Here is a 576,716-nt window from a genome sequence, read left to right as displayed (position 1 = left end):
ACACCTAAAATCTTTTTCTTTACTTAGCTGCTTTTTTCTTGCCATAATACAAATTCTAACAGTCTATTCAGTAGGACTATCAGCTGTGTATCCACCTGACTTCTCCTCAACGCAACTGATGGTCCCAACCCCATTTATAAGGCAAGAAATCCCACTTATTAAACCTGACAGGGCACACCTGTGAAGTGAAAACCATTTCAGGGGACTACCTCTTGAAGCTCATCAAGAGAATGCCACATCATTCACCCAGTGTGCCATCAGGGAAATGTAGCTTTCCTGGCAAATGCACTTGTCCATGTGTCCGTGGTTAAGTGGACCTTCCCAGTAATTTTTTCAGCGCGCACGTTACACTGCAGATGTAGCATTGGTTATGTCCCAGAAGCGGACACCGTCTATTGAAAAAGTACACTCTATGTCACAGATATTTTTTGGATGCCACACTTTACACAGGAGATGTGGCTGTCATGGCGGGCGTGCACTCAGACTCACAGATAAGCCACCAACCAGGCTCTGGGCGAGAGACAGGGGAAGGGTCACCTCCTAGCTAATCCCTGACCTCTTTCCCTGCACTGCTCAGCCCACATGCAGACCTTAATGGTAGGTATGCTGTGTCCCCGTGCCTGGGCTGAATTCACCCTAAATTCCCTGAGATGGTGAAGAGGGGAAATAGGAGCAGCCTGCTCGCACAGAACCTGGATGGGAGAGATGACATAAAACAACCAAACTAGAAATCACACTTATATTTCTGAGCTGAAACAGACAACCTTCCTTCCTAGCTTCCAAGACCACAATGATTCCTATAATCCGCTCAGAGCACTGGGCTGGTATGCTATTTAACCCCTTAAGGACCGGGCTCATTTTCACCTTAAGGACCAGGCCATTTTTTGGAAATCTGACCAGTGTCACTTTAAGTGCTAATAACTTTAAAACGCTTTGACTTATCCAGGCCGTTCTGAGATTGTTTTTTCGTCACATATTGTACTTCATGACACTGGTAAAATGAAGTCAAAAAAATTATTTTTTTTTGCACAAAAAAATACCTAATTTACCAAAAATTTGGAAAAATTTGCAAATTTCAAAGTTTCAGTTTCTCTACTTCTGTAATACATAGTAATACCCCAAAAAATTGTGATGACTTTACATTCCCCATATGTCTACTTCATGTTTGAATTGTTTTGGGAATGATATTTTATTTTTTGGGGATGTTATAAGGCTTAGAAGTTTAGAAGCAAATCTTGAAATTTTTCAGAAATTTACAAAAACTCAATTTTTAGGGACCAGTTCAGGTCTGAAGTCGATTTGCGAGGCTTACATAATAGAAACCACCCAAAAATGACCCCATCTAAGAAACGACACCCCTCAAGGTATTCAAAACTGATTTTGCATACATTATTAACCCCTTAGGTGTTGCACAAGAGTTATTGGCAAATGGGGAGGAAATTTGAGAATTTAATTTTTTTGTCAAATTTTTCATTTTAACACATTTTTTCCACTAACAAAGCAAGGGTTAACAGCCAAACAAGATTGTATCTTTATTGCCCTGACTCTGCCGTTTACAGAAACACCCCATATGTGGCCGTAAACTACTGTACGGGCACACAGTAGGGCGTAGAGTGAAAGGTGCGCCGTTTTGTTTTTGGAGGGCTGATTTTTATGGACTGGTTTTTTGACACCATGTCCCATTTGAAGCCCCCTGATGCACCCCTAGAGAAGAAACTCCCTAAAAGTGACCCCATCTAAGAAACTACACCCCTCAAGGTATTCAAAACTGATTTTACATACGTCGTTAACCCTTTAGGTGTTTCACAAGAGTTATTGGCAAATGGGGATGAAATTTGAGAATTTCATTTTTTTGCCTAATTTTCAATTTTAACCCATTTTTTCCACTAACAAAGCAAGGGTTAACAGCCAAACAAGACTGTATCTTTATTGCCCTGACTCTGCTGTTTACATAAACACCCCATATGTGGCCGTAAACTACTGTACGGCCACACAGCGGGGCGCAGAGTGAAAGGTGCGCCGTTTGGTTTTTGGAAGGCTGATTTTGCTGGACTGTTTTTTTGACACCATGTCCCATTTGAAGCCCCCCTGATGCACCCCTAGAGTAGAAACTCCATAAAAGTGACCCCATCTAAGAAACTACACCCTTCAAGGTATTCAAAACTGATTTTACAAACGTTGTTAACCCTTTAGGTGTTGCACAAGATTTAATGGAAAATAGAGACACAATTTCAAAATTTCAAATTTTTGGCAGATTTTCCATTTTAATATTTTTTTTCCAGTTACAAAGCAAGGGTTAACAGCCAAACAAAACTCATTATTTATGGCCCTGATTCTGTAGTTTACAGAAACACCCCATATGTGTTCGTAAACCGCTGTACGGGCACACGGCAGGGCGCAGAAGGAAAGGAATGCCATACGGTTTTTGGAAGGCAGGTTTTGCTGGACTGTTTTTTTGACACCATGTCCCATTTGAAGCCCCCCTGATGCACCCCTAGAGTGGAAACTCCACAAAAGTGACTCCATTTTAGAAACTACTGGATAGGGTGGCAGTTTTGTTGGTACTAGTTTAGGGTACATATGATTTTTGGTTGCTCTATATTACACTTTTTGTGCAGCAAGGTAACAAGAAATAGCTTTTTTGGCACGTTTTTTTTTTTTTGTTATTTACAACATTCATCTGACAGGTTAGATCATGTGGTAATTTTATAGAGCAGGTTGTCACGGATGCGGCGGTACCTAATATGTATACATTTTTTTTATTTATGTAAGTTTTATACAATAACTTCATTTTTAAAACCAAAAAAATGTTTTAGTGTCTCCATAGTCTAAGAGCCATAGTTTTTTCAGTTTTTGGGCGATTATCTTGAGTAGGGTCTCATTTTTTGCGGGATGAGATGACGGTTTGATTGGCACTATTTTGGGGTGCATATGACTTTTTGATCGCTTTCTATTACACTTTTTGTGACGTAAGATGGCAAAAAATGGCTTTTTTTTACACTGTTTTTATTTTTATTTTTTTACGGTGGTCATCTGAGGGTTTAGGTCATGTGATATTTTTATAGAGCCGGTCGATACGGACGCGGCGATACCTAATATGTATACTTTTTTTTTATTTATGTAAGTTTTACACAATGATTTCATTTTTGAAACAAAAAAAAATCATGTTTTAGTGTTTCCATAGTCTAAGAGCCATAGTTTTTTCAGCTTTTGGGCGATTATCTTGAGTAGGGTCTCATTTTTTGCGGGATGAGATGACGGTTTGATTGGTACTATTTTGGCGTACATGCGACTTTTTTGATCACTTTTATTACCTTTTTTGGGAAGTAAGGTGGGCAAAATTTCAATTTTCTCATAGTTTTTATTTTTTTATTTTTATGGCGTTCACCGTGCGGGGAAAGTAACATGACCATTTTATAGATCAGGTCGTTACGGACGCGGCGATACCTAATATGTGTAGTTTATTTTATTTTTTTAATTTTTATTCAGTGATAAATGTTTTTTTTTTTTTATCTTAACTTTTTTCACTTTTTTTTACATTTTTTTGACCCAGACCCGCTTGGTTCTTGAAGATCCAGTGGGTCTGATGTCTGTATAATACAGTACAGTACAATATATATTGTTCTGTTCTGTATTTTACTTACACTGAACAGATCTATGCTTTCAGCATAGATCTGTTCAGCACCATGGACAGCAGGACGCCTGAGCAGGCGTCCTGTTGCCATGGGAACCCTCCCCGTCTGCTCAGAACTTCGCAGACGGGGAAGGGTAAGCACAGGGCTGAGGGGGGCTCTCTGGGGGCTCTCTCCCTCTCCATCGGGGGGCTGCAAAGGCACAGCAGCCCCCCGATGGAGAGGGAGGGAGCTCCCTGACCGATGACAGTTAACTTTTTCCATACAGCGGTCCGTACGGACCGCGGTATGGAAAGGGTTAAACGGCTGACATCTGCACAGATGTCAGCCGTTTATACCAGGGTGCCAGCAATGTGCTGGCACCCTGGTATACCCACTAGAAGCCAACGATCATTCATGGGGAGGCGGGCGGGGGATCGCGATCCCGCCTGCCGCACCGCCCGCCTCCCGCAACGCCCCCACCGCATGCGACACCCCCCCCGCACCACCCGCCGGCATCAAATCATGCAGGGGTGCGGGGGGGGTGAAAAATATAGATTTTAGCCACTCTAAAGTTTCTGATCGCCGCGGTCAGGGACCGCGGGGATCAGAAACTGCAAAAAGCGCAGCAAACCGCAGGTCTGAATTGACCTGCGGTTTGCTGCGATCGCCGACACGGGGGGGTCACATGACCCCCCCTGGCGTTGTCACAGGATGCCGGCTGAAGGATTTCAGCCGAAATCCCGTTCCGTTTAACCCCTCGGGCGCCGGAATACAGATTTTAAGTCAGGACGTACCGGTACGTCCTGTGTCCTTAAGGACTCGGGAAATAGGGCGTACCGGTACGTCCTATGTCCTTAAGGGGTTAAACTAATGACCCCACCCAGTGCACCTGATGAGAGGCGGATCCAGCACGGCTCCAAAACAAATACTAAACTCGTGCTGCTATCCTGGCCGACCTCCGCACATCGTCAGAGCGTGGCATGACAGTACCCCCCCCTTCTACGGGTGACCTCCGGACACCCCGGACCTATGAAAAGCCCTCACCAGTCGGCTGGCGTTGACATCCAACGCCGGAACCCACATCCTCTCCTCAGGGCCGTATCCCCTCCAGTGCACCAGGTACTGAAGGGAACCTCAAAGAACTCTAGAGTCGAGAATCCTGGAGATCTCAAACTCCAAGTTTCCCTCGACTAGAACAGGAGGAGGAGGCAATGGCGATGGTTTCACCGGTCTCACGTATTTTTTTAGTAAAGACCTGTGGAACACATCATGGATCCTCCAAGTCTGCGGAAGATCCAGCCGAAACGCCACAGGATTGATCACCGCAGAAATTTTATACGGACCAATAAATCTTGGACCCAGTTTCCAAGATGGCACTCTCAACTTGATATTCTTAGTGGACAACCACACCAGATCACCCACACACAGGTCCGGACCAGTCACACGTCTCTTGTCAGCCATTCGTTTATACCTCTCACCCATCTTCTCCAAATTCCCTTGAATCCTCCGCCAGATGGAGGATAAGGCAGAAGAGAATCTCTCCTCCTCTGGCATCACAGAGGAACCAGTCCCAGAAAAGGTACCAAACTGAGGATGGAAACCGTATGCGCCAAACAATGGCGACTTACCCGTGGACTCCTGCCTACGGTTATTCAACGCAAATTCTGCTAAGGACAAGAATGAGGACCAGTCCTCCTGATTCTCAGCCACAAAGCACCTCAAGTAGGTCTCTAAGTTTTGATTAGTACGCTCCGTCTGACCATTCGACTGCGGATGAATAGCCGAAGAGAATGAAAGTTGAATACCAATCCGAGAGCAGAACGCCTTCCAAAACCTGGAGACAAACTGCGTGCCCCTATCAGAGACCACATCCGAAGGAATACTATGCAATTTCACAATATTATCCACAAAAATCTGCGCAAGAGTCTTAGCGTTAGGCAGACTAGTTAGTGGTATAAAGTGAGCCATTTTACTGAAACGGTCAACTACCACCAAAATCACTGTTCTCCCGGAGGAACTCGGCAGATCCGTAATAAAGTCCATCGACAAATGCGTCCAAGGACGAGATGGAATAGACAATGGAAGAAGTGAACCAGCCGGTCGAGTATGAGCAACCTTTGACCGAGCGCAGGTTTCACAAGCTGTCATGTAATTATCAATGCTCTTACGTAAACCTGGCCACCAGAACCTCCGGGATACTAGATCACAGGTGGACTTACCACCAGGATGTCCAGCAAGGACAGTATCGTGATGTTCCTTGAACACCTTGTATTGCAGGCCCTCAGGAACAAACAACCTCCCTGGGGTACAAGAACCAGGAGCCCCCTCCTGGGCTCCCAACACCTCCATCTCCAATTCAGGGTACAGAGCGGAGACCACCACCCCATCCGCCAAAATTGGCGCAGGATCCTCTGAATCACCTCCCCCAGGAAAGCTGCGAGACGAGGCATCTGCCTTGACGTTCTTGACCCCTGGGCGAAAGGTAACCACAAAATTGAACCTGGTAAAAAACAGTGACCATCTGGCCTGCCTAGGGTTCAGACGCTTGGCAGATTGCAGGTAAGCCAAATTCTTATGGTCTGTATACACCGTAACGGGGTGAGACGCCCCCTCTAAGCAGTGACGCCATTCCTCAAAGGCCAACTTGATAGCCAACAACTCTCTATCTCCAACATCATAATTCCTCTCGGCGACCGAGAGCTTCTTGGAGAAAAAGGCACACGGTACCCACTTGCCAGGGGATGAACCCTGTGACAGCACCACTCCAACGCCCACCTCTGATGCATCAACCTCCACTACGAATGGCTGAGACACATCCGGCTGCACCAGAATGGGAGCAGACGCAAAACGCTCCTTAATAGCCTAAAAGGCCTGCAATGCCTCATCCGACCAGACAGAAACGTCGGCGCCCTTCTTGGTCATATCAGTGAGAGGTTTTACTATGGTACAATAGTTCGAAATACATTTTCTATAATAATTCGTAAACCCCAAGAACCGCATCAAAGCTTTCTGATTCTCTGGTCGGTCCCACTCCAGAACCGCCCTGACCTTTTCGAAAACCAGAATACGAAAACCAGAATCCATACGAAAACCAGAATCAGAAAGCATGTATCCCAAGAACGGAAGCTCTTGCACCACAAACAAACATTTCTCCAATTTGGCGTATAATTTATTCTCCCGAAGGATCGTCAAAACCTGTCTTACATTATCCTGATGGGTCTTCAGATCAGGAGAATAAATTAAAATGTCATCCAGGTAAACTACTACGAACCTCCCCACCAAGTGATGAAAAATGTCATTGACAAATCGATGAAATACTGCTGGCGTGTTCGTCAACCCAAAAGGCATAACCAGGTTCTCAAAATTACCCTTGTGCGTATTGAAGGCCGTTTTCCACTCATCCCCCTCCTTGATTCTGATCAGATTGTAGGCCCCTCTCAAATCCAACTTGGAGAACACCTTGGCTCCAACAATCTGATCAAAAAGATCAGAGATCAAAGGCAGGGGATATAGATCCCGGACTGTAATACGGTTCAATTCTCGGAAATCCAAACACGGTCTCAGTGATCCATCCTTTTTCTTCACAAAGAACAAACCTACTGCCACTGGAGACTTAGATGGTCTAATATGGCCCTTTGCCAAACTCTCCGCGACATACTTTCGCATGACCTCTCTTTCGGGTTGAGAGAGGTTGTAAAGTCGAGACTTTGGCAACTTAGCCCCCGGAATGAGATTAACTGGACAATCATAGTCTCGATGAGGGGGCAATTCCTGAGCCCCACCCTCCGAAAAGACATCCGCAAAATCCGAGAGATACTGAGGTAAAGCCGTAATGGACACACCAGAGATAGATGTGCCAAGACAATTATCCGAACAAAACTCACTCCAACCAATGATTTGTCTCGCTTGCCAGTCTATAATTGGGTTATGTCTAGTCAACCATGGCAACCCCAAAACTATAGGAGCTGGCAAATCCTTCATGACAAAACAAGAAATAATTTCAACATGTGAATCACCCACCCTTAAGTGAATACCATGAACAATGTGAGTAAGGCTCCTTTGAGAAAGAGGGGAAGAATCAATTGCAAAAACACGAATCTCGTTCTCTAAAGTGCAAGTACTTAGTCCTAGGTTTTGAAGGAAAAGAAAGTCAATTAGGTTTACCCCAGCACCACAATCAAGGAATACATCAACAAAAACATTTTTTGACTCTAGCGCCACCATGGCTGTAAGGAGAAAATGGGAACTGCAGGGAGCTTGCATACCTGCCTGCTCCACCACACCATTCATACTACCAAGTGTCAGGGAAGTTTTTTTTTCTTTTTTCTTTTTTTCTTCCACCTGTGGTTTAACATAAGGACAAGCAAAAATAAAATGACCCCTCTTTCCACAATAGTAACATAGTTTGTGCACTTTCCTAAAGTCTCTACTATCAGAATGGCAAGAAACCTGACCCAACTGCATGGGCTCCTCCGCTACCCCAGAGTTACCTGTAACATCACCCGGGATGGCAGTAGAGACAAAACCACACACAGAAGGGGTACCTTGCACGGAGGGAGCCCTATACCTCTCTCTGATATGTCTATCTAGCCGTACTGCTAAAGACATGCCGTTCTCCAAAGAGTCTGGGTATTCGTGAAAAGCAAGGGCATCCTTCAATCTTTCAGATAACCCCTGACAAAACTGACTACGTAACGCGGGATCATTCCACTCTGATTCAGTAGCCCACCTCCTAAACTCAACACAGTAAGCCTCTGCAGTATGTTCACCCTGAAACAAATTACGTAATCTTGACTCTGCCATCGAGACCTGATCTGGGTCATCGTAGATTAATCCCAGAGCCTTAAAAAATTCCTCCACCGACCGGAGGGCGCGAGAACCAGGTGGCAGAAAAAAGGCCCAGGATTGCGCGTCCCCTTTAAGCAGAGAAATAACTATACCTATCCTCTGACTCATCACCTGACGACGATGGACGCAGCCGAAAGTACAATTTGCAGGATTCTCTAAAACGGATAAAGTCGTCCGTACCTCCTGAAAATCGATCAGGAAGAGCCACTTTAGGCTCCACACAAATTTGACCTACACCAGCTGCCAGAGCATTCTGACACCGTGTGACCGAACCACGTAGCTCCACAACCTCCAGGGATAGCCCCTGCAAGCGGTCAACCAGTGCTTCAATTGACGCCATCAAAAACCGCTGAGTAATGGCAGTCACAGTAGGGCGGATTATAATGTCACGGCGGGCGTGCACTCAGACTCACAGATAACCCACCAACCAGGCTCTGGGCGAGAGACAGGGGAAGGGTCACCTCCTAGCTAATCCCTGACCTCTTTCCCTGCACTGCTCAGCCCACATGCAGACCTTAATGGTAGGTATGATGTGTCCCCGTGCCTGGGCTGAATTCACCCTAAATTCCCTGAGATGGTGAAGAGGGGAAATAGGAGCAGCCTGCTCGCACAGAACCTGGATGGGAGAGATGACATAAAACAACCAAACTAGAAATCACACTTATCTTTCTGAGCTGGAACAGACAACCTTCCTTCCTAGCTTCCAAGACCACAATAATTCCTATAATCCGCTCAGAGCACTGGGCTGGTATGCTATTTAAACTAATGACCCCACCCAGTGCACCTGATGAGAGGCGGATCCAGCACGGCTCCAAAACAAATACTAAACTCGTGCTGCTATTCTGGCCGACCTCCGCACATCGTCAGAGCGTGGCATGACAGTGGCGCAGCGGACACCGTCTACGGAAAAACTACACTATGTCACAAATATTTTTTGGATGCGCACATTTTACACAGGAGATGTGTCACAGCTAATGTCACTGTCCGCAGCAGATACCGTCTTCAGTAAAAGTACACTGTATGTCACTGATATTTTTTGGATGCGTACACTTTACACTGGAGATGTGGCGCAGCTAATGTCACTGTCCGCAGCGGACACCATCTACAGAAAAAGGACACTATATGTCAAAGAAACATTTTTTCAGTGCACACGTTACACTGCAGATGTGGCGCTGTTTATGTCACTGTCAGAAGCGGACACCGTCTATTAAAAAAGTAGACTGTATGTCACAGATATTTTTTGGATGCACACACTTTACACTGGAGATGTGGCGCAGCGAATGTCACTGTCTGCAGCGGACACCGTCTATGGAAAAAGGACACTGTATGTCACAAATTTTTTTTTGGGATGCGCACACTTTACACTGGAGATGTGGTGCAGCTAACGTCGCTGTCTGCAGCGGCCTAACTATTGCATGCTATTTCGCAAAAAATTGATATTGCTGCCACACACAATAGTCCTTAGAAGGACTTTTGGGTCTGTAAAGTGTTATCAATTTAGCGCAGGTTGTGCTAAAAATATAGATTGCTGCTGCCCCACACAATAGTCCTTAAAAGGACTTTTAGGTTTCTGAAAAGTTTTAGTGGTAAAATATTCTTAAATCACTCCCTACACTGTCTGTCCCTTCCTCAGCACAGCTCTCCCTGACTAAGAATGAGACGAATATGCATCATTAGGTGCTATCTAGCAATGATGCGTTCAGGCCAGTCAATTACTGTAATGCCAGCAGCCAACATGGCTACGGCATTACAGTGAGGGCAGTACTTACCTGCACGTTTATTGGCTGCATTGCGCTCGAGCACATGCGGTATTCGGCCGAATACTGCCATATGCCGAGCATCGAGATGCTCGAACCGAACTGGTGTTCGGCCGAGCATGCTCGATCGTCACTATTAGCGACCTATTGCTTCAGTCAGGAGAAAAACTACTTTTTATCCAAATGCAAATGAGCAGTTAAGTGCACCGCGGGACACTTCCAGCATAGTTATCTCACTGGCCCTGTCAATCAAGAAGGAGAAGGAGGGGCTGGCAAAGGAAGCAATAGGAGCAAGAGTGCACAGAGTGGATTGGGCCTGCCCTCAGTGCACTTAATTGCTCATTTGCTTATGGTTGAAAAGTATTTTTTCCCAGAATGAAGGAACAGATCATTAAAGGGGTTGTCCGGGTTCAGAGCTGAACCCGGACATACCCTTATTTTCACCCAGACAGCCCTCCTGAGGCTAGCATCGGAGCATCTCATGCTCCGATGTACTCCCTTGCTCCCCCCGGCAGTGTGTTCGGTGACATCTCCGGCTCTGATGGGCGGGCTTTAGCTCTGCCCTAGCCGTTTTACTGGCTAGGGCAGCGCTAAATCCCGCCCATTAGTGCCGGTGACGTCACCGGGGTTCCTGTCAGCCCCATGGAGAGCCCCGGTACGTCACCGGATCTCCAAAAAATGCCTTTGCCCAACGCGATTTAGCGCAGGGCAAAGGAGAGCATCGAGCATGAACTGCTCCGATGCTCATGTCAGGGGGGCTGCCGGGGTGAAAATGGAGGTATGTCCGGGTTCAGCTCTGAACCCGGACAAACCCTTTAAGTGAAATGTATCATTACATTTAGCTGAGCTAGTCCTAGAAGACATTGTGCCTGGTTCAACTAGGAATTTCATGGTGACGGACTCCTTTTAAGGATAAGGGCAGGTGGTGTTATAGCTCAAAATATAATTAATCTATAAACAATAAGTATAGCAGGCTGGATTTCCAGCCTGCATTTGTGGGAGGGGCATAGGGTATTTAGCCGGCGCATGCCCTCCCTCTGGTGTCGGCATCGAACAGTGCATCTCGTTTTACGGCGACGTCATCCGAGTGCGACTTCCGGTTCCGGCTAGATCGACGAAGCAGAGGCCGCGGCGGTGCGCTTCTCCCTTGCGGTGGTCCTTCCTGGTAAGTTACTCCGTGCTGCTTCGCCGCCGCACTACATCTCCGGCCGCCCACCTCCGGCTCCGCTTCCCCCACCAGCGCGTCTCCTGCTGCGCTTGTCCGCGCGCTCTGGCCGCGCCATCTGACTCCGTTCGGCCGCGGCCATCGCGCCCGGTCTTGGGAAGCACGCTTTCCTGGCGTGGCCAGCGGGGGAGCGGTGCAGCAGGAGACGGGACGTGTTTGGTGCGGTTCGTTCAGGCAGCGCTGGGGCAAGATTTTCGCAGGTGCACACCGAAACTGGCCTGCATCACGTTCCCCACGTCCAGTCTCCTCCGCAGCACGCCATTTCTCCCAGCGTCGCATCACGGGGGGTGCCGCACGTCTCCCCCTCCCCTCTCCGGGCTGATTGCTTCTCCTTGTTCAGCTGGGGGAGCGGGAGTCGGGGACGCGAGGACACTACGCCACGACTTCCCCGATGCGTTCCACGGTGGAACGCATCGGCATGTACAATTCCGCCCACCTCCCGGAGCTCCACTACTTCCCTGATGCGTTCCACGATGGAACGCATCGGCGCTCACAATCGCCTTAATCATGAGGAAGCCTCCCATATCACCAACCTTCCCTGCGCTCCACCGTGAGGGCACACAGGGGGAACCCCATATACTGCATACCCTGTGCTCCAATATGGAAGGCATACCACGCCCACTCCCGGTTCCTTGACTGCATTCACTCCTCACATGTATTCAATGTAGTGTTACATGAAAAGTCCAGAATAAGCTTTGGGCAGGCACGTTGCGGGGATGCCGTGGCCGGGCGGCGCGGTCTCGTTGTGCGGCCGGGCGTTTCGGGAGCAGCCGCGTGTGCCGGTTGCCAGGCACGCTGCGGTTCCGCCCCAGAAAGAAAAAAAAAAAAAAAAAAAAAACTGTCCGCTCAGATATGTTCTGTTTTCATTTACCTGTTTTCATTTACCTGGCCGCCATGTTTTCTCTCGGTCTTGTTCAGGGCCCGGCGTTCACTTGTTCACGCCAGGTCATGTTTTTTCACTACCTGATACGCTCAGGCCGCTCGGTTTTCGTGTTTTCTTTCAGGTTGTCCTTCCATCGCCTGATATCGTTCAGGATTTCTTGCGTTTTCGGCCTGCCACCTTCAGGGTTCGTCTTCTTCCTGTTCATCATCACGTAAGTTTCGTCTTGTCAGCATATGTTGGGGTACCTCTCCCCGCAGGTACCAGTTAAAATTTCTTCCTCACTTACCAATCCCAGATTCGCAGGGTGTGAAGTTCACTCTCTTCGCGGACATTCCCGAGTTTTTGTTCGATTCCTCCCAGGTTTTCCAAACAATTTTCCATCCTAAACTTTCTGAGGCTCCAGGTAAGTAAAAAAAATAAATAAAATTTTGGGGGTTGCACGAGGGGTTGTCATTTCACGTCAGATCCTCCCACAGGGTCCGGTCTTCTTCGTGCAACATGTCTCACGTCTCGGACATTGAGGACTCAATGTCCATCCCTGAATCAGCGGTCTCCGAGGCAGCCAGCCGTGCGTCTTACAGGCATTGGACCATCCCCAGGATGATCGCTGAACTGAAGAAAAAAGGGATCCGCCACTCGGCATCTGCACGAAAGGCAGAACTATATCATCTGCTCTTCCCTGAATCTCCCAGGACTTCCGAACCACCCGGAGCCTCCGAAGATCTGGTCTCCATGTCGACCATTCAGCTCTCCCTGACCCAGCTCCATGCGACCATCAACAACCTAGCGTCTTCGATGTCACACATCGACTCCAGGCCGTCGAGAGCAAGATTGCTACGCCTCCTCCTCCGCCAGAGCCCGAAGCGGTGCCTTCTACTTCCCAGGCCAACGTCCCAGGTACAAGTCTGGCCTCTCCCGACATCGCCCCCGCGTTCTTCGTATCAGAGAACATCAGGCAGGATATCCTGGCGGGAAAGGACAGCAATTTGGCCGCCATCCTAATCTCTACCCATGATACGGTCGAAAACCGGACAATCGCCTGCGGTGATGTGTCGGTGGTGCTGAGGTCTAAAGACGTCCGCCTCAACAAGAAGCTGTCCATCCCCGAATTTATGCTGACCTTCAGCCTGTATCGGGACATAGTGTGCTCCATTCATCCCCACCGCAGGGTAGAATTGGACACATACATGTACAAGGTCACCGAGCTGGGTTACAGATATGGCGGTACCGCCTTCTCTGCCAAAGCTGCAGCGGCTTTCCTCCAGCACCAGCATGTTACCAACTGGGCATTGTTGGACATGGAGATTTTTTGCAGGCACTTCGCCGGGCAAAAATCCCCAGCCTGTGCCGGTTGCCAATCAGTCCTCCATTCATCTGCCCCCATGTCACCAACCCATCTCCTGCCAGGCCAACGTTCAGCTCAGGGGCGCAGAAACCCAACCCCGCCACGGACAAACTCGGTCGTCCCATCACCTTCTTAGGGAAGAATCAGATCTGCAACAACTTCAATTTGGGTTTTTGCTGTTATGATAAATGCAAGGCTTTGCACATCTGCGCCATCTGTTTTAGGGCCCATCCTCAGTCCTCCTGTTCTCAACGCACGGCAAAGCGCTCCTGACTAGGCGGGGTCAACGTTGACCTGTTACTCTCCCTCCTCCAACAACATCATGACCCCAGTTTTGTCCAGTTTCTCACACAGGGTTTCTCGGAGGGTTTCCATACCGGCCTAGTCACCCTTCCGCAGGTCACTCATGAGTGCCCCAACCTCCTCTCTTCTCTGGCGGATCCCGGGGCGGTGGACGCTCTGTTGGAGGCGGAGTTGCAGAAGGGCTTCATGATCGGTCCTTTTGCGGAATCCCCTTTCCCTCTGTACCGGGTCAGCCCCATAGGTCTGGTGTCCAAAAAATCTTCTAATAAAAAAAGATTAATTTATGACCTGTCTGCTCCTCATGCATCCAGCACCCCCAGCCTAAATTCCCTGGTCCCATCGGACGAGTTCTCCATGCAGTACTCGTCCCTGGGCGAGGCCGTGGAGCTCATTTTACAGGTTGGGGCAGGAGCTTGGTTGTCAAAAGCGGACATTGCTGATGCCTTCAAGTTGCTGCCTATCCTGCCTCACCTGTGGAAGTTCTACGGCATCAAATGGAGGGCAAAATATTACTTTGCCACCCGCTTGACGTTCGGGTCAAAGAGCAGTCCCTGGCTCTTTGACCAGTTCGCCCAAGCGCTTCATTGGCTCTTGGTCAATCATGCCTACTTTCCGAGGGTCATCCATTATCTGGACGACTTCTTGCTCATCGAGCAGACCGAACACGCCCCGGACAGGTTGGACAGCCTCCTCAGCCTGTTCAGCCGTCTGAACGTTCCGGTGGCTTCAGCTAAGGTCGAGGGCCCCTCCAGGGTAATCACCTTTCTGGGCATCACCCTGGACACAATCAGAATGGAGGCCAGCCTCCCCCTGGACAAATTAAACAGGTTAAAGGACTCTGTGGCCAGGCTCGTGGGCACCCGCACGGTGTCAAAGTTGGAACTCCAGTCTCTATTGGGGTCCTTCAACTTTGCCGCCAGGATCATGCCCCAGGGCAGGTCTTTCACCGCCGGCCTGCTCAGACTCCTCCCAGCAGCCTCAGATCAGCATGCCCTCATCCACCTCGGACGCGACGCGCTGGCGGATCTGGCCATGTGGTCTTTGTTTTTGTCCACCTGGAATGGCATCTCCCTCTTCGTTCCTCAGTGGAACGAGGCCTCTCCCTTGGTGTTCTCCGATGCTGCTGCTTCCCTCGGTTTCGGGGCCATCTGCGGGGATCAATGGTTTGCGGGTCCTTGGCCCGCGCAGGTCTCCTCAGACCAGGAGGCTGCCAGGTCCTCCCCCCTGCTCGAGGTCTACCCCATCGTCGCAGCCGCTCTTGTCTGGGGGCAGTCATGGAGTAACAGGCCAGTGTGCTTCATGACTGACAACCAGGCTGTGGTTGACATCCTCGCTAGGGGTAGGTCCAGCTCCCCCAAGGTCATGCGTCTGGTTCGCAGGCTCACCTGGCTGTCCCTTCAAAACAACTTCCGCATCATTTGCAGCCACATAGAAGGCAAGAAAAATACTGCAGCCGATGCTCTGTCCCGTTTAAACTTTAATTTGTTTTTCCAGATCATGCCGGGAGCACGGAGAGTCGGGATCAACCCTCCGGGGTTCGAAGCCCTGATCATGGACTAGAGGAGTACATTTCCGCAGCCCACGGTCTCATCCGCAAGTCTCTCTCGGCTAATTCTGCCCGGAACTATTTAACGGGGTGGAACACCTTCAGGCGGTTCGCCCTCCTGCACCCCAGGGGGGACAGGGACAGAGTCTCCTTCGTCCTTGCCTTCCTGGCGTACTGCCACAAGGAGCTCCGGTTGTCCCACAACACCATCAGACTTTATTTAGCGGGCATCCAGCACCACCACATGATCAGTAATCCCAGTCATACCTCTTTCTTTTCCTCCCAGGCGGTCAAGGCGGTTTTGAGAGGCATTCAGAAGCTCTCTTCTCCTTCCATTCCCACCAGACAACCAGTCACGGGGGATTTATTCCAAAAAATTTCTGCCGCCCTAGATGGTAATCCCTTTGGCCCTTTCAGAAGTTTGATCCTCAAAGCCGCTCTCTACCTCAGCTTCTATGGGTTTCTCAGGCCAGGGGAATTCTGCTGCACCTCAGCCCGGAATCCAGGGCCAGCTATCAGTCAGCTCCTCCGTAGTTTAGACCACTTCACCTTCTCTCTACCTTCCTCCAAAACCTCCCAAGTCGGTCCTCCGGTACAGATCGAATACTTCAATTCGTTCAATCCTTGGTGCCCCGTGTCCGTGTTCAATCAGCTGCTCTCCACTCTCCATGACAGAACTCCCGATAGCCCCCTTCTGCCATTTCCCGTACTGTCACTGACATCCGCGCAGTTCATCAGGCACATCCGTTCCATAGTTTCGGGTCTGGGGTTCCACGCTGCTTCCATTTCCGGACACTCCTTCCGAATCGGGGCCGCATCAGCAGCCTCCAAACATGGCGTCCCCGCTCACGTCATACGGAAGATGGGACGATGGCAATCTTCCTGTTTTTCCCACTACATCCCTCATCCACGGGTCGAGATTGCAAAAGCTTTTTCCAGTTTGGTTTTGTAATCTCCAAATAATAAACTGCCTAAAATTCATGTTTTGCCCCCTTTTTTGGCTACCCGCGTCACGTGGCTAAAGGCACACCACTAGCCAAGTTAGGTCCTACCGTGTCCAGTTCCACACCCTCTTCTCAACACTCCCCCCGGAGCCTTGACCACAAGTATAGCAGGCTGGATTTCCAGCCTGCATTTGTGGGAGGGGCATAGGGTATTTAGCCGGCGCATGCCCTCCCTCTGGTGTCGGCATCGCGCAGTGCCCCACCCGACCCTCCCTCTTTTCCAGCCTCACTGCAGCTCAGTCTCCCTGGGTTAGCCCCCTTTTTTGGCTACCCGCGTCACGTGGCTAAAGGCACACCACTAGCCAAGTTAGGTCCTACCGTGTCCAGTTCCACACCCTCTTCTCAACACTCCCCCCGGAGCCTTGACCACAAATATAATAGTTGAATTTCCCATTATAACCAGACTCCCAAGTGATATGGTAAATTTTCTAGTCCAGGAGTGGGCCAAAATAATTAATTGTCATTTACTGAGAACCTCTCATACTGAGGCCATTCTCATATCATGTTTGGGAGACCTCTCTGAGACACCTTTTCTTGAAAGGAAATTCAGATCTCAGCACATTAGCTAAGGAAATTTTAGTGAATGTTTCCATCTACTTTGTTCCAAGATCTGATCCTCCTTTTGATAAAAAAAAATAAGACACACAGAAGATGGGGTCAGATGAGAAAAGGGTCTAATTTAGAATTCCAGGCATGGCTCTTCTATTAGTATGCATTTAAGGTTCTTTAAACATCTTACAAAGCATGAAAAAAGGTAAATGACTAGATTTGTCACACTAACCTCCGGCACTCCAGCTGTGGTGAAACTACGACTCCCAGAATGCTCCATTCATTTCTATGGAGTTCTGAGAACAGCAAAGCAAGTGTGCATCTTGAAGTTGTAGTTTTACCACAGCTGTAGTGCCGGAGGTTATCCATCACAGCACTATATAGTTAGCTTTACTGTGTATAGGTACCCCTGTGCCCAGCGCCATGCTTTTCCCTTCAGTTTCCCTGCTTGGGGCCTCAGTGCTCAATGTTCTGCGTACCAATCTAGTAGCAACTGTCGTTTTTACGCTGCCCTCGCCAGTTTCCGAAAAATAAATTAAACTATCTGCAGGAAGAAATCTTGTTGAAACAGTGCAGGTACTGTATGACTCTCAGCTGTTTGGACCTACACACTGGTTTTGGCTAAAAAAAATACTGCATTGCATCACACTTTTTTGGCCCTTTAAAAGTAAAAAAATAAAAAATTTAGAAAAGGAGAAACGTATTATATTAAGTCCTCCACTGCGAGCCCCTCTTCCTCACGGGCCCCATAGAAGATGCATGGTCTGCCCATATGCACAAAGGAATTTTCTGCGATTGAAAACATTGAGAGCCACCCTTACCTCTTAACACAAATTTACCTGCACGTAAGAAGGCATCAGTCATATTGTGAACCGGCACCGGAACACAGACAGAGGTCAGAGTGCGGTGCTAGCCAGCGTGGGAGAGAGAAGCGGTGAGGACGCCAAATCGTGAGTTTTAACAATCGCACCAAGGTGCAATACTTCTCACAAAATAATAGAGATCGTATGATATTCTGGTAAAGACTGTACTCGAAACTATATGGCCTCTTTCACATGGGCGTTGCGGGAAAAAGGTGCGGGTGCGTTGCGGGAACATGCACGATTTTTCAGCGCGAGTGCAAAACATTGTAATGTGTTTTGCACTCGCGTGAGAAAAATCGGCATGTTTGGTACCCAAACCCGAACTTCACAGAAGTTCAGGTTTGGGTTAGGTGCTGGGTAGATTGTATTATTTTCCCTTATAACATGGTTATAAGGGAAAATAATAGCATTCTTAATACAGAATGCATAGTACAATACCGCTGGAGTGCAGGAAAAGGACCTGTGGTGACGTCACTCCAGTCATCACATGTCCATCACATGATCCATGACCATGGTAAAAGATCATGTGACGGACCATGTGATGACCGGAGTGACGTCACCACAGGTCCTTTTCTTGCACACAGCAAAAAAGAAGACAGGAGAGAAGCCGGGCTGCACGAGCAAGTGGATTAAGGTGAGTTTAATTTTAATTTTAATTTTTTTTTAACCCCTCCAGCGCTATTGTACTATGCATTCTGTATTAAGAATGCTATTATTTTCCCTTATAACCATGTTATAAGGGAAAATAATAAGGATCGGGTCTCCATCCCGATCGTCTCCTAGCAACCGTGCGTGAAAATCGCACCGCATCCAAACTTGCTTGCGGATGCTTGCGATTTTTACGCAGCCCCATTCACTTCTATGGGACCTGCGTTGTGTGATAAACGCACGATATAGAGCATGCTGCGATTTTCACGCAACGCATAAGTGATGCGTGAAAATCACCGCTCATGTGCGCAGCCTCATAGAAATGAATGGGTCAGGATTCAGTGCGGGTGCAATGCGTTCACCTCACACATTGCACCCGCGCGGAATACTCGCCCGTGTGAAAGGGGCCTATGAGAATAAGACCAGCAATTAGAGCCTCATTTACCAAGTTTCTGTGAAACGGGACGCCGCTTGTGTACTCTTCACTACACCAATAATTATACGAATTATATTTGTATATATGGCCATATACGAACATTGGTACACTCTCGAACTTTGATGATTTTTTTATGTACCTTTGGAGGGATCCGTATATAGACCATTGTTCCTGACCACTACTGGATTGGTATTACCTCTCTGAACTGCACATATCTTCGAATTATTTTAAAATAATTTTATATAGGACATTTGATTATATGTATTTAACATAGGACATTTGATTTTTTGAATTTTGCTTTCAGCTGTACACTGCATGCTTTTCAAAGACCGTTTCTCCTGATCATTGGAGGTTTATTACATAGGACTGCTGCTATCTCTAGTTCCGATTATTTATTAATTATTGTTTTTTAACTGCACTATTATTATCATTTTTACTTGTAATAATAAATTGCTTTCAATTGACCCCATTGTCAGTGAGTGCCCAGTTGTCATTTTTATATAACTGTATGACTTATACTGTACCTCTCAGCTGTTTGGATCTACACACTGGTTTTGGCAAAAAAAATATATACACTTTTTTGGCCTTTTAAAAGTAAAAGAGAAAAAAAATAGAGAAAAGGAGAAACGTATTATATGAAGTCATAAAAAGCCTACTGTGTGTTATGGGCCTAGATGACCGGACACTTTTTATTTCTTTGGCTCCCACAATAATTTTTACACTTTTAATAACATAGGGCTGTTTTAATATTTTGTTATATTTTTATAATTGGGGGTAAAAATAAGTATTTTTACATTAATAGTTCTTTATTTTTTTTACATTTCCAAATTTTTATGTAATATGTATAGTCTCAGAGTACAGGGCATTGGCATGGTTGGTGTCTTTATTTTATTTTTAACTTATTTTTATATTTTTTTTATATACCGTAATATGCTACAATTTTTTTGCAGTCTTCCACTGTAACTGGGGCATCAGTAGGAGCCACAGTTAGGGTACGGCCACACGGCACGGTCATGATGTGGTAAGGGAATTCATGTATCTGACTGCATATGGTTACTGCATTCATAATCATGTGTTTGGGGTGCTTTTTTGTCCGCGACTGTTGCTTGAACTGTTGTGAATTTTCCTGGTTCTTTAGCACAAATTAATTTCAAACAGTGACACCTGTGGTAAAACATATACCACAAGCGGCTACTCAGCTGAGTATCTGTATATATCAGTAGGACATGTCTAACGTGCAGTCAATAAGGTGCAGTCATAAATCTTTGAAAGTGCCAGGTCTCTCAGAAATCTATTTTCCCATTGACTTTTATTGGGAAATGAGATGCTTCGGTTCCTAACCATATCAAGATCGCATCACAACCGCACTGTGTGGCTGTACCCTTAAAGTGAAATTATTACTGCTGAGACCCATCAGCTCTGCCATGTTAGTGTGGACCTAGCAATCACATGATGCCCAGTCCAATAGAACATCACTGCTGTTTCATCTATTCACTGCACAGCTCTCCCTGTGCACTATGTAAGCTGCAGTAGGGAAGACAGAAGTGGTTACACACTGCCTCTGTCATTTCGTCAGGGTGCACTGCTGACTTCTGCTTTATCAGGAGTTTTAACCACTTGCCATCTGGGCCATTTGCCCCCTTCCTGACCAGGCCTAATTTTGCAAAACTGACATATCTCACTTTATGTGGTAATAACTTTGGAACGCCTTTACTTATCCAAGTCATTCAGAGATTGTTTTCTCGTGACACATTGTACTTCATGATAGTCATAAATTTGAGTCAAAATATTTCACCTTTATTTATGAAAAAATCCCAAATTTACCAAAAATTTTAAAAAATTCGCAATTTTCTAAATTTCAATTTCTCTGCTTTTAAAACAGTAAGTGATACCTCATAAAATATTTATTACTTAATATTCCCCATATGTCTACTTTATGTTGGCATCATATTGGAAATGTCATTTTATTTTTTTAGGATGGTAGAAGGCTTAGAAGTTTAGAAGCAATTCTTCCAATTTTTTTATTTTTATTTTTTTAAATTTTTTATTATTTTTATAACATAACAAGGTACATTAACATAAGTCTACACATCTTGCAAAGTGTGTATCAGGTGCTTAAATATCATTACATATGGTACACATCAGATAATGCAAAAGGTAAGAAATACAGCTTACATAAAAGTGGTATTCTCAATATGTTAGATAGTGCAAAAGACAGAAGGTCACGGTCGTATAGGAATGGTGTTTTCATTATAGTGAGTCAAAGAGTAGTATGTAGTATAGCCTTAGTGCTTAGCCACATTTGGCTTAGTACCCGGAACAGTGAGGTAATCCAATGGAATACAGTATATTAAAGTTGGTAAGTGGGCCTAGACTCCTTTTGAAGTATACCCCCTCCAGACAACGTCTTTTAACTCGGATGGACCTAAGAACCTATCATTCTGTGTAACTCGGGTGTCTGAACTTCTGCCATAGGTGCCATTGGTGTTGGAATTTTAGATGCTTCCTAGCTTCCCATGAAGAAAGTTCCTCAAATCGAAAGATCTGATCAACTTTCAGTTTCCAGTGCTCTATGGAGGGAGGAATAGATGCCAATTCTTCAAATTTTTAAGAAAATTGCCAAAACCCACTATTTAAGGACCAGTTCAGGTCAGAAGTCACTTTGTGGGGCCTACATAGTAGATACCTCCATATATGACCCCATTGTAGAAACTACACCCCTCAAGTTACTTAAAACCGATTTTACAAACTTTGTTAACCCTTTAGGCATTCCACAAGAAATAAAGGAAAATGGAGATCAAATTTTTAAATTTCACTTTTTTGGCAGATTTTCCATTTTAATCAAATTTTTTCTTTAACACATCGATGGTTAACAGCCAAACAAAACTCAATATTTATTACCCAGATTCTGCGGTTTACAGAAACACCCCACATGTGGTCATAAACTGCTGTATGGGCACACGGCAGGGCACAGAAGAAAAGGAACTCCACATGGTTTTTAGATGCCATGTCCCATTTGAAGCCCCCTGATGCACCCTTACAGTAGAAACTCCAAAGAAGTGATCCCATTTTGGAAACTAGGGGATAAGGTGCCAGTTTAATTGCTACTATTTTTGGGTACATATGATTTTTTGATCATTCATTATAACACTTTATGGGGCAATGTGACCAAAAAATTTGTTGTTTTAGCACAGTTTCTATTTATTTATCTTTACAGCGTTCACCTGAGGGGTTCAGTCAAGTGACATTTTTATAGAGCATATTGTTACGGACGTGGCGATACCTAATATGTATATTTTTTCTTATTTATTAACGTTTTACACAATAATAGCATTTTTGAAACAAAAAAATTATGTTTTAATGTGTCCATGTTTTGAGAGCTATAGTTTTTTTATTTTTTGAGAGATTTTCTTATGTAGGGGCTCATTTTTTACGGTGTTCACCCGAGGTCATGTGATATTTTTATAGAGCTGGTTTTTACGGACGCGGCAATACCTAATATGTATACTTTTTTTTATTTGTTTCACTTTAACACAATAATAGCATTTTTGAAACCAAAAAAAATGATGTTTTAGTGTCTCCATGTTCTAAAAGCTATAGTTTTTTTTATTTTTTGAGAGATTTTCTTATGTAGGGGCTCATTTTTTGCGGGATGAGGTGACGGTTTTATTGGTACCATTGTGGGACATACGCATTTTTGATCACTTGGTGTCGCACTTTTTGTGATGTAAGGTGACAAAAATTGCTTGTTTTGACACAGTTTTTATTTTTTATTTTTTACGGTGTTCACCAGAGGGGTTAGGTCATGTGATATTTTTATAGAGCTGGTTTTTATGGACGCGGCAATACCAAATATGTTTATTTTATTTTATTTTTTCTATTTTTAACATTTTTTTTATTCCTTACTTGGGGAATTTTTTTTTTTACATGTGAAACCTTTTTTTTATTTAATTTTTTCAACCCTTTATTTTTATTTTTTTTATTTTACACTTTTCATTCCCCCATAAGGTCATACAAGACCTCTGGGGGACATTTACTTCACTTTTTCTTTTTTTTTTTTCACTGTTGATTTCTCCTGTAACTGGGGCTGACATAGTAGCCCCAGTTACAGGAGAAATACACCCCCCAGAGAGGCTGTACAGCATAATACTGCGCTGTACAGCCTCATTGCAGGGCTGATCGAGGTCTGTGAAAGACCTCACACAGCTCCTGCACTCTCCGGTCCCGGCGGTCACATGACCGCCGGGCCGGAACAGGAAGCGCATGGCGCTTCTTGCTCTGCATACACAGCGCTCGGTGAGCGCTGTGTATGCAGCGATCCAGAAGGCAGGGACACCTGGGCACTGTCCCTGCCTTCTCTCTGGGTTGCCCTGCTGTCACTGACAGCGGGCAACCCGATCAGCAGCTGCACGATTAGCGTGCAGCTGCACTTTCTGAACGGACGTTCTGGAACGTCCATTTAGAAATAGAGATCCACCTCCCGGACGTTTATATCCTATGGGTGGACGGGAGGTGGTTAAACCTGTGCCATACATTTACAATCGCATGCGTTTAAAAGCCCAAGACCTTATGCTGTACATGAAAGGCACATGGTCATTATCAGGTTAATTGACATGCAATTGTATAGTCATAATGCGGCACCTATAGCTTTCTATAGGGCATTACAGCATGTCTTTACACCTCCAATTTAATTGGTTAGGCATACAGAAGTAATTCTATTGGATATCAAATAAATATGGCATGTGCCATCAGATGTGATAATAAAGAGCTAGAGAAAAAAATCCATAATCCCATACTACATGGACTCTACTATTCCCAGCAACACTACTATAGTCAGGAGATATACAGTAACTATGGGAGTTTTTTTAAACAGCAGAATACAACTAATCTGTCTGAAATGTTTCTGCTTTTAGTTCAAACCCTTAATTAACAAAGACAAGGAACAATATAATATATAAGATTTACTAAGGGTTCGGACACACGGTCAGGTTTCTTGAAACAGTTTTGGAAGCCAAAACCAAGAGTGAATTCAAAAAAGTTATATCTGTCCTTAATACTCTTCTTTTAGCTCACCCATTGCAATGCAATCCTCACTAAAACTGCAGAAACAATTTACATGTGGCTGATTTCAAAATACGCAGGTCAACTTCCACATGGAAAATAGCTTATCTCCTGAGAACAAAAGGATTGGGCAGTTGAAATTCAACATGCCCTATCCTTAACTCCTCGACACAGGGGTGTATCTAAAGGCTCATGGGCCCTGGTGCAAGAGTTTAGCTTAGCCCACCCCCCTTCACTCAGCGCAAATATTGAAATTCTCCCCCTCCCCCCAGTCCTTCAGTTAAAGGGGATGTCCTCTTTTTACTATTGATGATCAGCTGTTTGAGGAGAGGGCAGCGCTCATATGAGAGCTGCTTTCTCTGTTCTGTTCACCTGCTCGCCGTAGCATTTGCAGTGATAAGCAGGTAAACAGCTATTGTATTGTCTGAGTAGTCTCCAAGGCATTGCTCCCAGTTAGCCAGAATCCTACTCCACACTGATAAGGAGCGACGCCCCGAAACAGCTGTCTGTAGATGGATAACTGGCTTAGGTCTTCCCTGTCACATCCTTAAAGCTTGTAAAAGAGCGGGATCTTGACATAGGGGCCACTTAATATGGTGGATTTGGTGATCTCTGTAATTGGCAATTCAGATACGTTCTATAGGACCAACAATCCTATTAGGGGTCCCTAACTGATATTAATAAAATCTTATCTTTATTTAATTAATTTAAAACGTACACACAGCAAGAAAACCCATTGTTAAAATTGTCAGGGTCCAGTGAAGTATGAAGCAGGCTGTTTTTTATTTTTTACTGGTTGCTAATGGCAACCCTATATTTATTCATTAATGCCTAACAGGTGCGTTACTTGGGGCATGCTCCAGTCAGAACTGTCGTGAGTGTGTGGTTTGTGTCACTCTGCGGGGCAACCTTGACCGGTTAATATATTCAACCTTTATTCTTAGGTTGTTATTTGCAACTTTGTTTGCTCTGTTACTATCTGTCTACCGTGGAGCCCTCATTATTGAAGCACGTCCGCCATATCAGCCTGTCAGAGCAATTGCTGTATCTACTTGTATTAATCCCTGGGAGAGGGTTCCAAATTTAGCAACAAATCGCTATCTCCTCAGATTTGTACTGGTTACCATGCAGGCTGATATTTAACACAGGGGCGTACGTCAGTCTCCTGTTATTAACTGCTGTTATTTCCCTCAGTAATGCTTGGTGTATAATCAATGTGAAATCGGCCGGTCACTTCGTCCCTCACTACGTACTGCCTGTGACTGCCTATGCCGCTCGTAATGCTCCTTATTCTATTCCTGACCCTGTCTAAAATTAGCGCTACACTAATACACCCCTCCCGACATGTTTCGCCATGCGTGGCTTCGTCAGGGGAAGTGGGGTATAGGCGTGCGCGCGCTCACAGTGACCTCTCTTTGTATGACGCGAAGTCACACCCATCCCTCCGCTGCAGCCACTGAGTGCTTCACTGCCTGCTACTGACATCTTCCAGGTCCAATCAGAGAGGAGCGCATCCTCTTACGTATATACTATGTGCTCCTTGCTCTCCGGAGCGTGTCATCTTACGTATATGATCTGCGCTCTTTATTCTATGGGTCCATCGCAGGTTGGTCCGATATTATAGTTACCTCCCCTTTTGGATGACGTACCACCTCCTTGTTCCGTGCCCATTAACCCGTTCCTGCCACTCACTAGGAGTCACTCATAGGGGTCTGTGAAATGATACTATATAAACCTCCATGGGTAGTTCTATATCTGCCACCATAATTTTCAGCTTTTTGGCATAGAAGTTATATGATATGTACATATCCATATCATATTACATATCATATAACTTATATGCCAAAAAGCAGAAAATTATGGTGGCAGATATAGAACTACCCATGGAGGTTTATATAGTATCATTTCACAGACCCCTATGAGTGACTCCGAGTGACTGGCAGGAACGGGTTAATGGGCACGGAACAAGGAGGTGGTACGTCATCCAAAAGGGGAGGTAACCATAATATCGGACCAACCTGCGATGGACCCATAGAATAAGGAGCGCAGATCATATACGTAAGATGACACGCTCCGGACTGTCAGGACCTGCGACGGACATGCAGAGCAAGGAGCGCATAGTATATACGTAAGAGGATGCGCTCCTCTCTGATTGGACCTGGAAGATGTCAGTAGGAGGCAGTGAAGCACTCAGTGGCTGCAGCGGAGGGATGGGTGTGACTTTGCGTCATACAAAAAGAGGTCACTGAGCGCGCGCACGCCTATACCCCACTTCCCCTGACGAAGCCACGCATGGCGAAACATGTTGGGAGGGGTGTATTAGTGTAGCGCTAATTTTAGACAGGGTCAGGAATAGAATAAGGAGCATTACGAGCGGCATAGGCAGTCACAGACAGTACGTAGTGAGGGACGAAGTGACCGGCAGATTCCACATTGATTATACACCAAGCATTACTGAGGGAAATAACAGCAGTTAATAACAGGAGACTGACGCACGCCCCTGTGTTAAATATCAGCCTGCAGGGTAACCAGTACAAATCTGAGGAGATAGCGAATTGTTGCTAAATTTGGAACCCTCTCCCAGGGATTAATACAAGTCGATACAGCAATTGCTCTGACAGGCTGATACATATGGCGGACGTGCTTCAATAATGAGGGCTCCACGGTAGACAGATAGTAACAGAGCAAACAAAGTTGCAAATAACAACCTAAGAATAAAGGTTGAATATATTAACCGGTCAAGGTTGCCCCGCAGAGTGACACAAACCACACACTCACGACAGTTCTGACTGGAGCATGCCCCAAGTAACGCACCTGATAGGCATTAATGAATAAATATAGGGTTGCCATCAGCAACCTGTAAAAAAAAAAAAACAGCCTGCTTCATACTTCACTGGACCCTGACAATTTTAACAATGGGTTTTCTTGTTGTGTGTACGTTTTAAATTAATTAAATAAAGATAAGATTTTATTAATATCAGTTAGGGACCCCTAAAGGGATTGTTGGTCCTATAGACCGTATCTGAATTGCAAATTATATCCCGAGGGTCTCTAAAAGAGACTTAGAATATTTTCTCTGTAATTGGGACACCCCTTAGCTTGGTTTTCCTTCCTTTGAGGGATATCTGGCTTTCACTGTGTTGAAGACCCATAACTGGGGCTCCACAGTTATTTTGCATAGAGCAGGTAAACAGAGCAGAGAAGGCAGCACTTATACCAAAAAAAAGCGGACAACCCCTTTAAAGACATACTTGGAAAACATTACATACAGCACTACAGAACATACAGGGTCATACAGCCCCACATATGTACCTCTTACATCCAGTGACTTTTCTTCTCTGATGTAGACATTCTCTTTCCTCTTCTTCTCCTGTCAGACCAGACCACCATGACTTCTTTCAGCCGCACCTCGTCTTTGCAGAGTTAGACATCTTACTTTCCTACTTTTCCATCATCTTCCTCACCTTCTCAACACCCCATTCTGCCACCCCCAATACTGTGCCCACTGTGCTCCCCAATACTTTCCTGCAGAAACAGTCCCCCTGAAAATAAGTCTGGTACCACACAGAAACCACCCCTTTATATTGTGCGCTAGTATAAAAAGAAAATCCCCCCTTCCTTTCAGATCAGACCCCCATATAACATATGCACATATGTTTTCAATAAGGTGAAAAAGACATAAAACAAGAAAACAGGCAGACCCAAACTGAAAAATGAGGCACAAACAGAAGAAAAAGAAGAAACAGACAAATTGTGCGGGGGTTATTTGGAGACAAATTTAGTGCAGAGTGATCCAACAACAATTTTGTTATCAATAATTGATATAATAAACTGTCTCAGGGCAAGCTGGTATAAAATGTTCCCTGGCATAAATTTCAAAGTAATGTATTAAGAACAGTTTTACGTTCTTTGAAGGAACATAGTGCTAACAATTCTTCTAAACAGCCTCACATTTCATGTAGACAGTGATCTTTTTCTGTAGAGTGCAGTTAGATCAGCGGTTCTCAACCTAGGGGTCGCGACCCCTTTGGGGGTCGATCGGCCCTTTCCGGGGGGTCGCCTGAGGCTTCCTATTGTGGGTCCAGGCCCGTCGCTAACAATTGCTTGGGGCCCCGAGCTGGTTGGGGCCCCGAGCTGGCCCGGGGCCAAGCAGAGCCGATGCTTGTTTTGCGCCTGAGTAACTCAGAAGATCCGATGGTATATTCTAACCCCCAGGCGTTCCCATGGTGACGGGGACGCTTGCCTGGGGGTTAGAATATACCATCGGATCTGAGTTTTACGAGCTCAGTGAGATCGTAAAAACTCAAATCCGATGGTATATTCTAACCCCCAGGCGTTCCCATGGTGACAGGGACGCTTGCCTGGGGGTTAGAATATACAGGGCCACGCCGCTCACAGCAGTATATTTATAAACTAATCAGTAACTACTTTAACTTTAATCATTGCTCATTGCTGAGCTCTTTACTTGGATTATAATTTATTTGGATATGGGATATCTTACTTTGTCTTAGCTCCGGTAATAGCAGGCAGTGCGGGGGGCGGCGCTCACTCACTGACGTCACGCGCCTGCTCCTCCCACTAGGCAGCGCAGGTGCGTGACGTCAGTGAGTGAGCGCCGCCGTCCGCACTGCCTGCTATTACTGGAGCTAAGACAAAGTAAGATATCCCATATCCAAATAAATTATAATCCAAGTAAAGAGCTCAGCAATGAGCAATGATTAAAGTTAAAGTAGTTACTGATTAGTTTATAAATATACTGCTGTGAGCGTCGGGGAGGGAGATCTGTGGATGGCACTGTAGGGGGATCTGTGGATGGCAGTGCCATCCACAGATCCGCCTACAGTGCCATCCACAGATCCCCCCTCCCCTAAACAGTGCCATCATGGCACTGTTTAGGGGAGGGGGGATCTGTGGATGGCACTGTTTAGGGGGGATCTGTGGATGGCACTGTTTAGGGGGGATCTGTGGATGGCACTGTTTAGGGGGGATCTGTGGATGGCACTGTTTAGGGGGGAGATCTGTGGATGGCACTGTTTAGGGGGGAGATCTGTGGATGGCACTGTTTAGGGGGGATCTGTGAATGGCACTGTTTAGGGGGGATCTGTGGATGGCACTGTTTAGGGGGGATCTGTGGATGGCACTGTTTAGGGGGATCTGTGAATGGCACTGTTTAGGGGGGATCTGTGGATGGCACTGTTTAGGGGAGGGGGATCTGTGGATGGCACTGTTTAGGGGGGATCTGTGAATGGCACTGTTTAGGGGGGATCTGTGGATGGCACTGTTTAGGGGGGAGATCTGTGGATGGCACTGTTTAGGGGAGGGGGATCTGTGGATGGCACTGTTTAGGGGGGAGATCTGTGGATGGCACTGTTTAGGGGGGAGATCTGTGGATGGCACTGTTTAGGGGAGGGGGGATCTGTGGATGGCAATGTTTAGGGGAGGAGGGATCTGTGGATGACACTGTTTAGGGGGGAGATCTGTGGATGGCACTGTTTGGTGGAGGGGGATCTGTGGATGGCACTGTTTAGGGGGGATCTGTGGATGGCACTGTTTAGGGGGGGATCTGTGGATGTCTTTGTGATAAATTACTCTGCTTTAATTATGTTTAATTTGTAGAAATAAAAATACATCCTGCATATCAGATATTTACATTACAATTCATAACAGTAGCAAAATTAGTTATGACGTATCAAGGAAAAAAATTTAATGGTTGGGGGTCACCACAACATGAGGAACTGTATTAAGGGGTCACGGCTTTAGAAAGGTTGAGAACCACTGAGTTAGATGATGTGGATTATAGAGAGGAGCACATCAGTGTGTTTAACCAATAGGACAGAAAGTTTGACATAAAACCAGGACATTTCCTAATCTGTGACTATCTTTTACCCTGAAAAATTGGTAATATTCTTGTGAGGCTCAAATCTTATCCATTTACAAAGACAAGTATAAATCTATAAACATGGAACCTACAATGATTTATGATTACTGTAGAGTCTCTATACATTTCCTGCATGCCTGGCTGATATACCACCCGTGTGGTATGACAAGACCCAAAATTAACAAGTCCAACTTTAACAGGATCTGTCATGTCCTTTGCACTATAAATTGGGGGGATTTGAGACAAGCTAATTTCTTGAAATTTGTTTTGAGTCTGATTCCTTTGAATTGGTCAAAAATTTTGGTCATCGATTCTACCTGAATCAAAAGTGCTCCAATTGGCTTGAAAATTGCTGTATCTTCTACTAATGAGGGCACTCTTGGGGAGCGTTATCACAGTTAAGGACACTGTAGGGGGCAGTATTACTAATAGGGGTATTCTAGAAGGGAATTATTATTGGTGGGACTATGAGGAGCACTATTACTATGGGGGCACAAATTTTTCTCCAGGATAGTATTTGGGGGTATTTGGGAGCACAGCGAGCAACAGGATAACGCTGTGGGGGCTCCAGGTTGAGAGATTATGATAGAAATGGGAGGAAGCTAAGATGTCTGTGTGTCACACTCTGGAGAGACGAGGCGAGGCTGAAAGAAGTTGTATGGACCAAATGGAGAAGATGATGACAGAGAAGATCTAGATTGGAGGAAACGTCACCTGGGAAGCACTGGATTTGACAGGTATGTGCTGCTGTATAGCAAATAGAGCAAAATGTGGTGTGTGGGGGGAGGCGGGGGAGAACTGGACCATATTCATTGGGGCTTAGGCCCCGGATCTTTTGAGACCATAGCAATGCCCCTGCACTACACACTGCAATTGACATACTAGAATGCACATGATTGAGCTCTTTTAAATGTTAGAAAAATTGTAAAAAATACATGCTCAATTGAACATCCTCTGGCTGTGATTACACAATACACTGCTATTGACTCACTTGATTTAAGATGATTTGCGGACTTCTTAACGGTAGAAATATTGCAACAGGCTTTTGGAAAGAAAAAGGCGCAATTATGAAGCGTATACAGTGAAATATATGCTGGTGGAGATGCTGGGAACTAGTTCTATAAAACACTATAAACTGAAGGACAACTGTCTTTGGACAAAAAGGTTGGCCACGCAGTGCAACACATTCGGTTGTGAACAAACTGCCCTGAATGTAAGACATACAGTACAATAACTGCCCCAATGCTATCTTTAATAAAAAAACGTACTTAGTAATTCAGTCTAACTAAAGCCGCTTTCAGACTAGCAAGTTGTCAAGCAAGTTGATTTATGATGCTATGTAACCCTTATAGTTCTGGAATCCAATACATTCCAGACCTCTTAGGACTTACATAGCATCATAAATCAATATAATGCTATGTGACCTCGGCAGTGCTGGAAGTTCAGGACGGGAGCTGTGTTATATTCACGCTCCGAGTCCGGAGTGTACAACTCGCTCATCTGAAAGCGGCCTATCTAAATATAGTTTCTTCAGAATCGCTGGACTATCCCTATAGGACCCTAAGATGTCTGACTTGTGTCTGTAATTGGTGTCTGTCAGAGACATGACAGACTCATCCTGTCACATTAGTGGCTGGGCTCATAATAGAGTCTCTGCTTTAGAGCTAGCATACAGCCCTATAGACCAGCCAATATCCTCCCTCCCGATTGGTTGCCATGCTGACTGCAGAGTATTGTGGGAAAGCCTGCCGGCCAGGGCTCTTCCCAGGGTCATGTAATACTCCATCTTCATGTTCATTCCTTATTGTAATGAATTTCTAAATGTAACATGGTGGAAGCTGTTTTGACCGATTCATCCGTAGCAAGAATTTTTGTGAAATTTGTAATGAATCTGATTTGTTTAGACAATACTTAGCGTGTCTCTTTTCATTCAAAACCAAAATCGTTCCTGCTCTTAAAGATGAAGAAGGAAGATGAGTGAAGTTTGTTTTTCAATCTCTTGACAAATAGGCAACCCTTAGGATGATTTGTCTATAACTCATTGCTATCAAGTTTAAACAAAGATAAAGATTAGGCAACTACTTGAGAAATTTGCTGCTGCTGCAAGGGAGACCCGGTAACCCTCATTTGCTATACTCTACAGAAAAAAAAGGCAAAGGAAGCCTCGGCCTCAATTACAAAATATGCAATGCTATATATGTACAGAATACATGGATACATAAAAATATTAAAACAAATAAATGTACTAGAGATTCTACTGTATGTTCACTAAACAATGGGTAATAGTAATACTTATTAGCAATAAGAAAGAAGTAACAAGTAATATTATGGAGTGCTCTATAACTACTGAAAAGATAAGGAACACCTGAAATGCTCTATGACTTTTACACATGAAAAACCATGTAAGCAGGAAAATAGCAACCTCGCTTCATTATTGTCCCTGACATTTAGAACACCTGTATGCTGACTCACAGACAACGTGATAGTTTAAAACATTTAAAAAGTAGAAGGTAATATTTCAATTCTACCATTCTATGAAAAATTGCTCTAGGAGGTCTTATAATGATACCCACCCTACATCAACCTTCATATCAAAAGCTGTTGAAGGAATCCTTCAATATGTTGTAATCACATCTCCTTGTTTAAATACACTGTTGCTCTTTGCAAACTAATATCTTTGCTAAATGTATGCCAGAGAATCCAGACCGCTAGTCATAGTGACCATTAACCTCCTGACGGTATCTGTTAGTCAGTTGTATGAATTTGGCTCAGAAGCTGAGCCAGCATTAAGCAATTTGAGCTATGTTATCAGCCATTTTAGACTGGAGAATGGCTGACGGCAGTGTCCTTCAAATGGATTAATAGACAAGAAGTCTGCTGTATGTAATAAGATATTTACCTCAACAATCGGATGTCTTAGTAAAACATGTCCATTCCTTCTGTACTCGTAAATCTATAACATGCAGCGTGGGTCCTTAAAGGGAATCTGTCACCCTGATTTTGCACTATTATGTACAGTAATACATGGGTAGTACTGCAGATAAGGAGTCCAGATCACTATTTTTTATTTTCCTACTGCCCCCCTTCACCTGCCTTCAGCACTCAGAGCTACACTAAAATACATTGTCAGGACTGCCGTGCATGCGCAGATGAGTCCCCTCCATTGTTAGCACAGCAGTATGTATGCTCTGAGAGGGGGAACAGGGGGCAGTAGAAAAAAAAAAAATGGTGATCTGGACTCCTTATCTGAAGTACCATACATGTATTACTGTAGATAATAGTCCAAAATCAGGGTGACAGATTCCCTTTAATCAAGGTCTTAGTAACCAAATAATGTGATGCCGCTTGTTGCTCTATGAAGACAGTATGTCTATGCTTGCTAGTAATGTGATCTCTGTCAACATAATATTTTTGATCTTGGTGATAGCATCCTTAGGCCCCTTTCACATGAGCGAGTTTTCCATGCGGGTGCAATGCGTGAAGTGAATGTATTGCGCCCGCACTGAATCCGGACCCATTTATTTCAATGGGTCTGTGTACATGAGCATTATTTTTCACGCATCACTTGTGCGTTGCGTGAAAATCTCAGCATGTTCTGCATTCTGCGTTTTTCACGCAGCCCTGGCCCCATAGAAGTGAATGGGGCTAAGTGAAAAACGCATTGCATCTGCAAGCAAGTGCGGGTGCGATGCATTTTTCACTGATGGTTCCTAAGAGATGTTGTTTGTAAACCTTCAGTTTTTATCACTCGCGTGAAAAATGCATCAAAACGCATTGCACCCGCACGGAAAAAACTGAACTGAACGCAATCGCAGACAAAACTGACTGAACTTACTTGCAAAATGGTGCGAGTTTCATTGAACGCATCCGGACCTAACCCGTCATGCTCGTGTGAAAGAGGCCTTAGGCCTCTTTCACACGGGCATTGCGGGAAAATGTGTGGGTGCGTTGCGGGAACTCCCGCGATTTTTCCGCGCAAGTGCAAAACATTGTAATGCGTTTTGCACTCGCGTGAGAAAAATCACCGCTTCCCTGCTCAGACATCTCCACTGCGCCTGCGTCGATGACGTCATAGTGCTCCGAGGAACAGGCGCAGTGGAGATGTCTGAGCAGGGAAGCGGTCAGACATTCACTGCGCATGCGCCGAATACAGACGCGCACGGGGAGGATCGCATTCGGGAGGAGATGGGCGGGCTGGAGGGACGCGCTGGGCGGCGGCAGTTTGTGAAGGTAGACCGAGCCTCTAGGTGCTAATGACGCCCCCATAGCACCTAGAGGCTCATTAGCATATCTATAGAAGTTCGATTTTTTATCGAAATGGCTGCCCAATAAACAGTTATATTAGGATTGTTTGGGAGAGCAGACACTAGCGGATCGCTAGTGTCTGACAGCTAAATATGTAAAAACGAAGTGGTAGAAACCCTTTAAATTTGTAGGGCAGGTGATACTATTTTTGCTATATACTTTATTTATTGATTATGCACTTTTTCATGACAAAACTGCCCTTGAAGTTGTCTTTGGCACTGAGTTTAAAATGGAGATCCCATCATCACTGTTCAGCGCAGCACAGTACTGAGCAGTGAAGAGGCTTCTTGCTCACTGCTGCTCCCCTCACTGCCTCCCTCATATATTGCTAACAAAACAGCTATAAATACTTTGGGGGAAATATATTAAAACCTTTGCAAAGGGAAACTGGCTGAGTTGCCCATAGTAACCATTTAAATGGATCCTTTCATTTTTCAAAGGAGCTCTGAAAAATGAACGGTGAAATCTGATTGGTTGCCCTGGGCAACTAAGCCACTTTCCTTTTGCACCATTTTTGATAATTCTGCCTCACTATATACATTTTATATATATATATATATATATATATATATATATATTGTCCATCAATACACTGTCAGCGGCAGATACACCTCCAGTGCAGGGATTTATTAAGAACCGCGTCTAAAAGGCTGGTCTCAATAAATGTGCCCCATAGTATTTATGGCCAGTTTTAGCTTTATATCAGGGAGGCAGTGAGGGCAGCAGCAGTAAAAGAGTGTTTAGGTAAAAGACAGTTTAGGGAAAACTTAGGAAAAAGTACAAAATCAACATATAAAGTATATCACTTGCCCTACATATTTAACAAAAAAAATTAAACAACAGTTATACTTTATTTCTTGAAGCTATTCTGTGGTGGAATTAAAATGAAATAAATATACATATCTGTCCTGTAACAACCTTGGCATTTTTTAATTAAGAGTGTCGATTTTATATTAACCCACAATTATTTTAATTTTGAATCGGATTTTTACCTACAGACACGGGGCACGGCTATGGGTACCAGGTATAGCCCCCGACTGGGGGTGGACCTGGTACTATGGCAAAGATACATAGATGATGTGTTTTTTATTTGGAAGTCAGGTAGGGAAGCATTGGACAAATTTTTATTAGAGATCAATTTTAACAATTTTAATTTAAATTTTACCTATAATATTAATAAAGAAAGAGTTGAATTTTTGGACTTACAAATTTTTACAAAAGACACAACATTACAAAGCTGTACTTACATCAAACCCACAACTAGGAACAGCTATATTTTATATAGCAGCTGTCATTTACCAAGCTGGCTAATCAATATACCGCAGGGCCAATTTCGTAGAATAAAGCGCAATTGCACAGCAGACGTTCATTTTGAGGAATAAGCTAGGGAAATGAAGAAGGCATTTTTGGAGAAGGACTATCCTGAGGAACTAATTAATAGTTCCTTAAATAAAGTTAGGAGTATGAAAAGAGAAGAATTTTTCCTAGTAAGCAAAAAGGATAAACAAAGAGAGAAAGAAGATTTGAGGATTATTTTGCCCTTTAATGAGGAATATAGAAATATGCAAAAAATAATAGGCAAACACTGGCATTTACTTCAAAAAGACAAAATAATAGGTGCCCTAATACCAATGAAACCACAAATCTCCTTTACTAAAGCTCCCAGCTTAGGTACTCTAGTAGCACCAACGATAAAAAGGAAAGACACAAATAAGCAAAGTATACAAAAATGGTTAAATATGGAAGGTTTCCATAGATGTGGTAAATGTGGGAACTGTAAGGAAACCACATTCCCCCGCAAAACCAAAGAAATTATATCCAGGACTAATAATCATAAACATATAATAAAAGAATTCCTCACTTGCAATTCGGATAACGTCATATACATTATTGAATGCCCATGCGGACGTCAGTATGTGGGAAGAACAAAAAGAACCTTAAAAAAACGCATCTCCGAACATGTAGCGAATATTAGAAAAGGTTTGGATACGCATGCGTTGTCCAAACATTTTAAATTGAAGCATGACAAGAACCCAAAAGGATTAATATTCGCAGCAATAGACAAAGTGGAGAAAGGATGGAGGGGAGGAGACCATATAAGCAAGATGTCCAGGCTAGAGACACAAAGAATTTACGAACTTAACACTTTAATGCCGGGGGGACTGAACGCGGAATTTGAATTGTTCGGGTTTCTGTGAATTTGGGTGGATGTGCCCCACTGACGGCAAAACCCCTTTCAGTGTATTCAAGCTGGGGGGTTCGGCCCTTAGTGAGACACATCCACTAGCACATCATATTTTCAGAACCACAGATCATTCAACCCCACATTGTCATTATCGGAAATAAGTGTCATAAGGGAATTTTTAAGTGAATTATTAAAGCTAACAAGTAATGAGTAACAACGTTCAGATTATCAAAATATTAAAAAGATACAGTATAATAAAGAAGACAATTAAGATCAATAGAACTAATGTATTGTGGGAAAAAATAAGGACCGTCAACTACTTTTTTTATTAAGTTTTATTAGTAGCATTGTCAGATATCACTTCGTTTTAAGATATCCAGTGGAATTTATTGCTATAGGTAGAAAGGCTATTAATTCATATGTTTTATTATTATAGGTAGAAAGATTATTAATTCATATGTTTCAAAATATTTTATTGATTACCTTTGTATACATATATATTTATTAACACACGTATATATTTATCAATATTACTGTGTGCTTAATAATATTCAGTCATCGAATATATGGCCATTATAGATGCTTTGGATTTTAATTTAGCGAAATGTAGAATTATAGAAATAGCCTAATTAATAAATAGGAAAATAGGATGTATTGGTTTATCCTTTATCTTATTCATATGGATGTTACATGCATGTGACTATTAGCCCTTGATAAGTGCTGTACAGATTGGTCCCTTATCTACGTAATATTATATCTTGCCTTAAGAATTAGTAAGCGGCTTACATATAGATTAAACTTAACAAATGACTGGTAATAAGGTAGATCCAGACAGAGTAATAAAATCTTGGACACACATATCGTACTGATTGTCATCACAATGTGGAAAATAGGAGGAGCAACATCAAATTGGACAATTGGATTCAGCAGCACATTTTGGCATAAAAAGGTCTTTTGGAAGGGGGATTGTTCATCACTGAGGAAGGGGCAACGTGAAGCCCCGAAACGCGTTTGATCCAAGACCCCCAGCTTACCTTCACACGAACTCCTGTTGTACCCAGTGCCGCAGTCATTCTAGGTTTGCGCTATAAATCCGGAACGCTTCCCAAGCAAAGAGGACCTGGCACGCTGACTCACGAGGAGCTTGTAATTCTCATACCTAGAGAACAAGCTCTTTTTTCGTGACCGCCGAGTCATACCAGCGTGGAAGCAGGCAAACAGAGGCTTGGAGGACATCGGCTCTTGAATTGCACGGAGCGGTGCCCAGAGCCACATAGACCGGAGGCGGAGACGACCAGAAGGCGAGCAGTCGGATACACAGAGAACCGGAACCACAGCAGTGAAAGGAATACCTATAATTACTGAACAGTGAGTAGAAGCGGGACGCCGCAACCAAACACTCACTATAAGAGAACACTGCCTTCATTGCTTTTTTGTCCTCTGGAATAATCGGAGACTTTTTCTAACTTATTACCCATCCCTAAATTGGATTGAGATATTATTTATGAAGCACCAACTCTGCTATTTCACATTTTAGCTGCATTATTAATTGAGTTTAACTTTATCAATTCTAGTCTATTGTATATTTAATTGTATTTTACCAATGTATTCCATTTTAGACTTTAAGTAGCACAGTATATTGTATTGCATTTTATCATCCACATCCAGCTTTTATTAATAAATTGTTTAATTACTATTTTCGTATGGTTCCATGTGTAGTGTGAGTGCCCAGTATATTGTTTTATATTTGTTCATTTGTTAAAGGAAGGGCGAATCCTTTATTACTGAGAGCACCTCCTCCTGTGGTTTCACTCACTCCTGTGCGTCTCATATCAGCTACTCAACCTTGGCATCATGTCCACATAATCCGATCTATCATGCACAACTATATTTCCACACTTGTCACTAAGTTTATTATTACAGAATTGTCGATTTTTTAATTAATCACATGCCTGTTTTTCTTTCAAACTCAAGTTAGAGCATGTTTTACTCTTTTTTTCAGTTTAATTTTGCTGAAATCTTGACTAACTAGCTCTACAAAACTTTATATTTGAGGAAAAAGTTGGTGTCATTTTGTACTTTAAAGATTTAAAGGGGTATCTATTTAAAGAAAGATCCCTTCATTCTCAAGATGTAAAACTTCAAGAATTTCTAAAGCTTCTCTATTTTTTGTAACATTTTTATGTCCTGTTCCTCAAAGTGCATTTAGAAAGTCTTTAGACCCTTTTACTTTATTTCACATTTTGTTATGTTGTGGTCTTGTGCTAAAAAAAAAAAAAAAAAAATCAATCTGCACTCAATCCTTCCTAATTAGAAAGTGAAAACTGAATTTTGGAAATATTTGCAAATTTAGTAAAAGTAAAAACAAAAATTTTGCATGGACAACAGTATTCAGACCCTTTGCTATGACACTTGAAATTTTGCGCTGGGGCTTCTCATTTCTCTTGATTATCTTAAAAATGTTTCTATACCTTGATTTGAGTCCACCTGTGGTAAATTCATTTGATTGAACATGATTTGGAAAGACAAAGCCCTGTCTATATAAGGTCTCACAGCTGACAATAAATATCAGAGCAAAAACCAATCCATATGGATGAAAGAACTTCCTGTAGAGCCTAGAGTCAAGATAGTGTGGAGGAACAGATCTGGAGAAAGTTCTAAAAAAAATTCTGGTGCACTGAACGTTCCCAAGAGCACTGTGGCCTCCATAATTCTTCAAAGAAAGAGGTTTGGACCAGGCCTACTCCTAATGCTAACCACTCAACCAAACTAAGTAATTTGGGGGAAAGGGCCTTGGTAAGAGAGGTGACCAAAAATCCAATGGTCACTCTGGCTGAGCTTCAAATATCCTGTGTGCAGATGGGAGAAACTTCCTTAAGGTCAACCATCACTGCAGCATTCCACTAATCTGGGCTTTATGGCAGAGTGGCCAGAAAGAAGCCTCATCTCAGTAAAATACACATAAAAGTGGCAAAAAAGAAACTAAAGGACTCTCAGACTGATTGAACTTTTTGGCCTCAATTCTAAGAGTCATATTTGGAGGAAACCAGGCACTGCCCAGTACTATCCCTACAGTGAAGCATGGTGGTGGTGGCATCATGCTGTGAGGTTGTTTTTCAGCAGCTGCGATAGGGAGACTGGTCAGAGTTGAGGTAAAGCTGTATGGAGCAAAGTACAGAGATTCATTCTTAATGAATTCTTCCCATTCTTAATGAAAACCTGATCCAGAGCGCTCTGGGCCTCAGGCTGGTTTGAACGTTCATCTGACAACTAGAAAACAACCCTTAGCATACAGCCAAGACAACATAGGAGCTGGTTAGGGTCATCTCTGTGAACGCTCTTGAGTGGCCCAGCCAGAACACTGGCTGGGGCCTCATCTGGAATATGCAGTTCAGTTCTTGGCACCAGTACATAGAAAGGATGTACTGCAGCTGGAAAAAGTACAAAGGAGAGCGACTAAACTGATAAGGGACATGGAGGGTCTTAGTTATGAAGAAAGATTAAAATAATTGAATTTATTTAGTCTTGAGAAGAGACGTCTAAGGGGGGACATGATTAACCTATACAAATATATAAATGATAATAAGTGGCAGGTTTTCATAAAAAATATATCCACATTTATTATTACCTAAAACTACATATATTACCTCATTTAATATGTACATACAATACAAATAAAAACCAAAAATGCATCAAGTATGAACAATGAATAAAAAATGTGCCAAATTGTGCAGTCTAGGTCCCTCTATAAGTATATTGTGCGGAGCTCTCGCACTGATTAAGAATTAAAATGTTCCACAGCAGTATAAAAGGAATTGATACAGTGTCTTAATAATGCGTGCCTCCTTATAATAGTGTTCTTAGATGGTTTCAAGTTGCCACTTCTTAGACTGATACTAGATATAGTATGCAGCGGTACTCAACCAATTAGATTGTTACTGTTTGGGTCGGCGGTACAAATAAAGAACAACAAATAAAGGATATGAAAATAGAGATGGATACTCTAAAAAAGACGACGAATATGTGAGATTACAAAATAATCTTTTAAAAAAAGTATAGAACAAGAAATTATACAAAAAAATATATATATATTTTCTAGCACTCTAAATAAGCAACATCCACCAAAGGGAATGGTATCTACGGTAAGTGAGCCAATAATGGAAGATCAGATGTACCCACACAAAATAGATACCAAAGCCTGGCAACTGCTTTTTTATGGAAGAGATTATCACAAAAATCACAAATACAACACAAAAATCACACTGTAAAAATTCCCAAAAAAACTGAGCATATACATTATCACAAGTAGTAAAAAAAATCACACTCCATATATAGGGCAGACATCTTTCACAATACCCAATACATTTGCATTCACGAACCAAATCCCTTCCACATTCACGACAGTTAACGAACAGGTAAAGAAGAACAATATCACGACAACTGCACAAATTCACACACAAATAACTCAAACCCTGGGAAGAAAAAAAAAGAGAATACGAAGGGGTAGATTTAAACGAAAGTATGAATCAGAAAATATGGAAACCAGCGGACACAACATTATAAATTTGAGCACAGTTACACTTAATGAAGGTCAATTAAAATTATTAAATAAAGGACTAAAATTTTCACCTACGGCACCGTTAAAAAATTCAAGGTTTACATTGGTATTGAGAAGTATATAAAGAAACTTTGTTGCAAGAAATACTTTACGGAAAATCCTATTGAAAAATAGGACATAGTAACATCTACATATAAACATGTGGATTTAAAAATAAAATCGAAAATGTATCCAAGACAGGAGTTGGGAAAGGAAATATTAGCATTCAGAGGAGCAGTAGAGGCTGATATCAGAAAAATAACAACTAAAAATAAGAAAAACAATCTTACTGAAGATGAAATAAAAGCATTAAAAGATCTTAAGAAGAATCGTCAAATCACCATTCACCCTGTCGATAAGGGCGGAGCAATCGTGATTTTAAGTACTAAAAATTATGAAGAAGAATGTTTAAGACAGTTGTCTGATACCAGCACCTATGTAACTCTGGATGGAGATCCATTAACAAAATATGAGGATGAATTGAAAGACATGTGTAAAATAGCTGTCCAGCTCAGGGCGGTGGCGATGGGGAGCCCTTGTGCCCCCACGTTCGCAAGCCTCTACCTGGGCTGGTGGGAGCGAGAAGTCGTTTTTACGGATGGCAATGTCAAATGGACACAACACGTCAATTTATGGTTACATTTTATCGATGACGTGTTCATCCTATGGTCTGGGGAAATATCAGATTTTGACAACTTTGTGCAGGTTTTAAATATAAATGAAATGGGACTCTTTTTCACCTCAGAGATCCATATGGATAAGATTGACTTTCTTGACTTGACAGTGTTTAAGGACCAGGAGGGATGCCTAGGGACCCGTCTCTTCCGAAAGAAGACTGCCACAAATAGTCTGCTGCAATGGGACAATTACCATCCGGGGGCCCTTATAAAAGGCATCCCAAAAGGGCAATATTTGCGGTTACAAGGTATTGGACTATTTGGTGGCAGCAAAGGACACAGAGGTTTCGGAGGAGAGGGTACCCACAGCATGTTTTGGCAAAGGCACATCAGCACTCACTGGCAGCTGACCATAATACTTTACTGGTTCCACGGTTGAAACAACCAGAGGATGACAAAGTACGCATTATTGCAACATTTGATAAGGCTCATGACACCATTCGGGCTACCCTCACCCAATTCTGGGGAATTTTACAATCGGACCCAGATTTGGGTCATTTAGTGGGTGATGAACCAAGCATCACATATCGCCGGGGGAGAAACCTACGTGATAGGTTGGTGCATGGATTGTATCAATCTCCTGTTGCATCCACCTGGCTGGGCACCAGGCCGGTGGGCACATTTCGATGCAGCGGCTGTGTTGCATGCAATGTCATCAAAACAGGAAGTATTTTTATGAGCACGGTCTCGCAAAAACGATACACGATCAGATCTTTTATTAATTGCAAAACCAGTGGCATTGTGTATTTGGCAACATACAAATGTGGGATGCAATATGTGGGAAAAATAATCCGAGAATTTCGGAGACGGATCGGTGAATACCTAAACGATATCCGGAATGGTGCAGATACCCCAATTGCACGGCATGTTGCTGGTGTCCATAGCAATGAAGCAGATCCAATCCATTTTCAGGTGATTGAGGCAGTAAGAAGATCTGTGAGAGGGGGTGAATTTGATAAAAAAAAGTATTGCAAAAAGAGGCACAATGGACCTTCAGGTTACGGACGGTGCGCCCTGAAGGGTTAAATGAATACATCTCTTTTGCCTTCTTTATTTAATATAGTTCTATCGGATTTGATATGATAACCACTGTATTTTCAGTATGGATCCTATGTAATCTCCGATAGTTCATCACCCCCTGTACAATACAACATATATTAGTCTGTTTAACATCAATCAGTCTTATCAGTGGTTGCTCTGGATATAATTCCGGTTCCTTGATATCCCTATCGTCTTAATATGGGATTACAATATGGAACCTGTATATACTTAGGGCTCATTGATTTGGGATAAAAAAAAAGCGTCCTAACTGTGCTTAGTATCTGTAAGATTAATAGTCCGCTCTCAGTATATTATACACATATGTACCTGCTTATGGTCTATTAACCGCCAAATTATTCCTATGTGAATTACAGTGTGTTGACACTGGTAGTGGATCGTTCCTGGAGTGGGCGGCTGTGAGGGGGGCGGTGGTTTACTGAGGTAACCGCATCTCTAGCCCCACCATTTGCTGCCTCGGGGATTGCTTCAGCCCTCTGTGGGAGTGGCTTAGATGATTTAATCAGCTGTTTCTGGCACCCGCGTCACTGCCATCCTAGCGCCGACGCTGCCGCCTCCACATGTGAGAGGGGCAGCGCTGTTTGTTTGTCTGTGTGTCGTCTGCCTATGCCCTGAGCTCCTGATGATTTAGAGAAACGCGTCGAGCGTTACTGGGCGATATTAGGCACATACTAAATTAGCTGCTAGGATTAGGGCACTGTGCCGTCCCGGACACATAGTTTTGCGAGGGAGTCAGTGCTTGGGGTATTAAATAGGAGTATTTAGGGGTGTTATCCTAGTTCAGACAGTGTGAGCTTACAGTACTCGGATAGAACACTGTATACAGGATCTAGCCCCCCTCCTTGCCCCACCTACAGCCTTGTCCCCCCCTGTGCCCGGTAATTGTCTGTAGGTGCATTACATCACGACCACAGCTGTGGTGAATGCCCAACAGGTGATTTGGACTCTTTACCCGGCAAGCTACAATTGGCAATTGGCAGTTGGTCACAACAGGACCACAGGGTTTATTTATGAGTCAGTGATTAATCTCCTCACACCCCGCAGTTAGGCATAGGGGGTATTTCTGAAGGAGGACTCTCTGACCAACCCGTTGCCAATTCAGCTATGTGTATAGCTTAGCAAGGGTCAGTCCTGATCGTGATTATTTTGTAATAGTTATTCACCCTCCGTTCTCCTGTTATGTCCTCCAGTATGTTCGGGGACTTGGTTATAGTAGGAGGAGACTGCCCTTGTTCTGCTGGGCGTCTCTTTCTCCTAGGCTGTAGCGCTGGCAATCGCATCACAGAGCTCACAGCCTGGGAGAAAAAAACTCCCAGGCTGTGAGCTCTGCGCTGCGATTGGCCAGGAGAAGGAGACGCCCAGCAGAACAAGGGCAGACTCTGCCTACTATAACCAAGTCCCCTAAGTCTCCGCCTACTATAACCAAGTCCCCGAACATACCGGAGGACATAACGGGAGAACGGAGCGTTGCCCAGGGATAATAGTAAGTGCAATGAGATCCCTGGGCGCTGCTGTATATGTCATTATACTTAGTTCACAATGTTTGGACGATGAAAGTTCCTCTTTAATGTGGAGCATAAAAAGATATCTAACATCATAAACAAATACTGGCATCTATTAAAATAGGATAAAGTGTTGGCGACTACTCTTCCAAGTAGACCACTGATCATATTTACTAGAGCTCCAAATTTGAGTCTACAAATAGCCCCTACCGTTAGGAGCCAAAAAGAAAGATCTATAACCACACCTTGGGAGAACCTGAAAGGTTTCTATAGGTGTGGATTGTGCAGCAATTGTAGAATCACCAAGTTTGATAGAAAAACTACCACTATAGCATCTAAGTCCAACACATTTAAGTGGGAAATTAAAGAGACACTAACGTGTAATAGTGAGGCAGTGATTTATATTATGGAGTGCCTGTGCGCAAAACAATACGTAGGACGTACGGGAAGACTATTAAAGACCAGAATCGCGGAACATATTAATAACATTAAAAAAGGATATGAGAAACATACTCTCTCACAGCATTTTAATCTATATCATGCCAGGAATCCAGCGGGTTTGAAATATGTGTCAATACAATCAGTAAAGAGGGAATGGAGGGGAGGAGATTTTTTTTCTAAAATATCTAGATATGAATCAAAAATTATATACGAATTTGGATCGCTGGCACCTTGGGGACTCAATTCGGAAATTGAGATTTTTGGTTTTCTGGAATAGGGTCGGTGGCAAGTTTACATGACATGTCGTTGCCAGGCTGTTTTACCAGCTCAGCAACGTGTCCTGCATCCTCCCACCGACCCCACGACGCCAATGACCACCAGGGGTGATCCTCAAATTTTTTTCAAATTTTTTCTATATTTCTTTTAATATATGTCATGTTTCACTATATAGGTTTTATCATATTTCATTTTCTTTATTTCCATTTTTATTTTTGGCATACTTTTTTGCATTATTTGTATTTTTTGTATTTTTTATATTCTATATATCATGTCTGTATTCGCATTCTGGGGGTTCAACTATAAACAATATGGTAGGAACAATATAGTATAAGGTCTGAACAAATGTATAGGCACAATCTAAATAAGATGGAAATACAATATATGAGATGCATTTGAGGATTACAATTCATGGTTCATCTTAAGGAATGTTTATTCTAAAGTACTATATGAGACATATGGAGGGAGTGATGGAGGTTGTGAATGAGGTTTATGGAAAAAGGAGGTGTTATATAAAAAGGTGCAACCACATAAACGCAATGTCTGAATGGAAAACGAATACTAAGATGAAATATAATCCAGCCCAGGTTTTATACATCAGTCCCTATCTGTGGCAGGCCGGTCCTGATTTTATAAGTCACATGATTCCTATAGACCGTAGGTAATAATCTTTATGTCCCTCGTTCTCATTATATTTTTAACCACTGAGGAAGAAACCCAAGAGGTTTCGAAACACGTCTGGTGATTGAAAGCACAGCAGTTTATACTATAGAGTGCGATTCTTTGCAGCAAGAATTTCACAATTAAAGATCTGAGCCGCCGTTACAGCGTACGTTGAAAGATAGTGCCGGCACTAGCACACGTGCAAGAAAAATTAACAGCTGCTCCACAAGAGATCTGAAAGCTCAACACAGCCACGTACGTACTACCTAACAATGTTGGCAGCGACGGATCTGGTAATAACATACTCTACCAAACTATCTCCTGTATCAACTATACAATCTGTTGAATGAGTCGGACGATGGTGGCGTAACCACTCCACAACTAATGCACATCTTATGTGGAGTAGCTAGCCACATGAGGACGTATTGTTTTAATAATTTGCACAACAACGTTACCGCCGACCCAAACAGTAACAATCTAATTGGTTGAGTACCGCTGCATACTATATCTAGTATCAGTCTAAGAGGTGGCAACTTGAAACCATCTAAGAACACTATAATAAGGAGGCACGCATTATTAAGACACTGTATCAACTCCTTTTATACTGCTGTGGAACATTTTAATTCTTAATCAGTGCGAGAGCTCCGCACGATATACTTATAGAGGGACCGTGACTGCACAATTTGGCACATTTTTTATTCATTGTTCATACTTGATGTATTTTTGTTTTTTATTTGTATTGTACGTACATATTAAATGAGGTACTATATATGTAGTTTTAGTTAATAATAAATGTAGATATATTTTTAATGAAAACCAGCCACTTATTACTAATTATATTGAGAGGCTAGGTGGTATTGTGGGCCGTGTTATATTTCAGTTAGCTCCCTTTTTCTGTTATTTTTAGAACAAAATAATTTTTTATTAGAATTTTCAAAGAAATTTCAATATAACATACAGAAAAATTAAATTTTTCACAAAATGGGCCATAAAAAAAAAACGGTGAAAAACTGTTCCATGTAAAATGCCTCAAAAGACAAGGGGGCACTGCCTCCGACTGTAGAAAATAAAGTTCAGTCTCCAGAAGCGTCAAAGCTTCTTTACTGTAAGAACTGTGAAGCTGTGGACGTGGTCACAGCAGGAACAGTGGACAGTTTTAAAAATTGTTTAAATGAATTCTTAAAAGTAAGCAACATTAATGCTTATGAAAATGTGTAGAAATCTGAGTCTCGCTTCCTTCTGGGATTCACGTCCCTACCTATCCCTTGGTTAAACTTGATGGACTTGTGTCTTTTTTCAACCGTATCAACTATGTAACTACATAACACTAACTAGAACCCAGTCAAACATCTTTGGAGAGACGTGAAAATGTCTCTCCACCAATGGTTCCCATCAAACCTGACAGAGGATCTGAGAGAATAACAGAAATTCCAGGTGTGCAAACCTTGTGGCATCATACCCAAGAAGACTGGAGGCTGTAATCGCTGCTAAAGGTGCTTCAAATAAGTCCTGAATGAAGAGTTTGAAAACTTATGTCAATGGAAGGTGTTAGTTTTTCCTCTTCAATAAATTAGCAAAGATTACAAACATTCTGTTTTTCACTTCCTCATTATGGGGTATAGAGTGCAGAATAATGGGGAAAGTTTTGAACTGTTTTTCGCTTTAGGCTGCAACATAACCAAATGTGAAAAAAACTGAAGGGGTCTGAAGACTTTCCAGTTGCGCTGTATTTGTATGCACTTTATGCAACACCAATTTGCATTCAAATAAATGAATATCTTTAATCCATGTGAAATTATGAGAGGAAGGGAGGGTGTGAAAGTCAGACCTTTACTTAACAGTAATCGCTGAGGTATTGTGAGGATATGAGAAGTCAAGTTTATAATTTGACTTGGTTCTTTCTCTGTACATATTCTTTTTTGTACATATCCATTTAACATGTAGATAAAGTTAATACAAGCTACTTACTAATGTATTGTTATTATCTATATTGCTTTATTTGCTGGCTTGGTTCATTTCTCCAAAACATTATACACTGCGTGTTTCCATGGTTACGACCACCCTGTGGTGGCCGTGCTTGCACACTATAGGAAAAAATGCTGGCCTCTCTGGTGGCCGGGACCATGTGAGCTCATGTAAGCTGGTACTTTTTTCTATAGTGTACAAGCACAGCCATGCTGTAACCATGGAAACCTTCTCTGCATAATAAATGCTATTTTCTAATGTATTCAGCGGCATTTGTAGAGTTGATGTTTATGCTGGTATTTTGCACCCATATTTGTATGGTATTCTGTTCTGGTTGCAAAGAAATTTTGGAAGGTTAATATTTCCTATTTTTACATTTCCATTTCATACTTGCTCCCTCTCACCTCTAAAGTGCTTTTCTGAGTCTTCTGTATGCAATGTTTCTGATTCTGAAAAGTCTGTATACTGTGTATTTATGTTGATATTGTTCGGAAGATTTTTCCTAAATATATATATATATATATATATATATATATATACTTGATCAGTATTCCTGTTCATTACAAAGTGCTAGGTCCAGCACCAAAGACTGCAGTGAACAGTGGAATAAGAGGGTTTGGGGTGTCAGGTTCCTACTGATTGGATATTGGTTACTTATTCTGAGGATAGGTCATCAGTATTCGGATCCTGGAAAACCACTTTAATTTTCACCTTTGATGACATCTACAGTAGATCTTTTTGTCACTTAGATTCCAAGTTTTGGAACTATGGATATTGGTTAATTTCTTCAGTCTTTTTTATTCTTTGTTCTAGTTCTTCAATGAATTTATTGAACAGTCTCTTTTCATATTCTAATAAATAATTTATTTATTATTTATTTAGTCTAAGGAGGCTTTCTGTCAAAAGTCTCTTCTACCCCTTTACAAAACCTATATCTTCCAAATGCTCATTAGTCCTTTGAAAATCATCTTTTACTGAAGGTACAGTCAGGTCCATAAATATTGGGACATCGATACAATTGTAACATTTTTGGCTCTATACACCACCACAATGGATTTAAAATGAAACGAACAAGATGTGCTTTAACTGCAGACTGTCAGTTTTAATTTGAGGGTATTTACATCCAAATCAGGTGAACGATGTAGGAATTACAACAGTTTGCATATGTGCCTCCTACTTGTTAAGGGACCAAAAGTAATGGGACATAATAATAATCATAAATAAAACTTTTACTTTTTAATACTTTGTTGCAAATCCTTTGCAGCCAATTACAGCCTGAAGTCTGGAACGCATAGACATCACCAGACGCTGGGTTTCATCCCTGGTGATGCTCTGCCAGGCCTCTACTGCAACTGTCTTCAGTTCCTGCTTGTTCTTGGGGCATTTTCCCTTCAGTTTTTTCTTCAGCAAGTGAAATGCATGCTCAATCGGATTCAGGTCAGGTGATTGACTTGGCCATTGCATAACATTCCACTTCTTTGGTCATTGTCCATCTGCACTGTGAAGTGCTGTCCAATGAGTTCTGAAGCATTTGGCTGAATATGAGCAGATAATATTGCCCGAAACACTTCAGAATTCATCCTGCTGCTTTTGTCAGCAGTCACATCATCAATAAATACAGAAGAACCAGTTCCATTGGCAGCCATACATGCCCACGTCATGACACTACCACCACCATGCTTCACTGATGAGGTGGTATGCTTAGGATCATGAGCAGTTTCTTTCCTTCTCCATACTCATCTCTTCCCATCACTCTGGTTCAAGTTGATCTTGGTCTTATCTGTCCATAGGATGTTGTTCCAGAACTGTGAAGGCTTTTTTAGATGTCGTTTGGCAAACTCTAATCTGACCTTCCTGTTTTTGAGGCTCACCAATGGTTTACATCTTGTGGTGAACCCTCTGTATTCATTCTGGTGAAGTCTTCTCTTGATTGTTGACTTTGACACACATACACCTACCTCCTGGAGAGTGTTCTTGATCTGGCCAACTGTTGTGATGGGTGTTTTCTTCACCAGGGAAAGAATTCTTCGGTCATCCACCACAGTTGTTTTCCATGGTCTTCCAGGTCTTTTGGTGTTGCTGAGCTCACCGGTGCGTTCCTTCTTTTTAAGAATGTTCCAAACAGCTGTTTTGGCCACGCCTAATGTTTTTGCTATTTCTCTGATGGGTTTGTGGTGTTTTTTCAGCCTAATGATGGCTTGCTTCACTGATAGTGACAGCTCTTTGAATCTCATCTTGAGAGTTGACAGCAACAGATTCCAAATGCAAATAGCACACTTGTAATGAACTCTGGACCTTTTATCTGCTCATTGTAATTGGGATAATGAGGGAATAACACACACCTGGCCATGTAATGGCTGAGAAGCTAATTGTCCCATTACTTTTGGTCACTTAAAAAGTGTGAGGCACATATGCAAACTGTTGTAATTCCTACACCGTTCACCTGATTTGGATGTAAATTCCCTCAAATTAAAGCTGACAGTCTGCAGTTAAAGCACATCTTGTTCGTTTAATTTCAAATCCATTATGGTGATGTTTAGAGCCAAAAATTTTAGAATTGTGTCGATGTCCCAATATTTATGGACCTGACTGTATGTGTTAGACAGTGGGTGTGGAACCACTGTATAAACCAAACAGATTTGGCTTCTGGCCACTCTTAAGAGCATTATCCTGGCAGTCTCCTGGTTATCAATCTTTAACCCCTATACAGGAATCTGGACTCCACTGCAGAGGAACCATCAGGCCATTACCTCCAGGAGTAGTCTCTGTTTGGTTGACATCTGAGCCATGGGTGTCAAGAGACACCGGTATGTAACACCAAAGGGACAGGCAGTAGTCTGTATCAGGTCAAGGTCAGGGCAGGCAGGGTTCGTGAAAGTTTGAAAAACAGTGTGAGGTTAGGTCAAGCAGCTCAGGGTCAAGATGTAGATCAAGCAGAGATCAGTACTGGAGGGTTAAAATCTTGATCATGAGCCAAAGACCATACATGAGAAAGTCAAACCAGCAAATGTGTCACCTTTGCAGTAAACTACTAAGTAGAACCTATTGCTCAGACATCCTCCACAATATACCAGGGTGGAGCACTGGACTCTGCCAGGCTGGGTATTTCCCACCAGGAGGTCAGATGTTTAAATGTTCAGCACGGTGGGTAAGGAGTTCCTGTATTGTGCCGTACATGTATTGCACACTGATCAGGTCGGCACAGGAGCTGACAGCCAGGCCCCTTCTGAAACTATTGGCATTAGAGATAACTCAGATGCCAGCCAATTAACCATTTAGATGCCCCATCTAAGGACGATCATCAGTACTGATGGTTGCTATGGCCACCCAAAGTTCTGCCAGCTAGGGAAGCTTATCACGCTCTGCCACAGACAGGGTCTGATAGGCGAACTATAAGTGTAAAAACTGACACAATGCATTACAGTACAGTAAGTATAGTAATGCATTGGACCAGTAATGAGACAATCAGAAGTTTTACTCCCCTAGTTCGGCTAGAACAAGTAAAAAGTAAAAAAAAAAAAAAAAAGGTATTTACTATTGAAAAACAAACAGAGAAAATAGACATACTTGGTACTGCCACTTCTGTAAGGCAACCTGCTCTGTAAAAATAAAAAATATAATCTACCACATTAGGTGAACGCCTTTGAAAAAGCATAATATCAAGCAATCAAAGCGTTTTATGTACACCATGATGGTGCAAATAAAAGGTCAAATCATCCTGCAAAAAATGAGCCCTCACACAAGACTATCACCAGAGAAATAAAAAATATATGGCTGTCAGAAAATGGCGAGACAAAACAATGATTACATTTTTCAAAACTGCTTTAATTGTGTAAAGTGGTAAAAGAAAAAAAACGAAATAAAATTAGTATGTAATCATACTGACCGGCAAAATAAAGTTGACATCATTTTTCACACACAGTGTACGCTTCCCAAAAAGCTAAATAAAAAGCATCAAAAAGTTGTAAGTATGTACTGTAGTAGTACACGGGATAGCGCTACTTTAACTAAAGTTAAGAAGAGGTTAAGGATTACAGTTTACATATGAATACTGCTGTGAGAGGAGGGACCGGTGTATTGGGGGACACTGTTATGGGGGAATCTGTGGATGACACATATATAGCATAAGATGCTATATAAGTGTCATCCACAGATCCCCCCATAACGCTCCCATCCACAGATCCCCCTCCCCATAGCAGTGCCATCCACAGATCCCCCATAACAGTGCCATCCACAGATCCCCCATAACAGTATCATCCACAGATCCCCTCCATAACAATGTCATCCACAGATCCCCCATAATAGTGTCATCCACAGATCCCCCATAATAGTGTCATCCACAGATCCCCCCCATAACAGTGTCATCCACAGATCCCCCATAATAGTGTCATCCACAGACCACCATTAGTTCAAAACCCACCAAAAGCACACCTTTTGGTTAAAAATATTTTTTTTCTTATTTTCCTCCTCAAAAACCTAGGTGCGTCTTATGGGCAGGTGCGTCTTATAGGGCGAAAAATACGTTATATAGTAAGTGGAGAGGATGTGCATATATACTGTGGATGGAGGAGCTGTGTATATACTGTGAGTGGAGGAGCCGTCCTTATACTGTGGGTGTATAGGGGGAACTGTACTATTCTCAACATAGTTTGCAATGTGGCTGGCACTCATGACACTTGAGAAAAAGGGAGGTCCCTCGAAACGTTGCATAGCGGAGTACTACTGCTCCCTGTCTTGAATGAACTTGCCCGGAGAAAGAGATACTAAGTCCAGGGGTGAATGCACGAAGAAGCCGTCACACTGAAACAAAGCCGTAGCGAGGCGGTGCAAGCAAAATAGACTAAGGTTTTTATAACCCATTTTTTTTATATAACTGTTTTATCTTTTTTCATCAAATAAAGGGAACTAATTTAATATATTCCTGGTTATAGATAACATATCTGGATTACATGGACTGTGGAAGTCCAATTAATCAGGATAAAGACTAGCCACTAATAATCTGCTATTTAAAGGGGTATTCAACATCAAACAACAGCCCCCGCATGTGCTTGGCCCCACACAGGTGATATACTTACCCCGCTCCCTGCGTCGCTCCTGGTCCCGCACCGCTGCTGCTTCTCCCTGTACACGGATTAAAACATCTGATGTCGGGGTGGAGCAGTCAATGGCAGGTGGGGAAGGGGACGAGAATCGAGGGTGACACTAGGGAGGCTTGTCCCCATCTGCCATTGGCTGCCCCCTCCCCCCACCCGCGACACCGGATGTTTTCATCCATGTAGAGGGAGAAGCAGCAGCGGCAGTGCGGGGACCAGGAGCGGCGCGGGGACCAGGAGCGGCGCGGGGAGCAGGGTAAGTATATTCCCTCTGAGAGGCCAGGCACATGGGGGGGTCATCATGCTCAACGCAGGTCTTTTTCAATCAAAAGCAAGTGGATGAGGTGAGGTTTTTTTTCTGTTCTTTCTAAGACAACTCCAGCTGCCATTTTAGGAAAAATGATTCATTACCACAAAGCGCGAGGGAATTCGGCTTTGTTTTGAATCAATTAATCATAATGATGGGTCTTTTTAACCCCTTTAAATCAATAAATTATTCAATTGAACTCTAATGGGTTATTGTGATATATTATACTTTATTTTACTTATAGCCAAAGGCTTCTGTCAGCATGATCAACCCTATTAAATCAGGCATATTGGCTGGTAGGGTTGATCATGCTGATGAAAACGATGTATTTTGAATGAATGCCTACATATTAGACGTTATTTTGAATGAATGCCTACATAATAATGCTTATTTTTAATGAAGGCCTACATATTAGCCACAGTGCATTAACAAAATCATGCATTGCTGGCAGAATGCATGATTTTACTAAAAAACACTGTCACCAATGACTGTTTTTACACCTTGACCATCAAACATTATTAGTGAGCCACAGCACAGGCAGCATAAGACAGGGCTGTCTAGCCCTGTCAATAAAAAGGGAGGGGGAATGTACAGAGCACTGAGGGGCATAGCAATAATGGTGCTCCAAGAGCTACCCCAGCCCCTTGGTGCTCGATCTGCCTAATTTGCATGAAGATAAATGTAATGATATCTCCACAATGCTGAAAGCTACAGAGGAAACAAAAAAAATTGTTTTCATCAGCATGATGAACTAGAGATGAGCGGATCGAAGTTCACGAAGTTGAGTTCAATCCAAATTTCAGGAAAATTTCCTCACGCTTCGTGGTAACGAATCACATTTTTTCCTAAAATGGCTGCTGCTCGTGTTAGGACATTAAGCAAAGAAGTCTGTGAACGAGGGATCACCCACAATGCCATGCATACAGCCAATAAACAGCCAGCCCCTATAAATAGCCTCAGCCATTTTGGATTCTGCCATTTTCCAGTGTCCTTAGTGCAGGGAGAGACATCAGCAGTCGCTAGGGACAGTGCTAGGAAAGACTTCATTGTGCTAAAAAAAAACGATTTACAAGTTCAGGGAAAGATTAGTCAAGGTGTAGGGAAACGATAGGGAGGCATCATCTACACTATAAAAGGAGAACAAGGTGCAATAGGAGCGATTCTATTACACCTTGCTGCACTTATAGGGGATATTGCTTTTAGGTTGTTTGCACTATATGATACATAACTAATTCCAGCAAACAAGCAATGTGATTGGGGTGCAAGTTCTATGATAAACCATTTACAGGGTGTATTAATAGGAAAGATACGTACTTCCTATTAGCCTTTCTGTGTTGATTTTACATTGTTTAACTTTTTTTTTGGGGGGGGGGGGGGTTATTATTAGTAAAAAAAAAAAAGGAAAAATATATGTCATAATTGCTGTTCAGTGTTGAAGTTACATTGTACTACAGCCATTTACGGGGTGTATTAATAGGAAAGATACGTACAGTCAGGTCCATAAATATTGGGACATCGACACAATTCTAAATTTTTTGGCTCTAAACATCACCATAATGGATTTGAAATTAAACGAACAAGATGTGCTTTAACTGCAGACTGTCAGCTTTAATTTGAGGGAATTTACATCCAAATCAGGTGAACGGTGTAGGAATTACAACAGTTTGCATATGTGCCTCACACTTTTTAAGTGACCAAAAGTAATGGGACAATTAGCTTCTCAGCCATTACATGGCCAGGTGTGTGTTATTCCCTCATTATCCCAATTACAATGAGCAGATAAAAGGTCCAGAGTTCATTACAAGTGTGCTATTTGCATTTGGAATCTGTTGCTGTCAACTCTCAAGATGAGATTCAAAGAGCTGTCACTATCAGTGAAGCAAGCCATCATTAGGCTGAAAAAACACCACAAACCCATCAGAGAAATAGCAAAAACATTAGGCGTGGCCAAAACAGCTGTTTGGAACATTCTTAAAAAGAAGGAACGCACCGGTGAGCTCAGCAACACCAAAAGACCTGGAAGACCATGGAAAACAACTGTGGTGGATGACCGAAGAATTCTTTCCCTGGTGAAGAAAACACCCATCACAACAGTTGGCCAGATCAAGAACACTCTCCAGGAGGTAGGTGTATGTGTGTCAAAGTCAACAATCAAGAGAAGACTTCACCAGAGTGAATACAGAGGGTTCACCACAAGATGTAAACCATTGGTGAGCCTCAAAAACAGGAAGGTCAGATTAGAGTTTGCCAAACGACATCTAAAAAAGCCTTCACAGTTCTGGAACAACATCCTATGGACAGATAAGACCAAGATCAACTTGAACCAGAGTGATGGGAAGAGATGAGTATGGAGAAGGAAAGAAACTGCTCATGATCCTAAGCATACCACCTCATCAGTGAAGCATGGTGGTGGTAGTGTCATGACGTGGGCATGTATGGCTGCCAATGGAACTGGTTCTTCTGTATTTATTGATGATGTGACTGCTGACAAAAGCAGCAGGATGAATTCTGAAGTGTTTCGGGCAATATTATCTGCTCATATTCAGCCAAATGCTTCAGAACTCATTGGACAGCGCTTCACAGTGCAGATGGACAATGACCCAAAGCATACTGCAAAAGCAACCAAAGAGTTTTTTAAGGGAAAGAAGTGGAATGTTATGCAATGGCCAAGTCAATCACCTGACCTGAATCCGATTGAGCATGCATTTCACTTGCTGAAGAAAAAACTGAATGGAAAATGCCCTAAGAACAAGCAGGAACTGAAGACAGTTGCAGTAGAGGCCTGGCAGAGCATCACCAGGGATGAAACCCAGCGTCTGGTGATGTCTATGCGTTCCAGACTTCAGGCTGTAATTGGCTGCAAAGGATTTGCAACCAAGTATTAAAAAGTAAAAGTTTTATTTATGATTATTATTATGTCCCATTACTTTTGGTCCCTTAACAAGTAGGAGGCACATATGCAAACTGTTGTAATTCCTACATCGTTCACCTGATTTGGATGTAAATACCCTCAAATTAAAACTGACAGTCTGCAGTTAAAGCACATCTTGTTCGTTTCATTTCAAATCCATTGTGGTGGTGTATAGAGCCAAAAATGTTACAATTGTATCGATGTCCCAATATTTATGGACCTGACTGTACGTCCCATTAGCCGTTCTGCAGCAAATTGTTATTGTTATATTTCTTTTTTGGGATGTCGAAATAGGGAAAAAAAAGGAGAAAATATATGTCATAATTGGCATTCAGCGGTGAAGTTGCATTGTACTACAGCCATTTACCTGGTGTATTAATAGGAAAGATACGTACGTCCCATTACCCGTTCTGTGGTGAATTGTGATTGTTATTTTTTGGGGGGGGGGGGAGTAGAAATAGGAAAAAGAATACATCTTAATTGCTGTTCTGCGGTGAATTGTGTCTTTTTTTGGTGTGGGGGGAGTTTATTAATCAGAAAAAAATATCAATGTGTCTTAATTGCCGTTCAGCAGTGAAATAACATTGTACAACAGCCATTTTTGGGGTTATTATTTTAATTTAATTCTTTCATCATACAGTATGTCAGACAGACAGGTGACAGGCCCTTCAAAGGGAATGGGCAGTGGCCAAAATGTTTCTGTCGCAGGCAGCAGAAGAAGGGGGGGGGGGTGGCAGCAGGAGTCGCAGTGAGAGGCCTGAGCACCCGGTGTCATCTAGCGGTCGTGTCTTGACCAGCAACCCAGCAGTGCTTGAATGGTTGACTCGGTCTTAGACTTCGTTGCAAGTGACATCAGACACCCCAAGCCAAGAGTCGGTGGGTTCCTCTGACACAACGCTTAGTTGGCATGTCCCGGGAGCAGGTCCTGTGCCCCCACCTGTCCTGAACCTTCCTCTGTCATTTTCAGTTCCCTCAGCGTGAGAAGTATTATATGAGGTAGGCTCGGCTCCACTTTTCAGCGAGGACGAGCTACTAGAGGACAGTCAGCAGCTACTGCCAAGATCTGGAGGAGACATCCGCCGCTTCCTCCAGTAGGCGGGCAAGTAGTGATAAGGAGAGTCGCGTGGGAGCAGGTGTTGTGAGCGGTCAGGCTCCTGGCCCTGAGACCGTTGAGGGGGGCATCAGTGACTTGCAGACAGTAGCGGATGATGATGATGATGTAGCCAATCGCACTTGGGAGCCGGGTGAAGAAGGGGCTTCATCATCATCATCATCATCATCATCAGAAGAGGGTGGTAGCTTGCGCGTGAGGCAGCGGCTGAGCCAGCAGGGTGGCAGCGTGGCTGTGAGTCAGCAGGTTGGCAGCAGTGGGAGGTCAGGAGCCAAACATGCCAGGGGTAGTGTCACGGCCTATGGTGTACGCTGTGACACTGTTGCCACACTTGCGGTTGCCCGTGGTTACGTGTTTAGTATGCTTGTGTGTGCACTTCCCCTTTAAGACTTCCTCTGTCTGGTGCTGTAAGGGTTAACTCCCTGACTGGGTGTGGTCACTTCGCTTATATCTTCTGTGGTTTCCTGGCTGGAGTCAGTTGTACTTCAGCTGTTGTTGGTGCTGTAGCTCTGCTCCAGTCCAGGGTGTTCCATCTGTCCAGTGAGGGCCACCTTTGTGGTCATCAATGTCATTCCGGTGTCTCCTTCCCTTTCTGTCCCTATTTGTATGGAGTGGGTTATGTTCAGGGAGTTGGTATGTCTAGTTTGGCGTTACATGTCTGGTGGTGTTTGGTGTCCAGCTTGTTTACTAGACATTCCCCTGTGTCATGTTTATTGCAGCTATGGGTGTCCTGGGTTCCTGTGTGGTTGGTGGTGTGTGCTGTGTCCTTTAATGTTGGTGTGGACAGCAGCACTAGTGCACGGGTTCCAGTCATTGTGTCTGTGGCAGGTAAGTGTGTTATTGGTTTCGGTTACCTGCCATCTCTTTATGCTGTATGTGTTCCCCTCTCCTTGCAGCCTGGCCTCAGATAGAGACCCCTGTTCCTCCATTACTTGAATGAACAGGTCGTCTCTTCCCTGCTCCTTGGTGAGGGATTACCAGGGCGACTTAGGGTCTCTATGAATCCTGAGTATGAGTCGTCCTACCATCAGGGTCCGCTCATACGGTGAGGAGTCAGGGAGAGGATTAGGGACGCTGTAGGAGGTGACCTGCTCCCTTATTACTCCTTTTGGCCAGGCTGATTCCCTTTTACCCTTTGACACCACACAGTGGGGGGTTTCCCCCATTCTCCACCGTGACAGGTTTACCACCCGCTTTTGTAGGAGCCTACTGGCCCGGAAAGTAGCGGTGCAGGAGATCACCGAGGCAGCGGTAGCTGGCAGTCAGTGCGGAGTGTTGGTGGGAAAATGCCATACTCGGCGGTGTGGCAATTTTTTGGTAGGCCGCCGGAGGAGGTGAACATGGCCATTTGCTGAATTTGTGGGCAGAAGGTGAAGCATTGCCAGGGTGCCAATGTTGGCACCATGGCCCTACGTCAACACATGCAGCGTCACCATAAAGTGGCCTGGGAGAACCGTGGCTCCAATGTGATGGTCCAGCCTGCTGCAGCAAGCGCTGCATCACCCAGTGGCACGCGACCCAATTTTATCCAGCTGAAGGGAGCTGTCTGTCCTTCCCATCATCTGCTGGTCCTGATGCTCCTTCTACTCCTCGTCAGTCATTCCGTCAGCAATCGATCACTGAAGCGATTGCCAAGAGACAACAGTGTGCATGCACTCATCCAACATCGCAGAAGCAAAACGTGCTCCTGGCCAAGTTGCTGGTGCTGCAGTCCCTCCCTTTCCAAGTGGTGGACTCCACGCACCTTTCAGAGAATTGATGGCTTGAGCTGAGCTGAGGTTGAGAGTCCTAAGCCGTCATTTCTTTGCCAAAAAGGCAGTAGCAGCCCTGCACACATATGTAGAACAGAAGGTGGGCCAGTCCTTGAGCCTGTCGGTGTCTGCCAAAGTGCATGGCAGCGCCGACGTGTGGAGCTGTAACTATGGTCAAGGACAATATACTGTATGTCCTTTATTGCCCACTAGGTAAATGTGGTTCCTGCCCAGCCACACCAGCAACTTGGCCAGGTGATGCCACTTCTGCTTCCACATTCTCACGCCATTGGTCCTGCGACAATGTCCCCCTCTGCCTTCTCATCCTCCACTGTGTCCTCAGCCTCCACTGCAGGGACAATTCACAGTGCCCCACCAGCATGCCACATGTGCGGGGCACAGTGGTGTCACGCTGTTCTGCACCTAGTTTGCCTGGGCGAATGGAGTCACACATGGAAGGAACTGCTCGGCGTCCTTCATCAAGAAATAGAATAGAATTTCTCGAAAACTCAAAATTAGAACCATGGTGTCGGCGCTGCGTCAAGGAGGGCTGAACCATGCGCCCTGCATGGCGCACATGTTCAATTTGGTTGTAAAGTGGTTCCTGAAGTCTTCTGCCCATCTGCAAGACATCCTTAAAATGGCCAGGTAACTTTGCATGCACTTCAGCCACTCGTACACCGCAAAGCACACCCTCCTTGAGCTGCAGCGGCAGAACGGCATCCCCCAACATAGGCTGATATGCGACATTTCCACCTGTTGGAATTCCACCCTCCATATGTTGGACCGACTATATGAACAGAGAAAGGCCATAAATGATTTCCTGATGATTCAGGCGGACAGAGGTACTCCCCTGTGTAACTTCAATGTTAGCCAGTGGCAGCTCATGCGTGACACCTGCCGTTTGCTCGGGCCCTTTGAGGAGGCCACTTTATTTGTCAGTCACCGGGACTACCAGATGAACTTCATTCCACAGATTCATGTCCTGAAACAGATGCTGCTAAATCTGGCTGGCCAGGGCACAGGAGACGTGGTGACTACATCTCACGGCCACATGAGTCCTGTGGGGGCTGAACTAGAGGAGGAGGACATTCGAGCATAAGCAATGTGTCAAGAAATGGGTGGTTTTTCTACACAGGTGACAGGAAAGGAGGAGCAGGAGCAGCCAGAGGAGCTACAGGGCGATGAGGAAGACGAGGCAGTGGAACCAGACACACTGTGGCAGTATGCAGTGGAGATGGAGGCAGGGAGTCTCTCAGAGTCACTTGGTCTGATGCATGCTCACTTGCTTGTGTAGTGACAGCCGAATTGTCACCATTCGCCAGAGGGATGACTACTGGCTCTCCACCACGTTAGACCCTCTCTACCGGTCCAAAATGGGGGCCTTTTTCACAACCGCTGAGAGGGAGGACAAACTGAACTACTATCGAACCCCGCCTACTGAAGAAACTACTCACCAGCAGCAGGTAGACACAGAGCAGAACCTGAATCAGCAGGTTGTGGCATACTTGCAGTGCACCCTGCCATCCCACATCGAAGATCCCCTGGACTACTGGGCAGCCAAACTCGATTTGTGGCCGCAACTGGCCGAGTTTGCTCTGGACAAGATTTCCTGCCCAGCTAGCAGTGTGGCATCAGAGCGGGTGCTTAGTGTGGTGGGGGTCATAGTTACCCCAAGGAGAACTCGCCTGTCCACCCAAAATGTACAGTAGAGAAACGACCTTCGTGAAAATAAATCAGGTGTGGATCAGCCAGGATTTTCAAACACCAATGCCTGATGCATCAGACTAGATCATCCATGGTGCCACACCAACACTTTGACAAAAGAGACCTGTTTCTTCTAGATACCTGCTTCAGTTACTATTCTGATGCTGCCACCCACCTGATACCACACCTGCTGCCAGGTACTCCTACTGGCAGACACCATCTTCAGCTGGTACTGGTATTTCCCCCCACCTACCCACTCTGTCACTGGGCCACTCTGTGGTCTCCTCATACTGCTGCCACCTCACCACTCTGTGGTCTCCTCATGCTGCTGCCACATCACCACTATGTCACTGGGCCACTCTGTGATCTCCTCATGTTGCTGTACCTACCCACTCTGTCACTGGGCCACTCTGTAGTATGCTCATGCTGCTTCCACTTCACCACTCTGTGGTCTCCTCATTCTGCTGCCACATCACTACTCTGTGGTCTGCTCATGCTGCTGCCACCTCAACACTATGTCTTTGAGTCACTCTGTGGTCTCCTCATGCTGCTGCCACTTCACCACTCTGTGGTCTCCTCATGCTGCTGCCACATCACTACTCTGTGGTCTCCTCATGCTGCTGCCACTTCACCACTCTGTGGTCTCCTCATGCTGCTGCCACTTCACCACTCTGTGGTCTCCTCATGCTGCTGCCACATTGCCACTATGTCACTGGGCCACTCTGTGGTCTCCTCATGCTGCTGCCACCTCACCACTATGTCATTGGGCCTGTAAGGCTGAGTTCACACTTGAGTTATTTGGTCAGTTTTGGCCCTGTAACTGCCCAAATAAGTGAAGTGTGCAGTGATTCTAAGATCGACGCCTGTCATGTGCGTGTCGTACTGACTCACAGTATTGTTTCACTACCACAGAAGACTTCCTATGCGTGTTATGCAAGGCACAGTGTTCTACAACACTATACAGGCTCTCTGCAGCCAGGACATAGCTGTTTTTTAACGCGATTCGCAACTAATAAATTCGGATCAAATCTAATTTTTGGGGAAAATTTGGTGAACCGACCGAATCGAATTTTTGAGAAATTCGATCATCTATATGATTAACCCTACTAGGCAATATGCCTGATTTAATAGGGTTGATCATGCTGACAGAGACTGTTTCATCCAATCTTATGTGTTCAGTTCTTATGGATAGATATCCTGCTAATACTTAGGCCGACTACAGTTTTTTGTTACTGATATATAGCCACACTTAGTTCCTTAGAGGACGGGGAAACCGTGGGCACACTGGCGTAACTATAGGGGCCCCCCTTTCCAGTGGTACTGTACTTTTCCCTTTATAAGATGCAGTGGATCCTATAAAGAATACTAGCGAGCGCTTCCATAATGGGGTGTGTCCCTGCATTGTCTTACATTGTCCAATCAGAGCTTTTGCAGAGGGATCACTTTTTATTCAATATTTTGAGGAGGTGAAGCCATTTAGATTTTTTTCTGTTATGGCTTTCACCGTGCGGGACAAATGCATTTAAATTTTAATAGTGCAGGATTTTTTTTATTTTATGTTTTTTCAATTTCTAATATTGGGAAAGGGCTGTGATTTAAATTTGTATATTTAAAAAAAAAAAAAAAATTCAGAACTTTTTTTTACACATATTTTAAGTCTGATTAGGAGACTTTAAAGAGGACCTTTCACCGATTCTTACCCTATGAACTAACTATACAGATATGTAGAGCGGCGCCCAGGGATCTCACTGCACTTACTATTATCCCCGGGCGCCGCTCCGTTCTCCTGCTATGTCCTCCGGTATCTCCGCTCACTAAGTTATAGTAGGCGGAGATACCAGTCCCTAAGTTATGGTAGGCGGAGTCTGCCCTAGCGCTGGCCAATCGCAGCGCAGAGCTCACAGCCTGGGAGGTTATTTTCTCCCAGGCTGTGAGCTCTGCAATGCGATTGGCCAGCGCTAGGGCAGACTCCGCCTACCATAACTTAGGGAACGGAGATACCGGAGGGCATAGCAGGAGAACGGAGCGGCGCCCGGGGATAATAGTAAGTGCAGAGAGATCCCCGGGCGCCGCTCCACATGTCTGTATACTTAGTTCATAGGGTAAGAATCGGTGAAAGGTCCTCTTTAACACATACCGTATTTTTCGTCCCATAAGACGCACTTTGCCCCCCCCAAAAGTGGGGGGAAAATACCCTTGCGTCTTATGGGGCGAAATCTTCCATTTTACATCGTAGTCTGCGATGCTGCAACATCGCAGCCTGCGATGTATGAGCGGGGAGAGAGGAGAGGCTGGAGTCCGGAACTAGGGGCGGGGCCCGGTGCAGTCACTGTACTCTTACACCAGGCTCCGCCACTCACCGCAGTATTTCTAGACAATAATCCTTAACCTGTTAATAAGTTTAACTAAAGCTGCGCTCTACCCTGTTCCCCTGTATCAGTACAGCACTTACTAACAAGCTTCCATAGCATGCAGAGCGGACGGCAGCAGTAACGTCACTCACTGACGTCGCGCGCCAGCTCCGCCCACTTTATGAATAAAGCAGGCGAAGCAGGCGCGCGACATCAGTGAGTGACGTTACTGCTGCTGTCCGCTCTGCCTGCTATGGAAGCTTGTTAGTAAGTGCTGTACTGATACAGGGGAACAGGGGAGAGCGCAGCTTTAGTTAAACTTATTAACAGGCTAAGGATTAATGTCTAGAAATACTGCTGTAAGCGGAGGGCCGGTGTATTGGGGGACACTGTTATGAGGGGGATCTGTGGATGACACATATATAGCAGTGTCATCCACAGATTCCCCCCATAACAGTGCCATCCACAGATCCCCCACCCCATAGCAGTGCCATCCACAGATGCCCCTTCCCATAACAGTGCCATCCACAGATCCCCCATAAACAGTGCCATCCACAGATCCCCCATAATGTGCCATCCACAAATCCCCCATAACAGTGCCATCCACAGATCCCCCATAACAGTGCCATCCACAGATCCCCCACATGACAGTGTGTCATCCACAGATCCCCCATAATAGTGTCATGCACAGACCACCATTAGTCCAAAACCCACCAAAAGCACACCTTTTAGTTAAAAAATTTTTTTTCTTATTTTCCTCCTTAAAAATATTATAGGGGGCGAAAAATATGGTATACTTGTCCCGTAGACTGCATTGATTGCTTGTCCCATAGACTGCAATGAATTAACATTGTTCTATCTTCTTGTTACCTGCTGGCCTCCATAAGAAATACTTCTGCGATAGCCTTGAATCCTTCAGAGGGACTGAGGCTTTCAAAAGGAACAAACCGCTCCCCCGATTGCCACTCAGAGAGTTGTTGGGCCCCTGGGAGTGCAGGGCTCCAGGGTAAAGCTGCCTTAGATGCCATGGTCACAAGTGACCACAGCATCTGAGGGGTTAAATGTCTGTGATCTGTGTTATCGCCTATTAGCCCCAGGTGTCTGCCGTGTGAAACAACAGAAACCCAGCGGCTATGACGGCAGTTCAGAAAGGGTAAATATCCAAATAGTGTAGATTCACTGCATTCAGTAATTTCTTTAAAAAACTATGCTGAAATTACAATCGGAAAGAAAAACTGACAATGTGTGTATACTATCAACTAACATATGGAAAGTTATACTGACTATTATATAAATCAGTCATATAAATTACTGGTTCTACAAGTTATTCAGTCAGTCACATGGGAATTTTAGGATCACAGATTGAGTACATTAATATTACTATGAGAACATAGAAGATTAATGTGTCCTTTTTACCTTATTGAAATCATATGTGAAGTTTTTACCTGTACATTATCCTTTTAAACAAAGTAATCTGTGAAATAGCTGGGCCCCATAGACAATAAGCTAAAACTGTTAGTGTAGTGTCCCACTACGTAAGGGTGGGCACTACTCAAGGGTCAATTGGGTCATGTTGTTCTCCACCTCCTGTGGAACATGGTCATGGTATTTTATATTGTATTGTTATGTGTATTTTCATTTTATCTCCTGTGTACCAGGCCTGTTAGGGGTGTAGTACCTCCTCCTAGGCAGTAGAGGAAGCTAGGGAACCCCCTAGTATATAGTCAGGTCCAGTCGGGAGAGAAAGGGAGTGTGTGGTCAGAAGCCAGTGTGTACTTTTACCAGAAGATAGCTGGGAAGCAGTTTCTGACATGCAGCTAGATAGCCCAGGCTCCTAGCTTGCTTCCAGGAGAAGAAGTTCCCTCCTGAAGATAATTAGCACCTTGAAAAGTACAGAGCAGAGCCACTTTTATCCATCAAAGTAGAAAGCTAAAGGGCAGAAGGATATTTAGGCTTCCCTACCCAAGGATAAAGCCAGCTATAGGGCATACGGGCCTTGGAGAAAGCCAGACAGGATCTGAGGAAAATACAGCCTGATCTGTAAGTGTTATTCCCTCTGAGTCTCTTGCAAAGACTTTGCCTGCCACTAATGTGAAGCCTGCCTGTGACCAACATTTTACATGGAAGTAACTGAAACCTGTAAATAGTTGAACTGTTCAGGAAAAAGAAGTTTTGGTTCACTACAACTGTGTGTACCTCAATTATTCCTACAACAAATCGGTGTGCCACTGTTACCGGCACTGGCGTCACGAACTATAAGGGATCTTGCCACCGGCACACTAAACTTCCAACACCCAGGGCACCTCACCTACCACCCGGCCTGGTCCCTATACACTGCGTGCAGAATTATTAGGCAAATGAGTATTTTGACCACATCATCCTCTTTATGCATGTTGTCTTACTCCAAGCTGTATAGGCTCGAAAGCCTACTACCAATTAAGCATATTAGGTGATGTGCATCTCTGTAATGAGAAGGGGTGTGGTCTAATGACATCAACACCCTATATTAGGTGTGCATAATTATTAGGCAACTGCCTTTCCTTTGGCAAAATGGGTCAAAAAAAGGACTTGACAGGCTCAGAAAAGTCAAAAATAGTGAGATATCTTGCAGAGGGATGCAGCACTCTTAAAATTGCAAAGCTTCTGAAGCGTGATCATCGAACAATCAAGCGTTTCATTCAAAATAGTCAACAGGGTCGCAAGAAGCGTGTGGAAAAACCAAGGCGCAAAATAACTGCCCATGAACTGAGAAAAGTCAAGCGTGCAGCTGCCAAGATGCCACTTGCCACCAGTTTGGCCATATTTCAGAGCTGCAACATCACTGGAGTGCCCAAAAGCACAAGGTGTGCAATACTCAGAGACATGGCCAAGGTAAGAAAGGCTGAAAGACGACCACCACTGAACAAGACACAAAGAAAAAAATAAGGGGTTGGGTCAGCACAACCTGCTGCAGGTGCAGATCACTATGGCGAAATACATATACAAACGGAAAATGCAAATGTGATCGCACACTACATCCAGCACTCTGCCCTCCATGCTGGATGAGACATCGGTTTATATTTTGGCCAAAGCATAGTAAGCCACTCACCGCGTCAAGGCTGTCTCATGAGTGGTCCCCAACTCTTGTTCCTACCTGTTCATGGGCCATGACAGCCACATAAAATCCAGGGAATGCAGGTCAGCATGCAAGCCAAGTACACTTTGCTTGTAACCCCGTCCGGTGCCATTACAGCTTTCATCGGATCCAGGGATGCAAGTACCAACATGCATGCTGAACCTACCATATACTTCTCCTGGAGCCAGATGGCCAATGGTAGGTTCTATACAAGCAGACTCAGTTTTATACTGACTTTAAAACCAGCCTCAAGGACAGATTAACTGGTCAGGTGTGCAATGACTCCAAGGAGATCGCCACGCCTCCAATATATACTACAAAGAAAAAAATAAGGGGTTGGGTCAGCACAACCTGCTGCAGGTGCAGATCACTATGGCGAAATACATATACAAACGGAAAATGCAAATGTGATCGCACACTACATCCAGCACTCTGCCCTCCATGCTGGATGAGACATCGGTTTATATTTTGGCCAAAGCATAGTAAGCCACTCACCGCGTCAAGGCTGTCTCATGAGTGGTCCCCAACTCTTGTTCCTACCTGTTCATGGGCCATGACAGCCACATAAAATCCAGGGAATGCAGGTCAGCATGCAAGCCAAGTACACTTTGCTTGTAACCCCGTCCGGTGCCATTACAGCTTTCATCGGATCCAGGGATGCAAGTACCAACATGCATGCTGAACCTACCATATACTTCTCCTGGAGCCAGATGGCCAATGGTAGGTTCTATACAAGCAGACTCAGTTTTATACTGACTTTAAAACCAGCCTCAAGGACAGATTAACTGGTCAGGTGTGCAATGACTCCAAGGAGATCGCCACGCCTCCAATATATACTACAAAGAAAAAAATAAGGGGTTGGGTCAGCACAACCTGCTGCAGGTGCAGATCACTATGGCGAAATACATATACAAACGGAAAATGCAAATGTGATCGCACACTACATCCAGCACTCTGCCCTCCATGCTGGATGAGACATCGGTTTATATTTTGGCCAAAGCATAGTAAGCCACTCACCGCGTCAAGGCTGTCTCATGAGTGGTCCCCAACTCTTGTTCCTACCTGTTCATGGGCCATGACAGCCACATAAAATCCATGGCTGTCATGGCCCATGAACAGGTAGGAACAAGAGTTGGGGACCACTCATGAGACAGCCTTGACGCGGTGAGTGGCTTACTATGCTTTGGCCAAAATATAAACCGATGTCTCATCCAGCATGGAGGGCAGAGTGCTGGATGTAGTGTGCGATCACATTTGCATTTTCCGTTTGTATATGTATTTCGCCATAGTGATCTGCACCTGCAGCAGGTTGTGCTGACCCAACCCCTTATTTTTTTCTTTGTAGTATATATTGGAGGCGTGGCGATCTCCTTGGAGTCATTGCACACCTGACCAGTTAATCTGTCCTTGAGGCTGGTTTTAAAGTCAGTATAAAACTGAGTCTGCTTGTATAGAACCTACCATTGGCCATCTGGCTCCAGGAGAAGTATATGGTAGGTTCAGCATGCATGTTGGTACTTGCATCCCTGGATCCGATGAAAGCTGTAATGGCACCGGACGGGGTTACAAGCAAAGTGTACTTGGCTTGCATGCTGACCTGCATTCCCTGGATTTTATGTGGCTGTCATGGCCCATGAACAGGTAGGAACAAGAGTTGGGGACCACTCATGAGACAGCCTTGACGCGGTGAGTGGCTTACTATGCTTTGGCCAAAATATAAACCGATGTCTCATCCAGCATGGAGGGCAGAGTGCTGGATGTAGTGTGCGATCACATTTGCATTTTCCGACTGAACAAGACACACAAGCTGAAACGTCAAGACTGGGCCAAGAAATATCTCAAGACTGATTTTTCTAAGGTTTTATGGACTGATGAAATGAGAGTGAGTCTTGATGGGCCAGATGGATGGGCCCGTGGCTGGATTGGTAAAGGGCAGAGAGCTCCAGTCCGACTCAGACGCCAGCAAGGTGGAGGTGGAGTACTGGTTTGGGCTGGTATCATCAAAGATGAGCTTGTGGGGCCTTTTCGGGTTGAGGATGGAGTCAAGCTCAACTCCCAGTCCTACTGCCAGTTTCTGGAAGACACCTTCTTCAAGCAGTGGTACAGGAAGAAGTCTGCATCCTTCAAGAAAAACATGATTTTCATGCAGGACAATGCTCCATCACACGCGTCCAAGTACGCCACAGCGTGGCTGGCAAGTAAGGGTATAAAAGAAGAAAATCTAATGACATGGCCTCCTTGTTCACCTGATCTGAACCCCATTGAGAACCTGTGGTCCATCATCAAATGTGAGATTTAAAAGGAGGGAAAACAGTACACCTCTCTGAACAGTGTCTGGGAGGCTGTGGTTGCTGCTGCACGCAATGTTGATGGTGAACAGATCAAAACACTGACAAAATCCATGGATGGCAGGCTTTTGAGTGTCCTTGCAAAGAAAGGTGGCTATATTGGTCACTGATTTGTTTTTGTTTTGTTTTTGAATGTCAGAAATGTATATTTGTGAATGTTGAGATGTTATATTGGTTTCACTGGTAAAAATAAATAATTGAAATAGGTATATATTTATTTTTTGTTAAGTTGCCTAATAAGTATGCACAGTAATAGTCACCTGCACACACAGATATCCCCCTAAAATAGCTAAAACTAAAAACAAACGAAAAACTACTTCCAAAAATATTCAGCTTTGATATTAATGAGTTTTTTGGGTTCATTGAGAACATGGTTGTTGTTCAATAATAAAATTAATCCTCAAAAATACAACTTGCCTAATAATTCTGCACTCCCTGTATACAGAGGATCCATGTGCCAGCCTCTCCATCACTGCTGTACGCCTACCCAGGGTCTTCTATAAACTGTGAGTACCAAGAGCACCCTCGGTCTGCCCATTAACCCGTGACCTCACATTCGCTCACCCTGCAGGACTGAAGTACTGCATATTTTGGCGTCACGAACAGGATGCAAATATCTCTATGCCATAGTGGAATCTGAACTGTGTGGCATAATTGCCTATTAAGTGATAAATGCCCTATCTGTTTATTTGAAAATTGTTGGGCCAAAGAACTGTGGACAATCGCGGTGTGAAAACTGTATATTGTGGACTGTTTGTTGCTTTCTGAGTCACTGCTTGCCGTCAGTGAATTGACAGCCTTATGCTTAAAGATGGCCGCCTAAGCTGACTTGAATTATTGCTGCGCCATCACTGTGTTTTGTTGGCGGGAAGAATTTGGCGCCTTCTACTGAAAGAGCGGGAAGGACTGTATCTTCGCGCCACCGCCTCTGAATTTGATTTGCATATATGCCAATATGGACTCCGCCTCCCCCATGTTGGAGTACCTAGGGGGCGGCCTCCTGAAGCAGTGGGAGGTCTTGTGTGAAGTACTGAGAGCCGCCCTGTTATACACAGTAGAGGGATCGGGCATGTTGCAGAGTGGAGAGTCTCCTGCCGGAATGGCCTTACCTGCGAACAAGACCCCAGAGCGTGTAATGATTGAAGAGGGAGAAGCACCACCCGCCTATACTCCACCTTGCTTCCCACCGCGGTCGCAGCCCTAGCCGTGCCTTGGCTCGCGTGGTGAATTTGTCAAGCCCTCTGCGCAATGGCCCTTGCTGATGGCCGAGATACGCGCCGCGGCAATACGAAAGACTACCGCCAAGAAGATCTACTTTGAGTAGCTTGCGAAGACGGTATACGAGCACCATGCCAATAACCAGCCCCGTCTGGAGAGAAGGATGGGAGTGGTTGTAACGTTCGATAAAGGCCGAGGTTTCGGGTTTATCAAGGACTTCTCCACTGGCCGAGACCTTTATGTGAATCGGAGGTCTGTGAAGCGCAGCTATTTACCTGAACATTTGCATAACCTCCGCGAAGGAGAAGAAGTGGAATTTACCCCCGCCGAGGGCCTGAGGGGTCCTTATGCCACGGCAATAACCCGTCCCAAGCCGGGACCAGAGGATTGGGAAGAGCCTGAGGAGCCCACCAGTCTAGAATGCGAGCCAGAGAGTCCAGCGGAACCTGCTCGCAATACTTACCAGGAGAGGAGTTCCTTCACCGGCCCCAACATCTTCTGGCAACCTACTGTGCTAGAGAAACGGGTGATTCTCTATCCCTCACCTAAGTTGCTCCGCAGGGAGAAGACACAAGTGGAGATGGAAAACATGCAGACATTCCATGAGACCCTTGATGCTCTGCGACGAGGGAAGAGTTGTGACTCAGCACCTGAACCTGCTGCGACAGTACCGGATCCCTGCAGCATCACACGAGAATCTTCAGGACCAGATCGCCAGTCTAGAAATCCATCTTGATGGCCTGCGTCAACTTGCGGCATCCAGAGTGGCACCAATACCACCGGACAATAGCGATTCGTCCAAGAACTCTGATGTCCCCGGGCCTGCAGTGAAAGATCCCGTCGCCACCAGCCCGGCGACCACCATCACTGTGCCCGAGAAACTTTGTTATACCAGGAGTCGGGTCCGTCGCATAAAGCCGGCGACACCCAGACGCATGGAGCCTCCTGCATCGTTAACCCCCAGGCTTGCGGAGCCTGTACAATTGACAGGCCCATTTGTTCTTCAGTTGCCTGTTAATGCTATTTTGTGGGCCCAGCCAAGTGTGGATTCCCGTTCCAGGCCAAGACTCAGAGCGGAACCAGGATGTACCACGTCTGACGATCAGTATGAACTGGACACATACCTGTGAGTATGCCTGCTAGGCCATGATTGCTGAGGGACCCTTGCAGTGAGTTTAACTGTTTCAGGACAGGAGTCCTATGTTTTGGCACAATGAGCTGCTGCCAGTTTACCCACGGCCCAGTGGTGGTTGTAAGGCCACCAAGTATTCCAATTGCTCACTCTGCCATGTTGTTTTCAGGACATCCTGCCTGCTTTAAGTGCCATTCCAAGTTGTGCCTGCTGTTTTTCTTTTGCACCTTACCCTTTTTAACCCCCTTTTCAGGTTGAATAGGGATATTACAGCACTACTTTTATCTACCAGGACTTGCCATGGGAAAGTATCCCTGGAATGTAGAGTTCTGTGCTGTGACTTTTATGTGCAATCTAAGTTCAAGGACTGTGCCCAGAGATGACCACAACGCATGTGGGCCTCTGAGATGCTGTTTTATGGGACTATTGTATTTTATTATTATGGACTATCCTGGTTATTCCTGATACGCTGTACCAGGTCAGCGCCCCTGTTCCCTGTATTATCCTGAGTAGAGAACGACGCCCCTTTTCACCGCACTTGTTCCTTTGCCAGCGGAGCTGCCTGATATTTTCCTTGCAAATGTAGTGATTGTTGTATATGCCTGCTTTGCATTTTTGTCTTTCAGGTTACAGTGTCCAGCTGGGCGGGCCCCCTATGTTGTGCCGAGGTCGGGCAACCTCAAAGTAGCGGGCTATGTAGTGTCCCACTACGTAAGGGTGGGCACTACTCAAGGGTCAATTGGGTCACGTTGTTCTCCACCTCCTGTGGAACATGGTCATGGTATTTTATATTGCATTGTAATGTGTATTTTCATTTTATCTCCTGTGTACCAGGCCTGTTAGGGGTGTAGTTCCTCCTCCTAGGCAGTAGAGGGAGCTAGGGAACCCCCTAGTATATAGTCAGGTCCAGTCCAGAGAGAAAGGGAGTGTGTGGTCAGAAGCCACTGTGTACTTTTACCAGAAGATAGCTGGGAAGCAGTTTCTGACATGCAGCTAGATAGCCCAGGCTCCTAGCTTGCTTCCAGGAGAAAAAGTTCCCTCCTGAAGATAATTAGCACCTTGAAAAGTACAGAGCAGAGCCACTTTTATCCAGCAAAGTGGAAACCTGAAGGGCAGAAGGATATTTACAGCAAGAGGATTTATACCAGAGGAAGGTTTCCCTACCCACGGATAAAGCCAGCTATAGGGCATACGGGCCTTGGAGAAAGCCAGACAGGATCTGAGGAAAATACAGCCTGATCTGTAAGTGTTATTCCCTCTGAGTCTCTTGCAAAGACTTTGCCTGCCACTTATGTAAAGCCTGCCTGTGACCAACATTTTACATGTGGAACTAACTGAAACCTGTAAATAGTTGAACTGTTCAGTAAAAAGAAGTTCTGGTTCACTACAACCAACTGTGTGTACTTCAATTATGCCTACAACAAATCGGTGTGCCACCGTTACCGGCACTGGCGTCACGAACTATAAGGGATCTTGCCACCGGCACACTAAACTTCCAACACCCAGGGCACCTCACCTACCACCCGGCCTGGTCCCTATATACAGAGAGTGCCCCAGAGGATCCATGTGCCAGCCTCTCCATCACTGCTGTACACCTGCCCAGGGTCTTCTATAAACTGTGAGTACCAAGAGCACCCTCGGTCTGCCCATTAACCCGTGACCTCACATTCGCTCACCCTGCAGGACTGGCGTACTGCATTAGCAGTGGAGTAAATTTCCTAAACATAACCATAACTTTCTTGTGAAAATCCAAACCTGTAAATCTGAGAAATGTTTATTTTTATGCAAATAAGGTTTTCAGTGCACCATGGGAGGACCATTCTGTTTGATGCACCATCACTCCACCATTAACATGACTCAGCCCCCCCCCCCCCCCCACTAGTTGGATTGACAGTCCCTGAGATTTCAGAGCCGGTAGTGATGACACAGGGGACTCCAGATGCATCTAACAGAGCAGCTGCACCCACAGTGCACCAATAGGGTTATTTGTATAAAATAATAAGAAGCATTTCTCGGGATAAGAGGAGTGGATTTTCACAAGAAAGGTATAATTATGTTTTGGGGGACCTACCATAAAAACTACAAATTGGCGTGGTATTAAAAAGCAGGAAGTGCTCAACCCCATATGTCCCCTATATCTATACCGGGGGGGCAGATCCTGCACTTGTGGCCCGTTGATAATGGCTATCCCCAGCAAAAATGCATACAATAGAGGATGCCTGTAGTGGACCACAAGTACCACAATGGACATCCTACACAGGATAGCAATTTTGTGGATGTGATAAGTAGTCAAAATAACATAACAAAAACAAAGACAGGTGCACTCTGCTGTCTTACTAACCCTCGTACTGGTGTAAAATTGAGAATTAGCCAACATATCCTGCTTGGAGGACATGTCTGAGCCCGACCTACCATAACATACTTTGAAAACCGAGGTTACAGACTACCTTTAAATAATCTTTATAAATGTATTTACTTACAATGAGCTGACCACTAAGAGTGTAAATTTGTAATAGAAAATATGCAATAAGCTAAGATAAAGAGGGATTCCCAACTATTATACCATGGGAAGTATATTCTTGTTCCAGCTGTTGTCAAACTACAACTCCCAACATGCATAATTGCTCTGCTCTTCTCAGAACTCCCATAGAAATGAATAGAGTATGCTGAGAATTGTTGTTTGACAGCTGGAGTGCTGTAGGTTGCTGACCCCTGACCTAAAGGGTTAACAAAGTTTGCAAAATCAGTTTTGAATAAATGGAGAGGTGTAGTTTCTAAAATACTGTCATTTTTGGGTGGTTTCTATTATGTAAGCCCCTTAAAGTCACATCAAAACTGAGTTGGTCCTTAAAAACACGGTTTTGAAAAATTTCTTGAAAATTTCAAAAATTTATTCCAAAATTCGAAGCCTTCTAACATCCTATAAATTTTTAATGAAATTTACAAAATGATGCCAACATAAAGTAGACATATGGCGAATGTTGAACTATTTTGTGAGTAACTACTATTTGTCTTAAAATCAGAGAAATTCTAATTTAGAAAATTTCAAATTTTTTCATATTTCCAGTAAACTTTGGATTTTTTTTATACAAAAAAAGAAGAAAAATAAAGTGTTTTACTTAATAAAAATTTTTAAAAAGTGCCCTTTTCCCATAATTAAGGCCTCTTGCACATGACTGTATGGCTTTTTCAGTATCCTCAAAAAATACGGATGACGTCCGTGTGCATTCCATTTTTTGCAGAACGGAACAGCTGGCCCCAAATGGAACAGTACTATCCTTGTCCGTTAGGCCTCATGCACACAACCGTTCTGTTTTTTCCGGTCCGCAATCCGCGGATCCGCAAAAAACGGAAGCCATCCGTGTTGCCTTCCACAATTTGCGGAACGGAACGGGCGCGGGCAATATAAATGCCTATTCTTGTCCGCAAAGCGCGGACAAGAATAGGACATGTTATACTTTTTTAGTGGGGCCGCGGATCGGAGCCACGGATGCGGACAGCTGGAGTGTAATAATATTACAGGATATAGCTACTAGAGAGGGGTCGTTGATCCAGGGAAATATTCTGATTGCCTGATTGGAGTCGGGAAGGAATTTTTTATTCCTCTAAAGTGTGGAAAATTGGCTTCTACCTCACAGTTTTTTTTTTTGCCTTCCTCTGGATCAACTTGCAGGATGACAGGCCGAACTGGATGGACAAATGTCTTTTTTCTGCCTTATGTACTACTACTATGTTACTAAGGCAAATAAATATGGAGAAAAAATAGGAAAAAAATGAAAAATAGACATATTAGGTATCACTGCATCCATATCGACCGGCTCTATAAAAATATCACATGTTCCACCCCGTCAGGTGAACGCTGTAAAAGAAACTAAATAAAACGGTGCCAAAAGGCCATTGTTTGGTCATCTTGACTATTAAAAAATGTAATACCAAGCGATTAAAAAGTCGTATATTCCCAAAAATGGTACCAATCAAACCATCACCTCATCCCATAAAAAATGAGCTTCTATCTAAGGCCTCCTGCACACGAACGTATTTTTTTGCGGTCCGCAAAAACGGGTCCCGTTTTTCCGTGATCCGTGACCGTTTTTTCGTCCGTGGGTCTTCCTTGATTTTTGGAGGATCCACGGACATGAAAAAAAAGTCGTTTTGGTGTCCGCCTGGCCGTGCGGAGCCAAACGGATCCGTCCTGAATTACAATGCAAGTCAATAGGGACGGATCCGTTTGACGTTGACACAATATGGTGCCATTTCAAACGGATCCGTCCCCATTGACTTTCAATGTAAAGTCTGGAGTCCCTTTTATACCATCGGATCGGAGTTTTCTCAAATCCGATGGTATATTTTAACTTGAAGCGTCCCCATCACCATGGGAACGCCTCTATGTTAGAATATACTGTCGGATATGAGTTAGATCGTGAAACCTCATTTCCGACAGTATATTCTAACACAGAGGCGTTCCCATGGTGATGGGGACGCTTCTAGTTAGAATATACTACAAACTGTGTACATGACTGCCCCCTGCTGCCTAGCAGCATCCGATCTCTTACAGGGGGCTGTGATCAGCACAATTAACCCTTCAGGTGCCGCACCTGAAGGGGTTAATTGTGCTATCATCTCCCCCTGTAAGAGATCAGGGCTGCCAGGCAGCAGGGGGCAGACCCCCCCCCTCCCCAGTTTGAATATCATTGGTGGCCAGTGCAGCCCCCCCCCCCCTTCCTCCCTCTATTGTAATAATTCCTTGGTGGCACAGTGTGCGCCCCCCCCCCTTCCTCCCTCTATTGTAATCGTTGGTGGCACAGTGTGCGCCCCCCATTGGCCCCCCTCCCTCTATAGCATTAACAACATTGGTGGCCAGTGTGCGGCCTCCCATCTAGCCCCCCCCCCCCCCATCATTGGTGGCAGCGGGTTACTAGCAGTAGTGATTCATACTTACCTGGGAGCTGCGATGTCTGCTTCCGGCCGGGAGCTCCTCCTACTGTTAAGTGACAGTTCATTTAGCAATGACACTTACCAGTAGGTGGAGCTCCCGGCCGGACACGAACATCGCAGCAGCAGCCAGCAGCAGGTAAGTATGAATCTTCTACTATTGTACTATTGCTAAGTAACCATGGCAACCAGCGTCCTGGTTGCCATGGTTACCGATCGGAGCCCCAGCGATTAAACTGGGACTCCGATCGGAACTCCGCTGCCACCAATGATGGGGGGGGGGGGGAGATGGGAGGCCGCACACTGGCCACCAATGTTGTTAATGCTATAGAGGGAGGGGGGGGGGCGATGGGGGGCGCACACTGTGCCACCAACGAATTATTACAATAGAGGGAGGGAGGGGGGGGGCGCACACTGTGCCACCAACGAATAATTACAATAGAGGGAGGGGGGGGGCCGCACTGGCCACCAATGATATTTAAACTGGGGAGGGGGGGGAGGGTCTGCCCCCTGCTGCCTGGCAGCCCTGATCTCTTACAGGGGGCCGTGATCAGCACAATTAACCCCTTCAGGTGCCGCACCTGAAGGGGTTAATTGTGCTGATCACAGCCCCCTGTAAGAGATCGGGTGCTGCCAGGCAGCAGGGGGCAGTCTTGTACACAGTTTGTAGTGTATTCTAACTAGAAGCGTCCCCATCACCATGGGAACGCTTCTGTGTTAGAATATACTGTCGGTTCTGAGTTTTCACGAAGTGAAAACTCAGCTTTGAAAAAGCTTTTATACAGACGGATCTTCGGATCCGTCTGTATAAAAACTAACCTACGGCCACGGATCACGGACACGGATGTCAATCTTGTGTGCATCCGTGTTCTTTCACGGACCCATTGACTTGAATGGGTCCGTGAACCGTTGGCCGTGAAAAAAATAGGACAGGTCATATTTTTTTCACGGCCAGGAAACACGGATCACGGATGCGGCTGCAAAACGGTGCATTTTCCGATTTTTCCACGGACCCATTGAAAGTCAATGGGTCCGTGAAAAAAAGCGGAAAACGGCACAACGGCCACGGGTGCACACAACGTTCGTGTGCAGGAGGCCTAAGACAATCACCCAAAAAATAAAAAAATATGTCTCTCAGAAAATGGCAACACAAAAACAATATTTTTTCTTTTCAAAAAAGCTTTTTCTGTGTAAAACTAAACAAAAAAAAAAAAATTGACATATTAGGTATTGCCATGTCTGTAACAACTGGCTGCATAAAAATATCACATGATCTACCCTGTCAGGTGAACACTGTAAAAATAAATAAATAAATAAAAACTGTGCTAGAACATATATTTTTTGTCACCTCATCTTGCAAAATGTGAGTGATGACAGTGATCAAAAAGTCATATGTACCCCAAAATTGTACCAATGAAAATGTCACTTCATCCCACAAAAAATGAGCCCCCACGTAAGACCAATGGCGCCCATGAACCAATCCACCAAAATCTGTGCTGCAAAAGCCATATGGCACACCTTCCCTTCTGAGTCCTGCTATGTGCCCTTACAGCAGTTTACAACCACTTATGGGGTGTTGCCATATTCAGGAGAAAATGGGTAACAAATTATGGGATGCGTTTTCTCCTGTTACCCCTTGTGAAAATGAAAACTTTGGGGATAAAGCAACATTTTAGTGAAATAAATGAAACTTTTCATTTTCACAACAAGCGTTTTTTTTTTAATTCCAAAAAACGGCTATGGGGTAAAAGTGCTCAGTACTCCCCTTAATAAATTCCTTGATACATACTTTTTGGGGGTTTCCACTATAGGAGTATCTCAGGGTCTGTTCAAAAACAAAATAGTAACCAAAAACCATTTCAACAAAATCTGCCCTCCAAAAACCATATGGCAGTCCATTCCTTCTGACCACTGCCATTTGCCCCTAAAGCAGTTTTCACCACATATGGGGTATTTCTGTAAACTGCTAAATCAGAGTAATACATATTAATACATATTAAGGTATAAACAATCTGCAAAAACATTTCATTTTGAAATTTCACCTCCATTTTCTTTTAATTTTTGTGGAAGGGATAACAAAGTTTTAAATAATTTGAAGGGTGTATGTAGTTTTTAAAATGAATGGTCACTTATGGATGGTTTCTATTAAGTATGCCCCTCAAAATCACTTTATGACTGATTTGGTGCTTAACTCCTTAGGGACGCATGACATACCGGTACGGCATGTTTCCCAAGTCCTTAAGGACCCATGACGTACCGGTACGTCATGGGTTTAAAATGCAATTGCGGCGCCGCGGGGGTTAATCGGAACAGGATGCCCGCTGAAATCATTCAGGGGGCATCCTGTCACAACGCCGGGGGGGAAAGGTCATGTGACCCCCCCCCCCCCCCGTATTGGCGATCGCAGAAAACCGCAGGTCAATTCAGACCTGCGGTTTGCTGCGTTTCCGGTCCATTCGGGTCTCCGATGAACCGGAAAAAGACTGTGAACGGTGGTGTGAATACACACCACCAATCACAGTACTAACATTTGGGAGAGGCGGTGCTGGCCGTGGTACTGAATGCTGCTGTCCAGGGTGCTGATTGGTGTAGGGAGAGAGGCGCGAGATTCAAACTTCCAGCGCTTGTCTCTCCCCTCCTCTTCCTGTTCAGCACCTGCACCCTGCAGCACCGTCCTCACCAGGCTCCTGCGATCCCCCCATCGGCACCTATCACCCTCCTGCACCCATCACCCTCCAGGTAGGTTAGGGTCAGTGAGAGAGAGGCACTGTTAGGCAGGGATAGAGGGGAAGAGTTAGCTAGGAAAAAAAAAACAAAAAAAAACTTTATCTAAACTTTTTATTTTCTAGCTTTGAGACCCTAGACCCCCCTGCCACTTGCCCCCCCACCAAGTCTCTCGTTGCGTTCAAGGGGAGACTCTTTCCCGCCAATACATTCCCACTAAGCGGGCGAGGTATGGCGTGAAGCTGTACAAAATTTGTGAGAGTACCTCAGGGTACACTTACAAATTTCGTGTGTACGAGGGGCGAGATTCCCGTATTCAACCCCCAGAATGTCCCCCTACTCTGGGTGTTAGCGGGAAACTCGTGTGGGACCTTATGTACCCACTGCTAGATAAGGGTTACCACTTGTACGTGGATAACTTTTATACTTGCATTCCCTTGTTCAGGTCCCTTGCCACCAGATCCACGTTCGCTTGTGAGACCGTGCGGAAAAATCAGCGCGGCCTCCCTGCCCACCCCCTCCAGGTACCTATCCCCAGAGGTGAGACCCGTGCCCTTACTAGTGGAAACCTGTTGCTGGTCAGGTATAAGGACAAGAGGGATGTCCTTGTACTGTCCACAATCCACGGTAACAGCACCACCCCCGTCTCTGCGCGAGGTACCGCGGCAACGGTCCTCAAGCCCGATTGTATCGTCGACTACAATCGGTATATGGGAGGAGTTGATCTCTCTGATCAAGTCCTCAAGCCATATAATGCCATGCGCAAAACTCGGACATGGTACAAAAAAGTTGCGGTCTACTTGGTACAGGTTGCCTTGTACAACTCTTTTGTACTATCCCGAAGCGCTGGCAGCACAGGGACATTCCTCCAATTCTATGAGGCAGTCCTCAAGGACCAGATTTTTTCAGACCGGGAAAGAGCAGGCCGGAGTACCTCGGGAATTGGAGGCGCCCGGATCGTCCCTGGCCAACATTTTCCAGCTGTGGTCCCCCATACTGGAAAGAAGGGACAAACCCAAAAAAGATGCAGAGTGTGTCACAAGAGGGGGATACGGATGGATACCACCACTCAATGTGACACTTGCCCCGATCATCCGGGCCTCTGCGTTATCGATTGCTTCAGGGAGTATCACACTTCCATGGAGTACTAAATTTTTATAATCCCCAACAGTCCCCTAGAGAACATAAAAAACTATGGCTCCCAGACTTTGGAGACACAGAATCATTTTTTTCCCCCAAAAATATTAGTTTTAGTGCAGGCATCCTCAAACTGCGAACCTGCAGACCTCCATAATTCCCAGCATGCCCAGACAACCTACAGCCATCAGCAGGGCATGGTGGGAATTGTAGTTTTACAACATCTGGAGGGCCGCAGTTTGAGGATGCCTGCTTAGTGTCTCCAAGGTCTGAGAGCCATACATATTGGGCATAGCCGCATCCGTAAAAATCTTCTCTATAAAAATGCTCTGATTCTGTAGTTTGCAGAAACACCCCATATGTGGTCGTAAATGGCTATATAGCCACACGGCAGGGCATAGAACGAAGGGAACGCCATATGGTTTCTGGATGGCAGATTTTGATGGACTGGTTTATTTACCCCATGTCCCATTAGAAGCCCCCCCTGATGTAGCCTAGACTAGAAACTCCAAAAAAGTGACCCCATCTAAGAAACTACACCCCTCAAGGTATTCAAAAGTTACTTTACAAACTTTGTTAACCCTTTAGATATTCCACAAAACTAAATAGAGAATGTAGAAACAATTTTAGAATTAAAATTTTTTGTTACCTTGCCTCAAAAAAGTGCAATATTGAGCAACCAAAAATCATATTTACCCTAAAATAGTCCCAAAACAACAACCACCTTATCCCGTAGTTTCCTAGATGGGGTCACTTTTATGGAGTTTCTACTCTAGGGGTGCATCAGGGGGCTTGAAAGGGTACATGGTGTAAATAAACCAGTCCAGCAAAATCTGCCTTCCAAAAACCATATGGCGTTCCCCTTCTTCTATGTCCTCTTGTTTGGCCAAACAGTAGTTTACGACCAAGAAACCCTTACTTTATTACTGGAAAAAAAATGTGTTAAAATTGAAAATTTTCCAAAAAATAGAAATTCCAAAATTGTTTCTCCATCTGCCATTAACTCTTGTGGAACACCTAAGGGGTTAACAAAGTTTGTAAACCCAGTTTTAAATACCTTGAGGGGTGTACTTTCTTAGATGGAGTCACTTTTTTGTCTATTCTAGGGGTGCAACGGGGGGCTTGAAATGGGACATGGTATAAACAAAACCAGTCCTGCAAAATCAGCCTTCCAAAACCCATATGGCGTTCCCCTCTTTCTATGTCCTCCCGTTTGGCCAAACAGTAGTTTAGGACCACATATGGGGTGTTTTTGCAAACTACAGAATCAGGGCAACCCATATTGAGTTTTGTTTAGTAGTTAACCCTTACTTTATTACTGGAAAAATGGGTTAAAATTGAAAATTTGCCAAAAATTTCTAAATTGTTTCTCCATCTGCCATTAACTCTTGTGGAACACCTAAAGGGTTAACAAAGTTTGTAAACTCAGTTTTGAATACCTTGATGGGTGCACTTTCTTAGATGGAGTAACTTTTTTGGAATTTCTATTCTAGGGGTGCAACGGGGGCTTGAAATGGGACATGTTATAAACAAAACCAGTCCTGCAAAATCTGCCTTGCAAAAACCATATGGCGTTCCCCTCCTATGTCCTACCGTTTGGCCAAACAGTAGTTTACGACCACATATGGGGTGTTTCTGCAAACTACAGAATCAGGGCAACCCATATTGAGTTTTGTTTGGCAGTTAACCCTTGCTTTTTTCCTGGAAAAAATTGATTATATTGGAACATTTTCCCAAAAAATCAAAATTCTTAAATTTTATGTCCATTTACCATGAAGTCTTGTGGAAGACCTAAAGGGTTAACAAAGTTTGTAAAATCAATTTTGAATACCTTGAGGGGTGTAGTTTCTAGAATGGGCATTTTTGGATGGTTTCTATTACGTAAGCCTCACAAAGTGACTTCAAACCTGAACTGGTCCATAAAAAGTGGGATTTGTAAAATTTCGGAAAAATTTCAAAATTTGCTTCTAAACTTCTAAGCTATGTAACATCCCCAAAAAATAAAATATCATTCCCAAAATGATACAAACATGAAGTAGACATATAGGGAATGTAAAGTCATCACAATTTTTTGGGGTTTTACCATGTATTACAGAAGTAGAGAAACTGAAACTTTGAAATTTGCTAATTTTTCCAACTTTTTGGTAAATTTGGTATTTTTTATGCAAAAAAATTTACTTTTTTGACCCAATTTTAGCAGTGTCATGAAGTACAATATGTGACGAAAAAACAATATCAGAACGGCCTGTGTAAGTGAAAGCATTTTAAAGTTATCAGCACTTAAAGTGACACTGGTCAGATTTGCAAAAAATGGCCAAGTCCTTAAGGCAGTGCTTCTCAAATAGTGGGGCGCGCCCCCCAGGGGGGACGCCAGGCTCCATAAAGGGGGGCTCGTTCAGGGCCAGCCTTTGGGGTGTGCGGGCTGTGCGACCGCACAGGGCGCCATAGCAACAGGGGCGCCGGGCGGCCGACAGCTCGCAGTGTAATATGCGGCAGGGAGATGAGCGCTTCCATTGTGGAAGCGCTCATCTCCCGTCTGATCAGAGGCCGGCGCAGGCGCTGGACGCGATGTACGGAGCGGGGGCCGGGGGAGGGACTGGGAGGAGGAGCTGGGGGCCGGCAATAGCGGTGGGGCGGTGCGGTCACTGTACTATAGCCCCGCCCCACCACTCCCTCCGGTATACTAATATAAAATGTATTATTGAATTAAAAGTTATTAAACATGCCCCCCTCACTCCTAATAGTACCGTATATCCGAATTTCTTCTGTATAATGCCGGCAGGAAGGCCGGGCGGCCGGCGCGTCTCTCAGTGATGTCACGTGCCTGCGCCGCCTGCTTTATGAATGAAGCAGGCGGCGCAGACAAGTGACGTCACTGAGGGACGCGCCGGCCGCCCGGCCCGCCTGCCGGCATTATACAGAAGAAATTCGGATATACGGTACTATTAGGAGTGAGGGGGGCATGTTTAATAACTTTAAACAGCGGCGGCGGGCACACGGAATCTGTGAATGGCACAGTTAAGGGGTGGGGGTCTGTGGATGGCACTGTTATGGGCTGGGGGGGCACTGTGGATGGCACTGTTATGGGGTGGGGGGTCTGTGGATGGCACATATATAACAGTGCCAGCCACAGATCCCCCTGTAACAGTGCCAGCCACAGATCCCCCCCATAAGTGTCCGTCATCCACAGATCCCCCCATAAGTGTCCGTCATCCACAGATCCCCCCATAAGTGTCCGTCATCCACAGATCCCCCCATAAGTGTCCGTCATCCACAGATCCCCCCATAAGTGTGTGTCCGATCCACATTTCTTTCTTTTTTTATTCTCTTATACGTTAATAAGGATAGTGTTATGCAGAGGTGTACTTATAACAATTTTATAGACAAATGATACTATTTACAGTCGCGCGGGGGGCGCAAAATGTTTTCTTCTTCCTAGGGGGGGCATGACAAAAAATAATTGAGAAGCACTGCCTTAAGGTGAAATAGGACTGAGTCCTTAAGGGGTTAAAAAATGGTTTTGGAAATTTTCTTGAACATTTGAAATATTGTTTAAAAATTCTAAGATTTCTAATGTCCTAAATAAATAAAATAACATTTACAAAATGATGCCAACATAAAGTAGACATATGGGGAATGCTGATTAATAACTATTTTAGGAGGTATTACTAGCTTTCTTAAATGTAAAAAAATTTAAATTTAGAAAATTGAAAATATTTTAAAATTTTTGGTAAATTATTTTATTTTTTTTCATTAATGAAGGTAAAATATATCAACTGAAGTCTACCACTGTTATGAAGTACAATGTCTCATGAGAAAACAATCTCAGAATTTGCAAAAAATGGCCTGGGCAGGAAGGTGAAAACAGGCCTGGGGTGGAAGGGGTCAAAGAGGACCTGTCACCAAAAAATGCAATGCAATCTGACAGCACGATGTTGTAGAGCAGGAGAAGCTGAGCAGACTAATATATATAGTTTGTGGGAAAAGATCCAGTAAAACCTGTAATTTATAGTTCTTCTTTTTTTTACCTTCTGTGAATACCTATTGGTACAGGAGGGACGGGTTATCAGTGATTGATAGCATTGTGTGTATAAGTGTACATAGAGACAGAGGCGGCTCTAGACTTTGTGAGGCCTTAGGCGAAACCTAAACATGAGGCCCCCACGAAGATCATTGGGAAGCCCGTGATCTCCCTTACGGCGCCCCGTCTCAGTCCTCAAGAAATAAGCTGTGGCAACCACCGCACGGAGCGGTGGTGTGGTCAACACTCCCCCTCCATGCATCTCTATGGAAGACTCGGAGATACACAAGTGCTGTATCTGTGGCTCTCCCATAGATACATGGAGGGGGAGTGTTGACCACCGCTCCGGGCACAAGGAGATCCGGAGTACCATACAGGAGATCGTGGGGGATCCCAACGGCCAGACCCCTCCGATCAGACACTTATCTCCTATCCTTTGGATAGTGGATTTATTTTCCTATCCCGAAGTATCCCTTTAATATTCAGTGACATCACAGTAAAGGGTTAATATGCACAGTGACAACACAGTACTGGGCTTATATTCACAGTGCATATTAACACTTTGCATTAACCCTGGCCCAGTTCTCTAAATCGACCCTCCCCCCACACACCGCATTTTGCTGTACTTGCTATACAGCAGCACATACCTGTCACATCCAGAGCCTTCAGGTGACGTCTCCTCCAATGTAGATCTTCTCTGTCATCGTCTTCTCCATTCGGTCCGGACACTTCTCTCAGCCGCCTCGTATCTGCAGAGTGACACACAGACATCTTAGCTTCCTCACATTTCTATCATCATCCCCCAACCTGGAGTCCCCACAGTGTTATCCTGCTGCTCGCTGTGCCCCCCAATACTATCCTGAAGTAATTTGTCCGCCACACTGCACCCATCAAGTAATTTGTCCGCCACACTGCCCCCATCAAGTAATTTGTCCGCCACACTGCCCCCATCAAGTAATTTGTCCGCCACACTGCCCCCATCAAGTAATTTGTCCGCCACACTGCCCCCATCAAGTAATTTGTCCGCCACACTGCCCCCATCAAGTAATTTGCCCGCCACACTGCCCCCATCAAGTAATTTGCCCGCCACACTGCCCCCATCAAGTAATTTGCCCGCCACACTGCCCCCATCAAGTAATTTGTCCGCCACACTGCCCCCATCAAGTAATTTGCCCGCCACACTGCCCCCATCAAGTAATTTGCCCCCCCATACTGCCCCCATCATGTAATTTGCCCCCCCACACTGCCCCCATCAAGTTATTTGCCCCCCACACAGCCCCCATTAAGTAATTTGCCCCCCACACTGCCCCCATTAAGTAATTTGCCCCCCACATTGCCCCATTAAGTAATTTGCCCCCCACACTGCCAGGGAGGGGGGACAGCAGCCAGCAGGACAAGGACACACACCTGAACACCTTGGAGGATTCTTCTTCAGTTCAGTGGCACCAGTCCACACTCCACAGTGACAGTCCACCACCACTGACACTGTCTTCAGGGCTGTGCTGGCGGCAGCCAGAATGGTCAGGTCGGGTCACCGGAAAACAGACACAGCCGGTGAGGTGAGCAGGAACCTGGGGGCTGGCGCTCCTTCTCTCCCTGCCTGTGCAGCACTCTAAGGGCAGGGCGGGTCTGCAGTTGCATTTAGAGACGGGGCACGCTCTGACGACATTTAGAGACGGCGGCACGCTCTGAGCCCCAGCAGCCTCTGCTCTCTTAAAGAGGCAGAGAGCAGAGTGGCTTGAGCGGCCTTGCCGCGGCGGCTCGTCTTAAGTTAAGTTAACTTAACTAGAACTAGGTCCGAGGAAGCAGACAATTAAATTGCGGCGGTGTCAGGTGCTGGTGGGAGCCAGAGCGAGGCCCCCACCAGCGCGAGGCCTTAGGCGGTGGCCTAAGTGGCCTAATGGAAGAGCCGCCTCTGCATAGAGATAGCTGTCAGTCACTGATAACGCCTCCTCCTGTTCCACTAGTTCTTCACTGGAAGGAAAGATCTGCTCAGCTTATCCTGCTTTATAACATGGTGCTTTTAGATTGCTTTGCATTTTCGGGTGACAGGTCCTCTTTAAACAAACAATTGCAAAAAAAAAAAATATGGCACTTGCACAAAAATGTACACCTTTTGTATGCCAGTAGGCAGTTTATACAGTCTTTCATAATTTTTTCCCTTAATGTATAACAAAGTAAGATCTAGCAAGAAGAATCATGACCATGGGTAACATGTCACCTACTGTATTTTTATACCAATTTTACATACATAGGAGGACATTTATTAAGACCAGCGTTTTACATGCTGGTCTTAATTCATCCTCCACTGGCGTCAGATGTGGGAAAATTATAAGAGGTGCATGCCTCTTACTACCCATGGTGCATCTGTGCAGGCTTGCGTGCAGAACTGAAGTCTACACCAGAAAGAGAGCTGGTGTGATTATAATAAATTTGTAAGACCGGCTATTCCAAGCCTGATGGCGCCCATGTTTTAAGCTGGTGCAAAAAAAACTAAAAATTCTCAAAAAATGTTGCACAAGTGAGGCATGTGCCAAACTTTGTGACCTTTTAACACCTACATGTCTAAATAAATGACCCACTTAGATTTTTTTTTTTAAGAATTATTGGGCTGTTGGGCTAGCAAAAATAAAAATACATTTGTAAGGGGTCATGTACACGACTGTGTGCCGGCCGTGCCCATATTGTGGTGGAGATTTATTAAAGTGACTGTGCGGTCCTGAGATATTGATAAACTCAGGATCGGTCATTAATATCAGATCGGTAGGGTGCTGACTCCCAGAACAGCTATTTGAAGAAGTAGTGATGCTCAAGCCACTTCCTCTTCAAAATTACCAGTGCATCGTCGTCTTTGTATGGAAAAGACTTATGTAAATAAATGATCGTTGATGCAGTCATGGGCTATGAGATCAATGCTGTGTGCTACATTTACCACAATCAATTGGCAGTTGAGAGCCATTTATTTAATCTCATTCATAAAAATGCAGAATCAGTGGAATCTTCTTTTGTAGAAATTTTTTTTTTCTGCCATTAAAAGTGACAGATCTTTATATATTTGATAACTTATCATGTATAAAATTGCTTTCATGTGTGCAAGTCCTGTTCTTTTAACTAAGCCTCAATTTTTAGTAACCAGTTGCAATTTGGGACACATGGACTCAATTAGAATGTAGATTATTCCAGGAATCCTATTATTTATTGCCTTTCCATATGTTTCTTCCTCTTACAGAATGGAAGCACGGGAAAGTGTTGGATACCATAATACACATTTAAGAGCTCCATAGTTTATTATGAAGAATGTACTTTTTCTGTTAAGATGTAGATAACATGCTGAAGTCTAGCGCTCCATTACCAAATTGCTTTTTCCGCACTTTAATATTATCCTCACCTTGCATTGATCAGCCCCCTAAAGGATATAACTGTAGTCCTTTATTTAACCGTTGATTTGAAGGCAATAGTGTTTGGCATAAGGAGTGTTTATAGAAGGCCCATATATAAGACAACCTTTGTTCTCCTGTCTGACCAGCTGCTCAGGTAAAGGGAACTAAACACTTGAAGACAACCCTTTAATCAGCACCATTGACTGCTGTTGACATCAACCCCTGCTACAGTTTATACAGAACATTCTCAGAAACACACATCTATTATTCTGAAAGGAAATCCATTCTGGTCCTTAGAATTCAAGTTGTGTCTTTCAAATGTTAATTCAACATATTAAAGAAAAACAATACAAAGACATGGTCGGCATGTAAAGTATAACAGATTTACTGTGAACAGTCCAGTAGTTCACTTACAGTTGTAAAATCTTTTTCTTCTGCGTATTGCACAGTACATTTAATTTAATGTATTTGTTTTACTAGATATAGGATATGAGATTTTTACTGCTAAAATGTGGACAATCTTGTTTTAATTTCACCACAGATTTGTTTTTCCTGTGGTGACCTTTACTTCAATTATGTATTGGTTGCCAGTAGCCATTAATATTGGCTGTTCATGAAAATGGCAGCACTCTGCTCCATGTATCGTGTCTGAAGAATTGTTCTGTGCTGCAATACCAGACATAGCAACTGAACTACAATGGCACTGTTATTGAAAATGTTTACCTAACCTCAAACATTCCCTTTAAGTAACATTGCTGCCCTATTATTTTCTGTATATACAGCTTGTACCACTAGCACAGTGGCTCAGTGGTTAGTACAGTGGCTTTGCAGCGCAGGGTTCCTGGGTTTGAATCCAACCTTGGACAACAAGTTTGCATGTTCTACTGGTGTTTGTGTAGGATTCCTTCAGGTACTTTGGTTTCCTCCCACATTCCAAAGACAGGGAGTCTAGATTGTGAGCCCCACTGGGGACAGCGAGCAGGGAACATGTCTATAAATGGGCTGCAGAATAGGTTGGCACTATATAAGCAAGAAAAAGAAATAACCTAGGAGGAGAGTTCAGATCTAAAGGGTAATACATGACTGCAGGATCACACTATGATCAGGGTTTGCGGATGCCGCCCATGTGCATTCCACAATTTACGGAACAGACAGCTCATTATAGAAATGCCTATTCTTGTCCCACGGACAAGAATATAATCTATAATTTTTGTGGGGTCACGGAACAACTTCGTGTGCTGTCCGCATCTTTTATGGCCGGGGAAACAAACCACGTTCGTGTGAATGAGCCCTTAGTCTGCAGTTTTTTTTTAAGGGTAGCATATTATTATAAGTCCAGATTCAAACAGGCCACTGTGACCTTACATCTGGTAGCATTAGAGGCAAAGCTTGTTAAGAGCTCATTTGCATTTCTTCCTTCACAGAATTCCAGAGGAGCATGTATGGCCTATAAGTCTCCTCACACTGATTAAGGTGCTCTCTCCCTAAGGAGAGTTAGTTTCCCCCCTTGCTCAGACACAGGCCTCCTACCCAGTTAAGCCAGTACCCTCTGCTCTGCACTGATGAGGGGCAATCACCCCGAAACAGCTGTCTGCAGATGAGGTGCTGGCTTATTTAATATCCAAGTCATGTCTCAAGGCTTATTTTAAGAGCTGAATATTGACTTATAGGATAGCTGCCTTACATCTGGTGGCATTAGAGGCAAAGCTTGTTGAGAGCTTATTTGCATTTCTTCCCTCCCAGAATTCCAGAGGAGCATGTATGGCCTATAAGTCTCCTCACACTGATTAAGGTGCTCTCTCCCTAAGGAGAGTTAGTTCCCCCCTTGCTCGGACACAGGCCTCCTACCCAGTTAAGCCAGTACTCTCTGCTCTGCACTGATGAGGGGCAATTACCCCGAAACAGCTGTCTGCAGATGAGGTGCTGGCTTATTTAATATCCAAGTCATGTCTCGAGGCTTATTTTAAGAGCTGAACATTGACTTATAGGATAGCTGCCTTACATCTGGTGGCATTAGAGGCAAAGCTTGTTAAGAGCTCATTTCTTCCCTCACTGTGACAAATGGCACAAAAATGATTGTGTCGTTATGTGTCAAATAAACATATAGAAATTCTGCACAAGCTGCTCCTTCTTATCCTTCTGCCTCCCCCATTGAATAAGCCTTCAACTAGCTGCTGCAGCCACTGAAGGTGTTGGTGTGGGAAGCAGCGAATCCCCATTCTCAAGGTGTCCTCATACTATAGTTGACTCCTAAACTGGCATCCACTATATTATATCTATGACACTGTAGAGTAATTGAACAATTAATACCTGATTTCTCTACAAATTACAATTGATTGTCGTTGGGCCCAGCAGGGGTATACTTTGTGAAAGCCTATTCTTAGGGTACCTTTTTAACAAGCAGAGATTGTTCAAAGCAAACAACCAGTAATATGTCTGTCAGATAAGACCAAAAATATTTGTTTTGTTTTGCTTACCTTTCAAAATGCAGCTTCTGGGTCCAATCAGCTGATCACCTCAGGTCCCATTCCTGGCACCTCCAGCAAACGGCTAATTTTGCCAGAGAAAGCCATAGCCAGCCAGGCCATATACAGGGAGTGCAGAATTATTAGGCAAGTTGTATTTTTGAGGATTAATTTTATTATTGAACAACAACCATGTTCTCAATGAACCCAAAAAACTCATTAATATCAAAGCTGAATATTTTTGGAAGTAGTTTTTAGTTTGTTTTTAGTTTTAGCTATTTTAGGGGGATATCTGTGTGTGCAGGTGACTATTACTGTGCATAATTATTAGGCAGCTTAACAAAAAACAAATATATACCCATTTCAATTATTTATTTTTACCAGTGAAACCAATATAACATCTCAACATTCACAAATATACATTTCTGACATTCAAAAACAAAACAAAAACAAATCAGTGACCAATATAGCCACCTTTCTTTGCAAGGACACTCAAAAGCCTGCCATCCATGGATTCTGTCAGTGTTTTGATCTGTTCACCATCAACATTGCGTGCAGCAGCAACCACAGCCTCCCAGACACTGTTCAGAGAGGTGTACTGTTTTCCCTCCTTGTAAATCTCACATTTGATGATGGACCACAGGTTCTCAATGGGGTTCAGATCAGGTGAACAAGGAGGCCATGTCATTAGATTTTCTTTTTTTATACCCTTACTTGCCAGCCACGCTGTGGAGTACTTGGACGCGTGTGATGGAGCATTGTCCTGCATGAAAATCATGTTTTTCTTGAAGGATGCAGACTTCTTCCTGTACCACTGCTTGAAGAAGGTGTCTTCCAGAAACTGGCAGTAGGACTGGGAGTTGAGCTTGACTCCATCCTCAACCCGAAAAGGCCCCACAAGCTCATCTTTGATGATACCAGCCCAAACCAGTACTCCACCTCCACCTTGCTGGCGTCTGAGTTGGACTGGAGCTCTCTGCCCTTTACCAATTCAGCCACGGGCCCATCCATTTGGCCCATCAAGACTCACTCTCATTTCATCAGTCCATAAAACCTTAGAAAAATCAGTCTTGAGATATTTCTTGGCCCAGTCTTGACGTTTCAGCTTGTGTGTCTTGTTCAGTGGTGGTCGTCTTTCAGCCTTTCTTACCTTGGCCATGTCTCTGAGTATTGCACACCTTGTGCTTTTGGGCACTCCAGTGATGTTGAAGCTCTGAAATATGGCCAAACTGGTGGCAAGTGGCATCTTGGCAGCTGCACGCTTGACTTTTCTCAGTTCATGGGCAGTTATTTTGCGCCTTGGTTTTTCCACACGCTTCTTGCGACCCTGTTGACTATTTTGAATGAAACGCTTGATTGTTCGATGATCACGCTTCAGAAGCTTTGCAATTTTAAGAGTGCTGCATCCCTCTGCAAGATATCTCACTATTTTTGACTTTTCTGAGCCTGTCAAGTCCTTCTTTTGACCCATTTTGCCAAAGGAAAGGAAGTTGCCTAATAATTATGCACACCTAATATAGGGTGTTGATGTCATTAGACCACACCCCTTCTCATTACAGAGATGCACATCACCTAATATGCTTAATTGGTAGTAGGCTTTCGAGCCTATACAGCTTGGAGTAAGACAACATGCATAAAGAGGATGATGTGGTCAAAATACTCATTTGCCTAATAATTCTGCACGCAGTGTATATTTAACCCTGCAGTGACCGAACAGGGGCCCCCATCTATATTGTCCTAAAAATCAAATGAACAGGGGTTGTACTTATGAGGGAATTCCTTTAAAGTTCTTCAGTGCATTAGTCTACTGCATTAAAGTCTTCTAAGTCCAAACCTTTGCTGCTTAGTACTGTACTCTTCTATGCTAAGAATTTTCGAAGTTGAAGAGACTAAGTATTAGGCATACTTGAGCTGCAATTGGACTGGAAAACTCTGTTTACGTGAGCAGTGCTGGCCAGCCCAATGGTAGAAGAAAGGGTCTTGGTCTACCAGATGTACAGTATACCAGGCAGTCTGAAAAGTTGTGCGGCCATCTTGGATGGCAGAAGAGCAACCTAAAAAATTGACAGATCTGCAGAAAGGTGAAAAGGAGGACACCAAGGCTCATGTGATCCTCCTTCATATTTCCAGTTTTCTGATATGAAAGTGGCTGACACCATTTTGAGAAATTTGCCCAAATCAAATTGGAAAAAATTTGGATATGATTTCAATCAGAATCTTTTGAAAATGCAGGTCAAATTTAATTTGAACCAAATCGATTTGCACATCTCTACCCGCAAACAAGCCTATACCTTACTGCAGGAGACCATGTGAAGATTTTATGCCTTTGTGCTTATCACAAGTGGCATAGACAGTCTACACACATCTGTAGAAGTTTTGAGGGTATGAGAAGAAGCAAAAAAAAAAAAACAAGAACAGCTGTGTTATGCTTAACTTAATGAACACCTGCTCTCCAGTCCATAACTCATCGAATGCTAGATGGAATAAAAATCTGTAATAAGCTGCCTTTTCATTGCTTATTCTTTCTGAAGCAGTCTGGTGATACCTGTGGACTCCTGTCACTGTTATTTGTTTTCTAGGATTATAACACTATCTGCTTGGAAAGCTAAATTGTTTCTTGTTGTGTGTAGTTTATATGGGCAATTATAAGTTATGGTTGCATTGTGGGCTCTATTTTGTGAGGCATACAATGCACTGGTGGGGAAAACGATACATTTGTTTTTCATGTGGTTTGTCTTTGATTACAGCCTCCAGTAAAAGATAAAAAGATGAAATGGCCCTTACTGCTGTTTTTTAACTTCTTGAACAGTTCAAGGGGTAGGGCAGAAAACAGTCAAAAATACATTGATGACAGATAATTGTCATCAGCACAATATAGTGCAGAGAAATCAAATTATAATATACATTAACACATGTATAGATAACAATATACAGCAAGTTCTGCTGATACATTAGACTAGCCTTTATTCCTAAAATAACTAAAATAAAATAAAAGATTAAATAATATCTGTAATAAAATTCTGCATGAAGAGGTTTTCCTGACAGATTTTTTAAAAAAGAGCCCAAAAGGAAGAGTGTGTGCAGCAAGTATCTAATGTGTGAGAGGAGTGTGTGCAGCAAGCATCTAATGTGTGAGAGGAGTGTGTGCAGCAAGTATCTAATGTGTGAGAGGAGTATGTGCAGCAAGTATATAATGTGTGAGAGGAGTATGTGCAGCAAGCATCTAATGTGTGAGAGGAGTGTGTGCAGCAAGCATCTAATGTGTGAGAGGTGTGTGTGCAGCAAGTATATAATGTGTGAGAGGAGTATGTGCAGCAAGCATCTAATGTGTGAGAGGAATATGTGCAGCAAGTATCTAATGTATGAGAGGAGTGTGTGCAGCAAGTATATAATGTGTGAGAGGAGTGTGTGCAGCAAATATCTAATGTGTGAGAGGTGTGTGTGCGGCAAGCATCTAATGTGTGAGAGGAATATGTGCAGCAAGTATCTAATGTATGAGAGGAGTGTGTGCAGCAAGTATATAATGTGTGAGAGGAGTATGTGCAGCAAGCATCTAATGTGTGAGAGGAGTGTGTGCAGCAAGTATCTAATGTATGAGAGGAGTGTGTGCAGCAAGTATATAATGTGTGAGAGGAGTGTGTGCAGCAAGTATCTAATGTATGAGAGGAGTGTGTGCAGCAAGCATCTAATGTGTGAGAGGAATATGTGCAGCAAGTATCTAATGTATGAGAGGAGTGTGTGCAGCAAGTATCTAATATGTGAGAGGTGTGTGTGCAGCAAGTATCTATTGTGTGAGAGGAGTGTGTGCAGCAGGTATCTAATGTATGAGAGGAGTGTGTGCAGCAAGTATCTAATATGTGAGAGGAGTGTGTGCAGCAAGTATCTAATGTGTGACAGGAGTGTGTGCAGCAAGTATCTAATGTGTGAGAGGAGTGTATACAGCAAGTATCTAATGTGTGAGAGGAGTGTGTGCAGTAAGTATTTTATGTGTGAGAGGAGTGTGTGCAGCAAGTATCTAATGTGTGAGAGGTGTGTGTGCAGCAAGTATCTAATGTGTGAAAGGAGTGTGTGCAGCAAGTATCTAATGTGTGGGAGGAGTGTGTGCAGCAAGCATCTAATGTGTGAGAGGAGTGTGTGCAGCAAGCATCTAATGTGTGAGAGGTGTGTGTGCAGCAAGTATATAATGTGTGAGAGGAGTATGTGCAGCAAGCATCTAATGTGTGAGAGGAATATGTGCAGCAAGTATCTAATGTATGAGAGGAGTGTGTGCAGCAAGTATATAATGTGTGAGAGGAGTGTGTGCAGCAAGTATCTAATGTATGAGAGGAGTGTGTGCAGCAAGCATCTAATGTGTGAGAGGAATATGTGCAGCAAGTATCTAATGTATGAGAGGAGTGTGTGCAGCAAGTATCTAATATGTGAGAGGTGTGTGTGCAGCAAGTATCTATTGTGTGAGAGGAGTGTGTGCAGCAGGTATCTAATGTATGAGAGGAGTGTGTGCAGCAAGTATCTAATATGTGAGAGGAGTGTGTGCAGCAAGTATCTAATGTGTGACAGGAGTGTGTGCAGCAAGTATCTAATGTGTGAGAGGAGGGTATACAGCAAGTATCTAATGTGTGAGAGGAGTGTGTGCAGCAAGTATCTAATGTGTGAGAGTAGTATGTGCAGCAAGTATCTAATGTATGAGAGGAGTATGTGCAGCAAGTATCTGATGTGTGAGAGAAGTGTGTTCAGCAAGTATCTAATGTAAGAGAGGAGTGTGTGCAGCAAGTATCTAATGTGTGAAAGGAGTATGCGCAGAAAGTATCTAATGTGTGAGAGGAATGTGTACAGCAAGCATCTAATGTGTGAGAGGAGTGTGTGCAGCAAGTATCTAATGTATGAGAGGAGTGTGTGCAGCAAGTATCTAATGTGTGAGAGGAGTGTGTGCAGCAAGTATCTAATGTGTGAGAGGAGAATGAGCAGCAAGTATCTAATGTGTGAGAGGAGAATGCGCAGCAAGTATCTAATGTATGAGAGGAGTATGTGCAGCAAGTATCTAATGTGTGAGAGGAGTGTGTGCAGCAAGTATCTAATGTGTGAGAGGAGTGTGTGCATCAAGTATTTTATGTGTGAGAGGAGTATGTGCAGCAAGTATCTAATGTGTGAGAGGAGTGTGTGCAGCAAGTATCTAATGTATGAGAGAAGTGTGTGCAGCAAGCATCTAATGTGTGAGAGGAGTGTGTGCAGCAAGTATCTAATGTGTGAGAGGAGTGTGTGCAGCAATTATCTAATGTGTGAGAGTAGTATGTGCAGCAAGTATCTAATGTATGAGAGGAGTGTGTGCAGCAAGTATCTAATGTGTGAGAGGAGTATGCGCAGAAAGTATCTAATGTGTGAGAGGAATGTGTACAGCAAGCATCTAATGTGTGAGAGGAGTGTGTGCAGCAAGTATCTAATGTGTGAGAGGAGTGTGTGCAGCAAGTATCTAATGTATGATAGGAGTGTGTGCAGCAAGCATCTAATGTGTGAGAGGAGTGTGTGCAGCAAGTATCTAATGTGTGAGAGGAGTGTGTGCAGCAAGTATCTAATGTGTGAGGGTAGTATGTGCAGCAAGTATCTAATGTATGAGAGGAGTATGTGCAGCAAGTATCTGATGTGTGAGAGGAGTGTGTTCAGCAAGTATCTAATGTAAGAGAGGAGTGTGTGCAGCAAGTATCTAATGTGTGAGAGGAGTATGCGCAGAATATATCTAATGTGTGAGAGGAATGTGTACAGCAAGCATCTAATGTGTGAGAGGAGTGTGTGCAGCAAGTATCTAATGTATGAGAGGAGTGTGTGCAGCAAGTATCTAATGTGTGAGAGGAGTGTGTGCAGCAAGTATCTAATGTGTGAGAGGAGAATGAGCAGCAAGTATCTAATGTGTGAGAGGAGAATGCGCAGCAAGTATCTAATGTATGAGAGGAGTATGTGCAGCAAGTATCTAATGTGTGAGAGGAGTGTGTGCAGCAAGTATCTAATGTGTGAGAGGAGTGTGTGCAGCAAGTATCTAATGTATGAGAGGAGTGTGTGCAGCAAGCATCTAATGTGTGAGAGGAGTGTGTGCAGCAAGTATCTAATGTGTGAGAGGAGTGTGTGCAGCAATTATCTAATGTGTGAGAGTAGTATGTGCAGCAAGTATCTAATGTATGAGAGGAGTATGTGCAGCAAGTATCTAATGTAAGAGAGGAGTGTGTGCAGCAAGTATCTAATGTGTGAGAGGAGTATGCGCAGAAAGTATCTAATGTGTGAGAGGAATGTGTACAGCAAGCATCTAATGTGTGAGAGGAGTGTGTGCAGCAAGCATCTAATGTGTGAGAGGAGTGTGTGCAGCAAGTATCTAATGTGTGAGAGAAGTGTGTGCAGCAAGTATCTAATGTGTGAGAGGAGTGTGTGCAGCAAGTATCTAATGTATGAGCGGAGTGTGTGCAGCAAGTATCTAATGTGTGAGAGGAGAATGCGCAGCAAGTATCTAATGTGTGAGAGGAGAATGCGCAGCAAGTATCTAATGTGTGAGAGGAGAATGCACAGCAAGTATCTAATGTATGAGAGGAGTATGTGCAGCAGGTATCTAATGTGTGAGAGGAGTGTGTGCAGCAAGTATCTAATGTGTGAGAGGAGTGTGTGCAGCAAGTATTTTATGTGTGAGAGGAGTATGTGCAGCAAGTATCTAATGTGTGAGAGGAGTGTGTGCAGAAAGCATCTAATGTGTGAGAGGAGTGTGTGCAGCAAGTATCTAATGTGTGAGAGGAGTGTGTGCAGCAATTATCTAATGTGTGAGAGTAGTATGTGCAGCAAGTATCTAATGTATGAGAGGAGTATGTGCAGCAAGTATCTAATGTAAGAGAGGAGTGTGTGCAGCAAGTATCTAATGTGTGAGAGGAGTATGCGCAGAAAGTATCTAATGTGTGAGAGGAATGTGTACAGCAAGCATCTAATGTGTGAGAGGAGTGTGTGCAGCAAGCATCTAATGTGTGAGAGGTGTGTGTGCAGCAAGTATCTAATGTGTGAGAGAAGTGTGTGCAGCAAGTATCTAATGTGTGAGAGGAGTGTGTGCAGCAAGTATCTAATGTATGAGCGGAGTGTGTGCAGCAAGTATCTAATGTGTGAGAGGAGAATGCGCAGCAAGTATCTAATGTGTGAGAGGAGAATGCGCAGCAAGTATCTAATGTGTGAGAGGAGAATGCACAGCAAGTATCTAATGTATGAGAGGAGTATGTGCAGCAAGTATCTAATGTGTGAGAGGAGTGTGTGCAGCAAGTATCTAATGTGTGAGAGGAGTGTGTGCAGCAAGTATTTTATGTGTGAGAGGAGTATGTGCAGCAAGTATCTAATGTGTGAGAGGAGTGTGTGCAGCAAGTATCTAATGTGTGAGAGGAGTGTGTGCAGCAAGTATTTTATGTGTGAGAGGAGTATGTGCAGCAAGTATCTAATGTGTGAGAGGAGAATGCGCAGCAAGTATCTAATGTATGAGAGGAGTATGTGCAGCAAGTATCTAATGTGTGAGAGGAGTGTGTGCAGCAAGTATCTAATGTGTGAGAGGAGTGTGTGCAGCAAGTATCTAATGTATGAGAGGAGTGTGTGCAGCAAGCATCTAATGTGTGAGAGGAGTGTGTGCAGCAAGTATCTAATGTGTGAGAGGAGTGTGTGCAGCAATTATCTAATGTGTGAGAGTAGTATGTGCAGCAAGTATCTAATGTATAAGAGGAGTATGTGCAGCAAGTATCTGATGTGTGAGAGGAGTGTGTTCAGCAAGTATCTAATGTAAGAGAGGAGTGTGTGCAGCAAGTATCTAATGTGTGAAAGGAGTATGCGCAGAAAGTATCTAATGTGTGAGAGGAATGTGTACAGCAAGCATCTAATGTGTGAGAGGAGTATGTGCAGCAAGTATCTAATGTGTGAGAGGAGTGTGTGCAGCAAGTATCCAATGTATGAGAGGAGTGTGTGCAGCAAGTATCTAATGTGTGAGAGGAGTGTGTGCAGCAAGTATCTAATGTGTGAGAGGAGAATGAGCAGCAAGTATCTAATGTATGAGAGGAGTATGTGCAGCAAGTATCTAATGTGTGAGAGGAGTGTGTGCAGCAAGTATCTAATGTGTGAGAGGAGTGTGTGCATCAAGTATTTTATGTGTGAGAGGAGTATGTGCAGCAAGTATCTAATGTGTGAGAGGAGTGTGTGCAGCAAGTATCTAATGTATGAGAGGAGTGTGTGCAGCAAGCATCTAATGTGTGAGAGGAGTGTGTGCAGCAAGTATCTAATGTGTGAGAGGAGTGTGTGCAGCAAGTATCTAATGTGTGAGAGTAGTATGTGCAGCAAGTATCTAATGTATGAGAGGAGTATGTGCAGCAAGTATCTGATGTGTGAGAGGAGTGTGTTCAGAAAGTATCTAATGTAAGAGAGGAGTGTGTGCAGCAAGTATCTAATGTGTGAGAGGAGTATGCGCAGAAAGTATCTAATGTGTGAGAGGAATGTGTACAGCAAGCATCTAATGTGTGAGAGGAGTGTGTGCAGCAAGCATCTAATGTGTGAGAGGAGTGTGTGCAGCAAGCATCTAATGTGTGAGAGGAGTGTGTGCAGCAAGTATCTAATGTGTGAGAGGAGTGTGTGCAGCAAGTATCTAATGTGTGAGAGTAGTATGTGCAGCAAGTATCTAATGTATGAGAGGAGTATGTGCAGCAAGTATCTGATGTGTGAGAGGAGTGTGTTCAGCAAGTATCTAATGTAAGAGAGGAGTGTGTGCAGCAAGTATCTAATGTGTGAGAGGAGTATGCGCAGAAAGTATCTAATGTAAGAGAGGAATGTGTACAGCAAGCATCTAATGTGTGAGAGGAGTGTGTGCAGCAAGTATCTAATGTATGAGAGGAGTATGTGCAGCAAGTATCTAATGTGTGAGAGGAGTGTGTGCAGCAAGTATCTAATGTGTGAGAGGAGTGTGTGCAGCAAGTATTTTATGTGTGAGAGGAGTATGTGCAGCAAGTATCTAATGTGTGAGAGGAGTGTGTGCAGCAAGTATCTAATGTATGAGAGGAGTGTGTGCAGCAAGCATCTAATGTGTGAGAGGAGTGTGTGCAGCAAGCATCTAATGTATGAGAGGAGTGTGTGCAGCAAGTATCTAATGTATGAGAGGAGTATGTGCAGCAAGTATCTAATGTGTGAGAGGAGTGTGTGCAGCAAGTATCTAATGTGTGAGAGGAGTGTGTGCAGCAAGTATCTAATGTGTGAGAGGAGTGTGTGCAGCAAGTATCTAATGTGTGAGAGTAGTATGTGCAGCAAGTATCTAATGTATGAGAGGAGTATGTGCAGCAAGTATCTGATGTGTGAGAGGAGTGTGTTCAGCAAGTATCTAATGTAAGAGAGGAGTGTGTGCAGCAAGTATCTAATGTGTGAGAGGAGTATGCGCAGAAAGTATCTAATGTAAGAGAGGAATGTGTACAGCAAGCATCTAATGTGTGAGAGGAGTGTGTGCAGCAAGTATCTAATGTATGAGAGGAGTATGTGCAGCAAGTATCTAATGTGTGAGAGGAGTGTGTGCAGCAAGTATCTAATGTGTGAGAGGAGTGTGTGCAGCAAGTATTTTATGTGTGAGAGGAGTATGTGCAGCAAGTATCTAATGTGTGAGAGGAGTGTGTGCAGCAAGTATCTAATGTATGAGAGGAGTGTGTGCAGCAAGCATCTAATGTGTGAGAGGAGTGTGTGCAGCAAGCATCTAATGTATGAGAGGAGTGTGTGCAGCAAGTATCTAATGTATGAGAGGAGTATGTGCAGCAAGTATCTAATGTGTGAGAGGAGTGTGTGCAGCAAGTATCTAATGTGTGAGAGGAGTGTGTGCAGCAAGTATTTTATGTGTGAGAGGAGTATGTGCAGCAAGTATCTAATGTGTGAGAGGAGTGTGTGCAGCAAGTATCTAATGCATGAGAGGAGTGTGTGCAGCAAGCATCTAATGTGTGAGAGGAGTGTGTGCAGCAATTATCTAATGTGTGAGAGTAGTATGTGCAGCAAGTATCTAATGTATGAGAGGAGTATGTGCAGCAAGTATCTGATGTGTGAGAGGAGTGTGTTCAGCAAGTATCTAATGTATGAGAGGAGTGTGTGCAGCAAGTATCTAATGTGTGAGAGGAGTATGCGCAGAAAGTATCTAATGTGTGAGAGGAATGTGTACAGCAAGCATCTAATGTGTGAGAGGAGTGTGTGCAGCAAGTATCTAATGTATGAGAGGAGTGTGTGCAGCAAGTATCTAATGTGTGAGAGAAGTGTGTGCAGCAAGTATCTAATGTGTGAGAGGAGTGTGTGCAGCAAGTATCTAATGTGTGAGGGGAGTGTGTGCAGCAAGTATCTAATGTATGAGAGGAGTATGTGCAGCAAGTATCTAATGTGTGAGAGGAGAATGCGCAGCAAGTATCTAATGTGTGAGAGGAGAATGCACAGCAAGTGTCTAATGTATGAGAGGAGTATGTGCAGCAAGTATCTAATGTGTGAGAGGAGTGTGTGCAGCAAGTATCTAATGTGTGAGAGGAGTGTGTGCAGCAAGTATTTTATGTGTGAGAGGAGTATGTGCAGCAAGTATCTAATGTGTGAGAGGAGTGTGTGCAGCAAGCATCTAATGTATGAGAGGAGTGTGTGCAGCAAGCATCTAATGTGTGAGAGGAGTGTGTGCAGCAAGTATCTAATGTGTGAGAGGAGTGTGTGCAGCATGTATCTAATGTGTGAGAGTAGTATGTGCAGCAAGTATCTAATGTATGAGAGGAGTATGTGCAGCAAGTATCTAATGTATGAGAGGAGTATGTGCAGCAAGTATCTGATGTGTGAGAGGAGTGTGTTCAGCAAGTATCTAATGTAAGAGAGGAGTGTGTGCAGCAAGTATCTAATGTGTGAGAGTAGTATGTGCAGCAAGTATCTAATGTATGAGAGGAGTATGCGCAGAAAGTATCTAATGTGTGAGAGGAATGTGTACAGCAAGCATCTAATGTGTGAGAGGAGTGTGTGCAGCAAGTATCTAATGTATGAGAGGAGTGTGTGCAGCAAGCATCTAATGTGTGAGAGGAGTGTGTGCAGCAAGCATCTAATGTGTGAGAGGAGTATGCGCAGAAAGTATCTAATGTGTGAGAGGAATGTGTACAGCAAGCATCTAATGTGTGAGAGGAGTGTGTGCAGCAAGTATCTAATGTATGAGAGGAGTGTGTGCAGCAAGCATCTAATGTGTGAGAGGAGTGTGTGCAGCAAGCATCTAATGTGTGAGAGGAGTGTGTGCAGCAAGTATCTAATGTGTGAGAGGAGTGTGTGCAGCAAGTATCTAATGTGTGAGAGTAGTATGTGCAGCAAGTATTTTATGTGTGAGAGGAGTATGTGCAGCAAGTATCTGATGTTTGAGAGGAGTGTGTTCAGCAAGTATCTAATGTAAGAGAGGAGTGTGTGCAGCAAGTATCTAATGTGTGAGAGGAGTATGCGCAGAAAGTATCTAATGTAAGAGAGGAATGTGTACAGTAAGCATCTAATGTGTGAGAGGAGTGTGTGCAGCAAGTATCTAATGTATGAGAGGAGTGTGTGCAGCAAGCATCTAATGTGTGAGAGGAGTGTGTGCAGCAAGCATCTAATGTGTGAGAGGAGTGTGTGCAGCAAGTATCTAATGTGTAAGAGGAGTGTGTGCAGCAAGTATCTAATGTGTGAGAGTAGTATGTGCAGCAAGTATCTAATCTGTGAGAGGAGTATGTGCAGCAAGTATCTGATGTGTGAGAGAAGTGTGTGCAGCAAGTATTTTATGTGTGAGAGGAGTGTGTGCAGCAAGTATCTAATGTATGAGAGGAGTATGTGCAGCAAGTATCTAATGTGTGAGAGGATTGTGTGCAGCAAGTATCTAATGTGTGAGAGGATTGTGTGCAGCAAGTATCTAATGTATAAGAGGAGTGTGTGAAGCAAGTATCTAATGTGTGAGAGGAGTATGTGTAGCAAGTATCTGATGTGTGAGAGAAGTGTGTGCAGCAAGTATCTGATGTGTGAGAGAAGTGTATGCAGCAAGTATTTTATGTGTGAGAGGAGTGTGTGCAGCAAGCCTGTAATGTGTGAGAGGAGTGTGCGCAGCAAGTATCTAATGTGTGAGAGGAGAATGCGCAGCAAGTATCTAATGTATGAGAGGAGTATGTGCAGCAAGTATCTAATGTGTGAGAGGAGTGTGTGCAGCAAGTATCTAATGTGTGAGAGGAGTGTGTGCAGCAAGTATTTTATGTGTGAGAGGAGTATGTGCAGCAAGTATCTAATGTGTGAGAGGAGTGTGTGCAGCAAGTATTAATGTGTGAGAGGAGTGTGTGCAGCAAGTATCTAATGTGTGAGAGGAGTATGCGCAGCAAGTATCTAATGTATGAGAGGAGTGTGTGCAGCAAGTATCTAATGTGTGAGAGGAGTGTGTGCAGCAAGTATTTTATGTGTGAGAGGAGTATGTGCAGCAAGTATCTAATGTGTGAGAGGAGTGTGTGCAGCAAGTATTAATGTGTGAGAGGAGTGTGTGCAGCAAGTATCTAATGTGTGAGAGGAGTATGCGCAGCAAGTATCTAATGTATGAGAGGAGTGTGTGCAGCAAGTATCTAATGTGTGAGAGGAGTGTGTGCAGCAAGTATCTAATGTGTGAGAGGAGTATGCGCAGCAAGTATCTAATGTATGAGAGGAGTGTGTGCAGCAAGTATCTAATGTATGAGAGGAGTGTGTGCAGCATGTATTAATGTGTGAGAGGAGTATGTGTAGCAAGTATCTGATGTGTGAGAGAAGTGTGTGCAGCAAGTATCTGATGTGTGAGAGAAGTGTATGCAGCAAGTATTTTATGTGTGAGAGGAGTGTGTGCAGCAAGCCTGTAATGTGTGAGAGGAGTGTGCGCAGCAAGTATCTAATGTGTGAGAGGAGAATGCGCAGCAAGTATCTAATGTATGAGAGGAGTATGTGCAGCAAGTATCTAATGTGTGAGAGGAGTGTGTGCAGCAAGTATCTAATGTGTGAGAGGAGTGTGTGCAGCAAGTATTTTATGTGTGAGAGGAGTATGTGCAGCAAGTATCTAATGTGTGAGAGGAGTGTGTGCAGCAAGTATTAATGTGTGAGAGGAGTGTGTGCAGCAAGTATCTAATGTGTGAGAGGAGTATGCGCAGCAAGTATCTAATGTATGAGAGGAGTGTGTGCAGCAAGTATCTAATGTGTGAGAGGAGTGTGTGCAGCAAGTATTTTATGTGTGAGAGGAGTATGTGCAGCAAGTATCTAATGTGTGAGAGGAGTGTGTGCAGCAAGTATTAATGTGTGAGAGGAGTGTGTGCAGCAAGTATCTAATGTGTGAGAGGAGTATGCGCAGCAAGTATCTAATGTATGAGAGGAGTGTGTGCAGCAAGTATCTAATGTGTGAGAGGAGTGTGTGCAGCAAGTATCTAATGTGTGAGAGGAGTATGCGCAGCAAGTATCTAATGTATGAGAGGAGTGTGTGCAGCAAGTATCTAATGTATGAGAGGAGTGTGTGCAGCATGTATTAATGTGTGAGAGGAGTATGTGCAGCAAGTATCTAATGTGACAAAAGTGACAACTAAAATGACTTCCTGTTGTCACTTTTGCAGTAATTTGTTTGGCAACTCCTCTAACTTCTGATTTAATTATACTATGACTGGCCGTGTTACAACTTTAGTGAAAATATTCTTACAACTATTCCATATAAACCAGCTGCTAATGTATTGGGGGCAGATTCAGACCAAAATCAACCATGAATGGGAGGGAGGTCTTCTCAATAAAGATGCAGCATGATTTAATTTTGGTCCTAATTTTTTGTCTTTTTGTGCATTTTTCTGTCTATCCATTTAATATATTTGATTATTTCACAGTCTTATACATGTACATTTGGCAGTTAAAGTTTTGGTTTTCCCTTTTTTATACTGTATAGTTTCAGAGGGTTGCATCGCATATTGATTTGTAAGAGAATAAAACGTATTGAAACAAGATGAAAAAAAAGTCCTTAAAAACCAGTTGGTTTAGGTAAAAGTATATGCAGAGGAAGTCTGAAAAACTAACATGGGAATCCCACATTCTTCAATCTTTGATCTTCTTCCTTTGAACTGTGTCTGATCTTGAAAATGCTCTGCCTCCAAGTTCATTGTAATGAATACTTAAAAGTTAAATTGGTTAAAAAGCACATGAATGCTCTTGAAACAATATGATACACTTAGCGACAGAACGTCTTATAGGCAGATGTGCATTCTGCTGTGCCTTGGAAAACAAAGCCATTTATCAGAAAGCTGGCCATGATTACTGAAACCATCTTCCACAATTTCCTTGTCTGAATAGGTTATTTAAAGCATAACTCTGACTGGCAGTTAATAGTTGATTTAATCATTAACGAATCATATGATTTGTGAAGGCCTATGATGTTTTTAGAACAGCACATGTATTTTATTATATGTATACTATTTGTATTCTTATTTCAGTTATTACCTGTTGATTTTAAGGGGTTACTTTGGACAATGCTTTTTTTGTTAGAATGGTCCCCTAACATTATTTACGGTGACATAACACCACCACAGGACAAAGTATTACACAGATGTCATTAAAATCAGTTGTCTGCCTGTGCAATACATGGACATGCTGCATCCTCCAGAGCAAAAACTGCTCTTTATAGCCACATGTTCCAGGATTCCTAAGAAAAAAGAAGGTTCTTCGGAGCATAGTATGTGATTTTTATCTGCACTCATTACTGGCTGAGTTAGATCAGCAAGGATAAGATCAATAAAGCTTAATTCATACCACGTTCTTTGATTCTGTTGGCAGTATATATTATAGTACACATGGAACCAAAAGAAAGGTATCTGAAGTACAGTGTACAGTATTGTATGGGGCAAATTTAGGCCAAAAGTCTATACTTTGTTATATACGGTATTTGGAAGGTTTAAGTCCTTTTTAACAATAACTTTTTTGAAAAACTTGGGCTGGCCAACGTTTTATACAGGACATGGCTAAAAATGTCTTGTCAAGGTATATATATATATATATATATATATATATATATATATATATAAATTATTGTCCATCTGTCCTTTATAGGCATCCAAATGAAATGCCTGAATCATTGGACACCAAATTTGGCACATTGGTACATTGGGTGTCTGGGCAGGTTTACATAAAGGTCACAGCTCTCCAGGAGATGCCGTTCTTGAGATATTTCCAAAAAATGCAAATATGGCACCATCACATGGCCCTTTTTAGCCTATAGAAGCTCGCAGGTCCTGACATACACACAGTTTGACACCGGGTTTTCAAAACAACTGAGCGATTTTTCTTCACTGTTATAGGTCACTTTTAAGGGGGATGGGACACTGTGGAGGTTACTGTTATGGGGGACAGTTACAGATAGAATAAACAGTGTGTAACTGCTGGTGTATATAGGGATACTGTCGATTTCCCCGTAAAAAAATATAAAAATTAGGGTATGGATCGGCATCCTGGGCATCCTTGGAACAAATCCAATTAACACACAGACCAGCACTTCATACTCGGGCAGCACCGGTTTTTCTAGTATATAAAATATATATACATACAAAGATATGCACTTTTATTGTATAAATTTGGATTTCTTTGAAGAAACACACTGTTCACTTCTACTTAAAAATAGTAATTGAACCCACTAGCTTATATGTATTGCAAGGTCTGACATATGCCTTAATTTAAATGGTGTAACGGAACGCCTAGCACCCCGACCGGGTACCTCCGTTGATAGTGCTCCTAGTGCTTCCAGAGGACTCCAAGCACTCCACTTGACACTGTCAGCACTGCAGACCCCACGAACCGCCGAAGCTTGGTGGAGGTCTCGCCGTCTCCTACCCACCCTGGACCTACGACAAGGCTCCAGTGGGTGAACCTCTCCTAAATGCAGAGAGCAGGAACCAGGAACAAGCTCTTACAAGAGCTTATACTCAAGGGAGTATTGTGATATAGCAATCCCCAAGAGTGTAGTTATCCCATTCCCCAAACATGAGCCAAAACTTCATGAAGGTATAAAAACAGGAACACTTTATTGAGGGCTACCCGCCAGTATTTATGCAGGTCCCCATCTGGTGGACACGCCCCTAGGGGACCAGAAGGAAGACTGTGACACAGGACAGATATGCAGCAATTCAGGATACACAGACACAATACATCCCCACAATGCATCATGGTTTCCTCCTCTCTGCCCTGGAGACACCCGAGAAATAATTCAATTCTCTCTCAGGACAAAGGGAAATCGCCAATACACATGTGGAGACAACAGGAACAGACATCACTTACTCAAACATACAATGTCCCACCCTTTACAATACACATAGACATTTAACACATCCCAAAATGACACGAATTAGACCAGGAATTCAAAAGTTAGTACAAGTCTCTTTGGCCTGGCTGTACTCATGGCTTTTCTGCACAAAACCTGCGCATACAACATGGGACCATAATCGCATGGTACGAGGCTGGCAAGTAGTCCTCTCCAAGCACTCGTGGTAACCTCAAAAGAGGGGAGTTTGTCACAAATGGGCTTACATATTCTTTCATTTTCTCCTGGCTATGTCTACATTATTGAAGTTTTCATTTTATCTTTATGGGAGAGGCTTAACTGTGATGAGAGGGTGAAGCGCTTCCCCTAACCTAGCTGGCTGTGTTGTGCCGGAAGCCAGGAGCGAGGGTAATCCTAGTAGTGGGCGTACCCTGAGGGGAGTGTTTGAGAACAGGGGGGGTGGGTGGGTGTGAACAGAAGCGCCCTGAGGAGCTGGGGGCTGGAGCTTAAAAAGGTAAGATGCCCCTCCCACAAATTCAGGCTGACTTTTCAGCCTTCCACTTATGGGAGAGGCTTAACTGTGATGAGAGGGTGAAGCGCTTCCCCTAACCTAGCTGGCTGTGTTGTGCCGGAAGCCAGGAGCGAGGGTAATCCTAGTAGTGGGCAAAAATAAACGAGGAGAGCAGAGTAGTGACCAAAAGCCTTTAATACCACCCAGAGAGCAAGATTACAAAATGCCTGGGAAATCTCAACATGCGGGTTCGCGATGTATCTCGTGAAGCAAGAAGAGCGCCACCTACTCATGCATTTAATCACGTGCGCCGGGACCCCGTTTTTGATGCTGAGGACGCGGCTCCGGTTCGGAGCGAGTGTCCTGTGATGGCCAGCGGGTTATAACCGAGACCTGAGGCCAGCGTTCTGATGTGGGACACAAACTGGATTGACGACAGGGGCCCCCCCACGCCAAGGAAGCCGCGGGGCCTCTGTGGAGGCATCTTGCAACAGGGCCAGCAATTGACGGGGGACCATGACTGGCCACCAATCGTTGGATGTTTTAAAACCTGGCCTCCGAGGGTGGTCCATGCTGATTGGCCTTCGTGGAAGGGAGCCAGAGGACGAAATGGACATGGGCCCAGGACAACTGTCGCACCTGCGACCCCTGACGTTTAGGGGAGGTGCTGGTGAACTCACCTGGCCTGAGGAACCCGTAAAACCCGAGATACATGGCTGCCTTAATAATCAAACTAGGAGAGTGGCCAAAAAGGAAATCCATCCAGCGCGGACGAGAGTCGCCTAAACATCTCGCCGGAGACAGGCTGCCTACGGGCGGGAGGGACGTCCCCGCACTTCTGGATCCCTAAGGGCAGCTTTTACTGCCTGCACTGAAAAAATGGAACCTCCATTCGGGTTATGAAGCATTGCGCAGTGCTGTCTCCCCGCTAGGTACAGCTTGATGGTGTTGAATGACAGCCTGAGATTGCGGTGACAGTGGGCTATAACCGCCAGGGTGTAGGAGACATCGTCCAAGCCACCTGCGGGTGGGACCTGGCGAAACCTTCGTAAACCCCGACACCGGCTTGGTAGTTCCTGATGGTATTGGGGGAGAGGGAGTGCTGAACCAGGTTCCTGGCGTGAGCAAGGAGGGATATGAGATCGGAACGTAGTACGACCGGTGCCTACGAGAAGGCTTGAGTCGGTCTGGGCAATGTACCTGGCTTAGGGGTTACTACCTGTATCGATGTGTTGGGTCACCTGACCTTGATCCAAATGTTGCATAAGTGAACGATCAGGACACGTTCCTGAGAGGGCAAATCATAAGGTTCGGAAGGAAAAAGAGAACATAACTGAGGAGGGTGACGGGACTGGGTGAACCAGGAGACAGAAGTAGGTGTGAGCCTGGGTGATCCAGGAGACAGAAGTAGGTGTGAGCCTGGGTGATCCAGGAGGCAGAAGTAGGTGTGAGCCTGGGTGATCCAGGAGGCAGAAGTAGGTGTGAGCCTGGGCGATCCAGGAGGCAGAGGTAGGTGCGTGCCTGGGCGATCCAGGAGGCAGAGGTAGGTGCGTGCCTGGGCGATCCAGGAGGCAGAGGTAGGTGCGTGCCTGGGCGATCCAGGAGGCAGAGGTAGGTGCGTGCCTGGGCGATCCAGGAGGCAGAGGTAGGTGCGTGCCTGGGCGATCCAGGAGGCAGAGGTAGGTGCGTGCCTGGGCGATCCAGGAGGCAGAGGTAGGTGCGTGCCTGGGCGATCCAGGAGGCAGAGGTAGGTGCGTGCCTGGGCGATCCAGGAGGCAGGTGCGTGCCTGGGCGATCCAGGAGGCAGAGGTAGGTGCGTGCCTGGGCGATCCAGGAGGCAGAGGTAGGTGCGTGCCTGGGCGATCCAGGAGGCAGAGGTAGGTGCGTGCCTGGGCGATCCAGGAGGCAGGTGCATGCCTGGGCGATCCAGGAGGCAGAGGTAGGTGCGTGCCTGGGCGATCCAGGAGGCAGAGGTAGGTGCGTGCCTGGGCGATCCAGGAGGCAGAAGGAAGGTATAAGCCTGGACGAACCAGGAGACAGAGGTAGGTGCGTGCCTGGGCGATCCAGGAGGCAGAAGTAGGTGCGTGCCTGGGCGATCCAGGAGGCAGAAGTAGGTGCGTGCCTGGGCGATCCAGGAGGCAGAAGTAGGTATGAGCCTGGGCGAACCAGGAGGCAGAGGCAGGTATGAGCCTGGGCGAACCAGGAGACAGAGGCAGGTATGAGCCTGGGCGAACCAGGAGACAGAGGCAGGTATGAGCCTGGGCGAACCAGGAGACAGAGGCAGGTATGAGCCTGGGCGAACCAGGAGACAGAGGCAGGTATGAGCCTGGGCGAACCAGGAGACAGAGGCAGGTATGAGCCTGGGCGAACCAGGAGACAGAGGCAGGTATGAGCCTGGGCGAACCAGGAGACAGAGGCAGGTATGAGCCTGGGCGAACCAGGATACAGGGGCAGGTATGAGCCTGGGCGAACCAGGATACAGGGGCAGGTATGAGTCTGGGCGATCCAGGAGACAGGGCCAGGCATGAGCCTGGGCGATCCAGCGGAAGACAGCGGCACATGAATAAAAGCACATACACATACCGCACGATCCTGCCGCCCCTACAAATCGGTACAGGTAACGGCAGGCAAATGATCAGTGAGCAGTGACCGCGTATGGAGTTTGGTCCAAAGCTGCGAGTTTCCAACCCGGTGGGTCGAGCTCATGGCAATTGGACTTTCTAACAATCTGCTGCGTCCGTGTATGCAAGCTAAACAGAGTAAACCTGTGCTGAGAAGCTATATCTAAGCCCTGAGTGGTATTGTCTGCGTCAACCAAACCTAACGAGTTTGGTACCATCGGCTAATCTGTAGTATCTAACCTACCATGTGAGACAATTTCCCTGAGCAGTGTGACTAACCATATAACGTTAATGAGGTTAAGCCCTAATCTACATCTGGTGAGACCCCCAGATCTCCCCTTGTTGCATTACGAAGACTCCCTGTTATAAATGCATCTGCATGTGACCCCCAGACCTAAAATGTGGTATTGCGTGTGCCGCCCGGACTAGATCTACCCATTGTCCTATGAACCAGGCATGCGTCCCACCGAGCGCATGAACAGGATTGCTTGGACTCCCCAACCTATGCTATCCATAGCAGCGTGTTATCGACATGCGTTTCATGCTGGAACGCACGCCGCCCCCACAACCAGGAGAGTGAGTGGCAGGAGCGCAGCATGATCCATTATCCTTTCAGGCATCAGGGTTCCTGACGCCCCAAATAATGCTGAATCTACAGGGCAACCAGATCAAGATGCCCCAGGAGGAGATAACTGTATTACAGATGTAGCAGAGCTCATGTTTCCTTTTAGCAGAGAAACATCAGATGATGGATCGGTGGGGCCCTTGTGGAGGGGGTGAACTGAGGGACGGAGCTTACCCGTCCTGAGCCGCATGTGAGCGGTGGAAGATACGAAACCGGGAGAGGATATCCACGTGCGTTCCACGCTGGAACGCACGCCGACTCCGCGGCCGGAAGCCCGGAGACATCAGGGAATGGATCGGTGGGACCCTTGTGTAGGGGATGACCTGCTGGACAGAGCTTACCGGTCCTGAAGCCGCCTGAGAGTGGTGGGATAGCCGGATCCGGGAACGCGTCTCGACGTGCGCTCCACGCTGGAACGCAGCAGTGGTTCTCAACATGCGCTGATCGGAGGAGCCCCTGGAGACGCGTACAGGCGGCGGACGACTCGGACTGCAGTAGTGAAAGCGAGTTTTTTTTTTTTTTTTTCTTTTAAAAGGAGACCAGTCTGAGTGAATATGAACCAGGATTAAAGAAGAAGAAGGAGTACAGCACATGATGTAACAACAAATGGGGCTTTGGATGTGAGTGGTACCTTAAAAAAAAAAAAAATGGTATGGGCGCAGCTCTGAGTATGGGAATGGAGTATAGGACAAGATGTAAAAGCAGACATGCAGATGCCGCTTTGGATGTGAACGGAATATTAACTTGATGTGACAGCAGACATGGAAAGAACCTGTAGTAGCATAGGATGTGTGAACGCAGCTCTGGGTGTGAGTAGAGTAAACCTGATATATCGATAGACGGATGAATGCAACTCTGGTCGAGGGTGGAGTGAAAAAATGATTTGACAGCGTAGTGTGAATGCACCTCTGGGTGTGGCCAAGAATGAAATTGGTAGAACAGAAGCTCTAAATGTGAGTGGAGCATAAACATGATGTAACAGTGAAAGTGAATGCAGCTCTGAAACAAGCCTAGTATGAACATGTTGTGACAGCGGACGTGTAAACACAGCTCTCACAGTGAGCAGAGAAAACATGGTATATCAGTCGACTCATGAACGCAGCTCTGGTTGTGAGTGGAGCAAGGTGTGAACACCAGGGTGGTGCGTCCAGAGAATAAAAATGGAGTAACAGTAGCAGCTGTAAGCCGAGTATACAACATGTAATAACAGGCGTGTAATACGGATCCGGCTGTCGGCTGGGTACGGAATGAGATGTAACAGCCAACAGGTGACCGCAGCTTGAATGTGAGACCAATCTGAGTGAATACAAACCAAGAGTAGGAAAGTGCAGGACAGTAAGGACGTGCGGATGCAGCATAAGACATAAAATAAAAGCCGAAAGTGTAAATGCCGCTCAGGATAACAGCAGAGCATGAAAGTGCGGCAGGGTTTTTAAGTACATGGAGCAGTGAAATACATGAAGTCTAAGGATGGTGGTAGCGGGGGGAGGGGGAGACACGAAACCAAGTTGAAAAGAAATAGAAGTATTTAGCCCCAACGAGCAAACCTGAGGTAGCAGATTCTGAGGCAAAGCCTCCCGTTTGCTAGCAAAGTCGGTTCCGACCGGCCAGGAGAGACGGCCCCGGCCCAACCTACTTACATAGTATGGCGCGTGCATGCTACGGTAGCAGAGAGCAAAATAACGAGCTCTATTCTGGCTCCATGCTGCAAAGAAAGACTCCTACCACCAGAGAAGCTAGTTTGCTAATGACACCCAGCAGCAGCTGCGCACCCGTGAACAGAAGCGCCCTGAGGAGCTGGGGGCTGGAGCTTAAAAAGGTAAGATGCCCCTCCCACAAATTCAGGCTGACTTTTCAGCCTTCCACTTGTAGAATAGATCAATTTGGCCATAATTTATCCCATTGTAGTGTCAGAAAATATGACATATTAATTCAGTTTATCATATACTCTCTTCTTAAAATATCACTTGCCTGATTATTTGTGAGCATCAATTCTGCTGGAATAAATTGAAGTACTTTAGTGTATCAACATACTCCATCAAAAATAATATTGAAGGCACAGAGCACAGGTGTAAGTCTGCAGTACAAAGGTTTTACCTGAAGGATACATTTATATCACATAGTTATGCACCCTATATTGTAATATGGATGTTAAACACAATCAAAGTTGTCAGCCTTTCCCACTTCACAGTACATCAATGGGATTATTTCATCATGGTGTGGTAACACTAAGACGAGGAAGCTCCAAATATTCATGTCTTTGGCTCTTCGAAAGTATTACCCTCAGGCAGCAAGTTTGTTTGCCCTTCCACTCTTCATTTTATATACTTACTGAGTTGAAAGAAAAGGTTGTTGTCATCAAATTCAACCAGGCCTAAAGTTTGCTTCACACACTCTTTTTTGGAGCGTTTTCTTGGTGTTTTCATACTGACATTTTTGACATATGTTTATTTACAGAAAAACTATACCTAGAGTGTGTTGCTTTGAAATAAACAACTCTTTAAGCTAAATAAAAAACACCAAAAGTAATGAAAAAGGCCACTAAAAAAGGAGTGTTTGTTGTGTACAAAGTTTATGATTAAACATAAATGCAGGTAGTGCTGGTTAGTGTGGGAGCTCTGGGGGTGCACTTCTCAGGGTGGCACACCTAACATGGATTGCAAATTGTATAAATCTACTATACAATTTATCTGAATTAGGTAGGGAGGATATACAGTGCATGACTGTGATGTGTTCTTTTCACTGGTTGTTTGGAGAAGAGGGTTTGATTTCCATGAACACAGACTGTAGGCGGGAACACTGGATATGACCGAACAGAAATCCAAGCATGAGAAAATCAACCCCAAAGAAACACTTCTGATTACTGAAAAGGGACAGATGTATTTTGTAATGCGTTTAAGTATATGTACGGATTAAAGATTACACTGTATCACTGTGTATAGCAAAAGACAGCATCCTTCCCAGTGAATTGTGTTCTGTTATATAGAATAATATGAAAACCATGCCACTTGAATAAGTGCGAGTAGATGGTGATAATGGGAGCTACAGTATATGGATTCACTCCCAAGCATATAACCCCGATTCATATCACTAACATGATCTTGCTCAACTACTGTACATACCACCCATTTAAAGAAATAAATATATATAGTATAGCAGGAGCACTCAACTGGCAGACCACGGTCCGAATCCAGACCTCCATGGTTGCCAGCTGTCTGGACCTAAATAAGTTAACAATATTAGGCTTGATCATTTATTTGTTGAGGAAAATGATCCAATATCACGTGCCTATGATGGTAAAAGTAAGTGAACCTTTAGATTTAGCAGATACTTTGAAGGTGAAATTAGAGTCAACTGTTTTCATTCAGTGGAATGACAATCAAATGTGAGTGGGTGACTGTTTAATTAAAAGAATAGGAGTCTCTTTAAGGGCTCATTCAAATGAACCTAAGGGCTCCATGCCAACAAAGATCACACCAACAGCAAGGTGTCTAATAGTCCACCAGGTCACAAAGGCACCCAAGGTAACCTCTAAGCGAGTAAAGGCCTGTCTCATATTAGCTAATGTTATTGTTCATAAGTCCACCATCAGGATGACCCTGAACAACATGGTTTACAGGATTGCAAGGAAAAAGTAGCTACTCTCCAAAAAGAGAATTGCTGTCCGTCTGCAGTTTGCTAAAGATGACCTGGACATGCCAGAAGGCTATTTGAACGGAGGGATGAGACAAAAAAAAAAACTTTTTGGTTTAAATGAGAAGCGCTACGTTTGGCAAAAGGAATATACTCCATTCCAGCATGAAAACCTCCTCCTATCTGTGAAACACAGTGGTGGTACTATCATGGTTTGGGCCTGTTTTGCTGCATCTGGGCTAGGACAGCTTGCCATCCTTGATTGAATGATGCATTCTAAATTATACCCGTAAATTCTATAGGAAAATGTAAGAGCATCTGCCCCTGAACTGAATCTCAAGAGAACGTGGGTGGGTCATGCAGCTAGATAATGACCCTAAGCATATAAGTTGTTCTACCAAAGATTGGTTAGAGAAGAATAAAGTTAAAGCTTTGGAATGGTTAAGTAAAAGTCCTGCTCTTTATCTAACAGAAATGTTGTGGAAGGATCTGTAGCCAGCAGTTCATGAGAGGAAACCCAACAACATTGAGTTGAAGCTGTTCTGTACAGAGGAATGGGCTAAAATTCCTCCAAAGCCGATTTTCAGGACTAATCAATAAATACTGGAAACAGTTGTAGTTATTGCTGCACAAGAGAGTCACACCAGATACTGAAAGAAAAGGTTCACATACTGTATGTTTGCCACTCACAGTGATATTGGATTATTTTCCTCAATAAATAAATGAGGAAGTCTAATATTTTTGACTCATTTGTTTGATTTGGTTATCATTATCTACTTTTAGGACTTGTGTGAAAATCTAATGTATTTTAAGGTCAAATTCAGAAATTTATAAAACTCTGAAGGGTTCACAAACTTTCAAGTACCACTGTATTTATACTAGGTGTATTTTGCTTTGTCATGTCAAGTATACAGTATATTCACATGTCATACGAGTCTGATACCTCTCAGTCTGAAATACACTGAATTTACAAATGTCCAGGTCCTGTGCATATGGCACATAACCAATTTCATTTGCACTCTTTTTCCCCAACACACAGTTGTCAACAATATCACACTTTTTTTTTTTTATAAATGTGCTCCAGTTGCTTTTATGAAATATTTCATCAAATGTCACAGACTGAACACACATGTAGAAAGAGAGGGCACCAACTATCACACAGTAACAAAGAATATTTAATGTAAAATTAAGATAACAAAATCATAACAACAAAGCAACTACAAAGAGTGTTTGCAGGTTTCACACCTAACAGACTGGCCCCATACATGCACAGACATATAAAATATGTGGTCATACCTTTCATCAGTCTAGTGCGCATTAGGATCGTGATAGTTTTTTTGCTGTAAGCAACACATCAACTATTACTCTGTAAACTTGCAAATACTGTTATGTTTTTTACTAGCTACATGGATGTGTATCCAGGTTGGTTGATTATTTGCATAGCAAATATCCATATTCAAGCTAAGTTAACATGTTCAGTTGGTAATGAAGCACAGACTGCACCACTAAAGCATGTTTAAAAACACAAAAGCAACAATCGGCAGTGCCTTTTTCTTTTAATCTCTTTAGAAATGGCCTTTTTATTTTTGTGACTTTATAACAAAACATTTGTTGTTATTTTTATTTATGATTGCATTCCAAGAGCCATAACCAGAGCTGTGGAGTCATGAAACCAGACTTTCCCACACTCCAGCTCTGATCCAATTCCTTCATAAATTACGTATTTAAAATAATTAGTTAAAACAAATTTACGTTTGGCTCATCATAATAGGTTACAGATAACGTATTTATATGAGTCAAATTTCTAAACTTTTCCTAAAGTCCCTTGAAAGTGAATATGCAGCAAGCTGTGCATTTAATACATTTTTTTTACAAAATAATAATATTTAATATTTTTATTCTGTAGCTGAAGAGTTGATTTTGATACATTTCTACTGACTTTGAATCTAACCCCACCCAAAACTGACTCTAACTTTACAACCCTGGCCATAACGTTTTTTTAGTTTGCATTTTTTTTTTATAGATATAACTAGAAATGAGCGAAGTTTTGAAAAATTTGATTCTGCAACTTCACTGAAGTTAGCCACAAAATTTTATTTGTTCTGAATTAATTTATCACAGATCACTATAAATCAGGTATACCCAGGCCACTCTGCCTTAGGGTACGGCCACACAGAGCTACTGGTGTGTTGCGGCCATGCTGCAGTAAAGAACCACGTGGCCAATTAGCCCGTAGCTGAACTTTCATTTAATAATGAAGACTTCACTGTATAGTCGGCCTTCATTGTTAATGGCCGTGCGACACCTTTAAACCTACTTAGGTGGGGGGACAGTATTTATATAATTGCAGCTCTTTTCTGCAATCTCTTGCAGATTATTAGACAGTAAACACAGAATATTAATCAGCTCTGACGGGGGGCGTGGCCTGCTTGCTGATGGCGCCGGTCGCATAGCGCGTCTGCTCCGGACATAACATTCCTCCAGCGGCTCACAGCTACTACTTCTGTGACATTTAACTCACCAAAGATAGCCTGATTTTCTGTCTTAGCCATGAGGAAGGTAAAGAAGCGAAATGCTCCGGCCAAACTAACGGAATTCTTTGGGAAAGTAACTCCGGCTGATTCTGGGCAGAGCGAGGCGCCATCTCCGGTCCGCACGCCGATCTCTAAGGCGGGAACTCCAGTGCCGTCTGCATCGCTCTCTACTGATACCCAGGGAAAGGAGAGAGAAGCCCTCGACTCCTCACATTTAACAGCAGACATCATGCGTTCAATGCTAGAGAGCTTACGTTCCTCTATGAAAGAGGACATGTTGGGGCTGCTTAAGGACCTCAGAGTGGATATCCAGCAAATAGGGGAGCGCACGTCCCACATGGAGACTAAGATGGCCGAATTCGCCTCCTCCCACAATACATTGATAGATGCCCATGAGGCTATGGAGGAAGACATAGCCAAGCTGACGGCTAAGATCCAGGATCTAGAAGATAGACATAGACGGAACAACGTCAGAATCCGTGGAATCCCAGAATCTGTGGAGGCAAAGGAGTTGGAGCACTTTCTGCAGCAGCTCATTAAAGCCGCACTGCCTGATACCTCTGAAAGGGATTTAATTATCGATCGCATACATAGAGTGCCCAAACCCAAGGGGCTTGATCCATCCTTGCCGCGGGATACTATAGCAAGGATTCATTTTTATACAGTTAAGGAGGCATTCCTGAGAGTCCTGAGACAGGAGGCGAATCCGACAGAGGACTTTAAAGGCATCACGGTTTATGCAGATCTCTCTGCAGCTACCCTCGCAAGAAGAAGGGAATTTGCCCCGATAACCATGGTCCTAAGGCAGCATCAGATAAGGTACCGCTGGGGTTTCCCGGTGAAATTACTGGTCACCTATGATGGCAAGCTACAGATCTTCAATTCGCCACAAGGAGCGGCTAAATGCTTGAGCGAATGGGGCATCATGAATGAAGGTAATCCCAAAGCAAAGGAGCCTACCTCGCGTCCAGACAGGATTCCTGCAGACTGGGACGTTACCTGATTTGTGAGTCTTTTCATACAGGAGTAGAAAATTGACTGTTCACATTGTTCAATGTTAGTCCGAAGCAGAGAGCTAATTTTGTTCTCTTGCCCTACAGGACTTGTTATATAGGTCCATAGACCTACATTTATCTGGTCGGGCCAGTTAGGCCTTATTGACCACATTTCAATTAATGTTTTATGTTCTTTTTCATTTCCCTTTGCCTTTTTCTTGTTTTTCTTTTTTGTTGGTACCAATGTCTATAAAGTATGGGGCTAAAGTGCAGGGTGTGTTGGTTCCAGAGGGTTCCCATGCGACATTGAGGAGATATGTGACACAAAGGTATTTTATATATGAGTCATGGGGCTGAAAGTATTATCCCTCAATGTGCGTGGTCTGAACTCCCCATTCAGACGCACACAACTCTGGTCAGAAGTCTCCAAAGCTAAATGTGATGTTGTATTATTGCAAGAAACGCACCTGTTGAGCAGGGACGCGTTCAGATGTAAGCATAAAAATTTTCCTGTTTTATTTCACTCACATACTAAGAAAAAAAGGAAAGCAGGGGTACTGATTGGGGTAAAGGCTACAATCAATTTCTCCCTAAAGAAATGTGTAAATGATTCAGCAGGGAGTTATGTCATTTTATTATGTACATTAGATAATAGACCATTCACCCTGGTATCTGTGTATGCCCCTAATGTCGGGCAAGTGGCCTTCTGCAGGAGGCTGTTCAATAAAGTAGAGAAAATGGCGGAAGGGGAGGTCATAATGGGAGGGGACTTCAATATCCCGGTAAATGCAACGCTGGATTTTAAATCTGCAAGTGGGTGCACGCGTACAGAGCTTCAATCTACATTGTACGAGTCTGCGTTTCATGATATCTGGCGCTACCAGCACAGTGATGAGCGTGATTATACGTTTCTATCTACAGCACACCTCTCCCAGTCTCGCATAGATTACATTCTAGTCTCTAAAGGCCTCCTGCATAGGGTGTCACGGTCCGACATTGGGGGAGCAACCTGGTCAGATCACGATTCGGTCAGTATTGAAGTGGAGGATGGGGTTCCTGCCCTACCTAGACCGCAGTGGAGATTGAATACCTATTTATTAAAATGTCCAGATAGAGTCAAAAAGAGCATAGACACTATGCAAGAATTTTTTGCTTTTAATGATCTCCCTGACATCAGTGTCAACACTTTATGGCTTACGCATAAGGCGTTTATGAGAGGGGTCCTGCTACAGATGGCGGCAAGAATGAATAGAAGTAGGAACCAAGCAATACAGGATGCTCTTATCCGTTTGCAGACTGCGGAACAATGCCATAAAGTGTGTAACACTATCACTACGTTAACGGCTCTTAAAGAGTGTAGAACTGGATTGAGATCTATTCTTCTCTACCGCCAGGAATTAGGGCTGAAAAGATTAAAATCTAACTATTATCAAGCTGGGGACAGAGCAGGAGCGCTCTTGGCTCGCAGACTGAAAAGTCATAAAGCTGCGGCTAGGATAACTAGCTTAAAACATAAAGATAGAGTGGTCACTCATCCACAAGAAATAACGGACGCTTTTGCGTCATATTACTCTTCCCTTTACAATCTAAGGAAAGATGGCAACACAGTACAGCCATCTGAGGAGTCAATATCTAAGTACCTAGATCCCCTAGAATTACCTAAAGTATCTGCTGATGAACTCAGTAATCTTAACAAACCATTTTCTCCAGAAGAGATATTAAAAATCATTAATGCCACACCGTCTAACAAGGCCCCTGGACCTGACGGTTTTCCAGTGGAATATTACAAAACGTTTAACACAACCTTAGTCCCTTACCTAACTAAATTATATAACTCATTTCTGGTAACGGGGAATATTCCTCCAGAAATGCTTAAAGCAACCATAGTCACTCTGCCCAAACCAGGGAAATCTCCAGACGCTCCCGAAAACTTCAGGCCAATCTCCCTACTGAATGCTGATCTCAAGCTGTTCGCTAAGCTGCTTGCCACTCGCCTCAGCAGTGTGTTGCCGGCTTTGATTAATCAGGACCAGGTAGGCTTTGTGCCAAGGAGACAATGCAGGGATAGCACTAGAAAAATGATAGATCTGATCCAAATAGCGGGTTGGTCCAGGGCCCCCACGGTATTTGTATCCCTAGACGCTGAAAAAGCATTCGATAGAGTACACTGGGGGTTCCTGGACCAGACTCTCAGGAAGTTTGGGTTTGAGGGTCATTTTCTTCAAGCTATTTTGGGGCTTTATACAGCTCCCAGTGCGAACGTCCTGGCTTCAGGTTTTTTATCTGCTCCTTTCTCAATTAAAAACGGGACTAGACAGGGGTGCCCGCTGTCACCCCTGATATTCGCGCTGGTAATGGAGCCAATGGCTGAGAAGATACGTGGTTGTGAGCGGATATCGGGGATCACGGTGGGGAAACACACGCACCGCATTGGATTGTATGCAGACGACGTCATTTTGACGCTCACCAATCCTGTAAATTCATTACCAGCTGCACTAGAGATCCTGAATCAGTATACTTCCGTTTCCTATTACAAACTGAATGTTAGTAAAACTAATGTACTATCCATCAATATACCTGAAAGCATACATTCGGTTCTCAGTGTTGAGTATCCTTTCAATTGGGCATCTGAGTCGATAAGATATTTGGGAATAGAGTTATCCAGCTCACTACAAGGGATGATTTCGCTTAATCATAGATTGTTGAGAGCGGATCTTCAAAAGGATTACTCCAAATATAACAAAGGGATACTTTCATGGATAGCGAAAATCAATGTAGTAAAAATGATGGTACTCCCTAAGATCCTGTACATGTTTAGATGTATCCCGTTGAAAATCCCTAGGGCTTATATTAAACAATTGCAAGATGACATGATGGGGTTTATATGGGGAGGCTCTCATCCCAGGATCAGTAAGAATGTATTGTTTCCGGCTCTTAGGAAGGGAGGTCTGGGAGTCCCTGACCTTTACAGTTACTATATGGCTAATTTGATGGATCAGTCAATGGAATGGTGGTCACCGTCATCGCCACATAAATGGTTGATGATTGAGGAGGTGTATGTGAAAAGGGGATCGCTGAAATCACTATTGGCAGCGTATCTACTAAAACCTTTTATCTTCCCTTTGCCATTAGACACAATGCAAGCTTCTTTGTTTGCTTGGGCTCATGGCTGTGAAAGTAGAACTCCCGTTTCTATAGAGAAGAAACAGTATCCTATAACGGTCATTGAATACCATATCCCCACGATCCGACTTAACAGCTGGTTAAACTGTGGGATAGCTTCTTTGGGAAGCCTGTTTGAGAAGTCTGTTATACGAACCTTTGAATCTCTACACGCTAGCTTTAATTTGCCTAACTCGGTGTTTTATCAGTATCTGCAGATCCGCCATTTCCTTACATCAATCAATTTAGATACAACAGCAAATGAGAGAGATCCAATGGGTAGGATTCTTGGCGCGGATGGCCGCCTTCGTTCCAGTCTCTCTTTTTGGTACTCTTTCCTGCATTTAGTAGGTGGGGAAGCTAAGAAACCCTTTATGCACAAATGGGAGGCTGAAATGAAGAAGGAATTCACGCTGGAGGAATGGAATGACGCTTTATTTTGGTCCATAAAGTCCTCGAAATGTATAAATCACGCCGAGCAGAATAGAAAAATCCAAATGAGATGGTACCTTACCCCAAATAGGTTAGCTCATACCAATCTGGACTACTCACCGTTATGTTGGAGGGGATGCGGACAGATCGGCACACCGTATCATATGTGGTGGAGCTGTTCTCCCCTAACTAGCTTCTGGGCCTCGGTGTCAGGAATAATAAAAGAGGTTACGGGATTTACAGAGGTAATGACTCCAGAATTGGCGGTTCTTAGCATTGGGCTAGGGAATATACCTAAGGAAAGTAGGAGTATAATAGCTCATATTCTCTCAGCAGCTAAAAAGGTGATTGCTCGTAGGTGGAAGGATCTGCAATCTTTGTCGTCCTGTGAAGTTGTTAATCTGGTTAATTATCATATGCAGTGCGAGTTTACTTTCGCCTCATCTATGGTAAATAGGGTGGCGACACACAATGCATGGATGCTCTGGCTATCTAGTACATACGCGATTCCGCTTCCGCATTACCTACTTTAAAAATCAAAGTATACGGTTAGCACGCACTAGTGAGTAAGATGTATTCCCTTGCTATAATATAAAATGTGTACGTTGAAATAGACAAAGAGGTAATCTATATGGAACAAGCTGTATACAATGATTGCATACTTGTACACTTGTAACTTGGTACCGTACTTTATTATTTCTTCTTTAATATAATTTATTTGTTTGTATTATTATTTTTGCTTGGTATGCACAATTTGTAAACTGTCATATTTATCATATGCAACTCAATAAAATCTTATTGTTGAAAAAAAATTAATCAGCTCTGACATACCCACTTCTCTAACCCCAGCGCTCTCCTGTCCTACAGGTAGGAGCCCTTCTACTGCCACCTGCTTTTCTTTCTTTTTCACATCATCTAATATAGATGAGAATATGTCATCAGAAACATCCAGCTCCTCCTCTCTCAGCATCTTGCTGCCTTTTCTAGGAAGTGGAGACTTTGAAGAATGATTTGGAAGAAGTAAAGCCAGCAAAAGATGAGGATGGCCCCCCTAAGGGGCACAGACTGGATGGTATTGGTTGGCACGCTGGCAGTAGAATAATAAAAACTTCCATCTTATTGGTATTGAATTACATATCTTAGTTTATGGCTGATGTAGGAATGAATAATTCTAGGAATAAATAAAACTGACGCAGAATAAGTCTCCTTGCACTCTCTCTCTCTCTAATATTCTTCTGGTAATCGTTTTCAGCAACACTGTCCCTAGCGCATAAACACTTGCCACGTCTCTCCATATGCTCAGCTCACAGAAAATGGCGGAGAAAGAGGGAGATGAGGGATTTATAGGGCAATCTGCGGATTGGCTGGCTGCACAGCATTATGGATGATCCCGTGTTCCGGGGCTTCTTACTTTCACTTTGTAGGGTGTGCAGCTGCCATTTTAGGAAAAACTGATTAGTTACCACGAAGCGTGAGGAAATTCGGATTCAAGTTTTCCTAAACTGTGGATTGAATTCCTCTTTGAATGCTTTGCTTCGCTCAACACTAGATATAACAGTAAAATGGCTTTTGTTGTTGTTTTTTTCAGCAGGCCTAGACACAATTTTCAAAGGCATTATTTTAGGATACACATGATGTATTCACATATTTTTTATTAAGTTTTTGGTGGGAATAGAAAAAAACCCTGCAATTTCACCATTGTTTTTGTGTGTGCATACGTGTGTGTATTTTAAATTTACATTCTTTACCCTGTGGCATAAATAATGTATTGCCTTTATTCTTTGGGACTGCATGATAATGAGGAAACCAAATATGTGTAGGTTTGTTGTACTACTTTTGCACAAAAAATAGCACATTTCCTGAGAAAAAAGTCTTTTGGTTGTTGCATTCTGAAAGCCATTGTTGAAGTAGCAGTACGAGAGATTGGACGAGTCATATTTCTCAATAATTTCAGGGTACTAGCTTATTAGCTCTTATTATTTTTAAGGGGAGGGGGATGAATGAGGAAAATGGCAATACCGGTGTTATTTTTTGTGTTGTCTTTAGAATAACGTGTCAGCTATTATATGGGTCTTAACTAGAGTTGAGCGAACCCGATTTGTTTCAAAACCTGGTTTATAATATGCACTCCATAACGCAGTAAAATGTATGGGCATCGCTGAGGACTTCTTCTAGCCACAAATAACGCAAGACTTGCTTAGTCTCGTGCCTGTGACGTTACAGTTCGGTTCTGTGCATACATTACTGTTTCAAAACCTGAAGCTAAACTTGGGTTTGTGCCTCATTAACGAAGCCGAGTTCAGTTCAGGTTTTGAAACAGTAATGTATGCGCAGAACCGAACTGTAACGTCACAGGTAGGAGACTAAGCAAGTCTTGCTTACTTGTGTTTAGAAGAAGGCCTCAGCATAGTCCATACATTTTACTGCAGTACGGAGTGCATATTAGAAACAAAGTTCTGAAACAAGTTGTGTTCAGATAGAGCAGTCCAAACCCGATTCGCTTAACACTAGTTGTAACAATCCTGGCAATACCATATGTATGTTCTTTCCTGTTTTTAACAATTGCAAAATAAGGCAACTTCCACATCAGCGTTTTCCTTTCCGGTATTGAGATTTGTAATAGGATCTCAAATCTTCAGTTTTCTCCCTACTTCATTGTCAATGGGGACAAAATTCAGCTGAACGGAATGTAGTGTACCAGAACGCATTCCATTCCGTTTGGTTGCGTTCCCATGCTGGACGCAAGCAGCGTTTTTTGTGTGTCATGAGATACTGATCAAGACGGCTCCAGCATGAAACACAATGTAAGTGGATGGTGTCCGAGAAAACGGATCAGCCGCCCATTGACTTACAATGGTTTTAGTGCCGGATCCACCTTGGTCATTTTAGGGATAATACAACCGGATCCGTTCAGAACAGATGCAGACGGTTGTATTATCATAACAAAAACGTTTTGCTGATGCCTGCTGGAACCAGCAAAAACGCAGATGTAAAGTACTTTTTTAAGCATAAAATGCAATTTTTTTACTTTATTAAAATGTATTCTATTAGTGTTTGTTCCACTAGGCGACTTGACAATGCAATCATTTGACCGCTTCATTAATCCTTTAGTATACTTAGTATAAAAGGCATTATTCCCTGTCAGTGTAAAACTGACATGCAATGCAATAGGACCTGACTTGGGCATATGGCATGTAGCTACAGCAGGACTGGAGGACTTTGTTAGACCCCCGGCTGCCATGACAACCATTATACCACACCATCAGATTGTGGGGGTACTTATGGGAAAAGACAACAAACCATCTCCTCTGTTAAACTCATTACATGCTTTATCTAAGGTGTTAGTTTCAGGTGCTGCACATCTCGTATCTTCACAGCATAGACAATTGCCTTCAGATGACCCCAAAGATAAAAGTCTAAGGGGGTCAGATCGGGAGACCTTGGGGGCCATTCAACTGGCCCACGATGACCAATCCACTTTCCAGGAAACTGTTCATCTAGGAATGCTCGGACCGGACACCCATAATGTGGTGGTGCACCAACTCATGAAAGAATAAAGTTACGTTAAAACCAAGCACACCATTGTTTTTCTTGTGAAATTCCCAATAAGTTTGATGTGTCACATGACCCTCTTCCCATTGAAAAAACAAAAGTTGGATTCAAAATGGCCGACTTCATGGTCACCACCCATCTTGAAAAGTTTCCCCCCTCACATATACTAATGTGCCACAAACAGGAAGTTAATATCACCAACCATTCCCATTTTATTAAGGTGTATCCATATAAATGGCCCACCCTGTATATTACAGCCAGCAACACTACTAAGAGGCAGGGTCGTGAATTCCCCATAACATAACTACACATTGAGGTTTTTGGAAGTTAGTTCTCACCATGAGATACAGTTATATGGTGGTGCAGTAAGGGTGTAAATGGGACCTGTTAGTTCTAATGTCTATTTAAGTAAATACTTTTATTCCCCTTAAAAAAAAACTATTCAGGAGCATCTTTTCTTTTTAGAATTCTGTGTTGTGTTGTTCCTCTGTAAGTCATCCTAGAAATGTATAAATACATTGACAACTGAGTGTTATTATTCATGTTGTCAATCAGGCATGTACCTAAACACTTAGACTCAGTCATCACTGACCCCAAATAACACCCTGTTGCCCACATATTCAGCTTTGAGGGCTTTTTTACAAGGTTCAATGATTGGGCAGACAATAAGCAGTTCATTAGAACACTGGTTCCTGATCATTGCCCAGTGTAAACAGGGCAGGAATCAGCCAGCAAATTAGCAAACGCTTGTTTGTCAGCTGATTGGATCTTTTGTGCAAGTATAAAAATGCTTGCTCGTTGGCAGCACATCTACCTATTTGAACAGGGGTTGTGTTATAGACAAAATGTAAGCTGTATGGGGACAAACAACCATAGCAATGACAGTTCGCCCCATGCAGTTTCCATCAGCTGGTGTGAAGGCACTTTAAATAAGTGCCAAGTGACTTGTTTTATGGTCAATCAGCCCTCATTATGGCACAGCATCAGGCCTTCTAAAGTCACCTAAGAAATGATGATCCAGAATTGGTATTTTTTGGGGAATACAATCATTTACTAGAACAGATATGTCAGGAGAGGTGACAGGTCCAGGAACAAAGCATACATTCAAAATGTTGTACTGGTGCCGAACTACAACCTGATTTATGGTACAGACCCGCAATCAGAGTTTGACCCCATTCGCACAACCCTATTTTGGCTCCAAATCCGATCCACATTTTTTGCAGATCAGATGCAGACCCATTTATTTCTGTATGTCTGTTCCGCAGCCTTGCAAAAAAGATGTCCTATTCTTGCCTATTTTGCAGACAAGAATAGGCATTGTTACAATGGGTCTGCAAAAAAAATTAAAATAACACGCAACACGGATGTCACAGGGATGTCATCCATATTTTTAGATTTTTTGCAGATCTGTGTTTTTGCGGACCGCACCCTGAATGCAGCCATTTGCTGAAATCTTCCAGTATTTGTTACATTTTCAGTATCTGCACAGTTTACTTCTGACGCTGTACAGTAATCCTACCCACACTGCATTATATGAGCTTACTGTTAGCTGTCTGTCTGTCAATATGTTTGCAGTGACGCCTAGCAGAATTGTGTGTGCAGCTCTGGTCTCAATGCAGTTTGACGTGCTTGAATAGCCATTAAATAATGCAATTTATTTACACATTTATTGTACATTTTATGTGTAATATAAATATATATTATATATCAAAATATATAGCTGTGAAGTGATGTTCAAAAGTGGACATAGCCATTAAAGGGATTTTCTGAGGCTTTATAACTGATGACCTTTCATCTGGATAGTGGTATAGTAAGGACCAGCACTCGCTTCAGTAATAATTTCAAATAGATTTAATGGTCACATACAAATGATATGTGACGCGTGCGTTTCGGCTACTGTGAGCCTTTGTCAAAACATAGTGTGTACAAGTTACAGACAATTTAAATAGCCCGCGATAGAGCCGGAAATGACATCAGGTTACCATGGCAACATTGTAAACAAAGGACACAACAATGCAGAGATAGTGATAGAACAAGTGGATGAGCAGCTGACACTATGATATGCTACAAAAGGTGCAAAAACATCCGAGACATCCTAGTCAGGGCTGATGTAGGTAGTGACAGACATACCCAGCGCCAGGCCACCCTCTCAACACCCAAGAATGGGACATACCCATGCCTTCAATGTATACACTGCTCTAGTGTCATTAAAGGAGAACACTTCACCCACCCATACACAGGGGAAAAATTTAAAATAAATGGCTTCTTCACTTGTAATAGTAATTTCGTTGTCTATCTCCTGAAGTGTCCCTGTGGTCTTGTGTATGTCGGTGAGACCTCCATGAGGATGAAAGACCATTTCTGTAAACACAAATCTACTATTAGAAAGAAAAATTTACTACTCCCCATCCCATATCATTTTGAGGAACACCGACATGCCATCTCCCAGCTACGCTTCCAGATTATAGAGCACGTATCACTGCCCAGGAGAGGAGGAGACAGGTGTAAAATGCTCAAAAAAAGAGAAGCTTTCTGGATCCATCGCCTCCAAACCCTAGAACCAAAGGGATTAAATCGTGATTATGACTTAAATAGTTTTTTATAAACTTTATTGTGCAGTGACCCTCTCAACATGTTCCCTCTTTCCTTTTTTTTTTCCACAGAGAACTTGACTCCAATCCATATCATTTAGTGCTTGATCAGGGCGTAAGTGTACCACGCATAATAGCAGCACCGCTGCATTCAGTATTTTGCATCATATCAAAAGGTTTAGCAAAATATGGCAGTGTAAAGCATGGTGAACTGTGCATTAATTATGTTCTATTTCCTCTTTTTTCTTTTGAATTAGTTTGCTATAGTAACTAGCATCCAGCATGTTATATTATATCTTTGGAAATATATCATTCAGTGCTTGATCAGAGAGTAAGTTTACCACGCATAATAGCAGCACCGCTGCATTCAGTATTTTGCATCATATAACAAGGTTTAGCAAAATGTGGCAGTGTAAAGCATGGTGTACTGTGAATTAATTATGCTCTTTTTTCCTCTTTTTTCTTCTGAATTAGTTTGTTATAATAACTAGCATCCAGCATGTTATATTATATCCTCAGCATTATATGATTAACAGCTTGCAGCAGTGCCTAGCCTGGTGCCCTATCAAGCAATTAGTGTCAGCTGCTCATCCACTTGTTCTATCACTATCTCTGCATTGTTGTGTCCTTTGTTTACAATGTTGCCATGGTAACCTGATGTCATTTCCGGCTCTATCGCGGGCTATTTAAATTGTCTGTAACTTGTACACACTATGTTTTGACAAAGGCTCACAGTAGCCGAAACGCACGCGTCACTTATCATTTGTATGTGACCATTAAATCTATTTGAAATTATTACTGAAGCGAGTGCTGGTCCTTACTATACCATTATCTGTGGATCTTCCTCCCGGCACGCGCACCGCACCGCTGAAAGCAGAAGTGCCGCTTGTATCTTCTCTTGGATCTTTCATCTGCATAGGTCATCATTATCTAATCGGTGGGGGCACGACACCCGGGAACCCCGCCAATCAGCTGTTTAAGAAGGCATCAGTGCTCGCATTAGAGCCGGCCTTCTCTCAGCTTTTCCTAGGCCAGTGATGACACATTCATGGGTCACATAACCTGGGCGCAGCTCAGACCCATAGAAGTGACTGGGGCTGAGCGCGTTAACAAGCACAGTCGTTATACAATGTACAGCGCTATGCTTGGTGAGCTGAAAGAAGGCACCGGTGCTCAAACAGCTAATCGGCGGGGTTCCTGGGTGTCGGACCCCCACTGACCAGATACTGATGACCTATCCTGAGGATAGGTTATCAGTTCTCAAGTCTTGGAAAATCCTTTTAAGTTATGTTAGTGAAAACCTGTCCTAAAACACGTGCAGTTTACGATACATCATTAAGCAGGCGAGACATTTGCTATTTCATGTAAGTAAATGAAATGTGACACAAGCATCAGTGCATTTTTCTTTGCAGCTTTCCATGATGACAACCCCTCATGGTATGAACATGTCACCAGATAATTTTTCTTCCCTAGAAAACCAAAAAATAATGTTAGTTAGTGTATGACAACTAGCTACACTGTGATTGTTATTTGATTATGGTTATTCTTAAAATTTTCAGAGTGTTATCATTAAGCACATTATACAATTTAAGATCTTCTAAATTACGGGGTAAAAAGTCATACATCATTTTAAAGGTACATTTTGGCGTCAGCTGCTTCAGAGTGAATTGCAGAATTACATGGAAGACATTCAGGTTAATGGCTGTCCACATAATACATGTGTGTAACCAAGGATGCAATAAAATATGGAAAAGTCAAAATTCACAAAGAAAAACAGCTCTAGCCTACTTACGTTTAATGTCCCTGTTCGTAGCAACCTGGCCGATAGCTTGATCAGCAAAGATAATGATGAGCACATAATGAAAACACTTGAGGTCAGGTCAAAGATTTGTAAAGCCAGATGATACCATTCATAGTGTAAGGGTTCTTGGCATACATTCTGAAAATTGGCATAAGGGAAAGGAAACTTGATTGCATAGCCAATGTAGTTGGTCGAAGATATTCCAGCAAAAGTGTAGTAACAATATGGACCAATAAGTATGGATGCAATGGCTACTGTAAATTGAACAGGGGATCCGATGATACTTAATAGACTCAGGGTAAATGCGGATTCCCACTGCAAAAAATGCCAAACATGCAGTCAGTTTTTATATGAACAATTCACAGTAATATTAATGCATATTTGGGTAGGTATATAAACTGGAAATCACAGTGATTTCCAGTTTTTATATGAACTTAAACAATTAGCTAACTGTTTTCCTAAACATGGCCTCTCAATATTAGATCTTATTTCAGTGACATTGAAAGGGTTATCTGGAAAATACTATTTCTACAACACCCAGGACCCCCACCCCTTCATGAGCGCTGCAGCCTCTTCCTAGGCCATGTGACGTCACTGTACATCAGTCACATGGACTAGTTGCAGGTCAGCCCCATTCAAGTCAATGGGGCTGAACTGCAATACCAAGCACTGCCACTATACGATGCACGGCGCTGTGCTTGGAAACCTGCTGAGAGCCCACAGTTCTCACCAGAGCTCCGGTAAGCACAGTGGCTCCCCAAAACAGCTGATCAGAGGGGTTGCCGGGACTTGGACCCGTGCCTATGTGATAATGGTGACCTTTTCTACGGATAAGTCATCTTTATCTTTACCTGGATGACTTCTTTAGGAGGTTTTCTTTATGGTATCAGGAAAAAAACTTCTTGAACTTATGAATAAGATAAATTACATCCTATTTTGTTAAATTAATATTAAAAAATATGAAATAAATTACCAGTGATCTTTGTGTCCATTTACGATAAGATAGAAGTGCAAGAATGCCAATTGACAGGGCCTGTATGAGAAAAGGATATTTGTCACATGAAGATCATGTCTTGATCATTATATTATGCATTTTACCAGAATCAAGAAACACATTTTTATACTTATCTTATTTTTCTGATGAGAACCAGGGACAGATCACTGAGATTTATATTATTAGCCTTTTTTAGTCCACAATTCTTACAGGGACCTTAGTGTAAAGAAAGCTTCCTTCTATAATTCTCCCATTTGCTCTTTAGCAACAGACGACAAACTGACATATTACACTTAGTAACAGACGACAAACTGACATATTACACTTAGTAACAGACGACAAACTGACATATTATACTTAGTAACAGACGACAAACTGACATATTATACTTAGTAACAGACGAAAAACTGACATATTATACTTAGTAACAGACGACAAACTGACATATTATACTTAGTAACAGACTACAAACTGACATATTACACTTAGTAACAGACGACAAACTGACATATTATACTTAGTAACAGACGACAAACTGACATATTATACTTAGTAACAGACGAAAAACTGACATATTATACTTAGTAACAGACGACAAACTGACATATTATACTTAGTAACAGACGAAAAACTGACATATTATACTTAGTAACAGACGACAAACTGACATATTACACTTAGTAACAGACTACAAACTGACATATTACACTTAGTAACAGACGACAAACTGACATATTACACTTAGTAACAGACGAAAAACTGACATATTACACTTAGGCCTCATGCACACGGCCCTTGTTTTGGTCCGCATCCAAGCCACAGTTTTAGCGGCTCGGATGCAGACCCATTCACTTCAATGGGGTTGCAAAAGATGCGGACAGCACTCTGTGTGCTGTCTGCATCCATTGCTCCGTTCTGTGGTCCGTAAAAAAAATAAAACATGTCCTATACTTGTCGGCACTTTGCGGACAAGAATAGGCAGTTATATTAAAGGCTTTCTGTGCCGCTCTGCAAATTGCGGAACGCACACGGACGCCATCCGTGTTTTGCGGAACCGCGGTTTGCGGGCCGCAAAAGACACAACGGTCGTGTGCATGAGGCCTTAGTAACAGACTACAAACTGACATGTTCCACTTAGTAACAGACTACAAACTGACATATTACACTTAGTAACAGACTACAAACTGACATATTACACTTAGTAACAGACTACAAACTGACATATTACACTTAGTAACAGACTACAAACTGACATATTACACTTAGTAACAGACTACAAACTGACATGTTACACTTAGTAACAGACTACAAACTGACATATTACACTTAGTAACAGACGACAAACTGACATATTACACTTAGTAACAGACGACAAACTGACATATTACACTTAGTAACAGACTACAAACTGACATATTACACTTAGTAACAGACGACAAACTGACATATTATACTTAGTAACAGACGACAAACTGACATATTATACTTAGTAACAGACGAAAAACTGACATATTACACTTAGTAACAGACTACAAACTGACATATTACACTTAGTAACAGACTACAAACTGACATGTTACACTTAGTAACAGACTGAATTAAGGTATAGTGTTTTTTAGGGTCTTAGATTTTTCTGGAATTGTATTTATGATTTAAGAATTGGATATCATTTGACAAGACATAGGAATTTGCAGTTTTTTTTGGGTGGGATACAACACAGCCTCCTCCTCAACTTGATCAACAGTAACAAAAAGGCAGCTCTACTGATGATCATGCAGGTCATACTGCATTTACACCGCCTGAATAAGCAGACAATTATCGGGAAGGGACCGTTACTTCCCGATAATTGCGTGCTCGGCAGTGGAGGTGAAAAGCTGCTTTTACATGCAGCAATCTCCTTCACCGGCACAAGCAATCAAGGCTGCATCTGCCATGAGGTGAGATAAGAATCTTGCCTCAGGCAGCCAACTTGCCTCCGCATGGGCAGCAGTTTGTAGCAGGGCACTAGGTCTGAAGCCTATGAGGCAGTAGAATAGTGCAAGATCTTGTGATAACATCATTGCAACCTTCTTTGCTGGGTTGCAGGTGGGGTAATCACATGGTCACGAACATCTGTGTCCTGATGCAGGCGTTAGTGAGCATGTGATTGCACTGCCTGAGACTCGGTGCAGTAGGTTGCGATGAGGGGGCATATATGTTGAAGCACTATAGGGCTGGCATTGTAATACAAGCCAGAACACTACAGTCGGCATTATAATACAGGCCGGAGCACTACAGGGGGCATTATAATACAGGCCGGAGCACCACAGGGGCATTGTAATCCAAGGAGCATTACAGGGGGTATTATAATACAGGGGACACTACAGGGGGGCATTATCATACAGGCCAGAGCAATACAGGGTGGCATCATAATACAGGGGGGCATTATAATACAGGGGGCATTAAAATACATGGGGCATTATGCATACTGCCACTACAGTGGGTCATTATAACTAGAGGGGGCACTGCAGTGGGGCTTTATAACTAGAGGGGGCACTGCAGTGGGGCTTTATAAATACTCAGGCTACAACAGGGAGCATTATAAATACTGGGGTTACTACAGGGGGCATTATAACTACTATGAGCTACCACAGGAGGCATTATAAATATTGGGGCCATTATAGGGGACATTATAACTACTGGGGACACTATAGGGTGCATTATTACTAATGCAGACTTTATATGCATGCCTTATTGAGGGGCCTTATTACTGCTGGGGGCACTATAGGAGGGCCTTATTTCAACTACGAGTTCTGTGGAGCCTTTATTAATACTGGGGTACGGTGGGGTCATTATTATTGGAAAAAAAATCACAGAAACAGATACAAAACATCCTGCACGATATGCGGATGTGCATGGCTACATTTATAGAATCATGGAAAATAATGCACTAGAATAATAGATGCATACATAATATATGGACAGTGATAGCTCAGTCCATATATCATGTATGCATCTATTATTTTAGTGCATTATTTTCCGGTCATTATTATTGGACACAATATGGAGGATATTGCTAATAACGGGGACACTCTTGGGGAGCATTATTGCTATTGAGGGTATGGTAGTTTGCAGTATTACTATTGAGGTAGTCTGGGAACAATATTACAGTGGACTACTTGTATGACACTCATTTTTTGCAGTATAGTATTCGGGGGAATTAGGGAGTACAGGGGGCACAGTATGGAGGTAGCAGCAGGATAGCGGGAAGTGGAGGATGAGGATGGATAGCGGGAAGTGGAGGATGATAGAAAAGTGAGGAACCTAAGATGTCTGTGTGGCAAACTCTACAGAGACAAAATGTGGCTGAAAAAAGTAGTCAAGGCCATCTGCTTTGAATGTATAACCTTGTATGTTTCGCAGCACTATACAGTATGTAATGCTTTCCAAGTATGTCTATAACAGTAGGGCTGGAGGGCAGGGGTTGGATCTAGCCATCATTCCTCCTCGTACAGATTCATTGTTTCTGGATAGCAAATCAATGTTCACACAGCACGATCTGAAGCCCAGAAATGATGATTTGATGTTCTGATGAAAGATTATTTCACTCGATGAATGAGCATTTTGCTCGTTCATAGGGTGATCAGTGGCACCTTTACACAGGCCTTTTGTCGGGAACAAGCGTTAGTAAAGCGTAATAAAGTTTCAGAGCTACCATAGATTTCTGTCTTCATTAGCACCAGAAAACTGGTGAAAATGAATATAAATGTGTTGGCCCTGTCTTCTTTCTGCCCTTGTCGCACCTCCTTTTCGGAAAGTGGTGAGGGAAGCATAAAAATACCTATTGCATTGTAACTTTTTTACACCCAAAAAATGGTGCAGAAAGATGATACATCCCCCCCAAGTGGTTCAAGACAATCTTGGCCTCCCTTCCCTACACTGTTCACATGCAGTTCATATCAATGAAGGAACATACATCACATAAGTGCATACTTTGACTGGTTTCCATTGGGGACAGTGTAGTTTGCACTTTTATAAGGGGATACATGGCTAACAATGTGTGAAGTAACATCACTGGTATTTTCAGAAGCAGTGTATGTAACTGGTACTTGTTGGGGCAGTATTGATGGCATTTGTGCAATGTCAGTGTGGCTGTTATGTGGGCACTGTGACTGGTACTCATGGCGTTGGCTAGCACTGTTACACAAGAACTTTATGGGCCCCTTATAAGAGCATGGTATTTGGAATTCTTATGACAGAACTAACACACCCTGCTAGAACCGGGGCTCACACTATGGGGGCATTGTGGATGGATACAATCTGCCTGCTTTGTCTGGGGTGCAAAACAAAGCTTGTCCTGCGCTTGAATGACACTTATTGGCCTCTTTCTCTTCACAAGAGACAAATGGGTTATATAGTCCTCCAGCCAATTGTTTAGTAATGCTACAGTGATAATGGAGAGAGAGGGAGCCATGCATAGGTTCTCACCTCATATGAGAAAGAGGAACAAAATCAACTGCTTTTCCCCGAGTATTATGGCATGTTGAATGACTATTATGAAAATGAAATTAATTTTCTAATTATACATTTGTAAAGCTATTCATAATTAAATATGAAAACAGAATTCCAAAAGAAACATTGGCTAAATAAAAAATATTTAAATTTACTAAAATATACTGAAGAAACAAATTTTAGAAAAAAAAGTGATATGGTAAGTGATAATCATGTTTCGTAGTATGAAACTATCTTTTATAAGTTTGAAATGTGACTTCTGTCATCAAAGTACAGGTGTCAATTTCTTCTTAGAACAGGATGTGGGCTGTTCATGTTCTCATTAATAAATCTGGATGCACATATAAATCTTGTGTTTGCAGTTTAGTCTATATACAGTCGTGGCCAAAAGTTTTGAGAATTACATAAATACTGGAAATTGGAAAAGTTGCTGCTTAAGTTTTTATAATAGCAATTTGCATATACTCCAGAAAGTTATGAAGAGTGATCAGATGAATTGCATAGTCCTTCTTTGCCATGAAAATTAACTTAATCCCAAAAAAACCTTTCCACTGCATTTCATTGCGGTCATTAAAGGACCTGCTGACATCATTTCAGTAATCGTCTTGTTAACTCAGGTGAGAATGTTGACGAGCACAAGGCTGGAGATCATTATGTCAGGCTGATTGGGTTAAAATGGCAGTCTTGACATGTTAAAAGGTGGGTGATGCTTGAAATCATTGTTCTTCCATTGTTAACCATGGTGACCTGCAAAGAAACACGTGCAGCCATCATTGCGTTGCATAAAAATGTCTTCACAGGCAAGGATATTGTGGCTACTAAGATTGCACCTCAATCAACAATTTATAGGATCATCAAGAACTTCAAGGAAAGAGGTTCAATTCTTGTTAAGAAGGCTTCAGGGTGTCCAAGAAAGTCCAGCAAGCGCCAGGATCGTCTCCTAAAGAGAATTCAGCTGCGGGATCGGAGTGCCACCAGTGCAGAGCTTGCTCAGGAATGGCAGCAGGCAGCTGTGAGCGCATCTGCACGCACAGTGAGGCGAAGACTTTTGGAAGATGGCCTGGTGTCGAGAAGGGCAGCAAAGAAGCCACTTCTCTCCAAAAAAAACACCAGGGACAGATTGATCTTCTGCAGAAAGTATGGTGAATGGACTGCTGAGGACTGGGGCAAAGTCATATTCTCCGATGAAGCCTCTTTCCAATTGTTTGGGGCATCTGGAAAAAGGCTTGTCCGGAGAAGAAAAGGTGAGCGCTACCATCAGTCCTGTGTCATGCCAACAGTAAAGCATCCTGAGACCATTCATGTGTGGGGTTGCTTCTCATCCAAGGGAGTGGGCTCACTCACAATTTTGCCCAAAAACACAGCCATGAATAAAGAATGGTACCAAAACACCCTCCAACAGCAACTTCTTCCAACAATCCAACAACAGTTTGGTGAAGAACAATGCATTTTCCAGCACGATGGAGCACCGTGCCATAAGGCAAAAGTGATAACTAAGTGGCTCGGGGACCAAAACGTTGACATTTTGGGTCCATGGCCTGGAAACTCCCCAGATCTTAATCCTATTGAGAACTTGTGGTCAATCCTCAAGAGGCGGGTGGACAAACAAAAACCCACTAATTCTGACAAACTCCAAGAAGTGTTTATGAAAGAATGGGTTGCTATCAGTCAGGAATTGGCCCAGAAGTTGATTGAGAGCATGCCCAGTCGAATTGCAGAGGTCCTGAAAAAGAAGGGCCAACACTGCAAATACTGACTCTTTGCATAAATGTCATGTAATTGTCGATAAAAGCCTTTGAAAAGGTATGAAGTGCGTGTAATTATATTTCACTACATCACAGAAACAACTGAAACAAAGATCTAAAAGCAGTTTAGCAGCAAACTTTGTGAAAACTAATATTTTTGTCATTCTCAAAACTTTTGGCCACGACTGTACACTCACCTAAAGAATTATTAGGAACACCTGTTCTATTTCTCATTAATGCAATTATCTAGTCAACCAATCACATGGCAGTTGCTTCAATGCATTTAGGGGTGTGGTCCTGGTCAAGACAATCTCCTGAACTCCAAACTGAATGTCAGAATGGGAAAGAAAGGTGATTTAAGCAATTTTGAGCGTGGCATGGTTGTTGGTGCCAGACGGGCCGGTCTGAGTATTTCACAATCTGCTCAGTTACTGGGATTTTCACGCACAACCATTTCTAGGATTTACAAAGAATGGTGTGAAAAGGGAAAAACATCCAGTATGCGGCAGTCCTGTGGGTGAAAATGCCTTGTGGATGCTAGAGGTCAGAGGAGAATGGGCCGACTTATTCAAGCTGATAGAAGAGCAACGTTGACTGAAATAACCACTCGTTACAACCGAGGTATGCAGCAAAGCATTTGTGAAGCCACAACACGCACAACCTTGAGGCGGATTGACTACAACAGCAGAAGACTCCACCGGGTACCAATCATCTCCACTACAAATAGGAAAAAGAGGCTACAATTTGCACGAGCTCACCAAAATAGCGCTAGGGCTTATTATCGGGGTAGGGCTTATTTTCGGGGAAACACGGTAGTCTGTTGAATTACTGTGCAGTACACACGGTACCCTCTCTATCAGTCCTCATCAGTTCAGTTAACCAGGACAATGTGACCTCTGCTCTTATACCAGCTCTTAAACTGTAGCACTCATCATGGTCTCCAATCTTCTGAAAAAATACAATTGTGACCGACCCAGAAGTCATGATGTTGAGATAGATTTCCAAGCAGGTTCATGGGGTTTAGCAGTTGTGATCCTGTAAAGATGAATTAAAAGGTGTAACTACTTGCATATGTCTATTAAATGTATTGTATTGGTATGTTTAGTGTATGTACGGTATACATTGTATGTGTATGTCTGTTGAGCTTCACCCTCAAGAATATTCAGCAGAACTTTATAATATACTTTATTTAGAACTACATTAGAAACACTAAATGCTAACCTTTTAGCATAGATCACATCCCTGAAAAGGGAACAGGCTCTCCCAAAATGACTGCTCAAAACAAACCTACTATATCCCAGGAAAGAAAGTAGAAGCATGGAAATGATTAACATTTGCTTAAAGTGGACTTGTCATCAGTTTTACTAATGAAATCTGTGCACATTGTTTATTGGTAATTCCCCTTAATTCTGTAATTCATTTTTTGTTTTTAATGCAATCCCCTGTTTCTAGGCTATGTCTCTCCTTAGTTCTGGTGCCAATATGGTAATTAAATGAGGTTTGCCAATGGGGTGACAACTACAGTGATTCTCCTGAGGTGGCATCTGCATGTTTGCTCTGGTCCTGTCCAATCATGGTGGACAGTGGCAGACTGGCCTAGCTAATTGTGATCTACTGAGATCTACCATATCTTGTGAGATTTCTATCCACCCTCTTATTCTCTTCATCTCCCCGCAGACACTTCCATCCAGTGTCTTTGCCCTCAAGTGAAGTCTTCACTGCATGGGCTTGGAGATATAGGACATTTAGCAAAATCACACTTACCTAGGCTTGTCTTATGCTGTCTGCAATAATTGGACAGTGTCAGAGCAAACATGCAAACTCCCACCTTGGTAAAATCACTGCTGGAAAATGACGGTGATTTGCCATCTAGGGTGCCAGAACTAAGGGGGCGACATATACTACTCACAAAAAGTTTGGGATATTTGGCTTGTGGGTGAAATTTCAGCATGAACCTAAAATGCACTCTAACCTTTACAGGGTAACAATGTGACCTTCTCTAAACTTTTGAATGCACATGGCCAACTGTGTAATATAAAAAGTCAGTACTTTTTGCACAACTTTCTGTTCTCTAACAACAAGCTGAATGGCAAAGTTTACAACAGGTGTCTGATCAATGAATCGCCAAATAAATTTTGTGGATCAATTAGAATTGTCATTTAAACAGTCCTCCTCATTATGTTGTTCATATTTTGACATCATGAGTAGAGTTGAGCGGACACCTGGATGTTCGGGTTCGGCAGGTTCGGCCGAACTTGAAAAAAAAGTTCGGGTTCGAGACCTGAACTTGACCCGAACTTGACCCCGAATCCGAACCCTATTGAAGTCAATGGGGACCCGAACTTTTGGGCACTAAAATGGCTCTAAAATAGTCCTGGAAAGGGCTAGAGGGCTGCAAAAGGCATCAAAATGTGCTTAAGAGCATGACAACTGTTCTACAAACAAATGTGGATAGGGAAATGACTTAAAATAACATAAAATACAGAAAAATTTAAAATAATCTGGATCTAGGAGTAGGAGGTTGAGGAGGCGGTGGATGGGTGTATGTGGCGGTGTAGGTTGACGTGGCGGTGTAGGTGGAAGCGGCAGTGAAGGAGGAATAGGTAGCCAACACTGATTTGTGTTATTCTTTTTTTTTTAATTGGGGTATCCCCCAAAATATTGGGACATATAACAAAATAAAACTAAGAATAAGTGCACTTGAGTACAAGAATGGATGGTTGAGGTTGGTATAAATGTCTATTCTGCACAAGGTACGGACAAGTCCTGTGGGATCCATGCCTGGTTCATTTTAATAAACGTAAGCTTGTCCACATTGGCTGCGGCCTGTGATAATGCTCTCTGCCGTACTAAATACACGTTCACACTATACACTGGCTGCAGGGCAGGTCAGCACCTCCAAGGCTGACAAAGCTTTTCCACATTTTGGCCATGCTAACCCTGCCTTCTCAGGTGCTGGTGGTGCCCCAGCTACGTTGGCGACCTCTTCCTCCTCCTCTGCCTTCGCCTTGTGCTTCCACTGTGCCCCCGCTGTCAGGTGGAAATGCTATCATCAGCGTGCGCTTGTAGTCGCGCATCTTCCGATCAGTAACAGATGTTTTCACTAAATTTAGTTCCGTCAGCAATGCAGAGCAGGGGTTCATTCACAGCAAAAGGGGGTTCATGTCACCCAGCAATAGAACAGAGAATTTTGAGAGATTTAGGCCCCTGTCAGCAATGCAGAGAAGGGGTTCTTTCACGGAAAAAGGGGGTTCATGTCACCCAGCAATACAACAGAGGATTTTTAGAGATTTAGGGCCCTGTCAGCAATGCAGAGCAGGGGTTCATTCACGGCAAAAGGGGGTTCATGTCACTCATCAATAGAACAGAGGATTTTGAGAGATTTAGGCACCTGTCAGCAATGCAGAGCAGGGGTTCATTCACGGCAAAAGGGGGTTCATGTCACCCGGGAATACAACAGAGGATTTTGAGAGATTTAGGCCCCTGTCCCCCAGGCACAGCAGGGGTTCATTCACGGCAAAAGGGGGTTCATGTCACCCAGCAATACAACAGAGGATTTTGAGAGATTTAGGCCTCTGTCACCCAGGCACAGCAGGGGTTCATTCACGGCAAAAGGGGGAACATGTCACCCAGCAATAAAACAGAGGATTTTAAGAGATTTAGGCCCCTGTCAGCAATGCAGAGCAGGGGTTCATTCACGGCAAAAGGGGGATCATGTCACCCAGCAATACAGCAGAGGATTTTGAGAGATTTAGGCCCCTGTCAGCAATGCAGAGCAGGGGTTCATTCACGGCAAGAGGGGGATCATGTCACCCAGCAATACAACAGAGGATTTTGAGAGATTTAGGCCCCTGTCAGCAATGCAGAGCAGGGGTTCATTCACGACAAAAGGGGGATCATGTCACCCAGCAATACAACAGAGGATTTTGAGAGATTTAGGCCCCTGTCAGCAATGCAGAGCAGGGGTTCATTCACGGCAAAAGGGGATTCATGTCACCCAGCAATACAACTGAGGATTTTGAGAGATTTAGGCCCCTGTCACCCAGGCACAGCAGGGGTTCATTCACGGCAAAAGGGGGTTCATGTCACCCAGAAATACAACAGAGGATTTTGAGAGATTTAGGCCCCTGTCACCAAGGCACAGCTGGAGTTTGTATACGCCAAAAATGGTAAAATGTCACCCGACAATTGAAAATAAGAATTTTTTCAATCTAGGGCACTAAAATTGGCACTTTTTTAAATTAAAATGGCTCTAAAATAGTCCTTGAAAAGGCTAGGGGGATGTAAAAGGCAGTAAAATGTGCTTAAGAGCAGGGCAACTGCTCTGCAAACAAATGTGGATATGGAAATAACTTAAAATGAAATAAAATAACAAAAAATTACAAATTATTAACCTGCAACTCAGAGAAGGAGGTGGATATGGAGTCGGAGGTTGAGGAGGCGGTGAATGTGGTGTTGTAGGTGGAGGCAGCAATGGAGGAGGAACAGGTAGCCAACAATATTTTTTTTTAAATATTTTATTGGCGTAGGTAGCCCCCAAAATATTGGGACAAATAAAAAAAAAGAAAACAAAGAATCATTGCACTTGACTTGAGTACAAGAATGTACAGTCGTGGCCAAAAGTTTTGAGAATGACACAAATATTAGTTTTCACAAAGTTTGCTGCTAAACTGCTTTTAGATCTTTGTTTCAGTTGTTTCTGTGATGTAGTGAAATATAATTACACGCACTTCATACGTTTCAAAGGCTTTTATCGACAATTACATGACATTTATGCAAAGAGTCAGTATTTGCAGTGTTGGCCCTTTTTCAGGACCTATGCAATTCGACTGGGCATGCTCTCAATCAACTTCTGGGCCAATTCCTGACTGATAGCAACCCATTCTTTCATAATCACTTCTTGGAGTTTGTCAGAATTAGTGGGTTTTTGTTTGTCCACCCGCCTCTTGAGGATTGACCACAAGTTCTCAATGGGATTAAGATCTGGGGAGTTTCCAGGCCATGGACCCAAAATGTCAACGCTTTGGTCCCCGAGCCACTTAGTTATCACTTTTGCCTTATGGCACGGTGCTCCATTGTGCTGGAAAATGCATTGTTCTTCACCAAACTGTTGTTGGATTGTTGGAAGAAGTTGCTGTTGGAGGGTGTTTTGGTACCATTCTTTATTCATGGCTGTGTTTTCGGGCAAAATTGCGAGTGAGCCCACTCCCTTGGATGAGAAGCAACCCCACACATGAATGGTCTCAGGATGCTTTACTGTTGGCATGACACAGGACTGATGGTAGCGCTCACCTTTTCTTCTCCGGACAAGCCTTTTTCCAGATGCCCCAAACAATCGGAAAGAGGCTTTATCGGAGAATATGACTTTGCCCCAGTCCTCAGCAGTCCATTCACCATACTTTCTGCAGAAGATCAATCTGTCCCTGATGTTTTTTTTGGAGAGAAGTGGCTTCTTTGCTGCCCTTATTGACACCAGGCCATCTTCCAAAAGTCTTCGCCTCACTGTGCGTGCAGATGCGCTCACAGCTGCCTGCTGCTATTCCTGAGCAAGTTCTGCACTGGTGGCACTCCGATCCCGCAGCTGAATTCTCTTTAGGAGACGATCCTGGCGCTTGCTGGACTTTCTTGGATGCCCTGAAGCCTTCTTAACAAGAATTGAAGAAAACCACAGAAATAAGATAATAATGCACTTAGTAAAGTAGATGCAAACATTATACATGGACAAAGTCCTCACTCTGATATAATAATATCTGAGACACTTATTCAATATATTTTGATCAAAACACATCTAAGCCCGCCTACCAAGCGCCAAGGTGGTCTCAGGTCAGGCGGGTCCTACGCTGAAACCTACCTAAGCCATTGGGCTTCTATGTTCAGGAGCGCAGACGCCGCACATATGGTGTGCTGCTCCTAGTCACCTCCATGTGCATCAAGCAACCAATGGGAGGAGGAGCCAGATGTGTTTTGATCAAAATATATAGACTCAGGCCTCTTTCACACTTGCGTTGTTGGGATCCGGCATGCACTTCCGTTGCCGGAGGTGCCTGCCGGATCCGTAACAACGCAAGTGTACTGAAAGCATTTGAAGACGGAACCGTCTTCCAAATGCTTTCAGTGTTACTATGGCACCCAGGACGCTATTAAAGTCCTGGTTGCCATAGTAGGAGCGGGGAGCGGTATACTTACAGTCCGTGCGGCTCCCCGGGCGCTCCAGAATGACGTCAGAGCGCCCCATGCGCATGGATGACGTGATCCATGTGATCACGTGATCCATGCGCTTGGGGCGCCCTGACGTCACTCTGGAGCGCCCGGGGAGCCGCACGGACGGTAAGTACACTGCTCCCCCGCTCCCCGCTACACTTACCATGGCTGTCAGGACTTTAGCGTCCCGGCAGCCATGGTAACCACTCTGAAAAAGCTAAATGTCGGCTCCGGCAATGCGCCGAAACGACGTTTAGCTTAAGGCCAGATCCGGATCCATGCCTTTCAATGGGCATTGATCCCGGATCCGGCCATGCGGCAAGTCTTCAGGATTTTTGGCCGGAGCAAAAAGCGCAGCATGCTGCGGTATTTTCTCCGGCCAAAAAACGTTCCGTACCGGAACTGAAGACATCCTGATGCATCCTGAACGGATTTCTCTCCATTCAGAATGCATTAGGATAATCCTGATCAGTATTCTTCCGGCATAGAGTCCCGACGACGGAACTCTATGCCGGAAGACAATAACGCAGGTGTGAAAGAGCCCTCAGTGTCTCAGATATTATTATATCAGAGTGAGGACTTTGTCCATGTATAATGTTTGCATCTACTTTACTAAGTGCATTATTATCTTATTTCAGTGGTTTTCTTCAATAATATGGCCAGGGACATCCGCACATTTGTATATCACATCGTGCAGGATGTTTTTATCTTAGTTTTTTCTGTGGATTTTTTTGTCTATGTAGTATTTGCTTGAGGGAGTGGCACCTTCAAGTGTGAATGCGCACCTATCTTATCTTGGGAGTAGCATTCCTCTGCACTTTTGCCCTTCCTATCCAATAGAGCGCCTTGATTAGGTGGTACATATGGGTATGCTGGCTCCTCCTCCCATTGGTTGCTTGATGCACATGGAGGTGACTAGAAGCAGCACACCATATGTGCGGCGTCTGCGCTCCTGAACATAGAAGCCCAATGGCTTAGGTAGGTTTCAGCGTAGGACCCGCCTGACCTGAGACCACCTTGTCGCTTGGTAGGCGGGCTTAGATGTGTTTTGATCAAAATATATTGAATAAGTGTCTCAGATATTATTATATCAGAGTGAGGACTTTGTCCATGTATAATGTTTGCATCTACTTTACTAAGTGCATTATTATCTTATTTCTGTGGTTTTCTTCAATAATATGGCCAGGGAAATCCGCACATTTGTATATCACATCGTGCAGGATGTTTTTATCTTAGTTTTTTCTGTGGATTTTTTAACAAGAATTGAACCTCTTTCCTTGAAGTTCTTGATGAGCCTATAAATTGTTGATTGAGGTGCAATCTAAGTAGCCACAATATCCTTGCCTGTGAAGCCATTTTTATGCAACGCAATGATGGCTGCACGCGTTTCTTTGCAGGTCACCATGGTTAACAATGGAAGAACAATGATTTCAAGCATCACCCTCCTTTTAACATGTCAAGTCTGCCATTTTAACCCAATCAGCCTGACAATGATCTCCAGCCTTGTGCTCGTCAACATTCTCACCTGAGTTAACAAGACGATTACTGAAATGATCTCAGCAGGTCCTTTAATGACAGCAATGAAATGCAGTGGAAAGTTTTTTTTGGGATTAAGTTAATTTTCATGGCAAAGAAGGACTATGCAATTCATCTGATCACTCTTCATAACATTTTGGAGTATATGCAAATTGCTATTATAAAAACTTAAGCAGCAACTTTTCCAATTTCCAATATTTATGTAATTCTCAAAACTTTTGGCCACGACTGTATGTTTGATGGTGGTATAAATGTCTATTCTGCACAAAGAACAGACAAGTCTTGTGGGATCCAAGCCTGATTCATTTTAATGAACGTGAGCTTGTCATCGTTGGCTGTGGACAGGCGGCTGTGTCTGTCTGTAATGACGCCTCCTGCCGTGCTAAATACACGTTCAGAGAGTACACTGGCTGTAGGGCAGGCCAGCACCTCCAAGGCATACAGGGCAAGCTCTGGCCATGTGGACAATTTGGAGACCCAGAAGTTGAATGGGGCAGAACCATCAGTCAGTACGTGTAGTCGCGTGCACAGGTACTGTTCCACCATGTTGTTCAAATGCTGCCTCCTGCTAACATGCTCCATATCAGCAGTTGGGGCCGATTGTTGCGGCGAGGTGACAAAGCTTTTCCACATATCGGCCATGCTAACCCTGTCTTCTGAGGTGCTGGCGCTGACACAGCTGCGTTGGCGACCTCTTCCTCCTCCCCTGCCTTCGCCTTGTGCTTCCACTTGTCCCCCGGCGTCAGTCGGGAATGCTCTCAGGAGCGCGTCTACCAGTGTGCGCCTGTAGTCGCGCATCTTCCGATCACGCTCCAGTGAGGGAATTAAGGACGGCATATTGTCTTTGTAACGGGGATCCAGCAGGGTGGCCACCCAGTAGTCAGCACACGTTAAAATGTAGGCAACTCTGCAGTCGTTGCGCAGGCACTGCAGCATGTAGTCCTTCATATGTGCCAGGCTGGCCAGAAGTAAGGACAAGCTGTCTTCTGTGGGAGGCGTATCGTCTGCGTCCTCCGTATCCCCCCAGCCACGCACCAGTGATGGGCCCGAGCTGCGTTGGATACCACCCCGCTGTGAACATGCTTCATCCCCATCCTCCTCCTCCTCCACCAGTAGTGGGCCCTGGCTGGCCAAGTTTGTACCCGGCCTCTGCTGTTGCAAAAATCCTCTTTCTGAGCCACTTCTAAAAGACTGGCCTGAAAGTGTTAGAGATGACCCCTCTTCCTCCTCCTCGTCCTGGGCCACATCCTCTTCCATCATCGCCCTAAGTGTTTTCTCAAGGAGACATAGAAGTGGTATTGTAACGCTGATAACGGCGTCATCGCCACTGGCCATGTTGGTGGAGTACTCGAAACAGGGCACACAGGTCTCGCATGGAGGCCCAGTCATTGGTGGTGAAGTGGTGCTGTCCCGTGCGTGCTGCAGCTGAAACTCCACTATGGCCTGCTGCTGCTCGCACAGTCTCTCCAGCATGTGCAACGTGGAGTTCCACCTGGTGGGCACGTCGCATATGAGGCGGTGAGCGGGAAGGCCGAAGTTACGCTGTAGAGCTGACAGCCAAGGGGCAGCAGGATGAGAACGCCGGAAGCGCGCACAGACGGCCCGCACTTTATGCAGCAGCTCAGACATGTTGGGGTAGTTGTGAATGAATTTCTGCACCACCAAATTCAGCACATGCGCCAGGCAAGGAATGTGCGTCAAAGCGGCTAGTCCCAGAGCTGCAACGAGATTTCGCCCATTATCTCACACCACCAGGCCAGGCTTAAGGCCCACTGGCAGCAACCACTCGTCGGTCTGTTGTTCTATACCCCGCCACAACTCCTGCGCGGTGTGGGGCCTGTCCCCCAAACACATCAGTTTCAGAATGGCCTGCTGACGTTTACCCCTGGCTGTGCTGAAGTTGGTGGTGAAGGTCTGTCGCTGACCGGATGAGGAGGTGGTAGAAGAGGAGGAGGAAGCCGAGTAGGAAGAGGAGGCAAAGAATGATGCCCTGCAATCCTTGGCGGCGGAAGGATGTGCGCCAAACAGCTCTCCGCCTGGGGCCCAGCCGCCACTACATTTACCCAGTGTGCAGTTAGGGAGATATAGCATCCCTGGCCGTGCTTACTGGTCCACGTATCTGTGGTTAGGTGGACCTTGCCACAGATGGCATTGCGCAGTGCACACTTGATTTTATCCGATACTTGGTTGTGCAGGGAGGGCAGTAGGGGCGGCTGGGAACGACGTACTGTGGGACAGCAAGCGACATGAGCTGTTTGAAGTTGTCTGTCTCCACCAGCCTGAATGACAGCATTTAAAATGCCAGCAGTTTAGAAATGCTGGCATTCAGGGCCAGGGATCGAGGGTGGCTAGGTGGGAATTTACGCTTTCTCTCAAAGGTTTGTGAGATGGAGAGCTGAACGCTTCCGTGTGACATGGTGGAGATGCTTGGTGACGGAGGTGGTGTTGTTGGTGGCACATCCTCTGTTTGCTGGGTGGCAGGTGCCAACGTTTCTCCAGAGGCGGAGGAAGAGGCCGAGGCCGCAGCAGAAGAGGGAGCAGGAGGGGCCTGAGCCCTTTCTTGGTTTTGAAGGTGCTTACACCACTTCAGCCCGTGTCTCGCATGTAGATGCCTGGTCATGCAGGTTGTGCTAAGGTTCAGAACGTTAATGCCTCGCTTCAGGCTCTGATGGCACAGCGTGCAAACCACCCGTGTCTTGTCGTCAGCACATTGTGTGAAGAAGTGCCATGCCAGGGAACTCCTTGAAGCTGCCTTTGGTGTGCTCGGTCCCTGTTGACGGTGGCCAGTAGCAGGCAAACTGTTTTGGCGACGGCTGCTCTGCTTTTGCACCCTGCTCCCGCTTTTGCTACGCTGTTGGCTCGGTCTCACCACTGCCTCTTCCTCTGAACTCTGAAAGTCAGTGGCACGACCTTCATTCCATGTGGGGTCTAGGACCTCATCGTCCCCTGCATCGTCTTCCACCCAGTCTTCCTCCCGGACCTCCTTTTCGGCCTGCACACTGCAGAAAGACGCAGCAGTTGGCACCTGTGTTTCGTTATCATTAGAGACGTGCTGAGGTGGTATTCCGATGTCCTCATCAGGAAACATAAGTCGTTGTGCGTCAGTGCATTCTATGTCTTCCACCCCTGGGGAAGGGCTAGGTGGATGCCCTTGGGAAACCCTGCCAGCAGAGTCTTCAAACAGCATAAGAGACTGCTGCATGACTTGAGGCTCAGACAGGTTCCCCCAATATACACGGGGGTGATGTGACAGACTGATGGGCATGGGTTTCACGCGCCACCTGTGCGCTTTCTGCAGAAGACTGGGTGGGAGATAATGTGAACGTGCTGGATACACTGTCGGCCACCCAATTGACTAGCGCCTGTACTTGCTCAGGCCTTACCAACCTTAGAACGGCATTAGGCCCGACCAAATATCGCTGTAGATTCTGGCGGCTACTGGGACCTGAGGTAGTAAGTTCAGTAGGACGTGTAGCTGTGGCAGAACGGCCACATCCTCTCCCTGCACCAGAAGCTCCACTAACACCACCACCACGACCATGACCGTGTCCCTTATTAGATGTTTGCCTCATAGTTAGCGTTCACAAAGCAAAGTAAAAAGTGATTAAGTATGTTAAAAATAATTAACCGCCAATATAAACCCTGATGTAGAGTATTGCACTCTATTTTTTATTTTTTTAACTCTATATGACAGCGGTATTTGTGGCCTAAATGTGACACTCACTTATGCACGTCTTATCCCAGATGTGCAGTATATCAGAGGGTTTTTTCACCCCAGTATGCCAAAGCCATATTTATGGCCTAAATGTGACAGTCACTTATGCATGTGTAATCCCAGATGTGCAGTATATTAGAGGCTTTTTCAACCGCCAGTAACCAAAAAGCTGTATTTCTGTCCTAAATGTGACAGTGACTTATGCACGTGTAATCACAGATGTGCAGTATATTAGAGCCTTTTTTCACCCTAACCAAAAAGCTGTATTTCTGTCCTAAATGTGACAGTGACTTATGCACATGTAATCACAGATGTGCAGTATATAAGAGGGTTTTTTCACCCCAGTAACCAGAAAGCTGTATTTCTGTTCTAAATGTGACAGTGACTTATGCACGTGTAATCACAGATGTGCAGTATATTAGAGGCTTTTTTCACCCCAGTATGCCAAAGCCGTATTTATGGCCTAAATGTGACAGTGACTTATGCATGTGTAATCACAGATGTGCAGTATATTAGAGGGTTTTTTCACCCCAGTATGCCAAAGCCGTATTTATGGCCTAAATGTGACAGTGACTTATGCACGTGTAATCACAGATGTGCAGTATATTAGAGGCTTTTTTAACCGCCAGTAACCAAAAAGCTGTATTTCTGTCCTAAATGTGACAGTGACTTATGCACGTGTAATCACAGATGTGCAGTATATTAGAGCCTTTTTTCACCCCAGTAACCAAAAAGCTGTATTTCTGTCCTAAATGTGACAGTGACTTATGCACGTGTAATCCCAGATGTGCAGTATATTAGAGGGTTTTTTCACCCTAACCAAAAAGCTGTATTTCTGTCCTAAATGTGACAGTGACTTATGCACGTGTAATCACAGATGTGCAGTATATTAGAGGGTTTTTTCACCCCAGTAACCAAAAAGCTGTATTTCTGTCCTAAATGTGACAGTGACTTATGCACGTGTAATCACAGATGTGCAGTATATTAGAGCCTTTTTTCACCCCAGTAACCAAAAAGCTGTATTTCTGTCCTAAATGTGACAGTGACTTATGCACGTGTAATCACAGATGTGCAGTATATTAGAGGGTTTTTTCAGCCCAGTAACCAAAAAGCTGTATTTCTGTCCTAAATGTGACAGTGACTTATGCACGTGTAATCCCAGATGTGCAGTATATTAGAGGCTTTTTTCACCCCAGTAACCAAAAAGCTGTATTTCTGTCCTAAATGTGACAGTGACTTATGCACGTGTATTCACAGATGTGCAGTATATTAGAGGCTTTTTTCACCCCAGTAACCAAAAAGCTGTATTTCTGTCCTAAATGTGACAGTGACTTATGCACGTGTAATCACAGATGTGCAGTATATTAGAGGGTTTTTTCAGCCCAGTAACCAAAAAGCTGTATTTCTGTCCTAAATGTGACAGTGACTTATGCACGTGTAATCCCAGATGTGCAGTATATTAGAGCCTTTTTTCACCCTAACCAAAAAGCTGTATTTCTGTCCTAAATGTGACAGTGACTTATGCACATGTAATCACAGATGTGCAGTATATAAGAGGGTTTTTTCACCCCAGTAACCAGAAAGCTGTATTTCTGTTCTAAATGTGACAGTGACTTATGCACGTGTAATCACAGATGTGCAGTATATTAGAGGCTTTTTTCACCCCAGTATGCCAAAGCCGTATTTATGGCCTAAATGTGACAGTGACTTATGCATGTGTAATCACAGATGTGCAGTATATTAGAGGGTTTTTTCACCCCAGTATGCCAAAGCCGTATTTATGGCCTAAATGTGACAGTGACTTATGCACGTGTAATCACAGATGTGCAGTATATTAGAGGCTTTTTTAACCGCCAGTAACCAAAAAGCTGTATTTCTGTCCTAAATGTGACAGTGACTTATGCACGTGTAATCACAGATGTGCAGTATATTAGAGCCTTTTTTCACCCCAGTAACCAAAAAGCTGTATTTCTGTCCTAAATGTGACAGTGACTTATGCACGTGTAATCCCAGATGTGCAGTATATTAGAGGGTTTTTTCACCCTAACCAAAAAGCTGTATTTCTGTCCTAAATGTGACAGTGACTTATGCACGTGTAATCACAGATGTGCAGTATATTAGAGGGTTTTTTCACCCCAGTAACCAAAAAGCTGTATTTCTGTCCTAAATGTGACAGTGACTTATGCACGTGTAATCACAGATGTGCAGTATATTAGAGCCTTTTTTCACCCCAGTAACCAAAAAGCTGTATTTCTGTCCTAAATGTGACAGTGACTTATGCACGTGTAATCACAGATGTGCAGTATATTAGAGGGTTTTTTCAGCCCAGTAACCAAAAAGCTGTATTTCTGTCCTAAATGTGACAGTGACTTATGCACGTGTAATCCCAGATGTGCAGTATATTAGAGGCTTTTTTCACCCCAGTAACCAAAAAGCTGTATTTCTGTCCTAAATGTGACAGTGACTTATGCACGTGTAATCACAGATGTGCAGTATATTAGAGCCTTTTTTCACCCCAGTAACCAAAAAGCTGTATTTCTGTCCTAAATGTGACAGTGACTTATGCACGTGTAATCACAGATGTGCAGTATATTAGAGGGTTTTTTCAGCCCAGTAACCAAAAAGCTGTATTTCTGTCCTAAATGTGACAGTGACTTATGCACGTGTAATCCCAGATGTGCAGTATATTAGAGGCTTTTTTCACCCCAGTAACCAAAAAGCTGTATTTCTGTCCTAAATGTGACAGTGACTTATGCACGTGTATTCACAGATGTGCAGTATATTAGAGGCTTTTTTCACCCCAGTATGCCAAAGCCGTATTTATGGCCTAAATGTGACATTGACTTATACAAGTGTAATCACAGATGTGCAGTATATTAGAGTTTTTTTTCACCCCAGTAACCAAAAAGCTGTATTTCTGTCCTAAATGTGACAGTCACTTATGCATGTGTAATCCCAGATGTGCAGTATATTAGAGACTTTTTTCACCCTAACCAAAAAGCTGTATTTCTGTCCTAAATGTGACACTCACTTATGCATGTGTAATCCCAGATGTGCAGTATATTAGAGACTTTTTTCACCCTAACCAAAAAGCTGTATTTCTGTCCTAAATGTGACAGTGACTTATGCACGTGTAATCACAGAAGTGCAGTATATTAGAGGGTTTTTTCACCCCAGTAACCAAAAAGCTGTATTTCTGTCCTAAATGTGACCGTGACTTATGCACGTGTAATCACAGATGTGCAATATATTAGAGGGTTTTTTCACCCTAACCAAAAAGCTGTATTTCTGTCCTAAATGTGACAGTGACTTATGCACGTGTAATCACAGATGTGCCGTATATTAGAGGTTTTTTTTAACCCAGTAACCAAAAAGCTGTATTTCTGTCCTAAATGTGACAGTGACTTATGCACGTGTAATCACAGATGTGCAGTATATTAGAGGCTTTTTTCACCCCAGTATGCCAAAGCTGTATTTCTGGACTTGCAGATAGCCTATGCTGGCGCACTATTGTTTCATAAAATGGCTGCCAATCATGTATTGATATTGACTAACTGAAGAAAAAAAAGTTTGTTTTCAGCAGTAGTTGGCTCAGGGCAGGCTTAAAAAAATTGTGCACTGCACCCACAAAGCACTTTTTCTGTAGATCGCTGAGTACATAAACCAGTTCTTCCCTGATCTCTCCCTCACAGCAGCTGCAGCCTCTCCCTACACTAATCCGAGCAGAGTGACGGGCGGCGCTACGTGACTCCAGCTTAAATAGAGGCTGGGTCACATGCTGCAGTTGGCCAATCACAGCCATGCCAACAGTAGGCATGGCTGTGATGGCCTTTTGGGGCAAGTAGTATGACGCTTGTTGATTGCCTTTCAAAAAGCGACATAAAAATCGCCGAACACCGAACCCGAACTTTTACGTAAATGTTCGGGTTCGGGTCCGGGTGCCGGGTTCGCTCAACTCTAATCATGAGACCAAGACAACACCTAACAATTGATCAACAGTACCTTGCCATTGCAAGACTTCAAGCAGGATCTTCTCAGATGAATGTGGACACTGAGCTTAGATGGATGTGGCCACATCCCACACTGATGACCACTTCATTGTGAACAATGCCCTATAGAACCGAATGATGAATGCCACACAACTCCAGGCACCCAAGTGTCACATCAGACCATTCAAAACCGTTTACATCAGCATGGTCTGTGTGCTAGATAACCTGCAAGTGTAACTGACCACACCACCAGGCACAGGCGTCATGGTCTTGCATGGGCCAGGGAGCATCTATGCTGGACGAGGGACCGGTGGGCCTCAGTGCTGTTCACTGATGAAAGTTGATTCACGCTGTTCAGAAATTATGGCTGACAACGATGTTGGAGACATCAAAGAGAGCACTATGCATCAGCCACTGTTGTCACCAGACAAGCCGTTGGTGGTGGGGGTGTTACAGTGTGGTCAGGTGTGTCTAGTCAACACAGAACTGCCCTAAACTTTGTGAATGGTACAGTGACAAGCCCATACTACTTGAATAACATCATTATTCCAGTCATTGTGCCTCTGCATGAACAACACAGGGCTAATTTCATCTTCATGGACGACAATGCGCCAGCTCATCGAGGTCACATCCTTAGGGAACAGCTGCTGGAGACTGGGGTAACTCAAATGAGTGGCCTGCACTTTCTTCAGACCTAAATCCCATTGAAAACCTATGGGATCACCTGAGTCACCGAGTAGAGGCTCATAACTCTGTATGCAAGAATCTCAATGACCTGAGGGCCACCCTTCAAGAAGAGTGGGTGTCACGATCTTTGTTGTGCGCCGTGACACATTAGCCGTACATGCTGGTTGCCAGGGGCAACGCATTGTTGTCGCAGCATGTATGGGCTTTGCTCCCCTTCTCCGGTTCCTCCCCTGTCTGGTGCTGGAGGGGTTAACCTCCTGGCTGGATGTGGCCATTTGGGTTTTATCACCTGTGGCTTCCAGGCTGGAGTCAGTTGTACTCCAGCCTTGGTGTGTGCTGGAGTTATGCTCCTGGTCTGGATTTGCCATCTTCCTGTGTGAGGGCCACCTTGTGGGACATCGATGTCTCTCCGATGTCATCTATGTCATTCCGTTGTCTACCTTCCATTCACTTCCCTTGCATATGTTTGGTGATGTTTATGTATGGGTGGTTATTGTCTTTTCTAGTGGTTGTTACATGTCTGGTCTGTTGGTGTCTGTAGTCCAGCATGTTTGCTAGACATGTTCCCTGTGTGTTGTGTCTCCGGAAGGGGGTCTCAGGGTTCCACTAGTCAGTGTGCAGCTCTGCGGGGGGCCGCCATGCATCCTGTCCACATGGGGCTCCGTTGTTGCCGCGGCAGGTAAGTGCGTGTTGTTTCTGGGCTCTTACCTGCTGATTCTGTAGCTGTGCACTGCCTGTCCCTTTCCCTGCAGCTAGGCCTGTGAGACTCCTGTTCTTCCTTGTCTGGGATAAACAGGTCGTTTCAGCCCTTTCTCTATTTGAGGGATTATCAGGGCGTCTCAGGGTCCGAGGTTCCTGGGTGTGAGCCGTCCTACCATCTGGGTCCGCTTATACGGTTAGAAGTCAGGATTAGGGAAGCTCTAGAAGGTGACCTGCTCCCTTTTTCCCGGTGTCCAGGCCTAGTTGTAATTCCCGTTTCTCTACAGTGTTCGGTGGGGAGTTTCCCCCACTCCCCACCGTGACAGTGGGATGCCATGCCTCAGCAGACAATAAGTCGACATGTGAACAGCATGAGACGTCATTGTCAAGCTGTAATTGATGCCCAAGGCCACATGACAAGTTATTGAGACATTGACATTTTTTGTGGTGGCATACCCACCATTTTCGTTGGCTTTTGTTTCAGTAAATCGTTTGAGATAAAGGGAAATCACCATTTTACTTTCATGATATAATATCACTGTAGCTTGAACTTTTTATGTTTTTTACAAATTTCACCCGAAAGCCAAATATCCCAAAATATCCCTAACTTCTTCCCTATCTTCTTGTGAGTAGTATATGCTGTCAATGGGGAAGGGAGGTTGCATAAAAATAAAATACTTGGGAGCAGTGGGATTTAAACGATCCAAACAGATTTCATTTGTAAACCTTATGGCAGGACCTCTTTAAACAGAGGGCTTCATGCCATGAGATATACATATCAATCTCGCTTTGAAAACCGAGTGCACAGAGCTATTAAGATTAGGTGCCTCTTTATTCAATGTAATCTTAAATATAGCTCTTGGTAAAGAACATACCATTAAAAATAATGATACTTTAAACCAATGAAAAAAAGGCAAAGGAGATTTTCATAGTAAAGGGGCAAGATCAATATATCCATTTTTCAGTCAAACAAGGTATCAAAGGACAAACATTGGTTTCTAAAAGACTGATCAGTTTAGTGCATTAAAACTCCCCCTAGTGGATGTTGTCAAGTACTGAATAGGCACAAAACTGCCTGCAAACTTTACCAATACCATCTTAGGCTGGGTTCTCATCACCGTTTAGTTTTCCATTCTTCTGATCCATGAGAAGAACACAAAAATAAACAAACAAAAAAAAAACAGATCCTGTATTTTAGGCTTCTGTTATATTCAGTTTATGTACATTTTGCATCCGTTTTAGCCATTTTAGTCCGTTAGATCCATTATTTTAGATGAAAAAACAAACAAACTTTGTTTAGGACTTTTTTTCTGTCTAAAATAATGATTCTCAGATGGAAATGGCTGCAAAATGTGCATAACTGTTCATAATGGATGCTTAAAATACAGGATCTGTCTTTTTTGTTTATATTTCTGTTCTTCTGACGGATCAGAAGAACGAAAAACTAAACGGTGATGTGAACCCAGCCTTAGGCTCCATTCACACGTCCGCAAATGGGTCCGCATCCGTTACGCAATTTTGCGGAACGGGTGTGGACCCATTCATTTTCTATGGGGACGGAATGGATGCGGACAGCACACAGTGTGCTGTCAGCATCCGCATTTGCGGAGCGCGGCCCCGATCTTCAGGTCCGCAGCTCCGCAAAAGATAGAACATGTCCTATTCTTGTCCGCAGCTTACGGACAAGAATAGGCATTTCTATAGGGGTGCCGGGCGGGTGTGTTGCGGATCCGCAACACACCACGGACGTGTGAATGGAGCCTAAGGCCTCTTTCACACTACCGTATGGCTATTTCAGTGTTTTGCGGTCCGTTTTTCACGGATCCGTTGTTCTGTTTTTTTGTTTCCGTTGTGTTTCCGCTTCCGTTCCGTTGTTCCGTTTTTCCGTATGGCATATACAGTATACAGTAATTACATAGAAAAAATTGGGCTGGGCATAACATTTTCAATAGATGGTTCAGAAAAAACGGAACGGATACGGAAGACATACGGATGCATTTCCGTATGTGTTCCTTTTTTTTTGCGGACCTATTGACTTGAATTGAGCCACGGAACGTGATTTGCGGGCAATAATAGGACATGTTTTATCTTTCAACGGAACGGAAAAACGGAAATACGGAAACGGAATGCATACTTTTTTTTGCGGAACCATTGAAATGAATGGTTCCGTATACGGACCGTATACGGAACACAAAAAATGGCCCGCAAAATGGAAACAAAAAACGGTAGTGTGAAAGAGGCCTTAGACTGGTGAATCTTGGATGATTTTATAATAGTGGTCAGAAAACGGAATTTATTTTATGTATCGGCAAGTCAACATTTTATTATTATTCTTAGAAATTATAAAAGTATGTATGACTACTGTTTATGTCAATAGGGTTTTAACTCACGACAGAGGGGTATAATTATCAATGCAACTATGATTTTTTTTTCCGGCACTTGCGTTTTTCTTTTCCGGCATAGAGTTCCGTCACAGGGGCTCTATACCGGAAAAGAACTGATCAGGTATGTCCCCATGCATTCTGAATGGAGAGTAATCCGTTCAGTTTGCATCAGGATGTCTGCAGTTCAGTCGTTTTGACTGATCAGGCAAAAGAGAAAACCGTAGCATGCTACGGTTTTATCTCTGGCTAAAAAAACTGAAGACTTGCCTGAATGCCGGATCCGTCCTTCCGGTATGCGCATGCGCAGACTGAAAAAAAGGTGAAAAAATAAATGCCGTATCCGTTTTTGCCAGATGACACCGGAAAGACGGTGTTACAATCCTACAGGCTCACCTGAGTCAGAGGATAGCTGGCTGGAGGTGGAGCCCAGTGGCAAGGACCGCAGGCAGGTTGTAGTTGCAGCGTAATCAGACAGAGGCGTAATCGGTTAGCAGGCGGTGGGTCAGGACAGGCGGCAGTGTGCGTGGTCAGACAATCCGGATCGGGAACGGTGGAAGCAGGTCAGTTGGTAGGGACAAGCAGAAGAGTAGTCGGGAACAATTCCAAGGTCGGCAGCAGTCAAGTTGGTAGCAGTAGCAGTAGCAGCAGAGGAACAGCAGTAGATGCAGCAGGATCAAGTCCAGAAGAACAATAACCAGCAGGGATCTGGTGCAAGAGGCTGGGCTTATAAAGAGGAAGTAGCAGGTGCAAGGAATCACAGAGATTAACAAGGCAAGGCTGGAACAAGGTAGATCAAAGAGTTCAGTAGAAGGAAATGTCCAGAAGGGTTGGTAGTCTAGTGGCTAGAGCTACTGCCTGGGACATGGCTGGTCACTGGTTCGAATCCCGACAGTACTCCCCCCCTTCCAAGGTGACCTCCGGGCGCCGCAGATGATGGTTTATCGGGATGTCTTTGGTGGAAAGATTTTACCAGTCTGGGGGCATGGACATTTTCCTCTGGCTCCCAGGAGTTATCCTCGGGGGAATAGCCTTTCCACCCAACTAAATACTGCAGCCTTCCACGGTGGAGTCTGGAGTCAAGGATCTTGGCCACAGTGTATTCCTCCTGGTCTTGTACTCTTACCGGAGGAGGAGGAGGGGGGTGGCGGCCTGGGAAAGTGTTCTCAACATGTGGTTTCAGGAGAGAGCAGTGGAAAACCGGGTGCACTCGGATGGAGTCGGGAAGGTCGAGTCGGAAGGTGACTTCGTTGATTCGAGCCATGATCCGGAAAGGACCCATGTATTTTTGGCCCAACTTCCGGGAGGGAACCTTTGGGCTTAGGTTTCTGGTGGAGAGCCACACCTTGTCCCCTACCTGGAATTCCGGAGCGGGTTTGCGGTGTTTATCCGCTGCCTGCTTGAAGCGGCTCTGGGCTCGATGTAGATTGTCCCGAATATTTTCCTGTGCCTGTTGTAGACTTGCAAGACGTTCGGCCACAGCTGGGATTGTGGTGGAAATGGGCAAGTGAGGGATGAAGGTTGGGTGTAGGCCGGTGTTAGCGTAGAACGGGCTGTATTGGGTAGAACTGTGCTCCGCATTGTTATAGGCGAACTCGGCCGTAGAGAGGTGGTCCAGCCAGTCGTCCTGCAGATGGGTGACGAAACAGCGCAAATACTGCTCGAGGGTTTGATTCGTTCTCTCGGTCTGCCCATTGGATTGGGGGTGGAACGCAGAAGACAGGTTCACCTTGATCCCAAGGGCTTGACAGAAGTTTCTCCAGAACCTGGAAGTGAACTGTACTCCCCGATCCGAAACAACATCGTCCGGGGCCCCATGTAGCCTAAAAACCTCTCGGAGTACGAGATCGGCCGTCTGTTTGGCGGTAGGTAGGCCCTTTCAGGGGATGAAGTGGGCCATTTTGGTGAGACGGTCGACGACGACCAGAACGGTGTTCATGCCTTTGGAGGGAGGAAGTTCCACAATAAAGTCCATGGAGATTGAACCCCAGGGGCGGGAGGGAACCGGGAGTGGACATAGCAAGCCCACGGGGGAGGAGCGGGGGGTCTTGTTGCGGGCGCACGTCGTGCATGAGGAGACAAACCTCTCGGTATCTTTTCTGTAAGTTGGCCACCAGAAGAAACGGGAGAGGAGCTCCTGGGTCCTTCTGATACCCAGATGGCCGGCCGGTTTGGAATCGTGGTTGAGTTTAAGTACGTCAAGTCGTGCAGATTCTGGTACGTACAACTGCTGATCCCGGTACAACCAGTAGCCACCCTTGAGAGTAAGGTTTACAGCTCCAGGTGGGTAGGTGAGGAGGTGATCGTTCTCATACCCTTCCTTGAGGGAACCCAAAAGTTCCCTCAAGTAGGTGGCTCCTATGATGCTTCTGTCGGGAAGGATACCGGCCGGAGCCTCATTGATCTGAGAGGTTTCAGAGAACATCCTTGAGAGAGCATCCGCTTTGCCGTTCTTCGACCCAGGGCGATAGGAGATAACAAAATTGAATCTGGAGAAAAACAGACTCCACCTGGCCTGTCTGGCGGTGAGTCTCTTGGCGCTGCGGATAAACTCTAGGTTCCGGTGGTCAGTGTATACAGAGATGGGATTATGGGCCCCCTCCAGCAAGTGTCTCCACTCGGTGAAAGCGTCCTTGATTGCCAGCAGTTCCTTATTCCCGATGTCGTAATTCCGTTCAGCGGGGGACATCTGGCGGGAGAAGAAAGCGCAAGGGTGTAGGAGCATCTTTTCCCCTGAACGTTGAGACAGAATTGCGCCCACCGCAGCGTCGGAGGCGTCCACCTCGACCGTAAATGGTAATTCAGGGTTTGGGTGGGCCAGGATCGGGGCAGAGGTGAAGAGGGACTTCAGTTTAGCAAAGGCCTCCTGTGCCTCCGGAGTCCACCCGAAGGGGACAGTCTTTTTTGTTAGTTGAGTGATTGGGGCGATGATTTTTGAAAAGTTCCTGATGAACTTCCGATAAAAGTTTGCAAAACCCACAAACCTCTGGACCTCCTTTTCGTTCTTCGGGGCAGGCCACTCAGTCACGGCCTGGATTTTCCGGGGATCCATACTTAAGCCCTCCGGTGAAATAATATAGCCGAGGAATTGGGTGGAAGTCTGTTCAAATTCGCACTTCTCCAGCTTAATATAGAGAGACTGTTCACGGAGTTTCTGTAGCACCCTGCGGACATGCCCACGATGTTGTTCAGGGTCTTCTGAGAAAATCAAAATATCGTCCAGATATGCTACCACAAATTGGTCAAGCATGTCCCTGAGGACGTCGTTGATAAAATGTTGGAAGGTAGCAGGGGCATTGCAGAGGCCGAAAGGCATGACCAGATACTCAAAGTGACCATAGCGGGTTCGGAAGGCGGTTTTCCACTCGTCCCCCGGGCGAATTCGGACCAGGTTGTAGGCTCCTCGGAGATCGAGCTTAGTGAAGACTTTTGCCGCCCGAAGTCTCTCAAGGAGTTCAGAAATCAGGGGGAGAGGGTACCGGTTCTTCACAGTAACGTTGTTGAGCTTTCGATAATCTATGCAAGGGCGTAGAGAAGAGTCTTTTTTCTCCACGAAGAAGAAAGGGGCCCCTGCAGGGGATGTGGAAGGTCGGATAAAACCTTTTTTTAGATTTTCGTCTAAGTACTCCTTCAGGGCCTTTAGTTCCGGCTCGGAGAGGGAGTATATACTGCCGAAGGGTATTTCGGCTCCAGGTAGCAGCTCAATCGGGCAGTCATAAGGCCGATGCGGGGGCAGTTTGTCTGCATTTCTTTTGTCACAGACATCCTGGAACTCCAGATATTGAGGGGGTAAAAGCTCCTTGGTGGATAGTCCAAATATGGTAGGTTCTTCGGGCGGAGAAGGGACGGATTTACGTAAACAGTTCTGAGAACAAAAGTCCGAGCGGAACCGTATGCAGCGGGCATCCCAGTCCACCGAGGGGTTGTGAGTTTCCAACCAAGGGATGCCTAGGATCACCGGAAACTTAGGGGAGGTGATCAGGGAGAAGTGAATGGTTTCCTGATGATCGGGTTCGACGAGAAGTTGAAGATCATCGGTCTGGTGCGTAACCGGCCCAGAAGAGAGCGGGGTCCCATCGACGGTTTCCAGATCGATGGGGGCTGCCCTGGTTACCAGTGGTATGTTGTTCTCATGGGCGAAGGTCAAGTCCATGAAATTTCCGCCGGCCCCCGAGTCAAGCATTGCGGAGCAGGGAAGCTGTCGTTCCCCAATGGTGATAAGGATGGGAACAATGAAGTGGGACCCGGTACCTGTAGTGTCCATGGTTTCAGAGGCCAAGGGTGAAATTGTAGCTTGTTGTAATTCCCGTAATTCAGTGACAGCAATGGTTCGGCAAGTCTTATTGGGGCACCTAATAGCGAAGTGCCCTGGCTCGCCACAGTAAAGGCAGAGTCCCGCGGCCAGTCGTCTCTCCTTTTCAGCAGCCGATAGAGTCTTGCGCAGTGTGTCGACCTGCATCGGTTCGGTGGAGGGTTGGTGAGCCGGCTGAGTCATTGGAGTGAAAGGGTACGCGGGCCTGTTATCTAAGGACCAGAGTCTTTCTCTCCTTCTTTCCGCGAGTCTCCGGTCAATTCGGATGCACAGTTGGACGAAGTCATCCAGATCGTCTGGGGCGTCTACCCTGGCGAGCTCATCCTTTATAAGTTCGGAGAGTCCGCGGCGAAATTGACTTTTCTGAGCAGCGGGGTTCCAGGTGGTGTCCGTGACCCAGCGGCGGAACTCGGAGGAATACTCGGCTACAGAGCGTCTTCCCTGCCGTAGACTGTGCAGCCTAGCCTCGGCAGTCGCGCAGCGGTTAGGGTCGTCGAAGACTTGGCTCATGGCTGCGGTGAAGTTGTCTAGATTATTTAATAAGAGACTGTGGGACTCCACATATGGGGATGCCCATGCCAGGGCCTCGTCAGTTAGAAGGTTAATGATGAACAGGATCTTCTTTCTGTCCGAGGAAAAGGAGCCCGGCTGCATCTGAAAGTAGATACGGCACTGGTTGAGGAACCCCCGAAACTGGCTCCGATCGCCGTTAAACTTTGACGGGAGAGGCATGCGGGAGTCTGTGACCGCGCTGCGTACGTCCAGTAGTTGACGCTGTAAATCGATAATTTCTCTCTGTTGGCTCTGGATTGCGCCTTGAAGTTGAGTCATTTCCTTTTGGGCAGAGGTGCCAAACTCCTGAAGTTCGGAGACTTGTTTGCGCAGGGTGGCCATCGCGGACTCCATTTTCGTGCTGGTTATTCTGTTACAATCCTACAGGCTCACCTGAGTCAGAGGATAGCTGGCTGGAGGTGGAGCCCAGTGGCAAGGACCGCAGGCAGGTTGTAGTTGCAGCGTAATCAGACAGAGGCGTAATCGGTTAGCAGGCGGTGGGTCAGGGCAGGCGGCAGTGTGCGTGGTCAGACAATCCGGATCGGGAACGGTGGAAGCAGGTCAGTTGGTAGGGACAAGCAGAAGAGTAGTCGGGAACAATTCCAAGGTCGGCAGCAGTCAAGTTGGTAGCAGTAGCAGCAGAGGAACAGCAGTAGATGCAGCAGGATCAAGTCCAGAAGAACAATAACCAGCAGGGATCTGGTGCAAGAGGCTGGGCTTATAAAGAGGAAGTAGCAGGTGCAAGGAATCACAGAGATTAACAAGGCAAGGCTGGAACAAGGTAGATCAAAGAGTTCAGTAGAAGGAAATGTCCAGAAGGGTTGGTAGTCTAGTGGCTAGAGCTACTGCCTGGGACATGGCTGGTCACTGGTTCGAATCCCGACAGACGGATCCGGCATTTCAATGTATTTTTTCGACTGATCAGGCATTTTTAAGACTGATCAGGATCCTGATCAGTCTTAGGGCTCTTTCACACTTGCGTTCTTGTCTTCCGGCATAGAGTTCCGTCGTCGGGGCTCTATGCCGGAAGAATCCTGATCAGTTTTATCCTAATGCATTCTGAATGGAGAGAAATCCGTTCAGGATGCATCAGGATGTCTTCAGTTCCGGAACGGAACGTTTTTTAGCCGGAGAAAATACCGCAGCATGCTGCGCTTTTTGCTCCGGCCAAAAATCCGGAACACTTGCCGCAAGGCCGGATCCGGAATTAATGCCCATTGGAAGGCATTGATCCGGATCCGGCCTTAAGCTAAACGTCGTTTCGGCGCATTGCCGGAGCCGACATTTAGCTTTTTCTGAATGGTTACCATGGCTGCCAGGACGCTAAAGTCCTGGCAGCCATGGTAAAGTGTAGCGGGGAGCGGGGGAGCAGTATACTTACCGTCCGTGCGGCTCCCCAGGCGCTCCAGAGTGACGTCAGGGCGCCCCAAGCGCATGGATCATGTGATCGCATGGATCACGTCATCCATGCGCATGGGGCGCTCTGACATCATTCTGGAGCGCCCCGGGAGCCGCACGGACTGTAAGTATACTGCTCCCCCGCTCCCCACTACTACTATGGCAACCAGGACTTTAATAGCGTCCTGGGTGCCATAGTAACACTGAACGCATTTGGAAGACGGTTCCGTCTTCAAATGCTTTCAGTACACTTGCGTTTTTCCGGATCCGGCGGGCACCTCCGGCAACGGAAGTGCACGCCGGATCCCAACAACGCAAGTGTGAAAGAGGCCTTACTAATGCCATCAGTTAGCATACATTTTGCCTGATCCGGCAGGCAGTTCCGGCGACGGAACTGCTTGCCGGATCTCTCTGCCGCAAGTGTGAAAGTACCCTTATATAGCTCAATAGCTATGCCATATTTATCAAACAGCAACTATGATTTTTATGAATGAGCACACACTATACTAACATTACACTGGTAACATTCGGCTGCACACAATTTAGGGCCAAATACCATATACCACATTTTCTGATACATACAAAGGTGTCTGAAATAAGTGGGTGTGACTCAATAAGAGTTGGTGAACCTCTATTGCATGCTGCACTGGTGAGGAGACTGGTACACCATTCGTATAGTGCAGCAATGTTAATACATCTCCCTTCATGGGTTCTGTGCTTTAATCCATTATACAGTATATATGCATTACTGTATATACTACACATATTAGCCCTCTTCTTTGAGATGACATCCCACTAAGAGACCCTTTTTCAAATAAATTTTTGGTGGTCATTTTATAAACGTTTCACTTTATGCAGATAGGACAATCCTTATCCTGATTCTTAGTTAAAGATACCTTTTACTCCTACTTCAACCATTTTATCAAGAAATCATTAAGGCTAGGACTCCATAGAAACTTGCATTGTGTGACATGCATGGTCGCATTGTGACATCACAAGTAATGTTGGGTGCGTTTTTGGTCTAATGGATCCTGCAAATCCTAAATCACAAGTGAGTCACACCCTAAGGGCTCATGCACACAAACGTATTTTCTTTCTGTGTCCATTCCGTTTTTTTTGCGGACGGTATGTGAAACCATTCATTTCAATGGATCCACCAAAAAAACGGAAGTTACTTAGTGTGCATTCCGTATGTCCGTATTTCAGTTCCGCAAAAATATAGAACATGTCCTATTATTATACGCATCACGGACAAGGATAGTACTGTTCTATTAGGGGCAGCTGTTCCGTTCCGCAAAATACGGAATGCACACGGACATCATCCGTATTTTTTGCGGATCCTTTCTTTGCAGACCGCAAAATACATGCAGTCGTGTGCATGAGCCCTAAATAGTCTTGTGACTACAATGCAATGGCAGGTTGCAGACAAATTGGACTCATTATTTGATAGTATATGCATCATGTAGATCTGGCTATGGAGATGTCGTCATGTAGACCTGACTACTGTTATAAAATAGGGCAAATAAGCTAAATTTTCCTTTAAATGTACCGCAGACATAAGGAGGTTTAAGGAAGAGAAATGTGTTTAGTATGCTGAGTTTTTCCAAATTTATCTCTTTATGCAATCCCTTTTCAATAAATTTGCCATAATTTGTGTCATTTTTTGGACTCCAACCAATCCTGTGACACCATTGATAAATCTCCCAGCTCCCCATGCTTTGAGTGATGGAAATGTTTCTACAGCACTATAAAAGCAACAGGGAATATATATGTCAACTTCAATCTATGGTAATAAAATATTGTCATTAAATACCACTGATGGTAGCCTGGCCAAAGCATCATACCCAATGCAACCTAGAGACTACTTGTATTCCCTTACCAGTGCTCCGTTCCAGATAGGACAGGCAATCCGTGTACTCCAACCAATAAATAAAGGATTGTAGCTGAAGACAGGAAAAAAGGCTATAACCCCTGAAATAATGCTTAGGGTGCCAAATGCAGTTAGGATTCCGCCAGCAATCTGATAGAGGCTCGTCATTTTCCATAAAGTGCTACTTTTCACTGACAGTGTTTCCCAAGCACTTTCTGTAAACTTTAGTTTCTTGGAAACTGTAGTTAAGACACAGATCCATTGTATACACATGTCAGCTCAACCTGCTGGTTGCTTTTAATTGTTTCCGGATATGCTAGGACATGGTCACCAAATAAACATTCTTGTATACCTACAGGCAGAGGAAGGCTCCCACCCCCCTCAGAGATTTTTATGGCAGTTCCTTCTTCTGTGAAAGAATGTGTTACATCATCTCAGATTTGTGGGGTAATGCATCCACACCAAGAATTCCAGAGTCTGGAACAAAGTCTTAAACACATTCCTGAGAAGGTTTGAGAAATAGATGCAAATGAAGGGAAACAAACTCAAATGGCATTCTAATTAACCCCTGTCATTCCTAGCGCTCATTACTACGGTAGCTCTCTTGGCTACAGTATGTCAATACAAATCATGCTGCCTGATGGTGCAGTCTTAAGACTCTGTCTGAAGTGTACTGCCCATTGTAAGCCCCAAACCTTCTGTATCATTATTACAAGAGAACCTCTACAAGATGAACTGCACAATTTCAAAATATTGTAAGGGATCGCTCTGTCTCAGGGGGCCGCAGTCACAGATTTCTTCTCTGACAACAGGGTTCAAGTCCAAAAGGTTCTTTATTTTGGCACTTCAGCACCAACACACACTTAAACATCAAAAATAAACACCTGCCCGTCTGGGCTCTACCTAATACACATGTTGCCTCTACCTTACCTATAGAGCGTCGTTCACACATTGGATCCGGCTTCCTCAGCCATATACAGTCGAGCAGCCTCCAGGCTGTGACCACACCAGCACCCTTGGGGGGAGATGGTCCAGAAGTCCTCCCGACTCTGATAGTGCGACCCTCTTTCTGTAGGCATCGCTGGGCCCCCAAACTTGATGCTTTACAAAGTCTCGTGGCCCCTCAGCCCTCCTGGCTGAGACCACACAGAGCCTCTCAGACTCCCCTCTCTCTCAGGCTTCCTCAGCCTTTCTCCCCCCCAAGTCATACACAGAGGGTTGTTTTATCCCTCCTTGATTACAGCAGCAGGCCTCACCTGCGATCACCTCCGGCAAAAGACAATACATGTAGTGGAAGGGTGTGGACTGGCAGATCCCACTACCAAACCTATCCCCTAGTCCACATAAAAATCCAGCCCAGAACAACATCTAGACAAAACTGTGTCCGCAAACTACACTTTGCTGAAACCACTGCAGCTTTCTGGATTTCAGTTATCTCACCAAGCTGAGGTATCTGGGTGGGATATACATGCCTCCCAGCACTTATACTGTACACATCACCATAATATGAAATTCACTCATCTCTAGTTCTTATATATAAACTCTGGGCCAAAATCAAGCAGCTGAGAGAAATAGGTGGGTGCACTTCTTATACCCCCATATGGCATAATCGTATGCTACCAGAATTTGCAAAGATGAAGGGTTTTGACAAAAATTAGATTTATTACTTAAAAGAGTTGTCTCACTTTAGCAAGTGGCATTTATCATGTAGAGAAAGTTAATACAAGCCACTTACTAATGTATTGTGATTGTCCATATTGCCTCCTTTGCTGACTTGATTCATTTTTCCATCACATCATACACTGTTCATTTCCATGGTCTTGGCCACCAGAGAGGACAGAGCTTTTTCCTATAGTGCGCAAGCACGACCACTGCTGTCACCAGGGACCTCCCTTTCAAACTGTTTGCATAGACACATAGCTGTAGGTCATCTGTTTGTTTTTGATCCGATTCCCCCGTTCCCGAGTTATGATACTGTTTCTTAATATGAAAATTAGATCTTTGTTGCAATGAGGGCGACACCAAAGCACTTATTGCACCCAATCTCCATCTGTTTCTGTGGCCAGGCCCTCCTTGGCTGCTTTGCCACTGTGTGGCCTGTCAGTCAAAGCAGTGAGATCCGTTGCTCCGTTCCGAGGCCCCTGGCAAAAAAAATATAGTATGTCCTATTCTTGTCAGTTTTGCAAACAAGAATAGGCATTTCTAAAATGGGCCGCCCGTTCCGCAAATTGCGGAAAGCACATGGGCAGCATCCATTTTAGTTATAGATCTGCGGTTTGTGGACCGCAAAAAACGTAACGGTCGTGTGGATGAGACTTAAGAAAAAGTATCATAACTCAGGAACGGTACCTCAGACCACCAAAAGAAAAACAGCGTTTTAATCAGGTGAACCACAGCTATGTGCCTATGCAGACAGCTATATAGGGATGTCGCTGGTGATATATTCCCTTTAAGTCCTACTTAGAGTCACAGCAAGGCTATACTTAAAGGGATTTTCTGAGATTTTATACTGATGACTTATCCTCTGGATAGGTCATCAGTATCTGATCAGTAGGGGTCCGACACCTGGGACCCCACCAATCAGCTGTTTGAGAAGCCACTGGTGCTCCTGTGAGGCCACTGCCTTCTCGAAGCTCACCAAGCACAGCGCCGTACAATGTATAGTGGCTGTGTTTGGTATTGCGCTCACCACCATTCACTTCTATGGGGCTGAGCTGCTCCTAGGCCGCGTGACACATAAACATGTCACCACACGACATAGGAAAAGCTGAGAGAAGGCCGCAGCACTCACAGGAGGATAGGTCAACAGTATAAAAATTTCTGAAAATACCTTTAATAGGCATCTACAGAAGAGAAATGTTCCTTAGCGAATGTGACAGACTGCCACAGTTATATATTATTCGCAAAACATATAAAACACTTTTGTTTTTGTACCAAATAAAGATTAGAGCAGACTCTAAGTGCCCGAGATGCTCAATGGAGCCTGCTGACCTCATATGGAACTGCTCTTACCTGCACAGGTATTAGCCCATGGTCTTTGAAATTATTAACACTTCACACTCTAAAAGGTTAACCGAAGACTCAGGCATATATCTCCTAGGATAAGTGGGTGAGTTGGCTACCTATGGTAAAATTGCTGTAAATCGTTTTTAAAAACAGTTTTTTATATTGCTCTGCATTGGATTGGATCAGCTCTTACTACCAATTGTCAATATATTTTTAGTCAATGCTCTTATGCATGCAGTACACCTTAAAAGAGGGACTGGTAGTAGATTTGATCAATTTTTAACACCTTGGTTGGACACCCAAGGATTAGCCTCAAGAACAGTTTTACTGGATAGATTCCCTTAGAGTTACAGCTTCAAGAAGTGGTTATCTTATGTGGATGCAATAGGCTATTCAGAATTATAAATGAAATAATATACCTCTTTCTTATATATTTCTTATGTATCATCCACTGTATAAAACTTAACAAAAAATTCCTGAAAACAAAAGTCAATAAAAGCTTTCCCCACCTTTTTAACCAATTTGTACTCCCCTCCCCCCTTCCCACTGGACCAGTGGAGGGAAGCATACTTATCTGTTTCCCGCCACTCAGTTCCTGCTTTTTCGGTTCCCCAGACAGTACTGGCTGTAGCCGTGATGTGTTCCCCAAGCTTCACGTCACTGGTCACCGGTACACCGGGGGTCCATTCTGGATGTTTACAAGGGGGGACTGGAACACAGTAAAAACAACTGTGTACTGAAGGTGCCGGAAATGAATGATGGTAGCAGGTAAGTGTTTACCTTCACATGTCTAGCAGGAGAAGGGAGCCAAAATTTGAGAACTTATGTGCATACAGAATGCCTGGTATAGACAAGCTATAATTGCCCTTTAGGGGACACCTCCAGTTTTAGCCAGAGTGACGTGGTGTAAAGATGATGTATCATTACAACTTATTTTTAAATAGAAGTTTAGCTAACCTGAGACTTGTTATTTCCAGCAGAAGCAACTTCTGGCTATACATTTCCTTTTGCAATGGCTACTGCCACTGTAAGGGAAATATAGCATTACATTATGGCCTTTTAAAAGAATGAGAACAAAGTGGGTCTGCCAAAGTGGGAGCTGTTATTACAGAGCAGCTCACAATTCTGGCTTATATATGTAAGTCCTGAAAGTTGTTCCCCAGACCTGGGGGGTATGTGCAAATGCATTGTATATAGTTGTGTAATATAATGTTACGTATTTCATGTTATTTGGCAGTAGGTTCCAGTAAGGAAATATTTGGATGGCAAATGGTTGGCAGGAAAAGGGCTAACCGCCCTGTTCCTCCCTTCTTGGAAGGAGAGTACTAGTCCTACTTTCTGACAGGAGGAGGAGTTGGAGAGCAGCTATAGATGGGAGAGAAGGCACACTGCAGAGCTTCTGCTCCTTGAAAAGCTTCTTCAGAGAGATCTTACTTGATCCTGTCTCAAGAAAACCCTTGAGAGCCAAGACAGAAGAGTGATCAGCAAAATCCTGCATTTCAGACACAACTGGAAGGAGGGACTACAGCCAAACTAGCACTAGGCAAGTTAAAGTTCAAGTCTGAACCTGACAGTGGACACCTATACCCACAAGTGCTACATTGCAGCCATCCAACCTGCCTCCATATTTACTTAACTGGTGCCAGAAACTGCACTTTGAATCATTGTGCCGCTATTACATGTACCAGAGGTTATATTTTGCACTGATCCCCAGGGAGCAATAGCCTGAGGGAGTATGTGACACAACACTACAACATGTGGGCAGGTACCATTCCTATCCTCTGCACCAGCTCCTCAGCGGCTTGATGTGGCCCCTCCCTCCCCCCATGATGTTCATATGTTTTAATAGGGCATATGGATAGAGTTTATCTTTATGAGACAACCCTTTTCAAAGTAACTGTACAGTCAGGAGCCCAAAAATATATGTAAGTTAGTACCTACAGCAGCGCTGTAAAGAGGTGCATCTGGCAGCACCAGAACGCGACAGGTTGCTTTAAAGTTTTTGATTTGGAGGATTATCAGCATATATTGAGAATCCATTTTCATTGCATCCATCATTTCCTGTCCCTAATTAAACAATTACACGTGATGCTGGTTGTAAGCAGACGGGAATGTATGGTGAGTGGTGATCTGTTAAGGGTGTATAAGTCAAATGTTAGGGTACTTTCACAGTTGCGGCTTCCAGCAGACGATCCGGATGTGGATCTGTCTGACAAATGCATTGCAATACCGGATCCATTTCTCCGGTGTCATCCGGAAAAACGGATCCGGTATGAATTTTTTATTAATTTTTTTAAAGGTCTGCGCATGCGGATCTGTTTTGCCGGAACACTTAATGCCGGATCCGGCACTAATACACTTTAATGTAAATTAATGTCGGATCCGGCATTCCGGCAAGTGTTCAGTATTTTTGGCATGCTGCAGTATTTTCTCAGTCCAAAAACCGTACAGTGACTGATGCTCTCCATTCAGAATCCATTAGGATAAAACTGATCAGTTTTTTCCGGTATTAAGCTCCTTGGATGGAACTCAATACCGGAAAACAAAAACGCTAGTGTGAAAGTACACTTAGAAAACTGTTATTTACGTTTTTAATCAATCTTCATCCAGAGATGCAATGTTCTTACAACTATTTGTGTTTGATGTGTGACTTGAATACTTTACCGCAGTGACAGATCTAATTGCTAATTTCCTCTGTTTACATGGTACAGGGAAGAATAAGTGCCTAGCATTGCGGGGGTCCTCTACATCAGAGGCTGGAGGGCTGTTTAAAATATAAGGGAAACCATTTGTTCTTACACTGACTGACTCTTCTTCTTAAGACACTGCGGCACTTTTAGAAAAAAGGGAATTGATTATGCAAAAGCATACAGAGGCACACAGTAAATTATGGCACGGTGCATTAGATACCATAACATGGAGCTATTCTCCTCTATAGGCATTGATTCTAGGTTAAAATAACTTTGTAATATGGTGCCATATGGAGCAATACATAGCTGCACATGGACTGCCTATTGTTATTAACTGTAAGTACTCGATGTGTCAAAGTACAGCCTCCAAGCCTAAGACTTTAGGTAACAGGAAAGTCAGAACAATACGTAACTACCCACAATGGGAACCCACTTGCTGGTACTCTTGGAAAGCAAGATGGAACTTCTGGATAAGGTAAAATGTTAGAGCAAGTTATAACGTTGTTAGCAACAAGTACAATTAATGTAGAATCTCTCACTTGACCTCCCCACAGACACACACATTCATTTGTCAAATGTGCATATTTTTAGACAGTACATAGGGTGAACAGATGGCAGACACCTCACTTCTGAAAAGTTCTTCTCAGATATAGCAATTGCTTAGGTTAGGCTAGAATGGAACATGCCTAATAACCCAACAACCAGTCCACATCTGTGGAGGGAGGAGAACACGGGCACGTGGGTAGGTCCGTAGAATGGAGGCGAGGCCCTACAGACAAGAGCCTACTCACCTACTGCCATTGTGCACACTGCACAACGGCCAGGATGGCCTTGAACACTTAGTATGGATTCTGCTGCTGCACACTGCCTCTAAGGCCATGGTACCGGAATCTCAACGTGAGTAAAGAAAAGAAGGTTGCATCTGGTGCTGCAAGGATGAAGATTCCCAGAACAGGATGAATACTTTATTATGTGAATCTTCATCCTTGTAGCATTGCATACAGCCTTCTTTAATTCACTCATGTCGAGGTTTATACAACCAGCCGGGTGAGAAAGTGTACTGTAAATAGCCTCATTCACACATCAGTGTTTTGGTCAGTGATTTTCATCAGTGATTGTGAGCCAAAACCAGGATCGGAGCCTCCACAGGGATAAGGTATAAGGAAAAGATCTGCACCTGTTCTGTGTCCCGACCCCCCCCTGGTTTTGGCTCACAATTAGAGATGGCCAGTTCGCAGTGTTCGCCAGCAAGCACATGCGATCTGCCATCTTAACTGACAAGTCCGGCGAGGCACAGGTAAGTCCTTACCTGTGCCTGTGCGCGAGCCGGTCTGAAATGAAATGCGGTCTCCGGGAGCAGGCCATTCCGAGAACGGCCCCCGGAGGAAGTTCTCGGAACTGCCTGCTCCTGGAGACCGCATTTCATTTCAGACCGGCTCGCGCACAGGCACAGGTAAGGACTTACCTGTGCCTCGCCGGACTTGTCAGTTAAGATGGCAGATCGCGTGTGTTCGCTGGCGAACACTGTGAACTGGCCATCACTGCTCACAATCACTGAAGGAAATCACTGACCGAACACTGACTGTGTGAATGAGGCATATCAGCCAACTAGTCAATCAAGAGGTTGTGCCTAACGGCTACTCCACCTATGACCTCTATAGTTTTGAAAAAAATGTTGAACATACTATGGTCCAACTCTAGACATGTTTAAAAGAGTTTAGTACATGTATTACTTTACTTATCCACAGTATGCATGATTTCTGGGAACCCCACCTGTGATCACCGGAATGTGGATCCAGAGTTCCTGATCCTCCTCACCACACAAGCATGGTGCAGAAGAGTTTGAATGGAGTGGCTCTCAAGCGTGTATGCTAGCAATCTACTTGGCAACAAAGATTTCCTGGCCATTTACACACCATTGTTCACACTTATCTATGGACAGCGATTTTCTCTTTCATGCAATAGAAGTCTTGTTGCAGCATAACAAGAAGTCTGTTCCATACCTATGCACCATATGAAGAACATAATATTTTTGCATACAATTGAGAATGTGTGTGAAATAAACCAAAAGATTTAAGTCATTATTTATGAGCTTGCAATTAGGCCTCTTTCACACTTGCGTTGTTGGGATCCGGCATGCACTTCCGTTGCCGGAGGTGCCTGCCGGATCCGGAAAAACGCAAGTGTACTGAAAGCATTTGAAGACGGAACCGTCTTCCAAATGCTTTCAGTGTTACTATGGCACCCAGGACGCTATTAAAGTCCTGGTTGCCATAGTAGGAGCGGGGAGCGGGGGAGCGGTATACTTACAGTCCGTGCGGCTCCCGGGGCGCTCCAGAATGACGTCAGAGCGCCCCATGCGCATGGATGACGTGATCCATGCGATCACGTGATCCATGCGCTTGGGGCGCCCTGACGTCACTCTGGAGCGCCCCGGGAGCCGCACGGACAGTAAGTACACTGCTCCCCCGCTCCCCGCTACACTTACCATGGCTGTCAGGACTTTAGCGTCCCGGCAGCCATGGTAACCACTCTGAAAAAGCTAAATGTCGGCTCCGGCAATGCGCCGAAACGACGTTTAGCTTAAGGCCGGATCCGGATCAATGCCTTTCAATGGGCATTAATTCCGGATCCGGCCTTGCGGCAAGTGTTCCGGATTTTTGGCCGGAGCAAAAAGCGCAGCATGCTGCGGTATTTTCTCCGGCCAACAAACGTTCCGTACCGGAAATGAAGACATCCTGATGCATCCTGAACGGATTACTCTCCATTCAGAATGCATTAGGATAATCCTGATCAGGATTCTTCCGGCATAGAGCCCCGACGACGGAACTCTATGCCGGAAGACAATAACGCAGGTGTGAAAGAGCCATTAGTTATGCTTTTTCTTTATTCTAACTCTATGGGTATTGGAAAAAATCTGTCATATATTCTCTATTGGGGACCATTATTATTGCTTCATTTCACTTGGCGTTGGAAGTAGAAACAATCTTCCCCAAACATTGCAAATATGGTATTTAAATGAATTTCATACAGCTGCTGCACAGGAAAGTTCCCACACAGAAAAATCCACAATGCTTCCATGTAATTGCTTCATCCAATGATGTTAACAGAGTCTTTCAGTCTTGCACAAAAACAGGCCATAAACTGGATTCACACCAAAACATGTGAAGAGTGCCGTTCTGTGAGGACAGCTGATTGTAGCACTGGTCAGCTTGTTAGCTATCAGATTAGTTAAGCATTCCTGGTAGACTAATGCCCAGGAAGACCTCATCATCTTCGCCAGAACATTTTCTTCCGCCCATGCCCAGATGTATACAAAGAAAACAACCAAATCCTTACACAGAGCAAGTTCTGCTGATTTAGGCTCATGTGCCCTTGTAATTTGTGGGAGAAGTTCCCATGTATTTACATGACAAGGATAAATTGTCAAACCTCAACATATTGATTATTCATGCTTGACCCTTCAGTCTGTGGGAACCTGTAACGTGATGGCTATACACTTGTGCAATAAAAATAGAATGTGTCTTACATTAATACCATTATTAGGCTAGTTTCACGTTAGCGTTCAGGAGATCCGGCAGGCTGTTCTGGCAGGTACCGCCGGAGATCTGGACGCAACCTGTCAAATATGCCGAGAATCGGCCGGACAAATTCTTTTTAGGACATTTGAAACATTTTTAAATAAAGTTGTTTAAAAGTTTAGTTTAAGAAAATACCCACTGAAGAATTTTTCCAAATGTGATAGACTGAGCTCGACAAGAACAGGGGCTTAGAAAGCATAACTACTACTAAGAACGACTACTAAGCAAAGCATGTGCAGTAGTCCAGGGATCTGTATGGTCAATAACAGCTTTGGTGCTCTCTTTATACTTCGGCCTGTGTAATAGAGGGGGCCTAAAGAGCAGTCTTTGTGTGTGAGGGGGGGGGGGGGGGGGGGTGAATGGAGAGCAGCCTGAGAGAGAAGGGGAGGGCATGGGTGAAAGATGGAGGCATGGGAGTAGTCTGTGTAATTGAGTGGGGCATGGGGAACCGTCTATGTGAGACATGGGGAGGGGAAGAGAGCAGTGCATGCAGAGAGGGGGCATACAGAAGGAGCAGTTTGTGTGAGAGGAGGGATTTCTGTCCATTCAACTCTCAGCCTTCCTGCTACAGGACTATGCTTAAAGGATTATTCCCTTTTTGGACATTGGGGTTATATCGCTAAAATATGCTCCGTACCAATACTAAGAATGGAGCCCGCAAAGTTTCGGAGAGCGCACCGCACATATTTGGCTGCTCACCATTCATTCCTATAAGAGCACCAGAGTGCGTCCCCCGGCACTTTGAGGGCTCTGTTCTAAGTATAGGTGCGGGTCCCAGAGATGGGACCCACACCTATCAGACATTAGGGGCATATCCTAGCAATGTCCATAATGTGAATAAAAGTGGTTGTCCCACGAAAAATATTCTACAGTTTTCAAAACAGCACCTGCATCTGAATACTTTAGTAATTGCATGTATTTCAAATTTAGTATAGCCACTGAGTTATTCAATAAAAATGTATCTGTATAGCGCCACCTGCTGTTTTTTTTATTTTTTATTTCTTTGACGTGCTCACTGAGAAGGCCGCACATGCTCAGTTTCATCCTTCAACTGCCTCCTGAGCTGTGATAGGGAGAGCTGAGACACGCCCCCTCTTTAGCTGCAGCAGAAAAGACACTCCCTGTCACGGGGTAGAGTCGCGGGTATAAGATAGAGCGGAGGTGCACCCCCTGAGCTGCCACATGGTCCCATGTTTCTACCTACTTGCACCACCCGCCCTAGGTGACGGGGCGCAACTGGGCGACAGTCCCTGACCTGAGTAAGTGCAAGCAGAGAGATAGAGACAGCAGGGAAGCGGACAGCCAATGAGAGGTAGCACTAGAGCGGACAGAGAGGTGGAACAAGCAAGGTACCGCCAAAAACGGAAGGGCGAGGCGGGTCAACTAGCCGTGGTCAGTCCAGGAGGTCACGTCAAGACAAGAGAAGAGGCAAAGACAAAATCCAAAAGCAAGCAGAGGTCAAAATCCGAGAGGTAGCGTCAAGGTTCAGGGAGCAGGCAGAACAGGTGTCAGGAAGCAGATCAAGGGTCAAATCCAAAGGTAAGCTAAATAACAATAATAATACAGAGCCTAAGGGGCCAAAATCACAGGCAATATCCCAGTGATACCCCACGAGGTGAGATCTTGCATCTGGAGCCCCAGTCCGAGAGAGACTTTAGCCTCTTCCATTTTCTAACAATTGCAGTGTCCCACTCAAGTAACCGTGGGCCCCGCAAACATGTTTTTATCATGTATTAATGTCATGTGATATGCCTGTATTTTGTATTTTATCTCCTGTCATATTCTCCATGTCACAATGTGATTTTACATGCAAATATCCTTTACACAGGCCTAGTCAGGGTGCACTACACTCGATTCTCCACAGTATGGAGCAATGTCAGTGTGTATAAATAGCTTAGCTCAGACCTTAGTTAGGCTGTGCAGTCCTGTGCAGTTGTGTGCTGTGCAGAGCAGTTCAGTTCCTGGTTGAGGTAAATCCAAACCAGTGCAGATGAGCTTAGGTAAATCCAAGTGAGAGTTCAGTTGAATGCAGTTCTCTCATGAGCCTACAAGAAAGCAACAGCCATGTAGCTGAATATCTGGAGGGAGACTTCTTCCTAGCCTCTCTACTCTGTCCCTGTCGGTTCCATAGCCGAGGGTTAAGACCTGCAAGTATTCTTCCTAGAGGTGAGCAATCCACTACTATAGATCGCTCTTCCAGGGTGACCAATGTCTAAACTGTATGCAGCCGAGTATATAAAGAATTATCACGTTTATGCAAGACAAAGGATTAGCAAGATAGTCATTACCTGAGGACTTATTAAGCATCTTTGTAATAGGTGTAGGAGATAGCTTGAAGCATCTACAGTCGTGGCCAAAAGTTTTGAGAATGACACAAATTTTAGTTTTCACAAAGTTTGCTGCTAAACTGCTTTTAGATCTTTGTTTCAGTTGTTTCTGTGATGTAGTGATAATTACACGCACTTCATACGTTTCAAAGGCTTTTATCGACAATTACATGACATTTATGCAAAGAGTCAGTATTTGCAGTGTTGGCCCTTCTTTTTCAGGACCTCTGCAATTCGACTGGGCATGCTCTCAATCAACTTCTGGGCCAATTCCCGACTGATAGCAACCCATTCTTTCATAATCACTTCTTGGAGTTTGTCAGAATTAGTGGGTTTTTGTTTGTCCACCCGCCTCTTGAGGATTGACCACAAGTTCTCAATGGGATTAAGATCTGGGGAGTTTCCAGGCCATGGGCCCAAAATGTCAATGTTTTGGTCCCCGAGCCACTTAGTTATCACTTTTGCCTTATGGCACAGTGCTCCATCGTGCTGAAAAATGCATTGTTCTTCACCAAACTGTTGTTGGATTGTTGGAAGAAGTTGGAGGGTGTTTTGGTACCATTCTTTATTCATGGCTGTGTTTTTGGGCAAAATTGTGAGTGAGCCCACTCCCTTGGATGAGAAGCAACCCCACACATGAATGGTCTCAGGATGCTTTATTGTTGGCATGACACAGGACTGATGGTAGCGCTCACCTTTTCTTCTTCGGACAAGCCTTTTTCCAGATGCCCCAAACAATCGGAAAGAGGCTTCATCGGAGAATATGACTTTGCCCCAGTCCTCAGCAGTCCATTCACCAAACTTTCTGCAGAACATCAATCTGTCCCTGATGTTTTTTTTTTGGAGAGAAGTGGCTTATTTGCTGCCCTTCATGACACCAGGCCATCTTCCAAAAGTCTTCGCCTCACTGTGCATGCAGATGCGCTCACACCTGCCTGCTGCCATTCCTGAGCAAGCTCTGCACTGGTGGCACTCCGATCCCGCAGCTGAATCCTCTTTAGGAGACGATCCTGGCGCTTGCTGGACTTTCTTGGACGCCCTGAAGCCTTCTTAACAAGAATTGAACCTCTTTCCTTGAAGTTCTTGATGATCCTATAAATTGTTGATTGAGGTGCAATCTTAGTAGCCACAATATCCTTGCCTGGGAAGCCATTTTTATGTAACGCAATGATGGCTGCACGCGTTTCTTTGCAGGTCACCATGGTTAACAATGGAAGAACAATGATTTCAAGCATCACCCTCCTTTTAACATGTCAAGTCTGCCATTTTAACCCAATCAGCCTGGACATAATGATCTCCAGCCTTGTGCTCGTCAACATTCTCACCGGAGTTAACAAGACGATTACTGAAATGATCTCAGCAGGTCCTTTAATGACAGCAATGAAATGCAGTGGAAAGTTTTTTTTGGGATTAAGTTAATTCTCAGGACTATGCAATTCATCTGATCACTCTTCATAACATTCTGGAGTATATGCAAATTGCTATTATAAAAACTTAAGCAGCAACTTTTCCAATTTCCAATATTTATGTAATTCTCAAAACTTTTGGCCACGACTGTACATCTCCAGTTTAAATCCTGAGGACAGTCAGGCCAACTGTCAGAACAGCATTGGAATAGAAGTTTCAGGATTCAGAAAAGCACCTTTTTATTCAAGGATTAGAATCAGGCCGGAGTTGTTACCAGTGTAAGACTTTCATTATTACCAGCCTAGTCTGAGCAGTAGTTTTCTTATGTATTACAAGAGCCTGTACTTCATTGAGGATTTGCATTTCCCTTTCCCCATATGCATGGGAGATTGTGCTTAATGCCGGATTATATCAAGAGACTGCTTAATGCCTGTGGATGTATTGTAATCAAGAGTCATCATCAGTAAAGTGCCATTTGGAGTTTTACCCTGCTTGCCTCAGACTCAAGTTCCTCTATTAACACTATAGTAAATGGTTGTACCTCCATATAAAAGGTACTGGTGTCACGATTACAAGGGACATTGCCACTGGCACATTAATACAGACCACCAAGGGCACCTCAAACCAACATCTGGCCAGTGTCCCTTACACCAGAGTGTGCCCCAGAGAATCCTTGTGCCATTCTCCTTTTCACTTATGCGAGCCTGCCCAGGGACGACAAACCATGAGTAACCAGAACTGTATTTACCTCGGCACACCTATTGCTCACACCATGACCTCACACATAATTCCCCTGCAAGGTCTGGCATACCGCACAATTGCTCCAACAGTTGATCTATTTTCACCAAGTTGCTTGGCAATTGCCCCGTAGCCCTTTCCAGCCTTGTGGAGGTCCACAATTTTGTCTCTGGTGTCTTTTGACAGCTCTTTGGTCTTGCCCATGGTAGTAGTTGGCGTCTGACTGCCTGTGGGGTTGACATGGGTCTTTAAAGAGCTCAGACAGGTGCTACTAAGTTACATTAACCACCTCCGGACCGCTGTACGCACAGACGCGTCCTGGAGGTGGTTGATTCATTCCTCCTGGACGCGCCGGCGCGTCCTCTCGCGAGACGCGAGATTTCCTGTGAACGCGCGCACACAGGCGCGCGCGCTCACAGGAACGGAAGGTAAGAGAGTTGATCTCCAGCCTGCCAGCGGCGATCGTTCGCTGGCAGGCTGGAGATGTGTTTTTTTTAACCCCTAACAGGTATATTAGACGCTGTTTTGATAACAGCGTCTAATATACCTGCTACCTGGTCCTCTGGTGGTCCCATTTGTTTGGATCGACCACCAGAGGACACAGGTAGCTCAGTAAAGTCCCACCAAGCACCACTACACTACACTACACCCCCCCCCCCCCGTCACTTATTAACCCCTTATTAGCCCCTGATCACCCCTAATCACCCCTGATCACCCCATATAGACTCCCTGATCACCCCCCTGTCATTGATTACCCCCCTGTCATTGATCAACCCCCTGTAAAGCTCCATTCAGATGTCCGCATGATTTTTACGGATCCACTGATAGATGGATCGGATCCGCAAAACGCATCCGGACGTCTGAATGAAGCCTTACAGGGGCATGATCAATGACTGTGGTTATCACCCCATATAGACTCCCTGATCACCCCCCTGTCATTGATCACCCCCCTGTCATTGATTACCCCCCTGTAAAGCTCCATTCAGACGTCCGCATGATTTTTACGGATCCACTGATAGATGGATCGGATCCGCAAAACGCATCCGGACGTCTGAATGAAGCCTTACAGGGGCATGATCAATGACTGTGGTGATCACCCCATATAGACTCCCTGATCACCCCCCTGTAAAGCTCCATTCAGATGTCCGCATGATTTTTACGGATCCACTGATAGATGGATCGGATCCGCAAAACGCATCCGGACGTCTGAATGAAGCCTTACAGGGGCATGATCAATGACTGTGGTTATCACCCCATATAGACTCCCTGATCACCCCCCTGTCATTGATTACCCCCCTGTAAAGCTCCATTCAGACGTCCGCATGATTTTTACGGATCCACTGATAGATGGATCGGATCCGCAAAACGCATCCGGACGTCTGAATGAAGCCTTACAGGGGCATGATCAATGACTGTGGTGATCACCCCATATAGACTCCCTGATCACCCCCCTGTCATTGATTACCCCCCTGTCATTGATCACCCCCCTGTAAAGCTCCATTCAGACGTCCGCATGATTTTTACGGATCCACTGATAGATGGATCGGATCCGCAAAACGCATCCGGACGTCTGAATGAAGCCTTACAGGGGCATGATCAATGACTGTGGTTATCACCCCATATAGACTCCCTGATCACCCCCCTGTCATTGATTACCCCCCTGTCATTGATCACCCCCCTGTAAAGCTCCATTCAGACGTCCGCATGATTTTTACGGATCCACTGATAGATGGATCGGATCCGCAAAACGCATCCGGACGTCTGAATGAAGCCTTACAGGGGCATGATCAATGACTGTGGTTATCACCCCATATAGACTCCCTGATCACCCCCCTGTCATTGATTACCCCCCTGTAAAGCTCCATTCAGACGTCCGCATGATTTTTACGGATCCACTGATAGATGGATCGGATCCGCAAAACGCATCCGGACGTCTGAATGAAGCCTTACAGGGGCATGATCAATGACTGTGGTGATCACCCCATATAGACTCCCTGATCACCCCCCTGTCATTGATTACCCCCCTGTCATTGATCACCCCCCTGTAAAGCTCCATTCAGACGTCCGCATGATTTTTACGGATCCACTGATAGATGGATCGGATCCGCAAAACGCATCCGGACGTCTGAATGAAGCCTTACACGGGCGTGATAAATGACTGTGGTTATCACCCCATATAGACTCCCTGATCACCCCCCTGTCATTGATCACCACCCCTGTCATTGATCACCCCCCCTGTCATTGATCACCCCCCCTGTCATTGATCACCCCCCTGTCATTGATCACCCCCCTGTCATTGATCAACCCCCCTGTCATTGATCACCCCCCTGTCATTGATCACCCCCCTGTAAGGCTCCATTCAGACATTTTTTTGGCCCAAGTTAGCGGAATTATTATTTTTTTTTCTTACAAAGTCTCATATTCCACTAACTTGTGACAAAAAATTAAATCTCACAGGAACTCACCATACCCCTCACGGAATCCAAATGCGTAAAATTTTTTAGACATTTATATTCCAGACTTCTTCTCACGCTTTAGGGCCCCTAGAATGCCAGGGCAGTATAAATACCCCACATGTGACCCCATTTCGGAAAGAAGACACCCCCAGGTATTCCGTGAGGGGCATATTGAGTCCATGAAAGATTGAAATTTTTGTCCCAAGTTAGCGGAACGGGAGACTTTGTGAGAAAAAAATAAAAAATATCAATTTCCGCTAACTTGTGCCAAAAAAAAAAAATTTCTATGAACTCGCCATGACCCTCATTGAATACCTTGGGGTGTCTTCTTTCCAAAATGGGGTCACATGTGGGGTATTTATACTGCCCTGGCATTCTAGGGGCCCCAAAGCGTGAGAAGAAGTCTGGTATCCAAATGTCTAAAAATGCCCTCCTAAAAGGAATTTGGGCCCCTTTGCGCATCTAGGCTGCAAAAAAGTGTCACACATCTGGTATCGCCGTACTCAGGAGAAGTTGGGGAATGTGTTTTGGGGTGTCATTTTACATATACCCATGCTGGGTGAGATAAATATCTTGGTCAAATGCCAACTTTGTATAAAAAAATGGGAAAAGTTGTCTTTTGCCAAGATATTTCTCTCACCCAGCATGGGTATATGTAAAAAGACACCCCAAAACACATTCCCCAACTTCTCCCGAGTACGGAGATACCAGATGTGTGACACTTTTTTGCAGCCTAGGTGGGCAAAGGGGCCCATATTCCAAAGAGCACCTTTCGGATTTCACTGGTCATTTACCTACTTACCACACATTAGGGCCCCTGGAAAATGCCAGGGCAGTATAACTACCCCACAAGTGACCCCATTTTGGAAAGAAGACACCCCAAGGTATTCCGTGAGGGGCATGGCGAGTTCCTAGAATTTTTTATTTTTTGTCACAAGTTAGTGGAAAATGATGATTTTTTTTTTTTTTTTTTTTTTCATACAAAGTCTCATATTCCACTAACTTGTGACAAAAAATAAAAACTTCCATGAACTCACTATGCCCATCAGCGAATACCTTGGGGTCTATTCTTTCCAAAATGGGGTCACTTGTGGGGTAGGTATAATGCCCTGGTATTTTAGGGGCCCAAATGTGTGGTAAGGAGTTTGAAATCAAATTCTGTAAAAAATGACGAGTGAAATCCGAAAGGTGCTCTTTGGAATATGGGCCCCTTTGCCCACCTAGGCTGCAAAAAAGTGTCACACATCTGGTATCTCCGTACTCAGGAGAAGGTGGGGAATGTGTTTTGGGGTGTCATTTTACATATACCCATGCTGGGTGAGATAAATATCTTGGTCAAATGCCAACTTTGTATAAAAAAATGGGAAAAGTTGTCTATTGCCAAGATATTTCTCTCACCCAGCATGGGTATATATAAAAAGACACCCCAAAACACATTCCCCAACTTCTCCTGAGTACGGAGATACCACATGTGTGGCACTTTTTTGCAGCCTAGGTGGGCAAAGGGGCCCATATTCCAAAGAGCACCTTTTGGATTTCACTGGTCATTTACCTACTTACCACACATTAGGGCCCCTGGAAAATGCCAGGGCAGTATAACTACCCCACAAGTGACCCCATTTTGGAAAGAAGACACCCCAAGGTATTCCGTGAGGGGCATGGCGAGTTCCTAGAATTTTTTATTTTTTGTCACAAGTTAGTGGAAAATGATGATTTTTTTTATATTTTTTTTTTTTTCATACAAAGTCTCATATTCCACTAACTTGTGACAAAAAATAAAAACTTCCATGAACTCACTATGCCCATCAGCGAATACCTTGGGGTCTCTTCTTTCCAAAATGGGGTCACTTGTGGGGTAGTTATACTGCCCTGGCATTCTAGGGGCCCAAATGTGTGGTAAGGAATTTGAAATCAAATTCTGTAAAAAATGACGAGTGAAATCCGAAAGGTGCTCTTTGGAATATGGGCCCCTTTGCCCACCTAGGCTGCAAAAAAGTGTCACACATCTGGTATCTCCGTATTCAGGAGAAGTTGGGGAATGTGTTTTGGGGTGTCTTTTTACATATACCCATGCTGGGTGAGAGAAATATCTTGGCAAAAGAAAACTTTTCCCATTTTTTTATACAAAGTTGGCATTTGACCAAGATATTTATCTCACCCAGCATGGGTATATGTAAAATGACACCCCAAAACACATTCCCCAACTTCTACTGAATACGGAGATACCAGATGTGTGACACTTTTTTGCAGCCTAGGTGGGCAAAGGGGCCCACATTCCAAAGAGCACCTTTCGGATTTCACTGGTCAGTTTTTACAGAATTTGATTTCAAACTCCTTACCACACATTTGGGCCCCTAGAATGCCAGGGCAGTATAACTACCCCACAAGTGACCCCATTTTGGAAAGAAGAGACCCCAAGGTATTTCGTGATGGGCATAGTGAGTTCATGGAAGTTTTTATTTTTTGTCACAAGTTAGTGGAATATGAGACTTTGTAAGAAAAAAAAAAAAAAAAAATCATCATTTTCCGCTAACTTGTGACAAAAAATAAAAAGTTCTATGAACTCACTATGCCCATCAGCGAATACCTTAGGGTGTGTACTTTCCGAAATGGGGTCATTTGTGGGGTGTTTGTACTGTCTGGGCATTGTAGAACCTCAGGAAACATGACAGGTGCTCAGAAAGTCAGAGCTGCTTCAAAAAGCGGAAATTCACATTTTTGTACCATAGTTTGTAAACGCTATAACTTTTACCCAAACCATTTTTTTTTTACCCAAACATTTTTTTTTTATCAAAGACATGTAGAACAATAAATTTAGAGCAAAATTTATATATGGATGTCATTTTTTTTGCAAAATTTTACAACTGAAAGTGAAAAATGTCATTTTTTTGCAAAAAAATCGTTAAATTTCGATTAATAACAAAAAAAGTAAAAATGTCAGCAGCAATGAAATACCACCAAATGAAAGCTCTATTAGTGAGAAGAAAAGGAGGTAAAATTCATTTGGGTGGTAAGTTGCATGACCGAGCAATAAACGGTGAAAGTAGTGTAGGTCAGAAGTGTAAAAAGTGGCCTGGTCTTTCAGGGTGTTTAAGCACTGGGGGCTGAGGTGGTTAACCCCTTAAGGACACAGCCTTTTTACACCTTAGGACCAGGCCATTTTTTGAAAATCTGACCAGAGTCCCTTTAAGTGCTGATAACTTTAAAACGGTTTGACTTATCCAGGCCGTTCTGAGATTGTTTTTTCGTCACATATTGTACTTCATGACACTGGTAAAATGGAGTCAAAAAAAAAATTTTTTTTGCACCAAAAAATACCTAATTTAACAAAAATTTGAAAAAAATTAGCAAATTTCAAAGTTTCAGTTTCTCTACTTCTGTAATACATAGTAATACCCCCAAAAATTGTGATGACTTTACATTCCCCATATGTCTACTTTATGTTTGAATTGTTTTGGGAATGATATTTTATTTTTTGGGGATGTTATAAGGCTTAGAAGTTTAGAAGCAAATCTTGAAATTTTTCCGAAATTTACAAAAACTCAATTTCTAGGGACCAGTTCAGGTCTCAAGTCACTTTGCGAGGCTTACATTATAGAAACCACCCAAAAATGACCCCATCTAAGAAACTACACCCCTCAAGGTATTCAAAACTGATTTTGCATACGTTGTTAACCCTTTAGGTGTTGCACAAGAGTTATTGGCAAATAGGGAGGAAATTTGAGAATTTCATTTTTTTGTCTAATTTTTCATTTTAACCCATTTTTTCCACTAACAAACCAAGGGTTAACAGCCAAACAAGACTGTATCTTTATTGCCCTGACTCTGCCATTTACAGAAACACCCAATATGTGGCCGTAAACTACTGTACGGCCACACAGCGGGGCGTAGAGTGAAAGGTGCGCCGTTTGGTTTTTGGAAGGCTGATTTTTATGGACTGGTTTATTTACACCATGTCCCATTTGAAGCCCCCTGATGCACCCCTAGAGGAGAAACTCCCTAAAAGTGACCCCATCTAAGAAACTACACCCCTCAAGGTATTCAAAACTGATTTTACATACGTCGTTAACCCTTTAGGTGTTGCACAAGAGTTATTGGCAAATGGCGATGAAATTTGAGAATTTCATTTTTTTTGCCTAATTTTCCATTTTAACCCATTTTTTCCACTAACAAAGCAAGGGTTAACAGCCAAACAAGACTGTATCTTTATTGCCCTGACTCTGCTGTTTACAGAAACACCCCATATGTGGCCGTAAACTACTGTACGGGCACACAGCGGGGCGTAGAGTGAAAGGTGCGCCGTTTGGTTTTTGGAGGGCTGATTTTGCTGGACTGTTTTTTTGGCACCATGTCCCATTTGAAGCCCCCCTGATGCACCCCTAGATTATAAACTCCATAAAAGTGACCCCATCTAAGAAACTACACCCCTCAAGGTATTCAAAACTGATTTTACAAACTTTGTTAACCCTTTAGGTGTTGCACAAGATTTAATGGAAAATAGAGATACAATTTCAAAATTTCACTTTTTTGGCAGATTTTCCATTTTAATATTTTTTTTCCAGTTACAAAGCAAGGGTTAACAGCCAAACAAAACTCATTATTTATGGCCCTAATTCTGTAGTTTACAGAAACACCCCATATGTGGTCGTAAACAGCTGTACGGGCACATGGCAGGGCGCAGAAGGAAAGGAACACCATATGGTTTTTGGAAGGCATATTTTGCTGGACTGGTTTTTTTGACACCATGTCCCATTTGAAGCCCCCCTGATGCACCCCTAGAGTAGAAACTCCAAAAAAGTGACCCCATTTTAGAAACTACGGGATAGGGTGGCAGTTTTGTTGGTACTAGTTTAGGGTACATATGATTTTTGGTTGCTCTATATTACACTTTTTGTGCGGCAAGGTAACCAGAAATAGCTTTTTTGGCACCGTTTTTTTTTTGTTATTTACAACATTCATCTGACAGGTTAGATCATGTGGTAATTTTATAGAGCAGGTTGTCACGGACGCGGAGATACCTAATATGTATACAATTTTTTTTATTTATGTACGTTTTACACAATGATTTCATTTTTAAAACCAAAAAAATGTTTTAGTGTCTCCATAGTCTAAGAGCCATAGTTTTTTCAGTTTTTGGGCGATTATCTTAAGTAGGGTCTCATTTTTTGCGGGATGAGATGACGGTTTGATTGGCATCTATTTTTGATTGCTTGCTATTACACTTTTTGTGACGTAAGATGACAAAAAATGGCTTTTTTTACACCGTTTTTATTTTTATTTTTTTACGGTGGTCATCTGAGGGGTTAGATCATGTGATATTTTTATAGAGCCGGGCGATACGGACGCGGCGATACCTAATATGTATACTTTTTTTTTATTTATGTAAGTTTTACACAATGATTTCATTTTTGAAACAAAAAAAATCATGTTTTAGTGTTTCCATAGTCTAAGAGCCATAGTTTTTTCAGTTTTTGGGCGATTATCTTGGGTAGGGTATGATTTTTGCGGGATGAGATGACGGTTTGATTGTTACAATTTTGGCGTACATGCGACTTTTTTGATCACTTTTATTACCTTTTTTGGGAAGTAAGGTGGGCAAAATTTCAATTTCATCATAGTTTTTTATTTTTTATTTTTATGGTGTTCACCGTTCGGGTAAAGTAACATGACCGTTTTATAGATCAGGTCGTTACGGACGCGGCGATACCAAACATGTGTAGGGAATTTTATTTTTTTCATTTTTTATCAGTGATAAATGTGTTTTTTGATTTTTACTTTTTTTTCACTTTTATTCACTTTTTTTTGACCCAGACCCACTTGGTTCTTGAAGATCCAGTGGGTCTGATGTCTGAATAATACAGTACAGTACAATATATATTGTTCTGTACTGTATTTTACTTACACTGAACAGATCTATGCCATTCAGCACAGATCTGTTCAGCACCATGGACAGCAGGACGCCTGAGAGGCGTCCTGTTGCCATGGGAACCTTCCCCGTCTGCTCAGTACTGCTCAGAACTTCGCAGACGGGGAAGGGTAAGGAGGGGATCTCTCGGGGGGCTCTCTGGGGGCTCTCTCCCTCCCCATCGGGGGGCTGCAAAGGCACAGCAGCCCCCCGATGGGAGAGGGAGGGAGCTCCCTGCGCTGTTAACCTTTTCCATACAGCGGTCCGTACGGACCGCTGTATGGAAATGGTATAAACGGCTGACATCGCATCGCAGATGTCAGCCGTTTATACCAGGGTGCCAGCAATGTGCTGGCACCCTGGTATCCCCACTAGACACCAACGATTATACAAGGGGAGGCGGGCGGGGGATCGCGATCCCGCCTGCCGCACCGCCCGCCTCCCGCACCGCCCACACCGCCCGCAACCCTCCCCCTGCACCTCCCGCCACCATAAAAATCATTCGGGGGTGCAGGGGGGGGTAAATAAAACTTTTTTTATGGCATATAAAGTTTCTGATCCCTGCGGTCAGGGACTGCGGGGACCAGAAACTTCAGAAATCGCAGCAAACCGCAGGTCTGAATTGACCTGCGGTTTGCCGCGATCGCCGACATGGGGGGGTCACGGGACCCCCCCGCGCATTTAGCCTAGGTGCCTGCTCGATGATTTGAGCAGGCACCGGGTTCCGATCACTGCCAGCCGCACGGCAGTGATCGAAAATACACAGGGCGTACATGTACGCCCTGTGTCCTTAAGTACCAGGGCACAAGGGCGTACCTGTACGCCCTATGTCCTTAAGAGGTTAATGAGTGGAGTAGAGGTGGACTTTTTAAAGGCACAGTAACAGGTCTTTGAGAGACAGAATTCTTGCTGTTTCTCAGGTGTTCAAATACTTATGTTCAGCAGTGCAAGACAAATAAATTCTACATACAATGTGATTTCCTGATTTTTTTTTTTTTTATTCTGTCTCTAAGAGTGGGAATGCACCCACAATGTGAATTTCAGACCCCTCCATGATTTCTAAGCAAAATCGCAGGGTGTTCAAATACTTCTGTTCCTCACTGTATGTATCTATCTGTCTGTCTTTCTATCTAATCTATCGCTATCATCTACCTATCCAGGGCTGGACGTAAGGCTGTGCTGACTTGTGGTTGCATCATCATACCTCCCAAAAAAAAATTGCAGAGGGACACGCCTCCAACTCCGCCCAAAGCATAATTACTGACTCTGTCAGAACTGCAGCAGCTGGGGATCGGTTAGGGGAGTGTAAATTCCTTTAATTTTTTCACGGCATGTGGAGCCGATGGGGCAGTTATCTTGCACTTCAATAACCATTTAAATATTAGCTAATAAACCATCGGATTATCGATATTTTAAGATCCAAATTGCACCAAATAATGAAGTTATAGTCTAATATACTGGTAGAAACCATACGGATAGTTTAGTAAGGAGCAATTTAGTAAATGTATTAATGCACTTTTATTCATTAATTTCCCAGGTCAAAAAGAGGGACATTTAAGGATCAAAGATTGACAGAGGGACTTGGTCAAAAAGAGGGACTGTCCCTCCAAAAGAGGGACACTTGGGAGGCATGCATCATCCATCCTGATAACATGGTCAGCAGTAATGGCCTGGGACTCATAATTTGTGATCACAAGAAAATCTTAATGATAATTGCATAGCAGTATTATTTCAAAATTATATATCACTAGTTTATTGATATATAAAGCTATTATTTGAGCAATGTATGTTGGTATTATTTGAGGAGTGTATTGTGATATTTAGGCCATGTTCACATATATATAAGTTGGATGTATATATTAGGAGTATTGCCGACAGTTTAGCTCTGACATTTGCAACTAGCCATAGCCACTGTATAGCAGTTTGCTGTGCTTTCTTGTACGATGCCAAAGTGCCTAAATAATAGTGTCGTACTTTGGCCACTGTGTGGTGATATGTACAGTATAAGTGCTGGGAGGCATGTATATCCCACCCAGATACCTCAGCTTGGTGAGATAACTGAAATCCAGAAAGCTGCAGTGGTTTTAGCAAAGTGTAGTTTGCTGAGACAGTTTTGTCTAGATGTTGTTCTGGACTGGATGTGTGACCGGTGCTCTATAGGTGAGGTAGAGACAACATGTGTATTAGGTAGAGCCCAGACGGGCAGGTGTTTATTTTCGATGTTTATGTGTGTGATGGTGCTAAAGTGCCAAAATAAAGAACCTTTTGGACTTGAACCCTGTTGTCAGAGGAGAAGTCTGTGATTGCGACCCCCTGAGACAGAGCGATCCCTTACAACTGATAAAATAATATACTGTACATTGCCAAAGGCTCAGTTGACATCTCATTTAAAGGGGTTATCCCACAAAAATATTATTCTGCAATAAATAGAGTATTTCAAATGAAGTATTATTGCAATATACTGCAAATGCAATAAAAAGATTGTTCTTGTTTTGTGCAGGTTACATTTTCCTCTCTAGTAGCGCCCCCTGCAGTTTTTCATGTGGCTGAAATTCTGGTCAACCTTCTTCTGCATTCAGTGGTTGACGAATATGTTCTGTAGCTTCACTGCCTCTCCTTCCTCTTAGTACCAGTGTAGTGATCTCAGAGTGGAGCAGGCGACCCAGAGCTGATTCATTAATTCATCTCTACAGAAAAATTATATAACTATATCTCTCTCTAGAGTGTGGAGAACTAAATAGCATTTTATACCATTTGTGTTATTTATGACTGGAATCAGATTCTGTGTGTAAAGGACTATTTTCTATGCAGTAGAGGAAAGGGTTAACAAGAGCTGATTGCAGTGCACCCCTAGGGTTGTGGGTGCTCCACTGGCTACTACTGACCCACAAGGGAAGGGAGTTCCCCAGTAAAAAAAAAAAAGAAGAAAATTAGACAGGACCAGCAGTTTTTTTTTACTTTAATATAATTAAATAATGGCGTGCATTACTCCAGATATGTTTTTTGTTTTATTCATAGGCTACAGGCCGAATGTAGCAATTGTTCTCCCATTTACCTGATGGAGCACAAGAGAATCTTTTTTACTGTCTTCAGGGTGGTACACATCAGCATATCTTTTTTTTTACTGTAAAATACATAAGTGCCAATGTGGCCTCTGAAGAAAGGTCCAGTGTCTCTGTTTCTATTGGCTGGTAGAGATGAGCGGGAGGTGCCATATTCGATTTCGCGATATTTCGCGAATATTCGATTGAATATTTGTCTTATATTCATCTAAATCGAATATTCGTCATTATGCTATTTATCGCGAGAAATATGCGATTTAATAATCGCGTATTGCAATTTTGTGTATTTTACGAATTCGCCATATTGCTATATATTCTTGTTTTAGAATATGACGAATATTCTAAAAAACGAAGTTATAGCAATATAGCGAATATTCGTAAAATACACATATAGACTGCAATTTCACTAATGTAGTGCTATAATCTTTTTTTTTTGTCTATTTTTTTTTGTCTCTTTCTGAATCAGAAAGAGACAAAAAAAGTGACAAAAAAAAGATTATGGCACTACATTAGTGAAATTTCAGTCTATATGAGTAATTTACGAATATTCGCTATGTTGCTAAATATTCTTGTCTTACAATATGACAAATATTCTAAAAAACGAATATATAGCACTATATCACATATATTCGTTTTTTAGAATATTTATTCCCCCCCCCAATTAGTACAGTTATTGCCCTTCGGCATACTCCTCCCCGACAAGCGTCCCCGTCACCATGGGAACGCCTGGTGGTTAGAATATACCATCAGATCTGAGTTTTCACGCTCTAACTCAGATCCGATGGTATATTCTAACCACCAGGCGTTCCCATGGTGATGGGGACACTTGAAGTTAGAATATATCGCCAGAGCGCTGTGATCCGCGCAATTAACCCCTCAGGTGTGGGTTAATTGCGCGGATCACAGCGCCCTGTGCGCCCTCCCCCACACCTCCCCAGTATTAAAATAATTGGTGGCCAGTGCGCCCCCCTCCCCAGTATTAAAATAATTGGTGGCCAGTGCGCCCTAACCCCCCCTCCCCAGTATTAAAATAATTGGTGGCCAGTGCGCCCTAACCCCCCCTCCCCCCAGTATTAAAATTATTGGTGGCAGTGGCCACAGGGTCCTCCTTCCCCCCCCCCCCTTGTCATTGGTGGCAGCAGGCAGTTCCGATCGAGTCCCAGCGTAATGGCCGGGCTTCGATCGGTTACCATGGCAGCCAGGACGCTACTGAAGTCCTGGCTGCCATGGTTAGTTAATCACTCAGCAGCATTTACTTACCTGCGGGGCTCTCCTCCTTCTGAGAACTCACAGGTCTATGCGGCGCATTGCTGAAGGCATATGCGGCGCATAGACCTGTGAGTTCTCAGAAGGAGGAGAGCCCCGGCCCGCAGGTAAGTAAATGCTGCTGAGTGAAACTGCCTGCTGCCACCAATGGGGACCCTGTGGCCACTGCCACCAATGATTTTAATACTGGGGTGGGGGGGTTAGGGCGCACTGGCCACCAAATATTGTGGTGGCCAGTGAGTCATTGGCCCACAAGCATTTTAAGCAGGAAGAAATCATGTGTTCAGATGGAGAAAATGACGAATATTCCATATAACGAATATATAGCACTATATTCGCAATATTCGCAAATTATCGAAGTTGTGATATTCGCGATTAATGTTCGCTATGCGAATATTTGCGCTCAACACTATTAGCTGGAGGTTACCCAAAACAATGGGTGTCATCAGGCAAAACGGATCAGGTATTTATTTTTTCTCATTTTTAAAGGTCTGCGCATGCACAGACCAGAAGGACGGATCCGGCATTCCAATATTTTGAATGCCGGATCCGGCACGAATACATTTCTATGGAAAAAAATGCCGGATCCGGCATTCAGGCAAGTCTTCAGTTTTTTTCGCCGGAGATAAAACCGTAGCATGCTACGGTTTTCTCTTTTGCCTGATCAGTCAAAATGACTGAACTGAAGACATCCCGATGCATCCTGAACGGATTACTCTCCATTCAGAATGCATGGGGATATGCCTGATCAGTTCTTTTCCGGTATAGAGCCCCTGTGACGGAACTCTATGCCAGAAAAGAAAAACGCTAATGTGAAAGTAGCCTTAGGAGAATGCCTAAGAAGTACTGCCCTGTGCTGAGGAGACCTCTGTCGTGGCCTTGTGAGCAGTTTGGGAAGCATGTAACTTTTAAGAAACCACACCAGGCTGCAAAGTGTTAGTTCTCTACTTACTAGGCCTCAGCTAGTGGAGAACATTTCACCCATAGTAATCAGATAAGTGCTTTCATTTTCTAACATTAAGGCCTCATGCACACGGCCGTTTTTTTTTGCGGTCCGCAAAACGGATTTCCGTTGTTCCGTGATCCGTGACCGTTTTTTCTTCCGTGGGTCTTCCTTGATTTTTGGAGGATCCACGGACATGAAAAGTGAAAAAAAAAACTAAGTCAAGTTTGCATTGAAAATGATAGGAAAAACGGACACGGATCACGGACACGGATCACGGACGCGGATGACAATCTTGTGTGCATCCGTGATTTTTCACGGACCCATTGACTTGAATGGGTCCGCGAACCGCTGACCGTGAAAAAAATAGGACAGGTCATATTTTTTTCACGGCCAGGAAACACGGATCACGGATGCGGCTGCCAAACGGTGCATTTTCCGATTTTTCCATGGACCCATTGAAAGTCAATGGAGCCGCAAACAAAAACGGAACCACGGACGCGGATGCACACAACGGTCGTGTGCATGAGGCCTATTAGGGAAAAAAAATGGTGAAATCTGAGTGGTTGCTATAAGCAATGGATTATAAATTTATAGAATGTCTGATGACTTTCCAAAGAGGTTGTCTCTCCTCCCATTCTATAAAATTTGGGAGGTAAGTAAATTTACAATATTACAAAATTGGCAATAAATGTGTAGTTACAGCCCAAAAAGCTCTCGCCAACGTGAAATAAGAAGCTCAACTGCATTACAAATCTCACTTTACACTTTTTTTTTTTTCTGCAAGCATGAATAAATATAATATTATGGTACCAACATTTTGCAACTTTCCCCATTTTACCACCAGAGGCCACTGTACACTCGTTACACTTGCAGCTTTCTGCTGTTGATAGTTACAAGGGATGTGTGGGAAGAAGATTGTTTTATTGCTTCCAGAGTTTTCACATACTGATCTCATAAGAACGATAAAGCCAGACTTTAGGCCTCATGCACACAACCATATCCATTTTGTGGTCCACAAACCAAGGATCAACAAAATACAGAAACTGGCCGTTTGCATTCCACAATTTTTTCACACCCATCAGTAGAAATGGCTATTTTTTGCTGATCCGTAGAAATGAATGGGTCTGTGTGTGAGCTGCAAAAAATGTGGATCAGACATGGACCAAAACTATGGTTATGTGCGTTGCTGCAATATAGGAATTATAGAGTTAGCCGCTATTAAGAGGGGGAGACATGGCCACATCCTGGAGTCATTTTTCTAGCAACAGGTTTATGGGGCAGACACCATCATGTGACCAGTGCAGGAGAAGATGGCTCAGCAGTGAAGAGAAGTCCTGGGAAGAAGCTGTGGTGATGTCTGCTACATGAGGAGAGGTAAGTGAAGGGAGAGGCAGAGCAATGCTGGGAGTTGTAGTTATTTAACTGGGACTGTATGTTAGGGCTGAAGGGAGGAAAGTTATTTACATGGGACAGTGGGGTGGTGTGATGTTATTTACATAGGACTGAAAGTTGATGGGTTCATGTTATTTACATGGGAATGAATGTTGGAGGTGGCTGGGGCAGGGTGTTGTTATTTACATGGGAGTATGTGTTGAAGGCGGCTGTGGGAGGGAGCGATATTATTTACATGGGACTAAATGGTAAGGGGTAATGTTATTTACATGGGACTGCATGTTGGAGGTGGCTGTGGAGGGGGTGATTTTATTTTTATATGGGACTGTATGTTGAAGGTGTCTGGGGGAGGGAGTGATGTTATTTATGTAGGATTGTATATTGGAAGGACAGGAGAGATGGTTTGATGTTATTTACATAGGACTGTATTTTGGAGGGGGCTGTAGATAGAGATGGATGTTATTTACACAGGACTGTATATTGGAGGGTGCTGGAGAGATGGTGTGATGGTATTTACATGGGACTGGGATATGGCGAAGGGAGGGAAATAATGTTATTTAAATAGAACAGTATGGTGGGGGGGGCGGAGGAATTATAATTTCTAAGGACAGTAAATGGAGGAATATAACTACAGGGGGCACTGCAAGGGACATTATAAATACTGGGTGCACTTCAGGGCGAGCATTCTAACAGTAGGAGGCATTATAAATACTGGGGCACTTCAGGGCGAGCATTATAACAGTAGGGGGCATTATAAATACTGAGGACACTGTGGGGGCATTTTAAATCCAGGGGACATTAGGTGTTTTTATTACTTCTGGGGGCTCTATATGAGTGACTTATAGATCCGCCTTATTTCTACTAAGAGCACTATGCGGGGCCTTTTTGCTACTGAGGGGTCTGTAGAGAGCTTTATTACCACTGGGGGAACAATTGGGGGCAGTATTACTAGTGAGGGCATTCTAGAAGGGAAATACTATTGGTGGGACTATGAGGAGTACTATTACTATGGGGGGCACTCATTTTTCTTCAGGATAGTATTTGGGGTACAGAAAAGTGAGGAAGCTAAGATGTCTGTGTGTTACACTCAGCAGAGACGAGGCGGCTGAGAGAAGTTGTCCTGGAATAGAGAAGATGATGACAGAGAAGATCTACATCAGAGGAGTCGTTACCTGGGAGGCCCTGGATGTGAGAGGTATATGCTGCTGTATAGCTGTATAGAAAGTACAGCAAAATGTCTTCAGTGTTTGCGGGGGGGGGGGGGGGGGGGGGATTTTAGTGGTCAGTTGGTCGACTTAGAGAATTGGGCCATATGCCTTGCAGCTTGGGCCCTGGATCTTTTGAGACCCTAGCAACGCCCCTGGGGCAGACACAAGACTGATGCAGAGCCAAAGTCTGGAAAAGGCACTCCATTGATAGATGCCATTGCCAAGGACTTCAGTCAGCGGATATAACCTGCCAAGCCGGAATCCAGGAAGGCAGGTTTGTTTAAACTGATGTCACCACACAACAAGGTCAGTGGAATAGTTCATTTTGGAAAGAGAGTGTTCTCGACCAGGGTCATCCTTCCAACCGGCCCTAAGCACATATTTGGATAATGCACGCCATTATTTAATTACAAACTGGATTCCAAAAAAGTTGGGACACTATACAAATCGTGAATAAAAACTGAATGCAATGATGTGGAGGTGCCAACTTCTAATATTTTATTCAGAATAGAACATAAATCACGGAACAAAAGTTTAAACTGAGAAAATGTACCATTTTAAGGGAAAAATATGTTGAATCAGAATTTCATGGTGTCAACAAATCCCCAAAAAGTTGGGACAAGGCCATTTTCACCACTGTGTGGCATCTCCCCTTCTTCTTACAACACTCAACAGACGTCTGGGGACCGAGGAGACCAGTTTCTCAAAATTAGAAATAGGAATGCTCTCCCATTCTTGTCTAATACAGACCTCTAACTGTTCAATCGTCTTGGGCCTTCTTTGTTGCACCTTCCTCTTTATGATGCGCCAAATGTTCTCTATAGGTGAAAGATCTGGACCGCAGACTGGCCATTTCAGTACCCGGATCCTTCTCCTACGCAGCCATGATGTTGTGATTGATGCAGAATGTGGTCTGGCATTATCTTGTTGAAAAATGCAGGGTCTTCCCTGAAAGAGATGACGTATGGATGGGAGCATATGTTGTTCTAGAACCTGAATATATTTTTCTGCATTGATGGTGCCTTTCCAGACATGCAAGCTGCCCATGCCACACGCACTCATGCAACCCCATACCATCAGAGATGCAGGCTTCTGAACTGAGCATTGATAACAACTTGGGTTGTCCTTGTCCTCTTTGGTCCGGATGACATGGCGTCCCAGATTTCCAAAAAGAACTTCGAATCGTGACTCGTCTGACCACAGAACAGTCTTCCATTTTGCCACACTCCATTTTAAATGATCCCTGGCCCAGTGAAAACGCCTGAGCTTGTGGATCTTGCTTAGAAATGGCTTCTTCTTTGCACTGTAGAGTTTCAGCTGGCAACGGCGGATGGCACGGTGGATTGTGTTCACTGACAATGGTTTCTGGAAGTATTCCTGAGCCCATTCTGTGATTTCCTTTACAGTAGCATTCCTGTTTGTGGTGCAGTGTCGTTTAAGGGCCCGGAGATCACGGGCATCTAGTATGGTTTTACGGCCTTGACCCTTACGCACAGAGATTGTTCCAGATTCTCTGAATCTTCGGATGATGTTATGCACAGTTGATGATGATAGATGCAAAGTCTTTGCAATTTGTCGCTGGGTAACACCTTTCTGATATTGCTCCACTATCTTTCTGCGCAACATTGTGGGAATTGGTGATCCTCTACCCATCTTGGCATCTGAGAGACACTACCACTCTGAGAAGCTCTTTTTATACCCAATCATGTTGCCAATTGACCTAATTAGTGTTAATTGGTCTTCCAGCTTCGTTATGCTCAAATTTACTTTTTCCAGCCCCTTATTGCTACTTGTCCCAACTTTTTGGGGATTTGTTGACACCGTGAAATTTTGAATCAACGTATTTTTCCTTTAAAATGATACATTTACTCGGATTAAACGTTTGATCTGTCATCTACGTTCTATTACAAATAAAATATTGACATTTGCCATCTCCACATCATTGCATTTAGTTTTTATTCACAATTTGTTTAGTGTCCCAACTTTTTTGGAATCTGGTTTGTATATTAAAGTAAAAAAAAAACTGCTGGTCCTGTGTAATTTTAATTTTCTTTTCTTTATTTTTTTTTACTGGGGAACTCCCTTCCCTTGTGGGTCAGTAGTAGCCCATGGAGCACCCACAACCCTAGGGGTGCACTGGAATTTCCTGCCTTGAGAGGACAAGTAGTGGCCCTTGCCTAGTTGCCTAGATTGTTACTGTGCCTGAGCTGATGCTTCTCTTCAGACAGTTTGACTGCATGCGCTCCTGGGCAGGAGTCAGAGGCGAAGTGAGCATGGGCTTCTGGAACATGGATGCCAGTCTCAGGATTCTTCTCTCTCACTTGTTTCCCTGAGGCACTCTGTAAACCAGAGATCAATACAGGTAGTCAGAGAAATCAGATCATTCGGGGTTGCTGTACATCCTGAACTACTAGTTCATTTTTAATGCACCCTGACAGACCCTCCTAAAAGGCAGCCACCAGGACCTCATTATTCCAGAAAACCTCTGAGGAGAGGGTATGAAACTGTACAGCATATTGTTCCACGGTAAGGGTGTTGTGAAGAAGCAGCAAAGAAGAGGCAGCAGGAGCCATCCAACCAGGAAGTTGACCTTAGACTGGTTGGTAGGAAACTGATGAGCTAGAAACTCAAGTGGATAGGGCACAATGCACATTTTTAGAAAACCACAGCAGGACTAAGGGTTTCCCTTATAACTTGGTGGCAGATGCAAATGCTTGTTGGAATCACTAGACCCCAAAGATTATGAAAGTGGTAAAAATGCACTAGTTTGTGGGTGTGAGACAGCAGCAGAAACTGTCAGGGAGTCCAGACTAGCAAAGATGTATTTAGATATTGCATAGGTTGCTCCTGGCATCTGCGCTAATTAGTCAGTTTTTTAAAGAACTTCTGGCAGACCCAACTTGGGTGGGCTATTGTGATCCATGGCTTGATAAAACTGTTATGAAGTGGATGTGAATCCACTATGTCACTTGAACAGATTTGGCTTGAGGCTACTCCTAAGGGCATTATCTAAGTGGCCCCCTTGGTCTTCACCTTTTAAACACTACACAGGGATCTACACTTCACTGCAGGGTAACCACCAGGCCTCTACCTCTTGGAGTAGTCTTTGTTCAAGTGACAGCTCACAAATGGGGGTCAAGAAACCGGGTGTGGAGCATGGAGCGATCAAGCCAAACCATAGTCAGGGACAGGCCAAGGTCAGGTCAGGCAGAGTATGTGTGATCAAATTAGCAGTCTGAGGTCAGAGAAGGCCTACTCAAGGTCAGAACAGAGATGAGGCAGAAGTCGGGTCAGGCAGCTTAGGGTCAAATCTGAGAAACAGGAGGTACACTGGCAAACAAATGTAGATGCAGCACACCTTTGCAGGACACTATGTAAGAGACCCACTGGGTAGGAGGAGGGGAACTCCTGCTTGACTGCCCCACCAACAAACAGGAGCACAGGTGTGGGTAAGAGATGCAGCGTCCGTGCCCATCATGGCGAGAGTAGTGGTGGTGGACATGGACTGCCGACATAACACCAGCTCAACCCAAGATGTTGAAGTTACATGGGTAGAGTGAGATCTAGCATGATAGGTGATAGATCTTGAACACTTGCAGACAGTGTTCTTATTCCATTTTGCTAGGTCATAACTCAATATTCATGGTAAATACTTTTTTGTTAAATTTTTTGGAGTCTTTTAATTTTAATTTTGGCAGTAGTATGCCATTGAAAATTAAAAACTAAATATCTTTCTGTAGCAGTCAACACAAAGAGATAAAATAATAATAATAATCTTTATTTATATAGCACCAACATATTTATCAGCACTTTACAACTGGGTACAAGTGCAAACCAAATTAACCCTTTCAGGACCCTGCCATTTTTCACCAAAAGGACCAGGCCATTTTTTGCTAATCTGACATGTGTCACTTTATGTGGTGATAACTTTAAAACGCTTTTACTTATCCAAGCCATTCTGAGAATGTTTTATCATGACATTTTGTACTTCATGACAGTGGTAAATTTGAGTCAAAATATTTCATTTTTATTTATTAAAAAAATACAAAATTTACCAAGACTTTGGAAAAATTAGCAATTTTCGAAATTTCAATTTCTCTGCTTTTAAAACAGATAGTGATAACTCCTAAAATAGTTATTACTTTACATTTCCCATATGTCTACTTCATGTTTGGATCATTTTGTAATTTACATTTTCTTTTTTTTTGGGACATTAGAAGGCTTAGAAGTTTAGAAGCAAATCTTGAAATATTTCAGAAAATTTCCAAAACCCACTTTTTAAGGACTAGTTCAGGTCTGAAGTCACTTTGTGTGGCTTACATAATAGAAACCACCCATAAATGACCCCATTTTAGAAACTGCACCCCTCATGGTATTCAAAACTGATTTTACTAACTTTATTAACCCTTTAGGTGTTTCACAAGAATTAAAGGAAAATGTAGATGAAATTTCAGAATTTCACTTTTTTGGCAGATTTTCCATTTTAATAATTTTTTTCCAGTAATAAAGTAAGGGTTAACAGCCAAACAAAACTCAATTTTTGCCTTTCAAGCTGTAAGGTGAGCCTATATTCAAGCTTGATAGAAATACACTTTTATGGAAGATGGTCAAAGGTAACAAGAGGAAAAACAAGAGGAGGAACTTAATTTTAAAGTCCCAATAATCACTCAGTAAAGTGAAAAAGATAGATGTTTTAAAAAAAAAACATAAAATGACATTGGGATATTTTAAAACAAGATAAGGTGATAGGTGAAAAATTAATCCAATACCCCAGATTTATTTTTAGGAAGGCAAGGAATCTTGGGAATATAATAACACCTTCTATAAAAAACAGGAAAAAGAACATTATGATGAGTAATCACTATCACCAGAATAACCAAAAAAACTAAAAAAATCATTAAAAAAATCCAAAAAAGCAAAATATGAAGAATGTTTTTTTTTTTTCCCTTGCAAAACATGCCATCTTTTGGAACACAAAAATCTAATCTTTGAAATAAAAAATGAACAAAAAAGCTATAAAATTTAAGAGTCACCTTAACTGTCACACAAGTGTAGTCATCTACTATAACAGATGCCCCTGTGAAAAGGTATATGTGGGGAGGACAAAGCGACCATTGAAAATATGAATTAATGAACATTTAAGAAATAAAAATAAAAAGTTTGTTGGCCCCCCACTCTCACGCCATTATAGTGAAAAACATAAAGGGACCTTCAACGGATCTAGTTTTGGGGCAATTGAACAAATAAAATCTGATTGGAGGGGGGGAGACTATATTAAACTTATGTCCAGAAATGAAAGCAGGTGGATCTACAACCTGGATAGCCTCGCACCTTCGGGACTTAACCAGGATTAGAGCTGTTTGCTTTCCAGTAAATACATGTATGGGCGGAACTTTGGTGATATATGCAAATGAGGAAGAACATCTTTTTCTTTTTCGCTAGGATTTCGTTTATTTCTGGATGGTTATAGCTGTTTTTGAGAATAAAATGCATGGTTTATAGAGGGAGGGACCAGATATATCTCTATATAGAGAGATAAGGATAAAAGGTCCACGTGAAGCAAAAAATTATATTTATCTCCTCATTTGAGCTGATTGCTAGGGAGACGGATGTCTACAAAATCCTAAACACCATCAACTGCATGTATCTCTGATGAAGGAATCCGAGTATTCCAAAACGTGTTTTGGGGGAAGTGTGGACTCAGAGGCACCCGTAGAGCGTGTGACGTCACACTGAATACCCGTCTTCTTGGTTACAGCGTAGCTGCTCCCTGCATGTGCGTGCTACTGGTCGGAGCCGCGCGTTGAGGTTAGAAGAAGCCAAAACTTTTGGATCAGTTCCTATATATCTGTTTGGAGGAGAACAAAGGAAGAAGAATAAAGAATCACCCTATAGCTTGAAATGCAAGTGTATTTTAGTGTACCTTATAATAATATAGTATTGTTTGATACTCAATTAGTCAGCATGGGTTCACGTTTTTGAATTATTTATATATGCACATTATAGCGGGTACTGGCAGTCTACCCAGTTATTTGTGCACCCAGCAGCGACAAAATTGAATCTTGTGGTTCCCGAAGACGGCAGCGCCGGGATCATCTAACTCTTTGTAATTTGAAAACTCAATATTTATTACCCTGATTCTGTAGTTTACAGAAACACCCATATGTGGTCGGTAAACTGCACACGGCAGGGCGCAGAAGGAAAGGAACGCCATATGGTTTTTGGAAGGCAGATTTCACTGGGATAATTTTAAGTTGCCATGTCAGATTTGAAGACCCCAATCATGCACCCCTAGACTCCAAAAAAAAGACCACATTTTGGAAAGTACGGGATAAGGTGGCAGTTTTGTTGGTACTATTTTAGGGGTACATGATTTTTGGTTGCTCTATATTACACTTTTTGTGAGGCAAGTAACAAAAAATAGCTGTTTTGGCAATGTTTTTATTTTTTGTTATTTACAATGTTCATCTGACAGGTTAGATCATGTGCTATTTTTATAGAGCAGGTTTTTACGGATAAGAATACCAAATCTGACATTGTTTGGGTTGTTTGTTTCAGTTTTACATAATAAAGCATTTTTGAAAAAAATAATTTTTTTTGTGTCTCCATAATCTGAAAGCCATAGTTTTTTTTTTTTTTTTTTTTGACGATTGTCTTATGTAGGGGCTAATGTTTTTCGGTATGAGATGACGGTTTGATTGGTATGGTTTTGGGTGCGTATGACTTTTTGATCGCTTGGTATTACACCTTTTGTGATGTAAGGTGACAAAAAATTGCTTTTTTTACACAATTTTTATTAAAAAAGCTGAGGGGTTAGGTCATGTGGTATTTTTATAGAGCAGGTTGTTACAGACGCGGCGATACCTAATATGTTTTTTCATTTATTTTACATTTACACAATAAAAGCATTTTTTAAACAAAAAAAATCATGTTTTAGTGTCTCCATAGTCTGAGAGCCATAGTTTTTTGTTTTTTTTTGGGTGATTGTCTTAGAGAGGGGCTTTTTTGCAGGATGAGGTGACAGTTAGATTACTACTATTTTGGGGGGGCATACGCCTTTTTGATCGCTTGGTGTTGCACTTTTAGTATTGTAATGCATTGGCTGTAAGTGTATTACACAGTGTAATACACTTACAGCTTCTTGGCTGTGAGATCCAGGGGGCTGGATCTCACAGGCTCTCACAGAAGCCAGCCACGATACCTAAAGAAGGAATCAGGCTGCCTTCCCTGCCATCTGGTCCCTGTCCACAGCAGCGCAGGGACCCAATGGCCACCCTGGACCCGGAGGGGACCGCACGTGCCGCGGTCAGCGCTGACGTGGCAGTGCAAGGGTTAATGCGCCGACATCTGTGTTTTCACTAATGCCGGCGCATACAGCAGGGGTCTGGCTATCAGTGACTGCCATACCCCTGCCGCTGATCGGGCGGGCGCAGCACCTGCACCCGCCCGATCAGCCCCACCGTACACATACGGCGCTGGTCCTTAAGTCACGTCCACCAGCGCTGTACATGTACAGTGCGGGTCCTTCAGGGTTAAACATCACATAGTTACAGTACACACTAAGGTTACATTCACAGGACCGTGTGTTTTTTGGGGTCCACAAACTACCATGTGCTGTCCATATTATTTGCTAACCCTTTGACTTCAATGGAATTAGAGTGTCAGTAGGGTGGTCGAACATTGTGAGTAAGGTGGTCTAAACATTGATAGGATAGACACCTTACATCTGGTAGCATTAGAGGCACAGCTTGATAAACCCTCATTTTCATATCCTCCTCCTCAAATTCCAGAGGAGCGTTGCCTGGCCTATAAGACTCCTGGCAGCAATTTAAGGCACTCTCCATAAGGAGATATTGTAATACCCAAATCCTGACCCAGGCTTCTCACCCAGTTAGTCCATCACTCTCTGCTCTGCACTGACGAGGGGCAATCAACCTGAAACAGCTGTCTGCAGATGAGATGTTGCTTAATTATTATCCAAGTTATGTCTCAAGGCCTTTTAAAAGGTTGTCTGTGAAGGTTCTCATTTAGCCAGGTCATGGTATATCTGTAAAGAATAAATCAAGGCAACTGGACTTACTGTTGATTTCTTGAAAACGTTTCACTCGTTCTTCCAACAAGCTTTCTCAATTCTGAGTGACCGTACAAGAATTCTCTGGGAATAAATATGTACCTGAATCACATCTGGTAATTATACCCAGCATTTGGTCAGAGGTCATTATACCCAGCATGGGTCAAAGGTGTTGATTCTATTATCCTAATTGGAGTCAGTAGGTGATAATGACCTCCCAGAGAAAGGTGTCAAGACAGCATTGTATGTGGCAGACCATAGATGTCTAAACCCCCCGCCCTATTCAAGCTTGGCTTCTCCATTTTACGTAAATTGCCTCATTCACACCTCGTTTATACCAATCGGCCTCCTTATCCAAAACACGTACTTGACTGTCTTCAAAGGTGTTGACCTGTTTCTTTTAGATGTAAGTACACGGCTTGAATCTTGACCAGAGGTTATAGCTCTTCTATGCTGAGCCATACGCTGATGTAGTTGTTGTTTTTCTTTGCCGATATACAGTTCTGAGCATTCCTCATTGCACTGGAATGCGTACACAATGTTGTCCACCTTGTGTTTAGGCATTGGGTCTTTTGGGTGAACAGTTGTTGCCTCAGTGTGTTGCTGGGTTTAAAGCAGACAGGGATGTGATGTTTATTAAAAATCCTTTTGAGTTTCTCAGACACCCAGCTACATATGGGATAACCATATTCTTGCGTCTGTCATGACTTCTCGCCCTCACTGGTAGTCTTGGTGCTCTTTCTTCTCCTTCCTTATGTTTTGACAAAGCCCAGTCTGGATACCCACAAGTTTTAAGTGCCCCTCTGAGGAGTTTGAATTCCTTGGCCTCTGTGCTGGTGGGGATTTTCTCTGCCGGTGGTCTGGATGACTCCCACAGCTGGGTATAATTACCAGATGTTGATTCAGTTACATATTTATTCCCAGAGAATTCTCTGTACAGTCACTCAGAATTGAGAAAGCTCGTTGGAAGAACGAGGTTGAAACGTTTTCAAGAAATCTACAGTAAGTCCAGTTGCCTTGATTTATTCTTTACAGATATACTTTTAAAAGGTTGAACATTGACTTATAGGATAGCTACAGTACCTTACATCTGGTAGCACTTAGAGGCAGAGCTTGCTAGAGTTCACTTACATACAGGTTCCTGGGGCGGTAGACAGAAATGAGGGAAAAATGTAGGGAGTTGCAGTACTGTGGAGAGCTTTGTGGGTGAGAGTGATAAGTTAGAATTGAGTTTGAAGTGGAAGAGTTTAGTCAGAGGAGAATGAATTAGAGCAACAAAAGGCATTTTGTCAATTTCTACTGTGATAAAAGGGCAGATTCTGGATATGTTTTTGGAGTGTAGGTGACATGAGCATGCCAGTGATTGGATATAAGGAATCCCAAGAAATATCTGCCCAGGTTATGGTAGTATCCACAGACTAAAATTAAAATATCAAGTTTAGGTAGGTTAATACATGGCGGGAAAGACAAGAAGTTCCGTTTTTCAGGTAGAGAGAGGACATGATGAATAGAGACAGTGGTGTTTTGTAGTATTCTGGGGTGATGTTCACAGGAAGAAGTACATCATTAACAATAATATACAATGCACCAGATATTAATGTCAGATTGCTTAAAAATTCGGCATGTACTGTAGTTATTTCTCAGGCAGATATGTAAATGATTACAGGTGTGATCTGATTGGAGACTGGGTCTTGCCACAAGAGGGTGTAAAAGTGCTTCCCCCGCTCCCCTATAAAAAGGCTCTCAGAGGTTACTTTTGGTTAGTGTACCTGTGAGAGATCATTGACTGCTAAACATGCCTCTACATCCCATGACCCAGTGACATGACACAAGGGTGTCATGTCATGTTGTGGCTAGTCATTGGAAGCAGGAGTCATGTAACTCGTGTCACACCGGATAGTGACAACGGAGAGTGGTGATGGAGCTGGCACCCAGCTGCGGGGATCAGGTATAAATACCACCAGAGGTATGGCAATGCTGGGAAAGGGGGTGGCTGTGGCAGTTTAGAAAAGGTCCTAGCAGTGAACAACCCATGTAATGAAGCTACAGATGTAAATAATTAAGTCTGCCTGACAAATAATAAACACAAATGATAATAATTTGTACATCTATGATAATAATTACTTTTGACATTAGTAAATCTGTTCCATATATTGTACACGTTGGGAATTTTCTCTTCCTACATTCTTGACATACTGTATAATAATTTCCCATGTGTATACATAATTATAGTGAGTGAGCTATTAGAATGACTTTTTACTGTTCTGACAACAGCAGCATGTAGCCTGCTGCTTTATGTTTGTGTAACTGATAAATGTCAGAACATTTCTCTTTATATATTACACCTGTGTGTACGGTCAGTCCTGTCATCTGGTGACTAGGGTGAGCGAACACCTGGATGTTCGGGTTCGAGAAGTTCGGCCGAACTTCCCGGAAATGTTCGGGTTCGGGATCCGAACCCGACCCGAACTTCGTCCCGAACCCGAGCCCCATTGAAGTCAATGGGGACCCGAACTTTTCGGCACTAAAAAGGCTGTTAAAACAGCCCAGGAAAGGGCTAGAGGGCTGCAAATGGCAGCAAAATGTAGTTAAATCCCCTGCAAACAAATGTGGATAGGGAAATGAATTAAAATAAAAATAAAATAAATAAAAATTAACCAATATCAATTGGAGAGAGGTCCATAGCAGAGAATCAGGCTTCATGTCAGCAGAGAATCAGTCTTCATGTCATAGCAGAAAATCAGGCTTCACGTCACCCAAAACTGGAACAGTCCATTGTCAGATATTTAGGCCCTGGCACCCAGGCAGAGGAGAGAGGTCCCATAACATAGAATCTGGCTTGATGTCAGCAGAGAATCAGTCTTCATGTCATAGCAGAGAATCAGGCTTCATGTCATAGCAGAGAATCAGGCTTCATGTCATAGCAGAGAATCAGCTTCACGTCACCACCACTGGAACAGTCCATTGTCAGATATTTAGGCCCAGGCACCCAGGCAGAGGAGAGAGGTCCCATAGCAGAGAAATCTGGCTTCATGTCAGCAGAGAATCAGTCTTCATGTCATAGCAGAGAATCAGGCTTCACGTCACCCACCACTGGAACAGTCCATTGTCAGATATTTAGGCCCAGGCACCCAGGCAGAGGAGAGAGGTCCCATAGCAGAGATTCAGGTTCATGTCAGCAGGAGAATCAGTCTTCATGTCATAGCAGAGAATCATGCTTCACGTCACCCAACATTGAAACAGTCCATTGTCATATAATTTAGGCCCCGGCCACCCAAGACAGAGGAGAGAGGTCCCATAACATAGAATCTGGCTTCATGTCAGCAGAGAATCAGTCTTCATGTCATAGCAGAGAATCAGGCTTCATGTCCCCCACCACTGGACAGGCCACTGTCACATATTTTAGGCCCCCGGCACCCAGACAGAGGAGAGAGGTCCCATAACATAGAATCTGGCTTCATGTCAGCAGAGAATCAGTCTTCATGTCATAGCAGAGAATCATAATTCACATCACCCAAAATTGGAACAGTCCATTGTCATATAATTTAGGCCCCGGCACCCAGACAGAGGAGAGAGGTCCCATAGCAGAGAATTGGCTTCATGTCAGCAGAGAATCAGTCATCATGTCTAGCAGAGAATCATGCTTCCCGTCACCCACCACTGGAACAGTCCATTGTCACATATTTAGGCCCAGGCACCCAGGCAGAGGAGAGAAGTCCCATAGCAGAGAATCTGGCTTATGTCAGCAGAGAATCAGTCTTCATGTCATAGCAGAGAATCATGCTTCACATCACCCAACATTTGGAACAGTCCATTTGTCATATAATTTAGGCCCCGGCACCCAGACAGAGGAGAGAGATCCATAACAGAGATTCAGGCTTCATGTCAGCGACTCAGCAGAGAATCAGTCTTCATGTCCTAGCAGAGAATCAGGCTTCCATGTCACCCACCACTGGAACAGGCCACTGTCAGATATTTTTGGGCCCGGCACCAGACAGAGGAGAGGTTCATTCAACTTTTGGGTTGCCCCGCAATATAATGGTAAAATGAAAATAAAAATAGGATTGAATGAGGAAGTGCCCTGGAGTACAATTAATATATGGTTAATGGGAGGTAGTTAATGTCTAATCTGCACAAGGATGGACAGGTCCTGTGGGATCCACGCCTGGTTCATTTTTATGAACGTCAGCTTGTCCACATTGGCTGTAGACAGGCCGGCTGCGTTTGTCTGTAATGACGCCCCCTGCTGTGCTGAATACACGTTCAGACAAAACGCTGGCCGCCGGGCAGGCCAGCACCTCCAAGGCATAAAAGGCTAGCTCTGCCACGTGGACAATTTGGAGACCCAGAAGTTGAATGGGGCCGAACCATCATTTAGTACGTGGAGGGGTGTGCACAGGTTACTGTTCCACCATGTTAGTGAAATGTTGCCTCCTGCTAACACGTACCGTATCAGGGTGGTGGTGCAGTTAGCTGTGGCGTGGTGACAAAACTTTTCCACATCTCTGCCATGCTAACCCTGCCCTCAGAGGAGCTGGCTGTGACACAGCTGCGTTAGCGACCTCTTGCTCCACCTCTGCCTTCGCCTTTGGCTTCCACTTGTTCCCCCTGTGACATTTGGGAATGCTCTCAGTAGCGCGACTACCACGCGTGCTTGTACTCGCGCATCTTCCTATCACGCTCCAGGGCAGGAAGTAAGGTGGGCACATTGGCTTTGTACCGTGGATCCAGCAGGGTGGCAACCCAGTAGTCCGCACACGTTAAATGTGGGCAACTCTGCTGTCGTTGCGCAGGCACTGCAGCATGTAGTCGCTCATGTGTGCCAGGCTGCCCCAGAGGTAAGGACAGCTGTCCTCTGTGGGAGGCGTATCGTCATCGTCCTGCGTTTCCCCCCAGCCACGCACCAGTGATGGGCCCGAGCTGCGTTGGGTGCTCCCTCTTTGTCTTTTGCTACGCTGTTGCTCGGTCTCACCACTGCCTCTTCCTCCGAACTGTGAAAGTCAGTGGCACAACCTTCATTCCATGTGGGGTCTAGGACCTCATCGTCCCCTGCATCGTCTTCATCCCTGACCTCCTGTTCAGTCTGCACACTGCAGAAAGACCGCAGCAGTTGGAACCTGTGTTTCGTCATCATCAGAGACGTGCTGAGGTGGTATTCCCATGTCCTCATCATCAGGAAACATAAGTGGTTGTGCGTTAGTGCATTCTATGTCTTCCACCGCTGGGGAAAGGGCTAGGTGGATGCCCTTGGGAAACCCTGCCCAGCAGAGTCTTCAAACCAGCATAAGAGACTGCTGCCATAACTTGAGGCTCAGACAGTTTCCCTGATATGCCTGGGGGTGATGTGACAGACTGATGGCTTGGTTTTCATGCGCCATCTGTGCGCTTTCTGCAGAAGACTGGGTGGAAGATAATGTGAACGTGCTGGATCCACTGTCGGCCACCAATTGACTAATGCCTGTACCTGCTCAGGCCTTACCATCCTTAGAACGGCATTGGGCCCCACCAAATATCCCTGTAAATTCTGGCGGCTACTGGGGACCTGAGGTAGTTGGTACACTAGGACGTGTGGCTGTGGCAGAACGGCACCTCCTCTCCCAGCACTAGAGGTCTACTAACACCACCATGTCCGCGTCGCGTCCCTTACTAGATGTTTTCCTCATTGTTTACCGTTCACCACAATAAGAAAAATATTATTTGGCCCAATGTATTGAATCAAATTCAGGCCTTTTTTTTTACAGACACCTAACACTATCTGGCTATCTATTTAGGTACCGTATTACACTAATACAGGCACAGCAGTAATGACAGATTTAGCTGAATATAGGCCTATTTTTTAGGCGCTGGGTGACAGGTATACGTTTACGGACAGAATTAGACTTGGATATGCACAGTAGCGTGTGTGTGAAGTTATTGAGAATGACCCTATCAGCACCTTGAATCTAATATACCCTTTAGGGATAGATTAAAGTAGGCCTGATACAGCAGAAACCACTAATTTAGAAAATTGCTAGGGTTGGAATTGTATTTCAACCCAGAACAAAAACTGTGCTTTGACGGACACAAAATAACTCGAGCAGCTACAGCAATAGCCACAGATTTAAGCTGAATAAAAATTTGAGGCCTATTATTTAGGCGCTGGGTGACAGGTATACGTTTACGGACAGAATTAGACTGGATATGCACAGTAGCATGTGTGTGAAGTTATTGAGAATGACCCTATCAGCACCTTGAATCTAATTTACCCTTTTAAGGGATAGATTTAAATAACCACACTATTGATGGTTAAATGGACTTGGTGGCAGCTTGCCCTGATGTAGGATATAGCCAAAAAATAACCCACACTATTGATGTTTAAATGGACTTGGTGGCAGCTAGCCCTGATGTAGGATATAGCCAAAAAATAACCACACTATTGATGGTTAAATGGACTTGGTGGCAGCTTGCCCTTGATGTAGGATATAGCCAAAAAATAACCACACTATTGATGGTTAAATGGACTTGGTGGCAGCATGTGCTGGCGCACCACAAGCCGCAAAATGGCCGCCGCTCACCCCAGAAAAAGTGACTGAAAAACGCTCTGTGCAGCCTAAAACATGAGCAATTGAATAGCAGCAGTTCAATGATCCACAGCTGTAGATCGATCACTGTCTTAAGTGTTTTTGGAGGAGTTAATCACTGCTAATCTCGCCCCTAACGTCGCAAGCTGCAACCTCTCCCTACACTTGTAACAGCAGAGTGACGTGCAGCGCTACGTGTCCCAAGCTTATATAGAGGCTGGGTCACATGCTGCACTGGCCAATCACAGCCCATGCCAATAGTAGGCATGGCTGTGATGGCCTCTTGGGGAAAGTAGTATGACGCTTGTAGATTGGCTGCTTTGCAGCCTTTTAAAAAAGCGCCAAGAAGCGCCGAACCCGAACCCGGACTTTTACGAAAATGATTCGGGTTCGGGTCCGTGTCACGGACCACCCCCCAAAATTCGGTACGAACCCGAACTATACAGTTCGGGTTCGCTCATCCATACTGGTGACACCACACTATCTGCCATACCGCAACAACAACTTTCCATTATGCCGAATTGAATACCAGATTGTTATTAGGTTATAATTATTACTTTATTTCTGATGTCTCTTTTGGGCAGTTTGAGGTTTGAATAACAAACCATTTACTATCTTAAAGGGAAAGTGTTATCCGAGACTAAATCAGACCACAAGACGTGACAGACTCACAGTGGTGATGATACTCACCTGGTCTCCACCGCTGGAATTATTCTGTGTGTGGCTCCTGGACTGGCCACTTCCGCTCTCCTCTGAGCTGATATCTGTATCTGTTGACAAGGGACATGTGACCACTGCAACCAATAACTGGCAGCAGAGGTGACCTGCTCCTTTTACGCCACACATTTCATGATAATGACTTTTTGTTTCTGCAGGCAATCTAATGCATTTAGTACATATATACTGTATAATGTATTATTGAAGGCCAACACTGAATAGCAAAGCAAGTTCAATGTTTGCAAAAATAGTCACAAGGCTTTGAGTTTTTAAATGCAATAATAAAAAAAGATGGAATTTTACAAGAACAATGATAGCAAGCAATTACAATGACCAAAGGAAGAAATGTAATTGTATTTTTCCAATTGATGAGATGCCCCTGCCCATAAGACACATCTAGATTTTAGATGAGGAAAATAAGAAAAAGAAATACATTTTTCATCAGATCTCAGATCGGACCCCCAGTGTTAATGAGACCTCAGATCAGACTCTCAATGTTAACCAGACCTCAGATTAGAGCCCCAATGATAATCAGATTCCAGATCAGACCACCAATCAGACCTCAGATCATACCCCAATCAGATCTCAGATCAGACACTCAATGTTAATCAGACCTAAGATCAGACAAAAAAAAATAATCAACTCACGGCTCCTGCTTCGAACACCACCGCCACTACGGAGATCCAGTGCTCTTCCCGCTGTGCTGTGACCCAATGTTGTACAGCATGAGTTCAGAGAGCAAGCCTAATGTCCTCAGGTTGTGCACGAGTCTCAGCAGAGCACAGCACTGGCATACAAAGACCAGGGAGCGGTAAATACTGCCAGCACAAGGAGCGCTGTATTCACAGCTCCCTGGTTCCTATGTTACTAATGAGCACTTCCATAATGGAAGCGCTTAGTAGTTATCATTGAACAAAGGTGCACTGGGGGAAAAAGTGTGTCTTATAGAAATAAAAATATGGTAACTATGCAAACAAATATAGGCATAAATTTGGACAATGTCCTTAGAGTGGACCCATAACCTCTCCTGGCATGTGTGTTTTAGAAGTACCTTACATCCTCCTTGTAATAAAAAATTCTGAGGCATCTATTCTTATGACTCTATGATGTTCTGTTCCTTTATTATCCTGCTAAAAGTTATGAATGAATTGCCAGCAGTGTGCAATGAGATTCTAAATGAGTGCTACCAGTCGGGAGGGACCCTGCACAGTCTGGCACTATCCAATCACTGCTGCCAGTGTCCGGTTTAATGGAAAGTACCTACATTATTATTTAAATCAAGTTTTTGTGTTAAAGTGGTCCTCCAGGCATTATGAATAATACAAGCAGTCCTCGGACCTGTTGAAGTTTAGTGAATATTTCTGCAGCACTTCCGGGCTCTTCCACCTGGTTCTTAACTGGATGTGTGAGCTTCATTTCCTGTTCAGCTGCATTTACTGCTATGAAGATAAACAGAAAAAGAAGTGCACACATTCGGTTGGGACCTGAGCAGAAGAGCTCACAGCCTGTGCGATAGCAACTGATATGGCGACATTGGTATGGCAGCGGACAGGTAAGGATCTTTCTTCAACAGGTAGAAGGAATTCTTGTATTTTTCAGAATGCCCGGAGAACCCATTTAAAAAGGATATTTCTGTTTAAGATATCATCTCTAAACAGGCTATATCGTAAATGTCTGATAGATGAGATCCCACTTCTGGGACCTACACATAATGTCATAAAAACGGTCCTGTCTGATGAGGTGCCAAACAAATTTTGATAGAGAATGAACAGAGAGATATGCATCTGCACTCCTGAGCGCATGAAGTGCTCTGCTCGAGCTGGAGCTGCTCAATGCTGATTTTGTGTTTTCTAATCATTCACATAGAAGGATTCTGATACAAGAAGTTGTGTTATGAAGCATGTTCCCTTTAAGAGGTTACAGTGCCTGTATGTGAAGATGGTTATGTGTGGATAGATCTCAGCACATACCAGCTTTTGTACTTTCATTGTTCTCAGGAGCTTCTGTCAATCATGTTTCTTGTAAAAAAAAAAACTGTAGGAAACAGAAGAACGATGTTCTCATGTTTATAGAAGGCAAATTATAGATGCCTAAAATGCCATGTACCCAGCTATAGACTCTGTAACATGATGAAAGGTGACTTTTTCCGATTGACTAGCAGAAGGACCCGGCTTCGCAATGGTATATTTCATTTATTTCATTTAATGTTTGTGTGTGTTATTAAAAGATATCAACAGTATCCACTATAACCGTGACATCTACAGTACCCCTACCCTTAACACTGACCTTCATAGCGGACCGTCCCCTTAACTGTGACCTACACCGTTCCCTGTCCCCTTAACAGTGACCTCCACAGCAGCCCGCCCCTTTAACAGTTTTAACCATGACCTCCACAGTGGCCGCCCCTTTATTAGTGACCTCCACAGTACCCCATCTCCTTAACAGTGATTTCCACAACACCCCGTCCCCTTAACAGTGGCCTCTACAGCAATCTGCCCTTAACACTGACCTCCATAGCAGACCGTCCCCTTAACTGTGACCTCCACAGCAGCCTGCCCCTAGGGTGGCAAGAGGTCCAGTTTTAGGCTGGACAGTCCGGCTTTCCGACTCCCTGTTCTCCATTCGGCACAGGGCCTGGACGGACACAGGGATGTCCTTTGGAACAGCTCACTCTCAGACAGCAGCACTGTGCTGTCTGAGCGTGAGCTGCAGGGAGAAAGTCACCCTCACTCCCACCCCTGCAGCTGACAGAAGTTGATTTTTACCTTTTCAATCCCGTCAGCTGTGGAGTGGGAGGGGGCGTGGTCTAACCGGGTCGGGGGGTGGCTTAGCGAGGCCAGGGGTGGGGTTTTTAAGTCCATCTTTTGAGGGTGGCCATTCAGGCCCCCCTAACTTTGACCACCACAGCACCCCGCTCCCTTAAAAGTGTCATCCACAGCGCCCTGCCCCTTTAAAGATGACCTACAGCAGTGAAGAAAAATGGTTGGGTTGTTATGGAAACCTGGTGTAAAACTGTGTGTATGTGGAGACTAAGGGCCTGCAAGCTTCTATTGGCTGATAAGAGTCACGTGACCAGACTTCTATTGGCTAATGCATTTTTTAAGAATATCTCAGGAACGGTATGCGCTAGAGAGCTGAGACCCGGTCTAAAACCTTCCCGGACACCTATTATACCTGTATGCCAAATTTCGTGATTGTAAATGTAACGGTGCGGATTCCATTAGTGGACATAAACACATACACTCAGCTTTATATATTAGATGATTTCAATAGAATAGATAGATAAAGGCAGGGCTTTTTTGCTGAGAGATTCCATTTGATAAAGCAGATACACAATAGGAATCCACTAGATATTGTGAGAAGGGTATCGTTTGGGAGAACCTATATCTGTCATTGAAACAGTTAAACTATGGGTGGTAAGCCTTGGGTGTGTCTCTGGGAATCGAAAGGTTAATCCAGACACAGGATAAGCAGGGTTGATAGCCTGTTTTGTCTATGTTAGCCATAGTTAACATAGACAAATTGTAAAATATATACTGGGACTTGCTTATACTGGAGTGAGTAAGGTTGACAGTGGGACGCTCACTCCACCCGGGCTTCGGTCCTGGCTTTCCTTAGCCCACAGCTGCGGGTCACATGGGTCATTAGGGCCTAATTTAAAGCTCAGTGTAGAGCTGAGCAGTGTGGCCATACCTGGAGAAGCTGACTGCTGAACTACAGAAGGTATTGCATGTGCCACCCAATACTTTCCATTTGTAGCTGGTCCCATGTATAGCCAGGGACTGTCTTGTTGTATTAGGTACTTGCTCAGCCGAGCAGGGTTTGTTTGTTTAAGCCTATTTGTTAAGGCTATGCTTATGTTTAAATATATTTGTGGTCGAGGCTACAGAGAATAGGATATGCTGGCTGAGGGGGGGGAAGAGGCTTAGTAAGGAAACTAACTGATGGCTGGTGGTGTGCCCTTAGCCATGAGCGCGGGTAGGCCTATAAAGGGGGCAAAAAAAAACAACTTAGGAGAATATATATATATATATATTTTTTTTTTTTTATTGTAATTTCAAAGAGCATGCAAGCTCAAAGGGCCAGATGACAAAAGGCTTTTGATATCTCAGCATGAGGATTAGGAATGTACCGGGAAAAACAGCAGGACTTCCAACGACCCATTTTCTTAATGACATGTCCGGGCACCCCGTGCTTCGAAGCCGCGGAGGCAGCTCCGATTCTGAAGGAATGCCCGGATATGGCGGCAGGATCGAAGCCTAGGCCGGAGGCTAAGGACCGTACGTGGAAAATGAACTGGAAGGACAGTTCTTGAAAGGAAGCAGGGGACTGTCGGCCGGAGCGTCGCCCAATACCGTAAGAAGTTTTCTGAGGACTTGGACTGGGCACCAAGCGTTTCGAAATACTTAATGATCACTGGAGGACCTGTTTGGGAGGTTTTTGAAGATGGGAGACGGAAGATAAAATGGTTGTGCTGCCATTCTAGCTGGCCCTTTGACGGTCCCCTGTTTCTAGAGGAGGTGCTGGTAAACTCTTCTGGTCTCAGGAAGCCGTAAAACTTAAATATATGGCGGCTTTGATGATGATGCTAGAGTATGGCCCAAAAGGATTCCCGTCTAGTGAGGTGGACAGTTTCCTGAAAAGGTCACCTGATACCGGCTGCCTGACGGGGGTGGTCTCCTTACTAGATTTCTGAATACCCCTGAGGGTAGCTTTAACTGCATGGGAAGAGAATATTGACGCGCTACCAGGGCACTCTAGCATGGAATAATGCTGTACTCCCGACAGGTACAATCTAATGGTGCTATAGGAAAACTTGACTTCCGTGTGACAATAAGCCAGGAATGCAAGAATGTAGGAGATTTTGTCGGTGTTGTTCCCGGGATAAGAAAGTGAAAATTTGGTGAAAACTTTCTATGCGGTTCTGTAATTTCTGGCTGTATTGGCCGACAGGGATTTGTGGATGAGGGCCTTGGCGACTGTGAGGTGCATGCTCAGTCCATTGTCAGTGGGAGGCTGCGGCGTCTGAAGGGACAGTGGGAAAGGTGGGATTCCATTGTGGCACAAACAGGGAAACACCGTTCCATTGGGACAAGAATTCGTCCCACATGGACAGGTCGGCTAGGGCCTGGGAGTCCGGGTGCACTGGGGAGTCCTGGTCTACGGCCATGGGCGATAGCTGGGGAAACCTAGGGATGAGGGCCCTACCTTGGGGAGGAGGGCGGGGAAGTTGAATCGTGGCAAAGCATCGGCTGCTAGATTCTTGGAACCCTGAATATGTTGACAGAGGAAATGGAAGTTTTGACACATGGAGAGCCAGACCAGTTTGCGTACAAAAGACATAACACTGGGCAGCGAGACCTGGTTAGTGAGACAGGCAGTGATATTGACTACGAGGCCTGATCTGGGAGGCCACTTTATCCTGAAATTTGAGCTACGTGGCCTGCGACGTAGCAGGAGAGAAATTAATAAACGTAAACCTACCGATGTGGCAGGTTGTCCCTATGCGAATTGACTATGAGACCTGGCTGGAGAGGCCGGCGGCAACAGAGCCTGATCTGGGAGGGCCGCTTTATCCTAAAATTTCAGCTACGTGGCCTGTGACGTAACAGCAAGAAATTAAAAAACTAAACCTATCAACGTAGCAAGGTTGTCCATATGCGATTGACTATGAGACCTGGCGGGAGAGGCAGGCGGCAACAGAGGCGTGGCCTGGGTGACCGGTTGATCCTAAAATTTGATCTACATGGCCTGGATCGTAACAGGCGAGAAATTAAAAAACGGAAACCTACCGACGTGGCAGGTTGTCCCTATGCGAATTGACTATGAGGCTTTGGCTGGAGAGGCCGGCGACAACAGAGGCACGGCCTGGGTGGCTGGTTGATCCTAAAATTTTGAGCTATGTGGCCTGGGTCGTAACAGGCTGAGAAATTTATAAACTTAAAAACCTACCGACGTGGCAGGATGTCCCTATGCGAATTGACTACAAGGCCTGATTGTTGTGGCAAGGCGGTGGCCGAGGCCTGGCTTGGTTGGGCAGGATTATCCTGAAGATATGAACTACAAGGCCTGTGACGAACCAGGCGAGATACCAAAAACGTAAACCTGGCCGACCGCTGGCAGGTTGGCCCTAGAACGAATTAGACTGTATGGCCTGAGTGAGTAGCGAATAGATAGAGAACACGGGACCTGGCAGTGTGGCAGGCTAATGCTAGAGGAAGCAGATTAGATTTGTTAGTGTGACCAGATACTAAAAAGCGTGAACCTGTGCAGAGGCGACATGTGGAGCCGCAGAGGGAACCGGGTACTTTGAACCTAAGTGAGGAGGTAAATAGAGGAGGTTCGCTGAACCTGGCGTGGAGGACAATGGGGCTGCGAGGCTGGATGCAATAGGTAACGTGTGCAAGAGTAAGTAGGTAGAGACAGGCGAGAGCAGGAAGTAGGCTGATGCTAGAGGAAGCGATTAGATTTGTTAGTGTGACCAGATACTAAAAAGCGTGAACCTGTGCAGAGGCGACATGTGGAGCCGCAGAGGGAACCGTACTTTGAACCTAAGTGAGGAGGTAAAATAGGAGGTTCGCTGAACCTGGCGTGGAGGACAATGGGCTGCGAGGCTGGATGCAAAAGGTAACGTGTGCAAGAGTAAGTAGGTAGAGACAGGCGAGAGCAGGAAGTAGGCTGATGCTAGAGGAAGCAGATTAGATTTGTTAGTGTGACCAGATACTAAAAAGCGTGAACCTGTGCAGAGGCGACATGTGGAGCCGCAGAGGGAACCGTACTTTGAACCTAAGTGAGGAGGTAAATAGAGGAGGTTCGCAGAACCTGGCGTGGAGGACAAAGGGCTGCGAGGCTGGATGCAATAGGTAACGTGTGCAAGAGTAAGTAGGTAGAGACAGGCGAGAGCAGGAAGTAACGTGTAGCGACGACTGGAAGGGGAATCCGGCGGGCTCAAGCGAGCGGAACCGCGGACTCACCCTCCACCAGACAGGTAACATTTTTAGGAAGTTTAGTACTAGTAAGTAAGTTTAGTAAGTTTTTTTTTTTTAACATGGATACATATATACATATACACCACAAATATATATTATTTAGCTCTTTCTTATTTATTTTATATGTACACACCATAAACAGTATATACACCCATATATACACTCACCTAAAGATTATTAGGAACACCTGTTCTATTTCTCATTAATGCAATTATCTAGTCAACCAATCACATGCAGATGCTTCAATGCATTTAGGGGTGTGGTCCTGGTCAAGACAATCTCCTGAACTCCAAACTGAATGTCAGAATGGGAAAGAAAGGTGATTTAAGCAATTTTGAGCATGGCATGCTTGTTGGTGCCAGACGGGCCGGTCTGAGTATTTCAGTCTGCTCAGTTACTGGATATTCACGCACACCATTTCTAGGTTTACAAAGAATGGTGTGAAAAGGGAAAAACATCCAGTATGCGGCAGTCCAGTGGGCAAAAATGCCTTGTGGATGCTAGAGGTCAGGGAGAATGGGCCGACTGATTCAAGCTGATAGAAGAACAACGTTGACTGAATAACCACTCGTTACAACCGAGGTATGCAGCAAAGCATTTGTGAAGCCACAACACGCACAACCTTGAGGCGGATGGGGCTACAACAGCAGAAGACTCCACCGGGTACCACTCATCTCCACTACAAATAGGAAAAAGAGGCTACAATTTGCACGAGCTCACCAAAATTAGACTGTTGAAGACTGGAAAAATGTTTGCCTGGTCTGATGAGTCTCGATTTCTGTTGAGACATTCAAATGGTAGAGTCCGAATTTGGCGTAAAACAGAATGAGAAACATGTATCCATCCTCTGATGGCTACTCCAGCAAGATAATGCACCATGTCACAAAGCTCGAATCATTTCAAATTGGTTTCTTGAACATGACAATGAGTTCACTGTACTAAAATGGCCCCCACAGTCACCAGATCTCAACCCAATAGAGCATCTTTGGGATGTGGAGGAACGGGAGCTTCGTGCCCTGGATGTGCATCCCTCAAATCTCCATCAACTGCAAGATGCTATCCTATCAATATGGGCCAACATTTCTAAAGAATGCTATCAGCACCTTGTTGAATCAATGCCACGTAGAATTAAGGCAGTTCTGAAGGCAAAAGGGGGTCCAACACCGTATTAGTATGGTGTTCCTAATAATTCTTTAGGCGAGTGTATATCTTTATTTTTTTTAATTTTTTTTTAAACCATTTGTTTTTATTTCGGTTTTGCCAAAAGTACATACATTAGTTCAATTACATTTTTCTCACATCAATGTAAATTACATAAATGTTACAATGTACAGTTGATCTTTTAGTGCATATCATGATGTAACACCTGTGTTCTCTTTACTGATTAGCTGTAATGTACCTGTTAATGAATATTTTAATAAACAAACATTGTGATGAACTTTCCATGAACTGTCCCCCCCTTCCATCCCCATCTATGCTACCCTTCCTCCCCCTTCAGTGTATGCATATACTGCGATCCTTACACCAGGACACTTTGAGGTCCACGTATCACAAATTTCAAGAAACTTCAAGAAACTAATGGTATTCTTACTGTAAGAACAAAGAGTGCCAAGGGTCTGATGGGTTCAGTTTCAAAAACCATTCCGTATGTAGGAATGGCCGCACCACTTCCCGTCCTTCCTCTAATCGTGAAAAAAGCTGAATGTATGGCCTCCATTTCCCAAAAAAAGATTTCGTTAGCTTGGATTTATGGTATTCTGTTTCAATTTTCTCCAAGTTTAGACATTTCTTAATGTCTTGAACAGTTTCTGATACAGGGGGGGGACATTTCCTAGTACCAGTGCCTTAGAAGGCTCCTCTTGGCTGCTAAAATTACCACATGTGTCACTGGGGGAAATTTTGGCCTTCGCTGTTTCTGTTTGTTTTGTGGAATAAGAATAATGTTGGACCTAAAGGGAGTGTTACCCCCCATTTGTGCTTGATTTCATGTACGAAGCTCTCCCAGAATTCCTTCACCTTCGGGCAAGACCACAGACCATGCAGAACATCTGTATTTGATAATTGACATTTTGGACAGTGTGTGATACGGCCCACGTTTATTTTCATTGGATCTCTGGGGGTATGGAAGCCATATATCGCTTTGTGTATTATTTTATATTGAGTCTCTCTCCATATCTAGTTGCCTACCCATTTACACACCTTTCCCCATCCCTCCACTATGTCTCTGGAGAGGTCTAGCTCTGGAAACTCGCGGAGCCAACCCTGGAACAGGTGCAGCGTCTCCCCTCCGGGATACTACCCTCGTTCATCGCCCCATATATTTGGGCTAGGGAAGATATCGAGTATCTGATCCCACTAAGGAGTCAAAAGGGTTGATTCTCTTTTCTTTTGAAATATCTTGCACTCTGGATTTCAAGAAAGCCAGCAGTTGGTGAAAAGCTAAAAAATGGGAGCTTGGGATGTTGTATAATGTCTGGATCTCCTCAAAGTTCATATATCTATTTTCCACTGATCCCTACACTTCTCCATCTGATAAACTGCTTGTTTATTGCGAACGCACAAAATTCTGGGTGGGTCCATATTTTCATGTATTTGGATAAACGTACCGGTAGTGGAATAATTGTCTAAACCGCTTTCCACGCAGCAATTGTATCTCGCAGCAATATACACTGCTCAAAAAAATAAAGGGAACACAAAAATAACACATCTGAGTTAATTAAATATTCTTCTGAAATACTTTGTTCTTTACATAGTTGAATGTGCTGACAACAAAATCACACAAAAATTAAAAATGGAAATCAAATTTTTCAACCCATGGAGGTCTGGATTTGGAGTCACACTCAAAATTAAAGTGGAAAAACACACTACAGGCTGATCCAACTTTGATGTAATGTCCTTAAAACAAGTCAAAATGAGGCTCAGTAGTGTGTGTGGCCTCCACGTGCCTGTATGACCTCCTACAATGCCTGTGCATGCTCCTGATGAGGTGGCGACGGTCTCCTGAGGATCTCCTCCCAGACCTGGACTAAAGCATCTGCCAACTCCTGGACAGTCTGTGGTGCAACGTGAACGTTGGTGGATAGAGCGAGACATGATGTCCCAGATGTGCTCAATTGGATTCAGGTCTGGGGAACGTGCGGGCCAGTCCATAGCATCAATGCCTTCGTCTTGCAGGAACTGCTGACACACTCAGCCACATGAGGTCTAGCATTGTCTTGCATTAGGAGGAACCCAGGGCCAACCGCACCAGCATATGGTCTCACAAGGGGTCTGAGGATCTCATCTTGGTACCTAATGGCAGTCAGGCTACCTCTGGCGAGCACATGGAGGGCTGTGCGGCCCTCCAAAGAAATGCCACCCCCACACCATTACTGACCCAATGCCAAACCGGTCATGCTGGAGGATGTTGCAGGCAGCAGAACGTTCTCCACGGCGTCTCCAGACTCTGTCACGTCTAAAGAAGATACAGGCGGCACTCCGCTGTCAGTGATGCGGTGCGCGTGTCCAGGGAAGATCCGCATGTACTTGTATGGAAAGGACCGGCACTCGCTCTGGTAATAATTTTCAAGTCATTTTAATGGTCACATACAAGTGGTAAGTAACGCGTTTTGGCTACTATGAGCCTTTGTCAAACTGTCACGTCTGTCACATGTGCTCTGTGTGAATCTGCTTTCATCTGTGAAGAGCACAGGGCGCCAGTGGCGAATTTGCCAATCTTGGTGTTCTCTGGCAAATGCCAAACGTCCTGCACGGTGTTGCGCTGTAAGCACAACCCCCACCTGTGGACGTCGGGCCCTCATATCACCCTCATGGAGTCTGTTTCTGACCGTTTGAGCAGACACATGCACATTTGTGGCCTGCTGGAGGTCATTTTGCAGGGCTCTGGCAGTGCTCCTCCTGTTCCTCCTTGCACAAAGGCGGAGGTAGCGGTCCTGCTGCTGGGTTGTTGCCCTCCTACGGCCTCCTCCACGTCTCCTGATGTACTGGCCTGTCTCCTGGTAGCGCCTCCATGCTCTGGACACTACGCTGACAGACACAGCAAACCTTCTTGCCACAGTTCGCATTGATGTGCCATCCTGGATAAGCTGCACTACCTGAGCCACTTGTGTGGGTTGTAGACTCCGTCTCATGCTACCACTAGAGTGAAAGCACCACCAGCATTCAAAAGTGACCAAAACATCAGCCAGGAAGAATAGGAACTGAGAAGTGGTCTGTGGTCACCACCTGCAGAACCACTCCTTTATTGGGGGTGTCTTGCTAATTGCCTATAATTTCCACCTGTTGTCTATCCCATTTGCACAACAGCATGGGAAATTGTCACTCAGTGTTGCTTCCCAAGTGGACAGTTTGATTTCACAGAAGTGTGATTGACTTGGAGTTACATTGTGTTGTTTAAGTGTTCCCTTTATTTTTTTGAGCAGTGTACTTTGTTTGACCGCTCTTGGAATTTCTGAGTATTTTGTGTGTAATATGGCATTCAAACTCCAGGGTTTGACCATTTCTGCCTCAAATGATAGTACTGAATAGTGTGATGTGTCTTTTAGCCAGTCTATACTATGCCTCATCAGTCCCACTAAATCGTACCTCCTAATGTCTGGCATGCCAACTCTGTCCTAGTCAACTTGTTAAGAGATATCCTCGATTTTTTTTCTCGGCATTTGAACTTTCTAAATTCCCTGTTGAGGTTCTGGATGTCTGTATGCTTAATTAAGATTGGAAGTGTTTGAATTGGATATAGTAATTTGCTAAAACTCATCATTTTTATAAGGCGGCAGCGGCCCAAGAATGATGAGGGTAAGGGTAAGTTTTTCCACATCCTAAGTGCTGCTATAATCTTACTGAATAGAGGGGGGTAATTTAAGGAATAAAGTTGATCCGGGGTTTTCCCTATTCGGATTCCCAAATATTTTATTCAAAGTGGTGCGACGGTCACCGGACAAACCTCCAGTGGGAGACTGTTGCGGTTTTTAGTTGGAGATAAGTCTAGTAGCTCACATTTGGTCGGGTTTACTTTAAAACCGGAAAGTTTACCGAACTGTGTTAAGAGTTCAAAGACTTTGGGCAAGTCCACTCGGGGTTGGGATAAAATAGTAATAGATCGTCGGCGTACAATGCATGCGTCAGCACAATCTTTCCTATTTTGATCCCTGAGGTAACTCCGGGTTTTGCTAGCTTCCTGGAAAGCGGCTCTAGGGCTAGGTTAAAAAGCAGCGGTGATAGCTGGCAGCCTTGCCTGGTGCCTTTCTGCAGTTGGAAAGGTTGTGACAGGTACCCAGGTATATGTATTCTAGCAGTGGGATCTTTATATAGGGACGAGATATATGTTCTGAATGGCCCCGTAAACTTCATGGTGTCTAGTACCTTGTTGAGCCACCCCCAATTTACATTATCGAAGGCTTTTTCAGCGTCTATCGCTAGCAACTCTGGGGCTGGGTACATATTTGGTGATATCTTTATGGCATCTAAGACTGCTAATACTTTTCTAATATTGTAGACTGCTGATCTTCCCGCTACAAACCCTGTTTGATGACATGGCAACAACTTAGGCATTATCATTGACAGCCTGTCCGCCATTATTTTCGATAAGTATTTTATGTTGTTGTCAATTAGTGAGATCGGACGGTATGAAGACGTTAGAGTACCGTCTCTTCCTGGCTTCAGTAATACCTTTATATACGCTGTGTTCATATCTGCAGGTATTGGGAGCCCTTTCAACATTTGGTTATATAGAGCTGTGAGTGTGGGGGCTATTTTAGGGGCCAATATTTTATAGAATTCATTTGTATATCCATCTGATAGTACTGAATAGTGTGATGTGTCTTTTAGCCAGTCTATACTATGCCTCATCAGTCCCACTAAATCGTACCTCCTAATGTCTGGCATGCCAACTCTGTCCTAGTCAACTTGTTAAGAGATATCCTCGATTTTTTTTCCATCTGGGCCTGGGGCGTTACCATTCTTAGATGAACATATGACATTTAAAACTTCCATTTCTGTAATAGGTTGGTTAAGTTTTGTCATGTCCTCTTCCGATATCTGCATTAACAGTGAGAGATATTCGCGCACATTATCTCTATGAACCTCTTGGTCTGTGTTCATATATAGGGCTTTGTAACAGACCGTTTCAGCAGACAAGGGGTTAAAATCCGTTTAGGCGATATACCCCTTTCTGAGAGACAGGCACAGCTACTGCAGAACACCAAACGACCGAACTGGATACAAAGTAGCACTCCAAACTGGAACCTCACGAATAGCTGCTAGCAGACGAACAGGAATCAGCTTACACTTCTGGCAATCGGTCTTCTAACAGCATACAGTGAATCCCCCCAATAACGAGACAAGGCTCCGTGTTGAGGGTCAAGCAGTGGTCTGACTGTACTTCACGTACAGCCTCTTTTATTCATAAACCACAAACATAGTACTGCCCACAGGGGTTTGAAATACAACCAATCAGTAATTTACAACACATACAATGTAACTACAGCAACCAATCGTTCACGCCCCCAGAGGACCAGAATAAAGACTGTGACAAAGGACAACATATCCCCACAATGCATCATGGTTTCCTCCTCTCTGCCCCGGAGACAACTGAGGCGTAATCCAATTATCTCTCAAGACAAAAGAGAAGTCACCAATACACATGCGCAGACAACAGGACAGACATCACCCTTTAAACACACAATGGGACAATGGCACAATAGAAACACACCCCAGCATTTTCCTCCCAAGCTGACAAGTTACACTTATTATAAATTGTTACAACTTTGTGAGTTTACATTGGCCATACATATATCTAACATCAATTTAAACAGTATAACTTTGGGACAAACCTATCCAAAATTCACTTGAATAGGTTCAGGGGTTTAAAAGTTAGTATATGGCCCATAATCCAGGGGCAAGAGGCCAGCAGCCAGTCCTCTCCAAAACCCAGTGGCAAGGTTGGTTTTGCCACAGGCTTTATAAAAGTCTTGTAAAATCCCGACTATCTCCTTGGGGTTGTGACACATTGTCCCTTTTGAATTTTTTAGGGTGGGTATTGTGGATGTGTATCTTTGACCTTTAGCCAGGTTCGCCAAGCGTTTACCCGATTTGTTCCCAAATTTAAATAAATGAGCCTTTCTTTTTAGTCCATAATATTCTTCTTTCTGTTTTAGCCACCTTTCATAGTTTGCTTTAGTTACCATCCATTGTTGTCTATTTAGTGGAGATGGGTTTGCATGAAATGGTGTATAGGTTGCCCGTAATGCCTTTGATAGTTCCTCAATTTTAGATTGGATTGTTTTCCTTAACCTCCTGGTGAAGGTCATAATTTGTCCCTGTATAACGGCCTTTCCCGCCCTCCATATCAGGTGAGGGTCTCCGCTTTCCGAGTTTGTGTCCCAGTATTCAATCCACCAATGTGTGAGCTTTTCCGCAAATTGTTCATTTTTAGCTAAGTCTGAGGGGAATCTCCACACGTAGTCACTACCTCTTGGGATCGTATCTAACATATCTAATATGACTGGGGAGTGGTCAGATATGACAAGATCACCTATCTCTATTGACGTCGTTTTCTGCAGTACATTCTAAGATACAAAGAAGTAGTCCAGTCTTGACCAAGAGTTATGGACTGCAGAAAAATGTGTGAATTCTCTCCCCTCTGGATAAAAGCAACGCCAAGCGTCAGTTAGATTCAAATTCGACATCTCACTTTGCAGTATCTTATCTCTGTGCCTGGGGGTCACCGCCGGTTCCTTATTTGATTTTATATCTTCTATGTGTGACATTACTGTATTTATGTCCCCGGCTACTATTTTGTTAGAGGCTGTATCTCTCACCAACATCTCCCTTAGTTCCCTAAAAAAATCAGTGTTGCTATCATTAGGCCCATATATATTGTATATGCTCCACGTGTCTAGCGGTGAGCTCATACAAATATGCGCTATACTATCCTCTCTGTTTTCTAGACATTGAATCGTCATGTGAGCCAGTTTTTTGTGAATTAGGATCAAAACACCACCTTTTCACCTTGCTGCTGGTGCGCCCACTACCCGGCCCACCCACAATCTTTGCATGCGGTCATGATCCGATTCCTGGAGGTGCGTTTCTTGTAATAAGGCGACATCTGCGCCCAACCTTTTTAGGTGCCTTAATACCATCAGTCGTTTCTGTGGGGACTTCAGCCCCTTAACATTCCATGTGATAAATCTAGGCATTATATAGCTTTCCTATGCTATCTGCGGATATGTACCTCTTATTGTCTGTCTTTCCTGACTCCTTATAAGTAGCATGGACCTTTATTCCCCAACTTGTCAAACAACATGTTAAAACTAAATTTTTTATAAACCATCAATCATCCTTTTTTCGATTAGTGTCACTGATTTCTCCTCTTCCCAGCATGATGCCTCTCCTCTCCCTTTCGAACACACCTCTAAATCAAGCTCCCCCTTGTCCTGTCTATAGAAATCAATGTCATGACTCGATGTTATGACTCGGAACTGGCAAGTTGCAGATCCCTAAAAGAGGATTTTATTTTTTATTTTTTTCCTAATTGTTATCATACGTACATCCTCTCTTCCTATTCACCTATACAGGGCCGTCTTTACCAAGGGGCAAAAGGGGCAGCTGCCCCGGGCCCAGTTGCTCCTGGGGGGCCCAAGGCAGCTGCCTCTTGAGCCCTGCTAGCCACTGCCCCGGGTGTCAAGCTGTCAGCTACACAGGGGTGCTGCCGTGCCTGCCTGCACTGAGTCCAGGCATCATGATCGTACTGTGTTAAAGTTGTGTGTGATCACTTCAGGACCTTAATGACATCATCACCATGTGACCAGTAACCTAGCAATTACTGGTCACATGGCTATGAGGTCATCACAGGTCCTACCAGGAGTGTTGCTGTGGAGCTTTTTTGTGTGAACATTACATCAGAAAAAGGTGACAGGGGCTGTTATGTTAATATACTGTAAACTACTGTATAGTGGTGGGCTGTATACTGTGTGGGGGCCTGTATACTGTGGGGGGCCTGTACATTGTGTGGGGGCCTGTATATTGTGTGGGGGCCTGTATACTGTGGGGGGCCTGTATACTGTGTGGTGGGCTGTATATTGTGTGGGGGCCTGTATACTGTGGGGGGGGGCTCTATACTGTGTGGGGGCTGTATACTGTGTGGGGGGCTGTATACTGTGTGGGGGGGCCTGTATACTGTGTGGGGGGGCTGTATACTGTGTGGGGGGGGCTGTATACTGTGTGGTGGGCTGTATACAGTGTGGGGGGCTCTGTATACTGTGGGGGGGGGGCTGTATACTGTGTGGGGGGGCTGTATACTGTGTGGGGGGGGCTGTATACTGTGTGGTGGGCTGTATACTGTGTGGTGGGCTGTATACTGTGTGGGGGCCTGTATACTGTGGGGCTGTATACTGTGGGGGGGGGGCTGTATACTGTGTGGTAGGCTGTATACTGTGTGGTGGGCTGTATACTGTGTGCGGGCCTGTATACTGAGGGGGGGGGCTGTATACTGTGTGGTGGGCTGTATACTGTGTGGTGGCGCTGTATACTGTGTGGGGGCCTGTATACTGTGTGGGGGGGCTGTATACTGTGTGGTGGGCTGTATACTGTGTGGTGGGCTGTATACTGTGGGGGGGGGCTGTATACTGTGGGGGGGGGCTGTATACTGTGGGGGGGGGCTGTATACTGTGGGGGGGGGGCTGTATACTGTGGGGGGGGGCTGTATACTGTGGGGGGGGGCTGTATACTGTGGGGGGGGGCTGTATACTGTGGGGGGGGGGGCTGTATACTGTGTGGGGGGCCTGTATAGTGTGGGGGGCTGTATACTGTGGGGGGCTGTATACTGTGGGGGGCTGTATACTGTGGGGGGCTGTATACTGTGGGGGGGCTGTATAGTGGGGGGGCCTGTATAGTGGGGGGGGCTATACTGCTGTACTGTATACTGTGGGGGTCTGTATACTGTATACTGTGGGTGCGGTATAGTGTGGAGTGCTATACTGCTGTACTGTATAGTGTGGGGGCTGTATCGTGTATAGTTTGGGGTGCTGTATACAGTGAGGTGTTGTATACTGTGAGGTGCTGTATACTGTGGGCTGCTATACTGCTCTACTATATACTGTGGGGTACTGTATAGTGTGGGGTGCTATACTGCTCTAATATATACTGTGGGGTACTGTATAGTGTGGGGTGCTATACTGCTCTACTATATACTGTGTGGTGCTGTATACTATAGGGTGCTATACTGCATACTGTGAGTTGCTGTATACTATAGGGTGCTATACTGTATACTGTGGGTTGCTGTATACTTTAGGGTGCTATACTGCATACTGTGGGGTGCTGGGGTGCACTGTAACACTAGGGTGAGCCGAGCCCTGGTCTCCTTCCTGCAGAGCGGTGCCCACTTCCAGCCTGAGCCCAGCTGCCCAGAGCACTGATCCTGACCCGCTGGAGTCTTCAGAACTGGAAGTATTTACAGTCATTCACTGTACTCTACCAGATGTGTGGATTTTTTTTGTGTGTGTTGTGGTGGAGGGCGTGATTGCCTAAGGTGTGGGAAGGCGGCCTAAGTAAATTTTTGCCCAGGGTCCAATCAATATTAAAGACGGCCCTGCACCTATAGTTCTACACATTACCAGTTCCCTTGCTTTAAATCTTCTGGTCCCACCCATCATGCTCTTTCCACTTGTCCACCTTTTCCCCATTGTAAAAGTTATTCATTTCAGACAACATTAAACCATATAACATATGCATTACCGCTTCCTACTCAAGGTAATTACAGTCCTCCACCGCCATATTTCTTTCCTTTCTGAGTTATTTTTTATTTTTTTTCTGATGTTCTTTCAGTCCTCTGTATTACCCAAATCGGGTCCCGGAGCTGCTATGTTCCCCGCGGGTCTACGGCGCCCAGGCCCTCGTGATCGCGAAGTTTCTTCTTTCATCTCGCCATCTTGGAATGCCGATCTGGCTTCTTGCGGTGAGTAGAATGTGGAGTAGGATCCATCTGAGGAGTATATCCGCAATATGGCGGGGAACAACAAGGCAAACTTGGCTTGAGAGTGATATAGTTCTGAACAGATAGTTGAGAATTCCTTCCTCTTCTTAGCCACGGATGCCGAAAAATCTTCAAAGATCATCACTCTGTGTCCCCTGAGTTCCAGCGGTCCTTTGTGACTTTTATAACCCTTGAGTATTGCCGCTTTATCGGAAAAGTCCAGGTATATGGTGATTACTTGTCTGGGGCGCTGCCTCAACGCTGGATGCTCTGAGTTATCCCTCTCCCTTTGCGCTGGTAATGGGGGCCCGATTCTGTGGGCTCTTTCCACTTTGCACTTCATCAGGAGGTTGAGACCCTCAGGCAGATCTTTTTCGCATAATGCGAATAATTCCTGTACTGGGAATTCCTCTGGCACCCCTACCAGTCTCAAGTTATTCCGACGCGATCGGTTTTCGAGATCTTCCACCTTCTCGCTCAATCTATTGTTATCCTTCAATAGGTCGTCATTGACACTGCGGAGCCGGCTCTGTTCTTCCTCCATTTTGGAGACTCTGTCTTCCACTTCACATATACTTTGACCATGATCTGCTATTTCCTGCGCCCCTCCCACAAATGCGGGCTGATTAACTCAGCCCGCTAATAAGTGTGAAATAAAAACACTTAAATTGGACTTTATCCTGTTTATGTCCCTGCTTCCTGCACAGCTACCAAATGTCTACCAGAGCAACCCCCCCCCCCCCTCCTCCTCCACCCATATTTATGTAGACTGGCTACATGCATGGAAAATACTAATTGTTTCAAGAATCTACTATTATTCATTCATTCATGTTGTTTATGTAGCGCCAACATATTCTGCAGTCCTGTACAGAGATTATGGAGATTCACTTCAGTCCCTGCCCACAGGGAGGGCTCATGCACACAACCATGTTTTTTATCCGCATCCAATCTGCATTTTTTGTAGGTCAGGTGTGCACCCATTCACTTCAATGGGGCCGCAAAAGATGCAGACTAGGGATGAGCGAACTTCACTGAAGTTCGAGTTCGGGGTTCGGGTGACTATTATTTTCTGTTATAACATGGTTATATCGGAAAATAACATAATATTTAAGATGGAATGTAAAGGGATACCTTTAGAAGCATTCCATTTTGCATTTCGGCATAATAGAAGTCTATGGGAGCATTAAGGCAGCGGTCCCCAACCGCCGAACCGCGGCCCAGGACCGGGCCCTGGAAGATTGTTTGCGCACATCACACAGCGCGCGGCCGTACAGCGGGAAGAAAGAAGAGTGTTCCTTCCTTCCAACTGTGATGCCAGCCAGCCACTGCCACCAATGAGGAGAGAGTGGGTGGAGGAGGGGACTGTGGCCACTGTGCCACCAATGATAATCAACCAGAGGACCTTTCATGGGTCCGGACTTTAATAACTAAGTAGCAGGACATGTGGAGCGGCGCCCATGGATCTCCCTGCACTTACTATTATTCTTGGGCGCCGCTCCGTTCGCCGCTGTGGCCCCCGTTACATTCTCGCGCGCTGTATGCTAATTACTACTATCAGAACACAAGGGAGGAGACATCAGCTTTTCTCCCTGGGCGTTCCTTCTCCCTGTCCAATCACTGCGCAGAGCGTCACAGCCAGGGAGAAAAAAAAAAAACTCACCTTCTCCCTGGCTGTGATGCTCTGCTCTGCGATTGGACAGCGCTACAGCCAGGGAGAATAAACGCACAGGGAGAGAAGCTGATGTCTCATCCCTGGTGTTCCGATGCTATTACTTAGCATACAGCACGGGAGACGGTAATGGGGGCCACAGCGGGCGAACGGAGCAGCGCTCAGATATAATATTAAGTGCAGGGAGATCCCGGGGCACTGCTCTACATGTCCTGCTACTTAGTTAATAAAGTATGGACCCATGAAAGGTCCTCCTACAGATACAGAAGGCGGGTGCGGCACGTGAAGGGTTAACTGCCGCTGATCGCAGCTCCCGGTCAGAGGTCGGGTGCCAGCTATGTGATTATGCCGCATCCGTCTCCTGTATCTGTATTAAAGGTTAATTATCATTGGTGGCGCACTACACCCCCACCAGTATTAAAATCATTGGTGGCAGTGGCCACAGGGTCCCCTCCCCTCCTCCTCATTGGTGGCAGTGGCAGCTTCTGACCGGAGCCCCAGCAGTGTAATCCTGGGGCTCCGATCGGTTACCATGGCAGCTAGGACGCTACTGAAGGCCTGGCTGCCATGGTAAGCTCCCTGCTGCTATGTGTACTATGTACAGGGCAGTAGGGGGAGTTTGAAGTCCTATTCACACTAATAGAGCTCTATCAGGGTGAATAGGACAAGGGATGAAAAGATCCCAGGTTCAAGCCCCTAAGGGGGGAAATAGTTATTAAATAAAAAGTAAAAAAAAGTTTTAAAAAAAACACCAAAATATTAGGTATAAATCACCCCCTTTACATATAAAATATATAAACAATAAATAAACATATTACATATCGCCACGTCTGAAAAGTCCAAACTACTAAAATATAAAAAAAAAATTCCTATGTGGTGAGCGCCGTAACAGGAAAAAATTTAAACCACAAGCTCCGCCCACTCCCTAAGCCCCACCACTGAACCCCGGGCAGTGTCAGACTGGGGTGCCTAGGGACCACCAGTAAAATTTATTTTGGGGGCCCACCCGACGGAATACATTCAAATATAATAAATAATCTAACAAGTTTTTTAAATGAACATAAGCTGGTTGAGGTGCTGTACATTGAATATATGTATGTAGTGCACTAAATCTAATGTGTTATGTGCCACTTGTGCAGGGGGTGGGAGACTAGGGGCCCACCTTGCTCAGGGGCCCACCGGGGGATTCAACTGTACCCCTGTGGGCCAGTCCAAGCCTGACGCCGAGTCCCCAATGACTTAAATGGGGTTCAGGTCAAGTTTGGGTCCAGAACCCGAACTTTGACCTGAAGTTCGGTTGAACCCGGCGAACCCGAACTTCTACGGGTTCGCTCATAACTAATTTGGACAGCACACCGTGTGCTGTCCACATCTGTATGTCCGTTCCGTGGCATCCACAAAAACATAGAACATGTTCTATAAAGGGCAGCAAGTTCCGTATTTTGCGAAAAACAAAACAGGCTACAGTCGTGTGCCTGAGCCCTGAGACTCAGATTCTATTTTCTCTATCACAGGCACACACACATTAGTGTCAAGTTCATAGAAATTTAAATTTGCAGTGTGTGGAAAACAGAGCAACCAGAGCAATCCCACACAAACACAATCTATAGGTATAGCTGTAAGACCTTAGATCTCAGACTGTAGCGGCGCCACTATAGTATTATTTAAATACATCCAGAGGTTTTCTGCATGTGGTAGATTGATGGCAATTTGGCTCCTTATGTCCTGCTTAATTTAATTGGTTTCTGTTGAATGGATGTATTTTTTTGTGTGTTTTTATATGTTGTGGTCTTGTGCAGTAACTAAAACAGCACGTGAGAGCTATCAAACTATGTAAGGATGTCAAAGGTGATGTTATCAAAGAATTTGATAAAAGAGAATGAGGCTATGGTGACATGGCAGAGTTTGTGAATATCTTAATGTCTGAGGATATACTAAGCAGTGTCCAAGTTTTCAAGTTGTATTTTTTACAAGACCATTCAAGACCATCAGCATAATATGGGCACATTTGTTATACGAGGGGCAATCAAAATTAGAAAACAGCACACAATTTCCGAAATGTCAAGATCATAGTTTAGTCCTATGTGAATATATCCTAACATGAGTAAAATAGCAGTATTTTAAGATTATTTCATAAATTGTATTTATTCTACAGCAGAAAATAAAAATGTAAATGAGATCATTTAAAAAGAACACTGATCAAAATTAGAGAACACTTTCAGATACCTGCAAGTTATTGGTGTTAATCTGGAAACTGGTAATAATTTCCTTAAAGGGTTTCTATCACTTCGTTTCACCTATTGAGCTTTCAGACACTAGCGATCCGCTAGTGTCTGCTTTATCTAACCATCCTAATATAATAGCTTATTGTCCTGCCGTTTAGCTAAAAAAATAACTTATATAGATATGCAAATGAGCTTTTAGGTGCTATGGGGGCGTGATTAGCACCTAGAGGCTCCGTCTACCTTAACAAACTGCCGCCGCCCAGCGCGTCCCTCCAGCCCGCCCATCTCCTCCGGAATGCGATGCTCCTCGTATTCGGCGCATGCGCAGTGAATGTCTGATCGCTTCCCTGCTCAGACATCTCCACTGCGCCTGCGCCGATGACGTCATAGTGCTCCGAGGAACAGGCGCAGTGGAGATGTCTGAGCAGGGAAGCGATCAGACATTCACTGCGCATGCGCCGAATACGAGGAGCATCGCATTCCGGAGGAGATGGGCGGGCTGGAGGGACGCGCTGGGCGGCGGCAGTTTGTTTAGGTAGACGGAGCCTCTAGGTGCTAATCACGCCCCCATAACACCTAGAGGCTCATTTGCATATCTATATAAGCTATTTTTTTTAGCTAAACGGCAGGACAATAAGCTCTTATATTAGGATGGTTAGATAAAGCAGACACTAGCGGATCGCTAGTGTCTGAAAGCTAAATAGGTGAAACGAAGTGATAGAAACCCTTTAATGATCTGACAAACCCTACTTAACTGGCAGCCTAACTTTCCAGTTTTCACTGACTTTGCAAAAATAGGGCCGTTCCAAAGTGACTGAAACCCTCCGGCAGAAGTTGTCCAGATAAAGGCCAAAGGGGTGACCCTATCAGCCATAGCAAGAGAAGTTGATCATTCAAAGTCTGTGATTTCTAGAATATTGCATCTTTACATCACAAACACATTCAAGCCTCCCAAGAAGGCTGGTCGCCCTCAAAAGACAAATGCAAGAGACAACAGGATAATGTGGAGAATCTCCATGGGTAATCGTTTTAACACTGCAGCTGGAATTTCTCGCCAGTTCATCACTGAACAGGGTAAGGATCTGTCTCGTCGTACAGTGTCTCAATGTTTAAGAGCATTTGGACTGAAAGCCCACTCTGCAGTGACCAAACCTCTCATTAGCAGAAAGAATCTAAAGGTTAGACTCACCTTTGCTGAGGAGCATGTTGTGTGGACAGAGGAGAAGTGGTCCAGAGTTAATTTTAGTGATAAAAGCAAGTTAAATTTATTTGGGTCTGATGGGAAACATTATGTTCGTCGACAAACTGGGGAAACACTGAACCCAAAGTGTGTAAAGAACTAAGTGAAAGGTGGAGGAGGAAGTGTCATGGTTTGGGGAATGTTTTCTGCAGCAGGAGTTGGACCTCTCATACAGCTACATGGCAGAGTGAATGCAAGTGTATATCAGAACCTTCTTCAACAACACATGGTTCCTTCCTTCCGTTCATCACTCAATCAGCCATCAATTTTCATGCTGCACAATGCCCCCTGTCACACACCAAAACGGGTAAAGCAGTTCCTTGAAACTGAAAATATTGAAACAATGAAATGGCCAGCCCAGAGTCCTGCTCTAAACCCAATAGAAAACCTCTGGAAAATCCTTGGTGACAAAGTTATGGTCAAGAAACCCACAACAGTCACAGAACTGTTGAAGAGACTGGAAGAAGAGTGGACCAAAATCACACCAGAGCAGTGTGAGGGACTAGTGATGTCTTGTGGCCGCAGATGTGCTGAAGTCATTCAAAGCAAGGGCCTGTGCACTTCCTATTGATTGGTGACTGTTGTAACCTTCAGAAAATTTAGTTTGAATCTTTCTCTGTGCTACAATCATTGCTGTTCTCTAATTATGATCATCAGGTTTTTTGAAAAATAAAGGTTTTATGTTGATATACTTTGGTTATTTTGGAAAACACAGTTCTAATGGCATGGTGTACCCCTTACAAAAAATCCTTCAAATGATGATCAATGTAGATTACATTATTTCTGAAAAAATCAAGTGTTCATAAATTGTTCTCTAATTTTCATCGCCAGTGTATATGTTGACTGATACGCGAAATATGAGAATTAGCCATGTAATAGATGATAGAGATATTGCAACTTTTTAAATATACTTAAAAAACTTTTTTCTTAAACTTGTTTAAATATATTTCCTAGAAAATCCAGTTTAATTTTAAAAAGTGTGATTAAAGGGGTTTTCCAGGATATTGATATTGATGGCCTAACCTCAGAATAGACCATCAAGATCAGATGCCGGGGCTGTGAATCCCGACACCCGTAAGCACTTAGACCTCTGTCTGGGCCATGTGACCTCATGTTTATTGGTCACGTGGCCTAGGCACAGCTGAGTCCCATTGAAGTGAATGTACGACGCTGTGCTTGGTAAGCTGTGAAGAGGTCGCTGCGCTCACCGGAGCTCCAGTGAGTACTGAGGCTTCCTGTCACGGACGTTCCCGTGACAGGAGATCGGTGAGACTGGGAACACGTGGTTTGATCTGACATGTTTTTTGTTTGGATGAAATGACGTCTGTGTTGTTTCTGGTGCTTGCCACACCTTCTTTCCCCAGGTGTGGCTATTATGGTAATTTAACCTCTATTTATTGTTGTTTCTCCCACTATGCTATGCGGTTTATAGCTTCAGTTTGAGCTGTGGATAGCTGGTCTGTGGATCTCGGCTGAGTTCCTGGTGCTGCCATAGCCACTTGAAGTTACGTGTTTTCTTTTCCTTTTGTATTTTGTTTGGGTTATTTTGTGTGTTGCATTTCCTTGTCATTTGTATTAAAGGGCTTCTGTCACCCCACTAAAGTGATTTTTTTTTTTGGGGCTAGTTAAATTAGTTATATAGCGATATATGAAAATATAATTGTGTTACTTACATTGATCCAGCAGTTTATTCAAAAAACGAAGTTTTATCATATGCAAATTCGGTCTCTACCAGCAAGTAGGGCGGCTACTTGCTGGTAGCTGCTGCAGAAATCCGCCCCCTCCTCATGTTGATTGACAGGGCCAGCCGGGATCTCCTCCTCCGGCCAGCCCTGTCGGCATTTCAAAAATCGCGCGCCTGTGTTGATTCGGCGCAGGCGCTCTGAGATGAGGAGGCTCGTCTCCTCAGAACTCCCTCAGTGCGCCTGCGCCGATGACATCACCGAAATAGAAGACGTCATCGGCGCAGGCGCACTGAGGGAGTTCTGAGGAGACGAGCCTCCTCATCTCAGAGCGCCTGCGCCGAATCAACACAGGCGCGCGATTTTTGAAATGCCGACAGGGCTGGCCGGAGGAGGAGATCCCGGCTGGCCCTGTCAATCAACAAGAGGAGGGGGCGGATTTCTGCAGCAGCTACCAGCAAGTAGCCGCCCTACTTGCTGGTAGAGACCGAATTTGCATATGATAAAACTTCGTTTTTTGAATAAACTGCTGGATCAATGTATGTAACACAATTATATTTTCATATATCGCTATATAACTAATTTAACTAGCCCCAAAAAAAAAAAAATCACTTTAGTGGGGTGACAGAAGCCCTTTAAGGCCTGAGGGAGACTCCTGTTCGTCATTTTTGGAGGAACAGGTTGTCTCAGTCCTGACATTAGTACCAGGGTCCTATAGGGCGAGTTAGGACATTAGGTATTCCTGTGTACGAACTCACCTACCTCTGGGGTCTGTTCATACTGGTAGTTAGTCAGGACTTTAATTAGGGTTTTACTAGGAGGTGTCCATCTCCTTTCCCTAGTTTCCAGGCCTTATTCCCTCACCCCTTTCCCTCCTATGTTTGTTGTGGTGTTTCCCTCCCACACCCGAACGTGACATTATAAACTGCCACACCGAACCGGTTTATTATTAAAACTGATACTTAAAATAGATAAAATAATAAACAGTACAATGTGTTTCGCCAAAGGGCTGCCAGCTTCTTCCGGCAAAATAAAATTCTGCCAGTTAAATAGCTTTCACCTGGAAGGATCATACATATCAAATGCAATGTATGAGATTGTGATGAGCAGGTGTAATCAGTCATGATAATAGGATTAGTTTTTTCTTATTGAAGTGATCTGTGATGGGAAAGATACTACATGAAAAGTGTATAAAACGAATAAAATGATTGAGTGGTAAGAAAAATGTTCTTTTTGTTCTATACAGGGTAAAAATAAAATGAAGTAATGAAAAAGCAATGGAAGAAAATCGCTCAACTGGTGTCTACGAGAAGAAAAAGGGATAAAAAAGTAAATTTATATATACTGTATATATAACATATGAAATAAAATAAACCAATAGATTTTACAATAATAAATAAACCCTTGATAAAATAAAATTGCAATTTCATCTTTTAAATCATCTAAGGCTACTTTCACACTAGCGTTCGGAGCGGATCCGTCTGATGTTTCATCAGACGGATCCGCTCCGGTAATGCAGACGTTTGCATCCGTTCAGAACGGATCCGTCTGCATTATAACTTAGAAAATTTTCTAAGTCTGAAAGTAGCCTGAGCGGATCCATTCAGACTTTACATTGAAAGTCAATGGGGAACGGATCCGCTTGAAGATTGAGCCATATGGTGTCATCTTCAAGCGGATCCTTCCCCATTGACTTACATTGTAAGTCTGGACGGATCCGCTTGCCTCCGTACGGCCAGGCGGACACCCGAACGCTGCAAGCAGCGTTCAGGTGTCCGCTCGCTGAGCGGAGCGGAGGCTGAACGCTGGCAGGCGGATGCATTCTCAGTGGATCCGCCTCCACTGAGAATGCATTGGGGCCGGACGGCTGCGTTCAGGACCGCTCGTGAGCCCCTTCAAACGGAGCTCACGAGCGGACACCTGAACGCAGGTGTGAAAGTAGCCTAATTTAACCCATTTGGTACCAGAGTCTACAGTCTAAAAATCCAATAGGACCAGTGGCGTAGCGTGGGGGGGGGGGGGAGGCTTTGCCACGGGCGCAAAATTGCAGGGGGCGACAGGTAGCAAGCACTTCAATGAGGGCCACTGGAGCCTATGGCTCCCGTTGTCACGGTGGGGAGTGGGGGAAACTCCCCACCGTACAATATCACCAGGTACTAGGCCGTAGGCAGGGAAAAGGGAGCTGGTCACCTCCTAAAGCTTCCCTAAAATTGCCCTAGTCTCCTGGCTGTATGAGCCGCCTTCAAAGGTAAGGGGGCTCATACCCAATAACCTAAAGGTCTAGTAATCCCTGCAAAAAAAAAAAAAAGTAAATCCCTGCATCGCCCTCAACATAGTGACAGGGCAGAGACCTCCTGTTCATCCATCACCACGGATGAAAGATGTCTCCAGCGACCCAGTAGCAGACAGGGAGAAAGACAATGCAGCAACTGCACGGCAGGTAAGAACACAATGTAACAACGGAACATCAAACAATTACCTGCCGCAGCAAAGATGGAATAACCACACAACAACAACCTGGACCCCCATGCGGACACCAAAGCAAGGTGGCTCCAGGCAAGGCTGCTAATGTCTTAGGTTCAGAAGACGAACAGGGGAAATGTCTAGCAGAAATGCTGGACACAACATCAACAGACCAGACATGTAACATCGCACAAGACATAACAACCAAATCCCAAATCAAACATAGACACATAAGGATGGGTGGAGACATGGAGAAGACATAGGGATGACATTGCTAAAAGACCTTGATGTCCCACTAGGAGGACCTCACTCTGGGAGATGGACCATGAAGACCAGAAGCATAACTCCAACACACACCATGGCTGGAGTACCACTGACTCCTGGCCTCTAGCCACAGGTAAGATGAAGCACCTAGTGACCACGCCCAACAAGGTGGTTAACCCCTCCAGCACTGGACAGAGGAGGAAACAACTGAAAGGGGAAGTGCACACACCAGCATAAAAAGCTACACATTGCCGCAGGCAACAACATGCAAGGCAACCATGTCACGGCACACACCACAAAGGCCATGACACTGCCCCCGCATGCTGAAACAGCAAAACGTTGCCACAGGCAACAGCAAGCGTAGCATAAGTGTCACAGCGCACACCAAAGGGCGTGACACCCGTCCCCTCTGTTCTTCCTCATAAGCTTCAGGCTAGTGGCCTGAAGCCTATGAGGCAGTAGAGCGACCAGTGACTAGAATGGAGTTGCTCCTAGGAGGTATGATGTCAAGGGAAGAGGCGGAGTCTTGTCATCCAGGGGGTGGGGCCTCAATATTTGCAGGAGATTCTACAGAGCACGTTGTTGGAGAGAGGAGCAGAGGCTGCAGGTCAGTATATGGAGGAGAATATTGACTGTTATGTTTACTTGGGGGACTTTTTGCATGGGTTGAAGGGAGGAGGAGTAATCCTTGTACAGGAGACTGTATGTTAGTGGGGTCTGAAGAGAGGGGGGGGGGGGATGATATTATTTACATAGGACTGTATGCTGGAGAGGCTGAAGCCAGGTCTGGTCATATTATTTTACATAGGACTGTATGCTGGAGGGGCTGAAGGAAGGAAGAGTGGTGAATTTTACATGGGACTGTTTGCAAGAAGGTCTGGAAGGCAGGGGGAGTGATGTATCTTATGGGACTGTATGCTGGAGGGGCTGAAGGCCAGCAGCAAAGAGGGGGAGGGTAATATTTATATGGGCTGTATTTTGGAGGGGCTGAAGGTGGGGAGAATTGTATTTTAAATGGGACTTTATTCTGGAGGGGATGAAGGCAGGGGGATTGATGCATTTTACATGGGACTGTATGCTGGAGGGGCTGAAGGCAGGACAGGTGATGCATTTTACATGGGCCTGTTTGCAAGAAGGGCTGGAAGGCAGGGGTGTGATGTATCTTACATGGGACTGTATGCTGGAGGGGTGAAGGTGGCGGGGGTTGTATCTTACATGGGACTGTATGCTGGAGGGGCTGAAGGCAGGAGAGTGATGTATCTTACATGGGACTGTATGCTGGAGGGGCTGAAGGCATTATTATTACTATAATACTACAGAGGGGGCCATTATAATATTAATAATACTAATAATAATATTACAGAGGCAGAAATAATAATAATTATACAGAGGGCATTATAGTTATGGGCACTACGGGGGAGGGGAGGTCTGTTATCTGAGGATGATAGTAAAGTGAGAAATCTAAAAAAAAATCTGTAAAACTCTGCAGAGACGAGACGCGGCTGAAAGCAGTTATCATGACGGTCCTATCTCCGAATAAAGATGCTGAGGAAAGTCTACATTACAGGAGATGTCACTGGATGTAACAGGTATGTGCTGTATTCTCCTGTATATTTCATAGCAATGTATGTTATGTCCATCCAAATATTTGGGGGGCTGGATATAGAATTTGGCCACACTGCCAAAGCCTGGCCCCAGACTTTAGGTCACACTGTACGTGTTCTGAATTCTGGGGGCTCACACCCATCTACTACATTATCTGTACTCAGAGAGTTATCACTGTGTTATCTGTGGTGTTACGTATGACTGCAAGTGACATCTACTGCATTATCTGTACTGAGAGAGTTATCACTGTGTTATCTGTGGTGTTACACAGGACTGCAGGTGACATCTACTGCATTATCTGTACTGAGAGAGTTATCACTGTGTTATCTGTGGTGTTACACAGGACTGCAGGTGACATCTACTGCATTATCTGTAAAAAGGGGCGTGGTCACATGTTGGAAGGGGGGGCAATACTTGGCTTGCCCCGGGTGCTGGCAACCCATGCTATGCCACTGCATAGGACTCCCTGTTTATGAGTTGCTGGGACCTATTTGTCATTAAGCCTAGGACCCAATCTATGATGTTAAGGTGTAAAGTAGATAGATCACTTTTGTGATAGTGGGAATAATGTTGAGAAACGCAATGGTATTTGGATTGTTTTATATTATATCTATGGTTAAGTCTTGTCCACATGGCTTGAGTTGTGCAGCCAACATACTGCATTTTACAAGGACATTCCAGTAAGGCCTCAGGACTTTAGTTTTGGTCCACATTCAATCCACAATTTTTTTGGACCTATTCATTTCAACGGGGCCACAAAAGATGAGGGGCCATAAGAATGTTCCGTGGCCCCTCAAAAAAAAAAACATGTCCTATTCTTGTCCGTCTTGCGGACAAGAATAGGCATTTGAAACATACTGTTGGACCTGTGGAAGGGAAAATGCGGGATGCCCACGGTCAGTATCTGTGTTTTGTGGATCTGTAAATTGCAGACCACAAAAACAGATACAGTTGTGTGCATGAGGCCTAAATAAACTAAAAGAAGACCCACAGTCAAAGTGACATTTTAACCACTTTTGCACAATAAAAACCCATAACTTTTTGTTCTACAGAGCTGTCTGAGGGCTTGATTATTGCCTCCCAAATAAGCAAAAAACCGCAATTTTGACATTGGTTTTCATGATAATTAAGTATGTGGCAATACCGAATATGTGGAGGGGATTTTATTTTAGCCATTTGTTTTCCATTAAAAAGCTTTTATTTCCCTAATGGATGTTTTTTTTATTTTATTTGATAAAACCTTTATTTCACTTTTTTTTTTACCTGTTTATTACTGCCACAAGGGTATTTTAATAGACAATCTTTTGATTGCTTCTGCTTATGCAATGCAATTAATTTTTCTGTCAGTGCTATACTGACATCCACAAGCAGGCTGCACCAGACAGGCACAGCCTGCTACAAATACACAGAAAGCAGGCCTGGGCCTTCATTAGGCCTAGGCTGAAATTCCAATACATCGACATCCTATAATCTTGGACCCATGCAACATTTTGACTCGGCCACCGTAAAAAGGTAACTGCTGTAAAAAGTATTGGTGGTCACTAAGGAGTTAATGGGAATTCCTCATTGAAGACTGTGGAGATGGAGGACACACTGCCATGAGATGTAAAGTCGAAATATAGACATTACAATGGAAATTACCAATATTAGGAATATTACCAGCGTTATGATGAATCAGTAAAGACGGAAGGGCACTAGGGAGAAGGATACTTTAGAGATTTTTGTTCTGTCTAAAGGTAATCTGTGGCTGTGCTCTATCTCGACTTAAAGGAGTTGTCCAAGTTATTTTTATTGAAAAACTATCCTCAAGATAAGTCAACAATATCAGCGGATCGGCTGAGACCCGGCACCCTCACGATCAGCTGGTTGAAGAGAAGGTGTGCCCTGTGCCAGCGCTGCCTTCTCTTCATTGTTTACCTGCTTGCTGTTGCAAGAGCAGCGGTAAGCAGGTGTAATTACGCCTAAGGCTACTTTCACACTTGCGTTCGGAGCGGATCCGTCTGATGTTTCATCAGACGGATCCGCTCCGATAATGCAGACGTTCGCATCCGTTCAGAACGGATCCGTCTGCATTAAAACTTAGAAAATTTTCTAAGTGTGAAAGTTGTCTGAGCGGATCCGTTCAGACTTTACATTGAAAGTCAATAGGGAACGGATCCGCTTGAAGATTGAGCCATATAGTGTCATCTTCAAGCGGATCCGTCCCCATTGACTTACATTGTAAGTGTGGACGGATCCGCTCGCCTCCGCACGGCCAGGCGGACACCCGAACGCTGCAAGCAGCGTTCAGGTGTCCGCTCACTGAGCGGAGCGGAGGCTGAACGCTGGCAGGCGGATGCATTCTCAGTGGATCCGCCTCCACTGAGAATACATTGGGGCCAGACGGATGCGTTCGGGGCCGCTCGTGAGCCCCTTCAAACGGTGCGCACGAGCGGACACCCGAACGCTAGTGTGAAAAGAAGCCTAAGCTGTCCCATTCACTTCCTATACACTTGAATAGGAACAAGCCGTCCCATTGAAGTGAATGGGATGGCTTAGGTGTAATTACACTGCTCACCGCTGCTGTTGTGATGGCGAGCAAGTAAACAATAAAGACAAGGCAGCGCTGGCACGGCGTGCGCCTGATGGGGATGCCAGGTGTCAGACCCTTGCCGATCTGATATTGATAAATATAAATAACTTAGACAACACTTAACTCTTTTAGCACCAGATCACTATGGAGAATGTTCCAATGTTTATTGAGAATACTTGCTGTAAGCAGTTTTATAGGTTGTTATAAAACTGGTTCTAAATCATATTAAGGGTCCGATCACACGTCAATATGAATGGTCCAGATCTGTTCCGCAATTTCGCAGAACGGATGCGGACAGCATACTATGTGCTGTCCGTAACCTCATTTCTGGATCCGCGCTACCGGATCCGCAATTCCGTTCCCGAAAAAACTGCGGACAAGAAAAGTCATTTTCTATTATAGTGCCGGCGATGTGCAGTCTATAGTGCCGGTGTCCGTGTTTTGTGGATCCGCAAAACACCTACGGATGTGTGAATGGACCCTTAGACTGGTTTTGCAAGTGCAGCGTCCCACTACCCTCGTGGGTACTGCAAAGTTGTTGTATTGTACTTTTTATGCCTTATATAGCCTGTCTTATGCTGCCATGTGTCTTTATTTGTAATCCCTGCTAACAGGTGTATTAGAATGCATTTACACTGACCTTACCACTAGGGGGAGATAATACCTCCCTTATGTATAGTTCAGCTCAGGCCTAGCCAGTGCAGTCTAGTTTCCAGACAACTTCCTGTTGAGACGAGTTGCAGTTGAGCACAGTCTAGCAGTTTTGCAGCCTGTTATTTTGAGCCATATCTCAGCTCAGAGCTGAACTGCTTTATTCATTCAGAGAATACTACAGAAAGGAGACCCTCAAAGGGGTATGGACACAACTTTTTAGTGCCTTGTGACCTTTGGACTCCACCGTGAAGGATTTACCAGCCTTTGGCAACTTCACCAGCCTAAACCAGGATCACCAGGACCATTCCTGAGGACCTCTATCAGTAAGACTACAATTTCCTTATTTAATATCTAGAGAGGTACAGTTACACCTGTCAGCAGAGGACTTGCAGCAGTATATCTCTGTGTCAAGAGACTGTTTTAATGCATTGGATGTGTTGTTATCAAGAGTCATCTCCAGTAAAGTTCCATTTTGAGTTCCATCCTGCTTGCCTCACTCAAGTTCCTCTATTAACACTATAGTAAATGGTTGTACCTCCATACAAAAGGTACTGGCGTCATGACTACAAGGGACCTTGACACTGGCACATTAATACAGACCACCAAGGGCACCTCAAACCAACATTTGGCCAGTGTCCCTTACACCAGAGTGTGCCCCAGAGAATCCTTGTGCCGTTCTTATCATTTATCCGAGCCTGCCCAGGGACAACATAACCGTGAGTAACCAGAACTGTATTTACCTCGGCCCACCTATTGCTGACACCGAGACCTCACACATAATTCCCCTGCAAGGTCTGGCATACCGCACAAGCATTCATTTTGAGTCAGATACGTGTGTTACAATATGCCATAGATAACATTTTATGGGGGTATTTTTCTCCAGGAACCTGTCACGTAGGGTACAAGCCTCCAGTTAAAAATCATCATTGGTACAGTTCTTCCTGACCCAACTATATTGGCATAAGGTTACTAAACTCTTTTTCCCCACTACTATTTGTTGGTAACATGTGCCTTGTCATCTAATGTGATTTTATTTGATATTCCTCACAAATGTGCATATTCTAAGCCTGTTACATGTAATTTGCTGTAATTTCTATGTACACCAGCAGGTGGCAGCAATGTGTCAGCAGGGCTTTAGTTCAGTTTAGCATATCTAGACTGAAATAGTACATGTAAAGAGTGCTCTAGGCGGCCGCGATTACGGCCGTCATAGAGCCGGAGGCTGTGCGATTACCAAGCTGCACGTGTGACTCCTCCAGCGTGCAGCACCATTCCCTGTTTTCTCCCATATGCAGTCACGCTGAAGTACATAGGTGAGACGCAATGGGAGTTAAGTCACTCTGCTCCTGATGACAGACTGCCCCTACTGGTCAGCATAGAAACGCGTCGAGTGGACGCTACATTAGGCAGGGATTATGCACAATAGAGCACAATACTAGGTCTAAGAGCCTGACAGCTGCATAGGGGTATGATTGATGGCTACAAACGCATACTAAAGCAATCACCCCCTTGCTTTGTGAGTGCTGCCACCAGCTCTAACTGACCTCAAAACGAATGATACACACTAAATACATAAAGTGTATCCACACTGTGAGCAGTTATTATTGTGGAGGCTACATTATATCTCCAATACTGCACACAGATTCATTATTGGTACGAGTGGTGTTAGTGGCTGGATAATTATACCAATCCACTACCCCACTGCACCTAGCCTGAATTGTATTGTTGGCGGGTAGCCACTACATTTTAACATTATCAGAATAAATTTACAATTTTAAGCATTCTTGTGAGGCAGTAAATAGTACTTTTAGGTATAAGTACGCAAACCTATCTCTAAGAGAGTTACCCCATTAGTTTCCCACTAGCATTGTGAGATACGGCAGACTGTTACAGCAGGGAACAGCCTGCCAGGCATCTCTGGATCTCTGGAGCCACTGTGTTGCTGCCAGGCCCCATTAAAGGGATCTCAGTCACAATGCCAGTGTGAAACAAGCCTTAGACGCATTTTTGGAAACGACATATCTAAAGGGGGCCACATCAATAAATTAATAGCATCATGAGAAAAATTGGGAGCAGATTAAGGACCCCATGTATTTTGGTTAAGGATACTTTCACATTAGCGTTTTTGGTTTCCAGTTTTGTGTCTGGTCTGTGAAACTGAACAAACCAGATCCAGCATGCAAATCAATGTAAGTCAATGGAGCCGGTTCCATTTTTTTCATTACCAAAAAAAACTGATCCGACACCCATTGTTTTGGTCCGCATCCGAGCCACAGTTTTGGCGGCTCGGATGCGGACCCATTCACTTCAATGGGGCCGCAAAAGATGCGGACAGCACTCCATGTGCTGTCTGCATCCGTTGCTCCGTTCCATGGTCCGCAAAAAAAAAAAAACACCTGTCCTATTCTTGTCAGCGCTTTGCGGACAAGAATAGGCAGTTATATTAAAGGCTGTCCGTGCCGTTCTGCAAATTGCGGATCCGAGATTTGCGGACCGCAAAACACACGACGGTCGTGTGCATGAGGCCTTACAATGATTTTAATTCCGGATCCGGCTTGTTCAGTTTCTATTTAATACACAACCAGGTCTGAATTAAACAGATGCCTCCGGATGTACTGTATTAAAGGAAGTCTGTCACCAAAATTTGATGATATACACTGCTTACCTGGTGTTCTAGCACAACGACCCAAGATTCTAATGGTACCTTTGTTGTTTTTTCCATATGTAAATGAGGGCTCGGAAGTGCCCAGGGACGGGGTTCGTGTTGTAGGTGCCCAGGCTGCTCTGCCTTCTTTTTACATTACTCCTCCCCAGGCACTTGCTTGGCCCGCCCTGTAAGGCTGTTGTGTCATCCCGAGTACTGCCAGAAATCCCGCTTATGCGCACTGTGATGCCCATTGTGGGCAGCGGCATTGCTACATGTAGTGCGTATGCGTCGGCTAACGGTCAGCCCCCTCGTTTCTGGTTTCATGCCGTTAGCCAGCGCGTGAACTGAGCATGAGCGGGATCTCGGCCGGTACTTGGGATGACGCAACAGCCTTACAGGGTGGGCCAAGCAAGAGGCTGGGGAGAAGTAATGTAAAAAGAAGGCAAAGCGGCACCTACACCACGAACCCCACCCCTGGACACTTGCGTGCCCTCATTTACATATGGATAAAACAACGTTTTTTTTCCAGCTGGTGAAAGTCAGAACAAAACAAAGGTACCATTTACATCTTTGGGAGTTGTGCTAGAGCGCCATGTAAGCAGTGTATATCGTCAAATTATGGTGACAGACTCCCTTTAAATGAAACAGAAGCATTTTATTAAGGTTTTGAGATCCTGATTCAAAACTTGAATAAAAATGCTGATGTGAAAGTAGCCTAGGTTTATTAACAAACAAATAGGTTTCATCCTTAGGTCCTCTCCAAATAAAGAAGTCAAAGAAGTCAAAGAAATTTGGCATAACTTGGGAATACTTGATTCCCCATCGCGCAGCCCTGTGTCTGTTTGAAATTTGCCCAATTAGGAAGGAAGCCACCATATAATTGCTTCAGTGAGCAATACCCTTGACACTATATTATGGAATTGCTATTTGTTCAAAGTTTGTGCATGACCACCAAAGGCACATTATAATTTATATTTGTAAAAAAGGCCTTAAGCAACATATATCTACATTGCTCCCACTTCCTTGTACATGAACATGTGAACTGATGGAAGCTTGAGGTGCTTTTTGCATGTGCTTAGACCCTCTCTTGACTCTAACTAGTAATTGTTCTTTAATAATAAGTTGATTAATTTCAAACAGCTTTATAGTGGAATAGCATCTAATTACAAGGACCTTCATTAGATAGACTTAAGATATATTCGTCATAGAAATATACCATGTGCACAAGCAGAAATACAAGTCGTGTATCCTGTCTTTCTGGTTTTCTGAGCTGGCAGAATTTCACAAGTGGTTGAAACTGTTGCATGGAAAAGGGAATTCCCAGACTTTTTTATGAGCCATCTATCATCCTGTGGCAAATCAATCTCCACTACTGAAATTTAGCTGAATCATGCAAAGGATTTCTACATAAGCTACGGATTAGCAGGAAAGACAAATCATCAGTGGTCCTACAGAAGATCTATAGAGTAACAGAAATATAAAACATGATGTTGCTGACATCAGAAAATACCCAAATGTTTAAATCATGTTTTTGGTTTATAGGAAGGAGTTCCCTCTGTCTCTCACCAGCACCTAGCAAATGAGATTGTAGGGAGCCGACATCTTTGCATCACATCATGGGGCCTACTGAAGACCCCAGGCCTGCCTGCCGTGTATGCCCATCAGACTGCACTGGTGCACCCTGATGGTGCATGTCAGTATAGCAGTGACAGTATAATACAATGTACTACAAGTCACCCTGCAAAATTCAAGCCCTCACGCAGCTCCGTAGAACAAAAAATAAATAAAAATTATGGGTGTTGGGATGCGGTGATGCAAAAACATTTTCTTTTTATATGTATTTGGTATCTCTGTAATCGTATTGACCCAGAGAATAAAGTTATAATGTTATTTATGGCAGAAATTGAACACTGCAAAATTTATAACATAAATACTCAGTGGCAGTATTGCTGTTTTTTCCCATACTCCCACCCCAAAAAGAGTTAATCAGTAAATTATGTGTACCGCAAAATGGTGTCATTAGAAAACTACAACTTGTCCTGCAAAAAAAACAAGCCCTCAAAGTTATAGCTCTTGGAATGTGACAGTGAAACAAATTTCTTGGTCACTAAGGGCCAAAACAAGCTGGCCACTAAAGGGTGAAATGGACACTAACATTTCAAACAACTCCTTCTCAAAGGTCACTTTAGGAGAACCTAAACATATCTGTAAATCACTTTCAATAAAAACGTTCATGTAATCTCTGCCATTAGGGGTTTCCCTTCTAGCAATTGTTCTGTCCACTCACTATTACTAGGTGAATACCATCCTTAGCTGCATAGAGGGACTGAAGGAAGTGAGTGTGTCTTTCTTTACTGGTTTTCTCCAGAGTTCAGTGTGCTTCTGAGCTCAGTGCAGAGGTCCCTTCCCCATCCAGGGCTCAGAGCTTGAACACTGCAAGATGCTCAACCTTTTAGACTACTGTTTTCTGTGCATGACACATCTCTCCAGTACATAGTAAGTGCATTTCTTATTCCAGTCATAATATAAATAATTTATGAAGTGCTTGAGTGCCTCTGCATTTGTTGGTTTTAGCTTATTAGTCAGCATCTGTCAGGACAAGGTGACTATCGTCACACACAAAAAGGGATAGTGCAGCCCTAAAATAACTTGGACCCACTATGCCTACCTACTTGCATGGGTACCTGCACGGATACCCTAAGCAGTGACCCCACTATGCTGAAATACATGCAAGGACAACACACAAACAGAGAACAACAAACAACAAACATTCAAAGAGTAGTCATATGGAAAAGGGTCAAAAACCAGACGGACAAAGAAGTACCAAAAATGCCAGAAGCAAATGAGAAAACCAACATGCAAAAGAATCAAGAACCAGGAGATCAATATAATACCAAGTCACCAGAAGCCAAAGCGTAATCACAAAACCAGTCCAGAAATCCACAAGCCAGAGGAGACTTCAATTACAACAAGGGAACAGCAGGGGTGAGCCAGAGTCCAAAAAATTCACCTGCACATGCAGGTGTAGGCCTTATATAGTGTGCCAGCAACAGCTTCATGTCAGCGTCCCTAAATTCCAGGCAGAGCTGCCAGCTGAGCTCCCTGACTCTCTGGAGCCCTGACACACCTCATCATTGGCCCGGTGCTCTGAACTCAGAGAGGGCCGAGCAGTTGATTTGAAACTATGACAACATTCCTCACTGGACTGACTGTATCAGTTTAGATAGTCTTTACCCCATGCTGTAAACAATGTGACCTTGGGTTCTGGATCTTTCCCCTCATAAACTCTCCCCCATAAACAGTTTTCTGTGACCTGCAGTTATTTTTCCCCCCTCCATGCTGTCATTATAATGTGTATTCTGATTCCTAGATCTGTGTACTGAGAGCATTAACTGTCTATTACACATCATCTGTGCTAAGGATAGGGGCAAGGATTAGGAAAGGGTTCACTGGTGATTGGCCTAGAAGTATGGGAAAGGAAGTCTAGAGCAGTATAGCACTAGCAGACTGCCTGTATTGGGACACGTCACCAGGCTTGAGGAGAACTGCTGGATGCAAAAGAAGCACACTGGGGCAGCTAGAAGTCATTATAAGCAAACCACAACACTGGTGGAGACTGGAATGGATATTCACACTGTCTCCAGCCAAAGAATTAGATTTACAATGTAAATCTGTTTTCCCTTAGTCCTCTCAGCAGCACACTATATGGGGAAATCTCTGCCCTGAGGGCTGATACGACAGATGAAACTTTTTTAAAACTCATTTTGTTGAAGAATAACAGTGACTTATAGAACAGTCAGTGCAAATAAATTATAATCAAGATAATACATATCATCACATACAGCATTCAAAGCCATTACAAATTCCAATATCCCAGAAAGCCAAGAGAGTGTTAAGTACAAAGCAATCTGTAGGTGATATATGTAAGTTTGAGAACATAGAGAAATCATGCAAATAAAATCTTGTCCAATAAACAATACTGGGGCATTCTGCCAATCTGCAGTGGTAAGATCAGGTAACCGATGGAACTTTTAATTGACAAATAAATGCTATATATAAAGGTGCCCCAAACTCCACCCCCTTGTGTATTTTAAACCTTTATTAGCAGACTAAATAATATCATATACAAAGAAAAGAACACAAATGCAATAGCACTCTGCAACCAGCACTCCGCCCTGCCTCCATGCTGGATGTTGAATGAGGCATTGGTGTACATGTTGGCCAAAGCGTAATAAGCCACTCACCACGTAAATAATATCATAGGTAGGGAGCCTTGTCCTGCTGATGGGACTAAGGAAAACAGATTTATATTCTAAATCAAATAGTTTCCTAATAATTCTTACAGCAGTATAACATATGGGAATATAGCAGGTAGAATTCCCTAGGGAAGGACCTCTTGCAGAGATCTCAAAACTGACTTTCAACTGAAGTTTTTTCTGAAGATGTTGACAAAGACATATCCTGTGTAAAGAAAGAATTAGGAGTAGTGAAGAACCCAAACAAACTGCACCTTCAGGCATCTCTATATACAAACAAACTGAAAATAAATAGCATGGTGTTAAACAGGCAGGAAGTGCTCAAACCCATATGCAATTGTGCATTTATATACAGGGGAGAAAATTCTGCACTTGTGGCCCGTTGCTAATGGCGATCCCCAGCAAAAATGCATACAGTGGAGGATGCCCGCAGCGGACCACAAGTACCACAATAAACATCCTACACAAGATAGCAATTATGTGGATGTGATAACCAATATAACAATATAATATTATTAGCAAAGACAGGTGCACCCTGCGGTCTTACTAAACCCCCAAACCGATTTTAAAATTGAGAGATTAGTCAACATGTCCTACTATGGAGGACATGTCTGAGCCCGAGCACCGCACCAAGGTTTCTCAAGTAGCTCGGGTCCTAACACTCACCTACCTGAGTCCACTGCGGGCATCCTCCACTGTATGCATTTTTTCTGGGGATCGCCATTAGCAACGGGCCACAAGTGCATGATTTGCTCCCCTGTATATACATGCACAACTGCATATGGGTTTGAGCACTTCCTGCCTGTTTAACACCATGCCATTTTTCAGTTTGTTTGTATATAGAGATGCCTGGAGGTGTATAAACTCCAATTTAAATGTGCCTGTTTTCCATCTACAGACTACATTTAGGTGCACCTGCGAGGCCTGGGCCATATCAGCCAGTCTTGAGTGGGACTCGCAGACTCCTCCCTCCTCCCATTGCAAGCCGGATACATGCTGGAGGTAACTGGTGAGTTGTCTGTGAGTCGGACCTCACGCTCCTGTAATTCGCCCACTGGCCCCTGGTATTGCCCATACGGTGCTCGGGCTCAGACATGTCCTCCATAGTAGGACATGTTGGTTAATCTCTCAATTTCAACATCAGTTTAAGGGTTTAGTAAGACCGCAGGGTGCACCTGTCTTTGCTAATATTATTGTAGTGAAGAGCCCACCTTAGAGTTTTGCTCTTCTGAGGCAACGCTCTGCAACTCTGATGGAAAGACAATGCAACATAAGACAATATCACTGGGAAGTACTATCCGAAGAGTTGTCACCCTGGAGAACTGATAATAAATCAGCTGATTAATATTATTATAATATTATATAAACCCTTTATTTCTGGAGAAAAACCTGTTATCAATAGGCCCTCTGGTCTGACTTAAGATTTTTATCAGTGTAAGAAGGAACAAGGAGCCGTCACCGAGGTTCCTGGCCTCGGTGAGGTAAGAACCGGATTTTTCCCTGAAGTGTCAGTTTTGCAGTTGCAGGCTGACACTTCAGCTGTTAGTATGGCTGTAAAGCCGATCCGGGCCGGTTCTTATTGGGAGCAGCCAAAGAGCAGGGTGGGTGGCTGTTCCCCACGTTCGAGGCCGGGTTTTGGTTTGGGATAAAAACCCAGCCAGCAGTCTCAGCTGGGTGGATTATCCTCCATCTGACAGTGGAGCTCTGTCAGTCTCGTTGTTGGAGCCTGAGAGTTTGGGCCGGGACTAGGCCTGCTATATTGTTTGGGGAAAAAGCACGTGGACTACTGCTTCATCCCAGGACTTATGTGCTGCAGCCTTGTGTGAACAAACACCAGACTCAAGGTGCCTGTTTTTCCTTGAAACTGTTTTTTTTGTCACTTTACGTATGTGTGAATAAAACACTGCACTGTTTAAGTTAAAGACGTTGTCATTGCCTCTGTACTGCGTCCGCAAGTGTCACGGCGCCGTATAGGAGGCAGGCACGTCCGGAGCGCATCTATGCGCATTCATGCGAATGGTTTTAGGGCTGAGCACCGAGCTGATCACTCGGCGCTCGGCTATGTAGTCTGTGTGGAGTCCTGTGACGGTGGCCACGTCACATGACCCCTCTGGCTCCCTATTTAAACAGGCAATCTGCTGGCCACAGATTGCCTGTTATTTAGGTTCCACCTGTGATTTTGTCTTTCCTGGCGTACTTACCTCCTGCTGAATTCCTGACGATCCTCTGCCTGCTCCTTGTGTACTTTGTTGCTCTCCTGGTATTCTGACCCTGACTTCCTCCTGACGATCCTCTGCTGACTCCTTTGGTACTTCACGACTTTCCTGGTATTTATGAACCCGGCTTCTCCTGACTATTCTCTATTTGCTCCATTTGTACTTCGTAGCTTTCCTGGTATTGACTCGGTCCGTTTACGTTCTGTTGTTTGTCTGTCTGTCGTCCCTGCACTTATTCCAAGCTAGGGATTGCCGTCCAGTTGTCCCCTGTCATTAGGACTTGCGAGGCAAGTAGGCAGGGCCAGGGGTAAATGTGCGGAGCGCAGTGGTCACTTCCCTCCCCCTGTGTGTGTGTGTATGCGACCGTTACAGAATAACAGGCCTACTGAAACCACTGTACCATGAATCCTCTAGTGACCCTGACTGAGCATGTGTCAAACCTGACGCAGATAGTGCAGGAGCTAGGGGAGAAGATTCATTCCCTATAAATAGGACAAGACGCCGCTGCTTCTCAGGCCTATGGAGCCACCGATCAAGCTTCCAGAGCCCTTCTCTGGAGATCGGAGGAAGTTTTACTCCTTTAAGGAGAGTTGTAAACTGTATTTTAGTTTACGCCCCTTGTCTTCCGGGTTGGAAAGCCAACGGGTGGGCATTGTTATTTCCCGCTTACAGGGAGATCCCCAGGAGTGGGCCTTTTCTTTACCCCTTGGCTAGTTGTTTAACCACGGTAGAGTTTTTTTTTTTGAGGCTCTGGGTACCCTGTATGATGAACCAGACAGGGCCCTGGTAGCCGAAACCACGCTGAAAGCATTGGTTCAAGGCAACCTCTCTGCGGAGGAGTATTGCACCCAATTTAGAAGGTGGTGTGTTCCCTCAGGGTGGAACGAGCCAGCTCTTAAGTGTCTATTCAGGTCCGGCCTATCTGATAATCTAAAAGACCTACTAGTGAGTTATCAGCTCCCTGAGACTCTTGAGGAGACTATGACCCTAGCAGTCCAACTCAACCGACGTGTGAGAGAGACAACAGGAATGACAGTTCTCTTCTCAGGTACTGGTCCAGTCTGAGGTTTGTACCAGGAGTGGTTTTGAGGTCTCCTTTGAAGAACCTATGCAAATTGGCATGACCAGAGAGGATCAGCGCCGCAGACGTGGGATCTGTTTCTACTGCAAAGATCCTGACCATTGGATCAATCAGTGTCCAAAGAGGATCCTTTCTGATAAGGCTTCCAAGATAAGACCACCACGGGACCAGGTACTCCCTGTTATTACGAAGAGTAAGCTTTTAGTTCCTATAACCATTTCTCTGGGTTCTAATAAGTGGTCGGGTCAGGCCTTTATAGATTCGGGCTCAGCGGCCAGCTTTATTGACCAGGGGTATGCTACTAGACAGGGTATTCCAATTTTTGTTTTACCTACGCCGATCCATATCATGGCCATCGACTCCACTCCCCTGGTGGGGGGTACTGTGAGGTCATGTACCTCAGAGATTTCCTTAGCTGTGGGAGTGTGCCACTAGAGAAATGTTCCCTGTTAGTCCTGGAGAACTTACCAGTCGAGGTGGTATTGGGGATGCCGTGGCTCCAATTACACAATCCTACGATTGATTGGACCAGAGGGGAACTGGTGAGTTGGGGATCTGAGTGCGGCTCGTGTTTGTCTAGAATACGGGTTGGGTTCTCTGTGGAGTCTGAGGTATTACCCGCAGTCATAAAGGAGTATGCTGATGTGTTCTCGTCGTCGTCCCCGGAGGCTCTTCCTCCCCATAGACCTGATTGCGCCATAGTCCTGGAGAAGGGGGCAAGGTTTCCTAAGGGGCGTATTTACAATCTTTCCAAACCTGAACGTGAGGCCATGGAAGATTACATTAAGGAGAGTCTCATTAAGGGGCACATTAGACCCTCGGTTTCTCCTATGGGGGCAGGATTTTTCTTTGTTAAGAATGTTGTGGAAATATTATTAGGATGTGTATTTAATATATTGTGTATTGTTATCATGTCTCTCAGTGTCAGGGTAAACCATTGGAGTGGATATCTTCCCGTGTATGTCCTGTCACAGCTGCTGGGCACAGAGGTCTCCATCGGCGAATGGTCCATGTGCTAAGCACTGGGCTGTGGGCCGGGGGAGACTGATGTGTTCAGCAAAGCAGTGTTTTGTTAGCTGATGTATGGACGCCGGCTAGGGCCCCCGCGCAAGACACAGATTTATTGGCTTGGCGTGGATGCATTTGTTAAGAGAACTATATAACGAAAGGAACGTACGTTTGTTGTCTCTAGTGCGCCTGATCAGTCCTGTAAATAAACATGCATGAGGATCATAGTAACTTTATCTGGCATTGATCACTGAGCAAGGCTAGATAAAATTAACTCCAGTGGTAATGGTAGATTATTGCATACATGTGTTTGTTGGCTAGGGTATTCTAAATGATGGTGTCTTGTCTTCCTATGTCATCACTTCCTGTATGTCATCACTTCCTGCATCCTTGTTATGGGCCAGCCCCTTTTACACCTTTTGTGAGTAAATAAAAGTGAACAGACTGAGCAGGGCGGAGCAGTTGCTCAGCAGAACTTAACATGAAAACACCTTTGGCTGACTGCGATTGAGATTTTTACCTTTCCTTACACAAAGACATTGGAGAGCGGATTACAACTATTAATATTTCTACAACAAGAATAAGGATGGTGGTCTAAGACCCTGTATAGATTACTGGAAATTAAATAAGATCACTATCCGGAATACTTACTCCCTCTGTCACGAGTTGGAGGTCCCAGGAGAGACCTCCGCGTCGTCAAGCAATAAACAAATGGAAATCGGGTACAGACACACAAGAGTTTATTGCACAAACAAAAACCAGGGAAGGCAGCACAGACAAAACATGAGCTCTATGTACCGTCAGCACAGTGGGAGCAAACCCCCACTGCGCCACTGTCTAGTAATACTCCAGAGGGGGTGTGACTAAGCAACTCCTGGTATTTACTAGGGCCCCAGATGGTAGGGATAGACTTTGGAGCAGGAAGTTGCTAGGGTCTACTCCAGAGCGTGAACTAGACAGTGACAGCAAGAACGAATGGACAACAGGTACCAGAAGGTACCGACGGCACATAGGCAAACATAACATAGACAGGCAAATACAAACAGGGCAACTAATAACACAAGCAGGAGTACATAGCAAGGAAACAGAAGTGACCATGAGCAGAGAAGGACTTGCTCCACCAGTAGTAAACTGCATGGCCTTGCTCATGGCACTCTGCTGCAAAGAAAGGTGCAGCAAGGGCTTGCTGAACAGAGACATATAAATACACACAAGGTAACAAACATAACTGGCAGAACAGATAACAAAACACAGGAAAAAGGACAGCAAAGAGAACGTCAATGAACAAGTAGGAAACCCACAGAGCACAGACAGACAGACACGGATCCCATGGGTCAGCAGCATGGGAGAGTGAGTACAAACAAGGAGCAGGACAAGACAACACACACCAGGAGAGCTGACACAGAACTGAGGAAACCTCAGCCTTAGGCCTCATGCACACGACCGTTTTTTTTTAAGGTCCGCAAAAACGGGTCCGTAGGTCTGTGATCCGTGACCGTTTTTTCGTCCGTGGGTCTTCCTTGATTTTTGGAGGATCCACGGACATGAAAAAAAGTTGTTTTGGTGTCCGCCTGGCCGTGCGGAGCCAAACGGATCCGTCCTGAATTACAATGCAAGTCAATGGGGACGGATCCGTTTGACGTTGACACAATATGGTGCAATTGCAAACTGATCCGTTCCCCATTGACTTTCAATGTAAAGTCAGGAGTCCCTATTATACCATCGGATCGGAGTTTTCTCCAATCCGATGGTATATTTTAACTTGAAGCGTCCCCATCACCATGGGAACGCCTCTATGTTAGAATATACCATCGGATTTGAGTTAGATCGTGAAAACACATATCCGACAGTATATTCTAACACAGAGGCGTTTGCATTGTGATGGGGACGCTTCAAGTTAGAATATACTTTGAACTGTGTACATGACTGCCCCCTGCTGCCTGGCAGCACCCGATCTCTTACAGGGGGCTATGATACGCACAATTAACCCCTCAGGTCCTGAGGGGTTAATTGTGCATATCATAGCCCCCTGTAAAAGATCATGTGCTGCCAGGCGGGAGGGGGCACACCCCCCTCCCTCCCCAGTTTTAAATTCATTGGTGGCCAGCGGGCCCCCCCTCCCTCCCCTGTATTACTGTAGATTCATTGGTGGCCAGTGGGCCCCCCTCCCTCCCCGTATTACTGTAGATTCATTGGTGGCCAGTGGGCCCCCCTCCCTCCCCTGTAGTACTGTAGATTCATTGGTGGCCAGTGGGCCCCCCCTCCCTCCCCAGTATTACTGTAGATTCATTGATGGCCAGTGGGCCCCCCTCCCTCCCCTGTAGTACTGTAGATTCATTGGTGGCCAGTGGGCCCCCCTCCCTCCCCCACCTAATTAAAATCCCCCCCCCCCTATCATTGGTGGCAGCGGAGAGTTCCGATCGGAGTCCCAGTTTAATCGCTGGGGCTCCGATCGGTAACCATGGTAACCAGGACGCTACTGCAGTCCTGGTTGCCATGGTCACTTAGCAATTTTTAGAAGCATTATACTTACCTGCGAACTGCGATGTCTGTGACCGGCCGGGCGCTCCTCCTACTGGTAAGTGAAAGGTCTGTACGGCGCATTGCTTATAGCACAGACCTGTCACTTACCAGTAGGAGGAGCGCCCGGCCGGACACAGACATCGCAGCCTCGCAGGTAAGTATAATGCTTCTAAAAATTGCTAAGTAACCATGTCAACCAGGACTGCAGTAGCGTCCTGGTTGCCATGGTTACCGATCGGAGCCCCAGAGATTAAACTGGGACTCCGGTCGGAACTCTCCGCTGCCACCAATGATAGGGGGGGAGATTTTAATTAGGAGGGGGAGGGAGGGGGGGCCCACTGGCCACCAATGAATCTACAGTACTACAGGGGTGGGAGGGGGGGCCCACTGGCCAACAATGAATTTAAAACTGGGGAGGGAGGGGGGTGTGCCCCCTCCTGCCTGGCAGCACAGGATCTCTTACAGGGGGCTATGATACGCACAATTAACCCCTCAGGTGCAGCACCTGAGGGGTTAATTCTGCGGATCACAGCACCCTGTAAGAGATCAGGTGCTGCCAGGCAGCAGGGGGCAGTCATGTACACAGTTCAAAGTATATTCTAACTAGAAGCGTCCCCATCACTATGGGAACGCCTCTGTGTTAGAATATACTGTCGGATCTGAGTTTTCACGAAGTGAAAACTCAGCTCTGAAAAAGCTTTTATGCAGACGGATCTGCGGATCCGTCTGTGTGAAAGTAGCCTACGGACCACGGACGTGGATGCCAATCTTGTGTGCATCCGTGTTTTTTCACGGACCCATTGACTTGAATGGGTCCGTGAACCGTTGTCCGTCAAAAAAATAGGACAGGTCATTTTTTTGACCGACAGGAAACACGGATCACGGATGCGGCTGCAAAACGGTGCATTTTTCCGATTTTTCCACGGACCCATTAAAAGTTAATGGGTCCGCGAAAAAAAAAGGAAAACGGAACAACGGCTGCGGATGCACACAACGGTCGTGTGCATGAGGCCTTATAGACAGGTTCCATGGGTGCAGCAGAGAGGCCACACCCATGGAGCAGACAGAGAGGATTAACTCCTAATAGGCACACAGGGGAGTTAACCCATAAAGAACCACAAATAGCACACAGGAACGGAGCTTCAGCGAGAGCATAGACAGAAGGTCACAGCCAGAGATAACGACTGTGACACTCCCACCCCTCAAAGCCCCCCCTCTCCCCCCCAAACAGAAAACGGGAGGAAGTGGGGCAACAAACAAAACAGAACCAGGCAAGGGGACAGAAATCAAAGGGGTGACGAGGTACATGGGCAGGAACACACACGACGACCGCAACCAGCCCAACCCCTAAAAACCAGCCTACACGGAGGGTCCGCAGCCAGTACGCCAGGGGAAGATAGCCAGCCAACACGGCATACACGTCAAGTGAACCGCACCAAGAAGTTACCTCCCCCTCCACTCTTCCTCCGGAGAATGACACGTCTGCCAAGAACTAATTGGCCAGACATGCAGACACCAACTTCCGGAGGAGTGGGACCAGGAACAGGAACCAGACTGGAATACAAAGAAAATCGGAATCAAAGGGGTACAGAGGTACACAAGCAGAACACATAAGACGACTGCAGCCAGCACGCAGCCCCTAGCAACCAGCCTACACGAAAAACGCAACAGGAGTGGCAATGAGCAGAGAAGGACTAGCTCAACCAGTGGTATACTGCGTGGCCTTGCCCATAGCACTCTGCACGCCAAGGGGAATGCCGCCAGCCTACACGGCCACAAAAGTCACAGTGAACTGCAGTGTGCAAACACCTCCCCCTCCACTCTCCCTCCGGAGAATGGCATGTCTGCCAAGAACTGATTGGTCAAACATGCTGACACCCCCTTCCGGAGGACCAGGACCAGAAGCAGATACCTGCGCGGATAACGGAAAACACGGCCGTAGGCAGAACTGCAAGCTAAAAAGGTTAAACTGGACGTCACCCCTAGCAACCAGCATACACAGAGAACACCGCAGCCAGTACACCAAGGCAACACCCCAGCCCCAAACACAGGCTCCATGGGTGCAGCAGAGAGGCCACACCCATGGAGCAGACAGAGGACCAACTCCCAATAGGCACACAGGGGAGTTAACCTATAAAGAACCACAAATAACACACAGGAACGGAGCTGCAGCGAGAGCATAGACAGAAGGTCACAGCCAGAGATAACGACTGTGACACCCTCCCATTGTTTCTGGATCTATTTAACTAGGTATTAGGGGCGGCCTGGTTTTCTAAGATTGATTTAGGAGGAGCGTACAATTTAATCCGAATCAAGGAGAGGAACGAGTGGAAGACAGCATTTAATACCCCGGCTGGTCACTTTGAATATCTCGTTATGCCTTTTGGACTCCGCAATGCCCCGGCTGTGTTCCAAAATTTCATGAACGATATTCTTGCGGAGTTCTTGGGAAAATTTGTCATTGTATATCTCAACGACATTTTGATATTTTCCCCTGATTTTAAGAGTCATGTGTTTCATGTTAGACAGGTGTTGGAGGTGTTAAGAGAGAACCAATTATCTGCTAAACAGGTAAAGTGTATATTTTGGGTGCCGGAGATTATATTTCTCGGACATGTTCTGACTCCCCATGCCATAAAGATGGATCCTAGCAAGGTTTTAGCGATTTAAGGGATGGGTAAGACCATCATCCTTAAAGGCCTTACAACGTTTCCTTGAATTCGCTAACTACTACCGTAAGTTCATAAAGAATTTCTCTGTAATCGCTAGACCACTGACCGACCTCACTAAAAAAGGGGCGGATCTGGAAAATTGGTCTACTGAGGCCTTAGATTCATTTGAGGCTTCCAGTAGCGCTCCCGTTCTAACCCAGCCAGATCAGGAAAAACCTTTTATCGTGGGGTTGGATGCTTCTGAGGACGGGGCAGGAGCAGTCCTCTCGCAAGGTCCTGTTACCCTCACTAACCTGAGACCTTGTGCCTTTTTTTCCAGAAAGTTTTCCCCCTCTGAGAGAAATTATGACATAGGAAATCGGGAGTTACTGGCCATTAAGTGGGCATTTGAAGAATGGAGACATTTTCTTGAGGGGGCAAAACATTGTGTTACTGTTGTTACCGATCATAAGAACCTAATGTTTCCCGAGTCGGCTAAAAGGTTAAATCCCCGTCAGGCTAGATGGGCATTGTTTTTTACTTGCTTTATTTTTTCCATAACTTTCAGACCAGGAAGTAGAAACATGAAGGCCAACGCACTCTCTCAGAGTTTCTGTGCGTACCAGCCTACAGAGACTCCACCTGAAACCATTTTACCAGCTAAGGTCTTCGTAGCAGCCTTGTCTCAGGACATCACGACTCTCATCAAGGCTGAACAACACCTAGCTCCGTCATCCACTCCTACAGATAAGTTGTTTGTTCCCGTACAGTTTTGTCTCCAACTGCTGGGTGAGTGTCATGACTCTGTTTTTTGTGGACATCCGGGCATTGAGGGCACTAAAGAGCTGGTTTCCAGATCATTCTGGTGGCCTACTTTAACTAGAGATGTCAAGTCTTATGTGTTGGCCTGCGAGGTCTAAGACCCCTAGGACTCGCCCGGCTGGGGACCTACGACCCTTACCCATTCCCAGTAGACCCTGGTCTCATATCTCGATGGATTTTATCACTGATCTGCCACCAGCGGAGGGTAAAACTGTGGTTTGGGTAGTGGTCAATAGATTCAGCAAGATGGCTCACTTTATTCCCATGCCTAAACTCCCGAGTGCGAAGACCCTAGCATCTTTGTTTGTGGAACAAATTGTACATTTACATGGCATTCCAGAAAATATTGTATCTGACAGGGGTGTGCAGTTTGTGTCACAAGTTTTGGTGGGCCTTCTGTTTGAGATGCCGGATTTCTCTGTCCTTCTCATCTGCTTATCACCCTGAAAGTAATGGACAGACTGAGCGCCTCAATCAGTCGGTGGAACAATTTCTCAGGGCATATGTTGCAGATGATCAACAGTTGTGGGTGAAATACCTTCCGTTAGCCGAGTTTGCTCTGAATAACCGTGTTAATTTCTCTGCTGGGGTCTCTCCTTTTTTTTGTAACTATGGCTTTCATCCTCATTTTCTTTCTGGGTCATCCGTCTCCTCGTGTAATCCTGAGGCGGATGAGATCTCCTCAAAACTGTGCACAGTATGGGCTTGGGTTCAATCGAAACTGGAAAAAGCTCAAAATACTCAAAGAGTCAAGGCCAATAGGAGACGTTCCACGGGGGTGAACTTTCAGGTGGGTGATAAGGTGTGGTTGTCCTCTAAAAATTTTTCACTCAAAGTTGCTTCAAGAAAGTTTGCTCCTCGCTTTATAGGGCCATATAAAATCGTAGAAGTGATTAATCCTGTATCATTTAGGTTAGAATTGCCTGACTCGTTCCACATTCACGATGTATTTCACAAGTCCCTACTAAAAAAATACATTGAACCTGTTGTACCGTAACAAGCCGCGCCTCTGCCTGTTCTGGTTAAGGATTCTGTGGAGTATGTGGTATCTAAAATTGTGGATGTCAGGAGAGTGCGTAATTCCTTGCAGTATCTGGTGCACTGGAAGGGCTTTGGACCCGAGGAGAGGTCTTGGGTACCAGCTAGGGAGGTTCATGCCCCTAGACTGTTAAGAAATTTCATGAGGATCATCCCGAGAAGCCGTCACCTGAGTCCTTGGGTCCGGTGGCCCCACGTAAAAGGGGCGGTACTGTCACGGCACCGTCTAGGAGGCGAGCGCGCACGCATCATCAGCGCGTCCCGAGTCGCCCGCGCTCCTGATAATACTATGCGCGCTGGGGGCGTCTGGATAGGTGGGCAAGACCAGAATATGTGAAGGAGGGAGCCAGAATCTTGTTGGCACCTCCAGCACAGGTCAGATTGAGAGAGGCTCAATTGGAATATTTTTTTTCGGATAGTTATACCATCTAGTCAAAACCTTAAAGGAGTGTTCCTAAAGTGCCCTTTCTGACCCAGGAAGAAGTGCAGTGGTGTCTTAAAAAGATGAAAATAGACAAATCACCAGGTCCAAATGGCATACAACCCTGTATCCTAAGAGAATTTAGTAATGTCATAGCCAAACCCTTATTCCTGATATTTAAGGACTCTATACTGACAGGGAGTGTTCCACATAAAAAAACATAGAAAAACTATGATGGAATTTAAATTTTTCCCACCTCACTTCGCAAAAAACTGTCACCTCATCCTGAAAAAATTAACCCCTACATGAGACAATTGCCCAAAAAATGAAAAAAATATGGCCTTCAGAAAATGAAGACACAAAAACATGTTTTATTTTTTTCTAAAATGCTTTTATTGTGTAAAGCCAAAATAAATAAAAAATTTACAAATTAGATATCGTTGTGTTCGTAACGACTTGCTCTTTAAAAATATCACACACTCTTCCGCCAAAAGGTAAATGCCGTAAAAAATAAAATAAAAAGTGCCAAAACAACCAATTTTATTGGTCTATTTGCCCAATAAAGTGTAATATTGAATGATCAAAAAATATTATGTACCCAAAATTGGGACCAATGAAAATGTCAACCTATCCCGCAAAAAATGAGCCCCTGCACAAAAAGATCGGCAGAAAAATAGAACAAATATGTCTTTCAGAAAATGGAGACACAAAAACATGATTTTTTTTTCAAAAATACTTTATTATGTAAAACTGAAACAAAAAAACAAAAAAAGTAGATATATTTGATGATATCGCGTCCTTAGCAACCTGCTCTATAAAAATAGCACATGATCTACCCTGTCAGATGAACACTGTAAAAAAACTAATAATAAAAACTGTGCCAGCCCAGCTATTTTTGGTTACCTTGCCTAACAAAAAGCGTAATATAAAGCAATCAAAAAATCATATGTACTCAAAAATGGTACCAATAAAAACATCAATTCTTGTGACCCCGTGCACAAGATGATTGGCAGAAGAAAAAAAAGAAAAAGTATAGCTTTCAGAAAATGGTAACACAGAAAAAACAAGATTTGTTTTGTTTGGCCAGGGATGTCATGTGACCACTCCTCTGAAGATTCTTGCTGTGATGCATGCTGGGATTTTTACTTTCACTTTGATGCTGCTCCACCCACACAGCCTCTCATCAATGGAGCCTGCTATGCTGAACACATTAGAAAAATTATATGTACACAGTATATCTCTCATGATACAAATACCTTGTGGCTTTAGTTATTATCTGGGGGCCATTTTTTTTTATGCGTATGGTGGCAACCCCCTTTAAATAACTTTAAAAAACCAAACATTTGCGGACACCCCTGTACTGGGGTCCTGAACGCGTCCACAAGCTGGGTACCACAGTAGTGGATAAAACAAATTCAGTCACTGTAACACACTCTCACTGCTATGAGGCTGTTTAATAGGAAATAAACACTGAAGCTATTTATCTTTAAACTGCTGGTGAATCCAGAAACCTGCAAAAGGAGTGTAATAACAGTAAAGATTATGGCAGTTAGATAATACTGAATTATCCCTGTGATCTAGAATCCAGAAAAGACCGAAAAAAGAAAGGAAATAGTCCGCTAGTCCACCTGTCCTACCAGAGGTACAAAAAAAAAAAAAAAAAAAAACACAAGTGGATGGCGTTTGGGGCACCTGATGTATAGTGTTCAAGGGCCAATTAAAGGTTCCATCTGTTCTATCAGCCCACAGGGCAGATCATGCCCTATATAATGTGCTGATGTAAGGGATGTAAAGGAAGCAGAAGTTAATTTGTGAGAAGCTCTAAGGCTAGTTTTACACTGCCAGATGTGCCTGCACGGGGTGTGCCGGGTGTGCCTGGGCACACCCTAATCAAGCCTGCTGGCCGGCAAATACTAATGAAGCGCTTCCATTTTGGAAGCGCTCATTAGTACCGGAGGACCAGGAACAGGTGAACGCTCCTGGTCTGCTTCCTGGTCCTCGGCTGTCAACTGTGCAGGGCTGCGCACAGCATGAGGCGCTTTGTGACGTTACGCTGTGCACCTCAGTTCAGAGCACAGCCGACAGCAGGAGGAAGAGGATCGCGGGCGGCAAGGAGCGGCGGCGTCCAGGAGCAGAGAGGTAAGTGTTTTTTTATTTTATAAAAAAATAGGCTGCTGGGGGCATAATGGAGGCTAATGAGAAGCATAATAGGGGCTATTGAGGCATATGGGGGCCAATGAGGCATAATTGGGGCTAATGAGAGGCATGTTGGGGGCTAATGAGAGGCATGTTGGGGGCTAATGAGAGGCATGTTGGGGGCTAATGAGAGGCATGTTGGGGGCTAATGACAGGCATAATGGGGGCTAATGAGAGGCATAATGGGGGCTAATGAGGCTTAAGGGCTGATAATGGGGGCTAATGAGAGGCATATTGGGGCTAATGAGGCATATGGGGGCCAATGAAGCATAATGGGGGCTAATGGGGGCTATTGAGAGGCATAATGGGGGCTATTGAGAGGCATAATGGGGGCTATTGAGAGGCATAATGGGGGTTAATGAGAGGCATAATGGGGGATAATGAGAGGCATAATGGGGGCTAATGAGAGGCATAATGGGAGCTAATGAGGCATAAGGGCTGATGATGGGGCTAATGAGGCATAATGGGGCTAATGAGAGGCATAATGGGGGCTAATGAGGCATAAGGACTGATAATGGGGGCTAATGGCATAAAGGCTATATATATATACACTGCGTGCAGAATTATTAGGCAAATGAGTATTTTGACCACATCATCCTCTTTATGCATGTTGTCTTACTCCAAGCTGTATAGGCTCGAAAGCCTACTACCAATTAAGCATATTAGGTGATGTGTATCTCTGTAATGAGAAGGGGTGTGGTCTAATGACATCAACACCCTATATTAGGTGTGCATAATTATTAGGCAACTTCCTTTCCTTTGGCAAAATGGGTCAAAAGAAGGACTTGACAGGCTCAGAAAAGATAGTGAGATATCTTGCAGAGGGATGCAGCACTCTTAAAATTGCAAAGCTTCTGAAGCGTGATCATCGAACAATCAAGCGTTTCATTCAAAATAGTCAACAGGGTCGCAAGAAGCGTGTGGAAAAACCAAGGCGCAAAATAACTGCCCATGAACTGAGAAAAGTCAAGCGTGCAGCTGCCAAGATGCCACTTGCCACCAGTTTGGCCATATTTCAGAGCTGCAACATCACTGGAGTGCCCAAAAGCACAAGGTGTGCAATACTCAGAGACATGGCCAAGGTAAGAAAGGCTGAAAGACGACCACCACTGAACAAGACACACAAGCTGAAACGTCAAGACTGGGCCAAGAAATATCTCAAGACTGATTTTTCTAAGGTTTTATGGACTGATGAAATGAGAGTGAGTCTTGATAGGCCAGATGGATGGGCCCGTGGCTGGATAGGTAAAGGGCAGAGAGCTCCAGTCCAACTCAGACGCCAGCAAGGTGGAGGTGGAGTACTGGTTTGGGCTGGTATCATCAAAGATGAGCTTGTGGGGCCTTTTCGGGTTGAGGATGGAGTCAAGCTCAACTCCCAGTCCTACTGCCAGTTTCTGGAAGACACCTTCTTCAAGCAGTGGTACAGGAAGAAGTCTGCATCCTTCAAGAAAAACATGATTTTCATGCAGGACAATGCTCCATCACACGCGTCCAAGTACTCCACAGCGTGGCTGGCAAGAAAGGGTATAAAAGAAGAAAATCTAATGACATGGCCTCCTTGTTCACCTGATCTGAACCCCATTGAGAACCTGTGGTCCATCATCAAATGTGAGATTTACAAGGAGGGAAAACAGTACACCTCTCTGAACAGTGTCTGGGAGGCTGTGGTTGCTGCTGCACGCAATGTTGATGGTGAACAGATCAAAACACTGACAGAATCCATGGATGGCAGGCTTTTGAGTGTCCTTGCAAAGAAAGGTGGCTATATTGGTCACTGATTTGTTTTTGTTTTGTTTTTGAATGTCAGAAATGTATATTTGTGAATGTTGAGATGTTATATTGGTTTCACTGGTAAAAATAAATAATTGAAATGGGTATATATTTGTTTTTTGTTAAGTTGCCTAATAATTATGCACAGTAATAGTCACCTGCACACACAGATATCCCCCTAAAATAGCTAAAACTAAAAACAAACTAAAAACTACTTCCAAAAATATTCAGCTTTGATATTAATGAGTTTTTTGGGTTCATTGAGAACATGGTTGTTGTTCAATAATAAAATTAATCCTCAAAAATACAACTTGCCTAATAATTCTGCACTCCCTGTGTGTGTATATATATATATATATATATATATATATATATATATACACACATACACGCGCGCCCTGTGTGTATGTTTGTGCTTTAGGGTGCACAGATCTCTGAATGCTAGTGTGAAACTAGCCTAAGGCCCCTTGCAGACGAGCGTGTCCGGATTATGTCCAGATGCAATGCGGATGCGTTCAGTGAAAACTGTGTGATTTCGCAAACAAAGCCATTCAGTTTTATTACTGCGTTTTGCACGCGCATGATAAAAAACTGAATGTTTACAGACAACATCTCTTAGCAACCATCCGTGAAAATCGTATCGTATCCGCACTTGCGCAGTTCTATGGGGCCAGCGTTGCGTGAAAATCGCAGAATACAGAACATGCTGCGATTTTCACGCAACTCAAAAGTGATGCATGAAAACCACTGCTCATATACACAGACTCATTTAAATGAATGGGTCCGGATTCCGTGCGGGTGCAATGCGTTCGTATCACGCATTGCACCCGCACGTAAATCTCGCTGGTGTGAAAGGGGCCTAAAAGTCAGTTACACTTTAGAGTAAATGTATAGTAAATTGTGACAAAAGAGATAAAACTACAGGAAAATACAGATATTGTGAACCTGTTTATGACTGCGAAAAGAAAAGACAAAAAGAACACTTGTAGTGTTGAGCGAATCGAAGTTAACGAAGTGGAAGTTGACCCAAATTTCAGGGAACATTTGATTAACCATGAATCCGAATTTCCTGGCGTTTCATGGTAACAAATCCATTTTTCTTAAAATGGTGGTAAAAAAAAAAACGTTCTCATACATGTGGGCAGCACGGTGGCTCAGTGTTTAGCACTGGTGCCTTGCAGCGCTCGGGTCCTAGGTTTGAATCTTACCAAGGACAACATCTGCATGGAGTTTGTATGTTCTCCCCGTGTTTGCGTGGGTTTCCTCCGGGTACTCGGGTTTCCTCCCACACTCCAAAGACATACTGATAGAGACCTTAGATTGTGAGCCCCATTGGGGACAGTTGGTTGCTAATGTCTGTAAAGTGCTGCGGAATATAGTAGCGCTATATAAGTGCATAAAATAAATAAATACCTGCACACAGTATTCTCTATTGTACCATACCCCTGATGAGATTTGATCGAGACAAGCATGTAGGGATGGAATTCTATTGCTTCTCTAGCTTAGGGTCAGGTTCCAGACAGAGTTTCCCTTTTCGAGGCGGGTGATCTGAGGCTAGGCTTTAAGGGCAAACGGTAGCACCTTCTTCTTAGGGATACCCTAGGGATAATAAAACATCCCTCTAATTGGAATCGATACCTCTTGGAGACCTGCTCCGGACCAAGTAGAACCAGTACTCTTACCCTGATATACAAAGGATGTGGTAGGTTGACTGGTGTTTATTCACGTATCCGCATGGTGTACGGGTACTGCTGAGTTTGTTTCGTTTTCTGGTTTCATGAGATATCACTGTAAAACCGTTTGTGATTCTATTTGTGGTCGGATCGTCTATCAGAAAGGTGAACGTAACCTATCTAACCCCTATCTACAACAAGCAGTAGAGTTATGCCATAACTGCTGTAGTAGGGCAGCCTAAAGGGGGCCACCCTAATGAGAAGTGACTGTAAGACGGTGTGGGTGGGTGGGTGAAATCAGCTGAATCAGCGTCAGCCTGGGCCCACAGGTGCCTATAAATAGCCTAGTAATCAGCCAGCCTGGGCCCACAGGTGCGTATAATTAGCCTTGTAATCAGCCTCCCCTCCCACAAATGCAGCAATACATTGCTTAATACTTGTGGTCGGATCGGCTGTCAGAAAGGTGAACCTAACCTATCTAACCCCTATCTACAACAAGCAGTAGAGTTATGCCATAACTGCTGTAGTAGGGCAGCCTAAAGGGGCCAAAAAGAGCAGACCTTAGTTTAGAGTAAATATATACATACCGTTACGACACCCTATTTTGAACGGAAAAGATCTTTCACGATGAAGGTGCGGAATATATCGTATATATCAGTGACTTCCATCTACCTTACCTTTTTGTCATGTGCACAGCCACATCGTTCTTGGAGATGGTTAATGCTGATGCGATTGAAAGAGTGGCCGGTAACCAGAAACGATTTACTCCTATGTTGACTAACATATGACCCTATAACGAGAAGGTCTGAATCCTGAGAGCTGCAGACTGAAACAAACAATGGTGAACCTGTAGGAAGGCCTAGATGAACTCCAACCATCTGCCAAGGGCCCTGATTGGGCACCAACTGTTCCTGGTGGCAAAATACTTTACCTCTACTTATTCCCTAGGCCACACTTTCTATTAAGGGCCCAAAAGTCAGAACATGGCGTCTGCCGTCTTACTGTAGTAGTAAATTAAGTGAAATGTGTAAACTCACCAGGCCTGGGGAACCATACACAGGAATACATGGCTATTTCGATTAATGAGCTAATGTTGCCTGTAATAAGGACAGAACGTACACATAATACCTGCAGTTGTGACAGAAAATAAGCTTGAGGTCGTGATAAACTATGTATGCTGTGCCTGTAGTCGTGATAGGACTTGTTGTGTCAGAAGACATGACAGACTTCGTAAGCTGCGCCTTATTACTGTACCTCCTACTGGAAGATGGACCGATACCCAGGACTTAGGCCGGACACCAACACCCTCGGCCCCAGTTTGTAGATGAAGTAAGCATGCCTGGGAGAAGATTATGACCGCAAAGGCAGGCTTGATTGTGTGTCAAGATTGTTGGACTGGCGAGTCCTCATTCTTTTAATGATATAAAAATAAAGGTTATGTTTCAGGACGGGGATGTGCAACGCAGCGGCAAGGTACCCAGGGCCCCTCCTACCTGGATACGCTGGACCCCAGGCCTTGGCTCCGAAGCAGATAAATAGGGAGTAGTTGAATTGGGAGATGAAGAATAAATTGAGTCCAGACCTTGTGATGAAGTTGAATAGCAGCTTTACTTCTGTAAACGTTCATCAGAAACAATCTTCAAATTTAGTTTTGGTCCCAGCAGATTTACATGTTGAAATATCTCCAGATTTAAATGTGCTGAAAAAAACACTTGATAGACATAAAAACTGACAGAATAACTGTATCAGTTCCATCAAAAATCCCCCAAACAAGGCTTTAGGTCTATTGATTTAGAATAATCAAGGGTGGACTTTACCACCATAAGTACCAAGCAAATGCTTTGGGCCTCAAAGTTTAGCTCCTTTGTCCCTAACAATAATGATGCTCCTTAATACAGTATGATACCCCTTTAGTGCCCCCACAGAGTATGATATCCCTAAGTGCCTGCTCATAGCAGGGTGATCCCTTGGTGCCCCCACACAGTATGATGCTCCTTAGTGCCCCTGACACATTATGATGCCTCCTTAGTTTCTCCCACAGAGTCTGATTCCCCTAAGGGCCCCCTCACAGTAGAATAATCCCTTAGGTGCCCTTCACACAGAATGAGGCCTCCTTAAAAGTCCCCAGGACAAAGTGATGTTCTCTACATGCCCCCCTCACACAGTATGATGTACCCTTAAATGCTACACTCAAAAAGTGATGGCCGTTAAGTGGCTTCCACCCAGTATTATGTCCCCTTAAGTACCCCCCGCACAATATGATGCCCCCTTAAGTAGTCCCTCCCAGATACAGTGATGTCTCCCTCATAGATTATGCCCTGTTAGATGGCCCCCTCACCTATTTCCCTGATGAACAGATCAGAGCACATCTGCTCCGCTCTGTGCCCTGCTGTCAGCGGCGGGGCAGGGCAGGCATGATGAGTACATTGTGGTTGTATGTGCTGAACTACAGGCAGCACAGGAGTGGTGAGTACCCCTGCTATATACAATTGTATCCACTTCTTACTTGAGAGTAACAATAAGTATGCACAAGTATGTACAAGTCTCTGAATGCAAACCATACTACATCAACTGACAGCAAACTAATATCTTAAAAAAGGCATACACGTATCACTAGAACTTTCTGCCCAGTCAATTTTGGACAGCCAGGGTTTCCACCAATCTTAAGAATGCAGTGGCTGTACCGCTGGTTTGAATACTCAAATGTAGGCTTCCTTTTATCTTTTATATCATTGGTTTGTTGCATTATTCCATGCACAGACCCTGTATGGTGGTAGACAGAGTCTGGATTTTTATCATGTACCCTTAGGTACTCCATGTGCTACAGTGCAATTTATCCCTAGAAGCAACACATCTAGGGCAGAGTACCACTGTAATATAGTGTACAGTGAAGCATGATGCATTCTTACCCACAGAATCTATTAACAAAAACCTTACTGTACCACTGTATAAAATCAGAAGCACGTAGAGGTATTGTATGAACCCCATACCAGGCTATTGGCACCTTCTTATAGATCGATAAAGTGTGAAGCCATATTACAATAGTATGCTTGAGTCTATATGGGTGGCGCATGAGTCATTGTATTCATTAAGACAACTTATCCCCTGTCCACAAAATAGCGGAAAATTATCTGATCAGTGGGACTCCAACCACTGGAGCCCCACAAATCACAAGAACATGGACCCATGCTCCCCAGTTTGAATGGAGTGGCGGGCACACATGTATGTTGTTGTTCCATTCAGCTCTATGGGACAAGCTGGAGTGAACCAAGTGCTTGTACTTGGCTTTATTGGACAGTCCCATAGAACAGAATGGTACTTGGTACCCAAGTGTATCTGCGGCTCCATTCAAATGGGGAACACAGGCTCTCATTTTCTTGAACGGATGGGTCCCCAGTGGTTGGACCCTCGCCAATTAGACACTTATCCCCTATCAGTCCCTCAGCCCAAGCCAGTTCTCATCTCTTATGGAAATGGGTTGAGTAGCATAGAGCTCCTGCAGAAACTAAGGCACAATCCTAATTCCTGTACTATACAATGTATTGTCATGGTGACAAGAAAGAATTTGTTGGATGAGTGAAGTCTGCAATTCCCAGCACTGGCAGTAGTAGGAAATAAGCAATCTAAAAATAAAAGAAACAAGTTTTACATATTTTGAAGGCACTTTCCTATGTCTCAGAGGGTTACTGGGTGATACGTCTGTTAGATAAGTTCAGAAATGCAATAATTTAAACGTTGCAATATGTGATTATTGAGGTTCCCTTTGTGTAATATTACACTTGTTTTAAGATCAGTAACTATTTAGCATTACAAATATGCTAAAAGACATCTGGCCTACCGCAATCAGCATAATACTGTGCATCAGTCTACTGTACAATTGTGTTGCATACTATAGCATTCCATTATACGACTTATGGCGTAAGGAAGCATTGACTGCATTTACAATTCAGACATATGCCAAAAAGCTTTAATGCAGAAAGAAATTGGTCCAGGCAGGCACAGGCTGATGGATAAGTTCTTGCGATGACTTTGACTTTAATGACTTTTGGAGACCAGGGTCCCCATAAGGATTTCGCTATGGAGCAGCCAGATCGTTCTATGTACTCTCCTGGCAAGTACTTTGATTTTCCCATTAGATAAGTTTCTCTGCTTCTCATGGTGTGTGTCCAGATTTGATTTAAGCAGAGCGTTTTTTTTTTTTTTTCTTCAAATAAAAGCACACAGTATTTGTATTGACTGATAAACACTGTGGGAAAATCTACTTCATTCATTTGAATTTAAAGGGACCTGTCTGTCAATGTTAGACATTCAGAATTGAAAGCTTGGCTCTATTATGGGGATGAACAGACTGCACACGTGCCACTTAATGCTGCAAAATTGTTAGTGGCGTATGTGCAGTCCGATCATTGATGTGGCTCCCCAGAGTGACGTCAGGAGGATAATGGGCTGGCTAACAGCTAAACAGGGGAGGGGTTATCGACGAGTAATGCTGGGGGAGCCTGGGCACTTGCAGCGATAGACACTGCCCCTGAGCACTTGCAGCCATAGACACCGCCCCTCAGCACTTGCAGCCATAGACACGGCTCCTGAGCACTTGCAGTGATAGAAACCGCCCCTGAGCACTTGCAGTGATAGAAACCGCCCCTGAGCACTTGCAGTGATAGAAACCACCCCTGAGCACTTGCAGTGATAGAAACCACCCCTGAGCACTTGCAGTGATAGAAACCACCCCTGAGCACTTGTAACAATAGACACCGCCCCTGAGCACTTGTGGCGATAGACACCGCCCTGCTTAGCCAATTACTGACCATAATGGTGACCCTTGAAATTGATCGAGAGGGCATTTCCTGTGTGTCAAGGGAGGGCCAGAAAGTAATGCCAGCTGGGATCCTGTAAGCATAAGAACAGAAGCGGTGAGGGAAGTATTGTTCTTTTATTTTCTTTAACCCTTTGCAAAAAATTATTTCTTGCTAGAGATGGGTTGTTGATCCAGGGAGTTATTCTGATTGCCTGAATGGAGTCGGGAAGGACTTTTTTCCCCCGAAAGTGAGGAAAATTGGCTTTTACATCACAGGTTTTTTTTTTTTTTTTTGCCTTCCTCTGGATCAGCTTGCAGGATAACAGGCTGAACTGGATGGACAGATGTCTTTTTTCAGCCTTATAAACTATGTTACTATGTAACTAACTCCTTTAAGATCTCTAAACTAGGTTGATGCTGCAGCACACTCCAGCAGCATTTAGGGTCTTACACTAGGGACTATTACAGTGATTTATTATGCAGTAAGTTCCTATATGAATGTGGGTTTACTGTACTGTACTCATATTATCATGTTAATACAGCACAATAGACCTATGGTTAGATAGGAACTCACTGCATAATAAATCACTATCGTGCAGTGAGTTCGGGTCAGGGGAGCAACGGTTGGTCCAGAAGATGCGGCCAGTACACGGGCCATGTTTCCTGGACCTAGCATGGTCATATGCATGCATAGTTACCAACTGTCCTGAATTTGGCAAGACTGTCGCTGATTTTCAGAGACAGTCCTGGCAAATTTGGGCTGTCCATGGCAAGAAGTAGTGTAAACCCTGCCCAAAAGTGGGCACTCCTGGGCAGCCCCTAGGAATGCTGACATACAGTCAGGTCTATAAATATTGGGACATCAACACAATTCTAAGATTTTTGGCTCTATACACCACCACAATGGATTTGAAATGAAACGAACAAGATGTGCTTTAACTGCAGACTGTCAGCTTTAATTTGAGGTTATTTACATCCAAATCAGGTGAACGGTGTAGGAATTACAACAGTTTGCATATGTGTCTCCCACTTGTTGAGGGACCAAAAGTAATGGGACAGAATAATAATCATAAATCAAACTTTCACTTTTTAATACTTGGTTGCAAATCCTTTGCAGTCAATTACAGCCTGAAGTCTGGAACGCATAGACATCACTAGACACTGGGTTTCATCCCTGGTGATGCTCTGCCAGGCATCTACTGCAACTGTCTTCAGTTCCTGCGTGTTTTCGGGGCATTTTCTCTTCAGCAAGTGAAATGCATGCTCAATCGGATTCAGGTCAGGTGATTGACTTGGCCATTGCATAACATTCCACTTCTTTCCCTTAAAAAAGTCTTTGGTTGCTTTTGCAGTATGCTTTGGGTCATTGTCCATCTGCACTGTAAAGCGTCGTCCAATGAGTTCTGAAGCATTTGGCTGAATATGAGCAGATAATATTGCCCGAAACACTTCAGAATTCATCCTGCTGATTTTGTCAGCAGTTACCTCATCAATAAATACAAGAGAACCAGTTCCATTGGCAGCCATACATGCCCACACCATGACACTACCACCACCATGCTTCACTGATGAGGTGGTATGCTTAGGATCATGAGCAGTTCCTTTCCTTCTCCATACTCAACTCTTCCCATCACTCTGGTACAAGTTGATCTTGGTCTCATCTGTCCATAGGATGTTTTTACAGAACTGTGAAGGCTTTTTTTAGATGTCGTTTGGCAAACTCTAATCTGGCCTTCCCGTTTTCGAGGCTCACCAATGGTTTACATCTTGTGGTGAACCCTCTGTATTCACTCTGGTGAAGTCTTCTCTTGATTGTTGACTTTGACACACATACACCTACCTCCTGGAGAGTGTTCTTGATCTGGCCAACTGTTGTAAAGGGTGTTTTCTTCACCAGGGAAAGAATTCTTCAGTCATCCACCACAGTTGTTTTCTGTGGTCTTCCGGGTCTTTTGGTGTTGCTGAGCTCACCGGTGCGTTCCCTCTTTTTAAGAATGTTCCAAACAGTTGTTTTGGCCACGCCTAATGTTTTTTCTATCTCTCTGATGGGTTTGTTTTGTTTTTTTCAGCTTAATGATAGCTTGCTTTACTGATAGTGACAGCTCTTTGGCTCTCATCTTGAGAGTTGACAGCAACAGATTCCAAATGCAAATAGCACACTTGAAATGAACTCTGGGCCTTTTATCTGCTCATTGCAATTGGGATAATGAGGGAATAACACACACCTGGCCATGGAACAGCTGAGAAGCCAATTGTCCCATTACTTTTGATCCCTTAACAAGTGGGAGGACCATATGCAAACTGTTGTAATTCCTACACCGTTCACCTGATTTGGATGTAAATACCCTCAAATTAAAGCTGACAGTCTGCAGTTAAAGCACATCTTGTTTGTTTCATTTCAAATCCATTGTGGTGGTGTATAGAGCCAAAAATGTTAGAATTGTGTCAATGTCCCAATATTTATGGACCTGACTGTATATTTTAATGCATCAAATAAAGGTTACACTGTAGGTTTCTGAAGCATTAATAGCTTCTTGTCATATCAAAAACCTTACTGTTTCAGTGATATAAATAGACTGATTCTAAGCCCATTCACTTTAATAGGATTGTGTTGTACATGTGTAATAGTGCAGGGGCGTTCAATCGATATTAGTTTGGAGATCTTTAGAAATGTAAAGATCTCTGAGCTAAAAGAAATAGGTGGAGATCGTATAAGCTCAAGTGACTGTTTTCTAACCAAGCAGCGGTGTTCCCAGCTTACTGACTTCCGCCAATGAAAACATCTGATATGTCAGGATCAGGCTACATTGCAGATTGTTTGTTGCCTGTTACCATGGGGACATGCAAAGCAGCTTTACAAATAAATGACTGTAAAGGAACCTGTAAAGTGGAAGATGGTGTCTCATCAGCTGCCGTCATGTAATAGAGAGGTACGAGCAGTGGACTCATCTATGTAGTTTTGTGGAAAAAGTCTGAGTAGAACTTTTTTTATTCATTTACATGGCATCTGTCAGCAGGATCCTCCCCATTAGATAAATCACTGAGAAAAATGCACCAAAATGCAATTCTACAGTGATTTTGTTTTATATGTCTTGAATGTGCCTTCATCTGGCAATTGAACATTCCTTTGCACCTGGAATCCTTCATCACATGGTCTGATATGGGTGGGGCTCACAGTCTTGCTTTGTTCACATTGCACTGGCTGTCCTGCTAGGCATTTGTGTGCAGGCTGGGCTGTGAGCTGGATTACATCACCTTCAGACCGTGTTCACACCACAGTTAGCGTAGTGGTAGGACCCTTTGCCATGCTGAGTGACCGTGACGTGGTGCAATGATGGGCTCCGATATTTTCCTGACAGGAATATATTGGCGAAAGTCTCAGCTTTTAATATCTGCTTGTAGGACCAGCTAGTATAGTCAGTGGCATATCCTCTTGGTGCATTTTTCTCAGTGATTTATATAATTGTATTTTCATCCGCACAATGCTCAGGCCTGTGCAGGATGCTTTTGTGGTGCATGTGGACCGCGCTGGCGTCCTCCTTTGTACGCATTAATTGCTCGGGATGGTCGTTTGCTGCGGTCCACATGTGGTGGGACTGCTCCCCCAATGAGAAACACGCTACAGTGTTTGGGGTTTGAGCAGCTCCTCCATATCTGCCACGATATTTCTGTGGTTCACATGCGATGGGACTGCTCGCCCAATGAGAAACACGCTACAGTGTTTGGGGTTTGAGCAGTTCCGCCATATTGGCCACTGCAATCCTCCCTATTAGGCCTCATGCACACGACCGTTGTGTGCATCCGTGGCCGTTGTGCCGTTTTCCGTTTTTTTTCGCGGACCCATTGACTTTCAATGGGTCTGTGGAAAAATCGGAAAATGCACCGTTTTGCAGCCGCATCCGTGATCCGTGTTTCCTGTCCGTCAAAAAAATATGACCTGTCCTTTTTTTTGGACGGACAACGGTTCACGGACCCATTCAAGTCAATGGGTCCGTGAAACAACACGGATGCACACAAGATTGGCATCCGCGTCCGTGATCCGTGGCCGTAGGTTACTTTCATGCAGACGGATCCGAAGATCCGTCTGCATAAAAGCTTTTTCAGAGATGAGTTTTCACTGAGAACTGTGTACATGACTGCCCCCTGCTGCCTGGCAGCACCCGATCTCTTCCAGGGGGCTGTGATCCGCACAATTAACCCCTCAGGTGCTGCACCTGAGGGGTTAATTGTGCATATCATAGCCCCCTATAAGAGATTAGGGGCTGCCAGGCAGGAGGGGGCAGACCCCCCTCCCTCCCCAGTTTGAATATCATTGGTGGCCAATGTGCGGCCCCCCCTATTGTAATATCATTGGTGGCCAGTGTGCGGCCCCCCCTCTATTGTATTAATATCATTGGTGGCCAGTGTGCGGCCTCCCCTCCCCCCCCCCCCCCCCCCCCCGATCATTGGTGTCAGCGGAGATTCCGATCGGAGTCCCAGTTTAATCGCTCTGGGGCTCCGATCGGTAACCATGGCAACCAGGACGCTACTGCAGGCCTGGTTGCCATGGTTACTTAGCAATATTACAAGCATCATACTTACCTGCTGGCTGCTGCGATGTCTGTGTCCGGCCGGGAGCTCCTCCTACTGGTAAGTGACAGGTCTGTACGGCGCATTGCTTAATGATCTGTCACTTACCAGTAGGAGGAGCTCCCGGCCTGACACAGACAGCGCAGCAGCCAGCAGGTAAGTATGATGCTTCTAATATTGTAATATTGCTAAGTAACCATGGCAACCAGGCCTGCAGTAGCGTCCTGGTTGCCATGGTTACCGATCGGAGCCCCAGAGCGATTAAACTGGAACTCCGATCGGAATCTCCGCTGCCACCAATGATTGAGGGGGGGGGAGGCCGCACACAGGCCACCAATAATATTAATACAATAGAGGGGGAGCGGGGGGGGGGCGCACACTGGCCACCAATGATAATACAATACAGGGAGGGGGGGGCCCGACGGAGGCCGCACACTGGCCACCAATGAAATTACAATAGAGGGGGGCCGACGAAGGCCGCACACTGGCCACCAATGAAATTACAATAGAGGGGGAGGGGGGCCGACGGAGGCCGCACACTGGCCACCAATGATATTACAATAGAGGGGGGGCGGGGGGCCGCACACTGGCCACCAATGATATTCAAACTGGGGAGGGAGGGGGGTCTGCCCCCTGCTGCCTGGCAGCCCCTGATCTCTTACAGTGCGGTACCTGAAGGGTTAATTGTGCTGATCACAGCCCCCTGTAAAAGATCGGGTGCTGCCAGGCAGCAGGGGGCAGCCATGTACACAGTTTGTAGTATATTCTAACTTGAAGCGTCCCCATCACTATGGGAACGCCTCTGTGTTAGAATATACTGTCGGATATGAGTTTCACGATGTAACTCATATCAGACAGTATATTCTCACATAGAGGCGTTCCCATGGTGATGGGGACGCTTCAAGTTAAAATATACCATCGCATTGGAGAAAACTCCGATCCTATGGTATATTAACTCCTGACTTTACATTGAAAGTCAATGGGGGACGGATCTGTTTGAAATTGAACCATATTGTGTCAACGTCAAACGGATCCGTCCCCTTTGACTTGCATTGTAATTCAGGACGGATCCGTTTGGCTCCGCACTGCCAGGCGGACACCAAAACGACTTTTTTTTCATGTCCGTGGATCCTCCAAAAATCAAGGAAGACCCGCGGACGAAAAAACGGTCACGGATCACGGACCAACGGAACCCCGTTTTGCGGACTGTGAAAAAATACGGTCGTGTGCATGAGGCCTTAAACCAGGCATTGATCCTTCGGAATCCCTGCTCTTTCTATGATTAGTGGTCATAAGGCAGTCCTTTTGTCACGACTGTATGTGAGCAACAAGAGTATACACAGTAAAAAGAGCTACTGACCGGACCCAAACTAGGGAGGATAAAGGGTGACCCCTGTCAGACCCTCAAAGCTCTCCCTATGCTGCTAAAGCACATGCCGGGATCCAAATGGCGGAACGAGGCATGCCCACGTACCTAAGACTGATGACCACTGTAACCCCTACAATAGTGGAAGGGGCACGCCCACCGGTGCCCTGCTCAGTATATGGAGGGAACCGTGGCCACCTCAGATCCAGTCAGAAAATAACCAGGTACACAACAATGTCTGCACACTTAGCTGAAGGTGCTGCAGCCGCAGAGAAGACGGATCCAAGGACAGCTGGCAATATCCAGAGTGCTTGCTGCAGCAGAACACAGGTCCAGTGAACTGATAGCTACAAGTGAAGATACTCAAGCAAGAGCTACAACTGAAATGAGAAATATAATCCACGCCCTACAATAGGAGGAGGGGTAATTTAAAGGCAGGGAAATCAACCGCAGGAGGAACAGCTGGGAGGAAGGAAACAGAAAGTAAAGACTTCATCACAGGGGCGGAGAAACAGAGCAGTGAGAACTCCTCCAAACTCTAGTAGTGACATCATCACAGGGGTGGAGAAACAGAGCTGTGAGAACGTCTCAAAGCTCTGTTAGTGACAGTACCCCCCCCCCCCCCCCCCGGGTGGACTCCGGACACCCAGGACCCACCTTCTCAGGATGAGCCCTATGAAATGCCCTGATGAGGCGAGTGGCTTTAATGTCCGACACCGGAACCCACATCCTCTCCTCAGGACCATAACCCTTCCAATGAACGAGGTACTGAAGAGAACCGCGGACAATGCGAGAGTCCACAATTCTGGAAACCTCAAACTCCAGATTGCCATCAACCAAAATCGGAGGAGGAGGCAAGAGGAGGGTACCGTGGGCTGGACATATGGTTTTAAGAGAGATCTGTGAAATACATTATGTATCTTCCAAACCCGTGGAAGATCAAGACGGAAGGCAACAGGATTGATGACTGACAAGATTTTATAAGGCCCAATAAACTTGGAACCCAATTTCCAGGAGGGAACCTTCAGTTTAATATTTCTTGTAGACAACCACACCAGATCACCCACATTCAGGTCCGGACCAGGCACACGTCTCTTATCAGCCACACGCTTATACTTCTCACTCATCTTTCTAAGATTACTCTGAATCTTTTGCCAAATGGTAGACAAAGACGAGGAAAATCTCTCCTCCTCAGGTAAACCAGAAAGAGCCCCTCCCGAGAATGTCCCAAACTGCGGATGGAACCCATATGCACCAAAGAATGGTGACTTATCAGAAGATTCCTGACGACGGTTGTTCAGAGCAAACTCAGCAAGAGGGAGAAATGAACACCAATCCTCCTGGTTCTCTGCCACAAAACAGCGCAAATATGTCTCCAGATTCTGATTGAGGCGCTCAGTCTGACCATTCGACTGCGGGTGAAAAGCAGAAGAGAAGGACAGCCGAACCCCCAGGCGAGAACAGAAAGCCTTCCAGAACCTGGACACAAACTGCGTGCCTCTATCGGAAACAATATCAGAGGGAATGCCGTGCAATTTAACAATATGGTCGACAAAAGCTTGCGCCAACGTTTTAGCATTAGGTAAACCAGGGAAAGGTACGAAATGAGCCATCTTGCTAAAACGGTTCCACCACCACCAGGATCACCGACTTCCCCGAGGAACGAGGAAGATCCGTGATAAAGTCCATGGACAGGTGTGTCCAAGGACGGGAAGGTATGGGTAACGGGAGAAGGGAACCTGAAGGCCGTGAACGAGGGACCTTAGCGCGAGCGCACGTCTCACAAGCAGCCACAAAACCCTCCCACCGACTTACGAAGAGCCGGCCACCAAAATCTCTGAGCAATGAGATCTACCGTGGCTCTACTCCCGGGGTGACCAGCAAGAACCGTATCATGATGCTCCTTGAACAGTTTGTGACGTAGCTCAGGAGGCACGAACAACTTCCCAGAAGGACAACGGGCAGGTGCCTCAGTCTGGGCAGCCTGGACCTCGGCCTCCAAATCGGAATATAGAGCAGAAACAACTACCCCCTCCGCCAAAATGGGACCCGGGTCCTCGGAGTTTCCTCCTCCCGGAAAACAGCGAGAGTGAGCATCAGCCTTCACATTTTTGATCCCAGGTCGGAATGTAACGACAAAATTGAATCTGGAGAAGAACAGAGACCATCTGGCCTGTCTCGGATTCATACGCCTGGCCGACTCCAAGTATGCCAGATTCTTATGGTCGGTAAAAAACGGTGATAGGGTGCCTGGCCCCCTCCAACCAATGGCGCCATTCCTCGAAAGCCAACTTGATGGCCAACAACTCCCTATCTCCCACATCATAGTTTCTCTCTGCCGGGGAGAGTTTTTTAGAGAAAAAGGCACAGGGTCGCCATTTGGCAGGAGAAGGGCCCTGGGACAAAACTGCACCCACACCCACCTCGGAAGCATCCACCTCAACAATAAAAGGTAAGGAAACATCGGGATGCACCAAGACGGGAGCAGACGCAAAACTCTCTTTAAATTTGACAACAGAGGAATAATTCAAAATGAACTTTCTGTAATAGTTCGCAAAACCCAGAAAGCGCATCAATGCCTTCTGATTCTCAGGAAGCTCCCACTCAAGTACAGCACGGACCTTCTCCGGATCCATGCAAAAACCAGAAGCAGAGAGGAGAAAACCCAGAAATTGAATCTCCGATACCATAAAAAGACATTTCTCCAGCTTGGCGTACAATTTATTTTCCCGCAGAATCTGCAGAACCTGAAAAAGATGATCCTGATGGGTCTGAACATCAGGGGAAAAAATCAAAATGTCATCAAGATACACCAATACAAATTTCCCCATTAAATGGTAGAAAATACTATTAACAAAATGCTGAAAGACGGCCGGAGCATTCATCAGGCCGAAAGGCATAACGAAATTCTCGAAATGCCCCTTAGGGGTATTAAAGGCCGTTTTCCATTCATCCCCCTCTCTGACCCTGACCAGGTTGTACGCGCCTCTCAAATCCAATTTGGAAAACACCTTGGCCCCAACAATTTGGTTGAAGAGGTCCGGGATCAGAGGAAGGGGATAGGGATCGCGAATCGTGATACGGTTCAGCTCCCTAAAATCTATGCAAGGTCTCAGAGAGCCATCTTTTTTTTTAACAAAAAAAAAACCCGCGGCCACAGGTGACTTTGAGGGACGAATATGCCCCTTATCGAGACTCTCGGAGATATAAGTTCGCATTGCGATTCTTTCCGGTTGTGAGAGATTGTAGAGGCGTGCTTTTGGCAGCTTGGCGCCGGGAATGAGGTTAATGGGACAGTCAAACTCCCGGTGAGGAGGTAGCTACTGAACACCGCTCTCGGAAAACACGTCCGAGAAATCAGAGAGAAATGATGGCACAGTTTTAGTAGACACCTCTGCAAAAGTCGCTGTGAGACAATTCTCTCTACAAAAGTCACTCCACTCATTTATTTGCCTTCCTTGCCAATCAATAGTGGGGTTATGTCTAGTGAGCCAGGGTAACTCCAAAACTAGAGGAGAAGGCAATCCGTTAAGGACAAAACAAGATATATCCTCCACATGAGTGTCACCTACAGCTAGCCGGATCTTGTGAACAATGCCCTTCAGAGATCTCTGTGAGAGTGGAGCAGAGTCAATAGCAAAAACAGGTATATCCTTTTCTAATGTGCAAACCTGAAAACCATGCATGGCTACAAATTGAGTGTCAATAAGATTGACGGCCGCTCCACTATCGACAAAAATCTCACAAGAAATGACCTTGCTCTCTAGCGACACCCTGGCAGACAGGAGAAAACGGGAACTGCAGGTCAGAGGAAAAGCATCAATTCCTACATCAACTTTGCCCAAAGTAGCAGATGAAGCAGAATTTGATGATTTACCTTTTGAGGTTTTTCTCTTATTATCACTCTTAGTACAGTTCAAGAATCTCCTAGACGGACAAACATTTGCCAAATGACCTATGCCCCCACAACAAAAACACACCATACTCTGAGGACTAAATCCCCTTTTGTCAGGGGCAAGTCGACCTAGCTGCATGGGCTCCTCCTCAGAGGGGAGCGAGACAGGATGAGGCCCCTGCACACTGAATGAGTCCGCACCATTGCCCCTAAACTGACAATGGCTGGACAGAGAGGTCTTGTTTCTTTCTCTTAGACGCCTGTCAAGGCGTACCGCCAATGACATGGCAGACTCTAAGGACGTTGGTCTCTCATGGAAAGCAAACGCATCTTTCAATCTCTCTGAGAGACCATGACAGAACTGACTCCGGAGTGCAGCATCATTCCAACCTGAATCAGCTGCCCATCTCCAAAATTCAGAACAATAAAGCTCCGCAGACAGTTTGTTCTGGCATAAAACACATAAGTTAGATTCGGCCAGAGCAACACGATCCGGGTCATCATATATCTGCCCCAGGGCCACGAAAAATCTTTCCACGGATCGAAGGGAGGGATTTCCTGATGGCAGCGAAAAAGCCCAAGTCTGAGCATTACCCCTGAGCAGGGAGATGACAATCCTCACCCTCTGCTCCTCCTTACCAGAGGAGTGGGGACACAAGCAAAAATGGAGTTTGCATGCCTCTCTGAAGCGAACAAAATTCTCACTGCCCCCGGAGAATGTTTCCGGAAGTGAGACCTTTGGCTCGCAACAGACTCCATGAGCCGGAGCAGAGCCCAATGCTTGAAGCTGAGTCATAGATTGACGGAGATCCGCTACTTCCAAAGAAAGACCCTGCATGCGGTCAACCAGGCCAGAAAGCGGATCCATGTCAAAAAAGGACGGTTTTGGTGGATTATAATGTCACGACTGTATGTGAGCAACAAGAGTATACACAGTAAAAAGAGCTACTGACCGGACCCAAACTAGGGAGGATAAAGGGTGACCCCTGTCAGACCCTCAAAGCTCTCCCTATGCTGCTAAAGCACATGCCCGGATCCAAATGGCGGAACGAGGCATGCCCACGTACCTAAGACTGATGACCACTGTAACCCCTACAATAGTGGAAGGGGCACGGCCACCGGTGCCCTGCTCAGTATATGGAGGGAACCGTGGCCACCTCAGATACAGTCAGAAAAAAACCAGAAACACAACAATGTCTGCACACTTAGCTGAAGGTGCTGCAGCCGCAGAGAAGACGGATCCAAGGACAGCTGGCAATATCCGGAGTGCTTGCTGCAGCAGAACACAGGTCCAGTGAACTGATAGCTACAAGTGAAGATACTCAAGCAAGAGCTACAACTGAAATGAGAAATATAATCCACGCCCTACAATAGGAGGAGGGGTGATTTAAAGGCAGGGAAATCAACCGCAGGAGGAACAGCTGGGAGGAAGGAAACAGAAAGTTAAGACTTCATCACAGGTGCGGAGAAACAGAGCAGTGAGAACTCCTCCAAACTCTAGTAGTGACATCATCACAGGGGTGGAGAAACACAGCTGTGAGAACGTCTCAAAGCTCTGTTAGTGACACCTTCCCTGTATAAACGTACATAGAGATAGCTGTCAGTCACTTAATAAGACCTCCCACTGGACTCCTAATAGAAACTCCATAGAAAGAGCTACACATATTAATGGCATACCCCTAGGATAGGTCGTTAATAGCATTGAGCGAATCTCAATACAGCATTCAAACAAGGTTTTCATTGAAGCTATGATAGAGATGTGAATATCATTCTGTTTCAAGGACTACGTAACCAGATAATTTCTATGTATCTGCTCGAAACTGCCTCTTCCATATCAAAAATCTCTCCCCTCCCCCTTTGCTTCAAGCTGCCTGTTTATTTAACACTAAAGAGAGAAAGGAGGGGGGACGAAGCTGCAGAGGCCCCTCTCTTCTTCACACAGATGTGTCAAAAATGATGTATGGACTGTAGAAGAATGCTTAAGCCAATTAGTTAGATGATACATACATATATATATTTCTATCCAGTGCCTATAAAAGCTCCTCCTTGAGGTGTCATATATGACGTATGCAGTATTGATATTAGTGAGAAGCCATTACAATATGGCGCTGGCACACAGATGTTTACATTAGTCCACATACCAAAGTAGGTAAGATAGTGCACAAAGCGCAGATGCCAAGTGTTATCTCTTTTCTTCTTCTCTTTTTAGCCAATTAAACAATGCATGGGCCTCAGTGGAGGAACGCCCTCCCTGAAGATATATAAACTGCTTAAATTTACTGTATTAAAATAGGAAAGAGAGATTGTCTTTGACCCACCTGTGTCAGTGTCTGTCTCTACCACGTGTGGATATTAACCCCTTGGGGTACCTTGATTTGGAGCACCAGAGTGTATCTTAAAGGGAACCTGTCACCTCCCAAAACCATCCCGAGCCGCCAGCAGTACCTGCGTGTACCAGCAGCATGTTTCTGATGATGCCTTTCTTCCTGAAGGCAGATGCAGCAAAAGTACTGAAAACGTTGTTTTATCCCCTGCTGGCGCGCTTCTCCACACATGCTTGAAGTCAAGCGGGCAGCGGCCTCCTTGCTTCAAGTCACGGTAACCACGCCCCCTTCCCTGCCCCTTCGCTGTGACTGACTGACGGCAGTTTGGCTGGCTTTGCCGAACTCTCTGCATAAGCGCTGTCAGTCACAGCGAAGGGGCAGGGAAGGGGGCGCGGTTACCGTGACTTGAAGCAAAGAGGCCGCTGCCTCCGTGACTTCAAGCATGTGTGGAGAAGCGCGCCGGCAGGGGATAAAACAACGTTTTCAGTACTTTTGCTGCATCTGCCTTCAGGAAGAAAGGCATATTCAGAAACACACTGCTGGCTACACGCAGGTACTGTTGGTGGCTTGGGATGGATGTGGGAGGTGACAGGTTCCCTTTAAATGCTTTAATTGAAAGCAGCTTCAATAGCTACTTCGAATCTATGACTCATTAATATCAGATCGCAGGAAGTCCGACTTCTGGCACCCGCGCTGATTTGCTGCTTAGAGGGGCTGCAGTGCTCTTGCAAGCTCAGCGCCCTCATCATTGTTTACTTGCATGTCGTCTCCTATAAAAAAAATCATGGACACATCGATTTTTGTTCACGGATACGGGAAAAAAGTCACCTCTTTTTACGGACTGTTCAGAAATTTCTAGACGTTTGACAACTGAGGAGAGGAAGCTGTAACACCACTACTACAAGACAGACACTGACGAGAACCCCAGCCGCTTCCTGTTCTGAAGCCTGCTGCCCATATAGAGGACTGTATAAATATTAGGACGGGTTCCTTTTAATGAAAAGCCTTTTGGAAAGTTTCTTCATTTTTGATTTTTAAATGATTGTTTGTGAAGGTGTCCATAGCCTTTAGGACTCATTCACATGACTGAGAAAAATGTGGATCAGACGTGGATGCTTTAATTTCTATGGGGCCTGCAAAAAATGCAGACAATCTGTGTGCTGTCCGCATCTGTGCAGCCGTTTTCGCAAATTATAGACCATGTCCTATTCTTGTCTATTTTGCAGACAATAGGCATCTGTATAATAGGGACTGAGGAAAGTGCGGGATGCACACGAACAGTATTTGTATTTTGCGGATCAGTGGTGTGCAGACCATAAAATACTGTACATATGGTCGGTTATCCCATGAATAATGTAAAAAATTAAAATCAGTTATTGTATAGTACATGACAGTCTCTAACAAACTTAGAACCAGCCCTGTACCTCACATGCCATTCACTGCTCCAATTACTCTGCTAGATTTATTTCAAGCTGGCAGCTCAGGGAGCGTGTCCTTTCTCGGGAGGTGTTTCCATTCTGCTGCAGATGGTGGAAATTGAAGGATGGAACTGGGCATGTGCTTCCATCTCAGTGAGCAGGACAGGAATTTTGAAAAAGTGCAAACAGGTGGCGCTATACATATAGATTTCAGTGACTAACTCAGCAGCTATAATACATTTTTTAATTACATACAGTTACAAAAGTATTCAGATCCAGGTGCTGGTTTGAAAACTGTAGAAAATTGTTCATGGAACAACACCTTTAAGTACAGAACTTCAAGAGTTTGATCAATCTGAGATTGGATTAATTGAAGTTGTAAGATTTGGTATCTGTTGATTGTGAAAATAAAGGAATACTCTCATCTTATATATCCACAGAATATAAATGTCACACCTCTGGGACGCACACCTATCTCCAGAATAGGGGTTCCTCAACTCCATCCTGCTTTCTGATGGCTGCAGCAAATAGAAAAATGGTCAGGTTACTCAAACAGTTGAATTTGCTGCGCTACGCTGTTTCCATAACTCCTGTCCTGGAGATACGTGCATGTCCCAAAAGTGAGATCTGCAACTGTTATACAATTCTGTAGATATGTCATATTCGTTTTGGATGAGAATACCCCATTCAATAAAGTTGAAATTTATGGGGTTAAGGCTAGTTTCACACGGGCGTTGCGGGAAAATGTGCGGGTGCGTTGCGGGAACACCGGCGATTTTTCCGCGCGAGTGCAAAACATTGTAATGCGTTTTGCACACGCGTGAGAAAAATCGCGCATGTTTGGTACCCAAACCCGAACTTCTTCACAGAAGTTTGGGCTTAGGATCGGTGTTCTGTAGATTGTATTATTTTCCCTTATAACATGGTTATAAGGGAAAATAATAGCATTCTGAATACAGAATGCAAAGTAAAACAGCGCTGGAGGGGTTAAAAATAAATAAATAATAATTTAACTCACCTTAGTCCACTTGATCGCGGCCCGGCATCTCCTTCTGTCTCCTTTGTTGAATAGGACCTGTGGTGACAGGACCTTTGATGACGTCACTCCGGTCATCCCATGATCCATCACCATGGTAAAAGATCATGTGACGTACCATGTGATGACCGGAGTGACGTCATCAAAGGTCCTGTAACTGTACTTAATGCTCACCACAGGTCCTATTCAACAAAGGAGACAGAAGGAGATGCCGGCTACACGATCAAGTGGACTAAGGTGAGTTAAAAAAATTTTAAAATTTTTTTAACCCCTCCAGCCCTATTTTACTTTGCATTCTGTATTCAGAATGCTATTATTTTCCCTTATGACCATGTTATAAGGGAAAATAATAATGATCGGGTCTCCATCCCGATCGTCTCCTAGCAACCGTGCGTGAAAATCGCACCGCATCCGCACTTGCTTGCGGATGCTTGCGATTTTCACGCAACCCCATTCACTTCTATGGGGCCTGCGTTGCGTGAAAAACGCAGAATATAGAGCATGCTGCGATTTTCAAGCAACGCCTAAGTGATGCGTGAAAATCACTGCTCATCTGAACAGCCCCATAGAAATGAATGGGTCGGTATTCAGTGCGGGTGCAATGCGGAATACTCGCCCGTGTGAAAGGGGCCTAAGTCTTCATATCCTTCTGTGCCCTGGGGATGTGCTTAATTTATGATGAGGCGCACACCTGGTGATAATTAAGCCTATCCTCCAGCAGTCCGCACCCAAAGACTGAAATCTACACCAGCTTATAGCTGTTGTAGATCTGGTGTAAATGACTAGAGATGAGCGAAGTATTGAAAAATTTGATTTGGCTGCTTTGCCGAATTTTACCCCAAAAATTTGCTTTGTCATGAAGCAAATTTCTTTGTAAGGCCTCATGCACACGACCGTGCCGTTTTTTGCGGTCCGCAAAAAACGGAAGGCGCCCGTGTTGCCTTCCGCAACGGATACATTCAAATATAATAAATAATCTAACAAGTTTTTAATATGAACATAGGCTGGTTGAGGTGCTGTACATTGAATATATGTATGTAGTGCAGTAAATCTAATGTATTATGTGCCACTTGTGCAGGGGGTGGGAGACTAGGGGCCCAACTTGCTCAGGGGCCCACCGGGAGATTCCCCTGTACCCCTGTGGGCCAGTCCGAGCCTGGTCCCAGCATTCTGTATCACTGATGCAAACATCGTATATGTATGCATGCATAATACATGGACTAGTAATGAAAGTGGCTGGCTTGTGCCCACTATATAATGCCTGCACATTTTAAAGCAGTTGTCTCACTTCAGCAAGTGGCAATTATCATGTAGAGAACGTTAATACAAGACACTAATGTATTGTTATTGTCCATATTGCTTCCTTTGGATTCATTTTTCCATCACATTATACACTGCTCGTTTCCATGGTTATGACCACCCTGCAATCCATCAGTGGTGGCCGTGCTTATACACTATAGGAAAAAGCGCCGGCTTCTCTAGTGGCCAGGATCGTGGGAGTACACATAGGCTGTGGCTTTTTCCTATAATGTGCAAGCACGTCCAACGTTGCTGGATTGCAGGGTGGTCGTAACCATGGAAACGAGACGTGTATGATGTGATGGAAAAATTAATCCAGCCAGCAAAGGAAGCAATATGGACAATCACAATACATTAGTAAGTGTCTTGTTTTACCTTTCTCTACATAATAAATGCCATTTGCTGAAGTGAGACAACCCCTTTAAGGCTGTGCGTTTACTGAAATGAATTTGCTTTATTATTTCGCCGTGTTCGCCTCCTTGGTATATTTCATGTGGAAATGTAAACAGCCTGATATCACTGTGCCACAAAGAATAGAGGGTGTTGTATCTGCACATAAAGGTTTCGTATTTTTACATTCTGGTCCCTCCCTTTGTCAATTGTCTTCTGTGTATAGACATATAAACACACCATTTCTCTCCTGCCCGCATTTCCTGGTTTCTTAGAACTTGTCACAGTAATAAACTGGAGATGCTGACACTGCGAGAAACCAGTGGTGCCTCCAAACAAGTGGGGAACAAGCGTGCAGCCGTGTAAAGACACCTCTGATTAATGATACATTTGTGACATCTTACTGTTGCTCAGCTGCCATTACTTGCAAGACATAGAAGATGTCTGAACACATCCTTACAGCATTATGATACACCTCTGATTTATCTCCGTGTATATTATGCATACTGACAATGGCCTCCTTCACATGAGCGGATTGAAATCCGTCTGTATTCCGGCTCCATAATACACACAGATTCCTGATGATATACCATCCAGATTGTCATCAGTATTTCTTCAGTAATTCATCCAGATTTACATACTTATTCCTTCCTGTATTTTTGATGCACTCCTATAGACTATAAATGGCGTGTTAGGAAGTAAATACACACAAAACTTGGACATGCTGCGTATTTCAAATACTGATGGAAATTATACGCCCATGTGAATAGCCCTATTCATTAAAGGGGTTATCCAATTTTAAGAAAACCCTCCCACATGTGCCGAGCCCCTCAAGGGTAATATACTTACCCCGCTCCCGTGTTTTCATCCGTGTGCAGGGAGAGCAGCAGCGGCGGTGCTGAGACCAGGAGCGGCGCCGAGAGCGGGGTAAGTAGATTACCGGTGAAAGGCCTGGCACATGTGTGGGGGGGTTCTTGAAATTGGATAACCTCTTTAACATTATCAGCAGATTCAGATACACAAAATATGCGCTATACATTATATGAATTGCAAATACGCTGGTGGGAAAGAGGCCAATGTGGACCTCAGAACAAACAAGGCCCCATACCGCTGTATTAGAAAGTCTACCTCTGATATGATGTGGGAGGGGGGCAAACTCTTCGGGATTAATATAATTACCAAGATGTTTTATGTGGTCATGGGGAGGTGACAGGCCTTGTTTTTCATGTGAAATAAACCATAACAATGATGTAAATGAAGGTTCTGGAACTTTCTCATATACTTTTGCAGAAAGCCCAGGAGGAGTCGGAGTGGAGGATGGAAGTGCTAGTGGCTCTAACAATCAGTCACACTGTTTCTGCCTAGGGCCGTGCAGTGAAAGGAGGGCACCAACCTTTCTTCCCTCGGGGCACATCCTGGTTCTAGAGTTCCTTCCTGATGGTAGTTGGGGTGCCAATGATGTTAGGTGTCTGTATGGGTGTAAGGCAGGACATGTGGAGTGCAATGGCCAGCGTATGATACAGGAGTCAGTACACCAGGCCAGAGATAGAAGAATACATTTTTCTTGTTACTCAAGTGCAAGATGGGAGTTGTAGTACATCCAATTATAGCAGACACAGTTCAATTCTCTCCCAGATAGCAGTGTATGGATTTGGACGATTTGTATACTATTTGTATACTACGATTTGTATACTATGCACATCTGGCCAGGACATGTCCAGGTGTGAAGAGTGTCTTTAACGGTGTCATAACAGGTTACCTTGCTGACTAGGTATGAGCGAACTTCTGTTTTTAAGTTTCGCATACAAGGTTCGAATTATCTAAGAATTGCATTATGGATTCCGCTACCACGGAGCATAAGTTATGGTCTGTGGTAGGGGAATCTATAACGGAATTCTTAGATAACCCGAACCCGTACACCGAACTTGCAAACAGAAGTTCTCTCATCCCTATTGCTGGCCATGCAGATTCTAAGTTTTCCTAAGTCTTTCCTTATCTTTCTGTAAATCTTTCAGAGATCTGCGAGTTTTTGTAGCTTTTTGAGCCTTAGGCCTCATGCATACAACAGTATTTTTTCACGGTCCGCAACACGGGGTTCCGTTGGTCCGTGATCCGTGACCGTTTTTTCGTCCGTGGGTCCTTCTTGATTTTTGGAGGATCCACGGACATGAAAAAAAGTCGTTTTGGTGTCCGCCTGGCCGTGCGGAGCCAAACGGATCCGTTCTGACTTACAATGCAAGTCAATGGGGACGGATCCGTTTGACGTTGACACAATATGGTTCAATTGCAAACGGATCCGTCCCCCATTGACTTTCAATGTAAAGTCAGGAGTTAATATACCATAGGATCTGAGTTTTCTCCAATCCGATGGTATATTTTAACTTGAAGCGTCCCCATCACCATGGGAACGCCTCTGTTAGAATATACCATCGGATTTGAGTTAGATCGTGAAACTCATATCCGACAGTATATTCTAACACAGAGGCGTTCCCATGGTGATGGGGACGCTTCAAGTTAAAATATCCTACGAACTGTGTACATGACTGCCCCCTGCTGCCTGGCAGCACCCGATCTCTAACAGGGGGCTGTGATCAGCACAATTAACCCCTGAGGTGCCGCACCTGAAGGGGTTAATTGTGCTTATCATAGCCCACTGTAAGAGATCAGGGGCTGCCAGGCAGCAGGGGGCAGACCCCCCTCCCTCCCCAGTTTGAATATCATTGGTGGCCAGTGTGCAGCCCCATCCCCCGCCCCCTCTATTGTATTATCATTGGTGGCCAGTGTGCGCCCCCCTCTATTGTTTTATTATCATTGGTGGCCAGTGTGCGCCCCCCCTCTATTGTTTTAATAACATTGGTGGCCAGTGTGCGGCCTCCCCTCTCCCCCCCCCCGATCATTGGTGGCAGCGGAGAGTTCCGATCGGAGTCCCAGTTTAATCGCTGGACTCCGATCGGTAACCATGGCAACCAGGACACTACTGTAGTCCTGGTTGCCATGGTTACTTAGCAATATTAGAAGCATCATACTTACCTGCTGCGCTGTCTGTGACCGGCCGGGAGCTCCTCCTACTGGTAAGTGACAGGTCTGTGCGGCGCATTGCTTAATGATCTGTCACTCACCAGTAGGAGGAGCTCCCGGCCGGTCACAGACAGCGCAGCAGGTAAGTATGATGCTTCTAATATTGCTAAGTAACCATGGCAACCAGGACTACAGTAGTGTCCTGGTTGCCATGGTTACCGATCGGAGCCCCAGCGATTAAACTGGGACTCCGATCGGAACTCTCCGCCGCCACCAATGATTGGGGGGGGGGGGGAGAGGGGAGGCCGCACACTGGCCACCAATGATATTAAAACAATAGAGGGGGGGCCGGGGGGGGCGCACTCTGGCCACCAATGATATTAAAACAAAAGAGGGGGGCCGGGGGAGGCGCACACTGGCCACCAATGAAATTAATACAATAGAGGGAGGGGGGGCCGCGGGGGCCGCACTGGCCACCAATGAAATTAAAACTGGGGAGGGAGGGGGGTCAGCCCCTGATCTCTTATAGGGGGCTATGATATGCACAATTAACCCCTCAGGTGCAGCACCTGAGGGGTTAATTGCTCGGATCACAGCCCCCTGTAAGAGATCGGGTGCTGCCAGGCAGCAGGGGGCAGTCATGTACACAGTTCGTAGTATATTCTAACTAGAAGCGTCCCCATCACTATGGGAACGCCTCTGTGTTAGAATATACTGTCGGTTCTGAGTTTTCACGAAGTGAAAACTCAGCTCTGAAAAAGCTTTTATGCAGACGGATCTTCGGATCCGTCTGTATGAAAGTAACCTACAGCCACGGATCACGGACGCGGATGCCAATCTTGTGTGCATCCGTGTTCTTTCACGGACCCATTGACTTGAATGGGTCCGTGAACCGTTGTCCGTCAAAAAAATAGGACAGGTCATATTTTTTTGACGGACAGGAAACACGGATTACGGATGCGGCTGCAAAACGGTGCATTTTCAGATTTTTCCACGGCCCCATTGAAAGTCAATGGGTCCGCGAAAAAAAACGGAAAACGGCACAACGGCCACGGGTGCACACAACGGTCGTGTGCATGAGGCCTAAGGCGTAAGAAGAAGGATCATAGGTCACTGCTTCCTGCATCTCTGAACTCAGAAAGCCTCTGCTCTGGGGTACTGCATTTTGTGTTTCAGTTCCTCACGATATTGAATATATTTGTTTGCTGTTAATAACTCCTAGCATGCCCTAATAGCTGTAGGTGTCCAGGTATGCTGGGAGTTGTAGTTTTGCAACAGCTGGAGGGCATCCCTGCCATAGGATAAGGTAAAACATATTTTCCAAGTGGACCTAAAATTTGCAAGCGTTATGTCTCATCCACACGTCAGTGTTCGGTCAGTGATTTCCATTAGTGATTTTCAGTCAAGACCAGGTGCAGCTCTAAACACAGAAGAGGTGCAGATCTTCCCCTTATACCTTATGTCTACCTGCACACGACCGTATGTGTTTTGCGGATCCGCCCAAAAAACGGATGACGTTCCGTATGTCATCCGTTTTTTTTTTTGCAGATCTGTTTTTTTTTGCGGATCCATTGTAATAATGCCTATCCTTGTCTGCAAAGTAGAAAAAAATAGGACATGCACTATTTTTTTTGCAGAGCAACGGAACGGATATACTGATGCGGACAGTATTAGAACGAAGTTTTATGCGAATCGACTTCGGATATTTCATCCGAAGTTGATTCGCTCATCCCTACTCACAATCACTGATGGAAATCACTGACCAAAACACTGATGGAATAAACACTATGTGAGGGCATTAACCCTTTAATGACCAGCGCTGTAATAGTACAGCGCTGGCCGGGTCTTTAAAGATGGCGACCGTTCCTGAGCGGAGCGGGTGCCATTCCTGCGGGTGGTCTGCTGTTTCTTATAGCAGACACCTGCAGCTAATGTCCGCAACTGGCAGTAATGCCAGTGAAAAAAAATAAAAAAAATTAAAGAAAGCATGGTCGCTTCATTTTCTACAAAAAAATAAAATAAAAAGTGATTAAAAAGTCATACACACCCCAGAATGGTATCCGTGAAAAGTTCAGATCGCTCCGCTTTGCACGCCGCACGATGCGTCCCTCTTTGTTCATTTAGAAAGTTGGGAGGTATGGTATTGCAGCCTCCCATTGAAAATAAGGCCGCAATCACTGGCTTTTTGCCATCGAGTCCAGACCAAAATTCTGGCATCAAAAGACACCATGTGAGTGTTCCCTAAGTACTGCAAAAAGCGAGATCTGCAGTAAATCCACAATAGATATGCTGCAGATGTGAAACACAGCACGCCCTTAGTACAGAGCAGATATTTTCAAAACTCCATCCACGTGCATTGTACTGAAAATTGATGTCGATTTTTTTGGTGTGGCCTAACTATTCAGCGACATGAGAACTCACTTCTACAGACCTTTTATGCTATCAGTAGAGACATGCATACAACTGTAGGCAGTGGGGGTCATTTACTAACTGTGATACACCAGTTTTTGGCATCTAAAAAGTCACAAGACCCCTTTTTGCGACTTTTTAAACGCCCGTACGACAATATTTAGTCTCAAGAGCATTTTTGCTCTGTCCTCGCCACTTGGGAGTGTCGGGCGTGTGACACATTTGGGACATTGGGCCTGACACATTTACCAACTTTTACACCAGGAAACAGACAGTAATAGCAGAGTAAGGGCTCAGGCACATGAACGTTGTTGTTTCGAGGTCTGCAAATTACAGATACGCAAAACATGGATACCGGCTGTATGTGCGGAACGGAAAGGCAAGCCCATAATAGAACAGTCCTATCCTTGTCCGTAATGTGTACAATAATTGGACATGTTCTATTTTTTGCGGAACGGACATGCGGCCATATAGACACAGAATGCACATAGAGTCATTTCCGTATTTTTTGCGGCCACATTAAAGTGAATGGTTTTGCATACGGCCGGCAAAAAAAATGAACGGACACGGACAAAAAATATGTTTCTGTGTTTTACTCTAGGTGCACAGACTGCTGGCGGTGCACCTAATTTAGCATGAGACCTGCACCTCATTATAAATTTGCCGTCTCCTACGGTAAAGCAGAGGGAATTCTAAGACCGGTGTAAAAAGCTGGTCTTAGGGTACTTTCACACTTGCGGCAGAAGATTCCGGCAGGCAGTTCTGTCGCCGGAACTGCCTGCCGGATCCGTCAAAACATAGGCAAACTAATCGCATTTATCAGACGGATCAGGATCCTGATCTGTCTGACAAATGCATTGAAATGCCAGATTCGTCTCTCCGGTGTCATCTGGAAAAACGGATCCGGCATTTATTTTTTTTGAGCATGCGCAGACCGCAAAAACTGATCCGTTTTGCCAGAACACTCGGGGCCGGATCCGACATTCATGCATTTCAATGGGAAAAAACGCTGGATCTGGCATGTGTTCCAGAACTTTGGACGGAGATAAAACCGCAGCATGCTGCGGTATTATCTCTGTCCTGAAAAGTCAAAAAGACTGAACTGAAAACATCCTGAACGGATTTCTCTCCATTCAGACTGAATTAGGATAAAACTGATCAGTTCTGTTCCGGTATTGAGCCCCTATGCCGGAAAAGAATAACACTAGCGTGAAAGTAACCCAAAATTACCCCCAATGTTCTGTGAGCTAAATGACCTGGACTCCAGACTGATACATAGTAGCAGACTACCAGATTTGTGTAGCTGCTACTGCTGCTTGGGGAACCGCCACGAAAAACAGCATTGTGATAGTTCTGCAATAAAAAAAAGCACAAGTATGTGTCTGGTTTTCCACTGAACTCTATGTGGAAATGCCTCAAGTGAATAATGAAGCAACAGTTCCTGAGCATTAATTGCAGAGATGAAGAAATAAAATTCTATACAATCTATAGGCAGGTTTCAAGATAAATAAACTGCGGCTGATCTCTGGGTGTGAACTAGTTAAAGTTTACAAGCAGTTGTGGGATTACCCCATACAAAAGTCACTAGCAGAGGCTGAGGTCCCACCAAGAAGCCTGTATTGTGTTAGCGGGCGTGTCACTCACTGGATCCGGATATCTATCTCCCTGCAGCACAGAACAGGTTGCAGCCAGCAGCTGCTGCACCACATCCCCCTGCTACTGACTGCGGCACCCAGGGACTGGCACATACAGGTACACACCACCTACTACTTCAGGGGGCAAATTGCTGGGTAACACATTAGACCTGGACTGCATTGCAGGAGCTGTGTATGAGAGGGGAGGAGTCCTTGGGTATAGCATTGTGTGGCATCAGAACACATCTGCTCTGCACAAAGCTCTGCTACAGCATGTGTGAGAATGTGTGCGGATGGTGACTGGGCATAGTGCTAATGTGAATGGGTAGTCTACTTCATCCTGTTCATTGAAATGGAGGGACGTTGCAGCCCTGGCAGGTGTCAGAGATTGCAAATAGCTTCTTTAGGTGTAAAAGACACCGTATAGGACTATTTACTTCAGGGCACTTTCTAAGATTTTACAGTCAATACTAATATACGAGCCATGCTAGTAATGGATTAGCAGCTCTTCCTAAAGGTAAACTAAGTTCTGTAGGACATGGGTTAGGGAGAAGGAGGTGCCTTATTTGCTTCTGTGGAGCTATTTCTACATTAGTGCTCATGTCCGCAGCTGTATTCTGGCCCCTTGTCCAAATACAAAAATCAAATAGGGGCTAGCTATAGGCACCTGTAGAAATCTATGCTCATACCGCATGGTTTTGCATTCAGAAAGCTTGTGAGATGGTCCATTGCATGTCATATTACAGAGGTGTTATAGGACGACTAGGGGAGAAAGTTAACAGAGGCGCCACAAAGAAATGTAAGTAGTGCACATTAAGTGTTGAGCAAATCGAACCTGATGAAGTGGAATTCGATCTGAATTTCATGGAAAATTCAATTCATTGCAAAGCTGAATTTTCCTCGTGCTTCATAGTAACTAATCGATTTTCCCTGAATGGCGGTAAAAAATAAAACAAATCATACTTACCTCATCCATTTGAGCGCAAGGAGCCGGCCACCGCCATCTAGATTGAAGATTCCCGCGTGAAATCCTGTGCTTGAAATCCTGTGCGCCGGGCGACGTGATGACGTCAACACGGGCTGCACGAGATTTAAGACTGAACACTGCTCTTCTGAAGTGAACTTGCAGCATCATTATGATTTAAGATGCTGTGAATTCCTATCTCATCCCGAATCTACTGAACTGTAGTCATCGCATTATGTGACTACACTTCAGTCGACCCACAGTCCTCTCCTTTCCTATTTCAAATGTTGCTACTATTTCTGACTGTCACAAAGCTGTGGATTTCGTGGGTTTGAACCAAGTTTTGTGAAAAAAAAATCCACATTAAAGCAAGACAAAAAAATTTGGTGTGCTATTGAAACATCTATATTGGATATTTAATAAATGGAAAAATGCACAGTCACTACTGAATGCGCATCAGACATTTTGAATCCGTAGAACTGTGATACCTGGTACCTGTTTTTGAGCTTCTACATTTATTTTATTTTTTTGTATCATTATTGAGCTATTCCACTAGTATGCAGAATACTTCACTTTCCATGCAGTTCAGTGCATCTCTGTGGACTACAGGTGCCTCTTGATATCCCTATACACCCTTCTGCAATGGTGTATATTACTGGATATACTGCTACATCCCCCAAATACTGTATGGATGATAATGGTGGATGTTACTGGATATAATGCTACATCCCCCATGTACTTTATGGATGATAATGGTGGATGTTACTGGATATACTGCTATACCCTCCATATATTGATGATAATGGTGTATATTACTGAATATACTGCTGTATCCCCCATAATGTATACCCCCATACAGTGCTGGTTACAGGAACACTGTACAGTATTGGTTACAGGACTCCATTCAGTAGTAGTTACAGGGCCCCCATACATTACTGGCTACAGGACCCCACACAGAACAGGTTACAGGACCCTATACAGTACTGGCTACAGGACCCCCATACATTAATGTTTACAGGACCCCATACAGTACTGGATGCAGGAACCCAGTACATTACTGGCTACAGGACCCCATACATTGCTGGTTACAGGAACCCATACTTAAATGGTTACAGGCCCCCCATACATTACAGACCCTCCATAAAATACTGGCTACAGGACCCTCATACATTCTGGTTACTGGAACCCCAAACATCTGGCCACCCTAGTTGTAACTGAGGCGAATGTTTGGCTTTCAACCAGACAGTCCGGCTTCCTAGCTCCTGGTCCTGTTATTTTAGGATATTTAAGAACTACTACTCCCACCATATCCAAGCTGTTATTGTAGACTATCAGAGAAGAGAAATACAACTACCATCATATACAGGCTGTTATTGTAGAATATCAGAGGAGAGCTACAACTATCAGCATATCCTAGGCTCAGCAGAAGATGGAAATGAAACACTGAACCCATAACTTTTACTCTTCCCCATAAAAAGCTCTGCCCCTCATATCACCATCAGAGGTCCTTCTACACCTCTACTCTTCTCTACTGTTCAGCTATACCCCTTCATGCACTGATCACATAATGGTGAAGTCATCACAAGTCCTTCAACTCTTCCAGTGCAGCAGATACATAGTTGGCCTGGTCTGTAGTCAGTGACTAGTCACACCTCACTAGTCACGGAATGGGCTGATTCTAGTGACGAACTGAGCATGAGATCCAGTCCCAGTCAGCCTGTGGCTGCAGTGCATGCTCAGACATCGTAATGTTGCTGTCTGAGCACACCCAGAGAAAAGGAGGACTCCCCGATGTCCATCCAGACCTTGTGTCAGATGGAGGACTGGGATACGAAAAGCTGGATTGTCTCGCCTAAAGCTTGACATTTGACCACCTTATGTGACCCACAGTATCACAACCGGTCCTTAGCTTGCATTCGTTTGTAGATAGGAGTTCAGCCTATGTGATAGACTTCCTATCAACCACAGAATTAAAGCATCATCTATCAAATCCCTCCTGGCAGCTCCCTGACAACTCCTCTTTGGACCCAGCTTCACCCTTCTAGTTCCGATGTATGGCCTTCCATGTATAGAGTGCTATCCTTTCTCCCTTGTCTAAGGTGTTGATCGCGAATATTCTAATCACAAATTTTTATCGTCAATTTTCCGATTGCCGATTTTTCGCAATCAAAAAAATAATGACGAGATCACGAATTCTCAAATTCGCGAATATATGACGAATATTTGCGAAATATTGCAAATTTAAATATTGCCCCTGCCGCTCATCACTGTAAGGTACCAGGAGTTCAGTGATATGGTAGGTGAGTCCCAGCAATGATTACCTGCAGAGTTATAAAACTTCATGGCATAATACTATATATGCTATTTGCATGTTCTGTGTGTAGAGACTCCAATGTGTTCCATGACATGCTGCTTCACACTGTTCTCCCCTGCCTCCTGCTTGGAAGAGCTGACAGGAAGTAACTTATCATAAGCAGGAGGCAGGAAAGACAGGCTGAAGCTGTGTTGCATAGACTACACTGAGATTCTGCATTGTGAGGTAGGAGAAGGTCTGCATCACTATTTGGCATTGGTATTTGTAAGCCAAAGCCAGGAATGGATCCAAAACATGGAGAGGGTATAAATCTTTCCATTATACATTTTCTCTGTAGGTTCCACTCCTGGTTTTGACATAAACATATTGATGAAAAATAATGACCAAATACTGATTGTTTGAAAATGGCCTTAGGGAATTGCTGTGAGTAGAGTTTCCTTGGATATGATTAAGAAGGGCACTATGGGGACTTCACTTTAAATACGGGCCGCAAAAGAAATGGAAGGACATGGAAAAAATACAAAAACATTTGTGTGCATGCTAACTAATAAGAAATATAAAACTATAGAGATAATGCTCCTGGAGTGAAAACTATAAACATGAGGTCCCAGAAGGAGAATGAAGAGGGAGCTAAAACTTTTACTTCTACTTAATAAAATATAATAGGAGCACCAATTTAAGTGAATAATATTCACAAACATGAAAACTCCCCAGTGAAAGGAATTGGCTCAAAAATTAAATAAAATGGAACGTTCTTACCAGTTCAGACGTGTACCACAGGCACGACAGGCCAAACTAGATTAGAATTCAGCGAGGTCTGTCGGATATCACGATGGATTGACTGGGTAACTACATGCACAGATAAGACAGGGGTGGCTATCTCTAAATGGCCCTGGTAATTAGAGAAGGGGCAGCTACTCCAACCCTGCCTATCTATACAGAGCAACTCGCCCTGAAAGGGGCGACCTGTCCGGATACCTGGCCCTATTTACGGGCAGTAGCCCTGTTGTGGCCTGCAGGATATTCCCAACGTGTCACGTTTAAACTAATGTATCATCAGGGGAGATAATCCAGTTAGAGAAACACAGGCATCCTGAAACAAAAGGATATGGTCGTATCAGACAGTGCACATTGTCTCCTATAGACAGACACATACAGACATTAAACATACATGGGACCTACCTTAGGTCAGTGGACCAAAAGGACAGAAAAGCGGGACACAGTGAGTCCTTATGCGAAGGTGCATCCCTGGATGGGTAAAGGGAGGCACCTATGGAGCAGCTGAGAGATATCCATCAGCTGAACGCCGGACGCATGTGAAAGGTGCTAATTTAAAGAGCAAACCAAAGCCCCGCCTCCGGTCAGATGACCGGAGCACATGACCCGCGTGACGTGCCCCAAGGGGGAGGGACGCAGCGCCTAATCTAGTTTGGCCTGTCGTGCCTGGGGTACGTCTGAATTGGTAAGGACGTTCCGTTTTATTTCATTTTTGCGAAAATTCCTTGCACTGGGGAGTTTTCATGTTTGTGAGTATTATTTACTTAAATTGGTGCTCCTATTATATTTTATTAAGTAGAAGTAAAGGCTAAGTTTTAGCTCCCTCTTTATTCCCCTTCTGGGACCTCATGCTTAATGCATGCTAACTAACCACTGTTATTTCTTCCTGTCGTAATAAGCTCCACTGGAACATAGAAGTGGAGGAAGTAAGTTGCACATCCTGGTTTCTTTCATATTTCTTATTGTCTAAGACTTTTTGCTACATTGTTGCCTCATGTTGAAAGTTTTTCTCCTTGATCATTGCTAATGTGAAATGCTTAAAGAGGACCTTACATTCTCCAATAAAAAAATACTTTGTTATAACTCTGCATTATGCTGTTACCCTGTTATTCCTCCTAGAAATGAATAACTAAATTGGCAACTAGGCTTTTCTATTCTCTTTATCATAGAGGCATATCACTACAGGGTCTGGCACTGATTCCCCCCTCCCCTTCTGGGATGTCCATGTGCCCTTTATGAAATAACCCCTTTGATGGGGTTGTTCACCCCAAGGGCCTTTTGGGTAGACCCCCAGTGAGGCTGGACCTCCAGAGGGAATCATATCTAATTCCCACCGCTGGGTTCTGGCTCCTTTGCTCCCCAATCGGCACAGCAGATCCCTGGTCTCCCTATGTCAACATTTGGTTTGCCGTGGGTCACTTTGCCGCTGCAGCCAAGATTCCTTCTGTAGATTCCGGCCATGCTGGAGGATCTGCCCAAAAGCCCCCCAGGGGTAGACAACCCCTTTAGGCTGGGTTCACACTTGAGCGTTTTACAGCGCGTTCAAACGCGCTGTAAAACGCTCAACACATGAAAACCAATGCTTCCCTATGGCCCTGGTTCTCACTTGAGCGTTTTACAGCGCGTTTGAACACGCTGAAAAACGCCCTACGCTCAAACAAGTTCTTGAGCTTCTTTGGGGCCTTTTGACACGCGTTTGTGGCCATAGGACACTGCAGTCAATCACACAAACGCGCGTCAAACGCGCGTTTACTATTGCAAAAAACGTGCATCAAAATGCACGTTAAACGCGCATATAAAATGCGCTCAAGTGTGAACCCAGCCTTAATGCTTCTAAAATGCTAAAAGTTCATAAAGGATTCATACCAGCTTTGATTTCCCTTTACTACATATCACATACAGGTGACACTCAAATGAACTTTGCACGATATTCAAATTTTTCATTTCAGTAATGCAACTTAAAGAGGACCTTTCACTTGTAAAAACATTGTGAACTAAGTATGCTGACATATAGAGCGGTGCCCGGGGATCTCACTGCACTTACTATTATCCCCGGGCGCCGCTCCGTTTTCCCGTTATGCCCTCCGGTACCTTTGCTCCTTAAGTTATAGTAGGCGGTGTCTGCCCTTGTCCTGTGGGCGTCTCCTTCTCCTAGGCTGCAGCGCTGGCCAATTGCAGCGCACAGCTCACAGCCTGGGAGGGTTTTTTCTCCCAGGCTGTGAGCTGTGCGTTGCGATTGGCCAGCGCTGCAGCCTAGGAGAAGGAGACACCCACAGGACAAGGGAAGACCCGCCTACTATAACTTAAGGAGCAAAGGTACCGGAGGGCATAACGGGATAACGGAGCGGCGCCCGGGGATAATAGTAAGTGCAGTGAGATCCCCGGGCGCCGCTCTATATGTCAGCATACTTAGTTCACATAGTTTTTACAAGTGAAAGGTCCTCTTTAAAAGGTGAAACTAATATATGAGATAGACTCATTACATGCAAAGCGACATATTTCAAGCCTTTATTTGTTATAATTTGGATGATTATGGCTTACAACTTATGAAACCCCAAAGTCACAATTTTGAGGTACCCTTTGCTCCGGGGATATGGATTAGCTGACTTAATTAGCTGACTAGAGTGTGACACTTTGAGCCTAGAATATTGAACCTTTTCACAAAATTCTAATTTTAAGCTGCATTAATGCAACTCCTTTTAATTTGCATTACTGAAATAAATAGACTTTTGCGCAATATTAAAATCTTTAGAGTTTCACCTGTATTACATATAGTATGCATCCTCTCTATTACTAAGCCCAATGTTTTTGCAGTTTCTGCCACCCACTTATCATAGAGTCACTGGCCACAGATTATAATCTGATGACAGTGTTATACTGGAAAACACTATACAGTCACAAGGATGTTAATTGCCTTGTTCATGACATTAGTTAACTCCTGTTGCACACAAAGCTGGGGGGGAGCTTTGGCTTTTGCTGCAGTCAGTATTAGGCTACATGCACACAAACGTTGTTTGTTTCCGTGTCCGTTCCGTTTTCTTTTGCGGCTAGGATGCAGACCCATTCATTTCAATGGGTCTGCAAAAAAATGCGGACAGCACACCGTGTCCGTTTTAGGCATTGATTTCAGCAAATTACAGTACAATACAAATGGATAGGATTTTACAAAACCCCGTTTACACATTGTAGAGGAAATCTGCCTGGATTTTGGAGATCTCTGTGGAATTCCCCAGCATGCCCTAGGGCTTATTCACATGACTGTTTTTTACTTTGATGTGCTGCAAGTTTTAAAAATGGACAGCACACAGACCCATACAGGTCAATACAAGATTGTTCACACATCCTATTTATTTATTTATATAGAAAACTCAGCGGCTCAACCTCTCACCGTATGGAAAAGGTGCTCACCTACAAGGCCCACCCTAAGGACCAAAGTGAAAACGTAAATAACAAAAGCAAAGAAGGGGCACACTCAAAAGGGCACACTTGAAAGAACAAAGATGCACAATTTATTCAACCTAAAAACATATACTCCCCTAAAAATAGATATACATAAAATGCAGGCTCTATACGGATATATGACCTCTATATAGATAGGCATGAGTCCCGTATATCAATGCGCCAGTCCCAGGGTGATTCCTATAGCATGTATGCCAGCTGTATACAGTTGAAATGAGGCCCGTGCTGATAAATAGAAAAGATGGTCCATATATACCGGCTATATAGCACTGGAAATGTGGCACGTGTGTCAGTATACTGCAGCCAGATATATGTCAATGGACATACAACACATGTACAGGTGTGATGGTGAAAGCTGTGTAGCGCTTAATGCCAATGACTTCTGGTCGTTCCCAGTTAAAGTCCAATTAATATATGCGGCAATATTCACAGTTGGTAACACAGCATCACTTCCAAAAGTCACCTGGTAAGTTCACAATACCATAATGGGTGCTCCCCAGGAGCTTGGTCTTACCCGTCTTCACTGCCTCTTTGCAGCGCTGATTCCAGGCGACCGCACACCAGCGGCGTCCTACGTGGTGTGCTAGACCTCAGCGTGGCGTCCCACGTGACCTGGTTGCTTAGGAGACCGGGTAAAGCTGAGATGACGTCACAAATAGGCGACCGCTTGCTCAGGATCCGGACAAAGCTGATTCTCCTTTATCTTCTTTTCTTATTGCAGATATTATCTTGTGGGATTAGTAAGTGCAACGCTCACTCCTCACACCAGACACGTTTCGAGGTACTGTACCTATTCCTCAGTGGCCAACTGAGTGAGCGTATCCTCACTCTTATATATGGGACAACTACTCCCATAATGCTTCACATTATCATGCATTTACTAAAATCCGGAATGGACCAGGGTCATATTCCTTCTTCCTATCCTACTCCCTAAAAACGTAGTAAAGAGTCAACCCATACTACTGCCATCATCTTATACAAGAAAACTCATAGATTTCCATGCCTCCATAAGTAAAACGTATATAAAAAATAATCAAACATATATAAAATTGTATATAAAATTATGTATACCACATATACATCAACTAAAATAGGATCTGGAGAAATGCGCAAGGTCACACAGTAACCTGCCAAAAAACGCACCACAAACGCATAGGCATAAACCTGCGTTTCTCGTGCGATTTGGTCCTTTATCTCAGATTTCAAAAGGGGTGCTGTATGTGAATAAACTCATGCTGCCCCATGAAGGTATCTATCCTGTAAACGCTGGGAGGACACATCAATATTCAACCAGCATGTCAGTATATGAACCACAAAATGGAATAGGATAAAGCACGGGCCTCATTTCAACTGTATACAGCTGGCATACATGCTATAGGAATCACCCTGGGACTGGCGCATTGATATACGGGACTCATTCCTATCTATATAGAGGTCATATATCCGTATAGAGCCTGCATTTTATGTATATCTATTTTTAGGGGAGTATATGTTTTTAGGTTGAATAAATTGTGCATCTTTGTTCTTTCAAGTGTTCCCTTTTGAGTGTGCCCCTTCTTTGCTTTTGTTATTTCTTTCTTTATTTATTTACAAATCTGTGTGCTTTGTCCAAGAAATGTATTCCAGGTCCTATTCTGGTTCATTTTTGCAGATCAGAATAGTCCATTAAAGTATGGGAGTGAGAAAAACAGAATGCATACAGAAGCCATCCATATGCTATCCGTCATGGATCTGTTTGGGAAAATTGGACACAGTCCTGTGAATAAGCTATTATGCAGTATGTCATGCTATCCTGCACAATAGAAAGGGAAATCTCTCAAAAAATCTGCAAGCTGATTTTAGTAAAACTCAAAATCCACAGCGGAATAAATTCTGCCACAACTCTGCATTCCCGATGTAAATTTACAAAGCGCTAAATGCTGCTTTCATTGATGATCATTGTTGAAAATTAGATTATACATAAAAATGATCATTATAGTTTATTATGTAAATCTATGTTTTAAATTTGTTTTAATGTGTTGCATTTACAATTGCATTTGCTATAGAAAATGTTCTCATACTTAGGCCTCATGCACACGAACGTTTTTTTTCACGGTCCGCAAAAACAGGGTCCGTAGGTCCGTGATCCGTGACCGTTTTTTCGTCCGTGGGTCTTCCTTGATTTTTGGCGGATCCACGGACATGAAAAAAAAGTCATTTTGGTGTCCGCCTGGCCGTGCGGAGCCAAACGGATCCGTCCTGAATTACAATGCAAGTCAATGGGGACGGATCCGTTTGACGTTGACACAATATGGTGCCATTTCAAACGGATCCGTCCCCATTGACTTTCAATGTAAAGTCCGGAGTCCCTTTTATACCATCAGATCGGAGTTTTCTCCAATCCGATGGTATATTTTAACTTGAAGCGTCCCCATCACCATGGGAATGCCTCTATGTTAGAATATACTGTCGGATATGAGTTAGATCGTGAAACCTCATTTCCGACAGTATATTCTAACACAGAGGCGTTCCCATGGTGATGGGGACGCTTCTAGTTAGAATATACTACAAACTGTGTACATGACTGCCATCCGATCTCTTACAGGGGGCCGTGATCAGCACAATTAACCCCTCAGGTGCTGCACCTGAAGGGGTTAATTGTACTATCATATCCCCCTGTAAGAGATCAGGGCTGCCAGGCAGCAGGGGGCAGACCCCCCCCCCCTCCCCAGTTTGAATATCATTGGTGGCCAGTGCGGCCCCCCCCCCTTCCTCCATTGTAATAAATCGTTGGTGGCACAGTGTGCGCCCCCCCTTCCTCCCTCTATTGTAATAATTCGTTGGTGGCACAGTGTGCCCCCCCCCCCCCCCCCCCCCCCCCCCTTCCTCCCTCTATTGTAATAATTCGTTGGTGGCACAGTGTGCGCCCCCCCCCCCCCCCCTTCCTCCCTCTATTGTAATAAATTGTTGGTGGCAATCATTGGCCCCCCTCCCTCTATAGCATTAACAACATTGGTGGCCAGTGTGCGGCCTCCCATCTTGCGCCCCCCCCCCCCCCCCCCCGATCATTGGTGGCAGCGGGTTACTAGCAATAGTACAAGATTCATACTTACCTGGGAGCTGTCATGTTCGTGTCCGGCCGGGAGCTCCTCCTACTGGTAAGTGACGGTTCATTTAGCAATGCGCCGCACAGACCTGAGGCTGTCACTTACCAGTAGGTGGAGCTCCCGGCCGGACACGAACATCGCAGCAGCAGGTAAGTATTAATCTTCTACTATTGTACTATTGCTAAGTAACCATGGCAACGAGGACTGTAGTAGCGTCCTGGTTGCCATGGTTACCGATCGGAGCCCCAGCGATTAAACTGGGACTCCGATCGGAACTCCGCTGCCACCAATGATGATGGGGGGGAGGGGGGGGGAGATGGGAGGCTGCCCACTGGCCACCAACGTTGTTAATGCTATAGAGGGGGGGGGGCAATGGGGGGCGCACACTGTGCCACCAACGATTTATTACAATAGAGGGAGGAAGGGGGGGGGGGCGCACACTGTGCCACCAACGAATTATTACAATAGAGGGAGGGGGGGGGGGCCGCACTGGCCACCAATGATATTCAAACTGGGGAGGGGGGGGGGGGGCTGCCCCCTGCTGCCTGGCAGCCCTGATCTCTTACAGGGGGATATGATAGTACAATTAACCCTTTCAGGTGCCGCACCTGAAGGGGTTAATTGTGCTGATCACGGCCCCCTGTAAGAGATCGGGTGCTGCCAGGCAGCAGGGGGCAGTCTTGTACACAGTTTGTAGTGTATTCTAACTAGAAGCGTCCCCATCACCATGGGAACGCTTCTGTGTTAGAATATACTGTCGGTTCTGAGTTTTCACGAAGTGAAAACTCAGCTTTGAAAAAGCTTTATGCAGACGGATCTTCGGATCCGTCTGTATAAAAACTAACCTACGGCCACGGATCACGGACACGGATGCCAATCTTGTGTGCATCCGTGTTCTTTCACGGACCCATTGACTTGAATGGGTCCGTGAACCGTTGGCCGTGAAAAAAATAGGACAGGTCATATTTTTTTCACGGCCAGGAAACACGGATCACGGATGCGGCTGCAAAACGGTGCATTTTCCGATTTTTCCACGGACCCATTGAAAGTCTATGGGTCCGCGAAAAAAAACGGAAAACGGCACAACGGCCACGGGTGCACACAACGGTCGTGTGCATGAGGCCTTACACTGTTAGGCTACATTCACACAACAGTCCACGTTAACAACGTGTCCTATTTTTAAATCAATGGGACAATTTTTAACAGCCATTAAGACAGGAGTGCCCCCGTCTAAGGCCTCATTCACACGACCGTATTTTTTTGCGGTCCGCAAAACGGGGTTCCGTTTTTCCGTGATCCGTGACCGTTTTTTTCGTCCGTGGGTCTTCCTTGATTTTTGGAGGATCCACGGACATGAAAAAAAAAGTCGTTTTGGTGTCCGCCTGGCCGTGCGGAGCCAAACTGATCCGTCCTGAATTACAATGCAAGTCAATGGGGACGGATCCGTTTGACGTTGACACAATATGGTGCAATTTCAAACGGATCCGTCCCCCATTGACTTTCAATGTAAAGTCAGGAGTTAATATACCATCGGATCGGAGTTTTCTCCAATCCGATGGTATATTTTAACTTGAAGCGTCCCTATGTTAGAATATACTGTCGGATTTGAGTTACATCGTGAAACTCAAATCCGACAGTATATTCTAACACAGAGGCGTTCCCATGGTGATGGGGACGCTTCAGGTTAGAATATACTAAAATAACTGTGTACATGACTGCCCCCTGCTGCCTGGCAGGTGCTGCCAGGCAGCAGGGGGCAGCCCCCCCCTGTAGTTAACACATTGGTGGCCAGTGTGGCCGGTCCCCCCCCCTCCCTCCCCTGTAGTTAACTCGTTGCTGGCCAGTGCGGCCGGCCCCCCTCCCTCCCCTCTAGTTAACTCGTTGGTGGCCAGTGCGGCCGGCCCCCCTCCCTCCCCTGTAGTTACCTCGTTGGTGGCCAGTGGGCCTTCTCCCCTCCCTCCCCCTCCTAATTAAAATCTCCCCCCTATCATTGGTGGCAGCAGAGTGTACCGATCGGAGTCCCAGTTTAATCGCTGGGGCTCCGATCGGTAACCATGGCAACCAGGACGCTACTGCAGTCCCGGTTTCCATGGTTACTTAGCAATTTGTAGAACCATTATACTTGCCTGCGAGCTGCGATGTCTGCGTCCGGCCGGGAGCTCCTCCTACTGGTAAGTGACAGGTCATGAAAAAGCTATGAAAGCTATGAAAAAGCTTTTATGCAGACGGATCTTCGGATCCGTCTGTATAAAAACTAACCTACGGCCACGGATCACGGACACGGATGCCAATCTTGTGTGCATCCGTGTTCTTTCACGGACCCATTTACTTGAATGGGTCCGTGAACCGTTGTCCGTCAAAATAGGACAGGTCATATTTTTTTGACGGACAGGATACACGGATCACTGTCTCGGCCGCAAAACGGTGCATTTTCCGATTTTTTCCACGGACCCATTGAAAGTCAATGGGTCCGCGAAAAAAAAACGGAAAACGGCACAACGGCCACGGATGCACACAACGGTCGTGTGCATGAGGCCTAAGGGTGTGTTCCCATCACGTTTTATGCCTCCGTTTGACATATACATTCGAAAAAAAGAGGTAAAAAGAAGCAACACACCATGTTCTTGTATCCTGCAGAGTTCGGTAAAAAAAAGTACACTTTTTTTTTTTTTTTACTATTGAACTGTATGGTGAAAGGATGCCACTGTATGGCATCACCCTGAGGCATCCGTTTAACGTACACGTTTTTCTGTATACGTTACGAACCCAGCCTAATGACTATTAAAAATGGTACATCATGGGCTTTCAGGGGTTAAAATAAAATAAAAATAATACCTCATCCACTTCCACGCATTGGAACACTAGCTTTTCACATGATGCAGCAGGACCTGTGCTGCCAGCATCATCTCATCACCAAATGTTAGGTCCTGCTGTCTCCAGTGTATTACGAGTGTCTCCGCGTATGCTAGTGGATGAGGTTAGTTAGTTTTCCCGCACAAACAGAATGGGAACCACGACAAGGGGGAGGGCATTGTTGCTACTGGGGAGCACTAAGAGGTGGCATTATCCCTACTGGGGAACACTAAGAGGGGTATTATTCCTACTGGGCAACAAAAATTGGGTCATTTTTTATGCTGTTTCTGTATAGCATTAAAATGTATTGGCTCCGTGGAGCCAAAGTTTGTATCACCCGGAGTCGCGCGAGACTTCGGTGAATTTCACTGCATTCATATCAGTATATTTAAAAACAGTTTAAAATAGGAATCCAAAGAGGGCTTTGGTACTGGCTGGTAACTTGTTATCAAAGCCCACTTTGAAGTCTCAGTCGATGGAAACAACATAAAAAATTGTGTTTCCATAAAAAGTGTTTGAACAAATCAACTTCGGATCTATGATATGGAGATTGATTCGCTGGGGCCTAGTGGGCAGTATGTATACTAAGAGGGCACTGCAGGGGTTTTAATGTTAAAATTTTTTTATAATTCAACCGTGCTTAATGGCTGTTAAAAATGGATCCAAATGGCCATTAAAAATGGATAGACGGCAGGAAAATGGAGGCACACCCACATTGATGCAAAATGGCCATGAAAAACTGACAGTGTGCCCGTTTTTAATCGCCATTTTTTTTCCCGTGTGAATGTAACCGTAGAAATTATGTAACCGCACTTAATTTTGTGAATCAGGATTGTTTGCTTGGTTCAGAAAACTGTGATATGTAAATAGTTCTTAATACTTCGGTAAAAGGTTTTTTAACAGTAGAAATAAATTTCTGAAGTTATTACCTGAAGTCTCGCAAGACTTTGCGAAGTAATAACTTTTAGTCATAGGAGCCAATACATTTTTTTTTTTTTTAAACTTTCAGTTTTTATTGATTTTTCAACATAAGAAAATCAGACAGTAAATATGTCATTTGCATAAGCCAGAACAATGTTAAGATTTGCAAGTACAACTTTGACATTTATATTGTGATGTTACATATTTAAGCCAACAAAAGAATACCAGCTAATAAATGTCACTTGTATAATCCAGCAACTATCACTTAATATATGTTAAGCATATTGATGACATATACAACAAATTGTAACATAGTCAATTCAAGAACAAGACTAATAGATTGAATCCAGAACTTGTGATCCATTTCTAAGATATATTTTTTTCTATACTTTAGTGTACCGCTATATATGCTTACCCTATATCGTAATCCATCCACCGTCCTCCATCCACCGCTCTCTCCCGCCATGTATGTATACCACAGTATCAGTCCCTACAGAGCTACAGAGTGAATCTTAACTGCAAACGGGCAAGAGTTCCACAATTCCCATCTTTTGTGAGCCCTTAAGCGTTCAGAGTAAGAATCTGCATATATATATTCATGTTGCATATACTGGTTAACTAGTGAGGGAGCCAATACATTTTTTAATACTGTACTCTAACAAAGTTTTATGCGAATCTACTTCAGATGTTTCATCCGAAGTCAATTCACTCATCCCTAGAAGAGACCACATCGTTCGTTTACCTGCTTAGCATTGCAAGCTATCAAACAGTAAAAAAAAAAAAAAGCAGCACATGTATGAGCACTGCAGTCTCTTAAAACTGCTGATCAATCCCCTAATATTGATTACCTATCCTGAGGACAACACCTTTAAAATCGAAACATCCCAATAGTATTGTACCCTATTCAAAAATGCACATACAGTTGATAAAGTGCCTGTGAAGACTGTAGGTAGGGACAGACAAGGACAGTGAGTCCCAAGGCTAGAACCCAGCCCAGTTTCCCTACCTACTTGCAGTACAAGCCCTGGATAGCTAGACTGCAACTGGTCGTTGGTCCCTAAGGCTACTTTCACACTGGCGTTTCTGGGTCCGCTTGTGAGATCCGTTTCAGGGCTCTCACAAGCGGCCCAAAACGGATCAGTTTAGCCCCAATGCATTCTGAATAGATAAGGATCCGTTCAGAATGCATCAGTTTGCCTCCGTTCAGCCTCCATTCCGCTCTGGAGGCGGACACCAAAACGCTGCTTGCAGCATTTTGATGTCCGCCTGACGATGCGGAGCCAAACGGATCAATGTAAGTCAATTGGGACGGATCCATTTTCACTGACACAATATGGTTCAATTGAAAACGGATCCGCCTCCCATTGACTTTCAGTGACTTTTTTTTTTTCTGTTCATGGTAATGTAAACGGATCCGTTCTGAACGGATCCGTCTGTGCAGATACCAGACGGATCCGCACCTAACGCAGGTGTGAAAGTTACCTAAGCTATTTAAGTGCAGAGACAGATTAACAAAGACAGACAAACATAATACCAGAGTCATATGTAAATGGTTCAGAACCAGACAAGCTATGCAGTATCAAATGAGAGATAGAGAGTGGTCAGAAGCCAAGCCAAGATCAAAACTAGACAGACAACGCAGTACCAAATGAAAGACAGATAGTGGTCAGAAGACAAGCCAGGGTCAGAGGAATCTAATAAGCACAGGAACAAGGAACCAGGAACACAGCTAGTAAGGCCTCTTTCACACTACAGTATGTCCATTTCAGTGTTTTGCGTTCCGTTTTTAACGGATCCGTTGTTCAGTTTTTTTTTTTGGTTCCGTTGTGTTTCCGTTCCGTCGTTCCGTTCCGTTTTTCTGTATGGCCTATACAGTATACAGTAATTACATTGAAAAAATTGGGCTGGCCATAACATTTTCAATAGATGGTTCAGAAAAAACGGAACGGAAACGGAACGGAAACGGAAGACATACGGATACTTTAATAATTAAACCCTGTATCACACACTCCATCTTCTTCCGTTGTATTCTACAAAGTGAACTAGTATTAAGTGAACTAGTATTATTAACTAGTTCACTGTGTAACAATACTTTATTTACAATATACAGTATGATCTGAACACCATGCCGTACAGTATCCAATATAACCCCTACACCATGCCGTACAGTATAATATGTACAAAAAAAATATGGAGAAATCCAGCTTCCATAAAAATCTGTAGTTTATGCAAAAAGATAAAAAGCTGCACATACAGACAACAGCATCTAGGTGTTTTGGGTCATTGCATACAAGCCCTTACTCATCATGAGTGAGGGTCTGTATGCAATGACCCGAAACACATAGACGCTGTTGTTGTGTGTATGGCTTTTTATCTTATGGAAGCTGTTTTTTTTTCTATATTTTTCTGTACAGATTAGTAAACCCGATCAAGGTGTTATCCATGGTTCCGGGAATTACCCACACCATGCCATACAATATAGAGTATAACCCCTACAGCATACCATACAGTGTAGTATAGCCCCTACACCATGGTGTACAGTACAGAATAACCCCTACACCATACCATAGGCCAGGGGTAGGCAACCTCTGGCACTCCAGGTGTTGTGAAACTACAACTCCCAGCATGCATACTTGCTCTGCTCTTCTCAGAACTCTCATAGAAATGAATGTAGCATGCTGGGAATTGTAGTTTCACAACAGCTGGAGTGCCGGAGGTTGCTGATCCCTGCCATAGGCTATGCTATATGTTTATAATATCCAGGTTTTTTTTGCCCCATAAGACGCATTTTTTCTCCCCAAACGTGAGAGAAAAATGTCCCTGCATCTTATGGGGTGAATACTAATGAGCTCTTCCATTATGGAAGCGCTCATTGGTACCGGAGGACCGGGAAGCGGTAAAGGCTCTGTACTCACCGGTTCCTGGTCCATGGCTGTCGGCTGTGCAGTAGATGCGCACAGTTTGAGGGCGCTCTGTGACCTCACACTGTGTGCACCAGTTCACAGTACAGCCGACAGCAGGAGGAAGAAGATCGCGCTGGAGGAGATGAGTGGCGGCGTCCGGGAGCAGGAGAGGTAAATGTTTTTTTTGTTTTGTGTTCTGTGAATGATAAGAGGCATGGCAATGGAAACATGGCAATGGAGGCTGATATAAGGGCTGAAATATGGCAATGGGGCCTGATAATGGGGGCTGAAATATGGCCATAGGGGCTGAAATATGGCAATGGGGGCTATTGTGGGGGGTGAAATATGGCAATGGTGGCTGATATGGGGGATAATGAGAGGCATGGGGGCTGATATGGGGGCTCATGAGAGGCATGGGGGTCTGATCGGGGGTCATTCACATTGGAGTCTGAGCTGAGGTCTGATTGGGAGTCTTATCTGAGGTCTTATTAACATTGGGGGTCTGACTGTTGGTCTAATCTGAGGTCTAATGAAAAATATTTTTTTTCTTATTGTCCTCCTCTAAAATCAACGTGCGTCTTATGGGCAGGTGCGTCTTATAGGGCGAGAAATACGAAAACACACTCTGAACCACATGAGAACTTACAATCACTGGGTTGGTCCCTTGAGGATCTCATAGTACACTTCCCCCACTTTCACTGGAAGTGCTGCTTTGTCGGCTGGCAAGATTTCCTGATCGCTATGACCGTGATACTGACATGGATATTCCAGGAGGGTAGAAGCTAGAATCGACTGGGTAAAAGAAGTGTGATGTCATTAGTCACATGTCGCTAATGGTTATGTAGTAAGATGTATAATAGATTCAGACTTGGGCTGAGGGCACATGGACAGAAAAGGGGACTTGGGCTGGTAGCACATGGAGAATAAATGAAAGGGCCTCCTTTTTAAGAAGGAGGTGGCATCAGCTCTGATCTTCACATAGGAACAAGAGCACTGTGTGCAGCATGACTTGTGTCTGGTCCGAGTTCTGGGGCCACCCATCCAGGCAATGCACAAAGTAAAAATTGTGTACATTGCTGAGGCACTACAACTTAGAACAGGCACAGCGTTACCAGAAGTCCGGGGCCGGGCCTGTGGGCTGCAATGGTGAGCAGGCCTATAAAAGCCCTGAATAGGGATAATGTGAAAGCTGCACGGCCGTGCGACTGAGCAGCTTAAAGGGGAAACTGGTTGGTATTATGGACTATTGAAGGATGCAGCAGTGATAACAAAACAAAAACGTGCAGTGTAAGAAACCAGAGAGGTAGCTTGGCAGTCCAGGAACAGAGAAGGTTAGCAGAGGCTTGTAACTATGGAATACTTCAAGGAAATGAGATCTGCACACCCTCTAATGGTGGGTGCTCATAGTGGACAAAAGTCAGTCCGTTATACAAAGGAAGATCTATGGCACTGGCTAACGGAAAATATATAGTAGATTCACTGCACTAATATTAAAGTGTCACTGCCTGATAAGCGGTTTAAAATAAAATAATAAATCTTTATTAGAAGTTCTAGTATACAAGGGCAAAACAATAGTTTCTCTTAATACAGAGACAGGCAATAGTGGGATGTGATTGTGTGGAAAGTGGGATACAGCATATATTATCCAATTTCCAATACCACCGCCACAACACTACTGAGGGATAACTGTATTTGAAAGGACCCCCATCTGTGTAATATATATTGCTCTATTGCACAGTGTATTGTGACTGGTGCATTCCCACACCGAATTGGCGGTCATGGGTAGGTGTGTATAACGGTAACCACCTGTCCCAATATCCGCATAGTAGAAGTTGAGAACCAGTGCTGAACAGAGCAACCCCTCATTAATTACAGGGTGATTTAACTACTGGTCCAGTATGTCTACTGTGCCTTCCCACTGAAAAAGGTAAAGCCTCCCACAAGCGGTATTGATCAGCCGCTGTCAGGGGGCCCTAAACCTAGGAGTCAATAGTATACTTGGGCTCCAAAGTAACAAAAACTGTGGTATGCAGCCCAGTGAGATGCTGTCAAATGCTCTATCCTAGGTGAATCGGTGTACTCTGTACTACGGTATCAGTAAGGCCGCTAAGAGAGACACTCAGTTAGAAAGCCCTAATGGAGTCCGGCATTCACAGGATAACAGAGCATGGTACAGCAAGGCTACCTAAAAGCAATAACTACTCCTCAGCCCGCTCGACGCGTTTCCGTGTCCATTGGGCCGGACACTTCGTCAGGAGCAGGGCAGAGGGCTGAGAATAGAGATGTAGTATATAAATCGGTGCTGGCGGTACTATGGTGGCCGTGCGCGCCCGCCGGATTCTGCTCCATATATACTGCTGCCCTACTGGAGAGGGAGGAGAAGGCTCTGTCCGCTTGGACCAATGAGGGTGAAGTGGGTGTGGCTAAACATCGTGCCTCCGTCCGTCCCTCAGGCCAAGTGATATTGTGTCATTATGTCTCTCTTCCTACATAGGGGTGTTGGGGGAGCTATAGGCGGCTAAGAACATACAGCAGGGGGTCAGACCCAGCTTAGAAAGTGAGTAGTTAATAATGCACATCAAGGGGATAAAATAAGAATACATATGGGCAGCTTAAACAACAGACATAAACTGTGGAGCTGTTCATATAGATGGGAGTAGATTAATACTGAGGATAAGGAGACAGAATTAACCCTATTAAACTAGCTAACTAGTCCGCACCCGAGCTGCAAAAAATGCAGCTCAGATGTGGAACCAAACCACGGTCGTGTGAATGAGCCCTAAGGCTGGAAGTAAAGCATAGGCTGATGGCTAGCAGCAGAACACAGGCTAGTGGTAGGTAACAGGACAAAGGCTAGTGTCTGGTAGCAGGACAGAGGTGGGTAACAGGACCAGGGGTGAAAACCAGACTTGGAGGCAAGAGGCAGAATCCCTAAGAAAACAGAGCCAGATGGACCCAGAACCAGGATCAAAAACAATCCTCAATCTGTGACTGATATAGCAGAGGGTTTCAATAGCAGAGTTTATCAGAAGCAGCCAATGGGAGAGCATAATATTGCTTTGCAATTAAGTCCAGTCCAGGAAATGGTTAACCCTTGCTTTGGTAGAGAAGCAGGGTGTGGCTGAGAAGTTCACATAGAACACTGAGACCCAGCAGGTTTGGGATGTAGCCAGAATAGAAGATATGAACTTGCAGAGCAGACCAGGACAAGTCACCTGGGTCAAAGGCATGCAGCCAGAGGAGAGGTGAGTAGCAGCACAGTTGGTGACTCACTAGGAACTGTTCAAATCTATCTTCAGTGTGGTCCCCTAGTGGTGGTTGCAGAAGGACGGAATTGTATTGATGAACTTTACATCTATATAATGGCAAGCAGAATGTGAAGCTCTGTGACCTCTGCAGATATGAAATTATTTAGCACAGAACTGTAGACCTATTTAGATACATGGTTATTAGTTTACATGAGAGCATCACTTTTCTTCTTGTACTGTAGGAAATGTGGTTTAACGTCTGTAAGCAGGGGGAGAAGAAGGTTCCATTACTGGTAGGACCAATATAGCGGCAATGTGGAGTGAAAGGCTGCATCTCCTATTGGTACAGTGAATGAGAATCTACAGAGGTTCTGTGTCCTCATGTCTTATTAACCCTTTGCCTCCGCAGATAATTTTGGCCTTAATGAACAAGCCTTATTTTTCAAATCTGACATGTCTCAATTTATGTGGTAATAACTAGGCTTGACCGAATCGAGCGCCTGATCATAGATCCGAAGTAAATTTGTTCAAAAACTTTGATGTTAATGCTATTTCTGTACAGCGTTTAAATGTATTGGCTCCATGGAGCCAAACTTCGTCTCACCCGAAGTCACATGAGACTTTGGGGAATTACCGCTGTATTCATGTCTGCGTATTAAAAAAATAAAATAAAAATTAAATAGTAATCTGAAGTGGGCTTTAGTACTGAGGTACCGGCCAGTACTAAAGCTTTATGTCAGCATCATTTTGTAAATGTGATTTCATTTTTTTAGGACATTAAAAAGCTTAGAATTTTAGAAGCAGTTTTTTTTTTTTTTTTTTTTTTTTCTAGGCAATTTTCAAAACTGACTTTTGTGAGGACCTCTTCAGTTATGAAGTCACTTTGTGGGGCATACAGAATAGAAATCACCTATAAATAACATTTTAGAAACTGATTCAAAACAGATTTTCTAAACTTTTTTTCACCCTTTTGGTGTTCCACAGGAGTTTAAAGCAAATTTTGTGCAGCTTTTCCATTGTAACCTATATTTTCCTGGATCACAGCAAGGGTTAACAGCAAAACAAATCTCAATATTTATAACCCTGATTCTGCAGTCTACAGAAACACCCTACAGTATATGCGATTGTGATATGTGCTGTATGGGCACATGGCATGGTGCTGAATGATAGGCTTGCAATATGGTTTTTGGAGGGTAGATTTTGCTGGAATGGTTTTCAGGCACCATGTTGCATTTGAAGAAACCCTGAGATAACCCTACAATGGAAACTCCCAAAAAGTGACCCTATTTTGGAAACTACACCCCTTAAGGTATTTATCCAGGGGTGCAGTGAATGTTATGACCTAACAAGTGTTTAAAGGAATTTAGAAACACTTGGCTGTGAAAATGAAAAATGAAATTTTTTACAATAAAATGCTGCTTTAGGGCCAAATTTTTCATTTTCACAACTGGTTACAATTTGTTACGTATTATTTCTTGAATATGGCAACACCCCATATGTGGTCGTAAACTGCTGTTTGGGGAGATGGCAGCATTCAGAAGAAAAGGAGCAGCACCTGGATTTTCTAATAAGGAATTTGCTGTAATTTTTATTTTTTTTTGGTTGACTGAACTGTGTAAGGGCTCGTTTTTTGTGGGCAAGATGTAGTTTTTATTGGTACCATTTTGGGATGGATATAACTTTATTTTTTTTTTGGGGAGACTAGGTATGCAAAAATTGCAGTTCTGTGTTTTTTTTAAAATTTTTTACGGGGTTCTTCATGCAGTATATATGATATGATCATTTTATTCTGTGGGTCGATACAATTATGGTGATACCAAATTTATATCGTTTTTTTATGTTTTGCTACTTTTGCATCATAAAATCATTTTTTTAATTAAAAATAAATTGTATTTTGCATTGCTATATACGAACTTCCGTAAAAAATTTATTTTCCCCATGATGTAGCTGTCTGAGGGCTTGATTTTGGGGTACATATAACTTTTTGATTGCTTTTTTGTACCATGTTTTTCAAAATCTTTTATGGTATTCACCATGTGGGATAAGTAACGTGATCTTTTTATAAATCGGGTCATTAAAGATGGAGCAATTCCAATTAGAAATGAGAGGATATGGGGAAAAAAGCGATTTTATTTTTTATTTAATATTGTTTAAATTTATTTATTTTTTTACTTTTTAGCCGTTCTTTATCAAAACCCATTTGTTTCTTGAACATCCAGAACACCTATGCAGTGGTCACTGTGCAGGGAGGGGGAGGAGGTGAGCTGTGATATCACCTGTTGTCTGTGGTGGATCCTGTATTACAGTATCTATATACAGATTTTAGGTATCTGTCATTGTCATCCTGTCTGTGTTGATAATGAGATGACTGCTGAAATGTGATCTCTACAGAACAGGAAGTGTGAGCCCATTGGGAGTCTCAGCGTCCAGTGTGAAAACTGCATTATTTGATCCTTTTGCTACGGCGCTGGAGCAATAGGCAAACATGGCGCCTGCTCGCACGTTTAGCGGGCGTCATGGCCGGCAGGTCTCTGCTGTTTCAAACAGCACAGACAGGTGGCTAATTACCCCGAATGGCAATAATGCAGATCGCAGTAATTAAAGCCTTTAGATGCCGTAATCAAATGAGATCACGGCATCTAAATGGTCAAAAACCCAGAAGCTCATGCTTCCGGGCTTGTTACCGGCACCCTCTGTGGCCAGTGAGGATTCCGATAATTGATTTGAATGCCCTCAGCCTCGCAGAAGAGGCTGAGGGCATTCATGCTGCAATTCTTATTTTGACCACCAGGCCAACATAAGAAATGAACAATAGTCAATAATAAATGCATTTTAACAATCCATGATTGTTCAAAGTTAAAAAATGAATTTTATACGCTCAAATACGAGCTTCAAAATTATTACAAAAAAGTTTTGAAAAAAACTGTTAAAATATAAAAAAAATTTAAAAATATAAAAGTTTAAATCACTATAAAGTTATGGGGGTCAGAATATGGTGATGTAAAAAAAATAATGTTTTTTTCAAAGTTTAAATGTATTTTTATACTATTTAGAAATAAAAAAAACCTATACATATGGGGTATTGTTATAATCACACTGACCCAGAGAATGAAGTGCATGCGCAAACAGAACGCCGTGGGAATAAAACCTGTAAAACGGTAAAGGATTTTTTTTTTTTCCCAATTCCACCCCATTTTGAATTTTTTTACCGCTACCCACTAAATTGTATACCATAATTAATAGTGGCATTAGAAAGTACAACTTGTCCCGCAAAAAATAAGCCCTCTTCCATCTATGTTAACGAAAATATAAAATAGTTATGGCTCAAGGAAGAAGGGAAGAAAAATGAAAACGCAAAAAAGAAAAAACCTCAGGTATCCTAACGGTTAGTATTTAGATAATGACATAGAAGATTAGAAAAACACCCAACATTTATAAAGGAATCACGTTTAACATAAAATCTTGATTTAACCAATTTGTCATTTTCTGACAATATGTACCCTTTAACTACAGTGTGCATCCAGGTTGCCCCCATCTTTATGTATAGAGTATAACTGCAATACTATTATGCCCCCAGATCTACCAGTTACTTGTTGGTTTCTCCTAAACTTTTAACACTACATCTCCCATTAGCTATACCTCCTATATATCAAATGCACCACTGCATTTCATTCATACCCCTACATTACTGGGCCATTTATTTAATGTTGCCAGTATAACGGAGGCTTGCTTGGAGCCAATAAAGATTAATATTTCTTTATAATTGTTAGAGATGTATTTGTGATCAGTTTTTTATATTCTCACCGTAATAGAGAAGCATTTCTCGCTTATGTAACTAACAAAATGGTTCACAGATAACTCGCATAGTCCATTAGTTATATTGATCTGGAATAAGAGCAGGCTGTATCTGGATATTACTTGGCTTTGTAGCTAAATCTTCAAAGGTACAAACACATCCCAGCATGCACTGCATTAGCATTTCAGCCTGAATGAGCCAAATACTGTCCATTAAAGGAATTTCTGGTTTTATGTAAGTAAAACATAATTAGTTTATAGTGAAAGTTCTGCAACTTTAGAATATACTTTACATTTGAGTTCCTCACCATTGTCTAGATTGGTTTGTTCTCAATGAGTGCGACATTCATACTTCAAGAAGTTGATGTAATCAAATTTAGATCTGGGGTTTATTTATTTCCTGGCCCTAGTAGAATATATATGTACTGTATACTGTGCACACAAGGGATAATTTCTTTAGTATGTTTTTAAAGTGCAGAGGGAAACTGGAGCACCTGGAGGAAAACCCATGCAAACACAATGTGAACTTAAAGGCGTTTTGCCATCTCAGACAATGGGGGCATATCGCTAGGGACCCGCACCTACAATGATAACGGAGCAGGGAAATGAACGGTGGGCGCACTGCGCATACGCAGCCGCAGCCGCCCTCAATCCATTTCTATGGGACGGCTGAAAATAGCTGAGCGCTGGCTCGGCTATTTCCGTCTGCCCCATAGAAATGAATGTAAGCAGAGGCCGCGCGTGTGCTCCCATTCACTTCTATGGGAGCAGCCCTTGGTGGTGGACGGACCCCGGGAAATCTGGGGTCCTCCAGCCACAGCTCTCCCCGCTCCGTTCTCGTTGTAGGTGTGGGTCCCAGACAGGGGCCTACATAGAAATCAATGGGCCCCATAGCAAGAATCTGAATTGGGCCCCCTAACCCCACCCACTACCCACCCCTGGCCCATCCCACCTCCTCTCCTGGCCCCTCCCCTGCCACACCCCTATTTGCCAATGAAGAAATGTATACATATGTTCTTACGTATTTGTACTGACCCAGAGAATGAAGGGCACAGGTCAGTTTTGCCGCAAAGGGAATGCCGTAGGAATAAAACCCGTAAAACGGTGGAGAAATTGTGTTTCTTTTTTTTTTTTTTTTATTACACCCCATTTGGAATTTTTTTTGCTCGCTTCACACTACATTGTATGCCATATTAAAGTACAACTTCTCCCGCAAAAAATAAACCCTCATACAACTATGTGAATGGAAAAATAAAAAAGTTATGGCTCAAGGAAGATAGAGAAGAAAAAAGAAAATGAAAAAAAAAATCTCTGGTATCCTAAGGGTTAAAGGAGCTATTTAACCCCTATACTGCCCCCCAAAATGCCCAGGCACCACATACAGTTAATACTTATGCCCAGTGGGGGGGTGCAGCCAATAGCAGGCCGTGTCGGAAATGAGCCTCCCTAGTGTCGCCCACGATGCAAGGGAGGCTCGTTCCCATCGTGGCCTGCTATTGACTGCCCCCCACGTCTCTGGATGTTTTCATCTGCGTGACAGGAGGGAGGCAGTGGCGGTCTGTGCAGGCATAAGGAGCAATGCGGGTGCCGGGGAATGAGGTAAGTAAGCTACCCAGGCATTTTGGGGGGCATTATAGGGGTTAGATAACCCCTTTAACTCCTTGCTGCTGATGCTCATAGAGGACTTAGGAGTACAGTGTGCTTTTGCCCCCCTCCCTGGGGGAATGCTTCAGCAGCAAGGAGTTAAAGGGTATATTTAACCCCTATAATGCCCCCCAAAATTCCTGGGCACTTTACTTACCTCATTCCCCGGCACCTGCATTGCTCCTGATGCCCGCACAGCTGCCACTGCCTCCCTCCCATCACACAGATGAAAACATCCAGAGACATGGGGGCAGTCAATACAGTGCCCGTTGGGCTGCCCAATGCCTCCAAATATATACTGTAGAAATAGTGCATTATAGACAGCCCCCTATAGTAACAGTGGTCTCCAAATTATAATTAATACTAATTATTCTTTCCCAGAGTGCCCCCCTACTTTTAAATCCCCTTATAGGGTCCCCAGTAGCTTAAATGCCCTGTATTGTGCCCCCAGTAATTGAAATGATCCGCTTTAGTGTCCCTAGTAGCCTAAACATTGCCCTATAGTGCCCCCAACAGCTCAGCAGTCCCCTATAGTGCCCCCCCCCACACCTCTGGGATGACTCGCACACCTCACTCATCTGTCAGTCATGCTAGACCAGTGCAGTCCAGTGGACAGAGTTTGCACCTGGCCACAGTACTTCACAGTCTGACCATGTGGAAAATAAATCTGCGCTTTCATTGGTGACAGGACTCCTCCTCCTGACCTCGTCCTCCACTTCTAATCTTCTGGCTCAGAACAGACCCAGGCCAGCGACTTCCTTATCTCCCTGGTGGGCAGCACGTCAACGGAGAGGATACGCTGGTTGTGCGCCTCTGTGTGTGAGCCGGAGGAAGAACACAAGTGGGCGGGCCATGCACCGCCTCTATTAACTACGTAGACGTAGGGGGCGGGGCCTTCCATGCTCTCTGGGTCCCACTATGCCGCGGGCCCCATACAACGGTGTGGTCTGCCTATATTGGCAGTACGCCACTGGTCCCAGAGGTGAGACCCGCACCTATTAGACAATGGGGGCATATCCTAGTGATATGCCCCCATTGTATGTGATGGGAATACCCCTTTAATATTCCATGCAGATTTGTCCTCGGTCAGATTCAAACTCAGGACCACCATTAGCCACAGATGTATCCATATGCAACCCTCTGTGAGCTAAATACATAAACAGCGTACAATGTATTAGCCTGGAGTCAGCACAGAACACAGCCCTTTCCAGTGCTGCCACTCCAGTCTGTTTACAGGCTGCAGTGGTGACATAGTCATATATGACACATTATTACAACAGTCAGTCATAGGCCTCAGCGGTCTCATGCTATATACCAGGAAAAAATTGTGAATAGTGATCTGGAGTATTTAAGATGTAACTTTTACTTCTAATACATTAAAAGATATATCCCTCAATATTCATGAAAGATTGAATGTGTATGTGAAATGGAAAGGTAATTCCTGGTGGAGTGAAGTGCACAGATAGGTGCCAAAAAAGGGAAAAGGAAGAGGGGTAACATTCATGCCTGCGGCAAACTGCAATTAGGAGAGGGGGGTCCTCTATCTGCCCCTCCTTCCTTTTCCCTTTTTTGGCACCTATCTAGCCATTGTTACCTTATAATTGTGTACCTAAGGTGCTAGTGCATACCGGCCATTGTTACCTTATAATTGTGTACCTAAGGTGCTAGTGCATACCACCTCTTGTTACCCCATAGTGTCTCACACTGAATATATAAGTGTGGACACGGTTGTTTCTGTTTCCAACTAATCCCCTGTGTGTGGGATTGTGAAAAACTGTATTCACATACACACTCGATCTTTCATGACTATTGAGGGATATATCTTTTAAAGGGAGTCTGTCACCACAATTTGCCCTTATAGACCACTTACATAGCACTGTAGCATAACTATAGATCAGTCAAACGGTACCTTTTGTCTTTTTGTTTGGATGTTCACCAGGGGCAAAAACTGAGTTTTTTTCATATGTAAATGAGGGCTCGCAAGTGCCCAGGGGTGGCATTCGGGCTGTAAGTGCCCAGGCCGCTCTTCCTTCTTCTCACATAACCCCTCCAAAGCCTGTTGCTTGGCCCGCCCTGTAAGCCTCTTACGTCATCCAGTGTACTGGCCGATATCCCGCCCTAGCATGCGGTGCGCATGCGCGGGTGGGATATCGGCCAGTACACTGGATGTCGTAAGAGGCATACAGGGCGGGCCAAGCAACAGGCTGGGGAGGGGTTATGTGAGAAGAAGGAAGAGCGGCCTGGGCACTTACAGCCCGAACGCCACCCCTGGGCACTTGCGAGCCCTAATTTACATATGAATAAAACTCAGTTTTTGCCCCTGGTGAACATCCAAACAAAAAGACAAAGGTACCGTTTGACTGATCTATAGTTATGCTACAGCGCTATGTAAGTGGTCTATAAGGGCAAATTGTGGTGACAGACTCCCTTTAAGGCTACTTTCACACTAGCGTTCTGCTGTCCGCTCGTGAGCTCCGTTTGAAGGGGCTCACGAGCGGAGCAGAACGCTTCCGTCCAGCCCTGATGCAGTCTGAATGGATGCGGATCCGCTCAGACTGCATCAGTCTGGCGGCGTTCAGCCTCCGCTCCGCTCGCCTCCGCACGGCCAGGCGGACAGCTGAACGCTGCTTGCAGCGTTCGGGTGTCCGCCTGGCCGTGCGGAGGCGAGCGGATCCGTCCACACTTAGGCTACTTTCACACTAGCGTTCGGAGCGGATCCGTCTGATGTTTCATCAGACGGATCCGCTCCGATAATGCAGACGTTCGCATCCGTTCAGAACGGATCCGTCTGCATTAAAACTTAGAAAATTTTCTAAGTGTGAAAGTAGCCTGAGCGGATCCGTTCAGACTTTACATTGAAAGTCAATGGGGAACGGATCCGCTTGAAGATTGAGCCACATTGTGTCATCTTCAAGCGGATCCGTCCCCATTGACTTACATTGTAAGTGTGGACGGATCCGCACGGCCAGGCGGACACCCGAACGCTGCAAGCAGCGTTCGGGTGTCCGCCTGGCCGTGCGGAGGCGAGCGGAGGCTGAACGCCGCCAGACTGATGCAGTCTGAGCAGATCCGCATCCATTCAGACTGCATCAGGGCTGGACGGAAGCGTTCTGCTCCGCTCGTGAGCCCCTTCAAACGGAGCTCACGAGCGGACAGCAGAACGCTAGTGTGAAAGTAGCCTTACAATGTAAGTCAATGGGGACGGATCCGCTTGAAGATGACACAATGTGGCTCAATCTTCAAGCGGATCCGTTCCCCATTGACTTTCAATGTAAAGTCTGAACGGATCCGCTCAGGCTACTTTCACACTTAAAATTTTTTCTAAGTTTTAATGCAGACGGATCCGTTCTGAACGGATGCGAACGTCTGCATTATCGGAGCGGATCCGTCTGATGAAACATCAGACGGATCCGCTCCGAACGCTAGTGTGAAAGTAGCCTAAAAGATATATCCCTCAATAGTCATGAAAGATCGAGTGTGTATGTGAATACAGTTTTTCACAATCAAGGGCAAATTGTGGTGACAGACTCCCTTTATTGTATTCGAAGTAAAAGTTACGTCTAAAATACTCCAGATCACTATTCACTTCTTCTTTTTTCCTGATTTATGCGAGTGATCAAATATATATTTTTTCATTCTATATACCACCAAAGCTAGTGATTGATAATGGGTATAGTTTTATTTTAACACATTTAGGGGCTTTGGAAAGATTTTGAAATAAGTCAGACAACTATTTTAACTCAAAAATCAACAACATGGGTAATTGGAATTAATAATTATTTAAGTTTTTCTTACTGAATCATAAATAATTCTAAAATATCAAAACTATTTAATATATATTCCCAGCTATAATTATTGGTTCTCTCAAAAAAATGTAGATTGCTATTAAAGGGAACCTGTCACCATGAAAATGTGAAATAATCTACAAGCGGCGTGTTATAGAGCAGGGGGAGCTGAGAAGATTGATATATTGTTTTACGAGAAAAGATTCAGTAAAGCTTGCAATTTATTAATTTGCTCTTTTTACGCTTAGGAGTCATGTGGGTAGTGCCACTCTCCCAACTCTGCATGACTAAGTATACAGGGTAGGCTGCCAATCACTGTTAGCACTGCCCACAATTAGATGAACCAATAACAAGTTATACTGCATCTTTTCCCATAAAACTATACATCTGCCTGCAGATTGCACTGCATTTTTGGTTGCAGGTGCATTTTAATGGGGTTGCAATTTATGTAATGTAAAAAAGCAATGTTCTTTATTCAAATACCTTTGTATAACTAATTAGAGCAGAGGAGGAACAACTGGGCGAGGGGCAATCGGCTGTACCTGCATTTTGAAAGGAGTTGTCTCTGAGAAGACATCCCCTTTATTGTACAGTATTTTATCTTTTATCAGAGTTTGCTTGAAATAATAAGATTAAAACCATAAAAATCTATAACGCACATAATTATACTACTGTTATAATACTATTTCTGGATAGTGTACAACATTCAGGTAATCTATACATTAGTCATGGAGATCCATGTCATCTGTTTCTACCACACCTCATTTGTAACAACATAATTAGCCTTTAAGTAGTTGACTTCTGGACTTTTGGTATTGTTTCTTTAGGTCCAGCAATTTTCTTATCATTGTCCGAGGGTAAAGCCTATAATAGACAGGCAGATCAGCAAGCGATTGTCAGGAGGTGGAGCTTTCTGGCTAGCGGTGGAGACCACTGCTATTACATGCGGCGATCCCCTCTGCAACATGGGGAGGAGCGATCACTATGTCATCGCTCGCCCCCATACTGTAGCGGTTTGCCGGCAGCAAATCACTATTAGACAGCACGATCTGCTGCTGGCAAGCGCTGATTTTTAAGCATGAAATCAGCTGCAGTATTACACTGCAAGAGGATTATCGGCTGAAATATAGGCTGGTGTAATATAGTGCAAACACTGTAAGTACACATTCTTAGTGATTGACTGAAATCTTTATGTTGACTCCAGTTATATAGGTTAGGGTGGGTTCACACTAGCATTAGGGATTCCGTCATGGCATTCCGTTATGACATGATTATAACAGAAAATAACGGAATACCCAGACAGAATGCAAAAGGTATTCTGTTTGCTTTCCGTCCTAATAAAAGTCTATGGGAAAGCATAGCTGACAGATTCCCTCTAGACCTCATGCACACAACCATAGTTTTGGTCCGCATCAGATCTGCATATTTTGTGGATTGGATGCATTCATTTCAGTGGGGCCGCAAAAGATGCAGACAACACACCGTGTACTGTCCGCATTCATATTTCCATTCCATTCCAATAGAACATGTCGTATACTGGTCGTCTGTAAAATGCTTAGGCTACATGTACACGACGAACAGACATTTTTTTCATTGATGCCTTTTTGAGAAAGTGACATTAAAAATGGACCCATTCAATTGTATGGGGGCAGTCGGTCGGTGAAAAACGGACAAGATAGAACATGTTCTAATTTTTGACGTAAAAAAACCTGCCATGTGAGTAACCCCAAAGACTACCATTGGTCTTAAAATTGACATGTGATGGCCGTTAAAAATACCTCCATCACATGTCCGTTTTGTGCATGTAGCCTTAGAAAAGATTGTAATGCAGTAAATGTGATGCAAGGCGTACACGCCAGTTTTTTTTACGCAAAGTGCGCCATAAAACTGGTGCATTTTAAACCTGTCAGCAGCATGCTATAGGACAATGGGAAAACATTCATTTTAACTTAAAGGGGTTGTCAGACCTTGCAGTTGACAAACCTTTTGGTTTGGATCTGTGCCCTTGAAGCCCTGGAACAAAAAAGGAAGACGCACCTGTCCATGATCCCACAGCCGCTTCCAGTCCCCCAAGGACCAGGAATCCATTATGGGATGACCATTATAGGTTTCATCAGTGTAACATTACATTTATTTTCATCATCCATACCTTACAAAAGAGGGAGAGGCAGAAGAGAGAGAAATTGTATATGGTGATAATATGTTAAAACATTGCACGTTTACACACTAGACATGGACATTTTAGTAGTTTCTAAATATTCTGTTTGCTGGTATAATGTAGTGTATAAAACCATCAAAGCTAGTAAGTACTGTGCAATAATGGTGGTTGTTACCTAGTCTTTCCACTAGGTGTCCTCGCTGGATTTCTATTCCTTTCCATATGCACTATGTAAGGGTGGGTTCACATCAGCGTTCTGTATTCCGTTATGGCTTTCTGTTATAACCTGTTATAACGGAAAGTAACTGAATCCATAAGACGGAGGTCAAAACAGAAGCCTTTAAGAGGCATTCCGTTTTGATATGTCATAATAAAAGTCTATGGGAATCATAATGGATCCATCTGGTTCCCGTTATGCAAGACCGTCTTGTCAACAGGACGGGATACGTTATGATTCCCATAGACTTTTAATATGAAAAAGGCTTCCGTTTTGGATTCCGTCATAATACAAGTCTATGGGCAGCATAACGGATCCGTCTTGGTTTCCGTTATGCAGGACTGGACTCCTGCATAATGGATCCGTTATGCAGCCCATAGATTTGTATTATGAAGGATCAAAACGGAATGCCTCTTAAAGGCGTCTTATGAATTCTGTTATTTTCTGTTATAGCCATAACGGAAAGCCATAACGACAGAATACATAACGCTGATGTGAACCCACCCTAAGAAGTGTTACCCTAGCAGTAGAGTCCTTTAAACCCATTACCACGGCTTATTGTTTCCAATATGATGGGGGGAAACGTGCAGATAAAATATAGTAGGATTTTTTTGTAATATTTTAGTAGTAATATTATATAGAAAAATTTTACTTAATAATAATTAGAGATGGGCAAATAGAAGTTGACGAAGTAGAATTCCTTCTGAATTTCAGGAAAAATTCTATTTGCTCCGAATTTCCTCACATTTCGTGGGAACGATTCGCATTTTTTCCTAAAATGGCTGCTGAACGTGTTTGGACATGGAGCAAGGAACTCTGGGAATGAGGGATCAGCCACAATGCCAGACATGCAGCCAATCAGCAGCCAGCCAGCCCTGTGATGTCCTCTTGGATTCAGCCATTTTCCAGTGTGCTTAGTGCAGGCAGAGACGTCAGCAGGCAGTAGAAAAGACTTTAGAAAAGTGGTACAAAAGACTGTGGTAGAAAATACTTTAAAACTTTTATTTTTCTGTATAGAAGTTCAGGGAAAGGATAGGGAGGAATCATTCCACAGTATTGAAGCAGAACAGGGTTCAGTAGGGGAGGTTACAGCCTGGGTAATGGGAACAATCCTATTACACCTTGCTGCACTGACTGTGGAGACAAATTGTCATTATACAGCTCTGTAATTCCAGAAAACCGTTATTATTAGGGCGCAAGTGCTGATTGACACACCCATTAACAGGGTTTATTACAAGGAAATATTTCTACGTCTTAATTGCCCTTGTGCGTGCAGTTATATGTTCTAAAGCATTTTTTGGCGTGTATTAGTGTGAAAAAAATGGCTTATTAGCTGTTGTGTGGTGAAGTGAGAAAATTACTGAATTTTTTTGGGTGTTTTAATTTCCTTTTATTTGTTTGATCTAACAGTATGTCAGACAGAGAAGTGCCAGGCCCTGCACAGGGGAGTGGCAGAGGCCTAAATGTTTCGCAACAGAGTAAGGGTGTGTGGCAGCAGGAGTCGCAGCGAGAGGCCTGAGCTCCCGGTGTCATCTAGCGGTCGTGTCTTGACCAGCAACCCAGCGGTTCTTGAATGGTTGACTCGGTCATCCACTTCGTCCTAAGTGACATCAGACACCCCCAGCCAAGAGTCGGTGGGTTCATCAGACACAACCCTTAGTTGACATGGCCCGAAAGCAGGCCCTGTGCTCTCACCTGTCCTCAACCTGCCTCTGTCCTTTTCTGTTCCCTCAGCCAGAGAAGTATTATATACAGCGAGGACAAGCTACTAGAAGACAGTTAGCAGCTACTGGCCAGCCAAGATGGGGAGGAGACATCCGCCGCTTCCTCTGGTAGGCGGGCAAGTAGTGATGAGGAGAATGGCATGGGAGCTTGAGTTGCGAGCGGTCAGGCTCCTGACCCAGAGACTGTTGAGGAGGACATCAGTGACGTGCAAACAGTACTCGATGATGATGATGTAGCTGATAGCACATGGAAGCCGGGTGAATTAGGGACTTCATTATCATCGGGAGAAGAGGGTGGCAGCTTGTCCAAGAGTAAGCGGCGGAGCCAGCAAGTCGCTAGTGTATCCGGGAGTCAGCAGGGTGGCAGCAGTGGGAGGTCGGGAGCCAAACGTGGCCAGGGTAGACCACCCGCTTGTCAGGAGCCTACCTACCCGGAAAGTAGTGGTGCAGAGGTTCATGGAAGCAGCGGCGGTAGCAGTCAGTCAGTGCAAAGTGTTGGGGGTAAAATTGCCTACTTGGCGGTGTGGCAGTTTTTTGTTAAGCCGCCGGAGGAGGTGAACATGGCTATTTGTAGTATCTGTGGGCAGAAGGTGAAGCTTTGCCAGGGTGACCACGGCCCTGTGTCAACATATGCAGCGTCAACATATAGTGGCCTGGGAGAACTGTGGCTCTGATGTGGTGGTCCAGCCTGCCGCAGCAACCGCTGCCTCACCCAGTGGCACGCACCCGATTTCAGGCAGTCAAGGCTCCACCACCGCAGCCGAAGGGAGCTGTCTGTGCTTCCCATCATCTGCTGGTCCTGATGCTTCTGCTCCTCCTCTTCGTCAGTCAATCCATCAGTAATCGATCACCGAAGCGGTTGCCAAGAGACAACAGTATGGGTGCACTCATCCAATAGCGCAGAAGCTGAATGTGCTTCTGTCCAAGTTGCTGGTGCTGCCATCCCTCCCTTTCCAAGTGGTGGACTCTGCACCTTTCAGAGAACTGATGGCTTGTGCCGAGCTGAGGTGGAGAGTCCCAAGCCCCCAGCCCTGCACACGTATGTAGAACAGAACGTGGGCCAGTCCTTGAGCCTGTCGGTGTCTGCCAAAGTGCACGGCAACGCTGACATGTATTGTCCCTGACTGTAGTTACAGCTCCACATGTCTTTTATGGCCCACTGGGTGTATGTGGTTCTGCACAGCCACACCAGCAACTTGGCCAGGTGACGCCGCTTCCGCCTCCACGTTCTCACGCTGTTGGTCCTACGACAATGTTCGCCTCTGCCTTCTCATCCTCCACTGTGTCCTCCTCAGACTCCACTGCAGGGACAATTCACAGTGCCCCTCCAGCATACCACATGTGCAGGGCACGGCTGCGTCACTCTGTTCTGCACTTGGTTTGCCTCGGCGAATGGAGTCACACAGGGGAGGAACTGCTCCGTGTGATGCATCAAGAAATCGAATACTGGCTTTCTCTGCATCAACTGAAAATCGGAACCATGCTGACCGACAACGGGAAGAACATGGTGTCGGCGCTGCATCAAGGAAGGCTGAGCCATGTTTCCTGCATGGCACATGTGTTTAATCTGGTTGTCAAGCAGTTCCTGAAGTCTTCCACCCATCTGCAAGACATCCTGAAAATGGCCAGGAAACTTTGCATGCACTTCAGCCACTCGTACATTGCAAAGCACACCCTCCTTGAGCGGCAGAACGGCATCCCCCAACATAGGCTAATATGCGGCGTATCCACCCATTGGAATTCTACCCTCTATATGTTGGACCGACTATATGAACAGAGACAGGCCATAAACGATTTCTTGATGATCCAAGTGGACAGAAGTACTCCCCTGTGTAACTTTGTCAGCCAGTGGCAGCTCATGCGTGACACCTGCTGTTTGCTGAGGCCCTTTGAGGAGGCCATGTTATTTGTCAGTCGCCAGGACTATGGGATGAACAACAGAGGGATGACTTCTGGCTCTCCACCTTGTTCGACCCTCGCTACCGGTCCAAAATGGGTGCTTTTTTTACACCCGCTGAGAGGGAGGACAAACTGAACTACTATAGAGACATCCTATGTAGTCAGAATTGCATCAGAATTGGCTTATGATTTGGTAGGCAAAAGCAGGAGTGGGTACAAAACACAGAAGACATGCAAATATTCCATTCACGTGTCATCTCTGTTTTGTATCCACTCCTGTTGTTTTTTTTTTTGGGCTTTAGCAATACTGATGGATTGCTGACAAAGTGAAGGTGGATGCTCCACAGACAGGATCTGTTTTTTGGGGGTTATTGTTCTGACTGATCAGAGGAAGGTCCAAATAATCAGTGACGTCAACACAAACTTACTGCTGACAACTTCTCCACTCTGTTGGGTGGCTCTACTTGTATAAGCGTTTAATAGAACAGGTTCTGTAGACATCTATGTGGAATTAGCTGCCGACGGTGTAAAAGGAGTGCGCTTCTTCTTGACGCTAACATCGACCTGTAAGGATGAGCTCACACTTGAGTTATTTGGTCAGTTTTGGCCCCATAACTGCCCAAATAAGTGAAATGTGCAGTGATTCTAATAGCGACGCCTGTCATGTGCGTGGACTCACAGTATTATTTCACTACCAAAGCAAACTCCCTATGCGTGTTAATACAAGGCACAGTGTTCTACGCCACTATAAAGGCTCTCTGCAGCCAGGAAATAGTCATTTTTTTTTAACATGATTCGCCACAAACAAGTTCTGATTGAACCAAATTTTTTCGAAAAATTCGGCGAACTGGCCGAATCGAATTTTTTTGAAATTTGCTCATCTCTACTTATAATATAAAATAAAGTAATTGATACAGGCAACCTATTTTGTTTCACCTAGAGATGACCGATATTCTCACATGCGGCAGATTTCTTGTAAAGATTACTGCAACTAAAAATCCCTTACACGCATCTAAATGGTGCTATTTCTGGAGTATCGGAATGGATTTCTGCAAGCCTCCTGTATATATATGTAATACTTGCAGCAATGTCTACAAAACAGCTGCATGTGAACACAAACTATTTTCAAGGGGTCAAATATAGACTGGAGATTACCTTTCCTGGGCCTCCGAACATGCCCTGACCCGGAAAATGAGTGGCATTTTATCGAGGAAGGAAACATTTTAATGAGTCCTTATAGAGAATCTACACTCGCCTAAAGAATTATTAGGAACACCATACTAATACGGTGTTGGACCCCCTTTTGCCTTCAGAACTGCCTTAATTCTACGTGGCATTGATTCAACAAAGTGCTGATGGCATTCTTTTTAGAAATGTTGGCCCATATTGATAGGATAGCATCTTGCAGTTGATGATGGAGATTTGAGGGATGCACATCCAGGGCACGAAGCTCTCGTTCCACCACATCACAAAGATGCTCTATTGGGTTGAGATCTGGTGACTGTGGGGGCCATTTTAGTACAGTGAACTCATTGTCACGTTCAAGAGACCAATTTGAAATGATTCGAGCTTTGTGACATGGTGCATTATCATGCTGGAAGTTGCCATCAGAGGATGGATACATGTTCTCATTCTGTTTACGCCAAATTCGGACTCTACCATTTGAATGTCTCAACAGAAATCGAGACTCATCAGACCAGGCAACATTTTTCCAGTCTTTAACAGTCCAATTTTGGTGAGCTCGTGCAAATTGTAGCCTCTTTTTCCTATTTGTAGTGGAGATGAGTGGTACCCGGTGGGGTCTTCTGCTGTTGTAGCCCATCCGCCTCAAGGTTGTGCGTGTTGTGGCTTCACAAATGCTTTGCTGCATACCTCGGTTGTAACGAGTGGTTATTTCAGTCAACGTTGCTCTTCTATCAGCTTGAATCAGTCGGCCCATTCTCCTCTGACCGCTAGCATCCACAAGGCATTTTTGCCCACAGGACTGCCGCATACTGGATGTTTTTCCCTTTTCACACCATTCTTTGTAAACCCTAGAAATGGTTGTACGTGAAAATCCCAGTAACTGAGCAGATTGTGAAATACTCAGACCGGCCCGTCTGGCACCAACAACCATGCCACGCTCAAAATTGCTTAAATCACCTTTGTTTCCCATTCTGACATTCAGTTTGGAGTTCAGGAGATTGTCTTGACCAGGACCACACCCCTAAATGCATTGAAGCAACTGCCATGTGATTGGTTGACTAGATAATTGCATTAATGAGAAATAGAACGTAGTCATAAGAATAGATGCTCCAGATATACATGGGGAATGCAAGTAGTTACTATAAAACAGATATGTAGGAAATAACAGCTGCACTCTTTTTGCAAGAGTTGATGCAAAAACAGCTTTGTTGTAGATCACAATATAAGGTGTACCAGGGGCGGACTGGCCATAGACTCTACAGGGAAACTTCCTGGTGGATCAGGTAAGTAATTGTCTGACGCTTCCCTCCTGACACTTGAATTCAGCTGTACTGCCATCTTGAGGCAATTGGAGTACAAGGATAGAGCGAGGCAGCTGGTGCTGGCCACCACAGAGGGACCGCTTCTGGGGAGGTATTTTGGTTCTGCACTGTGGGTATATGGTTCTGCTTTGGTGTTATTTTGTGCTGCAAGATGGTACTGCTGGTAGGCGGTATTTGTGTTGCCCCTGCCTTTTGTAGATTTGGACCAAACTACAACATGGTCCAAAGTAAGTCCATATATCGCATAGATACATAGTAGGTAGTCCATATGCAAAGTTTATATATCCCTTTTAAGCATAAGTAGATAAATGTAGTATCTGATTCAAACAGGCTGAAACATTTTGGTCAGCTTAGAGATCTTTGTCAAGCTGAATCTGAGAAGGAGAGAAGAAAGCAATACTGTTTTGCAGCAGAGCTACGGGAGGAGTGCCATGTCCAAGGAGCCTTATGGTGCCCATACACAACAGATTTACAGATAATCCATTGTTTATATATTAGAGAGTACACAGAATTCATAAATGCGGAAATGTGGCGCAATTTGGTGCCTCTAGGTTTAGAGAAATAATTTGCACCTAGTTCAAAACTACGGGAAAGGATGTGGCTTTTGGGGAAAGGGACCGTAGTCTAAGGTACAATTTTGTGCCAAAATTGCGCCACAATTCTGTTGTAAAATTCTGAACCAACCAATAGTTAGTATACAGTAAGACAAAAGTGTCTAGTTATGAACCTATTTATCATCCAGCCTGAGCCACTGGGAAAATCTGGTGCAGGTCTAGACAGCCAGTCCAAGGTTACGCCCTTTTCAACATTTCCTTTCCACTAGCTTAACCCTTTGTTCTCATATTAACGTTTTACTTACTGTATAATACCTAACCTGAGGGCAGTTGTCCATGCTTGATAACTGGCATGTTTGTTTCTTGCAGTAACCATAGTATCTTTACAGCAGCCATATGCATATCAATACACATGCATGTTGCTATACGATTAGTATTGGTGATTAATTATTGATGACATTCTTTCGTTATCAACTGCTTGCATATACTGAGAACTTTCTACTAATTACATGTAGTTTTAAAGTCATTTATTCAAAGTGCAAATGTCAGGATCAACTTTGAAGGTGCCCATATAACTGAAGCCAGTGTAATACTAATAACAGATATTCCAGTTACTGTGAGGTTATTTTTAATCCATTCAGTATCTCTTATTTTTCTTGACTATATTGCTAATGTATCTTGCTTTTATTAATGCAGGTTACCACTCCCAAACATGAAATTAAGGGCAGGTCCCATAAAGAAGTGCCTTTGTTTGCCACCCTGATTAATTATAGCATGCCAGTGGATAAACTTAGAATAGATATTGCCAGAACCAACAGCTTCACTTTGACTGGCTAGGAACCCCTACCTGTCTTCTAGGGCCTAAGGTTGTTGAACCTTAGCACTTCTCATTTAAATTGTTTAGTAATTGTTCCTCAGTATTCTAAACTTGTCAATTTTGTACTTCTCGTAGAAGGTGAGATATGGCCGTGTCGTGGCTCCATACAAAAGACTTCTACAGGGCCTTACTACACCTCCAATTTCATGCTGGATTATGCAGATACTCTCCTCTAGAAGCATTGCTTTTAGGGAGGAATATTGCCGTGAGACCTCCACATGAATGAGGCTTTAGACTAATGGCCTTGATTATTGTTGTTAATTCCGCTTAAGGCTAGTTTAAATAACATGCCGTATACGATGAACCCCAGCAGGTTGTTCCTCTGGCAAAACAGCCTGCTAGACAATTTTAGTGCTAATGTAAAACAGGTATAATTGTATTAATACCAGGATATAAATTTCCCATCTACATGGTATGATGTTAGATCTTTATGGTAGAACCCAGATGGAATTTGAAGAAGGGTCCATCAAAGTGGAATTTGAATTTTTTTTTGAAAAATCATCAATTTTTCCGAATATATTTGCTGCTTCCTTTTTTGTCACTTGTATTGTTGATACAATTTGTCTTCATGCCTGTACCTTGCTATGATAAACATAAAACAATAACTGTTAATTATAAAAAAAAAAAAAAGCATAGCCTCATTCTAGTGACAACTGCACATTAGGAACACTCCTAAAGCCATTTACTTCACACAGGTTTTCTACCTTGAGGATTCATTGAGCAAAATTAGTAATTTTTCTACATTTGTATTTTTAGATGTATGCAGTGCAAAAGTAGCCCTCCTGCTCATCCTATAGTTTGGACTACTGCATTCAGACAAGATTTCTGTTTTTTAGCAAGGTAAGGTAAGATTCCTTATGTGTCAATTATATTTGAAAATTCTAAGTCAAAGAAAAACCAATCTGTTTACCGATTTGACTATGGGCTACACCTAATGGCAATATCCGGGCAGTCCCCTGATATCCACCCTTTAACCCCTATACAGGGATCTAGACTTCACTGCAGGGGAGCCACCAGTCTGTTACCTAAACAAGCAGAGGTCAGTGCACGGACAGACAAACAGAACAGCACACCTTTACTAAGGACTAGCAATCTCCCCTAGATGTAGGTGCCTTAAATACCCTGAAGTGTCCAGACACTGGCTGGGAAAAACTAGGGAAAAGCGCATGCTAGCCATAAGAGCAGCACAGGGAGGCCTAATAGGAAAGTATTGGTGACTGTCTTTAGCAGGACAATCAACCTGGGATACTGGAAGCTGGGCCTGCTGCTGGTAGGCAGAAGAGGGCACGTGGGCCCAGACTCTGGGTAGCGGGACAGTTGTGGGCATGGGCTTCTAGCACAAAATGGTAGAGAACTTTTGGATTCTGCATTGTGTCATGCACCTACTAGGCCTATCTCCCAATATTTTCAATGCAACGTGACCGTGCAAGTTTGCCCACCTCTCTGCCGATAATGGTTTCCAGTGCCCTAAGTCCCGATGAGTCCTCCTAATGATGTGTGCAAACTCAGCAGTTCTGTTATGCAGACAAGCAGTACTGAGGCCCTCCCATCTGCTCTGATGTCCACCAGCCCTGCAGCTGCCAACTATGAATATTCAAGAGGTGGGGCAGAGTGAAGAGAAGGATAAGGCATAGTTTACATACTGTATGATTGACCTGTACAACTCAGATTACAGGTAAATTGTGGGGGAATGGAAATGAGTTTGACTAAAAGAAAACCATATTTAGAATCTGTGTCTGTGACACTATCTGTATTGACAGATTCCCTTAAATCACTATATGTTAGATTTAGTGGACTTAATATTAGGGAAATAAAAGATAGCATGGACATAACCCAATGACTGGATGTCCAATCTGAAGATAACAGTACAATTTATACCATTTAAATGAATGGGATTCATTCCATTGGCAAAACCTACTGAAAAGGAAAGATAATAAGAAGGCAAATAAGTTTCTTATGCGATAATCTTAATGAGGTTCTGTACCTTTTTATTACCGATAATCTATCCTTTGGATAGATCATAAACATCTGATCTGCAGGGTTTTGACACCCGGGACCCCTGCTGATCAGCTGTTTCAGAAGGCAGTGGCGCTCGTAGTAGAGCTGCGGTCTTCTTGCGGTTTCCCGCAGTCCAGTGACGTCACAACTATTTTCACTGGCCTGGGCGCCACTGTCTTCTCAAACGGCTGATTGGCGGGGGTCTCGTGTAGAGCTGAAAAGATTACTAGAATGAATCGATTAACTGGACACAAAAAAATCTTCGATGCAAATTTTTTCCATCGATGATTCGTTTGTGCCATGTGACCACGTAGTGTGAGTGAAGAGCTTGCTATTACTCACGCTCCATGGTCACCCGCCTGCCCGCACAGCACTGCACTGGATCCTGACGTACACACATTGTCAATACATAGTGCGTGCTTATGTGCACTATGACCTGGTGTTGTGCAACGTCAGGTCCCAGTGCAGTGCGTGAAGAATAGGATGGAAGATCTCTGGAGTATCGGCAGTGCCCCTACAGGAAAAGTATTTTAGTTCATTTGCGCTGCGGCTGGGCAATGATGGCTAGGAGGGGGAGTGGGGAAGCTGGTGGCACTGGGGATGAGCTGATGGCATGGGGAGAGCTGGTGGCAATGGAAGGGGAGCTGGTGGCACTGCAGGAGGAACTAATTGCATTGGGGGGGAACTGGGGGGGGAGCAAATGATGGCACTGAGGGGGAGGAGACTGATGGCAGGGGGGCTGATGAGTTAATTATAGAAAATGTTCTTTTAATTAGTTTTTTCTTATTAGAGTACTCGATTAACCGTTGGATTAATCGGTAGAATACTTGATTACTAAAATAATCGATAGCTGCAGCCCTAGTCTCGAGTGTGGGACCCTCGACGATCAGGTGCTGATCAGTAATGAAGGGGTACAGAATCCCTTTAAGCACTGACTATTTATTGGTGCTATGTTTTGTTGTTTAGTAGATTAAAATATATGAAAAACAGGACGGCTATATATTCGAGGAAGAGAACACTTTATCTTCCCATACAGACCAATGCTGTCTTGGCTCCTGTAGTTCTCATGCTGAACTGCATAATGTCTGTGAGTGTGATGCTGTAGAACCAGGTCCATGTTGAAATGATACTGTAGCAGCATGTGATGTCAGTGGAACATTTCCGGCTCATTTATGTTTTTTTTAGGTGATCAATGTGCAGGCTATTAGAAGGCACAGAAAAACCTGTCTTGTGTGGACCCAGCTTGAAATCAAACCTCTATTAGAGGATGTGAAGACTGGTCATAAATTATTATTTAAATTATGCTCTGTTGATATTATTGACCATAATGTATTCCATGAAAAATACTTCCTAGACCATTACAGTATTCTCAATCTGTCGACACAAGGAAAAATGGATCCTTGGATTCATGTAGCCTTTAACATTTTTTAACCCTACAAGTTGTGTGGTACTAATTAGATCAGACAACATTTCTAATATTCAGGTGCAGGGTTCTGGTGAGCCCCAGTGTAGACACAGAACCTACTAGTAAGACAATGCTAGACCATACTGCATCCATCACAGCAGCACAGCTTCACAGAAGAGTCCAGGTGCTGAACTGGCCTGCCTGCAGTCCAGACCTTTCCCCAAACATTTGGCGCATTATGAAACAAAAAAATCTGAAGAGAAGATCCAAGGCTGTTGAGCAGACAGAATCCTACATCAGAAAAGAATAGGACAACATTCCTCATTTAAAACTCCAGCAATTGGTCTCCTGACTTCCTAGATGTTTACAGATTGTTTTTAAAAGAAGAGGGGAATACTACCCAATGGTAGACATGACCCTGTCGAGCTTTTTTCAGATGAGTCGCTGGCATCAAATTCTAAATGTTTTTTTTTTTTTTTTTTTTCATAAAACGGTAATATGTCTCACTTTGTAACAGCAACGCCCACATTGCTCCTAGGCGCTCATTTACATATATTAAAACGTAATTTTTCTCAACAATGCAGACACATATGAATATGGGACCAACACAGATGTCTTCAGCTGCCAAGTGCACATGTAACAGGTCAGCCAGTTTCATAGGTACAAATCTGCTTACAGATGCCCTTTAATTCTAAATACACATATTGTGGCATATTAGTGCCCATTATTACCCAAGTTATGTTTTCTCTTATGAAGAGTGTACTGAGCAAGGAGCTAAGTAATTATTCATCAGATGCCGTATCTCTAAGGTGAAAATAATCTTACTCATAATAAGGTGTAATTTATCTTATCTCTTCCTTCTCATCCAAAGTATCACATTCTGTCTCTGTCACACAAGTGATTCATGTAATAAATTAAACCTTTATGAAACTTTTATGCTCCAGCCAGGTGTTGTGTCAGATTTCCTGATTTACAGAAAAAAGTAGAGTAGTGCTAACAGGCACTGTCACATACTTAACTGTCCATGCTCTGGCGGCGAGCCCGGCTTCTCTATTGCGGCACAGATGTGGTCATTCCATTGTTGTGGCAACCAACCGCGCTGACAGTCGGGTTGGTAGGCCTATCAGTGAGCAGGGTCACCGGGCTAATCAGGCTCTGTGCCATTGTCACATACTTCCTGTCAGTGGGAGATTTAAACAGGCAGCAGGTGCCTGTGATTGGTGTTCGTTGCCTCACTAGCATTTATTGTACTATTGTGTGAATTCTTGGTATTCTGACAGTTGGATTGTCCCTGACCTTGCACCTGACTGCTGACTATTCCTCTGACATTATCTCTTGGCACTGATTACATCTGATATTTGACTATGTGTTTGTATTTTGTGTTGGTTCTGACATCTCTCTGGTTTTGACTCTGGCCTGATTTTGACTTTAGCTTTTGTATTCTGATCCAGTCCTGATTTTGCCTCCCTGGTGTTGACCTCTTTCTGTCTGACTACACTTTTACCCCACTAGGTTTAGTCTAGTTAAGGGCTGACACCAAGTTGTGGACCGCCATTTAGGGCGGATGATGGCAGTAGGTAGGAACAGTAGTGCAGTTTGGGTACAGGACTGCATTGTTCCCTACCCTATGTGACAGGCAGACAGGGCTTTGAAGGATGTTGGAACACACTTAATTTAGGATAGAATCTGCACATCAGTTTTCCAGCATTCCATGATAATTACAGTATATTTGGTTGCATGACATTTTTAAAAAAAGTCGTGTACATGCAATCAAATTCATTGTGCTCATATGAACTGAGACTGTTGCACAACATTTATAATTGCAGTTCTCTGGGTGTCGCCCAAGGTTTCCCTTACCTCTCCCAGGAGCCTACTCATCCGTTGTATTCAATATCCTGCAACAGTAACAGAGATTATTTTTTTTTTAAATATATAAAAAGGAATGTAGTAACTGCGTACAAATTACATAGTTTGTCGCTTGAGACAATGGGAATTAAAATCTATGACAAAAGTCTGTGTGTAGCTCTAGCCTACCAATACGCATTTATGTTTATATGTGTAAATTTTTATTTTATTCTATAATATTATGCGATTAAAGTTGATCAATGTTATCAACAATGCTATCAACAGCTGCTTTTTAGATTATTGTATACAGGAATAAGGATGTGGTATCTAGTGTTGAGAATGCACTTAGAATTAATGCCGTAAGGATTAACATTGTCTGCCAAGGAAGGGAAGAAGAGAGATTAACTGCCTTCGAGTACAATGTTTGCAGACATGCAAATACTTCTCCGAGTCCTGGTCATACACTATGTGGTATACACACAAAGAGAATCCTATCAATCACTGATAATAGATGGCCGCCTTGTTCAGAATGAGCCTGAGCTCCATAATGAGAGATTTTAATGTATAAATATATAAACTTACAGTATGTACATGTAAGGCCTCATGCACGCGACCGTATGTATTTTGCGGTCCGCAAAAAATGCGTATGGCGTCCGTGTGCATTCCGTATTTTGCGGAACAGAACAGCTGGCTCCTAATAGAACAGTCCTATCTTTGTCCGTATGCAGACAATAATAGGACATGTTCTATTTTTTTATTTTTTTACGGACATATGGAAACTGAATGCACACAGAGTTTTCCCCAACAGAGTTTTTTTGGGCGGACCCATTGAAATGAATGGCTCCGTATACTGTCCGCACAAAAACAGGACAGACACTGAAATAAAATACGCTTGTTTGCATGAGCCCTAAATAGTTCCGCATACGGTCCGCCAAAAATAATGGAACGGACACTGAAAGAAAATACGATCTTGTGAATGAACCCTAAGTTTTAGCAAATCTTTTTCCACAAAAATATATATCAATCTGCTCAGCTCCTTCTGCTCTGTATCATGTTGCCAGGAGATACACAAATTATTAACATCATAATTTATGCTCCATGTTTGCAGATTGTAAACTCTCACGGACAGGGTACTCTCTCCCTCTGCACCCATCTGTTAAAAGGTTTCATGTTTATTGCAGTTTTATTTTTATATTATGTATGTGTAACCACTCTAGAGCACCATGGAATTAATGGCACTTTCAAATAAATAAATAATAATAATAATGAAATGCAAAATAAGCTAATGATGTCTGCATCCTTTTGATGCCTAAAAAATATTATACAGTATAAAGCATCTTTGTAAACTTAATAGGCAATATATATATATATTAAAGGACTAATATTAGAAAGCAGAAGTAAATGTGACCTACTTCCTCTTTTGAGGAGCACCATATGGTGTGATTTTTTTTTTTCAGATCGTATAATCGTTGATATGCTTGCCTGAAAAGGGCTCTCTATCGTCAGGAATGCACACGATGCATATTTACATAACGCAATTCATCGACAAACGATGATTGTACTTGTTCGTCAACGTTTTCACAGACATTGAACGAGCGCTTTTGGTCAGATCGTTCAATTGTTAGAAACATTTGCATGCCACGATTCTCGTCCATTTTCCATCTCTTGCGTTCAAATTGTAACAATTATCTGCTCATCTAAATCCACCTTAAGAAAAAGTAAAATGAAAAAAGTAAAAAAAGTTTTCATAAAAATAATAAAAACATAAAAATTCAAATCACCTCCCCGTTTTGCCAAAATCAAAATAAACAATTAAAAAATAACCTCATAGGATGCAAAAACACATGTACTAATTAATTTTTTTTAAAAATATTTCATACAGTCAATGGCATAACAAAAATAAAAAAATGGCCAATTCACCATTTTTTTCATCACTGTATTGCCCAATTTTTTTTATAAAGAGTGGCATTAGAAAGTACAACTTGTCCTGCAAAAAACAAGACCTCATACGGCTATGTGAATGGAAAAATTTAAAAGTTATGGCTCTGGTAAGGCAGGGAGCAAAAAACGTAAACGCAAAAATGGAAAATTGCTGCGTCAGGTGTCAGTCTGCCTCATTTGTGTTTCTGCCAAGTATTCACCATACTTACCTGTTTATCATCTGTTTCCGACCATCTATGCTTCAAGTGTGCTATCTGGATGTCAGAAATCTGCATTCAAGTCTTAATGATTGTTCAGACTTTACCTGCTGTTTTCTTGCATTTTTGGTACATTTTGTTTATCCTGAGCTTCTGGTGCCTGCACCAGAGTCCCTGACCACTGTGGGTCAGCTGCCAACTACACCATGACTATCCCAGGAGGTAACCATCCAGTTTGTTCCTAGCAGATCCCTGTACAGAGGTTAAAGGGTGAATACCAGGGGAGTGCAAGAACAACGCCCTTAGGGTTTAGCCCAAAGCCAGCCTGGTTATTTGGCACAGTGGGTCCACACTCATTGATCTGTAACATACTCCAGACATACTGGTGTCAAAAATATAGTTATCCATCCCACAAAAATAGTGCCACACAGACAGCATTCCTTAAAATACTGGTGCCAGATAGTGCCCCCAAAATAATACTGGCAAGCAGATATTGTGCCCAAAACTGTAATGGGCCCTACACAGTAACAATGCCTACTGCCTTAGCTATGGGGTGAAGGGGGGGGGGGGGGGTAGAAGTAGCATTCATGGTGCCTAAAGACATTTCTGTCATATAAGAAGAAACCATTATTATAAATGAGACATGATAGTTGGGGGGGGGGGGGGGGGGGGCTGTTAGAAAGTCTGCAATGGTGCTCAGAAGATTCAGATTACACCTTTACATCTCATACGGTCATTTGGTTACTGTCCAACATTCAAATACTACATTGATGCTTGCACTGTATCTCTTCTTTTTTTAAATTTTTTATTCAGATCATTTTTATTATTGCTTTTCAGTTTTTTAACATCATTATGTTATGCTTTAGACAATAAGTAGATTCATTGTAAGATACATACAGTAATTGTAGTATGGAACACATGGATACATAATCAAGTTATATATCCAATTGTAAACCATCACGCAGCGCTGTTTCCCATTTGCGCATATAAACACAGTACATCCCAAGCAAGCATCCATACAGACTGTAAGCTGTACCATAACTCCATTTTGGTTGGTATGCTAATAATTTTGACATATGCACCGCTCAAACAATATCCACAGTAACCTCCCCCCGCTCTTATTCCTAGCCCAAACTTGATCAGTACATTCACACGGAGCGCAATAATCCTCTTGTGAGCGCCAACCAAGGACTACAACATCCAGAATTATCGATCCAGGCTCCCCATATCGCCTCAAATTTAGATAGATTATTTCTTTTTTAGTATACTCCCCTTTCCAGGCGAACTACCATATTCAATCTACTTACATACTCCGATATATCTGGATGTATCGATTGTAACCATTTTGCCGCTAACGTTTTCCGTGCTTGGTACAACATTCTATTTATTCCAGTGGCTATTACTGATTGTAAATTATCCTCTGGTATTATACCCAATAAGCACAACTTAGGGTCAAGAGCAAAATGGGCACTATATACCTTATTTACTAGGTGCATTACTGCCTTCCAATATGTTGTCAATAAGGGACATGCCCATAGCATATGGAACAGGTCTGCCTCAGCATTCCTATCTCTTCTTTTAAAGAAGCACTCCCACAAAATGTTTTATTCTGTGACCAGTTAGAAAAGTACAGGGTGGGCCATTTATATGGATACACCTTAATAAAATGGGAATAGTTGGTGATATTAACTTCCTGTTTGTGGCACATTAGTATATGTGAGGGGGGAAACTTTTCAAGATGGGTGGTGACCATGGCGGCCATTTTTAAGTCGGCCATTTTGAATCCAACTTTTGTTTTTTCAATAGGAAGAGGGTCATGTGACACATCAAACTTATTGGGAATTTCACAAGAAAAACAATGGTGTGCTTGGTTTTAAACTAACTTTATTCTTTCATGAGTTATTTACAAGTTTCTGACTACTTATAAAATGTGTTCAATGTGCTTCCCATTGTGTTGGATTGTCAAAACCTCTTCTCCCACTCTTCACACACTGATAGCAACACCACAGGAGAAATGCTAGCACAGGCTTCCAGTATCCGTAGTTTCAGGTGCTGCACATCTCATATCTTCACAGCATAGACAATTGCCTTCAGATGACCCCAAAGATAAAAGTCTAAGGGGGTCAGATCGGGAGACCTTCAGGGCCATTCAACTGGCCCACGACGACCAATCCACTTTCCAGGAAACTGTTCATCTAGGAATGCTCGGACCTGACACCCATAATGTGGTGGTTCACCATCTTGCTGGAAAAACTCAGGGAACGTGCCAGCTTCAGTGCATAAAGAGGGAAACACATCATCATGTAGCAATTTCGCATATCCAGTGGCCTTGAGGTTTCCATTGATGAAGAATGGCCCCACTATCTTTGTACCCCATATACCACACCATACCATCAGTTGTTTTTTTTGCCAACAGTCTCGGAGGGATCTATCCAATGTGGGTTAGTATCAGACCAATAGCGGTCGTTTTGTTTGTTAACTTCACCATTCACATAAAAGTTTGCCTCATCACTGAACAAAATCTTCTGCGTAAACTGAGGGTCCTGTTCCAATTTTTGTTTTGCCCATTCTGCAAATTCAGTGCGCCGATTCATCCTCGTTGAGATGCTGCAGTAGCTGGAGTTTGTAAGGGTGCCATTTGTGAGTAGCTAATATCCGCCGAAGGGATGTTGGACTAATGCCACTCTCCAGTGACATGCGGCGAGTGCTACGCTGTGGGCTCTTGCTGAATGAAGCTAGGACAGCCACTGATGTTTCTTCATTAGAGACAGATTTCATGCGTCCACATTTTGGCAAATCCAACACTGAACCAGTTTCACGAAACTTAGCTTAACTGTAGCATGGGAGATGGGTGGTCTCGTAGGGTGTCTTGCATTGAAATCTGCTGCAATGACCCGGTTACTGCGTTCACCAGACATCAACACAATTTCTATCCGCTCCTCACGTGTTAACCTTGGCGACGTGTCAATGGCTGTAAGCAAAGAGAAACTTGTAAATAACTCATGAAAGAATAAAGTTACGTTAAAACCAAGCACACCATTATTTTTCTTGTGAAATTCCCAATAAGTTTGATGTCACATGACCCTCTTCCTATTGAAAAAACAAAAGTTGGATTCAAAATGGCCGACTTCAAAATGGCCACCATGGTCACCACCCATCTTGAAAAGTTTCCCCCCTCACATATACTAATGTGCCACAAACAGGAAGTTAATATCACCAACAATTCCCATTTTATTAAGGTGTATCCATATAAATGGCCCACCCTGTACATCAACTGTAGTGAAGGTAATCTTCTGACCAGTGACTTTATAACCTCCCTTCTGATCCTCAGTTGTATCATGTGAACAACACTCTGATCTCCAACTGACCACAGGACAGGAAATCAGTTATTTCTCTATTCATTCCTATGAGGCTGACATTGAGGCTCCCATAGGAATACATAAAGAAATGGCCTTCCTGTCCACACATAAGATGCTGTTATTTGGAAAGTCAGAGTGTTGGTCACATGACCTATCCGAGGATCAGAAAGGAGTTTATAACAAATATAGGCACTAGTGTCTATATTGTCCAAAATATTAAACTATAGGGTTATTCATCCCACATGGTGAATGACAAAAAGAAAATCCCATGCCAGAATTGCTGTTTTTGGTCACCTTGCCTCCTCCTCAAATAGACTAAAAAGGATATAAATAAAAAAAACAGCTCACTGCACAAAAAAACTAGCCCTCACTAGCCACACAACACCAACGATGGAAACATTTAAAGAAATTATGGGCGTCAGAATATTGTGAAGGCAAATCATCATCATAAAAACACATAAATTTGTTATTGCTATAATCATACTGACCCACAGTATAAGGTTCTCATGCCATTTTTACTGTGCAGTGAATGCTATAAAATAAAGTCCAAAGACCAATGGCGGAACTGTGCTTACCATATTTTTCAGACCGTAAGACGGGCGAATGGCAGTGCATATATATACTCACCACTCCCTGCAGGGGGCGCAGGGAGTGGCGAGTGTAGCGCTTCACTGGCTGTACTCACCGATCCCTGGTCTTCTTCCAGGAGCTGCATGTGTCCTGACTGCGTACAGTGTCAGGATGTAGTGCAAGTAGGCAACGTCATGTCACAGAGCAGTTCTAGGCCGACAAAAGACCAGGAAGCGGTGAGTGTCAGTGCGGTTTGGTGCAGGAGAGGTATGTTGTTTTGTTTTTTTGATGGAGGAGGAATGTAGGTCTAATATAGAGGTCTGATCTAGAGGTTTACTGGAGCTTGGGGATCTAATGGTGGTCTGATCTGAGGAGGAATGGGGGTCTGATCTGAGGTATAAGAAGCAATGGGGGTCTGATACAGAGCTGTGATGGAGCTCGGGGGTCTGGTCTGATGGAGTTTGGGGGTCTCATGGGTGTCTTGAGGTTTGATTTGGGTCTGATCTGAGGTCTTAGGAGGAATGTCGGTCTGATAATAGATGTCTGATGGAGTTTTGGGGGTCTGATCTGAGGTTAGCTCTAAGTTGGTGTCATGGTAAAACTGAAAATGTTGTTTCCAAAATCGGTGTGGTACCAAAGTGGCAATGGCATGCCTTAAATGGAGACAGACCATGCAACAGCTATGGGGCACAGGGGAGGAGGCCCTGTGTTGAACAACTTCTTTCTCTCCCCAATGTAAAAATACTGCATTTTCATGCAGCCACCACTAGGTGCAAACATGATTATAGTAACTGTATAAGTTCCAATACAATGACCTCCCCCTGGTGGTGGCGGCAGGCAGCTAGCTTGGTAACAAAAGGGCAGCAGGACATTTATTAATGTATTTATGCTTTTTGTCTGGCATGAACACATTCAGAAATATGATGGTCAGTATGAGCACCTTATAATTATGAAGCTCCAAAGTAAAAAATTTCCAGCACTCTTTTTAAAATGTAATAATCTTTATTCCATCTACTTTAAAAACCATCTCCAACATGGCAAAAAAGATGCCCACACATTTGGAACAGGGTATGACATGTTCTAAAACATACCTAATATAGTTAACAACATGTCATATTCTGAAATGCGTAAGTGCCTTTTATACCATGTTAGCTGGGACGGGCACTGGCATTGCATCTCTCACCTAGCTTCTGCCTGGCCACCATTCTCCCAGGTTCCACGTTGCAGGCTGTAAGACTATTCCCTTCAGCACTACAGGGGTTAATTCCCTTTGTGATCATGTGCTCAGCTGCTGGACTAATGAGCTACTCTCCTATATAGCTGTGCTGCTAACCTCACTTTCTTGCTTGAGCAATTGGTCTCTACATATCTTGCAAGGTTTCTCTAGCTTGCTAGAGCTTGTAAAGAGCTAAAAGCCATCTGTCTCCCTATGTTCCTGACCTGTGTATGTTCACTGTACTGTTCTCATGCCAACAGCCCTGACCTTTGTATTATTTCACGAGGACTATTCCAAGAGGTAGAGGCCTGGTGGCTCCCCTGCAGCAAAGGCCAGATCTCTGTATAGGGATTTAAGTGTAAAAAAAAAAAAAAAAAAGGACCACCAGGATAATAAACTCAAACAGTTGGTTGGCACAGTGGGTTCACACTCACTGTCCGTAACAAATATCACATTTTAAGGAGTGCTGGAGAAAATATTTCTTTGGAGTTTCACACAAGTGTCTGTTTCTGATTCAGGATACTCCTCCCTGCACCCAAAGTCCGGTGAATCATCCATGATCCTAGGTGATTAGCTGACTCCTTGTATTTTTTCTGAATATTTATGAAGCACCTGTTCCACTTTACTGACATTAGAAGTTGAACAAAGTGAATTAGGCCAGGTACTGTGTGTTTTTTGTTTTTTTAATTTATTTTTTATTACAATTTTTACATCTCTTCCACGCTACAGCATGTTGTGTTTTGCATTCTGCATTGCCTGGGATTGATTGATGCATGCATACTCAGAAACTGGGTAAGGCACGGGGGCCCATACTACATTTTGTTATGGGGCCCTATGAGATCTGCGTAAGCCCCTCTAAAGTTCTCAAGGCATTTCATATTTACTGGCTAATTCTTCCAACTGGTTACTGTGAACCAACAGTTTACTGTGAGTCAGTCTGGTCAGAAACAGACATCCTGACCTTTCCGATTAGTATCACTACCACCTGGAACCTAACCCAGTACTCCTAGGATATGGTCTACAGATAACTGAAATGCTGTGGATTTGACAATGCAGATTTTCGTGCAGCAGATATACAGATACACATGCAGCAGATACAGAGTTATACAGTACCAGTAAAGTGAATGAAAATTTAAGAAATCTAATCCACATGCTGCTTAAATGCCGGATCGGCATTCATTTACATTGAAGTGTATTAGTGCCGGATCCGGCATGCGCAGACCGGTATGCCTGTTTCTCTGGATGACATCCGGAGAGACGGATCTGTTCTTGCATTGCATTTGTAAGATGGATCCGCATCCGTATTAGTCTACAAATGATGTCCGTTTGCATGCAGATTGCCGGATCCGGCAGGCAGTTCCGGCGATGGAACTGCTTGCCGGATCACTCCGCCGCAAGTGTGAAAGTAGCCTAATCCTTGTAGTTGCTTTTTCACGATAATTCTGCAGCTATTTTAACGCATGTCACTATTTATTTTAAACTGCAGAATCACATTTGTCTTCCATATTTCCTTACTGATTTTGATTTAGGGGAAAACCTTTCATGTAATTAATGCCTTTTAAAACATTTTTTTACAGATTGGGTTTCTACAAGAATGTAGAAGCCAGAGGCAGATATCAACAGAAGGTCTCTGTTTGAGAGCTCTATATGGACTCTCTCTTATTTCCAAATGCTAATTGGATAGTATAAAACAGATCAGAATGGATCGGTTAACAGAAACACAGTAGCTACAGTGGCATGCAACAGTTTGGGCACTCCTGGTCAAAATTACTATTACTGTGAATAGTTAAGCAAGTTGAAGATTAAACCATCTCCATAAGGCATAAAAGTTAAAGGGATTCTGTCAGCAGGATTAACGATATGTAGATATTTATATGTGCCCATTAGTCTTCATGCAGTGTTTAAAATGATCCCACTGTTTATGCTCTGTGTGCCTTATATTCTTATAAAAAGCGATCTTATTGATATGTAAATCACCTCTGTCAGGAGCCCAAGGGGTTGTCCCACGATATGTTGGAGCCCAGCCGCGCCCATCGATCCGGAGCCCAGCACCGCCTACCACTTTTAATTTATTCACTCCACTATCCCTGTCAGTTCTTCTCAGTGCCGTAATCTCACGCAGGCGCAGTGGACACTGTAGTTTGCGCCTGTGCAGACTACTGGCACCAGCTTCGACGAGTCAACTGCGCATGCGCTGGCTCCTTCTGCGCGAGATTACGGCACTGAGAAATGACGTCAGGGATAGTGGAGTGAATAAATTAAGTGGTAGGCATAAACAGTGGGATCATTTTAAACACTGCATGGAGACTAATGGGCACATATAAATATCGCTAATCCTGGTGCCAGAATCCCTTTAAAGAGGACACATACCCTTTTGTATTTTAAGCTAAAACAATTTTTTATTTTCATCTTTTACATTTTCAAAATAACAATAAAGGAAAAGGCTCTGAAGCAAAGCATTGGGCACCCTGCATGGTTAGTTCCTAGTAGCCAGGGGGGGTAGCTACCATAGCGGCAGACCATGTGACTGCTACGGGGCCCAGTTAGGATCATCTCTTCTACTGGTGGTGAAAACTTGGTCAGGACTCTACCCTCTAAAGAAACAACTTTTAGCAAACGAGGCAGTGGAAAAAATGGCCTAAGGGTCATTGAAAGGGTTTAGGTGGAAACCCTTCTGTCCTGTGTGGGGGGGGGGGGGGGGGGGGCTTGGTTTGATCCTTCCTATGGGGCCCTTACTTCTCTATGTACGCCACTGCTAGTAGCACCCCCTTTGGCAAGTATCACAGATTGTAAACCCTTTTTGTAGCCAGCCAAGAGTCTTTCAATTCTTGTTTGAGGGATTTATATGCATTCTTAGTTGTAAAAGTCCTCCAGTTCTATGAGATTCCTGGGCCGTCATGAAGTGTTGTTTTCATGAAATTCTGTGCTTTTTTTTTTTTTTTTATATTTTTTCTCCAAACATACCTTTGCCAAGGCTTGTTTAGATGTTCTTTTTCTTTATAATGAATTTTGTGGTGAGGATGCAGGAGAGGTTTTCTTCTGATGATTCTTCCATGAAAGTCTTATTTGTGCAGATGTCAAAACTCCAGAGTCTGCTAAATCTTCCTGAAGGTCTTTTGCAGTCAAGAAGGGGGCTCTTTTTGGCCTTTCTAGCAATCCAACAAGAAGCTGAAATGTATTTATTACTTCCAGACCTTCTCTTGACCTCCACTTATTCTGTTAACTGCCATTCCTTAATTAGATTTCAAACTAAGGAAATGGCAACCTGAAAACGCTTTGCTATCTTATAGCCTTCTCCTGCTTTGTGAGCCTCAACCATTTTCAGAGTGTTGGGCAGCTGCTTATAAGAACCTTATAGCTGCTGTTTTTTTGGGACAAGGTTACAGGAGTCTTTATTTATAAAGCTTTAAAATTTGCATCACCTATCCTTTCCTAATGATGGTTCTTAACAAGCCTTAACCCTAACAGCTTAATTAAGGTCTGAGACCTCGGTCAAAGTTATCTGAGTGCTCCAATCTCCTTCGGTTCCCATACTTTTGAAAGGTACTCCTTTCCTTTTTTTTTCACTCTAAAATTGTACAAGACCGAAATTATAAACTAATGTTGTGATGTCACAGCAGTATGGCTGTGTGAGCCCACTTGTGATTTCAGAGCAGCTTGCCTGAGAGACCTATCTGTGATGTCACAGCAGCTTAACTGAGTGATGCACATTTGTGATGTCCCAGCACCATGGCTGAGTGAAACCCACTTGTGATGTCACAGCGGGTTTGCCTGAGTGATGCACATGTGTGATGTCACAGCAGCTTTCCAGAGTAATGCACATTTGGGATGTCATAGAGCAGTGATGCTCAACCTGCGGCCCTCCAGCTGCTGCAAAACTACAACTCCCACCATGCCCTGCTGTAGGCTGATAGCTGTAGACTGTCCGGGCATGCTGAGAGTTGTAGTTTTGCAACAGCTGGAGGGCCGCAGGTTGAGCATCCCTGTCATGGAGCATGCCTGAGTGAGACCATTTGTGATATCACAGCAGGATTCCTGAGTGAGACTACTTGTGATGTCACAGCAGCTTATCTGGGTGATGCACATTTTTGATGTCACTGCAGCATATGCCTGAGTGAGTGAGACCACTTGTGATGTCACAGCCGCTTGCCTAAGTGACGCACATTTGTGATGTCACATCAGCTTAAGGGTCCATTCAGACGTCCATAAGTGTTTTGCGCTCCGCAAAACATTGATACCGGCCGTGTGGTTTCCCCGTTTTGCGGACCGCACGTGGCCAGCCCTATGATTGAAATGTCTATTCTTGTCAGCGAGTGTGGGCAAAAATAGGACATCCTCTATCTTTTTTTTTGCAGGGCCGCAGAACGGAACTACTGATGCGGACATCACACGGTGTCTTGTCCGCATCTTTTGTGGCCCCATTAAAATGAATCGGTCAGTGCCCATTCCACAAAATTGTGGACCCAGAACTACGGACATGTGAATGGACCCTAACTGTGTGATGAACTTGCAATGTCTTAGCAGTTTACCTGGGTGATTCATACTTGTGACGTCATAGCAGCATGCCAGAGTAAAACCCACTTGCAATGTCATAGCAGCTTAGGCTACTTTCACACTAGCGTTTCTATTTTCCAGTATTGAGATCCATCATAGGGTCTCAATACCGAAAAAAAACGCTTCCGTTTTGTCCCCATTCATTGTCAATGGGGAGAAAACGTAACTGAACAGAACGGAATGCTCCAAAATGCATTCCGTCCTGTTTGGTTCCATTCTTATACTGGAGAGCAAACCGCGGCAAGCTGCGGTATTCTTTCCGTCATGGAATGTGGAGCAAAATGGATCCGGCATGACCCACAATGCAAGTCAATGGGACGGATCCGTTTAACCCTGACACTATCTGAAACAATAGAAAACGGATCCATCCCCCATTGACTTTCAAGGGAGTTCATGACGGATCCGTCTTGGCTATGTTACAGATAATGGTAACCAGCTAAATGCAATATACCAGTAGATAATATAAGCTGTATCCATGTAGTTATCATGACTCTGCTGCATTGGTGGTTTACTAACCTCTGAAAAGACAGAAGAAATTTAGCCTTATGTTAATGAGTTATGCAAACGTGATTCTTTAATATCACTACTTTCACAATGTCATTAAAAAAAAATCATTATTTAGCACCTATGAGAGGGTTTAATTGCAATAACACATTCTCAGTTGAATGAAACCAAAGAAATTACATTTAAAGGCTATGCACACCTTAAGGGGACATTTTTATTATAAATTATTTACATTGGTCTTTATTGAAAATATGGCATCCTTTTTATTTTGTACAGAGTTGAGACGCTCTACTAGCAGCAGCCTGTGGATTTTCTGTCCTTTCCGTCCTCTGGGGAGCAGACGGACTTCTTATCTCTGCTCTCGGCCCTTATAACCACTCATTATAACTCCGTTCTTATAATCACGTGTCGTTGGTACAGGTATCCAGTTAGAGTACACAGGATTTTTCCTGAGGTCTTCGAGCTTTGTTTGAGATGCAGCAAAGAGAAAGGTACAATGTTACATGTATGGTGGGGGTGTGACATGGTTAAACCATTCTGGGATAAGGTTTTTGAAATATTCCACAGTATTGCGAAGAAAACTGTTCATAACTCCCCTCAAGTAACACTCCTCTCCATTCTGCCGGGCTCCATCGCATTTCAGAAATAGAGCTTGCTGAGATTCTGCATCACAGCAGCTAGATCAGTAATACCTGGACACTGGCGCACGACAGATGTACCTAATCTTAGAGAATGGTATCAAGAAATGCTATATATTGCCAGAATGGAGATCTCCACTGAAGCAAATGATCAGTTCTCCAAAAATATGAAGATCTGGTCGGCATGGGCAGATTTTCAGAATTCTCCAGCTTTTCTTTCCTAACTCTCTACTTAAGAAAATTCCACAGGTACCTCCAGTGGTGGGGAGTGCTCTCCCCCGAAACTGTTAAACACCTACCAGAACCAATGATTCCCACCCCCTTTTTTTTTTCTTCTTCCCTTTCTCTTCTGCTTCTCTCTGCCTACTTCTTTCCGCCTTTTCCTCTCCTTTTCTTTCCCTTGTAATCTATTCTATTTTACTTTCTTCACTATAAAGTTGTTGTTTTTTTCCAAGCTCTACTGTTGTTATTACTAGTTCACATGAGATTGCAATCAACGAAAGTAACTTACCCTTATGCTTGTTCTTGCGAAATCAGATTGTAATGATACTGTCTTGCTGGTTTATGATTATCTTTATTTTGGCATACATTTAGCATTGTTATATTTCATGAAAACTCAATAAAATCGTTTAAACATAACTCGGGCTACATTCACACTGGCGTTTTGGCTTTCCGTTTGTGATATCCGTTCAGGGCTCTCACAAGCGGTCCAAAACGGATCAGTTTTGCCCTAATGCATTCTGAATGGAAAAGGATCCGCTCAGAATGCATCAGTTTGCCTCCGATCAGGCACCATTCCTCTCTGGAGGCGGACACCAAAACGCTGCCTGCAGCGTTTTTCTGTCCGGCATGTGGTGCGGAGCAAGACGGATCCTGACACACAATGTAAGTCAATGGGGACGCATCCGTTTTCTGACACAATCTGGCACAACAGAAAACTGATTCATTCCCCATTGACTTTCAATGGTGTTCAAGACTGATCCGTCATGGCTATAAAAGACATAATACAACCGGTTCCATTCATGATGGATGCATGCAGTTGTATTATTGCAACGTAAGCGTTTTTGCAGATCCATGACAGATCCGCAAAAAACGCTAGTGTGAAAGTAGCCTAAGGCCACTTGCACACGACCGTATGGTTTTGCGGTCAGTTTTAAACTGATCCGTTTTTTCCGTTTAGTTGTTTCAGTAGTGTTTCCGTTCTGTTTTGCCGTTCCATTTTTCCCTTTGGTTTCCGTTTGTGATCTGTTTTTTGCGGATCGCAAATGGAAACGGAAGCATACAATAATTTTTAAACAGTAAGTACATAAAAAAAATTAAGCTGGGCATAGAACCATTGACTTGAATGTGATTTGTGGGCAATAATAGGACATGTTCTATCTTTGAACGGAAATACGGAAACGGAATGCATATGGAGTACCTTCCGTTGTTTTTGCTAGACCCATTGAAGTGAAAGGTTCCACATACGGACCGAAAATGGAACGGAAACGGGGAAAAAAAAACGTTTGTGTGCAAGAGGCCTAACAATGTGGCTTAAATATGTGATTATTACATTTTAGTAATTTACAGATAGGGGTTATAAAATGACTGGCACAAAGTAAAAATGAAAGTACCAGTCACACAGATAACCGTTAATTCTTTTGTGACAGAATGGCTCAATATTTTTAATTAAGGCCAATTGAAAAAAAAATTTTAAGCCAAAAATGAGTTTTTTTTGCCTCTGAACGTTTACATAGCCTTTAAATTCATGGTGAAATAGGAAAGGGATTTAGGGACTAAATTTGGTCTGGGAAAATGTTATGGGAATTGTAGAATGTTTGCACATTTTTGCATATGTGGTAGCAGTGGAGTAACTAGAAATGACTGGACCCCATAGCAAATTTTTGAACCCCCCCCCTTCTTTAATACCCCCTCCTCCAGTGCAATCTCCACTACTGTGGCTAGTCGAAATCACTCTCCCAGACGAGGCCTGGCAGCCGCTACAGTATGTCTGTTTCCTACAGTGTCACTGTATATAATTTTATTGTATAATATGGTTGAGGAGGGCCTGAAAATTAAATCTATTAGTCTTCCTCCTGCTCCTTCTAAGTTCAGGCACCAAAGCAGCCGTTCCCCCTATAGCTATGCGCCTGTGTGGTAGGAATGTGATATAGTAAATAGCATGTGATATAGTAGAAGTTTTGAAAAACTATTATTAAAGAGGTTATCCAAGACTATTAAATGTCCCCCATATGCCCGGGCCCCTCACAATGAATATACTTACCTGGCTCTCCACTCCCTGCGCCGCTTCTGGTCCCCACACTGCCACTGCTGCTTCTCCCCGTGCGCGGATGAAAACATCCGCTGTCGGGGGGAGCAGCCAATGGCAGGCAGGGACGAGGACGAGCCTCCCTAGCATCACCCGCGATCATCGGGAGGCTTATCCCTGTCTGCCATAGGCTGCTCCCCCCCGACACCGGATGTTTTCATCCCCGCACGGGGAGAAGCGGCAGTGCGGGGTCCAGGAGCGGCGCAGGGAGTGGGGATCCAGGTAAGTATATTCATTGTGAGGGGCCCGGGCATATGGGGGACATTTAATAGTCTTGGATAACCCATTTAAATGAATGATGTATGTGTTGAAAAGAATATTGAAGTATCGCCAATAATATGTCTGCTTGGTGACAGCATGGTAGGGGTTTCTCAACAGCTAAAGCATATATCAAAAAAGACTAGCCAGGGGGGGCGGAGCTTGCCGTGTCAGGAGATGGCTGCTTGACCCGTGGGATCCTGATCACAGCGCCCTTCACAGCTACTTTTCGGGTTCCCACCTAACTCAAATATGGGAAAGCTAAACAAAGACAGACCCAGGGAGACTCAGGGAACTCCCAGAAATCATAAAGGGCAGTCAGACATGGATAAATTCCTCAGAAAGAAGATATCTTCTCATGGCGGGATGCTCCAAGATGGCGCTGCGCACGCTTACATGGAAGACTCTGATGATGGTAGTTCCTGCGCAATGTCAGAAACACACGATGAACAGGACTCAACCCTAATCACTGGAGACTTCCTAAAAGAATCCTTGGCTTCAGCGTTTGAGCCGGTGATGAAAGAGCTGGCCGTGATAAAAACAGATATAAAGCAGACGGGTTACAGAGTGGCGGCACTAGAAGAGGCCCAAGCCATGGTAATTAAACACAGCAGGGCCATGCAGACCCACATGGAAGAGATACAGAAGCAGATGAACACAGCCTTCCTGCACTTAGAGGACCAAGAAAATAGGAGTCGGAGAAAGAACATTCGCATTAGAGGGGTTCCAAAAACTGTACAGACGGAGAGCATACTCAATACGGTCAGGCAGATTTTTTCCTCCATTTTGGGCCAAGAGAAAGCTGACTCAGTGATTATTGAAAGAGCGCATAGGGCCTTAAAGGGAACCTGTCATGTGGATATTTGATTATAATCTAACTAATTATATACAATCATTAACTACTAAAACGTACCTTAGATGTATTCACTTACTGGTGTGACAGATGGTTATCTCATAATATACACACAAAGATGCCACATGCCGCATGCTAATGAGCTGATTTGAGTCCAGCGTGATGTCATTGAGTCCAGAGTTTATTTAATTAACAGCTATAGCCACTCCCCTGCCCACCTGCTGCTGATTCATATGGAAAAGAACTGTCAATCAGCAGCAGGTAGGCGGGGAGAATCAGGAGCTCATGAATATTCAGGACTCATCATTATGAGCTGGAGCTTTTCAATACAAGATGTTGGCAGATTGACTGGGTCAATTAAAGAAAGTGACCCAGCATTTTGCTAAGAGAATCAGTCACTTATTAATGTTGCCCTTAGTTAGGACACCATAAAACTGGTGACAGGTTCCCTTTAAGGCCAAAGCCCACCTCAGAAGCTCCGCCAAGAGACATTATATGCAGCCTACTAAATTATCTTGACACAGCTGCCATACTAACAGCAGCCAGAGATCTCCATTGATAACAACAAGATTCAACTGTATCAAGACCTGGCAGCGAGCACCTTAGCTAAGCGCAGGGTATTAAAGCCCTTAAGAGATCTTCTAAGAGCAAAAAAATGCCCACTACGATGGCTCTTTCCTTTTTGGCCTGACCACAGCCGTAAACGGCAAGCAAATTACAATCCACCATCCTGATGACCTCGTGAAGGTATGGAATCAACTGCAAGTGGAACCGTTGGACATTCCCTCATGGCTGCTGCTATCTGGAGGGCTCGGTCTGCCGACATTACCCTCTCACGACGACTGGCAGGTTGTCAAGTGATTCAAATCTCCCCAAGCCAAGAAACGCCAAGCGGAGCTTAAGGACACCTGATGTTGACGACCACCTTTATATTATTCCTGCCTAACTACCCCCTAAGCAGAGGGGTCTGGTAACTACACTCTGCTGAGGAGTTTACCTCCTACTTGATATTTACCTATGTACCTAACCTGTCAAGAATCTCTTAACTTCTTCACCTTGTGCCTCTATCTATGATTTATCTCTTATCTTTACCCTTTAAAAAAATAAAAAAATAAAAATGTATTCCATATATATTCTTTATCATCTAACTATAATGTATTTTAAAAGTTATGAAAGATTTTACTAAGCTAGGTGAATGTCACTCTCTCTAACTTTAGTCCACCCAATAGATAAGACAGAAATTGCATGCTTATATTTTATATTCTGGTAGCTTCCTATGATTTTATATTTCACTCTTCCATTCTAAAATGTTTTATTTCCCTTACCGTCTATATTACTCTAGGATAATATATTCCTAAGTCTATATCTACATATATGACCTCATACCCCATATATCGGGAACCTACCACATGGTCTGGTTGCGGTGGGAAAGCATAGTGAAACACCTAGTAAAAATACCTGCTTTCCTGCCCCAGACAGACTGCTCTTCGCACAAGAGCGTTGTATAGATCCACAAAGGCTGTGTGAATCTCACAGTATCTCCACCCCACCCTTGAAATTGATCTACACTGATTCTACATTGCTAAACTTGTGTTGTAATTGTTGTCATCTTACTCCTACAACAATACAAGCATGGCCAAACCTATTCCAAAATATGTCTACTATGTAAATAGTTATGTAATGCGAGCTATGTTTGCAGCTGCTTTCACTCCCACCAGGTATGTCTCTCTATGGTTTTACAAACGTATAGCCCATCATGGACCCATTGAAAGTGATTTCACTTAATGTCAATGGCTTAAACATTCCCCAAAAGGGGAGCCAAATTTTCCATACGCTAAAGAGAGTGAGGGCAGACCTACTGTTTCTCCAAGAAACACATATTGGACATAATCGCATACCCACTCTTTTTTCAAAATATTACCCTAAGTGGTTCCACAGCACTCACTCCTCAGCCTCTCGAGGAGTAGCTATAGGACTCGGAGCTAATGTACCTTTTCAGAGCGCAGTACATAGACCCAGAAGGGAGATATATATTTTTTAAAAGGAACACTCTTTGGCAGAAAAGTGACTCTGGCTAATGTTTACTCCCCCAACTCTAAACAGATTCCCTGGTTAGTAAATATGCTGTCCTCTTTACACTCTTTTAGAGAGGGGATACTTCTCTTAGGTGGAGATTTTAACATAGTTCTAGACCACCCCATGGACTCCACTTCCACCGTCCCCAAATACTCCACCAAACTTCATAAATTTAGAAATGCATTATCTGCTCACCAAATCTCGGCTGTCTGGAGACTGTTACACCCAAGGGTTAAGGACTATACATTTTACTCAGCAGTCCACAGGACCTATCAGCACCTGGACTATTTATTTATTTCTAACCTCGTATTGGAAAAAGTGAAATCCTTCAATATTGGTCAAATCACAATCTCCGATCATGCTCCTGTCTCTTTAGTGTTTCAGTTAAAGGGCATCCCTCAGAGATCCTGGACCTGGAGGCTAAACGAAACCCTCTTGGAAAATTAGCAAGACCCTGGGATCTTGGGTGCGCAAACAAAGAACTGCTAAAATAGACTCTATCATTACTCAAATATCAGCCTTAGAAAACATTAACAAAACCTCCCCTTCCGACAATACCTATACAGATATTGTCAAATTATGACCCAATATTAGATCAGCCAAAACCCTTAGAGCAATTAAGTTTAAACTTTACCTAAATGGAGATAGAGGTTCAAAAGGCCAGAGAGAAAAAGCTTTTATCTCCAACATTAAATCTAAACAGGGACATAACCTCACTAATACCTCCTCCATAGCTGAGGAATTTGCCAACTTACTCACTGTATAACCTACAGACTGATGACCCCGCACTTCTCCAGCAAAAAATAAACTCTTTCCTGTCTGCTGTTCAAGTCCCCAAACTAACTGACACAGACAAGGTTCATATACTTTCACCAATCACAGAGAAGGAAGTATTGGACACCATTTCTAGTGTCCCTGCAGGAAAATGCCCAGGACCGGACGGATTACCTATCAGTTACTACAGGAAATTTAAGAATATCCTCATGCCTCACTTTTTAGACTTTTATGTAATTCCCTGCTAAACGGTAGCTCATTCCCCCCACAATCATTGATGGCCCATATAACTGTCCCAAAAGAAGGTAAGGACCATACTAAATGTAGCAGTTATAGACCTATTTCTCTACTCCATGTAGATCTCAAGCTCTGGGCCAAATTATTAGATTCCTTATTGCTAAAATACTCCCCCAATTAATTGGGAACAAGTGGGATTTGTGAAAGGGAGAGAGGGGAAACACAATGTTAGCAGAGTTATTCATGCCATCTACTATGCAAGAAAACATAAGATACCACTGACTCTTTTAAGCACTGATGCCGAAAAAGCTTTTGACAGTCAACTAGGCTTTTATGGAGAGTGCCTTACGTCACTTTGGCTTTCGTCCCATGTTCATCTCCGCTATATTCTCACTGTATAGACAACCATCTGCCAGGGTTCTGGTCAATGGATCCTTCTCTCCCTCGTTCCACATTACAAATGGAACGAGTCAGGGCTGCCCTCTCTCCCCGATGCTCTTTATTGTGTCACTGGAGCTTCTCTTGGGCAAGATCAGATCCTATGAGGCAATTAAGGGCCTGTGAGTGGGGAACAGGGTCCACTTGTTGGCAGCCTTTGCAGATGACCTGCTTCTATTTGTAACAAATGCCAAGGAAGCAATACCAGAGATAATGAAGCTATTTGAAGATTATGGAGAAATCTCCAACTTCAAGGTTAATTATAATAAGTCTGAAATACTAAATGTTACTGCTCCTGAAAAACACATGGCAGAGATTAAACTCTCCTCCTCCTTTCAATGACCAAAATAAGCTATCAAACATCTGGGTATCCTGATACCAGCAGATCCCACACAGCTTTTTAGACTAAACTACTCCCCTCTCTTTACCAAAATTAAGACCTTCTTGAATGCAGTCAAACTTCTATACTTGTCTTGGTTGGGAAAGAAAAACCTTTTAACTACATACGTACTACCTCAGATTTTATACACATTAAGGTGCCTACCCATTTCACTTTCTAATAGATACTTCTCAGACTTCTGCGGTTTATTCAATACCTTTTTATGGTCTAATAAAAAACCCCGCTTGGCTTACTCATTACTCATTAGAAAGACTAATAAAGGGGGCCTTTTCCTTCCTGACCTCCAGACATATCTACATGCCATACAACTAGAGAGATGCATAGATCTGGCCAGATCCAACAATGATAAACTATATGTGGTTATTGAAAAGGCCCTAATGGGAGAGGAGGCTTTGCATTACCTGTGGGTTAAACCACCTATAACAAAGAAGAAGTCTCTGGTTAGTGACCTTACCGGCAGCATGATTCTTTACTGTGGAAAAACCAGGGCACTGCAGATGTCTTCTAGCAAACTCTCCTCAATGGCCCCTCTTTCCACTCTTCCCTCCTTTCTAAACCACAAAATCTGGTCGACCCTCTCGAAATGTAAAGTCTATGATTTAATACAAGCACCAGACCTCCCAACATTCATGTCTTCTAACATTTCACATTTACCGAAACCAATACTCTCACAGTTAGCTGTGATGGATGTAGAAATCACATGTAAACGTTACAAAAACCCTATTACTCAACCGCACCCAGATCCGACCTAGTTAGAAAATTATGTTCTCCTACCAAACTCCCCTCCTAAATCCCTCTGACTTCTTTATTCCCAATTGACGCTTGAATTATCCAATGTGAAACCCGCATATCTGTGGGCTTGGGAGAGGGAGTTGCGAATTACCATTTTAGATGCAGAGGCTAAGTTTATACTAGCTCGCTCACATGGCTTCTCCAGATGTGTGCGCCTTCAGGAGAACTCATTTAAAATACTGTCACGCTGGTACAGAGCACCTGATTTCTTGTACAGAGCACACCTTACACCTACAGGCGAATGCTGGAGATGACAAAATGGAGTGGGCTCTCTGTCCCATATCTGGTGGTACTGCTCAAAACTATCCCCTCTTTGGAAGGAGGTGGAAACCACCATCAATAAAATCTGTAAATCCAGCATTAGCCTTACCCCCCACCCTCATCTTATTATGGTTGCCAGAGTGACTTTACACCCAAAACCAATAATCTGATCACATACATCTAATCACAGCAGCTAAATATATCATCCCTGCCAGGTGGAGGGATACTGAACCCCCCCCCCCCCCCCCACCGTCAGGGAATGGATTAACAAAATCCACCAAATATGTCTCATGGAGGAAATGGTGGGATGGGACAGAGGGCAAATATCTATTTTCTTAAAGACCTGGCAACCTTGGCTAGATTACCATAAGACCTCCATAGCAATTTAAGACCTATTTTGCAACCTACCTGGTATGGTGCCACCCCTCCCTCTCTCATGAGCCTACTTCCTAGAGCCCAATTCACATAATTATAAAGCTGTTGACACTGATTGATTCATAGTCGAACCACTATCAACCATACACCGATAGACAAATACCTCCAATCCGCCCATCTCTCACATCATATGTGGAGAGAGTATTCACTACACACTTTAAAAATGAGATACAAACATACCACTGTCCACATTGGAATACCTTGATGTGCACTACATGACTCCTGCACCTGGCTCGTGCTTACTTTACGTTTATTTCTTTTATATTTGTGTTTATTCTTGTTCACTGTTATGTAACACTAGATATTCTCGATTTAACACTGTCCTATATAAATCACCTACCTGTAACTTGTGAAAGTGAATACTAGATATATTATGTAAATGCTACATTCACCTAAAATGAAGTAAGGTGGACTTTAGTCAAGGAAATGTTAACATCCGATATTTCACCATTTAAATGTAGCTGTTACGTTTGGTATGTGAATGAAAAACTTTCTAAATAAAGAATTTACAAAAAAAAAAAAAAAGACTAGACAGGTGGAATTGAGATTTGAGAAAGTTTTGGCAGAATATGATTATAGTGGTAAATAAAATTAAAGCTGTGAAAAAGACTATTTTTTTTTTATTATGGATGCTCTGCTTGGGGAAAATCACAGAAATAAGATAATAATGCACTTAGTAAAGTAGATGCAAGCATTATATATGGACAAAGTCCTCACTCTATGATAATATCTGAGACACTTAGCCAATATATTTTGATCAAAACACATCTGAGCCCACCTACCAAGCGCCAAGGTGGTCTCAGGTCAGGTGGGTCCTATGCTAAACCTACCTAAGCCATTGTGCTTCTATGTTCAGGAGCGCAGACGCCGCACATATGGTGTGCTGCTCCTAGTCACCTCCATGTGCATCAAGCAACTAATAGGAGGAGTAAGCACACCCATATGTACCACCTAATCAAGGCGCTCTATTGGATAGGAAGGGCAAAAGTGCAGAGGAATGTTACTCCCAAGATTAAATAGGTGCGCATTCACACTTGAAGGTGCCATTCCCTCAAGCAAATACTACATAGAAAAAAAAATCACGTCTGCGCTCCTGATTTTTTTTTCTCTATGTAGTATTTGCTTGAGGGAGTGGCACCTTCAAGTGTGAATGCGCACCTATTTCATCTTGGGAGTAGCATTCCTCTGCACTTTTGCCCTTCCTATCCAATAGAGCGCCTTGATTAGGTGGTACATATGGGTGTGCTTACTCCTCCTATTAGTTGCTTGATGCACATGGAGGTGACTAGGAGACCATATGTGCGGCGTCTGCGCTCCTGAACATAGAAGCCCAATGGCTTAGGTAGGTTTAGCGTAGGACCCGCCTGACCTGAGACCACCTTGGCGCTTGGTATGCGGGCTCAGATGTGTTTTGATTAAAATATATTGGCTAAGTGTCTCAGATATTATCATATCAGAGTGAGGACTTTGTCCATATTTTAATGCTTGCATCGACTTTACTAAGTGCATTATTATCTTATTTCTGTGATTTTCTTAAATAATATGGCCAGTGACATCCGCAGATTTGTATATCATACCGTGCAGGATGTTTTTATCTTAGTTTTTTCTGTGATTTTTTTATGCTTTGGTTGGGCTTTATGGGTTGTCAAGGAATATTGGAGATTTTAAAGAGGTTGTCCAAGAGTTTATTATTGATTGCCTATCCTCAGGACAGCAATGGAACAGCCAATAGACAAGTGTGTGGGGTGTCGGACCCCTGCTGATCAGATTTGAATGGCCTATCCTGAGGACAGGCCATCATTACTGAAAGTGGCTGTGTCACTTCAGCAAGTGGCATTTATCATGTACAGAAAGTTAATACAAGCCACTTACTAATGTATTGTTATTGTCCATATTGCTTCCTTTGCTGGCTGGATTCATTTTAGATGTGAGAGGGGAATTGATAATATGAGAGATGAGGAGTAAAGGATGAGGGAGAAAGACAGACAGGTTTTTATGTGTGAAAAAAAAGTAGTATCAAATTTAATATAGCCTTTATTTTGGCAGTGTATATTAAAGTGGAGTATATGTTAGCAGAGCAAGAGATGGATAAATAATTCCATGTCTTATTTCAACCCCTTATTTTAAAGCAATAAGCTTTGAGGTGAATCTGGGAGCCATGTTATAATTTGCATTGTGCCTATTCCTTTTTAATTACATGAGATTTTCCTCCTACAACTGCAGCAGTTGTCAAAACTCTCATGAAATTAACAGTTTTAGCTATCCACTTACAGATACTGTACTAATTAAGTTAACATTTTACCTGATTTTGTTCTTTTTGTTGCAACACGTTTATTGACTTTGTACAAGAATTGAACTTGCACATACAGTAGCCCTATATAGGGATTAAAAAAAGGGTTTGGCAGTGTTGAGCTACAAAAATTGCTTTTTGAGGTTCACTGTGTTTGGTGAACAAACCGTGAACATAATGTTATTATGCTTGTTGATATGATTACTAAATTTATATAACTTTTTTTGTTTTATTGTTTTTACACCACAAAATCACCTAAACAAAATAATACGTTTTTGTGTTGCAACAACTCCCTTATTTTTTTTTTTTCTCAGACGTTTCATAGATTTTCCCTATACCGGTAATTCCTAATATTTCTTAACCGCCTCCGGACCGCCTAACGCAGGATTGCGTTCCGGAGGCGGTCGATTCATTCCTCCTTGGCGCGTCATCTCGCGAGACGCGAGATTTCCTGTGAACGCGCGCACACAGGAGCGCGCGTTCACAGGAACGGCAGGTAAACGAGCTGATCTACAGCCTGCCAGCGGTGATAGTTCGCTGGCAGGCTGTAGATGGGATTTTTTTAACCCCTGAAAGGTATATTAGACGCTGTTTTGTTAACAGCGTCTAATATACCTGCTACCTGGTCCTCTGGTGGTCCCTTTTGCTTGGATCGACCACCAGAGGACACAGGCAGCTCTGTAAAGTAGCACCAAACACCACTACACTACACCCCCCCCCCTTCCTGTCACTTATTAACCCCTTATTAACCCCTGATCACCCCATATAGACTCCCTGATCACCCCCCTGTCATTGATCACCCCCCTGTAAGGCTCCATTCAGACGTCCGTATGTGTTTTGCGGATCCGCAAAACACATACGGACGTCTGAATGGAGCCTTAAAAGGGGGGTGATCACCCCATATAGACTCCCTGATCACCCCCGTCATTGATCACCCCCCTGTAAGGCTCCATTCATACGTCCGTATGTGTTTTGCGGATCCGTGGATCACGGGGCAGCGGCCTCCTTGCTTCAAGGCACGATAAGCCCGCCCGTACCTCTCCTCTCTACATTGTGATGGACATCTTGCCGTGATGCCGGGTCCGCGCTCTTCTCGCACATGCGCCGTGCGCTGCCTGTTACAGCGCAATCCCGGCTCCCTCACTCACCGCCTTCATTTTGCAGACTGCGCATGCGCCGTTCAGTTCCATCGCTCTCCCGCCCGGCCGTCGCTTCTCGTCTTTAGCGTGACCGTGATCACTGGCTTGCGTTCTCCAGCGCCTGAAGCCAGTGATCATGCTCACACTAAAGACTACGAGAAGCGATGACCGGGCGCGATGGAACTGAACTGCGCATGCGCAGTCTGCAAAATGAAGGCGGTGAGTGAGGGAGCCGGGATTGCGCTGTAATAGGCCGCTGCCCCCTTGATTTCAAGCCTGACTTGGAGAAGGAGCCGACAGACATTAAAACTGAGATTTTAACAAATATAAGGAGACAGAATAAGGAAAGAAAATCATGATTAGCAACAAACTGGGATACTTTAAGGTACTGTGGTTGGTTTAATATGTGTTTTCCAGGTGACAGGTTCCCTTTAAAAATAAGACAATAGGACTTCCGGTTCCGGCGCCGACATGTGAAGAAGTGTGGCGTGCTAGCTCCGCGGCAGTACAACACTACTCTGAACATATTGCCTGTGCTACATAGAGACCTAGTTGTCGGAGACTCATAGTAAGTTCTGCCTCAGTGCATGGACCGATTTTATCCTCAGCATGGGCAAGAAAACAAGAGGCAAAGCAACCTCCCCAGCGCAATGTGACGAGCCGGCCCCTCTCATCATGGTGCCCAGCTCAGAAGAGACGGAGACTGTGATAATACCTATACACGCTCTTGACTCGCCAGGGGAGAAAAGTACTGATACACGATCGTACAAGATTGACTATAAAGAGTTGGCAGTAGAAGTGGCTTCACATCTAGCCCTAGACCTGCGGGAAACTCTAGCTGCCTCGGTCGCGAATGTAATGCAGCAGTTGCAAGAAGAAGTGCAGCACCATGGCATACGGCTGACAGAGGCAGAAAGCCGGATACAAGTGATCGAAGACACTACTGAATCGATCCTGCATAAGCTCCAGACAACCCAAGCTGAAAACAAGCGATTGTGGGAAAAGCTGGAAGACCTAGAAAATAGGTCAAGGCGCAACAACCTAAGAGTGGTGGGCCTACAAGAATCCATACCACAAGGAGACCTGCGATCCATTTGCGAATCAGAGCTACCACGTGCTCTGGGGTTATCACATCACTGTAAAGTGGAACGCGCGCACAGAGTGGGAACAGCTTTATCTCCCAAATAACGTCAGTCGAATAAATCGAGACATGTAATTGTGCGTTATTTGGACTACACGGACAAAGAGTCTGTTTTTAAAGAACCCGTTATACTTAGAGGTATGAGGATCCTTATCTTTGGAGATTACTCCGCAGAAGTTACAAAAAATGCAAAGCCTTTTCCCCGATGTGTACCCAACTTCATCACAACAACATCAGATTCACATTACTCTATCCAGCAACTTTGAAAGTATTCAGATCTGATGGATCCAGCTCGACTTTTACATCACCTGAAGAGGCAGCTATCGAGATGGAAGGGATCTTCGACTCCAGAGTAAGGAATCAACGCGATTAAAACAAGAAAGCATCAGAAAGTTATTTTCCGGACTTCCGTACGGGTGACCGCGTTGCTAAGAACCCAGCAGATGACAGGGAACAGATGGGAAGATATGTCGGGGTTCGCTGAAGAATTCGCCGCTTGTTAATCTAAAAAAAATTTTTTCCAGTATACGAGGACATGATCAAGAGCTGTTAGCGGTGAATATATAATTATGTTTTATAGCTTCATTGGAAAACTGGGGGGAGGAGATCTAATTAGGGAATCGGCCTAGTTTAATTTTGTGGTTTCCATAATCACTTGTCCATTCTGGTTATTAGAAGTCATAAGGGGTAAGGTAAAGTAATATGAATATATCAAGATGTTTTGCCTTGCAATTTTCTCCTAATGCCGGGAAGTAATACACAAGTATTGTTGGACTTGATCTCACATGAGGAAAAAAGTGAGGTCAGTAAGAGCTGTGAGGAGGCCTCTGATATACTATAAGGCGTTCCTTGCTCTTTCTATGTTAGAGTTTAAGGTTGTGAGTTCTTTCAGTTTAGGGGTTAAAAGGGAGGGTTACAAAGAAGGGTGGGACAATGTTAAATGTCTGCTTTTGACCATTTCAGTGATGTTATTCAACTTGGCACTACTACGAAACTTGTCTCATGAAAAGGGTTGCTCTCCCCACAAAAGCTTAATAAGATTTTGAGGCACCTAAAACACCTCAGAGCCGATATAGCTGTGCTACAAGAAACCCATTTATTATTAGATGACTTCCATAGGATGGAGAAATCATGGGTGGGGAAGGTAGTGAGATCGCCAGCAGTCAAACACAAAGCGGGGGTACTCATACTTTTACACAAAAATCTAGCGTATGATATTCTAGGATCAGAGATGGATGATAACGGAAGGTGGTTCTCTCTACACCTGAATACAGATGCTGTGAGATCAGCCTCTACAATATATATGGACCCAATGGGATAACAAACAGTTCTATACTGACCTCACAGTCAGACTTAACAAAGACCTAATACCAGTGAAGATAGTAGGTGGTGACCTGAACACGGTTGTCAATACTGCGGAAGACAGAAAGAGAACTGATGTACACTCAGGTCTAACACATGCTCATGACAAGGTTCTGGAGCCTTTTCTCCATGACACTGCCCTGACAGATATTTGGAGGCTTATGAGCCCTGATGAAAAAGTTTACTTTTTACTCTCCGTCACATGGTTCTTGGTCTAGAATAGATTACCTCTTGATAGCGGACATCCTGAAGTCTAGAGTAGTCGACTCTCAAATCCACAATATGATATCTGACCACAGCCCCATTTCCATCTCCCTCCTAAATGTAATACCGAAAGGTCAGAGTATTGTCTGGCGGTTCCCTTCACATCTATACTCTGATGACAATTTCAGGGACATCCTTCGAGGATGGTACCTAGAATTCAAAGGGGATAATAGCTCAAGTATACAGTAGTGGCCAAAAGTTTTGAGAATGACACAAATATTAGTTTTCACAAAGTTTGCTGCTAAACTGCTTTTAGATCTTTGTTTCAGTTGTTTCTGTGATGTAGTGAAATATAATTACACGCACTTCATACGTTTCAAAGGCTTGTATCGACAATTACATGACATTTATGCAAAGAGTCAGTATTTGCAGTGTTGGCCCTTCTTTTTCAGGACCTCTGCAATTCGACTGGGCATGCTCTCAATCAACTTCTGGGCCAATTCCTGACTGATAGCAACCCATTCTTTCATAATCACTTCTTGGAGTTTGTCAGAATTAGTGGGTTTTTGTTTGTACACCCGCCTCTTGAGGATTGACCACAAGTTCTCAATGGGATTAAGATCTGGGGAGTTTCCAGGCCATGGACCCAAAATGTCAACGTTTTGGTCCCCGAGCCACTTAGTTATCACTTTTGCCTTATGGCACGGTGCTCCATCGTGCTGGAAAATGCATTGTTCTTCACCAAACTGTTGTTGGATTGTTGGAAGAAGTTGCTGTTAGAGGGTGTTTTGGTACCATTCTTTATTCATGTCTGTGTTTTTGTGCAAAATTGTGAGTGAGCCCACTCCCTTGGATGAGAAGCAACCCCACACATGAATGGTCTCAGGATGCTTTACTGTTGGCATGACACAGGACTGATGGTAGCGCTCACCTTTTCTTCTCCGGACAAGCCTTTTTCCAGATGCCCCAAACAATCGGAAAGAGGCTTTATCGGAGAATATGACTTTGCCCCAGTCCTCAGCAGTCCATTCACCATACTTTCTGCAAAAGATCAATCTGTCCTTGATGTTTTTTTTGGAGAGAAGTGGCTTCTTTGCTGGCCTTCTTGACACCAGGCCATCTTCCAAAAGTCTTCGACTCACTGTGCGTGCAGATGCGCTCACACCTGCCTGCTGCCATTCCTGAGCAAGCTCTGCACTGGTGGCACTCCGATCCTGCAGCTGAATCCTCTTTAGGAGATGATCCTGGCGCTTGCTGGACTTTCTTGGACGCCCTGAAGCCTTCTTAACAAGAATTGAACCTCTTTCCTTGAAGTTCTTGATGATCCTATAAATTGTTGGTTGAGGTGCAATCTTAGTAGCCACAATATCCTTGCCTGTGAAACCATTTTTATGCAACGCAATGATGGCTGCACGCCTTTCTTTGCAGGTCACCATGGTTAACAATGGAAGAACAATGATTTCAAGCATCACCCTCCTTTTTAACATGTCAAGTCTGCCATTTTAACCCAATAAGCCTGACCTAATGATCTCCAGCCTTGTGCTCGTCAACATTCTCACCTGAGTTAACAAGACGATTACTAATGAATCCCTTCAATCAGGGAACCTTCCGGCTTCTATGAAAGAGGCTATTGTAGTGGTCCTGCCCAAACCTGGTAAGGATCCCAGATCCCCTGACTCGTACAGACCAATTTCATTGTTAACTTCTGATATTAAGATTCTGGCGAAAGTGTTAGCGAATCGTCTACAGTCTGTCATTTCCACTATTATTCATAGTGATCAGGCGGGTTTCATGCCGGACAAATCTACTTCAGTGAATCTTAGACACCTTTTTCTTAATACTCAGAGAAGAGTTGAGTCTGTCGGAGGGCGAGCCATCCTCTCATTGGACGCGGCTAAAGCCTTTGATAGTGTTGAATGGAGCTATCTTTGGGAGGTGTTGCGAGTCATGGGGTTTGGGAAGACCTTTATCTCTTGGGTTTGACTGTTATACAATGGCCCACGGCTAGGATACGGGCGAATGGGGGAACATCGGATTCATTCAGTTTGGGTAGAGGGACCCGTCAGGGGTGCCCATTGTCCCCCCTTCTGTTTGCTATTGCAATTGAGCCGCTTGCCTGCGTATTGCGCTCATCTGACAAGATTGTGGGGTTTCCCTGTGGGACTTGGGAGGAGAGGGTGTCCCTTTACGCTGATGACATGTTAATCTATTTGGGCAATGTGGAACAGTCTTTAGGTCCTGTCATGACACTTTTATACGGGAGTTTGGTGATCGGTCTGGTTTCCGTATCAACTGGGACAAATCCACTCTCCTACCGCTGGATGAATCTGCTATAACTCTTATCCCAAAATCTTGTCCATTGCAAATTGCGCATCAGGTCAAATATCTGGGGATAATGGTTACAGCAAATCCTAACAGTTATATTAAACTGAATGTAGAGCCGCTCTTAATCGCAATGCTGGATAAAATTAAGGCGTGGTGCAAGTTGCCGCTATCTGAAATTGGGAGGAGTAACCTTCTTAAAATGATTCTCATGCCCAAACTCATGTATATACTGCATAATATCCCGGTATGGATTCCTCGCAGAATATTTATAAAAATTGATAGGTTGTTTAGGGATTTGATTTGGAGCCATTAAAAAGTGCGGATTAGACTGGACACTCTGCAGAGAGGAAAAGAGGAGGGAGGGCTATCTGTACCGAATGCATGACTGTATTACATCTCGGCCCAGCTGCAACAGTTGAGGGGATGGGGGAGGACTCCTGGAGACGTTGCCTCAGCCAGATTGGTGGCACACATTATTGGGCACAGTTCTCCGGTGGCTCTATTGGAAAACAGCGGAATTGTTAGTAAGCTGTCGGGGCACCCTACACTTTTTATGATGCACAAGGTTTGGCAAAAAAGCCGGGCGCTGTTATCAGTAAAGGGGTTTACGCAGTTTTCCCCTATTTGGAGAAATCCGCACCTTCCTGAACTATTCCAGTTAGATGGCTTTTCACCCTGGGAGCGTAAAGGAGTGAGATATTTATGTCAACTTCAGAGTGCCGATGTTTTTAAGTCCTTTGAACAGTTGAGAAATGAATTTGGTCTCCCGTACACGGCCTTCTATCAATTTTTACAACTTCGTCATGCCTTTCAGACACCGGCTAAATCCGTGTCGTTGAAATGCACTATGGTCCCGTTGTTTCAGCAACTTCTCACAAACAGCTCCTCGAGCGGTCTGATATCATCTACCTACAGGAACTTGTATGTTAAATCACTGAAACAAGAGGGTTTAGCAGTCAAATCTAAATGGGAAAGGGAGGTCGGGCCGATCTAAGAAGAGCAGTGGAAATCGCTTTTGGCGCTCACTCCACAACTGTCAGTTTGCGAGGGGCAGCGTATGTCCCAGCTGTTTTTAATACACCGGGTGTATAGGACACCAGAGTTTTTATGCCGGATAGGTGTTCGGGAAGATGCGGATTGTCCTAGATGTGGCAGAGGCCCTGCATCCTTGTTACACATGTTCTGGGATTGTGCGGAGCTCTGGAACTTTTGGTCCGCGGTTTTGGCCCTAATAAAAGACTCATATAATATTGCGGTTCCGCCTGGTCCAAGAGCTTTTGTGGTCGGGATATTAGACATAAAAAATCGTCATTATCGTTTGGGAGTACAGAGTCTGCTATTTCAAGCTAGGAAACTAATAGCTAGATTTTGGCTTAGACCTCAATCTCCAACTAGGGGAGAATTCCTCAATAGAATGTCAGATATATTACGCTTAGAGAAAAGTGTGTATGTTAAAAGAAACTGTGCTGGGAAGTTTGACAAAATATGGGATAACTGGGAGAAATACAGGGTACAGTGTCCGGTTTAGCTTCTCCTCGTAGTCGGACTATGGGGTAGGTAGAGGCACAGTTCTTGTTTATGTGTGCTTTCTATCTCCTCTATCCTATTTTGCTCTGGATGTATGCTGTATGAAGGTGTGTAGTACTACGCAGGTCGGGTGTGAAGAGGTCTGCTACACAGACAGGAGGAGCACACCAATGGATATGCCTTTTGACATGTTAATAAAATGACCAATTTTGGAGTTCGGATCCGCTCCATCGCTCGGGTAGGGAGAGGGTGGGGGGAACTGGGCTTTAGTTGGGTAGGGAAGGTTGGTTTCCTGTTTATAAATTATTGGATGGGAAATGCGGTTCTGTACCAGGTATACTTTGTAGCTAGACTACGTGATTTTATATACTTCTTGTACCATGGTTGATGTTACTTGGGATACTCATGAAAGTAACTATTTGTCCGATCGTGTAATGCTGTGGTATTTTTGTCATCAACTGTTGCATGTATGCTGTACAGACTATTTTGCTTTGTATTTTTGTGATTTTCGAAAAAATCAAATAAAAATTATCTGATTTAAACAAGACTATTACTGAAATTATCTCAGCAGGTCCTTTAATGACAGCAATGAAATGCAGTGGAAAAGTTTTTTTGGGATTAAGTTAATTTTCATGGCAAAGAAGGACTATGCAATTCATCTGATCACTCTTCATAACATTCTGGAGTATATGCAAATTGCTATTATAAAAACTTAAGCAGCAACTTTTCCAATATTTATGTAATTCTCAAAACTTTTGGCCACGACTGTAGATAATCCATCCCTGTACTGGGATACGGCCAAAGCGGTACTTAGAGGCAGGATCATGGCCTATGTGGGGGGTCTGAAAAGAAAAGTAACTCAGAAGTTACAGGAACTAAGCCTTTCTCTAAGGAAAGCGTACACAACGCATTTAAATTTACTAACTGAACAGACAAAAAAAATATGGGAAGAGGCGAAACGGGAATATGAATTGTGGTACGAACGGAAGACGCGGTTAGATATATCTAGTTTAGAAGCTAAACTCTTTAGAGGGGGTAATAAGTCAGGTAAACTATTGGTCAATCTAATAAAAAAAAACTCCAGACGACAACACCACATTTTGAAAATAGTTGATTCTAATGGAACAGTACACACCAAACCAGATAAAATTGTAACTATTCTAGGTGATTATTATAAGACACTATATAAAAACCCTGGGCCCCCGACATCCTTGTCGCGTTGTGTATCCCTACCAATGCCCACTGAGAACCAATTGATTTGTAAATTGATTGATATGTCATTGTTAAAAAAAAGAAGAAAATGGAATCTTGTACCATCCTTACTCTTATCTTGTCAACTTTTGTAATATATTACAATGTGCTGGTGCAATGAATACAAATTATAAAAAAAAAAAAAAAAGACAATATGTGCCTCCTGTGTTAAAGGAGGGGATATTAGTGAAAAAAAGGATTAGAGAATGAAGAGAAAAAAAGCTAAAAAAAAAACCCACATTTCCATAGCTTATTGGATTTCCCTTTATCAATTCATCAGTTCATATGTTTCTTACCACTGTACTACCAAATGCCTAATATCTGAGGCTACTGACTCACATAGGTGTCTGTCTAGAGAAGGGAGCCTATTGTTTGGGAGATATATTAAAACATAGCCTTTATTAATCAATGTTAAAACAAAATGAAAGCCCCATTCAAATTAAACATGAAAATTAAGATAGATGTTCAGCTATCAAACACCAATAGGGTAGGTAAGTGGGTGCACTCATATAGTTAGAGAGAGACCAAGAGTAAAGTCCGCCCCACAAACGGTTCTGGGCTACCCTGTATATCCATATGCACTAGCTGGTCAGGTAATGTGCTAGCCCCCTAAGCCGGATACAGTGGAGCACTCGCCCTGAAAAGGACGACACCTGTCTGGAGCTGGAACCTATCCTTATACTGGCTAATTTATAACCTATGCTGTGCAGTAGTCCCTACACGTTTCGGTGGTACATAGATATCAGCTCATCAGGGAGTGCTTTAGCAGCATAACGGCAAGGTATGAGTGCAAAAAGGCAGTGGCTTATTGGAAAGAAGTGTTTATAGGACTTGTTTGGCCACAATTTTTGAGATTAACTGAGGAACCTCTCTCTATAGATTGCTTCATGGGCACATTCCCTCCAATACTGATATCTCAGAGTGTGGTGCCATCCTCACTGAGCAACAGTGCCAGCTAAGGCTCTCTTTACATATACCCGGCGAACTGGCTTCATTCCCCTTTGGCATGGTGCAGAAAACGTTGAAGGGAATTGAAGTTAGAACTGATCCCATACTTTTCTATGTGATAGTTCACATACATCCAGTGCTTCACTTATGACACTGGATGTCAGATAGCGCCGGACAGAAAAATGCTGCATGCTATGTTTTTCTATCCAGCGCGATCAGTCTGTGGAAGCCGGACCAGTGCACTGGAGTGCGGTACACATCTGTATTAGTTGTGTCCGGCTCCCGGCCTAAATAAATTAGCTGAATAAAAAAAAAAATCCCATCATGACTATTACAGCATAAGGACTCATGCACACGGCCATTGCCCCGCCGTGGCCGCATTGCGGATCTTCTATCTTCATTCAGCAGGACATGTTCTGACGTCATCAAAGGTCCTTTTGCAGGTCCCGAAAGAAGAAAAAAGAAGACGCAAACAAGTGGATGAGGTGAGTTAATATTTATTTATTTTTTAACCCCTCAAGGCACATTTTAGTAAGCATTCTGTGTTAAGAATGCTATTATTTTCCTTTATAACCATGTTATAAGGGAAAATAATAAAATTAATAGAACACCTAACCCAAACGGAACTTCTGTGAAGAAGTCCGGGTACCACATTCAGTTGTTTTTTCACGTGCGTGCAAAATACATTGCACTCGCGCGGAGAAAAAAAACTAAACATCGGAACGCAATCGCAGTCAAAACTGATTGCAATTGCATGCCTATTCGCGCGGTCTTCCAGCAATGCACACGTGACGCATCTGGAGCAAAACCGGGATGCCTGTGTGAAAGCGGCTTAAGGGTACTTTCACACTAGCGTTATTCTTTTACGGTATTGAGTTCAGTCCTAGGGGCTCAATACCGGAAAAAAATGATCAGTTTTAGGCCTCATGCACACGAACGTATTTTTTTTCTGCGTCCGTTCTGTTTTTTTTTGCGGATAGGATGCGGACCCATTCATTTCAATGGGTCCGCAAAAAATGCAGACAGCACACAGTGTGCTGTCCGCATCCGTATGTCCATTCCGTAGCCCCGCAAAAAAAATAGAACATCTCCTATTCTTGTCCGTTTTAGGCATTGTTACAATGGATCCGCAAAAAAAAACACGTATATTATCCTTTTTTTTTTTTTAGGACCGCAAAACACGTCCGGTCGTGTGCATGTAGCCTTATCCTAATGCATTCTGAATGGAGAGCATTCCGTTCAGTATGCATCAGTTCAGTCCCTCTTACAGCATGCTGTATTTTTCTCTCCGGTCACAAATCCTGAACACTTGCCGGAATGCCGGATCCGGCATTAATTTCCATTGAAATGTATTAGTGCCGGATCCGACATTAAAATTGCCGCATTGACTGATCCGATCTTCCGGTCCGCGCATGTGCAGACCTTTAAATCTGTGAAAAAAATAACTAGATCCGTTTTTCCGGATGACACCGGAGAGACTAATCCGGCATGTCAATGCATTTGTCAGACGGATCCGCATTTGCGTCCTGATTGCCGGATCCGGCGGGCAGCGACGGAACTGCCTGCCGGAATCCTTTGCCGCAAGTGTGAAAGTTCCCTTATCCACACATACGATGCTGTGTTATTTGGAAAGTCAGAGTGTTGGTCACATGACATAGCTGAGGATCAGAAGGGAGGTTATAACTCACAAATACAGTCACTGGTAAGAATATTAACTTCACTACAGTTTACATCATGTAGCTTTCTAACAGGTCACAAAAATTGTTGTTTTTTTGTAGGAGTCTTCCTTTAAATCCCCCGCCCTTCAGGAGGACTTGTTGAGGGAACCATATGTACCTGCTTCCTGATGCTCGGTTCTGATAGCATTATGTCATTGTTATCCAATACATTCCAGACCTCTAAGGCTTACATAGCATCATAAATCAATATAATGCTATGCGACCCCGGCAGTGATGGAAGTTCAGGACGGGAGCTGCACTGCGAGTCTGGAGTGTGACACCCGCTCGTCTGAAAGGGGCCATATGTATGACTTTAAACAGGTAGTGAGTACATATACTATATACTGCAAGTAGCAAGTTTTCACTTTGTGTTATATTTCTTGGCTGTTCCTTTGCACACCTCGGAAACATACCCCTCCCTGAATTGAATTTTCCACAAATAGCCTGCAAAGCATCTGCTGTACTGTATAGTCACTTCAGCTGCTTTAGACTAAAATAGAAAAAGGTTTATAAAAACATTTCAAACAAAAACAAATGTGCCACCATCCAAAATAGTACAAATAAAAGTCACAAGAAGACGTGATAACTACAGTGTAGCTAATTGTCTAGTGATACATAAAGAAGTATTACTGGCATCTACAAATGTAGTTTCTGTAGAGTGGAACACTTGATGCGGATAAATCCAGAAAATTCACCTATAGCAGAGAAAAGTCACTGAATCATAGAGACATTTTTAACTTTTTTCAATGGAAAAGAAAGTGAGATGCAATATTTTGGAAATATCCTCCATAGACAGTATTACTTCTGGACATGGGATGAATATCTTCATAATGCTAAGCACAGAGTACTACCACAAGAACAGCAAAGCTTCCCATACTACTCCTAACACATTCTTTACTGTTTGTAATTCATTTCTAAAAATGTTTGGATTGATTGTAAATGTGCTATTAAAGATTACTGCCTTTCCTCCACACGATTTTTTGCTCTGAGGTAAAGGTAACATAGCATCATAGTTAAGATTGAAGGACATTTATCCATTCTGCAATCTTTATCTAGAGGAAAGCAAAATAATGAGATTAGGCAAAAGCCAATCTTTAGGGCTCGTTTTCACGAACGTATGAAGCCTGTGACGTGGACCGCAAGTTGTGGTCCGCAATGCACAGGTACCGTCTGTGGGACAGGCGAATGGGGATCGCAGACCCATTCACTTGAATGGGTCCGCGATCCTTCCGTTCCGCAAAAAGATAGATAGAGCAAGTTCTATCTTTTTGTGGTGCAGAAGCACGGAACGGAACCTCAGAAAGCATTCCGTAGTGTTCCGTATCTCCGGATTTGCAGACCCATTGAAATGAATGGGTCCGCATCCGTGATGCGGAATGGCCACGGAAGGGTGCCCGTGTATTGCGGATCCGCAAATGCGGTCTGCAGTACAGCAACAGGCATCACACGTTCGTGTGAATGAGCCTTTAGGGAGAAAATTTGTTGCTGACTCTAAATCTGGCAATAAGAATAACTCCCTGGATCAACGACCCTTCTCCACTATAACTTGTAATATCGTTACACTTAAGGATACCATCCAGGCCCCTCTTGAATTCTTTTAGTGAATTCATCATCACAACCTCCTCTGGTGAGAGCTCTATAGGCTCACTGCTTTGGTGTAGAGGCCGTCTTTCCTCCAGACGCAGAGGATGTCCCCTCATTACAGTCACATTCCTGGGTATAAATAGATCATAGAAGAGATCTCTGTATTCACCTTTCAAATAACCCTACGAGTGTTATCTTTGTAGTCCCCCGGTATTCACCCTTTAACCCCTATACAGGGATCTGGACTTCACTGCAGGGAAGGTACCCAGCTGCTACCTCTTGAGATAGTCCTGGTGTGGTTGGCGGCTAATTCACAGGGTCAGAGACAATGGCGCAAAGCACCTCACAGGAAGCAGACTGTAAGTGTATTACAGTTTGTAATACACTTACAGCCAATGCATCACAATACAGAAGTATTGTGATGCATTGTAAAGGCGATTAGACCCCCAAAAGTTGAAGTCCCAGAGTGGGACAAAAAATAAAGTGAAAAATAGTTCAAAAATAAAGTTTTACAAAATTTTTTTTTTTCAAGTAAAACAAAAAGCGTCTTTTTCCCACAATTAGACATATTAGGTATCGCCGCGTCCGTATCGACTGGCTCTATAAAAATATCACATAACCTAACCCCTCAGGTAAACACCGTTAAAAAAATAAAATGAAAACTTTAGTTACCTTACATCACTAAAAGTGCAACACCAAGCGATCAAAAAGGCGCATGCCCCCCATAATAGCACCAATCTAACCGTCACCTCATCCCGCAAAAAATAAGCCCCTACCTAAGACAATCAAACACAAAAAAAAAAAAAACTGACTCTCAGACTATGGAGACACTAAAACATGTTTTGTTTTTTTGTTTCAAAAATGATTTTGTTGTGTTAAATGTAAAATAAATAAAAAAGTAGACATATTAGGTATCGCTGCGTCCGTAACAACCTGCTCTATAAAAATACCACATGACCTAAGTTGAACACCGTAAAAAAAAATAATAATTTAACTGTCAAAAAGCCATTGTTTTGTCACCTTACAAAATATGATACCCTACCTAAGACAATCGCCCAAAAACTGAAAAAAACGATGGCTCTCAGACTATGGAGACACTAAAACATGATTTTTTTTTTTTTAAATAATATTGTGTGAAACATAAATAAATAGTAGACATATTAGGTATTGCCACATCCGTAACGACCTGCTCTATAAAAATATCACATGACCTAACCCCTCAGATGAACACCATAAAAAAAAATAAACATTGTCAAAAAGCCATTTTTTTCAAGTCATATGCACCCCAAAATCATACCAATCAAACCGTCATCTAATACCGAAAAGAATGAGCCCCGACATAAGACTGTCGCCCAAAATGTAAAAAAACTATGGCTTTCAGAATATGGAGACACTAAAAAATAATTTTTTTCAAAAATACTTTTTTATGTAAAACTGAAACAAACAAATATTTAGTATTGTCGCGTCCGTAACAACCTGCTCTATAAAAATACAACATGATCTAACCTGTCAGATGAAAAGGTTTAACAATAAATAAAAACGGTGCCAAAACAGCAATTTTTTGTTGTTGCTTCACAAAAAGTGTAATATAGAGTAACCAAAAATCATATGTACCGGAAAATAGTACAAACAAAACTGCCACCTTTTCCCGTAGTTTCCAAAATAGGGTCTTTATTTGGAGTTTCTTACTCTAGGGGTGCATTAGGGGGTCTTCAAATGTGACATGGCAGCTTAAAATTATCCCAGCGAAATCTGCTTTCCAAAAACAATATGGCGTTCCTTTCCTTTTGCGCCCTGCTGTGTGCCCGTACAGCAGTTTACGACCACATATGGGGTGTTTCTGTAAACTACAGAATCAGGGTAATAAATATTGAGATTTGTTTGGCTGTTAACCCTTGCTTTGTTAGCGGAAAAAAATGGATTAAAATGTAAGATCTGCCAAAAAAGTGAAATTCTGAAATTTCATCTCCATTTTCCATTAATTCTTGTAGAAGGGTTAACAAAGTTTGTAAAATCAGTTTTGAATACCTTGAGGGTGTAGTTTCTAAAATGGGGTCTTTTTTTGTGGTTTCTATTATGTAAGCCTCACAAAGTGACTTCAGACCTGAACTGGTCCTTTCAAAAGTGGGTTTTGGAAATTTTCAGAAAAATTTAAAGATTTGCTTCTAAGCCTTCTAACGTCCCCAAAAATTAAAATGGCATTCCCAAAATGATCCCAACATGAAGTAGACATATGGGGAATGTAAATGAATAACTACATTACTATATTTTTGGAGTTATTACTATCTATTATAAAAGTAAAGAAATTTAAATTTGCTAATTTTTCCAAAGTTTTGGTAAATTTAGTATTTTTTTTTTATAAATAAAAATTACATTTTTTGACTTAATTTTACCACTGTCATGAAGTACAATATGTGACGAGAAAACAACCTCAGAATGGTCTGTATAAGTAAAAGTGTTTTAAAGTTATTACCACATAAAATGACACATGTCATATTTGCAAAAAATGGCCTGAGCAGTAGGGTGAAAACTGGCCCGGGGTTGAAAGGGTTAAATAGAGACTAGGAACTAAAGCTCAGATACCTTTCCCTTGCGGAAAGTGCCTTACAGCATGCTGGGGAAGAATTTAGACAAACACATGTGGCCCTTTGAGGCCGGGAGTGAGCGTGCTGGGGCCCTATAAAGGACCAGGTTAAAGCACATAGTGCAGGTTAAGGGCTTGTTCACACGAATGTTTTTTGCATTCCGTATACGGAACCATTAATTTTAATGGGTCCGCAAAAGATGTGGACAGCACTCCATGTGCTGTCCGCATCCGCTTCTCCGTTCCGTGACCCCGCAAAAATTATGAGACATGTCCTATTCTTGTCCGTTTTGCGGACAAGTATAGTAATCTCTATAATGGGCCTCCTGTTCTGTTCCGCAAATTGCGGAAGGTACACGGGCGGCATCCGTGTATTGCGGATCCGCAATTTGCGGACCACAAAACACGGCACGGTCGTGTGAACACAAAAGACCCTCCACTGTTAGCATCACCCAGCAATCTGTGTATTTCAGTACAGCTTTAAGCGTTGACAGCAAGTAGAGTTCAGCGAAGTGAGCTTCGGATGCTTAATCCAAAGTTCAAAACTTCGGAATTATACTGTACGGAGATTCATCTCCATACAGTATTAGAATGTATGGGCTCCGATGAGCCAAAGTAAGTTATTCACAAAGTTGTGCGAAACTTTGTTGAATAACTTCGGTAACTGATTATTACAGTGAAAAACCACTTCAAAACTCTGCTTTGTCTGCCTAGTGGTACCTTGGAACCAAAGCCGAGTTCGGTTCCAAGGTTTTTCACTGTAATAATCAATCAAGGAAGTTATTCAACAAAGTCGTGCGACTTTGTGAATAACGGATTTCACCTCATCGGAGGCAGCACATTCTAATGCATCTCCGTACAGCATTATGACTAATGTAGCATCCAAAGTCGCTTCGTTCATCTCCAACAGCAAGTGAACGGGGGGCAGTAGGAAAATGAAAAAATAGAGATTTGGACTCTTACCTTCAGTATTGGTCATGTATTGCAGACAATAGTCCAGAATAATGGGGACAGAGTTCCTTTAAATACGGACCCTTCATCAGACTGCACTGGGTAAGGTAGTATAGTATAACTGCACATCGTCTCTCCTGTTAGCCACAATGGCACAACAATAATGTGTTTGGCTAATAGGAGTCGCCAGGCCATAGATGCAACTACCAGGGTAGCAGGCATAGCAGCTGCTATGGGGTCCGCCAGTCTCCGAATATTATAAGATTAATAAATATATCTCCTGAGACTCAGTATATTAGAAGAGATATTGAGAAGGGATTCTATAGGATTAATAAGAATACAGCATCATATTAAAATATAATTCAATCGCCAAATGTTTTTCCAAATACATTTTGAAAACCTCTTCTATAGATAATGTAACGATGTATCAAAATAAAAAAAATTATATACATAGGTTACAATGACCTGCATCAATGACTGTGGTCATATTATATACTAAATGTTTCTGACCAGACCATATATAGGCAGGGCCGGATTAAGAGCATCATGGGCCTGGTGCTGAGGATTTTGCTGGGCCTTTTTATGGAACTGCACTCAGTGTCTTAATTAGATATATATTTTATTGATACCATTAAAGTATTTTGTTCCTGCAACTACCCCTTCATTTGGCGTCTATCTTGGCAACATGGAGGGGGACCACGGGAGGGGGACCCTGAGGGTGGGGCACCCTCAGGGCACTATAGTGTCAGGAAAACCGCTTTGTTTTCCTGACACTATAGTGATCATTTAACATGACTATGAAGATTACTGTTTTCTAGCTGCTGTGGACTGTGGACAACAGCAGCTAGAAACAGTAATTTCCATAGAGCTGTGTTCTGATTTATGGACACAGCACTCAGCATGCTCAGCCGGTCAGATAGAAGGCTGGCTAAGCATGCTGAGAGCTGTGTCTAAATAACATAACACATTAAAGGGATTCTGTCACCAGGTGTCACCCCTGTCAGCTAAACATATGCTGATGTTCAGGGCGTCTTCACGATTCCTAATGTGGGCTTATAAATGTCATCTGTGGGCTTATTTAGCTAAAAAACAGCTTTTACTAACCTGTCAGTCAAACAAATAAGGTGCCAAAGGGGATGTTAATGAATGCAAGGTGTCGGCCGCACCCGCCGCCGTTCGTGCCCAGCGCCGCCTTTCCGGACTTCTGCGCCGCCTCCTAATCCTCTGTGCCGCCTCTCGCTCTCCCTCCCTCCCCCTCCTCCTGCTGTAAGATCTCGCACATACAGGGGTTGAGCAAAGTGCCGGCGCATGCGCACTTCGCTGTAAGAAGCCAAATGGAGAAGTCCGCACGGGCGCATCAGGCAGAGCCCTGTGCGCAAGCGCGAGATCTTACAGCAGAAGGAGGGGGGAGGGAGGGAGAGCGAGAGGCGGCACAGAGGATTAGGAGGCGGCGCAGAAGTCCGGAAAGGTGGCGCTGGGCACGAACGGCAGCGGGTGCGGCCGGCATCTTGCACCCATTAACATCCCATTGGGCACCTTATTTGTTTGACTGACAGGTTAGTAATAGCTGTTTTTTAGCTAAATAAGCCCACAGATGACATTCATAAGCCCACATTAGGAATCGTGAAGACGCCCTGAACATCAGCATATTTTTAGCTGACAGGGGTCAAACCTGGTGACAGAATCCCTTTAATGAAATTACTGTTTCTAGCTGCTGTGGACTGTGGACTGTGGACTAGCAGCTAGAAACAGTAATTTCTTTAATGTGTTATGTTATAGAGACTGAGCTCTCAGCATGCTTAGCTAGTCAGTAATTTTCATAGTGCTGTTATGATTTATGGACACAGCTCTCAGCATGCTTAGCCAGCCTTCTATCTGGCTGTGCTTCTTGTGAGTCACAGTCCACAGGCTCAGAAACAGCCAGATAGAAGGCTGGCTAAGCATGCTGAGAGCTGTGTCCATAAATCAGAACAGCACTATGATTTCCCTCCCTTCCAACTGGATGAGTTTATCTGATACCTGCCCTGCTCCAGAAGCTCCTGCTGTCTCACGGGCTGGTGTGGCTGAGCGCTGTGGGCCGTGTGCTGGTCGAAACTGCTGAGTAGGTTGTACACAGCGCAGCGTGCAGGAGGGATAACCGCGGGCGCACTGAGGTCATATCCGGCGGGCCGGCATTACAGGAACAGCACCAGCTGCTCTGACGTCCTGCCGCCGGATATCCTGTGACGTATATCCGGCGGCAGGACGTCAGAGCAGCTGGTGCTGTTCCTGTAATGCCGCGGCCCGCCGGATATGACCTCAGTGCGCCCGCGGTTATCCCTCCTGCACGCTGCGCTGTGTACAATAGTGATGGGAAGTTCGGATCTTTCAGATGAATCGGATCTTCGGTTCACTTGCTGGGTCACTGACTGCTGAGCTGACTCGCAAGTGAACCGAAGACTCTAGGTGCCGGTGCGCATGCGCAGATGCTATCCATTCGATTCACTTGCTGCTGCTGACTCAGTCGGCTCTTCAGCTCTCTAATGAGTGAGTCAGGATCAGGAAGAGTGATTGATTATAGTGATAGTGAAGGGAAGCTGAGGCTGACGCCGGACAGGAGGACTCAGGAGCCTTCACTGCGGTGTGCATTGTTGTCTGTTGTGCATTGTTACCCACAGTGACAACAGTCTGACACTGACAGTAGTACAACGAACCAAGTGAAGTGAAATGTGAATGCACAGGGAAAACTATGTGCTGAACTGATAACAGTATTACAGTAACACAGTCACTGGCTGATAATAAAATAGTCCCCTTAGTCCCCACTTAACGGAATCCATAAAGGAGATGTGAACCCACCCTTAGTTATATAGCTACTGAATGAGATGCCTTTAATATATATCTCCTGAGAAGCCAATTTGATCCTAAAGGGTTAATTCAACCTGTAATCTAAACTCTGTGTCATCTGTCACTTCTCTTATCTCTCTGCTCCTGTCAAAGGCGTACATAGAAATCACTGGGCCCCATAGCAAGAATCTAAATTGGGCCCCCATTCCCCTTTTATAGCCCCTCCCACTACCCATTCCAGGCCTCTCTCTTTGTTCCATGAACTATGTTCGCTTCTGTTTTATAATTTATGCCATCAGGGCCGGATTGGGATTACAAAACAGGCCTGGCACACAAAAGAGGTATAATAGATGTGTGCAGTGTGTACAGGTATATAGTATATACAGCAGTGTACTGATATGTGAGGAACGTGGTATAATATATGCAGTGTGTTCAGGTATATAGTATATACAGCAGTGTACTGATATATGAGGTATAAATTACAGCTCGTACCTCACATATAAATCCAATACTGTATATACAATATACCTATACACACCATCTATTATACCTCATACCTAACATATCAGTACACTGCTGTATATACAATATATCTATACACACTGCATATATTATACCTTGTACCTCACATATCAGTACACTGCAATATATATTATATATCTGTACATATTGCATCTATAATACTGTTTAATATATGCAGTGTGTGTGTGTATGTGTGTATGTATGTATATATATATATATATATATATATATATATATATATACATACATATATATATATATAAAAATGGAAAAAGGGATGGCAGCACCGTCACAGTAAAAAATGAAAAAAGGGTGCACAGGCCCAGTATGGATATAAGCCAATCCAACAAATTATAGAAGATGAAAAAAGGGCAGCACTCCAATGGATAAAAATAAAATAAACTTTATTTACCCATAAGGCTGTAGCGACGTTTCGGCTCCTACACAGGAGCCTTCCTCAAGCAGTGAGGAAGGCTCCTGTGTAGGAGCTGAAACGTCGCTACAGCCTTATGGGTAAATAAAGTTTATTTTATTTTTATCCATTGGAGTGCTGCCCTTTTTTCATCTTCTATATATATATATATATATATATATATATATATATATATATATGTGAGGTACAAGGTATAATATATGCAGTGTTTATAGAAATATGTGGTCAGTTATGCATTATAGTCACTGTGTGTGTGAAGTACATGAGGTTGTGGTCACTGTACCTGTCTGAAGTATTATATAGCATTATACAGTGAGCAATGAGTAAAAACAGGGCATGGAGGGGGGGGGGGTAAATGATGAAAAGTGGAGGACCTCCTCTTACCACTCCATTCCAGTCTGTATGGATCAATGCAGAGCTGATTGTGAACTTCTAATACTTGCTGTTAGGGGTTGAAGGACCTGTGATGATGTCATCACAGGTCCTGGCAGATGTACCTTTCAAACCTAGGAACTACACCATTTTTGGTGCAGTTCCTTTGCTAGATTCTGCAGGACCTGTGATGTTGAAGATGATGTCATCACAGGTCCTGGCAGATGCACTGTTCTAACCTGGGAACTACACTTTACACTGTGCAGTTCCCTTACAGGACCTGTGAAGACTCTCTGTACTACTCAGAGGACTCAGAGCTGCTAGTGCTTGCCTTGCCTCAGCTCTGATTGGTTGGTGGGCAGGGAGGGGAGGGGCTGGCAGAAGCAGCTTCCACTCTAGGATCATATTACGCTCCTCCCGAGTCCCTCCCTCAGGCTCCCTGCTGCCAGCGTGAGGCCAGCGTCTCTGCATTGTCTGTGTGCTGTGTATCGCTGTGTACAACAGAGGACTATTAACCCTCCTGACGGCCTTTTGGCTGGGGATGGGCCTATTTTATGGTAGGGGCCTGGAGCTGCAGCTCCATCAGCCCCTACGTTAATCCGGCCCTGTATATAGGAATTCCTAAGACTAATGTCCTCACCCCCCAGGGGCAGGGAACATGCATGCAGAGGTCATGGCGGAGTAGGGCCCAGCTCCAAATCCTGGTATGGAGCCTCCTGATTAGCTGTTACGTATCGGCATGCAGCTTGTCAATCACTGTGAGGAGGGCTCCGAGTACAGTGGACTCGTAGAGGGGCATTTATCCATGTGTTTAAGTCACTATTGTGGAGTCAAAAAGTCTCAGATTATGGCGCACCATAAATTGCGACTTTATGAGCTTCACGTCACTTTACTAAAGGGGCGGGGCTCATCATAAAGAGGTGGGGCCTATCACTGCTCCCCGCCCTCAGATTTGTTATAACTTACACAAGAAACCGGCATAAGTTATACCTGAAGTCTACGCCAACCAATCAGAGATCAGCTTTCATTTCTTAAATGGCTCTGGTAAAATGGAAGCTGTGCTCTCATTGGTTGCTATGGGCAGACTTGGCTAATAGGACCTATAACCATACCATGTCCTTACATAGGGCAGCACAGTGTAATGAAAGGACCACCTTAATGTGTATGAGCAGTTACATGACCACAATCTACTTACATACTGACTTGGAATGGACTTTGAAACTTTAAACTATCTGATCACTCAGCCCGGGACCATAAAATGAGCCGAAGTGAAGAAGTGAAGGTTCATCTCTGATTCTCTTCTGACACATCAGATCGTGATATCAGTAGGTGCCCCCACCCATGTTTCCTTGGGCATTGCACACATTAAGCCCCTCTTCTTCACACATCTGCAGTATGTTTCCTCATTTCCATACAATGACAGCAAGCAGAGATCTTGAATATAGTGGGGACCTGAAAACTAAAGTATATTGTTAGTATTTGATTTGTTTCATTATTCGTGTTTTCCATATTTCTGTTCCTTAATGCTGGGTTCACACCTGAGCGTACCAAAGGAGCGCTCTGTATGCGCGATTTTATCGGGCGTTTACAGACGCGGCTCCGGCAACAAGCAACGGCCATTGTCGCGCGTTTCCGGAAGTCTATGTACAGGAACGCGCGACCATACGCCCCAAAGAAGCTCCTGTACTTCTTGGGGCATAGGGCGTTTTGCAGCGCGTTCGTACGTGCTGTAAAACGCTCAGGTGAGAACCATGCCCATAGGGGATCATTGGTTCTTGCCTGTTGAGCTTTTACAGCGCGTAGGAACACGCTGTAAAACGCTCAGGTGTGAACCCAGCGTTAGAGGAACAGGAAAATTTAGAAAAATTGGCTCAGTTCTAGTCCTCATTAGTTTTAATGGGTTATGTTGGCATCCGTTGTGTCTGTTCTGTCACCTCCACCGACACTCTTCCGTTTATACCGTCACAGATTTAGGGCTCGTTCACACGAACGTGTGCTGCCAGTTTCCGTATTGCGGAACGTATTTGCACTGTTCCGTGGCCATTCCGCATCACGGATGAGGACCCATTTACTTCAATAGGTCTACAAATCCAGAACAGAACACTACAGATTGCTTTCTATGGTTCTGTTCCGTGCTTCCGCACCTCAAAAAGATAGAACTTGCTCTTTCTTTTTGCACAACGGAAAGCTCGCGGACCCATTCAAGTGAATAGGTCTGCGATCCCCATGCGCCTGCCCCACAGACGGTGCCCGTGCATTGCGGACCGTAATTTGAGGTCCACAGCACGGGTTTCACACGTTCGTGTGAATAAGCTCTTAGGGTACGAGCACATGGCGAAGTTGTGGGGCTCTTGTGCTGCGTTCAAGTACTGTGCGCTCGTATGGGCCAAAGTGGGCTCTAGTTAAGGGCTCGTTCACGCGAATGTGTGAAGCCCGTGCTGTGGACTGCAAATTGCGGTCCGCAATGCACGGGCACCGTCCGTGGGGCAGGCGCATGGGGATCGTGGACCCATTCACTTTTTGCGGTGCGGAAGCACGAACCGGAACCCCAGAAAGCACTCCGTAGTGTTCCATTCTTCCGTTCCGCATCTCCGGACCCCTTCAAATGAATGGGTCTGCATCCGTGATTGGGAATGGCCACGGAACGGTGCCCGTGTTTTGCAGATCCGCAAATGCGTTCCGCAGTACGGCAATGGGCAGCACACGTTCGTGTGAACGAGCCCTAATACCGCACTGTCCAGTGGGTCTGTATGGCCACGCAGTGTTCAAGCTGGGACACAGCCATTAACAATACAGACAGACTAGACAGTGCCGTCTCATTCGTTTAATTAGAACCTAGTGCAGCCCATAGGGCCACGAGGTACTCGATTGGAGCATGGCCGCTTTCTCCCATTTACACGAACAGAAAGAAGCTGTACCTGGCACCGGCGCTACTGTCTGGATGACAGGTAATCGGTGAAGAGGCTGCAGCTGATCGGGGGTCTTAGGCCCATCCATCTGATATTGATGACCTATCCAGAGGACAGGCCATCAGTATTGTGACGCTGCAGATGGCGCCAATACCAATTCAGGGAGACTCCAGGGGAATATGCAGGGGTGGACTGGCCATACACTCTACTGAGAAACTTCCTGGTGCGCCAATAGCGCATAATGATCTGGCACACCCAGTGTTAAAGGGGTATTCGCATCTTGGACACTGGGGGCATACCGCCCTCACTTCTGGCACCTGCACTCAGAACGGAACCCGCAAAGTACAGGAGGGCCAACCTTCATTCATTTCTATGGGAGTGCCGAAAACAGCCGAGTAGCACGCTCAGGTATGTTCGGAAGTCCCAGAAATGAATGGGAAGCACACCGCACAGGCGCGGCCACCGCTCCATTCACTTCTATGGGGCTTACAGAAATAGCTTTGCAGGCTCTGTTCTAGGTACAGGTGTAGGTCCCAGTGATGTGCCCCCAATGTCCAAGATAAGTAATACTAGAAGCATCAGGTACTCGTGTACCCGGCTGGAGGCCGCAGCGTCCTCCTAACTTGAACGGCATTAGTTGAATACTGCTGTGGGGCTAGGGAGGGGAGCCGATCGATCTCTGCCCTGCCGTTCACAAAGCAATGAGGGCATTGCGACTGCCTGTGGCAGCACACGGTGCACTTCTGGTTTACAGTGGTATCTGGTTCTGCAGGGGCGGTGTCTTGTGCCATCTACTTGTCTTGGCCACGCCTGCTTCTGTTAGCCCCGCCTTCTGTCAATTTGGACCTGCCCATAACATGGGACCACTTCTAGGTTTTATTCCATGGCCTAGGCTGCCCCCAATAATATGCCAAAATCCCAGGACTTGTGTCCATAGGAACGTGAGGTGGAATGGCTGTATATTACCCTTTTAGGCGGAGTGCCTCCATACTGTATTGGTAGGACAGTGTTATTATATGAGGACGAGGAGGCAGGAAGATAGATTATCAGAGTGCACAGCAATGAAGGGGTTAACCAGTGCACGTCTTTTCTGTGAGGAGACGTCCAGGGTCCTGTAGGTAGAGTGTCAGCTCCTGGGCGCAGCTGTGTGTGTTGTATCCTGTGTAGACGGCGCGTTGTCTTGGTGAGCAGGTAGGTACGGGGCAGGAAGGTGAGTGACATACCTCGGGTCCGCACAGTCACACCGCACGTTACAATAAGATCAGTTCGCCACAGGCAATGGCCCCGCCCTCAGTACTGACGTCAGGCACACGGGGGCGGGGCCTCAAGTTCTCCCGCGGGTGCCATAGGCTAAGGAGCCGGCGGGCGGGGCTGGAGTGCGGTGCCTGTGGGGAGTTGGCGTCAATTCCCCACGCTCAGTGTGTGCGGGAGGCTGGAGGCTCCTGTGGCGCTTTCCCTGGATTATTGTGTGAGAGACCTTCGTGAGGAGCCGACAGCAGCATGACTCCACAGCGCCCACAGGGGCTTCAGGTGAGTGAGGGCATAGAATAGAGAGGAGCCATCCTGGGACACTCAACTCTGCCTTACTTCCACTTGTGCTGGGACGGGGTGGAGGAAATGTTTACTGATGGGCTCCTTGACAGGGTGAGGGGCCCTATGACAGTGATATGTCGCTGAGGGTTGGCTCCTGTTCACATTGGCTTCTTAGTTTCCACTTTTAAAGGATTCATGTGGGATACATTTTGTAAAGAATGCTGCAGATCTATAGTGTGAACAGAGCCTTACCTTCTATTGTATATATCCTCTATGGGGCCCCAGCCTGTGTGGCCCTTTCAGCGCAGGTATTGGCTGATATGTATGTTGCCATATTGTAACTTTATACTTTGGTCCTTGGTGACAAAATACTTTTTAGACATAATGGGAATATCAGAAATATAGGAAAATGTGACAGAACTGGACCAGATGGGGTCGTCCTCTATAGCAGCCAGATTGTCGCTTTCATATACCAAAACCCTAAATGAAGCAGCACCTGATTGGTTGTTCCAGGTGACTTGTCCTGATAAATCCCCCCCCCTCCTCCATTATATATGATCCTTCTGATATATTGATCCATAAATCCTGCGGAGAGATCACAGCGGAGTTCCTCATTGATGTGATAGATTCCTGCAGCCGCTAATAAACACCATGTGAAAGGTGTCCTGACTCCTGACCGGCTGGAGAAACCAGTTCTGCAGAAGATGAAGAGCCGCAGTCACGCTTGCGCTGTTATTAATCCTTCAAGGAAAGGATTACAGGCACTTCCCCACAAAGCGCTGTTACTGGATGGTAAAGTAAACTTCTAACAAGTGTCTGATGAGCTCCCCCACAGTACAGTCATTAGATGACTGCTGGGGCCCCCTCCGTGCCTGGAGTGACTGTATGGTGCTGCACCAGGGCCAACCTGCCTCTGACTGTTTAGCTTGGAGAAATCTGGATATGGGCTCATTCACACTACAGACCTCCCTGTTACATTGTTCTTCTTTCCTCGCCAAGTGTGGGTGGTGACACTTTTTTTTTTTCTTTTTCCAGAATTTGGACCACCTGATATCCAGCAGTAAGGGTCCTATAATAAGGCCTCATGCACATGACTGTATGTATTTTGCGGTCCGCAAAAAATACGGCTGATGTCCGTGTGCATTCCGTATTTTGGGGAACAGAACAGCTGTCCCCTAATAGAACAGACCTATCCTTGTCCGTAATGCGAACAATAATAGGAAACGTTCTATTTTTTTGCGGAACGGACATACAGAAACGGAATGCACACGGAGTAACTTCCGATTTTTTTTATGCAGACTTGAATAAATGGTTTCGTATACTGTCCGCCAAAAAAACTGAACAGCCACGGAAAGAAAATACGTTTGTGTGCAGGAGTCCTAAGGTAGCCATCACACATGGCAGATTTTGCAACTGAAAATCTGTTCCATTAAGGCCCTATGCACACAAGACAGATGGGCTTTGCGTACCGAAAATCGCAGATCTGCAAAATAATGATAGCAGCCACGTGCAAGCCGCCATTTTTTTTGTAGAAATGTCTTCTCGTTGTTCGATCCTTTTTTGCAGGGCCCTGGAATGGACATACGGATATGGACCGCACACGGTGTGCTGTCTGCATATTCTGCAGCCTGGATGAAATGTGCAAAAATTGTGGATGGGATGCGGACAGAAAACGGATCCGCTAAAAATACGGGTGACATCCGTGTGCATTCCGTATTTTGCGGAACAGAACAGTTGGCCCCTAATAGAACAGTACTATCCTTGTCTGTAATGCGGACAATAATAGGACATTCTTTGCGGAACGGAAATATGGACATACGGAATACACACGGAGTAACTTCCGTTTTTTTTGCGGACCCATTGAAGTGAACGGTTCCGCATACGGTCCGCAAAAAACCCAGAGCGGACACAGAAAGAAAATACGTTTGTGTGCATGAGCCCTAATGCGGAGAGTCGGGATGAGCGAATCGGCTTCGGATGAAACATCCGAAGTCGATTCGCATAAAACATTGTTTCAATACTGTACGGAGCAGATAAGCCAAAGTTATTGCTCGCGAGAGTTCCGGTAATAACTTCATAAATTAATTTGTACTGTAAAAAAACATTTCCTGAACTCTGGTTCGACTCCAACCTTGGAACTGAACCCGAGTTCGGGAAATAGTTTTTTACAGTACAAATGAATGGGAGCATCAGATTGCTATGTATCAGGCTGGTGGCAGTGAGGAGGGCTGGGGCGGCCCCCTGGGCATCGGCACAGTGGGAAATTTCCCTGTAGGGTCTATGGCCAGTCCTATGGCTTGTACTATTCATTATGTGCAAAATTGTCTAAAATGTTATTGACCATTTAAAGGGAACCTGTCACCGGGATTTTGTGTATAGAGCTGAGGACATGGGTTGCTAGATGTCCGCTAGCACGTCCGCAATGCCCAGTCCCCATAGCTCTGTGTGCTTCTGTTGTGTAAAAAAACTGATTTGATACATATGCAAATTAGGCCTCATGCACACAACCGTTTTTTTGGGCGGTCCGCAAAAACGGGGTCAGTAGGTCCGTGATCCGTGTCTGTTTTTTCTTCCGTGGGTCTTCCTTGATTTTTGGAGGATCCACGGACATGAAGGAAAAAGTCGTTTTGGTGTCCGCCTTGCCGTGCGGAGCCAAACGGATCCGTCCTGACTGACAATGCAAGTCAATGGGGACGGATCCGTTTGACGTTGACACAATATGGTGCAATTGCAAACGGATCCGTCCCCCATTGACTTTCAATGTAAAGTCAGGAGTCCCTATTATACCATCGGATCAGAGTTTTCTCCAATCCGATGGTATATTTTAACTTGAAGCGTCCCCATCACCATGGGAACTCCTCTATGTTAGAATATACCATTGGATTTGAGTTAGATCGTGAAAACTCATATCCGACAGTATATTCTAACACAGAGGCGTTCCCATAGTGATGGGGACGCTTCAAGTTAGAATATACTACGAACTGTGTACATGACTGCTGCCTGGCAGCACCCGATCTCTTACAGGGGGCTGTGATCCGCACAATTAACCCCTCAGGTGCCGCACCTGAGGGGTTAATTGTGCGTATCATAGCCCCCTGTAAGAGATCAGGTGCTGGCAGGCAGGAGGGGGCACACCCCCCTCCCTCCCCAGTTTTAAATTCATTGGTGGCCAGTGTGCCCCCCCTCCCTCCCCTGTATTACATTCATTGGTGGCCAGTGCGGCCCCCCTCCCCTGTATTACTGTACATTCATTGGTGGCCAGTGGGCCCCCCTCCCTCCCCTGTATTACTGTACATTCATTGGTGGCCAGTGGGCCCCCCTCCCTCCCCTGTATTACTGTACATTCATTGGTGGCCAGTGGGCCCCCCCTCCCTCCCCTGTATTACTGTACATTCATTGGTGGCCAGTGGGCCCCCCCTCCCTCCCCCTCCTAATTAAAATCCCCCCCCCATCATTGGTGGCAGCGGAGAGTTCCGATCGGAGTCCCAGTTTAATCGCTGGGACTCCGATCGGTAACCATGGCAACCAGGACGCTACTGCAGTCCTGGTTGCCATGGTTACTTAGCCATTTTAGAAGCATTATACTTACCTTCGCTGTCTGTGACCGGCCGGGCGCTCCTCCTACTGGTAAGTGAAAGGTCTGTGCGGCGCATTGCTTATAGCACAGACCTGTCACTTACCAGTAGAAGGAGCGCCCGGCCGGTCACAGACATCGCAGGTAAGTATAAAGATTCTAAAAATTGCTAAGTAACCATGGCAACCAGGACTGCAGTAGCGTCCTGGTTGCCATGGTTACCGATCGGAGCCCCATCGATTAAACTGGGACTCCGATCGGAACTCTCCGCTGCCACCAATGATAGGGGGGGGGGATTTTAATTAGGAGGGGGAGGGAGGGGGGGCCCACTGGCCACCAATTAATGTACAGTAATACAGGGGAGGGAGGGAGGGGGGGGCACACTGGCCACCAATGAATTTAAAACTGGGGAGGGAGGGGGGGGTGCCCCCTCCTGCCTGGCAGCACCTGATCTCTTACAGGGGGCTATGATACGCACAATTAACCCCTTAGATGCGGCACCTGAGGGGTTAATTGTGCAAATCACAGCCCCCTGTAAGAGATCGGGTGCTGCCAGGCAGCAGGGGGCAGTTATGTACTCAGTTCTTAGTATATTCTAACTTGAAGCGTCCCCATCACTATGGGAACACCTCTGTGTTAGAATATACTGTCTGATCTGCGATCAGTCTGTGTGAAAGTAGCCTACGGCCACGTATCACGCCATTGACTTGAATGGGTCCGTGAACCGTTGTCCGTCAAAAAAATAGGACAGGTCATATTTTTTTGACGGACAGGAAACACGGATCACGGCCGCGGATGAACAACGGTGCATTTTCCGAGTTTTCAACGGACCCATTGAAAGTCAATGGGTCCGCAGAAAATCACGGAAAACGGAACAACGGCCACAGATGCACACAACGGTCGTGTGCATGAGGCCTTTACCTGAGATGAGTCCTGTCCCTGACTCATCTCTCATACAGGACTCATCTCAGGTTAATTTGCATATGTATCAAATCGTTTTTTTTACACAATAAAAGCACACAGAGCTATGGGGGACTGGGTATTGCGGATGTGCTAGCGGCCATCTAGCAACCCATGTCCTCAGCTCTATACACAAAATCCCGGTGACAGGTTCCCTTTAAGGCTAGTTTCACACCAGCGATGTCTCTGCCGGAATTCACCGGATCTAGCGCTGCCGGATGTGGTGACAGGTTCTCTTTAATACATATGTTGTACGTTAGTGGGACTTTCAGCAGCTTATATAATCGCTGTGCACATCTTGCTGGCTGTTTGTTTAACCCAAGTGTCAGGATTGAAAGGTTATAGCTTAGACTCTGCACCGAAACCTATCAATCAAACATGTCTATAAGGCAAGAGGGGTATGTGCTGATAGGGAAGCACAGCAGACTGAGCATTCCTATGTATTGGCAGAGAAAAAAATGCAGAGTGTTTTTTGTTTTTTTGCAGTTGGAGTCAATGGGTGATGTACGTGACTGAATGCATATACAGTGGCACCCGCCAGAGCCTTTTTAGTGTTGGGAAATTGAATTTCTTAAACACAGTGTGCACAAATCCTCACATCTCATCAGTTGTAGTGCATTATTAAAGGGGCTGTCCACCTTCAGGGGACCCAGGCCCCCAATGTTGCTGGACCTGCAGACGGAAGCACACTTACCTGCTCCCCACTGCTGGTACCAGTACGTCATGTGTAGTTCCGATCACCGGCGGGTGGTGATCGGAACAAGGTGCCTGCTCAAATCATTGAGCAGGCACCCGGGTACAATGTGCGGGGGGGGGGTCCTGTGACCCCTTCCCCCGTGTCGGCGATCGCCGCAAACCGCAGGTCAATTCAGACCTGCGGTTTGCGGATTTTACAGGTTGCGGCCGGCGGCGGTGCCATCGGGTCCCCGTGAGGCTGTAGGGGGGACCCAATGGCATGGAAGGCATCGCGCTGCCTTCCTGTGACGAGCCTGTGAGATCCAGCCCCCTGGATCTCACAGGCCGGAAGCTGTATGAGTAATACACACAGTATTACTCATACAGCTAATGCATTCCAATACAGAAGTATTGGAATGCATTGTAAAGGGGATTAGACCCCCAAAGCTTTAAAAAAAATAAAGTTTCCGCCCCCAAAAAATTAAGTTTCAAGTAAAAATAAACAAAAACTTCATTTTCCCCAAATAAAGTTAAAAAAAAGTAGACCTATTAGGTATCGCCGCGTCCGTAATAACCTGCTCTATAAAAATATCACATGACCTAACCCCTCAGGTGAATACCGTAAAAAACTGTAGAAAAAAAACTTTTTTTGTCGCCTTGCATCACAAAATGTGTAATGGCAAGCGATCAAAAAGTCATACGCACCCCAAAATAGTGCCGATCAGTCATCTCATCCCGCAAAAATCATACCCTACCCAAGATAATCGCCCGAAAACTGAAAAAACTATGGCTCTCAGATTATGGAAACACTAAAACATGATTTTTTTTTGTTTCAGAAATGAAATTATTGTGTAAAACTTACATAAATAAAAAAATAGTATACAACCTGGTCTATAAAAATACCACATGATCTAACCTGTCAGATAAATGTTGTAAATAACAAAAAATAAAAACGGTGCCAAAACAGCTATTTCTTGTTATTTGCCTCACAAAAAGTGTAATATAGAGCAACCAAAAATCATATGTACCCTAACCTAGTAGCAACAAAACTGCCACCCTATCCCGTTGTTTCAAAAATGGGGTCACTTTTTTTGAATTTCTACTCTAGGGGTGCATCAGGGGGGCTTCAAATGGGACATGGTGTAAAAAAAAATCTGTCCAGCAAAATCTGCCTTCCAAAAACCGTATGGCATTCCTTTCCTTCTGCGCCCTGTCGTGTGCCCGTACAGCAGTTTACGACCACATATGGGGTGTTTCTGTAAACTACAGAATTGGAGCCATAAATATTGAGTTTTGTTTGGCTGTTAACCCTTGCTTTGTAACTGGTAAAAAATTATTAAAATTGAAAATCTGCCAAAAAAGTGAAATTTTGAAATTGTATCTCTATTTTTCATTCATTCTTGTGGAACACCTAAAGGGTTAACAAAGTTTGTAAAATCAGTTTTGAATACCTTGAGGAGTGGAGTTTCTAGAATGGGGTCATTTTTGGGTGGTTTTTATTATGTAAGCCTCACAAAGTGACTTCAGACCTGAACTGGTTCTTTTTTTTTTTTTTCATTTAATTATCTTTATTATTTAATATATCAAACAAGTTACGATACAAGAGAAAATACAAAAAATAAATTTTTTCCCTTCCCTTTTTCCCACCCCCCTCCCCTTACCTGTGGTGCGACAAAAAAAAAAAAAAAAAAAACACAGCAGCCACAATTTTCACAACTAATCAAATCCTCCAACCACCCCATATCTTAATCCACTTATCATCAGCTCCCCTCTGTTTAAAGATGATTTTCTCATATTTTTTTACATTGTCAATAAGGTTTACCCATGTATTTATATCTGGAGTATAACGAGCAAACCAGGTCCGACTAACCAGAACTCGGGCCAGCATCAATATCCTACCCAAAAAAATCTTTTGATACTTAGGATTATCTATTTTGGAAAGATCATTAAGCAAGAATAGATGAGGTTCAAAAGGGATTCGTATTTTTAGTTTGTACCTGATAAAATTATTGATGCTGTTCCAATAGTTTATGAGTTCTTGGCAGGTCCAGATCATATGAAGATAATCCGCTCCTAAAGTGTCACATTTAGGGCAATTAGACGTATCCCTTAGTCCACATTTATTCATCCATAAAGGAGTAATATATAATCTGTGTCAGATATAAAAATGTACTACAACATGGTTGAAGTTCAGGGATAGTGAACCTAAATTCCCAAAAATATTCTCCCACCCTTCTCGTTGTATATTCGGACAATCCACCTCCCATGCTCTTTGTCCTGGTGACTGTGTATCACTAAAACGTGCCTTAAGTAATCGCTTATATATATTTGAGATCTTTATTCTAGACAGTGTATCCCCTACCCAATCATTCAAAAAAGATGAACTATCTATTTCCAACACCAATTTATCGTCCAGACTAGATAGTACTGAACGCAATTGAAAATACCTAAACCATGAAAAATTTTCTATATTATGTGTCATCTCTATAAATGGCTTAATGTCTCCATCCCTAACTACCTGTGAGATATACAAAATGTTGTTCCTTTGCCAAAATGTGTCAGCTGCAATATCATCTAACCTTTGTAGGTAGACATTGTGCCAAAGAGGCATGAATGTAAGTGAACCTTTTACCTTCAACCATGTCCTAGTAGTAGCCCACACTTTCAGGAGCAGCTTTATAGTCTCTCTGTAGCCCAGCTCATAAATCTTCAATAGCCCGGATTCCAAAAGAGTAAATATATTATTATGAGCGTAGCTCCCTACCAACTTCCCTAACAGTGCACTATTTTCTGATTCGTAGCACATCAATAACTGAGCTGCAATAAAATAACCTTTAAAATAAGGGAGATTTAGACCCCCACACTCCAGTGATTTATACAGATATTCCAACTTTAATCGAACTCGTTTTCTTCCCCATATTAAATCATTAATTATTCTTTCCATGAGTTTAAAGTATTTATCTTGAATCCAAATAGGTGAATTCCTAAGCACATAGAGAAGTTGTGGTAGTATCACCATCTTGACCAGTGAAACTCGGTCAGCTCTAGATAGGGGAAGTTTCAACCAGATCCCTATTTTAGCTCTAATCCTTGCCATTGTGGGGATCAAATTAAGTTGTACAAAATTTTCCACCCGGGGTGATATATTCAAGCCCAAATATTGAAAAGTGTCAACGATGTCCAACTGTGTTACGAGAACCTCTTTCTGTGGCAGGGGGTCTATTGGCATCAGACTGGTCTTAGACCAGTTTATAAGAAGACCGGACACCTCACCAAATGCTTTAACCATTAGAATAATTCTAGGAAAAGTTATTTCCGTGTGGTCTATAAAAAAAAGAACATCATCCGCATATAAAGAGATGCGGTCTTGCACTCCTAACGTACCGAATCCTTTAACCCGATTGTCCTGCCTAATGGCCATCGCAAGGGGTTCAATACAGATGTCAAATAACAATGGGGAAAGTGGACAGTTCTTTAACCACTTAAGGACCACAGGTTTATACCCCCCTAAAGACCAGGCCCTTTTTTACAAATCGGCACTACACTACTTTCACCGTTTATTGCTCGGTCATGCAACTTACCACCCAAATGAATTTTACCTCCTTTTCTTCTCACTAATAGAGCTTTCATTTGGTGGTATTTCATTGCTGCTGACATTTTTACTTTTTTTGTTATTAATCGAAATTTAACGATTTTTTTGCAAAAAAATGACATTTTTCACTTTCAGTTGTAAAATTTTGCAAAAAAAAACGAGATCCATATAGAAATTTTGCTCTAAATTTATAGTTCTACATGTCTTTGATAAAAAAAAAATGTTTGGGTAAAAAAAAAATGGTTTGGGTAAAAGTTATAGCGTTTACAAACTATGGTACAAAAATGTGAATTTCCGCTTTTTGAAGCAGCTCTGACTTTCTGAGCACCTGTCATGTTTCCTGAGGTTCTACAATGGCCAGACAGTACAAACACCCCACAAATGACCCCATTTCGGAAAGTACACACCCTAAGGTATTCGCTGATGGGCATAGTGAGTTCATAGAACTTTTTATTTTTTGTCACAAGTTAGCGGAAAATGATGATTTTTTTTTTTTTTTTTTTTTCTTACAAAGTCTCATATTCCACTAACTTGTGACAAAAAATAAAAACTTCTATGAACTCACTATGCCCATCACGAAATACCTTGGGGTCTCTTCTTTCCAAAATGGGGTCACTTGTGGGGTAGTTATACTGCCCTGGCATTCTAGGGGCCCAAATGTGTGGTAAGGAGTTTGAAATCAAATTCTGTAAAAAATGACCTGTGAAATCCGAAAGGTGCTCTTTGGAATATGGGCCCCTTTGCCCACCTAGGCTGCAAAAAAGTGTCACACATCTGGTATCTCTGTATTCAGGAGAAGTTGAGGAATGTGTTTTGGGGTGTCTTTTTACATATACCCATGCTGGGTGGGATAAATATCTTGGTCAAATGCCAACTTTGTATAAAAAAATGGGAAAAGTTGTCTTTTGCCAAGATATTTCTCTCACCCAGCATGGGTATATGTAAAATGACACCCCAAAACACATTCCCCACCTTCTCCTGAGTACGGCAATACCAGATGTGTGACACTTTTTTGCAGCCTAGGTGGGCAAAGGGGCCCATATTCCAAAGAGCACCTTTCGGATTTCACAGGTCATTTGTTACAGAATTTGATTTCAAACTCCTTACCACACATTCGGGTCCCTAGAATGCCAGGGCAGTATAACTACCCCACAAGTGACCCCATTTTGGAAAGAAGACACCCCAAGGTATTCCGTGAGGGGCATGGCAAGTTCCTAGAATTTTTTATTTTTTGTCACAAGTTAGTGGAAAATGATGATTTTTTTTTTTTTTTTTTTTTTTATACAAAGTCTCATATTCCACTAACTTGTGACAAAAAATAAAAACTTCCATGAACTCACTATGCCCATCAGCGAATACCTTGGGGTCTCTTCTTTCCAAAATGGGGTCACTTGTGGGGTAGTTATACTGCCCTGGCATTCTAGGGGCCCGAATGTGTGGTAAGGAGTTTGAAATCAAATTCTGCAAAAAATGACCAGTGAAATCCGAAAGGTGCTCTTTGGAATATGGGCCCCTTTGCCCACCTAGGCTGCAAAAACGTGTCACACATCTGGTATCTCTGTATTCAGGAGAAGTTGAGGAATGTGTTTTGGGGTGTCTTTTTACATATACCCATGCTGGGTGAGATAAATATCTTGGTCAAATGCCAACTTTGTATAAAAAAAATGGGAAAAGTTGTCTTTTGCCAAGATATTTCTCTCACCCAGCATGGGTATATGTAAAATGACACCCCAAAACACATTCCCCACCTTCTCCTGAGTACGGGGATACCAGATGTGTGACACGTTTTTGCAGCCTAGGTGGGCAAAGGGGCCCATATTCCAAAGAGCACCTTTCGGATTTCACAGGTCATTTTTTACAGAATTTGATTTCAAACTCCTTACCACACATTTGGGCCCCTAGAATGCCAGGGCAGTATAACTACCCCACAAGTGACCCCATTTTGGAAAGAAGAGACCCCAAGGTATTCGCTGATGGGCATAGTGAGTTCATGGAAGTTTTTATTTTTTGTCACAAGTTAGTGGAATATGAGACTTTGTATGAAAAAAAAAAAAAAAAAAAAAATCATCATTTTCCACTAACTTGTGACAAAAAATAAAAAATTCTAGGAACTCGCCATGCCCCTCACGGAATACCTTGGGGTGTCTTCTTTCCAAAATGGGGTCACTTGTTGGGTAGTTATACTGCCCTGGCATTTTCCAGGGGCACTAATGTGTGGTAAGTAGGTAAATGACCTGTGAAATCCTAAAGGTGCTCTTTGGAATGTGGGCCCCTTTGCCCACCTAGGCTGCAAAAAAGTGTCACACATGTGGTATCGCCGTATTCAGGAGAAGTTGGGGAATGTGTTTTGGGGTGTCATTTTACATATACCCATGCTGGGTGAGAGAAATATCTTGGCAAAAGACAACTTTTCCCATTTTTTTATACAAAGTTGGCATTTGACCAAGATATTTCTCTCACCCAGCATGGGTATATGTAAAATGACACCCCAAAACACATTCCCCAACTTCTCCTGAGTACGGCGATACCAGATGTGTGACACTTTTTTGCAGCCTAGATGCGCAAAGGTGCCCAAATTCCTTTTAGGAGGGCATTTTTAGACATTTGGATACCAGACTTCTTCTCACGCTTTGGGGCCCCTAGAATGCCAGGGCAGTATAAATACCCCACATGTGACCCCATTTTGGAAAGAAGACACCCCAAGGTATTCAATGAGGGGCATGGCGAGTTCATAGAAATTTTTTTTTTTTGGCACAAGTTAGCGGAAATTGATATTTTTAATTTTTTTCTCACAAAGTCTCCCGTTCCGCTAACTTGGGACAAAAATTTCAATCTTTCATGGACTCAATATGCCCCTCACGGAATACCTGGGGGTGTCTTCTTTCCGAAATGGGGTCACATGTGGGGTATTTATACTGCCCTGGCATTCTAGGGGCCCTAAAGCGTGAGAAGAAGTCTGGAATATAAATGTCTAAAAAATTTTACGCATTTGGTTTCCGTGAGGGGTATGGTGAGTTCATGTGAGATTTTATTTTTTGACACAAGTTAGTGGAATATGAGACTTTGTAAGAAAAAAATAATAATAATTCCGCTAACTTGGGCCAAAAAAATGTCTGAATGGAGCCTTACAGGGGGGTGATCAATGACAGGGGGGTGATCAATGACAGGGGGGTGATCAATGACAGGGGGGGTGATCAATGACAGGGGGGTGATCAGGGAGTCTATATGGGGTGATCACCACAGTCATTGATCACGCCCCTGTAAGGCTTCATTCAGACGTCCGGATGCGTTTTGCGGATCCGATCCATCTATCAGTGCATCCGTAAAAATCATGCGGACGTCTGAATGGAGCTTTACAGGGGGGTAATCAATGACAGGGGGGTAATCAATGACAGGGGGGGTGATCAGGGAGTCTATATGGGGTGATCACCACAGTCATTGATCACGCCCCTGTAAGGCTTCATTCAGACGTCCGGATGCGTTTTGCGGATCCGATCCATCTATCAGTGCATCCGTAAAAATCATGCGGACATCTGAATGGAGCTTTACAGGGGGGTAATCACCACAGTCATTGATCATGCCCCTGTAAGGCTTCATTCAGACGTCCGGATGCGTTTTGCGGATCCGATCCATCTATCAGTGCATCCGTAAAAATCATGCGGACATCTGAATGGAGCTTTACAGGGGGGTGATCAGGGAGTCTATATGGGGTGATCACCACAGTCATTGATCATGCCCCTGTAAGGCTTCATTCAGACGTCCGGATGCGTTTTGCGGATCGGATCCATCTATCAGTGCATCCGTAAAAATCATGCGGACATCTGAATGGAGCTTTACAGGGGGGTGATCAGGGAGTCTATATGGGGTGATCACCACAGTCATTGATCACGCCCCTGTAAGGCTTCATTCAGACGTCCGGATGCGTTTTGCGGATCCGATCCATCTATCAGTGCATCCGTACAAATCATGCGGACGTCTGAATGGAGCTTTACAGGGGGGTAATCAATGACAGGGGGGTAATCAATGACAGGGGGGGTGATCAGGGAGTCTATATGGGGTGATCACCACAGTCATTGATCACGCCCCTGTAAGGCTTCATTCAGACGTCCGGATGCGTTTTGCGGATCCGATCCATCTATCAGTGCATCCGTAAAAATCATGCGGACATCTGAATGGAGCTTTACAGGGGGGTAATCACCACAGTCATTGATCATGCCCCTGTAAGGCTTCATTCAGACGTCCGGATGCGTTTTGCGGATCCGATCCATCTATCAGTGCATCCGTAAAAATCATGCGGACATCTGAATGGAGCTTTACAGGGGGGTGATCAGGGAGTCTATATGGGGTGATCACCACAGTCATTGATCATGCCCCTGTAAGGCTTCATTCAGACGTCCGGATGCGTTTTGCGGATCGGATCCATCTATCAGTGCATCCGTAAAAATCATGCGGACATCTGAATGGAGCTTTACAGGGGGGTGATCAGGGAGTCTATATGGGGTGATCACCACAGTCATTGATCATGCCCCTGTAAGGCTTCATTCAGACGTCCGGATGCGTTTTGCGGATCGGATCCATCTATCAGTGCATCCGTAAAAATCATGCGGACGTCTGAATGGAGCTTTACAGGGGGGTGATCAATGACAGGGGTGTAATCAATGACAGGGGGGTGATCAGGGAGTCTATATGGGGTGATCACCACAGTCATTGATCACGCCCCTGTAAGGCTTCATTCAGACGTCCGGATGCGTTTTGCGGATCCGATCCATCTATCAGTGGATCCGTAAAAATCATGCGGACGTCTGAATGGAGCTTTACAGGGGGGTAATCAATGACAGGGGGGTAATCAATGACAGGGGGGTAATCAGGGAGTCTATATGGGGTGATCAGGGGCTAATAAGGGGTTAATAAGTGACGGGGGGGGGGGGGGTAGTGTAGTGTAGTGGTGCTTGGTGCTACTTTACTGAGCTACCTGTGTCCTCTGGTGGTCGATCCAAACAAAGGGGACCACCAGAGGACCAGGTAGCAGGTATATTAGACGCTGTTATCAAAACAGCGTCTAATATACCTGTTAGGGGTTAAAAAAAACACATCTCCAGCCTGCCAGCGAACGATCGCCGCTGGCAGGCTGGAGATCAACTCTCTTACCTTCCGTTCCTGTGAGCGCGCGCGCCTGTGTGCGCGCGTTCACAGGAAATCTCGGCTCACGCGAGATGACGCCTATTGGCGTTAGTGTGACCTGGGAGCGCCGCAGAAATGACGCCTTTCGGCGTTAGCGTGGCGGGAAGTGGTTAACCACCTCAGCCCCCAGTGCTTAAACACCCTGAAAGACCAGGCCACTTTTTACACTTCTGACCTACACTACTTTCACCGTTTATTGCTCGGTCATGCAACTTACCACCCAAATGAATTTTACCTCCTTTTCTTCTCACTAATATAGCTTTCATTTGGTGGTATTTCATTGCTGCTGACATTTTTACTTTTTTTGTTATTAATCGAAATTTAACGATTTTTTTTGCGAAAAAATGACATTTTTCACTTTCAGTTGTAAAATTTTGCCAAAAAAACGACATCCATATATAAATTTTGCTCTAAATTTATTGTTCTACATGTCTTTGATAAAAAAAAAATGTTTGGGTAAAAAAAAAAAATGGTTTGGGTAAAAGTTATAGCGTTTACAAACTATGGTACAAAAATGTGAATTTCCGCTTTTTGAAGCAGCTCTGACTTTCTGAGCACCTGTCATGTTTCCTGAGGTTCTACAATGGCCAGACAGTACAAACACCCCACAAATGACCCCATTTCTGAAAGTAGACACCCTAAGGTATTCGCTGATGGGCATAGTGAGTTCATAGAACTTTTTATTTTTTGTCACAAGTTAGCGGAAAATTATGATTTTTATTTTTTTTTTCTTACAAAGTCTCATATTCCACTAACTTGTGACAAAAAATAAAAACTTCCATGAACTCACTATGCCCATCAGCGAATACCTTGGAGTGTCTTCTTTCCAAAATGGGGTCACTTGTGGGGTAGTTATACTGCCCTGGCATTCTAGGGGCCCAAATGTGTGGTAAGGAGTTTGAAATCAAATTCTGTAAAAAATGACCAGTGAAATCCGAAAGGTGCTCTTTGGAATATGGGCCCCTTTGCCCACCTAGGCTGCAAAAAAGTGTCACACATCTGGTATCTCCGTATTCAGGAGAAGTTGGGGAATGTGTTTTGGGGTGTCATTTTACATATACCCATGCTGGGTGAGATAAATATCTTGGTCAAATGCCAACTTTGTATAAAAAAATGGGAAAAGTTGTCTTTTGCCAAGATATTTCTCTCACCCAGCATGGGTATATGTAAAATGACACCCCAAAACATATTCCCCAACTTCTCCTGAATACGGAGATACCACATGTGTGACACTTTTTTGCAGCCTAGGTGGGCAAAGGTGCCCAAATTCCTTTTAGGAGGGCATTTTTAGACATTTGGATACCAGACTTCTTCTCACGCTTTGGGGCCCCTAAAATGCCAGGGCAGTATAAATACCCCACATGTGACCCCATTTTGGAAAGAAGACACCCCAAGGTATTCAATGAGGGGCATGGCGAGTTCATAGAAAAAAAAAATTTTTGGCACAAGTTAGCGGAAATTGATTTTTTTGATTTTTTTCTCACAAAGTCTCCCTTTCCGTTAACTTGGGACAAAAATTTCAATCTTTCATGGACTCAATATGCCCCTCAGCGAATACCTTGGGGTGTCTTCTTTCCAAAATGGTGTTATTTGTGGGGTGTTTGAACTGCCCTGGCATTTGAGGGTCTCCGCAATCATTACATGTATGCCCAGCATTAGGAGTTTCTGCTATTCTCCTTATATTGAGCATACAGGTAATGAGATTTTTTTTTTCCGTTCAGCCTCTGGGCTGAAAGAAAAAAATGAACGGCACAGATTTCTTCATTCGCATCGATCAATGTGGATGAAAAAACCTCTGCCAAAAAAAGAAAAAGGAGGGGAAAGGCGTCTGCCAGGACATAGGAGCTCCGCCCAACATCCATACCCACTTAGCCTGTATGCCCTGCGCAAACCAGATTTCTCCATTCACATCAATCGATGTGGATGAATAAATCATTGCCGTTTTTTTTTTTTTTTATATATACAAAGTGTTTGCCAAAGGATATGAACACCGCCACCTCCTCAGCTCATATGCCTCAACAAACGTATCTTTTACTGCAGAGGAGAAATCTCGTTTTGCAGCGCCGCATACACCGACTTGCGTGTAATCTGACAGCAGCGCAATGCTTCTGTCAGAATGCACATCAGTGCTGCAGCTAGTCGATCGGTTGGTCCACCTGGAAGGTAAAAAAAACAAAACAAAAAAGAAAAAACCAGGCCGCAACGCAATAAATTTATTAACTTTTGAACAGAACATATAAACTTTTTTTTAACTTTTTTAACTGAACGTTAACTTTTTTACTTACCGGTATTTTTTTTTTGTTTTAGTTTTTTTTTACCTTTATAGAACAAACCTCTCCTTCCCCATGGGACAATGTGCAAAGCGCAAATCGCCCAAAGATGTGGCGAAGTACGTAATGCACTTTATCCCAGGTGAAAGGAGAGGTTTGCAGCAGCTGTGAGTAAAAGGGCCCTAATAGCCCTGTGTGCCTGTCCTGGTGAGATGCGATCCCTATGCTAGGTGTACCTGTGTGTGGTACTTCCGGAAACACTCTCCATAGCATAGGGCAGGGTGGTCAGGACAGTCAGGACAGAAATAGCGGGTGTCACGCCTTATTCCACTCCTGCTACAGACACGACATCTTTTTCGGGGTGACGGTTGGGTTGAGGTACCAGGAACGACACTGGGGAAATGTCGCTCGTGTAGACGGCTAACTACACTGGTGGATGGGGCCACGGAACCTCCTGGATAAAGGAGGTTCTCGATGATCTCTTCCTGGAATTTGAGGAAGGATCGTGTTCTCCCAGCCTTACTGTAGAGAACAAAACTATTATACAGCGCCAATTGAATTAAATATACAGACACCTTCTTATACCAGCGTCTGGTTCTGCGGGAAACTAAATACGGAGACAACATCTGGTCATTGAAGTCCACCCCTCCCATGAGCGCATTATAGTCGTGGACACAGAGGGGCTTTTCAATGACACGGGTTGCTCGCTCAATTTGTATTGTCGTGTCTGCGTGAATGGAGGAGAGCATGTAAACGTCACGCTTGTCTCTCCATTTCACTGCGAGCAGTTCTTCGTTACACAAGGCAGCCCTCTCCCCCCTTGCAAGACGGGTGGTTACAAGCCGTTGGGGGAAGCCCACGCGACTAGTTCGCGCGGTGCCACAGGCGCAAATCCGTTATAGAAACAAATGCCTAAAGAGGGCCACACTTGTGTAAAAATTGTCCACATAAAGATGGTACCCCTTGCCGAATAAGGGTGACACCAAGTCCCAGACTGTCTTCCCACTGCTCCCCAGGTAGTCAGGGCAACCGACCGGCTCCAGGGTCTGATCTTTTCCCTCATAGATCCGAAATTTGTGGGTATAGCCTGTGGCCCTTTCACAGAGCTTATACAATTTGACCCCATACCGGGCACGCTTGCTTGGGATGTATTGTTTGAAGCCAAGGCGCCCTGTAAAATGTATTAGGGCAGGGCTTGACAAATTTCCTTGGAATCTAGGAGCCAGCTAAAAAAGTTAGGAGCCAGGCGGAGCCGCGTCATAAAATCTATATTGCGATATAATTTTAAGCATGTATATCGCAATATATTGTTTTCTATATTTGGGGGGGGGGGGGGGTGTTTAAACTTCTTTTTTTTTTTTTTACTTTATTTATTAACTATTAGCCTTCTTAAGGGCTAGAACCCTTGTCATATTCACCCTATTAGAGCTCTATTAGGGTGAATAGGACTTTACACTCTCCCTGCTGCCCTGCGCATAGTACACACAGCAGGGAGCTGACCATGGCAGCCAGCCTCTGATCAGCCCCTCCCCCCCTCCCTCTCATCAGCCCCCCCCCCCTCCCTCTCATCAGCCCCTCCCCCCCTCCCTCTCATCAGCCCCTCCCCCCCTCCCTCTCATCAGCCCCTCCCCCCTCCCTCTCATCAGCCCCTCCTCCCCTCCCTCTCATCAGCCCCTCCAGCCTCCCTCTCATCAGCCCCTCCAGCCTCCCTCTCATCAGCCCCTCCAGCCTCCCTCTCATCAGCCCCTCCAGCCTCCCTCTCATCAGCCCCTCCAGCCTCCCTCTCATCAGCCCCTCCAGCCTCCCTCTCATCAGCCCCTCCAGCCTCCCTCTGATCAGCCCCTCCAGCCTCCCTCTGATCAGCCCCTCCAGCCTCCCTCTGATCAGCCCCTCCAGCCTCCCTCTGATCAGCCCCTCCAGCCTCCCTCTGATCAGCCCCTCCAGCCTCCCTCTGATCAGCCCCTCCAGCCTCCCTCTGATCAGCCCCTCCAGCCTCCCTCTGATCAGCCCCTCCAGCCTCCCTCTGATCAGCCCCTCCAGCCTCCCTCTGATCAGCCCCTCCAGCCTCCCTCTGATCAGCCCCTCCAGCCTCCCTCTGATCAGCCCCTCCAGCCTCCCTCTGATCAGCCCCTCCAGCCTCCCTCTGATCAGCCCCTCCAGCCTCCCTCTGATCAGCCCCTCCAGCCTCCCTCTGATCAGCCCCTCCAGCCTCCCTCTGGTCGGCCCCCCCCCCCCCCCCCTCCCTCTTATCAGCCCCCTCTGGTAACAAACCCACCCCGCCTCCCTCCCCAGTATTAATCATTGGTGGCAGTGGCCACAGGGTCCCCCTCCTCCTATCATTGGTGGCAGTGGGCAGTTCCGATCGGAGTCCCAGCAGTGTAATGCTGGGGCTCCGATCGGTTACCATGGCAGCCAGGACGCTACTGAAGTCCTGGCTGCGATGGTATGTTAGTAAGCGGCATTATACTCACGTGCGCCTTGATCGCCGGGAGCTCCTTCTTCTCATAGGTCTGTGCGGTGCATTGCTAATGCTATAAGCATTAGCAATGAGCCGCACAGACAGAAGAAGGAGCGCCCGGCGGCCTCGACGCACGTGAGTATAATGCTGCTCAGTAACATACCATCGCAGCCAGGACTTCAGTAGCGTGACTCCTGGCTGCCATGGTAACCGATCGGAGCCCCAGCATTACACTGCTGGGACTCCGATCGGAACTGCCCACTGCCACCAATGCAGAGAGTCGAGACTGAAGAACCCGGCACCCGACCTCTGACAGGACGCTGTGATCCGCGCGAATAACCCCTCAACTGAGGAGTTAATCGCGCGGATCACAGCGTGCAGTCATAGGGGCCGGGATATGGCCGGCACATTCATTGGTGGCGCAGTGGCCACAGTCCCTCCCCTCCTCCTCCTACTCTGTTCTTAGTGGCCAGCGGCAGCCGCACACAGTGGGGAGGGAGGGACTCCTCTCCTCCCCTGTGCCGCTCAGGAAACCATGGTGCGCGCCCAGAGCGCATCTTTGAAAACGGGCTGACAAATACCCAAGCGCCAGGACCAAATTCCTGGTCGCCATGGCGACCTGGCGCCCGGGATTTGTCGAGCCCTGTATTAGGGACTCGTCTACGCAGATGTTTTGCTCGGGGGTATACAAATCTGCAAATTTCTGGTTGAAGTGGTCTATGAGGGGCCGAATTTTGTGGAGCCGGTCAAAAGCTGGGTGGCCTCTGGGACGGGAGGTGGTGTTGTCGCTAAAATGCAGGAAACGGAGGATGGCCTCAAATCGTGCCCTGGACATAGCAGCAGAGAACATGGGCATGTGATGAATCGGGTTCGTGGACCAATATGACCGCAATTCATGCTTTTTAGTTTGACCCATGTTGAGGAGAAGGCCCAAAAAAAAAATTATTTCGGAAACTTGGACTGGTTTCCACCGGAAAGGCTGGGCATAAAAGCTTCCCGGGTTGGCGGATATAAATTGTGTGGCATACCGGTTTGTCTCTGCCACGACTAAGTCCAAGAGCTCCGCAGTCAAGAACAGCTCAAAAAATCCCAGGGCCGAACCGATTCGAGCCGTCTAAACCCGAACTCCAGACTGGGCGGTGAAAGGGGGAACTAATGGTGCGGCTGAAGTTGGTGACTGCCAATCAGGGTTTGCCAGCACCTCAGGGACTCTAGCGGCTCTATGGGCCTGTCTGTGCGGTGGCTGCGACGGGGTAACTAGTGCACGTGCCACCGTACCAGCTTCAACTGCCCTTCTGGTGCTCGCCACGTCACCATGTTGTACGGCAGTGCTGGTACTAGGTCCAGGGAGGGCTGCGCTGCTGGTGTATGCCTCACCACGTGATCCGGCAGCGACAGCCCCACTCTGCTGCTCTTGAAGCGGATCCTGCATAACCTGTGGTCTAGCGACACGGGGCCGGGTACGCCTGGTGCTGTCAGGGACCTCCACCTCCTCGTCCGAACTTTGGGTCAGAGAGCCACTGCTTTCTACAGGTTCATATTCTGACCCGCTAGATTCGTCAGATGAGGGTTCCCATTCCTCATTCGACTGGGTCAGAATCCTGTAGGCCTCTTCAGACGAATACCCCCTGTTTGACATTTTGGACTACTAAATTTAGGGGTATTCCCTGAGACTACCCAAGAAAAAAAGCAAGCCTGTCTTACAAAGGGGAGGCTAGCGAAGTACCGGAGGCCGCTGCGGTTGCTAAAAAATATCAAAACTGATTTTTTTATCGCCGCAGTGCGTGTAAAATGAATGTGCAGTGATCAAAAAAATATATATTTTTTGTCACTGCGGTGGGGCGGGCGTGGGTGAACGCACGTGTGGGCGACCGATCAGGCCTGATCGGGCAAACACTGCGTTTTGGGTGGAGGGCGAGCTAAGGTGACACTAATACTATTATAGATCTGACTGTGATCAGTTTTGATCACTTACAGATACTATAAAAGTACAAATGCTGATTAGCGATACGCTAAACAGCGAATAAGTGACTGCGGTGGGCTGGGCGCTAACTCACGCTAAACTACCTAACCAAGGGGCCTAAACTATCCCTAAAACCTAACAGTCAATACCAGTGAAAAAAAAAAAGTGACAGTTTACACTGATCACTTTTTTTCCTTTCACTAGTGATTGACAGGGGCGATCAAAGGGGTGATTGGGGTGCAGGGGGTGATCTGGGGCTACAGTGAAGTGTTTGGTGCTACTCACAGTTCAGTCTGCTCCTCTGCTGGATCCAACCGACGAAAAGGACCAGCAGAGGAGCAGAGAAGCCATATATCAGATCATATTTACTAATATGATCTGTTATATGACTTGTGATTGGATTTTTTGAAAATCGCCAGCCTGCCAGCCAATGATCGTTGCTGGCAGGCTGGTGACGAACTTCTTCTTTAACTTTTGCCGGCCCGCGATGCGCATGCGCGGGCCGGCTTTGAGCGAAATCTCGCGAGATGACGCGTATATGCGTGACTGTGCGCAGCGCTGCCACCTCCGGAACGCGAATCTGCGTTAGGCGGTCCGGAGGTGGTTAAAAAGTTGGTTTTTGAAAATTTTTGAGAAATTTTAAGATTTGCTTCTAAACTTCTAAGCCTTGTAACTTCCCCCAAAAATAAAATGTCATTCCCAAAATGATCCTAACATGAAGTAGACATATGGGGAATATAAAGTACTAACTATTTTTGTAGGTATTACTATGTATTATAGAAGTAGAGAAAATAAAAATGATTTCTTATTACTCCATTTTACCAGTGTCGTGAAGTACAATATGTGACGAAAAAACAATCTCAGAATGGCCTTGATAAGTCAAAGCGTTTTAAAGTTATCACCACTTAAAGTGACACTGGTCAGATTTGCAAAAAATGGCCTGGTCCCTAAGGGGGTAAAGAGGTTTTCCCATGAAAAATATTCTACAGTTTTCAAACCAGCACCTGGATCTGAATACTTTTGTAATTGCATGTAATTAAAAATTTAGCATAGCCACTGAGTTGTTCAATAAAATGTATCTGTATAGCGCCCCCTGCTGTTTGTTTTTTCTCTCTATGTCCCGCTCACTAAGATGGCCGCACATGCTCATCCTTCAACTGCCTCATGAGCTGTGATAGGGAGAGCTGAGACACGCCCCCTTATTAGCTGCAGCAGAGAAGACACTCCCCTTGAGCTGTCAGCTTGTTTTAAAGGGGTATTCCCATCTTTGACAATGGGGGCATATTGCTAGGATATGCCCCCATTGTCTGATAGGTGTGGGTCCCAGCGCTGGGACCCGCACCTATATTGAGAACGGAGCGGGGAGCGCTGTGGCTGGAGGACGCCAGATTCCCCGGGGTCCGTCCACCACTAAGCTCTAATCCCCGCCTCTCCCATAGAAGTGAAGGAGAGCGCACTGCGCATGCACGGCCCATGCTTCCATTCATTTCTATGGGGCAGACGGCAATAGCGAGGCAGCACTCGGCTATTTTCATCGGCCCCTTAGAAATGAATGGAAGCATGGGCTCCCCGTTCTCTATATAAGATAATGGGGGCATATCCTAGCGACATGCCCCCATTGTCTGAGATGAGAAAACCTCTATAATCAAGCAGAGAAATGAATGTGGAGATCTCTGGATCCATGTGAGGTTCAGGGCTGGTTCTAGCTTTGTTAGAAAGAGGTTTTCATGTCCTATATGATGTCTGATTTTTATTTTTTACATTAATCGCAGGATTCCCCCTGTAAATGTACTGGTGAGGGCAGTCCAGCGCCCATCAGATCACACAGCCAACATCATCTTATGCTGTTAGTCTTTTTCTGGTTATTTGTTTGTTTGTCGTCTCATTAAGCCAGGTCTTTCTGTTTGCAAATCTACTGATCTAGCTTCTAGATGGGACAAACCCAGGCACTCAGCATATACAAAAATATATCTTTATTGAAATCGATAAAAGAAAGAAATAGATGCATGAATTGGCAAAGACAGACACAACCACATGGAGAGAGCACACCACACGTCGGGACATCAGGTTATAGCATTGCAAGTAGTGGAAGGTGGGATGGAAAAACAAGTATAAATAAATACAAAACCATGTGGCTCCCCCCACCTAGATAAAAATCCATGATTCACCCGGCTAGTGGCACCTCCAAGAGACCCCGACACGTGTTTCGCGTCAGCTTCCTCAGGGGGGAGTAAATCTACTGATCTGTTGAACTGTACTATTTCGTAACTGATGCCGATATTTCCGTATCCACTTATACCATAGCGATGTACAGCGCAGCACCAGATAGAATGGCTCCGGATGGAGAGGGAAGCTAAGGGCCGGTGTTGTGTGACTGGCTCCCTCTGAATCCTCTTCTCCGTGCTGAGTGCTGGTACTGGGGCTGCTATAGGTTGCGTCTATTGCTGAACCTTGTAACAAATGTTTCAGCAAGTTTCCTCCCATCTTGCAACACGTTGTAGATGATGCCATATGAGCTAATGCTGCCTTCTTGCAAGACGTCTTGCGGCACTGTCTAATGGCCTGAGCTGTCTAGCCCTCATTCAGTGCCCGCAGCTCTCCTCCCTTCTCTGAAACTAACATGAACCAATTGTCTTAATAGAATAAACAATGTCTAGTTTCTTTGCAGCTCTCCGGCGTCCCGGCAGACCCCTAGAGCGAGATGAATTAGCAATGTTCTGCTCATTAGATGCTTCAGTTTCTAATAAATAGACATTTTATTCCAGATGCTGCCAGAAAAACCCCCCACAATGCCCATCACTATATCCTGGCGCGCCGCGGGTTCATTATGAGCGATAAACTGAAGACATGGAAAACGAGAAGACTCATTTTAGCACCATGTAGAAGACCCGAGAGTTTCTTGCACATAGGCCTATTAGTACTTTTCATCTTCATATGCATATACTATCCTAAGGCGTATTTCACACGGGCGTTACGGAATAAATCCGGGCCTGTTCAGAGAAAAACTGCTGGTTCACGCAAGTTCCATCAGTTTTGTCTGCGATTGCGTTCAGTGTTGAAGTTTTTTGCCACGCGGGTGCAACCAGTTGTTGATGTGTTTTTCACTCATGTGAAGAATAATCCTCAACATCTCCTAGCAACCAAATCAGTAAAAACGGCATTGCATCCAAGCCTTCTATTTTTTTTCATGCAAGCCCCATTCACTTCTATGGAGCCAGAGCTGCGCGAAAAAACCCGCAATATAGAACGTGCACAGACCCAAAGAAATGAATGGGCAGAGATTCAGTCCGGATGCTGTCCGTTCAGGACACGTATCTTATCCGGATGGAAAACTCGCTTGTGTGAAAGAGGCCTTAGGATTTTCTGGTCCTTTTATATTGCCATCCTATCCTCCTGACACCCTGGAGCTGGCTCCTGCAGTGCTGATCACATCCACGTCCATGGGAGCAGCACTGCAGTAACTATACACAGAGTGCCGCTGGAGCTACTGCAGAACAGCGGATCAACAAGGGTGCAGGGTGTTGGGACCCCGATGATTAGGTGCTGATGGCTTATCCTGAGGACAGGCAGGCAATATAAACGGGAAAACTCCTTTATTTTCTATTATTTTTTCAATGAAGATTGTTTTCTGTAATTTTTTGTTTTTATCTGACGGCTCATGGGATCCGTTGCCTTCTGGTGATTTTATACTAGGAAGCAGTGGCGTACATAGAGAAATAAGGACCCCATAGCAAAGATCAAGCCAGGCCCCCACACAGGGCAGAAGGGTTCCTGTCTAAACCCTTTTCAATGTTATAAAGGTAGAGCACCGCACACCGTAGTTGCCAGTGCCAGCAAGGACTTGTCAGTCATGGCAAATTAAATAGAAAATTGCGGCACACGGCTTTTCGTTTGCAGTTCAAGGCATTTTATTCATGTCACATCACACAGAATTCATGATCCAGTAATTTCTCTGAAGCGCAATTGATTATAGGTATTAGATTACGTGACCGGACGTTTCGGCCTGTCAAGGCCTTCTTCAGCGGTCTATTATCTGTGGCAAGATAACATAGATGCTATGGGGCACTGGATATATACCCACAAAAGAAATGAAATAAATAAAAGGGAAACAAGTGCATAATCAAATAGGTCGATGGAGTAAACATATAAACAAGTACGGAACAGGCAGGAGTACATGTGGCATCATGCGCTAACAAATCGAATACATTACAGAATATATAGAAAAAGGAGGAAACGTGGTAACTTGACATGGTATGGGTAAGACTGGTGGGAGGCAAAATCATGCATAGACATTACTTGTATATAAAGTGTAGGATGTAAAAAGGGCCCATCCCAGTGAGGGAATGAGGTCCAGTTGCAAAAGTGTGGCTAAGTATATAATGTGGATTAAGTGGGTTGTTGAAAAGGAATCCAGGGGTCTAATGCTGGTGGCCGTTAGTAATGTAAATAGTAGGTATGAATAGCAGGGGGTCCCGGGGTCTCATGCTAGTGGCTGTTTGTTATGTAATTACCTTAGTGCGGCTTCAATGTGGCTCCGGCGCTGGATCACAGGATCTGTGTCCGAATGCGCGCCTTATTTAAAATGTATGGGCTTCCTGGAGTGGCGATCACATGGTCGGGACGTCATGTGACGCAGGCGCCGCAAGCGTGCGTTCCACCTGTGTGTCTCACGGCTCCGGATCCAGCGATCGGCATCTTCATGCTCCCTCAAGCGGGAATGGATGCTATGTACCTAAAAGTAGACACTAGTGGGTGACTCTATATATAGGAGTGAAGGGGCAATAAGAGTAGTACGGTTATATCATTCAAGTATTGAGTGTATATATACAAGTCCCAAATCTGGGCAATTGTCAATTGTACATATAGTGTATCATATTAGAGTGTATGACTCGTAAGGTACATATAGGATGATTAAACCCGTTACTAGGATTACCCTCGAAGGATTTAGACGAAATGGAAAAGGAAAAAAAGGGGGGGGGGGGACAAAAGGGAGAGAAAGGAAGGGGGGGAGAGAGAAGGGAAGTTAGGAAGGTATTTCTCACCCTCACTAGATGTGACAAGCGTATCAGCGGGCCTGGAAGAGAGATGAAGAAGAACGAGTTAGTATCCAAATATCATAAATACACTTTGCATTTATAAAGAAGTCACATTCACGATTAAGGCCATTCGGTGACAAAGTCCCAAGTTTATAGATCCAGTGAGCTTCCCTTTGCTTCATAAGTAAAGTCCGATTATCGCCACATCTGGGTGGATCAGTCAAAATCTGGTGTTTCTTTTCAATAAAGTAGTGTGGAATGGGTAACATCACGTGTCCGAGTCTAATTGTGGATTTATGCTTGCTTATGCGGTCACGGACATGTTGTGTGGTCTCACCTACATATATCGGCGAGACCACGTGGACATTTCAGCAGGTACACCACAAAACTGGAATCGCACGTAAAGAATCCTTTGATGGTGTATAGTTATCCAGTTCGCGGGTGAGTGACCTATTCACCCCTAATCACACTTGAGCAGGAAAATGTTCCCTGTTTTTGGCTTTTAAGGAACATTTGTTTTGGCAATCTGGTGAAACTCCCTATATCTGCTTTGATGAGTTTATCCCTAATGTTCTGGGGCCTCTTGTAGCATGTAAGTGGTAGCTGACGGACTCTTCTATGTTGTTGTATGCTTTTGTGAGTATTGGCCTGATGGATCTTGGGTGTGAGGGGATAAGTGGTGACACATGCCACTCGTTTGGAATCGGTCGTCTGTGGTGGACTTGCTTCCCTCAGGTTATTTCTTGTTGAGTCAAGGAGAGATTGTGGGTACCCCCTGGTTCGAAATCTTTGTGTCATCTCATCTAGTCTCTCTACTTTTGTGTCATTATCAGATACAATGCGGTCCACCCGCATGTACTGTGATTTGGGGAAGGGAATTTTTGGTGGATCTGGGGGTGACAGCTATTGTATTGGAGAAGACTGTTGCGGTCAGTAGGTTTGCTATAGAGGTCTAGTGTAATGTTACCTATATGATCTAGTTTGCAAACTGTGTCCAGAAAACAGATTTCCTCTTGGTTCATATGCATGGTGAAGCCTAGTTCAGGATATACCTGGTTGAGGTCCTGGACAAACTTGTCTATGGTAGATATTGGTCCCCTCCATATGCAAAAGATATCATCTATAAAGCGAAGCCAAATGACAGAAAACTGCTGGAATAAGGGATGTGTATATACATGATCCTCTTCAAATGCCATCATGTAGGCGTTTGCATATGGAGGGGCCACGTTTGACCCCATTGCTGTGCCCCTTCTCTGGCCGTAGAATGTGTCCCCAAACATGAAGAAATTCTTAGTCGGTATGATTTTTAACAATTCTCTGCAAAATTCTTGTTGTTGGTCCTGTAATCCAGATTGTGTGTGTGTGTGTGTGTGTGTAACAGTCTGGTTGTTGCTTGTATACCTTTGTCGTTTTCGATGGAGGGATGTAAGCTGTTGACATCCAATGTCAGTAGTGTACAGTTTGGTATGCTATCAAGTCTCTGTAGTTTAGAAAGGAAATCAGATGTGTTGAGAAGAAAGGATCTAGATGTCTTAACAAGTGGAGTAAGACTTTTTTCCATGTAGACTGCAAGTGGAGAGAGAATGGAATCAGTGGAAGCCACTATAGAGTGTCCTGGAGGGTTATTGAGATCTTTGTGAATCTTGGGTAGTGTATAGAAGACTGGAATGATGGGGTGCCTTCAGCTGCCAAGTGCACATGTAACAGGTCAGCCAGTTTCATAGGTACAAATCTCCTGACGGATGCCCTTCAAATGGAATCTATCAGCAGTTTGGACCCCATTCCCAAGCTGCTGACAGAGAGGGGTAAACACACAATGCAGCAGCACTCTGCAAATATAGAATATATGGATAACAAATGTTACTAATGCTATATTCACTATATAAATTAATATGAGGTCCTGGCAAGTATTTTTATTAAAATAATTGGTTCCCATCCACCACAGCAAGGCGACCCTTACACATTTAGTTAGAGACGTACTGTAAATGACACACCTCTTTTTGTGCCAACAGGCCCCAAATGCACCCAGATAGGTGGCATACTAGTTTCATAAGTGACATAAAGAAATGGTAATCTGTCTAGTGCCACGATGCCAAGTTGGTGTTTTTAATCAGTAAGTTCTCCCGGGCTCCCTGCAGTAACATCAGCTCACACCCCTCTCCCCTGTTCTTGGTTGTACGTCTCCTGGATGGATGCCAGAGCTGTTACTGAAGAGCGGAGGGGAACATTTAGGCTAACGGCACACATTGTGGATTAAGCATGTTTGTTCCATGTGGATTCTCATGTTAAAGAATCAGAATAGACAAATCTCATGTACGCCTTGCTTTTTTTCTTCTCTGTGGAAATTGCATTGTTGTGCGGATTTTGAAATCCACAGCTGTCAAATGTTTTTGCAATTTTTATTTTTTTGTACGGCTTTCACCCTTTACAAAGGAAGGGTGAGATCTGCGGCAAACCCGCATCAAATGCACAACAAAAACCGCAAGTAACACTTGCGGAAATCTGTGAAGATTTTCTGTTAGAGAACCCGCACCCGTCTGCAGGTACCCTTTACTGCAGAGAACCCAGGACACTTCACAAAAGGGGGAACACCCAGATGGCACTTGGCATTGTGGTATGAAATGGACTAAAGCTTCTGTAACTCGTCTTGCCATCCACATAGGTATGTTTTAATTGTTTTACACGCCACCTACTGTATCCACCACTGTCAGCAGTTTGGGATTGGCTCCCTTAAAACTATTAGTTTTAATATTTTAATATGGGAATGAATCATAATTTTGGATTTCTTAATAGTAGGGAGAGAATGGATTTAAGGTGGATGTGGCAAAAATTTTGTTTCTGCCAGGTAAACAAGCTAGTGATGCATATCTGGCAGACCGGTCGCGACCGTGAGTAATATGGGACATTAAACGTTGGTGAAATCATTTGCAGAGTGGCGGAATGTCTGACTAACAAAATACATGTGCACGTAACACCAACTAACCGCAAACCGGCATAGCAATCTGTCTAAGAACACGGACACGTTCTAGCAAATATAAGCTTACCATCGATTAAGAGCACTGAATAACAGCGCTAACAGAATATAACATCAATTGATACTAATAACCACACAACCAGAACCAAGGAATTAGAAGGAAGCTGCTATTTTGTATTTTTATATATATTTTTTACATGCGTGAGCTCTGCATTTAAAGGGACCGTGTATATAAAATGAACTTTCTTTTAGGTATTTTTATGTGAATGTGAAGTCTATGTATTTGATTTTATATTTAGGTATCCGTTAAAATAAATGCAAATTACTGTGAGCCAGCCATTTTTTTTCATTAACATTTGGGTTCATAATTGCACTGAAGGGTGGGCAGTGGGCCAGGCTCCAGAGTAACTGGTGAGCATCGCCCAAATTGTAAAATTGAGCACTATGTATTTTTTTAAAATCAGTTTTTCTTTTTTTAATTCTGTTACCTGATTGTAGGGGCTGCCATATTGGCTGAGCCTTTAACAGCAGTTAGAGGTATGCTTTACAGCAGCCACCATGGGCCATAGACATTGTAAAAGGAAGGAGGAGATATGCTGTGACATCACCCATTGTGAATGGTGGATCCTGTGTTACCTATTCACAGAGGTGATATCTGTCATTGTAATACTGCCGTTGATGATAATGAGATGACTGTTGAAAAGTGATCTGTACAGAACAAGAAGTGGCGCCTATTAATTGGCTCCGTGGCCAGTGGGAAAACTGCAGGATTTTATGGAATTTGTTTTACATATAGCGATATGGGAAATAAAAAAAAAATCAACGTCATCGTAAATGTTTTAAAAATATATTTAACATATAAAAACTTGATTTAAACAATAGGTCGTCATCTGGTGGCACAATCCCTTTAATGAGGACTGTGGCCTTGTGATAAACTCATAAAAGATATACCTGTGTCTGTTCCTGATATTTGACTGTGGTAAAGTGACTCTAAGGGTAAATGCACACAATCAGGATTGCGTGCGGGGAAAATCCGTCATGTACATTATATTCTATGTGAATTTTAAATTCTCATGGACACGATGCGGATTTTGACCTACACAGCGGATTTCAAAATCCGCAGCATGTAAACGTTTTTTTTTTTTTCTTGACTGGATTTTCTCTATTCACTTCAATTGGGGAGAGGAAAATCCGCATGCGTAAAATCTGCACATAAATCCGCACCAATTGATGCAGATTGACCACACAGATTTCCCTGTGAACACCTGCTGATTTCAGTGCGCATTGTCCGCACATAAATCCTGAACGTGTACATTTACCGTAAGAGTCCATTCACACGACTAGGGTGTTTTGCGGTCCGCAAAATGCAGATTCACAAAACATGGCTAACTGCTGTGTGCATTCTGCATTTTCTGGGGAATATGATAGATAGAGCATGACAAGAATAGGTATTTCTATCTTTTTTGCGGGGCTGCGGAACGTAACTACGGATGTGGACTGCACACTGTCTGCTGTCCGCATCTTTTGCAGACCCATTGAAATGAATGGGTTTGCGTCCGTTCCGCAAAATTGCCATTGTCCTGAATTACCAGGTCATATCAGAACAGATTCTAAACCAGACAAGTGATGGAAAAGTGTTAAACAGAATTTTTATTGGAAATTTTATGCTGCAGATGATCCTCATGAGTACCTGGACTGTACAGACGGTCATCAGAATCGCGCAGCAGGATTGTAAAATGCGCCATCTTGAGCGATTGTGCAGAGGACGTTTCTGTCACGCTAGTGCACCTGCTCTCTGAAGGAAGCAGTACATTGCTCACCTAGAAAGATGTGTGCTTTCATTATTCAAGCGGATGATCAATGCACCTTTGTTCTTTTGTTGTCATTTTTAGCTGTGGAAGTCGGAAAAGATGTCATATCATTTGACTACAATGAGGCTTCTATTATGTTCTGCTCCTGTTCAGAATCTAATATTACTGACTGGAGCTCTGAGGTTACACTGGGAACCAGTCGGTATACTGCTGAACACTGTACATTGATCTCGGCCCGCCACTGTTACCTAATGGTTCAAAGTCACACTGTGCGCTGGAAAACAGCTGTGCTTCAGTAGGAAGCCTCCATGACGGTCTTATGTCGCTCGAACACGGGGAACGCACTGGGGGACATTTATCAATGATGGCTTTTTTTGCGCCAGAAAAATCCTTACATCGCAAATCAGAAGTGGTGATTTTGTTTCACCTCATTTATAAAATGACATTTAATAGCATTTGTGACAATGCATCCGTGCGCAACTGATTTTGAGACTGTGACTCCTTTAAGGCCGATATGCAACATTTTATCGCTAAAATTGCGACTTTTTGAAAAAAAAGTCATTTATCTGATCTGCTGTGCGTCTTTTTAACAATTTACACTACCACATCAGCACATCAGAGTTGTACATAAGTGATAAATGAGGTGTAATATTTGGTAGCCCTGCCCACTTTGACATTCGGAATACTTTTCTAGCGTGTTTCATTCCTTCTGGAGGAAAGAGTTGATATATTTGATGCAAATCAAAATGCCATTATTTTTGGCACATTTTACACTGTAATTGTGACACAACCCGTATGTATTAGTTCTACTTATTCGGGTGGTCTAGATAATTTTGTGGTCCGCAATCTGATGGGGGGGGATAATAGTGTGTGGTTCTATTAGGACATTTGTCCAGTTCCTTAGATAAAGCTAACGGTACTTTCACACTAGCATTATTCTTTTCCGGTATTGAGTTACGTCCTAGGAGTTTTATCCTAATGCATTCTGAATGGAGAGCATTCCGTTCAGGATGCATCAGTTCATATCCTCTTACGTTTTTTGGCCGGAGAAAATACCGCAGCATGCTGCAGTTTTCTCTCTGGCCAAAAATCCTGAACACTTGCCGGAATGCCGGATCCAGCATTAATTTCTATTGAAATGCATTAATGCCGGATCTGGCCCCAAGTGTTCCAGCAAATCAGAAAAATAAATAAATACCGGATCCGTTTTTCCGTATGACAACCGGAAAGATGGATCCGGTATTGCAATGCATTTGTGAGACTGATCCGCATCTGGATCCGTCTCACAAATGCATCCGTTTGCGTCCAGATTGCCGGATCCGGCTGGCAGTTCCGGCGACGGAACTGCCTGCCGGAATCCTTTGCTGCAAGTGTGAAAGCACCCTAATACAAGACACTTAGGCCCCTTTCGCACGAGTGATAATTCCATGTGGGGGCAATGCGTGAGGTGAACGCATTGCACCCGCACTGAATCCGGACCCATTCACTTCAATGAGCGGTGATTTTCACGTATCACAATTCACTTGCGCGTTGTGTGAAAATCTCAGCATGTTCTATATTCTGTGTTTTTCACGCAACACAGGCCCCTTAGAAATTAATGGGTCTGTGTGAAAATCGCAAGCATCTGCAAGCTAGTGCGGATGCGGTGCGATTTTCACGCATAGTTGCTAGGATATGATGTAAGTAAATTGATAAAAGTCAATTTACTGTATTATTCTTCCTTATAACATGGTTATAAGGGAAAATCATAGCATTCTTAATACAGAATGCTTACTAAAATGTGGCTTTAGGGGTTAAAAAAAATAAAATAAAAAATTAACTCACCTCATCCTGTTCGCGCAGCCGGCATCATCTTCTTTCTTCTTCTTTCAGGACCTGCCAAAGAACCTTTGACGTAATTGCGCTCACCACGTGGTGATCGCGGTGACGTCAGCGCAGGTCCTGCTGAATGAAGATAGAAATCTTCTATCTTCATTCAGTAGGAACTGCGCTGACGTCACCACGCTCACCACGTGGTGAGCGCAATTAAGTCATTAAAGGTTTTTTGGCAGGTCCTGAAAGAAGAAGAAAGATGATGGTATTGGCTGCGCGAACAGGATGAGGTGAGTTAATTATTTTTTTTTTTAACCCCTAAAGCCTCATTTTAGTAAGCATTCTGTATTAAGAATGCTATGATTTTCCCTTATAACAATGTTATAAGGGAAAATAATAAAATATACAGAACACCAAACCCAAACCTGAACTTCAGTGAAGAAGTCCGGGTTCGGGTCTGGGTACCACAGTCAGTTTTTTATCACGCATGTGCAAAACGCATTGCACCCGCGCAATAAAAACTTAACATCGGAACGCAATCGCAGTCAAAACTGATGCATCGGACCTAATCTGGACACGATCGTCTGCAAGGGTCCTTACTAATGTGTTGTGATTGTCCATATTGCCTCATCTGCTGGCTTCATTCATTTCACATTATACACTGCAATCCAGGAGTGGTGGCTGTGCATGCACCCTATAATGTGCAAGCACGACCACTGCTGCTGCAGGGTGGTCGTCACCCCCGGATACAAACAGTGTATAATGTGAAGGAAAAATGAATCCAGCCAGCAAAGGAAGCAATATGGACAATCACACAATACATTAGTAAGTGTCTTGTATTAACTTTACATGATAAATGCCATTTGCTGAAGTCAGACCAGCCCTTTAATTACAGGGTGCAGTGAGCCACACTACAGTATTCTCAGGATATGCCATAAATGTCTTCTAGATGTGAGTCCTGCCTCTGGGCCTCACACGTGTCCAGTATGGGGCTCCTTCAATCCGTTCAGCTCTTTTCAGAGCTGCAGTAGAAGTGGATAGTCAATGGGTCAGGGACCCCTATTTTGGAGATAGATGTAGGTCCCGGAGGTAGGAACCACACCTAAGAGACATTTATTCCTGCAGATATGCCTAAATGTCTAATCTGGGAAGCTCCTTTAAGTAATCAGTAGTGGGATAGAGGGGCCTTTTTGGCCATAAGAACGGTTTCATTGTGGTAGTACGCGGGCATGGAAGCCCTTGTTAAGAAATCTCAGTAAATTTCTGTGACATCTGAAGGGATTCTGTCACCTGGATTTTAGTGACAGAGCTTTTAACATCATCACATCAGTCTGCTCGTTTTGTATTAAAATATACTAGTATTACTACTGTAAGTGTTGTCCTTTGTCTAGAAAATCGCTTTTATTAATATGGTAATTACCTGAGTAAGGAGCCCTCCGGCCGTTGGAGCCCAGCACCGCCCCACTGCTAATTTATTCACTCCTCATTGCCGGCTGGCGCATGTGCAGTGCGTCCTGTGAGGCCGATTCCAGGCGCTGACATGTGTATCCACGGCGCATGCGCAAACTTATGGCTCAGCATGGGCTTTGTGTAATTACAAAGGGAATATTCACACGTGCAGGTTTTGATCTGGTTTTTTGTCCAGTTTTGAATTGAAAACCAGTCATGTCATTTCTCTCCCTTTCTGGTCCACACTTGATTTTGGTAGCAAAACTGCATAAAAACTTGAACAAAACCTGCTAACCTTATGATTTTTCTGCTAGTGTGATTCAGTGCCGTCTGTTCACGTGTTTGCCTGTTCCAGACTGATATTTTTGTAGCTATGAAGCTTTCCTATTTATAGTTATGAGTTTAGCTTGTGTTACCATGCGATTGTGTAGAAACTATAGCTTGACAACATATGCTGCATATTCTAGTTGCAGGTCTAAGATCTCATTTTCTGGTTACTATCCGCCTCCGTGATGCCTGCAACCTAGAGACCATTCATCTAGCAGGACTGGACTTTGACAGAATGGCTGAGACACTGCAGCGTGTTACCAGGCACGCCATGAACACCTTGTCTGGAGCTACTCCAGATCAGGATATGGTCCAGCATATGGATCATCTGTTTGCTGTCTGTATACTATGTAAAAACCTTATCGGTCTTGTATCAAGATGTGTTCAAGGTGCTTGTGGATATAGCAATAAGTATTTTTTCAGAATTCTACAAAAGTTCAGATGATATTTCTATTTCAGCAGTCTATCTGCCTTAATTTTCATCCAGCTAAACACAATCTGATGTTTTCTTCCAGATTACAGCCTATGAATTGTTTGCCTTCACGTATTCCATATTGCATTTTTCTGAATCTGGGCTGGCAGTAAGGCCGACTGCACACGAGTGTGGGTGAATGCACATAAGTTCCACACAAAGTGCGTTTCTGCAGCATAGCCACACCAAAATCTGCAATTTCTAATTTTGTTGTGGATTTGATGTGGTTTTGCTGTGGATCTCAGATTTCATTAGAAAAGGGTGACAATCTGCAGCTCAAACCGCAAACATAATTGGCTGTAGATTTGGAAATCTGCATTGTAGGTCAATTTCTGCACAAAAACAATCCACAAAGTGTACATGAGATTTGTGTATTCTCGTACACTTTGCCGGCACTCTACTGCACTGTGGTTTTCCCACACAGGAATCTGCACTGGAAACCCGCATGTATTCCGCAAAGTGTGTAGGTGGTGTTAGAATACTGACCTGCTGAAGCCCGCAACGTGCCCCAGCACTGCGAGGGAGATGCTGCTTGCTGTCTTTCCTCCGAACAGTGATTGACAGGTTTCATTGCTATGCACAACCTGTCGTTCATCTTCTGGAGGTGGGGAGACTGTGCAGGATCTACTTATCTACTTTGCAGGGTTTTGGGCTTCGTCGGGTGAGTATGCCAGAAGCACTTCCATCACGGCAGTGACGTGATATCAGCATGTCTGTTACTACACCATACTGGCCTCAATGCGGGTGGCATAGTGCAGCTGACAGGTCCCCTTGAAGTCTACAAGTAGAGCATTTCTTACTAATGCAGCATGCTCTAGATATAACTACAGTGTTTTCCATAGGCTTCTCTATCGGCCTTAAAAACGACACAAAAGGCTGTCAATAATGCTCATTAAGATTTTATTTAAAATGCTTGCAATACTGGTAAATTCTGTTTCCTCATAAGCATTTTAAAAAGGCCAAGGCAATTATTGGGAATGAACCGGATATTTCAGATAATAGCTTGATCTCAGTTGAATGGGACTGAGCTGCACATAGGGCCCAGTGATGGCTAACTCCAGCTATGGTGAAACTACGACTCCCAGCATGCTCCATTCATTTCTATGGAGTTCTGAAAACAGCTAAGCAAGTGTGCATCTTGGGAGTTGTAGCTTTTCCACAGCTGGGGTGCCGGAGGTTAGCCATCATAGACATAGGCCATGTGGTCATGCAACGTGACTGGTCGAGAGTTGGACCCCACCAATTTGATACTGTTGAACTATCCTCCGGATAGGTCACCATCACCAGTATTCTACTATGTGTAGCTTTTATGCACAGATTATCGTGCTTAAAAAAAAACGCAGCATAAGGGTGTATTCACACGACCATATGTATTTTGTTGTCTGCAAAAAATACGGATGATGTCCGTGTTGCATCCTTTTTTTTTTTTTCCTGCGGATCTATTAACAATGTCTATCGTCCGCAAAACAGACATGAATAGGACATATTGTTTTTTGTGGGGCTACGGAACGGACATACGGATGCTAACATTGAAATGAATGGGTCTGCATCGTATGCGCAAAAAATGTGGATTGGATGCGGACCAAAACTCCGGTCGAGTGAATGCTCCTTAATACAGTACCCGCAAAGTGAATGAGATTTGACACTTTGCATAGTTTTTCAGTGCAGAAATTGATCTGCAGTGCAGATTCTGAAATCCACAGCATGTCAATAGTTTGTGCAGATTTGTAGTGTGGATTTCACCCTTTACTATGCAATGAGTAAGATAGGGGGAAAAAACCACACAAATATTTGCAATAAAATCCACAAGTAACACCTGCAGGTTTGGTGCGGAAACGCAGAGAAATCCACACACAAATCTGTGCGGAATTCCCTTTTTGGAAGTACACACCCATGTGCAGGTAGCCTTTAGGATACTTGGATGTCGCACACCCAAGTATCACAGTGACATGTGTCGTGCACCAAAGTATCGCAGTGTAGCATGGCAGCCATAGCCAACACTAATGCATTTTTTGCGATTATGGTTGCAGCAAATGTGCATGTCACACTGCAGCCCTATTTATTTCTATGGCTGCGCTGATGCACTGCAATACTTGGGTGTCACACGACACGTGTCGTGCCCCAAATAACCATGTAGCCGTACCCTAAAGTAGGGATCGACCGATTATCGGTTTGGCCGATATTATCGGCCGATATTGAGGATTTTGAACGTTATCGGTATCGGCATCTATTTTGCCGATATACCGATAACGTATTGGGAACATAGAACGCGCTGCTCTCAGCGCTCTCTGTGTTCCCTCCGCAGCACAGGGGAGAAGGAAGCAGTGTCTCCTCCCCCCTGTGATGCTGCTGCTGCCGCTGCCGCCAATGACAGGAGAGAAGACAAGAGGAGGGGAGGGGCTGTGGCTGCTGCGCCACCAATGAAGAGGAGTCTTTCATTCATTCATATACAGGAGGCGGGAGCTGGCTTCAGAATCACATAGCCGGCTCCCGACCTCTATGAGCGGTACTAGCTGCGGTCCGCGGTAGTTAACTCCTCAGGTGCCGCGGATCGCAGCCACCGCTCATAGAGGTCGGGAGCCGGCTATGGGATTCTGCAGCCAGCTCCCGCCTCCTGTATATGAATGAATGAAAGACTCCTCTTCATTGGTGGCGCAGTGCGCCCCCCCCAAGCCCCCCAGTATTAATCATTGGTGGCGCAGTGCGCCCCCCACCCCAATCCCGGCCAATAGTAAAAACATTGGTGGCGCAGTGCGCCCCTCCCCCCCCCCCCCCCCACCCAGTATTACTCATTGGTGGCAGTGGCCACAGGATCCCCTCCTCCTCCGATCGGAGCCCCAGCAGTGTAAGCCTGGGGCTCCGATCGGTTACCATGGCAGCCAGGACGCTATTGAAGCCCTGGCTGCCATGATAAGCTCCATGCTGCTGTGTGCACAAAGCACAGAGCAGCAGGGACAGTGTGAGCTCCTATTCACCCTGATAGAGATCTATCAGGGGGAATAGGACAAGGGTTCTAGTCCCTAAGGGGGCTAAAAGTTAGTAAAAAAAAAAAATACAAAAATATTAAGTATAAATGAAAAAGATTTATAAAAAAAAAAATACACATTAACAATAAACCAAAAAATACACATTAACAATAAACATATTAATTTTCAGCAGATTTGTGTAGGAATTTTTTTTTTTCTCAAAAATGAAAATTCCCAGAATATCGGTATAAATTATCGGCTATCGGCCTGAAAGTTCACTAATTATCGGTATCGGTATCGGCCCTAAAAAATCAATATCGGTCGATCCCTACCCTAAAGGGAGTCTGTCAGCAGTTTTGACCATATTAAACTGCTGACAGCGCTAGGGAGGGGCCAGGGAGACCAATGCAAATATACATTTTGTAGAGCTTTTCTCATCAGGAGTAGTGAAAATATGAAGTTGTATTCTGCTTTCTCAAGTTGCCAGGGCGGGGGTTCTGCATTGAGCTGCTTTGCAGACCCTCCCCTCTGCTCTGAGTGACAACTGTGGCATCTAACCAAGAGACTAGTATATCTGTCACTCAGAGCTGAGGGGAAGGGCTGTGAAGCAGCTCCGAGGAGGGAGCTAAGAGCACTTCACAGGGAAGCTGTGCCCTGGGCACTTGAGTGACGGAGTAGAATTTGGCAGAATCCTCACTACTACTGAATAGAAAAGCTTCACAAGAAGTACGTCTGTCCTGCTCTCCCTAGCTGTGAGAAGATTGACATGGTCAAAACTGCTGACAGAGTCCTTTCAAGGGCGCTTTCACACAAGCGTGTCCCTTGCGGGAATCGCGCTCCGTGTGAGAGAGGGATTGTGCGGTCTGGACTACAGAAGTGCAGGGCATTATCATGATTGATTTAACGGAATCATACTGACATATCTAAGGTGGACAGTAGATATGGTGAATTAGAAAGCAGCTTTTAGTCGAATAAGAAGAAAAAGTGCACCACTCATTTGAGAACTGCACAAGTAAAGTTCCTCAAGTGGTATTTAACCCCTGCTAGATTAGTAAAAATGGATACATCAGTGCTGGAGGGGTTGTTGTCTCAAGGGGTCCTTTTTTCACATGTGGTTTTCTGTATTGCCTTTTATTAGTCTCATCATTGATTCCCAATTGTCTCTAGATCTACCCCTCTGCCTTTTGCATTCCAGTTTACTTCTAAAAAGCATAGAGGTGTTATTATGTCATGTTCTCCTGGCCACCAGATTGCCCATCTTCCTCCGATATTTCTTTGGAGAAAGTCATAGGGAGAGTCTCTCATTCTTTAGAACTTTGATCACCGTTGTGATGAAGGACTGGTTTCCTTGTACACTATCTAAAGAAAATGTACATGGGGACAGCGCTGATGCCATCCACCATGCTTGAGAAAGGCTTCTTTGTCGAAATGTCGCATATGGATTAAAATCACTACTGGATTTGACTATTTAGGAGTCCTGCCTCCATTTTTTGCTTTGCTGGACACCTACAGTAATGGACATTTTGAGTATCGTTTTTCCTTTTCTTGTGTTTTCTTTTTGGTTTACTGTATTTATACCTATTGTACCTCACAACTGTTCTGCCTTTCTGTTCAAGCTTGACTGTGCCCAATGCACCATACAAGGTTCATACAGGTATGGTTGGGTGAGTTTGATGTGGAAGAACTTGACTGGCCCACATAGAGCCCTGACCTCAACCATATTGAACATTGTTCAGATGAATTAGAACAAAGATTGTGAGCCAGGCCCTCTTGTCCAACATCAGTGTGTGACCTCATTAATGCTCTTCTGAATGAATGGGCATCAATTCCCACAGATGCACTCCAAAATCTTGTAAAAAGCCTACCCAGCACAGTGGAAGCTGTTTTAGCAGCAAAGGATGGACCAACTCCGTATTAACGCCTATGGATTTTGACCTGTCATACAAGCTCCTTTAGGTGATTATCAGAACAGGGGGGGGGGGGGGGAGATAGATGGAGCGGCAAGTCCTAGAAGAATTGACTCAAGTCCACATAAACAAAAAGATGAAAAATTCACCCAAAAATGGTTGCAATGTTTCAGCACTGCTCCTGAACAATATATGGAGTGTAGTGGAGGAGTTGGAGTTTGAGTCGAATGTTTGGCTTATCGACTCCATAGCCCTGGTCACACACATCTGCATCCTCTTCTATGTACTTTTTATAGTGTGAAGCCCAAAACTGAATCCCTTATTTGAGATGTGTTCTTACATGGGATTTAGAGGGGTCAATGTAACATTAGGATAAGAGTTTTCTCCCTTTTTATACACCATAAAATCTTGTTTGCTTTTGAAGCTGCTGCTTGACATTGGGTGCTGCTGCCTAGCTTACATATAACTAGAATGCCCAAGTCCTGTTCTTGTTCTGTTGCCCCATTATATCCAATTTAAGATAAATGAGATAAATGAAAATCTGGGACAAGCCCTAAAATGTTATACTTACTACCTCTTCAGCATTCTTTTTGGCGCTGGTCCATTTCTCCTGCTGCTGCTTTCAGTCTCATCCACAACAGCATGCTGCTGTTTTCAGTCTTATCCACAAAGTCATTAAAGGGGTTGTCTGGACTCTGAGCCTGTGTGGTCATATGCTGCTCGGGGACACTTCACACCTGAGGCCAGTGAATGGCTGCAGTGGTGCACATGACCATGGATGGCCAGTCACACTACTGGTACATAGGGGACCAGATGCAGGGGGAGAGGACCTTGGCTTTGGAACAGAGTGCTGGTGAGTAGCCTTTTTTCTTTATGCTAAACACTTTCCGAGCTATAACTAAAATTGTTTTGTGGTTGAATAACCCCTGTAAATGACCGTTTTTTTCCCCTATTAAAATAAAACATAAACAACAAAACTGGAATCTTGTGAATTTGGGCAGTTTTATTCTTAACCTTATTACTATTGATGAACCCTTAAAGGCTATGAACACATTCAGGGGCATTTTTTCTTTTTTCATGTTACTTATTTTGGGCTAAAGTAAGTTTATCAATCAGTCTTTTTTGAATATTTTCAACAGTTTTGGCTTTACAGTCTTCGGTTTCAGTGTATGTGAAGACTGTCTTGCGTTTTGTTTTACAGAGAATCCATCAGACCGCTGCTTTGATGGCTGTATGTGAAGCCCTTATCTCTGATGTACTCATTATAGCTAAATTCTTACCAAACTGATAACAACATGGTTTGAATGAGTGTTTATAGGCTGTCAGGAGATAAGAGATAAGAGCTTCTCATATTGCCCTCAGAGCATTTGCCTGCCAGAATGTGTGTAAAACAGAAAGACGAGATAGTATGCAGATACACTAAAACTGAAGGCTGTAGAATAGAATCTGTTGAAAATTTTGAATAAAAAACAATTTAAAATTATTTTTAGCCTGAAATAAGTAAAATGCAATGATACAAAAAATTCCTCTAAAGCTGTTCATAGCCTTTAAAGTGTCGCTGCACTGCACAAGGGAGATGGCCTGTATAGAAAGTCTATGAGCCCATCTTGATTCAATCTCCTACAATTAGAGAGAGCGTGCTATGTTAGTGCTTCTCTCTCCTTGTTCTAGCAAACAGTGAGGGTCTCAGCAGCCTGACCCCCACCAGTCAAAACCTCTGATAAGTTGCCATGACATTTCAAATGTTTTTTCAAAGTCCAGTAACACCTTAAAGGGAACCTGTCACCAGGATTTTGTGTATAGAGCTGACATGGGTTGCTAGATGAGCGCTAGCGCATCCGCAATATCCAGTCCCCATAGCTCTGTGTGCTTTTATTGTGTAAAAAAACTGATTTGACACATATACAAATTTACCTGGGATGAGTCCCTTCCCTGACTCATCTCACATTAATTTGCATATATGTCAAATCGTTTTTTTTACACAATAAAAGCACACAGAGCTATGGGGACTGGGTATTGTGGATGTGCTAGCGCTCATCTAGCAACCCATGTCCTCAGCTCTATACACAAAATCCTGGTGACAGGTTCCCTTTAAACAATTTATTCACTTCGGTGGAACCCCTTCTTCCATTCTTACCTCACCTGTAAAAAAAAATTAAAAGAAGGTGAATGATCGTTGGAAATTCTTACCAGTTCCTGAGGGACACCTAGATAGGAAATATTTCCTGTTGTACTAATTTTAGATCTTTAGTGACTCTTTTAGAGATTCTACATGTATTTAAAGGGGATATCCCATGATTAATGTAAAAAATGAAAATCGGACATCATGCAATACATAAGTCTTTCTAACAAAGCTAGAACTAGCCCTGTACCTCACATGGATCCAGAGATGCATTCTGCAAGTGCTTTGCTAGATTTATTTCAGACTGGTAGCTCAGGGAAGGGGTGTCTTTTCTGCTCCAGCGCTCTCCTTATCACAGCTTAGGGTGTGTGTCCATTCTATTGCAGCTCAATTCCTGCAACTGTCACAGCTACTAACAGTAGAATGGAACTGAGCGTGTGCGACCACCTCTGTGATGTAATTGAGGTGGATGGATTTTATTGAATAACTCAGTGACTTTAATATATGCGCTTTGGTTTCAGGTTTTGATTAAACATCGGTATGCATCTGTTCTGTTAGGATGCGGTTGTGTGAAATCATAACAAACCGGATCCATCACTAAATACATTGAAAGTCAATGGATGACGGATCCGGTTTTTATCCTAAAAAAACCAGACGCGTCGCCATTGACTTGCATTGTTTTTAGTAACGGATCCGGTTGGTTCTGTTTCGATGACCGGACACAAAACCGCACCTTGCAGCGGTATGTGTCTGGTGATGGAACGGAAGGCATCCTGGACAGATCTCTTTCCATTCAGAATGCATGGGTACAAACCGGAACTGTTTTGGCCTGCTTTTGAGATCCTCTGCCAGATCCTAAAACCGGAATGTCAAAACACGTATGTGAAAGTAGCCTAAGATTGTTTATTGTCATGCTGTGCGATGTGATATGACAGTGAATGGTCTATAGCTATAGTAGACCAGCAGCAGAGCACCTTTTGAGAGCTTTGTCTGATGTTCACTAGCCGTTCTGTAGTTGTGGTACAGATAAGTATTGTACAGGTCTGTAATATGGCACTCAATTAGAAATGACCATACTCTCTATTGACATGAATGAGAGGAACAGAAACCCCAGGGACTGAAACGGATTAGTTCTTGAGGCTTCACTAGCTCCCATGAAAATCATTGGATAGTGATCTTACATACTATACTTGGTTGCTTGCTCTCTGAATAGGCTGGGGTCTCAGCTGCTGGACTCTGGACTTTTATGACTTGTGTAACTGACATGTTATAAAAGTTATCTCCGGAACTATCCCTCTATAATGTAATAAAGTAAACCTAGCCCTTTTTATCTGTCATATAGATTGATGATAACAAGACATTTGGTATTTGTAATGTAAACGATTGGACGCTTAGATTAGTCATTTGAAATCAATATTCCTGGTACAGCAAAGATATTGTCAGTAAGAGGTTTACTTTTTGCCATAACTAGACAGTAGAAGTTTTTAGTTCAGTATTTACGTTAGAGTAACTATCGTTTAATTTTTTCATAAATGAATAATACATTGTAATAAAAAACTTTGTAATGTATCATCAGAGAAAAATGCTCCTCTTTGCCAAATATGAAAATCACTGCTGAGATCCGTCTTCACTGAAGACGGGCTGCCAGCTCACTGAAGAATCAGATTACATAAATGTCTGTCTGTGTGGAGGAGAAGGGAGTGCTGCAGCAGTTGCTGCTGACTTTCTTTCTTTACTTTAATTTACTGCTGGAATCGCCTCTTAACTACTTATTTCTGCTTTATATTGTCCTCCATTACTGTTCCTGCTTCTGAGGGTTTTCTACATAAAGGTAAAACAGATTTCTGTTGAGCCCCTTTTACACTGGCAGATGATTGCCTGAATAAACACCCACAGAAGCGATCATCCGCTTCATAGGATTGTTTTTGTGGCAGGTCATATGCACTATTATCGGCAGCCCATCCCGTTTACATGGGGTGATGTGCTGCCTACAGGCTGCAACTGATTGGCTGTAGTGGTCACAGATATACATCAGGACATCATTGCTAAAGCAGGAAATGCAAAGATCGGCAGCGGTGTGCTTGGGGGAGGGAGGCTGCTAAGGTATTATTTCTGTCATTTTTTTTTTTTTATAACATTTTAATTTAAAAAAAGTTTACTTGGCGAGATAACCCCTTTAAAAATCGCCAGTATTTCAGCATCAACTCTATATTGCTCTTTTAGTAAAATCGTTTTTTCATATTTTTCCGCTTTGGATTTTGCTGATTCAGCAGATCAGTTGTAAAATCCACAGTGCAGATGATGTAATGTGTTGTAAGGCTGAAAGATGTTGGTTTCTAATGAGTTGTACTGTGCGGTCTAAGGGTACGGCTACATGCCAACATGTGCCGTGTGACAAGAAACTTGCGTGACAATTCTTGTAGGGTTTTTTATTGGGGTCACAAAAAAATCCAGACATGTTAGATTTTGTGTCGCACAACTTTTACTCCATTGACTTTGAGGGTGGGGCTACACTGCGACTTATTGTAGAGCGACTGATTTTAACTGTTTAAAGGGCATCACAGAGTTGTATCAATGAAACTGGCTGACTTGTTACTTGGGCACTTGACATCTGTGTTGGTCCCATGTTCATATGTGCCCGCATTGCTGAGAAAAATGATGTTTTAACATAGGCAAATGATCCTCTAGGAGCAACGAGGGAGTTGCCATTACTCCTAGAGGCTTTGCTCTGTCTGCAACTGCTGCGCGGTCTGCACTTTGACAGGGCCAGGCAGTGTAAATATGATCACGCCAGCCTGGCCTCTCAAAGTGGAGAGTGCACGGTAGTTGCACAGGTGGTAATCGCAATGCCCCCCTTGCTCCTAGATGCTCCGTTGCATATATTAAAACTCCAAGCTTCTCAGCCATTCGGGCACATACAGTATGAACATAGGACTATCAGACATGGCTTCAGATCTCGAGCGTACATACAACAGGTCAGCCAGATTCATTTAACTCCCGCAGCAGTCCAAGTGGATGTACTCACTGTAGTTGAATCTAATCCTGTGGACTGCAGTTGTCATTCATTAGTTAAAATCAATCAGTCGCGCTACAAAAAGTCTCAGGCCTAACGTAAGTCGCACGTGACTCGCCCATGACTAAAATAGTTGCACGACAGAAAGTCGCATGTATTTTTGTGTCGCACGTATTTTTGTGTCTGTCAGTGTAGCCGTGCCCTATATCAAAAGAGGTCTTGTCCAAGAGATGGTCCAGAAGGAAAACATTCAGTGTAGGACATTGAATTGTATTCATGGAGTTCATGTTCTCACATTGTAATGGCTGTAGTTTGGGTGTAAGAAAACTCGTGATATATCGCTATGTCTTGATTTCTTCCATACACATTTAAGCTCTTCCACAGACGGCACAGCCATCGCAGACGGTTTGACACACAGGAGTTAAGTTTGTAAGGTCTGGCAGAGCCCCAGTGATGGTCACAGATGCGATAGAGCTGAGCAGATGTGGCTGGGTCCCAAACCTACAATTTATTCCATAAGGAGTTGAGATGAATCTGTTCTCGAGCTGTGATTCATATGAGCATTACCTTCCTTCATTCTAACAATTAATGATATAAAAAAGATTTACATTTGGCCTTGGAAGCGACAAGTGAAGTATGTGAGCATATCCAACATATATATAACTCCACTCCGCATGGAGTATTATATGGGGGATGGTGGGACCTCAAAAGTGATGCAAGTATGTGTCCAGTGACACATGATGGAAAAGGAGTTCCCCCAAGACAGTAAGTATACTTGGCTTTTCCATGCATATCCAGCTACTTCTCTGCAGGGAACTGAAACTGGTCACTAATTCTCAGGCCGGGCCCCCTCTGATCAAACTTTTTATGGAAGTCTGTTGTATGGAGACCTTTTTAAAGGGGTTTTACGAGACTTTAATACTCAAGATCTATCCTCTTAATAGGTCATCAGTATCTGATTGGTGTGGGTTCGACACCTGGGACCGCAGCCGATCAGCTGTTTGAGAAGGCATTGGCACTCGCAGTAGCGCCGCGGCCTTCTCCAGCTTTTCCTAGGTCGTGTGACGACACATTCATCAGTCACAAGCGAGTTCAATGTGTTGAACTCGCAGCATGTGCCTGCTAGAGCTCCCATCCTGACCTATGTAGCACTGACGTGGTCGCATAGCATTATGTTGATTTATGATGCGATGTAACCCATAGATTTCTGGAATGTATTGAATAACACTGACAGCATTATGTGAGTGTTATACAATACATTTCAGAACGCTCTAATGCTATGCGACCCCAGCAGTGCTACACAGGTCGGGACGGGAGCTCTAGCAGACACACGCTGCGAGTTCAACACATTGAACTCGCTCGTGTGAAACCAGCCTAAGGTCCCTCTTTCATGGTGGGATACCAGTTTAATAAAGAGAGCCGTTCGATAATATACCGAGCTTTGCACATGGCCGATACAAGGAGAAAGGGAACAATTATTATTCTAATAATTCATCACCCATTTACTTTCCAGAGTATCGGCAGCACTTTTTCACAAGGTGATGTGTTGGCAAAAAACGTTTTACTTGGTTGTCAGATTATCTGCAGCACCTTTACACGGGTCAATTATTGGGAACCAGTTTTCAAAGGAAGGTTCATTCCCAATAATTGCCCTGATCTGCAGCTGGTATGAAAAGGCTAATAATGCTGGATAATCTAAAAAATATTCATATGTTTCAACACTTCTGTCTAGGAAAAGAAAGTATCTATGGTCAGTTATTTTTGCTGAAATTGAGGATGTAAAACTGGAACAGAATTGCACACAGCAATCTCAGCCAGTTCTATACGTTTTTGTATTGTATTTTGGAGCATTCAAGAACTCGATTAGTCCTAATTCTATTACACTCATCAATACTAGATCATACCCCCAGGATGTTGTACTGTGAGATTATTACACAGATGTATTGTTATGTGACATACTGATAAGTAAATAGTGCCCATAAATAAGATACGACGTAGCAGAAAGCATCCCAAACAGTTTATGGGCTCCCTGAGCCTTAGTAACCGAAATATAATTTTCACAAGGCATTTAAAACTTTCTGACATAAGCAAAAATGTGATCCCCTGTGCTCTGCTACGATGGTTTCTGATCAAGAAAAGAACAACTTGCCAGGTGTATTTATTTCGCTTATATTTCCATATAATTTTCTTATAATGCAACAAGGTTCCTCAGGAATCGAACTTCGGCAAATTTAATTTGTTTTCTGAACTTTGCTTTAAAGGGGTTGTGCAGTGTAATCAATAAGATTGATTGAATATCAGATCAGCGGGGCTCTGAATCCTGGGACCCCCGGTGATCATGTGTTTTAAAGGGTCACGTCTCTCATGCAAATGCTGCTCCCTCTTCCAGGTTTAGATGCTTTCTAGCTGCAGTGCAATGTAATGACTACTGTTTCTACTATTGAGTCGCAGCATCTTAAGCACCACCTTCCCTTCCCCAGCTACCTGAACTAGAAGTCCTGGCCTTTTTTTTGTCCTTCATCTCATTGTGTTTTACACCCATATAAGTCTACTTTCACACTCTCGTTTTGGCTTTCCGTTTGTGAGATCCATTCAGGGCTCTCACAAGCGGTCCAAAACGGATCAGTTTGCATTCTAATGCATTCTGAATGGAAAGGATTCGCTCAGAATCAATCAGTTCAGTCTCCATTCCGCTTTGGAGGCGGACACCAAAACACTGCTTGCAGCGTTTTGGTGTCCGTCTGATGAAACTGAGCCAAACGGATCCGTTCTGACACACAATGTAAGTCAATGGGGACGGATCCGTTTCCTATGACACAATCTGGCACAATAGAAAACTTATCCGTCCTCCATTGACTTTAATGGTGTTCAAGACTGATCCATCTTGGCTATGTTAAAGATAATACAAACAGATTCGTTCAGAATGGATGCAGACGGTTGTATTATCTGAACGGATCCGTCCATGTGAAAGTAGCCTAACTTCTACTGCTGCTCACATATGGGGTGAAGGGGGGTTTATTAAGGGTACTTTCACACTAGCGTTTTTCTTTTCCAGCATAGAGTTCTGTCCGAGGGGCTCTATACCAGAAAAGAACTGATCAGGCATATCCCTATGTATTCTGAATGGAGAGTAATCCATTCAGGATGTCTTCAGTTCAGTCATTTTGACCAGGCAAAAGAGAAAACCGCAGCATACGGTTTTATCTCTGGCGAAAAAAACTGAAGACTTGCCTGAATGCCGGATGCGGCATTTTTTTCCATAGGAATGTATTAGTGCCGGATCCTTCCACTCTACGCATGTGCAGACCAAAAAAAGGTGAAAAAAGTAAATGCCGGATCAGTTTTGCCGGATGACACTGAAAAGACGGATCCATGATTTAAATGCATTTTTTTGACTGATCAGGCATTTTTAAGACTGATCAGGATCATGATCAGTCTTACTAATGCCATCAGTTGGCATACGTTTTGCCGAATTCGGCAGGCAGTTCCGGCGACGGAACTGCTTGCCGGATCTCTCTGCCGCAAGTGTGAAAGTAGCCTTAGCCAGGCGCTTTCTCTGCTGGTCTTGATATCCCCTGTGCTGCCGGAGGAAGCACCACATTTATGAGAAGGCACAGGCCTTTATCGTAAATTAGGCGAATCCTCCAGCAGAAAAATATCAGAACAGAAATCTACAAAAGCTCTGCAGTAGAGTCCTGGCTTCATTTTCACCAGAAAACTTGTGTAAATGAGGATAAATTTGTGTTGGTTGTTGACCATGCCGCTTTCCTGTCCTTTCCACTAGCCCCTTTGGAAAAGTGGCGAGGGTGGCGTAAAAAGAAGCACATGTGACCTTCTTCTTTTTAAGTCGTTTTTGAAGCTTGTAATTTTTAAAGTTACTTTTCTGGCACAGGGGAGATGATAAATCTCTCCTATGGTGTTACCTATGACTCAGCTTCTCCTAGACTCGGAAGGAGCACCCTGTCTAGTCTAGTTCTTCCCACAAGCCACCCTGTGTCTGTTGCACAATTTGTAGTCTTTGATTTTACCACAGTCTGCAAGCAAATACATCTTGCTGTATAGCCTGAAACGAATGGTATTTCGTATTGTAGCAGATACGCTCTTTAAGGCCGGGTTCACATCTGCATTGTGATTTCCAGCACTGTAATCCGGTCACTGTATCTGGTGTATATGCCGGCTTTCAGATGGACAAAATGCTACACACACCATACATGCCGGATTACTGCTAGATCCCATTACAGTGAATGGGGATTCGGCGGTGCATGGTGGTATCCGCCAGAACAGACTGCTGCAGTTCACAACGCAGATGTGAACCCAGCCTCAGAGGGTCACAGATTAAAAATGATCCCCTATTGTATAATGTTGTTGTTGTTTCCCCCCCCCCCTCTTATTCTAAGGGCTCATTCACATCAGCTTTGGAGTTTGCATACTATGCTATCTTGCCTCACATCAACAGGAATTTTATAATGGGGTATTTATATTGTTTTAGGGTTCTGCAAGCAATACAGGAAATGTCATAGAATCAAATATTTTGAAGTGGTTATTAAAGAGGTTGTGTCAGTTTAAAAAAAATGGTAAAAGACATGAGAATGTATCAAAGGGGTTTTCCCGAGAGTTTTTTTTATTACTTCTCCTCTGGATAGTTCATCAGTATCTGATCAGTGTGGGTCTGACAATCAGGACCCCCCCCCTCCCCTAACAATAAGCTGTTTTGTGAAGGCATCGGTGCTCGCAGTAGCGATGCGGCTTTCTCTCGGCTCACCAAGCACAGCTCCGTACATTGTACAGCGGCTGTGTTTAATATTGCAGCTCAGTTCCGTTCACTTCTATGGGGCTGAGCTGCGCCTAGGGCATGTGACTGATGAACGTGGCATCACATCCCACCCTAAGCTGCAAGAAGGCTGCAGCGCTCACAGGAGTGCCACTGCCTTCTCAAACAGCTGATCGGCGGGGACTCCCACCGATCAGATACTAATTACCTATCTAGAGGAGAGGTCATCAGTATAAAAGTCTCGGAAAACCCCTTTAACATGATAAAAATTCCTGCTTGCTATTCCCCCGTCAGTCTGATCCTCACGACCACAGCAGCCATGTTGTCATGCTCTTGGCTGCAACAATGACATCCCATCCTGTGATGGCTAACCTCCGGCACTCCAGCTGTGGTAAAACTACAACTCCCTACATCCGACGGTTTCAGGTTGTCAGATCGGATATGCCCTGAATGCAGATTGGGCCTTTGCCTCATTGGATGCTGCCAAGGCATTTGATTCCATAGAATGGACATACTTGCTAGGCTGCCTGAAGGGCTTTGGGTTTTGGTTCCTCAGATGGATTAATATCCTATACAGCAGCCCGGTAAGCAGGCTACTGGTAAATGGAGAAATATCCGAAAGCTTTCCCCTTTACAGAGGAACGAGACAGGGCTGTCCCCTGTCACCGCTCTTGTTTGCCTTGGCAGTAGAGACCCTGGCAATTAGGGTGAGGTGCAGTAATACCATAACGGGAATAACCATGGGGGAGAGAGAGGTTGGCATTGAACTTTATGCTGTTGACATGGTCCTGTATCTGACCTCACCCGACTCGTCCCTCAGAAGTGCGGTGGCTCTGATAGATGAATTTGGGGAATACTCGGGTCTAAGAATTAACTGGGAAAAGTCAGTATACAGTCGTGGCCAAAAGTTTTGAGAATGACACACAAATATTAGTTTTCACAAAGTTTGCTGCTAAACTGCTTTTAGATGTTTGTTTCAGTTGTTTCTGTGATGTAGTGAAATATAATTACACGCAATTCATACGTTTCAAAGGCTTTTATCGACAATTACATGACATTTATGCAAAGAGTCAGTATTTGCAGTATTGGCCCTTCTTTTTCAGGACCTCTGCAATTCGACTGGGCATGCTCTCAATCAACTTCTGGGCCAATTCCTGACTGATAGCAACCCATTCTTTCATAATCACTTCTTGGAGTTTGTCAGAATTAGTGGGTTTTTGTTTGTCCACCCACCTCTTGAGGATTGACCACAAGTTCTCAATGGGATTAAGATCTGGGGAGTTTCCAGGCCATGGACCCAAAATGTAAACGTTTTGGTCCCTGAGCCACTTAGTTATCACTTTTGCCTTATGGCACGGTGTCCCATTGTGCTGGAAAATGCATTGTTCTTCACCAAACTGTTGTTGGATTGTTGGAAGAAGTTGCTGTTGGAGGGTGTTTTGGTACCATTCTTTATTCATGGCTGTGTTTTTGTGCAAAATTGTGAGCGAGCCCACTCCCTTGGATGAGAAGCAACCCCACACATGAATGGTCTCAGGATGCTTTACTGTTGGCATGACACAGGACTGATGGTAGCGCTCACCTTTTCTTCTCCGGACAAGCCTTTTTCCAGATGCCCCAAGCAATCAGAAAGAGGCTTCATTGGAGAATATGACTTTGCCCCAGTCCTCAGCAGTCCATTCACAATACTTTCTGCAGAAGATCAATCTGTCCCTGATGTTTTTTTTGGAGAGAAGTGGCTTCTTTGCTGCCCTTCTTGACACCAGGCCATCTTCCAAATGTCTTCGCCTCGCTGTGCGTGCAGATGCACTCACACCTGCCTGCTGCCATTCCTGAGCAAGCTCTGCACTGGTGGCACTCCGATCCCGCAGCTGAATCCTCTTTAGGAGACGATCCTGGCGCTTGCTGGACTTTCTTGGACGCCCTGAAGCCTTCTTAACAAGAATTGAACCTCTTTCCTTGAAGTTCTTGATGATCCTATAAATTGTTGATTGAGGTGCAATCTTAGTAGCCACAATATCCTTGCCTGTGAAGCCATTTTTATGGAACGCAATGATGGCTGCACGCATTTCTTTGCAGGTCACCATGGTTAACAATGGAAGAACAATGATTTCAAGCATCACCATCCTTTTAACATGTCAAGTCTGCCATTTTAACCCAATCAGCCTGACATAATGATCTCCAGCCTTGTGCTCGTCAACATTCTCACCTGAGTTAACAAGACGATTACTGAAATGATCTCAGCAGGTCCTTTAATGACAGCAATGAAATGCAGTGGAAAGTTTTTTTTGGGATTAAGTTAATTTTCATGGCAAAGAAGGACTATGCAATTCATCTGATCACTCTTCATAACATTCTGGAGTATATGCAAATTGCTATTATAAAAACTTAGGCCTCTTTCACACTTGCGTTGTCCGGATCCGGCGTGTACTCCACTTGCCGGAATTACACTCCGGATCCGGAAAAACGCAAGTGTACTGAAAGCATTTGAAGACTGAACCGTCTTCCAAATGCTTTCAGTGTTACTATGGCACCCAGGACGCTATTAAAGTCCTGGTTGCCATAGTAGGAGCGGGGAGCGGGGGAGCGGTATACTTACAGTCCGTGCGGCTCCCGGGGCGCTCCAGAATGACGTCAGAGCGCCCCATGCGCATGGATGACGTGATCCATGCGATCACGTGATCCATGCGCTTGGGGCGCCCTGACGTCACTCTGGAGCGCCCGGGGAGCCGCACGGACGGTAAGTACACTGCTCCCCCGCTCCCCGCTACACTTACCATGGCTGTCAGGACTTTAGCGTCCCGGCAGCCATGGTAACCACTCTGAAAAAGCTAAATGTCGGCTCCGGCAATGCGCCGAAACGACGTTTAGCTTAAGGCCGGATCCGGATCAATGCCTTCCAATGGGCATTAATTCCGGATCCGGCCTTGCGGCAAGTGTTCCGGATTTTTGGCCGGAGCAAAAAGCGCAGCATGCTGCGGTATTTTCTCCGGCCAACAAACGTTCCGTACCGGAACTGAAGACATCCTGATGCATCCTGAACGGATTACTCTCCATTCAGAATGCATTAGGATAATCCTGATCAGGATTCTTCCGGCATAGAGCCCCGACGACGGAACTCTATGCCGGAAGACAATAACGCAGGTGTGAAAGAGCCCTTAAGCAGCAACTTTTCCAATATTTATGTAATTCTCAAAACTTTTGGCCACGACTGTACATGCCTCTAGACAGAACGAAGTGGACGGGCCCTTCACATGTTGCTCGATTAAAGGTGGTGGACACATTCAAATATCTGGGGGTGAAAATTACTAAACCACACTCCCAGGCTATATCACTTAACATTTACTCCTTAATTGATCATATTCAGGAAAAAATCCAAAACTGGAATTGCCTATCTCTGTAGCAGGGCGCATTAACTTAATCAAAATGATCATACTCCCCAAGGTTTTATATGCAGTTCAGCATTCAGAAATGTACATACCCAAGTCGATCTTTAAAGAATTAGACTCCATGACTAGGGCCTTTTTGGAGTAGATCTCGGGCCAAGCTTAGCTTAGATACATTGAGGCGCCCCAAAATGGTGGCATGGCATTACCGGATTATTTTCTATACTATTTGGCTGGCCAACTGCGACTCATTCACAACTGGTACACAACAGAAGACTTGCCCTCCTCAGAGTAGTTTTAAAACAATATCTAAATTGCAACACATTATGGTCGGTCCTAGAGGTGCCTCCCAAATTTCAGAAGCCACTTTTGCCATTACACAAATTGGCTCAGTTCGTCTGGAAAGGAGCTAAAGTATTGACCCAATATACAGAGGTTGTCTCAGACATACCTCCTATGGGACAATCAATCCTTGCCGCAATTGCAGGTGGTTATGGGAGCGGACAGATAGAAAAAAGCAGGGGTCAAAACTCTAAAAGATATCTCTGACCAGGGAGTAATAATGACATTCACGTCACTGTCACAAAAGTATGACATCCCTCGCGCTCACTTTTTCTCATATCTGCAACTTAGGGCTGCCATACAAACTAAGTTTCCGAACAATGGCACCGGGATTTCTAAGTACCCACTTATAGGAGTTGTCAAGACCCAGGGTCCCAGAGGATTAGTATCAGCGATCTACTCACACCTAGTACACAAGACGAGCAGTGCCAATGCCCCCCACCCCCAGTAATAGACAAATGGAAAAAATGAATACCCACACTCACAGAAGAATTCATAACGGTTTTATTGGAATCACATTTACAAGTATCACCAGCAGTGGCGTGCCCAGTGGTGGGGCGGTCCGCCCCGGGTGCCGGCTCTCAAGGGGTGCCAGAGCCTAGAAGCAATGAGCGCTTCCATCAATATAGATGGAAGCGTTCATTGCTGGAGCGCAGGGAGCTGTGGTCCTGTCACTCAGCTCCCTGCGCTCTGTCTCTCCCGCACTGAATGGTGAAACATGAAGACTTCTCCCCGCTCCACCATTCAGCCTGCAGGCATAGATCGCGCTGCTGGCCTGTGTGGGCGGAGCCTGAAGCCCAGAAATCTGCATAAGCTCCGCCCACACAGTGCTGCAGAGCGATCTGTTTCTGCAGGGGAGAGAGATGTAGACTTCAGGAACGGGACAAGGTGAGTAGGTACAGAGGGCATTTATACCATGGTGGGGGCACAGAGGGTATTTCTACCATGGAGGGGGCAAAGTGGGCAAAATTACTACAAAGGGGACACAGAGGGCAATATTACTACAAAGGGAATATAAATAAAAGAAACGCTTTAGTACGTTGCCTGTATTATCAGCGTCGCTGGTCCAAAATGTGAAGTGGGCAATGTTCACACACAGTCAATGCGTTTTCAGGGTAGGACCGCGCTGCTATTTTAGCAATGCAGGATTCTTCACTCTAGCACAGAACCATCCGCATATTTAGACACAGAGAACCAAATCGCCATCCACAGATGCACTTCTCTCCTCCAGCACACCTCTGTGGGATATCGAGAGATCGCACCAATAGTGAAGCACTGATAGTTCCAGTCAGATAAAAAGGTTTATTAAACTCCCAAAACCAATCTTGATTAAAAGCTTATGAAAATCATAAAACACCGTCTCCTACTCCTGCTCAACCCGGGTTTCGCTTTCGCGCTTAAGAAGGGGCACAGAGGGCATTACTACTGTGAAATGGGCACAGAGAGGGCATAACTACTGTGAGGGAGGCACAAAGAGGGCATTACAACTGTGAAGGGGGCACAATGAAGTGATAAGTACTTTAACCCCTTAAGGACGCAGGGCGTATCGGTACGCCCTATTTCCCGAGTCCTTAAGGACTCAGGGGTTAATCAGAACCGGATTTCGGCTGAAATTATTCAGCCGGCATCATGTGACCCCCCGATGTCGGCAATCACAGCAAACAGCAGGTCAATTCAGACCTGCGGTTTGCTGCGCTTTTTGCAGTTTTGAGTGCCTAAAATCAATATTTTACCCACCCCTGCACGATTTGATGCCGGCGGGGGGGGGGGGGGTGTCGCATGCGGTGGGGACGTTGCGGGAGGCGGGCGGTGCGGCAGGCGGGATCGCGATCCCCCGCCCGCCTCCCCATGAATGATCGTTGGCTTCTAGTGGGTATACCAGGGTGCCAGCACATTGCTGGCACCCTGGTATAAACGGCTGACATCTGTGCAGATGTCAGCCGTTTAACCCTTTCCATACCGCGGTCCGTACGGACCGCTGTATGGAAAAAGTTAACTGTCATCGGTCAGGGAGCTCCCTCCCTCACCATCGGGGGGCTGCTGTGCCTTTGCAGCCCCCTGATGGAGAGGGAGAGAGCCCCCCGACAGCCCCCCTCAGCCCTGTGCTTACCCTTCCCCGTCTGCGAAGTTGTGGCAGACGGGGAAGGTTCCCATGGCAACAGGACGCCTGCTCAGGCGTCCTGCTGTCCATGGTGCTGAACAGATCTGTGCTAAAAGCATAGATCTGTTCAGACAAAGTGTAAAATACAGTACAGTACAATATATACTAATTGTACTGTACTGTATTATACAGACATCAGACCCACTGGATCTTCAAGAACCAAGTGGGTCTGGGTCAAAAAAAATGTAAAAAAAAAGTGAAAAAAGTTAAGATAAAAAAAAAACATTCATCACTGAATAAAAATTAAAAAATTAAATACACTACACATATTAGGTATCGCCGCGTCCGTAACGACCTGATCTATAAAACGGTCATGTTACTTTCCCCGCACGGTGAACACCATAAAAATAAAAAAATAAAAACTGAGAAAATTTAAATTTTGCCCACCTTACTTCCCAAAAAAGGTAATAAGTGATCAAAAAAGTCACATGTACGCCAAAATAGTACCAATCAAACCGTCATCTCATCCCACAAAAATCATACCCTACCCAGGATAATCGCCCAAAAACTGAAAAAACTATGGCTCTCAGACTAAAGAAACACTAAAACATGATTTTTTTTGTTTCAAAAATGAAATCATTGTGTAAAACTTACATAAATAAAAATAAAGTATACATATTAGGTATCGCCGCATCCGTATCGACCGGCTCTATAAAAATATCACATGATCTAACCCCTCAGGTGACCACCGTGAAAAATAAAAAATAAAAACGGTGTAAAAAAAGCCATTTTTTGTCATCTTACGTCACAAAAAGTGTAATAGCAAGCGATCAAAAAGTCATATGCACCCCAAAATAGTGCCAATCAAACCGTCATCTCATCCCGCAAAAAATGAGACCCTACTCAAGATAATCGCCCAAAAACTGAAAAAACTATGGCTCTTAGACTATGGAGACACTAAAACTTTTTTTGGTTTTAAAAATGAAGTTATTGTATAAAACTTACATAAATAAAAAAAATTGTATACATATTAGGTATCGCCGCGTCCGCGACAACCTGCTCTATAAAATTACCACATGATCTAACCTGTCAGATGAATGTTGTAAATAACAAAAAAAAAAAAAAACGTGCCAAAAAAGCTATTTCTTGTTACCTTGCCGCACAAAAAGTGTAATATAGAGCAACCAAAAATCATATGTACCCTAAACTAGTACCAACAAAGCTGCCACCCTATTCCGTACTTTCTAAAATGGGGTCACTTTTTTGGAGTTTCTACTCTAGGAGTGCATCAGGGGGGCTTCAAATGGGACATGGTGTAAAAAAAAACAGTCCAGCAAAATCTGCCTTCCAAAAACCGTATGGCATTCCTTTCCTTCTGCGCCCTGCTGTGTGCCCGTACAGCGGTTTACGAACACATATGGGGTGTTTCTGTAAACTACAGAATCAGGGCCATAAATAATGAGTTTTGTTTGGCTGTTAACCCTTGCTTTGTAACTGGAAAAAAAATATTAAAATGGAAAATCTGCCAAAAAAGTGAAATTTTGAAATTGTATCTCTATTTTCCATTAAATCTTGTGCAACACCTAAAGGGTTAACAAAGTTTGTAAAATCAGTTTTGAATACCTTGAGGGGTGTAGTTTCTTAAATGGGGTCACTTTTATGGAGTTTCTACTCTAGGGGTGCATCAGGGGGGCTTCAAATGGGACATGGTGTCAAAAAAACAGTCCAGCAAAATCAGCCCTCCAAAAACCAACCGGCGCACCTTTCACTCTACGCCCCGCTGTGTGGCCGTAAAGTAGTTTACGGCCACATATGGGGTGTTTCTGTAAACGGCAAAGTCAGGGCAATAAAGATACAGTCTTGTTTAGCTGTTAACCCTTGCTTTGTTAGTGGAAAAAATGGGTCAAAATGGAAAATTAGGCAAAAAAATGAAATTCTCAAATTTCATCCCCATTTGCCAATAACTCTTGTGCAATACCTAAAGGGTTAACAAAGTTTGTAAAATCAGTTTTGAATACCTTGAGGGGTGTAGTTTATAGAATGGGGTAATTTTTGGGCGGTTTCTATTATGTAAGCCTCGCAAAGTGACTTCAGACCTGTAGTGGTCCCTAAAAATTAGGTTTTTGTAAATTTCTGAAAAATTTCAAGATTTGCTTCTAAACTTCTAAGCCTTGTAACATCCCCAAAAAATAAAATATCAATCCCAAAATGCTACAAACATGAAGTAGACATATGGGGAATGTAAAGTCATCACAATTTTTGGGGGTATTACTATGTATTACAGAAGTAGAGAAACTGAAACTTTGAAATTTGCAAATTTTTCAAAATTTTTGGTAAATATGGTATTTTTTTATGCAAAAAAATTTACTTTTTTGACCCAATTTTAGCAGTGTCATGAAGTACAATATGTGACGAAAAAACAGTCTCAGAACGGCCTGCATAAGTCAAAGCGTTTTAAAGTTATCAGCACTTAAAGTGACACTGGTCAGATTTGCAAAAAATGGCCAAGTCCTTAAGGTGAAATAGGGCTGAGTCCTTAAGGGGTTAAAGGGGCACAATGTGGGCATAACTACTGTAAAAGTTGTACAGTGAAGGGGTTACAATTTTTTTTTTTAAGTATTGGTGGGGGGTGCCAGAGAAAGGACCTGCCCTAGGCACGCCACTGATCAGCAGTCAATAACAAAACAATCCAGCTCTACATCATTCACCAGACATGCCTCACACCAACTAGGTTGCATAGAATGGGCAGAGTGCCTTCTACGGCATGCCCACGATGTGGGGAACTGGAGGTGGACTTCTGGCATATGATGTGGAGCTGTAACCCAATTATTGTGTTCTGAAGGGAGGTGACTGATTTTCTTTCCTCCTTATTGTCGGTGCGGGTGGCTTGCAACCCTGAAGTCTGCCTATTTGGAGTGCTGAACGAAGACAATTGGGATCACTATATGGCAATATTCTTGAAAGAATCAATGTTTATGGCACGTAATTGGTATATCCCCAATACACTGAACTTGACCATGTGGAAATTGCAAATAAACCAGATCCTACCATATGTAAGGCTAGTATTTAAACATATCAATAAACCACAAAAATTTGACAAGGTTTGGGGCCTATGGTGTGGGTCTCCTCACACAATGTATTCGACCTCGAGGAATCGTGGATCAGTGGGTTTAGTGGGGCCACATGTGAGAAAATGTATCTTATAATGCTATATTAGTCAAACATAGGGAATTTGTAACAATGCAATGGTTGGTTAAAGAAGTTGACAAAAGGAAAAAAGGGTCTTTGTTCAAATATATACACTTTATTCTTTGTTCTGTAATAAGAATGTAAGATGACAATGTTATTTTACTTTTGTTAATAAAGAGTTAAAAAAATAAATAAAATACAACTCCCAAGATGTACACTTGCTTGGCTGTTCTCGGAACTTCATAGAAATGAATAGAGCATGCTGGGAGTTGTAGTTTCACCACAGCTGCAATGCCAGAGGTTAGCCGTCAGTGCAGGCCTATACCATATATGACCGTTGCAACCAGACATTGGAAATTACATTATATACTGGCACATATATAAGAACCCAGCTGAGAGGATTGCGGTTGCGGTGTTGGAACAGTGAGTTTAACTTTTTTTATTTTAATACTTTCTCATTGCTTATTACCATTTTTTTTTTTTAATCTCGCATTTCTTTTAAAGGTAAAACCTTGGTTTCTACAGCAGACTGTTAAATATTTATTTTGTAAGATTTTTTTTCTATGACGTGACAAATAGCTGTTTGCTGAGGATGACGTTAACCCCACAAGATTTTATTGATGAGCTGTTCGGCGGTGCCAAGACTCCTCAGCCTGTGCATTGTACGGAGGCTTCCCATATCAATATTCTGTTAATATTTTCTAAGCTTCAAGATAACATTGTTAAAGTTTGGATGTAAAATTGTCTTACAACAGCTGTTTATAAGAAATACTGTATGACCTTCTTACACTTCCATAAGTGTCATTCTTTCCGGCAGTCTGTATGGGGTGGCAGCACAAGTCCGTGGGTGGTGTCTGGTATGCTCCATTAATGTAAATTTGGCTGAATTGTAATAGCAGCCTGTGGACAAGTGTGGCACTGCATCCTGGGCTGTCATGGAGGCATATGTGGCTGAAACTCCTGAGGAACACTGGTTGGTATGGGGGTGGGCAGCGGTCAACAATGGTGATCCAGTTCAAATAAGTGTCCCTGCTTGACTGGGCTTCACAGAAAAGACCAGAAAGCAAATGACTACACAGAAGATGTCAGCTGGTTTTTGGATTTTAGAGTGGTTTATGCTGACTGCATCGGATCAGTACTGTATTCAGTTGTCTGGTGTATGCGTGTATTGATGCATCATTTATGGTTCAATTTGTTTTTATTGAAAACCATAGTAAACATAGACATAATGAGTCACAGGAAAATTACGTATTCAAGTATCATAGCTCCATACAAATATAAAGTCAGCAATCATCGATTCAAGATGAATGGAGGGGGGGATGAGACAAGACAGGGGGACAAGGGGAAGAAGGGGGAAGGAAGGGAGGGGAGAGGTAGTGTACTTGTAATCCAGACAAGATTTTATAGCAGTAAAATGAACATGAGAACGTTAAGTAATAGTACCTGAGGTCAACCAACCTGAAAAATTTGCAGACGCTCGGAACTGGTACCAGGCTTCCCATTGTCTAGAATGTGCCACGCCTTGATGCATTATTTAGTTATGATGTGGTAGTAATACTTGGTTGTCTTATAGTAGTGGTATTCATTCACTGTGGTGGTAATATTTGAATGTAGGTTGGAGGTATTTATTTCGTGCAGTTCTGGTAGTAGTATTTGGTCACAATATTACTGTTAATTTAGAGGCATTTCATATTGTACCTCCTTAGGTCATCTTGCAAGCACAGCATGGTTCATTTCCCCCCGGTGATGGTGCCAGAGAAAGCTGCGTCTAACTTTGTTTCCATCTCAGTGACTTTCACAGGGAAAATGTAGTTTTTCATGCCAAGCATTCAAATGATTGGCCAACCATGTTATGTATAGACTGTCTGGGACACTCTTCATAGGGGCTCTTTGGCTCCTAGTGAGGGTCCTTAGTGGGGGATTCCAGACTGTGCTGTCAAGATGCCTTCTTCATGGAAGAGCCAAACCTTTAATCTTCTCTTAAGCCCCTATTACATTGCCGTATTTTAGGGCCAATTATCGGGAAGAAGCTTTAATAGGAATGCTTGTTTCTGATGGTTGGCCTATATAATCATGTCCCCTATCAGCCGACAAACCATCTTTCGTCTTATTGCATCTTTCTTTCAAAAAGAAAGATGTCCTATTATCGGCAGCACATCAATCTGTGTAATCAGGGATGTGCTGCCAATAATGATTCTCAATGGCTGAAGGATGTTTGCGGAAGCAGTTGTTCCTCCCCATGAACTAAACATCAGCCAGTGAATAGAAGGATGCAAACGAGCACTGATGGCACGTTTATCATTGATCGTCGCTCGTCCTGCAGGAAGATCAGGCAGTGTAATACAGCCCTTTCTTGAAACACTTCAAGATATATCCATGTGTTGATCTAGTATCTAATCTCTTAGTTTCATCACCACCTGTGGGACTTTGGCTTCCAGTATTTGTCCCTCTATCCATACAATAGGTCTAGTACCACTGTCTACCAGGATTCCTCCGATTTTTGTGTTTTGTGCCTTACTCGAAGCGTAGGGCAAAGTTATTAATCCTGTCCAATTGCCCTTTTGCATGGGAATAGACAATATTGGGCCGATTACCGCAAACAAACTTCCATGTGAACACTCTTTACCAATAATTGCCTGATGTAAATGTGCCACCAATCCCTTGATGAACCTTCTTTTGTAGGATAAAAGCAATGTTGATGGGACACCCAAAATCATCATTTCTGAGCAGTAAATAATCCTATGTAAACAGGGATCTGCTGCACAGAAACAATGAATCTGTATGAAGAGGAACGATTGTGGTAGCAATTGCTCTTTTCCATACAGACCAGGCAACTATTAATTATGTTCATTCTTGATAATTGCTTTTGCATTGGCCTGTATAAAAGGGCTTTTAAGGGATTGCCTTACCTCAAACATTGTTGCCATCCGGCAGTCCGTTTATACCTTAGTCCCTGGCTGGCGTAGATTTCAGTTTTCTTTTACTGCATGAATGTGGTAAATGTGGGGGGGCAGGATTTATCTGAGCTGACATTTAAAGCGCTTAGGATTGCCCAAGTTCAGCTTTCTATTTCTTAACTAAAACCGCAAAATACATTATTAAAGTATATTACAAAAATTCTATTTGGGACATTTACAACATTTTTAAATAAAGGTGTTTAAAAGTTTACTTACTTTTAAAGTTATTCAATTGTCTTAGGGCACGTTCACACGAACGTGTGCTGCCCGTTTCCGTATTGCGGACCGTATTTGCGGATCCCCAATACACGGGCACCGTTCCGTGGGGATACGGAACGGAACACTACAGAGTGCTTTCTAGGGTTCTGTTCCGTGCTTCCGCACTGCAAAAAAATAGAACTTGCTCTATCTTTTTGCGGAACGGAAGGATCGTGGACCCATTCAAGTGAATGGGTTTGCGATCCCCATGCGCCTGCCCCACGGACGGTGCCCGTGCATTGTGGACCGCAATTTGCGGTCCACGGCACGGGCTTCACACATTTGTGTGAACAAGCTTTTAGGCTGATTTTGGGTTAAGGCCTAACAAGTGAATATATTTCTTAATCCTTACAAAAAAATAGCACTAAAATCTTCTAACCTTTTGCACGTTAAAACTGTCATTTAATTTTTTTTTCGTTTTATTAGAATCAGCAGAAACAGTAAATTTGCAATAACACTGGAAAGAATACCATATAGAAGTTGTGTTGAGATGTTTTAGCCAGTATACAGGGTGACTCAAAAGTCTCAGGACACCATTTTATTTCAGAAACAAAAGGGAAAATGAAATATCTGAATACCCCAGCAAGTAATGGGTAAGGGAGCCTATATTTTAGGCTATGTCTGGAACATGGCCACCATCTTGAAAGCCACGATATTTGATCAAGGACAACTTTTTCAATGGGAAGGGGGTCATTTAACATATGAAGGAAGACCAGAATTTTCCCAGAAATCGATTGTTGCAATCAGATTTGCAATATCTCTTGTGGTTCAAAAGTTATCAACACAGAAAGTTGCAACAACAACCAGGAGCGTTCCCTATGATGCACAGTTATTTGTCATGTACAATGTGTTGTCCCTGGTGCTGAACACAAAACTTTGAAGTTCTGAACTTTCTGTGTTGATACGATTTTCTCGATTTCTGAGAAAATTCTGGTCTTCTACATAACCCCCTTCCCATTGGAAAAATTTGCCCTTAATCCTTTAATTTGAGGGTATTTACATCCCAATCAGGTGAACGGTGTAGGAATTACAACAGTTTACATATGTGTCTCCCACTTGTTAAGGAACCAAAAGTAATGGGACATAATAATCATAAATCAAACTTTCACTTTTTAATACTTGGCTGCAAATCCTTTGCAGTCAATTACATCCTGAAGTATGGAACGCATAGACATCACCAGACGCTGGGTTTTATCCCTGGTGATGCTCTGCCAGGCCTCTACTGCAATTGTCTTCAGTTCCTGTTTGTTCTTGGGGCATTTTCCCTTCAGTTTTGTCTTCAGCAAGTGAAATGCATGCTCAATCGGATTCAGGTCAGGTGATTGACTTGGCCATTGCATAACATTCCACTTCTTTTCCTTAAAAAAAAAACTCTTTGGTTGCTTTTGCAGTATGCTTTGGGTCATTGTCCATCTGCACTGTGAAGCGCCGTCCAATGAGTTCTGAAGCATTTGGCTGAATATGAGCAGATAATATTGCCCGAAACACTTCAGAATTCATCCTGCTGCTTTTGTCAGCAGTCACATCATCAATAAATACAAGAGAACCAGTTCCATTGGCAGCCATACTTGCCCACGCCATGACACTACCATCACCATGCTTCACTGATAAGGTGGTATGCTTAGGATCATGAGCAGTTCCTTTCCTTCTCCATACTCTTCTCTTCCCATCACTCTGGTACAAGTTGATCTTGGTCTCATCTGTCCATAGGATGTTGTTCCAGAACTGTGAAGGCTTTTTTTAGATGTTGTTTGGCAAACTCTAATCTGGCCTTCCTGTTTTTGAGGCTCACCAATGGTTTACATCTTGTGGTGAACCCTCTGTATTCACTCTGGTGAAGTCTTCTCTTGATTGTTGACTTTGACACACATACACCTGCCTCCTGGAGAGTGTTCTTGATCTGGCCAACTGTTGTGAAGGGTGTTTTATTCACCAGGGAAAGAATTCTTTGGTCATCCACCACAGTTGTTTTCCGTGGTCTTCCAGGTCTTTTGGTGTTTCTGAGCTCACCGATGCGTTCCTTCTTTTTAAGAATGTTCCAAACAGTTGTTTTGGCCACGCCTAATGTTTTTGCTATCTCTCTGAATGGTTTGTTTTGTTTTTTCAGCCCAATGATGGCTTGCTTCACTGATAGTGACAGCTCTTTGGATCTCATCTTGAGAGTTCATAATAACCGATTCCAAATGCAAATAGCACACTTGAAATGAACTCTGGACCTTTTTTATTTGCTCATTGTAATTGGGATAATGAGGGAATAACACACACCTGGCCATGGAACAGCTGAGAAGCCAATTGTCCCATTACTTTTGGTCCCTTAACAAGTGGGAGGCACATATGCAAACTGTTGTAATTCCTACACCGTTCACCTGATTTGGTTGTAAATACTCTCAAATTAAAGCTGACAGTCTGCACATCTTGTTCGTTTCATTTCAAATCCATTGTGGTGGTGTATAGAGCCAAAAATGTTACAATTGTGTCGATCTCCCAATATTTATGAACCTGGCTGTATATATTTAATTTACTTTTTTTGAAATGATAGGGTGTCCTGAGACTTTTTACTCACCATGTATATCAATCTAGTTGATTATTAAGGTTAAGCTGTCATGTTATGTACAGTGATTTTGCAGGCTTTCAATAGTCATTATTTCATGCTCTCCCGTAACAGAACTCAATCATTTTTCTTCTTTTGTAAGGATTTTGTTGGCTTTTGTTTGCTCAGTACAAAGGTTAACACTTGTCTTTTGAAATAGTGATATTATCTCTTATCAATCCCCACCTTAAGATCTTATCAGAAGTTGAATGTCTACTTCTTCACTGTTCCTCTGTCTTTTCCTCACCTGGTACAGTTATTGATTGTCATAGGTGAATAGTCTCGTAAATGATTTTCTTTGGGATCACCACCTTCTTAATAGGACAGACCACTATTTGTTAGCTGTTTATTAAAGGGAACCTGTCACTAAGTTTGGGGGTCACTAAACCACAAGCATGTACTTATGCAACTGGTATTTAGCATTAATCCTGTCAAAACCTTCTAAGAGAGGTACCAGGTTGCACAACTCTGTAGGGTCAATGACTGAGCAGCTAGACAACAGAAAGGTCCATGTTTCAGGTAATTTATTCGGGTACTATCAGGTTGCCATTTAGGACCAGATAGTAATATCAAAAGATCGCATTCTGGGAGGGACCTGTGGTTGACTACTTGCTGGATTTGGCTGCAGGCGAAATAGAATTACGTACTCACCATTTAGATAAGCAGTCGTCCATGTAGTACATGGACAAACCAGGTCCACCAGAGCAAAAGCCACTGCTGGAGAGTTCTGAGAAGGGGACCCTCCTTTATGACATCCAGGTGCCCCAACAGGATGTATGCATAGGGGTTTTCCTAATCTGACAACCCATTTTAGGTTAAGACTATAAGGGTATGAACACGCACTTTTTTTTTTAATGCCGTTTTGGAAGCCAAAACTAGTGTGGATTACAAAAAAAAGAGAAGTTGTATCTAATCATAATATTTTCTATTCCTTTTATGATCCCCTACTGATTTTGGCTTCTAAAACTGCATCAGAAAACCTGAACGTGTGACCGTACCATGAAAGTTTACTGCAAATTTAACAATGTTTAAAGGGTTTCTGTCACCCCACAAAACTCTTTTTTTGGATAGTTAGATTCCTCATAGCGCGATATAGGGGAATATAATAGTCTTACTTACTTTCATGCGGCCGATTCTTTATAAAACGAAGTTTTATAATAATATGTAAATGAGGGCTCTACCAGCAAGTAGGGCGTCTACTTGCTGGTAGCCGCAGCAGAAAACCGCCCCCTCACCGTGTTGATTGACAGGGCCAGTAGTGATCTCCTCCTCCGGCCGGCCCTGTCAGTAATTCAAAAATCGCGCGCCTCTGGTCATTCGGCGCAGGCGCTCTGAGATGAGGAGGCTCGTCTCCTCAGCACTCCCTCAGTGCGCCTGCGCCGATGACATCACCGAAAGAGAAGACGTCATCGGCGCAGGCGCACTGAGGGAGTGCTGAGGATACGAGCCTCCTCATCTCAGAGCGCCTGCGCCGAATGACCAGAGGCGCGCGATTTTTGAAATACTGACAGGGCCGGCTGGAGGAGGAGATCACGGCTGGCCCTGTCAATCAACACGGCGAGGGGGCGGTTTTCTGCTGCGGCTACCAGCAAGTAGACCCCTCATTTACATATTATAAAACTTCGTTTTATAAAGAATCGGCCGCATGAAAGTAAGACTATTATATTCTCCTATATTGCGCTATGAGGAATCTAACTATCCAAAAAAAAAAAAAAGAGTTTTGTGGGGTGACAGAAACCCTTTAATAATGGGCGGATGAGAGTTTTATCTATCATGTGTATGTTTATCAAGATCATTTAGATGTGTAGCCAGGGACAAGTGAAGTGCGGGACATTATCTCATTGGAGCGGTCACCTCAGTACTTGTCAGGCATACAATTTATGGCTTTAGCATTCATACTTACAGATAAAGTCTATAATTACAGCCTTGACAAAAGTAATTTATTATAAACCATGATGTTACATGTGATAGGGAAGTTTATTGTGGAAAGGTATGTGACTGACGGGGTAAATGGACACCATAGAAATTCACATATTCCACCCCTTGCATTTTTTAGTTTCTTTCAATTATCTGTCAACTTTGTTAGGGCTCATCGATATAACCATATAAGGGGGTCTGCGTCCGATCCAGCGGTCATCCATGTGCTGTCCTAATCTGTGTGGGCATTCCACAAATTATAGACCATGTCCTATTCTTGTCTATTTTGCAGACAAGAATAGGCGTTTTCTACAACGGAAAGTACGGGATGCACACAGACAGTATCCGTATTTTGCGGACCACAAAATTGCAACAGCCGTGTGCCTGAGCCCTTATGTAGATTCCAAGGAATGAGTCAGAAATAACGTTATCTTTAGAATACCATGACGTACGTACATATGTATAGGCCCTGTCACACGGACTGAAGATCAATTGTGTAGGGAAATGATCAGCAAACAGGCTCAGTCAGACGCTCATTTGTAAACTGATAGCATCTTTTGACGTGGGCATAAAAAATGGTTGCTGGTCAGTAGCAGTTCTCTGTGGATGTGCTCCTGACACAATGAGAGGTGTATTGTTCATCTTCAAGGAATACCCATAGACTGGTGTGAAGGCTGTCTTAAACAAGCTGTGATCATCTTGTATCATAAATTGGTCTTCTTTATGGCCTTTTACATGGGCAGATATTCTGCATGGTAATTAGCACCAAGCACAATAACATGGCAATGTGCTGCCAGCAAACGTTTGTGAGGTGATTGGCGGCATGCTTACACAGGGCAGTGATTGGCTGGACAAGAATTCAGCCAACATTTATCTTGTGTATAGCCAGCCAATTTGGGCCGGAGTAGCTGGCCCTGTAATGTGAATAGGGGCCTCCTGAGTCTCCTCCTGTTGGCAGAGGTTGGGCATTGATTTCTACTGCCCATGCCTTTTTAGTTCTCTGGGATATAAGCCGACCTCCAGTGGATTCCTCTCCTCTTCCTACTGAGAACAGATGCATGCACGTTTATGGAGGAGTCATTGCTGTTTTGTGCTATAGCCGAGTCTGGTAATATCTGTCATCTCTCTGGGCCCATTCTCACAGCAGAATTTTGGTGCAGACTCCGTGCTAAAATTCGTCTGGCAGCTGCGAGGCTGGTGGTTTAAAGCCAGGAACAATGTGAAAAACGAACATGTCTAGGGATACGCTAACTTGTGTTTGAAGTTTAGCATACAAGGTTCGGGTTATGGGTTCGGCTATCATAGACCATAAGTTACGGTCCGTGGTAGCGGAATCCATAACAGAATTATTAGATAACTCAAACCTTGTATGCCGAACATGAAACACAAGTTCTCTCAACACTAAACATGTCCATTCTTGGTCCGGTATGTAGACATCCTCCACTTGGAGACACACCAGGTGTCCACTCACTATTCAGCTCTATTTAATTAAAGTGTAACTGTCATTTTTATTTGTGTAATGTGTAGGGTCAGTGATACTAACCATTTTTGTAATATACTTTAATTGCTGAAATCGTACATTTCTATTCGATAAATAGCCCTAAAGTGTCCCATTTTGAGCCTTGGCAACGCTCCTCTGTCTTCTGCTTACATGACCGTCAGTGCTGAGCAAGTCTCCACTGTTATGTAAACAGAAGACAGAGGAGCGTTGCTAAGGCTCAAAATAGGCCACTTTAGGGCTATTTTTCTAATAGAAATGTACGATTTTAGCAATTAAAGTATATTACAAAAATTGTTAGTATTACTGACCCTACACATTACAAAATTTAAAAAAAGAATGGCCATAACACTTTAAGCTAAGCACGAGCAGGCCCGTTGTGGCAGAAACCGTGGTGGTTTATGCTGCAGTATACATGGTAGATTTTCAGTGTCAAAATCCACTGTGTGAACTGGCCTTATACCATGTTATAGTATCCTACATTGGTCATAATAATCATAATCCGTATGGATGATGTTACTGGACCCACCTATGGATGCAGTCGTCACTCTCCTGATGAATGTGAATAACTGCCCATGAACAGCTTGGCATACACCTAGCATTGAAGTCTTTACATGGGAATACTTTATTTCATCATAGGCATGATTATTTTGTCTTTTTCTGAGCTTTTGCCTCATTTGTTTGGCATCTAGTACAATCTGTTGACTGGATATAAATAAATCATATGTTGGCAAGTCTTTCAGTTTTATTACATTTTTATCCGGCATACGTATGAGCTGTTTGTGTTTTCAAGAGATCCTGTAGGTGTATTTTAAGAAGAGCTGTTTGGCAGTATGCGCACATTATAGTTGTATTACGTGTAAGTTAGGATAGTAATTTAGCCTAATCTATAATCTTATTTTTGAAGTCACAACCAGTTTACACATTTTGGCTAAAGGTCTGGAGAACAAAATTGATGATGATCAAACTCCCAACTACCGTAGAGATTTATGTAAAAAACCTTCAAAGTAAATCCAGAGGAGGCGAACTTCCTTTTTGTGTGTTCTTAAAGGGAACCTGTCACCTGGATTTTGTGTATAGAGCTGAGGACATGGGTTGCTAGATCGCCACTAGCACATCCGCAATACCCAGTCCTCATAGCTCTGTGTGCTTTTGTGTAAAAAAAAAAAGATTTGATACATATGCAAATTAACCTGAGATGAGTCCTGTCCCTGACTCATCTCACATACAGGACTCATCTCAGGTTAATTTGCATATTAATTAAAATCGTTTTTTTTACACAATAAAAGCACACAGAGCTATGGGGACTGGGTATTGCGGATGTGCTAGCGGCCATCTAGCAACACATGTCCTCAGCTCTATACACAAAATCCCGGTGACAGGTTCCCTTTAAACTGATGGTGTCCTGCTTGATTTTATCTTGTTCCCTTCATAAACCTAAATGTAAAGGGAACCTGTTACGTTGAACATGGTATGTGATCTGCGGGCAGCATGTTATAGAGCAGGAGGAGCTGAGCAGAGTGATATAAAGTTTTTTGTCGGAAAAGATTCAGTAACACTTGTATTTCATTCACTTAAAGGGGTTCTCCAGGAATACTGAGTTTTTAGCAAGTGCCCGCAGCCTGCCTCTTTAAACAGGAGATTCATACTTGCCTGCTCTGTTCCTCCACATTGCCACCTCTGCTTCCAAATTCCAGTTAACATTCTCTGCTGCAGCCAATGACTGGTCTTCAGTGGTGATGTGGTCACAAGCAGCACGTCGCATCTGAAGCCAGTCATTGGCTGCAGCGGAGCATGTGACCATGCCCATGCTGTGCTGTGATAGACACTTTAGGAAAGCCCAAATATAATTGTTTTTTCACAGTCATGATTGTATAAAAAAGCACAGCCGTTATGCAAACTTTTCTTAAAAACTTTAGGAGTCCAGTGGGTGGTGCCTCTTGGTGATTGACAGCCTTCCTGTATAATTGTGTATACAGAGTTTGCAGTCAATCACTAAGTAGGACCATCCTTGTTGACCGCAGATAGGACCACATGAACAATGTGACAGCTTCCCGGCCTCATTTTCAAACCGCTGATCAGCGGGGGTGCCGGGAGTCTGAAACCCACCGATCTGATATTTATGACCTATCAATATAAATAAAGCAGACAACCCCTTTAAGCTAGTCATTCACATTAGATGTACATCAGCCGAACCCGCTGATTTGGACATCCAGCTGATGTGTATGGTAGCCTCCTTACTTTCCTCCGACAGCTGCTTTCTCCCCTCTCCCCATTCACTACATACCCATGCTTGGCCGAGCATGCATATGTATGGGAGGATTGGGAGAGATGGCTTTTGGCCGAACGAGCATTCGATCCACAGTTATCTAATGTGTATGCCAAGCTTTACCCTTCACCCACATGCTGAATAAGTGGTAGTTTACCCTTCCAAAAAATGTTCTCTTACTATATGTAGCTTATATCTGATGGTTTGTCTGTCATCCAATGTGATCATGAATACAATGTGGTATTTATTGCGTCACCAGGTTAATGTTACCCTGTCTGAGGGAAGGATGAAGTGATGACAGACACCCGGACTACAGTCGTGGCCAAAAGTTTTGAGTGACACAAATATTAGTTTTCACAAAGTTTGTTGCTAAACTGCTTTTAGATCTTTGTTTCAGTTGTTTCTGTGATGTAGTGAAATATAATTACACACACTTCATACGTTTCAAAGGCTTTTATCGACAATTACATGACATTTATGCAAAGAGTCAGTATTTGCAGTGTTGGCCCTTCTTTTTCAGGACCTCTGCAATTCGATTGGGCATGCTCTCAATCAACTTCTGGGCCAATTCCTGACTGATAGCAACCCATTCTTTCATAATCACTTCTTGGAGTTTGTCAGAATTAGTGGGTTTTTGTTTGTCCACCCACCTCTTGAGGATTGGCCACAAGTTCTCAATGGGATTAAGATCTGGGGAGTTTCCAGGCCATGGACCCAAAATGTCAACGTTTTGGTCCCCGAGCCACTTAGTTATCACTTTTGCCTTATGGCACGGTGCTCCATCGTGCTGGAAAATGCATTGTTCTTCACCAAACTGTTGTTGGATTGTTGGAAAAAGTTGCTGTTGGAGGGTGTTTTGGTACCATTCTTAATTCATGGCTGTGTTTTTGGGCAAAATTGTGAGTGAGCCCACTCCCTTGGATGAGAAGCAACCCCACACATGAATGGTCTCAGGATGCTTTACTGTTGGCATGACACAGGACTGATGGTAGCGCTCACCTTTTCTTCTCCGGACAAGCCTTTTTCCAGATGCCCCAAACAATTGGAAAGAGGCTTCATCGGAGAATATGACTTTGCCCCAGTCCTCAGCAGTCCATTCACCATACTTTCTGCAGAAGATCAATCTGTCCCTGATGGGTTTTTTTGGAGAGAAGTGGTATCTTTGCTGCCCTTCTTGACACCAGGCCATCTTTCAAAAGTCTTCGCCTCACTGTGCGTGCAGATGCGCTCACACCTGCCTGCTGCCATTCCTGAGCAAGCTCTTCACTGGTGGCACTCCGATCCCGCAGCTGAATCCTCTTTAGGAGACTATCCTGGCGCTTGCTGGACTTGGACGCCCTGAAGCCTTCTTAACCAGAATTTAACCTCTTTCCTTGAAGTTCTTGATGATTCTATAAATTGTTGATTGAGGTGCAATCTTAGTAGCTACAATATCCTTGCCTGTGAAGCCATTTTTATGCAACGCAATGATGGCTGCACACGTTTCTTTGCAGGTCACCATGGTTAACAATGGAAGAACAATGATTTCAAGCATCACCCTCCTTTTAACATGTCAAGTCTGCCATTTTAACACAATCAGCCTGACATAATGATCTCCAGCCTTGTGCTCGTCAACATTCTCACCTGAGTTAACAAAACGATTACTAAAATGATCTCAGCAGGTCCTTTAATGACAGCAATGAGATGCAGTAGAAAGTTTTTTTTGGGATTAAGTTAATTTTCATGGCAAAGAAGGACTATGCAATTCATCTGATCACTCTTCATAACATTCTGGATTATATGCAAATTGCTATTATAAAAACTTAAGCAGCAACTTTTCCAATATTTATGTAATTCTCAAAACTTTTGGCCACGACTGTATAGTGGTCCTTTACTTACATTTCAATATGCAGTAGTTTTCATAAATTCCCAGTTTTTGTTGCAGCGCTGGAGATTCAATAACCTCTATTTTGTAGAAGTACCCCTTCCTTCATAACATTTCAGATGTCTTATCTTCTGCTCCTTCGGCTGTTTCCTTGACTCCCATAGAAAGGGCATATCCTATGGGTATGACAAAAATATATAAGAATCACAGCATTATCTCCTCCTTATCGGTAGATATAGCTGTTAGAAATCGGGTTGGGAGTGATAGCAAGCAGTATGTAGTGATGACCTGTCCTCAGGATAGGTCATCAACATCTGATCAGTGGGGGTCTGACACCCGGCACCCCCGCCAATCAACGGTTGAGGAGTCGGTGCTCCATGCAAGTGTCGCCTTCTGACTCCTCTTCAAACAGCTGATGGCCAGGGCTCACCAATCAGATCAATATATACTGCCTGCACAACCCCTTTAAGACTAAAATTAGTCATGTATAGTGTTGAACGAACTTCTGTTTTAAGTTCGATGTCTAAAGTTCGGCTTCCGGTTAGCGAAGAATCCCGATATGGATTCCGAATTCCGTTGTGGTCCGTGGTAGCGGAATCAATAATCGGTCATTATTGATTCCGCTACCACGGACCCCAACGGAATTCGGAATCCATATCGGGATTCTTCGCTAACCGGAAGCTGAACTTTAGACGCCGAACTTAAAACAGAAGTTCGCTCAACACTAGTCATGTAACTAAGGGGTTAGAAAAATGCACTGGTGTCCGTGAGTTGTGCACCAACTAGATTTACTTCAGATGTAAATTCAGGGTTTTTCCAATTTACATTGGGTACATGGGAACTTATTGTAGATGCCTGCCTAAATACAACCAACATTGCAATCTTATTGCAGTCAAGTACACATATACTGTATTATAAAATGAACCCCATTTATAATGGCAGGGGTGAAATCTGCTGTAAAAATCCACAACAAAAACTCACCTGCTGTGGATTTAAAATTCATACCAGATCTCAGTTTCTGTGCATTTTTTCCCCTCAGTGTGTGAATGAGATTTGGAAAAATGTTTAATTGTGGGTGTACTGTACCTTTGGTTTGCTCTAAGTATACTTCTGATAGATGGCGGTTAATATACTTGCTAGTGATGAATTTAAGATGAAGAAGTAGATTTCCACGGTCTGGAACCAGTTGTTCTCAGTACCATAGATATAACCGTTATCAATAATCCTGAAATCCCTCATTTTAGCTGATAAACCAGGCACAGTGCCTTGTGGGACTAGCTCAGCTGAATGTAATGATAACTTTCACTTAGCAATCTGCTTCATTCTGGAGAAAAAGTACTCTTAATCCATATGCAAATGAGCATTGAGAGCCCACCTTTCCTCCTCCCGTTAGCCCGTCCTGCTCATTTTTGACAGGGCAAGGTGAGACGACTAAGCAGGAACCTGGCCCTAAAAGAGGAGCTGGCAGGAGGAGGAGGAGCAAGGGTGCACTGAGTGGCTTGGGCCCGCCCTTAGTGCACTTAGCTGTGCATTTGCATTTGGAATAAAAGTACTTTTTCTCCAGAATAAACCAACAGATCATTACATTGAGCTACCCCTACAAAACATTGCGCCTTATTTAACTGTGAATTGCTGGTGACAGATTCACTTGATCACAAGTGTGATCAATTGATTGGGGACCAAAAGTTACTGCTATGGGGATCTATGTAAAAAAAAAAAAGGGGCAGTCCATTAGTTTAGGCATGAAAACTTAAAGATAGAAGTATTTTTTTTCTAAATTTTAGAACTCCGCAAAAATGAAGAGTTAACATTGATAAAAGTACACACCGAACCAATGCTGATCTGTTGTATTTTTTTTCCATCAGGCCCCTGTGTTAGCAAGATGTCACTGAGAAGTGAGAAAAAAATCGATTCTTCTGCATTAAAGAAGATTGCTGCAGACATGAGTAACCTAATTGAAAATCTTGACACCAGTGAGCTTCACTACGATGGGGAAGAGGTGGACTGTGATGTCATCACTGACCCCAAAACGAATGGTAAGTACATACAACTACAAGAAGGGTGGCTTTCATTTCATAAAGATGTGCCCTATTACTCTGCAATCAAATATAATGGGGGTCATTTACTCAGCTGAAATACACCTAAATTAGGCATATTTCAGGCGCACATGGTGGCGCAACGGCTAGTTGTGCCACTATCTGTGACTTCGCCTTGCTCACGCCAGGTCTAAAATTGTGGCATGGGCGGGGAAGGGCCGGTAGGCCCGTCTCATTCATCATTTTAGTTGTAAAAAATGGTCTAAATGTTAGACCGCTAGGAAACTTTCTTACATTTAGAACTGGCGCTGGAAGCACGGAATGTATGGAGAGGCCTGCGCCTCTTCATAACTTTGATGGAACCACTGCCAGCTATGGGTCTTAATAAATGTGCCCCAATGTGTTGCATTTGGTCATACAGACATTGAGATGAACACAAGCAATCGCTACAGCAGGTTTATTTCTTTTTATGTAATTTGTGCACAATAAAATCCATTTTACAAGGTAAGTCTTTTGTAGCTTTTTAAAAGATTTTTTTGCTGTCGTAAGTTTTTTAGTGTGAAGAGGAGAAAAAAACAAAAAGCAGGTTTTTCAAAGCAAAGGTTAGCACCTCTTGTTATGGTATAATGAGGATACCAATTATGAGCTAAAATAGTCTGATTTTAAAAAAAAAATTCAAATTTTTATCTCGTTCACAATTGATGGCCTATCATCAGGATAGAATACCTGATCGGTGATTGTCCAAAACCCCCCAGTCTGCAGTAGCTTTGGCATTCAAAGTTGGTGCCAGGACTTCACAGCTCTGTCCCATGTGTAGAGAACGGAACTGATTACTGCAGTGCAATGAATGATAGCAGTGCTGCCATAATCGGTTCTGTCCATTACAAAATGGACAGAGCTCTGTAGTTCCTGTGCAGGAGTTACCCAAAACAGCTGTTCAGCGGGGTGTCAGAATTACTATTTTACATCTTTACATTTAACTTTATAATATATTAGCATATGTCTGTGTCCTAATACATTATTCTCTGTATCTCTATGACAGAGGCTAATATTAGGGCAACAGTAGTCTAGTGTCCCCAAGGCTGACTGTAGATGGGCTCCACAGTCTTCGATTGAGTTACTGGGAAGCCTAATGACCCGATCAAAGGGGGAATTTCCTTTGATCATGCTGTGGTCACAGACTCCGGAAATTAAAGGGTTAACAGCAAGGATTATTATATAACGTCCTCCAGCCTCAGCTGTGAAGCAAGACCCTGTCCTAGGTACCATATCTATTAGAAATAGTTCAATCTTAGAGCTGATTTGCTTCGGGAACCATTAAAGGTGTTATCCGGGAAATGATAATGATGACCTATCCTTATCGCATTAACGGGGGTTAGAGTCCTGCTAACCCCGCTGATCAGCTATTTCAGGGAGCCGCTGCACTCATTGGAGCTCTGAGGAGCAATGCAGGTTCCTGCCAGCTTTCCACAGATGGCGGCATATGCAGCCAGCCAGAACCGCAGGGGCAACACGTGAGGTGCACGGTGGGCCGATGAGGGGCCAATTAACAACACAGTTCATCAGTTTACTCCCGGTTAGCAGAAAGCCTCCCTGGGCTGGCAGCACAGTGTTGAGGAAGACAGCACAAAATCCTCCGGGGCACGCTCTGTGGTAGGGAAGCATCAGCCAAGATGGAGGTTGAGGTGCTCTTGGTGTCAGGGGTGCTTAGGGTTCTTGTTGCGGCTGAGTCCCTTGATGGTATTTGTCGTGACGCCAGTACCGTTAATGGTGGTACAACCAGTTGTAAGAATGAAGTAGACAGTGGTAGGATACAACTCACAGCTTTTACTGATGTTGGTTCCAGTTGCAGCATGTACATCAAACAGAATACAGTCCTTTGCAATTTAAAGGAGTCCTGCTGATCCACTGTTAATAGGTTTGGCTGGGTTTAGCTTAGCTTGAAGGTTCTGTATCAGTAGTTCTGGTAGGTGACTTTGCTTCGGGTCCCTAGTAAACCAGAGTTATTTGGTGAGGTTGCCTGTAATACTTATTTGGTATGCTTAGTCCTTTTTGTTTCTGTATCTTCCAAGCCCTTGAACATGTAGCTAATCTGTATTCTTCAAAGTATGGTGAGGCTGCCTGTAGCTAGATTGTCCTCCACCATGTGCAAAGGTGCCTATTAAGCCTTTAATAATGGCTGTTATCACCGATGTCTCTCTTTAGCTTGGTTAACTTCCTCCAGGGACGAAAACGCTATCCTCTGGTTGTACGTTCTGGGATCTAAGAAGGTCAAAGGAGGAAAACGCTCTCCTGCGCCTCATACCTTGGCTCTACCTCATTTCTGCATTTGGCTTCACCCACTGATCTGTGGTGTGTAGCCCCAGAGTAACCACTGACTCTGCTACTCTCTAACCTAATCTTCCAGACTCTAGACCTAAGTATTTATATGACCTAAGTGCTATCCCCATCTAGTGGTGGGATGTATAAATTACACCAGACCAGCCTATGAACAGGGATACAACAGGTGTTGCAATACAAAATGACATGCAGTAGGATAATGCCGTTTTAAAGCTATTTTGCAGTTCCCACGTGTTCCTGAGTGGGACGCTGCACATACATCGTATAGTGGCAGCACTTGGTAATACAACCCAGCCCCATTGACTTGAACGGGACTGAGCTGCAACTAGTCCTTGTGACCGATGTACAGTGACATCACTGGCCTAGGAAGAGGGACCCAATTGGCTGGGGTCCTAGTTGTTGCACCCCCATAGGTCTGATACTGATGACCTATCCTGAGGATAAGTCATAAATATATTTTCCTGGGTAACCCCCTTTACCCTCCTTTCTACCACACCACGCCAAAAGATGTTGCAAACGGAGGACCCACAGCGCCTGCTGTCACAAGACAAAAATAAGTTTATCAGGTATGACCAGCTTGAAATAACAGTTACAGTAATTAAAATGAACCTTTAACCATGAAGTGCAGTGAATCTACAGGCAGTTGAAAAAGATTCATTATAACTTGCATTTTATGAATTTAAACGTCTGCTCATTCTATGCTTAGGAGTCATGTGGGCGGTCCTACTTACCATTGACGGATAACTCTGCTTATTCATGCTGAGATAGTGGTCAGTCACTGATTAGGTCCGCCCACATGACTCCTAAGCATAGACGTTCCAGAGGTTTAAATGTATAAATTTCAAGTTTTACTGAATCGTTTCCCATAAAACTATATTGCAATCTGCTCAGCTCGTCCTGCTCTTCTGCTGCACTTCTTTTTCATGGTGACCTGTTCCCTTTAAAGAGGACCTTTCACTACAATAAAAAATCTAAACTAAGCCTACAGACATGAAGCGCGGCCCCCAGGGATCTCCCTGCACTTACTATTATCCCTGGGCGCCGCTCCGTTCTCCCGGTATAGGCTCCGGTATCTTCAGATTTTCGGCTCAACTGGGAGGAGCCTGTCGGCGTCTCCTTCTCCCAGGCTGTAGCGCTGGCCAATCGCAGCGCTCAGCTCATAGCCTGAGAGTTTTTTTTTTCTCTCAGGCTATGAGCTGAGCGCTGCGATTGGCCAGCACTCCAGCCTGGGAGAACTGCAGGGATATCCCTAGGCGCCGCTCTCATGTCTGTATGCTTAGTTAGGGTGACATAGCAAGGTGAAAATGATATTGCATTCATGCAAAGTTGAATATGACAGTGTTGGTTGTAGCGTCAAGTGCTTGTTATATAATTCCTAAATCCAGCCAAATATTGGCAACATTGATGCCAATGTCCATTAATGACATACCCAGTGTCAGACTGGGAAGGTGGCCCTGGATAAAAATGCTAAAAGTGGGCCCATTTTGTATTCGGGTCCAGATTTGTGGAAGGCAGGGTCAACATAAGTAGGTGGGGCTAGCAATACCACATTGTGGCACATTATACCACTCTAACAGAGCCAAATACCACAGTCCATCACAAAATACATCCCCAAAAACGTCCACTGGCTGGCCATGAGGAGGGCTCAGGCCGCCCCCTGGGAAATTTCCCTGTTGGGTCTATGGCCAATCCACCCCTGGACATACCCCAGTAATGTTTTATAGGATTTCTCTTCGTTCTTTCCTTTTTCGATGGTTCCAATTAGTTTAGCATTTCCTTTTAAGGCTACTTTCACACTAGCGTTCGGGGCTCCGCTTGTGAGTTCCGTTTGAAGGCTCTCACAAGCGGCCCCGAACGGATCCGTCCAGCCCCAATGCATTCTGAGTGGATGCAGATCCGCTCAGAATGCATCAGTTTGGCACCGTTTGTCCTCCGCTCCGCTCAGCAGGCGGACACCTGAACGCAGCTTGCAGCGTTCGGGTGTCCGCCTGGCCGTGCGGAGGCAAACGGATCCGTCCAGACTTATAATGTAAGTCAATGGGGACGGATCCATTTGAAGTTGACACAATATGGCTCAATTTTCAAACGGATCCGTCCCCCATTGACTTTCAATGTAAAGTCAAAACGGATCCGTTTGCATTATCATGAACAAAAAAAAAAAAAATTTTTATTTTTTTTGTTCATGGTAATGCAAACGGATCCGTTCTGAACGGATCTAAGCGTTTGCATTATAGGTGCGGATACCAGACGGATCCGCACCTAACGCAGGTGTGAAAGTAGCCTAACAGTTCTAATTTTTTCTTCTTAGCAGGTAGTTTGCATGGCACAGAATCAATACAGTACACGAGGTTTACCCTAGTTCTTTTTATACTGAGCCATATTAAATTATCTACCTCAGAACAACTGTAATCTGGATGTACTTTGCTCAGAGAAGGTATTTGAGAGGAATGCCATAGAGGATTATTTTTGCCTAGATCCTGGAGCCAAGCACCAACCTTTTTCTACTAGGGCCTCACCAGCCACAACATGTGAAAATTACAAATTAATAGCGGTTTTCAATTTGGTTGTTTCCTAGAGAGAACCTGTGACCATGAAAATGCCATGTCATCTGCAGGCAGCATGTATAGAGCAGGAGGAGCTGAGCAGATTGATTTATAGTTGTGGAAAAAAGGTCAGTATAAGGCCTCATGCACACGACCGTGGTGTGTTTGGCAGTACGCAAATCGCGGATCCGCCAAACACGGATGGCGTCTGTGTGTGCATTCCGCAATTTGCGGAACGGCACGGACAGCCTTTTAATATAAATGCCTATTCTTGTCCGCAAAGCGCGGACAAGAATAGGACATGTTATATTTTTTTAGCGGGGCCACGGAACGGAGCAACGGATGCGGACAGCACACGGCCCTGTTGAAGTGAATGCATCCAAGCCGAAGATGCGGACCAAAACGACTGCCGTGTGCATGAAGCATAAAATTGCTGCCCATTCTGGGCTTTGAAGTCAAGGAGATGTCCTACCAGTGATTGACAGCTCTCTCTGTATACACAGTCATGGAGGGTAGGCTGTCAATCACTGATAGGACGTCTCCTGGACTTCAAAGCCCAGAATGAGCAGGAATATAAACGAGTAAATTACAAGTTATACTGAATATTTTTATATAAACACTATATATCTATCTGCTCAGCTCCTCCTGCTCTATAACATGCTGCCTTTGGCTGAGACACCATATTCAATGTGATAGGTTCCCTTTAACCCAGCTGAATGTTAAAATGAACACCCAACATGATTCATTGATGTGGTAAACCAAAGATTGCTGCAGCCAGAAAACGGCCTGTACGGTGCACAACTGCCCACCCAGCTGAGCCTTACTGACAACCATCCATTAATAAAAATAACCCTGCTTTTTCCTTAGGTGTCAGCATTCCCTTTTCCGCTATTTATTGCACGAAAGGTTTTAAGGAGCCCGACCTTCAATCCTACTTAACAGGATGCCCCATTAAAGTCCGGGTTCTAGAAGTGGAGAGATTTGCTTCATCGTCTTCCTCAAAGGTATAGACTATACGTGTCCAAAAAATATTTGCCAAAAGACATTCACCCTTAGGCTTGCTTCTTAGCAGTTGTAATGACTTTAATCTGTATGTTTGAAGATATTAGTGATTGCATAATGCACATAGCTAATCCCGCTTAGTATTACTGAGCCTACACATCTACTACTCTACGGATTTTCTTGTATTAAATAGTCCTAACATCTAACTAGAACTTAAAACGTTGAGTTACAGTGCTCGCAAATAGAGCTAAAGTTATGATTACAGCATTACGTTTCTGCGCATAGCCTGCTTGTTGACTATTACAATAAACCAACCACTTTTTAAAGGGATCGTGTAGTCCTTTGTTAGTGCCCTCACAATACAAGTAACCTAATATTTGTAGTCCATTTTCATTGTAGTCCTGTCTGGCAATCATGTGATCCCCTCCATGGTGCCTCCGTCCCTTAGATTGAACATGCCTGACAATTATTCAGACTTTCTGTAATTTAGTGCGTCATGAGGCGCATTGCATGCCATGGTGCTGCTCCCAGAGCTCCCCTCAGGTGCTGTCCAATTCAGCAGAATAGTGGAAGAGCTTTAGGGAGGCTGTACATTGGTGCTGTGCATGCCACCCTGGTTTTTTAAGCCTTGATGGGCATTTAATAGATGCCCTTGGTTCAAATGGTCTCTGCCTCATGTCCGTGGTACTTAATGGGTCAATAAACTTTAATAGGTTTCTGTCACCAGAATTAACCCTATTAAACTACCTGACATTAGCGATGTGCTAATGTCAGCTGAAGCTAACTAGTCTATTCCTACTTTTATCTATGTCCCCGTTGCTCCAGAAATATAACTTTTATAATATGCAAATTAGCGTTGCCCCTGCTCCTAGAGGCTCCGTTCTCCCACCTCTGGCCACGCCCTGCTACACTAGATTGACAGGGCCAGGCAGCCTTCACCTCCAACTGCCGGCCCTGTGCGCTGGGGAAATCTCGCGCCGTTCAGTAATCGCTACAGGCGCAGAGAAGAAGCCTGCATCCTTCACTCACTGCGCCTGCGCCGAATACTGAACAGGACGGCGCAGGCGCGAGATTTACACGGCAGACGGGGCCGGCAGTAGGAGACCAACGCTGCCTGGCCCTGTCAATCTAGTGTAGCAGGGCGTGGCCAGAGGTGGGAGAACGGAGCCTCTAGGAGCAGGGGCAACGCCCCCCCCCCCTGCTCCTAGAGGCTAATTAGCATATTATAAAAGTTATATTTCTGGAGTAACGGGAGCATGGGTAAAAGTAGGAATAGGCTAGTTAGCTTCAGCTGACATTAGCACATCGCTAATGTCATCTAGTTTAATGGGGTTAATTCTGGTGACAGAAACCCTTTAATAAAGTATCTGCATTACAGCCAATTGAGGAGAACACCAGTCATACAGTTGCAACAGATATAATCCGCAAACCAAGTCAAGAACAAATTGAGGCAACAAAACAAAAATGAGAAGGAAGAGGGAACAGGAAGGGTAGGAAAAGGAACTAATTTGGTAGCTCGAGACAAGATTACTTACAATTAATGAGGCAGGGTGCCGCTGTATACCCAGGAAGCCAAATCAGTAGAGGTCCAGAATTGAGACAAGGGCAACCTCATTGTGTAAAAGCATGATCTACGATTGCCTTCAGGTCCGCATTAATTGTCAGTTGATTTAAAGCCTCTACCCATGTTGTCCAGGTTGGAGGGGTAAAAGATCTCCAGAGCCTAGGTACCATCTGGAAGCAAACATAAAATGGCAGAGGAGTCCTTTTTTGATTTTAGGTATATCCCCTGGTAACTTCGAGGACATCCAGGAGTAAGGACATGGCAGTAAAATTATAAAGGGAGATAGCCTCTTTCTATAAAGAGAAGATGAACGACACCTCCAGCAAACCTACAACTCCCTAAAGTAAGGATACTTTCACACTCGTGTTTTGGCTTTCCGTTTAAGAGATCCGTTCAGGGCTCTCACAGGCGGTCCAAAACAGGTCAGTTTGCATTCTAAAGCATTCTGAATGGAAAAGGATCCGCTCAGAATCCATCAGTTCATTTTCAATTCCGCTTTGTAGGCGGACACCAAAACGTTGCTTGCAGCGTTTTGGTGTCTGTCTGATGAAACTGAGCCAATCCGTCCTGGCACACATGTGGACGGATCCGTTTTCTCTGGCACAATAGAAAACGGATCCGTCCTGGCACACAATGTAGGTCAATGGGGACGGATCTGTTTTCTCTGACACAATAGAAAACGGATCCGTCCGTCCATTGACTTTCAATGGTGTTCGAGACGGATCCGTCTTGGCTATGTTAAAGATAATACAAACTGATCTGTTCTGAACGGATGCAGACGGTTGTATTATCTGAACGGATCCATCCATGATGGATCCACACAAAACGTGAGTGTGAAAGTAACCTAAAAAATGAAGATTAAAGAATATAAGCAGATAACTAATATAAATAAAGCAAATCCTTTTATAAAAAGTCAGTAATAGGTGCTGAAAGATGGAAGTATCTTTTCTATCCTGCACAGTACACACAGTGAATGAGGGGAGCCATCCTCAGCCGGTGCATCTCACCGTGGCACAAGTACATACAGTATATGGCAGTGCAGAACATACTGTATAGTACTGTACTATAGGGGGGGGATACCAGACAACCAATCACTGCATTTACGAATATTCCGGCCGATCGCTGTCTGACTCGGTCTGCGGCATTGTTTATTGAATGGGGTTTCAAGTTCCTCCACTCCATGAAAGACTGTTGTATGCTGACAGTATTGTAACCTGAGGCCATTATAACTTGAGGCACTGCTTGCATATTTTTTCATACGAATTTATGCCAACTTACAGCATATGATTAATTGCAGACATCCGTTTTGAACATTTACACAATTGAGCTAACTCATGGGGAGTTCATATGGCAAGTTAAGAGGAAATTCAAGCACTTTCAAGACCTCCACAGAGAACTGCTTCGGTACAAAGCTTTCATCAGAATCCCTATTCCTACTAGGAGGTATGTTTTTACTAGCAGAGCCTAGCTTTTGATGTCCCTGCATTTTTAGGACTGTCACATAAAGTTCTTATTTCTAGCCACACAGTGAGAAGACAAACAGTAAGAAGTGGAGATGTCAGGTCAATGCCAAATCTGCCCCGCAACGCAGAGATCGTTAGAGAAGAGCAGTCTTCAAGTAGAAGGGTAATTACTTCTCTACCTTTTACACTGGTCTGATTTCATGGTTGACGACTGCATTTGCAAGGTCGAGGGGCGCACTTCAGCAGGATATGGCTGGCCATACATATTGGATATTTCTCATGACCTCCGCCATACACATGCCCACATGTGTCCTGAACAGTGAGAGAGGAAAAAGATGCTGACAGACACTTTTGGCTGCAATTTGTTATTGTATCAGACAGCGGAAATCGCCCAGCCTAATCTTTAGGCCTCATGCACACGGCCATGTCCGTATTCACAAGATACAGACATCTTCCTTGTGCGTTCTGCATTTTTCTCACGCCCATCAGTACAAACAACTATTATCTGCAATATGGGCCAGAATAGGATATGTTCTATAATTTGCAGAGCTGCCACACGGATCTGCAAATAAAATATGGTTTTGCGCATTAGGCCTTATCTCCCCTGCCATCTGCTGTCAGGGGAGAGTCAGGAGACGCCCATGTACAATAATGGTCAGCGATCCCACTGAAATTAGTGAGTTTGTCCATCATTTATCTAATGTGTATCGCTAGCTTAATTTACTTAGTGACTCTCATGGGTTAACATATTCTAGAGACACTGATACATATGCAGATTAGACTTTGAAATACAGTCTGCGAATTAATGCTTGTTAACACTTCCCTGGGCGCTATCTCTGAATCACCTCAGATTTACACAGCTTTTTGCTTTATTATGTAGTAATAAGGGGCTCTTTAATTTATTCATCACTTCATAGCTGCTGTGCCAGAGAATGTGCTTTGTCATGGAAGACTATGGCTGTTTTATCTATCGTAGCATAAGACTTATTATTTTGTTATTTTTAATGTATAACTTTCATTAATTCATAATACAACATAAGAGCAAGCTACAAAAATAGTCCTATAAGACACATCATCCTGAGTGTAACATAGTCCATTAGACAACTGTATCATAGAAAAACTGAATAGAATGTATAAAACAGTCCACCAGGTAGGAAGGAAAGTGGTCTGTTTACTATGGATACATGCCTTAACATCTCCTGTAGGGTAGTAGAAACAATTGCACAGCTCTTCGGTCTTCAAGTATACATATATGGTCTTTAAAGGGGTTGGCCCATCTCATACATTAGCGGCATATCGCTAGGATATGCCATCAATGTCTGATAGGTGCGGGTCCCACCTCTGGGACCTGCACCCAAAGTGAAGGAGAGTGGACCACCCATGCTTGGCTATTTTCAGCACTCCCATAGAGATAGGTGCGGGTCGCAGAGGTAGGACCCACACCTGTCAGATACTGGTGGCGCATCCTAGCGATATGCCACCAATGTATACGATGGGCCAACCCCTTTTAGCCTTCCCCAACTTAAACACATCCCCTAGAAATGGTTTGTGTAGTAGGGACCTATCTAAAAGGCCCTCCCACCGTTGTCCATTTTTTTTGTATGTGAAGGAGATGGCTTTAATAATATATTCAACTAGTATAGGCCATGGTCATCACACAAGCTGAGCGTATCAAGCACATTGAATGAGTTGTCCCATATGTTGGAAAATTCACACTCCCAAATATTGTGTGTATAGATCCGTTGTTTTAAACGTCAATCTTCAAGGGATGATGCTTAGGCTTCATCCACATCTTCGCTAGGGTATTACGGTACTCTGTTCTGGCAGAGGAGCAGAATACTGGAATTGCCATATCTGGCAGAGCCGGTCACCACTGCGGCCTGCCGAATCCCCATTCACTATATGGGATCCATTCGGTTTCTGGCAAGAATAATGGCTTTCTCCCAGAAAAAAATGTATGCATGGTCTGTGTAAAAGTACCCTGAGTGAAAGGTATAAGTAGGTTCAGCATTGTGCCTGGTTAAACAGTGAATTTCCAAGCGACAGACTCCCCTTACGTTGCTCAGATATCAAAATTCAGTTCAACAACTGTATAGGTTACATCTCATAAGTATCATAACTTGAGTATTGTTCCTTTTTTGTTGCAGAAACAACTGGAGGATTACTTGGCAGCGCTTTTAAAGATGCCCTTGTACAGGAATTACCATGCAACAGTAAGTGAGAAGTACTGTTCTACCTGCCCCTGCATTACTCTCAATGGAAAGAAATCATTATTACCATGACTTTTTCTATGAAGTCTACAGTTTATTACTGCATAGCTTTCTTTAACTTTCTTCTTTAAAGCTACAGGAATGCAATAAGTGTCAGGTCGTCTAGTTAAAAATCCTATAAGGAATGTCTGTGCCTAAATCCATTTATTGATTGCTTGGCTTTACAGAGCACTTGCTGCAAACTAGAAGAGAATAAGCTTTACTCCCCTAGCAATTCTTACACAAAGTGTGCATCAATGTACTGATTGACAGCGCGTGACGCATGAGGCTGTGCAAAATGGATTTTGTGTAAAAATGCACCAGTGATATTTTATTATAAAAAAATAAAAACAAAAGAAAAAAACCCAAGCAAATCCTAAGTAGTTCAGATGTTGCACTTGAAATCCAGTTGTACATTGCTTGACAGTATTGGAGCATGTGAGTTTGGCTTCAGGCAACAAACCCCCAAAATGTGCATTTGTGTGACAGTGGATCTTCAGTGGAGAATATTGGAAAATATTGGCTGTGATGCACCCCTTCCACTGAAACCTTATTTCTACCAATTCCTAGACCTGCTGATGTCCTCCATCGGGTCTTGGTCTGTCCCAGGCATGAAGTGACTTCTTAGAACACCCATAAGTCTGTATATGACACCACTCTCCCCTCTGGTTAGTGACCTTCACTTCCATACAGACTTTTGGTCAGCTCCTTCTAATGCCTCATGGCCGGTGCCCAGGGGCATAACTAACGGCTCATGGGCCCTGGTGCAGGAGTTCAGCTTGGGCCCCCCTTCCCTCAGTGCGTTGTGTGTCTTCTTATGTGGCACAAGGGTCTTTGGGCCCCCTCAGGCTCCTGGGCCCGGTAGCGACTGCTACCTCTGCACCCCCTATAGCTAAGCCCCCATGCCGGTGCCGTCTTGAGCTCAGGCGGCTGGAGGAAGACAGGGAATCTTGAGTTTTTCTAATAGGACTCTGTGCAGATGGTATTTTTTTTTTACTTTAAGGCATCTGCGCATTAATAAACCTTTGTGTATTTCATTTGTAATGTGCTTTCCTCTAGAGAGAATTTATTGATGTGAATCAGCTATCCTTTATCCATCAGCTTGGACCGAAGGGCATGTAAGTTTATTTTTTTTCTGGTTCGTTTACTCAGCTGCTTTCTTCAGTCTTCCTGTGGGATTTCCATGGAAGTAGTGCGGGGTCTAGGGAGGATGTTGCATTTTGTGTACTAGGAGGCTTCATACAATCTTTTTTTTTAAACTTACTAGCACAATTTGTTCTCCAGTTGTTTTAGCCCTATTTTCTGCAGTACAATTTGCAAGCAAGTCACCGTTTTTATATTGGTTAAAGTTGAGAATCAAAATGATTATCGCCATTTGAATTTTTTTGTGTGTACATTTTCTGCTGCTCCACTGAAATTAGCGCATCCTACTCCTACAAATCATTATAAAAACAGCATTTTGAGTATTGAGAAGCAGTAAGAAATGAATCCTTCCAATTCGCTGTTAGATAAGTGACTGTTGCTGTAACTGGACATAAGCATTTACGTATAATTGTAAGAAATGTATATTCTGAGTTGGTGGGCATCGTGGTACAGATGTATAAACTTAAACATAGTATATAATACACAAGTGCCAGTGTACAGCCGAACATAGTCATCTTTGGCCTCAGTATAGTATAGCGTAGTATAGCGTAGCTGAAAAAATGTGCCCGTTTTTATCCATTAATTTGTAAAACAAGTCTTCCGGACTGAAGACTTGTGAGATAACAGAAATATTTGTTTTCAACATCCATCACCTTTCAGTCTGCTTTAGAAGCGGTCAGCAGATACATCCCTTAAAGGGCTCATTCAGACGGCCGTATACGGTCCACAAAAATGCGGATCAGTTTTTTTCGCGGACAGTTCAGCATTCCGTTTTTTTTTGTTGATCCATAGACTGCAATAGGGCCATGTCCTGATTTTCACTGACGAGTATAGGACGTTTCATTTTATTTATATTTTTGCTAAGCCGTGCAATGGAAGAAAAGGGCCCCATAGAAGTGAATGGGACAGCATCTAATCCGCAAAAAAAAAAAACGGATCCGCATTTTTGCGGACAGCGTACGGCCGTCTGAATGAGCCCTTATATGGACTATCCCTGGGGCAGCACACTGCATACAAGTTCTGCTGTGTGAATCCAACTGGCACATCTCTCCCCTTACACTTGGTACCCTGTGTTACATTATCATTATAAAGTGTCCCTTTGAATAGGAGCTTTAGAGTTCTAAAAAAAAAAAAAAAGCCTTGATACGCAGGAATTTCGGACTTTCCTTCTCGGAGGGGTCACTTGGCAGGTCTCATGAGCTCTGCAGCACTGACATGTAGGAATGTTAAGGACCCCCACAGTTGCACTGTGCTAAAGTTATCACTGGTATCATCAGAATTAATGCACTCTAAATGAAATAAAGCTGCGGTATTATAATGAAATGCTAGATGCTGACAGAGTCCATGTATGCTATGTTTCAGAGAAGGCATGATCATGAAGAGGTCTGGTGGGCACAGAATACCTGGTCTGAATTGCTGTGGACAAGGAAGTGTTTGCTATCGATGGTCAAAGAGGTACTGGTTTGAACGTAGTGCTACACATAAACGTTTTTCAAAGTCCATTATGACCTGATTTCAAGTTCCCAGAGAGGTAAAGAAAGCTACAGCATTAGCAGCCAAACGCTGTATCCTTAAGCATTGGCTCAAGCCTCAATTACCATCAATGATGGAAGTCCTCAACCACGCTAAACTTTGTCTGGATATGGAAAGGATTGAAGCGGAACAAATGGGAGAGCGATTTATAAACTCCTTTTTCAGGAGATGGGAGTCTTTTATAAAAGTGGTATACTCAGACAGGGATATGTGTATTTTAATGACCCCATTCATTCTGTCAGAATGGTACTTGAAGAAAAAGTTAAGCCAAACTTTGGGGAGACTTCAGATTGACTGATAGCAATGTTAAGCACTTCAGGAATGCAGAGAGAGAGAGAGGGAGCGGGGGGGGGGGGGGGGGGGAAGGGTTGTTTCTAGTAGGAAGGGGGGAGGGTTAAAGAAGGGAATGTATTATATTGTACTGCTTATGAATAATGTGCATATTGTCATTTTTCTTTTTATGAAGACGATAAGGATGTACTGATGCTGTACAATTGTCCAAATAATTGAAAAACTTAATAAAAATTATATAAAAAAAAAAAAAAAGAAAGCTACAGCAGCACCTAGTGCATCTGGAATAGGTGGCATACGGGCACTGCCATCTCATAAGTTGCTGTAATGTATTTCAAGGCTTTCCCAGTCTCTATGTTTTTAGTGCCTTTTAAGTTCTGATGTGGCGGAAAAACTCCGCTGTGGACTTTGCTAGAAATCTGTTTGCGAAAAATATTGGCAGATCCACCATGTAATTGGTGTGCTGCAAAAGAGAAAATCTGTAGCCTGCCATAAAACGTGTGCAGATATTTGTCCATTACGTGTAAATGGGAAGTTGAAAAACCCCTTCACATTGTATTGTACTGTATTTCATTGCAGCATTTAGTGTGAAATCCCAGTTGGAATCCCATCAGGCAATATGCACTTAGGGACGCTGGCTATGAGAAAAGCATGATTGGCAGAACGTGTAAGCCAGACTGGCTGTGCTCTGTATTTGAATCTTCTAATATTGGATGTTTTATTCTACCTCCCTCTTGGGGCTGGAACTTATTAGTATTTATTAAACTAACTAAACCTCTGTTGTTTTCCCTACAAAAGGAAATGTTTCTGGGTGGAGGAGTGTTGCGCTGATCAGATCGGTGCATTTTGATATTGGTTATTCCCTTTTAAGTTCACAGTGCATTTAACATGTTGTGAGATCCCACTGATAATCTAATATATTTGGGGCCTGTGACCAGGGCTGTGGAGTCGGTAGATAAATACTCCAACTCCTCAGTTTTTGGTACTTCCAACTCAGACTCCCCATCTCCGACTCCTCTGTATTTAATATGCAAATGTATTTTGTACATTCCTTGAAGGAAAGAAAGGCAACATACATGTCATTACCACAGAACTACTGGCTAGGAGCTGCTGCCTTCTCCTTTGTGTGCTGATCTTCTGCTGAAGATGGGGCAGTGGGGGGATCCAGGAAGGGGCAGGGGAAGGGGCATTTATTGTAAAACATGATTTCCCTAGTAGAATCCCATAGTCATCTTTAAAGTTTAAGCTAACAATCTGAGTTTACAAGTTTTTATAGCCTTAGCTGAATGACAGCAGTTTTTCAAATGGTTTACAGCTTCAGTCTTGAGCTATTGTCTATCCATTCCCTTCACTTATACAAGTGTCTCTAGTCCTGCAAAAAACATATTTACTTAATCAGTTATCAGTGAGAGGCTAGGTTAACCATGGGCGTTGCCTTCCCTGTAACAGCGGAACACAACACAATGGAAAGTATAAGTATTGCCGCTCCTTAACTGTGCGTTGCGTGCCATATAGTGAAGCATATGAAAAGCATGCTTCTTCATGGTCACTTAACGTGTTCGTTTTGCGGTAACGTGACGCACTGCATGCATTGGCCTTTATTCTTACAGTAGAGAAGTACCGTATTTTTCACAAAAGTGGGGGAAAAATAGCAGTGCGTCTTACGGGGCGAATGCCTTGACCGTCCAGTGAATAGGCTGAGAGGGAGGAGGGGCTGGGGGCTGGCATCTGTTTCTGTAATGGCAGCGGGGCCCGGTGCAGTCACTGTATTCTACTACATCGGGCCCCGCTCACTGTAGTATACGGTAATCATATCTAACTTGTGGGTATTGTTAAAGTATTCCAATTATCTTAAATCTAGCTCTGTACTACTTACTACTAACTTCTTGGCAGTCAGGAGGCCGGGTGGGCGCTCTTAGCGTAGCTCACTATGTCACGCGCCTGCTCCGCCCACTTTATGAATGAAGCAGGCACCGGGCCCCGCTGCCATTACAGAAACAGATGCCGGCCCCCATTCACTACACAGGGACACTGTTATGGGGGGGGGGGGGGATCTGTGGATGACACATAAGATAAGATGCTATATATGTGTCATCCACAGATGCCCCCATAACAGTGCAATCCACAGATGCCCCCACAATGGTCCCCCATAACAGTGCCATCCACAGATGCCCCCATAACAGTGCCATCCACAGATGCCCCCATAACAGTGCCATCCACAGATGCCCCCATAACAGTGCCATCCACAGACCACCATTAGTTCAAAACCCACCAAAAGCACACCTTTTGGTTCAAAATAATTTTTTTTCTTATTTTCCTCCTCAAAAACCTAGGTGCGTCTTATGGGCAGGTGCGTCTTATAGGGCGACAAATACGATAATTAATTATAACTTTTTGTGAATTGGGACATTTAAACTTGCTTTTTTTTATTTTTTTTTATTCCAATTTAAATCTAGTAGGAGTCGGAGTCGGTTCATTTTTTGCCGACTCCAGGTACCCAAAATTGCCTCCGACTCCTCAACTCCGACTCCACAGCCCTGCCTGTGACAAAACGAACCCTGCAGCCCCGCCTGATGTCACTACTACGTCAGGATCATGTGGTACAGTCTCTTCAGACGTGAATTTGAGCGTCCCCTGGGGTTGGTCAGCTTGGCACGGTTTTACAGACACACCCTGTCCACATGGGCACAGGGAGGCACGGGGAGTGAGAGAGGGTGGCCCATGCAACCTCTGGGGTGGCACAACACTCACTCACAACCATACAGGCTGAGAGAGCCCTTTCACTGCCCCAGTGAAACAGCCCTGCCCACCCGATAGACTGCCACCAATTCCTCGTTGGATATAAGCTCTATCCGTTTACTGGATTATATAAGGCCATAAACCAACCCAGGAAGCATGTAATGTTAAACTGAGACATGGACTTGTGGATTTGTGGATCGAGATAAAAGAACAACCCAAGATTAAATTGTGTATTTAATAGACTTAAGGGTGCACTAGACACTATATACACTATAGGATATATACACTATATACACAAAGGATATATACAATGGTCAGAGATGCAAATAAAGGTAGTAGATACATGTCGTAACCTCCCTTCAGAAGAAAGACAATGGCTACTGCCAGCAGGTGGTCGTCCTGTCAGAGAAGCTTGCTTCTAGTCCGGCTGCTGGAAGAGTTAAAGGGGTTCTGCAGTTTTTTTAAACTGATGATCTATCCTCTAGATAGATAATCAGCATCTGATCGTGGGGGTCCGACCCCCGGGACCCCTGCAGATCAGCTGTTTGAGAAGGCAGCGGCGTTGGCAGTAGTGCCGTGGCCTTCTCGCTGTTTACCGCAGGCCCAGTGACGTCATGACTAGTATCAATGGCCTGGGTGGGGCTAAGCTCTGTTCACTTGAATGGAGCTTAGCCCCGCCCAGGCGATTGATACTTGTTGTGACATCACTGGGCCTGCAGTAAACAGCGAGAAGGCCGCTGCGCTACTGCCAGCTCCGCTGCCTTCTCAAACAGCTGATCGGCAGGGGTCCTGGGTGTCGGATCCCCCGCCGATCAGATGCTGATGACATCAGTTTAAAAAAACTGCAGAACCCCTTTAAATGTTATCATTTTGAGGCTGGGCCGCCTGTGGAGCCTATTTCCTATGCAAGATGCCTATCACCTCTGACAGAAAATTGGCAGGCATCAAATTATATTACCCCATATTCCTCACATTCTTCCAATTTTTGCTATTGGAAACAAGGATTTTACCATGCATGCCCTTTGTTCCCTAGTGATGAGCAGCATCAATGTGTCTATGGCCACAGGAAGATTTAAAGGGCATCTGTCAGCAGATTTGTACCTATGAAACTGACCTGTTACATTTGCACTTGGCAGCTGAAGACATCTGTGTTGGTCCTATGTTCATATGTGCCCGCATTGCTGAGAAAAATGATGTTTTAATATATCAAATGAGGGGCATTACTATTGCAGAGAGAGCTGTGCCCATTGCTCCTAGATTCTCATTTGCATATATTAAAACATAATTTTTCTCAGCAATGCGGGCACATATGAACATGGGACCAACACAGATGCCTTCAGCTGCCAAGTGCACATGTAACAGGTCAGCCAGTTACATAGGTACAAATCTGCTGACAGATGCCCTTTAAGAGTCTGCCAAGCACAAATGCACTGCTAGTCTGGGTGCAGATGTTTAAAGGAGTCTACATTGTTAGATTTGTTTATGGATCGTTGCAATCTTCGGATCTCTTCTTCATAAAATCTGAGTTGAATTGTAGATCTCTTCCAATTTTGCAGGTGGCTGGTTGTGAAGGATTCTTTCCTTTTGTACATGAAGCCTGACACTGGAGCCATTTCCTTTGTCCTGTTAGTTGACAAGGAATTCAACATAAAGATTGGGAAGAAAGACACGGAGACCCAGTATGGTTTACGAGTGGACAATCTCACCAGGTGAGTTTTAACCATTTAGCCCATTTTTATTTTCTTTGGTTTAGTGTCAAGAATGGAATGTAGTCATTGATGGCCTTTGCTTTCTCTGTGCAGATAAAGGAAGTTAGAAGTCTTGAGATGTAAATCAAGATTTTCTTTCTTGGCTATATGCATCCATGCAGACTGCATGCAGCAGTGTAAATATCATGAGTATCATATCTGTGTCTGACTGTGTTGCTTCAGTGTGTTCTCCTGCATTAAACTGATCCACATGTGCACAGAAAGCCTAAGTAATTATCCTGCATTGCAAGGGTGATGAAACCGTGGGGCTTTCTTTAATCATTACAAGGAAATTGTATGGAGTTTCATAAGTGTGCACTTTTTGTTTCCTTAAATGGACTGTAACACATTGGTACACAGAGCACTGCTGTTGTTCACATGATCTTTCTATGATTGATGTGTAATTATCAGCAAAAAAAATAATAATGCAATTTTGCATTAATTAAATAAAAAATAAAATCGGTATGTGCTGGGATCTGCATTTGGCATGTCTTCTTACAGGTAACTTTATTTTTGCAAATGGTTCACCAGCAGTGGGGTTCAGATGGGATATGGAGAGCATCGTTGGGGACCTGAAGAAATTGGTTCAAATTCAGTTTCAAAATGCAGTGTCTAAATGATATATTTCTGGCTACACACCTTCGATAGCCCTGGTGTTACAGCAATCCTGTTCTCCATGACATTTGTATCTCTTCACCCTTTCGGCTCGTCGATGCTATAATCGTAGCAGCCATTCTACACGTTATTTGGACATTTCCTCAGTGTTATTAATTAGCACAGCTAAAATAGTTGAGTGTATTCCATATCCCCCTCGCATCACGTGGTATGCTCTCTAATCCTGAGAAATGCTGCTTTTTATTTTTATACATCTAAGTGCACTGTGGACAGGGCTGGTCCGTTTGGTGCATCTGACACTTCCCCTTGAGTCATCATTATTGGTTCTAAAATCTCGGGGACCGGCAATCAAACCAGCAGTGGAACCCCAAACAGACCTGCTCCACCCACGATGCACCCAAATATATATTATTTTGCAGGTGACAGACTACCTTTAAAGGGGTTTTACCACAAAAAACACTTATGCCCTCCTATTGGTGATCACAAGCATGGGGGTGCTGTGTACCCCCTTTTGAATGGAATGGTGGCCACATATGTCAGTTGCCGCTCCATTTAACTGTATATGACAGAGCTAGCTAAACACTGTAGTTATTGAATGGAACAGCAGCAGCCCACAGAGGTCAGACCTCCCCAATCATACACTTATCCCCTTTCCAAAGAACAGAGGGTAAGTGTTTTTCTCAGAAAAAACCACTATTAATAATTCATATTCTATTCCTGCTTTTTCAGGTCTTTAATTTTGAAGTGTAACAGCTATAGACACGCACGATGGTGGGGTCAGGCCATCGAAGAATTTGTTAGGAAGCATGGGAAAAACTTTCTGACGGAACACAGATTTGGATCATATGCAGCAATCCAAAAAAACACTCTCTGCAAATGGTATGTGCTGTGCCTAGGATATCTATACTGTTGAATTAGCCAGTCAGATTTGATTGTCAGTGGATGCAACATGTAATCTTTTGAATGCACGTATAGTGGAAAAATATATTTTGCTCAGAGGTGTTTGCTTTAATCTGTATCATCTATTTTGTTTTATTAATGAACCCCTTAAGGCCCCTTTCACACGGGTGTTGCGGATTGGGGCTGGATGCGTTCAGGGAAAATGGTGCGATTTTGACACTAAAACAAGTCAGTTTTCACTGCGATTGCGTTCCATGTTTGCGTTTTTTCCGCGCGGGTGCAAAACATTGTAATGTGTTTTGCACGCGCGTGAGAAAAATCGGCATGTTTGGTACCCAGACCCGAACCCGGACTTCTTCACAGAAGTTCAGGTCTGGGTTAGGTGTTGTGTAGATTTTATTATTTTCCCTTATAACATGGTTATAAGGGCAAATAATAGCATTCTTAAAGGGTTTCTATCACTTCGTATGCCATAATTAGCTCTCAGACACTAGCGATCCGCTAGTGTCTGCTCTGGCCAACCATCCTAATATAAGAGCTTTTTGGGCAGCCGTTTTGCTAAAAAAATAACTTTTATAAATATGCTAATGAGCCTCTAGGTGCTATGTGGGCGTCATTAGCACCTAGAGGCTCCGTCTACCTTCATACACAGCCACCGCCCAGCGCGTCCCTCCAGCCCGCCCATCTCCTGATGAATGCGATCCTCCGTGTGACGCAACGGACGAATTCTCGCGCATGCGCCGTGCGCGGCTGTATTCGGCGCATGCGCAGAGAATGTCTGACCGCTTCCCTGCTCAGACATCTCCACTGCGCCTGCGCCGATGACGTCATAGTGCTCCAAGGAACAGGCGCAGTGGAGATGTCTGAACAGGGAAGCGGTCAGACATTCACTGCGCATGCGCCGAATACAGCCGCGCACGGCGCATGCGCGAGAGTTCGTCCGTTGCGTCACACGGAGGATCACATTCAGCAGGAGATGGGCGGGCTGGAGGGACGCGCTGGGCGGTGGCTGTGTATGAAGGTAGACGGAGCCTCTAGGTGCTAATGACGCCCACATAGCACCTAGAGGCTCATTAGCATATTTATAAAAGTTATTTTTTTAGCAAAACGGCTGCCCAAAAAGCTCTTATATTAGGATGGTTGGCCAGAGCAGACACTAGCGGATCGCTAGTGTCTGAGAGCTAATTATGGCATACGAAGTGATAGAAACCCTTTAATACAGAATGCATAGTACAATAGCGCTGGAGGGGTTAAAAAAAAATATAAAAGAATATAACTCTCCTTAATCCACTTGATCGCGCAGCCCGGCTTCTCTTCTGTCTTCTTCTTTGCTGTGCACAGGAATAGGACCTTTGATGACGCCACTGCGCTCATCACATGATCTTTTACCATGGCAATGGATCATGTGACGGACCATGTGATGAACGTAGTGACGTCATCACAGGTCCTTTTCCTGTGCACAGCAAAGAAGAAGAAAGAAGAGAAGCCAGGCTGCGCGATCAAGGTGAGTTATATTATTTGAAATTTTTATTTTTTAACCCCTCCAGCCCTATTGTACTAAGCATTCTGTATTAAGAATGCTATTATTTTCCCTTATAACCATGTTATAAGGGAAAATAATAATGATCGGGTCCCCATCCCGATCGTCTACTAGCAACCGTGCGTGAAAATCGCACCCGCACTTGCTTGCGACTTTCACGCAGCCCCATTCACTTCTACGGGGCCTGCGTTGCGTGAAAAACACAGAATATAGAACATGCTGCGATTTTCACGCAACGTACAAGTGATGCGTGAAAATAACCGCTTGTGTGCACAGCCCCATAGAAATGAATGGGTCCGGATTCAGTGCGGGTGCAATGCGTTCACGTCACGCGTTGCACCCGCACGGAAAACTCGCTCGTATGAAAGGGGCCTAATAAAGGCCGTCAGCAGATTTGTACCTGTGAAACTATTTGATCTGTTACATGTGCGCTTAGTAGCTGAAGACATCTGTGTTGGTTCCATGTTCATATGTGCCTGCATTGCTTGAGAAAAATAATGCTTTAATATATGTAAATGAGACTTTAGGTGCAACGGGGGCGTTGCTGTTACACCTAGAGGCTCAGCTATTTTTGGAACTGCAGCGCCCTATGCACTTTAACTGACAGGGCCAGCATGATGATGTTTTCACTGCCTGCTCCTGTCAATTAAAGTGGAGAAGGCTCGGCAGTTGTCCTAATGTTGTCTCTGAAGTCAACCCATTTTAAAGCATATTTATAATACTGTATGTTTTTCTTTAGAAAAATATGTTTTCTAGCTTTTTGCTTTTTTTACTTTGCTATCAACAATGGGCAGGTTGTAAGGAACATTGGGGTGCTTGAGTCACAGGGTGTATTAATGGTGTTATTGCAACAGACCTACAATGTAATCAGAACTGTTCACCTACGTGCATTTAGAGTACTAAGCAGAGACAATAAACAGGTCCATCAACAACCAATAATAATAGCCTTTTGTCTGCTTGTTGACATTTTTCAGGTATTACCATTAAATACAAACTGAAAGATATTTTTAGATCGTAAAAAGGGGCAGATTTTACATTTGCAAAGTATAAGCCCTATCTATGCTAAGTGGTGCTTCTCTGTAAGAAATACATATACGAATATGTTTACATGTGTCTTCATTGCTGCTCTTTTTAAAGACTTTTATTGAAATATATAACCGTATCTGACCAGCTTTTCTTTATTATAATTTATTAATTCATACTAGTGGTCAAGTACTGTATGTTTCAGAGCATTGCCTTTCCTCACCCTTCTCTTATGCTAATGCAGGTTAAAGCAGTTATAAAGGGGTTTTCTGCAAGCTAAACATAGATGACCTATCCTCAGGATAGGTTACCAATATCTGGTTGGTGGGGGTCAGCCTCCTAGCACCCCTGCCAATCTAATTTTTGCAGTGCACAGTATTTTATTGCACCTGAAAGTCAGGCACAGGGAATCACTACCTGCCATATTGGAAAGAATTGGTGCTAGCTCACAAAACGTAAAGCATTTGTAAAATGAAGGTACTGTAACCTGATATCAAATTCTTTACATTCAGTGACAACACCAACAACACTGTCTCATTCCTTAACACCTTTTGTTACCCCCACCATTTATGTACGGCAAACGTCTCTTCTTTAAATATGGAGCCCGCTGCTGGGATTCTGCTGTTTTAAACCAGCCATAAGGCTGATCGCATTCAAATGTGAACATGGCATCTGAGCAGTTCAGAAGCGGGAACTGCACACTTCTGCTCCAGTAACAGCGTTCCCCGGCTGAGATCGGGGAACCTGTTACGTTGTTCTAATAGCCTGAAGCCTTAAGCAGGCTTTGGCTGCTATTAGTGGAATTTACCAATACAGGCCACTAGGTGGCAGCACCGTATTGTTATATTGAAAATAAAGTGTTCAATGATGGCTATATATAGCCATCAATGAACACAATGGGCAATCTAATGATTCTCAGTTATAGTCACCCAGGGTGTAGAAAAAAAGTAAAAAAAATAAAAAAGCTTAAAAGTTCAAATCGCCCCCCTCGTTCAAAATTTGGTGGTGATAAAAATTTATTTTTATTTTTTTTCAAAGTCTTTAATTTTTTTCAGCATTAAAACGCAAGAACAACTATACAAGTTTATGGTATCTCTGTAATCGTACTGACCTGGAGAATGAAAGTAACAAGTCAATTTTACCATTAAAAAAAACAAAAAACTTATTTTTTCCTGCTTCCCACTACATTTCATGCAACAGTAAATGGTGCCACTAGAAAGTACAATTTGTCCCGCAAAAAATAAGTCCTTATAAGACTATGTGAACAGAAAAATAAATAAGTTATGAATAAGTTATGACTCTGGGAAGGCGGGGAGTAAAAAACAAAAACGGAAAATCGCCTCATTCTCTAAGGGTTAATGTTGCAAGAAGGTAGGCATCTTAGGTTAAATGTATGCATTAAATGGCATATTAGATCTTTTGTGTTCAGTGTATATAAACTGTTGGGGTCATTTATCAAACTGGTGTAAAGTAGAACTGGCTTAGTTGCCCATAGCAACCAATCAGATTCCACCTTTCATTTTCCAAAGGAGCTGTCAAAAACGATAAGGTGGAATCTGCTATGGGGAACTAAGCCAGTTCTACTTTACACCAGTTTGATAAATGACCCCATGTATTTTTCCAAGCTTCTGTTTATTACCTTAAACTTTGGCCTCAATAAAAAGTCGGAAACGAAGCTAAACATTTTCCCCATCGTTGCACGAGGTTCTGCTAGAATGCTCTTTTGCACAGTCAATAATTACTCATCTGTAAATCACATCACTAGTAATGGCTCATTTCAGCAAAACATTCATGCAGTTTGCCTTTTTATTACATTTGCCTAATGACAAGAAATTAAATGGCCGCTGTTATTATTACAAAGTCACAAGGTGATGCCATAACAGTGCCGTTTAGCATAACCCGAGTTACAATGTATCTTTTAGGAGTATGACCTTATCACGTGGTAATACATTTACTTTGTTTTAGGTATGTCAATGCCAAAGGATATTTTAATGATGTGGCTGACGCAATGGAAGCGGCAAAGGAAGAAATTTTCATTACAGATTGGTGGTTGGTATTAACTTGGCGCAGACTTTCCTTACAAAATGTTGTTCCTATTAATGCTCATGAGGCTTGACAAACCTATCCATGGTTAGAGGACCTGTCACCTCTCCTGATATGTCTGTTGTAGTGACTACTTGCATTCCCCTTGTAATAACAATGCTGGAGCATCTATTCTTATGGCTCAATGTTGTGCTATTCCTTTATTATTCCTGCTAGGAGTTGTGGATGAATTACTAGCAGTTTGCAGTAAGGGTACAGAGGGGTGTTACTAGTTGGGGGTGTGTACCTGCGCAGTTTGATACCATCTATGTTGTGCAGCCGGTGTTAGACTGGGCAGCTGGACGTTCACTGCAAACTGCTGTCAATTAATTCACAACTTCTCGCCGAAGTAATAAAGGAATGGCACAACATAGAGTCATAAGAATAGATGCTCCAGAATTATTACATTGGGAATCCAAGTAGTTACTAAAACAGACATGTCAGGAGAGGTGATAGGTCCCCTTTAAAAAACAAGGTTTAATAAAGTGTAGCTGATAAAAAAAAAAAGTTACTAAAATCTTTCAGGCATATATAACATTTTTTGGAGATGCCTATAAGACAGAGGCGGGGAACCCTTTTGCTGCCGAGGGCCATTTGGATATTTGTAACATGGTTCAGGGGTCATACAAAATTATGAACTTAAAAATTTGAAATGCTATATTTGGTCAAACATATAAGTGACTTAGGGGTAAGTTACAGAAATTTTGCTTCAATTAAAAAATTCTAGAGCGCTGTATATTTGCAGCACAAAATGGCGCCTGCACTATATATTACAAATAGTACAGGTGCCATTTTGACCACATATAGCAGTCTAATTTTTAAGTTTAGAATGTTATATATTTAGTTCTTTATTTGGCATTAATGGCAGCCAAGCTAAACCCATAGGGGTCCAGAGAGGGGTTCGCCCAGCTTTCACTCTCTCTGCCACTGTCCTTGTCTTTTTCTTCGCTTTTGTCCCTGCCTTTGTCCCTTTCTCAGCCTCAGATCTGCCCCCCTCCTCCATCGGCCTCAAATCAGTATCCTGTCAGACCCCCCAGCCTACATCTGCCTCAGATCAGACCCTCATCAGACCCTCATCGGACCCTCCCAAGCCTTAGATCAGACCCCCAGCCTCAGATGACACCCCCATCAGACCTCCCAACCTCCGATCAGACCCTCCCCAGCCTCCGATCAGACCCCCCAGCCTCATATCAGACCCTCATCAGACCCCCCCAGCCTCAGATCAGCCCCTCCACACCCTCAGATCAGCCCCAATCAGACATTTAAAATAAATAAAAAAATAAACTTGCCTCTCCAGCTGCCACTTGGCAGATTTAATTACCCTCCCTGGTCTTCTTCCTGTCGCGCCGTACTGTGACCTGACAGCGCACACTGTACATGTCAGGACTCAGCGTGGGGCAGGAAGAAGACCAGGGAAGATGAGTACAGCTAGGAATGCTCTGTTCTCACCTTCCTGTGCCTCCCGCATGCTAATGACTGCTTCCAAAACTGTGTGAGCTCCGCAATTGGAACTAAAAGAGGGACTGTGACTACAATTAACTATAAATACTAATATATCACTATATATATATATATATATATATATATATATATATATATAATATAATTTATTTATTTTTTTATCCTTGTTGGATTGGTTGATTGAAGTTTTCATAAATGAATTGCACAGGTGACTATAAGAAACTTTGTAATATATGTTATTAAAGAATTATGCTTCCTCATCCTTTTATTGCTAATAGCACCGTCTCCAGCCTCACACACAAAAGTCTGTGGATCGAGAAGGAAGGATAGGGAGGCTGCTGCCAGCTAGTAAGTGATTTATTACCTCACCCAGGACAGTGGTAGAGCCTTATCCTACTAGATATAGTACAGTTGAAGTGCTAAGTATAACAGAGCTAAGAAACTGCAGTTTGTGCATCTATTGTACAGCAGCCTCCTCGCCCCTGCTCTCTCCATAGTCATCAATGTTAAAAGCAGAAAAGGGCAAAGCAGCCTGATAAAATCAGATAGATGTCTTTTTAATATGATATATTACAAAGTTCCTTATATTCACATGCACTATTAATTTATTAAAAGTTGTTTTATAATTGGAGGTACGCTTTAAGAGTAATCTGTCAGAAGTTTTATGCAGCTCTCAGATACACAGTATAGGGGGAGAGCTTTCAGTCATCCAAGGGGGCAGGGTGAGTAGTGCCGCCCGTAGATAGGGCAGCATAAAACTAAGGGCTCATGCACACGAACGTACTTTCTTTCCTTGTCCGTTCCGTTTTTTTGGGGGGGGGGGTTTTGCGGACCGTATGCGGAAACTATTCACTTCAATGTGCATTCAGTTTCCGTATGTCCGTTTTCCGTTCCGCCAAAAAAATAGAACATGTCCTATTAATGTCCGTATTACGGACAAGGATGGTACAGTTCTATGAAGGGCCAGCTGTTCCGTTTCGCAAAATACGGAATGCACACGGATGTCATCCGTATTTTTTGCTGATCCGTTTTTTGCGGATCGCAAAATACATACGGTCGTGTGCATGAGCCATAAGAGTTACCCTTTAAATGTTAAAAGAAACTCTGTATTCGAGTCATTTATTGAATAGAATAAAGCAGCTCTTTAAAACATATTGTTGCGAATACCATAAAATGAGAACACAGGCAGTAGCTTATTTTGTCTAGCTGTGTTTTATGCTTTTAAACATCATGGTATTGGGCGGTTTCTCAGGAAAAGAAATTTTCTAGTGTTTGGATAGCATAACCTTGTGAAGCTGCAGATTCTTACCAACGCTTTCCCAGCAGCGCTATTAAGGGACGATTTTGTACAGTTTGAATTTTATGTGTGTGTCAAAGTTTCCAATGACTCACATCATGTAAAGAAACTCTCTCATTTTCAGTTTGTCCAGCACCAAGGCAAATACACAATGCACCAGTTATGTTAATGTCTGGAATTACTGTACAACTCTGGGCACAAAATTCCTTTTGTTTTAGTACCTATGGAATATCATGGTGGCTCAGTGGTTAGCACTGGTGCCTTGCAGCCCTGAGGTCCTAGGTTCAAATCCGACCAAGGACAATATCTACATGGAGTTTGCATGTTATCGTGTTTGCGTGGGTTTCCTCTGGGTACTCCGGTTTCCTCCCACACTCCAAAGATATACTGATGGGGAACTTGGACTGTAAACCCCATTGGGACAGCGTGATACTAATGTCTGTAAAGAACTGTGTAATATGTCAAGCGCTATATAAGTGAGTATTATAATAATTCCCAAATACGGTTATCTAATCACAGTGCCATAACAAGCCCAAATGGTACACTGTATGGGTGGATACAGTGTCTTTTTGGAATATGTGCCTTGTACAGCAATAGTATTGCCAAGCATATTGAAAAGCATAGAAGGCTAATGTCACGGGTAAGAAGATAGAGCGGAAGTGCACCCCCTGGGCTTCCATCCTCACCCCTGTCCCTGCCTACTTGCACCGCCCGCCCTAGGTGACGGGGTGCAACTGGGCGATGGTCCCTGACCTGCGTAAGTGCAAGCAGAGATGATAGAGACAGCGAGGGAAGCGGACAGCCAAACGAGAAGTAGCTACCGAGCGGACAGAGAGGTAGACAAACAAGGTACCCAAAAACGGGAAGGGCAAGGCGGGTCAACTAGCCGAGGTCAGTCCAGGAGGTCACGTCAGTACAAGGGAGGAGGCAGAGACAAATCCGAAAGCGAGCCGAGGTCAAAATCCGGGAGGTAGCGTTAAGGTCCAAGGAGCAGGCAGAAGGGGTGTCAGGAAACAAATCAAGGGTCAATACCAGAGGTCAGATAATAATAATGATACACAGCCTAAGAGACTAAAATCACAGGCAACCTGTGGCCAGCAGGTTGCCTGTTTAAATAGTGGAGGGAAGGGGTCATGTGATGTGGCTAGCGTCACATGATACCTCCTCCCTGACGGTAGCCGAGCGCCGAAGCCCCACCTGATCCCTATGGTGACGGGGAACGCCGGCCGCTCGTGCAGGAGGAGTGCGGCCGGACGTACCGCGTCACCATGACAACCGGGACGCCAAAGAGAGGAGAGCGCAGCCGGACGTCGCAAATGCCCTGGCTGCCGCGAGATCGGGGGCCGGCGGCGGCGCAGGGGATGAGAAGCCCGCCGCCTGCCTCTCGTGACGGCTAATATGGTGTGGAGCTACAAATAACAATGCATAAAAAGATTCCGCAGTGTTCCCAGCACCATCCCAGTGGAGCTATACCGAGGTATATCAGGCTGTGTTCACTTGACCTTTTTTTATTGTTACATTTCGCTTATTTGCTGGAAAAGCTCAATGTGCACATTTTCGTGGCCCTTATTAACCTTTTCAAGCCAAGAATACAGGCCCTTAGTGGCCAAAACACTGTCATTTACCAACAGATTGGCTACCCATGTAGACACAAGTGTTCTTTTACATTACATGGAGTTGGTAGACTCCTGAAATCATATCTGGGGGCCTTAGGGTCATTTCAGCACAGGTTCCGGGTGTTGGACAACACTAATCAGATACTCATGACCTATCCGGAGGATAGGTGTTCATTATTAAAATGTAAGAAAACCCTTTTAAGTAGTTACAATACCACAAAATCTATTCCAGTCACTGGCAAATGCAATCCTGGTCATTAACAGCTCATCATTTATACCTTAGAAGTGTACTGTAGTGAATATAATTTAAGGGGTTTCTACCACCAGAAATACTGTTATGTAGCTGACTGACATTAGCGATGCGCTAATGTCAGCACTACATAACAGTATGTTTTTTACCTTTCTCTCTGCAGCGTTGACGAAATCTTCTGTCTTCGGCGCAGTGAGTGAATGAGCTGCTCCTGGTGCCGGATTCCTCACTGCGCCTGCGCCGACTACGTCACAGTGAGGAAGCCGGCACCAGGAGAGCGGCCTTCACTCACTGCGCCGAAGACGGAAGTGAACGGCGCAGGCGCGGGATTTCGTTAACGCTGCTGCGAACCGTCACATCAATCAAGAGGAGCGGGGCGGGCAGAACAGAGGACCTGGGCGGGATAAAGCATGAGTAGATGGAGCCTCTAGGTGCTGATTTTACGCCCACATAGCACCTAGAGGCTCATTAGCATATTATAAAAGTGCTTTTTTTTTACCAAAATGGCTGCAGAGAGAAAGGTAAAAAACATACTGTTATGTAGTGCTGACATTAGCGCATCGCTAATGTCAGTCAGCTACATAACAGTATTTCTGGTGGTAGAAACCCTTTAAGAAAAAGCGACACAACATTTTGTCTGACCCTTTTTCTTGTCCATCCTTAACCACCTCAGCTCCCCTAGCTTAAACACCCTTAATGACCAGACCACTATTTACACTTCTGCACTACACTACTTTCACCGTTTATTGCTCGGTCATACAACTTACCACCCAAATGAATTTTACCTCCTTTTCTTCTCACTAATAGAGCTTTCATTTGGTGGTATTTCATTTCTGCTGACATTTTTACTTTTTTTTGTTATTAATCGAAATTGACAAAAATTTTGGCAAAAAAATGACATTTTTCACTTTCAGTTGTAATTTTTTTTTTAAAAAACGACATCTATATGCAAATTTTTCTCTAAATTTATTGTTCTACATGTCTTTGATAAAAAAAAAAGTTTGGGTAAAAAAAAAATGGTTTGGGTAAAAGTTATAGCGTTTACAAACTATGGTACAAAAATGTGAATTTCTGCTTTTTGAAGCAGCTCTGACTTTCTGAGCACCTGTCATGTTTCCTGAGGTTCTACAATGCCCAGACAGTAGAAAAACCCCACAAATGACCCCATTTCGGAAAGTAGACACCCTAAGGTATTCGCTGATGGGCATAGTGAGTTCATAGAACTTTTTATTTTTTGTCACAAGTTAATGATGATTTTTTTATTTATTTTTTTCCTTACAAAGTCTCATATTCCACTAACTTGTGACAAAAAATAAAAACTTCCATGAACTCACTATGCCCATCACGAAATACCTTGGGGTGTCTTCTTTCCAAAATGGGGTCACTTGTGGGGTAGTTATACTGCCCTGGCATTTTAGGGGCCCTAATGCGTGAGAAGTAGTTTGAAATCAAAATGTGTAAAAAATGCCCTGTGAAATCCTAAAGGTGCTCTTTGGAATGTGGGCCCCTTTGCCCACCTAGGCTGCAAAAAAGTGTCACACATGTGGTATCGCCGTACTCGGGAGACGTTGGGGAATGTGTTTTGGGGTGTCATTTTACATATACCCATGCTGGGTGAGATAAATATCTCGGTCAAATGCCAACTTTGTATAAAAAAAAATGGGAAAAGTTGTCTTTGGCCGAGATATTTCTCTCACTCAGCATGGGTATATGTAAAAAGACACCCCAAAACACATAGCCCTACTTCTCCTGAGTACAGCGATACCACATGTGTGACACTTTTTTGCAGCCTAGATGCGCAAAGGGGCCCAAATTCCTTTTAGGAGGGCATTTTTAGACATTTGGATCCCAGACTTCTTCTCACGCTTTAGGGCCCCTAAAATGCCAGGGCAGTATAAATACCCCACATGTGACCCCATTTTGAAAAGAAGACACCCCAAGGTATTCCATGAGGGGCATGGCGAGTTCATAGAAGATTATTTTATTTTTTGCACAAGTTAGCGGAAATTTTTATTTTTTTTGTTTTTTCTCACAAAGTCTCCCTTTCCGCTAACCTGTGACAAAAATTTCAATCTTTCATGGACTCAATATGCCCCTCAGCGAATACCTTGGGGTGTCTTCTTTCCAAAATGGGGTCATTTGTGGGGTGTTTGTACTGCCCTGGCATTTGAGGGTCTCCGCAATCATTACATGTATGGCCAGCATTAGGAGTTTCTGCTATTCTCCTTATATTGAGCATACGGGTAAAGAGATTATTTTTTTTTTTTTTGTTCAGCCTCTGGGCTGAAAGAAAAAATGAACGGCACAGATTTATTCATTCGCATTGATCAATGTGGATGAAAAAAATCTCTGCCAAAAAAAAAGAGGGGAAAGGCGTCTGCCAGGACATAGGACCTTTGCCCAACATCCAAACGCACTCAGCCCGTATGCCCTGGCAAACCCGATTTCTCCATTCACATCAATCGATGTGGATGAATAAATCATTGCCGGGATTTATATATATTTTTTTATATACAAAGTATATGAACACCACCTCCCCCTCAGCTCATAAGCCTCGGCAAACGTATCTTTTATTGCAGAGGAGAAATTTTGCGTCTTGCAGCGCCGCATACACCGACTTTTGTGTAAATTGACAGCAGCGCAATGCTTCTGTCAGAATGCACATCAGTGCTGCAGCTGGTTGATCGGTTGGTCCACCTAAAAGGTAAAAAAAACAAAACAAAAAAGAAAGGAAAAAACCAGGCCGCAACACAATAAATGTATTAACTTTATAATAACATTTGAACGGAACATATACAATTTATTTAACTTTTTTAACAGAACGTTAACTTTTTTGCTTACCGGTGATTTATTTTATTTTTTTACCTTTTATAGGACAAACCTCTCCTTCCCCATGGGTTAATGTGGAAAGCGCAAATCGCCCAAAGATGTGGCGAAGTACATTATGCACTTTGTCCCAGGTGAAAGGAGAGGTTTGAAGCAGCTGTGAGTGAAAGGGCCCTAATAGCCCTGTGTGCCTGTCCTGTGAAACGCAATCCCTATGCTAAGTGTACCTGTGTGTGGTACTTCCGGAAACACTCCCCAAAGCATAGGGCAGTGTAGTCAGGGCAGTCAGGACAGAAATAGCGGGTGTCACGCCTTATTCCACTCCTGTTACAGACACGACATTTTTTTCGGGGTGGTGGTCTGTTTGAGGTACCAGCAACGACACTGGGAAAATGTCATTCGTGTAGACGGCTCACTACACTGGTGGATGGGGCCACGGAACCTCCTGGATACAGGAGGTTCTCGATGATCTCTTCCTGAAATTTGAGGAAGGATCCTGTTCTCCCAGCCTTACTGTAGAGAACCAAACTATTATATACAGCCAATTGAATTAAATATACAGACACCTTCTTCTTATACCAGCGTCTGGTCCTGCGGGAAAGTAGATAAGGAGCCAACATCTGGTCATTGAAGTCCACCCCTCCCATGAGCAAATTATAGTCGTGGACACAGAGGGGCTTTTCAATGACACTGGTTGCTCGTTCAGTTTGGATTGTTGTGTCTGCGTTGTGGCGAAACCGACCTCGCCACTGGGTTTTGGAGAGGACTGGCTGCTGGCCTCTTGCCCCAGGATTATGGGCCATATACTAACTTTTAAACCCCTGAACCGATTCAAGTGAATTTTGGATAGGTTTGTCCCCACGTTATACTGTTTGAATTAATGTAAGTTATATGTATGGCCAATGTAAACTCACAAAGTTGTAACAATCTATAATAATTGTAACTTGTCAGCTTGGGAGGAAAATGCTGGGTGGGTTTCTATTGTGCCATTGTCCCATTGTGTGTTTTAATGGTGATGTCTGTCCTGTTGTATCTACATGTGTATTGGCGATCTCCCTTTGTTCTGAGAGATAATTGGATTGCTCCTCAGGTTGTCTCCAGACAGAGGGGAGGAGACCATGATGCATTGTGGGGATATGTTGTCCTATGTCACAGTCTTCATTCTGGTCCTCTGGGGGCGTGAACGATTGGTTGCTGTAGTTACATTGTATGTGTTGTTAATTACTGATTGGTTGTATTTCAAACCCCTGTGGGCAGTACTATGTTTGTGGTTTATGAATAAAAGAGGCTGTACGTGAAGTACAGTCAGACCACTGCTTGACCCTCAAAACGGAGCCTTGTCTCGTTATTGGGGGGATTCACTGTATGCTGTTAGAAGACCGATTGCCAGGATTGTATGCTTTTCCTGTTCGTCTGCTAGCAGCTATTCGTGAGGTTCCAGTTTGGAGTGCTACTTTGTATCCAGTTCGGGAGTTGGTGTTCTGCAGTAGCTGTGCCTGTCTCTCAGAAAGGGGCACATCGCCTAAACGGATTTTAACCCCTTGTCTGCTGAAACGGTCCGTTACATGCGTGAATGGAGGAGAGCATGTAAACGTCACACTTGTCTCTCCATTTCACCGCGAGCAGTTCTTGGTTACACAAGGCAGCCCTCTCCACCCTTGCAAGACGGGTGGTAACGAGCCGTTGGGGGAAGCCCCGGCGACTAGGTCGCGCGGTGCCACAGCAGCCAATCTGTTCTAGGAACAAATGCCTGAAGAGGGGCACACTTGTGTAGAAATTGTCCACATAAAGATGGTACCCCTTGCCAAATAAGGGTGACACCAAGTCCCAGACTGTCTTCCCACTGCTCCCCAGGTAGTCAGGGCAACCGACCGGCTCCAGGGTCTGATCTTTACCCTCATAGATCAGAAATTTGTGGGTATAGCCTGTGGCCCTTTCACAGAGCTTATACAATTTGACCCCATACCGGGCGCGCTTGCTTGGGATGTATTGTTTGAAGCCGAGGCGCCCGGTAAAATGTAAAAGGGACTCATCTGCGCAGATGTTTTGCTCAGGGGTATAAAGAAATCTGCAAATTTGGTGCTGAAGTGGTCTATGAGGGGCCGAATTTTGTGGAGCCGGTCAAAAGCTGGGTGGCCTCTGTGACGAGAGGTGCTGTTGTCGCTAAAGTGCAGGAAACGCAGGATGGTCTCAAATCGTGTCCTGGACATGGCAGCAGAGAACATGGGCATGTAATGAATTGGGTTCGTGGACCAATATGACTGCAATTCATGCTTTTTGGTTAGGCCCATGTTGAGGAGAAGGCCCAGAAATTTTTTTAATTCGGAAACTTGGACGGGTTTCCACCGGAAAGACTGGGCATAAAAGCTTCCCGGGTAGGCGGCTATAAATTCAGTGGCATATCGGTTTGTTTCTGCCACAACTAAGTCCAAGAGCTCCGCAGTCAAGAACAGCTCAAAAAACCCCAGTGCCGAACCGATCTGAGCTGTCTCAACCCGAACTCCAGACTGGGTGGTGAAAGGGGGAACTATTGGTGCGGCTGAAGTAGGGGGCTGCCAATCAGGGTTTGCCAGCACCTCAGGGACTCTAGGGGCTCTATTGGCCTGTCTGTGCGGTGGCTGCGATGGGGGAACTAATGCACGTGCCACCGTACCAGCTTCAACTGCCCTTCTGGTGCTCGCCACTTCACCAAGTTGTACGGCAGTGCTAGTACTAGGTCCAGGATGGGCTGCGCTGCTGGTGTATGCCTCACCACGTGATCCGACAGCGCCAGCCCCACTCTGCTGCCCTTTGAAGCGGATCCTGCGGAACCTGTGGTCTAGCAACACGGGGCCGGGTACGCCTGGTGGTATCAGGGACCTCAACCTCCTCGTCCGAACTTTGGGTCAGACTGCCACTGCTTTCTACAGGTTCATATTCTGACCGCTGGATTCGTCAGATGAGGGTTCCCATTCCTCATCCGACTGGGTCAGAAGCCTGTAGGCCTCTTCAGAAGAATACCCCTTGTTTGTCATTTGGTCAACTAAATTTAGGGGGTATTCCCTGAGACTACCCAAGAAAAAAAGCAAGCCTGTCTTACAAATGGGAGGCTAGCGAAGTACCGGAGGCCGCTGTGATTGATAAAAAATCTCAAAACTGATTTTTTTTTTATCGCCGCAGCGCTTGTAAAGTGATTGTGCAGTGATCAAAAAAAATAATTTTTTTGTCACTGCGGCGGGGCGGGTGTGGGTGAACGCACGTGTGGGCGACCGATCAGGCCTGATCGGGCAAACACTGCGTTTTGGGTGGAGGACGGACTAAGGTGACACTAATACTATTATAGATCTGACTGTGATCAGTTCTGATAACTTACAGATACTATAACAGTACAAATGCTGATTAGCGATACGCTAATCAGCGAATCAGTGACTGCGGTGCGGTGGGCTGGGCGCTAAACGATCGCTAACTACCTAACCAAGGGACCTAAACTATCCTAAAACTATCAGTCAATACCAGTGGGGAAAAAAAAAAGTGACAGTTTACACTGATCACTTTTTTCCCTTTCACTAGGTGATTGACAGGGGTTGATGGAGGGTGATCTGGGGGCTAAGTGTAGTGTTGGGTGTACTCACTGTGATGTCTGCTCCTCTGCTGGAACCAACCGACGAAAAGGACCCGCAGAGAAGCCATTTAACACATTATATTTATAAATATAATCTGTTAGATGGCTTCTTATTCGATTTTTTGAAAATCATCAGCCTGCCAGCGACGATCATTGGCTGGCAGGCTGATGCCGAAATTGTCCTTTTACTTTTGCCGGCCCGCGATGCGCATGCGCGGGCCGGCTTTGCCCGAAATCTCGCGTCTCGCGAGAGGACGCACCGGCGCGTCCAGGAGGACCTTTAATCAGTTTAGCCCTAATCTAATTATGGTCTTACCTTATAGGGCGGCCCCCACTGATGCCATGGCACTTTTATTTTTTTCCCCAAAGCTCATTCTCCCTGGCTAAGAGCGGTGCGCTCTGATTGGATGCGCTCACAGCCAGGGAAAAGAGAACCGCCCCCAGCAAAACTGCGAGTCTCCGCCTAGTATAACCGAGTCGGCTCATTATAATATAAGGTGCCGAAATCAACGCGACCAACAGCGGATGAATGGGGGGGGGGTGCTGGGGGTTTGGAAAAAAAAAAAGTGAAATGCCATGGCAACAGTGGGGGCCGCCCTATAAGGTAAGACCATGATTAGACTAGGGCTAAACTGATGAAAGGTCCTCTTTAAAGTGGTTTATGATTGGCAGTGGTCCGACACTCTACAACCCCACCCATCGGCATTCTGAAGTATTAAAAAATGTAGCCATTATTTTGGTTTACTTTTAATATAGTGTAGGGACAGGGATGTTAAATATTTTTGTAATATACTTAATTTAGGGATAATGTTTCTTTGTTCTAAAAAATGGTGTAAAGCGCCTTCTAACTGAGAGTTGGTAAGGTGCGTCTATCTTCAGTCTTTAGGTCTACTGAGCGCTGAAGATGCCTGCGTGTAACACACAGAGGCCTCCAGCCTGCCTCTTGTCACTACACCAGTCTGCGACCATTAACATGTGCCACATCTATCACTTCCCCTCACCCCATCTATGTGACTTGTTACACGCAGTCGTCTTCAGCGCTCAGTAGTTCTGAAGACCCTCTCAGAGCTTTGCAAAGAAGACTCATTTCACCCTGTTTTCTAGGACAAAGAAACTGAAACTGAAGCAACTTTAAGTTAGAATCCTATTATAGTTATGCAGGTAAAAGTATAATGTAGGGTTTGTGGATATGTTTTTGGTCAGTGTTTAGACGATACAAAATGTAGCCAAGGGAGTGATGTTGTATATAATTATACTCGCCTGATAAATCCGCCACCGCTCCAGTGCCGCTGCTACCTCACAGTATTAATTGGCTGCAGCAATCATGATCCCATCTGCTCATTGCAGGAGTTACATGTATAGACGGCGCATCGTCGCTGCAGCCAACTAAACAAGTACCGGCGGGGAGCACACTAGCAGCAGATTTATCAGGCGAGTATTGGTTATTTTATTTTATGCCATTTCATCTCATTCACTAGATTTTGTATGATCTGGGAAAACCCTGAATCTGTTAAAGGACAGAAAACATGACCGTGTGAATGTACGGTTACTGTTTGCAGCCCAGCTTTAATGTCTTAGTTTTGTTTTCCATTAGGGAGAATCACTTATTTATTTTATTTTCAGGACTGTTTTATATGGTTCATACTATTTGTTTCAACGCTAAGAAATATAATGTGGTTTAAGAATGGTTTCTCTGTCGTGTATAGTTTTTAAAGTTCATATTCACAAAGGCTATTTTTCTGCTTTCTTTCAAGGTTAAGCCCAGAAATATTTCTAAAGCGTCCAGTTGTGGAAGGAAACCGATGGAGACTGGATTGTATTCTGAAGAGAAAAGCCGTGAGTAACCCCATAATCACTCCTCCAAAATCTAAGAACCTGTATTCCTAAGTTTAGCAATTCCATTAATGCATCGCAATGAATGAAATAATAATTTTTTTGAGTTAATAGGATTCCCTACTGAATGTCTGTAACTGATAAACCATTTTCAATGGAGTTTGCCTTTAGTTAAAAATCCAGTTAGCAATTCTCCAAGTTTTCCAAAAGTATAACAATAAAATTTATACCAATGGACTAGTACATCAGATGGTTACTACTTACATATTTATGTAAAGTAAACCTATTGTGGTAAAAGAAAGCAAGCTGCCTTCTGCTTCTCACCACAGCCACTAATCAGGAGGCCCTATTACCTAGTACTTATTGTAATAACTATGTATAGAGCAAGTGCAAGCTCCATACAAGTTATTGATTAAAACCTCTATAACCACTATATTCGTGTAGGTAAAAAAATACATTCTTGTTACTGTTCTGCTCATGTTCTTGCCTGCGATATATTGAGATATTGACAAGCCCTAAAGTGAAGTGCTTTGTCACGTTGAAGGTTGTGAGCTTTATGGCTTTTTTTTTCAGCAAATCTGCAATCTCAGTATGGCATACTTTGATAACATCTAGTTATATGACTTTGATAAAAGATTTGGAAGAGTCTTGGAAATGTTTTGAAATTGGTGCAGAGGGGGTTTTTACTGTGAAAAATACTTTTTTTTTTTTTGTTTTGTTTTGTTTTTACTGCTAACTACTCCTACCTGGGAATTTTCCTCTTTATGACCCAAAATTGTTGCTGATTTTCTTTCATTTCTGCTTTTTTTTACAGCAACAAGGTGTGAAGATTTTTGTCATGTTGTATAAGGAAGTAGAACTGGCACTGGGTATAAACAGCGAGTACAGCAAAAGAACTCTCCTGCGTATACATCCTAATATTAAGGTATGGCCTATATCATTTGTTTTACATAGAGGTGACATTGCAAATGAATAGGCTCAGCAGCCTCTCCATTCTGACAGTAGTAGAGTTTTCTGTACTTGATGATGTGCAGCTTCCTATTTTCTCATATCCCATGTAAAATACATTTTTACCGGGTTGGACCCTTGTGTAACATGATGAGATTTGCAGCTCATGTACTTAATGTATGTACATTACAAACTCTCCCATCCCTTAGCATCACAGACTTGGCCTCTCCTGCATCTCTTGATACAGTACCTCATAAACTGAACATTTAGGGGTTCATTTACGATCAGATATACGCCTATATTATGCGTATTTCTGCCGCAGATTTGGCTCTGCAACTTTTCCCCGCTTACGCCAGGTCTAAAAAGTGAGAGAGGAAGAGGACGGGCCTGCAGGCCTGTCTCATTTATCATTTTCTAGGCCTGTTTTAAGCATAGAAAATGGTCTAAATGTAAGCCAGCAAGGAAGTTGTGTTACATTTAGACCAGCGTGGATACGCCGAAGGTATGTAGAGGCCGATGACTCTACATAACTTTAGCGGATCCACCACCAGTGCAGGGGCTTATTAAGACCGGCGCCTAAAACGCCAGTCTTAATAAATGACCCGCTTAGTGTCTTCCTCTTGCACACCACCTCATCGTCTCGCCCTTTCTCGGTTGGTGTCACAAGTTCGACGCCTTTCTATAATGTTATATTTTGTTCTGTCTTTTCCACTCTTTCAACAGCTTCGAGTAAAAAAAAATATATATTTTAGTGATTGCCCACATCATCTTCTGTCCAGACTACTGCAACTTCCTTCTCTGTGGCCTCTCATCTAATTTGCATTGAATTGCGTTGACCTATTTGAAGTGGCCAGCTTTTATTAATGGAGCATTATAATTTTTTTGTTCAGCAAAACTTGTGTTCCCCCTTAAAGGGGAAATCTGTCTCATGTCATAGAAAACTGCAGTACTGCAAATCTGGCGTAAGGTGCATTATGTAAACTCTAGTGAAGGTAATCTTCTTACCAGTGACTGTATTTGTGAGTTATAATCAACTCTTTTGATCCTCAGCTGTGTCATGTGACCAACACTTTGATCTCCAACTGACACAGGACAGAAAGTCAGTTACTTCTCTATTCAGTACTATGAGAATGACGTTGAGGCTTCCATACGAATACTTGGAGAAATTGGCTTCCTGTCCTCACATAAGATGCTGTGTTATTTGGAAAAGGCAGAGTGTTGGTCACATGACACAGCTGAGGATCAGAAGGGAGATTATAGCTCACAAATACAGTCATTGTAAGAAGATTACCCTCACTACAGTTTACATAATATACCTTTCCCAGGTCAGAGAATAAATAATTGTGGGAGTGCTTCTTTAAGTTCTACGAAAAGGTCCATAAAACTGCTACTTTAACTAAACCAGTTTGTCATATATTTCTTGCAGAAGGGAAGTGAGAAGTGCTTTTATTGTCAAAAAAAGTGCACTTGGCAGTTGTTGTTTTTTTATAGTACTCTGGTCAATACTGATTTTATGGTGCTGTATATATCCAGAATGAAAATGAATTTTACTGTTATCATCATCTCAAGAATAATCCTATTAATTTGATATAGGTGATGAGACATCCGGATCATATGTCTTCATCTGTGTACTTGTGGGCACACCATGAAAAATTAGTAGTTATTGATCAATCTGTGGCTTTTGTTGGAGGAATTGACCTTGCTTACGGACGATGGGATGATGATGAGCACAGGCTAACAGATGTGGGAAGTGTCAAGAGAATGGTATCGGCACAGTCCACCACTGGCATAAACATGGTAACGTAAACCATTTGTCTCTTCATATAAGCTCCCTTGCCTGCTTGTAACATGTAATAACACATTGCCGATATTCTGATGTCCATCTGTCTGCCCTTACTGTTCCATTGTATTACAGTTTTGGAAGCTGAGTGCAAGATACCATGATAATGATTATTATAGGATAACAAAAGTAATTGCTGTGAAGCATGTTATTACTGGATGATGAACATGTGACAATGTTAGCCACTTTGGTCTGGCACCATTATTAATACACTGTCTACACTGGTAGGTCTTGTCAGGGTCCATGCAGGCTTTGAATGGTGAAGACAAGTCCAACAGGAAAACGAGCTTCCAAGTTAAGGACACAAAAGATGAAGAAGTGGTGGATAGCTCGAAGATCCGGGGGCTGGGCAAATCCCGAAAGTTTGCTAAGTTCAGCCTGTATAAACAGCTCCACAAGCACAACCTCCAACATGCAGACAGTGTCAGCAGCATAGACAGCCAGTCACGTATGTACTTCTCTTCTACATTATTATAGTCTCTGTATAAAAGAAACCTACCAGAAGGAAATACCCTTTAGTGTACATTAAATATGCGAAAACTGGTATTTATTGCCTTCCTTGCTGAAATTTAATAAAAATAGAAGACTTAATTGAAGACAACCACTGTCCATATGGCCTGTTGCCAGTGGCTTCAGCTCTAGTGGACTTGAGCAGTCCATGCATAGAATGGCTGTCATGTAGGACTACATTTCCCCTGCAGTGACCTCTGCCAAAATGTCTATGGAGAAGAGATTTTCAATGGTAAAATCTGGTGTTTGCTGGCGGTGCCTGGAGCTGAACCCATGGCAAAGAGTCGTTACTACCGAAAGAAAACAGTTTGCCTACAATTGTTTTTAAAGTTTTAATGTGCACAAAAAGGTTTTTTTCAGTGTACCTCTGGTAGTGTCACGGTCATTTTAGTGTTTGACCGTGACTCGGTTGCCGTGCAGACTCGTTGCTTATGGCAACGTGTAGTTTGTTGTTTGCACATGCACTTTCCTTTTATATGGTGTTTTCCCTGTTTTGGTTGGCACGGGGTTAATTACTAGTGGTGTGGTGGGTGTGACCTCAGGCCTCCTTATATATTGTTGTGTTGGAGCCTGAGGTCATAGTTTGTTGGTTGTCAGTCTGTGTAGGAGCTTTGCTCCCTGGCTGAATGTGGTGTCTGTGTGAGTCACCCTTATTTATTAGATTGTTTACCTTGCCCTGGCTGTGTGTCCCCTCCGGTGTGTCTGTTATTCCTCCCCCACCTGGTGTATGTTGTTTTGGTGTGGTCTGTGTATGGAGGTGTATATGTTGGTGTGCCTGCTCCGAAAGGGGCTTGCTTTCCCGGAGGGGTTTAAGCAATAGCAAGACTGTGGGCTTCCCAGCCTGGAGCCGTCCTTCCATCTCGGCTGCGGCAGGTAAGTGTGGATAGCATTTGTTTTGTTGCTGTGTTACTTACCTGCCGTATTGCTTATCCCATAGTCTTGCATCCTGCCAGCTACTGGGCCTCTGGGGACACCATTCATCCGTGGTGAAGGATGAATGGGTGGTCTCTGCCCTGTCATCAGGCCTAGGGCATAGCAGGGATACCTAGGGTTCTAGGTTGGTGAGCATGAGCTACCTTACCTTCAGAGGCAGCTCATGCACTAGGAGTCTAGGGAGATTTCAGGGTTGCATTAGGAGGTGACCTGCTCCCTGTTCCCTGCTATCTGGCGTTGCAGCCACTGTCATTGCACGGTGGGGGGTTTTCCCCACTCCCTGCCGTGACAGGTAGGTATCCTTCATTAGTTCAGTAGCTGTCCTGTCCATGTCCAGTAGCTGTTCATTTCTGAAGTGTTAGAAGCCTAGACATCTATCAACATTGTGGTGTAGATATCACTTAGCTTGCTCAATATGTCCCATGGGACATAATGATTGCAAGGTCCATAAAAGCCAGATATGATGTATTCACTTAAAGGCTATGAACAAGCATTGAAATGTACTCATTTTGGGCTAAAAATCCTTTTTTTCAGTTGGTCGCTATTACAATTTTTTCAACAGTTTCTAATCTATAGCCTTCAGTTTCAGTGTATCTGCAGACTGTCTTGCTTGCTGTTTTACACTGAATCAGTCAGACAGCAGCTCTGACTGCTCGTGTCATTCTTATCTCTGAACTCCTGACAGCTCATAAACACTAATTTAATTCATATTCTTAGTAAAATGATGATAATTGAGCTATAATGAATGTTTATGATCTGTAAGGAGTTTAGAGATAAGGGCTCCACATGAGCCATCAGAGCTGTTGTCAGACTTAAAGGGTTTCTTTCATGAGAAAAATCGTTATGTAGCTGACCGACATTAGCGATGTGCTAATGTCAGCAGTACATAACAGTGTGCTTTATAACTGCCTGCTTGCCGCCGTTCCCTCAAAATAAAGACTTTTATAATATGCTAATGAGCCTCTAGGTGCTACTGGGGCGTGGCTGCAGCACCTAGAGGCTCCGTCTTCTCACCCTTTGGCACACCCTTGTACAGTTGATTCTCACCCTTTGGCACACCCTTGTACAGTTGATTCTCACCCTTTGGCACACCCTTGTACAGTTGATTCTCACCCTTTGGCACACCCTTGTACAGTTGATTGACGTCCGAGTTCTCCTCTGTGTCCCGTAAATCCCGTGCCTGCGCTGTCCCGTTTAGTATTTGACGTAGTGAGTGACGGACGCGCTCCTGCTGCCGGCTTCATCACTGCGCCTGCGCCGAAGGAAGGAAGCTGGCAGCAGGAGCACATCCTTCACTCACTGCGCCTGCGCCGAATACTAAACGGGACAGCGCAGGATTTACGGGACACTGAGGAGAACTCGGACGTCAATCAACTGTACATGGGCGTGCCAAAGGGTGAGAAGACGGAGCCTCTAGGTGCTGCAGCGACGCCCCACTAGCACCTAGAGGCTCATTAGCATATGATAAAAGTCTTTATTTTGATGGAACGGCGGCAGGCAGGCAGTTATAAAGCACACTGTTATGTACTGCTGACATTAGCACATCACTAATGTCAATCAGTTACATAATGTTATTTCTGATGACAGAAACCCTTTAAACAGAAAGTAAGACAGTCTGCAGATTTACTGAAACTGAGCACTGTAGAACAAAAACTGTGAAAATATCTAATAAAGACCTATTGAAAAAATTTGTAAAATGCATTGATAATAATTGTCCCCTAAGGTGTTGTTAAACAGATTTATTCTTGCATTTCTGAGATTAGTTGGAATCAGAAATACTTTTTACCCAAAAAAAGGTGAATTCCAATTTTCAAAAATTAAAATTCCAAATTTGCATTCTTATTCAAAAATTCACCATGCTGTGATGTCTGTTATCTTTATGTATTTGGGATAGGATTCTTCACCACTTTTTCAGGTATTCACCATTTCCCATAAGTTTTAAACAGTCCACTTTTTGTATGTCCTCTTTGGAAGGTCACACATGCCACCTTTCCAGCTGTAAACAGTGTGGCAAGCTCATTTTGTCTGCAGACTTCTGAGGATGGGCGTTCCAGTTGCATTGATAATATGGTTTGTATGATTTGGTACCCACACTTGTGCTGTAACCACATTCACTGTACAAGGGCCCTGATATTTGTGGTTCTAGTATAAAAGTAGCATCTCCCTTTCTACAGGCATTACTGATGCTCACAGTAGTCAGCAGAAATTAATCCATGGTTTTAAATCACATCGGAGGTTGTTTCATCCCTTGAGTGGTTCTGTTCGAAAGTTCACTCAGTATAAGACTGGTGAGTGAACTCAATTCCATATGATAGTGGAGTGGTGCGTGGTACTAGATTCTTGCATTGCTTGTTTTGGGGTCTTTGGTAACTAAACAGCTGCTTTTTTTCTCCCTACTAATGGGTTCTAGGTTATGACATTTTTAAAACTGCCTTAATTATCCCTGCAGTCTTCTGTGAGCAAGCTTCATCCGGCCATTGGATGCCAATTTTGACCAGAATTGAACATAAAATCGTTATGAAATACATCTAATTGGATAGAGGGTGTAACCCCCAGCCTTGTGTAAAATGTGCAGTTCTGGACGCTAAAATTTTAGCTTATTTTCAGTAGCCAAATGACTTCCAATTTTTTAGCATTGGTGTGTCAGTATGAAGAAAAATCCCAAACAAATAAATAACCAAAAGAAAGAAGTAAGGCTGCAATCACGTCCAGTTTTAGCCCTCCTACTTTCTGTAGGGGGTATGTAGTACATACCTGAAAATGGTTAATGTATACCTTAACAGGTACATTGACTGTAACGGGGCAAACAAAGTACAGAGGACCCATCTTTGGACTCTGGTTGACCGGTTTGTTCTTCGGGAGGTAGCCAGCTAGCACCAGCTACTAGGTGTGGAGGCTGCCTCTTCTCCCACCAGGAAAAGAAGGGAGATCTCATGAGACCACTCTGTTAGCGAGTACTTTCGTCAGAGTTTTTTCCAGTGGCAACAGAAGCAAACATTTACTATATAACAGTGTCGATATCCGTGGAGGCTATTCCCTCATCATCATCCTCAGGGGTACGCATGTGTGTGTAAAATATATATATATATATACAGTTGCAAGAAAAAGTATGTGAACCCTTTGGAATGATATGGATTTCTGCACAAATTGGTCATAAAATGTGATCTGATCTTCATCTAAGTCACAACAATAGACAATCACAGTCTGCTTAAACTAATAACACACAAAGAATTAAATGTTACCATGTTTTTATTGAACACACCATGTAAACATTCACAGTGCAGGTGGAAAAAGTATGTGAACCCTTGGATTTAATAACTGGTTGAACCTCTTTTGGCAGCAATAACTTCAACCAAACGTTTCCTTTAGTTGCAGATCAGACGTGCACAACAGTCAGGAGTAATTCTTGACCATTCCTCTTTACAGAACTGTTTCAGTTCAGCAATATTCTTGGGATGTCTGGTGTGAATCGCTTTCTTGAGGTCATGCCACAGCATCTCAATCGGGTTGAGGTCAGGACTCTGACAGGGCCACTCCAGAAGACGTATTTTCTTCTGTTTAAGCCATTCTGTTGTTGATTTTCTTCTATGCTTTGGGTCGTTGTCCTGTTGCATCACCCATCTTCTGTTGAGCTTCAGCTGGTGGACAGATGGCCTTAAGTTCTCCTGCAAAATGTCTTGATAAACTTGGGAATTAATTTTTCCTTTGATGATAGCAATCCGTCCAGGCCCTGACGCAGCAAAGCAACCTCAAACCATGATGCCCCCACCACCATACTTCACAGTTGGGATGTGGTTTTGATGTTGGTTTGCTGTGCCTCTTTTTCTCCACACATAGTGTTGTGTGTTTCTTCCAAACAACTCAACTTTGGTTTCATCTGTCCACAGAATATTTTGCCAGTACTGCTGTGGAACATCCAGGTGCTCTTGTGCAAACTGTAAACGTGCAGCAATGTTTTTTTTGGCAGAAGTGGCTTCCTCTGTGGTATCCTCCCATGAAATCCATTCTTGTTTAGTGTTTTACATATCGTAGATTCGCTAACAGGGATGTTGGCATATGCCAGAGACTTTTGTAAGTCTTTAGCTGACACTCTAGGATTCTTTTTCACCTCATTGAGCAGTCTGCGCTGTGCTCTTGCAGTCATCTTTACAGGACAGCCACTCCTAGGGAGAGTAGCAGCAGTGCTGAACTTTCTCCATTTATAGACAATTTGTCTAACCGTGGACTGATGAACAGCAAGGCTTTTGGAGATACTTTTATAACCCTTTCCAGCTTTATTGAAGCCAACAATTCTTAATCGTAGGTCTTCTGAGAGCTCTTTTGTGAGAGGCATCATTCACATCAGGCAATGCTTCTTGTGAAAGGCAAACCCAGAACTGGTGTGTGTGTTTTATAGGGCAGGGCAGCTGTAACCAACACCTCCAATCTCATCTCATTGATTGGACTTCAGTTGGCTGACACCTCACTCCAATTAGCTCTTGGAGATGTCATTAGTATAGGGGTTCACATACTTTTTCCACCTGCACTGTGAATGTTTACATGGTGTGTTCAATAAAAACATGGTAACATTTAATTCTTTGTGTGTTATTAGTTTAAGCAGACTGTGATTGTCTATTGTTGTGACTTAAATGAAGATCAGATCACATTTTATGACCAATTTGTGCAGAAATCCATATCATTCCAAAGGGTTCGCATACTTTTTCTTGCAACTATATATATATATATATATATATAATATCTCTTTTTAATTATATATATATATATATATATATATATATATATATATATATATATATATATAATTAAAAAGAAACAGTGAGCTTCTGTTGAACACAGAGCTTTTGTATTTCAAAAATTACGCTCATTTTCTGAAGCAATGTTCTCTAAGAAAACGCTGACACCTCGTTTGAGATATTACAGAAGAGTGTATGAAGGTGATTTTGATTGAATAATTATGACACCTGCTATTACAAACAAGGTTCACAGTTTTGTCTCACATTAAATATTTCAACTAGTCTACTGCAAGTCTCATTCTGAAGTAGACTGAGACTCAGAGTTTCTGACATGCTCCCCATTCCCCATCTTCCTCAGGAGGAAGCTACAAATACTGTGAGCTACAAATACTCAGGCAAAACCCCTTCATCTAAACGGTTTGTGCACAGAAGGGCTATATCTGTCTCTTCTGAAGTAAAGAAACCTTTTCATTCAGAGGGTCACACACAAAGTCCCAGGGGCAGACCCAAGAATCACAGGGATAAAGATTCCCATAAAAAGTTCTTAAAATGATCGATTCTCTCCCATCATCATGTGATTTATGTGAAAAAATCTCCACAGACCGTTGGGTCATAAATGAAATAATAAAAAATGAAATAATAAAAAAATCTAATATTCCAGTCTTTTATACAAGTATCTGTCAAGACAAAAAGTGTTAGAAACTGCACTCGTTCACAGAAAGATATCCAAAACAGACAAAACAGAAAATTGATGGATAGGTCAGAATTTTTCAGTCTAAATGAATTGGTCAGACCAGTGTTAAACCTAAAGGTATTAAACAAATTCTTAAGCAAAAAGAATAAATTACGCATGAGTGTCTAGTGTCTTGAGGATCATAAAATTGGGCTTTTATCCAGACATAAATCCATAAGCGGCCTAAAGACAGTCCAAACAACACTAAGAATAACTTGTAGGATTATGGATTTCTGTCTGAATAAAGCCCCAGGATCCTCAAGACACTGGCTGGACTCTTCTTTTTGTATAGTGTGGTTCTTTCACAATCAGAGTTTGAGCAGCAGGGATCCTTGGAACATATGGGTGAGCTGGCTATGAACAGTATTGTTACATACCTTCTCCTGAAGGTCATATATCTAATAATAGATATAAAAGATGTGTTTTGTGCTATATATGTAGCCCAAAAAACACAGATGTTTACTACAATTCCAATAGAGAGGAGAGACTTATCATTTGAATGTTATGGTGTTTGCCCCCTCCAATGTCCTAACATTGTGTGTAAGGTTCTAATTTGTCACTTGAGAATGTCAGGAATAACATACATTGTGTAATTAGATGATCTCCTAGTCTTTCATATGCACTTGCAAGTACTGTTAATAAAAAAAAAATATTTCACAACTGGGAGTAAAAAGGGAAATGATCAATATATTGCATCTTCCCTTTCCAAATCCTTGTGACAAGACACAGCAGATATTACCAAAACTTCAGATGCATCATTGGAAGGATGGGGAGCCCTTCCAAAACAGGCAGCAGTAAGAGGGAAACGGAAGGTGTCGAAGACAAACCTCAACTTCAATCTGTTAGAACTGCGAGCAGCGAGGCCGAGTTTACAAAGAATAATCTCCCTGTCACTCCTACACCGCTTGGTCATATATTAGTTGGACAACAGAATGGTATTAGCACATGTGAACAAGATCAGAGTACAACATCCATAAATCTGTACAAAGAAACCCTAGAGATATGTACCCGGCATCATGAATAGATACCTATGGTATTAGCTTCAGACCATGAATTTACGGATGAGGACATGTCTTAAGGTACATGTAGGAAGGAAGGGTCCTTTCTCTCTCTCTCTCTCTCTCTCTCTCTCTCTCTCTCTCTCTCATTTATTTATATTTTTATATATATATATATATATATATATATATATTTTATAAGAAATGGACAGACATGTAGGATGATGAGATGTTGCAATATAGGGATTACCATGATCAAAAAAAGAAAAATAAGCCAAGCCTGAAGTTTTTTTTCACAGGTTTATGGAGCTTTCTGAAATGATGCAATATATTTTCCTTAGCCTGCATAGTTATCCCTTGCAGAGTTTACTTTAGTGTTCTGTACAGTCCAAAGTCTGTGTGGTGATGGCTCTGGCTTGTAAAGAAGCAATCGTGTCATGATATATCAGATATCATGTTGTCGCTTGACTTTTCCGGCTTCGGCACAGGTTATGCTTGCCTTACTCCTCTTTAGAGGAGAAGTGAAATGGAACATTAACCCCTGATTTAACTTGTGTACGCCTGTATTGTAATGTGGGCAGACTATGCTGAAATGTTTAAAGAGATACTATCACTTAGGTTTTAATATTTTTATACCTTACTACCAAGTGACCACCTAAAATAAAAATAAAAAATGTACCAGAATAAAACGGTCCTCTTAGCCAGAGATTCCTAATCTGGCTAAATCTATTTAATGGTCACACAATTTGCTTAAAATGAATAACCAAGCTGCTAATAACAGAAAACATTGAGTTAACACTCCTGCATCAATATGCAGCAATCATTGTATGAGGGCTTGCTACTGTGATTGCTCTCCCCTATAAAGATCATTTGCCAGCAGTGGTTTAAATTCATCATGCAATTAAACCTTTCCTAACCAAGCAAGTTTTTGTTTTTTTATTCCCTACCTTCCTGGAACCATAACTTTTTATTCTTTCGTTCACATAGCTGTATGAGGGCTATGCCTCTGGGTGTCTGCTGATACAGTATATGTTGTTTTTGGTCTTGGTGGTAAGATGAGCTCCTGCAGTAGGATAACCTGCACGTTGTCTTTTTATTTTTCGTCTACGTTAATATGAAGCTCTGGTGCAGGTCCCATAGTGCTGTGGTTATATTCAAAGTCAGCAGTTAGATATGTGCAACATGGTGTGGCCATAATGTTTCTGTATTCAGTCATCTAACATGTAGAATCTGAATGAATATTATCTAACCAGACCTGCGGCTATGGGAGAACCTGATGCTACTGTATTTTACATGAAGATTTTTTTTCAAGTTAGTGATAATGTCCCTTTATGTTTCAAACATGGTTGCCTTGGCTTTTCTCTGCAATTGACATCTGGCTATGTTATTTTCTATAAGTTAACCTACTCAGAACATGTATTACACCACCGTACATCTGCGTGTTCATAATTTCTTTTTGTTCCGATGTTAAACCAATTACAGAAAGGGGGTCTGTTCACAGCTTACAGACTGGTGTGGGAGAACTTCTTGGTGAAACGCGATTCTGGCACGGGAAAGATTACTGCAACTTTGTCTTCAAAGACTGGGTACAGCTGGAGAAACCCTTTGACGGTAAGCTGCTGACCTCTTAGCGATGGCCCTGTCTCATTCCATTTTGTTAAAGGAATCTAATAAGGTTGTGATGAGATTAATTTACGGTACCCAGCAAGCACTAGATAACAGTGTTCAACAGAAATTAGACACCAGCATGTGTAGATGATGAAAGGAGGTGAATGCTTGTTGCAGTTGTACTAACAAACAGTATGAACAAAGTGATAATAGCAAAAGCTGCATTTATCTACGCCTATAGGAATGTCAACATTCAGGGACGCACCACCAATGAGGCCAGGTGAGGCGATCGCCTCAGGCAGCACCAGATAGGGGCAGCCGAAGGGCCATGGGCTGAAGGGAAGGGGTTAGGTTAAAAAATTGGCATTGGGAAAGGGGGGGGGGCGCCGTTTTAGTTTTCACCTCAGTTAGTAGAAAGGCTAGGTGCACCCCTGTCTACAGCTCATAGCTTTTATGCTTATTATGTTTCATTCATCTTACAATGTGTCTGTTTAGACTTCATTGACAGATACCAGACACCCAGAATGCCCTGGCATGACATTTCTTCAGTGGTACATGGGAAAGCTGCACGTGATGTGGCGAGACACTTCATTCAGCGCTGGAACTTTACAAAGGTCTGTGATTTACTAGTGTGCAACTGCACAAATGAAAACTTCCATTTCTGTTCTAGCACCAGCACACAATTCCTACACGGTGACTTTAGTTATGCGTTGCAAGGTCACATTGTTACATCAGTGTTAGTCCTTACGGTCATGTCGCTGTAAACAAAGTGATGTGACTTTAACACAACTAGGGGGCGGATATTTGTTTGCTTGAACCAAGTTTCTAAAACTTGTTATCCTCTTCTACCTGTATGTTAGAAGGTTGAACAGCTGTATTCTAGGCCTTTTGGTATCCAAAAAGCAGACAAATCGCACACACTTCTAGTTGTACAACTTGATATTGCGCAGCTGAAGTCACTGTGTAGCACTTGCCCTAAATACACGCTTGGGCCAGTGTGTTCCATGAAGTCATATGATTTACTTTGATCTTCTCCCTTAGATAATGAAGCCCAAGTACCGTTCCCTATCCTATCCTTACCTGCTACCTAAATCTCAGAACACCGCCAAAGAACTACCGTATCAGGTTCCAGGGTCACTTTATGCCAATGCACAGGTAGGTGTGTGGTAGGTGTCACAGCCATCCAGTAAAAAAAAATTTTGTACATTTCCAGTGGATGGGATCTGTAGGCTGTATACTTTTTTTTTATGTTCATTTAACATCTTTTTCCATACATTTTGGGATATGTCAGAGTAGAGACAAGTTAAGGAAGGACATGTATGTATTAGTTTGTGGGTGCACTTCTGTATCATAGGGTTTGGCGCTCTTTTATTTAATTGCTACTTTTATTTATTTTCTTTTTTTTTTATACAAATCTAAGAGAACCTAAACAAGTATAGATGATCGTTGGACAGTTGCAGTGAGAGCTTTTCTGGGCTGCCATCCAATTCTGAGAGATGTTTCACAGACATTGGCACTCTCCATAGATTGGTGGGTGTCTCCTCCATAGAGAAGAACCGTCAGCTGAAAAACACAGTGCTTGGAGACAGATGGAGGAGACCTAGAGCAGATGGAAAGAGGAAATGGCAGTGTGGTGACTTGTACTCCTGTTTTATGCAGAACACTGGAAATATTATATTCAAATATTGTCCTCCCTACTAAGAGTCTGGGAAAGGAGTGAAACTCTACTTTATGAGAAATACCAAAATAATGTAATGTCTGAAGAGAGGGCTGTGCATACCAGCCCTGCTAAGTAGCAAGACCGGCACTGCTCTTCTGTGCTTTAGATCCTTTCTGTCTCCTTTGTATTTCATCATATTAAATGATTTTTTTACTTAACATCTATGTAAATAAGATGACATAAATAGTGTAGCATTAATTCCCAAGTGACAGACTGAAATAAGTGTGTTAATGTGAAGTAATGCTTGAGAACTCGCATTTTAACCTTTGCAGCGTGTCCATTTGTGCATGCTTCCCTGGCATTCTTCCTCTGATTGATAGGCTTCTTCATAAGGCTACTTTCACACTTGCGTTGTTCTTTTCCGGCATAGAGTTCCGTCACAGGGGATCTATACCGGAAAAGAACTGATCAGGTATGTCCCCATGCATTCTGAATGGAGAGTAATCCGTTCAGTTTGCATCAGGATGTCTTCAGTTCAGTCGTTTTGACTGATCAGGCAAAAGAGAAAACCGTAGCATGCTACGGTTTTATCTCCAGCTAAAAAAACTGAAGACTTGCCTGAATGCCGGATCAGGCATTTTTTCCCATAGGAATGTATTAGTGCCGGATCCGGCATTCAGAATACCGGAATGCCGGATCCGTCTTTCCGGTATGCGCATGCGCAGACTGAAAAAAAGGTGAAAAAATAAATGCCGGATCCGTTTTTGCCGGATGACACCGGAAAGACGGATCCGGCATTTCAATGCATTTTTTCGACTGATCAGGCATTTTTAAGACTGATCAGGATCCTGATCAGTCTTACTAATGCCGTCAGTTAGCATACATTTTGCCTGATCCGGCAGGCAGTTCCGGCGACGGTAGCCTAACTGGGCATACAGGGAAAGCTGACAATCAGCATCTGGAGGGAAGGGAAAGCTGGCACATGAATATATTGGACTCCTCACTGGCAGCACTAGCAGTGCACTGCACTATTTAACATGCATTTTTTTCAAGCACTACTTCAGATTGAAATCCATGTCTGTCACTATACTATACTCTCCTCAGAAAAGGCAGCATAAAGGACAGGTGCCCTGTAGCTTGCTTTACAAGTCTGGGTGCAATTCATGCAGTAAGGAAAATGTGATAAATGTACATAGGCCAATACCATTGTAAATAAAGTTATTTAAATAAAAAATTGTTGGGTGAAATTAAATATTATCAGAATAGATCATCAGTATCAGATCGGTGGGGTCCGATTCCCAGAACCCTCGCCTTGGGATAGGCCACCGATATAAGTCCCAGAAAACCCTTTAAAATCTAGTTTTGTGTGAATGAAAAACGTAATCACTGTACAAGGAAACATTATAAGTACAGATATCTTGTCCACGCTAGTAGCCGGTTTTAGTAGTCTCAAAGCCTCATTCCAGTGGGAGAAGTTGGGACAACACACATCATCATCCAGCACTGCACAGGTCATTTAAAACAGATTTTTAATTCAATGGAGATATAAAACCCCTGCAAAAAGTGTTGTTATATGTTTTAAACTCCCGGTTTAATAAAGATCCGGTTTTACTGGGCTGGATGATATTGGCAAAAAATAATAATCTAGATTATTTTCCATTCAAGGACAGTTATTATTATTTTTTATATATGTACTGTCCACTAATGCTAAGAGGGCAGGGCCACCCACCTGTTGGAGTGGTATACGTGGAGGGGATCAATGTGATGGCAGAAGGAAAGCTGACAACCAAAGTCACTGATGTCCAGACAGCCCTCCTCACTGATGCTGCCGCTTCACACTTGATGCAGGTCATTGGCATCAGGCAGCAGAGCCCTTTCTGTCACCGCCCTCCCATACCACAAACGCCACTGCGAATTACTGAACTGGAGCCAGGATCTGCCATCTTTCACAGCGGTTCACAGAATTATGCCTTTGTGTTTTTTCCTGCAGGATGCACTTTCTAAAGTCTGGCGCCACCTACAAAGGGGTAGCACAATGAAAGCGATATTTTCATTCGCCATACATGTCACATGTGACCGTGGTCCTTAGTGAGCAGCGAGGGAAAAAATTGATATGATATGATGGACCTGTGCCGAATAATTTCTGGTTATGAAATGTTATACAATTTTTGTTCCAATACATTACTATTTATAAGATCTCAATTTACTTTGTTTTCTGATATATCTCACCCCTTGACACGTGCCATTGTTACAAGATAATCAGTGTCTTTCACTGCACCTGTCAGTGGTTTTAACCCCTTTCCAACATCCAACATATATGTACAGTAGTCAGTAGGGAATTATGAAGCTCCATTCCTGCAGTGACCAGGATCCAAGATGATTCCGATCAGTCATTTAACTCCTCAAATGCTACTGTCACTAGTGACTGTGGCATTTGAGCAATTAACAGAGGAAAGGGAGTACAGATTGGTGGTCATGGCATCAGAGGCCCTACTAGACTGCTGCTCATATTACTCCTTGCCTTTGGCAGGGTGCGGTAGGATGCTGGTTAAATCACTATATACTATAGTGCAAAAGTTTACAGTGTATAGTACTATGGGGCACATTTATGAAGTCTGGCATTTTAAACACGGTCTTAATAAGCCCCTGCACTGGCGGTGGATACACCAGCCTCTACATAAGTTCAGCGTATCCACCACCAATTCTAAATGTAAGACCGCTTCCTTGCTGACTTACATTTAGACAATTTTCTATGCCTAAACCAGGTATAGAAAATGATGACTTAGACAGGACTGCCAGCCCATCCCCGCCCACCCCACTCCCACTTTTTTAGACCTGGCGTGAGTGGGGAAAAAGTTGCAGATTCTGCCGCAACATGGCGTGCGGCATATTATGCGCCAGATATACAGCACAAAAGTTGCGTATATCTGTTTGTAAATGCCTATATGTTTGGTTTGATTGCAGATTTAAATCCCCATAGAGACAAAAAAAAAGCTGTGGTTATATAAATAATGTAAAGATATACAAAAAAATATATTTTCCTATTTCTCTTATTAAAAAAATTGATAGAATTTATATCACCATATCCGAAATAATAATCATGATAAATGCTGTAAAAAAAAATAAAAAAAAATAGTGCCTCTTGTTTTTAGTCATGGTCTCAAAAATAATCAAAACGTTATGCAAAAAAAAATAAATAGAGAAATTGTGTTTTTTTTTTTTTTTACTTATTCCATCCTGCAAATAATATTGTATAAAGTTGTGTGTGTATATATACAGTACAGACCAAAAGTTTGGACACACCTTCTCATTCAAAGAGTTTTCTTTATTTTCATGACTATGAAAATTGCAGATTCACACTGAAGGAATCAAAACTATGAATTAACACATGTAGAATTATATACATAACAAACAAGTGTGAAGCAACTGAAAATATGTCATATTCTAGGTTCTGCAAAGTAGCCACCTTTTGCTTTGATTACTGCTTTGCACACTCTTGGCATTCTCTTGATGAGCTTCAAGAGGTAGTCCCCTGAAATGTTTTTCACTTCACAGGTGTGCCCTGTCAGGTTTAAGTGGGATTTCTTACCTTATAAATGGGGTTGGGACCATCAGTGACGTTGAGGAGAAGTCAGGTGGATACACAGCTGATATTCCTACTGAATAGACTGTTAGCTGCTTTTTTCTTGCCATAATACAAATTCTAAGTAAAGAAAAACGAGTGGCCATCATTACTTTAAGAAATGAAGGTCAGTCAGTCAGCCAAAAAATTGGGAAAACTTTGAAAGTAAGGGCTATTTGACCATGAAGGAGAGTTACTGTCCCACATAGAAGACTTATCAATAAACTGCAGTCATTGAGCATGGACTCCCATATTGTTGAGTGGATTAGGCAGTGGCTGAGTGACAGACAGAAGAGGGTTGTAGTCAATGGAGAACATTCAAAACAAGGTCATGTTACCAGTGGGGTTCCAAAGGGATCTGTACTGGGACCAATTTTGTTTAATATCTTCATAAGTGATATTGCAAAAGGCCTCGATGGTAAGGTTTGTCTTTTTGCTGATGACAAGAAGATATGTAACAGGGTTGATGTTCCTGGAGGGAAACGCCAAATGGAAAAGGATTTAGGAAAACTAGAAGAATGGTCAGAACTCTGGCAACTGAAATTTAATGTGGATAAGTGCAAGATAATGCACCTGGGGCGTAAAAACCCAAGGGCAGAATATAGAATATTTGACACAGTCCTGACCTCTGTATCTGAGGAAAGGGATTTAGGAGTAATTATTTCAGAAGACTTAAAGGTGGGAAGACAATGTAATAGGGCAGCACGAAATGCCAGCAGAATGCTTGGATGTATAGGCAGAGGTATAAGCAGTAGAAAGAGTGAAGTGCTTATGCCGCTGTACAGAACACTGGTGAGACCTCACTTGGAGTATTGTGCGCAGTACTGGAGACCATATCTCCAGAAGGATATAGATACTCTAGAGAGAGTTCAGAGAAGAGCTACTAAACTAGTACATGGATTGCAGGATAAAACTTACCAGGAAAGGTTAAAGGACCTTAATATGTATAGCTTGGAAGAAAGAAGAGACAGAGGGGATATGATAGAAACTTTTAAATACATAAAGGGAATCAACTCGGTAAAGGAGGAGAGCATATTTAAAAGAAGAAAAACTACTACAAGAGGACACAGTTTTAAATTAGAGGGGCAAAGGTTTAAAAGTAATATAAGGAAGTATTACTTTACTGAGAGAGTAGTGGATGCATGGAATAGCCTTCCTGCAGAAGTGGTAGCTGCAAATACAGTGAAGGGGTTTAAGCATGCATGGGATAGGCATAAGGCTATCCTTCATATAAGATAGGGCCAGGGACTATTCATAGGATTCAGATATATTGGGCAGACTAGATGGGCCAAATGGTTCTTATCTGCCGACACATTCTATGTTTCTATGATGGGGTGCTGCGCCAGATGACCTGGCCTCCACAGTCACCGGACCTGAACCCAATCGAGATGGTTTGGGGTGAGCTGGACCGCAGAGTGAAGGCAAAAGGGCCAACAAGTGCTAAGCATCTCTGGGAACTCCTTCAAAACTGTTGGAAGACCATTTCAGGGGACTACCTCTTGAAGCTCATCAAGAGAATGCCAAGAGTGTGCAAAGCAGTAATCAAAGCAAAAGGTGGCTACTTTGAAGAACCTAGAATATGACATATATTTTCAGTTGTTTCACACTTGTTTGTTATGAATATAATTCCACATGTGTTAATTCATAGTTTTGATGCCTTCATAGTCATGAAAATAAAGAAAACTCTTTGAATGAGAAGGTGTGTCCAAACTTTTGGTCTGTACTGTGTATATATATATATATATATATATATATATATAAAATATAAATTTGCCATTAAACAGTACAGCTGCAAAATAGAAGCCGTCATAGGGCTATGTCAATAGAAAAATGAAAACGTTATGGCTTTTGGAAATTAGGGGGAGAAAAAAAACGAACATCGCTTTTAGCAGGAAGTTCATAGTATGGCTGATGAGTATATGGGTACAGTATATGTATAGACTAACATATGGCAGTTGCTGCCTGTATAATGGTTAAATATGTTGGCCTGGAGTGGATGACACTAGGTTAGTAACGACGGGGTTTATAAAGAGTATAATTGCTTATGAAAAGTGAGATGATGAAGAAAAAGTGGCACTCACCATATGTTGTATTAATAGTAGCTTTTATTCCAGGTAAAAACATGCTAGATGCGGGTCACTGCACAGCAATCCAAGGCAACAGCCGTTTCGCGCTAAACAGTGCTTTGTCAAGCCTCCTGTGGACGTGGTTGAGGGGTGTAGTAAATGCCACACTCACTCCTCCACGTAACCAGTCAACAGGTGAGACCATTACATGTCCATGTATCTAATACAAATACATACAATGTTAAAAACAACGTAATTATATAAAGACCACCAGGTCATTCTTATCATTCAGACCCAATGGTCCCATGGCATTAGTTTTAATAATCCACTCAGCTTCTTTTTGTAATAGTTTACGATTTCTATCTCCTCCTCTCATAGGTAGTTTAACTACTTCTATGCCAGCACATCTTAAATCCTTTTGATCTCCCTGATGTATAGTGTGTATATGTTCAATGAGAGACGGGTCGCTCCGATACCAGTTTCAATTCATTTCCTATGTTCTCTAAAACGAACATATAGGGGCCTATAGGTTTTGCCAATATAGAATCGGCCACACGGGCAGAGAATAACATATACAACATATGTAGTTTTACAATTAATACATTTTCTAACTGTGTGTTGTATGCCTCCTACATAAATTGATGTACCTCTGTACACAAAATCACACATAGAGCAGTGTCCACATCTAAAGTTCCCCCTTGGTCCCCATCTCTCCAACCAATTGGTTTGCGAGCTCACAAAATTGCTGTTAGTAATTACATCTCCTATAGTTTGACTATGTCTAAAATGAATAATTGCCATATTCTGCGTTTTTATCTCTCAAGAGGTAATTTCTTTGTAACATATGCCAAAAGTGCTAATTGAATTAAGTAGAGCTAAAAATGAATTGAGAACGAGGAGAACAGATAAGCAGTTTCAAACTTTTCTAAATAAATTGGAAAAACGCTTGATACAAGCTGAAATAAAAGAGAAAAAGAAAGATAAATTCTTGAGTGATAAAGAGGACTACGACAATTGAAAGATTTTTGACTGGGTGATTCTAAAATGTGCACAGAGGAGGAGACGTCCAAATAAACGACGGTCCCGAGAATATTGGATGACAGATTCCGATTCAAGCGCTTCAGAAGATTTAAATAAACGCTCCCAAGATCGGATCAATATGAAAATAGCTGACAGTGATTCAGATGTATCAGCGGCCCCTTTAGGAGTAACACAAGAAGAGGGAGACCGAACAGAAAAACCGCAAAGAAGTGGATACAAAAGGCAACAAGTAGCTTGGAGGCGCTAGCATTTAATGTGGGGGATATTCAAGAGCTACCAGTGGGACATAATGTGGTGAATCTGACTGAGGTCCATCTAAATACAGACTGTCTGCCACTCTTATCCAAGGGACTTAATTTTGGTATGGTGAATGAGTTTGATGATATACACTTTGAAATAGATTTGTTCAAAGCAGTGAGGAGATTGAATTTCCACAAATATTTTCATGATAAAAATGTGAATATTGAAGAGTTGAAAGAGTTAAAGACCCCAATTATGATTGGTCCCCTAGGATTTAATTTTGGAGAGTACAATGATAAAACTGACAGACAGATGATAGATATTCTATTAGAATTACAAGGGTGTGAATTAGATAAACAATCAGAATCAAGTGAGATACACCAGGTGTTCACAAAGGGAGTCAAAACTACTTTCACTCCACCCTTGCAGGTCGGTAGTAGCCTTGACCTCTTTCAGAGGCAGGTCATCAAGGAAATTAAAGAGGACCTTTCACTAGAATAAAACATCTAAACTAACTATACAGACATGGAGAGCGGCGCCCAGGGATCTCCCTGCACTTACTGTTATACCCGGACGCCGCTCCGTTCGCCCGGTATAGCCTCCGGTATCTTCATAGTTAGGCTCCACCCAGGGGAACCTGCCGGCGTCTCATTCTCCCATGCTGTAGCGCTGGCCAATCGCAGCGCTCAGCTCATAGCCTGAGAGGCTTTTTTTTCTCTCGGGCTATGAGCTGAGCGCTGCGATTGGCCAGCGCTACAGCATGGGAGAAGGAGACCCCGGCAGGTTCCCCTGGGTGGAGCCTAACTATGAAGATACCGGAGGCTATACCGGGAGAACGGAGCGGCGCCCAGGTATAACAGTAAGTGCAGGGAGATCCCTGGGCGCCGCTCTCCATGTCTGTATAGTTAGTTTAGATGTTTTATTCTAGTGAAAGCTCCTCTTTAAAGCCTTGAGTTATCTTAAAGAGGGATCCAGCCTGGAAGGAGGAGAGCTTTGTGCTCTAGATTGGATCTCTAAGAATAAAGATATAATAATTAAACCGGCCGACAAGGGTGGAAAGACAGTGGTGATGTACAAGAGACAATACATGCAGGAGGCAGCACGTCAGCTCAGTGACAGTAACGCATATATGCCCCTTAGAACTAACCCGATAGGTAAACATCAAAAACAATTGAGCCCTATTATGGAAATATGTAGACATATGATTTATATCCAAACGTACTGCAGAGAAGCTCTATCCACTTTTCCCCATTAAACCAGTATGGTATTATATGCCAAAAATCCACAAGTCACTGGTGGATCCTCCAGGACGTCCCATCGTGTCGGGAATCAGGCCACTGACCGAGCCCCTTTTCCCAGTATTTGGACTGGATTTTATGACCGCTTTTACAAGGGATTCCGTCTTACCTGGAGGACACCGGTGACTTTTTAGGAGCTCTCAAAGAGATTGAGTGGCAAGAAGATTATTTGCTGGCTGCAATAGATGTGGAAAGTCTTTATACAAGAATACCCCAGGAGCAAGGAGTACAAACCATCTGCAGTCTATTGACTAGGCTCGGTAAGAGTGCGCATTGCACTGAGTTCATAGGGGAAGCATTGTCATTTGTATTGTCTCATAACTCCTTTATGTATGATCAGCAATGGTACAGTCAAATAGCAGGTACAGCTATGGGGACGCCGGTCTCCTGTACCTTTGCTAATCTGTTCTTGGCAGCCTTTGAGGAGAAATATATTTTCACGGTTGCCAATCCATATGTGACACATATTAGGATATTTTTAAGATGCATTGATGATGTCTTTATTGTATGGGCTGGTGATGAGAAATTGTTCCACTCCTTTGTAGAACATCTTAATAACATCAATGATATGAATATGCGATTCACAAGTAGAATTGAACAACAAGAACTAGAGTTTTTAGATGTTCAGGTTAGTGTAAAACATGGCAGTCTAGACACCACAATATATAGAAAACCCACTTCTACTAATGCTTTATTACATTTAAAGAGTTTTCATCCCCCACATGTGCTGACAGCAGTCCCTTATGGCCAATTTTTGCGGTTAGCAAGAATAATTACAAGTGGAGACGTTTTTGAAGAACAATGCAGAGATCTAAAAATACGATTATTACAAAGGATATCCAGCGCATGTTATTGATAAAGCTTACAAAAAATATATCACACTTGGAAAAAGAAAAATATGATCAGAGGACAGTTCCCAAAGAACACTAGAGCCGTGTTCACATTTGAGTATTCCCCTATGGCCCAAACAATCCAAAAAGCTATTCTGAGCAATTGGCATATGTTACAAAGAGATGACCTCTTGAGAGATAAAACGCAGAATATGCCAAATGTTAGTTTTAGACGTAGTCAAACTATAGGAGATGTAATTACGAACAGTAATTTTGTGAGCTCGCAAACCAATTGGTTGGAGAGATGGGGACCAAGGGGGAACTTTAGATGTGGACACTGCTCTATGTGTGATTTTGTGTACAGAGCTACATCAATTTATGTAGGAAGTATACAACACACAGTTAGAGAATTTATTAATTGTAAAACTACATATGTTGTATATGTTATTCTCTGCCCGTGTGGCCGATTCTATATTGGCAAAACCTATAGGCCTCTATATGTTCGTTTTAGGGAACATAGGAAATGAATTGAAACTGGTATCGGAGCGACCCGCCTCATTGAACATATACACACTATACATCAGGGAGATCAAAAGGTTTTAAGATGTGCTGGCATAGAAGTAGTTAAACTACCTATGAGAGGAGGAGATGGAAATCGTAAACTATTACAAAAAGAAGCTGAGTGGATTATTAAAACTAATGCCATGTGACCATTGGGTCTGAATGATAAGAATGACCTGGCGGTCTTTATATAATTACGTTGTTTTTAACATTGTATGTATTTGTATTAGATACATGGACATGTAATGGTCTCACCTGTTGACTGGTTACGTGGAGGAGTGAGTGTGGCATTTACTACACCCCTCAACCACGTCACAGGAGGCTTGACAAAGCACTGTTTAGCGCGAAGCGGCTGTTGCCTTGGATTGCTGTGCAGTGACCCGCATCTAGCATGTTTATACCTGGAATAAAAGCTACTATTAATACAACATATAGTGAGTGCCACTTTTTCTTCATCATCTCACTTTTCATGATTGAATTCAATAATTTTAATAGCAGAGCACCACCATTGTATTGCGTGAGCAGCCGTGGCAAGTGTGAATCCGGTCAGAAGTTATTAAAAAAACGCACAGTGCAGTGCCGACTGTGTTTCTCTTTCTTTGAAGAGTATAATTACTATTTACTGTTAGGTTTTCTTAACTGGATTTTTCGCAGACAACTTAAATGCTGGAGAACAAGCCAGATGGGTTTTGGAATGAGGTTGTGATAGTATTTCACACCTCCCAAGTATTTAACTTATACCAGCAAGTTGCCATCCACCCTTATGTGTCTACAAGCTGAATGCTTTGGAATTGTGGAATTCTTTATGCTGTAGTGCGTATACCTTCTCTCAAGGCTCCCCCTGCTGGCTGATTGAGTGTATTGTATGTAGAGATCCCACGGACACATATTGCCATAAACATCAGCTGTGTGCGCCCACATTAGGATAGCTTATGGAAATGTTTAATGACAAGTTAATCCATCTTATATATCATAGCATGCATATTATATATCTGGAAGATAGGAGTAGGATGTATTTGCTGATTAGGTAATATAAGATTTCAATCATTACATTTCATGTGCTCGTTTTCCTGATACTGTCATTTTTGTAATTTTATTTCTTCAAATGTCCTTCTGCCTAACTAGCAGATTTATTCTGCATGATTGTAACCAGAAAGTGGGTCAGCTGGTGAAAGCAGTGACCTGTAACCTTATATCGAAGGTTATGGCTACATGTAGCTAATAAAATGCACAGATAGCAACAAGCACTTGAAAACCCTCACTGATTTACTGTAAAAATGTATTGTGGCATAGTTTACAGCCACTCTATAGTCGAACCTACGAGTGGCTTAATACCATGAAAGAGGTTTTGTCATGTAAAGCTAGTCCTGTGCTCTATCCTAACCACTGCCCCTACCTACTTGCATGATCCATTTCTAAGTGACGGCCCACAACTGGACGACAATCCCTTCTTAGCTAAGTGCAGGGGCAAAAACAAAAATGATGTAAAGAGGAAAAAAACAGACAGGCAAAACCAGAACAGGAATGAATCCAAAATCTGATACAAATACACAGCAAAGTAAAACAAGGAGAAAAAGTCATAGACAAAGTCAACAGGCATGGGTTAGGTCATTAAACTAGCAGAGTCAAATGCCAGGAGGTCACATCACATGCCAATTCAGTATCCAAAGGCAAAGTCAGAGAAACATGCAAAAGGTCAGTGATCCAGAGTAACATACACGCAACTAGCTAGTGAGGCAGGAAAGCCAATCGCAGGCAACTGTGGCCAGCAGCTACCTGTATAAATAACCCGCCCTCAGGAAGCATGTGACATTGGCACAGAGCCTGATTGGTCTTCCATCCCGGCTTCCTGATGGGTTAAGGCGGGGCTGGTTGCCATAGCAACAGAGAGATGCCACCATAGTAAAGGTGGACTCGCTGCAGGAGTGCAGACAGGTTAGTGCGTGACAAGTTTTCTGGTTTAAAGAGAAAACCGATTAACTCTTAGGATCAGCCTGCCAGAAAGAATTGGTAAGTACTTATCTGGCAGATTCTGTGCCGCCACTCTGGTTCTCCAGGCCATGCTCCATATACCCAGCTGCAGCAGTGACATCACGTCGATGATTAGACTGCTGCAGCCAGTCTTTGACCTGTTCAGTGCACTGCTAAGGCCAGTGACTGGCTTCAGCGCTCACATGTTGTCGATGTGACATCATCACTGCAGCATTGTGAATCGAGACGGTTGGGAGAACCAGAGTGGTTGTGCAGCATAAGTCAGGTAAGTATATACCAGTTCTTTCTGGTTTCACTCCTTTAATCCCTTGCTTTTTCATTACAAGTGTGTTCCTGTTAGGTAAAAAATTATTAATGTTACAAAGATTTTCAGTTTACATAGTTGAGTCTTCTAAAAATTGGAAAAAGCATTTTTAAGTGCCATATTGTTGATTTTAGCTTTTCTGTATTGTTTTGAGGACTTTTTTTTTCTCCTACATTAATATAGCTTATCCTGCTGTGCTGTATCTTCCTAGGTTATCCGTTCTGCAGCAGACTGGTCAGCTGGGATTAAGTACCATGAAGAGTCTATCCACAATGCATATGTGCATGTGATTGAGAACAGCAAGCACTACATCTACATTGAGGTAGGAAGACTTGGCCTGTTGTGCAATGCAGGACATGAGTTTGGTTTGTGTTCGAGGATAAGGTAATGAGAAGTAAGGAAACGTGGCAGAAGGCTGAGCATTGCAGGAAGAGGAGCCTTGGTGCATAGCATGGAGAAAAGTAAAAGCAAGCATATTTTAATGGGAACCATAAAGTGATGACACTTGCACTCCAAGTAAGGTCAGTGGTGCCGGTGGAAGGCTGTTACCCATAGTACATAAGATATCACCAGGGCACTCCTCTTCTTTTCTTTTTCATTTAATACTATGATGTTAGCTGTATTCATTATCATAATTGTTATACTTTATGGACCTCTACTTGCAGCGTACTCAAGTTAGGGTTAATAGGGTTCCTGGGTGTTGTAGTGCAATTGTGACCACTAACCTGAGACAGCTGACTCTCTGCAAGGGCAGGTGATGATAAGTAATGTTCGTGACGCCAGTGCCAATTAAACGGTGGCACGCCGTTTGCTGATAGCAGGAATAACTGAGGAACCACGTGATGTTAAAACAGAACTCAAACTTTAGTAGTCATCATACATGGACATAGATGGAAGCGCAGTTCCTTTGCAGATAGTTGGTTGCAGTACATTTGATGCAGGCAATATATATAGCAAGGTGACTTCAGAGTGTTAAACACAGGACTTGCAGTACAGGCGGCTTGCACTCTATTCCTGACTGATCCCGGAACATAGAAACTCTTCTCCAAGGCCCGATGCCCTAGCTCTGGCGTATATCCTTGGTTTTATAATCATCAAGTACCTCCTCTGTTGTCTTTAGTACCTCTTGCTTTTCTGGACTTGCCTCTGTCTCTCCCAGCACTGACTCTAGAAACTTCTGAACTCCCAGGCTGTTTAACAGTGGTCTTCCTGCTTCTGCATATATAAATTCAGGAGGGGAACCTTCTCCTTGGATCTGGAACCCGGTTACAGGGACTGCAATACCCTCTCCTGGTCCGCAGGCTTCCGGCCTGGACTTGACTCTGACATAGTCTAAACTCCAACTGCTGTAGACTGACTTTAGACTAGACTGACTTTCCTTCCCCTGACTGGGCCTTATATAAACTAGGGCTCCCTAGCTCCCTCTAGTGACTAAGAGCTGGAATGACACCCCTAGCAGGCCTGTACATGCAAGTTTCACAGTAACAGGGAAATACATAGCATTACATTTTATAAAGATGACTTATACCAACTTCCCCATAAATAAGGGGGACGACAGCACACAAGTGACCCTTCTGTAGTGACGGGCATTACAGTCCCCGTACACTACATACTGATAATTGAACTGATTTATATTATAGAATAAAACAACAAAAGAAAAGAAGACGGGTGCCTTGGTGATATCTTATATATTTTAATGTGAAGGCAGAGCAGCAGTTTATTTACCATAAAGCAAATATCCAACAAGATGGGGCGCCACTATTTTGTAGTCCTCATTTATTAGACAGCATAATCTGCCGCCAGCAAATGAGGATTTAGGTGTGCGCACCAACAATCCTATTACCTGATGAACTAGTGTTTTGTTCATTCATCAGGTAATCAGCGGCAGCTTTACAGAGGCAGATTATCGCTAATGAGCGTTTGTACGAATGCTTGTTAGTTATAATCTGCCCGAACATTGGGCAGTGTAAAGGTACCACCAGTAGTGATCTTAGGTCTCTTTTACATGCACAGTTGATTGAAAACTAGCATTGTCTGTTCCCAATCATTGTCCTGTGTAAACAGGGGATAGATGAAAACTCTCATATGAGAAAGACCACAGATGGGAAGTTCATTTCCTTTTTTTTTTCCAGTGTTTGAATAACCAACATTGGGCGAGATTTACTAAGCTAAATACACCAGAATCCTGGCTTTGTGTAGATGCTTTGCACCACAGTTATGCGTTTTATTCAGTGAAAACTTAGAAAAGTGTATAAAAATGCCCCACTTGATCCATCATTGCCCACTTATATACATTTGGTGATCCCTTAGACTGCCTAGTCTAAAGTTTATACTGTATATAAGGCCAAAGTCACACAAATGGGTGTCCGTTCTGCAGACTGTTTCCATGTTCTTCCGGGTCCGTGCTTCTGTGTTGCAAAAGATAGGATGTGTCCTATCTTTGGCCACATCTTACAGGTTGCGGACCCATTGAAGTGACTGCGGTTTGCGGTCCGCAACACTGACGTCACCTAGTCGTGTAAATGCGGCCTTAGATGAGATTTGTAAATCTGCCCCTCTGTTTGCAATGTTAAGCTTGCCATACACTTTTTAGATTAATGTTGACAAATTCCACAGATTTTGGCAAGACTGAGGTGTATCGGGGTATTTTAGGTTTCCCCTGACTGCAGATGCCAGTGGGTAGGGGGAGAAGGAGCCGGCAGTTGCATTTCAACTTGCCTGATCCTTTGGTTCTCAGTGGAGATACGCCATGACCAAAAGGTTTCTGGCACCCACTTGCTCCATTCCCGTTGTTCAGAACAGATGTTTGCACAGCTGAGCAGAGTGTGTATGGGGGATCTGGAGGCAATAACTGCCCCGACAGCTGTCTTAAGTGTATGGCAGCCTTAGCATTGCATGTTACCAAAGCCACCCTTTCTACATAAATTGTTGCTATTATTTTCTAGGTACCAAGTATTTTTCTGACTTTGTCTAAAAAGTTGACAGTATGTATGTATATATGGTAAGGATAAGGGTCTTTGTCATAGGCATGGTGGATGAAATGAATGCAACATGTGTAAAATTTGACAATAATTTTGTTCATTCATTGTAAATCAACTTTTTATATCTATTTTAGAATCAGTTCTTTATCAGCTGCTCTGACAATAAAGTAGTATTTAACAAGATTGGAGATGCCATTGCACAGAGGATCATTAAAGCTCACAGGTAATCATATGTGTCAGCTGTACAAAAATGTGTTAGTATTGGCGTGGAAGCCATTGTATAACACATTAATACGGATGAACTCCATCTTAAAGGGACTCTGTCACCACTTTCTAACCCCCCCTTTTAAAAGTATTGTTATCTCCATGGCGCCCCTGTGATTACAAAGGTGTTGTTAGAAGATAAATTCGCCGTCTCCTTTTGATAAAAAGAGCTTTTATCTAACCTGTCAATCTTCTTGATAAGGTGCCCAGGGCGTTTCTGTTGGTCTCAAGCTGCCGCCCGCCGCCGCCGCTGTTGGTGCCCAGCTCCTCCCCTGATGCTTTCAGCGCCGCCTGAATATAATGAAATACGCCTCCGGCTCTCGCTCAGTGCCCCCTCCTTTTAAAAGATCCCGCGCGTGCGCACAGGCCTGTGCCTGATGCGCCCGTGCGGACATTTACAATCAGCCTCATTGAGCGAAGTGCGCGCATGCGCACTTCGCTCAATGAGGCTGATTGTAAATGTCCGCACGGGCGCATCAGGCACAGGCCTGTGCGCACGCGCGGGATCTTTTAAAAGGAGGGGGCACTGAGCGAGAGCCGGAGGCGTATTTCATTATATTCAGGCGGCGCTGAAAGCATCAGGGGAGGAGCTGGGCACCAACAGCGGCGGCGGCGGGCGGCGGGCGGCAGCTTGAGACCAACAGAAACGCCCTGGGCACCTTATCAAGAAGATTGACAGGTTAGATAAAAGCTCTTTTTATCAAAAGGAGACGGCGAATTTATCTTCTAACAACACCTTTGTAATCACAGGGGCGCCATGGAGATAACAATACTTTTAAAAGGGGGGGTTAGAAAGTGGTGACAGAGTCCCTTTCAATAGAGTGTAGATTTATACTATGCCACCATACAAGCCACAAACCTAACTAACCAAACTAGGGATTTGTGCCCAAACCTTGCCTTATCTCTAGTATACTTTGTCTGACTTGGCCACTTTCTGATGATGTTTGGTAATCATATGAAGTGGATAACCGTATCATCATGTAAATGTCTGCTACTAAATCACAACATATCTGTTCTTGATTAGGCACTAGAAGATCCATTTATGTCCTGTAATAGTTGTGGAGCATCTTTTCTTAGAACTCTGCATAGCGTTGTGTCCTTAAAAGGAATGTTTGGCATCTCCTGCTGAAAATGTCATTACCCTTGTAGTGATAGTGACCACTGGAAGTCCCAGTGGTCAGATGTGATCACCACCAGGAGAACTGTTCTAATAAGACATTTAGAAAGTCGTAGTCCAACCTTTTTTTTTATAACTGCACTACATTGTTCACTTCTTTCTAGAGTTTTATTTGTTTTATACTGTATAACCAAGGTAGAAGCCAACAGTCTTAAGATTGTACAATAAAGAAAAACACAGTGAGACACAATATCCACAGAGTGGTTGTCACATATTATAATTCACAATTTACAGTAGATAATAGAAAAACAAATATCATGAGGTTGCCAATTGCCTCTGGAATTTGGGGGCATGGTGAACTAAAACTTAAACGGTAAAAGATAAACCAAGGCCTCTATGGAGTTGACGCAGACTAGTACATTGTGAACTCAACCAGAGTAATTAGAAATGGAATTAAGGAACAGGTTTAAGGCAGAAATGTTGTGAAAAAAGATAAAGAAAGTGAGAAAGGAGAAGAAAAGAGGGGGAAAAACTGAGGGGGGGAGGGGAGGTTGGAGCACAGTTTGGGATACACCCCAAAAGTGAACTGTTTGGAAGGCTAATCCAGGATTTAGTGATAAGTTAGACGCTTGGGTACTCAGTCAAAATGAGGGTAGTATCAGTGAAGATACTTTAAAGAAGACCTTTCACCATGAAATGCAGTGCAGCCTGCAGCCAGCATGTTATAGAGCAGGAGGAACTGAGCAGATTGATGTGTAGTTTTATGGGAAAAGATTCAGCAAAGCTTGTAATTTAAGGGTAAATGAGGGGAAGTTAGCCCGCTGGGGGATTCCCAGATTGAGAGGGAGAGTGCTTCATTAATGGACTAGTGGGCTGGGGTCCAATTTGGGGTGGTATCCAGAGGTTTTAAAGGGCCAGTAATGGATAAATGTTAGGTGAGTCCAAAAAGAATTACATAGAAGGTTTTGCACCGAAGCCTTCCTCACTCCGCAAACTATAGAGGGGAAGGCTATGTTATACACGGCCAAAACTTAGCTGAAAATTTACTGGCAGATCAGAATGGTAATCTGCCTCTGAGAACAGCACCATCAAATGCACTCCACATACGTTTCCTGCTCATCAATATATTTACCCCTTTCCCATTGACATTAACAGAGAATTCAACTAAAATACACTTCTAAAAAGTAACTAACAAACCACTTTTTTAACTCCTTAAGGACACTGCCATATTTCACCTTAAGGACCAGGCCATTTTTTGCAAATGTGACCAGTGTCACTTTAAGTGGTGATAACTTTTAAACGCTTTTACTTATCCATGCCATTCTGAGATAGTTTTTTTTCGTCACATATTGTACTTCATGACACTGGTAAAATTAAGTAAAAAAATAATAATTTTTATTTATAAAAAAATACCAAATTTATCAAACATTTGGAAAAAATTGCAAATTTCCAAGTTTCAATTTCTCTACTTCTATAATACATAGTAATACCTTCAAAAATAGTTATTCCTTTACATTCCCCATATGTCTACTTCTTGTTTGGATCATTTTGGGAATGACATTTTAGTTTTTGGGGACGTTACAAGGCTTAGAAGTTTATAAGCAAATCTTGAAATTTTTCAGAAATTTTCAAAAACTCAATTTTTTGGGACCAGTTCAGGTTTGAAGTCACTTTGTGAGGCTTACATAATTGAAACCACCCAAAAGGTATTCAAAACTGATTTTTCAAACGTCGTTAACCCTTTAGGTGTTCCACAAGAGTTAATGGCAAATGGAGATACAATTTCTGAATTTAGAATTTTTGGCAAATATTCCATTTTTTTCAGTAACAAAGCAAGGGTTAACAGCTAAACAAAATGCTATATTTATTGCCCTGATTCTGTAGTTTGCATAAACACCCCATATGTGGCCGTAAACTACTGTGAGGGCACACAGTAGGGCGTAGAGGGAAAGATGCGCCGTGTGGTTTTTGGAAGGCAGATTTTGCTGGACTGGTTTATTTACACCATGTCCTATTTAAAAGCCCCTCTGATGCACCCCTAGAGTAGAAACTCCATAAAAGTGACCCAATTTTGGAAATTACGGGATAAGGTGGCAGTTTTGTTGGGACTTTTTAGGGTACATATGATTTTTGGTTTATCTGTTACATTTTTGTGAGGCAAGGTTACCAAAAATAGAAATTCTGAAATTTCATCTCCATTTGCCATAAACTGTTGAGGAACACGTAAAGGGTTAATAAAGTTTATAAAATCAGTTTTGAATACTTTGAGGGGTGTAGTTTCTTAGATGGGGTCGCTTTTATGGAGTTTCTACTCTAGGGGTGCATCAGGGGGGCTTCAAATGGGACATGGTGCCAAAAAAGGCCATTAAAATCTGCCTTCCAGAAACCATACGGCGTTCCTGTCCTTCTGCGCCCTGCCATTTGGTCATACAGCAGTTTACGACCACATATGGGGTGTTTCTGTAAACTGCAGAATCAGGGTAATAAATATTAAGTTTTGTTTGGATGTTAACCCTTGCTTTGTTACTGGAAAAAAACTGATTAAAATGGAAAATTTGCCCAAAAATTGCTTTTTTGCCACCGTTTTTATTTTATTTTTTGACCGTGTTCATCTGAGGGGTTGGGGGGGTATTTTTATAGACCAGATTCTTACGGACGTGGCGATACATAATATGTCTACTATTTATTTATTTATTTATGTTTTACACTATATTATCTTTTCATAAACAAAAAAAAAAACATTTTAGTATCTCCATAGTCTGAGTCATTAAATTTTTTAGCCGATTATCTTAGGTAGGGGCTCATTTTTTGCAGGATGAGAGGACGGTTTTATTGGTACTATTTTGGGGGGCATATGACTTTTTGATCGCTTGCTATTACAATTTTTGTGATGTAAGGTGACAAAAGAAAAAAAAATTTGCACCGTTTTTGTTTAATTTTTTTGACCGTGTTCATCTGAGGGGTTGGGGGGTATTTTTATAGAGCAGATTCTTACGGACGCAGCGATACCTAATATGTCTACTTTTTTAATTTATTTTAGTTTTACTAAATAATATTTTTGAAAAACTTTTTTTTATTTTTTGTGTCTCAATTCTAAAAAATAGTTTTTTATCCGATTGTCAGTGGCTAAATTGGGATATAAATTTAGTACTCCATGGAAGTGTGATACTCCCTGAAGCAACCAATAATGCAGAGGCCCGGATGATCGGGGCACGTGTCACACTGAGTAGTGGTGTCCTCCCGTATCCCCCTCCTGTGACACTCTGCACCTTTTTTGGGTCCGTCCCTTCTTTCCAGTATGGGGGACCACACCTGGAAAGTGTTGGCCAGGGACGATCCGGGCGCCTCCAGTTCCCGAGGTACTCCGGCCTGCTCTTTCCCGGTCAGAAAAGATCAGGTCCTTGAGGACTGCCTCTTAGAACTGAAGGAATGTCCCTGTGTTGCCAGCGCTCCGGGACAGCACAAAAGAGTTGTACAAGGCAACCTGCACCAAGTAGACCGCAACTTTTTTGTACCATGCCCGGGTTTTGCGCATGGCGTTATATGGCTTGAGGACTTGGTCAGATAGATCAACTCCTCCCATATACCGATTGTAGTCGGGCTTGAGGACCGTTGCCGCGGTATCTCGCACAGGGACAGGGGTGATGCCGTTACCATGAATTGTGGACAGTACAAGGACATCCCTCTTGTCCTTTTATCTGACCAGCAACAGGTTTCCAGTTTTAAGGGCACGGGTCTCACACCTGGGGATAGGTACCTGGAGGGGGCGGGTGGGGCCGCGTTGATTTTTTCCGCACGGTTCCACAAGCGGACGTGATCTGGCGGCGAGGGACTGGAACAAGGGGATACTAGTATAAAAGTTATCCACGTACAGGTGGTAACCCTTATCTAGCAGTATGTGCATAAGGTCCCACACAAGTTTCCCGCTAACACCCAGAGTGGGGGAACATTCCGGGGGTTGAATATGGGAATCTCGCCCCTCGTACATACAAAAATTTTAAGTGTACCCTGAGGTACTCTCACAAAGTTTGTACAGCTTTACGCCATACCTCGCCCGCTTAGAGGGAACATACTGGCGGAAAAGGAGTCTCCCCTTGAAAGCAATGAGAGACTCCTCAACCGCGACCTCCCTTCCAGGTACATAGGCCTGTACAAATTTGGCCCCAAAGTGATCGATGACCGGCCTGATTTTGTACAGGCGGTCATAGGCAGGATCACCTTGGGGGGGACATGCTGCATTATCTGAATAATGCAGGCATTTCCGGATGGCCTCAAACCGGGACCGTGTCATGGCCGTACTGTAAAGTGGGGTCTGGTAGAGGACGTCCCCACTCCAGTAATGCCTGATACTAGGTTTCTTGACTAGGCCTATGTGCAGCACGAGGCCCCAAAACGTCCTCCTCTCGGCTGCACTGACCGGAGTCCAGCCACCGGGCCTAGCCAAAAAGGAGCCCGGGTGTTGAGCAACAAACTGTTGGGCCTACAGGTTTGTTTGCTCCACCATTAGATTTACAAAGTGGTCACTGAAAAAAAGACTAAAGTAGTCTTATTCAGTGAAGCCCACCGTGGAAATCTGGATTCCTGGTTGGCCTACAAAATCAGGAATCACAGTCTCAAAACGCTCTGGGGTATACCAGACAAGTTCACCAGCAGGGGGCTCCAGTGGATTTAAATGGTGGGCCGGAAAACTAGTACGAGCCCCAGAGCTGCTTGTACTAGGGTGGGCCACAGGGTCCCTAGCATGGCGGTCCCCTTGCTCCGCCTGGCGGCGTCTCCGCCGCCTTGGGGGCTCATCATCGCTAGATGATAAGGAGGACGCGGATGACAAAAGGAAAGTGGGGTCATCCTCGTCCTCACTGGGACTCTGACTCGGAGGCAAGCTGGGCGTATGCCTACTCAGCTGAGAACATCCGGCGGGCCATAGGGGAGTGTGTGTGTGTGCGTGCGTGATAAACTTTATTTGGTGTACGTGTGTTTGGGGGCACGGGTGTTCGCAAACTCACCCTAAACCCAACAGACAAAAAAAAAAGACTAACTAAAAAAGGGCAAAAAATGTGAAAAAAAAATAAAAAAAATTCTAAATCGCTGATCAACCGTCCGAAGTTGATCAGCGGTGGTGTGTGCGATGCGCTAAGAGTGCCGGCCACAGTCAGCGTACGCACACACAAAAAAATGCTTGTGCCCCAAGAAAAGTTGTGGGGGGGAGGGGGGCAAGCTGCAGCACCCCTGGGGGGTCTAGGGTCACACAGCTGTGCTGTGGACCCCAGACACCCGATTTAGGGTGATGCAACAAACATTTATTTTATTTTTATTTTTTCCTCACTAACTTTCCCTGAATATCCCTGCCTAACCTTTCCCTAAATACCTGGTGGTGCTGGGCACAGATGGGGGTGCTGGGGTGCTGGCTGGAGATCCGTGCAGTGGTAATTTGAATGGCCCGTCCGCCCAGCCGACCAATGAGAGCGATCCTGAGAGGTGATGTCACCATCACCTCTCAGGATTGCAGGATGGTGATTGGTGGTGTATTATCACACCACCGATCACCATCCTGTTCCTGGTTATCGGGTCCCAAGAGACCCGGATAACCCGGAAAAGCAGCAATTGACCTGCGGTTTGCTACAATCGCCAACATGGGGGGGTCACAGGACCCCCCCGGCGCATTGAGCCAAGGTGCCTGCTCAATGATTTGAGCAGGCACCGGGTTCCGATCACCGCCCGCCAGGCGGCGGTGATCAGAACTATACATGACGTACCGGTACGTCATGTGTCCTTAAGTACCGGGACATCATGCTGTACCGGTACGTCATGTGTCTGGAACCGGTTAAAACCGCTAAAAATACATGCCCATGTGTACTAGGTTTTGGTGGCATTTTGGACAATTAGTTCACTGCCTAAAACCATTATTGCCCATGTGAGCCTAGCTGAAGTCTAAAGACTCGAGGACTGCTATCTATCCAGCTAAAGGAGGCTGTTTTGTGTTGGTAATTACATAAGGTGTAAGGGAGAATCATCTGGAAGGACCGTGAAAAGAGTATTTTGGATAGGAGAGCCATTTATATTATGTGCTCTGCCGAATCAAGGTAATGATACTGTTCGCCATTTGTCAGCCAGTTCTTAACTTTCAAGACCTAAAAAAGACAAGCAGTTTTATAGTAATGATCTGCGGGTAGACTGTCATGGGAAACTAATATTGTGCAATGTTCTTTTACAAAGGGAAAACAAAAGGTACCGAGTGTTTGTGATCACTCCCCTGCTCCCAGGGTTTGAAGGAGATATTTCAACTGGTGGAGGAAGTGCATTGCAGGCTGTCATGCACTACAACTACAGGTAACGGCACTTACAGACGCAGCAGGACATGTAATTATACAAAGTTGTTCTACTCTTGTTATCGTAACTTAGTGAGTTGTCATCGGTGCTTTGTAAATTTGAGAAATGTATGATGATAAATCTGCATTTTGTAAATTAAGAGATACGGCTATTTGTAATGATAGATGTGGTTTATCGCCCTCTTGTGGTCATGTTAGTGTTTCATTATTTATTGACCATCTTATAAGTGCTGTACAGGCTACAGCAAATCTCATAGAAAGTATACACATGACACAGTGGAGAAGATGGATAAGAAAGCTGTAGTCTAGCTGCTGCCTTTGCGACCCGTCAGTAAGATTTGTATTTGCCTCTCCATTATCTTCCTGTTACCAACATGCTTGTAGTAGGCAAGGTTAATAAATGCTAGACTTTTTGTAGCACGTTTAGTGGTTTTAATTATTGAGTGACAGCTGTAGTCCAAAGCAGTAAATTGACTTGTATGCAATCTTGGTTTCATCCTTGTCGCACTCTGTTAGTATTGCTAGGAGAAGGGTTCCCACCCCGTAGATAATGTATAAAATAAACTCCAGCACGAAATGCACTTGGATTGTTGTTTATTTGATAATTACCACGGCTAGTGTGAGGTTTCGGCCATGTGGCCTTCTTCAGACTAATGCCTCTTGTGGATAGAGGAAAGGAAATGGCATAGAATGTTCAACGTTGTGGTGTGGAAGCAGAATCCGCTGCGTTGTACAACCCAGCGGATTCTGCTGCCACACCACAGCGCTTTATCTTCTATGCTATTTCCTTTCCACTACCCACAAGCGGCATAGTCTGAAGAAGGCCACATGGCCGAAACGTCACACTATCCGCAGTAATTATCGAATAAACAACAATCCAAGTACATGTCGTGCTGGAGTTTATTGTATGTAATCTTGTGCACTGCAGCTGTCACTCAGTAGTAAAAATCTATCAAAAGTGCCACAAAATGTGTAGGTGTTGCCCCAGCCAAATACCGAATTTTTATGTTTTGATCATTTTTGTACAGTTTCTTACTGCATTGTGTCTCGTTCTTTATTTTTTCTTATTCTGTTTTTTTCCTATTCAAAATTGATAGAACCATTTGCAGAGGAGAACACTCTATCATTGAACAGCTAAGAGCAGAAGGTAAGTTTGCTGTTTTTCCCTGTACAGGACAGAGTTTCTCGGTTTAGCAGAGCTGAGATTGTGTAGGTGGCACAATGTTTCCTGATTTCACACATTGTTAGTAGTTGTTCTTAGGTCTACCGGTAGACTTCATTATAAAAGATAACTGCAACATGTAAGGGTGGGCTTACACTCCCATTTGTGGCCTAGGGTAACGCTCACACTGCTAACTGCCGGACTGCACCTGGACTTGTCATTGTTGCTAGAATTTAGGGCAGACTAGTTTAGCTAATTGCTGCACCCCCTTCTGTTCCAGTTAGCTTTCTCTGGCTCTCCCAGGAGTGGCAAGGTGATTGATCTGCTGCAAGATTGTACAATACTGTCCTAGCTGAGGCAGGAAAAGTCCATTCTAAAAGGAGGGTCACACCGCTCAACAGGGTGCTGCTGTGATCAGTAGAGGGTCTCAGCACTGGCACCCCAGTGAACATACAGTAGGGGAGATTTATCGAAGTCAATGTTTTGAAATCTCCCGCACTGTCAGAGGATGCCCCTAATTTATGACAAGGCGCATGCGCTCTGAATGATTTCGGTCTTCATTTGTGCCAGAACACTGGTGCAAATGAAGATAAAATTCTAAAGCCCGCTGGCCCTGCCGCCTTCCCACCGACATCATGCACCCTTTTGGGAAGGTGGCAAGGGCGGCATAAAAACATCACCTGCAACAAAAATTGTCACAAGTGGATTTTAAAAAGACACTGTGTTTGCGACTTTTTTACTCCAGAAATGTGATGATGAATCTCCCCGATAATTTCTAACAGAACAGCATTTTCTACGCAGAAGTTTTTTTTGTTTTTGTTTTTTAAATGACAGTTACTAGTATTCTGTAAGTTGTCAGAAAAGAAGCAGTGAATGACAAATTCACCTCTTCAGTATTTTTTCTAATGGGAAAAATCAAAAATGTCACTTACCTTAACATATAGTATGCAGCTCAACAGCATCAGTCATTATGTTCACATACAAGTAGAAGCAGATGTCTGTTTATCATGGGTTACAACTTGCAGTTCCATTACATAGGTTTCTAGAACTTTCTTTGTCCTTTAAAATATACAACAACAGGCTGGTACTGTCTGATACTCACTAAGCAATGGTTTGCTGCTGTTCAGCCTGCCTCTAGGGGGAGCCCTTGTTCTGTCTTCATACTATAATACTCAGAACACGTTGTTGCAGTCTGTCATTTGTAACTAACAAATGTTCTGTTCTTTTCAGTTGGGGATAAATGGCTGAACTACATTTCCTTCTGTGGTCTTCGGACACATGCAGAACTGGACGGAAACCTTGTTACTGAACTGATATATGTTCACAGCAAGCTGCTTATTTCTGATGATAACACAGTCATTATTGGTAAGAGCGTACACAGATTTTTATCAAATCACTTTTTATATAACCTGTAAGTGCAGTTCTGTTAAGAAGTTTGTGAACACTTGATAACCTGTTTTCAGAAATGACTCTGCTTTGTGTGGTTTATATACAGACTTTATTCCCTATACTACAATAGAGCTGATGGGGTCATGTACCATACTAGGACATTTACTCTGGTCCCTCAAATGCAAGTTTCCAAACCAAAGATATTACTAAAGGATGTTACTATACAGGATAAGTTTCCCAAACCACACCCCTTTTCTGACATCACTTTCTGCTCTACCGCTATAGGGCGGAACTGCACCACACAAACTTCCTGCCCTACCCACCCCTGAAGACCCATTGCACATACCATTAATACATACAGTTCTCTGCTCTGTTTGTCCTGCTTCCTCCTGTACCAGGAAGGCACTGCTCTGTGGTTGGAGGAAACCAGCAAAATTCTGAATTTCAATCCGACATTAAAAAAAAGTTGACGTTCAAAATGGTCTAAGGCTACTTTCACACTCGTTTGGTGCGGATCCGTCATGGATCTGCACAAACGCATCCGTTCAGATAATACAACAGCATGCATCCGTTCAGAACGGATCCGTTTGTATTATCTGTAACATAGCCAAGACGGATCCGTTCAGATAATACAACCGTCTGCATCCGTTCAGAACGGATCCGTTTGTATTATCTGTAACATAGCCAAGACGGATCCGTCTTGAACACCATTGAAAGTCAATGGAGGACGGATCCGTTTTCTATTGTGCCAATGAAAACGGATCCGTCCCCGTTGACTTACATTGTGTGCCAGGACGGATCCGTTTGGCTCAGTTTTGTCAGACGGACACCAAAGAGGAATGGAGACTGAACTGATGCATTCTGAGTGGATCTTTTTCCATTCAGAATGCATTAGGGCAAAACTGATCTGTTTTGGACCGCTTGGGAGATCCCTGAACGGATCTCACAAACGGAAACCAAAACGCCAGTGTGAAAGTAGACTAACTTGAACAATACAATGTAAATAGTTCAGAAGTAGCGTTTTCCTTTAAGATTGAAATAGTTCATTCTCCCAGGGCCTTCACTAAACATATTCCAATTGAGTTCTATGCCGGTACTTTCAGAAGGATGAATGTTGACTATATTACCATGCCAAGTTATTTTTTTCATGTCAGAAGTCTAGATGTGAGGAGTTTGATCAGATCAGACAACCACCTAATTCATGGCTGTGGTGCTATGTAGAGTAACCAAACTCCTTTGGCTTTACTTTGAGGTTTCAGGTACTTATCACAGAAGCTACATTGATTTGGATGGTCTATTCCTTAAAACGTTGTGTCAGAGACTTTCAGTGATAGTGGTGCTCTGTGCGCTTTTTAGTAATGGAAATTTGTGGATATGATCTCCTAATGTTGATCTAATGTACACGTCAGATGATTTTTAAGCACAGGAGCCAGAAATTGGTGATGATTGGTTAGTCTTGGAAAGTAATAAATCAGTGTCTTGAACTGTGAAGTGCACAGTGTGCATCAGGTAGTCTGAGAAGTGGTGCAGCCATCCTGGATGGCAGAAGCGGAGCCTGGGAATTTGCAGATTTGTAGCTGAAAGATGAAAAGGAGGGTGCCATGTAAGTGTTCTATTCACTTCACTGTGAATTGTATTTTCTTGAACCGGAGGGTCACTTTAAATATGCAAATCTATACAACTAAAATTTTGCGCATTCGTTGAACTCTATGCATGTGGCAAACACGTATCAGGAGGGTTCTGTGACATGCATACAAAACAAAAGCAATGGAGAGAATGGAATAAATTCCAATCCAAGAAAAATTTCTTAAAGGGGTTTTCTGGGCTTACTATGGTTTTTAACAGATATGCACATGTACTTATTTACCTCATATTTTTTTTTTTTTCAATTTGGACTCTCCTGACCCGTTCACACCATGTAAACAAATGAGACTGGTTTGTTTCCATCATGTATACAACACTTCCTGTTGCTGTATCCACCCGAACCCATGATGCCCAGCTACGGTCGTTACATAGACACTCCCCAGTCACTGCCCCATACAACACCCAGCTAGTTTATAGCTCCTCCAACCAGCTAGTTACAAAGACACGCCCCTATCACTGCCTACATTGCTGCTTTGACATGCCCATGGACATAACATCACAGGGAGTAAGAAAGAGCTACATGGACATGGTCATGTGACCACAGCCTTCAATGGAAGATAACAGCAATAAAGGTAAAAGAAATATATCATAAAATTAGTTATCTTTATAAATAATAATTGTGAAGGATTTTAAAAGATCTTGAAGCAAACAATAAAACCCTTTTAAAGAGATAAGTAGCATCGACAGAATGCCTGTGTCTGCCAGAAGTATATAGACTTTGTAAAGGTACTATAAAAGGAGTAGAACCCAACCGTTACCGTAGTTTAGGTATGGAGAATTAAACCATTGCATATTACTAATATAAGAAATGCATAAAATTATAATTAATTTTCAACGTGTCTGAGAGACACATGGCATTTATTGGAACTGTATCCATACCTACATGCTATGACTGGCTGATTGCACAGTTGAGTGTCATGGATAGAAATATACTGCATATGAGCTCTGATTTCAGTACTCAATGCTAAAGGCACAAAATTGTGTAACTGCTGAAATGAACTATTTTTCTAAGTTTACTGCTTGTTGCATTTTGCAGAAAACCGAGCATGCCTCAAGAGTGGGCTAGCTGTCAAAATGTAGCCCATCTGTCTTGAATCAAAGTCAAGTTTAGCAATTAAACTTGACAAACCTGTTATCGGTTCTTTGAAGAACAGAGAGTGCCTTGAAAAGAGATTTTTTGGCATTGTCTGTACTGCAAAATCACGTTTCATATTCATAATTATTTAGACTCCTTAGAATATCCTCAGTTTATTTTCATGCATTAATATATGTGGATTTAGCTGATGACATTATTTGAACTGTCTTCAATTCTTATTTAGGCCTTGTTGTCTGTGCACAAAAAGTTGGTGTACCTATATTGTCCCATAAGTAAAAACAAAAGTCAGTTTGTGCACTGAGAACTGTATTACACCATATGGCTGGCACCTGTTTTGGCCTCAAAGGGTTGTTCCAGAATCTTAAAGAGAGACAAACCTGAGACAATGAGGCCATGTTGCTAGGATATGCCACTATTGTCTGATAGGTGTGAGTAACACCGCTGAGACCCGCACCTATACCGAGAACGGAGCGGGCCAAAGTGGTGGCTCCAGTCCGGCCCCCATCAATCGCTTTCCCCATAGAAGTGAATGAGCTAGCACCACGCACTGCTCCCATTCACTTCTATGGGCCCAACAGTAATAGCTAAGCCAGCTTGGCTATTTTCGGCGGCCCCATAGAAATTAATTGAGGGCGGCTGAGCATGCGCAGTGCGCCCTCCACCACTTTTGGGGCACCGTTTAGGAGATGGGAGTGAATGACCGCTATCTCTGTATACACACTTACACAGAGAATACTATCAATCACTGGTAACACCTTCCCCATGTACAGCTGTCAGTGACTGACAAGGTATACAGTTGCAAGAAAAAGTATGTGAACCCTTTGGAATGATATGGATTTCTGCACAAATTGGTCATAAAATGTGATGTGATCTTCATCTAAGTAACAACAATAGACTATCACAGTCTGCTTAAACTAATAAAACACAGAATTAAATGTTACCATGTTTTTATTGCACACACCATGTAAACATTCACAGTACAGGTGGAAAAAGTATGTGAACCCTTGGATTTAATAACTGGTTGAACCTCCTTTGGCAGCAATAACTTCAACCAAACGTTTCCTGTAGTTGCAGATCAGACGTGCACAACGGTCAGGAGTAATTCTTGACCATTCCTCTTTACAGAACTGTTTCAGTTCAGCAATATTCTTGGGATGTCTGGTGTGAATCGCTTTCTTGAGGTCATGCCACAGCATCTCAATCGGGTTGAGGTCAGGACTCTGACTGAGCCACTCCAGAAGGTGTATTTTCTTCTGTGTAAGCCTTTCTGTTGTTGATTTACTTCTATGCTTTGGGTCGTTGTCCTGTTGCAACACCCATCTTCTGTTGAGCTTCAGCTGGTGGACAGATGGCCTTAAGTTCTCCTGCAAAATGTCTTGATAAACTTGGGAATTCATTTTTCCTTTGATGATGGCAATCTGTCCAGACCCTGACGCAGCAAAGCAGCCCCAAACCATGATGCCCCCACCACCATACTTCACAGTTGGGATGAGGTTTTGATGTTGATGTGCTGTGCCTCTTTTTCTCCACACATAGTGTTGTGTGTTTCTTCCAAACAACTCAACTTTGGTTTCATCTGTCCACAGAATATTTTGCCAGTACTGCTGTGGAACATCCAGGTGCTCTTGTGCAAACTGTAAACGTGCAGCAATGGGTTTTTTTTGACAGCAGTGGCTTCCTCTGTGGTATCCTCCCATGAAATCCATTCTTGTTTAGTGTTTTACGTATCGTAGATTCGCTAACGGGGATGTTGGCATATGCCAAAGACTTTTGTAAGTCTTTAGCTGACACTCTAGGATTCTTCTTCACCTCATTGAGCAGTCTGCGCTGTGCTCTTGCAGTCATCTTTACAGGACGGCCACTCCTAGGGAGAGTAGCAGCAGTGCTGAACTTTCTCCATTTATAGACAATTTGTCTTTCCGTGGACTGATGAACAGCAAGGCTTTTGGAGATACTTTTATAACCCTTTTCAGCTTTATGCAAGTCAACAATTCTTAATCGTAGGTCTTCTGAGAGCTCTTTTGTGCAAGGCATCATTCACTTCAGGCAATGCTTCTTGTGAAAAGCAAACTCAGAACTGGCATTTCACAGGGGCCTGATGGGATACACCCAAAGCTATTAAAAGTGCTCAGCGGTGAACTAGCAAAACCATTAACAGATTTATTTAACCAATCACTGGCAACAGGAGTCGTCCCAGAAGATTGGAAATTAGCAAATGTTGTGCCGATTCACAAGAAAGGTAGTAGGGAGGAATCGGGCAACTATAGGCCAGTAAGCATGACATCAATAGTGGGGAAATTAATGGAAACCATACTTAAGGAGAGGATTGTGGAACATCTAAAATCCCATGGATTGAAAGATGAAAAACAGCATGGGTTTACTTCAGGGAGATCATGTCAAACTAATCTTATTGATTTTTTTGATTGGGTGACTAAAATAATAGATGGCGGAGGTGCAGTAGACATCGCTTATCTAGACTTCAGTAAGGCTTTCGATACTGTCCCGCACCCGCATTGCAGTCTTTGAGCTTGGACTCCCATATTGTTGAATGATTAGGCAGTGGCTGAGGGACAGGCAACAGAGGGTTGTAGTCAATGGAGTATATTCAGACCAAGGTCTTGTTACCAGTGGGGTACCTCAGGGATCTGTTCTGGGACCCATATTGTTTAATATCTTTATCAGCGAAATTGCAGAAGGCCTCGATGGTAAGGTGTGTCTTTTTGCTGATGACACAAAGATTTGTAACAGGGTTGATGTTCCTGGAGGGATACACCAAATGGAAAAGGATTTAGGAAAACTAGAGGAATGGTCAAAAATCTGGCAACTAAAATTTAATGTTGATAAGTGCAAGATAATGCACCTGGGGCGTAAAAACCCAAGAGCAGAATATAAAATCAGTGATACAGTCCTAACCTCAGTATCTGAGGAAAGGGATTTAGGGGTCATTATTTCAGAAGACTTAAAGGTAGGCAGACAATGTCATAGAGCAGCAGGAAATGCTAGCAGAATGCTTGGGTGTATATGGAGAGGAATTACCAGTAGAAAGAGGGAGGTGCTCATGCCGCTCTACAGAGCACTAGTGAGACCTCATTTGGAGTATTGCGCTCAGTACTGGAGACCATATCTCCAGAAGGATATTGATACTTTGGAGAGAGTTCAGAGAAGAGCTACTAAACTAGTACATGGATTGCAGGATAAAACTTACCAGGAAAGATTAAAGGACCTTAACATGTATAGCTTGGAAGAAAGACGAGACAGAGGGGATATGATAGAAACTTTTAAATACATAAATGGAATCAACAAGGTAAAAGAGGAGAGAATATTTAAAAGAAGAAAAACTGCTACAAGAGGACATCGTTTTAAATTAGAGGGGCAAAGGTTTAAAAGTAATATCAGGAAGTATTACTTTACTGAGAGAGTAGTGGATGCATGGAATAGCCTTCCTGCAGAAGTGGTAGCTGCAAATACTGTGAAGGAGTTTAAGCATGCATGGGATAGGCATAAGGCCATCCTTCATATAAGATAGGGCCAGGGGCTATCCATAGTATTCAGTATATTGGGCAGACTAGATGGGCCAAATGGTTCTTATCTGCCGACACATTCTATGTTTCTATGTGTGTGTTTTTATAGGGCAGGGCAGCTGTAACCAACACCTCCAATCTCCTCTCATTGATTGGACTCGAGTTGGCTGACACCTCACTCCAATTAGCTCTTGGAGATGTCATTAGTCTAGGAGTTCACATATTTTTTCCACCTGCAATGTGAATGTTTACATGGTGTGTTCAATAAAAACATGGTAACATTTAATTCTTTGTGTGTTATTAGTTTAAGCAGACTGTGATTGTCTATTGTTGTGACTTAGATAAAGATCAGATCACATTTTATGACCAATTTGTGCAGAAATCCATATCATTCCAAAGGGTTCACATACTTTTTCTTGCAACAGTATATGTATAAACACTTATACAGAGAATACCATCAATAACTGATAACCTATCACCGTATACATCCGATTTAAATAAATGTCACCCCCCCCCCTTCAAAAAAGGTCTACAACAGAATCTGCACATAACTTCATCTGTGGTGCAATTCCACTGCATGTCAATTTATGCTAATGCAAAGTGTGAAAATCATGGAAAATCCATGGCAGAATCCAATGGATTTACTGCAGATTTTCCACATAAGATTGAGTTCACATGGCAGATTTTATCTATGGCAAGATCCGCTGTGGATTTCCTGGAGGTTTCTGAAGCAGATTTGCAGTTTGAATGCAGCACATCCATCCTTGGCTTTAGCCCCATTTAATGCACAAGCAAATACCCACTATGGTTTCCAGCAGTATCCGCCAATCTGGAAAACTACACAGAAATAAAGCACGGCTATATGAACGGCAGTGCAGACTCCCATTGACAACTGTTGGAGGCGGCTTCCACACAGATTTAGATGCAGAATTTGCTCACAATAACCTCTCTGGGAACTCGCTGTAAAAATCTGTCCTGTGTGAACATACGCTAAAGGTATTATTTTTGTGTTTTCTGTTTGAGTGAAGCCATTCCTGTGCCAAGGATTGTAGTTTTGGCGACACTGTGTATTGTAATTGATAGTAGGGTATAGGGTATACATGTGTAATCTTTGGCAGTTTCAGGCATTTCTGCAGAAAAAACCCTTTATTTCTATTTCTAAAAGTGCTTGTTAGGTTGTGTGAGAAATAATATTGGCCAATTTTTCATGGCCTGAACTAGAATGTGGGTCAGGTACTGTGGCTGTCAGTGCTGACACTGCCTTATTGGATGTGAGATTGCTGTAGTTCTGTGGTCAAGCTACAATATAAAATCATGAGCGCAAAGAGTCTGCCAAGTTGGGGAGGGGCAGTTCTAGTTTGAAATAGTACACTGCTTTTGAGAAATGTTTGCCCAAAATGAAGAATATGAAAAAATTAACCCAATTCATATCATTTTTTTCCCCCCTGATGCTAGTGTCTTTCATCCTGTGCCCTGGGGACTAGCATGAAAACATGGAAATGATAGATCTGTTGTCCTCAGGTGGCCCAAAGAACTGGCAGATGAAGGGACATTCTACGAAGGAAAGGCAATTTAGTCATCAATATTGGAAAGGGTTCTTTACAGTTTGAGTAGTCGAACTATGGCATTCCCTAGCTCAAGAAATAGTATAGGCAGATACTTTGACAGCATTTAAAAAGGGCTAGATGCTTATCTAATAAATGGCATTGAGGATTATAATTAAAGGGGTATTCCCACCTGGGACATTTATGGCCTATTGATAGGGGCAACATCCAATAGCAGTGAATGGAAAGGAAGCCATGCATGTGATGCGTGCTCTCCATTCGCAGTGAGGACCAGTTCTTGACAGCAGAGTGGGTCCCAGAGGTGGGACCCCCACCTGTTACGTTTTTATGGCATATCCTATTGGTATGCCATAAAGGTATGGCTACATGGATTGCAGGGGCATTGCAGTGTAGCAGTGATCCCATAGAAAAGAATGCAAAGTTTGATTTTATTTATTTTTTTCTATTCAGGAGTCTGCGACTGTGACCCTGTTCATTTCTATAGGATCATCGCTACACTGCGATGACCCTACCATTCTGGTCTCGATCAGTGTAGCCGTATCCTGAATGTTCAGGGCCAGAGTGCAACCTCTTTAATGTAGCAATTAATGTTGTACAATTGATGGACCTCTGTAACTATGTAACTGCAGATATCAGATCACTATTGTCCTTGTAGTACACTTCACTAACGCCATACTTTATCAGCCTAATTTTAATTTTCTTGATTCAAGGGGTCCAAGGACTCAATATCCACACTGCAGCAGAGCGAAACTCTGTAAAAGTGGGTCGGTGCCAATTAGAAGTTAGGTTACATGCTTAGATTATAGTTTATTATAGATTATAGAGCTACAGAACCTGGTCAAGTTTAAGCTGCTACAAGGAAAAATCTGCTTCTATATAATTCATGGGCAAGCCTGTACATGTGCTCACATTCCCTAGCTGCTCTCAGAGGGAACAATTTAGGGACTTCTATACTATGTTTTACATAGATAGATAGATTTAATATAATAAAGGCCTCAGAGGCTACTTTTGGATAGTGTACCTCTTGGTAAGAAATCATTAACTGCTAGACATGCCTCTACAATGCACTCAAAGACATTTTGCCCAGTTGACAGACTTTGAAAGGGAGCACATCATTGGACTGCGAGAAGCAGGAAGGTAGTTTTGACAATTTGCCTTTGCTGTGGAGTGACATACTGCCTCAACTGCTAGTAGTGATGTGAGGGACATTAGCAGCTCAGCGATATGTGCAGGACATCCTGCGGCCACATGTGTTCCTCTCATGGCAGGGCTTCCAACTGGCATTTTTCAGCAGGATAATGCTCACTCATACACCACAAGAAATGTCTCCTTCAGATTGTAACACTTCCTTGGCCTTCCCGGTTGCCAGGTTTATTGCCAGTTGATCATTCATGGGACCAGCTGGGATTGCTAGCTTCGGCAACCTAATAGTGTGCAGGATCTACAGGCCCAGCGGCAACATCTGTGGGCAAATGTGCTGCAGGATACTATACAGAACCTGTATGCCTCCATGTCGAACCATATCTCATCTTGTATCCAGGCTAAAGGAGGCCCAACAAGGGACTAGAGCCTACTTTTCTCCAATGTATTCACTGAGGAAAATAAACTGTCAGATGACATGCAGAATGCAAAAATAAATTCCCCATTAAAAGTGTCCTGTCTGACCCAGGAAGAAGTACATCAGCGGCTTAAAAAGATTAAAATAGACAAATCGCCAGGACCGGATGGCATACACCCCACGTATCCTAAAGGAATTAAGTAATGTCATAGCCAGACCCTTATTTCTGATATTTGCAGACTCTATACTGACAGGGAATGTCCCACAGGATTGGCGCGTGGCATATGTGGTGCCAATATTCAAAAAGGGGCCAAAAACAGAGCCTGGAAACTATAGGCCGGTAAGTTTAACATCTGTTGTGGGTAAACTGTTTGAAGGTTTTCTGAGAGATGCTATATTAGAGCATCTCAACGGAAATAAGCAAATAACGCCATATCAGCATGGCTTCGTGAGGGATCGGTCATGTCAAACTAATTTAATCAGTTTCTATGAGGAGGTAAGTTCTAGACTTGACAGCGGCGAATCAATGGATGTCGTATATCTGGACTTCTCCAAAGCATTTGACACTGTACCGCATAAAAGGTTAGTATTTAAAATGAGAATGCTCGGACTGGGAGAAAACATCTGTATGTGGGTAAGTAACTGGCTGAGTGATAGAAAACAGAGGGTGGTTATTAACGGTACACATTCAGATTGGGTCACTGTCACTAGTGGGGTACCTCAGGGGTCAGTATTGGGCCCTATTCTCTTCAATATATTTATTAATGATCTTGTAGAAGGCTGGCATAGTAAAGTATCAATTTTCGCAGATGACACTAAACTGTGTAAAGTAATTTACACTGAAGAGGACAGTATACTACTACAGAGGGATCTGGATAGATTGGAGGCTTGGGCAGATAAGTGGCAGATGAGGTTTAACACTGATAAATGTAAGGTTATGCACATGGGAAGGAAAAATGCAAGTCACCCGTACATACTAAATGGTAAAACACTCGGTAACACTGACATGGAAAAGGATCTAGGAATTTTAATAAACAGCAAACTAAACAGCAAAAACCAGTGTCAGGCAGCTGCTGCCAAGGCCAACAAGATAATGGGTTGCATCAAAAGGGGCATAGATTCCCGTGATATGAACATAGTCCTACCACTTTACAAATCGCTAGTCAGACCACACATGGAGTACTGTGTACAGTTCTGGGCTCCTGTAAACAAGGCAGACATAGCAGAGCTAGAGAGGGTTCAGAGGAGGGCAACTAAAGTAATAACTGGAATGGGGCAACTACAGTACCCTGAAAGATTATCAAAATTAGGGTTATTCACTTTAGAAAAAAGACGACTGAGGGGAGATCTAATTAATATGTATAAATATATCAGGGGTCAGTACAGAGATCTATCCCATCAGCTATTTATCCCCAGGACTGTGACTGTGACGAGGGGACATCCTCTGCGTCTGGAGGAAAGAAGGTTTGTACACAAACATAGAAGAGGATTCTTTACGGTAAGAGCAGTGAGACTATGGAACTCTCTGCCTGAGGAGGTGGTGATGGTGAGTACAATAAAGGAATTCAAGAGGGGCCTGGATGTATTTCTGGAGTGTAATAATATTACAGGCTATAGCTACTAGAGAGGGGTCGTTGATCCAGGGAGTTATTCTGATTGGAGTCGGGAAGAAATTTTTTATTCCCCTAAAGTGGAGAAAATTGGCTTCTACCTCACAGGGTTTTTTGCCTTCCTCTGGATCAACTTGCAGGATAACAGGCCGAACTGGATGGACAAATGTCTTTTTTCGGCCTTATGTACTATGTTACTATGTTACTTTCAGTTGTACATTTTCCCCAATAAACTTATCCTTTATCTGTTATATTGTAATCATTTACATATATCATCATCCTTCTTTGTGCATTATTTTTTTTTGTGAATGAGAGTGTGTGTGTGTGTGTGTGTGTGTGGGTGTGTAGGTCTATAAAGTGCAAAAGTAGGACTGTTAATAGTCTCCTTTTATAAAATAACAAAATGCAAAGTGAATGAACAAAAGAGAAATCTAAATCAAATCAAAATTTGGTGTGACCACTCTTTGCCTGCAAAACAGCATCACTTCTTCTAGGTACATTTGCGCACAGTTTTTTAAGGAACTTGGTAGGGAGGTTGTTCCATCATTTTGGAGAACCAACCACAGATCTACTGTAGATGTAGGCTTGCGCAGATGCTTCATGTAATCCCAGACAGACTGGATGATGTTGAGATCAAGGCTCTGTAGGGACCATTTCATCACTTACTTCCAGGTCTCCTTTTTCTTCTTTACACTGAAGATAGTTCTTAATGACATTGGCTATATGTTTGGGGTCGTTGTCCTGCCGCAGAATACATTTGGAGAAGATTCGACAACTTCCTGATAGAATTGCATGATGGATAAGTATCTGCTGCTCTGATTCACTTCAGTGGCCGTAGTGCCACAGTTACCAGCTCCATCAACTACACAGTGGACAGAGCTGTATAGTCCTGGTGCCAACTTTCAGCACTGGAGCTGCTGCAAAACAGCCAATATGATATTGACAGTCTATCCTGAGGATGGGCATCAGTCTCAAAATTCTGGGCAGTCCCTTTAACGAGTATACACTTTTCTAACCTTTTTAGGTGATGTAAACGTAGACTAGACAGTCTATAGAGGCTCCAGATTAATCATCCAAAATTATCTACTGTCCTAAATCTGGCTCCAGACTGTCTAAATTTGAATTGTCCTACTTTTAGAGAGTATTAGTAATTCTGCCCCTATATGACCCTACGTAGATAGCAGAGATCCCATACTTATTCACAGCACTCAGGGGAAACTTTTAGGTCTCTTTCACACAAGCAATATGGATTGTGGCAGGAGCTGTTCTGGAAAAAAATTTAGTTTTATAGTCTTGCATGCAAGTTTTTCTGTGATTGCATTTAGTGTATGTTTTTTTTTTTTGGGGGGGGGGGGGATTTTTACTGAATGAAAAGATTTGTGAAAAACAACGCTCATGTACAGGGGCATACCTAGAAATCACTGGGCCCCATAGCAAGAATCTCAATTGGTGCTCCCCTACCCCATTCATAACCCTTCCCACTACCTGTTCCTAGCCAGTAAATACAGCAGTGCACCGATTATGTGAGGTTTGAGGTATAACTTACAGCTCATACCTCATAGATCAGTACACTGCTGTATATATAATATATCTTAACAAACTGCATCTATTTTATCTGGTACCTCACATATCAGTATACTGTTGTATATAATAAATATCTGTACTCACTGCATCTTTTACACCTCGTACCTCATGTCAGTACACTACTGTATATACTATGTATCTGTACCCCTAGGATTTATTATACCTCACATATCAGTACACTGCTTTAAATACTATATATCTGTACACACTGCATCTATTCTACCTTGTACCTCACATGTCAGTACACTGCTGTATATACTATATATCTTAACACACTACATCTATTGTACCTCACATACCAGTACACTGTTGTATATTTTATATATATATATATATATATTTATATATATATGTACACACTGCATCTGTTATATCTTGTACCTCACATATCAGTACACTGCTGGGTATACTACATACCTGTGTCAACTGCATCTATTATACTGTATAACAGATGCAGTGTGTATATATAGAGAGAGAGAGCAGTGTACTGATAACGTGAGAAGCACAAGGTATAATAGACTGTGTACAGATATCTGTGGTCAGTTATATATTATGGTCACTTTGTAAGGTACATGAGGTAATAGTGGTTGTAACTGTCTTCAGTACTAGATATATATATGAGATCTGAAGAATAATAGGGAATGGGGTGCAATTGAAGAGAAAAGAGAAAGACCTCCTATTACCACTCCATTCTAGTCGGAGTGGAGAACTCGCCCTGCAGTTATTCTCCATGCTGTTGGGGGTTGAAGGGCCTGTGATGATGCTCTGTGCAGTTCCTTTGCTAGATGTACAGGACCTATGATGACATCATCACAGGTCCTTTAACTTTCTCTACTGATGGTAGGTATACTTTACTGGAGCTTTACTGTAATGAGTGTAATTAGGGACGGGCTCCTTTGGTTCACTGTGCGCCCCTTTTCCTCACGGGCCCCATAGCAGCTGCATGTTCTGCTTCAATTGGAGGTACGCCACTTCTCATGTACACAGATCCACTGAAATGAATAGGTCAGGATTCAGTCTTGTGTGAAAGAGTCCTTAGAGTCAAAGTTCTCTTGTTTTAGGTTTAGCTTCACTATATTTTGCTGTATTCACTGTACCCTCTAGGTTCAGAAATTCCAGAGTTATATTGAAATTCAGAGTTATATAGCCAATATAAAGGTAGTGGTAATGTCCATTAGATATCAAATTAGTGGCAATATCCATTCAATACTCAATTATGTATCTCCTCAGATAGTCAATGGGTATGCCTTCATATAGACTCTCTATTTAATGTAGTTGTAGAAACAAAAGGCAGTACATTACCGAACCTCATGGAAAGCGAATAGTGTCTCCTGTTCGCAACTTTGTTGCTCAACTCACTGCTGCTGCTTGATACGCCGGCTTGTCAGGTGGCGTCCCACGTGATCCGGAACAGCCGTGCTGTTTGATATACAGGAGGTTGTTGCCCCTGAGGATAGAAGTTAGATTTCCATATATCCAGGTGTTCAAGGAAAGGTCACCGGTCACATCACTTGCGGGACTGTGATAGTTACTGCTGTGTCATTGCTGACAATATTTTCACCAAACGCGTTTCGGAGTTAAGTACTCCTTCCTCAGTGGCTAGCAGTAACTGGTTTAATGTTCTCTTTTATAGGGTGTACCATTAGAGTAGGGAAGTACTTCTCGGAATCAAGATAGTAATGAATATATAGACTGGATTCATTACCCATGGTTGCCACTACCAATTTATATTGGAACTGATGTATATATATCATATGTTGCATTGTGTCCGTACAACATACTTCACAACAAATATATACACAGTGATAATATCGCACTTTTCCAGACCAACATTCTAATATCTTTAATGCGTTACTGATGCGTAATTTATTCATTACAATGTGAGAAGTTAGATTCAGTGTGTATCTATAAATTTTTCTTGTCGGAATCCAAATATTCTACATGGCAGTCGACTTTTCATATTTAAAGAAAGGGAGAAAGGATGAGATAATAAAAGGATATCGATATATATACGTCCCCTCTTCTTGATTGTTTTGAAAAAAAAAATCATAATGGGAAAAATTATAATAGATACACACTGAATCTAACTTCTCACATTGTAATGAATAAATAACGCATTAAAGATATTATAATGTTGGTCTGGAAAAGTGCGATATTATCACTGTGTATATATTTGTTGTGAAGTATGTTGTACGGACACAATGATACATATGATATATATACATCAGTTCCAATATAAATTGGTAGTGGCAACCATGGGTAATGAATCCGGTCCATATATTCATTACTAGATTCTGAGAAGTACCTCCCTACTCTAATGGTACACCCTATCAAAGAGAACATTAAACCAGTTACTGCTAGCCACTGAGGAAGGAGTACTTAACTCCGAAACTCGTTTGGTGAAAATATTGCCAGCAATGACACAGCAGTAACTATCACAGTACCACAAGTGATGTGACCGGTCACTTTTCCCGGAACACCTGGATATATGGAAATCTAACTTCTATCCTCAGCGCAACAACCTCCTGTATATCGAACGGCACGGCAGTTCCGGATCACGTGGGACGCCACCTGACAAGCCGGCGTATCGAGCAGCAGACACGCAGTGAGTCGAGCAACAAAGTTGCGAACAGGAGACACTATTCGCTTTCCATGAGGTTCGGTAATGTACTGCCTTTTGTTTCTACAGCTACATTAAATAAAGAGTCTATATGGAGGCATACCCATTGAGTATTGAACGGATATTGCCACTCATTTGATATCGAATGGACATTACCACTACCTTTTATATTGGCAATATAACTCTGAATAATTATTTTTATATCTGCAATATAACTTTGAATAACACCTGCAGAAGCCAGCAGACATTTTGAAAAAATGCTATTATGACACAAACACTGGTTGGATTTTTTGTGTAGTGGTTACAACCTTTAAAGGTTCCAAGAGTCATTGGAAGACTGTATTGATTACAACATATATTGGATTATTACAGCATAAAAACTGGACATTAGAGATGGAGATATATTACATTATATTATATTGCATCAAATCCAATATATATTGAAATACTGTATTGGACAAACTGTGAGAACTCAAACGGAGTTATATTAGATTTCAATGTGTATACCCTACCTTGGTGCCATTTTCATGTAATTCTTGCTGCTATTTTTATATAATTTTTATATTTTATTAGTTTTTATATTGTTTGTTTGATTCATCTGAGTCAGCTAATCTAACATTGAACATATGTGCACAATTAATGTCATAAGTGTACATTAAATGCTCAGGTGGTTCAACCACAGACAACCATAGACATTTAGACACATCTATTTTTTATTTGGTGGTTCTAATAAAAACTTTATATATTTTAATTCAATGGATTATTATTCCATGTAGGACTAATTAGCTGAGTGCCCCCCTAATTATTTCCATTGTTCAATTTACAGGTTGTAACAACTGCAAATTTAATATGTTAAGTGTCAAGTTAACATTTTTGTTATATCTGCATTAGGGATGAGTGAATCGATTTCGGATGAAACATCTGAAGTCGATTCGCATAATACTTTGTTTTAATACAGTACAGAGCGAGCGCTCCGTACAGTATTAGAATGTATTGGCTCCAATGAGCTGAAGTTATTACTTCGCGAAGTCTAACGAGACTTCCCGTAATAACTTCATAAATTGATTTCTACTGTAAAAAACAATTTCCCGAACTCCCGAAAGTAGTACCTTGGAACCGAACCTGAGTTCGGGAAATGTTTTTTTACAGTAGAAATCAATTTATGAACCCACGTTTTCTAGATACCTAGGTGGAACCAGAGGTGGGACTCCAACATATCAGAAGTATATGGCTTATGGTCAGAAATAACCCTTTAAGATAATCATGTCACCTTTTATATTTGTATAGAATTTCCAATCTGATTAAATATAGTGAGATGATCTGTTGATCTGAAGCGTTCTGATCGGCCATTAGCCAGAATACAGGGAAAACTAAGACGTAGCATTGCATGGCTTCTCTAGTGCAGAATTCGGAGTCATCATTATGAAATAGTTTTATGGTTACAAACAGACCCCGTACGCTTCCCAATTCTGAACTCCTTTATTATGGCGCTGGCAAACATATAGGGCGAATGTCCTGTTGTAAACACTAACTGGCCACATTAAGATGCACATAATTAAAAATCCATAATGTGACAACTAAAATCTAAATGAAATTATCCAACCATTGCTAGAATGGCGCATATGGCTGCCATTTGTGTACCGTCTACCTTGTAACCAAAGTTCACACGTGGGATTATAGAAAACAGATGCATATTCTAGCCACAAGCTGTTCTGTATTACTTGATATCAGCAGCTGCATAGGAGTCATTCTTCTATTCGGTTTAGTTGGACTGGGCAGAGTACATCACGGCTAATAAAGCTCCTGTTTACAACTCGCAAATCTCCGGACCTGCAGCCGCCTCCTAATGAACGCCATTAAATGAGTCACTGGCAAAATCAATGATTTAGAGGAGAGCGGACTGTAAAAATGAATTTTACCATAACAACTGCATTGACTGCCTCTGACTAAGGAAACGGGATCAGATTATTTCTGCAATTTCTGTAGTAATGTGATAGGAGGTGAGAATGGAGATTTTAAAATTAAACGGCAAAATGCTATTTCATGGTGATAGAAGTAGTTTAATGAGCAAGTTAAATGCATGTCGATGGGCCTCAACATTAAAGCACAAAAAAATCTTTCATTATCAATTCTATCTATCTATCATCTACTTTAGTTGCAAGTGGAGTACATCTGCATGGAGTTTGTATGTTCTCCGTGTGTTTGCAGGGGTTTCCTCCAGATACTCTAAAGACCTACTGATGGGGAACGTAGATTGTTTCATGGGGGACAGCAAGCAATGATGGTGTCTGTAAAGCGCTGTGGAACATGTCCGTGCTATATAAGTGAGCAAAATAAATAATGGACAGTCCTTCTTTTATGAAATACTACATCCTCATATTAAAAACTGTTCTACAAGAGAAAAACGGGTAGGGTAATGGGATTTGCCAGCTCCATTATCAAATCATTCCTGTAGCTAAAGGCCCACATACAGCATTAGACTATTGTCAGCCAAACCTGCCATGTTTGGTGGGACCAGCCAACAATCTAATCGAATCTGTATGGGAAAATGTGAACTTTTGTCGAAGAGAAGCATTGGGTGTGTTGAATTTAACCACTCTATTCTTTCATAGTCCTAGAGAGAACTCTGGCAGTGGCTTTCTTCTCTCTTAACCCCTTGAAAACACACAAATGCTCCTTCAAAGATGTATGTTTAGAAGGAAGCCCAGAGAGATGGTTGGAGGCCCGAACGTGTGTTAGGCCAACAGCTACTGAAGGTGTACGGGCAACTTAGGAAGAAATAAGGCAATCTCAGCCCATGGTCATATACAGTTCATAGTGTAGCCACCCCCTTTTCAGCTATAAGCTGGCCATACACAGTAGATACATGTATCAGCAGATGTTGGGGGAGATAAATATCAGACAGTTGGATTTCAACTGCCCGATCTTTTTCTTATTGCTCTCACATTTCCCCGTTCAGAAGACATGCATGCTCGGATGCATACAGTGTGCATATGTACAAGGAGAGAGAGCTGTTGGCTGAACAATCATTTGGCTGACTTATGGCTAATGTATACATAATGTCTAATGTGTATATATAATGTATGGCTGGCCTTAGTGTTTGCCAGAACTGTACAGTCATGTTATTCTGCATATCTTCTATGTTGTCTCTTAATGCATGAAATAAAGGCAGATTAAAATTGAGAATGTAAAAAAAAATACCACTCATGGAGGATTTTAAGAACATTTAGTGATAACTAATCAATCGCATTGGTTCCTGCTGAGGTTTACAAAATCCCATTATCATGTTAGAAGTAGGACGTTGCGGTGTTGTTGAAGTGATGGTGCGTGTTGGCATCAGCACAGTTTGTTACATAGACACTGACGCACTGTCCCTAGAATGGTATTCTTATTTTATTACTGCTCTGCTAATAAGACATTTCATCATTTCCTTCATCCTTTCAGGTTCAGCTAATATTAATGACCGCAGCATGATGGGGAAGCGTGACAGTGAGATGGCTGTTATTATACAAGACACAGCGACTGTTCACTCGGTCATGGATGGAGAGGCTTATGAAGCTGGGAAATTTGCCCTGTCACTTCGGATGCATTGCTTCAGGTAGGCAAAGTTATTTCCTAAGGCAATAATCTATAAACCTAGTCTATAAACCTCACTTGCCCTGACGCTTTCACAGTTTAACTTAGACAACTCATAGTATAAGATTTGTATTGACTAATGACTGTCATCTGAAGCCATGACTGGAAAACCAAAATCCCTACTAGTTACAAAGAATGGCCATTCTTCCAATCTCTTGTGCTGCAGTGAATACCAAGAAAGTGTAAACTCTAAAATGCCTCCAAAGATGACACTTATCTGATCTCATCCTGCGTTATGTTCTCTTCCAGGCTTCTCCTTGGTTGCCTTAATGATCCGTCTGCCAATATCCAGGACCCTATTAGTGATAAATTTTTCAAAGAGGTGTGGGTGGCAACAGCTGCTCGCAACACAACCATATTTGACAAAGTGAGTATATGTTATGCAGTTTTTTTATTTGCCAACCATGTTGTAAGATATGGGCCATCATTATGTAGCTTGCCAGTTGTTGTCATTCTGAGAACCCTACGTCTGCAGAAAGCAGAATGTCCTGTTGGCTTAGACTGGGCTGTTATATATATTTTTATTATGTACAAAAGCTTAGTTGACTACACTTTTCTATACAGAAGTATCTTGCAGAAAAGTATACCATGTTGTAGGAGTTTAATTACAATGGGAGAGAGTGGGTGACATATACAGTGGCATACGTCTGGGCCTTCCATTGCCTGTATGTCTGGCATTATTCCCATCAGATGGAAGGCCCAGACGTTATGTGCTATACTGCTTCACTGGGAGACTTCAGATGCTGAAACTGTAGCCCTCATATTAAGCTAGCAGGAACACGCTTGTCCAAGGAGACTCAAAGAATTCTTCTCTACATAAACCCCTGATTTTCTTTGGAACAGGTTTAGACTTTGACTTTGAAGATTTACATTCTACCTCCCTTCTCATTCTTTGCTATGCTAATGTGTTAGGATGGCGTGCATGATGGTTTAACCCCTTAAGGACTCAGCCCTATTTCACCTTAAGGACTTGGCTATTTTTTGCAAATCTGACCAGTGTCATTTTAAGTGCTGATAACTTTAAAACGCTTTGACTTATCCAGGCCATTCTGAGATTGTTTTTTCGTCACATAGTGTACTTCATGACACTGGTAAAATGAAGTAAAAAAAAAAATCATTTTTATTTATAAAAAAAATACCAAATTCACCAAAAATTTGTAAAAAAAAAAAAAAGCAAATTTCCAAGTTTCAATTTCTTTACTTCTATAATTCATAGTAATACCTCCAAAAATAGTTATTACTTTACATTCCCCATATGTCTACTTCATGTTTGGATCATTTTGGGAATGATATTACATTTTTTGGGGATGTTACAAGGCTTAGAAGTTTAGAAGCAAATCTTGAAATTTTAAAAAAAATCCAATTTTTAGGGACCAGTTCAGGTCTGAAGTCACTTTGCGAGGCTTACATTCTATAAACTACACCCCTCAAGGTATTCAAAACTGATTTTACAAACTTTGTTAACCCTTTAGGTGTTCCACAAGTATTAATGGAAAATAGAATACAATTTAAAAATTTCACTTTTTTGGCAGATTTTCCATTTTAATATTTTTTTTCCAGTTATAAAGCAAGGGTTAACAGCCAAACCAAACTCAATATTTATTGCCCTGATTCTGTAGTTTACAGAAACACCCCATATGTGGTCGTAAACCGCTGTACGGGCACACGGCAGGGCGCAGAAGGAAAGGAATGCCATACGGTTTTTGGAAGGCAGGTTTTGCTGGACTGTTTTTTTTTTACACCCATGTCCCATTTGAAGCCCCCTGATGCACCCCTAGAGTAGAAACTCCATAAAAGTGGCCCCATTTTAGAAACTACGGGATAGGGTGGCAGTATTGTTGGTACTAGTTTAGGGTACATATAATTTTTGGTTGCTCTATATTACACTTTTTGTGAGGCAAGATAACAAGAAATAGCTGTTTGTTTTGGCACCGTTTTTATTTTTTGTTATTTACAACATTCATCTGAGGGGTTAGATCATGTGATATTTTTATAGACCAGGTTGTCACGGATGCGGCGATACCTAATATGTATACTTTTTTTTTATTTATGTAAGTTTTACACAATGATTTCATTTTTGAAACCAAAAAAAAATCATGTTTTAGTGTCTCCATATTCTGAGAGCCATATTTTTTTCAGTTTTTGGGCGATTATCTTAGGTAGGGTCTCATTTTTTGCGGGATGAGATGACTGGCACTATTTTGGGGTGCATATAACTTTTTGATCGCTTGCTATTACACTTTTTGTGATGTAAGGTGACAAAAAATTGTTTATTTAGCACATTTTTTATATTTTTTACGGTTTTCATCTGAGAGGTTAGGTTATGTGATATTTTTATAGAGCCGGTCGATACGAACGCGGCGATACCAAATATGTATACTTTTTTTTTATTTATGTAAGTTTTACACAATAACGGCTTTTTTCAAACAAAAAAAATTATGCTTTAGTGTCTCCATATTCTGAGCCATAGTTTTTTTATTTTTTGGGCGATTGTCTCAGGTAGGGGCTCATTTTTTGCGGGATGAGGTGACTGTTAGATTGGTACTATTTTGGTGGACAAACGCCTTTTTGATCGCTTGCTGTTGTACTTTTTGTGATGTAAGGTGACAAAATTGTTTATTTAGCACAGTTTTAATTTTTTACGGTGTTCATCTGAGGGGTTAGGTCATGTGATATGTTTATAGAGCCGGTCGATACGGATGCAGCGATACCTAATATGTATATTTTTTACCAATTTTTTTAAACTTTATTTGGGGAAAATGACGTTTTTGTTTATTTTTACTTGAAACTTTAATTTTTTGGGGGGGAAAACTTTATTTTTTGTCCTACTTTGGGACTTGAACTTTGGCGGGGTATATTCCTTTACAATGCATTCCAATACTTCTGTATTGAAATGCATTGGCTTTTTGAGTAATACTGTGTGTATTACTCATACAGCTTCCGGGGCCTGTGAGATCCAGGGGGCTGGATCTCACAGGCTCTTCACCAGAAGGCAGCGCGATGCCTTCCTTAGACATCGCGCTGCCTTCCATGCCATTGGGTCCCCTCCACAGCCGCATGGGGACCCGATGGCACCGCCGCAACCGCAGGTAAAGCCGCAAACCGCAGGTCTGAATTGACCTGCGGTTTGCGGCGATCGCCGATCCCGGCGTTGTGACAGGATGCCCGCTGAATGATTTCAGCGGGCATCCTGTTCCGATTAACCCCCGCCGCAATCGCTGTTTAAACCCATGACGTCCCGGTACGTCATGGGTCCTTAAGGACTCGGGAAACATGCCGTACGGTACGTCATGCGTCCCTAAGGGGTTAATGGACATTTTAACCTACAAAATAAAGTTAAAGGGGTTATCCCATGACTGTTGCAAAAAAAAAAATGAAAATCAGACATCATATAGGACATGACAACCTCTTTCTAACAAAGCTAGAACCAGACCTGTACCTCATATGGATCCAGAGATCTCCACATTAATTTTTCTGCTAGATTTATATCAAGCTGACAGCTCAAAGGGAGTGTCTTCTCTGCTGCAGCTAAGGGGTGTGTCTCAGCTCTCCCTATCACAGCTCAGGAGGTGTGTCTCAGCTCTCCCTATCACAGCTCTGGAGGTGTGTCTCAGCTCTCCCTATCACTGCTCAGGAGGCAATTGAAGGATGAAACTGAGCATGTGAGGCCATTTCAGTGAGCAGGTCAAAGAAATAAGAAACAGCAGGTGGCGCTATACTGATACATTTTATTGTAGAATATTTTTCATGAAACAACCCCTGGCTCAGATTGCCTGACTGGGATTATAGTTGCTATAAATGGTTCAGAAAGTTTTGCCTATATTTAACCTGTAATAACTCTGCTTGATACAAAAAAAGGCTCACATTGTACATTTGTGTTCTCAATTTAGGTGTTCCGATGTCTTCCAAGTGATGAGGTGCAAAACTTTTTCCACCTACCCGATTTCCTTGCCAAGACAGCACTGGCCACCCAGGATCGTGTCAAAGCACAGGAAGAACTACAGAGAATTCGTGGGTTTGTGGTCCACCTACCTTTTTTATTCCTGTCTGGAGAAAACCTCTTACCTTCGGTGGGCACTAAGGAGGCTATTGTGCCCATGGAAACCTGGACCTGAAAAGATTTTTTTAATATGATAAAAAAACAAACTGGAATTGCCAAAGGTCCAGAAACGTTATGCAGAACCAGGGACCATACTATTGGACACTAAATCTTCATTCACTTCCTTTACACTTTAAACCATTAAGTTCTCAAATTATATTTATTTTCTTTGTCGAAATTTACAAACCTTTATTCATGTTCTTAATTGTGTAATGTTAAGATGTAACGTGTTGAATTGGATCCTGCCGCATGTGGCTCTATCCACTGTATTTACAGTACGGGCTAATGATGTATTAGGTTATAGTGTAATACATGATCACTGTATTTTACATACAGTGTGTGGCCTGCAACATGAAACGTAATTACCTGGTAGGGTAAAAGTTCTGCTGCAGACCATAGTATAATCGGTAACCTATGAATGGTAATGGTTTCCTGTGGTAAATGTGACCGCACCATGCCACTGCCCAGCTGTTATAGAACTGCAACTCAAAATGTTTGGCTGAGCCAAGTAGCCAGCGTGCCCCAGATTAATTTTTTTATTACCAGATCTGTCCATATTATTATTGAACACTAACATTCCTTTTGGCAAACAGAGCTGCTATCTGCATGTGGTGCCATGTGCTGCCAAGTACTTGGGAATAGATGGAAAGTAAGACCTATGTCTTTTCTCTGTGATCTGTCCTGTTCGTGTATTTTAACTTGCATTCAGAATAACCAAGAACCATGAAATTCATGTGCCAACTACATCTGCGTACTAGGCAGTGTCAGAGAATGACACTTTATTGTATGTCAACCCATAAACTAAATGGAGAGGTGGTCAAGCATACCACTGCTGCATTCACACAGGGGATTCAGGAACCCACATTCTCAAGCAGTTAGATCTCCAGCGATCATACATTTCTCACCTATCCAGTGTAGTTGATGGAAACCCCCTTTAAATACAGACCTCTATGAGATGGAGGTGAGCAGCTACGGCATTGAGCGTAGAAAGCCAACGCTCATTATGCTGCTAGTTGCCATTGGAAGAACTGTATCACACACGTAACAGTTTAGATGACCACTTTTTTGTTTTTCTGTTCGCCAAATTACTACACAATTTCTAGTAGACAGACTAAGTCAAATACAATGCAAATCACTAGAGCACTAGAGATACAGACATTTAAAAATCAGGACTACTGGGAGATCTGAGCTCCTAGATAAAAATCTGATTGCAGCACCAGATTAGTAGATACGATGTAAGGGCTGATTCACATGGGCAGATTGAGTCAATTGTCAGGAACAAACATTTCGTACAAATGCTCGTACTGACAGTATTGTCATATGTAAATGTGCTGCCGATCACCCCACCTATGAGCAAACAGGTCTTCCATCATTTGTGCAGCACATCTCCATCTGTAAACAGGGATGCTGGATGGGGATTACCAAATTTAGTAATGATCGTTGATCCCCATACAGAGGGGAAGAATGCTGCAGGTGAATGCAGAATTAGGGTGGTGTCACACACAGATTGTGGCGGTGGTTTTTTGAGCCATGGCCAGAAGTGGACCCAGCAAAAAGGAGAAGTCTTGACTCCCATACATATTAGTCTGTTGTCAGCAGAACCTGCTGAGAACGGCAGGTTCGGTCACCACTCTAATGTGTGTGGGGAACCCCCTACTCTCCCCCGACACATGATGTTGGAGAGAAGGATTGGGCAAAATGAATATTTTCACTTGATCCGTTTGTTCTCCCAGAAGATAAGAATTGTCCGGCAGCGGCTTTCTTCCCTCTCCGCACAGAATACACGTAAACGTTTGGCCAAGCAAATTGTGTATGTGTAGTGGAAAGCCGGGATGAAGTTGGGAAAGATAGCTGAACGATCGTTTGGCCAACAGCTATTAAATGTGTATGTGGGGCCTTAAAGGGAATGACTCCTGACCTACTGTTTAAATCACTTTTTTAATGTTTAACATATTTTTATATAATTTTTGATGTTATTTTTAATTTTCCATGTCACTTTTTATATTTGAACTAAAACCAGAAATCCTGCATTTTTCACACTGCCCACTATGTTTAATAATCGGCTCCACTAATTGGTTTGTACAGATCACTTTACTGCAGTTATCTCATTCTAATCCTGCCTGTAATGATAGCACCTCTGTGTACAGAAAAGGCTACTTTCACACTCGTGTTTTGTGTGGATCCATCATGGATGGATCCGTTCAGATAATACAACCGTCTGCATCCGTTCTGAACGGATCCATTTGTATTATCTTTAACCTAGCCAAGACGGATCCGTCTTGAACATCATTGAAAGTCAATGGAGGTCGGATCTGTTTTTTATTGTGCCAGATTGTGTCAGTGAACACAGATCCGTCCCCATTGACTTACATTTTGTGCCAGGACGGATCGGTTTGGCTCAGTTTCATCAGACGGACACCAAAACCCTGCAAGCTGCGTTTTGGTGTCGTCTCCAAAGCGGAATGGAGACTGAACTGATGCATTCTGAGCGGATCCTTTTCCATTCAGAATGCATTAGAATGCAAACTGATCCGTTTTGGACCGCTTGTGAGAGCCCTGAACGGATCTCACAAACGGAAAGCCAAAACGCGAGTGTGAAAGTAGCCTAAGTCAGGATCCACCCTTCACAATAGGTGATTGGCAGAGCTTATCTATTCTTTCCTTGTACAATGACATCTGCACAGGTCACAGAGCATGCCTAGAAAACTCTCCCATGTAAATCAATAGGGTCCCCTCCTGTCCATTGTGTCTATGGACCATGGGGCTGCCGAAAAGCAATTTTTTTTTATGCTGTTAAGAACAGCTCAGGCAAGATGGCAGCCCCCATAATCATGTTCAGAAAATAGTGTAAAAAAAATCTACAATCAGAAAATACTGTCTGATTTTAACTGGCAGATAACATTTTTGGTGACACATTTCCTTTAAGTCCTTCTTTTATATTGCTCTTTACCTTTCAGCCCACTTCTAGTGTTGACTCAAAAGCTTGCATCAAAAACTACCACAAAATGTTTTGTGTGACACCACCCTCAAGGAGCCGACAATGATCCGGAGCAAACCATGACCATGTGTTTTGGCCCATGTAAATAGGCCCTCATTATTTATAGATAAGTAGAGCCAAGTACTTATTTTGGGGGACATTTACTAATTTACTAATACTTTTGTGGCTTAAATAAGTTGCAAATTTTGTCGCACACTACTTGTGCAGTGAAATTTGCAGCTCTTCCCTGCTCAAATCACTTTTCCATGGTGAGAAACTGTGGGGGCCGGGAAGCGAGCGGGCCGGTAGGCCATGCTTATTTCTCACTCTCCTCGCCATTTTTGGGCTGGACGAAACGCCAAACTTACATAGAGGCCTGCACCAGAGGGCAGCACAGAGGGACTTGAGACCGGCCTGGTCTTAATAAATCTCCCCCTTTATGTATATTATATATGTAAATGAAAAGGAGAACATACACTCTTACATTAGGTTCATCTGTACATCATGCTCAGCTTTATGTCCTACATTTCATCCACTGTAAATATGCAATCCTTCATTTAAAACTGCACGAATTACCTGTTCCAAGCAGCTCGACACCATTGAAGGCTGTGTTTTATCCTGTAGCTGCACGTCCACATTTTTTGTGTGAGAAATCTTATGATTCCATATTTAATTTTATAGTAAATTTCAATAATTATAAGCCCTATTTTTCTTGGTCGGTACATTATGTGAAATAGATGACCTAAATAAATGTATTTTCATGTTAAATGGCAAAAAATGTAAAAATATATTGTAATATGAAGAAGGTATTTTATATGTCATGTCTGCAAATGTCAAGCCAATTCTTGTTGTCTGGATCACTTTGTATGTCATTTTCACACAGTCAGTATTAGTAAGCCAAAACCAGGAGTAGAACCTGCAGAGAAATAGTATGATGGAAAGATGTGTGCCTCTTGTGTGTTTTGCAAATACTGCTGAAAAATATTGATCAAATCCTGATTGTGTGAAAATGATCTAAGGTAGCCTTCTCTTGTAGGCGGTGAGCTTTTCTGAAGCATAGGTTCACTTTTGAGCAGGTTTTCTGATTTCTATATAGCCATAATCTATATAAAATGCAGTTACTTTTTCATCAGACTAAGCACTTCGCGGACACTGAATAAGAAGGAATGGTTACAAAAGTTGTTGCAACTTTCTGTAAACTATAAAATGTGAACATAAGCTTTAAAGGCGTGATCCAAAATGAAGTTAATTTGACTTCTATTCCTTCTGTGAAGGGTGACTCTGTAAAGCTATGTATACTGCATGACTTCAGAATCCCTTGGCCTTATCTATACTATTCACTGTAATTATGTTTTAATTAATTGGTCCAACAAATGTATTTGTTTTTAATTAAATCTGACAACTTGCTTGTTTGCTCGCTTCCTTTCTAATTATCAGTGATCTTTCAGGCAGAAGAGAGCGCACTGCTACCTAGTTTATTATGGCAAAGAGTGGATGAAGCTGTAAAAGCTCAACTACTGTAGAGCACATACTGCGTTATGTAGGAAGAGATACTAGTGCAGTGAAAACACAGCGGAGGAGTTACTTTTGACTACATTGCTGCCTTGCTTCACCATTCAGCCGGATTAAATGATCATAGCTTGTTCTACCATATATAGCGTAGGTTTTAGTTGCGTTGTTTCCCTAATCTATGATTACTTGAGATGGAGGAGCAGGCCAGCTACAGACTAAGGCCTCATGCACACGACCGTATGTATTTTGCGGTCTGCAAAAAACGGATCCGCAAAAAATACAGGTGATGTCCGTGTGCATTACGTATTTTGCAGAACGGAACAGCTGGCCCCTAATAGTAAAGTACTATCCTTGTCTGTAATGAGGACAATAATAGGACATGTTCTATTTTTTTGCGGAACTGAAATACAGAAATGGAATGCACCTTCCGTTTTTTTTGCGGACCCATTGAAATGAATGGTTCTGCAAAAACCGGGGGGTGTTAGGAAGGAGTAGGTGTAGGTGTAGGAGGAAAGCACACTGTCCTCTATGAGCCCCCCCAACCCCTAATGCCCCCCAAAAATCTCAGGACAGTGTGCTTTCTTCCTACTTCTCCCCCATGGGCATTTTAGAGCTCATAGAGGACAACAGGACTCACTGGAGTGGGATTGAAGCATGTCCCACCCTGTCCTGGCTGTCCCCCTCCCCACCCCTCCTCTCTCTTGCTGCCTGGCCTGTCAGGCTGTCAGTGTCTGACAATATGACATTATCATACCTAGTCTCTGCAGTGCTGACTGAGTCTGCTCTAAGTCTCACTCGTCGCAGGCAGTGACACGGCAGCTTTCAGTTTCAGGACGAACCGTTCAGGTCAGGGACAGATCACACTCACAGGGTGCTTCTTCGTCTCCTCAGGCACAGCCACACTGGCGACGGCCGACGGCAAACTGATTCTCCCGCCTCCCTTGCGCACACTGGCCAATCAGCAGCTGCCTCAACAGAGTTGCCTTGTGCTGATTGGCCAGGGGGAGGGGGGCGTAGATTGCGGAAGAAGAGTTGGCTGAGAAGAAAAGCAGCATAGCCGCATGTCATGAGTGGGCGGGGCCAAATAGTGTGGGCGGTGCCTTTCTCTGCGCTCCGGGCCCCCCAGTGCCACGGGCCCCATAGCGATGGCGTGGTCTGCCTCTATGGGCGGTACGCCGCTGGTTTAAGCCCAGCGTTGCTGGCCACCCCGGGCTATGGACCCGTGTCCAGTGCGGACCGGCCCTGTTCTGCGAGCCGGGGGAGCGTTCCTGGGCCTGGGAGCGCTCCCCACATCTTCCCCTATGCGCGCGCGCCGGCGGAGGATCCTATGCGACGTCAGTGGCCGGCGCGTGACGCGAGGGGGGGGGCGGAGCATATGTTGTCATCATTGGGAACCAGGAAGTAAAGGAGCGCGGCTGCCGGCGTTCCAATGCAGCTCCTGCGCTCCTCTCCTGAGAAAGATGTCCCAGCAAGCAGACGATTCGCCCAGGCGGCCCACAGATACCTCCAGGCCCTCTAGCCCGGTAAGCCTCCTCCCGTTACTAAACAACAGGTTGCCTTATCCTGTATGGGGGTCTCCTTGGTGGTGGTTCTTTACCCTTTTTTTTTTTTTAAAGAGACTAAGGATAAACTTTTCGTCTCCAATTTTGTGTCTCTCAGGGTAAAGAATCCTCAAAAAAAGATCCACCTTTGAAAAAAAAATGCGTTATGTGCAAGAAATCGCTGTCTAGTACATACAAGAAATCCTTGTGCCTGAAGTGTTGTGACAAGGTTGTGTCAGAGGAGACCCCATCTTTAATAGAAAGTCTGAAAACCATAATCAGAGAAGAAGTGGGTGCAGCTGTAGAAGCTAAGTTATCTACATTGTCTCCCAGACCATCTACCTCAGGAGCCATAGTCTCTAATGTGCAGGACTCTGACCTGGATGTAGGTGAAATTTCCTCTGGGTCTGATTCTGATATTTCAGACCAAGCAGGCGGTAAACCTCTCTGTTCAGTTGAAGAGACGGATTCCCTACTGAAAACAATTAGGGCTACAATAAACCTGGAAGAACCCAGAGAACCCCTTTCAGTACAAGACCAATTGTTTGCTGGATTAGGGGACAAGAAAAAACGAGTTTTTCCTGTCCACCCTAACATCCGGGCATTAATACACTCAGAATGGAGAGACCCTGAGAAAAAACAATCCGCCTCTAAGTGGTTAAAAAGAAAATACCCTTTCGCGGAAGAAGATTCTGTGGCCTGGGATAAGACCCCTAAAGTAGATGCCCCAGTAGCAAGAATCTCCAAAAAAACTGCCCTTCCATTTGAAGACCTCAGTCTTCTTAAAGATCCGATGGACAAAAGATGTGAAAGCCTCCTTAAGAAGATGTGGGAATCTTCTACGGCCACTCTAAGACCAGGGATCTCCGCAACTTATACGGCAAGAACCCTGGGCCTTTGGTTGGGACAATTGGAGGAACATCTAGAGTCAGGCACTCCACGAGAAGACATCTTAGCTTCTATACCAATGCTAAAACAGGCCGCTAATTTTATGGCAGACGCATCAGCAGATATAGTGAAGCTTTCAGCCAGATCTGCTGCCCTCTCTAACTCTGCTAGAAGAGCAGTATGGTTACGCACCTGGTCCGGTGACACAGCCTCCAAAAACAAGCTGTGCACTCTGCCATGTGAGGGGGATAGGGTGTTTGGTACGGCCTTGGATGACATTCTAGAGAAAGCTTCAGATAGGAAGAAGGGCTTTCCTACAGAATCAAAAAATTTTCAGCAAAGGCGGTCCTTTCGGTCCCAGAAGCGAGGTAGGCCGGACCAAAAAAGAAAGGACACTAGACCAGCCTGGCAGTCCAATAGGGGTAAAGGCAGAGGGTTCCTGTTTAACCCTGACAAATCGGCCCACACCTCTTCTCAATGACGCCAAAGGCGTGGTGGGAGGAAGACTGTCCCAATTCTATCCTGCCTGGGTAAATATCCAGGCCTCTCCATGGGTTCTGTCAGTAATAAAGAACGGGTACAGTCTAGAATTAAAAACCTGCCCACCAGACAGATATATGGAGAACCCTCGTCTGGGGGAAATAATCCAGCAAACTATGGATCATCAGTTGAGACTTCTGCTGGAGAAAGGGGCCATCATCCCAGTCCCAAAGCAGGAACAGAGGAAAGGGTTTTACTCCCCGATCTTCTTGATAAAAAAACCAAACGGCTTGTTCAGGTTAATAATAAACCTGAAGATGTTAAACAAATACATCATATACAAAAAGATAACAGAGGTATCAAAGTTCTTTCACCTAAAGGAAATTCTATTTTTTCCGTATCTAGACGATTTCCTAATAGCAGCCCCATCATCGTATCGGTTACTCCTGCAGCTCCAGACAATCCGGACCACACTTACCAACCTGGGGTGGATAATTAATACGGAAAAATCCTGTCTCCTACCCTCAACCCAGATAAGCTTTCCAGGAGTGCTGTTAGACTCGGAGAAAATGATCTCTTTTCTTCCTCTGCAGAAACAAGATTTCCTGATCACGACAGTAAGAAGATTTCAGAAAAAAAGCTCGGTCTCTTTCAGAGATATAATGGTCATCCTGGGTCTAATGACATCCACTATCCCTTCAGTAAAATGGGCACAGTTTCACTCAGGGACCCTCCAATCATTCCTCTTAAGAACCTGGGACAAGAAACAGACATCCTTAAACAAGAAGGTAAAAATCCCTCAGGCAGTAAAGACATCCTCGAATTGGGCAGATCGGAAAAACCTTTTGAAAGGAGTACCCTGGAGACCATCAGACCAGGTAGTTATTACTACAAACGCCAGCCAACAAGGATGGGGAGCCCACATGGAAGGGAAACTAGCTCAAGGCCAGTGGGGTCTCGTTCTGCAAAAAGCCTCCTCCAACAAGAGAGAATTGTCTGCGGTTTGGGAAGCCCTGAAAACATTTGCACCCTCCCTCCTGCAGAGGAATGTAAAGATCTTGTCGGACAACTCTACGACAGTGGCATACCTGAACAAACAGGGCGGCACAAGAAGCCTATCGCTAGCCCTGGTGGTGAGAAAAATCTTCAGTTGGGCGGAAAAAAATATTCAGTCTCTTTCAGCAGCCCATGTGAGAGGAAAAGAGAATCGGGTGGCGGACTTCCTCAGCCGGGACCAGCTAAACGCAGGAGAGTGGATGCTAAACCCCCAGGTATTCAAGCAGATCTGTTCCAGGTGGGGAACGCCGAAGATCGACCTGTTCGCCAGGAGAAAGAACAGACAGGTTCCGAATTTCTACTCTCTGGCAGTAGAAGATCAACCCTTAAGAGTGGATGCGCTTTCGGTACCCTGGCCACCAATCCTGTTATATGCATTCCCACCATTCTCCCTCATACAGCGGGTCATAGCAAAAATTTTGGAAGAAAGAGTCCGAATCATCCTGATCACTCCATTTTGGCCCCGCAGATCATGGTTTCCGATCCTGAAGATTCTGGCAGGAGAAGAATTCTGGATTCTCCCCCCTCGCCCAGACCTTCTACTTCAGGGTCCGGTTTCTCATCCTCAAGTCTCTCAACTCCGTCTGACGGCCTGGAGGCTGAAAGAAATATCCTGAGGAACAAAGGTTTCTCCGGGAAAGTGATCTCCACCTTACTACTTAGTAGGAAACCTGTCACCTCGAAAATATATCTGAGGGCCTGGAAATCCTTTCTACTTTTCGGGGGAAACAAATACGACCCATCAGGAGAACCTCAAATGTCCCTCATACTGGACTTTCTCCAAGCAGGGTTGGATAAAGGCCTCGCAGTAAGTACATTGAAAGTTCAGATAGCAGCCTTGAGTGTATTTATGGACTGTAAACTGGCTAACATGGAAATAATAAAAAGGTTTTTTAAGGCGGCCATCAGGATTCGCCCTAGGTTAAGATCCCTAGTGCCTCCCTGGGACTTAAGCTTGGTACTGTCCAAGCTTATGTACCCTCCATTTGAGCCAATTACAGATATACCCTTAAGAATTCTTACTCTTAAGACATCATTCCTGCTAGCCATCACTACGGCCAGAAGAGTAGGCGAAATACAAGCCTTTTCTATCCTACCTCCATACCTTTCTGTTTCAGACGACGGGATCACGCTAAAACATGCTCCTGAATTCCTTCCGAAAGTAGTCTCTAAATTTCACTGCCAACAGGAAATTATCCTTCCCTCCTTTTGTTCTCAGGCAAAGAACGAAAGAGAGACTTTTTCATAACCTGGACGTCAGGAGATGTATCCTCCAATACCTGGAAGCCACTAAGGAGATTAGGAAGACTAATCAACTTCTAATTCAATACCTGGGCATGTTGAAGGGGAAAGCTGCCAGCAAGACTTCAATATCAAGATGGATCAAGTCCTGTATCTATCTAGCCTACCAGACAGAGGGTGTTCCTCCTCCACCGTTTCTCAAAGCTCACTCTACCAGGTCCCTAGCCACATCCTGGGCCGAGGGTGCTTCAGCTTCCTTGGACATCTGCCGTGCAGCCACATGGTCCAATCCATGTACATTTTTTAGACATTACAAGTTAGATGTTTCTGCAAATAGGGATTTAGCCTTTGGGCGGAGGGTCCTATCTGCAGTTGTCCCACCCTAGGCTATTCTCCTATGTTATTTCCTCCATGTTTACTGCCGTTGTGGAGGCGTAGGGAAAAGACTTACATTACTCTTACCGGTAATCGTTTTTTCCCTTTAGCCTCCACAACGGCAGGAGGAATTCGCCCCCCCCCCCCCCCCCCAAAAAAAAAAAAAAAAATCAAAAAAAAAAAAATATATATATAATTTAATATGTATTCATGCTTATATGTATATATTCTATTGGTGAAATATATATGTTCTTCTAATCCTATAAGTTAGAGCAGACTGGCTCTGATATTTGTTACTTTTGTTCTTTATTAAACCTTCCTTGCATTTATCTCTGAGTACTAGGTTACTAACTGGAGAGGTAAGAGGGAGGGGGCCTTATATGGGCTGGTCCACAAAGCGGTTTTCCTGTCCCTGAGAAGGCGGGATATTTTCCATGTAAAACGATTACCAGTAAGAGTAATGCAAGTCTTTTTTTGTTTCAAAAATCTTACCCTACCCAAGATAATCGCCCTAAAAATTGAAAAAACTATGGCTCTCAAACTATGGAGACACTAAAACATGATTATTTTTTTGTTTCAAAAATGAAACCATTGTGTAAAACTTACCTAATATGTCTACTTTTTATTTTATTTATGTATCACCGCATCCGTAATAACCTGCTCTATAAAAATATCACATGACCTACCGTAAAAAATAAAAACTGTGTAAAAAAAAGCCATTTTTTGTTACCTTACATCACAAAAAGTGTAATAGCAAGCGATCAAAAAGTCATACGCACCCCAAAATAGTGCCAATCAAACCGGCATCTCATCCTGAAAAAAATGAGCCCCTACACATACACATGACAGTCGCCCAAAAAATAAATAAAACTATGGTTTTCAGAATGTGGAGACACTAAAGAATCTTTATTTTATTTTATTTTTTTAAATGCTTTGTAAAACTGAAACAAATAACCAAAAAAATATATTTGGTATTGTCGCGTCTTTGACAACCTGCTCTATAAAAATACCACATGATCTAACCTGTCAGATGAATGTTGTAAATAACAAAAAATAAAAACGGTGCCAAAACAGCTATTTCTTGTTACCTTGCCTCACAAAAAGTGTAATATAGAGCAACCAAAAATCATATGTACCCTAAAATAGCACTAACAAAACTGCGACCCTATCCCGTAGTTTCCAAAATGGGGTCACTTTTTTGGAGTTTCTACTCTAGGGGTGCATCAGGGGGGCTTCAAATAGGACATGGTGTCAAAAAACCAGTCCAGCAAATTCTGCCTTCCAAAAACCGTATGGCATTCTTTTCCTTCTGCGCCGAGCTGTGTGCCCGTACAGCAGTTTACGACCACATATGGGGTGTTTCTGTAAACTACAGAATCAGGGCCATAAATATTGAGTTTTGTTTGGCTGTTAACCTTTGCTTTGTAACTGGAAAAAATTGATTCAAATGGAAAATCTGCCAAAAAAGTGCAATTTTGAAATTTTATCTCTATTTTCCATTAATTCTTGTGGAACACCTAAAGGGTTAACTAAGTTTGTAAAATCAGTTTTTGATACCTCAAAGTTTGTAAAATGGGGTAATTTTTGGGTGGTTTCTATTATGTAAGCCTCAGAAAGTGACTTCAGACCTGAACTGGTCCTGAAAAAGTGGGTTTTAGAAACGTCCCCAAAAAATAAAATGGCGCATTTCCAAAATGATTCCCAAAATGATCCAAACATGACATAGACATATGGGGAATGTAAAATAATAACTATTTTTGGAGTTATTACTATCTATTATGAAAGTAGAGAAATTGAAATTTTTTAAATTTTTAAAAAATTTTTGGTCAATTTGGTATTTTTTTTATAAATAAAAATTTATTTTTTTGACTCAATTTTACCAGTGTCATGAAGTACAATATGTGACGAAAAAACAATCTCAGAATGGCCTGGATAAGTAAAAGCGTTTTAAAATTATTCACACATAAAGTGACACTGGTCAGATTTGCAAAAAATGGCCTGGTCCTTAAGGTGAAATATGGCCGTGTCCTTAAGGGGTTAAAGGGAGTCTGTCACCTGTTTTTCACCAATATAACTAAGAGCACTGCCCCATAGAAGATTGCATGCACATCCCAAGCATACCTGTGGTCCAGGAAAAGCACTTTTATTCTGCTGAAAAACAGCTCTCAAGTGCCCAGCTCTGCTGCTCCAAGTGCCCAAAGCAAACCAGACTGAAGAGGGGAGGACTGCTTTAGTTTCTCATATCTTGGGATTAGTAGCCACTAGAAATATGACCTTGTTTGAAAAGCTGGCATTCCAACCTTTCAAACAAATATCAGAATCACAGCATTATATCCACTATATCGGAAGATATAGCCTTTAGAAATCAAGTCAGGAGTGAAAGCTGTTTTTCTTTCACTTTCAGCTGGGCACTTGGGAGCTGTTTTCCAGCAGAATAAGTGCTTTTCCTGGACATGGCATACAGATGCAAAGTGCACACGGGTATGTTTGGAATGTGTTTGCAATCTTCTGTGGGGTAGTGCTCTTAGTTATATTGGTGAAAATGATGTGACAGAGTCTCTTTAATGGTTTATGGCACCTTTCACACTTATATAATGCAGACCATTTGAGGACTTGCACCCTGCCATAGCAACTTCAATACTGATTGTGAAAGGGGTGGGGGCAAAACAAAGGGGATTGCATAAAAACTAAACGCATCCGTAAAAGATGTGGTTCAGGCATTCCAGCAATTAAATTAAAAAAAGCTTGACATTTAGTTTTTGTCCTTTATCCAGGGAGCTGTGAGTCAACTCTCTCCCATCTCTCTCACATATACACACACACACACATATATGTTTCCAGGTGTTTTTTTTTTTACACAAATCAATAATACAAGTAATAAACACTACAAAAATAAATATGGAAATAAAAATATGCAACTCAATACTGATAAAACATTAGGCAGAACCAACCATATAATCTTGCTTTTAATATGCGCTTGCAGTGTGTGTAATACAGACCTTTGTGAATGTTGAGGGAAGTGTTAGATTTAAATATATATTGGCCCTTTTGCATGGGCTGGTCCAGGTGGTAGGTGTATACATAGAGATGTATGTATGCCCCCTTGTCAGCATACATCTCTATGTATATAATATATTGTAGGTGGGCTTATTGCTGCCCATTCAGACCCCCTGTTTTATATATATGTATATATATATACACACAAAGCAAAAAAGAAGGCAGCACTCCAGGTAGTGAAAAAGGTGGACGGTTTATTCACCCAACCAGCAGCAACGTTTCAGCTCTCTCTATGGAGCCTTTGTCCAGCTGAGTAACATGTGCACAGTAACATACATAAGTAGTGGCAGTGATTAACAAAATTACAAATTGATTCATAATATCATAGACTAAAAGTGCAGTCACATAAATGGTGCAATTCATCTATAAATCTAATTGAACATAAGTGAAGTCATAGGAATACATTATATAATTCATATAGTGTAAAATACAACCAAATTATACATGATTGGTAATCATTACAAAAGTGAACAGGTGTGTAAACATAATAAAATCAATTAAAAACCTTTGAATGGATCAATGCTGGCTGAAGCGACATGGTGGAAACTGCTGGCGTCCGGAAAAGACATCGGCGCATGCGCCGCACTATCTGTTATCGCGAGACATGTATAGAGGCTGAACATCATTGTAGACCATAACAAAGATGGCCACTGTGGAGGCATCGCATTAGGGCGCATGCGCAAGACAGCACTGCCGCCCATAGAGCGTTTGACATCACTCAAGTGACAGAAAATACACCGCAGTGTAGAGCAGAAAAAGCCGATCCATTAATCGGGGGCCAGCGGGTCAATGCCGGTCACCGACAGGACATCTGTATCGGCAAGGGGGTGTGGCTATCATACCAACTCCACCCTGCCGTCCAGATCTATCGGCGCATCTGCTCCGTGCCGCTCTTAACTGCCATTTAGTGAAGAATCCACGTTGTGAAATTAATCACACTGGTGTAGAAGAGCGCACGGATTCACTGCATCGGTAAACATAAAGAAACCTTGGGATCTAGTGATCACCAGTCAGTGTGGTTTAATATAAGAACTGTGAAAGAGTCCCACCACACAAAAACAAAAGTTTTAGATTTTAGAAAAACAGACTTTTCAAAAATGAAATTAGTCATAAATGAGTCCTTTATCAGACTGGAACGGATTACATGGAGTCCAGGAGAAATGGGACTACTTAAAAGGTGCATTATTGAAGGCAACAGAAAATTGCATTAGACTTGTCAGTAAAAGCAAAAAAAAGGAAGAGACCACTGTGGTACTCAGCAGAAGTGGCCCAAATCATTAAAAATAAAAAGCTAGCATTTTGTAATTATAAAAAAAACCAGAGCAATGAAGATAAGGAAATCTACAAGATTAGGCAGAGAGAGGCCAAGCAAGTTATAAGAACTTCTAAAGCGCAGGCAGAAGAAAAACTAGCTCAGTCTATGAAAAAAGGGGATAAGACATTCTTCAGATATATAAATGAAAAAAGGAAATTAAAACAAGGAATAACTAAATTAAAAACAAAGGACGGAGGGTATGTAGAAGAGAATAAAGGGCTAGCCGACTGCCTTAATGAATACTTCTGTTCAGTTTTTACAAAAGAAAAAGGAGAAGGACCTCCACTAGAAAGGATGACTAATAAATCATTTGATGCATGTATCTTTACAGAGGAAGATGTTCTGTTTGCTGTCTAAGGTGAAGACAAATAAGTCACAGGGGCCTGATGAGATACACCCAAAATTATTAAAAGAGCTTAGTGGTGAGCTGGCAAAACCGCTAACAGATTTATTTAACCAATCATTAGTAACAGGAGTCGTCCCGGAAGATTGGAAATTGGCAAATGTCGTGCCCATTCACAAGAAAGGTAGTAGGGAGGAATCAAGCAACTATAGACCAGTGAGTCTGACATCAATAGTAGGCAAATTAATGGAAACCCTATTGTCACGGATGGTGTACAGGAAACAAGATAATACAATACAAACAATGACTCACTGGACCCACAACTAAGGAACAAAAGGGAGACCCCTGCAATCGACCTGCCGCTCTCCCTTATTGCTCAGCCTATGCGACCACCCCAAAGGTGGATGGGCGCATATCCACGTACCTCAGCTATCTTAGACCTGAAGGCCCTACAATAGTGAGGGGATACGACCACCGGCTCCCTACACAGACACGGAGGGAGTCAGGGTCACCTGGATCCAGAAAACAGAAAATCATAAATACATAAACAGAACTTATCTTGCGGACGACTGTGGACAGGGAACTGGGAGCTGGGACAGCATGCGCACACACTCCAGGAAGTAGTATCAGCCGCACACTACTGCCTTATGGGTAGGAATTTAAAGGGAAGTAATCAGTCCGACTGCATGACAGCTGAGATAGACTAACGAGGTGAGGAACAGAAACCAAAACAAAGAAACTCAAGGAGGAGGATCTGGACGGCTCCTGTCAGAGCTTCTCAGCTGTCTGGTTGTGACAGTACCCCTCCCTCTAGGAGTGGACTCCGGACACTCAGGGCCCACCCTCTCAGGATGGGACCTATGTAAAGCCCTGATGAGACGAGAGGCCTTAATGTCCGTCACTGGGACCCACATCCTCTCCTCAGGACCATAACCCTCCCAATGAACGAGGTACTGGAGGGAACCGCGGACAAGACGAGAATCCACAATCCTAGAGACCTGAAATTCAAGATTTCCATCAACAATAATCGGAGGAGGAGGCAAAGGCGAGGGTACAATAGGTTGAACATAAGGTTTCAATAAGGACTTATGGAAAACATTATGGATCTTCCAAGTCTGAGGAAGATCAAGACGGTAGGCAACAGGATTGATGACAGACAGGATCTTGTAAGGCCCATTAAACCTAGGACCCAACTTCCAGGAGGGAACCTTCAATTTGATATTCTTGGTAGACAGCCACACCAAATCACCAACATTCAGGTCCGGACCAGGCACACGTCTCCTATCCGCCACACGCTTATATCTCTCACTCATGTTCTTTAGAT

General features: G+C 43.8%; 2 protein-coding genes across 6 annotated transcripts; one reads left to right on the top strand and one right to left on the bottom strand.

Annotated features, from left to right (window-relative positions):
• Window positions 1-127,234: 127,234 nt before the first annotated feature.
• TMEM212 (transmembrane protein 212) lies at window positions 127,235-162,864 on the bottom strand. Its single transcript, XM_040431070.1, has 4 exons — window positions 162,646-162,864; window positions 129,040-129,099; window positions 128,058-128,381; window positions 127,235-127,734 (listed from the first exon to the last, which is right to left on the bottom strand). The coding sequence occupies exons 1-4, from the start codon at window positions 162,802-162,804 to the stop codon at window positions 127,714-127,716; spliced, it is 564 nt and encodes a 187-aa protein (XP_040287004.1). The 5' UTR covers window positions 162,805-162,864; the 3' UTR covers window positions 127,235-127,713.
• A 129,927-nt stretch (window positions 162,865-292,791) lies between these two features.
• Window positions 292,792-562,190, top strand: PLD1 (phospholipase D1). 5 transcript variants are annotated; one of them, XM_040428237.1, is made up of 28 exons: window positions 292,792-292,876; window positions 333,200-333,283; window positions 460,688-460,858; window positions 466,609-466,745; window positions 469,605-469,750; window positions 469,828-469,933; window positions 471,918-471,983; window positions 473,079-473,137; window positions 474,525-474,617; window positions 479,282-479,434; window positions 480,818-480,967; window positions 485,517-485,600; window positions 498,439-498,520; window positions 499,332-499,442; window positions 501,059-501,262; window positions 501,534-501,753; window positions 504,923-505,036; window positions 510,695-510,823; window positions 511,316-511,434; window positions 511,862-511,975; window positions 524,646-524,756; window positions 527,550-527,638; window positions 535,010-535,123; window positions 536,220-536,269; window positions 537,515-537,649; window positions 556,316-556,469; window positions 556,757-556,874; window positions 560,398-562,190. In XM_040428237.1, exons 3-28 carry the CDS (start codon window positions 460,705-460,707, stop codon window positions 560,620-560,622), a joined length of 3,237 nt encoding a protein of 1,078 aa, XP_040284171.1. In that variant the 5' UTR covers window positions 292,792-292,876; window positions 333,200-333,283; window positions 460,688-460,704; the 3' UTR covers window positions 560,623-562,190. The 5 variants fall into 5 exon arrangements, with proteins under 5 accessions (XP_040284171.1, XP_040284173.1, XP_040284172.1 ...); XM_040428239.1 differs by having other exon boundaries at window positions 333,200-333,288; XM_040428238.1 differs by lacking the exon at window positions 292,792-292,876 and adding an exon at window positions 312,985-313,280.
• Window positions 562,191-576,716: the final 14,526 nt, after the last annotated feature.

The sequence above is a fragment of the Bufo bufo genome, chromosome 4 (assembly GCF_905171765.1).
Source record: "Bufo bufo chromosome 4, aBufBuf1.1, whole genome shotgun sequence".
NCBI lineage: Eukaryota > Metazoa > Chordata > Amphibia > Anura > Bufonidae > Bufo > Bufo bufo.
Note: the sequence above shows the minus strand (reverse complement) of the source record. Positions and strands in the feature narration are given on the sequence as shown.

What these genes read in the sequence shown, in the direction of transcription:
- TMEM212 (XM_040431070.1), bottom strand. Translation starts at nt 162,804, where the DNA reads ATGACGAGCCTCTATCAGATTGCTGGCGGAATCCTAACTGCATTTGGC. An exon ending in AATGGACACAAAGATCACTG is followed by an intron (nt 128,382 to 129,039) that starts GTAATTTATTTC and finishes CATTTTTTGCAG; the next exon opens with TGGGAATCCGCATTTACCCT. An exon ending in TACGAACAGGGACATTAAAC is followed by an intron (nt 127,735 to 128,057) that starts GTAAGTAGGCTA and finishes TTGGTTTTCTAG; the next exon opens with GGAAGAAAAATTATCTGGTG.
- PLD1 (XM_040428237.1), top strand. Translation starts at nt 460,705, where the DNA reads ATGTCACTGAGAAGTGAGAAAAAAATCGATTCTTCTGCATTAAAGAAG. An exon ending in CGAGTGGACAATCTCACCAG is followed by an intron (nt 479,435 to 480,817) that starts GTGAGTTTTAAC and finishes CTGCTTTTTCAG; the next exon opens with GTCTTTAATTTTGAAGTGTA. An exon ending in ATTTTCATTACAGATTGGTG is followed by an intron (nt 485,601 to 498,438) that starts GTTGGTATTAAC and finishes CTTTCTTTCAAG; the next exon opens with GTTAAGCCCAGAAATATTTC.